The sequence below is a fragment of the Maniola hyperantus genome, chromosome 15 (assembly GCF_902806685.2).
Source record: "Maniola hyperantus chromosome 15, iAphHyp1.2, whole genome shotgun sequence".
Lineage (NCBI taxonomy): Eukaryota > Metazoa > Arthropoda > Insecta > Lepidoptera > Nymphalidae > Maniola > Maniola hyperantus.
In genome coordinates this window covers 13,234,527-13,693,578 of record NC_048550.1, presented here as the reverse complement: position 1 = coordinate 13,693,578, position 459,052 = coordinate 13,234,527, and the positions used below count along the sequence as shown (strand labels likewise).

At 39.6% G+C, this 459,052-nt stretch overlaps 15 protein-coding genes, 2 long non-coding RNA genes and 1 other non-coding gene across 75 annotated transcripts; 8 read left to right on the top strand and 10 right to left on the bottom strand.

The window, feature by feature from the left end:
- Nucleotides 1–2,087: 2,087 nt before the first annotated feature.
- On the bottom strand, nucleotides 2,088–42,077 carry Myo31DF (Unconventional myosin ID). Its single transcript, XM_034976396.2, has 17 exons — nucleotides 41,862–42,077; nucleotides 20,072–20,252; nucleotides 17,817–17,938; nucleotides 16,777–16,996; nucleotides 15,487–15,684; nucleotides 13,997–14,233; nucleotides 13,282–13,432; nucleotides 12,379–12,536; nucleotides 11,377–11,498; nucleotides 10,010–10,160; nucleotides 8,930–9,076; nucleotides 8,262–8,488; nucleotides 6,954–7,103; nucleotides 6,046–6,341; nucleotides 5,403–5,596; nucleotides 4,828–4,997; nucleotides 2,088–4,209 (listed from the first exon to the last, which is right to left on the bottom strand). Exons 1-17 carry the CDS (start codon nucleotides 41,948–41,950, stop codon nucleotides 4,017–4,019), a joined length of 3,006 nt encoding a protein of 1,001 aa, XP_034832287.1. The 5' UTR covers nucleotides 41,951–42,077; the 3' UTR covers nucleotides 2,088–4,016.
- A 2,070-nt stretch (nucleotides 42,078–44,147) lies between these two features.
- LOC117989098 (forkhead box protein I2-like) lies at nucleotides 44,148–51,937 on the top strand. 2 transcript variants are annotated; one of them, XM_034976404.2, is made up of 6 exons: nucleotides 44,148–44,730; nucleotides 45,192–45,315; nucleotides 45,627–45,773; nucleotides 46,176–46,341; nucleotides 47,000–47,074; nucleotides 47,151–51,937. In XM_034976404.2, the coding sequence occupies exons 1-6, from the start codon at nucleotides 44,537–44,539 to the stop codon at nucleotides 47,390–47,392; spliced, it is 948 nt and encodes a 315-aa protein (XP_034832295.1). In that variant the 5' UTR covers nucleotides 44,148–44,536; the 3' UTR covers nucleotides 47,393–51,937. The 2 variants fall into 2 exon arrangements, with proteins under 2 accessions (XP_034832295.1, XP_034832293.1); XM_034976402.2 differs by having other exon boundaries at nucleotides 46,997–47,074.
- A 10,102-nt stretch (nucleotides 51,938–62,039) lies between these two features.
- Ubr3 (Ubr3 ubiquitin ligase) lies at nucleotides 62,040–157,604 on the bottom strand. Of its 2 annotated transcripts, XM_034976395.2 has the most exons (33): nucleotides 157,072–157,604; nucleotides 143,293–143,506; nucleotides 136,358–136,483; nucleotides 135,462–135,597; nucleotides 134,948–135,069; nucleotides 133,426–133,567; nucleotides 132,017–132,425; nucleotides 130,581–130,813; nucleotides 129,330–129,485; nucleotides 100,920–101,101; nucleotides 100,391–100,515; nucleotides 98,519–98,661; nucleotides 97,542–97,705; nucleotides 95,141–95,259; nucleotides 94,426–94,637; nucleotides 92,343–92,541; nucleotides 87,787–87,899; nucleotides 84,555–84,629; nucleotides 83,019–83,175; nucleotides 81,478–81,569; nucleotides 80,345–80,489; nucleotides 79,719–79,854; nucleotides 78,886–79,126; nucleotides 74,908–75,066; nucleotides 73,083–73,394; nucleotides 71,382–71,604; nucleotides 69,961–70,212; nucleotides 68,029–68,294; nucleotides 66,805–67,050; nucleotides 65,480–65,680; nucleotides 64,220–64,377; nucleotides 63,155–63,284; nucleotides 62,040–62,089 (listed from the first exon to the last, which is right to left on the bottom strand). In XM_034976395.2, the coding sequence occupies exons 1-32, from the start codon at nucleotides 157,295–157,297 to the stop codon at nucleotides 63,167–63,169; spliced, it is 5,802 nt and encodes a 1,933-aa protein (XP_034832286.1). In that variant the 5' UTR covers nucleotides 157,298–157,604; the 3' UTR covers nucleotides 62,040–62,089; nucleotides 63,155–63,166. The 2 variants fall into 2 exon arrangements, with proteins under 2 accessions (XP_034832286.1, XP_069359695.1); XM_069503594.1 differs by lacking the exons at nucleotides 87,787–87,899; nucleotides 92,343–92,541; nucleotides 94,426–94,637; ... (12 more) ...; nucleotides 143,293–143,506; nucleotides 157,072–157,604 and adding an exon at nucleotides 85,603–87,737.
- LOC138403308 (uncharacterized) lies at nucleotides 76,690–78,731 on the bottom strand. The gene is made up of 2 exons (XR_011237592.1): nucleotides 78,500–78,731; nucleotides 76,690–77,009 (listed from the first exon to the last, which is right to left on the bottom strand). It is a non-coding gene; the product is annotated as an uncharacterized lncRNA (long non-coding RNA).
- On the top strand, nucleotides 103,670–128,139 carry orion. 3 transcript variants are annotated; one of them, XM_034976398.2, is made up of 11 exons: nucleotides 103,670–103,758; nucleotides 104,390–105,023; nucleotides 117,073–117,214; nucleotides 119,926–120,063; nucleotides 120,750–120,967; nucleotides 122,243–122,335; nucleotides 124,031–124,158; nucleotides 124,733–124,972; nucleotides 125,346–125,477; nucleotides 126,242–126,411; nucleotides 127,867–128,139. In XM_034976398.2, the coding sequence occupies exons 2-11, from the start codon at nucleotides 104,469–104,471 to the stop codon at nucleotides 128,043–128,045; spliced, it is 1,995 nt and encodes a 664-aa protein (XP_034832289.1). In that variant the 5' UTR covers nucleotides 103,670–103,758; nucleotides 104,390–104,468; the 3' UTR covers nucleotides 128,046–128,139. The 3 variants fall into 3 exon arrangements, with proteins under 3 accessions (XP_034832289.1, XP_034832288.1, XP_034832290.1); XM_034976397.2 differs by lacking the exon at nucleotides 124,031–124,158 and adding an exon at nucleotides 123,391–123,518 and having other exon boundaries at nucleotides 103,675–103,758; XM_034976399.2 differs by lacking the exons at nucleotides 103,670–103,758; nucleotides 104,390–105,023; nucleotides 124,031–124,158 and adding exons at nucleotides 112,721–113,254; nucleotides 123,391–123,518.
- A 516-nt stretch (nucleotides 157,605–158,120) lies between the features above and the next one.
- On the top strand, nucleotides 158,121–166,113 carry Ddx56 (putative ATP-dependent RNA helicase DDX56). 2 transcript variants are annotated; one of them, XM_034976401.2, is made up of 11 exons: nucleotides 158,121–158,364; nucleotides 158,630–158,854; nucleotides 159,418–159,680; nucleotides 160,646–160,906; nucleotides 161,577–161,772; nucleotides 162,296–162,445; nucleotides 162,894–162,991; nucleotides 163,380–163,521; nucleotides 164,074–164,301; nucleotides 165,047–165,137; nucleotides 166,009–166,113. In XM_034976401.2, exons 1-10 carry the CDS (start codon nucleotides 158,305–158,307, stop codon nucleotides 165,125–165,127), a joined length of 1,704 nt encoding a protein of 567 aa, XP_034832292.1. In that variant the 5' UTR covers nucleotides 158,121–158,304; the 3' UTR covers nucleotides 165,128–165,137; nucleotides 166,009–166,113. The 2 variants fall into 2 exon arrangements, with proteins under 2 accessions (XP_034832292.1, XP_034832291.1); XM_034976400.2 differs by lacking the exon at nucleotides 166,009–166,113 and having other exon boundaries at nucleotides 165,047–165,985.
- A 1,150-nt stretch (nucleotides 166,114–167,263) lies between these two features.
- Nucleotides 167,264–167,426, bottom strand: LOC117989269 (U1 spliceosomal RNA). Its single transcript, XR_004674554.1, has one exon. It is a non-coding gene; the product is annotated as a U1 spliceosomal RNA (small nuclear RNA).
- A 1,213-nt stretch (nucleotides 167,427–168,639) lies between these two features.
- On the bottom strand, nucleotides 168,640–177,215 carry LOC117988978 (uncharacterized). Its single transcript, XM_034976274.2, has 13 exons — nucleotides 177,008–177,215; nucleotides 176,270–176,455; nucleotides 175,670–175,765; nucleotides 174,911–175,117; nucleotides 174,330–174,461; nucleotides 173,623–173,796; nucleotides 173,077–173,189; nucleotides 172,887–172,891; nucleotides 172,687–172,745; nucleotides 171,393–171,548; nucleotides 170,652–170,747; nucleotides 169,794–169,933; nucleotides 168,640–168,875 (listed from the first exon to the last, which is right to left on the bottom strand). Exons 1-13 carry the CDS (start codon nucleotides 177,041–177,043, stop codon nucleotides 168,677–168,679), a joined length of 1,599 nt encoding a protein of 532 aa, XP_034832165.2. The 5' UTR covers nucleotides 177,044–177,215; the 3' UTR covers nucleotides 168,640–168,676.
- A 1,555-nt stretch (nucleotides 177,216–178,770) lies between these two features.
- SerT (Serotonin transporter) lies at nucleotides 178,771–208,287 on the bottom strand. Its single transcript, XM_034976370.2, has 13 exons — nucleotides 208,187–208,287; nucleotides 196,872–197,030; nucleotides 196,188–196,344; nucleotides 195,587–195,721; nucleotides 189,091–189,310; nucleotides 188,271–188,409; nucleotides 187,460–187,594; nucleotides 185,830–186,008; nucleotides 185,394–185,563; nucleotides 184,183–184,307; nucleotides 182,514–182,698; nucleotides 181,778–181,964; nucleotides 178,771–180,922 (listed from the first exon to the last, which is right to left on the bottom strand). The coding sequence occupies exons 2-13, from the start codon at nucleotides 196,980–196,982 to the stop codon at nucleotides 180,851–180,853; spliced, it is 1,815 nt and encodes a 604-aa protein (XP_034832261.1). The 5' UTR covers nucleotides 196,983–197,030; nucleotides 208,187–208,287; the 3' UTR covers nucleotides 178,771–180,850.
- Nucleotides 208,288–212,809: 4,522 nt separating this feature from the next.
- LOC138403365 (odorant receptor 43a-like) lies at nucleotides 212,810–219,085 on the top strand. The gene is made up of 8 exons (XM_069503658.1): nucleotides 212,810–212,966; nucleotides 213,633–213,849; nucleotides 214,522–214,632; nucleotides 214,958–215,156; nucleotides 215,742–215,963; nucleotides 216,245–216,349; nucleotides 217,668–217,823; nucleotides 218,918–219,085. Exons 1-8 carry the CDS (start codon nucleotides 212,816–212,818, stop codon nucleotides 218,975–218,977), a joined length of 1,221 nt encoding a protein of 406 aa, XP_069359759.1. The 5' UTR covers nucleotides 212,810–212,815; the 3' UTR covers nucleotides 218,978–219,085.
- An 846-nt stretch (nucleotides 219,086–219,931) lies between these two features.
- Nucleotides 219,932–230,069, top strand: LOC117989066 (odorant receptor 46a-like). The gene is made up of 10 exons (XM_034976369.2): nucleotides 219,932–220,020; nucleotides 220,605–220,714; nucleotides 221,432–221,538; nucleotides 222,646–222,756; nucleotides 224,760–224,814; nucleotides 225,761–225,904; nucleotides 226,461–226,640; nucleotides 227,528–227,632; nucleotides 228,687–228,842; nucleotides 230,002–230,069. Exons 1-10 carry the CDS (start codon nucleotides 220,008–220,010, stop codon nucleotides 230,056–230,058), a joined length of 1,038 nt encoding a protein of 345 aa, XP_034832260.2. The 5' UTR covers nucleotides 219,932–220,007; the 3' UTR covers nucleotides 230,059–230,069.
- Nucleotides 230,070–234,363: 4,294 nt separating this feature from the next.
- LOC117989065 (multiple inositol polyphosphate phosphatase 1-like) lies at nucleotides 234,364–243,596 on the top strand. The gene is made up of 10 exons (XM_069503353.1): nucleotides 234,364–234,465; nucleotides 234,882–235,060; nucleotides 236,492–236,646; nucleotides 236,796–236,920; nucleotides 237,271–237,433; nucleotides 238,059–238,157; nucleotides 239,230–239,439; nucleotides 240,219–240,414; nucleotides 241,569–241,656; nucleotides 243,287–243,596. Exons 2-10 carry the CDS (start codon nucleotides 234,898–234,900, stop codon nucleotides 243,555–243,557), a joined length of 1,470 nt encoding a protein of 489 aa, XP_069359454.1. The 5' UTR covers nucleotides 234,364–234,465; nucleotides 234,882–234,897; the 3' UTR covers nucleotides 243,558–243,596.
- Nucleotides 243,597–244,578: 982 nt separating this feature from the next.
- LOC117989064 (multiple inositol polyphosphate phosphatase 1-like) lies at nucleotides 244,579–252,453 on the bottom strand. The gene is made up of 6 exons (XM_034976367.1): nucleotides 252,309–252,453; nucleotides 251,748–251,896; nucleotides 250,458–250,730; nucleotides 248,094–248,284; nucleotides 245,804–246,070; nucleotides 244,579–244,723 (listed from the first exon to the last, which is right to left on the bottom strand). The coding sequence occupies exons 1-6, from the start codon at nucleotides 252,451–252,453 to the stop codon at nucleotides 244,579–244,581; spliced, it is 1,170 nt and encodes a 389-aa protein (XP_034832258.1).
- A 2,199-nt stretch (nucleotides 252,454–254,652) lies between these two features.
- On the bottom strand, nucleotides 254,653–284,012 carry Mhc (myosin heavy chain). 50 transcript variants are annotated; one of them, XM_069503273.1, is made up of 25 exons: nucleotides 283,687–284,012; nucleotides 282,756–282,899; nucleotides 278,869–279,053; nucleotides 277,893–278,091; nucleotides 277,233–277,296; nucleotides 276,369–276,467; nucleotides 275,273–275,376; nucleotides 273,439–273,576; nucleotides 272,398–272,667; nucleotides 271,930–272,100; nucleotides 269,576–269,755; nucleotides 268,848–269,007; nucleotides 267,400–267,458; nucleotides 266,041–266,128; nucleotides 265,537–265,654; nucleotides 264,390–264,507; nucleotides 263,526–263,662; nucleotides 263,309–263,435; nucleotides 262,674–262,883; nucleotides 260,955–261,841; nucleotides 259,154–259,232; nucleotides 258,398–258,643; nucleotides 256,430–258,265; nucleotides 256,176–256,216; nucleotides 254,653–255,198 (listed from the first exon to the last, which is right to left on the bottom strand). In XM_069503273.1, the coding sequence occupies exons 1-24, from the start codon at nucleotides 283,891–283,893 to the stop codon at nucleotides 256,193–256,195; spliced, it is 5,850 nt and encodes a 1,949-aa protein (XP_069359374.1). In that variant the 5' UTR covers nucleotides 283,894–284,012; the 3' UTR covers nucleotides 254,653–255,198; nucleotides 256,176–256,192. The 50 variants fall into 50 exon arrangements, with proteins under 50 accessions (XP_069359374.1, XP_069359373.1, XP_069359362.1 ...); XM_069503272.1 differs by lacking the exons at nucleotides 264,390–264,507; nucleotides 271,930–272,100 and adding exons at nucleotides 264,818–264,935; nucleotides 271,597–271,767 and having other exon boundaries at nucleotides 283,687–284,011; XM_069503261.1 differs by lacking the exons at nucleotides 256,176–256,216; nucleotides 282,756–282,899 and adding an exon at nucleotides 282,964–283,107.
- A 26,174-nt stretch (nucleotides 284,013–310,186) lies between these two features.
- Nucleotides 310,187–350,172, bottom strand: LOC117989063 (uncharacterized). The gene is made up of 12 exons (XM_069503590.1): nucleotides 350,021–350,172; nucleotides 329,064–329,336; nucleotides 324,374–325,350; nucleotides 320,045–320,152; nucleotides 318,747–318,878; nucleotides 317,831–317,978; nucleotides 316,526–316,732; nucleotides 315,337–315,485; nucleotides 314,456–314,583; nucleotides 313,822–313,975; nucleotides 313,447–313,542; nucleotides 310,187–310,573 (listed from the first exon to the last, which is right to left on the bottom strand). The coding sequence occupies exons 2-12, from the start codon at nucleotides 329,326–329,328 to the stop codon at nucleotides 310,385–310,387; spliced, it is 2,553 nt and encodes an 850-aa protein (XP_069359691.1). The 5' UTR covers nucleotides 329,329–329,336; nucleotides 350,021–350,172; the 3' UTR covers nucleotides 310,187–310,384.
- A 1,709-nt stretch (nucleotides 350,173–351,881) lies between these two features.
- On the top strand, nucleotides 351,882–357,596 carry PIG-X (Phosphatidylinositol glycan anchor biosynthesis class X). 3 transcript variants are annotated; one of them, XM_034975987.2, is made up of 5 exons: nucleotides 351,882–352,227; nucleotides 353,183–353,330; nucleotides 354,625–354,779; nucleotides 355,692–355,857; nucleotides 357,420–357,596. In XM_034975987.2, exons 1-5 carry the CDS (start codon nucleotides 352,082–352,084, stop codon nucleotides 357,579–357,581), a joined length of 777 nt encoding a protein of 258 aa, XP_034831878.1. In that variant the 5' UTR covers nucleotides 351,882–352,081; the 3' UTR covers nucleotides 357,582–357,596. The 3 variants fall into 3 exon arrangements, with proteins under 3 accessions (XP_034831878.1, XP_069359439.1, XP_034831879.1); XM_069503338.1 differs by lacking the exon at nucleotides 357,420–357,596 and adding an exon at nucleotides 356,852–357,018 and having other exon boundaries at nucleotides 355,697–355,857; XM_034975988.2 differs by lacking the exon at nucleotides 357,420–357,596 and adding an exon at nucleotides 356,852–357,018 and having other exon boundaries at nucleotides 351,884–352,227.
- A 2,558-nt stretch (nucleotides 357,597–360,154) lies between these two features.
- Nucleotides 360,155–363,616, top strand: LOC117989062 (uncharacterized). Its single transcript, XM_034976365.2, has one exon. It carries the CDS (start codon nucleotides 360,761–360,763, stop codon nucleotides 363,599–363,601), a length of 2,841 nt encoding a protein of 946 aa, XP_034832256.2. The 5' UTR covers nucleotides 360,155–360,760; the 3' UTR covers nucleotides 363,602–363,616.
- Nucleotides 363,617–450,171: 86,555 nt separating this feature from the next.
- LOC138403311 (uncharacterized) lies at nucleotides 450,172–457,355 on the bottom strand. Of its 2 annotated transcripts, none has more exons than XR_011237595.1 (3): nucleotides 457,190–457,355; nucleotides 450,453–451,654; nucleotides 450,172–450,335 (listed from the first exon to the last, which is right to left on the bottom strand). It is a non-coding gene; the product is annotated as an uncharacterized lncRNA (long non-coding RNA). The 2 variants fall into 2 exon arrangements; XR_011237594.1 differs by lacking the exon at nucleotides 457,190–457,355 and having other exon boundaries at nucleotides 450,453–450,589; nucleotides 451,535–452,452.
- Between the last annotated feature and the right edge of the window lie 1,697 nt (nucleotides 457,356–459,052).

Below are 459,052 nucleotides of genomic sequence, written 5' to 3'. Positions count from 1 at the left end.
AGGACTAAAATCGTACTTTTGAAATGAAATTTGACACAAAAAGTTAAAATGGCGCGTAAGGAATTAAATTTTACGCGTTACACGTTAGTCCATTTTTGAAATTTTTTAAGTTTTATACGTACTTGTCGCACTTTAATAATATTAAGGGCCTGTTTCACAGCCGCCAGATAAACTTTATCTAACGATCAAATTTGAAATTTTGACAGATTGCTAATACAGAAACTGTCGTAACGACGACTTAGTTAGACTTAGTACCTACTCTAGTTAATTAAATCAAATTATTACAAAGAAATACTATTTTTCACAACTTCTAGTGCATTCTACCGATTAACTTCTTGTAGCAGCTACCGAAATATTTTCACACAATAATCTAGATGTCCGCAATGACTACTGTTTTGACGCAATATTTTCTATTGGTGTGGACGCGGATTTAACAATAAGTATAAATATATTATTTTAAATTATGATTAAACTTATGTAAGTAATACCGTCTCGAATACATTAACAAGTAAACGTGTGCAAATATTTTTTAGGTACATTATTAATATAATGCGTTAATAAACGTGTGGCCATTCCAAAGACTCTTGTAGGTCTTGGTATTGGACAGGGAAAGAGCCTCAATAGCTCAACCGGTAAAGGAGTGGACTGAAAACCAAAAGGTCGACGGTTCAAACCCCGCCCGTTGCACTATTGTCGTACCCTACTCCTAGCACAAGCCTGGCGCTTAGTTGGAGAGGAAAGGGGAATATTAGTCATTTAACATGGTTAATATTCTTTAAAAAAAAAAAAAAAAAATTGAGAAAGGACTCTTGAGCAAATAGGGCGAGTTGTACAGACCGTTCACTAACTAATCCCATGCCGTCATGTTGGAATGAACTCGCCATACTTGCACTGTCATGTCAAAAGTAGGTACGATTTTAGTCCTAAACTGACATGACAGTTGATACATAGAATAAATATGGAGAGACCTCTCACAATATTCATGCATTAAAGTGAAATTATTAGGTAAATAAACAAAAAATAATTATTACATCAGTAATGGAAATTATACACAAAAATAATAAGTTTCCATGTAAATAATTATTATTCCATTGAAATGTTTGTTCCACATTCATCCAATTATTATTGTTTTGAAATAATTTTTTAAATTTTGATTTTTTTTAACCAAAATAACGCATGCCGGGACATACTTAATATTAAAAAAATATCAATTTATTATTTACTTACTATGAATAAATTAATTACAAAGTTAAAGTTATTGCTAAATTAAATAAAAAAATATATCAATTAAATGACTTGGTTAAAATTTTGATGTTTAAAACTCATTTTTTAATATTGCTAATTAATTGTTAATTTCAAATCATGTATGACAGACGGATAAAGCTACGTTACGATTACTGTTGAAAATTGATCAGAAATAAAACCCAAATTTTCCAGCTTCAGACTAAAATTTTACCGTTAACCTTAATCTGACTTTTGCAACCCTCTTTGCTTTTTAATGGCCGTCAGAGTTTAATTTAACGTAGTTTTACCCGCTAGTTATTCAACTGGACCTAAATAAATTTAAACTTTTTTTTATCACATTACAATAATTTGTGATGTTCGTTATTATTTTTCATCAAGTAGGTACAGTTCTTGCAATTCACGAAGGCGAGTGAACTTTACATGTGGTTACGTCGTATACACGGACATTGCGTAAGTGTGCGTGCATGTCGGACCAATCAGTCGCGAGCAAGCGCTCGCAAACGCACACATTTACTTTACCTTATGTGTACCGATACGACTTAAACACAAGCATGAGCCACTCGCCCTCGTGAAATGCAAGAACTATAACCAGAGATAGCTCAAGGTACTTTACTCTTCAAGCAGCCTTGCTGACTCTCTGCTATTGTACTGATAAAGGCCTGCACAGACGAGGAACAGTCATACTTTTTTGTCCGCCAAAATCATTGACGTAGGACGGCAGCTCACAAACAAAATAACATCGCTAAAGTGGCCCAGGATTGCGCACAAATCTATGTTTCTTATTACGAAATGTAGAATAGTTTATTATAAACCCAGATACCCCCCCCCCCCCCCCCCCCCGAACTCTGGAAAATAAAATCGCTGTTGTATTTTGATAAAAATCACTTTGTTTGACCACTTCTAGACTACCTATACGTACGATGATCACGTACGAAATAAAAAAAATGCCTCTTGCTACTCGACGGACGCATCAAGCCGCTTGATGGGCGCATCAAGCAAAACAAATCTACGTGCTTGTCGTCAAGCGGCTTGACCGTGTCGGAACCTCTTTACATTTTTATGCTCTGTTTTTATCTGTAACACCAACAACAAATAAATGCATTAGACAAAATGTAATTTAATACAGAATTGACAGACTTAACGGAAATAATAAAATTTCATTTGGTAACATAGCGGTTTTTTTCTCCATAAAAGCCTTCAAAGTTTGGACGTATTGAATTATATTAGTACTAAGTACTATTAAGTACTATTTTAAAATGCATCCATTTAATAACATACAAAGAAAAATCTCTTATATTTTACAATACACATAAAAATCACTTTCATATTTTGTACAATGTATAAAAGCTTAACATGTTATATAAAAGTTAAAATAGCCATTTCATATACGACTATTTTAAGAATTTGGAATACATATTATGTTTTGTTGTAATAAAAAAGTATATGTAAAATACTTTAAAAAATCTAGTTGAAGGCCAATTTCATAAATATAATATACTGTATTACATATTATTATGTATTTTACTACATATATATATTATTTCCCTGATAAAATATAAGAAATGTAAACTTTTGACGATTTTTCAATATAATATAATATGTGCGTTAGACTGAAACTACGATCAGAAGTTACAGCTAGATATAGTTCAAAGGTGCGTCCAGATAATATAATTTCTACATAGTATATTTTATTTATTTTTATTTTATTCATTTATTTGTAATCAACAGAAAAAAATAAACTTTGTGTAAAACAAAGTCGCTTCCCGCCGTCTGTCCCTCTGTGCGCTTAGATCTTTTAAGTACGTATGGGATTTCAATACTATTTTCATCAATAAATAGAGTGGTTCAAGAGGAAGGTGGCCCACTTTTTTAGTGGACACCTACTCTTTACAAAAACACACCCTCCAAATTTCATGTCTTTAGGACCAGCGGGTTTAGGCTGTGCGTTGATAGATAAGTCAGTCAGTCAGTCAGAACTTTGAATTTTATATATACAGATAATAAAACAATGTTATATTGACACGTTCAAAATGATTACCAATGTTATAAAGATTTCCATACACACTGCTAAAAATGTTATAAACTCTAGTTTTTTTTATAACATGTTGTCTGCACGCACCATAACAAAGGGATTTAAAAATTGGGTATATACTTATACATATCACAAAAATCATAGGTGGTATCGTTAATTATAATAAAAATATTTTTTTAAATTATATTGTTTAATTTATATTTCATAAATAGGGTCTTGGACTGTAGAAATAAAATGATGTGATTTTTTTATATAGCGGTAGTTTATGGGGCTAGAATTCATTATTAAAGAGAATAATTTTAAATAATAAAAAATAGAATTTTTGTTTTTTGCAACATAATTAAATATTAACGTCACGCTGTACGGAACGATTAATGACGTCAACAGGCGTAAACGACAAATATTAAAAAAAAATTAACATAAAAAGCCCCATAAGCTATACAAAACATCACATCATTTTATTACTACAGTCCATGACCCTATTAACAGCTGTAGTGATCTGTTTTATATATTTTACTTTTTATTTTTAATGGGCTTTAAATAATAATAAATAATTAATGTTTCTTACATATTATGCCCAGTGAAAAGTAACGCAAGCGTCGCAAACGCATAATTTTTTGTACAAAAAAAGAAATATGTTAGAAACAATGAAACATTGGGACAAAACATCGCAAGCGAAGCGAGCGCTAAACTTTTTCTAACTTTACAAAAAAGAACAGTGCTCTCCTCTGGATGTTCTCTACGCCATAGCGGAGGCCGGGTGGTATGTGATGACGTTGTGTGCGTGCGTGAAAGGCGGCGCCTCGGGCGAGGCGGCGGGCGAGGCGGCAGGCGAGGCAGCGGGCAGCTGCAGCGCCTTGTTTTTGCCGCCGAGAGTGCAGCGCGTGGTCGCACCGCTCTCTACTTCAACTGTCAGCTCTGATCCTGTTAGTCTATGGACCGAATATTATCGAGTTCAGCGCAATTTTACGTCGTTTTGTTTCAAAATACTCGTAAGTTCAAAAGTGTATTCAGTGAGAATAAAACCGGCCCAGTGCGAGTGAGGCTCGCGCACCGAGGGTTCCGTAGTACAGTCGTATTTTTTCGACATTTTGCACAATAAATCAAAAACTAAGAGTCTGGGAAGGGAAGGATAAAAAAGTCCAAGAAAACTAAGGCCTTTACATGGACGATCAGCTGATGTCTGGGAAGGATAAAAAAGTCCAAGAAAACTGGCCCAACTGCCTTTTTTGTGTGTGATGTAACCACAAATTCACGGTTTTCAGATTTTTCCCCGAATGTCTGCTATAAGCCCTACCTACTTGCCAAATTTCATGATTCTAGGTCAACGGGAAGTACCCTGTAGGTTTCTTGACAGACAGACAGACGGACGGACGGACGGACGGACGGACAGACAGACAGACAGAGAGACAGACAGACAGACAGACAGACAACAAAGTCATTATATAAGGGTCGGTCTCGACGACAGAGACAACGTTCTACGAAACCGATATTTCTTTCTAAAGTTCGATGTGCAATATTATTTTACAATTTATTTATGGTGTACTCACAAATGATATCTGTGCGCCAACACGCCGACGAGCTCGCCGACCAAGTCGGGCGACGCGCCGGGCGGGTCGGGTCGGGCCGACACCAACCCGACCACCAGGTCGTTCCGCGCCGACGGCACGCTGATCACTACCAACTGCGCTTCACTGCTCATCACTCTAACTGCTCCCACCTGTGAACGAAAAGTGGATTTTTTTAAAACTAATAATAATATTTCCGCGCTGGACAGCTAGGCTGATCCGCTGCACAAAAAATGAGCCAGCCCTTCTGTCACCAGATGAAGCTATTAATCGCGGTGAAATGTCTCGTAATTTTTTTCTGCACTAAGATTCCATGACCCCAGGGTCTCCACGGCAAACGGAACAAAAATGTAACTCTCTATAAGAGAAGCATACTTGCGCCGCTTGCCGTTTCCAGCCATTTCTGCTGGGGCGCCTGGTCTTCATGCTGTCTTCCTGATATGACTCTGGGCCAATGTGTCAACGCAAGTTGCGTCCTACAAGTTAAAAAAAGGACATACAACGCAACTACCAGGGCTTCATAACCATTAAAGCTATTGGAGATTCAGAACGCTTACCTCAGTGATCGGTGTTGGTTTCTTCAGCGGCTTGAAGGAGCTGGCATCCAGCTTGTATATAGCCGTGTCTGTGATGAGCAGGCAGCGCTCCGCCAGCTTGTTATATCGGTTGAACTTGTGTATACGGCACGAGAATAGTGCCTTGCCCACGTTCTGTGACCGATGGAAGTTGGACATCGCTGATTGGTAGCTCGCTGGAACAAGTGACAACATTTTGTAAATTTTTTTTTTTTTTTAATTCTCGAAACGCTTGAAAAAAAAATTTCGACTGACTTACTAACTATCAAGTACAGCTCAAACTGTTTCGTGTTTCAGCAGTTTGCCTGATCGATTTTATGACGTAGACATCCGCTAGGAAAGGTTTCTGAAAATTCAACCCCTATGGGCTTGAGCGGGAGGTAGACGCGCCAACAGCGGTGTTTTTTGGGCCACGGTTTTTTGGAACTCCGTTTGGAGTTCACCTATCCCGGCTTCAGAGATACAGACCAATATGTAGCAATTGTGGCTGTCTCCACACTTTAGATTGGTCATTGTATGAATCGATGGCCAGATAGTCTCCCTCCCTCTTATTGACTCCAAGATTTGAGCTCGTTTGCTAAAAATTTCTTGGATTTAAGCTATAGTGACAATGAGTAGGATTTACCAGCTTTGTCATTGTAGGAGTTGATGGCTAGATAATCTCCCTTCCATATTCTAGCCGCCCCCCATTGACTCCTCCTGGACTTCAGTACGCTAGCAGCGGATATCTTGAGCTTGAGTTGGGGCCACTGCTCGCGCGGGATGGGCTTGAGCGTCAAGTAGGCGCGCCAGCGGCGGTAGGCGCCCTGGAGGAGGGCCACGGCCACGCGGCGCGGCGCGGGCGGCCAGCGCTTGATGAGGCCACGGTTTCGTTGCAGCTCCGTTTGGAGTTCGACGATGTAGCGGCGGAAGCGGTATCGTCTGAGAAACAAAACGACATGACATATTGTACAATAGCCTGGTGGGACGGAAATTCAACACGACCGAAAAGAGGTCAGCCGCAGACACGACGGCTTTACGTACTCTCCGAGGCAAGATGCGTCGGATGAGACATCGTCAATTCACTAACTCCATCCCAGTAATAAGAATATCTTGATAGAAAAAACCCAAGCCAATATCTAATTATTTTGGACCCAACCCGGGAATCGAACCCAGAATCTTATCATCTGCAGTTGAACATGCTAACAGGCTGGCCAGTGATCATCACTGAACGAAAACAATTAAGCTCATTTGTAATTTATTTTCAATCCATTGAAGGTTTGCTACACTGAGTTAGCGAATCAGCATGCAGAAGTATAAAAAACTCGCTATGGGGGCGCCACTAGTATATAATCTATGGTCACTAAATATGTGGCCTTGTTTAAATTAGTTCCACGGGTTTTCCGCAATACGGTAAGGTGTTTTATTTTCTACAGCTACGAGCTATGAGTTAACAAATAACCCCGCTAGTAATATCAAGGATGTGTGGACTGTAATGAGGCTCAAATGAAAACGACAATAAGAGAGAAAAGAAGAGAGAAGAAGAGTACTCACTTCCACGCGTTGAAGATGACGAGCGCAGCCTTCATCTTCTTGTACCTCATCCTGGCGACGGTACCTCGCCACAGCTTCTGCAGCAGCACCACGATGGACGGGATGAGGTCCGCGCGGGCCGCCTCCAGGCTGTGGACTGTTCGCGCGCTCCTGTTGCCAAACAAAGAATGTTAAGGTGACGCAGGACGCTCGACCGAAATTGGCAGCGCACGTTTGCTTTTCACTTGACATTGTATGAGAAAGTTGAGAGGCACGATGATTTTCACCTAAATCAAGCGCGCGAAAAGGGTTTAGGAAAAGTATTTTTGAGAAAAAACTGCTGAATTTATGTTTGCAAAGTAAAGTTATTTCAACTAATGATAAATTGTTTTAGAATTTTCACATCCCTAATCTTATTTATTTACGCCCAAAAATGACATTAATTTAGTGTTAAAATAGGAATCTTTTGAGCCTGGTAACTTTTATATCAATATTTTTTTCAATGTTTTATATATCAATAAACCTAGATAATGACGAGATAAATCGATATAATTCTTAGTTTTGTGCGTACAATATCGAATATTGTTGTAATTTCCCTCCTACGTTTGTATAAAGAAAGCACTGAACTGAGTCCCCTTAATATCCCACTACTGGACACATGTTGCTACCAAAAATATAAGCACGAGTAAGTTCTATACTAAATTCTCTGCTGTCCCGGTGGTAGTCAATCCATACTTCCATACTAATATTATAAATGCGAAAGTATGTCTGTCTGTCTGTTTGTCTGCTAGCTTTTCACGGCCCAACAGTTTAACCGATTTTGATGAAATTTTGTATAGAGTTAGCTTACATCCCGGGAAAGGAGCTTTTCTATTCATCCCGGAAAAGAAAAGAGTTACCGCAAATCACGTGATGAACAATTTCGTGTTATCTATAAATCTCACCTAATGAACAATTTCGTGGGACCTATAAATCTCACCTGATGAACAATTTCGTGTAACCTATAAATCTCACCTAATGAACAATTTCGTGTAACCTATAAATCGCACCTGATGAACAGTTTCGTGTAACCTACAAATCTCACCTGATGAACAATTTCGTGTAACCTATAAATCTCACCTGATGAACAATTTCGTGTAACCTATAAATCTCACCTGATGAACAATTTCGTGTAACCTATAAATCTCACCTGATGAACAATTTCGTGTAACCTATAAATCTCACCTAATGAACAATTTCGTGTAACCTATAAATCGCACCTGATGAACAGTTTCGTGTAACCTATAAATATCACCTGATGAATAATTTCGTGTTACCTATAAATCTCACCTGATGAACAGTTTCGTGTGTCCAAACTGCACGTCAGTAACTTGCAGATCCCTCAGCAGCACCATAACGGCGTCTTTGTCGCTGTTGCCGCGGAAGTTGGGCCACGTGTATTGCGACAGCATCTTGTAGCGCTTAAGGAACCGGTCGTATCGCTGTCGTGACGCGAACCCTGCTCGACGCACTCGAACGTTTTCTACTAGACCCAAGTACGCTACTTGGTGCCGGACCTAGAATGAGATAGGTTTATAGCAACGTGAAGTTATACAGTCATACAGAACAAAATAGACTCTACGGTTTTCCTGAAATAATATATGTACATTCAATTCATAATTAAATCAAAATTCAATCAAAAGTTATGAAAAAATCCCCAGGATGCAAGCTATTTCTGTACCAAATTTCATCGAAATCGGTTCAACGGTGGCCCGACGGACAGACATACAGATAGACAGACACACTTTCGCATTTATAATATTAGTATGGAAGTATGGATGGATAACAGTAGTTCAGACAATTCCTAAAAATTAGAGAAAGTAGGATTGTTCTTTAAAATTTAGGGACTTATCTTTTTAAAAAAAATGGAGTATATTGATTTGAAAAACTGGGAACGCAAGTATTTCCCAAGAAGATGGGTTTGTCCCAGTTGTGGGAATACAAGTGTGAATACTTACAAGTTGTTCGTCCCAGTGCGTGGGCGTCTGCATGGGGTTGGGCTTGACGCAGCGCACGTAGAACGGCTCCTTGCTCACCAGCCCCGCCACCAGCGACGACATGGAGTTGCGGAACAGCGTCGCTGCTGACGGGGGCCGCTTTGACGTCTGAACATACAAACGGACAACGTAATCGCTACGGCTGACATCTATAGGGCGCCCTTGAACTTTGTTCATACGTAAGGCACAGTTGAAATGAGATAGATTTGTCTCTGTCATAAATTTGTCTCGTTATAAAATTAGAGCAAAACGAGAGTGTGGTATTGAGCGTACGCTCACTGCACCACGACGGCGAAGTGTGGATTTGGCACAATAGAATAGAATAGAATATATTTTTATTCAAGTAAACTTTTACAAGTACTTTTGAATCGTTAAATGCATCTACCACTGAGTTCGGAATGCCTTTCCTACCGAGAAGAACCAGCAAGAAACTCGGCGGTTGCTTTTATGACAAGATTCCTTAGCCCTTAAATGTTATCATATCTGGTAGTAAATTTAACCTGTGTTTAAGTTTCCTAAGGAGCATTTTTTAACATGGGTGTTGAATATGCTCTCCTTAGCAGTGCCGCCCTATAGCAGCCACTATCTTAAGGCGCCATCTCCAGGGACGAGAGAATCGCGGCGATAGTCTCGCCGTGTCACAAAATTCGATACTAATTCTATGGTCCTGTGCGGGAGCGGTGTGCGGACTCGACCGTACGGTAGGGAGATCTCCCACCGAGCGGTTGTTTGTGCTCGGTAGCGCCAGCTGGGCCGACGGTTGTGTCTTGAAACTTCTTGATACAGTGCAGATTGCAGAAAACTCCGTTAGTGTGAGTACTGTCGGCGGTACATTTGTTCAGGACTACGTCATGAAATGTTATTGATTGAATAGCGCCATCTAGCTTCAACTGTGGCAACCGCCACAGGCCAATCCCCGCAGGGCGATACTATAGCGGCGATAGTGTGTATGGAATTTTGTCACACGGCGAGACTTTCGCCACGATTCTCTCGTCCGTGGAGATGGCGCCTAAGAGCTTACCTGGTCAGTATCAAACCCACCTTCTGTATATGCGCGCCACCTTCAGGCCACATGGCGGCTAGCGAGGCGTTTCGTGAGGCGTGCAGTAACCTCTTCAGGTCCTGCCACAACGAGTCCTTGTTCTTGTCCATGAAGCCTGTGATCGCGTATGTGACGTCACCGGCGTAGTGCCTAGTCAGATAAACAATCCACACTAATATTATAAATGCAAAAGTGTGTGTGTCTGTCTGTCTTTCTGTCTGTCTGTCTGCTAGCTTTTCACGGCTCAACAGTTACACCGATTTTGACGAAATTTGGTACAGAGATAGCTTACATCCCGGGGAAGGACATAGGCTACTTTTTATCCCGGAAAATTGAAGAGTTCCCACAGGATTGTTAAAAACCTTAATCCACGCGGACGAAGTCGCGGGCATCAGCTATTAATAAATAATTCTTAAGAGTGCTCTCCATGGTCGCTGTACGTGGAGCGCGAGAAGGATTCTTCGAGATACGGGATCATATTTTTATCGATTTTACTGCATAACTCCTTAACATTTATAAAAAGGTTATACTATTATGTTGGTGCCATGTAAGTTTGGTGCAGATTTGATGAACAGTTTCGGAAATAGAAGACGGAACTCCTCAACGGGTAACAGCAAATCGATCGCGATCAGCATAATAGCTTGGTAAAAAGTAGACGCATAACCATAATACATAGCACATAGCATACAATGTATTTTCATTTCTTCCCTATAACTTAGTAACAGGTTTGATTCTGGAAAAAAAATTGGTACGCACCTAAATTTCTTATTGCAATTCAATACGGGTTTTATTTATATATACCTTTTATAATAAAATCCCGCAAACTATTTTGGACTTACCTTTGCACAAGTTTAAAAAATCTATTAAAAATATGCTCCTGAAAAAAGCATATTACACAATTGAAGATTATCTAAATGATAAAAGAGCGTGGATTTGACCTGCAGCTCGTTCCAGCAACGCACAAGACTGCAAATACTATTTTATACATGGCATAATCTTGTACCTATATCAAATATTTGAAAAGAGCAACCGCCGAGTTTCTTGCTGGTTCTTCTCGGCAGGAAAGGCATTCCGAACCAGTGGTAGATGCATGCGACTATTCGTAAGCACTTGTAAAAGTTTATACGAATAAAAAAAAATAAAAAAATAAAAAAAAGATTAGTATTCAGAACATTTCAAGAAGAATCACTACCAGGGAGTTCCCACAGGATTTTTAAAAACCTACATCCACACGTGCGAAGTCGCGGGCATCAGCTATTTATAATATGGGTGGTGGTCTACGTCCACCAAGTTTTGAAACAAGGCAATTTTGAATATAAAGTATCAAAATTACTTTGGCATTATAAGTATCAAAAATACAACTCACGTTATTCGGAAATCGACTCCGTGCTTTAGTTTCTTGTCCGTAGGCGACAATTGTCGCGAGGTGTAGTGCTTGTGTCCGTTCAACCGTTTGTCCATGGCTTCCAGCAGCTGTGTGTCTGATATCTACAAAACAATATTCTAGTCCGTAAAAAAACTTATCAAAATAATTCAAGCAATTTAACTGTGAAGGAAAGCTATTCTTGGAGTTTCTCTACGTGATCATATCAGAAATGAGGAGATCCGTAGGAGAATCAGAGTGACCGACGTAGCTCAACGGGTTGCTAAGCTGAAGCGGCGGGCAGGGCACATATCTCGAAAAAGTGATAGGGGTCCCAAGGTGTTAGAATGGCGACCTCGCTCCAGAAAGCGCAGACCCCCCCCCCCCCCCCCGATGTTTCAGAGGGGGGACACCGTGTACGTGAATTTCAGTTCACGTGAACATTCAAAAAAAAAATTGTAACATTATATTATACCTAGTAGTTAATTTAGTTTTTTTAACATATTTATTAATTTTACAGTAGAACGTTTACCTACTGTTTACTTTTTAACCATACCTACAGACATACTGAATGGAATCTTTACCTACTTAAATTGTTATCCCCTTTGTAACTCTGATATCTGTACGGAATTTGCATGCAGTGTTTACTTTTAAATGATTTAACATAGTTGTGCATGATAGAAAAACCTATGTATTTATTATAGTTAGTAAGTTTTATGTTAAAATCGCTAGTAAACCATTCAATAAAAATAAAAATAAATAAAAATTCAAAACATCACGAAGCAGTTTATACTCCATCCTGTGGCGTCCGCGACGCGTCAATGGCGTTTCGCGTGCATACCTAGTCCGCGCCTCGTACGTGTTAGCATAAGTCATTCCTTATAGGTGGAGGGAAAAACTGATGCCGGCATGGGCGTTTTATAATATCCTAGCGTTTCGAATTAGTAACGAGGAAGCAAATTGCTTCGTACATGTCCGTTGAATTTAGGTGGTGACGATGATTACCTTGGTAGGGTTGAGGCAGGCTTCGTCCATGATGGCGATGATGCCCTGGTGCGGCGCGTCCACCAGCTCGCAAATGACGCGGTTGTTGAAGTACTGCACCGGAGTCCACTGGATGCCCTCCCGAGCGTATTCCTCCTGCTCCTGCTTTAGCACCAACTCTAAAACAGGTTTCTTATATCATAATTAAATCCTATCCGTGCGCGTGCACGCGCGTGTGTGTGTGTGAGTTTACAGGTTTACAGGTTACAGGTTAACACACATACCACTTTCTATACCGGAAATCATAGAGTTCCTATAGGATTTCAAAAAACTTAAATCCACCCGGACGCGGATATTCTTGAAAGTTAATTCTATAAAAATGAATAAATTCTTGATTCGTCTTGCATATTTATGGGAATGATTTTGGGAATACGTTAAAATGCGATTATCTTTAACGCAACGCGAGTCGATTCACTACCGCGCTAAAATCAGCGCAATTTCTTTAATTCAGTCAGTATGTCTTCGTCAAAAAAATTTGATACGGTCTCAATTTAGGGCAGTATTCCACTAAGACAACAGTGGCGGCGCAACCATTTGCACTACCAACAAAATGTATACAGCTCTAGCTTCAGATTTTGAAAAACCAAAATCCACGGGAACAAATTCACGGGCATCAACTAGCAAATAAATTTCAGGGGGACGAAGTCGCAGAATACATTTCAATTCTCCTTCTTAGAGCCACGATAGTTCAACGGTTAAAGGAGTTGACTGAAAACCGAAAGGCCGCCGGTTCAAATCTCACCCGTTGCATTATTGTCGCACCTACTCCTAGCACAAGCTTTACGTTTAATTGGAGGGGAAAGGGGAATATTAGTCAGCAATTAATTTGGCTAATATTAAAAAAAAACAGTAAAAAGTTCTTACCGATGAACAGTTGCTGCAGCTTCTCATTGCAGTAGTTGATGCAGAACTGCTCGAAGCTGTTGGTGTCGAATATCTCGAAGCCGTAGATGTCCAGCACGCCGATCAAGGAGCTGCGGTATGTGTTCTGAGGTGACTCTATGGCTTTGTTGATCTGGAAACAAAAACAAGAGATCAATCACCAACAAAGGTAGGAGAACAAAAAAGAATGGGAGAAACCGTACTACAATCGTATGTGTGGCGTAAAAAAATTCAGACTATAGAGATGCTTTATTTCTACTCAGTAATATGCGCTTTGCTCTTAAACGGATTACGCGCTTTAGGCTTAAACGGATTACGGCGTCATGTCGAAATGCTAAATAGTTCATAGGAATCAGTTTGACGTCCACCTGCTGAAGCCTCTCAGAAATCTCAAAATCAGACTTTATACACAAAATCCTGTTCGAGCACTTTTAGGGAAGTGATAAGGGTGAAAATTATTTAGATAAGGGAGAAATTCAAACACTAAGGGAGCTCAAAATTTAAAAAAAAAAAATATCTAAAAGGCTGAAATAAACTTAAGAGAAGCTCGCAGTACAATCGATGCAAGAATCAAAGTGGAGCGATACCAAAAGGCCGATTCCAAGCATTTTTCGGGAACTGCCGTTCTGGGTCAAACATGGCCAACATAGTTGTCAGATTTATCTGGAAAAGGGAGACGCCATAGAAATGAGCTTACCTGATCGACAATCCATGTGAAGAGTCTATCATAGGCAGCCTTGGCCAGCGCCAGGCGCGTGTAGTTGGAGTCTGACAGACTGTGCTCCTTGCTCACCAGGTCACCGCCCGCGGAAAGGATCCTGCCCGCCATGGCAGATTTCAGGGCGTCTTGAGTTATGCCAAGTGCGGAGACACACTCTTTGACGGGGCCACCAATTGATAGGCCATCTGCCGATTCTGTGAACGTGAGCTCACCCTGGAAATGATAAGAAACCCTACATTATAAATGCGAAAGTGTGTTAGTCTGTCCTTCAATCAAACCGCAAAACTACGTGACTTTTTGCATGGATATAGTCAAAGACCTGGAGAGTGAAATAGGCTAACTTTTATCTCGGACATCAAAAAGTTCCCATGGGATTTTAAAAAACTTAAATCCACCCGGACGCGGATATTCTTAAAAGTTAATTCTATAAAAACGAATAAATTCTTGATTCGTCTTGCATATTTATGGGAATGATTTTGGGAATACGTTAAAATGCGATTATCTTTAACGCAACGCGAGTCGATTCACTACCGCGCTAAAATCAGCGCAATTTCTTTAATTCAGTCAGTATTACATGTCTTCGTGAAAAAAATTTGATACGGTCTCAATTTAGGGCAGTATTCCACTAAGACAACAGTGGCGGCGCAACCCTTTGCACTACCAACAAAATGTATACAGCTCTAGGAGAGTTCAGAATACATTACCGGGTGACGTCTTGGTTGCGCAACCAATTTTATGACGGCAGCTCACCCAGGAAAAGGTATTTTATTTATTTATTGAAAAGTTGCACAAAACAGGTTGTAACTACATATAAAGTGCCTAAATATTGTCGTCGTCATAATATGAGCTCAGTTTTGACATACCGCAGATTTAACCTCGACCCAATGTGCGGTAACCGCATTAGACTAAGCTAATTAAGGGCTACAACAATGAAAGCGGTTCAACGTAGTATGCAAATCGTCTGATAACAGTCTGCTCTGCCCAAAGTAGAGATTCACAATTCAATATTACGTTAGATGCTTAGTTTGAAAGTAGTTTCGACAACTGCAAAGTGTCGCTACTAGATGGCATTACTGAGTAAACATACATATCAGAAATTTCGTCACTTGCAGTAATCGTAACCGTGGCCTAGCGGTCAAAGGCGTCGGGCGCGATACCCAGAAGACGCAGGTTCGAATCCTGCCGGTTTCTCAATTTTTGATATGTATTTAAAATTATTTACAAAATCTTTTTCTATGCCAACAAACAAGAAAACTATAGTTATTTTAACTGCATAGCTGTTATAGATAGACATTGGGGTCTCAAAGTGCTAGAATGACAAAATCGCACCGGAAAGGGCAGCGTTGGCAGACCTTGGACTGCCTAGAAGATGCCTGACCACTATTTTTCTAATTTTATAAGGGTCGCGCTCGGCGGGAAAAACTTAGCTCCAAGTTCTTACTATACAAGTACAAAAGAATACTTACCAATAAAATGACTCCAGCAACTATACTCCAGATATCATCAACAACTGTCGAAGAGAAGCCCAATGCATTAAAGGCGCTATTCGTAAGGCTGAAGAGCTTAGAATCCTGTGCCGTTGAGCGCTCGTTCCCTAATATCTTGTACACTGAGCTCGTATTCAATCCGTACTTTTTCGTGTGTGCGTTGTTTGTGCTGAGGAGCTAGAACCAAATAAAGAGTTAAATATAGAAAGTTTTAGTAAAAAAATATGCATCCCACTTCTGAACTTCCTATATATTTGCAGATGAAAAGTTTTGACTCGCAATTCCTTTATAATACCAAGCTATATTATGTATATGTACATTTACTAAATGATGCCCGTGAATCCCTCCATGTATCCAGCAGATAGTTGCAGATGTGACCGCCCATCCAGTCACCCTCGTGATAGTCAAAGTCAAAGTCAAATGATTTATTCAAAATCCATACTATCTATACTAATCTATACTAATATTATAAATGCGAAAGTGTGTCTGTCTGCTAGCTTTTCACGGCCCATCCTTTAAACCGATTTCGTTGAAATTTGGTACAGAGATAGCTTGCACCCCGGGGAAGGACATAGGCTACTTTTTATCCCGGAAAATCCCGGGATTTTTGAAAACTTAATTCCACGCGGACGAAGTCGCGGGCATTATCTAGTAGGTAACAAATTGTTTTTTTTTTTTTTTAAGAATATTAGCCATGTTAAATGACAAATATTCCCCTTTCCTCTCCAACTAAGCGTGAAGCTTGTGCTAGGAGTAGGTACGACAATAGTGCAAAGGACGGGGTTTGAACCGTCGACCTTTCGGTTTCAGTCCACTTCTTTACCAGTTGAGCTATTGAGGCTCAATTACTCTTTTTGATGGTCAGATGTTGGATTTGTAAGATATAGTGGTGATAATTATTACGCAAACTTAAAACTAAAGCTACGAGGGTTCCAAACGCGCCCAGGTCTGAGTAGAGCCCACAACAAACTCAGCCGGGATACACTAAACTAGAGTCAAGTTTGTGGCGGTTACCACAATAGAAACTAGATGGCGCTGTTCAATCGATGACGTAGTCCCGAACAAATGTACCGCCGACAGTACTCGCACTAACAGAGTGTTCTGCAATCTGGACTATATATAGAAGTTTCAAGATACAACCGTCGGCCCAGCTGGCGCTACCGAGCACAACCAACCGCTCGGTGGGAGATCTCCCCTTTGGTACGGTCGAGCCTGCACACCGCTCCCGTACATGTTCTTAGAGCGATGCCTTGATACCTGACGTCATACCTGATAGAAAGCGTGGAAGTTTCTCTCTCCGGGCTGCAAGCTGACGACTCTGCTCTTCTCCAGCAGATAGTTGCTGATGTGACCTCCCATGGGGTCGCCCTTGTAGTCAAAGTGGATGTCCATGTACTTGCCGAAACGAGACGAATTGTCGTTTCTATTCGTCTTCGCGTTGCCGAAAGTTTCGAGGATCGAGTTTGACTGGATGAGGACGTTTTTCACTCTGGAAAAAAAAAATATTATTTCAATGCTTTTAACAATTCTACCGCATGTCTATCCTTAAAAAACCCTTACCATTATTGGAAGGCGTCACGACCCTTAATCCCTTAGTACCAGTGGCGTGCACAGGGTTCAAAGCCAGGGTAAGCAGTATTTAGGAAGGTATGTACCTATTTACATTGAGCATTGAGCTATTTCAACTAGGGTAACTATTTCTTAGGTAAGCAGTGCTTTTATGCCTCTATGAGCTGCACGCCACTGCTTAGTACGTACCCTTATTATAAATGCGAAAGTGTGTGTGTTTGTTGTTGGTTTATTGGTTGGTTGATTTGTCCTTCAATCACGTCGCAACGGTGCAACGGATCGACGTGATTTTTTGCATGGATATAGCTTAAAACCTGGAGAGAGACATAGGCTACTTATTATCCCGGAAAATGAAAGAGTTGCCACGGGATTTTTAAGAATCCAAATCCACACGTACGAAGTCGCGGGCATCAGCTAGTTAGTAATATTATAAATCACTTGGTTATACTCGCGACTTCGTCCGCGTACACTACACAATTTTCAAGCCCCTATTTCACCCCCTTAGGGGTTGAATTTTCAAAAATCCTTTCTTAGCCGATGCCTACGTCATAATAGCTATCTGCATGCCAAATTTCAGTCCGATCCGCCCAGTAGTTTGAGAAGTGCGTTGATTGATCAGTCAGTCAGTTAGTTAAGTCACCTTTTCCTTTTATATATTTAGATTCCACACTGACACTACATTAGCATCTATATTGCACCCGTGAGAAGCCGGGGCGGGTCGCTAGTAAAGTATAACTGACCTGTCGATGTAGTCCCTGTGGACCTGCATGGTGTTGGCAGCGATGTACTTCATGATGAACTTGGAGGCTTCCGTCTTCCCCGACCCGGATTCCCCGGATATGAGGACGCATGTGTCTCTACCCTGGAACAAGTTTTTTTTTTAAATTGCGGATGCACCATGTCATTTCACATCAGTCAGTGTCCACGTCTCAGCGCCATAGTGGCGGATTTGCCCTTGTAGGCCCGAGCCTTGGGCGGCCAGATATTAGGAGCGGCCAATCGTGATAAAAGTCATTTTTTTAAATAAATCAATAAAAGTTTATTCAGCTCACAAAACCAGAAAATACAAAAAAAATAAAAGCAAAACATACAAACCAAATGTTACAAATTAAAAAAAATTAAAACTAGGTAAGCTTAAAACTACGAGCTCGACAGTACTAAAAAGAAAAATGATGTCTTGTTTGAGCTGAAAAGGCTACTGCCTCAGCATGATGCTGCAGTATTTGACTACTGCAGCGCTGATTTTGTATCTAGAAACAAAAAAAAATGCGCCTGCTGCGCTCGCGTTCCTATTTATCATTGGATTATATTTTACTTACAAATCGAAAGGTTAATTTTTAATTACCCCTAATCCTCCATCAGTTCCTGGCTACAGCCATGATTAATGGGTGTTGAGAAAGGGGCGTCTGGTACTTATAAAATGACCTGGGGCCTAGGGCGTACAAGATTGCAAATCCGCCACTAGCCATACGTCATCACAGGTAGGACACAGTAAAGACTTTCGTCTTTAGGCTTTGAGGTATCGACGAATTGAAGACTTGACGCAATTTTCCAAATGCTGCCCAGCCCAGCTGTATTCTTCTGTCAGCGTCCTTGTAGAAGTTGTTTCCTACCAAGTTGTATTACTTGGATCTCGGGATGACGTACCCATTAAACATGGCTTTCGTTTTGTCATTAGCATAGATAACGATATAAAGAACATTGACTTATATATTACTTCGTATGGCTATTGAACAAACAAAATGGCACCGACTTAGTGGTGCTTTACCACCAATGCAACCTCAGTGACGTCTGGATTTCAAACGGGTCGTTCATTAGTATCTAAGAGGTGGCGCTGATATATTTGGTTCCAAAACCGTGAAAAATTTTGTTCTTTTGTTGACCATATCTTGTCATTTATATCGATGATAAAGAAGGATTTCTTTTATCGTTATTCCGTATCCTTTTCTCGTTGATTGTACATGTTTAACAGTATACAGGCCGTGTCAAAACATTTGTCTGTGTATTGTATACAGCGGTGAGTGTAGCGATAATCGCCCATTGTGCCGTCGTGGGCGCGTTGGCGCGTGCCCATGACGCGAGCCTCTAAGCGCTAAGGGATATCTACTCATGCGCCTTTAGCGTGCTACATCTATATGGGGCACATTGTCTACGGTTCAGACCACACGCGCTTTGAGACGCTTACTCATTACTGTCTGTAACTAATTGCATAAAAAACCGACCAAGTGCGAGTCAGACTCGCGCACTGAGGGTTCCGTACTAAAAATTAATAAAAATCTGTTTTAGAATGTACAAGTAAAGTTTTTCATATGATACCCCACTTGGTATAGTTATCTTACCACACATTGAAAAATTTAAAACACTAATTTCATGATTCTAGGTCAACGGGAAGTATCCTATAGGTTTTCTTGACAGACGGACAGACAGACAACGAAGTGATCCTATAAGGGTTCCTTTTTCCTTTTGAGGTACGGAACCCTAAAAAGTAAGTAAATGTAACAGTAACTTCACTTTCATTTGTTTTAAAGGTGAAGGAAAGCATCATGAATAAACCTGCACGCCGGAGCTCAATATTAGGTTGGCGATAGTGATGATGCTACCTATTCGAAAATGAAAGAGAAGCGAGCGCGAATTTTTTTCTTGTAAAATGTTCGTAATAGAAGAAAAAATCTTACTCAAAAGACCTGCAAGACCAGCATCGTGTATTAGCCGCAATGACAATCGCAGTGAGCTCAAATTTTTTGAATGTTGTAGAGCCAAATGTCAAAATCATTCAGCTCTTTCTGGCGCCTGCCAGGTTTAAAACTGAATACTTAGGTATATACACATAGAAACTTAATTGTACAACACGTCGGAAATATCTGAGCACCTTGCTAGAAAGCGCTTCCCCCTCAGCTCGCCCGTTTTCGCCTATCCAGGAACAGCGCCAACGCAAGCGCGTTGCGTGACGTCACTAAGCCAGGTTCTCAGATATTTCCGGCAGGTTGTATTTTACCTGTTGTCGCAACACCCTCTGGCAGGCGTCCGCCACGGCGTACACGTGGGGAGGCACCTCGAACATCTCCCGCCCCCGGTACTGCGCCATGTGCTGCTGGCCATAGATGTCCAGGGTCTTGTACGGATTCACGGACACCAGCACCTCACCGATGTATGTGTAGATTTTGTTGTGTTGGAACCTGAAACAAGAACAATAACTATTGAGTAAACATATAGTTGGAAGAACCTATAAATATTGGAATCCCAAGGTGTTAGGTGCTGGAATGACGACCAGAAAGCATAGCGTAGGAAATTCCAACTTTGTAGGTAAGGGGGGGGGGGGGGGGTTGCCCCAGGGCTTAAAACACGTCCACGTCCAGGTGACGTTAGAAATCGGGGACCTCGTCTTCGCCGGCGAAGAAAGAAATATCGTAAAATTAAAACTAACGCGCAATGGGCCGTGAAAAGCTAGCAAACAGACTGACAGACAGACGCACTGTCGCATTTATATTATTAGTATGGAAGTATGGGTTATGGGTGCACAAAGGATCTTTCATCAATCACAATAGCCAAAAAACGAAAACAACACATTTCCCAATTACTCCGGCTTTTTTTTTTATTTTTTTTACGTCTCGCGTGCCAAAATTCATAACCTTGAGGCCGTTGACCCGACAGTCGCATGTCGGCGCTCCACACTGTAATCACCATAACAACATAAATCATAACCATGAACACATGGTGGCTATCTGTTTTAGTTAGTGGGACTCTTAACTAGAATAGACTTCTTCTTCTTCTTCCTTACCTTATCCCACGCTACGTGGGGTCGGCACAACATGTCTTCTTCTTCCACTCATTCCTGTCATTCGTCAATGTATAATCCACCTCTTTTTCACGCATATCCTCTTTCACGCAATCCATCCACCTTTTCTTTGGTCGTCCTCTCCTCTGTTTTCCTTCCACATGCATACTTAACATTCTTCTAGTGACATGGCTTTCTTCCCTCCGCATTATATGCCCATACCATGCCAGCCTATTACCCCTCATCTTTTCTACCACTGGCGCTACTTTCAAACTACCCCTTATATATTCATTCCTTATCTTATCCATCCTTGTCACACCACACATCCATCTCAACATTCGCATTTCAGTCGCATGTACTCTCCTTTCATCCGTCCCTTTTACCGCCCAACATTCTGAACCATACAATGTGACAGGTCTAACGACTGTTTTATAGATTTTCCCCTTAAGTTTAAGGGGCATTTGCGGGTCGCATGTAACACCTGAGACCTGTCGCCATTTCATCCATCCCGCATTCATTCTATTGTTCACGTCTCGGTCAATATTACCGTCGTTTTGGAAGAGCGAACCGAGGTACCGAAAACTAGGTAACTAGAATAGACTATCAATCTTTATATTGTACGGTTTGGTTGAACACGGGGATAGCGGGTTGCGAACTACAAAGGGGTTGTTATGGGAAATATATATATACTTTTAGATTTGACGACCTCCCTGGTGCACTGGTAAACGCTGTGGTCTTATTAGAGGGAGGTCCCGGGTTCGATTCCCGGTGGGGGTTTGCAATTTTCGGGTTTGGACTGATGCGAGGCTTCGGCCGAGGCTAGTTACCACCCTAGCGGCAAAGTCGTACCACCAAGCGATTTAGCGTTCCAGTACAATGCCGTGTAGAAACCAAAGGGGAATGGGAATGGATTTAATAAAAACTGTCACACTCCTTCCAGGTTAGCCCGCATCCATCTTAGATTGCATCACCACTTACCACCAGTTGAGATTGCAGTCAAGGGAAGGGATAACTTGTATTTGAATAAAATAAAATATCGGTCGGTCGTTGCAATATGCGTGTAATCGCTGCATGTAAAAATTACAACAACTATTACAAATACATCATGTTCTACGGTTTCATAATGGTATATGGAGTGGTAAATAGTAAATACCCATCGCATTAAATAGCTAGATGCATCGTTAAAACTATATTGAGAGTAAGCTTCACTTCACTCTTCATTAGGATGACGACCTAGATACTAGCAATGTACATAACTATTGCAGATTGGTTAAATAACTGTTTCCAGATATTTTGTTCTAACTGACCCGTGCCAACCTCGTTTAGGTAGAATTTCTGAAACTTTCGTAGTGGAGGGATATTATAGGGAAAACTGGCATCAATATCTACGCAAAGGCCTAAAAATAAACAAAAATCTTTTTTAGAATGTCCAAGTAAAGCCTTTTCATATTATGATACCCCACTTGGTACAGTAATCTAACTTTGAAAGTTGAAAATAGCATATTTTAATCTTTTTCTTGTGATGTAAGCACAAATTCACGGTTTTTAGATTTTTCCCCTCATATCTAAATATATAAAAGGAAAAGGTGACTGACTGACTGACTGACTGACTGACTGATCTATCAACGCACAGCTCAAACTACTGGACGGATTGGGCTGAAATTTGGCATGCAGATAGCTATTATGACGTAGGCATCCGGTAAGAAAGGATTTTTGAAAATTCAACCCCTAAGGGAGTGAAATACTGGTTTGAAATTTGTGTAGTCCACGCGGACGAAGTCGCGAGCATAAGCTAGTATGCTATAAGACCTATCTTCCTGCCAAACATGATTCTAGGTCAACGGTCAACCCTATACGTTTCTTGAAAGACAGACAGACAGACAACAAAGTGATCCTATAAGGGTTCTGTTTCGAGGTAGGTACACAACTTTTTTTTGCACATTCAACAGACGTCTTTACATTCATAAATGAAAGTAAAATGTCGGCATCCATTTCCCTTTCCTCAATCTTCGAGCAGCCCTAGAATTAGCATAATATCGTGAACTAGGCCGTCATAACTCCACGTAGGTATTCTCATTACCATATTATCGGCTATAAACAAACTCAATGCTCCAATAACCATTTGCTTTGAGATTATCACTTTTATAGCTAAGATAATAAGAGCTAATGTGAAGCTGCTTAGGAGACTACCTAAGTGGCCAGATTGTCCGAGAGCTGGTGGGGAAAAAAAGGAGGTTTGCTGAATAGTCCACCAGATTTTGAATTTTACCCGTTTAAGTATATATAAATAAGTATTCAGTATTTCAATTATTTGCCTTCATTATTTACAAAGTTTGTTTAAAAGATTTGCAACTTTACTTGCAATCTATTTCTTCAACGAAAGACGCATAATCGATTATTGTAAACGTTTTAAAAAAACCGGCCAAGTGCGAGTCAGACTCGCGCACTGAGGGTTCCGTACTACAATCGTATTTTAACGACATTTTGCACCATAAATATTATGCCTAAAAATAAATAAAAATCTGTTTTAGCCCTATATGATATGTAATGGTATAGTAAGCTTACTTTGAAAGTTGAAAATAGCAATATTTGTATGACCACAATTTAATTTTTTTTATTTTATTTTATTATTATAAATATATTTGTGTGATGTGACCACAAATTCAAGGTTTTCAGATTTTTCCCCTAAAGCCAGCTATAAGACCCACCTACCTGCCAAATTTCATGACTCTAGGTCAACGGGAAGTACCCTGTAGGTTTCTTGACAGACAGACAGACAGACCGACAACAAAGTGATCCTATAAAGGTTCCGTTTTTCCTTTTGAGGTACGGAACCTATCGGTTCGGTGGCTATCATTCAGTGTTAGAAACTGAGCTAGCGAATCACCCTGCTGGGCCTAAAAGCGGTCATGGCTTCATCAGTGCTTAGTTTTGACCATCAGCTCTCAGACGATCGACTGTCAAGTTCAAAAGCTGTGGGTGACGTCACCGCATTGCCCACGCGCCTTCGGGGCCGGTTTTTAGTTCAAGACCAACCACCGGCTGAGCAGAGGCTAAATACATTAGCGATCTGGTTTTTATAAGCTTTTTACTTGAGTAATAAGGATAAATATAGATAAGGCTTCATCCGCAGGGCGATTGTCTAAAACCTGCATCAATCATTATTACAATCTCAATTGTTCTGATTGGCTGAATTTGTGCGATTCTTGTTGCAACAATGCATTGTAGCCAATAGTGAGCGAGCATTAACCAATCGGAGATGATTGCGATCGTGACATTGTAGCTGTCAAACAACCGCGGTAAGGCCACAGGTATTCATTGCAAGTTTAGGCCTCGGTTCCACTGCCAAGGTCTTAGTTCTGGTATTCTCCACAGGCCCGAAGTCTATCGGTCCATAGTATTAGTTGTGGCCTGTGGTGTTTTCCGTACCGATGTGCGTGTACATACATTTCAGCGATTCATTTTTATATTTATATAGAACTAGCTAATATAAACTCTTTGATTTTCGGAATAAAAAGTAGCCCATGTCCCACCCTGGGATGCAAGCTATCCCTGTTCCAAATTTCGTCAAAATCGGTTGGACGGATGGGCCGTGAAAAGCTAGCAGACAGACAGACAGCTACACACTTTCGCATTTATAATATTAGTATGGAAGTATGGATTATGACAGAGGGACGGGCAAACGGGCCGAGACGGATGGACGGAAAATGCAAATTCATCAAAGTACACTCAGAGATCTTGCTTCCCTTGGTCAAAAATCTTAGTATAGAGCCTAGCACTAGGACATTGAGCGACGCCATTGCCTGCACTGCAATAGGTCTGCTTCTCAATCGTTCACTCTTGACAGAGTGGTCGTGGCTGTGAATTCTTTACTGCTGCTCGTGCGATCTCCCTCCAGCGACTTCTGTTGGTGGCATTATGTGCACACACGGAGACAGGCGTGTGTGCATTAGGTACCTATTGCTAAATGACCCATAAATAGCATGATTGATTGAGGTTAAGTATCTACTAAATTAAATTTTAATTAAGACTAAACGGCAGGTACGTTGGTAATTGGTATTTGTGATTTTAGGGTTCCGTACCTCAAAAGGAAAAAGGAACCCTTATACCACTTCGTTGTCTGTCTGAATGTCGTCTGTCAAGAAACCTACAGGGTACAGAATACGGAACCCTAAAAACAAAGCCCCCCCCCCCTCCACCATGTTGCGCGATGTGGTGGATGTGGTAAACATGCCGCACCTTCGCTCTATCAAAAGCCTATTCGTATTGTGACATAAGACGTGTGTGGTTATACAAGCCAAATGATGCCAGCGAATGATTCATTGAACAATTAATGATAAATAGCTATTAGCCAGAGTGAATCACGCTATTTATGTTAACTCTATTATTTAAATTAGCTTATGCTCGCGACTAAGTCCGCGTGGACTACACAAATTTCAAACCCCTGTTTCACCCACTTAAGAGTTGAATTTCAAAAATCATTTCTTAGCGGAAGCCTACGTCATAACAGATAGTGCATGTAAAATTTCAGCCCGATCTGGACTGCTACTGGACGCAGTAGTTTGAGCTGTGCGTTGATAGATCAATTAGTCAGTCAGTCAGGCAGTCAGTCAGTGAGTCAGTCAGTCACCCTTATCCTTTTATATATTTAAATTAGAATGATATAGTAAACATGGCTTTGATGGTCTATTGGCTAAGGGCCAAGAACCCTTAAGCGTCTATTCAGATGGACTACACTAGGAAAAATAAACCAGCCAAGTGCGAGTCAGACTCGCGCACCGAGGGTTCCGTACTACAGTCGTTTTATTTCGACATTTTGCACGATAGATGAAAAACTATTAGGTATTCATAAAAATAAATAAAAATCTGTTTTAGAATGTAAAGCCCTTTCAAGCGTTAGCCCTCGTGAAAAGCTAGCAGACAGACAGACAAACAGACAGACAGACACACTTTCGCATTTATAATATTAGTATGGAAAAGCTAGCTGACAGACAGACAGACACACTTTCGCATTTATAATATTAGTATGGATATACGTTTGGTTTTCTTTATATTTTCAGCAATGTCACCCGAGCAAAGTCAGAGCCGCCCCCCAATTGTGTAAGAATAACCATTTCATGGCTATCGTAATCGTCAAGAAATTCTGCCCTTTGATTGGTTGATTCGCTGTTTTCATTTTTTCACAGCCAATCAAAGGGCAGAATTCTTGACGATTGCGATAGCCATGACATGGTTATTCTTACACAATTGGGGGGCTGGTCAGTTTTACTAGGTGTTGTAAATATTTACCTTCTAAGGTAACTAGGTAAGTGGTAAAACCTGGTAAATAATATTCTTCGTATCCACTATCAGATAAGGCGCAATATACCGATGATAATAAAGAGTATTGCTGATAAATACAGATAATGATAGTAAATGTTATCATTGCAAGTCCATTTTACTTACCTACTTGATGACGCATGCGGCATGGCACATACCACATATGACTTCATCAATATTTAAGTATTTATATATTTTTAGGGTTCCGTACTTCAAAAGGAAAAAAGGAACCCTTATAGGGTCACTTCGTTGTCTGTCTGTCTGTCGTGTCTGTCAAGAAAACCTATAGGATACTTCCCCTTGACCTAGAATCGTGAAATTTGGCAGGAAGGTAGGTCTTATAGCACAAGTAAAGGGAAAATCCGAAAACCGTGAAAAAAGGAACGCTTATAGGATCACTTGGATGTCTGTCTGTCCGTCTATCGTATCTGTCACGAAACCTATAGGGTACTTGCCGTGGACATGAGATATTATGTATAATATTGCATTTAAAGCGCTTAATGTATCGGACAGGTCCTAACTCGTAAGTCCTCAGTAGGATTGCAAGACGGCCATTGTACCATGTTAGAAAGCGTGTCACGTCATGGGAGGCACGTGCAACCAAAGCGCCAAAACAGGATCCCTCGAGGACGTCTGGCGAGTGGCCCTTAACGATGTCGTTGCGGACGCGTGCTATTACAATACACTGGTAAAGGCCTCGCGCAAGGTGGTCAGTGGTCACATGAGCAGTTCCAAATAATCCAATATTGGGTGAAGTGATTTTGAGTAAAAGAACATATATCTATCTTAGGGTACCTACCCACTGAAGCGGAGAGGAGATATTGTGTATAGTTGACCAATCAGAGTTTTATCAGCTGACGGAATAAAAATATCACGTTATTTACCGACAATCTGATTGGTCTGCTCAACACATCTCCGCTCCGCACCGCTTCAGTGGATAGGCACCCTAATTCTCAAGTTTAGAGTATTTGTAAGCCCTGCTTATCACGTTTGTTGCTCATTTACGTTTCTTCAAGTTCCCGCGCGTTGGTAGGAATTTCTTAAAGTTCCCGTTGGTAGGAATCTCTTAAAGTTCACGTAGGTAGAATCCTTCCTGAGTGCACCTATAGGGTTAAGGAATGTCCTCTCAAATATCTAGGTCCACCGGTTTAGACAGAGCCTTGTCTCAGTTGTCTGTCAGTCAGTGTTTTCTCAAGAAGGTGATGGAAAGTGGGTGGATGAGGAAAACGGACCTTTAGAAGGAGAAAGCAGATTTGTAGAGCGTTGTCTTGGTCGTTGAGACCGACAAAATGTCATATAGGTATGAGTGATAGAGACAACGCTCTACAAAGCCGAAAATGTTATTCTAAAACCCTGATTTGTGCAACACATTTTGATTTAGTGACGCCCAAAGTACGGTAAACGTAAATTTAACCTCCTGTCTTGCAACTACTGAATCGTAATGAAGTCTAAATTTACGTGATTATCATTTACATATGGAGAGACTACAGACTCAAGACACAAAGCAACAATTCACCTATCAACTATTCAAATTACATCACAATGCAATTTCACGTAAAATCATTACACTGGAGAATGGATTTGGTAAAAGTTTGGTAAAAGTGTGAGAAAGATCAGAAAGGTGAGGTTAAGATACTCGAATTTAGTATGCGCGTGAGTGGAAATACAGAATATAGTCCGTAATATATACAGGGACGACTTATGCATATGACTACGTTCCGGTACGATGCCGTGTAGAAACCAAAGGGGTATGGGTTTAATAAACTGCCATACCCCTTCCAGGTTAGCCCGCTATCATCTTAGACTGCATCATCACCAGTGGCGTGCACAGGGTTCAAAGCCAGGGTAAGCAGTAGTTAAGAAGGTAGTAGGTACCTACTTACATTGAACATTAAGCTATTTCAACTAGGGTAACTATTTCTTGGGTAAGCAGTGCTTTTATGCCTCTATGAGCTGCACGCCACTGATCATCACTTACCACCAGGTGAGATTGCAGTCAAGGGCTAACTTGTATGTGAATAAAAAAAAAATATGACTCCTCAATAGCTCAAGGGTTCTCAACCTATTGTGACTCCTCAATAGGTTGAAGAGAGGACTTAATTCCGAAAGGTAGGCGGTTCAAACCTCACCCGTTGCACTATTGTCGTACCTACTCCTACCACAAGCTTAACGCTTAGTTGGAGGGGAAAGGGGAATACAATTAAACATGGCTAATATCAGCCATAATATATAAATGCGAAAATGTGTTTGTTTGTTGGTTTGTTGTTTTGTCCTTCAATCACGTAGCAACGGATCGATGCGATTTTTGCATGGATATAGAGAGCGGCATAGGCTACTTTTTATCCTATATATTATGATTTTTTTAAAACTAAACTCACGCAAACGAAGTCGCGGGCATCAGCTAGTATTTTTTTCATTTGTTAGTATTTTTTAAAGATCAGAAAGGTGAGGTTAAGATAGTCGGATTTAGTATGCGCGTGAGTGGAGATACCGAAATAGTCCGTAATGTGTACACGGACGAGTTATGAATGTGACTCGACAAGAATAGACCACCAGCTTTTGGCTATAAAATCCTGGACATGCGTATCGTTGTCTCTTAAGTGTTTCGAAAAATAAAATTACTATTGTGGCTATTCTTTAAAGTAGACTGCATTTTATTAGTTGCATCACACGTTAAGGAGAAGGCAAGGGACAGAATTATTAGGTACTAGCTTATGCTCGCGACTTCGTTCGCCTGGACTACACAAATTTTAAACCCCTATTTCACCCCCTTAGGGGTTGAATTTTCTAAAATCCTTTCTTAGCGGATGCCTACGTCATAATAGCTATCTGCATGCCAAATTTCAGCGTGATCCGTCCAGTAGTTTGAGCTGTGCGTTGATAGATCAGTCAGTCAGTCAGTCACCTTTTCCTTTTATATATTTAGACTAGCTTATGCTCGCGACTTCGTCCGCGTGGACTACAAAATTTCAAACCCCTATTTCACCCCCTTAGGAGTTGAATTTTTAAAAATCCTTTCTTAGCGGATGCCTACACGTCCTAATAGCTATCTGCATGCAAAATTTCAGCCCGATCCGTCCAGTAATTTGAGCTGTACGTTGATAGATCAGTCAGTCAGTCAGTCACCTTTTCCTTTTATATATATAGATTAGAACTAACTTCGACCGTCCGTTGTGCCAGGTCCTTTTTTCCTCGCACATACAAACTGTGGAATCAACTCGTATAAAATAAATCGTAACTGTTACTAAATGAATCGCAACATTCTTCAGGGGACACTCATGTGCCCCAAATTATTAATAGACTCTCGACCTTAATATTAGTTTCGTAATAGTGACTCTTGATGATTTAGCGGCTGTTAATTTGGTCCTAGTGTGCAATCCTATGATCAGTTAGTATCTATTGAATTTTGATTTTAATATATTAGCTATAGAAGGCAATGCAGATTGCGGCGATAGCCTAGTTGGATTTGTACTTATGCGTTTTAAGCAATTAAAAAATTATTAAAAAACCCTTCTCATTTCAAAAGGAGACCCGTGCTTAGTAAGCCGGTGATGGGTTGTTGATGATGATGATGATGATAGAAACTGAAGTAAAACACAATAGGTACTTAATGTTGAAAATTGAAGTGCAGAATACTAGGAGAGCAGAGCCTATAAACAACGAAAAAAAGAAACACCAAAATCGCAAAAAAAAAAATGAATATCAAAAACTCTGTAGACTTCTTCGCCTCACCTAAACGATACGCAGTTTTAATAAAATGAGAAAAAACAGACGACCGAGTCAAACATAATACACAGGTCAAGTTAAAAATAGATGATCAGCAGAGATGTACTTAATATAGGATAGACATACTATACTTATCAATTTAAAATATAAATGGGGTCAGGGACGGGCGCTAATGTGGGACGCAACTTGTGTTGATACATTGGTCCAGTGTCATATCAGGGAGACAGCATCAAGACCAGGAGCCGCAGCAGAAACAGCTGAAAATGGCAAGCGGCGCAAGTATGCCTCTCGTATCGACTATCGAGTAGGTACATTTTTGTTCCGTTTGCCGTGGAGACCCTGGGATCATGGAGTCTTAGCTGGTGACAGGGCTCATTTTTTGCGCAACGGATCAGCCTGGCTGTCCAGCACGGAAATGCAGCCAGTATTCTTGGCATCATTCCACGCGGGCATGGTTTGTAATCAGTGGCGTGCACAGAGTTTGAAACCAGGATAAGCGTTAGTAAGATAGGCCTTAGATACACCTTATATAGACCTACTGAATGGCAGGTCATAAAGAAAAATGGGCACTGGTCATTTCAACTAGGGTAAGCAGTACTTTTATGCCTCTATGAACTGCACGCCACTGGTTTGTAATTAGATAAGGCTAAAGAAAAACACTATAAAAAAATTAAAAAAATAAAATTGATGCATTTTTATATCCTTTGTGTCAGGTAGGTGATAAATTAATCCTTAAACGTTTATCGAATGATTTTACTGATTTCAATTAAAGAATTGAACATCAAATGCGCTAAGTGCGTGATTTTATTAGATTAGCTTACCGGGTTTAATTGGATTAAAGTTCGATCAATGGATGAAGCGGCAACATTGGCGACGCAGCGGAAATGACGCCTACATCTATAGTTAGATCTATTTCCGGGTGATCCGAAGGAACTTGATAGTGGTACGCGTTTATATCATGCGATAAAATAACATAATTTTGTCATAACGGGTTATTTATTTCGAAAGGCTATATATAGTTAGGACATCCGCCTTCTACTCGAAGGTCGGAGGTTCGATCCCGGGCACGCACCTTTAACTTTTAGGAGTTATATTGTGCGTTTTAAGGAATTAAATATCACTCGCTTTAACGGTGAAGGAAGACATCGTGAGGAAACCTGCATGCCTGAAAGTTCTCCATAATATTCTCAAAGGTGTGTGAAGTCTACCAATCCGCACATGGCCAGCGTGGTAGATTATGGCCAAACCCTTCTCACTCTGAGAGGAGACCCGTGCTCTGTAGTGAGCCGGCGATGGGTTGATCATAATGTTACCACAAATTCACGGTTTTTACATTTTTCCCCTTATGTCTGCTATAAGACCTACCTATCTGCCAAATTTCATGATTGTAGGTCAATGGGAAGTACCCTGTAGGTTTCTTGACAGACCGACAGACAGACAGACAGCAAAGTAATTCTATAAGGATTCCGTTTTTCTTTTTGAGGTACGGAACCCTAAAAACTGCCATACCCCTTCCAGGTTAGCCCGCTTCCCTCTTAGACTGCAGTCAAGGGTTAACTTGTATCGGGAAAAAATAAATATATAAAAAATAAATATTTCCTAGTCTAAATATATAAAAGGAAAAGGTAACTGACTGACTGATCTATCAACGTACAGCTCAAACTACTGGACGGATCGGGATGAAATTTGGCACGCAGATAGCTATTATGACGTAGGCATCCGCTAAGAAAGGATTTTTGAAAATTCAACCCCTAAGGGGCTGAAATAGGGGTTTGAAATTTGTGTAGTCCACGCCGACGAAGTCGCGAGCATAAGCTAGTCCGATATAAGAGCTGCGCAGTCCGCAAAAGTTGAGCGCTTGACCCGCAACCCCGGTCGATGACCTCGATGCTCTTCCACTTAACCATTCATTAGACAGACTGTAGACACGTCACTCGCTATGCTATGTACCTACAAGGCCCTTTGAAGATAACACGTGCGTCGTGCAAGGCACAAGCGTCAAGTATGCGTCTCGTAATGAGCATGGCCCACTTCCAACACTGACTGATTATAAAAACAATGCCCAGCTGAGTTTGTTGTGGGCAGACTTTTACAGAGCGCGTTTGGAACCTTCATAGCTTTAGTTTTAACATCAATATCACATCATTATCTAACAAATTGAATAGGTAATCTAAATATATATAAAAGGAAAAGGTGACTGACTGACTGATCTATCAATGCACAGCTCAAACTACTGGACGGATCGGGCTGAAATTTGGCATGCAGATAGCTATTATGACGTAGGCATCCGCTAAGAAAGGATTTTTGAAAATTCAACCCCTAAGGGGGTGAAATAGGGGTTTGAAATTTGTGTAGTCCACGCGGACGAAGTCGCGAACATAAGTTAGTTGACAATCAAAAAGTTTACAATCCATACTAATATTATAATATTAAAGCCTTTCACGGCCCATCCATTCAACCGATTTTGACAAAATTTGGTACAGAGATAGCTAGCATCTCGGGGGAGGACATAGGCTACTTTTTATCCCGGAAAATCAAAGAGTTCCCACGGGATTTTTAAAAGCCTAAATCCACGTGGAAGTCCCGGGCATCATCTAGTGGTATGAAGTGGTGAGATTTGAATGAATCAGTACCCTAATTATAAATGCGAAAGTGTGTTTGTTTGTTGGTTTGTCCTTCAATCACGTCGCAACGGTGCAGCGGATTGACATAAATTTTTGCATGGGTATAGAATATAGATAAATACCTGGGAAGTGACATATACTACTTTTTATCCCGGGAAATCAAAGAGTTCCCACGGCATTTTTAAAGAACCATATTCCACGCGGACGAAGTCGCGGGCATCGCGTTATTATTTATGTCGGTTTTTCAAAATATTGTTTATTAAGTTCCCATGGGCTGCTCTATCATCAGACTTTCATCTCCATCCTGAACGCTAACTGCACTCACTGTACACATATATACCTACCATTTCATCAACGCTACCATGATACCTATGATTATTATTATTATTATTATTATTTATTTATTTATTATTTAATTAGAACGGCCATAAAGCCAATTACACTAATACTACACTATATACACTAATAATACACTAACTGTATGTTTATGTAACATACATACAAAAATTGTTAAAATTATAAAGTTTAAAAAACAAAATTATAAATTTTCACAAAAGTGCAAAATCTGACCCATGAGGTCAGCCCATTTGTCAACAAATATGTCACAGCGAGGGGACTCCTTCAGCAGCGTGTTGAGCGCAGCCAAAGTGCGCGCTGATGATGAGTTACGCTAAAAGCTTCTCCCTTGTTACCTCTCGCGACCTTTTCAAAAGAATCAGAGCACGAAAAAACCCATTTAGCGAACGTAACGTATCTACGAAACTGGCACTCGAGACGTGATGTGCGCCTTTTATATTACACCCATTATTTTAGGAATAGAAAGGTTGAAAAAAAAACCAGCCAAGTGCGAATCAGGCTCGCGCAACGAGGGTTCCGTACTACAGTCGTCTTTTTTCGACGTTTGCACGATAATTCAAAATTTTTTTTTTGTGTGATGTAACCACGAATTCACGATTTTCAGATTTTTCCCCGAATGTCTGCTATGAGACCTACCCTACCTGCCAGATTTCATGATTCTAGGTCAACGGGAAGTACCTTGTAGGTTTCTTGACAGACAGACAGACATACAACAAAGTGATCCTATAAGGGTTCAATTTTTCCTTTTGAGGTACGGAACTCTAAAAATTGTTAGGAACTTATCTGGCGAACAAGCCGTAAATAAACAAAAATACATGCAACTACTACAACACCTATAGGTACAATCACGTGCCCCAAACCTGCACTGATAAGGACACCGGCCGCTGATAACACAAGTATCCATTAGTAATAGCCGACAAGAATGCAAACCTGACGCGAGCCACTATCTAATATCTATACTGCTGAGGATTTGAACAATATACACGTTTTATTACACTTTACTGTTTTAGACGAATTGTTCTTAAAGATGTGTGAAGTCTGGTTAAAGAAGATGCTTATCAAATCTGCCAATCCGCACTTGGCGTGGTGTACTATGGCCAAACCCTTCTCATTTTAAGAGGAGACGGTAACTACCGGTAACTCACTGGAGCATCTATGTGTTCTTTAATTTTGCTCAAACTTTACAAATTTAAATGCGAGAGACCGAGACAAATAAAACTAGTTTTTTTTAACCTAAGAAGGGCGGTGCTTTTCGCATGCTGCATACAGATTTAATCTGTTTCAGCGAGTTATAGCAAATTAAGCTTTTGGTTCATTGTATAAAACCTAATAGTATTTTTTTTTCGTAATGAGTTAAAACTGGCTCGTTTTAACTCAGTACGAGTATTAGAAAAGTCAAAGTACGCTCTATACATCTCAAAAGCATAATTATGCGTAGCGTAAAATAGCTAGCGAGCTACTTTAGCTGTGCGCTCATTTTAGTCAACGCATAGTGTCGTTCGACGCTCAAGTGTTGTTTATGAATAGGTTTTCTGTACCCTGTGCGTTGGAGCGCACTATGACACCTCATAGTATCGTTTGTCAATACGGGTGTTTAGTCTACCGTGCACAAACGGCTTAGTCCAAATCCAATCCAAGAGATGTCAATCCTCCAATCTCCGTACATTAAATCCTTGCCATATTTTTTACACAAAACAACTGCTGGCCTTAAAAAGCAACCCATTGTTATGGTTGTAACATTTTAGGATCGCGTAAATTTTACGAGGTCTTAATACCCCCCAAGACAAAAAGGGTTTACGGTCATGGTCTCATGTTCTCCACAGAGAAAGGGTTTATGGTTATGGCCTCAAGTTCTCCACAAAGAAAGGGTTTATGCCTTATGATCATCACCGCTGAATATGACAATGATATGGTATTAAACAAAGGGAGTGCCAGTGTTGAGCATAGTGTTTTTGTATAATACCACTAAAATTTTGGGTAGTTCATCATCATCATCATCAACAACAACCGATGGACGTCCACTGCTGAACATAGGTTTCTTTTAGGTATTTATACACGCCACGGTCTTGCGCCTCCTGAATCCAGTGGCTCCCTGCGACTCGCCTAATGTAGTCCGTACACCTAGTAGGGTTCTTCCAACGCTGCGCTTTCCGGTGCGAGGTCACCACTCCAGCACCTTGAGGCCCTAACCTCTATCGGTTTTCGAACTATGAGCCCTGCCCCTTGCCACCCGCTGAGCTGTGTCGGCTACTCTAGTTCTCCTACGGATCTCCTCATTCCTGATTTGATCACGTAGAGAAACTCCTAGCATAGCTCTCTCCATCGCCCGCTAATTGACTCTGAGCTTTCTTATGAGGCCCATAGTTAGCGACCATGTCTCGGATCCATATGTCATCACTGGCAACACGCACTGTTCGAAGACTTTGGTCTTCAAGCACTGTGGAATTTTGGACAAGACATCTCGAAGCTTCCTGAATTTTAATGTTTACATAATGCTATTGGTGGAGTTACTAAATAAGCATCAGGTGACCCACCTGTTTGTTTGCTCACTACTTTTATTAAAATAACCGGTCAAGTGCGAGTTGGACTCGCACACGAAGGATTCCGTATCATTGTACCTAGAAAGAGGTTACGAGACAGTCAAGCGGCTTGACGTCTAGCATGTAGATTTTTGCTTGAGTCAACGTAGGTAACATTGAATCAGAATCGACGCCACGCTGTTGTTTCGCGCGGTTGACGGGCTTTCGTGACGCGCGCTATTCTCATGGGAGTGAAGAGTGGGCTTTATGGTTATTACTTATTACCACAGTAAGTACTGTACGCAAATCGTGAACTGAACATTCAGGCTGTCTTCATTCAAAGTAACGATGCGGCACACAATGCTACAATGGCACAGTGTAAACTGTTAACCATTGAAATGCTCAGAGAAATGAAGCCGTTCAAACAATCGCGGTTGAAAACATCATGCTGTGGTCTCATAACATTTTCCTTAATACTAGGTTCTGGTATTTTTGACTAGTTGCGGAAATATTACGATAACGAAGCTATTTTAAGTACTTGGCTTTCCTCATGTAGGCAAGGTATCAAATTCAGGATGATAATCCATATGCACTAAGTAATACTATAATTTCTGTCTAGCTTTTCACTGCCCAACAGTTTAACAAATTTTGATGAAATTTGGTAAAGTGTTATCTTACATCCCGGGGAAGGACATAGGCTACTTTTTATGCCGGAAAATTAAAGAGTTTAGAGTTCCCACGGAATTTTTAAAAAACCTAGCATAGCATTTATAATATTAGTATGGGTAAAAATAAAAAATAAAAATCTAAATATATACTAAAAGGAAAAGGTGCCTGACTGACTGATCCTAAGAAAGGATTTTTGACGATTCAACCGCTAAGGTTTTGAAATTTGTGTATTCCACGCGGACCAAGTCGGGGGAATAACCAAGTAATTTTTTTTAAAGAATATTAGCCATGTTAAATTACTAATATTCCCCTTTCCTCTCCAACTAAGCATCAAGCTTGTGCTAGGAGTAGGTACGACAATAGTGCAACGGGCGGGGTTTGAACCGTCGACCTTTCGGTTTTCAGTCCACTCCTTTACCGCTTGAGCTATTGAGGCTCTAAATTATATAAAAATAAAATAAAAGTATGGAGTATGGATAGAAACAGTTAACTAGTCAATCCATAAGGAAAAATCCTTCCACCTTGAGCGATGACATCAGGCGATGACGGCGCCATTGTCTCTGTCAGTGTCATCACCGCGTATAGGTCTACGCTATAAACAATGCCCGACTGTAATGACTTACTACAAGCCCTGATGGCCTAGTAGACAAGAGTCAAGACATCCGCCTCCTATACGGGAGGTCGGGGATTAGATCCCGGGTACGAATTTTCGAAGTTGTCTGCGTTTTATCTCTACATATCTATATATATATATATATATTAGGTATATAAAAATGAATCGCAAAATATGTTGCTGATTGCAAATCTCGAGAACAGCTGAACCGATCTTCTTCGTTCTGGGCTGGTTTCCGCACTTAAACGTTTCCGTCTGTTGTGCGTAGCTGAACCGATATCGCTAATTCTTTTTTCATAATATTCCTTGAAGTACTAGGATGGTTCTTACGGAGAGAAAATTTTTAAAAAAATCCTGAAAAAGAATCGACTGTGTACGAAGTTCGCCGGGGCAGCTAGTTGTATATAGTAGGCGCTACTCACGCAACAGGTCAAGATGGCAATCGGGTGTGGGGACGCCCCGCACACCCGCTCAGCCCCCGCCATCTGGTGCGGGATATCGCGGGTGGTGTGCGGAGCGTCCCCTCGCCTCATACCCCGCTTGCCATCTCAACTTGTCGCGTACTTCCTACCTACGTACCTAATTACCTACTATTACTTCTCGACTCTAGTATCATAAGGTCGGATGTGGATTTTTGCTACTTTTCAGGAGAGCCAAAACAAAAATGCTAGGGAAATCGGGTCATAATTTCTAAACTACTAGAGATACAATTTCAGTTGTTTTTGTAATATTAACCACTTACCTGTACCTATCATTAACCATTACTAGAAATACTTTATCATTAATAAATAAAATATAAACTCACAATTTCTTCAAAATGGACGATATGCGACTTTATGCTGGTAATATTCGTAACTGTGCTAAAAAATTGTGTGCATAAGTTGTAAACCGACTTTATGGCTGCAATTTTTACTATTACAAATTTGAAATAAAAGTCGGATCTATTACTCAATATTTCATAATACGTCTTAACTGATTATACATAAGTAATATTCGGACAAAAGATCACAGTGGTTATCTCACAAAAATCATTTTTGTGAGATAGCAACAATGTACCTATCTGATTTTTCTGAAACTGATTAGTTAGATCTGAAACATAATAATTGCATTCGCCCGATAGTCTGACCATTGCATCCGTGTAAGCCTTGTGACTTCTGAATGAATGAAAATAACATTTACAAATTCACAAGTAAAGCCCATTAATTAAAAACAACGGCCAAAAATTGGAAAAAAAATTACAAAGTAATTAGAAACCTACAGTGGGCCAAACATTTTTTGTGGAATTGCATACATGACGGTTACATCAATATAGAAATCTAAAACATGCCAACATAGCCTGATTTTCCTTATAATGATTAGGTACGTAAAGTAAGAATGGAGGTCAGCAGGTACCTACTGCAAAAGTTGGTTATATTTTACAGTGGATAATGGTTTCTCATTATGTCGTATATTGGGCGAAAGCGGGGAAGAATTTTAAGTTTATATGTACCTATAACATACTAATGAAATACAAAAAAGTCTTCTTTAAAGTAGTTTTTATAAAATAATAACACCCAGCATTATTGCGTTAGTTGTAGCCAGGTAATATATTCCGAAATCTGAAAATCCCCGCCGTTCTTATTTTTTTTTTGATATAACAAACGGTCCTGATATATCACCTTTGTAAAGGGATGTGGTCTTTAAAAATATGTTGTAGTGCCAAATCAAACTTATCAAAAAGTTTTGTTTCCTTCGCATGTTCTTGTAAACTGTGACCAATCTCTTAGTTTAGTAATCTGGATTGTTTTCAGCTGTTCCCTTTTTTTCCATTTGTGAATGGATTACATCTTACTCCACGTAGGTACATGTTGCATTTTAGCATAAAGCTTGTGATTTATCGTCTTTTAGTGTGGTAATCCTTATAATAATCATAAGTAAGCCATAACGATTATCATGCTCCGATTATGACCGACACAATTATCAGACCACAAAGTCAATTCTTCAACAATTTCGAGAATACTTTGTTTCTTCTCTAGTAGATTAATGAAATAAGACAAGATACTGTTTTATTCCTTCCGCTGCAGCTGATGTTTTCAGACCACATTAAAGTAGCAACACTGCTGGTAGCATCATGAATCGTTTTTAAGGTGCAGAAACTACGCAGGTATAAGGATTTACTGTTAGTCAAATCCGGCATTGCCACTTTTGTAACAAAAAAATAACTTTCTGCTTTCTTGAAAATTCCATTGCTTCTGTTTCGACTGTTCTTTTTAACAGATACTTTTTTAAACTGTTTCTTTCGTGTTTTAGTTAAGTTTTTTTATTTTTTACTTTCCCTTTTATTAGTTGTTTAATTAATAAATTAATTTATACTACATTTATATTTAAATTAACATAATCTAAAGCTTCCTATAATTAGGTATGTTTCTTTAGAATCACTATCATCACATATTGTAGGTGCCTTATAATTTCTACTCTTGATTAATATCAAATTCGGTCGATTATAAGACGGGCAAAGAAGAAAAAAATTGATTAGGTACTCTAATTTTTTAAGGCTACCTTAAAAACTAGGGCAATAAATTTTTGAACTGATGATTTGAACTATGATTCATAAAAAACACCATAAATGCACGGTTTTTTGCTTAGTGGGTATTATTATAATATATGTTTAGATTTCCATGGTGTGATTTTCGTGGTCCTAAAAGATTTTCTAGTCTACATTTTCAAAATGTCTTCAGCTTTATTCTGGCTCTTTACTTTTTCCCGCAGTTTAGTCCAAAATTTTGGTGAAATAGGATGGATCTCTTACCCATTAATCACATCAACTTTAATGTAGTCACAAACAAAAAGCTTTATTTCAACTTACTTCCATGAATTTTATTGCAAAATTATTTATATTACAAGGCAAAAAGTCTTAAATGATTCACAGTCCAAATATTAATACAAAAAATTCGAAGCATAACATCTGTTGTGATTTTACCTAACAAAATTATTACATATTTTAGAAGCAGAAGTGCGTAACTGCAGTACGAGCTAGTATTACAAATAAACTTATTTCGTAGCATAATGGTCGAACTCAAAATACATCTATCATTTTTCTCCATTGCTTTGGTGCATACATACGCAAGTCAAAAAATATAATTATGGTTCTCCAAATTTTTAGAATGTGTTCAGATACGACATTATGCATGTATTTATCTTTGCAACGAAAAGAGATAGAAATACTAGTGTCAGCTTGGCAGAAAGAGCCCGAAATACTCATTACCTTTATGTAAAAAAGTGAGTTTGGTCGGAAGTACACATCCGACCTTATGATACTAGAGTCGAGACTTGTTTTAACAGGTTTTAATGTTAAATCAATTAAAACACTTTCTGACCAACAGAGTTGTTCACATATGGAATAAATTGCCTAAGGATGTGGTTATGTCAAGTTCTGTTAACCAGTTCAAGAATAGATTAGACAAACATTTGGAAAACTCGAAGCACTTCTGATATAGAGGCATCAGCGAAAGCTGCTTAGTCTATTAAAAATAATAACAATAAAACGGTGCGGTGAAGGAAAATATCGTGAGGAAACCTGCAATGCCTGATTGTTCTTCATAATGTTCTCAAAGAAGATTCAAAATTAAGATTGAGCCTACTTTCATCTTAGATAATGTGAGGCCCATAATAAGTGATTGTAAGTGAAGTAATAAGTACCTATTAGATAATATTATGGACGTTATTGTACTGTAGTTATGTCTTCCAAGTTCGAGTGATTATGACAAACTACCGAGTCTAAATATAGGTAATAAAACGAAAAGGTGACTGACTAATATAATAAAACGAAAAGGTGACTGACTGACTGACTGACTGATCTATAACATACAGCTCAAACTACTGGACAGATTGGGCTGAAATTTGGCAAGCAGCTATTATGACGTAGGCATCCGCTAAGAAAGGATTTTGGCAAATTCAACCCCTAACGGGGTAAAATAAAGGTTTGAAATTTATGTAGTCTTCGCGGAGTTATAAATGCGAAAGTGTGTTTGTTTGTTGGTTTGTCCTTTAATCAAGCAATGGATCGACGTGATTTTTTGCATGGGTATAGTCAAAGACCAGGAAAGTGACATAGGCTACTTTATATCCCGGAAAATTAAACAGGATTTCCCACAGGATTCTCAAAAACCTAAATCCACGCGGACGAAGTCGCAGGCATCTGCTAGTAGTACATAAATTTTGAGAACCATATTCAAAGTTATTCATGCATATCATGTATCTACATCACATGCCTCACTGGCATACTAACATCATAAAAAACTGGTTTCACACACCTCATTTGCAAGCATAATCAGTGATTAATCATAATTATTACCTAATGTTTACAACTAATAAACATAAGACATCAAATTCATCATGATCAACCCATTGTCTGCTTCCACTGGGTCTCCTCTCAGAATAAGAAGGGTTTTTCTAATAAGGGATGGGAAGGGATAGTGTACAGCGCTGGCCACGTGGGGATTAACAGACTTTACACACCTTTGAGAACATTATGGAGAACTCTTAAGCATGCAGGTTTCTTAACAATATTTCTCTTCCCCTCTTCCCCATTAAAGCAAGTAATATTTAATTACTCTCCCCCCCCCCCCCCCCCCCCCTCCCTCCCGAAAAGGAGGTGAGCGTCCTAACCATTACGTTTTCACAGCTTATTAAATATATTATCGAAGATGAAAAAAATGAAAAAAGATGTAAGTATTTGTACCTATTAAGATTTAAACATCTCTCTTCATTGCTATGTAAGTATGGTACCTATGTATGGTAAGTATAGTGGCAAATGATAAACATGTAGAAAACTACACCAGCTGTGAAGAAGCTAATTAATATAATGAACTGTTTATTCAAGTGATATTTAGACTAACACTTTGTGAAGAGGTATGTTTATGCATCGTTGTAAACATAAAACTTACTTTATACCTATACACTATACAGGGTAAATACTTAGTAGGTATTTTAAAAGTTCTTGATGTGACAAGGTCATAAAAAATTCAAAAAGTTTTGCTGTTTCTTCCAAGAATCTAAGACGCATATCAACGAGGTCAAAAGCATTTGCTATATATAATATGCATACCAAACATACTATGCTTTAAAGCTTTAAAGAAATTCAGTATAAAGTTGTGAACAAGTAAGCAATTTCAAACTTTAGATAAAGTGCGGATATGAGTTACCTCAAATGCAAATTTTCGATAAAGTTGTCCACAGTCAAATTGTCCAGCAGAACAAAGTCGGACACCCCGACCTCCGGTTGCGTCGTCATTTTGCACGAGCCACCCTTTCCACATAAACTAAGTCACAAATGTTCACAAAATTGCAAATTCGTAACGCGTTTATAACAACAAACCGTTAAAATAAAATAACACAAAGCACAATCACCCCCCTCAAACGACGCGCAAAAACTGACAGAAAATTTGTCAAAATTCAAATGACACTTCCTCAACTGTCACTGTCAGATTCAAAATTTTAGGCGAGGCATGCACAGAGCATGCATAGTGTCGTATGGAAAACAATCGATTTTAAACCGATTTAATAAGGGGGGGAGGGCCCTTCAAAATGCACGTTTTTTTAAGTCTTTATGAAAATATAATAAAAGAAAAGTTGCATGTGTCCGGTGGCAAAGGCCTCCTACAATCCCTGACTCTTTATGCTGTGTAAGCATCACTATAAAAAGCAAGTAGGTAGGTAGTTAACTATTATATAAATATTTAAGAGGTTATGAGACAGTCACGCGGCTTGACGTCTAGCACATTTTTGCTTGAGTCAAGTATTTTGACTGTTTACAATGTCTGCTTGATGCTTGAGTCAAGCATTTACGTGCTTGTTACAATATGAACAATGGAGCGGAAAAGAGTTTTATTATTACTCATTTCACTACACCGACCACCTCGTATACCAGTACCACCTCAGAATTCTGGAAAATAAAATTTACCGGTAGAACTAGATATTATTTTGATAAAAATCACTTCGTGGTCAACACTGGACAACCTATCTATAAGTAACTACGACACTCACTTGCGAAATGAGAAAAGTGCCTCTTGCTGCTTGACGGACAATTAACTAGGTACATGAAGGCAATTTTACATTGAGTCAGTAACTGACGTCAGTCCACTGCCGAGTCAGTGCTGACCTGGCACTGCCATCGTGTAAATTGATTTCAAGTCAGTACAGTACCCTATCTGACTTCAATATTCCCGCTTCATATTTTTGGCGTCAGTCCGCTTCCCCCGCCACCCGCGCCAGCGCAATTGACGCCGTGTAAATGCCGAAGTCAGTCGCTGCCACTCTATTGTACGGGGACCACGCCGCGTCGGACCGCATCACAAAATGACTCGAAAACTGAGCGAGACGGAAAACTTAAAGCTTATTCAACTATACCGCGTTTTTGGGGTCATTCTCAAAGCCAGTTTGTATTCCCAGGATCTTCCATGCTCAACTGGGTTAACAACAGAGCAGAACCTCCAGTATCTCTGTCATCTATCCATTTTCTTACCCAAATTCGTTTCTGTTTAGATATCTCTTCTTCTAACATACCTACCAGTTAGTTCTTGCATCATCACAAAGGTAAACTTTCTCAACAAATTATTAACTTTTTGATGTTTTCGAGAATTCATTTTTCCGCACTGACTTTACGAACGTGTGTACACCAAAAGAAATATATACGACTACTGACGAAATACTGACTGCTTGTAAATAGTCTGCTGTCTGAGTCAGTTTTCGGCGCCAGCACTGACGACAGCTACTGACCCTGTGTAAATCTGCCTTCTATTTAGTACTACAATTAACTACATACACTTCACGAACGCTTTTGAGAATTGGCTTTGTTGATAATGTGGGCTGTGGCTGTTATTATGGGCTGTTATATTTTGGTACCTACTTTTCGTATAGTTAATCATTTTTTTATCTTTGACAGCACTGACATTCATTTTAGGGCTGCTCTTTAAAAAAATTAAAAAGTACTATGGAAAACATTGAAATATTTTTTTATCGATTAAAGGTTCGTACGCACCTGAGCGGCGCGGCGCGGCGCTTCAGTCCGACTGCAGAACGCGTCACCTCAGGCCGCTCGACGGTGCCTACCGCACTACAACTTCAGTACGCGGCACCTCGCGTCACTTGCGCGTCACTTTTATACCCGTTCGCGTAGGAGCGCGAAGCGCCGCGCCGCGCCGCTGGGTATGTCGCACTAGCGTCACTGCACTGCGCGTCGCTTCGCTGCGCTTCAAAATATTCTCTCCAGCCGTGCCGCGCGGCAACGCGCGGTGAAGCGCTGTGCAGCGCCGCTCTAGTGCGATATGCGCCATACAAAATGATAGAAATGATATTTTGACGCTCTGTGCCGCGACGTGCAGCTCGCTGAAGCGCCGCGCCGCGCCGCTTAGGTGCGTACGAACCTTAAATCGGATTTAAGGAAATTTTTATTCTGTGCTTTATCATCTTCATTCGTAATTTCAAAAATTATCTGTCCGCCGCCATTTTCCTTGTTGTAGGCGCCTCAAATGTCATAATAATTTCATTTTCTAAAAATTACGTTTTCTTTAATGTTTTACGTTCTTTTTCATGTTTCATTGATGTCTCAAGCTATTTCTTGCCCTAATTTCGTTTTGTTTGCATTCAATTTCGCAAATTGTGTAAGTGATTTCTGCCGCCACTCCAAGGATTTATAATTGAAGTTTTACAATGAAAATCAGAGATCATCTTCATAAAAGGTAGCGAGTGATTCCGACGCCCACTAGACATTGTAACAAGGGCTACGCAGTGCGTTCGGATTCGTTTTTGGCGCGTGACATTAGGCTATGGATATGTGAAGATAGTCGGTTGTGAAAGTGCGTTGTATGTATGAGGAACAATGAGCGATTCGCCAGGAGTGGAGTGGCTGCCGGCGTACAGCCCCGGGCCCCCGCGGCACAGTCCCCTGGGGCCCATCCCTCGCTTCCTCTACGAAGACGTGCAGCCGCTGTCGCTGCAACAGGAGAACAACAACAAGGAGTCTGAGCTCTCACAGAACACTAATAAAATCAAACATGCCAAGCCAGCTTACAGGTAGTCACCCACTGTTTTCCTTAAGAAAAGAAACCTTCAAATTATTTATTCATGACTCACTTACCACAGTGTATGATATCCTCTCGTGTATTCTTACTTGGATGCAAATTATGCTTTCAAATAAATCTTGTAAGATTTCATTAAAAAAAATCCAGTGAAATAAAAAAACAAAAAAGTTAGCCTTACATTGTTATAATATATACTTCCATACTAATATTATAAATTCGAAAGTGTGTCTGTCTGTCCATCTGTCTGTCTGCCTGTCTGTGTGTCTGCTAGCTTTTCTTATCACTCATACCTATATACCTATATGTGTGTGATTTTGTCGGTCTCAATGACAGGGACAATGTTCAACAAATCTGCTATCTTTATGTTGACGCAGCATCACCGCCAATGCAACGCGCCGCGTGGCTTCACTCCTAAGTAATTGGAGCAAGTTAAATGAAACATTTTCCTTCCAGCTATGCAAGTATGATCAGGCTGGCTATCAGCAGTTCGCCCAACGGCAAGATGACACTCAACGAGATATACAATTATATTTGCAATGCATTCCCTTACTACAAGGAAGCTGGGAAGGGTTGGATGGTAAGTGCTAAATATATAAAAGAAAAAGGTGACTGACTGACTGATCAACGCGCAGCTTAAACTACTGAACGGATCGGGCCAAAATTTTTCATGCTGATAGTTCTTATAAGTTCATCTGCTAAGAAAGGATTTTTGAAAATATAAGTCCCGCAAATTGCTAATGCTCGTGGCTGCCATAGACTGAAGTTTCGAGCTATGGTATATTTTTATTTTGCTGCCCTCAAAATGACAACATTTCGATGTTAATGAGACATGGTTCCAGCGCTGTGCTTATTAATTTTTTAACCAGCCGTATTCATTCCCTATTTCAGAACTCGATAAGGCACAATCTGTCTCTGAACAAGTGCTTCATGAAGGTGGCTCGCAGTAAAGACGACCCGGGCAAAGGCTCCTACTGGGCGATGGACAGCAGCTACAAAATGGCGGAGGTGACGCAGAGACGTAAACGCAGCCTTAGGGTAAGTTCCTACCTTGACTTACCTAGTGTGCGACAGGTTGACATGGCGAACGGGGTATGAGGCAGGGGGGTGCCCGTGCTCGCCTGCACCGGGTTAGCGCCTCATACCCCCATTGCTATCTCAACCTGTCCTGTACCATACATAGTTTTGCGTTAAAAAGTATATGCTATGTTTTGAACAATAGTACGGAACTAGCACTCCAAGTGTCACTTGTACTTGGCCAGTTTTTCCTTTTTTAATTATTTTTGTGCAAATTATAGATAGTTGTTGTTACAGAGTCATTGTGTATAGTAAGTTTGATTCGACCTTGAGGAAAACTTGATTCGATTTAGCAAGCAAAGTCCTATAAACTTACTTTGCTAGCAAAAGTTATTTTTATTTAAGTTGGAAAAATATTTGCAGATGGCCCCATACAGTCCAGAATGCAGTTCAAACAGTAGTGGGGAAGTAGGCGTGTCAGGCATCGATGCTGCGCCCACGCCGCCCGCAACGCCCACGACGCCCACAACGCCCACGACGCCCACCACCGCCGTCATTAAGGAGGAGCCCACCATCAAACTGGAGAACAGTGAGTATGGATTTTGCAAATTTCTGTCAAATTTTAGGTTTTTTATGGTCTATAGCTGATGTAGCTTCTAACTTTGCTTGTATTTCTGGAAATCTTTTTGAGGTCTTCATAATAGAGAGAACCTAAACGTAAAATCTCAAATTTCTAGGCCCAGCAGTTTGAGCTGCTCATACATATTATCATTATGCCAGTCAGTTTCTCCTTTTATATATATTACCAGCCGATGCTCGCGACTAGGTCGGCGTGGATTAAGGTTAAAAATTCTTGGGAAATCTTTGATTTCCCAATATCAGTCTCCAGGTCTTTGACAATATCCATGCAAAAATCCGATCCGTTGCTCCGTTGCGGCGTGACCTCCCATATAGGAGGTCGGCAGCTGAACTATCTACAGTATGCGGCAGAGAATAATGTACTTCTACCTTTAGGAAGATATAGCGGTTTTGTAGAGAGCATTGTCTCTGTCATTGAGACCAACAAAACGTCACATATATTTGAGTGACAGATAACGCTCTACAAAGCTGAAATCTCATTCTAAAGATCGATGTTCATTATTTTCTGTCTTGTACTGTATCTATGATAGGTTATATCTGCGTTTAAAATATAGTTTTTCATAATTTACATGAATAACATTAAAACTAAATGTTTTGTTTTTCAGCAGATTCAAGACATACAGACGACGCGTTAACGGCGCTTATGAACGAAGAATTGATCACAGATGCAGACATTAGTAGAGGTGACCGATCACGTTACTGACTCGCTATACTTTGCTTAACCATATTCGATTGCATTTTTTTTTCTATTTTTTTTAGAGAGTTGGTGGTGGTCAGGCGCTAGACGACACGTTTGCGTGGTCCGCCATAGCGCTTTAACAGATGATTATGGCAACTTCCTCGACACGCGGCACCACTGCGATTGCCCGCTCGACATCATGCCCACGACGCCCACAACGCCTACGATGCCCATCACCCCCACAATGCCCATGACGCCCATCATCGCAGACGACGTGGGCGTAGACGCTCTGCCCACCACCCCGCCGTGGCATGCGTTATAACACCGCGTGCACCTGATGCGTGAGTGGAGACACACTAAATATTCCGTGTAGACGTGTTTATGTATTTCGTACTGTATTGTATTGGGACAGTGCCAAAATACTCGAGAGTTGGGTATCCCCGTGAACGTTTTTATAGATTATGGTTACCAATTTATAATCTTTCGACAAAAATGGCTGGTTGGGTACCTGTTCAATATTACGTGTAGACGAATTTACGTATTGTGACGGGGCAAAAATACTCTGATTATAAATTTGGGTATACCCGTAATTATTGGCTACCGATTGATGATCTTATGACAAATAAAATGGCTAAAAACAATGTTTTAATACGTATTGGATATCTGTTAAATATTATGTGTAGACTTATTAATGTATTTCCTACTGTATTGTATTGTGATGGGGCAAAATTACTTGGATTGTAAATTTGGGTATCCCCATAAACGTTATTATAGATAACGGCTACCAATTTATGATGTTATGTGAAACAAAATAGCTAGAAACAATATTCTGATAATTGAGTGTCTGAAACCTACTGAATACTATATACAGATGTATTTACATTCTACGTAACTACCATGATATTTTTAATATCGATATTTGATATAATACTACCATATCGATATTTGATATCACGCAACACTTCGATACGTAGTCTTAAGAATATGGACATTGCGATTGCGTGATAGACACGCTCATAATGCTCATAGCGCCCACCTTGAGTGGTGAGCATTGTGAGCATTAGGAAAACAGCATATAAAATGATGTATATTTCGAATTAGGTTTTTAAAATTTCTATCATCAAAACGGAATTAGCTGGCTGATTCTTATGAAAAAATATATCTACAACAAAATATATTATGACATTTTTGGCGGTTAATAGTCATTTGAATTTTGAATGACAGTATTCGTAATTCGAATGACAGTGAATCTTGGAATGATGTCATTGAATACGCACCGAACGTGCCGAAAGAGCACGTCGGCGCGTTCGCTTACATTTGTGATCAGGCATACAGTTGGGCCATTACGGTAGTGCGAACGGGGTGCATTGTATAACTTGTTTAATCGAGTATCAACCGATAGACTTCCACTGCTGGACATAAATCTCTTATATCTAGGAATTTCGACGCAACTGTTTTGAGCCGCCTGAATCCAGCGGCTCCATGAGACTCGTTTGTTGCTGTCTGTCCACTTGGTGGAGGTTTTCCAACGCTACGCTTTCCTGTGCGAGGTCACCATTGCACCGGAACCTTGGGACCCCAACGTCTATCGTTTTGTTATGGTTAGCTTGAGAAAAAACTGGGTTTTTCCTCAGTCAAATGAAAATGATAAACGTCACTTAAACTTGGTTTAATTTTGGTCCGCTTATTTTGGCGCCAAAAACTAGGTCTATAATAGATGTAAATGACTGTAAAGATTGTATTGTTAGAGTTGAAACTACGATTGTAGTGATATGTTTAGTGTAACACGTATGCCAGTATTTTGAGAGTTATTTCAAAAAAGGTTTATTTAATGCAACGTTTTGCGTTTACAAGAATTTTACAATTTCGAAAACGTGTCATCTGTGGAAACTTTTTTTAACCTCTTTTAAAGCAAAAAGCGGGGGTTATGTGTTTGATGCTCTCTTTTTCTTTCTTTTGTTGTTTAAAAGCTGGTGGATAACTGGCATAGGTCTTTTGTCGAGGTCTCATGATGGAATCATGCCCTGGTCAAAGTTACTCCACATGGTTTTAACAGTATAAAAATTGCGTATGGATTCATTTTTTCAAAATGCAAAAAGTGTAAATGAGGGTGTGGTAGAGTCAGCAAAAAAATAATTAAAAGCTATTTTTTTCTTATTTTAATATTTCCACTGATGACAATAAATAAAAATAAATAGACCATTTTGAAAGTGTGTTCAGCTGTAATATATATACATACGTATATAACAGTGTCTATGTAGTAAACTAAGTTGTATCTAATAAAAAATAGTTAAAAAAACCTTTTTATAAACACAGTAAGTAATGTATGTAAATGAATAACATATCTGCCAACATATACATAATATACCTAATACATAGATAGTGGGTAGTTACCTCTAAATAAGTAATAGTTTTGAATGTTTTTAATTTGTATTAATTGATTTTACTACTTTTAAGCCTTAGGGGTCCATTAGACTATAAGTTCTGCATCAGTCATTTATCTATTATAAAAGAAAAGCTGACTGACTGACTGATTGATCTATTAACGCACAGCTCAAACTATTGGAAGGATCGGGCTAAAATCTGGCATGCAGATAGCTATTATGTAGACATCCGCTAAGGATTTATGAAAATTCAATCCCTATGGGGGTAAAATAGGGGTTTGAAATTTGTGTAGTCCACGCGGACGAAGTCGCGGGCATACGCCAGTTTGCTTTAATAAAGAATGGTGAATTACTAGTGGGGCAGAGAATTATCCAGACATGCAAACATCAGTCAACGCATTAGACGGTCTGTTATCCGTCAGTCACGGGAGTGGCTGCGGCAAAACTGACAGCACAACCTGTTGTATAATGGAGCCCTTAGAAATTTGAATATTACCTTTTTTTACTAAATAAAACAAACAATAGAACAAAACCGAAAAACATATCGTTATGAAACGAGTTTCGCCATGCATTTTTTTGTAATCGGTACTTTTTTATTTTATGTAAAAGGTATCTTTTTCTTAGTATTTTTTTAAAGTACTTATCTTTTGTGGCCAGTAATATATTTTTTCGTAACTGGCATATTTTTGAAATGGACACCTTTTTCGTCACATAAAATTTTCGAAAAAACTTTTTCTACTAACGTTATTTTATTTGCTATTAAAATGATAATTAATTGAACCATAGTTATTGATATCAGTGGCTGAAGGAATATTAGTTACGAAACTAAAGCATGATATTTACAGACATTGTTTTTTTTGAGAACTTGACATCATAATTAAAAAAAAAATACATAATATTTTTTTGCAAAAAAAGAAGTGCAGGAAATGTGTAAATAATAATGAATATTTTAATATATGTATATATATTTGAATAGAAAATTAGAAACCATTATTTTAATCCATGATTATGATTATTTTTCATTATAAATAGATTGAATTTGTTTCAAAAACAGAGTTTTGAGAATTATTTGCTGTTATATTTCAAAATATGTACAGAAAATTACATAACTGATTTAATAGTGATATTTTATGACAAAAAAAAATGAAAAAAGGAGGTAGATTATAAAATTTAATTTATATTTTTAAGTACATAACAATATTTTTAGAGTAAAATCTAATAAGTACAGTTTTTGTCACGAATGTCGAAAGTACAGCGTTTTTAAGGTTTCGTACTTTAAAAAGAAAAAAGAACCCTTATAGGATCACTTCGTTTTTTTGTCTGTCTGTCTTCCGTCTGTCTGTCGTGTCTGAAAGAAAACCTATAGGGTACTTACCGTTGACCTAGAATCAATAAATTTGGCGGGTAGGTAGGTCTTAGTAAAGGAATAAATCCGAAAACCGTGGATTTGTGGTTACATCACAAAAAAAAATCAAATGTGTTAATGAACAAAAAATTAGTATTTTCAATTTTCCAAGTAAGATAACTATACCAAGTGGGGTATCATACGAAAAGACTTTACGTGTATATTCTAAAACAGATTTTTATTTATAATAGTTTTTGATTTGTCGTGCAAAATGTCAAAAAAATACCGGAATACGGAACCCTCGGTGCGCGAGTGTGACTCGCACTTGGCCGGTTTTTTTATTAGTAAGTACTGTACAGTACGCAGCCGAAACTAATGTACATCGACCTTTAGACGGAGATAACAGATTTGTAGAGCGTTGTCTCTGTCGTTGACACCGACAAAACGTCATATAGGTAGGCAAGAGACAACGCTCTACAAAGCCGAAATGTACGGCCGATGTACATTACTTTCTGCTGCGTACTGTACTAAGTTGTAGTGATATGTAGGCAGGGTACCTTTGTCAACATTCGTGACGCGAGCTGTAATTTCTTTTTTTAATTTCGTGAATGGCCAAGTATAAGTAAGCCAGTTTGTGAACTGATCTCAGAACGACCAGTATATTTGCTAAAATAAGAGAGCCAATTCACGGGAGCGTCTGCCCTCGCGCGAGAGAGGGACGGGGCTATAATATGTTAGACGGAGAAAACGATACCGCAACTTGGTGTAAAATTACACTAGGGTTTTTCTAGTATGTTTTTCTTTTGATAACCATCTTAAAAGTAAAGAGATTTATTTGAAGTGTTTTTGTCCAAAGTCCAAACAGCAAACGACAATTGACTGTCACTAACACTGGAAATTATTGTCAAGATAGGGTCTTCTTTAGGGGACCATTCAGATAACATATGTCATATTCAACCTTTATGCAATGCATTAAGGTTGTATATGAGTATGTGACACATGTCGTCTGATATACACATGCATGTGTCATATACAAAGTTGAATATGACACATGTTATCTGAATGGTCCCCAAAGAAGACTATCTTGACTACAAATTCCAGTGTTATATTTAAGAAGTTCTGAAGAACTAAGGGACTTTTTCATTATAAATACTATCCGTCCCGGCTTACTCACGTGTTTTTCATATCAAAACTTTGAATTTGAAAGACACAAAGTGGAATTAAAGTGGAGAGAGAGATCGACACTAAACACGCTAGTGTAAACTTACTTTAACCCCGCTTTTCCACTTGTCGTTTGTCGGATCCGTATTTTAATTGGACGTTCCAGTGGCAGAAAATTTTATTTGAAGCTATTCACACTCGATATAAGCTGTGATAGCCTAGTGGTTAGGACGTCTGCCTTCTAATCGGAGGTCGGAGGTTCGATCCCGGGCACGCACGTCTAACTTTTCGGAGTTATGTGCTTTTCAAATAATTAAATAATATCACTTGCTTTAACGGTGAAGGAAAACATCATGAGGAAACCTGCATGCCTGAGAGTTCTCCATAATGTTCTCAAAGGCCTGTGAAGTCTACCAATCCGCACTTGGCCAGCGTGGTAGACTATGGCCAAATTCTTTTCACTCTGAGAGGAGACCCGTGCTCTAGTGAGCCGGCGATGGGTTGATCATCATCATGATTCACACTCGTCGGAAACCAAAATGTTCTGCCACTGGAATATCCGATTAAAATTCGGGCCGACGACGGACAGTGGGAACGGGCTTAAACGTTGCCCGGTAGTACAGACGTGTTGAATGGCTAGTGTAACTTTAAGCGCGCTTCTTACGTATGTAATGTGTATACCAAGTAGCTTTCAGTTCGATGCTTGTGTATGCGTGCGATTTGTTGCGACGCTCGTCGCATCGATCGTTTACATAGGACACAATGTAAGAATTTATATATAAATAAATATTATATTATAAATATTAGTTTTGTAAATGTATAGTTTAACGACACATATACGTAATTCGCTTCTAGGTAAAGTCGGCCTACGGCGAACATCCAGTTTGCACTTGCCTAAATCATTTTATAGCGTTTTCATACTATCCGATCCGATATCGGTACCCTCATGCAGAGTCGTTTAAATCTCTTTAGATTAGAGCTTCGATAAAGTGTGCCACGTTTGTGGTAAGATACGTAGTCACATCGAAAAAGTCACAGAGCGTAGCTTCGACTTTATTTTGGTAATAGCAGAACCAAAAAAAAACAATGCATTGTAAATCTTACCTCAGTCAGATAACGCTAAAGCATAAATGACGAATATACCTCTAATCGTGGGTGAGTTGATATCTGTGCATATCCACGGACATCTTCGACGTCCGCTAGGTCATCTTGTAATTATTCATCAGAGGATTAGAGAAATAATAGAAATATAGAGAACTGCACACTGCAAAAAATACTACGTGACGATTTAAACGAATTTTTTTTGCTCTTAAATTGAGCGACGCTCCACAGATCCGATTCAAAAAGAGGCGGGGCTACATTTTTATTTAACCATTAAAAATACAAAGAAATGTACAAAAAAAAACGGGGTCTACATAGTGTCGGATAGTGTGAACGCTCTTATCGTATCGCTATGTTGTCTGTGCCATATAGTCGGCCGAGCAGTCGAGCTAGACTAACCAGTCCCATATCTTATCAAAATGTGTTCAGGAACTTTTAGATTATACACTTATATTGTCGACGTAAGGTGTGTGTACATATTAGACTAACGCTCTCAAGTTTTATAGGATATTTTGACCCGAGGTTTATCTCGAGAACGTATTCGACAAGAGGTTTTTTGGCATTGTTTTTGTGTCACATAGGTCTTACCACAGAATTTAGAATAGGTATAGAAGTGGTAAAGGAGGGTGAACTTGTTGAAGGTTAGCATGATATTTTATATCTTGGTAAGGTTTATAGAATTCGAGTGTTGATAAGCCTGGTCGAAGTAAATTCCTTGTTTTAAAGCTCAAGTTTGTCCATACATCACCGTTTTTTAATGTCATAAAAAAAGTCACCGTATTTTAATCGCAATGTTTCCACTAGGAGCGCTGGCTGTGGATTGACATGCCAACAACTAGGGCCCTAAGCCAAGAAAGCAGAGCCTAGTTGGTGAAATACTGGCACCAATCTGCCATGCGCCCCACTCGGGTAAAGAGGCCACGCCTCAAGGCCCTTACCCCCGTTTGGTCGAAGGAGAAGACTCTATTGGATGTATCTATCTTTAATGTGTTTTGTCGCTCGAATTCTATCAACGTTGGTGAGATGTAAAACCTCATCCCAACCCTACAGATGACTAATGACACATCAGTCCGCGTGATTGTGAAAACAGACGTATTGGTGATAATATAGTCGGCGCAACTATTTCTGTATGGGAGTAATAAGCTAAAAATTGGCTACACAATGTCCCGGGACAGTGTGTAGCATTTTTAGCTTTAAAGACATTTTATACTAAAGACACCGCAATGTAGGTACCTACCTACCATTTCTTTTACCTAATTCAGAATTCTGTGGTTTTAGCAGTTTGTACGTATTGTCGTCCAGAATCTAGCTTATTTGATACGGGATATAAATTATATTAGAGACCGGTCAATATTGGCGTTTCCAACGTTCGTACCAATTTTTACTCCAAAAATACTATACTATAATATAATTTACATCCCGTAGTTTAAAATAAGCTTTAATAGTAAATGCAATCAATATTATATACAGTAATGAAATATAAGCGAAATAAAATATATATTACAAATCCCCTTAACCTTCTTTAAAAATCTCCTTTGAGGGGGTAAAACCCCTTTGGGCTGACTGACAAAACCAATCACAGGTTGGGTCTTTTGTCAATTCGGTCTTGCTAAAACTTAGCTAAATATTTTTCAATGCATGTTTTCGTCGATAAAAAACTAAGATTTTATTTAAGTATTGATGTATTTTTATTAAATTCTGTTTAATGTAGGTAGTTAGCAACTGTGTAGACATGAAATATGAACTTAAGTCGACAAAAATCGGGTTTTTATAGTGCAAATTGTTTCAAAGTAGGTTGGTAATCATAAGCTGGTACTTTGTCATTAAGTGGTTCTTTTGTCTTATTTAAAAGCTTTAAAGAATTAAAATATATTTTTAATTTTTTGACTGAAAAAAATTATATGCTTTATATAAGTTTAGTGCGTCCGAATTGACACTATGACTGTCTTTAGTCAGCCTAATTTGAATATCTTACGCAAATATACGTTAATTTGTAAATTGGTTCGTATATTATTAACATTCCTTGCTTATGAATTTATGATACTTACTTAAAATGTAACAAAAAATGTATAATTTCATATTAAAAAATATGATTTTATCATAATAATTATAAATCCAGTATTTAATGTAAGTATTCTTAGTTGCAAATGTAATTTTGTAATTATTTTTAACGTTTTTCGTTTTTTGTAATTTGGTGCATAATATTAGTTGCCATCATTTTATTGTTTTTTTGATAATATTTATTTATGTTCTGTGATAATCGCTTCGTTTTTTTGGAGGCAAAATTAAAATAATTATTTACATGGCAGACCTTGAGCGGTACGCATCAAATATTCGATGTATTTGTATAGTTTTAATGCACGAATTGAACATATTATTGTATGAATTTAAAATACATTAATTGTAATTTAAAATATATACCTAATACGGATTTTGTACCCGAAATAGACAACCTTATGATTTTATTTATCGATGTTAGAACATGCATACAAGATTTTTGAATTGTGAGAGAAATGCGTAATAGAAAACAAAATATTTTGATATCGATTAGCTAGTTAAAAACCAATTTTTCTGGAAAATAAAAGTATTATTTTGTAGCGAAAACAGCTAAGTAAAACTTTTTAAAGTAACAAAATTGAAATTTTGTACAAATAACCAACGACTTCTATTATTATTATATTATTGCACACTAGATGGTCATTTCTAACAGAGATCGTGTTGAAGCTGTTAACACTGGCCGTCAAGTAAAAAAGCGAATTTCAGACCGCAAAAATTTTGTTTCGGAATGACACGTCTAGTACGTAGTAAATACGAGGTCGTTGCCAAATATCTTATTCTTTAATGTCAAGTAGTTACTTCAAATAATTTTCTTGTTACTCAATTCTCACGTAATACAAAATGTATTTTTTTGTGTATACCTATTTTTTTAAATTCGGTATATCTCTACTTAGTCCGCCTATAGATGATATTGTTGCGGCGAACGATATGAAATTATTTAATTTTAACTCTTACCACAGTACCCGTTTACTTTAAGAGTAGAATGTTCTACCTCTAAAAACATAGTTGATGTACAATAATATAAACTTTTAACAAATTGTGCGTTTTTATTTCATCTGGCTATCGATCTAACGGCCTGTGCAAACGAGCGACTATTCCCTCGTCTGCGTATATAGAGTAAGATGGATTCTCCTGTCTATAAGATCCCACTGTAGGCAAAACGGTCTCTACGAAAGAGAAATGGACAAAAACGATCGATTTCATTCTTATACTATCTGAATGTGAAATGACTATCGTAACAATGTACGAGGAATGTTAAAATACTACATTGCTCTTATGTAAGCGTGACCATTTGTACACATACACCCGCCATCCTGATGCAAACGAATTTCCGATCATGGTGAAAGTAATATAGCTATAGTACGCGACAGATCGAGATTCTAATCGGGGTATGAGCCGCACACCCGCACCGGGTCAGCGCGGGGGCTATGTGGATGTGCGGGGCGTCCCCACCCCGAAGTTTTAATAATTTTATTCAAATCCCGATGTCCCTCTTAAACGGAAATGACAACGGGATAAGGTTCTAATAATTTTATTGAAATCCCGATGTCAACGGGACTACATGCCGATTACCCTCACGACCTGTCGCGCAGTCCATTTTGATCGTGCGCCTACTAGAGAACTCTGAGGTTGCACATAGGCTAGAGCCGACCCTGAATTTAGTGGAAAGATTTGAGTAGAACAAAATTTCCAGTGCCAGTACCTTATCTATCAACTATGTAGGTACCTATAGATATTGACAATTTGTACTTAAATAAAACGAAAAGCACTTGAAATATCAACAACTTTATTGATTGATTATATACAAGAACAATCATAGATACAAGTGTTAACAATAATTACTTTAGATCATACATGTGAGCACTACGCCACGAGATAAATAACATAATAATGATAACTTTACCGCACTAGAGTCTAGAACCACCACCCCAGTGCTTCCTAACTAAAATTTAAAAAAAAACGTTCTCAAACGTATTATTGCAAAAACATATTTATACACAAGTGTTTTAAAATCACGTCTGCAGGATTATCAGTCGTATCCATGCGTATCACAATATTCTAATAATATGTTAAAATAATACATATAAAAGTAACACAATTGCGTAGTATTAGTTCTTCAATTTCACGAGCGCGCGTGACACATGCATGTTTCGTATCGGTACTTATAAGAAAAGTACAACACGCAGCAGAAAGTAATATACATCTGCCTTTAGAATGACATTTCGGCTTTGTAGAGCGTTGTCTCTATCACTCATACCTATATGACGTTTTGTCGGTCTCAACGACAGAGGTTCTCTTTCTAAAGGTCGATGTACCTACATTACTTTCTGCCGCGCACTGTAAATGTGTGCGTTTGTGAACGCTTGCTCGCGACTGATTGGCCGACGGGCACGCACACGTTATAACCGCAAGTAAAGTTCAAGCACGCTCTCGAATCGCAAGAACTATACTACCTCTATAACTCGTGCCAATAAGGAAACTAATCGAAAATGGCAGAGCTAATCATTCCCACTCACTCGCACAACTTCGGTTGAACTCGCCGCGTTGGTTTGGTTCAGAGCGGCCATAAAAGATTGCCGAAGATTTAAGTGGACAATTGTGGCTAATTCCGTTTTACACAATCTCTAAACAAAACTAAAATGACACATCTAAATCTATTGCTATCCCTTTCATAATATTGCTTGCGGAAAAGGATAGCACTAGATTTAGACCTGTTAATTTAGTTTAGTTTAGAGATTGTGTGCAAGACAATCGGCCCCAATGTGGCTAACTCTGTTGTACACAATCTCCTAACTACTGACAGGTTTAAATATATTGCTATCCCTTTTATAATGATCTCCGGGGAAAGGGATAGCACTAGATTTTAGAGCTGTTGATTTCGTTTAGTTTACAAACTATGTGCATATAACAGAATTAGTTTTTCTATATTATGATTGCAAGGCATGTTTTTAACTCTATTGACATTAGGAAAAAGGTATAATTTTAATTTACATAGAAAGGGAAATATTACTTTTCAAGCGCGTAATTGCAATAGTCATGTACTTATACAGTTCAAGTAATTCGTCTTCTAAAATAAAAATTGTAACGAAACGTTACAAAATATATTATACATTTTATATACAAAGTTTACGCCTTTAAAATGACAATAATAATTATTAAATTAAATGAGATTTCAAACATAATTAAAAGAAAACCTATAATATTCCTTTTATTTTCCAAGTGAGACCATTGATTTCCGATAAATAACAAAACGAATATCTCCATTATTTTCATCTAAACGATAGAATCACTAGCGAAATCTCTAATACTATAACTATATATAATTTAAAAACAAATATAACCCAATTTAAAGTGCTGAGTCTCTTTTAACTAAACTTTTACCATTTCATTTTAAAAATCACAACGCGTGTGGTATCTTGTATTTCCAATTCGATAACCAAACAATTAGTGAATATAATTCGTTGTGAATCGCTTGAATTTCCAAGAAACATCGAATATATTTTTTTTACCAATTTACTAAACGCCTAAAATAAAAGCATATTTCAACAAAACAAAATGTATTTCTTGAAAGGCCACGAGATTGCACGAAATTTAAAAATGATATCTAATCCTAACGTTCTGATTACATAAATTATGGTCATTACATATGTATTTCAAACTCCGAGTAATCCGGTTAACAGTATTGATTTTTAAACATTTTTCGCCTTTTCTACATTGAAAAGGATCTGGACTTTCAATATGGTGCAATCGAATATTCATTTGCATTAAAATGTGGCTGGTTCTTTTGTACACAAACTAAACTAAATCAACAGGTCTAAATCTAGTGCTATCCTTTTCCGCAAGCAACATTATGAAAGGGATAGCAATAGATTTAGACGTGCCATTTAAGTTTAGAGATTGTGTACAACGAAATTAGCCACATTAATGTCCTAAAATTACAATATTTCAAAGAAATCAAAAAGATAGTATGTTACAAAATACACCCATATTTTTTTTCAAGGAAAACAAAAATCCTTTTCATTTGAAATAGCTAAAATGAATCTCAAGTCTGAATTACGATGCTGATTTCAAACCAGCTGGTCAATTGCGGAAAACCTACATCAATCATCATTACAATCGCAATTGTTGTAATTGGCTGTGTTATTCTTGTTGCAACAATGAATGATAGATGATGAATGATGAGCGAGCGTCAACCTATCAGAGGTGATTGCGATCGTGACATTGTAGCTGTCCTTATACCGCAATCGCGCAGCTGTAGCCTTAATCGCTATTACATTTCAAACGATATTTCATTATAACCTACGATCGCGTATGATAATTAATATGATACAATAATTTGGTTAACTATTCGTTAACCAACGTCGAAGAGAAGAGTAGTACGATAAACATGTTCACAGCCTAACTACACCCAGTGGACGTCGACTCGTATTTACAGTATGAAGCGGCCAATGTACCAATAAATTATATAGGAAGAAACGTTTATTTTAGAACTAGCGATCCGCCCCGGCTTCGCATGGGTGCAGTGTAGATACTAATGTGGTGTCAGTGAGATTTCAATTTTCCTAGGGATCTCTAATTTTTTGAGACTTAAACTATACCTATAAACCTTCCTCTTGAATCACTCTATCTATTGGTGAAAACCGTTTAAAATTATTTTTTAAAATTATTTTAATTTAAAATTCGTTGCGTAGTTTAGAAGATCTACGCGTTCATACATACATACATACAGACAGCGGGAAGCGACTTTATTTTATACTATGTAGAGAAGTTGTGGGCCTGCGCACATTGGAGGACGGGACGGCAAACGATTTTGAATTTATCAATTGAATTTAATATTTATCCAATCGAAATAAGGTATATATTTCAATGCTTGGTGCTCCAGAGGTGTTATTCTGGAATGGCTCGCGCGCGTCCGTCCGATATTGGTTGTTGCTTACGCGCTATGTTTTGTACGCGCGAATTATGAGCGTTGTTTTTGTATTTAAATTCTTAACGTCAATCAGTAAGGTCTATATTTCATTGGTGTACAATCAGGTTTAGTCGGCATTAGGTTGCGCTTTTCTGCGCAAACGAATTTTGCCGATGCGACATATAAAAGATGGAGTTCCCAACGAGTCATACCCAATCGTGTAACAGAATTCATCGAAAAAAAAAATTCCCATCGAGTCACAACCAAGCTACAGTGTGACTCGTTTTCGAATTACAATGAATAAAAAAGTTGCAACTAGTAACAATGTGACTCGATGGGAAAAAACAATAAGTTTGCACTTCCCAAGTCACAGTGTGACACGATTGGGTGACGATGATAGACAAATTATGAATCAATGAATTCATTAATTTTTTAACTGCTTTCTGATATAAAGAAAAGGGATTGTATGGAAATAAGTATAGAGTTGGATAAAAATAACATATTAATATTTGACGTATCTACTTTTGCACACTTTTGCGTTTTATAGACGTAAGTTCTGATGGTTCTGTACTCGAAGTGATTTTGCGAGTGTTTTTTTTTAAAAAAAGCATTAAATTAAAGGCACCAGACAGTTATCAATACAAACTTTACTAAAATTAATTAATTATTGCTACATTAAGACGAACTACATACAAAGTTGACTCAAAAACATTGATATACAAAAACCCAAAGATAGATAACGCGTGAAAATGTATTTAAAATGACTAAGCATCATCATCATCATCATCATCATGATCAACCCATCGCCGGCTAACTACAGAGCACGGGTCTCCTCTCAGAATGAGAAGGGTTTTGGCCATGGTCTACCACGCTGGCCAAGTGCGGATTGGCAGACTTCACACACCTTTGAGAACATTATGGATGTTTTCCTTCACCGTTAAAGCAAGTGATATTTTAATTACTTAAAAACGCGCATAACTCATACATTAGCATAAAACTAAGTAAGTATTTACGGCTAAAATTTAATAATAATCAATCTATAAGTTTATCGACCGATTATAGATTAATATGAGATTGATTAGTTACCTACTTAGCAGTAGTGTTATTTGTCAAAAAAAGATCATACAGTTTTTGCTTATCGACATATTACAGACTAGCTGATTCGCCCGGCTGCGTTTACGTGAAAGTTATCTATATAATATAGCCTATGTTGCTTCTGGATTAAATAGTTTCTAATGGTGGGATTATTAAAATTGGTTCAATAGTTTCAGAGTTTAGTTTACAAACAAACAAACATCGTCTTCGTTAGATATCATTTAGGATTGGAGCAGATCTCTCAAAAAAAGTGAATGATTGAAGGAATGCGACGATGAAAGGCACGTCGTTGGTTGGGCAGTGCGTATTGTTGCCCACATGTGTAAGGGAGACAGAATACTTTTTTCATACAATGCAAACGAAGCTTCGCTTCTATCAGGTATTCTACGACACATTGTTTTTATTTTATTTTTGCATTTAGGTTTATTTTTGCTAAATATCAAACTTGCTATATTTTTAATAGTACCTATGTAAAAACCCTGAGGAGTCAAAAATATTTTAATGTTTTATCTTTGACTTTTTGATATCAATGTTCAAAAATTACAATCACTTTTGGATTTCATTTTATGATAACTTTTTAATTTATTCTTCATAGAAATAACAAAGACTAAAGGAAAAAAATAGACGTATACACTATTCATGCATGAAAAGTGATGCCAGTTGTGCCCGTGCCACTTTTTAAGGAAGGGTGGTAGTGACATCTGGTTTTTTAAGTTTAAAAAAAGTTGAGAGCGTGAGAAATTGCAGTTACACGCCTCTTGTTCAAATTGGACTACTTCTTTTGACACGATTCGCTGTCTATTTTTTTTCCTTTAGTCTATGTGAAAATAAAGGTAAAACACAATAATTTGATACATAATAAGAGACGCAATATAATAGTATATGATACATGTATCTACAGCAATCGTCTAGGCACCGGCGCGCGGCTTGCTTGTCCGTTCATCGTCTATAACTGATGCTGTGCATCTGAAAGACAGAAGTATATACTATCTTGGATCAACTAGAATTGTTTTGAAGCGAAACTTCTGTATATTACTACCACTTTTATAATTTACGTCGATGTATCTGCGCAGAAATCTTATTTTTGAATGGCGCGAAAATATCTCAGCCAATAATAGCACGCGTCCGTCCGCAATTGGTTTGGGATAAGAGTTCAGAAGTGGTATAGACACTTTAATATAAATTTGGGATATGGAGTCCAGAAATGGTATAGACACTTTATTGTAATAGGCATATTTTGGGATATGGAGTTCAGAAGTGGTATAGCCACTTTATTGTAATAGACATTTGGTCTATGGAGTTCAGAAGTGGTCAAGTCATTTCATTGTAATAGGCATTTGGAATATTGAGTTCAGATATACACTTTATTGTAATACGTATTTGTGATATGGAGTTCAGAAGTGGTATAGATATTTTATTGTAATAGGCATTTGGGATATGGAGTTCAGATATACACTTTATTGTAATACGTATTTGTGATATGGAGTTCAGAAGTGGTATAGATATTTTATTGTAATAGGCATTTGGGATATGGAACTCAGATATACACTTTATTTTCAGATATACACTTTATTGTAATACGCATTTGGGATATGGAGTTCAAAAGTGGTATAGATATTTTATTGTGATAGGCATTTGGGATATGGAGTTCAGATATACACTTTATTGTAATACGCATTTGGGATATGGAGTTCAGAAGTGGTATAGATATTTTATTGTAATAGGCATTTGGGATATGGAGTTCAGATATACACTTTATTGTAATACGCATTTGGGATATGGAGTTCAAAAATGGTATAGATATTTTATTGTAATAGGCATTTGGGATATGGAGTTCAGATATACACTTTATTGTAATACGCATTTGGGATATGGAGTTCAGATATACACTTTATTGTAATACGCATTTGGGATATGGAGTTCAGAAGTGGTATAGATATTTTATTGTAATAGGCATTTGGGATATGGAATTCAGATATACACTTTATTGTAATACGCATTTGGGATATGCAGTTCAGAAGTTGCACTCACCAACAGCGTATCTCAGAGCGAGTCGCGATGCCACACCCAGGTGCGCTTGGTGTGGTCGAAGCGATGAGCGAGCCACTGCGCTTGCAGCAGCTCTAAACGATCTTGACTAAGGTATAAAGGCTTGCCGCGTCTGTGGAAACAACTCAGTTTTAGAATCGGTTTGTTAAAATAATGGCGCCGCTTCTGTTGTCCTTCTCTAAACTAAACTTAGAGTATCTGCGTCCTTTTCTTTCTAATATTTCTAAAACGGGACGGAACATGAATTTTACATTTAAAGACTCTAAATTTTAGTGCACGCTACCAACTTAAACAATAGGCTCGCGACTGGCAGCTAAAGTCACGACGTTTGACAGCTCTAAGTTAAATTTATAACTGCCGTTAAGGGGACTCAGTTCGGTACTTTCGTCATACAAACGTAGGAGGGAAATTACAACAATATTCGATATTGTACGCACAATACTAAGAATTATATCGATTTATCTCGTCATTATCTAGGTTTATTGATATATGAAACATTGAAAAAAATATTGATTTAAAAGTTACGAGGCTCAAAAGATTCCTATTTTAACACTAAATTAATGACAACTTTGGGCGTAAATAAATAAGATTAGGGATATGAAAATTCTAAAACAATTTATCATTAGACGTAGTTTATTTATTCATTAGTTGAAATAACTTTACTTTGCAAACATAAATTCAGCAATTTTTTCTCAAAAATACTTTTCCTAAACCCTTTTCGCGCGCTTGATTTCGGTGAAAATCATCGTGCCTCTCAACTTTCTCATACAATGTCAAGTGAAAAGCAAACATGTTACACACGTGCGCTGCCAATTTCGGTCGAGCGTCTTGCGTCACCTTAACACATAACTCCGAAAAGTTAGAGGTGCGTGCCCGGGATCGAACCCCCGACCACCGATTGGAAGGCAGACATCCTAACCACTAGGCTATCACAGCAAGGCTCCCGTACATACCTATACTATGTTACTTATTATGAGACATTACTATACTATGAGGGAGAGTTTAAGTTCATGGGAAGGAGGAGGGAAGGGATGTGGCAGTACTCACTTGAGATCTCGATCCTCCTCGTCGTAGTCGTCGAGGTACAGGCTGCCCCACAGGCAGGCGCGGTGTCCGCGGATCACGATGATGTACGTGGACGTCACGACGAGGAATATGCCCGTGCCGCCGCCGCACTCTGTCGCGTGCTGCACTGCCTCCGCCACCTGCGGCAACAGCAGAGAGCAATGTTAGGCCGGCCGCATATTATCTGAATAGCTTATGCCCGCGACCTCGTCCGCGTGGACTAGACAAATTTCAAAATCCTATTTTATCCCCTTAGGGGTAGAATTTTCCAAAATCCGTTCATAGCGGATGTCTATGTTATAATAGAAAGAAAGGAAACAAAATGCATTTATTTGTTGTTGGTGTCACAGATCAAAACATTAGCTATCTGCATGCTAAATAACAGCCCGATCCGTCCAGTAGTTTGAGCTGTGCGTTGATAGATCAGTCACCTTCTTATTTAGAGGAACGTATTTTTTTGTTTCTTTCAGATAGGAGATACAGAGAAGGATTGCCATCACTTGGAAAAAATTTTGGAGCTATAAGGAGATTATGAAGAACAGGGAAATAAAAGTCCATATAAAAAAGAAACTATTTGAGGTCGCGATATTGCCATGTTTGACATATGGATGTCAAACGTGGGCTCTAAGGAAGGAAGAGGAAGAGAAACTAGCAATATGTCAAAGGAAAATGGAGAGAAGTATGTTGGGACTAAAGATTAAAGATAGAGTAAGAAATAAAATGATTCGGAGGATGACCAAACTGACAGATGTAAGGAAAATTAAAATGGAAATGGGCTGGACATATTTGTAGGTTGGATAAGATGAGATGGACAAAAAAGGTGACTGAGTGGGTTCCGAGAAACAGAAAAAGGAAAAGAGGACGACAAAGAAAGAGATGGCGGGATATTTTTGCCCAAAATGTAGGACCGGACTGGATGAGGAAAGCTCTAGATAGGGAGCTTTGGAGAGATTTGGGGGAGGCCTACGCCATTGAGGCGACTAATGCGTGACTGAATATATTACTATAAGGGACTTAAATATAACATATAAACATAAATTTTGACATTAGAAACTAATTTTATTATGACGATGAATGAACTGATATATTTTTATGAATTGATATTGTTTCGAATACAATGAATTTATGATCAAAAATGATGTAAAAATAAATAAATTATTGTAATAGGGGATATAATTGGAATTAACGTATTAGACAATAAAGGCTTTTTTTTTTTATTTTATTTTTTTGTTTCTTTCATACCTGGTGATGCCGACAGCAGGGTTGCTTGAGGCACACGAGCGTGCCGCACAGCAGACACACGGAGGCTTCCTTCGGCACGGCGCCGCACTGCAGGCACACGCGCTCGTGGTAGTACGTGAACAGACGGTCGTAGTCGCGCGGCAGCGCTAGTAGCGCGGGCCCGCACCACGACACGTGGAGCGAGCGTATCACACGCTGCACCTGCGGACCAATAACCATGTTTTACTGGATTGTAGGGAGAAATTGTTTAAAAAAATTATGACGTTAATTTGTTATTTTATTCTCAACATATTACAGAGAATGCAAAATATAATTTTACGTTCGATCGCTAACACGCCGTGGTTTATAACAAATGAAGAACTCCATCAGAACCTGAACGTAATATCAATAAAGGAGGAAGTTCGGGGGCTAGCGAAACGCTACAAAGAACGGCTTCTAATGCATCCGAATCCACTAGCCATCAGGCTCTTAATTGAGGACTACCCGAGACGCCTAAAGAGAAAATGTATTCTCGACCTCGCTTCTTGATAGGCAATAAAGAGTTGAGTGCTAGCTTCTAAAGAGGAGCAGCCGCTACATAACAATAACCTACACCTAATTTGCTAAAAGTCCTCGGACTGATCGCAAATCACAAAATTAAAAAAAAAAAAAAAAAAATTGTTATTTAAATCCTCTGAGAGCCTCAAGAACAGATAACTAACCCTTTTGTCATAGAAATCCAACATCTGACTTTCAAAAAGAGTTATTAATTACCTATTTTGAATAAATCATTTGACTTTGACTTTGTCCTCCAAGTAGAAGTTCTACCTGCGGAGTGACTACGAATCTCGCGACGGGCGCAGATCTTATTGCTGTCAAACGTCACACGTAACAGTGGCTACAGAGCAGATAGTACTCGAACTCTAGTTCACCCTCTATCGGACAATCTATGAACTGTCGCATTGCTACTGCTGTCGCTACTGAGATAAGTTGTGGCCGTATGGTAATAATTAAATGCGGCAACGGTGAAAGATGTTTATTGAGAGTCGGCTTATGATCTACCCTTGCTTATGGACTAACAATACCAATAAAGAAATCTTACATACTATTGTCTTAATCGTATTGCTTAACTACTTAACCCACATAATTTTGCATCACCTCTCTTTCAATCCGATGTGCAGGCAACCTACTTCGATATATTGAGGAGTTGCATTTTTATGTTACAGCTAATATGAACATGCTACGTTTAAACTGACAATTCGTACATATTACACTACTGCAACGTTTTACGTAATCAGCCCGCCGATTTAATAAAATGCCTCTGCAAAGTATCAAGTATTACTCACCGCCAGTTGTCCCCCGGCGGACGCATTAGCTAGTTGTCTCGCCCAGGCTTTGGCCGCGTTAGCTGCGCCCGGCCACAGCGCGCTGTCCCCCGTCACGGTCGGCACATCATGTTCCACCAGCTCCAAGTATCGCAGTAAACTGGAGAACTCCTCCTGCTCCGTCCTGATCGGGGGCAGTTCCCCGCCGTATATGTGCTTTCTGAGTAACGCTGCGACGCGCAGGTAAGGGACGACTAGCTCTTGAACCTGCACACAAAAATTATATATTTTTTGGAGATCAATCTTGCACAGAAGCCGAAGAGCAATCAATGTACAGTACACGGCCGAATAAATCGGCCTTTAGAATGACATTTCGACTTCGTAGAGCGTTGTCTTTGTTACTCATACCTTTATGAGGATTTGTCGGTCTCAACGACAGGGACAGCGGACAGCTCGATGTACATTACTTTCGGCTGCGCACCGAAACAGCGATTTCTCTGAGCTTTTGCAATGCTTTGTCGCTTAATGATTGCGCTAGGATGGGGTAGATTAAAAGGGGATGATAAATTCAACAAAATACGTTTGAACTTCTATTTTTACGAAACCCCCACTCTAAGCGTTAACTATGGCAGAGAAAATCATCTGTTTGTTTTTTTTTTTTTTAAAGAATATTAGCCATGTTAAATGACTAATATTCCCTTTACCTCTCCAACTAAGCGTCAAGCTTGTGCTAGGAGTAGGTACGACAATAGTGCAACGGGCGGGGTTTGAACCGTCGACCTTTCGGTTTTCAGTCCACTCCTTTACCGGTTGAGCTATTGAGGCTGCTTGCTGCGCTTCTGGCAGAAACTAGTCATAGCTATAGTCCGAGATCGAAATGGCAATCGGGGTATGAGGCGGGGGGACGTCCCGCACATTCCCTCACCGATTGCCATCTCGACCTGTCACGTACTATAGTCTACTTTCTAACCATTTATTTCCTCAACGTCCAAGGTTTGAGCTGAACTGAATTACCTTCAGAGCATTCTGCCTTGCACAGGCGAACTCTTAAACTGAGATCTATAGAGCGCATTTTGACTTTAACGAGACAGATTTATGTGAGACATATAGCTCTGTCTCGTTTTAACTCTGTCTTAAGTCTAAGCTAAGTTAGAGTGCGCTCTATAGATCCCACCCTTAGGCAGTAACCTTGGGACGCGTACTGTATGTGAGCCCGAATACTGTCCTGAAAAAATAAATTCTCACCTCTAACTCCACATTATGCAGCACTGGCGCCTGATCAGCAGTACTGCTGGCGTCATCTTCTAATAAATGGTGCCCCGCGAGCGCAGTGAGCAGCAATTTCGCGGCCGCTACCAACCCGCCACTCTCAGTGTCATTGCTCTCCCAAGGCGAGTCGTCCGCTTGCTGCGCCTCTATGGCCGCGGGCAGTACCCCAGTGGCACACAATTGGTTGACTACCTGGTAGTACGTGAGTGCGTATAGCACGCGCACTATGCATGTGAAGTGTTCTGGAAACAATTGTTAGCTATTTATGAACAATCCTCACTTTTTAAAAAATTGCAAGATAGGCTTACGCTTGACGAAAATCATGTTTAGTAAAAAGCAATGATGAGGTCTAGGTTGGAAAGTGCTTGCCTAGACGGCTATCCACTCTTCTTGAAGGCATTAACATTAGGTATAGGTACTATACGCGACAGGTCGAGATAGCAATCTGAGTATAAGGCGGGGGGAGGTCCCGCACCCCCCCGCACGTCACCCGCGCTCGCCTGCACCGGGTTAGCGCGGCGTTCAATTCAATTCAATTTTATCTATTTGCTGATCCAGGTATACAAAACAGGTGTAAACATATTATAACACCCACGTCGATTGCCATCTCGACCTGTCGCTTACTATACATGGCACGTAATAAGACGCAACGGTTGTGTCTTGAAACTTCTACATAATATAGTGCAGACCAACACCGGGGTAACACGAACACCCCGCACCCTACCCGGATTAGGCTTCGCCTCGAGGCCCGCACCCCCGCTTGGCTTTCGGCCAACCGGAGAAAACCCTGTCGTCGTATCTATTGCTGATTGATTTCTTCGTACGAGTGAAGAGCACCATCTGCTTGCAATAGGCTACTTGACACTTTTTTTAAGTTGGTCTTAAATGGTTAATATTTGTCCTATTATATCAAAAAAATTAACACTATATTTTTTTGCGCCCTAAAAACCGTAAAACTTTAATTTAAAAATATATTTTTCTTAGACAGGTGAAAACACTGTCGGCCATGTTTGACCGATAGATTATCTGTGCTCTGACGTCATGCATTTGTAAACAACAGCATAACCTCCCAAAGTTTAATAAACATGACTTCTATACTAATTTACATGAAAAATATAGTAATTATCGTTATTGTATCATCCGAGAATGTAAAAAACGCATCGATAAAGACCACAGGAAAGTTGTGGATTAGAGTGCCCAGTGAAATAAATATACGTAACACGCAAAGACTTGCTTAAAGGGATCCTATATGACTAACGACTTCAACCCAAATTTATTTTTGCAAAGATTACTTTGTTGTAAGTCTTACTTAATAACTTATTCAATTTATAAAGAGAAAACGATATTTTTTTACGTTTACTATGACTTTTTAGAAATATATAAAAACTAGCTTATGCTCGTGACTTCGCCCGCGTGGACTTCATAAATTTCAAACCTCCATTTAACCCACTCAGGGCTGGAATTTCAAAAAATCCTTTCCTAGTGGATACCTTCATGTATCTAGGACCAGCTGTTTAGATGTTTAGGCTGTGCGTTGATATATAAGTTAGTCAGGACTCTAAATTTTATATATATATGGATACTACGTTAGTCCCCGCGTGACATAGGGATGACATTTCTTTGTTTACATATTTAATGACGTCACATCATGGCTGACAGCGTTTTCTGCGTTTCAAATAAAAATAAAAACTGTATTTTTTTTAAATTGGATTTATATATCCATCCTGCGTTTTTAATAATTGTTATTGATATATTTCGTTGTCTTAAGCAAAATACTATAATAAATAATCATTTATTGGACGAAATTAGATATGAGTCAAGTAGCCTATTGTAGCGACCGCCACAGTCACAAACGCGGCGAGTTTTCTCTAAAGTAAAAGGCAACGAAAACACTATATCGGCACTCACGCAAGTCCATGTGCGGCGGATGGGTACACCCCAGCAGTAGGAAGTGCATCAGCAACGCCGTGGGGTCTCGCAGCAGTAGCGGCACAGGCCGGGAGCCCCCCGCGGGGGACAACGCGGGTGACCCCGCGGGACCGGAGGGGGCTGCGGCGGCCACGGGCGGTATTAGGGCTCTCCATGTGCCCCCCGCGCCTAGCTGTACCCCCGCCGATGTTAAGGCTGCCGCGTGAGCACCGACTACCGCAATTAAGGGCACTGCGAACCAAAAACATAATAATAAGAGATGGGTTTTTTCTTTTTTGCTTCCTCGGTAATTTTTGGTACAGTTGTATGGCTGCATTGAGAAGTTTCCGTCCCCAGAAAATGAAGATCTGGTTGAGACAACGCATTTAAAATTATTGTTAGAGCTAGGTAACATTGATTTAATAAAATTTTACTGTGGATCTTCGGAGAGCAACAAACAGGCATCTCGAGGTTTAAGCTTTAATTCGCCATTGGCTTATGCTCGCGACTTCGTCCGCGTGGACTACACAAATTTCAAACCCCCATTTCACCCCCTTAGGGGATGAATTTTCAAACATCCTCTTTTAGCGGATGCCTACGTCATAATAGCTTGCTGCATGCCAAATTTCGGCCCAATACGTCCAGTAGTTTGAGCTGTGCGTTGATAGATCAGTCAGTCAGTTAGTCACCTTTTCCTTTTATATATTTAGATTTAAGCTGATTGAAATCGTCAACTATTACGTCCCGTACCTTAGCATCATTTACCGCAAAATTGTAGCTTTCATAGCACATAGAGATAGCCTGATAGAAAATAATAATAATAATAATAATAATATATTTATTTAAGAAAACATATTTACAGGTTATAACATATTGAGGTATAATCATAAACTCGAAGCTTGAGTTTTTCCGTATACCAAAGCCGTCAACATTAGGTATCTACACGTAACACATTTATCTAATTAAAAGCTAAATTGCATTATTACCACATTAAAAGGATTGCAATAAGACATTACATACACATACATGATACTGTACCCGTAGTACAAGATTTTACGTCTCACCAAACGAAACCAAATTCGAGAGTCGAAATACTTCCGCGTTACAGTAAAATGGACCTAAACAGCCTTGAATTGAAGTCAAATATTCAATGCCACTGATTTTAATTTCGCAATGTTTCCGCTTGGAGCGCTGGCTGTAGAAGTGTAGACAAACTTGAGCTTTAAAACAAGGCACTTAAGATCCAGTTTACTGTAACGCGGAAGTATTTCGACTCTCGAATTTGGTTTCGTTTGGTGAGACGTAAAATCTTGTACTACGGGTACAGGTTATCAGGAACACAATTGACTAAACAAGAATCGTAGAACTGCTGCCAACTGTAAAAAATCCTGAAAATCCGCAAAAAAGAAACTTGGACTCACCTATGCAGTCATCTCTGGGCTTGTACCGCGGCGTGGGTTGCTCCACCAGGGTGCCGCCCCTCTGCACCAGCTCGCACTCGAGGTTGGTCCTGACCAGCGACGCCATGAACGTGAAGATGGCGGCCGGGGAGGACCCGTAGCGCTGCTTGAGCTTGCCGCCCGCCATCGACGTCATCGCTTCCATCGCTTTGCCCGTCGCTTCTGACAGCCGAGTTGGAGCCGCCTGGAATGAAAGCGGTCTTTGAACGCGAATGCAAACCTAAATATGAATAAAAGAGCGTGGATTTGACCTGCAGCTCGTTCCAGCAACGCACAAGACTGCAAATACTATTTTATACATGGCATAATTTTGTACCTATATCAAATATTTGAAAAGAGCAACCGCCGAGTTTCTTGCTGGTTCTTCTCGGCAGGAAAGGCATTCCGAACCAGTGGTAGATGCATCCGACTATTCGTAAGCACTTGTAAAAGTTTATACGAATAAAAAAGATTTTCATTTTCATTTTCATTTTCAAAAATAGTAAATATCAAATTGGGAGAACCCTGAAAATTCAGAGTATTTGATTAGAAGATGAATTCAGGGTCACTCAATGCATTAAGGGTAGTGATTGTGTGTGAGGATGGACCACATGACCCTATCTCTCCCCCAACCTAAGCAGTTAGGGTGTCTTAAGGAGTACCCATAGAGCAGAAACAAAGAGGAGATGTTGTATTAAGATTTCCCTATGAAATATCGAGTGACATTTTGCGGGGTGAGGGGTTGTGGAACGCCGCCCACTTCTCAATTTTCCATCTGCGGGTTAGTAGCAAAACTACTCGCTTAGCGACCTAACATCGATATATTGATGTCACTACATAGTTCAGCTATCTCACACTAGATGTCAATAAGTGTAGAAACAATTTAATAATTACGTATAAAATTACTTACAAATGAAATGTGATACCATTCATAGCATCAGAACGTCTGTCTGAATAACTTTGACACGATAAAACACAACACTTCATCCTTTTGTTCTTAAAAACGCGAAAACACACCGATAATACGAGTCTCAATATATGTGAACCTGACGAACGCAGACAGCATACTAACTAAGGCCCCGCCCACAGTGATGACGTCAGGACCTAGTTGAAAATCACAGTGCACAGTTGCTTAGGCCAACTCCTCTTTGTTTCTGCTCTATGGGAGTACCCCATCAACAAAAACAAAAAGAACGTCGAAAGTGTAAAGGAACGCAGGTAGCAAGCACGCAGCAGCTCTCCTCCAGGATGCATCCAGATCTCACGGCGGGTTCATTGGGTAGAAATTGTACTTAACCTGTGGCCCTACCGCGGTTGTTTGACAGCTACAATGTCACGATCGCAATCATCTCTGATTGGTTAATGCTCGCTCACTATTGGCTACAATGCATTGTTGCAACAAGAATCGCACAGATTCAGCCAATCAGAACAATTGAGATTGTAATAATGATTGATGCAGGTTTTAGACAATCGCCCTACAGGCCCCTCCAAAAATTTAAATACGGAAATGAAATAATTGAAAAGATTTTCCCTCGTCTACGACGTCTAAGGGGCGCCGACACCCAATAGGAGCTGCGTAAGGCACCAGTGCATTTTGAGATCTTGGAGCTTCAATATGTGCTAAGGTTGGCCACCAGGAACTGGTACTGTCTAAAAATAATGACGTCACAGAAGGATACTCACCGGCGCCGGTTCCCGCTTCCTCTCTAGTACTTCCAACACCTGAGCAGCAAGAGCTTGATGCGTAGGCGGGACGGGTAGTATTGGGAACGCTGACCGCGGCGGAGGGGGGGCCAATGGTAACACCCCATTGGCCAGCTGCCGACACACGGGGCACAGGAACTCCCCGCGTTCCACGTGCAGGTTGTGAGGACGTTGCGGCGCGGCCAAGGAGCGCAGGTAGGAGCGCAGACAGTGCAAGTGCAGGTGGTGTCCGCAAGACTGCGCCGCCACGCCGCCCTCCCAGCCCACTGACACGGACAGCACCCACGACTCCTGCACATACGATACGACATGTGTCAAAGGTGTAATTCAGTCACGATCTCTTTACAATTGACTCCTGCACATACGATACGACATGTGTCAAAGGTGTAATTCAGTCACGATCTCTTTACAATTGACAGCTTCACATAAGCGAGTAATATTTCTTTTGTAGTGTTATTAAAATAATACATTTTTTTTTTTTTTTTTAGGCGCAAGTATGCCTCTCTTATAGAGAGTTACATTTTTGTGCCGTTTGCCGTGGAGACCCTGGGGCCATGGAGTCTTAGTGCTAAAAATTTTTTACGAGACATTTCACCGCGATTAATAGCCTCAACTGGTGACAGAAGGGCTGGCTCATTTTTTGCGCAACGGATCAGCCTGGCTGTCCAGCGCGGAAATGCAGCCAGTATTCTTGGCACCATTCCACGCGGTCATGATTTATATAGTAATTAGATAAGGCTAGCTTTAAGTTTTATTGTATTAAAAAAATAATACATTGTAACTAATGAATTCTTCATTAGTTAGAAGTAATACATTTTCATATCATCTTTGGTCTGTTGTGAAACAGATATATGAACAGACGATCTCACTGAGAACACGAGTAGCTCAATATCATAATCATCATCATCAACCGATAGACGTCCACAGCTGGACATAGGTCTCTTGTAGGGACTTCCACACGCCACGTGGTCTTGCGCCGCCTGAATCCAGCGGCTCCCTGCGACTCGTCTGATGTCGTCCATCCACCTAGTGGGAGGTCTACCAACGCTGCGTTTTCCGGTGCGAGGTTGCCATTCCAGCACCTTGGAACCCCAACGTCTATCGGTTTTACGAATTATGTGTAGTGGAGCCAAGTGCCCTGCACGTATTGTTGAGGGATTTCTCGGCGTCCAATAAAATAGTGAACTGTATTACACGTTATATTTTCATTATTTAAGAGAACAATTATTATTTACACAGTCGTCTGACATGGTCACTTTGTAGTCGTGTCTGAAAGTAAATGTGTGGTCCGCTAGTCGTACGCGGTCGTGTAACACGCGAGCCGTTGCCGACGCGCGACCTTCTCATCGCGGCCGGATAACCGCGGCTATCCTGAACAATGTGCGAGGTCGCCATTCCAGCACCTTAGCACCCCAACGTCTATCGGTTTTACGAACTACGTGCCCTGTCCATTGCCACTTCAGCTTCGCAACCTGTAGCTCAATATGTTCTATGGCAATCCTTGTAAAAAGTTTTTATCTAGGAGCGAACGCACAAGACTGCAAATACTATTTTATACATGGCATAATTTTGTACCTATATCAAATATTTGAAAAGAGCAACCGCCGAGTTTCTTGCTGGTTCTTCTCGGCAGGAAAGGCATTCCGAACCAGTGGTAGATGCATCCGACTATTCGTAAGCACTTGTAAAAGTTTATACGAATAAAAAAGATTTTCATTCATTTCATTCATTCATTCATTCATTCATTCATTCATTGAAACAAAAAAGCACATCCCTAGTGTATAGCCCATGTCCCAGGTGTTACCTGATCAAAGTACTGGTCCAAGTCGTCGTGCAGGCGGTAGTGATGCGCGGCGGCCGTGGCGCCCTGCTGCGACGCGAGCCGCGTCCTCTCGGACTCCGACAGCGCGAGGTGAGCCACGCCGCTGCCCTTGCGTCTCCTGTGCCCCAGCACTGACGTCGACTGAGGATGACACAACTCAGTATTGCCACGTGGAACTTTCAAGCTCGTTTCTCACATAACATTAACACTCTTATTAATAAACATAGACTAGAGCGGTATTAACTTTATTCCAAGTTGTAAGTCTGCAGTAGCTACATTTCGTATTAATAAACATAGAGTAAGGAGGAAGTAAAATAATGCGACTCTACTCTCGGTGTAAAATTTACTCCTCGGTGCCACATGGTTTAACGACTGACTAAGCATAATCTACGCACTAAGTATGCATATTTTGACTATCAGCCATAGCGTTTATGTTTGTTGTGTATGATAATAATCAATAAAATGATTTTTGATTAATGATATTTGTGTTTTCATATCATAAGTTTGTAACGCAAATTAGAAATGTACTTACCTACAAGATCAATTCAGATTATTTCATTGATAATATAAAGTGAAACTGAAGCGTTTTCTGAGTAATTAATTACCATCAATACTTCCAAATTCCCAAACAAAAATGGCGGTGCAAGTTATCAGCTGTGAAGTCAATGTCAACAAAAAACAAACTGTCACAGTTATAGGTCCGCTGGTCTATATCGTCTGTCACTGTCACACGTGCACGCTGTCATTCTGAAGTAAGGCTGGCATTGTTAAATCGGGCTTATTCCATGTTTATTAATAAGATTGTTAAAACGAAGCTAATACTACGTTGGTCCTGGAAGTAACTAGTCCAAGTGTAGCTTAGGATAATGCTTGAAGTAAGCATTTTTTATTAATAAGGGTGTAAGTGCCCAAATATAAAGCACATTCCACCATTGACGGTCACACTATGAGATATAATATTCATTTGCACAAATTGAAAAAGTAGGTAGGCGAAGTTGGAACCAGCTATTTTAAAAACCATACATTGACAAATCATTTAATTCATCAGAGCCTCAATAGCTCAACCGGTATAGGAGTGGACTGAAAACCGAAAGGTCGACGGTTCAAACCCTGCCCGTTGCACTATTGTCGTACCTACTCCTAGCACAAGCCTGACGCTTAATTGGAGAGGAAAGGGGAATATTAGTCATTTAAAAAATGGCTAATATTCTTAAAAAAAAAAAAAAAAAATATAAATATTTTTAAAGTATGTTTTTGAGTAAACACCATATACCGCTACAACTTGGGGTTATTCAAGGGGCGGACCAACAAATTCCTAAAAGGCCGGCAACGCATCGGCGGTTCCTCTGGTGCTGCAAATGTTCATGGACGGCGGTAATCATTTAACATCAGGTGACCCGCCTGCTCGTTATCTCCATTAAAAAAAAATATTTTTAGAAGTTGGAAATCAAAAATATAATTTTATTTCATGATGCATAAAAAATCGTTCTAATGGCAACACTCATCAAGGCAATAATGTAATACCATAGAGTATAGGAAAATTCATGGATAATATAGAGTAGAATAAATTGTCATAATTTGTCAATTGTCATGTGACTTTTACTAAGAATAATTTTTTTTTTTCTCCCAACTTACACTAGCGGCACGCTATGATGGCCGGTTTGACACATTACAATAGTGATGTGGAATGTCAATTTATTCTCGAACAAAAAACAATTAAGTTTTGTTTTTGTACCTGATTAAATAGGTTTAATAAAACAAAAATGTATATGTTTATTTAATTTATTTGAACGAACTGAATATTTGAACGAAAATGAATATACATACTTTATATGCACACAAGAAACATATGAATACAAAAGATACCGAAAAAGGTGCCACAAAAGGCCATAATTAATCAGATTCGTCCATACTACTATTTTCACTGTCGTCACTGCTATCATCACATACATTAATAATTATATGTTCGTTTTCTATAATATTATCTATTTTCACATCTCTTTCATAATCTTCCCTTATTAATTTAACAGTTCTATTCACAACCTTTTCCCAGTCTCCTTTAGTCACATGTTCACAAGCTTCTTCTAATAATTTTAGCATTTTTTTTGTGGTAAATGGGGGTTCTGTATTGTGTCTTGCAGCATATCCCTTAATTTGAGCCCACACCAACTCAATCGCATTATACTCACAATGGTAAGGCGGTAACCGTATAACTCTGTGCCCATGTTCTAATGCTATTTCGTCAATGACGTATCGGATCTTGGTTGGTTTGTTTTCTTTTAAAAGACGTACTAATTCCGCTTTTAACATATTCATGTTTGCATCTACGCCATTTTTACGAAGCCATGCGACGATATCAGCTTTCTTTTGGGATTGGGCAGGTGGCTTGTCAATTTGCATCGAGTGGTATGGGGCGTTGTCCATAATTATAATAGATGGTTCAGGGAGGCTACACAACATTGAGGTAAACCATTCAGTAAACTTTTCTCCATTCATGTCTTCATGATAGTCTCCAGTGGTTTTTGACGCAAAAGCCATGAGAGAACCTTCGACAAACCCGTTGATGGTTCCGGCGTGACAAATTATAAGTCGCGATCCTTTTCCTACAGGAACTTTGGAAGTAGATGCTGCTGTGTCATCGTTCCAAGAACGGCCTACAGTATGGTTAGCATTAAGCCATGTTTCATCCAAGAACACAACATTTTGCCAATTTTTGATTTCTTTCACTTGCCGTAAAAAAGTATACCTTGCCATCGCTATATCAAATCTTTCCATCAATATTTTGCGTTTGTTACATTTTTTGTATCGAAATCCAATGGTCTTCAAAATCTTCGTTAAAGAACTTTCCCCACCGAAGAATAATCCAGCTTCCTTCAGTGAATGCACCAACTTTTTTCTTGTTGGATACTCCTTCTGTAAATAGTAGCCGTAAACATGTCTTCGGATAGCATCGGCATCAAAGCTATCGATGCCTACGACTGGTTTTGCTCGTTTTCTCTTTTTTGGTGTGTGAAGTTTATTTTCTTCTGTGCCAGTCTCGCCATATTTTTTTTAGTTATCCGTCTAACAGTTCGTTGTCCAATATTAAGCGCATCAGCTACGCGTTCAACCACTGACGTTATAGGTAAAATTGGCCCTCCATTTTGAGCTTCACGATCGAAATAGTTACGAAGGCGTATTAGGAACTCACGTGTCTGACTATTTAGAACAGTTCTCTGCGTACGTTCGGTCATATCGACGAAATCCACAACAAAGGGCTTGAACAGAGTCCAAATTAACGAGCAAGGGTCAACAGTAATGCAGTATCAATATTTGAAATCCAAAGCCAGGTCAAAACTATATCACAATCGCATTGCACTGACAGTTTATACTTTTCGAAGCAACGTCAATTCGAAACTGCTTTGTTTTGCATTGAGCATTGACGCGAGTTTGCCGGAGGTAGTAGTTGTGCTAGCCAGCGATCCTATGTGACGATCGTATTAGATTCCATTTTTAAAAATTTATTGATATTTTTTTGCGATTTCAGAGGTTTGTCCACATAGTGAAAATTGTTCATATTCACAAGTACATTCACCCCTTAAATGGTGCAAACTGATTTTTCTACACTTGTATACATTTAAGAAATCAATTTAATAAATAAATTTTGAGTCCTAAACCTAAAACTACATTCGATAAAATTTATGAATCTCTGCACATCACTATCGTCAATAAAGTAATACAATTATTTCCTTCAAAGTCGTTATCAATTAATACGGAACTTCATGAGCGGACAAACGTCAAACCGGCCATCATAGCGTGCCGCTAGTTTAGTTTGATAGACTTTGTTAACCTTTTTTGTTAGTCTGGCAAGTAGAAAAAGTATCAAAAGTTTGATTCCTGAATGTGAGCCTGAAGTCTGGGTCTGAAACTACTTGGGAGCTCACCATCCTCCTTTTCAAGGCTACAAGGAACAGCACATACCTGCAGCAGTACAACAAGGCCAATAGGGTCTTGTGCCGTTGTGGGGGTGGTGGTGTTGCAGATGACACAGTCGTAGTCTCTCTCCACGACCTCCTCCTCCTCGTCCCACTCCATGGCGCCGTCGCCGACCTCCATGGCCATGGCGGACATGAACTGCTGTTGTCTTCGTGCGAATTCGCGCATTAGTTGCTGTTGTCTGTCTCGCGCTCTTCGCGAGCGTTCTTCTTTCTCTCGTCGTTCTCTGTGATCATGATGAAGAACATTCAAATTAAGAGCGGGTTTGTGGGTGAATGTGAGCGTGTGTGTGGGTGAATGTGAGCGTGTGTGTGTGCGTAAATGTGAGCGAGTGTGTGGGTGAATGTGAGCCTATGTGTGGGTGAATGTGAGCTTGTGTGTGGGTAAATGTGAGCGTGTGTGAATGAATGTGAACGGATGTGTAAATGAATGTGAGTGGATGTGTGGGTGAATATGAGCGGATGTGTGGGTGAATGTGAGCGTGTGTGGGTGAATGTGAGCGGGTGTGTGGGTGAACGTGTGCGCTTGTATGAATGAATGTGTGGGTGAATGTGAGCGTGTGAGTAAATGAATGTGAGCGAATGTGTGGGTGAATACGAGCGGATGTGTGTGTGAATGTGAGCGTGTGTGGGTGAATGTGAGCGGGAATGTGGGTGAACGTGAGCGCTTGTATGAATGAATGTGTGGGTGAATATAAGCGGATGTGTGGGTGAATATAAGCGGATGTGTGGGTGAATGTGAGCGGATGTGTGGGTGAATATGAGCGGCTGTGTGGGTGACTATGACGTGTGAGGGTGAATGAGAGTCTGTATCCTCACCTGGCTCGCTGTTCGGCCTGCCGCTCGCGCTGGTGCGGCCACAACGTCCTGCGCACGTTCTGTATGGAGGACGCGCAGCGAGCGTCTTGCGCTGACAGCTTGTGTAGTAGCCCTCCGATGAAATGCGGACCGTCGCCTGTACGACAAAACATAACATTTGGGCCGCGCTTACAGTGCATGCGTTTTCGTGCGAGCATATACGAGAATGCACGAACGATGTCGATCATTTAACTACTACGCGAACACTCATACTGGATGCGAGTTAGTCGTACGTACGATTAACTTGCATCTAGTGTGAGCCCTCCCATAGTGCTTGGATCAGCGGGTGATTACGAATCTCGCCACAGGCGTAAATCTCGCGATCGTTGCTGTCAAACGTCACACGTAACAGCGGCTACAGAGCAGACAGCAATCGAGCTTTAGTTCACCCTCTATCGGACAATCTGTCGCATTGCTACTGCTGTCGCGTTGCTGTCGCTACTGCAACGTTTTACGCAATCAGCCCGCGGGATTGCCCTACCGTTTCGTACGTGTTGTATATCATGTACAAACACCCCCCAGAGCAATTAGCATCAAACTCAGCGATATTTGGACAAAGGACAGTTTGCAGTCTTCTTGTATGTTACCAATAGGTTCCTCCGAAGTGGGCGCCGGCTCCTCCAACGCGAAGGAGTCAAGTCTTCCGGACATTTGCGAGTGCAGCTTCAACAGCAGCGATATGATCGACTCGTTCACTGGAATGTTCTCATCCGTCTGCGTGTGTACTTGAACCTGGATAAAGTTAACAAACTATTTGTTACACTGTCGCCGATAATGGGGCCGATTCTCTTGTACATAATCTCTAAACTAAACTAAATTAACAGGTCTAAATCTAGTGCTATCCTTTTCCGCAAGCAACATTATGAAAGGGATAGCAATAGATTTAGACGTGCCATTTTAGTTTAGTTTAGAGATTGTGTTCAACGGAATTAGCCACACTGTTGTCTTTCTCTAAACTAAATTTAGAGTATCTGCATCTATTTCTTTTTAATATTAAGTTTTTAACCTTTAAGTGGCATGTCACACAGAACAAGACTGTATTATTTATTTTTTAAGTGCATTGAAAATGTGAACTTGCTGTTGGTGTACCGAAATTTAAAAATAAAATATTGCTTAAACGGGACGGAACATGAATTTTACATTTGAACTCTAAATTTTAGTTGGCGCTACACAGTAGGCTCGCGACTGGCAGCTAAAGTCGCACGGTTTGACGGCTCTAAATGAAATTTAAAACTGTCAAACTGTGTCTATCCTTTTCATATTACATTAGCAAGAAGAGGATGCGAATACTCTAAAATTTAGGTGTGCTCAGAATCAGTACCACTGCCTTTTATTTATTTATTTTATACTTTAATGCACACAACACAAAGTAAACATTGAAAAAACATACAAGAATCTTAATCTAATAGCTGTAGCATGCAAAGGCGGCCTTATCGCTAAAGCGATTTATATTAGGTATTGCGTAAAAAAATTAGTTCTTAGGCGCCATTTTAACTTTATGTCAAATGTACGATTTTAGTCTTTATTTTAAAGATGAACCGTACTTTTGACATGACAGTTGACCCATGGCGCATGAGAAGTCATTTTGTACGGCCTATATATCCTTTTCCTTTGTACTCGCCCGCACCGGGTTAGCGCGGAGGCTGTGCGGGTGTGCGGGGCGTAGCCACCCCGATCGCCATCTCGTCCTGTCGCGTACTGTATTAGAGGTTCGACATACCTGTGTGTCGGTGGAGGGCTGGGGGGCGGGCAGCGCGGGGCGGGGCGGGGACTCCTCGTGGATGGTCAGACGCCACTCCGGTTCGTCTATCTCTGTGGACAACATTTGATTTTGAAACAAATCATTTCTTAGCGGATGCCTAACGTCATATTAGCTATCTGCATACCAAATTTCAACCCGATCCGTCCAGTAGTTTGAGCTGTGCGTTAATAGATCAGTCAGTCAGACAGTCAGTTTTTCCTTTTATATATTGAAACTAGATGGTTGCCGCGAGTTCGTCCGCACGGGTTTAGGTTTTTTAAAAATCCGTGGGAACTCTTTGATTTTTCCGGGATGAAAAGTAGCCTATGTATGTATGTATGTATGTATGTATGTATGTATGTATGTAACACAAATGACAGGTTACAAAAAGAAATCTTAATAAGTAGGTACAAAAAGGCGGTCTTATCGCTAAATAGCGATCTCTTCCAGACAACCTTAACGCTAGGGAAAAAACGAACAAATGGACAATGGGAGGTGGTGTAAAATAAACCTAAATACCAATAGCTAAATAAACTAAACCATATACTAAGAATATAAAATACATATTGTTAATACACTAATACATACAAATAAAATATAATAGACATACATAAGACTACATAGATATATATACACATATAGATTTAAATAATAAACTATGTCCCCAGGATGTAAGCTAACTCTGTGCCAAATTTAATCCAAATCGGCTAAACTGATGGGTGGTGAAAAGCTAGCAGACAGACAGACGGAGACACAATTTCGCATTTATAGTATTAGGCATAGAGCATAACTGAGAATATATATAGTACGCGACCAGGTCGAGATGGTAATCGGGGAGAGAACACCCTACCCGGTACTGGGATAGCGTGGGTGACGTGCGGGTGTGTGCCCCCCACCCCCCCCTCCCCCGTCTCATACCCCAATTGTCACCTCAACCTGTCGTGTACTATAAGTTCCTGCGATAGTGGAGCGGTAAGGGAATCGAATAGGCTAGTTGACACTTTTTTTAAGTAGGTCTTAAATGGTTGATATTTGTCCTATTAGATCAAAAAAATTAACACTATATTTTTTTGCGCCCTAAAAACCGTAAAACTTTAATTTAAAAATATATTTTTCTTAGACAGGTGAAAACACTGTCGGCCATGTTTGGCCGATAGATTATCTGTGCTCTGACGTCATGCATTTGTAAACAACAGCATAACTTCCCAAAGTTTAATAAACATGACTTCTATACTAGTTTACATAGGGATGACATTTCTTTGTTTACATATTTAATGACGTCACATTATGGCTGACAGCGTTTTCTGCGTTTCAAATAAAAATAAAAACTGTATTTTTTTAAATTGGATTTATATATCCATCCTGCGTTTTTAATAATTGTTATTGATATATTTCGTTGTCTTACGCAAAATACTATAATAAATAATCATTTATTGGACGAAATTAGACATGAGTCAAGTAGCCTATTGTATCGCCGCTTATATACAAAAGTTCCACAAACTAATAAGCTAATACCTCACCATAAGTGATGGGCACGGGCGGCGGGTCCAGACCCAGCTGCGCCAGGGTGGTCTCCGGGATGGCCAGGGTCATGTGCTCCGCCTCCATCTCCACGTCCGACTCCACGCCACCCGACAGCCCCGGCACCACGAGAGCTTGACTCTCACCACTGCCACTCTGAAAGGTAAAACGTATTGTGGAGCCTACTCAGTTAAGCGTTATGTATCATCATCATCAGCATGATCAACCCATCGCCGGCTCACTACAGAGCACGGGTCTCCTCTCAGAGTGGAAAGGATTTTGGCGATAGTCTACCACGCTGGCCAAGTGCAGATTGGCAGACTTCACAAACCTTTGAGAACATTATGGAGAACTCTCAGGCATGCATGTTTTCATTCACCGTTAAAGCAAGTGATATTTAATTGCTTAAAAACGCACATAGCCCCGAAAAGTTAGAGGTGCGTGCCCGGGATCGAACCCCCAACCTCCGATTAGAAGGCGGACGTCCTAACCACTAGGCTATCATAGCAGTAAATTAATATAAAAAGTTTAGTAAATTTATTTCAGGACATTTTGCTTTTTCGCTATGTCCATTCAGAATACATGCACCCAATCAATCAATAAATCAATCAGCCTATTTGCGTCCACTGCTGGACATAGGCCTTCCCAAGAGCACGCCACCACGCACGATCCTCCGCCTTCCTCATCCACCCACTTCCCGCTATCTTCTTAAGGCCGTCAGTCCAGCGGGTTGGAGGTCATGCACCCAAGCCCAATAATAATTGTTTTACTACATTTACTACTACCACCTGCACAGACTTTTACATGTAGGAACTTAAACACCTTATTCAGTCATTCTTTCCCTTCTGCCAAGGTGACCCAAGTTTTATTAGATACTTATGCTCGTGACTTCGTCCGCGTGGACTACACAAATTTCAAACCCCTATTTCACTCCCTTAGGGGTTGAATTTTCAAAAATCCTTTCTTAGCGGATGCCTACGTCATAATAGCTATCTGCATGCCAAATGTCAGCCCGATCCGTCCAGTAGTTGGAGCAGTGCGTTGATAGATTAGTCAGTCAGTCAGTCACCTTTTCCTTTTATATATTTAGATTACTGATCCATAGAATGTCAAGATCTGTATAAAACAAACCGTAGATTGGTCCGCTATCGTTTGTATTCTTGTCAGAATCAGGTTTGATCAGTGAATGCCTAGGCACATGTAAAGATTTTTTATTTTGGACAAGTTAGCCCTTGACTGCAATCTCACCTGGTGGTAAGTGACGATGCAGTCTAAGATGGAAGCGGGCTAACCTGGAAGGCGTATGGCAGTTTTAATAAACCCATGCCCTTTGGGTTTCTACACGGCACGGTTTCAAATCCCGTGGGAAATCGATTTTCCGGGATAAAAAGTAGCCTATGTTATTCCCCGGGATGCAAGCTGTTTGTACCAAATTTCGTCAAAATCGGTTGAATGGTTGGGTCGTGAAAGGCTAGCAGACAGACAGACACACTTTCGCATTTATATATTATAGAATTTGACAGAGGGATATGTACCTCTAGAGCCCGTATGGTAGGCGTGTCGCCGCCCGTGTCCGACTGGTCATCTGACACGGAGTTGCCACGCACCATCTGTACAAATAACGTCTAATTTTAGCGACATAATGGTACTGATTCTGAGCACAACCTAATTTTAGAGTATACGCATCCTCTTCTTACTAATGTCATATAAAAAGGACAGACGTAGTTTGACAGTTTTAAATTTTTGGTAAAACCCGTGATTTTAGCGCACAGTTGCCTGCCTACTGTTTAAATTTGTAGCGTGCGTCTTTAAATGTAAAGTTCATGTTCTGTCCCTTTTTAGCATTGTTTAAAAAGAAAAGGATGCAGATACTCTAAATTTAGTTTAGAGAAAGACAACGGAATCGGTGCCACTGTAAAGTTGTCTTAAAAATTGATTTGAACTGTTAGAAATGATTATGAAATTATTATTTTTTATTGAAGGCAGTTTGATATTCCGAATATGAGGCGGATTTATTAACCACTGGGCTATCACGGCTCTTACAGTAGCCAGCAGAAAATATGGTACATCGAACTTTAGAAAGTTTAGATAGTGCCACACATCACATCTTATAACTAAAAGTCGGTTATTCCAGCGAACGCTCTAAGAAGCCGAAAGAGATTTCGGTTTTGTAGAGCGTAGTCTCTTTCGTTGAGACCGACAAAAGGTCACATAGTTATGAGTAACAGAGACAACGCTCTACGAAGCCGAAATTTATTTCGGCTGCGTAGAGCGTTTGTTGGAATAACCAGCCCCCCAATTGTGTAAGAATAACCATTTCATGGCTATCGCAATCGTCAAGAATTCTGCCCTTTGATTGGCTGTGAAAAAATGTAAACAGCGAATCAACCAATCAAAGGGCAGAATTTCTTGACGATTGCGATGAAATGGTTATTCTTACACAACTGAGGGGCAGCACTAGTTATAAGATGTGATGTGTGGCACAGTTTGGAAAATAAACGTCTTTTCTTTCTTTCTAAAGGTCGATGTATAATATTTCCTGCCGGGTACTGTACGTTTACTTTGTTGAAAAATGTGACTCACGTGTAGGGATGAGGGCACAGCCAGGGCGGTGCTGCCGGCGGCCAGCGAGGCGGCCTTGCTGGCGGGGCGCGGCTCACTGCGCTCGTCCTCGGGGCTCTCCCACTCCGGGTCACCTGACAAGTGTTGGAACAATATGTTGTCGTTCATGTGACTCACGTGTAGGGATGAGGGCACAGCCAGGGCGGTGCTGCCGGCGGCCAGCGAGGCGGCCTTGCTGGCGGGGCGCGGCTCACTGCGCTCGTCCTCGGGGCTCTCCCACTCCGGGTCACCTGACAAGTGTTGGAACAATATGTTGTCGTTCATGTGACTCACGTGTAGGGATGAGGGCACAGCCAGGGCGGTGCTGCCGGCGGCCAGCGAGGCGGCCTTGCTGGCGGGGCGCGGCTCACTGCGCTCGTCCTCGGGGCTCTCCCACTCCGGGTCACCTGACAAGTGTTGGAACAATATGTTGTCGTTCATGTGACTCACGTGTAGGGATGAGGGCACAGCCAGGGCGGTGCTGCCGGCGGCCAGCGAGGCGGCCTTGCTGGCGGGGCGCGGCTCACTGCGCTCGTCCTCGGGGCTCTCCCACTCCGGGTCACCTGACAAGTGTTGGAACAATATGTTGTCGTTCATGTGACTCACGTGTAGGGATGAGGGCACAGCCAGGGCGGTGCTGCCGGCGGCCAGCGAGGCGGCCTTGCTGGCGGGGCGCGGCTCACTGCGCTCGTCCTCGGGGCTCTCCCACTCCGGGTCACCTGACAAGTGTTGGAACAATATGTTGTCGTTCATGTGACTCACGTGTAGGGATGAGGGCACAGCCAGGGCGGTGCTGCCGGCGGCCAGCGAGGCGGCCTTGCTGGCGGGGCGCGGCTCACTGCGCTCGTCCTCGGGGCTCTCCCACTCCGGGTCACCTGACAAGTGTTGGAACAATATGTTGTCGTTCATGTGACTCACGTGTAGGGATGAGGGCACAGCCAGGGCGGTGCTGCCGGCGGCCAGCGAGGCGGCCTTGCTGGCGGGGCGCGGCTCACTGCGCTCGTCCTCGGGGCTCTCCCACTCCGGGTCACCTGACAAGTGTTGGAACAATATGTTGTCGTTCATGTGACTCACGTGTAGGGATGAGGGCACAGCCAGGGCGGTGCTGCCGGCGGCCAGCGAGGCGGCCTTGCTGGCGGGGCGCGGCTCACTGCGCTCGTCCTCGGGGCTCTCCCACTCCGGGTCACCTGACAAGTGTTGGAACAATATGTTGTCGTTCATGTGACTCACGTGTAGGGATGAGGGCACAGCCAGGGCGGTGCTGCCGGCGGCCAGCGAGGCGGCCTTGCTGGCGGGGCGCGGCTCACTGCGCTCGTCCTCGGGGCTCTCCCACTCCGGGTCACCTGACAAGTGTTGGAACAATATGTTGTCGTTCATGTGACTCACGTGTAGGGATGAGGGCACAGCCAGGGCGGTGCTGCCGGCGGCCAGCGAGGCGGCCTTGCTGGCGGGGCGCGGCTCACTGCGCTCGTCCTCGGGGCTCTCCCACTCCGGGTCACCTGACAAGTGTTGGAACAATATGTTGTCGTTCATGTGACTCACGTGTAGGGATGAGGGCACAGCCAGGGCGGTGCTGCCGGCGGCCAGCGAGGCGGCCTTGCTGGCGGGGCGCGGCTCACTGCGCTCGTCCTCGGGGCTCTCCCACTCCGGGTCACCTGACAAGTGTTGGAACAATATGTTGTCGTTCATGTGACTCACGTGTAGGGATGAGGGCACAGCCAGGGCGGTGCTGCCGGCGGCCAGCGAGGCGGCCTTGCTGGCGGGGCGCGGCTCACTGCGCTCGTCCTCGGGGCTCTCCCACTCCGGGTCACCTGACAAGTGTTGGAACAATATGTTGTCGTTCATGTGACTCACGTGTAGGGATGAGGGCACAGCCAGGGCGGTGCTGCCGGCGGCCAGCGAGGCGGCCTTGCTGGCGGGGCGCGGCTCACTGCGCTCGTCCTCGGGGCTCTCCCACTCCGGGTCACCTGACAAGTGTTGGAACAATATGTTGTCGTTCATGTGACTCACGTGTAGGGATGAGGGCACAGCCAGGGCGGTGCTGCCGGCGGCCAGCGAGGCGGCCTTGCTGGCGGGGCGCGGCTCACTGCGCTCGTCCTCGGGGCTCTCCCACTCCGGGTCACCTGACAAGTGTTGGAACAAAATGTTGTCGTTCATGTGACTCACGTGTAGGGATGAGGGCACAGCCAGGGCGGTGCTGCCGGCGGCCAGCGAGGCGGCCTTGCTGGCGGGGCGCGGCTCACTGCGCTCGTCCTCGGGGCTCTCCCACTCCGGGTCACCTGACAAGTGTAGGAACGTTATCGTTCATGTGCGACAGGTCGAGATGGCAATCGAGTATGATACGTCCCGCACACCCGCATGTCACCCGCGCTGGCCACACCGGCGGGGTGATGACGTATCTCGTGATCATTGCTGTCAAACGTCACACGTAAAAGCGGTTAGAGAGAGACAGCAATAGCCACAAAGCAAAATAAGAAGAGAGACAGCATTGAACTGTCGCATTGCTACTGCTGTCGCGTTGCTGTTGCTACTGGTTTTTTTGGTCCCGGCAGAATACCAGCGCTCAGGTTTTATTCTTAAAACCTGCAGCATTAATGCTGAGCTGGGGCCATTTCATCTTGTGCCAAGTGGGTGCAAGAACTAATTTTAGATTAAATTAATTATTAAATATTTCTTATTATCTACTAACTACTACCTACTGTAACGTTGTCTCATACAAAACTAAGAATTAATATGAGCTAGCGGAACCCGCAAGCATCTAACGCCGGGCGACGGTTTACTGCATACATAAAATCGATACGCGCGCGTTCGCTGATCCCTAAATCAAAAACTGGTCTTAGCCAAGTTGCTCTGCCGCGCCGCAAAACTACGGAGGGCGCGTGCGACGGTTTCTGGATCATTCGACGCGCGGACCTGCGGCCAGCGGTGCGTGTACTCATAGCGTGCTGCGGGCGATCTTTTCGAAGTTACCTACTTAAAGTTCTTTATTTGATGTGCTCCTATCGGAACCCGTAAAGGGTGAGTTCCAACTTTCCTATCACTATAAGCTGTTCTCAGTGCGCTGTAGTGCTGAAGTCGCCAGGCTGCAGAGCTATTGCGCACGAGATCGTTGGGCTACCCTGACGCCAACGCTCTGGGGTTCCAGGTTCACGGATAGGAATTTCCACGGACTGAAGTTCACCAGAAGTACCCCGGAACCGGAGTCCGCGAGGGCGTCTCCGTCGGAGCTTCCGGATTCCTGCTTCTGGTGTGGTGTGCGTGCCTGCTGCCGTGACCCTCCTACCCTGGGGACCTACCCTGAGGACCTCCGTGCCTGGACCTGAGCGTGCCGGAAGGACCCTAGCTACGCGCGTCAGGCCAGTCACTCGTTACTAGCTCAATTCTGCGGTGTAGTGCGGTGGAGGAGTTGATTAAAGGCAATTGATTCACGACCCTGGTCTTTTCTTCACTCTCCTCACTACCTGTGACGGCCTACCCCGTCACACTACTAACCATTAATTTTAAGTTTGTTTGTACCTAGTCATAGTCATAGTCATAGTCATAGTCATTTATTCATAAATACACATTATACGTCAATTACAATAATTTAAATTCTTTTTCTTAATATTTAATAACATATTGGGGCCGATTCTCTTGTACACAATCTCTAAACTAAACTAAAATGACACCTCTAAATCTATTGCTATCCCTGTCATAATGTTGCTTATGGAAAAGGATAGCACTAGATTTAGACCTGTTAATTTAGAGATTGTGTACAAGAGAATCGGCCCCATTCTTGTTTCAAGAATAGATTTTTAAAAAATATAAAATAAAATAAAATAAATGTTTTAAACAATTTAGTCTTGGATCTTCCCAAGTAGAAATTCATTATAACTATAGAAAGACTCCTCGACAAGCCAGCTTTTCATTTTTCTTTTGAAAATCTTAATATTTTGCGCATTTTTTATGTCGTGGGGAATCCGATTATAGACCTCGGGACCCATTCCAACCACTGTCCGCGAGGCTTTCTCAAGCCTGTGGTATTTTGCAACTAGGCGATTAGGATGCCGTAGGTTAAAAAGCCTACCTTAGGCATAAGATGAATAAACTAGTTTTCTTTCTTTCTTCTTCTTTCTTCTTTCTTACTGCGACGTTTTACGTAATCACGCGGGTTAGCGCTGGGGCTGTGCGTGGCGTTCGCTGGCGGACGACCGATCGCAGACTATACGTGTCCGTCGCCTCCATCCGTCGGCCGGGATCGCGGCGGCACGCATTATTACGAATAGATGTTGGAAACGGAGTCTCCAGCAAACCGACAGATGTAGGGGTTGCAAGCAGTGGCGTGCAACTCATAGAGGCATAAAAGCGCTGCTTACCCAAGAAATAGTTAACTCGGTTGAAATTGCTCAATGCTATCTGTCCCGGCTTACTCATGTGTGTAGTCGACGTTAGCCCGACTAGTTTCGAACCCATCCGGGGTCCTTTTTCGATAATATTCGAAGATAGTATTTATAATGGAAATCACTCACGGTAGTTTAAACGCTAAAATTGCTCAATGCTCATTATTCTTTGACTGGCTTACCTAACTACTGCTTACCCTGGCTTTAAACCCTATGCACGCCACTGGTTGCAAGGTGCTAGAATGAAGACCTCGCACCGGAAAGTGCAGCGTTGGAAGACCCTTCACTAAGTGGACAGTCGAAATCAAACAAGTCTGCGGGTTGCCTCAATATTTTTAGATTTAGGTATGGTAATTAGAGAGTGATTTATGTTATTTTTAATTAAGATAGCTACACCCTGACCTCGACCGGTATGGTGTCTATCTTGTCGATAGCAAGTATATCCGGGGGTCATTAAAGAAATATTGGATGTGAGGCGAGTTTCACAAATAAAAAGAATATCAACAGATACGGAATGCACTGCAAAATCTAGTAATTCGTGTATCTTACCACGTACGCCGTCAGCGTTCCATGAAAGTAAGCGCAGTTCATTCTTATTATACGTATTGTCCGAGGTGTGTGAATACAAGCATAACTTTCTCTAAGGGAGATGTGCATGTGATAAACTGAGTTTTAAGCTTTCGGAGAACTAACAAAATCTCAAACATTTCCTTAGTCGCAGCGTCCTCAGAGGTGGGTAAGGTCATTTCAGGGCCGACCGGGTTCGTAAAGCGGGGAACTTTGTCTTCGCCTACTCCTCCATCAGTAGTAGTAGATGCAGCAACATTTGCCCAAGTCCTGGTTTTCGATATAGGCTTAGACATTTTATGTATTAGTGGCGGTGGCTTTCGCACGTAAGTATTTTGTTGTATACGTTCAAGGTAAGCTAATCTGGTTTTGCATTTACTGTAATTGGCAGGGTGTTCTTCATTACAGTTACAACAATGAGCAAGTTCCTTTCGGTCCTTCTTTGGGCACTCGGATGTTGGGTGCATCTCGGTACATTTGACACAACGCGGTGGCATATTACAATTTTTAGATGAATGCCCAAAATTTTGACATCTGAAGCACTGAGTACCTGATTTGCGATTGGGTTTAAATTTTTGGATGGTAATTACACAATTGAAAAGATATTTAATTTGACGAAATTTAATAATGTCAGCTCCTTCGGCAAGTTGGACTAAATGTGGAGGACAAGGAAGCTCGTTTATTGATTTTAATTTGGTCACAGAAGCTCCTTTGAACCCAAGTTTTTCTAACTCGTCAGGTAGATCCTTTTCTGCGTAGGCAGGCAGGCCTTTAATTACCACTTTAGGTGTCTTTTCATCCTTTCGGGTGTAGGTCAGAAATGATACATTCTCCGTTCGAAGCCCATCTTTAACTGCTTGATGAGCTTGGGGTGAATGGCATATAACAGCTACTTTGTTGCCATTCTTGTACTGGAGGTGGAACTGTTTAGAAAATTTACTTACAGTTTCATTGATGTTTTCGTGGGTCATGTTTATGATATCAATGATTATCGGAGGGATATGCCCTGACTTCTTAGCTTTAGTTGTTGCTTCAATGTAGTATTTGCTGCCCGAATCATTTACATTATCCACAGGAAGGTCTTGGTATTTGTTGCTGGTTGGCAGATTCCGACTATCGTCGAACTTCGACTGTTTCTTTTGAGGTGCACAACGCTTCGGTGTACGAAATCCATCAATACTATCATCGGCTGGTCTCTTAGTGTTGAGACTTCCGAAGGAAGAGGATCTTGTTAAGAACCTGTCCATCCTAACGTCTTCACAACTATCGACGAGATGTCGATAGTCACGTGTTGCATCACTATTATTTTGATGACTCAGTAGCAAGACAGCTATAGCGAGCGCACGGGCACACTGGACAAACGCCGTGCGCGTAATTTAAATATTAATCACGACGCGAATAGGCTAATCGAGAGTTTTTACCTTTTATAATAACCTTACTGCAATATTAACTTGATTAGGGCACAATTGCTATTGCAACCACTCAATCAAAAATGGCGACCTAAACACAAAAGCATTTAGTAGTCGAATGAGTCGGCGTCTGAACGCAGGCGCTGGATCGCGGCGCTAGATCGTGGCGTGCGAAAGTCTCTACGAAAGAACTACAGTGCGACAAGGCTATCTTGGCGCGTGGCGAAAATCAGAACTAACGTTGCCGTCAAGTTGTTTGCCCCCTTTGTTCTTGTTTGAATATTCTAAGCCGCCCCCCTGTCAATGTCATCCAAGTGCCAAGAGAGCCTTGTCGCACTGTATGTCCAGCGGTGGGCGTCACACTCACTGTCCTCGTGCTGTGCGCGCTTGTGTAGGTGCGAGTCGTCCCCGCGGCCGGGCTCGTGGCGACTGGGCGGCGGCACGGACGCCAGCACGGCGCGCGCGTTGTCGCACACGGAGCCTCCAGCGAACGCGCGCAGCAGCGGCACGCCCGACACGCGCGCGCAGCCGCCGCCGCGCGTGCCGTCCGCCACGCACACGTCACGCTGCGAGAAATTACTATAAGTTAACATGAAATCTATGGAATGAAATAAAACATCTAAATTTAATCCGTAACAACTTCGTCAGATAAAAAGTTTTTTTTTTTTAATTTATAGACTAGCCTATAGACCAACCAAGCGGCTGCAATCAGACCTGGTGGCAAGTGATGATGCAGCCTAAGATGGAGCGCGCTTGATGCCTACATCTTCTAGGCAAGCGCGCCTTCTAGGAAGTCGAGAGTGAATAGGTTCACTCTCGACTTGAAGGTACCCATATTATAATTGGAGGGGAATACTTGTGACAAGGTGTCACAAACAGTCAGCTCAAGCAAGAAGCATCTCGAATGTTCCACGGCCGAACACGCCACCGACTAGACGACCCGGCCGGCCAATCAGTGAGCACCGCGATCTCCGCCGAGCGATCACACCACCGAGTAGGCCACGCCCCCCAGACTATAAATAGGGCAACATCCATTCGGAACAGTCTCGTACGGAACGCGGTCATCTTCAGGGACCTGCGCATGGAGAGCCTCGACGACCACATTCGCCGCCTGAGCTCCTCTATGTTCGCGCGCGCGGATGGAGCGCGAGCCCAGCACTTGCAGGGCATCGCGCCATACCACCGGCGCCCACCGGACATGAGAGGCCTGCCACGTGACCTTGCTACCTGACTGACCCATCGCTTCCTCGCCGCTGGCTGACGGGCGCCCGCCGGGCTTCATCTGGCGGGCTCGACCTCGCTGAGCGGCGGGTGGAAAAGCCCACGGACATACCACGTCGCGCTGCAGTGGCCGATCGCCCGCGATCTCACGCGGGCTCGATCGAACCGCAGCGCGCCCACCGGACTGACTCCACTGACCAGTGGTCACACCCCGTGACCCGCCTGTAGTTGCAGGCGGCGTTGCAACCACTGAAGGGGGCCATCGCCCCGATCAGTTACCCCGGGACCCGCGAGGGTCCGCGTGGACGACCCGACTGTGGAGAACAGTCTCTCGGCGCCTTCGCCCACTACGGCCGGTGTGATTACCCTCGCTGCTTGGCCAGGGTGAAGAGGTTGAGAGACTCCGGTAGCATCAAGCACCATCCAGGCCTTCAGCCTGCCGGTAGCAGCCTACCGTCCGTCCCCCCCGCGCGATCCGCGTTATATACCTGCCGCCGGTACCCGCGTACCGATGCCCGCGTTTAATAAATCTTCCCGCCATATCTAGAATTGTAGTTTACTATAAGCGGTCATGTAAATTAACTTTTCTGTAAGGTAACTTTAAGAATTAGAAGTGAATAAATGATTATGTTTGTGTGCGATTCGTGTTTGCTTTAGAGATCTCCAGATCAGCCGAAGTCAGGTCTAACTCCTATCTCATGTACGTAGTAAGGACGTCGCCAACCTCAACTTTCTTGCTACGTTACATACTGATGCTGGAAGTTCAACCATGACTGTCCCTTTTTTTTTTTTTTTTTTTCCGTGGGGAAATCCTCATGGATGCCACCGCACCCGGGGAGGTGCGGAGGTTATGTCGGACTCTTACCGACTAAAACCCCACGATGTTCCACGCATCGCCTGGTGGCTGGGCTACGGGGCCAAACACGTTCGCGCAACCCAGCCAGCGGCGCCTGCTGAGGGGACCTCCACCTCAGGGGACCAATGAAGTCCCTACACACCGTCTGAGGCGCACCAGGAACACAAAGGTGCGCCTTCCGACTCGAGGACTGGTTTTTTTACGGACGATAGACTCAACCATGACTGTCCCTGGGCCGAACGTACCCATCAAGCTCGCAGCATTGCCCCGCTGAATGGTGATCTTTGGACCAGGTAGGGGCTTCGATCCCCTCCACGTGTCTCGTTCGCACGCCGCGGTATATACCGCTAGTGCGTCAGTACAGTATACTCACATTGTGCGTCTTCGCCCTCTCGGCAGCCAAGTCCGAAGCCACAGCCAGCAGATACACGGCCAAGGCCAGCACGTGGTCGGGGGGCGCCTCGACCCCCTGCTGCGAGGTCTCCGGCCGCCAGCCCGCCTCGCCCTCCGCGCCGCTAGCGCTCTCCACGTGTCTTCTTCGGACCCCACGGTATAATACGGCTAGCAAAGCCCCGTGTAATACTCCTGGAAGATTTTTTATTTTATTAAGGGATGGTTTTGAAAACATCTGAAAAAAAAACCGGCCTAGCGGAAGGTTCTGTACCTTTGAAATGGAAGTACGAGTAGAAGCAGAGTACATCCCAAGTCATTTCAAAAGGACAAGACTCCTTCGTGCTAAATTTTATACGGGAGCGATGTGCAGGCTCGACCGTACCAAAGGGAGATCTCCCACCGAGCGGCTGGTTGTGCCAACTGGGCCGACAGCCGTGTCTTGAAACTTCTTAATATAGTCCAGATTGCAGAAAACTCCGTTAGTGCGAGTACTGTTGACGGTACATTTGTTCGGGACTACGTCATGAAATGTTAGCGGTTGAATAGCGCCATCTAGTTACAACTGTGACAACCGCCACAATTTAAAGATATTCAAGTTCAAGTTACGATTTTGTAGAAAATACGCTTTGAAAAGCTATGATTTTTTTTTAATTGAAGTAAATAAGCTACCCTGATGAAGTTAGTGGAATAAATACCTGAAGCGCACAACTGTCGGGGGTCCCCGGCGGCTTCGGGCGGCGCCCGCGCGGGGCGCAGCGGCGGCCACAACGCGCCATGCCCGGTGAATCCTTCTGCTTTCTGCTTTTCTCGTACACTGTGTAGGCGACATATTCTACTAATTACTACTAACTAACTACATATTATAACAATATCCAAATTAACTTAAAATAACTTATTGTTATAATTAAAACCTATTACTAAAATTTATCATTATAACTTATAGCTAATACTTATAAATAAATATTTATATTAATATAAACCTTAAATCTAAATAAATACACATATATTATTTCCATACAAAATGTACTTGCCGGCCGACCGAAAGCAAAGCTGACCGTACGATTTAATTTTACATTTTGCGATAGTCATTAGTACCTACGACAAAACGAGTTACGCGGTGCATGGTCGGGCGGCCGTCGCGGTCGTCGCGATGTATCTATATACATAAAAGGAAAAGGTGACTGACTGACTGACTGACTGACTGATCTATCAACACACAGTTCAAACTACTGGACGGATCGGGCTGAAATTTGGCATGCAGATAGCTATTATGACGTAGGCGTCCGCTAAGAAAGGATTTTGGAAATTCAACCCCTAAGGAGGTGAAATAGCGGTTTCAAATTTGTGTAGTCCACGCGGACGAAGTCGCGAGCATAAGCTAGTCGTTTATAAAATTAAACCAGTGTGTGGCGGCATGTCCCCACAGCGTTACACTTATATTGGTGCATTTTTATTTCATCCAACTTCCGCTTAAAGACCGTCCGTAAACACTCAAAAACTATACACTGTGCAACACAAATAAAAATTTTAGCACCATTTTCTAGGCGAGCACGTTCCAACCTTAAGTCGAATTTTTAACTAAACAACATTTTTTGAAGTTTTCTGTGCTACCAGATTTTTATGAAAAACTAGCTTATGCTCGCGACTTCGTCCGCGTGGACTACACAAATTTCAAACCCCTATTTTACCCCCTTAGGAGTTGAATTTTCAAAAATCCTTTCTTAGCGGACGCCTACGCCATAATAGCTATCTGCATGCCAAATTTCAGCCCGATCCGTCCAGTAGTTTGAGCTGTGCGTTGATAGATCAGTCAGTCAGTCAGTCAGTCAGTCACCTTTTCCTTTTATATATTTAGATAAATAGTGCGGGGGCCAATAGTGTGCCAAAAAGAATCAAAAACTGAGTTGGTACAGTAGCTACGGCTAACATTGGAAAGATGTAACATTGTGAGTCGACGGTTCAATGAACATTGTTCAATCAACTAAAGCGTTTCATGCCCGTAGATTGGATGCCCATTTGCTCCCATAAAGAAGGTGACAAATCTAATAATCAGTAGGTACCCTGATTATATTGATAGAAGCTGTGGTAGCCTAGTGGTTAGGACGTCCGCCTTCCAATCGGAGGTCGGGGGTTCGATCCCGGGCACGCACCTCTAACTTTTCGGAGTTATGTGCGTTTTTAAGTAATTAAAATATCACTTGCTTTAACGGTGAAGGAAAACAACCTGCATGCCTGAGAGTTCTCCATAATGTTCTCAAAGGTGTGTAAAGTCAGCCAATCCGCACTTGGCCAGCATGGTAGACTATGGCCAAAACCCTTCTCACTCTGAGAGGAGACCTGTGCTCTGTAGTGAGCCAGTGATGGGTTGATCATGATGATGATGATGACCCTGATTATAAATGCGAAAGTGTGTTTGTTTGTTGGTTTCTTGGATTGTCCTTCAATCACGTCGCAATGGAGCAACGAATCAACGTTATTTATTGCATGGGTGTAGTTGAAGACCTGAGGCTACTTTTTATCCCGGGAAAACAAAAGACTTCCCACGGGTTTTTTTAATAGATAAAGCGAGCAAACGAGCAGGCGGGTTACCTGATGTTAAGTGATTACCGCCGCCCATGAACATTTGCAGTACCAGAGGAACCGCCGATGCGTTGCCGGCCTTTTAGGAATTTGTTGGTCCGCCCCTTGAATAACCCCATGTTGTAATCTAGTGGGAACACCGCCGATGGGAGTTGGTTCCACAGTTTGCACGTGCGTGGAAAGAAGGATCTGGCACAGCGGACGGTCGAAGTGCACCAGACACCCATGATTTTTAAATACTTAAATCCACGTGTACGAAGTCGCGGGCATCAACTAGTCTAATAACAATAATTAATTACGCAAAACAACTTACTATGTGCCTTATTTGAGCCTCAATAGCTCAACCGGTATAGGAGTGGACTGAAAACCGAAAGGTCGACGGTTCAAACCCCGCCCGTTGCACTATTGTCGTACCTACTCCTAGCACAAGCCTGACGCTTAATTGGAGAGGAAAGGGGAATATTAGTCATTTAACATGGCTAATATTCTTTAAAAAAAAAAAAAAAATCAACTTACTATGCTGTAAATCTGTCCATGGAGGTGTGGAAGTCTCTTCTGTGCACCGCCCTTTGCAGTAAATGTAAGGGGTCGTAGTACCTCTCCCACACTATTGGTTTCGGCACGAACAGACCTTGCTCTAAGCTCTCTGACCCCTTGGGCGGCGCGCGGTATACGGATAACTGGAAACAAGACATCATATTAACGAAAGGTTCTTCTTCTTCTTTCTTCTTTGGGGCTATACAGGTCCTTACTATCCCTGAATCACTGCGACCGTCTCCGATCTATTGTGTTTGCCTCCAAAACGAAAGGTTTCTTTCTTCTCTCTCCACGCATTGTATTTGAGTCATGACCACTTTCCATTAATCACAGAACGGTGAGGTTTTGTGTGTGTGTGTGTGTGTGTGTGTGTGTGTGTGTGTGTGTGTGTGTGTGTTCGAGTGTGCGTGTGTGATGTGATGTATGGTGTGACAAGGATGGATACGATAAGGAATCCATAATCCATATCCATACTAATATTATAAATGCGAAAGTGTGTCTATCTGGCTGTCTGTCTGTGTTTCTGTCTGCTAGCCTTTCACGGCCCATTCGTTTAATCGATTTTGATGAAATTTGGTACAGAGGTAGCTTGCAACCCGGGGAAGGACATAGGCTACTTTTTATCCCGGAAAATTTAAGAGTTTCCACAGGATTTTTAAGAACCTAATTCCACGCGTACGAAGTCGCGTGCATCAGCTAGTAATATTATAAATGCGAAAGTTTATCTGTCTGTCTGTATGTCTGCTAGCTTTGGGCGGCCCATCCGTTCAACCGATTTTGACGAAATTTGGTACAAAGATAGCTTGCATCCCAGGGACGGACATAGGCTACTTTTTATCCCGGAAAATTGAAGAGATCCCACATGATATTAAAAACCTAAACCCAGACGGGCGAAGCCACGGGCATCACCTAGTGAGCCATATATTTATGTAATGGTTTGAATGGAAATGCCATACCTCTTTAAGAACAGTTTCAAAATTTCTAGTGTGCGCGTTGCCAGATCTCTCTGGCATCAGTTCCAGCAGCTGTGAGTGTGTCTTGTCGCCCGCCGCCAGTAACGTCGCCACTTCTAGCTTCGACTGTGTCAGCTCGTCGTTACCTGTCAAAGAGAAATGTATGTCTAACAAAGGTGCCTGCTTAAGGTGAACGCACACTTATCCGAGCCGAACGCGTCGAACGAGTCGGAACAAAATGAAGTTTAGAATTCTGTATATGAAATCTCATAAATAGGCTACTTGACTCATATCTAATTCCGTCCAATAAATGATTATTTATTATAGTATTTTGCTTAAGACAACGAAATATATCAATAACAATTATTAAAAACGCAGGATGGATATATAAATCCAATTTAAAAAAATACAGTTTTTATTTTTATTTGAAACGCAGAAAACGCTGTCAGCCATGATGTGACGTCATTAAATATGTAAACAAAGAAATGTCATCCCTATGTCACGCGGGGACTAACGTAGTATCCATATATATAAAATTTAGAGTTCTGACTAACTTATATATCAACGCACAGCCTAAACATCTAAACAGCTGGTTCTAGATACATGAAATTTGGTGCGTGTGTTCTTTGTAGGTAAAGAGAAGGTATCCACTAGGAAAGGATTTTTTGAAATTCCACCCCTGAGTGGGTTAAATGGAGGTTTGAAATTTATGAAGTCTACGCGGGCGAAGTCACGAGCATAAGCTAGTTTTTATATATTTCTAAAAACTCATAGTAAACGTAAAAAAATATCGTTTTCTCTTTATAAATTGAATAAGTTATTAAGTAAGACTTACAACAAAGTGATCTTTGCAAAAATAAATTTGGGTTGAAGTCGTTAGTCATATAGGATCCCTAAGCAAGTCTTTGCGTGTTACGTATATTTATTTCACTGGGCACTCTAATCCACAACTTTCCTGTGGTCTTTATCGATGCGTTTTTTACATTCTCGGATGATACAATAACGATAATTACTATATTTTTCATGTAAACTAGTATAGAAGTCATGTTTATTAAACTTTGGGAGGTTATGCTGTTGTTTACAAATGCATGACGTCAGAGCACAGATAATCTATCGGCCAAACATGGCCGACAGTGTTTTCACCTGTCTAAGAAAAATATATTTTTAAATTAAAGTTTTACGGTTTTTAGGGTGCAAAAAAATATAGTGTTAATTTTTTTGATATAATAGGACAAATATTAACCATTTAAGACCAACTTAAAAAAAGTGTCAAGTAGCCTATTCTTACACACTTCTCCGCGTCGAATCGTCCGAATCTGCAAGAATACAGATTCGACCTGTTCCAGCGGAGCGGATTATATCTTATATATAAATTAAGCTTTTGGATTATTGTATATAGATAATATTGTAATCTATTAAAAATGATAAATTTTAAATTGTAAATTAGTGTAATGATTATTATTGATAACAAAAACTGCTGTAGTGTAGTGGTATGTAGTGTATACAGTGTATGAGCTTTTCCATTTAAAAACTATTTTTTTTTTCAAATATTACCTAAATAATTTCAATTTAATATCAAATTTTTAAATCTTTATGTTATTGTTGCAGTACGTAATAAATGGGTTTATTAAAATAAAATAAACGGAAAAGTATTATATAGGTACCTACTTGTAATATGTACTTGTAATTATAAACAAAAACATGTATGTAATGTATGTCTGTATCAACTACACAATCCAACATTGTAAATTAAAAAATATTGTATATTTATCATTTCAGTAATAAAGGCTTTATTTATTTATTTATTTTATATATCATGGATTTCCGCAAAATAACGCCTGCTTCTATACAACTACAATATGTTACAGTCCATACCAAGGTTAGTTCTGGAGGAGACGAGGATGGCGAGGAACGTCAGCAGGCCCTCCACCATGGCGTACTGCTCCGAGGTTTGCGCGGGCGACATCGGAGTCAGGCTCAGCCACTCCCGCACACCGAAACTGTTGGCCAGATAAAACTATTTCGCACACCTAGATTGAAAGTATTAATTTTTCAGAAGATTAAGAACAAGTATTTCTGAATTTCATGATGGTGAAGTCATGAAGCTCAATTTTATTTTTGGTCACAAATATCTCACATACTATGACCTAAAATAAAATTGAGTTTCATAGCTTTATTAACAAAGAATTCAGTGTGCTTTCTTATCTACTGATGAAAGATTTACCATTTGAGATTGTGACTTTTAATCTAGGTGTGCGATATACTATATGTATACGCAAGTTTAGCAATTTGTTGGTCCGCCCCTTGAATAATCTCATGTTGTAATCTAGTGGGAACACCGCCGAAGACATTAGTAGGGATGGCAAAAGAAGAGAGAGGGAGGGGGGGGGGGAGCTGTACTCACACGTCGATGCACATGTCGAGGAAGTGGTCGGCGGGAAGATGCGCAGCGCATATCTGCAGCCAGTACACGTCCATGTCCACCATGGAGTTGCAGAAGTTGGCCTGGATGTACGTCATCGCCTGCCCCTTGATCTGCAGTCCGTTGCGCACCCACACGCCTGCCAGGATCTCGTAGAACAGACTCTGCGAAAGACGTTTTATGATTAATCCTTCCTCTTTACCTTCTACCTTACCCATAGATTCCTGATATTAGATATTTGAATTTGAAATGTTGACAGTTGAAATGTACAATTCCTGAATTGAAACTTTTTTAGGCGCGACTTGCGTAACTCAGATTTTATTTTATTTTAAAAGTAACTTTTTCGTTACTTTCGTAAGTTTGTAAGTCAAGCATTTGTTGTTGTATCAAGTAGTTAGTGCCGTAGAGTGTAGACTAAAAGCTGTATTTTATACTACTACATGATAATATTATAATAAAAAACCTTTGGCCAACACAATTATCATACATAGATTACATAGGGTTTCCGAATAGATAAAAACATTTCTTCTCAATAAAATTATTATCACTACAATAACTCTTATATTTCATATCCTACAGTATAATTTAAAGAAGTTTAATTAGATTATCACATTTCATTACTTCTCAAATACAACACTCTTTAATAAAAGATAAGAGGACGCCATTTCCAAAAAAAACGAACATTTAGTCCCTCTTTATAATGTCTGCGTCAAATTACGATAACACATTATGAAATGGGTGCACTGTATTGAAACCGAGAGGAGGACAAAAGCTTTTGTTGACATACCTACCTACCGTCTACCGCGGAAATTAAAGAGGGTTGGCCGGAGACCAGTGTTGCTAGCTCTAGCGACATTTGCCGAAAGTTCAGGTGATATCAGTACCCTTATTATAAATGCGAAAGTGTGTTTGTTTGTTGGTTTGTCCTTCAATCACACCGCAACGGTGCAACGGATTGACGTGATTTTTTGCATGGGTATAGATAAAGACCTATACGCTTAGTACCTACGAGATTTTATGTCTCACTAACGTTGATAGTATTCGAGTGTCGAAAACCTTCCGCATTATAGTAAACCGGATCTTAACTGGCTTGTTTTAAAGCTCAAGTTTGTCTGCACATCTACAGCCAGCGCTCCAAGCGGAAACGTGCAAAATTAAAATCAGTGGCATTGAATTTTTGACTGCAATTCAAGGCCTTTTAGGTCCATTTTACTTTGACGGTATTGTATTTGGACTTTCGAATTCTAGCAACGTTTGGTGAGACGTAAAATCTTATACTAAGCGTACTGGAGAGTCGCATAGGCTACTTTTTATCGCAGAAAATCAAAGAGTTCTCACGGAATTTTTAAAAAACCTAACTCCACGCGGACGAAGTCGCGGGCATCAGCTAGTTATAAAATAAATACATTCTCTAAACTTTACTAAAATGACAGACCCAAATATATTGCTGTTCCTTTCATTAATGCTACCTAGAGAAAAGGATAGCACAAAATTTAGACATGCCAATTAAGATAAGTTTCGAAATTGTGTACATCAGATTTTTTTTTTTATTTTATTCAGATACAAGTTAGCCCTTGACTGCAATCTCACCTGGTGGTAAGTGATGATTAGCTACAATGTCAAGATTTGAAGAGTGAATATGCATCTTCTAGGCAAGCGCGCTCCATCTTAGGTTGCATCATTACTTAGTCTTATGTATAAAAACTAGCTTATGCTCGCGACTTCGTCCGCATGGACTGCACAAATTTCAAACCCCTATTTCACCACCTTCGGGGTTGAATTTTCAAAAATCCTTTCTTAGGGGATGCCTACGTCATAATAGCTATAGTCACCTTTGCCTTCTATATATGTAGATGAATCCATTTCCCTTGGTCACGCCATAACTCGAGAACGACTGGATGATTGTTAGGATAAGGTTTATATGAAAGATTTTATTTGGAAAATCCACGGGAAAAGACAGTTCCCGCGGGGCGCGGCCGAAGTCGCGGGCAACGAAAGGAGAGCCTCAATAGCTCAACAAGTAAAGGTGTGGACTGAAAACCGAAAGATCGACTGTTCAAACCCCGCCCGTTGCACTATTGTCGTACCTACTCCTAGCACAAGCCTGACGCTTAGTTGGAGAGAAAAAGAGAATGTGGCTAATTCTCTTGTACACAATCTCTAAACTAAACTAAAATTACACGTCTAAATCTATTGCTATCCCTTTCATAATGTTGCTTGCGGAAAAGAATGGCACTAGATTTAGACCTGTTAATTTAGTTTAGTTTAGAGATTGTGTACAAGAGAATCGGCCCCATTATTAGTCATTTAACATGTCTAATATTCTTTAAAAAAAAACAGCTAGTACCTTATATTTATACATGGGTGAGTATATTTACAACAATGAACTAGCAAAGCAGGTTCTTTGTTCAACTTAAATACCTATCAGTATCCAATGCCTCTAGATACAAAAAGTGGCCTCATGAACGAGTTTCGCCAGTCAAGTGACTCATTCAATCGAACGGTACCGGTCATGCAACGCGTTTAGGGCAAAATGGATGCGAATCGTGTTCGTTGAGATAACCGATAGTTAATTAAAAATGGACCGGAAACTAATAACTTGTTGATATGCTTTGAATGGATTAAAGTTTTTGTTGTAGTGAATAACATGACGATATTTGACAAGAAAAAATATTACTGTTGTTTTTCAATAATAAGGTAGTGTTTATTTGGAAACTAATAGCTTGTTGATATACTTTGATAGGATTAAAGTTTTTGTTGTAGTGAATAATATGACGACATTTGACAAGAAAAAATATTACTGATGTTTTTCAATAATAAGGTAGTGTATACTTGGAAACTAATAGTTTGTTGATATACTTTGATAGGATTAAATTTTTTGTTGTAGTGAATAATATGACGACATTTCATATGAAAAATGTTATTGAGGTTTTATAATAATATCTAAGTTAGTGTTTACTTCAAGTTTTGGATAGTGGATGGATGGGAAAGTGAAAGTGTTGCCTTGGTTATGCTGTAATGCACCTACTTGCGTCCAGTTGCATGGTAGGTTACGTTAAGGTTACCGTTAAACTTAGACCACCACAAAGTTGGTTGCACAAAATAGTATTTAAACCTACATGATTATAGACTAAAACATCGGCTCAATAAGTTCGCAAACCCTAACATGTGCAAGCCATTTTACTTTTAACGTTAACTTAACTTTAACCGCCTATCAAGCATCTGGACTTTAGTGAATCACGATAATAGATCGTTTTAATAATATGTTGTCTAATGGGCATGAGCTCTTCACTCGCGTACGAATTGCGGCAAGAAAGCCCGTGAACGCCGCGAATCAACGAAATTAAATACCCAACTATTTAAAACATAACTATAATCAAATAAAATATGACTTAAAAATAGAAAATAGGTCTTTAATTTGCAATAAATAAATTTTTTGCCCTTTTTTTAAGGAGAAGAAAGTTTTAAATCTGGCCACCCGGCGGCCTTACACGGAAATCGGAATATCTCAGTGGGAGTCCATCCGCCGCCATGACTGTTCGCGCGTGTACCTTTCTTCTGCTAATCGCCTTCGCCCACGCGTTCATAGACGAAGCGGTCGACGTTATCAAACTTGGCAAGGATATAGGCGAGGAAGTTCTGAACTCATGGGACCTTTTAGGCAAACCGTTGAACTTATCGGGAGGCGTGGAGCTCCCTGTTATAAGACGGAGGGAAAGGATGGTTTTGGCGAAACTGGATCAAATATCTCGGATGATAGAACGACTGGAACTCGGGATTGAGAAGAACAGTGCAGTGGCAATGCTGTTAGCAAAAACGGGTCGAGGAGCGAGATTAGAGTTGAGATTACACGAAATGTCAGATTTGCTGAGCCGTGTGGCGTCCGCCGACCGTCAAATGAGGGAGTATGTGAGGTTACAGAAGGAGTTGGAAAGGAATACGTTAGAGGATTTCGCGCAGTGGTGTGTGTCTCATGATCCTGGTGCGTTGCCGGGTTTGCTGGAACGAGTTCATTCTCTGATCGCGCCGCCGCATAAACATTTGCTTGGACGCGGCATTTTGAATTTGGTGCTGGATGATTTGCAGGTTTGATGTTTTACGTGTATACCTACTTACTAGTTTGTCATTGCACTTTATGGCATTTGTATGGATAAAAAATGAGATATGACATCGAAAAGCGGCAATTTTTGTGTTCAATTATGTAGGCACGTAGGTAGGTAGGTAGGTAGGTAGGTAGGTAGGTAGGTAGGTAGGAAACTCACTCGCCATTTTAACTTTATGTGTCAACTGTTTAAGTCAAAAGTACGATTTTAGTCCTTATTTTAAAAGTAAGTAAAACCGTACTATTGACATAAACAGTTAAAATGGCGAGTAGGTAAGTTCTCATTTTGTAATGGACTGTTTTATTTTATTTTATATTCGTTTATTTTTACACTTATCTACTCCTTAGGGAGAATTTTTGTCATATATTCGTTTATACATAAAAATGTTGTAAATCGATGGCAAACATGTAATCTACGTGAGAAAATGGTGAGAACGGGTAAAAATGTCAACAATTGACGGTTTACATTGAAAATCCAACGGTGTGACATCACGTTCATCGTTCAGTTTACAACAGAGTAGGAAAAAACATCAGGGAGACAATACTTTGTTTGCTCAGTTTATCATTGTAAACAAAACATTCCTCTATCAAGCCAGCCTTTAATGTCTTTGGAGTCGTCGCATCTTGCACTTCGCTCCTCCTTTTTTTAGTCGGTTAAAAAAGACATGCATATCAATCGGGCCAAGTGTAAGGGTGCCTGTCGACTGAAGCGGAGTGGAGCGGAGATGTGATGAGCAGACCAATCAGATTGTCTGTAAATAACGTCATCATTTTATTCCGTGATCTGACAAAACTCTAATTGGTCAATTATACAAATCTCCGCTCCGCTCCGCTTCAGTGGACAGGCACCCTTAGGATCCGTGCCGTGACGTCACAAAGAGCATTAACGGTTCAACACGTGACTCACTGAGCTCATTGGATATGTCTGAGTCGCCGGGTGCGAGTTCGTTTCCGGTTCATGAGAATTAAATTATTATGAGCGAAAATTCTAGCAAGAATAACAATTTTTTTGTTTTTATTTAAGACAAGATTTATATTATACCTATGGGTAGTGGTGCGAAAGTGTGTTTGTTTGTTGGTTTGTTGGTTTGTCCTTCAATCACGTCGCAACGGAGCAACGGATCGACGTGATTTTTTGCATGGGTATAGTTAATACCCTGGAGTGAGATAGGCTACTTTTTATCCCGGAGAATCAAAGAGTTCCCACGGGATTTTTAAGAACCACACGTGGACGAAGTCGCGGGCATCAGCTAGTTTAAATAAAAGCCCTTATTCTTCAGTACGTTGAAGACCTCTCAACCTTGCCATAAAAAACTGCACACACGTGGTTGTGATTGGAATGCCATAAACACCATAGGCTCATGGCATAGCAAGAGTGACTAATAGTGGGAGGGGTCAAACAACTTTGTTCAAAGATAATGTTTTGCTATCGAGTTTGTCCGTCGCGTGAACGATGTGATGTGACTGAATGCAAGACTCGTCGCTATGGCGAACGCGCGGAGAACAAGTGTAAACAATACGGTACTTTGAGTCCTAGACCGTGAAACGGCCAAGGGCATGTTAAAATTAATTGTATGAGCCGGTAGATAGTAGACAGTGGCGTAGGTACCTAGGGGCTAGGCGGGGCATTGCCCCGGGGCCCTCAAGCTCAGAGGGCCCTCGAATCCTTACCAGAAAATCTCGATCGAACTGAACTTTTGAATATTTCTCCCATTTTCAAAATAAATATAACAGGTTGCAACCCGGGTTTAATCATGACAACTCAGTTGAGATAAATTCAAAAGTTATATCTAGGGAATTCCCCTAAACTCTTTCTGTGGGTTGGCAGTGTAGTCAATTTGAGGGATATGTGCGTTTTATTATTCATCGATGTGCGTTTTATTGTGAATCGAGATTTTTTTTCGAGAAACCTAACCAGTTTAGATAGCAGTGGGGCCCCATTTTTTGGTTTGCCCCAGGGCCCTTAGTTACCTAGCTACGCCACTGATAATAGGTGCTATGTTACGCTTTTTTAATATGTATGCTAAAGCAGAACATTGAACATTAAGGGGTTTAGTTTTACCCAAATTCTCTTAATTTTATCTGTCACTAGCTGATCTGCTCGGTTTCGATTCTCTAGTCTCTCTCTAAACTAAATTTAAAGTACATATATCTGCATCTTTCTCTTTTTAATATTGCTAAAAAAGGACGGAACATGAAATTTATATTTAAAGACTCTAAATTTTAGTGCACGCTACAAATTTAAACAGCAGGCTCGCGACTGCGCTAAAATCACAGGTTTTAACATCTAAAAATTAAATTTAAAACTGTCAAACTGTGTCTATCCTTTTCATATTACATTAGTAAGAAGAGGATGCGAATACTCTAAAATTTAGGTGTGCTCAGAATCAGTACCGTTACTGCGTCAAATTGCAAGAGCCATGAAGAATGACTAACCACATATCGATAACTGATAACTGATAAACTGAAGTAGGTAGGTATGCACGACGCAATTACTAATTAATAAAATATTGAATTAATATAACATAACGGATGTAAACTGTCTGATAATGCGTAAAGTGAAGTCGACTACAGCCTCAGCACATTGTAAATATTTACATGAAAAGTGACGTTTTAGCCATTGACTTATATAATTACTTCGTATGGACAGGGCTATTGAACAAACAAAATGACACCGATGCAGTGGTGCTTTAGCACCAATGCAACCTCAGTGACGTCTGGATTTCAAACGGGTCGTTCATTTGTATCTAAGACCAATATCCAAAACCGTGAAAAATTTTGTTCGCTTGACCATAATATTATCTTGTCATTTATATCGATGCGTTTTAGCACAAAATACCTATGTACCACCTATTCAATAAATCTAAATATATAAAAGGAAAAGGTGACTGACTGACTGATCTATCAACGCACAGCTCAAACTACTAGATGGATTTGGGTGAAATTTGGCATGCAGCTAGAGCTATTATGACGTAGGCATCCGCTAAGAAAGGATTTTCTGATTATTCAACCCCTAAGGGGGTGAAATAGGGGTTTGAAATTTGTGTAGTCCACGCAGACGAAGTCGCGAGCATAAGCTAGTTAATAGATATGGATAGTGAGGTTTCTATGAGCAAAAATAGGTCAAGTGTATTGTGCATGTGTGTATAGTGATTTATGAATAGCATTACACTATCTGTGAGGTCATAGGTCAAGATTTGATGCGTTTATTCGTTGGCACTTACGCGTTTTGGAATCAATGATTCTTTATTATTGACTAGCTTATGCTCGCGACTTCGTCCGCGTGGACTACACAAATTTCAAAACCCTATTTTACCCCCTTAGGGGTTGAATTTTCAAAAATCCTTTCTTAGTGGATGCCTACGTCATAATAGCTATCTGAATGCCAAATTTCAACCCGATCCGTCCAGTAGTTTGAGCTGTGCGTTGATAGATCAATCAGTCAGTCAGTCAGTCAGTCAGTCAGTCACCTTTTCATTTTATATATTTAGACTAGCAGACTGTCCGCGATTAAGTCCGATCGATTCGATTCGTCCAGTAGTTTGAGCTGTGCGTTGATAGATCAGTCAGTCAGTCAGTCAGTCAGCTTTTCTTCATATACTTATATAGATTTATAATTTCAGAGGAACAAAACAAATGTTGTTCAAATAATAAACATAACAATCTCATCAGTGACAATCAAAAACTGTGCGTGTGAAAGGAAACTTTAATTTAAAACAACGAGCGTACCGTCTGCATCATAATAATATATGTATTATAATACCTAAATAATAGCCTGTATACTTCAGCTTCAATTTATTAAAACTTAACGATATTCTTAGGCTGAAATCTATAGAGCGTACTTTGACTAAGCTCAGACTTAAGTTTCAGTATGTATGTATGTATGTATGTATATACTTTATTGCACCACAGAAACACAAATAACAGGTTACAAAAAGAAATCTTAATAAGTAGGTACAAAAAGGCGGTCTTATCCCTAAATAGCGATCTCTTCCAGACAACCTTAACGCTAGGGAAAAAACGAACAAATGGACAATGGGAGGTGGTGTAAAATAAACCTAAATACCAATAGCTAAATAAACTAAACCATATAATAAGAATATAAAATACATATTGTTAATACACTAATACATACAAATAAAATATAATAGACATACATAAGACTACATAGATATATATAGACATATAGATTTAAATAATAAACTATGCCGTTACTGATGATAGCAAAGAGATAGGTAATGATCTTTGACGTCAATTTTAAATTTGTTAAGGGATTCAGCACGATGGATTTGCGAGGGAAGCTCGTTCCATAAACAGATAGCAGTGAGAGTTTCAGTTGAAACGAGACAGATTTTAAATGCCAGCGCGATAACACTGTCTCATTTTTACAGTAGGTACTTTAAGTCTGAGCAAAGTCAAAGTGCGCTCTATAGATCTCAACTTTAATTTCGGCTGTTTAGTTTCTGAAAAAGTTTTTTTTTGAGTTGAAACAGTTTTGATGTCGGGGTGCGTAGATTTCTTTTTCCAGCCTCTAAATAATGGAAGTTCATATCGTAAGGGCATATAACAAGTTTCATACATTATCCAAACATTAGAAAAATTCCAAGAACAGATTGCTACCATATAATATGAAAAAGTACACTGTCGAATACCAGGAACTGGACAAACGAACGGACAAACATGTGCACATAATATATATGTTGTTTTGCTTAATAAGCTCTAATTAGTTGAATGACACTGGACATGAAACGCGCGTCATCTGTGTTTAAGATATAGGATGCTCTGACGTTGTTAAATGTATATTAATTTTTATTTATTTTTACAATTTAAATAAGCTTTTACATAGTATTTTCAAGTGTATCCTATCACTGGTTCTTCCTAGATCCTACCGTGATTCAGCAATTGTACTTTACAAAAATTAAAAGATTTAAATAAAAATATTCAGACTTTCTGACAGAAATATCTTTAGCGCATCGTTATAACAAATAAATAAACTTTTTATCAAACTTAATCAACGTGTTAAACTCCACAAAACAAAGCCTAAGTTAAATTAAGATAAATATAATTTCTGATTAATTGATTAATTCTATTGTACCTACACATTCTCTGAAATAAAACTAAATTGATAGATCTATATCTATTGCTATCCTTTTCCTTAGGGAACATTATGAAAGGGATAGCAACACGTGAGTTTAGCACTATCATTTTAGTTTAGATATTGTGTATAACAGAATTAGCGCCTGGCTTTGAGGCTGAGTTGTCCGAAGCAAATTCAAGTGCAGTTTAAACTTTTTTTATACACAAGCATCCTATGAAATCTCGTGATTAATTTGGTTTAAATCACCACTTAATCTTTTTTGATTTCTTTCGAAATAACTCAGCGTAAGTCTATTAGAATCGATATAAAAATAACATCAAAGGAAAAGTTAACTGCCTCGTAAAAGGTGATATAATTTGACTGTTACCGGAAATAGGGGCACCCTGTACATTGATTGGAGTAATAAAGACGAAGAGCAGCGCGATCCAATGCGCGGCAGTCGGTGACGGACGGTGTCAGCTGACAGTGCATAGCGGACAAATAATGATAGGCTGAGAGCAAGTGGGAGAGTTAAAGCAGGTGCCTATAAAAGCTGAGAATCATGTACTGGATTGATCCAAAGCGAAATGAATGTGTCAACTGTCAACCTGATAGTGCATGAATAATAGACTGAGAGCTATTGGAAGACTATGAGTAGGTGCTTGATCGAAGTTGTTTATATGGTGGTTTTTTGCTTTACCTATGTATGATAAATTAGACCTGCCTGTCCCGCAGCAGTCGTTTCGCGAGTTTGACAAATATGAGTTAAAAAGTAAACGCAAGTTACATGACAAATCTGAAATTGAATTGAAATGTATCTTGAAAATAAAAAGGGTCAGGCGATTCCACCAGGTGGCAAAGATGTATTTAGGACAAGTTGCTATAGTATGAAGTATAACCTTTCAAACAAAAAAAGAATTTTCAAAATCGGTCCAGGCGTCTTCGAGTAATCGGGGAACATACATAAAAAAAAAGATTCCGACGAATTGAGAACCTCCTCCTTTTTTTGAAGTCGGTTAAAAATTGTCAGAAAATATTAGAAAAGTTTAAACTTAATATCATCAGTTTTAGGGGACGTATGAATAATAATTGTTGCAAAGACAGACGATTAAAACGACCAGATATATAACTATCAGTTCTAACTAAAATCCTTTGCCCATAATCTAGCAACAAAGAAGAACCAATAACCAATTATATTTTACCAAATACCTTCTCATAATGACCTATGAACTCTTAGCCTATAAAGTAACTGCTATACAAATCCATATCGAGAATACAGACAGTACAATAAAACTCTTGTTACGAGGAGATAAGAGTCACGGGCGAAGCAAATAAAGATTGCGCTTCGCTAACAATATTAACATGCGGGTCGGTAGTGTTGTTTCATAGCTTTAAGCCTATAAATATCGATATCGGTAAAACATCCAACGCTTCTTGAAAAAAAGATTGAACGCCTAGCAAAAATAGGTGCTTGTGACTTAATTGAAAAAGGCAATACAAACAAGTACCCAATTTAAAAAGTTTACAAAAAACCCCTGAGCTACAGTTTGCATTGCATCTTTTCAGCCCGTACATCAAAAGCGCATAAAATCCACCATTTAGATTTTTTTTTAAAAATTACCCCCCTTTTGGGCTTCGCCGCAGTCGGGTAAAAAATACCTATCCGAAACTACTAATCCTACATAGTAAAATAATAAGTAGTAACTAGTGTGGTGAATCTCATACTAAAATATGCACAACAATATGTTACTTTCACAAAACAGACAACAGACAGACAGTGTTTTAAAATCATTAGTTACCTATCCTAAACACTTTGTTTAATTAAGTTATTAACAGAAACATCCTCTAAATAAATAAATAATTAGTATTGCTTCTCGGTAGCAATAAATTAAAGTGAAAGTCGACTGGTATTGGGTACAAGGCTAACGGGCTAATTTTCCTCGAATAAACTGGCGTTACAATTTACATAAGGTGATCGAACGAGGAAGTTATTCATGATAATAAAGTGTATTATAGCAACTATAGACGTTCCAATAAGTTGGATGCCGACATGATCAATCTATCATTGTTAGGTGCGAAAATCGGTGGCTACGATCTATGAGCTTGCGAAAAAATGACTCCTTTTTTGCGAACAAATGAGCCATACCGGCTTTCATGCTGGTTAACAATAATAATATCGGCCAGTTCACATCGGCCGACTTGTTAACAATCTATGAGCTTGCGAAAAAACGGCTGCTTTTTTGCGAAAAAATTAGCAATACTGGTTAACAATAATAATATCGGCCAGTTCACAACAGAGACAATAATAACAAAGTGCTGACCGAATTTCTGCCATAAGGGCGGGGAATATCAGCAGAGGCTAGTCAACGCCACGGCCGACATTCCAATACAAAATTCAAATTTCGTAATCTATTTTGACCACACGATTCCATTTTGACAGAGATATCTGGCGAAGGACCTGGACTTAACATGCCAAAGAGTTGCAACGTATGTGCAGTAGTTAAAAAGTTGATTAAACATAAACTTGTCTTTATCGATATAATTGTTAGTCAGCACTAGTGGGGGCCACGTTCGACGGCTCACGGACCGGCTGTCCCCTCCGCTCGGCGCGGCAGTCAGTGCGCCTCCGGTCGCGACGCGAATCGTTTCACTTTTACAATAACACGCGTTATGAGATACGCGGCGCTCCTCGCGCTGCTCGCGGTCGCGCGCGCCAGCGATCCCAGCCCCGTCGACAATATACGCAATACATTCTACGATCTAGAGGATAAACTCTGGAAGAACGTCACTAATCCCGAATGGAGTTCCTCAGGCATAGGCGGGGACGTGGAGCTAACAAAGGCCTTTGTAAGGTTCGACGAGCGAATAGAATCCGTGCCCAGACCTCCCCGACCGCCTTTCGACACCTGGTTGTGGCTCAAACTTGTAGAGAAATCCCAAATCATCGATGGTTATTATAAAAACTTTGTGGAGTTCGCCAAACGACAAGCAGTGCCTGGATCGGTGCCTGCACCGGTGCGGGAATGGTTGGACTTAGCTGAGGGAGTTTTAATGGATCCTAAGGCTTCAGTCGCGCAAGCTGTGAGAAAGATCCACGATTTATTAGAGCACGGGGACATGTTCCGTGCGATGCTACAGGTAAACAAAACAACATGTATCCTGAGAGTGTTTTTACGAGTTTTTGCATGCTCCTGAAGTTGTTGCGCATGTCAGAGATGTACATGTTACCTCACTAAAACAATTTATTTTGATTTGAGACTCAGAACTGATCAAGTGATCAGTTGAATTTACCGTAGGCTCATGATAAAAATGTGTATCATATCCTTTTATGGCCAAATGTCAGGGATTGCAGTTTCAGCAGGTATTGTAGCTGTCAACGTCTTTTTTTTAAATAATAAAGATAGCGAGCAAACGAGCTGGCGGCTCTGAACATTTGCAGCACCAGAGAAACTGATGCGTTGCCGGCCTTTCAGGAATTTGTTGGTTCGCCCCTTGAATAACCCCATGTTGCAATCTAGTGGGAACACCGCCGATGGGAGTTGATTTCACAGTTTGCATGTGCGTGGCCTGGTAAAAGGATCTGGTTAAACGGCACAACGTCTAGTACTAGAGGTGCTGCTGCTATCATCATTTTTGCGTTTAAAAAACAGAAATAGCACAGTTAACGCCAGTAGAATACTAACGTTTAGAAACGTCCGTATTGCATTCAGTAACGGTTAAGGACATCGGAAAGTATCGCAACAAAGGCGGAACGAAGCAGCGTTGTAACTTGTACGGCTTTATCTACTGTAAGCCATGTTTGGATGGATGTCACTGACCCATATTATGAATATTAATCAAGTTGTGTTCAATATTAAGCAAAAATGTGGCGATTTCCTGCCCAATAATTTATTGAGTCCAATATCCAACGAAAAACAATTCTTGCGGTGTAAAATATACAGTCTTGTTAGAACACAAATGGCCAACTCCTTCTCATTCTAAGAGCATATCCGTTTTCAGAGCTAGCAATGAATTGATGATGATGATGATTTTTTAGAAGTCAATCTATCGATAAGTGTAAGAAATCGGTGAGAACACCTAATTTTAACTGTCATAAAACATATACAACATACAAACACACAACATACTAAATCTTGCAACTGGTAACTATAAACTAAACAAATCCTAATTCAAATATTGTGAAATTATTGTAACATAATATCGAGAGTTGGCCCTGCTGAATAAAATAAGAAAAGCACTCAAATCTTAGAAATCTCAAAAGTATATAGGTACTTAATAAGTAATATTACATTTAAAAAAATCGGCCAAGTGCGAGTCAGGCTCGCCCACTGAGGGTTTCGTACTACAGTCGTATTTTTTCAACATTTTGCACGATAATTCAAAAACTATGATGCATAAAAATAAATAAAAATCTGTTTTAGAATGCACAGAAAAAGCCCTTTCATATGATACCCCACTTGGTATAGTTATCTCACTTTGAAAATTGAAAATACTAATTATTAGTTCATGGCCACAATTTAATTTTTTTTGTGTGATCTAACCCTAAATTCACGGTTTTCAGATTTTTCCCCGAATGTCTGCTATAAGACCTACCTTCCTGCTAAATTTCATGATTCTAGGTCAACGGGATGTACCCTGTAGGTTTCTTGACAGACAGACAGACAGACAACAAAGTGATCCTATAAGGGTTCCGCTTTTCCTTTTGAGGTTCGGAACCATTAAAACTACGCAACGTAATTGAAACGTTCATTTGTCCATTTCCAATGTTTACCGCAACACTATTGCAAGTCATTACGCGACTACCATTTTAATAATGACCTAGAATTGTTTTCATTAATTTGATACTAATCTACGTACGTGTATAAAGTTAAATTTATTTTGCGTATACTGTACAAACATAGCTCACAAATACCTACCTACCTATAATAATGTAAACATCACGTCAGTTGAAAATATGTACATACATTCATTTAAGAGTCAGTGCATCCGCCTGTTTGTTATAATATTCAAGGCTAAATTACTGGGCCCATATTAGGCACAGAGATGGAAATTTCTGTAGACGGAAATAAGCCACTTTAAGAAAGTATGTTACTCACAAAGAAAACAGATAATAGTTATTTATGCAACTGTTGTATAAAGAGGGGCATTAAAACACGAAAGTCGGTTTATGTGATTAACAAATTGTTATTATTTGGCGGAGAACATTCACAAAGTTATTAAGTAGTTGATTTTAGTAAGCCTCATGAAACAATATGTAAGAATTTTGAATTGTTGAAACGAAGGATATTTTAGATAGATTTGCTATAGCAAATCTATCTTCTTCCTTTTGGAACCCCTTGTTTTTCCGGAATAAAATAAGCATAGAATTCTTATAAGGCAATACTACTACGTAGGTAGGTACTGGAGGATATAATAATCATTATCTAGGTAGTGTTTAATCTTAGTACAATAGTTATTTAGGCAACTGTTGTATAAAGAGGGGCATTAAAACACGAAATTCGCCTCGTGTGATAATACCGACTTGACTTGACTTAAGTGTTTTAATACCTAATTATCAACAGTTGCATACAAGACTTTATCTACACCCATAATATTATGAATCCTCTATAAAAGGTTCGCTATACTGCTGGCATAAATCTGTCTCGTTATGCCAGCAGTATAGCGCTGTCTCTTTTTCACAGGAGTGTTATAATGAAATTCAGTACATTATAACACTCGTTTGGATGCTTTAATAGTTATTAAGATATTGGGTGTTTTAATGTTGGCAATAAGCTAACTGTTTCAGAATCTTTTATAGAGGATTTAAAGCATGGGTGTAGATAAACATACTTTAGGATATTTAATATTAAATAATGTATTTGTTACTCGTACATATATTAAACTAGCTGCCCCGGCAAACTTCGTACCGCCTAACAGTCGATTCAAATTATTCTCTCCGTAAGAACCATCCTCGTACTTCAAGGAATATTATAAAAAAGAATTAGCGAAATCGGTTCAGCGGTTCTCGAGATTTGCGATCAGCAACACATTTAGTGATTCATTTTTATATTATAGAGATATACATATAGGAAGTAGGACAATCTTTGATATGGTTTAAAAACCTAATAATATTATTGACATATTAAGTTATCATAATCAACAGTCTGGTTGGATTGTTTTGAAAATACATTAATGAAGCTATGTTTACATAACACGTCTCTTCTAAGTCAGGGACAAAGTAAAAACCAGGAATAACATGTTATGAAAGTAATTAGGTGGCGACAGTTCTTTAGAGATACATCTTTAAAATCATAAGATTATCTAAATATATAAAAGGAAAAGCTGACTGACTGACTGATCTATCAACGCACTGCTCAAACTGAACTGAAACTCGGGCTAAAATTTGGCATGCATCTGCATGCAAGAACCAGCAAGAAACTCAGCAGTTCTCTTTTAAGAGGATATTGGGGCTGATTACACAATTTCTAAATTAAATTAATAGGTCTAAATCTAGTGCTATCCTTTTTCGCAAGCAACATTAGAACAGGGATAGAAATAGATTTGAACGTGTCATTTTAGTTTAGTTTAGAGATTGTGTACAAGAGAATCAGCCCTCATATTATGTCAATGTCAATGTAACAAATAATAGGGTATTGGACTGTGTAGTAATAAAATGAAATTTTTTTTTTGTATAGCAGTAGTTTATGAAGCTAGAATTCATTTTTTAAAAGAGAACAATAATTTTAAAAAATCATGATTTTTATTTATTTGTAACATGAACGTCATGCTGTAGGTACGGAAGGTGAATAAAAATCATGATTTTTTGTAAATTATTCTCTTTAATAATGAATTCTAGCCCCATAAACTACCGCTACACAAAAAATCACGTCATTTTATTACTACAGTCCAAAAACCTAATATGATTCAAGGTCAATTTCAAAGACAAACATTTTAAATTTTACTAAAACGGTTTCCAGGAGGAGCATCCAGACCTCTGCGAGCTGCAGCTGTCGCCTCATCAGCTCATCTACGACATGTACAACACGATATCGCTCACCGAGATCAAGGGATACGCCATGATGCAATTCTCGTGGATGCTGCTCAGGATATATGGCAAAGGTAACAAAAAACATGTATAGCCCTGAACACATAGAATCATCTTAGAAGTTACAGAAGAAGGCTAACTGTTTCATAATATTCCCTGCGGAAAAGGATGACGATAGATTTAGACCTATTTAGGAATTTCACCCTCACCATCTGGGTGTCTGGTGCACTTCCACCGTCCGCTGCGCCAGATCCTTCTTTCCACGCACGTGCAAACTGTGGAACCCATCACTCCCATCGGCGGTGTTCCCACTAGATTATAACATGGGGTTATTCAAGGGGCGGACCAACAAATTCCTAAAAGGCCGGCAACGCATCGGCGGCTCCTCTGGTGCTGCAAATGTTCATGGGCGGCGGTAATCACTTAAAACATCAGGTGACCCGCCTGCTCGCTTGCTCGCTATATCTATTTAAAAAAAAAAAAAAAAAGACCTGTAAATTTTGTTAGTATAGATATTGGTACTGATTCTGAGCACAACTAAATTTCAGAGTGGTCCTCTTCTTACTGATGTAATATGAAAACCTACAGGGTACTTCCCGTTGACCTAGAATCATGAAATTTGGCAGGTAGGTAGGTCTTATAGCAGACATTAGTGAAAAAATCTGAAAAACCGTGAATTTGTGGTTACATCACACAAAAAAAATTAAATTGTGGTCATGAAAATTGTATTTTTAATTTTCAAAGTAAGATAACTATACCTATCAAGTGGGGTATCATATTATGAAAGGTCTTCACCTGTGCATTCTAAAATAGATTTTTATTTATTTTTATGCATCATAGTTTTTGAATTATCGTGCAAATTTTCGAAAAACTACGACTGTAGCACGGAACCTTCGTTGCGCGAGCCTGACTCGCACTTGGCCGGTTTTTGTTTTAGGGGATCGAGCCTAATAAAATCTAATGCTATTGTTGTTGGTGGAAGTAGGTACTTACCTACTGATTTATTTAATGACGTCAGCCTGCAATTAATAGATAATAATTCATACCCACTTTGTGTTGTAATCAGCGTTACTCATGAAATAGGTAGCAAAAAATTATTGTCAGTGAGGCAATACGCAGTATCGATAGAGCTGCGTATGTTAATTATCATAATGTTACTTAATCCATTAACTTTAATGTAAATAGACAAGGCAATTTTAACGAAGACGAATAGGCAAAGTTGAATTATCTAAGTAAAACCACAAGCTTTTGTTAAATAGTACTATGCAATTACAGCACAGATACAAATTATTATTATTACATTAATTTTTAAACCATGTCTATTGCTGTAGGTATTCAAATTTTATTAAAACAATAAAACGTAAAATAAACAGAAAGTTCTCAGAAAGCTTCAAATTCCTAATATTACAAATGAGAACGTGTGTGTTTTGTAGGTTTTCTTGTTTACTTTAATGAAACCGCAACGAACAAAGAATCAACATGATTTTTGGCATGAGGGTGTACACTTAAAATTAGTAAAATGACATATAGGCTACTTTTTATCCCGGGAAATCAAAGAGTTTTGTCTGGTGGGAGGTTTCGGCCGTGGCTAGTTACCACCCTACCGGCAAAGCCGTGCCGCCAAGCGATTTAGCGTTCCGGTACGATGCCGTGTAGAAACCAAAGGGTATGGTAGTAGGATATGGGTTTAATAAAAACTGCCATACCCCTTCCAGGTTAGCCCGCTATCATCTTAGGCTGCATCATCACTCACCACCAGGTGAGATTGCAGTCAAGGGCTAACTTGTATCTGAATTAAAAAAAAAAAAAAAAAAAGTTCTCACGATTTTGAAAATCCAAATTCAACGCGGATGAATTCACAGGCATCGCTAACTATAGTTATCTTATAACTTTATAAGACATGTTAAATATTCTAAATAACCCTAACCAGTCCTAGCTAAACATTATTTTATACCTAACATAATAGAAACGGATGCACTAACAAGTCCATATCCTTTAGCCATAAACAATTGTAAATGAGCAGAATGAACAGGATAAAAACTGTCAGAACAATGAATTAACATAACAAGAATTTATAGGAATTCGAACTAGTAGATAACATGGTTGAACAAATTAAAAACTAAATTGAAAAAGAACTTTTACCGAGAACTTAATCTGAATTTACGTAGAAACAGCGCGGAATGCTTGCAAAGATAACTTTACCCGCATCAATGTGCTTTTATTAGGTAATTCTTAAAACAATGTATTTGTGGTATGCGCTTTTGATAAAACTGAAAATTTTAGCCAATCCATACTAATATAATTATATAGGGGAATATTTGTCATTTAACATGGCTAATATTCTTTATTTAAAAAAAAAAAATTAATGCGAAAGTGTGTCTGTCTGTCTGCTAGCCTTTCACGGCCCATCCATTCAACCGATTTTGACGAAATTTAGTACAGAGATAGCTTGGATCCCGGAAAATTAAAAAAAAATTATCTCGGAAAATCAAAGAGTTCCCACGGGATTTTTAAAACCTAAATCCACGCCGACGAAGTCGCGGGCATCAGCTAGTAATCTAAATATGTAAAAGGAAAAAGTGACTGAATAACTGACTGATCTACCAACGCACAGCTTGATGGCAGATAGCTATTATGACGTAGACATCCACTAAGAAAGGATTTTTGAAAATTCAACACGTAAGGGGGTACAATAGGGGTTTGAAATTCGTGTAGTCCACGCGGACGAAGTCACGGGCATAAGTTACCCGTAGTTATAACTAAAATAATATATTAATAATTCCAGGCAACTTCACACAAGAAGCGAGTTTGACGAGGCAAAGGTATGGAGAGAGGACATCGAGGACAGCGGCCGCTGCTAGAGCCGCGCTGGCTATGGCAAGAAGAGACTTGTATAGGTGCGACCCTCCACAGCATAAGCTAGGTAAAACCTGCATCAATCATTATTACAATCGCAATTGTTGTGATTGGCTGAATTTATGGTATTCTTGTTGCAACAATGAATTGTAGCCAATAGTGAGTGAGAGTCAAAATCTATAAAACAGTCGTTAGACCTGTCACATTGTATGGTTCAGAATGTTGGGCGGTAAAAGGGACGGATGAAAGGAGAGTACATGCGACTGAAATGCGAATGTTGAGATGGATGTGTGGTGTGACAAGGATGGATAAGATAAGGAATGAATATATAAGGGGTAGTTTGAAAGTAGCGCCAGTGGTAGAAAAGATGAGGGGTAATAGGCTGGCATGGTATGGGCATATAATGCGGAGGGAAGAAAGCCATGTCACTAGAAGAATGTTAAGTATGCATGTGGAAGGAAAAAAGAGGAGAGGACGACCAAAGAAAAGGTGGATAGATTGCGTGAAAGAGGATATGCGTGAAAAAGAGGTGGATTATACATTGACGAATGACAGGAATGAGTGGAAGAAGAAGACATGTTGTGCCGACCCTACGTAGCGTGGGATAAGGTAAGGAAGAAGAAGAAGTGAGTGAGAGTCAACCAATCAGAGGTGATAGCGATCGCGACTTTGTAGCTGTCAATCTACCGCAATCGAGAGGCAGTGCATCATTGGTCGTCATACATTGAATCGCATCCTTTTTTGCATTTCCAGGTGAAACATACGAAGAAGTGACCAGATTACTCCAAGGTTACATAGAGAACGAGGTGGACATGAACTCGGACAACACTTGCAGGGAGAACTGCGGACACTACACTCTGGCCAAGCACCATACCTGCTTCAAAGAGCAGTTCTGCGCGCAGCAAGCGGCTTGCAAGGGCAGGATCATTGACTGCAACTATATTGACTCTGACATGTGGGTCTGCAGAGCGGTAAGTTGGCCTGGTATTAATTATTTGTTTCGAAGGCAAACTTTTATCACCCTTAGGGAAGAAATTAAGTTATTTGCGACTGCTATAGCTATCCAACCACGGCGTATATTGGGTAGCTCCGAGATATCTATAGAAGGGTTTGCAAGAGCAGGATCATTGACTGCATCTATATTGAAAATGTGTTTTATAAATGTGAAATAAAGATTGTCTTTTGATGAAGGCCAAAAATCAGAGGAACTAATATTTGCTTTAGTCACTAAAAACCCGCAAGTAATTTAAAAATCGTTAATTTGAACCGTTTAAAAAACAAGTTTACACGGTATGATAAGAAAACAAGTTTAGCATAATCAGAAACCATAATATTATAAATGTAAAAATGTGTTTGTTTATTGGTTTATTGGTTTGTCCTTCAATCACGTCGCAATGGAGCAACGGATTGACGTGATTTTTTGCATGGGTATAGTTAAAGACCTGGAGAGTGATATAGGCTACTTTTTATACCGGAAAACCAAAGAGTTCCCACGGGATTGTTAAAAACCTAAATCCACGCGCGTCGCGGCATCAGCTAGTGCAAATTATAAGAGCCCTCGCCCATGGCGACTTTTTGTAGCGATGCTGTCGCGCGTTTACTAAACACACGCCAGCATCACTACTAACTCGTGTTAGTCGCATTAGCAACGCGCTACTGCATCGCGACTGTATCGATGCAACCGCGCGACCGTGTCGGACGACATCGGGGAAAGGACGGAGGGAGGGTGGCGCATGAATGGAGAACCAAGTATCAGTGCAACATTTTTTTCTCGTTTGCATCGAGACGGAAGCGCGACAGTATCGCGTTTGCATCGCGACTGAATCTAAGACCGTGGGCGAGGGCACACAGCTAGCGACCGCTTCGCGACTGTATCGATGCGGAAGCGCGACAGTATCGCGTTTGCATCGCGACTGAATCTAAGACCGTGGGCGAGGGCACACAGCTAGCGACCGCTTCGCGACTGTATCGATGCGGAAGCGCGACAGTATCGCGTTTGCATCGCGACTGAATCTAAGACCGTGGGCGAGGGCACACAGCTAGCGACCGCTTCGCGACTGTATCGATGCGGAAGCGCGACAGTATCGCGTTTGCATCGCGACTGAATCTAAGACCGTGGGCGAGGGCACACAGCTAGCGACCGCTTCGCGACTGTATCGATGCGGAAGCGCGACAGCATCGCTACTGTATCGCTACAAAAAGTCGCCGTGGGCGAGGGCTCTAAGTGTAACGTATTATGATTACAGGCGAAGACCAGCAATCGCCGGTACGAATGGATCGAGTACGAAAACGGCAGGACATTAGGAAAGCCCGGTAGCTGCCCTCGAGGGACGACAAAGGTAAAAGAAACTAATCCATATTATCTAAATATATAAAAGGATTGACTGACTGACTGACTGATCTATCAACGCACAGCGCAAACTACTGGACGGATCGGACTAAAATTTCGCATGCAGATAGCTATTATGACGTAGGCATCCGCTAAGGATTTTTGAAAATTCAACCCCTGAGGAGGTAAAATAGGGGTTTGAAATTTGTGTAGTCCACGCGGACGAAGTCGCGAGCATAAGCTAGTTCCTATTATAAATGCGAAAGTGTCTGTCTGTTTTTGCAAGCTTTTTAAGGCCCATCGTGTAACCAATTTTGGCGGAAGGACATCGGCTAGTTTTGGTTCCTGAAAAACAGACAATTCCTACTGTATTTAAACTAAAAAACTAAATTCACATGGACGCATCCCATCTTGCAGACGGATACCTATAGGATTTATCCCGGACAATTAAAGAGTTCCCACAGAATTAAAAAAAAAAACTGAAGTCTCTATCTAGTAGGCATAATCTAGTAAAATTTTGCGAACTAGTTAAATAATACGAACATGGTATTGGACGTAGAATGAGATTATTAAATCAGAACGACAAAACATAATGGTCGTTATTATTTATTTCTACTTAAGTATAGAATAATCTCTGAGTAATTCATCAAGTAAATCTTATTATCGCTAGTTACTGGGCTTATCTAAATTGTCGACTAAGGTCGTCCAATGAGGCCAGTAGATCAATCAAAGACACTGCGTTGTAATGAATAGGTATAAGATTATTATGATTGAGTCTATGATGATGATCATAGGTCAAACATCTGCAATATGATCGAATTGTTGGAAGTGTATGCACAGTTTTAACGAAAAGGATTCCTGCAGTTGTTTAGCGCAGGGAAAGTGAGAAAAAATTGTACTCCCATTAATTTTGTGTTTTCTACTGGCATCAATTCAATTCAATTCAAATTTCTTTATTGCGAATATGGGTAAACAGTGGAGATGTTACGAAAACAAAAAGGTACAGCCAAATTCTGCCTATGCATGCAGTATGTTATATCAATTTTCTAACTATGCTCTCTCCAGGTCGACTCCTGGTGGCGTTGGTTGTTCTGGCATTGCTCCTATTGCATGTGCCTCTGCGACGAACCTGGTCCCGATTCCCACCGCTATTTCAGTCTTTGGGACGCCACATCCGACGTTAAGAACAACAAGTTAGTCCCTTGGAATTTGGGACACCCGCACAATTTTTAGGGGTTTCTTAAGCGTAGATGTTTTCCAACAGTTTGAAGGAGACGTATTAAGTATTTACGGGGTCCATGCAAACTGTGCCCAGAAATAAGGAACTGATGATACAAATCACTATGTCAGCGTCGTTTTCTTGTAAAAAAATCCAATAAATGCAACTACTACTATGGCGGATTCATTGTGGCTAATTCCTTTGTACACAATCTCTAAACTAAACTAAAATATCACGGCTAAATCTATTGCTATCCCTTTCATAATGTTGCTTGCGGAAAAGGAAAGCACTAGATTTAGACCTGTTAATTTAGTTTACTTTAAAGATTGTGTACTAGAGAATCGGCCCCAGTATCAGATAGATATGGGTTATTTTAATTGGATTTCAGCACTAATATTAATCTTTTAAAATAGTGTACAAAGACTTGGCCCAATATAAAATAACTCCGTTTTCTATGTTTTTAAAAACTAATGTTTTCCTCCGAAGGTCGACTCCTGGTGGAAGTGGAACCTCCTCCACTGCTCTTACTGCATGTGTCTTTGCGAAGACGATATCGGATCGTCCGAACGCACTTTCAGCTTACGAGAAGTGAACGCTGATTTTGACAACAACAAGTAATTTATCTAATTCCGGGATCAACTAATCATCTCTTGGGCGCACTAGAAAATTCTACACGCCAGAAGCTTATGGGATTAATGGCCATCACTGACTTACGGCACATCTGTCATGGTCATTCTTTATGGTGCGTAAACATCGGTCCAACGAACGCCAACGATGGGAATATGTATTTAGCAACTAACGTTCCATAGCCTTCAGTAATACGCTTAATATGAGGCCGCGTATGCATCAGACCAACGACCACGGGTCGATGTGTACGCACCATTACATAGATTTGTCAATGTCATAGTCTTGTCATTGATAAATGTATCTTCGGAATACGACTTAAAGGTCTACTTTTGAATGACTAGCTGTGTGCTGTGCGACGTGCGATTCAGAAAGTGTTGGCCATAACTGCAGAACTTATTTATTAATGCGCTCCTTTGTAATTAGCTTTATCTCTTTCGGATAAATTATGCAAAATAGCAGCTTCTCGTTCTAACATAATAGCATGGGGCGTGCGGGTGTCCATTTTCGTAATAACCAAACTTCTTTCAATGCTTTTACTATAACTAACATTTCCACTTCCAGGGTAGTGACTGGTTTAAGACTTGTGAAGCATGGCAGAGTCTTCCACCTCCAGATCAGCGAAGGTACCTTGGGCGAGAGAGGGTCGGTCACTCCTGGAAGCTGGGTGCCGTTGCAGAAGTTCGATATCACAGATGCTGGTTTAAGGGACGGAGTGGACTACCACACGATGTCATTCGAGGAAAGGGCTATTGATTTGGATGAACTGGATTCTCCTACTGGATACATCTTAACTGGCGTCAGGTGAGATTATTTTGCTTTCTTTTAATTTTATCTTTGTACATCATTAATAACTTTAATATTTTCTGCTGCTGGATTTTAAAAACTTCCCTATTGAATCTTTTTTATTTTATGTTTTACTAGCTTATCCCAGCGACTTCGTCAGCGTGGACTACACAAATTTCAAACCCCTATTTCACTCCTTTAGGGGTTAAAGTTTCAAAAATCCTTTCTTAGTGGATACCTACGCTTTACAAAGAACACACGCTCCAAACATGTCTCTAGGACCAGCTTTAGGCTGTGCCTTGATATATGTTAGTCAGTCAGTCAGGACTTAGAATTTTATATATACAGATTTACTACTGAATATAAATCAGATATATTGTTACATTTCCAGATTCCGAATGATCGGTGCGCATCTGCACTTCGAGATTCGATCAACGCCTTTCAACTACACGACAGGCAGGCTGTCACCGGCCAGGAGTCAGTGGATGAGTAACGACAACACAGAGGGCGCTGAAGTTCCACGGTAAGCTTAAGGAATATTAACTTTTGGGTTCCGTACACGAAAAGAGCCAACGGGACTCTATTACTAAGCATTCGCTGTCTGTCCGTGAGTCTATCTTTCAGCATTCTGTATTGTATCTCGTAGGTAGAGAGTTGTTTTTTTTTAAGTTTATAAACTAGCTCTTGTCTGCAATCAGACCTGGTGGCAAGTGATAATGCAGCCTTAGATGGAGCGCGCTTTTCTAGTCTATGCCTATTCACTCTTAACTTGAAGGTACTCATATTATATTTGGAATAACTGATGCTGGAAGGGTGTTCCAAGTCTTAGCGGTTCGAATTAGAAATGAGGAGGCAAATCGCTTCGTATGTATCCGTGGAATTCCGACTACGTACGGGTACAGACCTTGGCGTTGCCTTACGGTACGATAGTGTTTCTAAACTTTCAAAATGGCCGCCGTGCAAAAAAAAAAACCGGCCAATTGCGAGTCAGACTCGCGCAATGAGGGTTCCGTACTACAGTCGTATTTTTTCGACATTAAAACGTAACATTAGCGACGGCAGTAGCAATGCGACAGTTCATAGATTGTCCGATAGAGAGCTAGAGAGACTAGCGCTCGATTGCTGTCTCTCTTCTTCTTCTTATTTTACTTTTATTTTACGCTATTGCTGTCTCTCTCTAACCGCTGTTGCGTGTGACGTTTGACAGCAATGATCGCGAGATTTACGCCTGGCGCGAGATTCGTTTCCACACTGCGGGTTAGTCTAAATCTGCCCCTCGTGTTCCAGGTCCCGGTTGGAGCTAGTCCGGCCGGACATACCGACGCGCAGCGCAACGGCGCTGCCCGTGGACTCCAAACACGACCAGTACATAGAGTTCACTCACAGCGACTTCGAGGCTGACGCGGCGCAGAGCACTGTACCGTTCATCGACATTCAACCACTTGAGCCTATTAAAGGTATGTCAACTGTACGATAAAATAGAATAGAAAAAAATTAAGATAAGGGTCTCATAAGAATGCTCAGAGTCACCGGGCGATGGAGAGAACTATGCTCGGAGTTTCTCTACGCGATCAAACCACAAATGAGGAGATCCGTGGGAGAACTAGAGTAACCGACATAGCTCAACGGGTTGCGAAGCTGAAGTGCCAATGGGCAGGGCACATAGTTCGTAAAACCGATAGATCGGGGTCTCAGGCGATTCAGGCAGCGCAAGACCGTGGCGTGTGGAAGCCCCTACAAGAGACCTGTGACCAGCTGTGGACGTCTATCAGTTGATGATGTTGATGAGAAAGATTTTTTATTCAAATAAACTTTTCAAAGCGCTTTTGAATCGTTAGAAGAATCTACCACTGTTTCGGACTGATTTTCCTACCGAGAAGAACCAGCAAGAAACTCGGTGGTTGCTCTTTTCAAGGATTTAATCATACTAATATTTATAAAGGCGAAAGATTGTTGTTTGTACATACAGTACCCTTTAGAAAGAGCCAGCGGTTTTGTAGAGCACTGTCTCTGTTGTTGAGACCGACAAAACGTCACATAGCTATGAGTGACAGAGAAAACGCTCTACACAGCCGAAATGTCATTCTAAAGGCCGATGTACATTATTTTCTACCGCGTACTGTACGTGTGTGTGTCTGTTATTCTTTCACGCAATAACTAATGGACAGATTTGGCTCTGGAATGAAGATAGATTATACCCTGAATTAACACATAGGCTACTTTTTATCGCGGAAAATAATAGTCCCTACAGGATTTTGAAGCATCAGCTAGTAACAGTCCTTGCCCATATTCAAAAATCGTCTTAAAGAACTATACTTATCGATGCCATAATAGTTAATTTATTCGATCATAGGTATAATATGTATGTCTATTATAATAATATATGTAGGTATGTAGGTATGTAGTTATATATATATATTTCTATTATGGATTTTGTATATATATTAATATTTATAATAGTTATGTATATGTATGATAGTTATGTATGTATTACTGAAATAGTTAATTATATTATATAATAATATACTAGTTCATTTTTTTGTATTGCGTGTAAGTTCTATCCAACACACCTAGTTTCTCCTTTCACCAAAGGTTGCCTGGAAGAGATTGCTGTGAGCAATAAGGCCGCCTTTGCATACAATAATTTTTTAGTTTAAGTTTCTGTAATATTTTTTGTGTGCAATAAAGTATTTCTATCTATCAGTGGCGTGCACAAGGTTAGAAGCCAAGGTATGCATTAGTTAGGTAGGAACCTGTTTACTGGCAGGTATGAAAAAAGCATTGAGCTATTACAACTGGGGTAAGCAGTGCATTTATGCCTCTATGACCTGCACGCCACTGCTATCTATCTATCTATCTAGTAACATTCGAAAAAATGCTGTTTTATTATAAAACGATGTGTCATTCCCCAGGTTCAGCACTAATAAGCGGGGCCGGTATCATCCACCGAGGAACTCATGGCTCCGGCGGCTTCATAGCGGCCAAACTCTTCACCTACAACTACTCGCGACACATCAAAGCGGAGTCGCCGCCCGCGTTTGTTGAAGCCGACGTGGAAAAAGACTTAGTACTGCCCGCCAGTAATTTTTAAATACTTTAGAATACTAATAATTTAATTGATAATGGTAATATACTCATTTCTATTGTAGAGTAATTTGACAAATAAATTTTTGATTTAAGCGTGATTGATGTTTTATTAAACGTTTCCAAAATATAAGACATGACTATTATTCTTGTCACTTTATCTAATAATATAAACAAGTTGATAGACTTTAGTAAAACATTAAAGTAAAATGAATTTTAAAGCTTAATGATTGCCAACCTTCGGTAGGAGATGGCACTTGAAGAAGAATAAGTTCGTCAATACAATTCAGCCAGCATTTGAAGCCTTACAAAATTAAAAACGTATTTAAATAGGTGGTAATGAATTTTTGACCTTATATTAAGGACCTTCATGTTCTATGACATCAAAAACCACTGTTATGCCATAGTTTCTTTTTCAGCGGGGGGGATTCGTTAACTCTAATGTAACTGTCTAACACTGAATAATAGCCAGCGAGCCCATTTGACATTGGTTGGTAATACTACATTACTGTGAAATATTTTTTGTAGAAAACCTTCAAAGGATTAAAGAAATGAGCTCAGTGGCTATCGTTCAGTTTTAGTTTTAGCTGAGTCAGTAGGCTGGTCCCGTCTCGTAAAAACGCTGGCCATTTTCTGCGCACTGAGGGATTTATCGATCAAATTGGGTATTTGACTACAATTTTTTTATTACTTTATTATAAACTAGGATAAAAATAATGACGTAAACTGAAAAAACTAATTAAATCGATCAAATAACAAAAATTTATAAGCATTTAAATATTTCTGATTATTAAAATGCCTGTAACTTTGTAAATCTTTGTTGGATTTTAATATTTTTTTCAGCGTACGTCTTTATTTTAATTCTAGTTTATAATAAAGTATTAATATTAATCAAATTCAAAAGTAGTGAAATACCCAATTCGTGGTATGAAGGGGGCGGGAACTCTCCGTCGGTTTTTTTATATTCAGTTACAAGGTTAGCCCTTGACTGCAATCTCACCTGGTGGTAAGTGATGATGCAGTCTAAGATGTTAGCGGGCTAACCTGGAAGGGGTATGACAGTTTTTATTAAACCCATACCCCTTTGGTTTCTACACGGCATCGTACCGGAACGCTAAATCGCTTGGCGGCACGGCTTTGCCGGTAGGGTGGTAACTAGCCACGGCCGAAGCCTCCCACCAGAAGACAATCTTTGATACAATATGTGCAGTCACATCTCCTCTAATGTCTCTCAGCGTTCTTTTTACAAGACGGGAGCTATATTCGACAGTCACTAAGTAGTAGCACTCACCTGAACTCGCAGCGGGTGTGCAGCCAGCAGCGCCAGCAGCTCAGTGGGGGGCAGCACGTCCGCGGCGCGCACCCCCATGCAGCGCACCGCGGCGCACAGGAACGCGGACAGGTACCGGTGTAGGGGGAAGTGGAACGAGGCGTGCATCATCTCCGTCTGCGGGCCAAACACGTCCATATAGATACAGCCAGTAGTGGAGAAGACACCGTGCATACTGCATTAACCCGCACTTTTTTTTTTATTTGTGGCGGTTGCCACAAATGTAACTAGATGGCGCTATTCAATCGATAACATTTCATGATGTAGTCCCGAACAAATATACCGCCGACAGTACTCGCACTAACGGAGTTTTCTGCCGATATAGTCCAGACTAGCTTATGCTCGCGACTTCGTCCGCGTGGACTACACAAATTTCAAACCCCTATTTCCCCCCCTTAAGGGTTGAATTTTCAAAAATCCTTTCTTAGCGGATGCCTACGTCATAATAGCTATCTGCATGCCAAATTTCAGCCCGATCCGTCCAGTAGTTTGAGCTGTGCGTTGATAGATCAGTCAGTCAGTCAGTCAGTCAGTCAGTCACCTTTTCCTTTTATATATTTAGACTATATAAGGAAGTTTCAAGACACAACCGTTGGCCCAGCTGGCGCTACCGAGCACAACGAACTGCTCGGTAGGAGATCTCCCTTTGGTACGGTCGAGCCTGCACACCGCTCCCGTACAAATTAAAAAAATTAAAAAAAAGTGTGCTTGAGAGCCTCTTGAAAATTAAAAGAATATTTTGTATGCATACGATTTTTTTTTTGTTTAGTGGCCCCCTTTTTTTACTGGTTCACCAATTGGCCCATAGTTATAGGCAAATATTTTTAAGTTGAGACTATGCCTCTCAGATTGTTATAATCTGGTTTATTGAACACAAGCCGCTCTCTCTAAACGTTAATGATCCTAGGAATTTTTTATCTGAATGCAAAGATTGACCAAAAAGTCTCATAAATAGTTCAGCAAGGTGATTCGCTAACTCAGTGTTCAACGATGTTTACTTGACCACCACTGAGTTTATTTGACATCTTTTCGAAAAATCATTTTAGTATCACTCAGTAAAGCATCAATGTGGAAAGTAAAAAGGTATAAGGGCGAGCGTAATGAGTGCTACCTTCTTTCGCACAGTTTAGTAAAAATATTTACTTTTGCCAGCACACTTCATTTGGGCCCAGTCCAGCTCGCGTGAGATCTTGCGATGACAGTTCAACTCACCCGATGCAGTCGCGGCGCGGCGAAGTTGACGGCGTCGAGCCAGTCCTGCAAGCACTTGAGCGCCGCGGCCACGATGCGCCTCGCGAGCGGCGCGTGCGCCGGCTCCGACAGATGTGCCAGCACGCTCCACATGGGGTAGGCCGCGGCCTCCAGCTCGCACGAGAAGGCCGCGTAGTATGAAGAAGGCTCAAACTCGATGTGCCCGCCCGTCTCGCGCACGTTCACGTTCATACCTGAGACAAACGGATTAGATTAAAAAAAAACTATATTTTGTGTGGGTTCGCGCGGATCACTTAAGTGATTCATGGGAGGCTTAAATTTTTTAAACCGCAAGTATTTTTTGTTCGGTGGCCATCGTTTGTCCAAAGGTTCACGAAATGGCCCAAAATGACCATTTATAGTTTTCAATGGCCAGTACTAATGTACACAACCCTTTTCGCACAATACGTATGTGGGTCACGTTATGTATTTTGAACTAGGATTTTTCCCATCAGTCTCAGAGTAGGCACCATTACGTGCAACAAATGAAATTTCTGCACACATGCAAGCACCTGATTGGAGAAAAGTTGAACAGACACGTGAACCATTCTGTCACCTCATAGTGTGCACCGAGCTTTAGGCTCACACTTCTGGCACCCGACGCTTTATATGCCCTGTGCACAACATTGCTAATGCGCTGTATTTGGAAATTACATTTTTGTTGTGGCCATCTTTTTTACCGGTTCACCAAGTGGCCCAAGGTGGACATTTTTAATTGTCATGCACCTATAGCTAAATACAAATAAACAAGCTACAACTAACATTGCATCATGGATAGAAACTCGAACCACATGTTAACCATCGCATCGTCTTGTAAAAACAGCCGGCTAACAACAAGATAGCCGGCCGCGGGCGAAGTAGGTATCCGTCTAGGTACATCTACTGTTTTACCGACATGACGCCGAACAAATCCGTTGTAAAATTTTAAGGTTATTGTAATTTTTCCTTTGAAATTATGGACGTTAACCACTTATATTTGTGTTTTTACTCGTATTTAATTACTTCTATTTAATTCTTATATCTTTATTCTTTTGTTTTCGGCACTAATATAACAGTTTTATGGCACTATGCTTATTCACTTTTGCACTGTTTTCTTCCGTTATTCATAGGTTTTCTTGTAAAATTTTATATAAAACTTAATTTCTTTTCCACTATTTCACGCAATTGTCCATGTAATATATCCCATATCACACTGTAACTATTTTTAATCGTACAAATAACACAGAGATAATGTTTGCGTTGCGCACTCCAGCGCAAAAGCAGCAACGCAACACTTTTTGTTTGGTGACCATGTACTTTTAAAGTTCACCAAATGGCCCAAGGTTTCGAACATTGTTAGTCAAGCACCTTTGATGTTACTATGGCTAAAATATAGCCTAAAATATACTTAAACTAACCTTGCAACATGGATAGAAACTCGAACCACATGTTAACCAGCGCGTCGTCTTGCAGAAACAGCAACGCAACACTCTTATGTGACAGCACATTATTGAAGTCGGACACCAACGGCCAGTAGCAATGTTCCTTCATGACCCTCTTCGTACAGTCTATCACATAGTGGAAGTTCTTATCCGGGTCGTGTAACGTGTTTTGAACTAGGATCTTCCCCATCATCAGTCTCAAAGATAGCACCATAACGTGCAGTAAATGCAGTTGTTGTACACATCGCAACGCGAGCGCCTCGTTGGAGAACAGTTGGACCGACATGTGGACGACACGGTTGGACAGTGTGTCGGGGTCCGCCGAGTTTTCTAGGACTAGGGGTATGCGAGCGTAGTGCATCACGAATGTTCTTGTTAGGTGCTCCTGAAATTAAGAAAATTTTAATCAGCTTAGATTTTTGGGATAACATACTATTTTTATTTTATTCAGATAAAAGTCAGCCCTTGACTGCGATCTCACTTGGTGGTAAGTGATGATGCAGTCTAAGATGGAAGTGGGCTAACCTGGAAGGAGTATGGCAGTTATTATTATAGAAAGGGCTAAGAGCCCTCGCCCACGGCGACTTTTTGTAGCGATACAGAAGCGATGCTGTCGCGAAGCGCTCGCCAGCTGTGTGCCGTCGCCCACGGATTCAGTCGCGATACTGTCGCGCTTCTGTCTCGATGCAAACGAGAAAAAATGTTGCACTGATGCTTGGTTCTCCATTCACGCGCCACCCTCCCTCCGTTCTTCCCCCGATGTCGTCCGACACGGTCGCGCGTTTGCATCGATACAGTCGCAATGCAGTAGCGCGTTACAAATGCGACTAACACGCGTTAGTAGTGATGCTGGCGTGTGTTTAGTAAACGCGCGACAGCATCGCTACAAAAAGTCGCCATGGGCGAGGGCTCTTACTTGTATCTGAATTTAAACAAATGTAATTCCTACCCTAATGCAGTGGGTGTACGAGTAAATACGAATTCCACTTGCACTGATGGGAGGAGCACGGCGGGGTGATTACGTAAAACGTTGCAGTAGCGACAGCAACGCGACAGCAGTAGTAATGCGACAGTTCATTTGCTGTCTCTCTTCTTCTTCGTCTTATTTTGCTTTGTGGCTATTGCTGTCTCTCTAGCCGGACGTTTGACAGCAATGATCGCGAGATTTACGCCTGTCACAAGCCTGTCACGAGATACGTTATCACCCCGCGGGCAGTGGCGTGCACAGGAGTTCAAGCCAGGGTAAGCATTTAGGTATGAACTTATTTTACGGCAGGTTATACTGAAAATTAAGCATTGATTTATTATAATGAGGGTAAGCAGTGCGTTTATGCTTATATGAGCTGGACGCCACTGCCCGCGGGGTCTATTCCGAAATATTTTACCTTATAATCCTGATCTGGTAGCATGTTGAGCAGGAAACATACGACATTCTGCGGGAACTCGTACTTGAACGTCCAGAATATGAACTCTTCGAGTAGTGTGTTGTGTTTCAACCGGGGCGCCAGCGCTGGGAAATGTCGGTATCTGGAATTAAAATAAATATTGGTCCGCGAGTCGGATTCAAACACGAAATTCCGCACCGTCGTACAAGACATCTCATAGGTACCAGTATAATAAAAATTAGAAAAAGTTAATGACGGACAGCGTCATATTGATCGTTTGTCCAAAGGTTCACTAAATGGCCCAAGGTGACCATTTTTAGTTTTTGTCGGTCTGTCAAGAAACCTATACAGGGTACTTCCTAGGTGTCCTAGAATCATGAAATTTGGCAGGTGGGTAGGTCTTATAGCAGACATTCGGGTTAAAAACTGAAAACCGTGAATTTAGGGTTAGATCACAAAAAAAATATATATAAATTGTGGTCATGAACTAATAATTAGAATTTTCAATTTTAGAAGTAAGATAACTATATCAAGTGGGGTATCATAATTATGAAAGGGCTTTACTTGTACAATGTACATTCTAAAAAAGATTTTTATTTATTTTTAAGCACTATAGTTTTTGATTTATCGTGCAAAATGTCGATAAAATACGATTGTAGTACAGAACCCTCAGTGCACGAGTCTGACTCGCACTTGGCCGGTTTTTGTCATGTAACCACAAATTCAGTTTCTTTACTTGTGCTACATTGATACCTGCTAAATTTCATAATTCTAGGTCAACGGGAAGTACCAAATAGTTTTCGTTTCCCCAAATTGACAGTCACAACAGAGAGACAGACAAGGAAGTGATCCTATAAGGGTTTTGAAGCCTCAATAGCTCAACCGGTAAAGGAGTGGACTGAAAACCGAAAGGTCGACGGTTCAAACCCCGCCCGTTTTGTCGTACCTACTCCTAGCACAAGCCTGACGCTTAGTTAAAGAGGAAAGGGGAATATGTCATTTAACATGGCTAATATTCTTTTAAAAAAAAAAAATCTTTCCTTTTGAGGTTCGGAACCCTAAAAATATCAATCCAATCCAATCCATCAGCCTGTTTGCGTCCACTGCTGGACATAGGCCTTTCCAAGAGCGCGCCACCAAACACGGTCCTCCGCCTTCCTCATCCATCGTGAGGTCATCGGTCCAGCGGGCTGGGGATCGTCCCACACTGCGTTTACCGGTACGCGGTCTCCACTCCAGAACACGTCTGCCCCATCGGCCGTCGGTTCTGCGACAGACATGACCTGCCCATTGCCACTTCAGTCCGCTAATCCTTTGTGCTATGTCGGTCGCTTTTGTTCTTCTGCGAATTTCCTCGTTCCGGATTTTATCCCTGAGAGTGATACCCAACATAGCTCGCTCCATAGCGCGCTGAGCGACTTTTAGTTTGTGGACGAGGCCAACTGTCAGTGTCCACGTTTCCGCTCCATACGTCATCACAGGTAGGACACAAAATTTATATTGATATACAATAGTTACTCACTCTTCAGGCGGGTCCGGTGCGGGAAACGAGTCTATGGCCAGCTCGTATATTTTATGCGACACCGCCATGTAGCGGCCATACTCTGTGTCGGGGTGTGGAGGAGATACCAGGTTAAGGTACATCTGAAAGATAACAAGTAGATTTTTACTTATTACAATGCTAATAATCGGATACAGTAGCATCCAAACTTGTCGGCGGCTGAGAAGTTAGTCACAGGTTGCGTCGCAATTACTGTATTTTGGATATCAGCGGATATATCGCTTACCTACACAGACCCGCTCTTATAGCTTCTCAGCTGCATTTAGAATGACATTTCGGATTTGTAGAGCGTTGTCTCTGTCACTCATACCTATGTGACGTTTTGTCAGTCTCAACGACAGAGACAACGCTTTACGAAATAGCTATCTCTTTCTAAAGGTCGATGTACAATATTTTCTGCCAGGTACTTAATCTAAACTTAATCTCACAGCTTGTTATGATTAAAAACTAGAAAAGTATAAAGCTCAGAACACACCTGTGGGTTGATGAGCGCCTTGGTCATGGCGGAGCGCATGAGGTCGCCCATGTTGTTGAATTCCATCAGCATCTGCACGTAGCCCTCGCACTCCTGAACGGCTGTTCTGTAGCTCTCCGAGTTTGATACGCCCGTGCTGGAAACCAAATCAAATACGCTATAAGATAGTTACGCTATAAAAGTGACGTGATAACCTAGTGGTGGACGATTCAAAAGTACTTGTAAAACATGACTTTGTCCGCGTGGATTTAGGTTTTTTGAAATCCCGTGGGAACACTTCAACTTTCCGGGATAAGTAGCCTATGTCCTTCCCCGGGATATAAGCTAACTCTCTACCATTATTTCATAAAATCGGTTGAACAGTTGGGCCATGAAAAGCTAGCAGACAGACAGACCTACAGACAGACAGATAGACAGATAGACAGACAGACAGACAGACACACTTTCGCATTTATAATATTAGTATGGAAGTATGGATTTATTTGTTAAAACACCGTCCTCCTAGTTGGGAGGTCGGGGGTTCGATCCCGGCACGCACCTCTAAGTTTTTGGAGTTGTGTGCGTTTTAAGCATTAGGGTAACTGTAGTAATAGAATGATGTGATTTTTGTTTAGCGGTAGTTTTTGTTAGTATTATTATTATTATGTCCGCTAGAATACTATTAAAGAGAATAGTTAAAAATCATGATTTTTACTTATTTTTAACATATTTAATTATTAACGTCACGCTGAACGGAAAGCGAATAGTGACGTCACAATGCATCTCCTAAAGGTCGATGTACACCGACCATCGACAGGTAAGGTAACTGTACTAGATCGCGCGCGCCCCTTCGTAGCCTCGCCCCCCTAGGCACGTGCCTAGTTTGCCTTAGGAATAATCTGCCTCTAACTAGATACCTGTTCTCCCTGAAATGCTGCAGCAGACGCAGTATGAGGCGCGGCATCATGGCCTCCGCGACGCACATGAGCTCGGCGGGCGCCGTGCCCGGCCGCGGGAACCTGTTGCCATGGTTACTGCAGAAGCTGGAAACAACACAAACACAATATTATTTTCGTACCACTTGCTCAAAAAAGTGACATTCAATGCCATAAAAAGCGTACATAACAATAGTCATTTTTAATCTGTTAAAAACAGGGAAAGAAAATTGTACTGAATTTCATTCATCCCCTAGGGAGAGAATGTGATTTAAATTTGGAATACTTAGGTACCGAAATTTATACTGAACTTTTTTTTTATTATTCAGATACAAGATAGCCCTTGACTGCAATCTCACCTAATGGTAAGTGACGATGCAGTCTAAGGTGGGAGCGGGCTAACCTGGAAGGAGTATGGCAATTTTTATTAAACCCATACACCTTTGGTTTCTACACGGCATCATACCGGAACGCTAAATTGCTTGGCGGCACGGCTTTGCCGGTAGGGTAGTAACTAGCCACGGCCGAGGCCTCCCACCACACAGACAGACTACATCTGTGTTTTTTTTTTTAAATTACAAACATAAAGAATGTTTAACAAATCCAATTTAGACACAGCAAAAACCACAAAGGTTTACACGATTGAGTTTGTATATAAAGCATTATACATCTTTTTGAAAAAGGAATACGCATTTATTATGCAGTTATGATTATTAAATAAAATTACGAAAACCGACAAGGCCGTATGAGATTGATGCCTTTGCTTTTCCGACAAAAAAATATTAGTCTAGGAATTTGCCGCGTTTTTGTTTTCTTCAAATACATAAACGTTAAGTTTATTTTAATTTATTTTTATAAATAAGTTAATGTTCTAAAAATACGTTTAATAAATGCTTATCTCATATTATTATTGTGTTAATTTTTTCGCAAATGGTACGAAAAGTAGAGTATTTACCTCGGTGATAAAGCTGTCTTAGTCTTGGGTGAACTTAAATCCCTCGCTACTCTCAGGACTCGTCTTAAATTCCTCGCTTCGCTCGTGATTTAAGTTTTTAACACCCTCGCTACGCTCGGGAGTAAACCTCGAGTCCTTCGTTCCGCTCGCGATTTAAATCGTCACCCGCGACAGAAGACACTGCTTTATCCCTTTACCCAACCACCCATTAATAATCTACTATTATAAATGATCAAACGAACTTCCAAGTGAAGTTCGATCATTATTATATGAGTTGCTTCATTAGAATATATGATTTTATACACTGTAGTTTCCCTATTTACTTGGTAACCTCGCACAATTTTAAAGATTTATTTTAAAACAATTCAAAACGTATTTCCGGCGTACTCGCCCCCACTACGACGCCTCGGCTTTAGCTCATTATTTTAGAGTATGTAGTGTAACTTGTACAAAACTTTCTATTATTTGGGATAAGCCATGCATCGGGGAGGGAGGGAGATCATATATTCTAATGAAGCAACTCATATAATAATGATCGAACTTCACTTGGAAGTTCGTTTGATCATTTATTATACATTCGTTGCTTCATTATTCATATATGATTTTATACACTGTAGATGTTAAGAGAAGAAAGTTTTGGAATTAAAAGCATAATTTGTTATTATTATGATTTTAGATTTTATGATTAATACACAAATCAGCTTATGTATTTTAATAATTATATGTACCTAGTTCTTATTAATCTAAGTAACTAGTTCACTGTCCTAATCAATGATATTGATCAAGTCTTATCTTAATTTATTGATACTTGATTACTGATCGGGTGAATTCCCCTTCGTCCAGGATAATTCTGTTGTAGAATTGGGCAAAAGAGTCAGAGGAGCTAGTCCAGCCTGTGGTCTTGCGAATAGTTCTGATAATGACGTCAGCAGAGCTCGCGGCCGAATACCTACGGCGATGTGTACACCGCTCTCTGACCGGACTTGTTTCATCCGTCTACCGATGGACTGCGTTATCGCAGCTTTATATTATTATGATCGCTTCTGTGTTAACAGGAGCGTATTTGTTCTCTCAGGTCTTATATTTCTAGTTATAGAAATGTAATCTGAACTTATCACTAATAAATTTTTTAGTGATAGGTTTTTCTGTATCTATATACTATATTATATAGTTTTTTTTTTTTTTTTTGTTGTATTGACCTGTAAATTTAAATACTAAAAAATGTGAAAGGACACTAGCTGGGCAAATACTTATTTTGTCTAAAGTATGGCAGGCACAAAACTGGTCGATCTCTACCAGGTGCAGACGTTTCTATGATGTCTGTTATCATTATTTTGGCACCGGTCTCGGAAAACTTGATAGTCGAGCTTGATAAGAGACAGGTACCGAGTGCTAAGGAGACTACAAGTTAATTCGTGGCCTTTTCGAGGATAAGCTCGGTATTAGGGAACCATGTTGAAATAAAGTTTAAAACTACTTGTGGATCCCAAGTGCTCGAGTAATTGGATTTTATAGGCCTCGATTTGTATGCACCTTTAAGAGGGCGCTTCACACACTCGTCTCAGCCGATGTTATAAATATAAATGCTGACAAAGCAGAACGGTGAGGATTTAGACTGCCATACGCACAACTACTATTAAATTGTGTTGTTAGGAATGTAAGTATGATTTTTTCGAGGGCTCGAATACGTCAATGTTGTTCTCGATGCAATATTGCCACCACAGCTTAAGCGACTTCACAGTACTGTCAGAGACCGAAGCTATCATTAGCGTAGATGATGCTGGACAAACGCCTTTTCGGAGAAAGGTTGCCGCAGAGCCTCGCGACAGCCCGGGTGAGACGCTTGTACAAGGGATGATGATCTCTGAAACGAGATTGCAAGAGGTGTTTTTGGGATTTAGATAATACACATCTGAAACTATTAAGTTTTGCAGTAGCGGTAACCACGGCTGCGAAGGCCAGTGGGGATATACCAGTATACTGCTTTATACTCCCTTGCTTTATCATCAATGATTTTTCTAAGGCATTTAAGTATTAGCGAAAAGTTAGTCAGGATTTGTTTTTCATGGAATACATCTGGAACACTTCGCATCGTCAGGTGATGCGAATAAGTCTATCTCTGGTTGGCCAAAATATTGTTGATATCATGGAAAATCATCATCTGGATTGATTACTCTGGAAGCGGCGTCGTCGTCGCGGTTTTCTTTGATGTTCACATATTTACGATGCGAATATCCAAAGTCCGCATTGTTCACCCCATTTTCAAAGTAAGTACTCTAGCTAAATCGTGTAGGTGGGGATATTGTATGCCCCCCATATGGTTCATATAGTTATCTATGCGTAGTAATAATGCACAGTCGGTTACATTGCTAGCAAACGACCTCAAGCCTAGAAGAGCGGCCATTAGTTCCAAATAATTAATATGGTTCGCTTTTTCTGTGGCTTTCCATCTGCCACTAACTTGGTTCTTTTCACATACAGCCCCTAGCCTATTCTAGACGCGTCGGAATAGGTCTCGAGTTGAAGTTAGGTTGTCATATAAAGTTGGATGTAGTATCAATATTTAAAATCTACCAATTTAGATCATCTAATATAACGTTTGACAGATTGATTTTTGCCTCGTAATTACCATATTTAAGCAGGGCTAGGTATTTTTGCCGCTCTAAGATCTTAGTATACATCCATGTATACTTAGCTACTGGACAAGCTGCAACTAAAACTCGATAAGACGGGTAAATTCACGAATAGAACTCTTGGCTGTCAGTTTAGTAAACTTGTGACCAACTCGGCAATTTTACAACGCTTATCGGCGGAAAGATACATGCTTATAAGACATTTAGTGTCCTATACGAATCCTAGGAACTTGAAGGATTGTCGCGGAGTTCAATAATTACAGACAATGCAATATCTTTAACGTTTCGTTAACATTATCTAAGCACTGCTTACATGTTTCGCTGATACACAGAATGTCATCTAAGTAACATACCGACTGAAAGCCCCGATTTCTTAGATATGCCAACACTTCCCTCATGATCTTAGTAAACCTACGTGGGGCCACTGATAAGCCAAACGGAAGGCCATTAAAGCCGTACGTAAATATTTTGGATGAATAATATGAGACTGAAAACAAAATCTTAAGTAAGTACTTGCGGTCAGAAGGCCGGACAGGTACGAAGAAATAATATGCATCTTTAAGATAGATGGTAGCTAGGTATCCATCACGTGGAATTAATTTACATGCAGTTCGGTAATCCTCCATTTTGAAATGCTCGTTACTAAACGTTTGTTACCGTTGTAACGGTTGTTTTGGAGTAAGAAATAGGTAGGTACCTATCTTGGATATGAATTGATCTTTTGTCCTTTTGCACTCCGATATAGCCCCTAGTGCAATTAATTTATTAATTGTTTCAAGTATTTTGTAAGTTTTCCGAATGTGAAGAACTATTTTGAGGTAGGTACATATTATAGACTGGTTTTCTACAGTTCTAAATGGTATAGTATAGCCATGTTTAACCCAATCTAGTACAACACTATTATTAGTTATTTTTAACCAACAATCATAAAAATGGGTAAGACGACCTGTATGTACATGTGCTAGTGATGATTCTGCGTTAGGGCAGGGGGCTTCCACTGAGTCGCAGCTCGCTGCGGCTGCTGCGCTGACGCTGTGTAAGGGCGGCGAACACCTAAGGTCGTTGGCCTCCTGCGGTGGTCTCCGCTCCCCTCCCCCCCCTGCTCGCCGGGTACCGAGCCGGCGCATAGTTTCCCCGGTAGGAAGTTGCTCGAGAGCTGGACGGCTGTGGTGTTTTTTTTTTTTTTTTTTTTTGGTTTAGCAGGTCTTTTGGTGAAAAGACCCTGCTTCTCGATAGCTTTTGCAGCCCTTATCTTCTCAGATAACGTTGAGCCAAAAGTTAATCATCTCGCTTGGATTCGCTTATTATATTGTATAAAAACGATTTATTTAAACTGGAACTTATCAGTCTTATTCTACTTTGAGTTGCTAAATGATGTGAATCAATTAGCAACCTGCATCTGCTGAGATGTTTTGTTGTCGCTCTTTAAGAGCAAATCAATACCCCTGTTGAAGGCAGTGATTCCTGCACTCAGCTGTTGCTGCGTTCCGGACCATGTCCAGTATCGCGGCTCTGCGTTTAGTTTAGGCGCCTGCAGGAGCCTATATAGTTGTCTGGGATTAGGCATACCTTTCCGGAGTAAAGGAAGCCACAATTTTGATAAATTGTCGTGAATTTTTCTCTGTAGTCTGGTGAGTCGGACGTAGACTCCCCGAGGGCATCCACTATTTCTGGGCCCAAATTTGGCAAATCACTAGTGAAGGTCAGGCCCAGCCACGCCCTCATTTTAGTCGGCGCTATCGTTAGATACCGGCCCCGCCTCTAGTGTGATTTCTGGAGCAGCTACTGCTGACTCGGGATCGTGTCACAGTTGTGTCCATGATCTCTGTTATCTAAGATTACAATTTTGTAATTTTATTTATGAAAATAAAAAGTTGAGGGTAGATCGAAAAACGGAAAATACTTTGAAAAAGACTTTTCCTGATCGCAGAGGAACGTTACATCTATTTTAGATTGTACGTATGTTCTGCTTAGGTCATCGTTGGAGACTCGCAGTCAACCCCGATGCCTTACCCGTTTTATAATAAGTGGGTAGGTATCTTGTTTCGGGATATGTCAAAGTTATTGACTCGCAGTCAATCCCAGTGCATTCCAAAACTTATGTCTGCTTAGGTCATCGTTGGAGACTCGCGGTCAACCCCGATGCCTCATTGGTCGTACCCGTTTTATAATAAGTGGGTATCTTGTTTTGGGATATGTCAAAGTTATTGACTCGCAGTCAATCCCAGTGCATCCCAAAACTTATGTTCACTTTCACTTCACTAAAAGGCACTTTAAAGAAACACTTTACTAACCTTATTCGTTTCTTCTTATTTTTCTTGCGTATTTCTCAATTTGAGACTGCGCACTTCTTTTCGGCATGGTGCTCGGAAGGCGCGTGCGATAGTTACCGCGCACAAAAAAGGAATGAGCTAAAGCCGAGGCGTCGTAGTGGGGGCGAGTACGCCGGAAATACGTTTTGAATTGTTTTAAAATAAATCTTTAAAATTGTGCGAGGTTACCAAGTAAATAGGGAAACTACAGTGTATAAAATCATATATGAATAATGAAGCAACGAATGTATAATTTTTATTTTGTTTATTTGAAAGTAATCAACAGCGTAATTACATAGTTATTATTTAAATCTAAATCTTAGCTTACTTCGAAAATTGAAAATACTAATTATTAGTTTATGACCACAATTTAATTTTTTTGTGTGATATAACCACAAATTCACGGTTTTCAGATTTTTCCCCTTTTTATAATGAATAATGATACACTATGATAGCTATTAAATTCATCTATTACCCGCAAAGTCACGGGCATCATCAGTACCCTTATTATAATTAATGCGAAAGTGTGTTTGTTTGTTGGTTTGTCCTTTAATCACGTCGCAACGGATCGACGTGATTTTTTGCATGGGTATAGATAATAAACCTAATTCAACGCAAACGAAGTCGCGGGCATCAGCTAGTTTTATAATATGGGTAGTGATATAGCTATTAAATTCATTTATTACCCGCAAAGTCACGGGCATTTAAGAATAATAAGAAAATCATCGATTACACACAGATAAATCCCATAATAACTAGTCCTGTATATTTAGCGGCATAGGCGTAGGCAGTGTTGCGTCTTGCGTGACGTCAGACGCGTGACGTCACGCGCCCTCGCGGCCCCTTTTACGGGTCGATGGTGCCAGGAGGAAACTGCATGCCTGAGTTTTCCATAGTGTGCTCAAAGATGTGTGGACTCTGCCAATCCGCACTGGAGTGCAGCGCAGCGCAGCTCAGGTGCGTACAGACCTTTACCCTTTCCCTGCAATTGGTTGTTGGAGTCAGTGGATAACTCACCCGTCCTCCCGCATGACAGAGTTGTCGCCACAGTCGCAGGCGCCGCCGGCTTGCGACAGGAACATGTTGAAGTCGTGCGTGGAGTGGTCGCCGCGGTGGAAGCACTCGCGACATATCGACATGCACGGAGAAATACCACAGGTGCGGCATCTGTACGCGACGACGCGCGGTATCCACACGAGACCGCATTTGTCGTGTTGGTCGTAGCTCCGCACTGTAATAAATGAAAGAGACCTGTAGGGCGATTGTCTAAAACCTGCATCAATCATTATTACAATCTGTGCGATTCTTGTTGCAACAATGCATTGTAGCCAATAGTGAGCGAGCGTTAACCAATCAGAGATGATTGCGATCGTGACATTGCAGCTGTCATTCTCCCGCAATCGGGCAGCAGTTAAACATCAGTTCAATAATATAAGGAAATAGCATATAATGACAAGATATGCCCAAGCGAATATTTTCGCGGTTTTGGAACCAAATAAATCAGCGCCAACGCTTAGATACTAATGAACGACCCGTTTAAAATCCAGGACGTCACTGAGGTTGCATTGGTGCTAAATAAACATTTTAGGACCAATGAGTCTGTGCCACTTTGCTTGTTCAATGGCCCTTTCCTTATGAAGTAATATATAAGTCAATGCATCAGACCCATTTATCTTAGTTTTCAATGAAAAAAATATTGCACAGCACTGCTAAAAATATGTCGGCTTTTTTATAAATAACTAAGCCTGTATAGTCAGCCGATCACTTATGATCTAATATTTTTGTTGAGTCATGACTGGCCGCTCGGTTTCGAAGACAAGCCAAATGATTACCGAAAACATGGTGTCTATGTATGTACATAATATAATACACGACCAAACTGCCTGGTCATCTTCGATGATTATTATTGTATTGTAAACTTAGTTATTCAATTATACAAGGAAACAACAAGCTTTCTTTGCTATAATTTGCAACAATTTTTTAGGGTTCCGTACCTCAAAAGGAAAAACTCAACCTCATGCCCGCCTCTAGGCTCAGTAAAGTTAGCAATTCATTTGCTCGTAATTCCATACGTTTCTATAATAAGCTTCCAGAAGACATATTGGAGATGTCTCTCAACAAGTTCAAAGTTTTCATAAAACGTAAACTAATTGAAAAATCCTATTACAATGTAAAGGATTATTTAAATGATAAGCAAGCTTGGGAATGAGTTGCTTAACGACTTTGTGATAGTTCTAATAAGTTTCAATAATTTTGTAAAGTGGTGATAGTAAAAAGAATACCCGGCTGAGTTTGTTGTGGGCTCTTCTCAGACCTGGGCGCGTTTGGAACCCTCGTAGCTTTAGTTTTAAGTTTGCGTAATAATTATCACCACTATATCTTACAAATGTAACACCATACCAGACCATCAATACGAGTAATTTATTACCTATTTTGAATAAATCATTTGACTTTGACTTTATAGATCACTTTGTTGTCTGTATGTCTGTCTGTCTGCCGGTCTGTCAAGAAACCACTATGAACCTACACCAAGAAATAATAGAGTTAGATGCAATACGTTTGTATGGAGAAGCGTATCAGAGCACAGACTACCACCTATGGACGCCTAATAGCCGGACATCCCCGATCGCCAAGCTTAGGCAGTTGGCTTAGCGCAAAAGTCAGCCCACGCCCGTTCGGTACCCTCATTCCGCACATTGTCTTGATTACGTGACTTTACAGTCCACCAATTACAACAAAGCATTCTCCCCTCTCCCCCCGCCAACATTTTACGATTTTGTTTTCATGCAAAACCTAGTATATGCGTACTCTTGAGGTTGAATTCTCTGAAAACCTTAATGTACATTATGGTACAAGTGTGTAATGTTGGTGATTACCGCTGAGTTAGGTGAGGGTCTTAAGATAGCCGAGGACGGTAATCACCAATACACACGACTATCATACGACGTATTTCAACACACTTGTGAAGAAAATAATACTAATAATTATTTATTTGTACCTACTATTGAACAAGATCTTTTTGTATCGAAACTTTTTTAAGAACAAAGCAACTCAACCAATAAAATAAACAAAAAACTCTATAACTCACTTGTGAATAGTAGCAATGAAAAAGTACCAGTTTGATTATAAGTGTCATTGAACTTTCTTAAGAACAAAGCAACTCAACCAATAAAATAAACAAAAAACTCTATTTAACTCACTTGTGAATAATAGCAATGAAAAAGTCACAGTTTGATTATAGGTGTCATTATGTGCTTAATTGCGGTGAAATTAGAGCCACTTTATGAGCAAGTGTGTTGAAAAATATAAAACCCAACATGTATAAAATTAAGTAAACTGATAGGTAGACTGATGTGGAGGGTTTACTAAGTTGGGAAATCTTGCAGTGTTATAATCACTATTATTATCATCATATCACAAAAACAATTAACAGCATCGTGCAACTACTTGTGTGTCTTGACTCTTGACGTTATCCAACAAAGCGTGTAGGGTTAGCATTGTTCGTCTTTTCTCCGGATTTTTCCCCTTTGCGTCATTACTAAATTCGATAAAATTCATATAAAAAAATATCAAGTTCATCCCTTTCGTTAGCCCTGGACTTTAAGATAAGATAAGATAAGATTTATTTATTTGCTTTCATGTACATTTACATTAATTGATGGTGGGTGCTTAAAGCTAAATATAAGCAGTAAATGAGACCCTGTCAGGGTATTGCAAATACAATTTTAGGTACTTACAATAAAATGATAAATATTAAAGATACAATAAAAGGTTACAATTTAGAATACAATAAGAATAGGATTAAAATTATTAAATTATTATTACTACTACATATTAAATATCATTCATTTGCATGCTTATACATATATTATATTATGAGAATGTAGACTAGAATTTTTTTATAAAGCAAGATTAGTTCAAAATAAAAATAAGGTCAAAGTAAAATAGTATTAAATAATTGCTGTCATGGTCTGATTAAGTATCTGTCAATAGAATAAAATATTTAATGCATTTATGCTGAGTCGGAACCTTTTTTTTTCGGGTTGTGCCACACATGACATAGTTTATTCAGCTGCTTCTTCTACTTGAGGTGTTTTGACTTTACTGCTCAAGTTTTAGAGGCGCCGGGATAATCTAACCCGTAGATTTAACTGGTAATGTGTGGCACAGCTTTAAAAAAATAAACGTTTTTCTTTTTTATTCTTCTTTAATGATCTGCTGCTACGAAAAGGATCGTTTGTATTTTTGTCTAAAAATCTTGTGCTCTTGCTTACCGCCGAAATTAATAATAATCAATCTGTTTGTAAAACTCTCGATAAATTGCTTGGCAACGTTTTTATTTGAAAAATAAAGTATTATAAAAGTATTATACTTTTAAGAACTTAAATAAAAAAGAAACCCGACTGCACTAAAGGCAAAACTTGATTTTTCAGCGCTAAAGAATAACTCAGTCGGGGTCATACAAAAGTAGACTGAGGACTGAAATTTGGCATGCAGATAGCTATTGAGACGTAGACATCTGCTAAGAAAGGATTTTTGGAAATCCAACCCCTAAGGAGGTTTGAAATTATCCCACACGGACGAGGTCACGGACATAAGCTAGTCTAAATATATAAAAGGAAAAGGTGACTGACTGACTGAGTGATCTATCAACGCACAGCTCAAACTATTGGACGGATCGGGCTAAAATTTGGCATGCAGATAGCTATTATGACGTAGGCATCCGCTAAGAAAGGATTTTAGAAAATTCAACCCCTATGGGGGTGAAATAGGGCAAGACATTCTGAACCAGTGGTAGATGCATCTGACGATTCAAAAATACTTATAAAAGTTTAATTGAATAAAAAATATTTTTAGTTTAGGGGTTTGAAATTTGTGTAGTCCACGCGGACGAAGTCGCGAGTGTAAGCTAGTTACATATAAAGACCCTGAGGAACCGGAATGTCCGGAAGTCATATGATTTATGGTGTCCGTATTGGCAATTACAGGTCGCGTGCGCGGCCGCAACGTTCTTGCACATAGCCGTTTATAATAACATGTTCTACGCTATTTTGATCCTTACACCTTCGGGTTAGGGTTCATAAAGGGTTCGCTGGGGTTGCGCGGTGTGGATGGTTATTGCCCTGGCTGTCACGCCGCGATGATATTCAATTGACATTTCGCTATCCCATTTTAATGAAAGCTGGTTTTTTTAAAAAAACGGATAAAAGTCATGACGTCTCAAACGTGAAAGGTCTTTCTTTTCTATAAACAATTCTAACAGATACAGTTGAGCCTCAATAGCTTCAACGGGTAAAGGAGTGGACTGAAAACCGAAAGGTCGACAGTTACAACATGGTTAAAATCCTGCCCGTTGCACTATTGTCGTACCTACTCCTAGCACAAGCTTGACGCTTAGATGGAAAGGAAAGGCGGAATATTAGTCACTTAACATGGCTAATATTCTTTTAAAAACAAGAAAAACAGAAGAAAAAAAGAAAGAGGTATATCAGTACCCTTATTATAAATGCGAAAGTATGTTTGTTTGTTGGTTTCTTGGTTTGTCCTTCAATCACGTCGCAACGATGCAACGGATTGACATGATTTTTTGTATGGATATAGATAAAGACCTGGAGAGTGACATAGGCTACTTTTTATCCCGGAAAAACAAAGAGTTCCTATGGGATTTTTAAAAATCCTAATTCCACGCGGACGAAGTCGCGGGCATCAGCTAGTAGTCTATAGATAGTAAACAATTAAAAAGTTTTCGCGACTGACAGCTGATTAATGTTAACTGCTTAGAGCGGTTAGAGCGATTTACACACTCATCCGATCCGAATCCGTGAAAATAGGGATATAAAAATTATCTACGTCTATGTCATAACTCATAAGCGACCGACATAGCTCAAAGGATTAGCGCGCTGAAGTGGCAATGGGCAGGCCATGTCTGTCGCAGAACCGATGGCCGATGGGGCAGACGTGTTCTGGAGTGGAGACCGCGTACCGGTAAGCGCAGTGTAGGACGACCCCCCGCCCGCTGGACCGATGACTTTTTTTTTTTTTTTTTCCGCTGGTAAAATTTTTTTTTTTTTTTTAATAGATATAGCGAGCAAGCGAGCAGGCGGGTCACCTGATGTTAAGTGATTAAATGCTATTAGGCATGCCGCACAAGGGCGGGTATGTGGGATTCACTCGCGGTTTTTTTAACCGCCATCAGCATACCCATTAAAAAACTCAGCGGTGCCGTCCGCGTCAAGTATAAGACGTCTCAGGATCCCGGATATCGGATGCGACTGAGACGTCCTGGCGTTGGGCCGGCACAAGTTTACTCCCAATGCCTAGGGCAGGAGAAGGTGAGCATACTGTCTCCTTCTCCTCCCCTGTCTTCTTCTGCGGAGCGGGTGGGCGTCGGCGTCCAGCTCTCGTTCCCGCTCCGCGGCCTCCTTCAGTGATAGCTGGACCGATGACCTGAAGAAGGTGGTGGGGAGCGGTTGGATGAGGAAGGCGGAGGACCGTGTTTGGTGGCGCGCTCTTGGAAAGGCCTATGTCCAGCAGTGGACGCAAACAGGCTGATGGATGGATGGATGGATGGATGGATGGATGTCATAAGCTACCATACAAATGGTTCTATGACTACTTCAGAACGTATTTTCACGGACTCGGATCGGATGAGTGCGTATCGTCCAGTCCTTCAGTGTGTACGTCAGAACCATTTTTTATTAATTGAGAAAACAGTTTTTTACCCTCCTAGCCTGATAGGTCTTGTCCAAGTCCTTAAAACTCCCGCCTAGTAACGAAGCGAAGTCCTCAGGCCTCAATCAAGATGATTTATTCAGCCAACATGACTCCGCCACTTCAATTAATCCTATCTCGACTCGCCATCAATCTCGCAAGTTATCACAGCTTACACGCAGAAGGGAACTAATTTAATATTATGGTCCCTATACATATTCACCCAATGGACATAGAAATACAAAGTTTTTCAATTTAAATAAACTTTTACAAGTGCTTTTGAATCGTCAAATGAATCTACTATTGGTTCGGAATACCCTTCCACCCAGAAGACCAGGAAGAAACTGGGCGGTTGCTCTTTTCAAAGATTCTATATTTTACAATAATATCAGTACCCTTATTATAAATGCGAAAGTGTGTTTGTTTGTTGGTTTTTTGGTTTGTCCTTTAATCACGTCGCAACGGAGCATCGGATCGACGGAATTTTTTGCATGGGTGTAGTTTAAGACCTGGAGAGGAGAAAGGCTACTTTTATCCCGGAAAATTTATTTATTTATTTATTTATTATTCAATTATTATAAAATCAAAGAGTTCTCACGGGATTTTTAAAAACAATCCACGCCAACGAAGTCGCGGGCATCAGCTAGTAACAAAATAAATAGCTAAAAATTCCCCTTAAATAAATGCCCTCATAAGGCCCTTATACAAGTGAGGGCCTAAAAACAAACACTCCAACGCAGAGTACATAATTACTTAGGGTGAGATCTATAAAGCGCACTCTGACTTAGCTTATACTTAAGATAGAGTTAAAACGAGACAGATCTATATCTCTCACATAAATCTATCCCGTTTTAACTCAATCTTAAGTCTGAGCAAAGGCAAAGCGCGCTCTATAGATCTCAGCCTTATAAACAACTAGCGACCCGCCCCGGCTTCGCATGGGTGCAACGTAGATACTAATGTGGTGTCATTGCCTCGGAAACTCAAATGAGAGGTTTTTTTGCCGACCTAATTCACATTATTTCAATTTCTCTAGGGATCTCTAATTTTTTGAGAATTAAACTATAGCTATAAACCTTCCTCTTGAATGACTCTATCTAAACCTTGGTGAAAACCGCATTTAAATCCGTTGCGTAGTTTAAAAGATCTACGCGTTCATACATACATACATACATACATACAGACGCGGGAAGCGACTTTATTTTATGCAATGTAGATTGTAGAGATCTATCATCAAGATGCAATTCAATTACTCTTCGCCGCAAAAAGATCGCTAGTTCCTGGAAGTTGTTTAGTTAGCTCAGGGGAGCGCGGGGAGGATCGGGCACGTGTTACGATCAGCTGTTAGCGGGTGAACGCACGGCGCGGCCCGTGCACACCGCCCGGCAAGAAAAGCGCTCGAGTCAATGCACTGCCGCTGCTTAGCTATCCTACAGTTTACCTAGAGTGAGAGAAATGTCAGTTTGATCCTGAATCGACGATATTTCAAATTTTGGGTTATAGTGACGTAAAATCAAAGAAAAATAGCCTATTCATAGGCTACCTAGCGTCAAATGAAGGAACATTTGACGCCTTCCAGTGACGTCGACGCCTCGACGTTTTGTTACAAGTTGTAAATGTCGTGAATTGTGGTACAGTCAGAGCACAGTCAAAGTTCGCTCTATAGATATCAGCCTCCTCCATGAATTCACGGATTCTGTAAAATACGAATCGCATGAGTACGAACCGTATACGGATGAGTGCACAAACACGCTAAGAGTGCCGTGCCTGCCAAACCATTGATGTCAGAACAACCCCTTATAGCTCCATCTGTCAAACGATGCGTGTGAGTACATCTTATCTTATAAATATATAAAAGGAAAAGGTGACTGACTGACTGATCTATCAACGCACAGCTCAAACTACTGGGCGGATCGGGCTGAAATTTGCCATGAAGATAGCTATTATGATGTAGGCATCCGCTAAGAAAGGATTTTTGAAAATTCAACCCCTATGGGGGTGAAATAGGGGTTTGAAATTTGTGTAATCCACGCGGACGAAGTCGCGAGCATAAGCTAGTGTAAGTATAATAATATTATTTGTAAGTGTTTATGAAATTTCAATTTTTTTTTGAATAGTTAGTACAGTAAATTACATCGACCTTTAGAAGGAGATAGCAGATTTGTAGAGCATTGTCTTTGTCGTTGAGACCAACAAAACTCATATGGGCATGAGTGACAGAGACAACGCTCTACAAAGCCTTAATTAATGTCATTCAAAGGCTGGTGTACATTACTTTCTGCCGCGTACTGCACTTATACCACATTTTACCGACAGACTTTTACTTAGACAGATTTTAATGTCGCAATGTTTTTCACTTGAAGAGCTGACTCTAGATGTTAAGGAGTGAGGACGAACTTGAGTTACGTACGGTCTAGTAAGACGACTGAACTGTATGATCGTTAAACTGTGGCACGGGCGAGGAAGACGAAGACCGCGAACGGGTTACCAAAACGAGACAGAACTTGCGCTGCATTTGACATACGGTGGCAATAGCCGATAGCGTGATGTGAAGAGTCAAGAGAAGATCGATATCGATCGATACCAGACATCAAAAACATATAACTATAATAAACAACAGATTGAGATGGCAATCGGGGAGTGAACGCCACGCACACCCGCACGGCCGGTGCGGGCGAAAAAGAGGGTTAAATAGGGGATGAAAGTGTGTATGAAAGTCGGTCATCTTTTAAGTTATTTGCATGAAAATTGGTACTTCGGTTGTCGGTTATATAAAAAAACCGGCCAAGTGCGAGTCAGGCTCGCGCAATGAGGGTTCCGTACTACAGTCGTATTTTTTCGACATTTTGCACGATAATTCAAAAACTATGATGCATAAAAATAAATAAAAATCTGTTTTAGAATGTACAGGTTTCCTTTCATATGATACCCCACTTGATATAGTCACTCACTTCGAAAGTTGAAAATACTAATTATTAGTTCATGACCACAATTTAATTTTTTTTGTGTGATCTAACCCTAAATTCACGGTTTTCAGATTTTTCCCCAAATGTCAGCTATAAGACCTACCTGCCAAATTTCATGATTCTAGGTCAACGGAAAGTACCCTTTAGGTTTCTTGACAGACAGACTGACAACAATGTGGTCCTATAAGGGTTGCGTTTTCCTTCTGAGTTATGGAACCCTAAAACTATGTATGTATGTTGGTATGCCGCCGCCTATGCCCGCTCGTGACTACTGAAACGGCTCAATAATAATTATCAACTAATTACCTACTTATTATTATAAAATATGGGTTAAATTTAACTTCACCTGTTAACTGCTTAAGCCTTAAGTAATAAAAGTAGGTCACAAAAAAAGGTTGCAACCTACCTAGATATTAAAATTAACCAATTAAGAACTTATTTATTTTACATGTTCCCAATGTCATAATTTAGACCAAGTTAATTTGTGTTTTTGATATCGAAGTGTGCTATGTGCTATAGATAGAGTTGCACCTGCATTTCGTATTTTACACTTCCTGAATCGATTTAATTATTTATCAAAGTGGTTTATTTTATCGGAGACACATCAAGAACTTCTCGATCGCAAAATGCACGCACTCCTATTAAAAGCGTACGGCAGACGCATATATACTCGTACATACAGGTGTAACCAGAACTCTGGCAAAAAAAAAACCACAAAATAAACGCGAAAAAAAACGCGGGGAAAATTCCTATATTTTGTAAAACTTCACGATAGGTATATTGCAAATAAAACATCTGACTGACGCAAGAGGTCAACGAAAGTTCCGGAAGTAGGCCACTCGGGGTCAATGCTGTGTCGTAGGCGGAGCATTGACCCGAGTTTTGCACACAGGTTTGAAAAATACTAAATCACTAAAACTACAAAATGAGGCAAATGGTTATTGGTATTGGATTGTGTTTAGGTAGTATAACAATAACGCTAAGTTTTTGCTAGCGTTCTGGTTACACCCTGTTTTATAACGAGTAAAATTGAGTGTGAGCAAAGTCAAAGAGCGGGCTATAGATCTCAACTCTAGATGAACCTACCTAGATCTTAGAAGTAATTTGGGTCACCTGCAAGTTACTGGTGGTAACTGGTAAGTAACGTAAGGATAGGACGATGACATCGGCGGCACGAGACAGGTGGCAAAAACAATAGTGGCGCGCACACCCACTCTATTATTAGCCGGTTATAATACGCACGCGCGGACCAAAATAAATATTTAATTAGGCTTTCAAAATGGCCGTCATGAAAAATTAAAAACATTAAATAAATCGGCCAAGTGCGAGGAAGACTCGCACACGAAAGGTTCCGTACCTTCGTACAAGAAGTAAAACTTTTTATTTATTTTAATTTTCATGCCATTCGTTTAGAAATCACTACCCATATTATAAATGCGTAAGCATAGATTAATTATTGGTTTCGCTACTGCGAAAGTGTGTTTGTTGGTTTATTGGTTTGTCCTTCAATCACGTCGCAACGGAGCAACGGATCAACGTGACTTTTTGCATAGGTATAGTTTAAAAGACCTGGAGAGTGATATAATTATATAGGCTACTGTTTATCCCGAAAAATCAAAGAGTTCCCACGGGATTTTTAGAATATTTAGGGATTTAGGGATTTTTAGTCGCGGCCCGCGGGCATCGGCTAGTCTTAATATGTAAAAGGAAAACGTGACTGACTTATCTATCAACACACAGCTCAAACTACTGGACGGTTCAAGCTGAAATTGGGCATCTCTGTTTGGCATGCAGACAGCTATTATGACGTAGGCATCCACTAAGAAATGATTTTTGTAAAAAACCCTTAAGGGGTAAAATAGGGGTTTGAAATTTGTGTAGTCCACCCGGACGAAGTCGCGGGAATGAGCTAGTTATATATATTAGTAATAGGGTTCCGTTGGCACCCTTTGGTTACGGAACCCTAAAAAGTGTTATTTGTTCGATGGTACGGAACCCTTCGTATGCAAGTTCGATCTGCACTTGACCGATTTTTTATCAATAACTAAGCATTCCGTTGACCTCGCTCAACGTTCAGCAACCAGGTCAAGACAACCAACATCAGTAATGATCGTTGCGGCGCCGCTACCGGGCTTTACGAGCTCGTTCAACATGTAAACAATAGCTTGACGACCTCCCTGGCGCAGTGGTGAGTGCTCTGATTTTTTTTTTCGTACACTAAGTATAGGTGCCAATTAAATAGTCGTACTTGAACTTTACCGCAAGACACGTCGCAATAGTATTTTTTAGGTGCAGTGGGGCGCGCGACGCAAGGGAGCGGAGTACACCAGCCCGCACCCCGCGTTCGCCATCTGCATTAGTGTGAGTGCTACATGCGTACACAGTACACGAGCGCGTGGAACAATACCTGTCCGCACTTGACCGATCCGCACTTTTCCGATTTTTAATTATTAATAACTAAGGATTCCGTTGACCTCGCTCAACGTTCAGCAACGAGGTCAAGACAACCAACATCAGTAATGATCATTGCGGCGCCGCTACCGGGATTTACGAGCTCATTGAACACCTAAACAATAGCTTGACGACCTCCCTGGCGCAGTGCTGAGTGTTCTGATCTTATTTTTTTTTCGTACTCACGTTGCGTATGGACGCCCTAACCAGCTTATCCATGACTAGCTTATGCTCGCGACTTCGTCCGCGTGGACTACACAAATTTCAAACCCCTATTTCACCCCCTTAGGCGTTGAATTTTCAAAAATCCTTTCTTAGCGCATGCCTACGACATAATAGCTATCTGCATGCCAAATATCAGCCCGATCGGTCCAGTAGTTTGAGCTGTACGTTAATAGATCAGTCAGTCAGTCAGTCAGTCACCTTTTCTTTTTATATATTTAGATGATGACAATGATACCTTCAAATAACTCAGACATGTCTGTAAACACACGTCTCTCAGATAAAAGCATTAACATAAAACACACTGCTCTCAATAAATTGCCTTATCTTCACAATAATAACACAATCGCAATGCATTCTTACCTCACTCAGTAAGGCAGCACATGACTCACTGTAGGCAAGGTTGTGCCTCACATCTGTTGTGACATTACCATAACAAAAATGGACGTATAGGGGTGCACTTGTTGTTCACAAATGGTGAATCAAAGTTCTTACATAATATTATACAGTACACTAGCTGATGCTCGCGACTTCGTACGCGTGGATTTAGGTTCTTAAAAATTCCGTGGGAACTCTTTGATTTTCTGGGATAAACTCTCCAGGTCTTAAACTATACCCATGCAAAAAATCATGTCGATCTGTTGCTCTGTTGCGACGTGATTGAAGGACAAACCAACAAACAAACACACTTTCGCATAAATTTATAATATGAGTAGTGATATGGGTAGTGATTACTTACTTATTTTATAACAGTTACTATTACTACAGTCATTAATATTAATTATATTTTATTAGTACTTTGGCACATGTCTACATGGGTGTTCCCCAACTAGACGGGACCTAATCCACTCTTTTTTTTTCGATACAAGTTAGCTCTTGATTGTAATCTCACCTGGTGGTAGTGATGATGCAGCCTAAGATAGAAGCGGGCTAGCCTGGAAGGGCTTTGGCAGTTTTATTAAACCCATACCGCTTTGGTTTCTCACAGCATTGTACCGGAACGCTAAATCCCTTGGCGGCACGGCTTTGCCAGACAAAAAGTTCTAGTGCTATCCTTTAAATGATACCACAGTTCATGTTAGAGAACAGTTAGAACAGTTAGAGAATATTCCTACATTTGATGCTAGGTAGAGTATGAATCGCCTATTTTTCTTTAATTTTACATCACCTACCCTAATGTTTGACATATCATTGATTCAGGATCAAACTTAAGAGTTCTTTCTTTCTCTCTAGTTCAGTCTAACAATGTGGCTAATTCTACAGTGTACACAATCTCTAAAATAAACTAAAATGGCATGTCTAAGTCTATTGCAATCTCTTTCATAATGTTGCTTGCGGAAAAGGATAGCACTAGATTTAGACCTGTTAATTTAGTTCAGTTGAGATTGTGTACAAGAGAACCTGCCCCATTACTGCATGTGGAAAAGAATAGCACTAACCAGATTTAGTCCTGTCATTTTAAGTTTAGAGATTGTGTGTACAACAGAATTAGCCACATAATGAGATAATGTGGCCATATAGGGAAACAAATGGTGAAAACTTATCAGACCTGTAATAATAGCTGTTAAGGAAACTCATTCCCAAGCTTTCTTATCTAAATATATATCACTGGCTGATCTATCAACGCACAGCTCAAACAACAAACTATCGGGCTGAAATTTGGTGTGCAGGGTTCTTGATGATTCAACCTCAAAGGGAGTAGGTAAAGGAGGTTTGAAATTCGAGTAGTTCACATGGACAATGTTGTGGGCATAAGCTAGTCATTTGAATAATCCTTTGGGTGCATTGTAATAGGATTTTTCCATCAGTTTATGTTTTATGAAAACTTTGAATTTGTTGAGAAGAAAGAAAAAGGACTGATACAATGCCATTCACCTTTTGTTGGAAGCTAGCATCAAGTTAAATGGATCATAGCCTACAAGTAGTGAGTCAAGTCGTTGTTTGAATACAGGATTTATGTTTATTCTTCTACTGGGTACTATCATAGCAGCATGAAGGCATGTTCTAGGCAAACCAAGTCTAATCTAGATTTCATCATTGCTTTCCATCAGGCATGATTACAGTAAAGTACAAAGTGTCCTAAAAACATTCTTATAGGACTGGATAATGTCAACAAAATATCTTTTAATACCTAGGTATACTGATAGTGACTGTAAATTTTAGTTATAAATGTTACTTCTAGGTAACATAATGTGATTCCAAGCTTTTGGCAAAGTTTATGAAGTTTGTAAATAATAATAATGCTCTTTGTGAAAATGGTATGAGTCAGTACATAAAAAGTACAAAAGTAATGTGTAAGAATTTGTGCAGTAATGCTGAACAATGAATGTAGCTACCTAGACGTTTGAGAAGCGAAATTGCCCCATCATAATCAACAACAGATAACCTAGAAAGGACTATGACATACAATGGATAGTACAGTTATTATGAGCAACGGTTTACATACCAATTGCGGCGAACTCGTCAGGTGTGCGCCCGCCGGCGAGGAGCCAGCGACACCAGTCTATGGTCTCCCACTCGTCGATAGCCTTCCCAGGGTTCAGCAGGACGTCCAGAAGGGGGCCTAGGTACTGCGGATACCCGCTCACGCAATCCGCATGGATATATGCCGCAGCACCCCTTTTGCCCTTCTTCATCAACACTTGAGGCACTTGAGCCGTTGTATTAGACATTTTTTCAGACTTATATCACTATTCACACCAACCAATAAACTATACACATAAGTCACTGTATATTTCGGTCACTCACGGAAGAAACACCATTACCAGTTTTACATAAGGCAATGAACTGCGGTCCGTAACGCATCCGCGGTCGGACATCGTGGTTGCGTGTTTAACGTACCATCGTGGAACGATCCAGGAAGTGCTAAATTCAACGCGTGAAATATTACTTTGGGATTTTTGAACAAATTACGTTTAAATTATTTAATTTGTAGATAAAAATAAAAATAGAGCAATGCAGACACAACTCAGCCATTCGTTTGGGTTGCCATATGTGAAAAAGTAAAAACAAACACCATACAAACAAACAGACCTTAATTTTTAGTGTCCCGACTCCCGAACGTGATGTGGTTTATGATCATAACTCTATGGTCCCGACTCCCGAGTCCCAAAAAGAGGGGTGTTTTCTCCACTCAGAAAAATGACGATATGTAGGTATTTTAATGCAAATTTGCAAATTCAGTTTAGATTTCAGAGTGAATCGTTTCAGACACCATTTCAATGGAAGAGAAAGGTCCCGTTTTTCCAAATCTGCAAGGACTATAGCTGGTCGGACTGTTTTGAAATTAAGAAACAGTGAAAATATATCTTATCAGATCCAACTTTCATCCAACTTTTACTCTGACTTGAGCGTAGTAGTACTTCCAACTTCTTTGCTTGAATCAGATTACCGTAGACTATAGTTGACTTATTTTTTCTACTTTATCTATGACCATCTATAACTCTATGGTCATGGCTTATGGCAACTTTATGATAGTTTATGGTTTACAGTTTACACCATAGAGATAGTTTACAGTAGGTACAGCATTGAGGTTATGAGTGTGTTTATTATTCAATTTTATATGCTTTTATCAGTGAAAATCTTAAAATCTTAATTACTTCTAAGCAAAATCTCTGGAAACTCTTAAAAGTTGTATTATAAACACCATTTTGTATAGGAAAATTAACAATAAGGAAAAATGACAGACGAGAAAAAGGTTATGTTCCATGAAATGGAGTTGGATGATAGAATTCTAAAGGTAATGTCGAAGTTATTGATCTAAACTTAATCTCTTATGAAATTTATTGTATATTACAGTCATAGATATGACTATGATACATTTGGTTTATTGGTGAATTAAGTCATTAAAACAACCATGCTTTACCTTAGAATAACCACATAGTGCTTTACATTAGCACCGTCATTAAATTGGGGCTCAATATTTTGGCCACTCAACATGTATCACCAATCGCCATATTAAAAAATATTCCATGAAAGAAATTCTCAATTCTTCAATTTTCTAGGCTATATCCCAGTTAGGATGGCCACATCCAACCCTTATTCAAGAGACAGCAATCCCTCTATTACTTGAGGGTAAAGATGTGCTCATGCGTGCCAGAACAGGCTCAGGCAAGACTGCAGCCTTCACCATTCCAGTTATACAGAAAATATTGAATCTTAAGAACACAAGTACACATCAGTGTATTAAGGCTCTTATACTGTCTCCAAGTAAAGAGTTATGTGGACAGGTACGTTTTTAACTTAATATTGCCTATAAGCTCCTTCACCCTTCTACTATCATACTGCAAGCCATCACATCACCAAGGTCTACACACGTACAGAGTCAAAATGCCATGGATATGACGGAGCGATTTGCCTCCTCATTTCTAATCCAAACCGCTAAGATTTGGAACACCCTTCTAGCATCAGTTTTCCCCTCCAATGATGATATGGATACCTTCAAGTCTAGTTGAAGAGTGAATAGGCATCTTCTATGTAAGCACGCTCCATCTTAGGCTGCATCATCACTTGGCAGCAGGGCTGATGGCAGCCAAGCCCTAGTCTATAAATTAAAAAAAAAGTCTTATGCATAACTACAGTACAGTAGCCTCAACTTCACAGGGATAAAAAATAAAAATGTATCTAAAAATACTGACTATTCAGAGACACAAAAAATGTCTGCAATCTATTTTTCTGTTTTGTAAGTCACCTTAGGAAAATCATAGCATAAACTTTGTACTCATTCCCAGTTTAAATCTTAATTCTTAACATTATTTAAAATTTGTGATGTAATACCTAAAAAATATTATAGATTACATCAGTAATAAGTGACCTAACTCTGAAATGTGCCAGAGAGGTGCGTTGTATAGACATATCTTCAAACGGAGACATGCACATACAGAAGTCCTTGCTGGCCGACAAACCAGACATAGTAGTGGCAACTCCGTCCAGGGCGTTGGCACACTTGAAGGCCAAAAACATGAGGTTGAAGGATGATCTGGCATTATTGGTCATCGATGAAGCAGATTTAGTGTTTTCTTTTGGATATGAAGATGAAATTAAAGAACTTCTCAGGTATAAATTTGTGTATTTACATTTATTCTTCGATGTAGGAAGGTACAATACAAGAAATAATGTAAATGTACTGTTTAGCATAACATTTAGTTAACAGAAATCTGTGCCCAGTTGGCACACTTAAAAGCCAATAATTGGGTAATTGAATTGAAAAATACATGAATAAGTGTTATGTACATATCTCATAGTAAAACTACATTTTTTTTCAAAGAATAACTACTTACCTTATCTTAATATATTCTTAATTAAAATCTTAAATAAATAAATAAATAAAATAGCCTTTATTCTCTGATACAATAATTATACATCTTATATTACTAACTAACCGTATGACTAATTTCTTATTTCCTATTATTTAATTATCCTATCCTATATAATTAATTCAAAAAATCAGCAATTTACAGATCAGGTTGTCCTCTTTGGACATAGGCCTCCTCTAGACTTCTCCATTTTTTCCTATCTAACGCCAATCCGCGCCAACCCTTTGGCAGGTCGTCCTCCCATCTCCTCTGTGGCCGTCCTCTCGCTCTCTTCCCATCTCTGGGGTACCAGTAATATAATTAAAATCTTATATCACTATAATTTTTACATAATCAAAACTGAATCAAACTCCCATTTTCATAATTTTCGCATATTAGTCCTCCCTCGCCTGTGTATCTTCAAACTAGCTGAACTGATTACAACTGGATTTCTTTTTTTTGACTGCAGGTACAAAAATTCGAAAGAGCTATCAGATAGGAGACTTACATCCTTATTTTAAAAAGAAGAATGAAAAGTAGCTAAGTTAATTAAGCTTTTACAAAGAGTTTAATATTCCTTACAAGTGCTTACTATTTTTTTAATTCTAAATTAAAGGCAGATATTTCAATCGCAATTTTTGTATTGCAAATCTGCCAAGATGTTAAAAATTGTCAGTTATTTATTTGGTGATTGAAAATAGGCCTTTTATAAAAAAAAAATTACAGCTATCTACCGAAAATACACCAAGCAGTGCTAGCCTCAGCAACTCTATCAGACGACGTCATAAGCCTAAAAAAGATAGTCCTCAGAAACCCTGTGACCCTCAAACTGGAGGAGCCGGAATTGGCTCCCACGTCACAGTTGCAGCATTACCACCTGTTTGCTGAGGAAGATGATAAGGCGGCCATTTTGTATGCACTGCTTAAGCTGAACCTAATTAGAGGGAAAAGCATTATTTTTGTGAGGACGGTTGATAGGTGTTACAAGTAAGTATTATTTCATAACTAGCTGATGCCCGTGACTTTGTCCACTTGAATTTAGGTTTTTAAAAATCCCATGGAACTCTGTGATTTTTCGCCATAAACAGTCGCCTATGTCACTCTTCAATATACCCATTCTTTAATATACCCATGCAAGAAATACGGTATTTTATTTTTACAATATCTCAGACCTGGGCGCGTTTGGAACCCTCGTAGCTTTAGTTTTAAGTTTGAGTAATAATTATCACCACTATATCTTACAAATCCAACATCTGAATATATATTACCTATTTTGAAAAAATCATTCGACTTTGACTTTGGCAACTAGTCAAATCAGTAACTTTTTATCGAACGTCAAAACGAGCACTTAGTATGCGATATTCTATTAAATACTGGAATGTGACGTCACATCATAATGATGTACTTTTTTAGTTTAATCGATAATTTAAAATGGTTATCGCACTTCAAGCTAACAAAGGACGTGGATTTTACGTATTTTGGAAGCCCCTTTATAATCTACATAATAATCACTGAGAAATAATTTGTTTTTGATGTAGTCAAATACCCAACTAAGGCGAGCCGTTTCTTTGTTGAGACATGATTGAAGGACAAACCATCAAACAAACACACTTTCGCATTTATAAAATGAGTAGTGACAAGTGATGTTTTATTTTAGATTAAAACTCTACCTAGAACAGTTCAAAATAGGTTCGTGTGTGCTAAACTCAGAGTTACCAGCGGCTGTCAGGTGTTTATCTGTGGACCAGTTCAACAGAGGGCGCTACCAGATCATAGTGGCTTCAGACGAAAAGGCGTTGGAGAAACCAGACGGGGGAATGTTGGCTGGTGAAGAGATAGGGAATAAGAAAAGAGTAAGCATCATCAATTTCTAGGGTTCCGTACCCAAAAAACTCCACTGTCTGTCTGTCTGTCAGCGGGCTGTTTCTCACGAACCGTAATAGATAGAATTTAAATTTTCGATATGTGTTTCAATTATGTACCACTATAGCAACAAAGAATAAAAAACTAAGATGATAATTTCACAATGGCCACCATGCAAATTAAAAAAAAGTAATTAGTACATAGTGTTATAATATATCTTTTAGTAGGGTACGAAACCGGTATCGGTTTTTATTTTCTACCATGTCACTAAAATAGAAATTAAAAAAACTAAGTTAAAATAGTTTATTCAATTTTACACAAGAAGTGTGTAATTTTTCAAGTTGTTTTAATGAAAATTTGTGTTGCCACTGGATTAAAAAGAAGAGATTCATGTTTCACGATTTTTGAAAATTCCACTCGCTCACCAGTTTTCAAAATTCCACCCGATTCGAGCGAAGCCGGGTGGCTTTGGGTTAGCTAGTGCAGTATTCTTGAAGTGTAATTTTCTTGCAGCAAAAGTCAAAACGCAAGAAAGACAAAGAGTCTGGCGTGTCTAGAGGCATAGACTTCCAGCATGTTTCCAATGTCATCAACTTTGACTTTCCTCTTGACGTCACTTCCTACGTGCATAGAGCGGGACGAACCGCCAGAGGCAACAATCAGGTATAGTCCGTAAGAAATTACTCCTCGTGCGCCATTTTAACTCAATGGGTCAACTGTCATGTCAAAAGTAGGCGAATAAAACGACATAAAATGTTTCATCCAGTTACGTTTTATTCGATTTTAATAGTCCAAGCATGTTAAGAGAATGGCCTTTCTTTTGGTGTAAACCAAACTTACAAACTTTTACTCATAATAAATACTAGTGATATTGAAATACTACAGTCTGTTTGTTGGTTTCTCTTTCATTCAAGCCGCAACAATGACGTGATTGGGGAGGTACGCCCTGCACACCCGCACAGCCCCCGCGCTAACCCGTTGCGGGAGAGCGCGAGTGACGTGTGGGTGTGCGGGGCATCCCCTCGCCCCATACCCTGATTGACATTTCAACCTGAGGTACTCATATTTATGAAAAAAATATTGATTCTTATAATAGTACTGATTGTTTAAGGGATCTGTGTTATCGTTCGTGTCTATACGAGAGAAGCCTTTAATGGAGGCTGTGGAAGAGCATCTATCAAAAGGATTCAAGGGGCAAAAAGTCCTACAGTAAGTCCACTAATTTATTAATAAGACTTAGAAAGAAAAAAAAACTGTCTAAGGTTAAGGAATTTAGTAACGTTTATAAAATCTTTCTAATGAACTATGTACTTATTCATTTTTATAAAGCAACCTGTAAATTGTGTTTTACATTGATTGTGACACACAGACGAAACGATTAGGCCCGGTCTCCACATAAGCGGAGAGGAAACGAGATGACGTGTTCAGTCGACCAGTCAGGTTCACAATAGAATGACACGAAAAATTATCACGTCATCTTTTAAAAATCCGATTGGTTGATTGCACGCATCTCCTCTTCGCTTCGTTAAAGTGGAGACTGGGCCTTAGGGTTCCTTACTTTACTTCGAAATCGTCTAAAGGGGTTTCCTTGTACCAGGAAGTACGAGTTTGCGTTGGAGGAGGTGGAAGGGTTCCGCTACAGATCGCGGGACGCGTGGCGCGCGGTGACGCGCGTGGCGGTGCGGGAGGCGCGGCTGAAGGAGATCAAGCAGGAACTGCTCAACTGTAGGAAGTTGCAGGTACGATTACCGTTCGTAGCTTTGTTCGTATCGCTTTGGAGAAGGTGGAATGGTTCCACAACGGAGCAACGGATCGACGTGATTGATATGGTAACAGATCTGAAGAGTGACATAGGCTACCTTTTATCCCGGAAAATCAAAGAGTTTGAACAAATTTTTAAAACCCCAAATCTATGCGGTCGTCCGCATAAACTCCTTAGTATCTAATTCTCTTTAGGCTGAGATCTGTAGAGCGTACTTTGACTTTGCCCAGACTTAAGTATCAGTTAAAACGAGACAGATTTATATCAGCTATATAACGCTCATTTGTTTTAACAATGTCTGAACTAGAGTTCGCCCTATAGATTATATCGCCTTAGACAAGCACTTGGCACTCTTGGTATTATGTCATGAAATCTTTATAATTAATACTTTACTACAAGTTTTTTCAAATGATGATAAAAACACGTACATAAAACTTTGATGAACGACTAATCTTCTCCCTGACACAATACAACACCACCATAAAAACCAACCTCAAAAAACCCCATACTGAAATTCCACTCTTTTCAGGGTTACTTCGAGGAAAACCCAACAGATTTAGCGGCTTTGAAGAGAGATAAGGCGCTTCACACTGTCCGCGTCCAACCGCAGCTAGCTCACGTGCCGGAGTATTTATTGCCTGCTGCGTTACGCAGTGAGCAATGTGATGCTGATGATGTAGAGATGCCCGCGCAGCCTAAGAAGAGGAAGCAAGCTCACAAAACCAACTTTGGCAGTGCGAAGAGGCATAAGTATCAGGTAACCCGTACTTTTTATAAAGTCTTGTTTGTATCTAGTAACTTTCACTTTTAAAACTAGATGGCGCTGCACCGATTCTGACCGCGCTATAGTTTTCGTCACACAAAACGTAATAGGTAAATATATAAGGATACTAGAAACTGATGGGTCAAATTGTTGGTAAGAGGAAGCTAGCTCACGTGCCGGAGTATCTATTGCCTGCTGCGTTACGCAGTAAGCAAAGCGATGCTGATGATGTGGAGATGCCCGCGCAGCCTAAGAAGAAGAAGCAAGCTCACAAAACCAACTTTGGCAGTGCTAAGAGGCATAAGTATTAAGTATAGAACTTGAAATTTTGTTATTCATAATAATTTCAATGTTAATCACTAGATGGCGTTGCACGGAGTTAGATCACGCTAGAGTTTTCATCTGATTCTTTCTTGCAAATGTTTAGGGTTTTTTTTTAATTTTCATTACGACCGTTTTAAAAATTTTATTAGGTACCTATTTGCTGTTATAGCGGCAATAGAAATACTTACACATTCTGTGAAAATTTCAACTCTACCTTCTTCTTCACTCTGGGCTGGTTTCCGCACTTAAACGTTTCCGTCTGTTGTGCTTTTCAACTCTACCTATTACGGTTCAGATTTTTTAATACGGATAGCAGAGACTCTATTGGTCCCGTTGGCACCCTTCGGGTACGGAACCCTAAAAACCAAGGAATTTTTTTTAATTTCCCGTATTAATATTGGTAATTTGTTCGCAGGCACGGCAAAGCGATCCCCTCAAGAGTTTCAAAGTCAAGAGCATGAAAACAACACCGGCACCTTCGGCGGGGGACACTTAGCCCGCACTTTGTTAGTATCGCGAAGGACATTACTTGAACGTTCATGAAATGTTCAGATATACTTGAAATTACATAAACATAATTAAAAATGTTGACTTTTTATATTGAATGCTGTTTTTTTATCAGTGGTTAAAAGAAAGAGATAGATGGAACAAGTGTTTTAATTATAGACAACACAATACCTTATGATTTTAAGCTTATTTCGTAGTTTAACGACATATTCATCTTCATCAACCGATAGACGTCCACTGCTGGACATAGGTCTCTTGTACGGTCTTGCGCCGCCTGAATCCAGCGGCTCCCTGCGACTCGTCTGATGTCGTCCGTCCACCTAGTGGAGGTCTTCCAACACTGCGTCTTCTGTCCAACAAAATTCCAAAGTTAATAGTGTCATTATTAACTCTTTAGGAACTCTTTGATTTTCCGGGATAAAAAGTAGCCTCTATCGCTGTCCGGGATGCAAACTATATTTGTATCAAATGGATAATGCCCACAAGCTCATTGGTGTGGATTTAGGTTATTTAAACTTCCCGTGGGAACTGTTGATTTTCGGGTCAAAAAGTACAGCCTATGTCTTTCCCCAAGATCTCTCTTTGTACCAAACTTCAAAATCGGTGAAATCGATGAGCTGTTTGTCTGTGTGTGTTTGCTAGCTATTCACGATAGCTAGCAGACACACAGACAAACAAACACTTTACCATGCATAATATTAGTATGGATCATACTGCCACGTAATCGATTTGGTTTTGTTTAAATTGGCTTGTAGGAGATCTATCTCTTTCCTTTAATCTACATTTTTAATACATAAAAAATGTATTTTTTAATACAAATGTTGTAAAGTAAATAAAGTGTGTCTTACGTTGTGTTTTTTCTTTACACAGAGCGCGTTGCAGCTCGGGTGGGTGTGTGACTTGGTTAGTTAATGTGTTGGTTAGTACTTGGTTAGTACGAATGGAGAAATACACTTATATTATATTATATGTTTATTTTTGTTTATTTTTTATATTCGTATCCGCATCGGATGCGGAACATTCGCATTAATTCAGACAACCGCATCCGCATCAAATTAATGAGGAGCTTTTACGGATGCGGATATATTATATTTGCAACAAGTAGCGACCTGCAAAGAAAGTGTGCGGGGCCAGAATGGCGCGTGCCTACCGCATGTTTGCTAGTTGATATCTTCGTTCGCTAACTGACCAATTCGCATCCGTATCCGCAAATGCGGAAAATTCGCATTAATTCGCAGACATCCTCGGATGTGAACTTATAATCCGCATCTCCAGATGTCAAAATAATGGAATCAACAAACCGCCATGTTGCAACTTCAGATTGGACTACCTAGTACAGTACGCGGCCAAAAGTGATGAACATCGATCTTTAGAAGGAGACAGCAAATTTGTAGAGCACTGTCTCGGTCGTTGAAACCGACAAAGCGTCATATGGGTCGCGTACTATACCTACTTGTTTTGTGAACAGTATCACTGTACCTACCTACTGCTAGTGTGAGTTCTATCGCTACGTACCGACCGGTTTTTTATTTTTAGGGTTCCGTACCTCAAAAGGAACCCTTATACTTACACTTTGTTGTCTGTGTATCTGTCTGTGTCTGTCTGTCGGTAAACGGGCGCGGATCAAGGGTTTTGTCACGACAATATTCGCTTCTGTGGCCACTCGCGTGGCTATATTCGCGAGATAATGTAGCCCCAACAATGAATACCTACAGTACATCGACCTTTAGAATGAGATAGCGGTTTTGTAGAGCGTTGTCTCTGTCGTTGAGACCGACAAAACGTCACATAGGAGTGACAGAGACAATGCTCTACAAAGTCGAAATGTCATTCTAAAGGTCGATGTACATTTTTTTTCTGCCCCGTACGTACTATCCTAACTACATCTAAGACGAAGAAAAACCTAGAATTACAACGGTGCATCCACACCGCAGCTAACATTTGTGGAGCAACATTTCCAAATGTTACTCAGTAACATCAGGCAACAAAAAGTTATTTATTGTTCATGTATGTTGCCACAAAAGTTACAGATTGTTACCGTGTTACACAATGTTGCTACACAAAAGATACACAGAGCACGACTTTACGCATTGCGAGTTTGAATCGCAAGTTTTGAGGTTAGACGGAGGACTGCGCAGAACGCTAGTCCAACTACCAAAAATTACACGTACGACACATCCCTTGAGAGATAGTCACAGGCTGGCGACATCCGGCCGCAGTGCAATGGCCGGCGCCGGCCCGGGGCAACCGCCTTCGTGATCACGGTACACCCTACGCAAGGTTAGTATGCTGACATCCAGCGCGCGGGGCCTTATATACCCTCGCGGCTCTTTCTCCGCAGCGCGATGCAGTTAAATGACCGGTGACATCTGTTATCATTTTTATGAATTAATCTAATGACGTCTTGAAGGGTTGCTTCATGTTTTTCAGTGATGTGGTGCAAAAATGGAATAAATTCAAATTGCGAACAAATTAATTTTTTTTTTAGAATTATTTAAATAAAACCAAGATTATTATTTTATGCTAGTCATTCATACTTCTAACAAAACAAAAAAAATAGTATAAGTCCCGCAAATTGCTAATGAGCGTGGGCGCCATTTTAGTGACGTCAGCACTAGACTGAAATTTCGAGCTGATAGTATATTTTTACTTAAATGTACCTACGTGAAATGAAGTCATTTCGATTTTAATGAGACATGGTTCCAGCGTAATAGCAATTTGCGGGACTTATACCTATCGTCATTTACGTATAAAATGACTTCTCAAGCGCCATTTTAACCCTGGGTCAACTGTCATGTCAAAAGTACGGTTCACCCTTAAACTAAGGCTTAAAATCGTACTTTTGACATGACAATTGACACATGCAGTTAAAATGGCGCGTGAGAAGTCAGTTTGTACGCTTAATACCTACCTATTGATATTTAAAAAAAATGAAAAATATTTTTTCTTTAGAAAAGAAAGATCTTTTTGCTGTAGGATAACGAAGTAAACCTAAGTTTACCTAGTTGCCATAAACTTCGAGAAATCTAGGTCCCTAAATCTGTACCTAAAGGTACATAAAAGGATAAACCAGAAACTGAATGACTTTGCAGTGTAGGTACATACTGGATACGTCGCATGTAGGTTCTTTATAACGAAGAACACAATGGATGTTCAGAAATTCCCGAGGGAGCTCTGCTAGCTAGTTGTTATAGGTGCCTACCTAGATTATTGCAACCATATTCCATCTAATTAATAAGCATAAACTACTCAAAATGTAATTTAGGTACCTTCTTAAAAGAATCTTGGAAAAAGTGTCTAGTCTAGACTGCCACAAGCGGTCGTGCGATACCAAAAAATATCCGGCCACAAGTTTAATAAAGCTTTTAAAATTAGCGCCATAACGCAAACTATTATGATTCAATTTGTAATGAAATAACTTTAGTTGTGGCTTAATTTTTTTTAATTAAACGACGGTTTGTCCCTATATAATTTTGGGCAAGATGTAATAAAACAATAGTTGTCGTAAGTAGGTACAAAAATGTCTTTATTTTGGAATCTATACAGATTTGGAGTTTCTCCTCTTCTTGAAGTTGAGTGATTCTCTGTCGAGCGGTCTGCTAGAGTCGCTATAGGCTTTCCGGAGCGCCAGGGCTCGCTCTTGCGAAGAGTCTGCTGCCACGTGCAAGGACGGCGGACGGGTCAGGTAGTAGCCGTAGGCGCCCATCTCGCGCCGCTGCCAGGGGTTAGTGGTTATCCTGGACAAGAGAAGATCCTTTGAGTCAAGAGTGAATAAGTCATCTTAGACATCTTCTAGGCTAGCGCGTTCAATCTTAGGCTACATCATCACTTGCCAGTAGGTCTGCAAGCCAATCGCTAGTCTATAAATTAAAAACTGGCGGTGAACCGCGCATCGAGGGTCCCGTATTTTTTCGACATTTTGCACGATAAATCGAAAACATGCATAAAAAATAAAAATAAAAATCTGTTTGAGAATATTTGTACAAGTAAAGCCCGTTCGTATGATACCCCACTTGGGATAGTACTTAATATATAAATATATAATAATAATATATAACTTTGAAAATTGAAAATACTAACATTTGTTCATGAACACACTTTTTTTTTCTGTGAGGTAACCACAAATTCACGGTTATCGGATTTATTCCTTTACTTGTGCTATAAGACCTACCTACCTACCAAATTTCATGATTCTAGGTCGTACGAACGTCGTAACGAAATTTGCATGCCTGAGAGTTCTCCGTAATAAGTTGACCAGCGTGGTGGACTAAGACGAAAGTCATCTCATTCTAAGAGGAGACCCGTTCTTAGGGGTTAGCCGTCGATAGGTTTGTTTTAAATTCAGATGCAAGTTCGCCCTTGACTGCAATCTCACCTGATGGTCAGTGATAATGCAGTCTAAGATGGAAGCGGGCTAACCTGGAAGAGGTATGGTAGTTTTTATTAAACCCATGCCCCTTTGGTTTCTACACGGCATCGTACCGGAACGCTAAATCGCTTGGCGGCACGGCTTTGCCTCCTGCCTCCCACCAGACCAGACTAGAAATTAGAAATTATAAAATCCCAAACCGCTGCCAATAATCGAACCCGGGACCTCCCACTAATAAGACCACAGTGCTTAAGATGATGATGATGATATTTTGAGCTAATTTTACCATATCATGAGTGGTGGCGGTACCGGCTTTGGCCGCATTCGTATGTACAGCGCCAGCGGCAGCACCGCGCTTATCCAGATAATCCATTGCTGTATGTTCTTCTCAATCTCCATGTCCTCCATTGTTGGCATTGCATTGTCCTGTACAAGAGTAAGAAATGTCAGAGTCACTCAGCGAGAGATGGAGAGAGCTATGCTTGGAGTTACCTACACTATGCGATCAAATCAGAGATGAGATCCGTAGGAGAACCAATGTGAAGTGGCAATGAGCAGGGCACATAGTTCGAAGAACCGATAGACGTTGGGGTCCCAAGGTGCTGGAATGGTGACCTCGCACCGGAAAGCTCAGTGTTCGAAGACCCCACTCGGTGGACGCCCGACATCAGGCGAGTCGCAGGGAGCCGCTGGATTCAGACGGTGCAAGACCGCGCGCGCGTGGTAGTCCCTACAAAAGACCTCGGCATGTCCAGCTGTGGACGTCTATCGGTTGATGATGATGATGCATACAAGAGTAAATAAGGCTTCGTTCGGGTAGATTTTCTGAAAATCCTTTCTTAGTGGGGTCTACCTTTTATGTTATAGAGAGATTTTTTTTACACGACTAAGTACCCAAAATGTTTTCAGGGTTCATGTAGGTATGTAAGTTTCTTTATTCCAGCATAACTTTTAAATGGCTGAACAGATCATCAGATGTATCGTTAGAATCCTCACATCATCCCGAGTGACACTTCCTAGATATAAAAAAAAATGGATATGGCGGCTGGAGGCGCCATTTTGAAATGGGATTTTTTCTAACTTTTTAGTTTATAATTTTTTGGCAGGGCAGATGTGTTTTTAATTAGGTTTTTTTTTCACTTACGGTTTCATAGCAATATTTGACGAGGAATTTCACGATGTGCACGACGACAACCCAAAATTGGACACTGTACAGTACCATCCATACAAACAGGAGGTGCTGAAAAAAGAACGTCTTAGGTAAGCTACTCGTATCGCAAGGCATCGTCAAGGTACCTATCTACCTACCTAGTCCAAATCCCACGGACATAATGCGAAGCGATTTGCCTCCTGCGTTTCTAATCCGGACCGCTAGGATAAGAAACGCCCTTCCGGCATCAGTTTTCTTCTCCACTTTTCACGTAGGTAACTTGTGTGTATAGGCAGTCTTTAGGCAAGCGCGCTCCATCTTTGGCTGCATCATTACTTGCCAGTAAGTCTGATTGCAGTCAAGCGGTACCTAGTCTATATATTTTGAAAACCCTATCTGGAGCTGCTATGGACTGCAATGCAGCCTTATGAAAATTATTACGAATAGAAAGTCTGGGGGTGATACCTGGATTTATTATTTTTCGCTTGAAACGATTTACGGTGAATTTGTCCCTTTTGGACCAGCCCCCCAATTATGTAAGAAAAACGTATTCATCATTATCGTAATCGTCAACAAATTTTGCCCTTTGATTGGCTGTGAAAAAATGTAAACAGCGAATAAACCAATCAAAGTTAAATTTTTTTGCCGATTACGATAACGATGCCTTTTTCTTACACAACCAGGGGGCAGGTCTTAGCCACTTGATTACCGAACATCTGGAAATAATATACCTACCTGTAAAGTGATTTCCCACAGTGGTACCCGCCGGAAGAGGGATCGCCGGAACAGCGCCGATATTAGCCGATGTGCAACCGCCGCCGAGCCGATCGTCCACATGATGGTAGGTATCGCTGACAGGCTACTGTCCCCACATTTTGTATGCTCGAAAAGCTGCAAAAATCAGTTTTTGACTTTGCTTTGATATCTAACTAGCTTATGCCCGCGACTTCGTCCGCGTGGACTCAACAAATGACAAACCCTCATTTTAACTCCTTAGGGGTTGAATTTTCAAAAATGCTTTCTTAGCGGATGCCTACGTCATAATAGCTATCTGCATGCCTTTCAGCTCGATCCGTCCAGTGTGGTTTGAACTGTGCGTTGATAGATCAGTCAGTCACTCAGCTTTTCCTTTTATTTATCTGTTACACGAAGAATTTTGCATGCTTGAAATGCTACAACAACAAATTTTTGACTTTGCTTTAATAGCTGATAGGTTAGAAACTGAGCTTACTTTGCTATCCGCTATAATTTATACTGCTTAGTTCTATTGCTGCTTGAATTGCCAAATTGAAAAACTGAATGACATGAAAGCGCTGCAAAACGAAATTTTTAGCTTGGCTTCGATAGCCGATACCATAGAAACTGAGCTTACCTACTTTGCTATCTGCTATAATTTTTTTGCTAAGAATTCTGTTGCTGCTTGAAGCAAAGAAACTGTCAACGTGATTAAAGTTGAAACAACGGTTACTAAAGAAACGTTTGTTGCACAATATAACTAGGCAGGTATAATACGCGACAGGTCAAGATCGCAATCGGGATATGAGGGGGGACGCCCGTTCACCGGCATGTCACCCACGCTATCCCGCACCGGGTTAGCGCGGGGGATGTGCTGGTGTGTGGGGCGTACCCACCTCGATTGCCGTCTCGACCTGTCGCGTACTATACCTACCTATCTACTGTATGAATACCTTACCTACTACTTCTGGATGTCGGGGGTTCGATCCCGGGCACGCACCCAATAAATGTCACTTGCTTTAACGGTGAAGGGAAACATCGTGAGAAAACCTGTATGTCTAAGAGTTCTCCATAATATTCTCACAGGTGTGTGAAGTCTGCCAATCCGCACTTGGCTAGCGTGGACTATGGCCAAACCCATTTGAGAAGAGACTCTTCCTCAGTAGCGAGCCGGTGATGGGTTGATCATGATGATGATGATGATGATTAAGAATCTGAATCGGCTGAAAACATCTCTCCGCCCCGCTGTGGAAAACGGTCACTAAGGTCGAGTGAAAAGTAGGCAAATACCAACCTCAATACATCCTGTCTTTATGTACGTTAATATGTTCGATGACATGACACGAATGGATACTGTAATAATTTTTTTTGGAATTATTGTTTGATATCAAATCAAAATCTCCTCATGTTTATTTAAGTTCAAAATTCCTGTAGTTCAAGTTGTGAGCTGAGCTACATGGTTATTTTTGTCAATCACCGACATTTTTATTTGACACTGTCTATATGACAAATCAAATGACAACTATCTCTCAAAGCCAAAGATCTCAGATAAAAAATAAAATCGGATAAAAGCACAGAATAAAGATATACAACAGTATAAACTGCTTTGCTTTTGATAGATTGTTTATTAAAATCCAGGGTACAAGTTGCAATAAAATTAGGAGTTAGAACGCCAGATCATCGCTGCACGATCTCCAGGGATGGTTTTCGGAGTAGGTCCTTTTGATACGAGAGCACGGAGGGGCAAGAAGCAGACTCGCAGGCGTTCGGTGCACTATTGCAGGAACATCGGGTTTCCTAGGAACATGGACTAAGTATCAATTATTTGGCGACCTCTTATCGCACTGTAACTATCAGCTACGAGTACTTATTATGACGACCGAAGATCGTCATCATCAACCAATCGCCGGCTCACTACAGCCCACGGCTGTCCTCGCAGAGTGAGAATGGTTTTTGCCATAGTCTACCACGCTGGCTGTGTGCGGATTGGTAGACTTCACATACCTTTCAGAACATTATGGAGAACTCTCAGGCATGCAGGTTTCCTCACGATGTTTTCCTTCACCGTTAAAGCAAGTGATATTTGATTAATTAAACGCACATACTTAACTCCGAAAAGTTAGAGGTGCGTGCCCGGGATCGAACCACCTACCTCCGAAAGAAGGCGGACGTCCTAACCACTAGGCTATCACAGCTTATACAGACCGAAGATACAGGAATAATCACTTACCGCAACAAATGCTCGGAGTTTCTCAATGGCAGCCGCCGTGTCGCTGGACTGGGCGACGAGGTGCCTGCACACGTGCTGCGACCTCTTGGCCACCAGGCCGGCACACTCGTGCGAGACGTGGCTGGTGGCTCGGCGGACCTCCACCGACGACGCATGCATTGAGCACGCAACACTCTAGGGAACAACCGTGTCACTACAGCTACCGTTTAGGTTTAATAGGATGTACGCACTTTGATTTTCCGGGATAAAAAGTAGCCTATGTCACTCTCCAGGTCTTTATCTATCATGTAAAAAATCAGGCCAATCCGTTGCACCGTTGCGACGTGATTGAAAAACAAACACACTTTCGCATTTATAATAAGGATACTGAACACCATTTTTAAAGGTGATCCTTTATGGAAGCGATCAGGATTGTACACTTTGATATCATCATCATGATCAACTCATCGCCGGCCTCTCACTACTCAGAATAGGTATTCTCTCAGAATGAGAAGAGTTTAGGTTGCAGTTTGCCGTGCTGGCCAAGTGTGGATTGGCAGACTTCACACACCTTTGAGAATGTTATGAAGAACTCTCAGGCATGCTGATTTCCTCACGATGTTTCTCTTCACCGTTAAAACATAAGCAAGTGATATTTAATTGCTTTAAAACCATTAACCAGTGATATTAATGTTCCACTAGATAGGGCGCTTCATAGTAACAATTACGTGTGTGCCTCGTTGGTGAGTGGCTCCTGCCTGAACTCCCGCAGACGCTGATGCACAGCCCCCACGAAGCTGTTCACCCTCGCCATGGTGCTGTTGACGCCGTGGGATGCGCGCACTTGCAACTCGGCTTGCCTGTAAGAAGTAACAGTATCCTGCCTATTAGTGATTCGCTAGCTCAGTGTCTAACACTGAATGATAACCACCGATCTCATATGACATTTATTTTTGACCCATTGAAGGGTGTCTACGAAAAAATATTTTAGTATCACTCAATGAAGTAGAGCATAGTATCAGTAGACTGATCATCAGAGATCCGAGTTAAATCTTTGAACTTGCTGCACAATATTTATCGATCTCAAGGGATTTGAGACAGCAAGTTTCAGTAGATTACGCGAGGAAAACAAGGTTAACCTAATTGATATTTGACACGCGCGCAGTCTACACCTGATGTTTGCTCAAGGGTTCGAGGTTTTAACTGTTCATGCTTATATTTATGAGATCGGGCGCAAAATCAAATGTTTTTCAAACATCAAAACCAAGTAGTTGTAGTTGTAATGGTAGTACAACAAATTCCACATTACCAACCACTGCTCCAGATATGGCATGTTGAACCGCTGGCAGTAGTTCTTCCTCACGTAGTCGGCGTAGCACAGCGAGAGGAGCCAGCACACGGTTATGTGGATCTGAGGCTGCTGCTGCTTGAGGAACCGGGTCAAAGGGCCGAGAGCGACTAAGTCGTTTTTGCCCAGGAGACTTGCTGTGGTCATCTCCAGCAGAATACTTGGACTCTGCAAAATTACCAACTTAATTCGGTAAAGGCGCGCCGACTGGCAGGGTCGCCATGTGGTGTTGGAGGCCCCAATAAGAAAGACTTGCTGTGAAGCGTGCTTTAATAATACTGTCTGCTTATTCTAGGCGCATTAAAGGTGCTTCAAGTGCCGTGGGTTACATACTACAACTTCCATAGGGCGTTGCTGTTTCTGGAACATAATTTTGTTAACAACCAGAAAAGGATTTTGTGAAAATATAAAGACTCCAGTCAACAACGATCTCTTCATCATTATCATCAACCGATAGACGTCCACTGCTGGATATAGGTCTCTTGTAGGGACTTTCACATACCGTGGTCTTGCGCCGCCTGTAACCAGCGGCTCCCTGCGACTCGTATGATGTCGTCTGTCCAGTCCACACAGTGGAGGGCCTTCCAACGCTGCGCTTTCCGGTGAGAGGTCACCATTCTAGCAACTTGGGACTCCGACGTCTATCAGTTTTTCGATCTCTTATCAATTTTTAAAAGAGAAGGAAGTAAGGAGTTAGAAAAGGTATTAAAAATCACTAACGTCTTTAATAAGGGTGTCCAGATAGTACTGAAAGAAGCGCATAGAGCACACCCAGAGGTGAATCATCAGCGCCAACATTCCGAGCACCATAGTAGACTGTAACAAATGAAAACTCATACAGACTTGTGATCAAGAATCGGGAAAGAAACTTAAAAGATTGTAAAATTGATAATTTGAAGTTCCAGACCTTCAACCACAAGGTTGGATCTTTTTGAAAAGTCTTCAATATAGACAGTATTAGTCTAATACCCTCAAACGTCGGAAACCCTGAAAGCTGCATCATTTTTCCCGCAGTTGCCAAGGTCTTCCTGCCAAACATGTCAGTACACAAGGGTCAATTGAGTTTGTTGTGGGCTCTTCTCAGACCTGGGCGCGTTTGGAACCCTCGTAGCTTTAGTTTTAAGTTTGCGTAATAATCATCACCACTATATCTTACAAATCTAACACCAGACCATCAAAAAGAGTAATTTATTACCTATTTTGAATAAATCATTTGACTTTGACTTTAAATTGCAGTCGTCGATGCGATGGCAGTCGTTGCCAAGTGACGATGATTTTCTCCAGTCAAGGTTTGATGCGTAGGAGCTTGTGGCAACTTACAACGAGGGTCTTCTCTAACAGCGAGACCTGGCCGTGGTCGCCAGCTATGAACACGGTCGCCTGCAGCTCGTTGTACAGGAACAGCGCGGCGGCGCTCGCGAACACCGCTGTGGGGCCCATCCCCAACACCTCCCCGTTGCAGCTCAGCCATCTCGCTATCGACTCTAACTGGGATTCGTACAGACTCTGAAAAATTCCAACTCTTTAGCCCCTTTCCTACATAGTCAAATGTCAAAAGTCAAAACGTTTATTCAAAGTAGGTAATAAATTACACTTTTTGATAGTCGGTTGTTGCATTTGTAAGATGATGTTTTTTTGTTATATACTGGTGATAATGTTTACGCGAACTTAAAACTAAAGCTTCGAAGGTTCCAAACACGCCAAGGTCTGAGAAGAGCCCACAACAAACTCAGCCCGATATTCTTTTTACTATCACCACTTTAGAACTATCACAAAGCTGTTAAGCAACTTATTCCCAAGCTTTCTTATCATTTAAATAATCCTTTACATTGTAATAGGATTTTTCACTACCTACTGCCTGTAGAGTACCGCCACTTGGCCACAGAATATACAGTTGACTTGGGCTACTTCAAGTCCGTGGGTAGGATGTGTATATTGTATAAACATGTGATCGAAATGAACGTTGGAGCCTGCACGCCCTGTCACGCCTTGTTCAACTAGAACTAGCTTACCTGCCTTTAGGTGAGTAATACCTAGGTACTCTTGTGCGATACTTACGCAGTGTGTATTGAAGCTTACAGTTTTTTCCGCCATGCATGCGCCGGTGGCAGGATCCGTAAGTCGTGTGCTTTAACATTTTCACTCTAATTTCATTGACGCATCTCGCCCACCTTACAATTTAGCAATTTTTGTAATATTTTACGAGATTTAGGAAACGGTTTTGGGATGTTTGTAATTTTTAAATGATTTTTGAGTAAAAGATCGTTTGTCAGGTTTGTAACAAGTTTGTCAGATGCCAAATAAATTTGTCAAACTATTTGGCCTAATTTCTTTAATCTATGGACCTCAGTAAGACGTCACCATAGGACGTCTGCCTCCTATACGGAGAGTCCAGGGTTCCATCTCGGGTACGACTCTGTAACTTTTTGGATTTGTATGTTTTCAGCAAAGTTTGAAGCAAAAAGTATCACTTGCTTTATTAACATTGAAGAAACATTTTGAGGAAACCTGCATGCCTTCTTTATAATAAATAGGCGTGTGAAATCTACCAATCTGCAGTTGGTGGCGTGGTGGACTTTGACCTAATTTTTTCTTATTCTGAAAGGATACCCATACTCAGTAGTGCGCGGGTGATGGATTCAGATGAAACATTTTTCCAGCTATTATGGATTTTAAAATGCCCTGCCGTTATATTTTCGCCATCAATCGCCAGTCACGCGTTATGTCGTGTCTTTGCGATAGTATGAACATTGTTTTGTATTTTACTTGTTCGAAATATTTAAATATAGGTACTTAATATAGCTGGGATATTTTATTACAAGGCATGGGATGTTTGTTGGTACAGAATAAAACGTTAGAAAGAAATAATACATCGCAGGAAACGACTAACTAGTTAGTTACTTAGAGGTACTGAAATAATTACAAGTATTTTAAGAGGAGCTGTACCTAGGTACAGTTCGCGACAGGTCGACATGGCAATCGGGATGGGGACGCCCCGCTCAGCCCCCGCGCTAACCCGGTGCGGGATAGCGTGGGTGACGTGCGGGGCGTTTCGCCACCTCATTCCCCGATTGCCATGTCGACCTGTCGCGAACATACATTCTCACCGAGGCAGGTTTAAGCGAAATAAAAGAACACAGTTTATAAACAAATGTCCAGACGGACCTGTAATGGCTGGCACAGGACGCATCTACTCATTTGCAATTTATTTATACACATATTAGACACAATCTACTTATTACAATTTACAATACATAACACACAACATTCATCTAAGTTTATAATATCATGAGAATAATATAAAAAATATCACGGAAGAAAATTATTTCTAGGTACAATATTATGGCAACACTTGTGGGTATATGAACCATTATAATATATTTTTTTATAAAAACACTTAGCACAGATATACGTCACTACTACGTACCTAGGTACAACAATACACAAAATTCAATGTTCTAGATTCTAGAATATTAGGTACGGTCGGCCTCAGAATTCGAGTAGCAATTCCGCAAAACTATTGCATCAAAAACCAGTCGCATTTATGACCTTTTTACATAAACACGCCCCACAAACACTCAAGGTGAGATCTATAGAGCGCACTCTGACTTTGCTTAGACTTGAGACAGAGTTAAAACGAGACAGAGCTATATATCTCACATAAGTTTGTCTCGTATTAACTCAATCTTAAGTCTGAGCAAAGTCAAAGTGCGCTCTATAGATTTCAGCCTCAGAATGTGCGCAGAACCGTGTAGTGCAGTGCAAGTGAATTCGATAATTAGGGTGCTAAACGAGTTTTGACCTTTGACTGTACCTACCTATAGATAGGCGTGGATCATTTTGATCGTATAGGTTTCTGCTAACTCTGTCATCTTTGATTTTATAATGTAAAAAGCAAATATTTCGGTTTTTATACAGTCCATGTAAAATATCCACTGTCGTAAACTGTTTTGAAAAATCATATCGGTTCTGTAGATTATTTTCGATTATACCAAGTTTTTATATTTTAACTACTTTCAGTACTACATTTTATATAAGCTAATCATCAACTACGTAGTTTATTAGGAAGAACAATCTAAGTTCCCTACGTTTATACATAGTATTTACAACATCAAATATTATTACCTATATTTATTAAACAAACATTTCTGTATTCATTGCCCTAGAATACAGAAATTTCATCAATAGAACGCTAAAAGTTATCTAAATATGCATACGCAAACATAATAAACATACATAAATATTCTTACTAAACGATTTGACTAAAGTTATTTTGTATAATATTATAATTTGTCTACCGAAAATTTTGATTACCTGAAGATGTCGGTCTCATTCTGTCTCGTATATTTGGAGCGAGAATATAGAGTTGCTACGATATAGTTAGATAAAGACAATAATTATTAAGATATTTTGCTTTAATACTTAAAAATGAAGTTAAAATATTTTGCCGCATAAAGTAAGCAAGTATATGTTTTATAGTCTGACCAGCATATTTGTATATATTTACATATTATCCACTATTATATAAATATATATACAAGCTATCTTTTCGTTGTTTATCACTACAAAATGGAATATTAAAGTTTTTTCACCTACGCATCGAATATAATTCACTACTCTTCTCCATTAATTTAATATTATAACTTTTTAAAGTAGATAATAAGTATAAAGTAGCTACACGAATAAATCTTTTATATATTTATCATTTATGACTTCGTCGATATACGACTATTAAACTTAAATATTAGTAGGTATATAATATGTTAATATTAATAACTTTTCTGGAATATACCTAAGCAATATTGTAAAATATATCATTAGCTCTATGCGAGTTGGTTTAGCTAGGAGAATATTAAATATTTCTAACCTCATTATAAATGATTAAAATATTCCTATTTCTAATATTATTATGATACTTATCTAAGATTTATTTATAATCGATATGACTAGAAAAGGTTTACCTTACCTTACCATCTTGAGACTCGCGCAATTATTGAAATGGTTATTAACTTATTTTTTAATTACTTAATTTAATATCTATTACACAATATAAAACAGATTACAATGCTTAAATTAATTTGAATATAGGTATATAATATATCTAACAATATATTGTGCGAATCAACAATATGCAATCACGATATATCATACACATCTTTAGATACATTTTTCTCAATATTATTAATGATTTTTGTGATAAGAATTTGATAACAAATAAATAATATATAACAAGTACCTATCTGATTTGTTATATTTAACAAAGCTTTTTAAGCTAATATTAACTAACCCAATCTTTACAAACGATTGTAGGTAGGTATTTTATCGTAGTATTTTAAGTACAAACACTTTTTATAAAAGAGGTTAGTCACATCTAGGCTATGGCTTGGGTGACACCCAAAAATGCCTGAAAAACTAACACTGGTGTCTAATAATTCGATTTCACACCAAACTAAAATCTCATGCCATTTTTACCGAAGAAAAAATTATGAAAGGGCATGCATGCCATGCGATATATCGAGAAATTTCTTTTTTTTTGAAAAATCATCCCCTATTATTTTAGTTCATGTAAAACCGATTTAAGTAGCACTTTAAAGAAGAGTTTTATACTCTTATGTAACATAGACCATAAAATTTCTTTACAATGTTCAGGTCGAATATCGTTTGCACATCATAAAACTACATGGTCTATTTTCGTTTACAAGCTACCTACATAAGTACCACTTTTATAAAAGTTTGAACCTTATTGAAATATTTACTGGAAGTTTCTTCCAAAAATGGTAAAGCAATTTTATGGTCTTGCTTCGACTATTCATGAGCTTAAACTAGCCATTCTATAGTAGGAGGCTTAGTTTCCAGCGCGTGGGAGAAGGACTTGTAGTGGACAATATGGTTTGGGTCAGGTCACAGGCTGCACAGGGCGTGGTCGGTTGGCGGTATCGAAATCTCCGAAGGCCTTATCATCGTTTTCACTCGCTGGAAGAACAAATACAATCATGTTAAGTCTCATCTAGAATCCACATCGCAGCACAGCATAGGTACTTCTGCCTATAGTACGCTACAGGTCGACATGGCAATCGGGGTGACGACGCCCCGCACAGCCCCCGCGCTAACCCGGAGCGCAGGTGACATGCGGGTATGTGGGGCGTCCCCCCCGCCTCATACCCCGATTGCTATCTCAACCTGTCGCGTACTATGAGTACCTACCTTCGTACTAGTCCTATCAAGCGGAGTGCACACGAGCTTTTATAGGTGTCTGAACTCTTTATATTAGATATGTATAGGTACTATGCCTAAAGAATCTTTATGCAGTGAAAAAGTGTTTGCTTCGTGAAATTGAAATTTCTTTCTAATTTTAAACCTTTCACGAGAGATAATGCTGCGAAGTTTTTCAAGTAGCACGGATTTTTTTTGCGTTCTGCGCTAAAGAATCATGCTATAAGAATAATTTATAAGTACCACAGCCTATTGAATGGATTTTATTTTTATTCAGATACAAGTTATCCCTCGACTGCAATCTAACCTGGCTTAGCTTTGCAATTGTGCATTGTAAGGTCTACATCTCCAGAGGATGCTCCGGTGTCGGGGCGAAACGTGCGTCGACTGTTTTGAGATTTGTGAGAGTTGTGCTTGGGGGTGGCTGTGTATTGATTGCTTGGTGGCTGGCTTTTCCTGCATGTTTAGCAGTGGAAGGGCAAGTGAGGTGCATATCGCTTGATGCATGTAGCACCATACAGATTTGTCTGTTTCAGTGGATATTAGCAAGTTAAGCTTTTGGTTACTTGTAAAACTTACGTTAACAAAACTGCCGGGTGAGATGATGAAACTTACGTTAACAAAACTGCCGGGTGTGATGATGAACTTGTACAGCATGTAGAGCGGGATGCAGGACACCGTGGTGCCTGTCATCAGCCAGCCCACGTGGATGGACCAGCGCGGGTACACGTAGTCGTTGGAGCCCAGCATCTCTTCGTGCGCCAGCACCGAGAACACGAACAGCACCAGGAGGAACACCGGGCTGTGAAAGAAATAATGGTTGAAAAAATATCATTCATTGAATCATCTCATATCATATCAATCGCTATCCACTATCGAGCACGAGTCTCCTCTCAGAATAGAAGTGGTGTGGCCTTAGGGCTTGTACATAAAACTGCAATGCGTCGTCGCATCGCAAGAACCTGCGAGCTCGCACGTCGCGTCGCAAGAAATTGCGAATTGATTCGCATCGCGCATTCCTGCGATCCCCTTATCGTGGAAGGGCGTCTCCCTTGCCGCACGAACTTGAATTGGCATCGCGTCGCATCGCGGTTTTGTGTACAGTCCCTAAGTCAACCACGCTGACAGACTTCACACATCTTTGAAAACATTATGGAGAACTCTCAGGTCTGCTAGTTTTCTCACGATGTCTTCCTTCACCGTTAAAGTAAATAATATTTATTGCTTAAAACGCAGATAGTGCGTGCCCAGAATTGAATATTAGTCACGATTTTTTTGGGACCCCACGAGATTATAGTATTGATTGGAGTCCAAGATCTTTGGGTCGCTGAGCTACCTTGTTACGTCTTACCTAATATAAGACCAGCACGCTCTCCAAAACCACCCAGGCGTGTGTCCGAGCATAGTGCGAACGTCCTCCGAGAAGCGGTTCACCCCGTACACCCAACACACTCCCGCTGCTTCCGCGAACACCACGAACAATATCGCCAGACCCGGACCGTATACGTTGAGCAGATCTACTAAATATACACCACCCTAGAAAGAACAAAACAGATGACATTTACACATCTTGCAAGCGAAAGAAAATTTGTTTAATTTCAAGATTTGTGTAATGCCATGATAATATTATGCGCGTGTACAGCGTGTGCCACGTGGGCATTAAGAAAGATGTTACACGAAGTGCCGGTTGACGGTTTCATCTCGGAAACATCCGACAAAAAGTCGAAGCTTCGACGTCACTGGCAGGCGTCAAATGTTAGTAGGTAAGTACATTTTGACGCAGGTAGCCCTAAAGTAGCCCTATTTTTCTTCGAGTTTACGTCACCACAGCCGAATATTTCACCAGACTATGTATGAAAGTGCGTCATTTTTCAAGTTATTATCATGAAAATTGATATTTGATATTTAGGTTACAAATGAAATACGTGTATTAGGATTTTTGGAAATCCCCAAACACTGATTTTCTTAATTCCACCCGAACGAAGCCGGGGTAGGTCAGCTAGGGGTAATATAAAACCAAAAACTACACCAAAAAATTGTCTTTGTTTATTAAAAGTTCAAGGGCTATCTTATTTACGCCAATAATTCAAGAGCACTCGTACGACAAGAGGAGCTCTCACAACTTACAAGTCACGATAAAATACGCTTTTTAAACAGCTTTAGAGTGTCCCTTTCTTCCTTCAAACTTCTAAAACCCAGCTGCAAATAAAAGCGAGTACCTAGTATAAAAGTCGACCAACATCTACAAGTGGTTTGTTCCCACAAAGCGAATGCTCTCTGCGAGATAGGCGGTCATCGCTCTAAGTGCGAGATGAATAATGCATCGGAATACATTGTGGCCAGCATCCTCGCCTTCTACATAGATAATGGTTATTTATCGAACACCATTTAATATACATTGTGTTTGTTTTTGAGATCAAGGGTGTAAGTTCCCTCTCATTTATTTCATCAAATCTATTCTTAATTAATGTACTTGATGAACTTAATCTATTCAGACTATAATCTTCACGGACCTTAAGACCATACGTTCTCGACTTGACTACAATATATTCATGCCTCATCATCATCATCATCATCATGATCAACCTCACTACAGAGCACGGGTCTACTCTCACAGTGAGAGGGTTTTGGCCATAGCCTACCACGCTGACCAAGTACGGATTGACAGACTTCACACACCTTTGAATACATTATGGAGAACTCTCAGGCATGCAAGTTTTTTCACGACGTTTTCTTTCACCGTTAAATATGAGTGTGTATTTAAGTGATGAAATATCACTTAAAACGCACATAACTCCGAAAAGTTACAGATGTGGGCCCGGGATCGAACCCCGACCTCCGATTCGGAGGTGGATGTTCTAACCACTACGCTTATCTAACAAGTTGTAGCAAATATTATTATTTTAATGACATTAGGATTGTATGGGACTGTATTATTGCATGCCGTAACTTCGTAAGGTAGTCTTTATACCTACTACGTCCGTCATCGTGAGAGAGAATTGAATAGAGTTAAAGCTTACGTATGTGGTAGTGGGCAGAGCGCAGATGTAGATGAACAGCAGTAGACCAGCGACGAACAGCTCCCGATGCCGGCCCAGCGCGCGGGGATACTCGTCGCATAGAGCCGTCGTCACCGCTTCCAGACCTACACATAACATAAATAATTAATTAAAATCACTACCCATATTATCACTATCCATATTATAAATGCGAAAGTGTGTTTGTTTATTGGTTTGTTGGCTTGTCCTTCAATCACGTCGCAACGGAGCAACGGTTCGACGTGATTTTTTGCATGAGTATAGTTAAAGATGAGTGGCACAGATACGGTCAGATGCTGAGATCTATAATGATGAGAAGGGAAGATAGAGAAAAACAAGAAAAAAAGGAGAGAGAGCAGCCAGAGGGTTAGCACGAAGTAATGTAAGACGGTTCCGTGCTGATCTCGCAGAGGGGGAGGTCTTTTTAGTCCGTGCGAGTCGGACACACCCTGTCGATAGACAGAAGTCCATTAGGGATTTTCCTCCTCCTAGAAAAAAAAAAGTTAAAGACGAGAGTGACATAGGCTACTTTTATCCCGGAAAATCAAAGAGTTCCCACGGGATTTGTAAAACCTAAATCCACGCGGACAAAGTCGCGGGCATCAGCTATTAAATCAATATTTTTTGCAAAAAATAAGTAGCTATTGTAGAGAAAACTTATTGATCCTATTTAGGCAATGTATAAGCACCACCAATCTTTTCGAATACCTACCTACCCGAGTCCTGCATGTTTCTGTATTACAAATCAAAAGTAAATATTTCCCAGTATAAAATAAGATAAAATTACTGTGTGAAGTGGACGCATTTTCTGTCAGATTTTTCTGATTACATCGAAATATAGAAACTATATTTTTGTGCTTGCTGTAGTTGTTGATCTTTTTTGACTAATCTGCGTAATACGGTTATCAGACACTTGTAACATAAGTTACATTCTTCTTCTTCTTTTAAATGTCGTCTCCTATCGGAGGTTGGCAATCACTAGGGCTATCTGCACCTTGAACACTGCTGCTCGGAAAAGAGATCGGGTACTCTTCCCGTACCATTGGCGTAAATTACTTTAGCCACGATGTTCTTCTACGGCCTGGTGGTCTTCTGCCGGCTATTTTCCCCATGAATAATGAGCTGAAGGAGGTGGTTATAAGTTACTTATATGATGCTAACACAAGTAAAGCATATAATTCATTTAAGCTGACCTCCGAAAGTGCTGTCCAATCCAAGAGTGATGAGCATGAGAAAAAAGATGATCGCCCAGAAGACGGAGCCGGTCATGGTGGCGATGGCTTCCGGGTACACGATGAAAACCAGCCCTGGACCTTCCAGCCCCACCTCCTCGATACTCTTGTTCTGAACGTGCGCCATATACCTGACAAAAATCATTCTAATTCAAAAAATGTAATACGTAGGCCTGGAACGTCTTGTAGAAAATCACCAACAAGTCACCACAGAGTTAAAATGGCGCGTGAGAAGTCATTTTGTACGCACTATACACATACATTTCAGCGATTCATTTTTATTTATATAGATTCCGTCGTGTACGGGTGATCCTTGAAAATATGTCTAAAATATTCAGATTAGATGAAATTTATATAAATTTAAATTAACAAGCAATATCAAAACAGCAAGTTTTACCCTAAAACCGAGAAGATGACGAAGCCGGCGAGGAAGCTGGTGAGACAGTTGATGGAAGACGTGATGAGGGCGTCCCGGTAGCAGTTGTTGTTGAACTTGTTGTAGCTGGACAGCGCCAGCAGCGTGCCGAACCCGGGCCCCAGCGAGAAGAAGATCTGAGAGGCTGCGTCGATCCAGACCTGTTTTATGAAGCTTTCTTTATTTGAGGACCTAGTTTACTAAGGAAGTACAGTACACGGCAGAAAATAATGTACATGTACCTTTAGAAAGTGATACGCGGTTTAGTAGAGCATTGTATCTGTCGTTGAGACCGACAAAAGGTCACATAGGTATGAGTGACAGAGAAAATGCTCTAGTAAACCGAAATCTCATTCTAAAGGTTGATGTACAATATTTCTTGCCGGCTACTGTATCTTGTTTGTTCATGAACAATCTCTTACATCAAATCTTTAAGACCTATCTTCTGATGCTGTTTTAATTTACTCTCCTTAAAAATTTTGCACCGTCTACAACATTCTTCAAAGCCATCGTTCAAAGCATATAGCTTCTTTACTTACTCGTAATGTTAATTAAAATTAACCGAGTTACCTTTAAGATATCTTGAAGTAAGGAAAATCTTACTAGAATTAAAATGAACTCCCATTAGAATTTAGTATACATGCTACCTATAAGTTTTACAGCAAATTGGGACAAGCTTATAACTTTAATTCTAAGTAGTTGGAACAGCTATAAATATTTCTCTCCTATTAGGATACCTTTACCGGCTCAGATATTTTTAGTGACCTTCTATTTGATTGCTTTGAATACTTTGCCATCTTAACACATTGATGGACAGTAACGTCCACGGACGTTCAGGTAGTAAATAATGATACGACAGAACGCCTGTAGACGTCATAGTTATTACTCGTGTCACGGCAGTACGTCTGAGGGCGCTTGATTTTCAATACTTTTACAAGGAAGAACATGTTGTAGTGTCACCGCAAAAGTAATGCGGCTTTCCTACTGTCATCGTACATAGTTCTACAACATGTCAAGTTACACACACATTGACAGTATTCCGGTACCCCTCTCCCCGCACAGTACGCTCGTGGGCGTCGTGTTTTCAAACATTTAGTCACGTAGTGCGCGTCGGCGGGAGTATTAGTGTCACCTCATACTTTCGCGCGCAAATAACGGTTCGAGTGGTAAGTTATCAACGTATTTTTGTGTTTTTATTTATCGAAACATTCAAATTCAATTCATGTAACTTACGTATAAGGTAATTGTGCTTCTAATATTAGTAGTTGCTTGTTTTGAATGCAGTTTTTTGGTATTGAAACAATAATGAATTTATCTACAGATGGCGCCTGGAGATCCGTACGAAAGGGAACAAAAACGGTTGTTAGAATTGTTCAATGAAGTTGAAACTCCGGAATCTAGTGAAGATCCATATGCTGATGATGGGGAATACGGGTCCGACAAGGACTACTATCCTTCAGGCGACGCCTATATGCGTTCTGTCACTCAACAACATTGTACATACAACCGCATTGCCACTACGCCCATAGGCAATGTATGAGAATAAGAAGTGTCATTTAGGAAGAAATTCTTAACTTGTACTGTCCACCAACGTGTTAAATTCTATAGTCACCTTGGTGTTCTGTAGCTTGTGCCATTCTGGTGTGAGATAGTATCTAATGCCTTCAGTTGCTCCTGGCAGCGTCACTCCTCTTGCTAGCAGAATAAGAAGTACCACGTAAGGTGCTAATGCTGTTACCCATACCACCTGATAGAAAAAAGAATTGACTTAATTTTTCACTATTTACGGTGCCCTGAACTACTCTGACTGACTTGAGTGGCGGGTTGATAAACTCAGTAATATAGAAAGAGTTATTATAAAATATGACAAAAATATGTTAGCAATTTACTCTTTTATTCTGCACATTGCTTTTTAATGACACAATGATTGATGACGCGAGATCAGTAAATTCCATATTGGTACAGTCTTTATAACTTGATTGTACCAAGTCAGAAAATAAGAACTCCGGCAGTAAATAACGGCAGGGTCTCCACGGCCGTTTGCCGTGGAGACCCTGGGGCCATGGAGTCTTAGTGCTAAATTTTTTTTACGAGAAATTTCACCGCGATTAATAGCCTCAACTGGTGACAGAAGGGCTGGCTCATTTTTTGCGCAACGGATCAGCCTGGCTGTCCAGCGCGGAAATGCAGCCAGTATTCTTGGCACCATTCCACGCGGTCATGATTTATATAGTAATTAGATAAGGCTAGCTTTAAGTTTTATTGTATTAAAAAAAAAAGTAAATAACTAATCCTCTACTTTGCCAATTTTTGAAGTGAGTCAATATTTATCTTCTGATTCCTTAACTTCCAAGAAGTGAGTTCATATTCAAGAATTTTTAATTTATTTGTAGACTTTTTATCATAAAGTATAATTGGCTTACCTTACCAGCACTCCGAACTCCTTTCCATAGAGAAAAATAAACCAGAACGAAGACACCGAAGACGCAAAGTGCAAGAGATGGTTTGATCGGCCCCATGTCATCCAAGCCGTTGGACTTCTGCTGTTCTAGTACGTTTCGCCTGAATGGGGACATTCACAATTATACAAAGTTTTTGAAACTAGTGGCTGTGTAATATGATGCATTATACATTTAATTATAATACGTACTAAGTAGTTAGTATGATTTAAATAAAAAATAATATCGAGTAAACTATGTAGTTTTCTCCGAGTCGAGTGTTCGATTGAATTTCAAATGGCATACATTTGGACATCAAGTCGACCGAACAAATTGTAGTTTGGATGCAGTTTTATTGCTGTCTTTAGGTACGGTTACTTAGCAGTTGCGATGCAGTCAACTGCAGTTCCTGCAGATTGTTTGTAAACTGCAATAAGACTACATTCAAACTGAAACTTTGCATTCACTAGAAATCTACAGAAAATCGGTGATATAAAATATAGAGACTGAAATACCCATATCAACACACATGATATTACACTACACTACCTCATCATCATCATCATCATCATCAACCAATTGACGTCCACTGCTGGACATAGGTCTCTTGTAGGGACTTCCACACGCCACGGTCTTGCGCCGCCTGGATCCAGCGGCTCCCTGCGACTCGTCTGATGTCGTCCGTCCACCTGGTGGCGGGTCTTCCAACGCTGCGTCTTCCGGTACGAGGTCGCCATTCCAGCACCTTGGGTCCCCCTACACTACCTAAATAAAGGTAAATAAGTGTCGATCCAAAAACACTTACTCAAAAAACTCTTTAGCAGGCGTAGTAGCGTTGGGATTGATCTGAGGAGACGTGACGGGCATGCACAGAGGGGTGTTCCACTCGTTGTCGCAGCTGGTCCAGGGAAGCACGGAGTTGATGGAGGCCAGCGAGGCGATGAGGTAGTACACCGCCCAGCCGATGATGGTGTTGTAGTACATGCCCATGTAGATGTCTATCATGCAGATCGCGTACCCCACACCTGAGGAAATACCAGGACCAAGTCCATGTTACTAAATATGTGAGTTTCAAGAGCATAAAACTTGTAGAACTTTTTTTGGGGTCACGTGTCTTTTTAATCCCCCAAGCACAACAAAGAATTCTCCCTTGTCCCCCGCCAAAATTTTACGATTTTGTTTTCATGCGTTACCTTGTATAAGTGTACCTACTCTTGAGGTTGAATTATCTGTGACTTTGGGTAACTAAGCATTATCCACCCCCTTATATCGTCCAAACATTTGGGTCTTTGAAGACTTGGATACCTTTCGAACCTGACCTGATCTAAACATTTGCCTCTGAATGAACAAGAAAACAGAACCAAACACACCGTTAATCTCGTTTAAATCACACCAAACAAAGCAGTACCTAACTTAACATTTATACTGCAAGGGATAAACCGTCTAAAGCTAAACCAATTACCTACTCACAATAAATCTTCAAACAGTTAAAATCTAATTACCCGTTTCTATCGAGCAATTCAAAGTGCGACTTGTAACAAGTTGCGCGATGTTTGATTGAATCAACGCCATCTGTCGCGCGGTAATCGAATGATATCGCAACGCGTCCTCTAATTGGTTTAGGAAGCGCGAGATGGCATGATTTATAGCTAATGATAGCCTGCAGCTCGCAAGAGAAATGTACCAAATCTTCCGGATGCTTGATAAAAATATTGCTCAAGATATTTGATATCTTTAAATACTTATATAAAAGGAAAAGGTGACTGACTGACTGACTGACTGATCTTTCAACGCACAGCTTAAACTACTGGACGGATCGGGCTGAAATTTGGCATGCAGATAGCTATTGTGACGTAGGCATCCGCTAATAAAGGATTTTTGAAAATTCCCAAAGGGGGTGATTCGGGAGAGGGGGACTGTGAAATTTGTGTAGTCCACGTGAAGTCGCGAGCATAAGCTAGTTGTCGTTGCCAAAGTCATATTATTGAGTAATATGACTCGTAATAATTTGTCACTGGTTCAAGTACCTGTTTAGTAAGTTTTCAATTGAGAAAACCTACATTTTTAGAGGTTTGACATTCAAGAATATGTTTTGTAAACTAATCCATTCATTGTTTCATCATTCACATGGAAATACAACTATATATTAGCAGAAGTCATAGTCATAGTCGTGATACTTTGCCTTCTATTCGGGAAGCAATGCCAAACAACTGACCTATCATGGCTACCGTGACCTATTTGATACAGATAAGAAATCAGTAAGTCAAACAAAAGTCTCTTCATAACATTGGTAACATAATATGACAACATGTAAGCACACGAGACGCATGTAATGTAAGTATGATGTATCGTGTTATCACAGCCTGCATCATGCTCTCCTCGACCCCTTATCAGCACAATCGAGCTTTTCTCGATCACTTCGCGCCTCTTCATGTTTATGTATCTCGAGTAAGTATGGCGCATAAATTACCAATTTTATATTTGACACTGCTAGCCTAGTGGTTAGGACGGCCACCTTCTAATCGAAGGTCGGGCGTTCGATCCCGGGCACGCACCTGTAACTTTTCGGAGCTATGTCCGTTTTAAGCAATTAAATATCACTTGCTTTAACGGTGAACGAAAACATCGTGAGGAAACCTGCATGCCTGAGAGTTCTCCATAACGCTCTCAAAGATGTGTGAAGTCTGCCAATCCGCACTTGACCAGCGTGGCGGACTATGGCTTAAAGCACGTTTGAAGCACGAACGGGTGATTTCTATGCCATAATAAGGAAAAGGACGTCATCCATCCTGGCAAGGCTGCGTTCGAGCTCCAACAGTATCCTGAATATGATGGCGGGAAAGCTGGATACGCCAATTCTCCAGCATTTCATTCAAGTTATCGTCCGGTAAATACGCAGAGTGTTGACCGGACGAGGGCTTGAAAGTGATCCTAAGATCTTATTGTTTGCGCCCTATTATGATAGCTGCTGTAAAAATAAAATAATAATAAAATGATTATACTAACATAGTTTTTAAGCATTATACCTACTAACAAAATATACTAACATAGTTTTTAAGCATTATCTGTACCTACTAACAAAATATGGGTCTCTGTTGCCTTATTAAACAAATAATTTAATTTAATTTAATTTAAACGCTTCTCTTTCTTAGAGGAGATCTGTGCTCAGTAGTGGAGTAGCGATGGGTTGATCATGATGCTGACGATCAAGTAGGTTTACCGTAGAGCCTACGCTACGGAGCTCTACGACGTAGACCATTCATGCGTAGACTGCACATGATGAGCGGAGCGTGCTTAGGTCGCCATATTATTTTGAGTTTGTGTAGAAATTACCCAGGCCTAAGTCGATTGCGGTAAAACGACAGCTTCTAAGTGACTGTCATATTGCATCACCTCAATGATGGGGTAGTATTAAGCTGAGCTGATTCCTAGTTCCTTGGCTACCCCTACAATGAAAAAGTGTGTTTGTTTGTTTGTTGGTTTGTTCTTTAATCACGTCGCAACGGATTGTCGTGATTTTTTGCATTCCGGAAAATCCGTATTCCCACGGGATTTTTAAAAACCTAAATCGATTTGATCATTTAAAAACCTAAATCCAGGCAAAGTTGCAGGCTCAGCTAGTAATTTATATGATTAAACTGTCTTTAAACTTGTCGTTAATAACGTTATTATCTGTCAAAAAGATCTACTGTTTTTATCTGTGTTGGTTATCGATAAACTACAGATAAAAATATGAGAGCAGTATATGTATGTATACTTAGGTACTATTATTTCATCATCATCATGGTCAAACCATCGCCAGCTCAAGACTGAACACGGTCACCTCTCAGAATGACCCATAGTTTACCACGCTGGCCATGTTTTGACGACCTCCCTGGCGCAGTGGTGAGCGCTGTGGTCTTAATAGTGGGAGGTCCCGGGTTCGATTCCTGGCAGGGGTTTGAAATTTTATAATTTCTAAATTTCTGGTCTGGTCTGGTGGGAGGCTTCGGCCGTGGCTAGTTACCACCCTACCGGCAAAGCCGTGCCGCCAAGCGATTTAGCGTTCCGCGCGGTACGATGCCGTGTAGAAACCAAAGGGGTATGGGTTTAATAAAAACTGCCATACCCCTTCCAGGTTAGCCCGCTATCATCTTAGACTGCATCATCACTTACCACCAGGTGAGATTGCAGTCAAGGGCTAACTTGTATCTGAATAAAAAAAATATATAAAAAAAAAATGTTGCGGATTGGTAGACTTTACACACTTTCGAGAACATTATAGAGAACTCTCAGGCATGCAGGTTTCCTCACGATGTTTTCATTCACGGTTAAAGCAAGTGTTTTTTAATAACTTTAAACGCACATAGCTCCGAAAAGTAAGAGGTGCGTGCCCGGGATCGAACCCCCGATCTCCGGTTAGAAGGCGGACGTGCTAACCGCGTGGCTATCACAGGTTACTATGATTTAGATAAAACTTTTTCGTTCGTGTTGTATTGGCCACATCGCGTAAGAAATCGCAATTCTTACTTACTTTTATATGATTTGACTAATCAGGCCCTCGCCCTAAAGATACCTTAGATATTCTTTAGTATTTTGCGCAAGATTTCCAACTTTTATAAACTCAGAAAAGCCTCCTTTTTTACACTTTTACGACGGAAATGAATAACCAATCTATCTATAATAATCTGTCTATAAGTTACCAATAAATAGCAACGGTTTTATTTGTCAAAACTTAGGTAGGTATGTAGGTATATTTAACATTTTTTTCATAAAATATCTAAATATATAAAACGACAAGGTTACTGCGTAGACATCCGCTAAGAAAGGATTTTTGAAAATTCAACCCCTTAGGGGTTGGAAATTTGTATAGTCGCAGCGCGGCGGTGGGCGAAGTCGCGAGCATAAGCTAGTAACAAAATACAAGCAAAATACTTCAGTGTTTTTTTTTAATTGCAGGAAAAAATCATTTACGACGGACCACGCCACCCCTAAATGCTCATGCTCATTTCATGCTTTTATGTTGTCATTGAAGTCAAAGATATTAAAACTTATAGTTAAGTAGCTCTAAGATTGAACTTGATAAAACTGCACTACTTTGCGGTGATACTGGACTATTCCAAATAACCTGACCTCTCTACGGATAGCAGTTCAAATATTTGCGGAACAGATCGTAAGACTCAGCATTCATCGATGAATGAGAAAAACTCCTACTTATTTAGGAGTGAATATTTTTTTATGTACCTAAATCTAAAAATTGTAAAAGCGTATTCACAGAAATGATCGACGATTAGCAGTCTATTGGGAATATCTTTACTTAGTATCTACCGAAAGATGCCTCTCGTTATTTGATAACAAATATAAAAATAAAGTTGATATTGGTGCTTTGTGTGATAAGTGATTGAAGCTCCGCGATATTCCCGAAGCAATTACAAATTTTCTAATTTTCTCTCGTTTTGTGCATAATTGAAGAAGCTGTGATAGCTTACTTAGTGGTTATTTTATAAGACACTAGCTTATGCCCGCGACTTCGACCGCGTGGACTACACAAATTTCAAACCCCAATTTCAACCCCTTAGGGATTGAATTTTCAAAAATCCTTTCTTAGCGGATGCCTACGTCATAATAGCTATCTGCATGCCAAATTTCAGCCCGATCCGTCCAGTAGTTTGGGCTGTGCGTTGATAGATCAGTCAGTCAGTCAGTCACCTTTTCCTTTTATATATATATATATATATATATATAGATTCAGAACGTTATGAAGAACTATTAGGTGTGCCGGTTTCGTGACGATCCGATTCGATTTCCCTTCACCGTTAAAGCAAGTGATATTTAATTAATTAAAACGCACATAACTCCGAAAAGTTAGAGGTGCGTGCCCGGATTCGAACCTCCGACCTTCGAAAAAAAGGCGGACGTCCTAACCACTAGGCCATCACAGCTGGGTTCAGCAGTTTCAGTAGGTATCTATAAACGTTTCGACACACAGTGGTCGGAAATCAATTCACTGGCCGCACTTAACGACATGGCCTTTATAAATATACAGCAGCAATGCTTTTAGCGCAAGACAGATGGCCAGCGGTGAGATTAAAATGTATGAACTAGACTCTTAGATGACCTTAGCATCTAGATCGTGTGATGATGACTGGCATACCTACCTATATACTACCTATGTGGAATGTGGATGCATTCTAGTGTTTAAAACTTAAAACTGTCCGTATATCTATTATTAATTACAGGAAAAAATAAGACGTAATCCCAGACGTAACGTAATATCCATAGAAATAGAAGGATTTGCACATTTTTTGCACAAAGGATCAGCTTGGCTGTCCAGCGTAGAAATACAGCCAGTATTATTGGTACCATTCCCAGCGGGCATGTATTGTATATACCATTCATTAGCTTTAAGTTTTATTGTAACAATTTCGATAAAAAAAGATTTACCGTCTAAAAAATTCTGGTATAATTCCAGCAAATTGCTACAATGCGTTGCTGCCATTTTAGTGACGTCAGCACTAGACTGAAGTTTCGGGTTGATGGTATATTTTTACTTAAATATAGTCAAATGACGTCAAAATGACGAAATTTCGATGTTAATGAGACATGGTTCCAGCGCAATAGCAATTTGCGGGACATATAAGCAGGTTAATGTTTGTTTGATGGATAATAATAGATGATGTTTGAGACTTTCTGAACTCTGCCCAGAAGACCTCTGTAGGTACAATCAGTTTATTTATGTGACGCAAACCACAGGTAAAAAAAATAAGTCTCTCTTAGGGTGTTTAGAAACATAAGGCGTCCGATAGATCAGCTTATAAGTCCCGCAAGTCAGCACTAGATGGAAGTTTCGAGCTGATGGTATATTTTTATTTCGGCTGACGTCAAAATGACGTCATTTCGTTATAAAATGACGTCATAGACGTTAATGAGACATGGTTCCAGCGCAATAGCAACATGCGGGACTTATAGAAAAAAGTGTAGACTCTGCCCTCTACCCAGAATCGCCAAGAGGGATATAGAGTTTTATGATAACAATCGACGTCAAACTGTATTCTGTTAAATGAAGAATATCAGCAGACCTCCGAACTCCGAACAGCATCATCAGGTAATGTGGTGTTTTTTTTTTTTTTTTTTTTTTTTTTTTCATGTTAAATGACTAATATTCCCCTGTCCTCTCCAACTAAGCGTCATGCTTGTGCTAGGAGTAGGTACGACAATAGTGCAACGGGCGGGGTTTGAACCGTCGACCTTTCGGTTTTCAGTCCACTCCTTTACCGGTTGAGCTATTGAGGCTTGTAAATTGCAATTGAACAAACCCTCACCTTTCAAAGCTGGGCAGATCCTCTTCCAGAGCGTCAGGCAGCCGCAACGGTGGTACTGCCCTAGCGCCAGCTCCAAGAAGAACAGCGGCAGACCTCCGAACAGCAGCATGATGCAGTAGGGGATGAGGAAGGCACCTGGTTAGGAAACATTGGTTTTTATCCATTGTGGTCTACTCTACTTTACAGTAGCCGGCAGGAAATATTGTACATTGACTTCGCAATGAGTCGGAAAGAAGTTATCGTCAAAAACTGTTTTTGGGCGTCATTTTTCCAAGATGGCGACGCGAGCGGTAAAGATACGAGGTGGCAAAATTAAATTTCGGAAAGAGCACGTCGAAATCTATGAAATCACCAATTTTCAAACTCCAACGAATTGTCAATCGCCAAATAATTATACTTAAAGAAAAAAATTGTTTTTGTATTAGAACACTGTTATTCGTCAGTTGGATTATCACTTAAACTATCCGACAGAAAGCTGTGGAGCTAAAAGACGAAGAAAGTCGACCTGATAACTCACAGAATAATGGGGTTAGATTGGAAAGTAGAAGAATCAATCCCACCGCAATTATCCGAATGAAACCGAAGAAATGAGAAATCTTACCGCCGCCGTTTTGGTAGCAGATGTAGGGGAATCGCCATACGTTGCCGAGGTCGACGGCGAAGCCCACCACCGCGAGCAGGAACTCTGCCTTCTTCGCCCATGTCTCGCGCTGCCGCTCCGGTGTTAGCGACACTACCATAGAGCGCGTCTTGTGGCTCTGATGTAACAGAAACGGGTTAGAAACAAGTGAAAATTTGCAGCTTTACAAGGAAGGAATACGAATATGGAATACTAGTGTAACGGCGGTTACCCACTCATCCGATCCGAGTCCGTGAAAATACGTTCCTTTTTGTTTTGTATGGGAGCTTATGCATAATATGTCGTAGATAATCGTTGGTATTCTCACGCAAGACAGATAGAACTCGGATAGCGGAAGTGCAGTGCGTAATCGCCGTTAGCGTAGGGAGCTCGAACTGTATAGGGTCTGTCTAGGATAAAAAATGTGTTGGGGGTGAGTATTGTCTTCAGATGCGGACGATGGGGCGGGTGCGGTCGACGGGTCATGCTTTCTTGACTTCTCTTCGCTTTGCTATAATGACATCAGTCTACACCAGAGCACTCACGTTATGCACGGGTAGTTGCAGGAGGCAGACGCAGATGCGAGAGCGGGGACGGTCGATGTGACGCTACTAGCACTGCGCTGACCTCTCTTTGTTCTGCTGTAATGACATCTAGAGCACTCACGTTGTGCACGGGTGGTTGCGCGGCGAGAGTGTTGGCGGTGGCGGACGCGGAGGCGGGCGCGGGAGCGGGGTCGGGCGCGGGCGCGGTCGGCGTGTCGGGCGGCGCTGGCATCTCGCACTCACGCTCGCCGTTCCGCCGCTCCGGCCCTGGGCTCTCGCCCTATGGAAAGGCATTCTTATACTAAACATATATAGGTGCATGGAATGGCGACCTCGCACCGAAAGACGCAGTGTTGGAAAACCCCCCACTAGGTGGACGGATGACATCAGACGAGTCGCAGGGAGCCGCTGGATTCAGGGGGCGCAAGACCGTGGTGTGTGGAAGTCCCTATAAGAGACCTATGTCCAACAGTGGGCGTCTATCGGTTGATGATGGTGAAACACAGATAAACTGATATCTACCAATTACAAATAAACATTGCTCTGTTGAAATAAATCCCTAAGATCAAAAGTGATACCCACTCAATTAACAAACGAAGAAAAAAATTAAGAAGGGCTAAAAAAATATATAAAACGTGGTTAGAAAAAAAAACACTGCTTAATTTCTTGCAAATAGCCTACCTATTTATAATATTATTATGAATTGAATAATTTACTCGGAAATTCACTGTTTGTTGTGGCTTTCACTCAAATTCGTTTGATCTAAGTGAAATTCAAAAGAAATGAGAACATAACATCGTATTTATACAAAAACAATATCGAAAATTAAAATCGGACTTCACATTATACAATATAATATAGGCGTTATATAGGCGAAAGGTTGTTTGTATGTGTGTGTGTTTGTATGTTTGTTACTCTTTCACGCAAAAACTACTGGGCGGATTTGGCTGAAATTTGGTATGTAGATAGATTATACCCTGGATTAACACATAGATTACTTTTATCCCAGAAAATCAAAGAGTTCCCGAGGGATTTTGAAAAATGAAAACCCACGCGGAAGAAGTCGCGGGCTTCAGCTAGTACTTAGTAATATTTTCACAGATCTGGATGCTTTTTCTTATTATTGCATGTATAAACATAACAGAAGTGAATTTAAATATTAATCACGACGCGAATAGGCTAATCGAGAGTTTTTACCTTTTATAATAACCTTACTGCAATATTAACTTGATTAGGGCACAATTGCTATTGAAACCACTCAATCAAAAATGGCGACCTAAACACAAAAGCATTTAGTAGTCGAATGAGTCGGCGTCTGAACGCAGACTAACTTAAAAACCACCAACCACCCGTATTTATTCCATCGAGTCAAGATGGTTGCCTTGCCACGCAATAGATCACGCGACTTCATTTCAAAAGGCGCCAAAATACGAGTGCGATGACACATGATAGTCTTACGCTTGACGACTATAATTACTCCTAAAAAGCAGTGATAAGTGGTTAGAGCGCGCTTGCCTTGAAGAAAGAAAGAAAGAAAAACGTTTATTTTTTAAGGCTGTACCACACATTACCAGCTAGACCTGGTTAGGTTATCCCGGCGCCTCTAATACTTGAGTAGTAAAGTTGAAGATGCATTCACTCTTGCTTTGAAGGTATTTGCTGGTTTAAATTACAAGACCACAGCGCTCACCACTGCGCCAGGGAGGTCGTCTATCGATCGTTAAAATAACCTAAAAAAAGTTTAAACTTTTAAAAATGTTACCAAGATTTGCCGGACAATTTGCCGTGTGTACACAAGCCAGCAAACAGCCTCGCCGCGAAGATTGCTTCGCAAATAAAAATAATGAAGTGTGACCGTTCCCCGGGCTTCCCCGGGCTTCTCTAGCACACTCGCGCCTTGATTGCGTGCTTTCAATACTGCTACACTTAGCTCGTATTGTGACTTACAAGCACCTTACAACACAGTGTTTTTAGGGTTGCGTAATAAACAAGGAACCCTTATAGTTTCGCCATGTCCGTCCGTCCTCGGCTAATCTCAAAGACTATTAGTGCTAGAAATCTGTAATTTAGCATGGATATTATAAATATTAATTACGCCGACAAAGTGGTGGAATAAAATTTTGATAAACATTTTTTTTTAGGGTAGCTTCCCTACATGTAATGTGGGGATTAATTTTTTTTTCTCGTCTACCTTTCTCTCTTTTAAAAATACTGTGGGTGTGGGAACATCATTTTTCGATTTCTAGATCTGTTTATAAAATATGATGTTTTAAAGTGCTAATTTTAATTAGAGTCAAGTGTCAAGTGTCTTGTCAATGATTTAAAATTATTTAGTAATTTCCTTGAAGTGTCGGTAAAACACTATCATAAAAATTATAAAAATACTAGCTGATGCCCGCGACTTCGTCCGCGTGGATTTACATTTTTCAAAATCCCGCGGGAACTCTTTAATTTTCCGGGATAAAAAGTAGCCTATGTGTTAATCCAGGGTATAATCTATCTCTTTTTCAAATTTAATCCAAATCCGTTCAGCCGTTTTTGCGTGATTGAGTAACAAACATCCAAACATCCACACTTTCACATTTATAATATTAAGTAGGATGTTGATAATGCGTTGATAGATCAGTTAGCCAGTCAGTAAGTCAGTAAGTCAGTCAGGTTTTCCTTTTATATTGATGCGAGATGGATCGTATAGTAGCCGTCTAAAAGATCCTTCACTAGCATTTTACTGCTAATTAAGAGATTCGATTAATTCGTTTATCCACGCTATATAGCTCCATTAAGAGTTAATAGAGATGGACATGTTCAGATTGGTGCTAATGAACGATATCAAAGCAGACTAAGTGATCCACCCGAACTGATATTCACTATTTTCTACCCATATTATAAATGCGAAAGTGTGTTTGTTTCTTGGTTTATTGGTTGTTTTTATAGTTATAAATAAATAAATAAATAAAACGTTTATTTTTCAATCATATAGTTACACACATACATGGGTTTGATCTTGAACAATTAGTGCTTAATATTATGAATGTTACAAGATCAAGAACTGGCTATCCTAGCTAGATTTTTAGATCTGTGTTAAGGATAGCCAAAAGGAAAAATGGAACCCTTATTGGATCACATTGTTGTCTGTCTGTCTGTCAAGAAACCTACTTCCCGTTGATCTAGAATCATGAAATTTGCCAGGTACGTAGGTCTTATAGCTGACATTTGGGGAAAAATCTGAAAACCGTGAATTTAGGCTTACATCACACAAAAAAAATTAAATTGTGGTCATGAACTAATAATTAGTATTTTCAATTTTCTAAATAAGATTATTATATCAAGTTTGGTATCATATTAAAGGTCTTCATCTGTAGATTCTAAAACAGATTTGTATTTATTTTTACGCATCATAGTTTTTGAATTATCGTGCAAAATGTCGAAAAAATACGACTATAGTACGGAACCCTCATTGCGCGAGCCTGATTCGCACTTGGTCGATTTTTTAAAGAATATTAGCCAAGTTAATTGCTAACTAATATTCCCCTTTCCCCTCCAATTATTACGCTTAAGCTTGTGCTAGGAGTAGGTACGACTGACCTACTTACTGGTAAGTACCATGTTTTAACTTTTTAAGTTAAGGTCAGAAGCCGTTTTTAAAGAGCCGTATCACCAACAAAATATAGGAGATAAAATGCAAAACAGCACGTAAGCGGTTCTTAGTGCATGGTTTATGTTTACGGCCCCTTCAAACGTTATTGTCAATAAAACGGACGAATTTCAAGCAGCTTCCGTCTATCGTAGATCGTGGTGTGTATACTGCTTTACAATGGCTTACAGAATCTTTGAGTTTTAATTGAAAAACCGGAAAAGTGCGAGTCAGACTCGCACACTGGAGGTTCCGTACTACAATCGTATTTTATTGACATTTTGCAGGATAAATAAAAAACTATTCTACCTAAAAATAAACAAAAATCTGTTTTAGAATATACAAGTGAAGCCCTTTCATATGATACCCCACTTGGTATAGTAATCTTACTTTGAAAGTTGAAAATAACAATATTTGTTCATGAACACATTTTAATTTTTTTTTGTGATGTAACTACAAATTCACAGTTTTCAGATTTTTTACCGAACGTCTGCTATAAGACCTACCTACATGCCAAATTTCATGATTCTAGTTCAACGTGAAGTACCCTGTAGGTTTCTTCACAGACCGACAGACAGACAAACAGACAACAAAGTGATCCTATAAGGGTTCCGTTTTTCCTTTTGAGGTACGGAACCCTAAAAATATATACACTACCTATACCATATTATATTTTTAGGCTTCCGTATCTCCAAAGTAAAAACTACTTACCTTGATTAGTGGTAGCGACGTCTGCCTTCTATTCGGGAGGCCAGGGGTTTGTTCCCGTAGTAGGTAAGTAGTTTAAGCTGTGCGTTGATAGATCAGTCAGTCAGTCAGTCAGTCACCTTTTCTTTTTCATAATATATTTAGAATAGAATAGAATAGAAATACATTTATTCGTTGATCCAACACAATAGACTACCCCCTTTTCCTTTAGCTATGTAAATTTTTAAAGAACAATAAAAACTTAATCTGAATCAAAGAATCAATTTCCGAAGACAAACAAATCAGTCATATTTTTACAGTCGTAACCCAAAAAGCTGCCTCTAATTTTCATAAAAACTTTTGCCTTTTAGAATTCGTTGGTTTTCAATTTTTGAATTTTTCTCTCTGTAAAAAAAATTCTCATGGCAATTTTGTATTTTCGTAATTTTTCTCATCTCACGGTTATCTTAATATCTCAAAGCTAAGGTTATAAAAAACTTTCAGAATCATCGCATTAATAGATACTAATTTTTCTTTATGTTCAGAACTTAAATAGTAGATACTAAGCAAGTTGTTAGTTTTGTTTAATAACTTATTTTAGTACCTACTAGTTACTTTTTTCTGAGTAATAAGTAATATACTTAATTGGTCTGTGATAAACATCTATTTTCATTACAAATTAGTGCAATTAACAATATAAAATAACAGTAATCAGGTAACAAAACCATAAAATGTAACTTTACCACGAACGACATAACTCTATCAAAACTGAAATTACAACGGTTCATGATGTAAGCGGAAAGCGTTTGAGAAAATAATAATCCTAGCTTGTATTTTTTTAACTTCACTTACTACCCAAAATGCGAAAGTATGTTCGTTTCTTGGTTTGTTAGTTTTTAGGGTTCCGTACCTCAAAAGGAAAACGGAACCCTTATAGGATCACTTCGTTGTCTGTCTGTCTGTCTGTCAAGAAACCTAGATGGTACTTCCCGTTGACCTAGAATCATGAAATTTGGCAGGTAGGTAGATCTTAGGTAGGTAGTTCCCACGGGATTTTTAAAAACCTTGGTCCACGCGGATGAAGTCGCGGGCATCAGCTAGTTAGACTATAAGCTTAAGAAAGGATCAACCCATCGGTTGTCCACAATTGGGCACGGGTTTCCTCTAAGAACGAAAAGGGCTAGGCCATAGTTCACCACGCTAGCCAAGTGCGGATTCGCCTTCATACATTTTTGAAAGTATTATGGAGAACTCTCAGGCATGCAGGTTTCCTCACGATGTTTTCCTTCACCGTTAAAAACAAGAGATATTTAATTGCTTAAAACGCACATAGCTCCGAAAAGTTAGAGATACGTGGCCGGAATTGAATTCCCAACCTCCCGAATAGGAAGCCGACGTTTTAACAATAAATACGCTTACCACTACCACCTTAAGTTCATAACTTGGTCCAAGCCGCGGGCCTTGGACAGCAATGTAAACTAAAGCATTGCGGTACACAAGGTCGCAACAGGTATGCAGAGCATTCCTCGCCAGATAACCATGGGGCCGGAGTCATGTCATATACGGGACACGTCTGTTATTTGTGTGGATTATTATGAAGCTTTTATGGAGACTTTTCACTACGAAAAACTATCCGCGAATGACACTCGAGATGTTCAAAAATAAAATTTAACAAAATGTTACTGTGGAGTTAATTTTTTACGAGACATTTCACCGCGATTAATAGCCTCATCTGGTGACAGAAGGGCTGGCTCATTTTTTGCGCAACGGATCAGCCTGGCTGTCCAGCGCGGAAATGCAGCCAGTATTCTTGGCACCATTCCACGCGGTCATGATTTATATAGTTATTAGATAAGGCTAGCTTTAAGTTTTATTTTAATATTTAAAAAAAAAAAAAAAAACTTTGGAGTTAATATATTAACAACTAGATGATGCTCGCGACGTCGTCCGCGTGGATTCAGGTTTTTAATAAACCCGTGGGAACTCTGTGATTTTCCGGGATAAAAAGTAGCCTCTGTCTTTCTCCGGGATGAAAACTATTCCTGCACCTACCAAATTTCGTCAAAATCGATTGAACGGATGGCCCGTGAAAGGCTAATAGACAGACAGACACACTTTCGCATTTATAATATTAATATGAATTTCTTATGATTTCGAATATCCACTTATTTTTTTAATTAAAAAAAACCCTTTCCATTAGAAAAGTTTTTTTTAACTTACCTTACGTTTCCGATGTGACGAGGTAGCCAAAATGGGTACCTATACGTCTACGCTCTTAGAACATAATCCCGAAGCAGATCTTACATGTATCTACCATTGCGTAAAAGAAAACAATTAATCACTACCCCTATTATAAATGGGAAAGTGTGTTTGTTTGTTGGTTTGTTGGTTTGTCCTTTAATCACGTCGCAACGGAACAATAGATCGACGTGATTTTTTGCATGGGTATAGTCAAAGACCAGGAAAGTGACATAGGCTACTTTTTATCCCGGAAAATTAATGAGTTCCCACGGGATTTCCAAGAACCTAAATCCACGCGGACGAAGTTGCGGGCAGCTAGTACCCTAAATAAAGCAAACTAATTTGCTAGCTAACCTAACAATAACTTTGCTAGGTTAAATAGGTATTAGATACATTATTTCAAGTTTATTCATTTTTTCGTAAGTAAATCTGCATTCTTAGCCTGCTGGGCCCGTATGGTAACCTGGTATGGTAGACAGGCTTGATTATTAGGTAAGCCTGTAAAGTTAGAGGCCTACTTTACAGGCTTAATAATCAAGCCAGTCTTATACACGGTGAAGTTTTAGTGGTTGTCTTCCCGCGGCAGAACGATTTGCCCTCAGTAGTAGGTACTATCGAAATTTTGAGTTAAACTTAAAAAATAATAGTGTTTTTGTTTTGAAATAATTAAAAAAAATCGACAACTCGAAAGTGTGAGAAACAATAGTAACTCCCTAGACGTAACGTGAATAGTAGGTAGGTACATCCACTTGAACCGCGCTGCCAATGAAGTGAAAAGTTTAGAGCAAAATAAGCTCTCGCGCGTAGTGATACGGCATAAACTAGCCTGCGCGCACGCGGTATCACTATTGGTTCGAGGTCTCATTCGATTTTTGTTTTTCTCGATTGTAAATTTGACATTTGTGACTCTAACATTTTGTTATATTTTTAAATGGACTGTAATACCACGACAAAATCATTTCGCTTCGGGAAAACAACCATTAAATTTTCAGCGTGTATATGTCAACACGCTTAAAAACACTGTTTTAGGTTACCTATTTGGAATCTTTCTAAAACTGTGGATTAAAGTTCTAGGGCATTTTGTCAAAGTTCTATCACCTTGGCAAAACCGCAAGAGTCCAAACTGAGGCGATATCACATCGATAAGTCTGATACACTTGGTAACAAGTTTACACTAACTTTAGCCAAACCATGTCCAAGTATAATACAAACTTGATGCTAGTACATTCTAGCTTCTAACATAGGTCATGAAGTCTGTCAATCCGCACTTGGCCAGCATGGCATACTATGGCCAAAGCCCATCTCATTCCGAGAGGAGTGCCGCGCTCAGTAGTGAGCCAGCGATGGTGATGATGATGTATAGAGCCTAACCTACGAGAAGCTAGGATCCAGTGGCTTTAGCAGGCTCTACCTACTTACACGTTGCAAAACAGCCGCCTGCTTTAAAATAGTCAATAGTCAAATATATATTACACTTTTTGATGGTCGGTTGTTGGATTTGTAAGATGATATTATAGTGGTAATAATTTTTACGCGAACTTAAAACTAAAGCTACGAGGGTTCCAAGCGCGCCCAGGTCTGAGAAGAGCCCACAACAAACTCAGCCGGGTATTTTGTTATTTTCACCACTTTGCAAAAACACTTAAACTTATTAGAACTATCATAAAGCTGTTGAGCAACTCGTTCCCAAGCTTTCCTATCATTTAAATATAAAGTGGATAAATCGATTTTAGTATTTTTCCGAAGGTTTTGGGGTGCTGATTAATGAACGTTACGTCCATTTTGAAATCCAAGATGGTGGCAGAACTTTCTGAAAATGTGCACTTTTTCCCCGCGATGTTACACCGGATCACCTGTCATTTTTATTTATATTATTATCTTGATCATGATTATTAAAAAATTAATCGCTAAATGTGTTGCTGATGGCAAATCTCGAGAACAGCTGAACCGATTTCGCTAATTCTTTTTTATAATATTCCTTGAAGTACGAGGATGGTTCTTACGAAGAGAAAAATTTAAAAAATTGCCAAAAAGACTCGACTGTTAAGCGGTACGAAGTTCGCCGGGTCAGCTAGTTAAACTATGTTTATGTATTTTGGTCACACTGCATTGTGTGCATTTTTAACTACAGAAAAGAAGAATCCATACTAACATTATAAATACGAAAGTGTCTGTCTTTCTGTCTGTCTGTCTGTCTGCTAGCCTTTCACGGCCCATCCGTTTAACCAATTTTGACGAAATTTGGTTAGTTTGCATACTGGGGAAGGGCTTCATAGGCTACTTTTTATCCAGGAAAATCAAAGAGTTTCTACAGGATTTTTAAAAACGTCTATCAACGCGGACGAAGTCGCGGGCATCATCTATTCATATCAAATAATAAAGAATTTTTCTCTCAAATAAGAAACTTCTCAAAGGAATAATATTAAAAAGGTAACTAAGTACTTGAAAAAAAAAAAGAGATATAAAATGAGAAACTAGCGGCCGAATGACATAATCGTTGAGTTGGTTCCGCATGATATTGTGGCTGTTGTGCTTTTAAGTATATCAAAATCAGTACCGAGCTCTATCAAAACTTGCAGTTTGCCAAATCGGTTTATTTATTTATTTTATTTTATTAGATGACTAGCTTATGTCCGCGACTTCATCCGCATTGTTTATACAAATTACAAATCCCTCTTTTTCCGCCTTAGGGGTTAAATTCTCTAGCGGATGACTACGTCATCGTAATAGCTGCATCCCAAATTTCAGCTCAATCCATCCAGTAATTTGAACTGTGCGTTGATAAATCAGTAAGTCAGTCAGTCAGCTTTTCCTTTTATATATAAAGATAAGAAGTATTTCGTAATTTAGCTGCATGGATATATACTTTAAAAATCTGGAGTGACTTAATATACTTTTCATCCCGAAAAATCAAAAATTTCCCACGTGATTTTCCAAAAACCTAAATCTACGGATTCCGGGAAGTCACGGAAGCAGCAGCTAGTGATGAATTAAAGGAAATGAAAAAAATATTTTCCTGCGGAACCCTACAATAGTCAAGGGCGGAATGTAGCTCGCGCATACTTTACTTTGTTTACACTTTGTTTACACTTTCTGTCCTTTGGGGTGTTTGTTTACTTCGACTCTTCAGAGCTATTTCACTCAAAAAATGCTTTCCCTTTACAAAAATGTGTTTTTCCTTCTATTCTGTAAATTTGAATTACTTAGACTTCTGAGTTATTTTTTTGTGCGAGTAAAATATTTTACTTATTCAACTTTTAAAGTGTTTTTTAAAAATTTCTGTACTTTATAATGAAAAATGCGGTCAAGTGCGTGTCGGGCCACGTGCAATGTAGGGTTCCGTGGTTGTCGTATTTGGACGAAGAATAAGCTATTTTACACAACCAACAACTTCATATATATAAGATACTTTCAATGAAATTTATACCTTTTATTTATTTATAATCACCCCACACCATGAGAAAGAAGAGAATAAAATTCGTCCCCTAACTTTATGAAAAGGGGAGCCCGGCTGTTTTTTTAGGATTTTACATTTTTACCACTTTGTTGACGTGGTTTTTTTGTATAGTCTATACCCGTGCCAAATTAAAGCTTTCTAGAGAACCGCGGACGGATGGACAGACAAACGGACATACGGACATGGCAAAACTGTAACTATATCTATAAAACTATAATTTCAGACTACAGGAAACTTTAAAAACGGAAGTTTTGTATTTATAGGACCACTATACCTACTTTATGCTCACGACTTCGTCCATGTGGACTACACAAATTTCAAACCCCTATTTCACCCCTTTATGAGTTGAATTTTCAAAAACCCTTTCTTAGCGGATGCCTAGGTCATAATAGCTATCTGCATGCCAAATTTCAGCCCGATCCGTCCAGTAATTTGAGCTGTGTGTTGATAGATCAGTCAGTCAGATAGTCAGTCAGTCACCATTTAATTTTATGTATTTAGATTTTTGCTGTCTGTCCGTACGTCAGCATCATTTTTCCCGGAAAGGGCTTGAGATAACAAGCCAATCAAAGTAAGTATAAACATCGAAACGGTTCTGTACAAAAACGGTTCTGATTTCTCTAAAAAAGATAAAGGATTTCAATTCGTGCATATTAAAAGTTCCATCAACAGAGATCATGGTTGCATATACTTATGCACTATTAATTTAGTAGAATGTTATGGCCTCTGATTATAGTGTAATTTCCATCTTTCTTGTACAAACATTCTTGCAAATAAATAATTATTTATTTATTTATTTATTTATATACGAGTGAAAAATTTTACTCCAGAAGGTCTAAAGCCGGGTGTGAGATCTCTACAAAGTTTTAAATAAAGTTGCTTCCCGCTGTCTGTGACTGTATGTATGTATGTATGAACGCGTAGTAGATCTTTTAAACTACGCAACGGATTAAAATGCGGTTTTCACCAACAGACAGAGTGATTCAAAAGGAAGGTTTATAGCTATAGTTTAATTCTCAAAGAATTAAAGATCCCTAGAGAAATTGAAATAATGTGAATTAGGTCGGAAAAACATCCTCTCATTTGAGAGTTTCCGAGGCAACACCTCAATGACACCACATTAGTATCTACATTGCACCCATGCAACGCCGGGGCGGGTCGCTAGTATTGTATATAATGGAAATAACTCACGATAGTAATAAGATTTGTTTAGCTTTTAAAGAAACTAAGGAAACCAGACTAAGTATACCTACTTACCTATACAAATGCTGACTTGTGAATCTAATTTGTGGTTGTTTGATTAATATTTTTTTGTGGGTAAGTTTAGTTTTATTGGTGACGTGCAACTAGCCTAAGTCCTAAATAAAAAATAACAAAATCGAAAAAAAAAATCTTCTCAAAAATGTCTCTCTCTTACCTTATGCTTGAGTAATCGTCAGCGTTCAGGCGACAGGAAGCTCATGTCGAAGCGCAGGAAGTGCGTCATGCTCGAGTGTACCGCGCGACAACCGTGCCCGGACTGACTGACTGACTGACTCCGCGGCAGCAGGCAGAGGCCTGGAGGCGTGGCGGCACGCCCCCCGCAACAAGTTGTGCCGACTACTTGAAGAGTCTGTATTTATTTTGAGATGCTAAGGCGAGACTACATTGTGAAATAGCTTGTTCCTCTCAGAATGAGAAGAGCTTAGGCCATAGTCTGCCATGCTGGCCCAGTGCGGATTGGCATAATTCACGAACCTTTGGGGACACTATGGAGAACACTCAGGTAAGCAGATTTCTTCACGATGTTTTCCTTCACCGTTACAACAAGTGATATTTAATTGCTAATAACTTGCCTAATAAACAACAAAAAAAACCTTGGAAAATACTATTAATAATTATTCTGTGATAGTATCTAATACCTATAGCTGTAGGTATATAGAGTAACTAGCTTATTCCCGCGACTTCGTCCGCGTGGACTACACAAATTACAAACCCCTTATAGTGGTTGTATTTTCAAAAACCTTTCTTAGCGGATGTCTACGTCATAATAGCTATCTGCAGGCCAAAGTTCAGCCCGATCCGTCCAGTAGTTTGAGCCTGTGCGTTGCTAGATCATTCAGTCAGTCAATCAGTCAGTCAGTCATCTTTTCCTTTTACATATTTAGATTTTTGGTAAAATGGGTATGATTTCGTCTACCAATTCCGCGTCATAGGTTTTGTTGCGAAAGATCCTTCTGGCACCACCTTTTGTTACGATAGAATAGCCACGCTTATAAAAAATCTTCGAGATAAGATTGGCAAATATTCAAAAAAATAATCAAACTACATATTGGAATGGAATGGCGCCTCTTCTAGTCTTCTTAAAACTTTAAAAGGTACCTAATGTAAAACTTCTTAAGTTTTCTAACAGCTTTACTGTCTTTTATTAAAAATTATGGATATTTTTTGTATGTAAGTTTACTCCGGTGAGTATTCCTCTTAACAATGGTATGAATAAGCACCGCCACGCCCCCAACGGTGTGACTTCTTCAGATTGGGCCAATCTTGCAGCATCCGCCGTGAGGATGATCGATGGAAGTAATCAAGTCGCGGATCCCACTTTATCTTATTATACCAAATCTATACAAGTAGATATCTACCTACTTTTGTGCCGGTAACTTGGTCAGTATATTGACAGTTGAGTGAGTTTTTCGGGGCTCCCAATAATTACTGCAGTATACCATGATTAGTACCTATCGTAGCAATAGCACATAATTCGAAAAACCGTAGGTGCTAAAATAGCGACTATCTGCTATGTGCCTTGCCTGTTGCCATTTCAGCTTTGTAATCCTATATAGCTATGTCGGTTACTTTGGTTCTCCAATGAATTTCCTCATTTCTGATTTGATCACGTAAATAAACTCAAACAAGCATAGCTCTCTCGTAGCCCGCTGAGTAACTCTGAGCTTTCTTATGAGGCCCATAGTTCCATGTCTCGGATCCATATGTCATCATAATCTAAATATATAAAAGGAAAAGGTGACTGACTGACTGACTGACTGATCTATCAACGCACGGCTCAAACTACTGGACGGATCGGGCTGAAATTTGGCATACAGATAGCTATTATGACGTAGGCATCCGCTAAGAAAGGATTTTTGAAAATTCAACTCCTAAGGGGGTGAAATAGGGGTTTGAAATTTGTGTAGTATAAGCTAGTAATATAATAAGTTACTTGAACTACGTTTAAGGACAGTAATTCAAGTCTTGATAACAATGGGATACATCTCTCAAAGGCCATGGCACTGCGATGCGGGCGCTTATCGCCTTGTACCTATGGGTCATCATAACAGAACCAGCTGCTGCATTATAACTAAACTAGCTTATACCCGCGACTTCGTCCGCGTGGACTACACAAATTTCAAACCCCTATTTCATCCCCTTAGGGGTTGAATTTTCAAAAATCCTTTCTTAGTGGATGCCTACGTCATAGTAGCTTTCTGCATGCCAGATTTCAGCCCGATCAGTCCAGTAGTTTGAGCTGTGCGTTGATAGATCAGTCAGTCAGTCAGTCACCTTTTCCTTTTATATATTTAGATCTGTATCTTAAGTATATAGGTTCCTTTAAAATAGCCAAAACCTGCATTAATCGACTGAACAACAATGATATTATTAATAATTGATCACGAAATCTATAAATACGGAACAAGTAGAGGATAAAATTTCTTTATTTTCTTATAATTCAGGTAATTCAATTCAATTCAATTCAATTCAAATTTCTTTATTGCGAATAAGGGTAAACAGTGCAGATATTACAAAACAAAAAGGTACATTCAAATTCTGCCTATTAGCATGCAATATGTTATGATATACCTAACAACGTGTACATAGTTTTGATAAAATTTAACTTTGCAAAAGTTTCATATATATACTCTCTACGCCACACGTCACTCAAGACAAAGTCGGAAGCATTATTATAGTCAAACTACTATTGAACGTACAAATTAGTTCGAAGCAAAGCAAAACAAAGGTGCTATTGAAAATAATGACATAATTGTGTCCAGGACTAATAGTTCTTGCGCAGCTCGGTAATTATAACCAGCGATTACAGCAGGGGTTCTAAACTAAACACCGGCCATGATTTCTGCCTTTTCGTCGTGCCCATCGCTGGACGTCCACAGGACACGGTCTTGTACCCCAGCGGCTCCTAGACACTTTTTATTTTCTATTCAGATACAAGTTAGCCTCTGACTGCAATCTCACCTGGTGGTAAGTGGTGTGCAATCTAAGATGGATGCGGGCTAACCTGGAAGGAGTATGATAGTTTTTATTAAACCCATACTCTTTTGGTTTCTACAAGGCATCGTACCGGAACGCTTAATAGCTTGGCGGTACGGTTTTGCCGGCAGGGTGGTAACTGGCCACGGCCGAAGCCTACCACCAGACCAGACCAGAAATTTAGAAATCATAAAATTCCAAACTCCTGAACGGAATCGAACCCGAGACCTCCCACTAACAAGACCACATCGCTTGCCACTGCGCCAGGGAAACTCGCTCGACCATTAGATAATCAATATTATTTGACAAATTCAACATAACAACCAAAAAGTGTACATCATTATCATCACGATCAACCCAAGACCGGCCTACTACTGAGGACGAGTCTCCTCTCGGAATGAGGAGGATTTGGAAGACTTCACACACCTTTGAGAACATTACGGATAACTCTCAGGCATGCAGGCTTCCGTGTTTTCCTTCACCGTGCGCAATTAGTGATATTTCATTGCTTAAAGCGCACATAATTCTCCGTAAGGTTAGAGGTGAGTGCTCGGAGTCGAACCCTTCCCGTTTTCCCGAATAGGTGACTGACGTCTTAACTACTAAGGCATTAGAATTCACAATCGCAAAAAGTGTACAATGATATCCAATTTGTATAAAAAGGCTTTGATTTTAATTTTGTTTTTACGTGGCAGTTTGAAAATATTTTTATTTGAAATTTATCGCTGCACAAAACTTTTAAGCGTATATTACGACTTTATTTTAAAATTTATTCCAAGTAAATTCAGCTGAATAGTTCGATATAAAGCCCTTATACAAGTAGGTACTCTACGCCGTAGAGGCTACGGGACGCCTACACCGTAGAGGCGACCCAGAGGGCTACGCCGTAGATGCGACCGGGAGGCATACGCCGTAGAGGTAACTTAAACGTGAACTAGGAACTAAACTAGTTTATTTCATGTTTAGGATGATTTATGACTATAGTTGCTATGGTCTTAAATTATAATCATTATTTTATATAAATATTTTAATTTTATATTAAAATAATTTAAATTTTGGTATGATGTTTTTATTCATAAGTTCTTTAATTTGCGTTCATTTTTGTCTAACTTAACAATTTTCTGAAAATAATGTAAACTAATATTCCAAATAATATAAAAAGTTCTTCGGTAAAGTTTTAGATTTGTTTTTCTTTAATTTGTTTTAATTTACTCTACACAAAAGACATTTTTTTAAACTTTAAAGACAAACTTTATAAAAGATCTGCTCTTTGTGTTGAACTTTTAGAACGGTTTGACACCGCTGTAAACTTTAACAATAATCACTGTTAACATTACGAAGACTACAATTTCATAAGCTTTTCCTTTTGATGAATTCTTTGTCTTTGAATGAATTAAATCTGAAACTAAGGCTACAAACGAAAATCGTTATATCTATTGTGTCCGTACTCGGTGGTCAGTGGAAATGGAAAAGTCGTTGAGGACTCCTATAGCAATAGAATAGCAATTTTTATTATTTAATACTTTTTGTTTGCATTTTTAACAACACAGTCGTTATAAAACATTTTAATTATTTAAGGCCTTACAAATAATTTAGGGTGTTACATTTTAATAAATTTTCATTTTTTAGTTGGTGGTAAAAAAATACATTAAATTATTAAATTTTAATTGAGTTTATTGTAATTTGCCATATCTTTGGTCATTGAAACATTTATTTATTTATTTGACCTCTATATTCGGCACTTTGATCGGACATTAAACGTTTAAATTTTTACAAAGCTCATACATTCTGACCCGCGTGTTCCAAAATGGAGATCCTCATAAAAAACGTTAGTTTTTCTGTGAGTCTGTCTTTGACAGCATTAAGAATCATAGGTTTTTGGGCACCTAAAAATCTAAAAGGGGCTGAAAAGTTACTTTATGATTTCTATGGATTCATTTCATTTATGTTTCTTTTGGGTAAGTTTGTGTTTATGAAAGTTAAGTATAAATGTTAGAAACGCTCCAATATACACGTTTTATTGAAGGACTAACGCCTAAACACTTTTCTCTCTCTTCTCTTCTCTTCTCTGAGAGCCGTGCTGGGTAGTCCCGGGTAACCCAATGGATCGAGATTATTGTAGATTTTTAAGTAAAATTTTTGGATTCTAAAATTTTTAGGGTTCCGTAGCAAACAAGGAACCCTTAAAGTTTCGTCCGTCCGTCCGTCCTCGGTTAATCTCAGATACTATTAGTACTAGAAATCTGTAATTTGGCATGGGTATAAATATTAATCACGCCGACAAATTAATGATGATTTTTTTGTTCTCGTCTAACCCACTTGACTCTCTCTAGTCTCTAGATTTTTATTAGTCAAGTGTCCCCCCCCCCCTTTATCAGCCAAATGGTAGTATATAGGAACGTGAAAAAATTCGCAGCAGTAGCATATATAATGAATTTTAAAGGAAAACTATCATGGCTAAGTTGTGACTACGAAACCCTACACTACGTGTGGCCCGCCACGCACTTGGCTGGTTTTTCTATCATGATGAGAACAATTGACAACAATTTTGAACATGACAATTATTGATCTTTTATATTAGCCTATGTCACTCTCCAGGTCTTTAACGATACTCTATATTTTAGGGACCTATCTCATTATTCAAATAGTGGATTTGTACCTCATTTGGGGAAACCTCCCTGCGATGACAGCAACAGCATTTTTGCTGTTCACTAATTTCGCACATTCGACCAAGATATTCAATATTTATGTGAGGAGGAAGATTATACAAGCAGTTATTGATGACTCTGATACTGTTCTCAGCGAAGAAAAGAGTTTTGAAGGGCAAAAAATTGTGAAAAGGTAAGATGGATATTGCGTTATTTATATGAAAATTCAGGTGGCGCAAGCTCGTGGTATGCGTGGGATGCCTACAAGAGACCAGAGATGTTTAGCAGTGGACGTCTATGTTCTATGTCTATAACCGGCGAGTTTCTTGCTGGTTCTTCTCGGTAGAAAAGGCATTCGGATTTCGGAACCAGTGGTAGATGCATCCGACGATTCAAAAGTACTTGTGAAAGTTTACTTGAATAAATAATATTTTCATTTCATTTCATTTCATGTCATTTCATTTCATTTCATTTCATTTTCATTTTCATTTTCATTTTCATTTTCATTTTCATTTTCATTTTCATTTTCATTTTCATTTTCATTTTCATTTTCATTTTCATTTTCATTTTCATTTTCATTTTCATTTTCATTTTCATTTTCATTTTCATTTTCATTTTCATTTTCATTTTCATTTTCATTTTCATTTTCATTTTCATTTTCATTTTCATTTTCATTTTCATTTTCATTTTCATTTTCATTTTCATTTTCATTTTCATTTTCATTTTCATTTATGTTGATATGAAAATTAAAATTGATTTTTTTAAATAGTTTAATTTCTGCTTTTGCCAATGTGGTTATTTTAATATTGTTATAAATTTATTATATTATTATAATGATTTATTGTAAGAGTTTGTTTTTCCCTAGTTGTGACCGGGAATCGCGTAGGCAGCAGCTCCTGTTTTTCATTCTGACCTTCCTTACCGTCCTTGGTTGGGCTAGCAGTGCTGAGAAAAATAAACTGCCTCTACAAGCATGGTGCGTAATGCGTATACATAACTTACGTATCTTTACGTATCTTTTTATTTCCACCAGCCAAGTTGAAAAAGTGTAAAAAGCAGAGTTGAAATCAAATCGAATCGAATCAAATGGTTTATTCAAAATAGGTAATAAATTACACTTTGTGTTAGTCGGTTGTTGCATATTTTGTAAGATGATGGTTATAGTGGTGATAAGTTTACGCGAACTTAATAGTTGTAAGGTCGCGTACTACGTAAGAAGCTACGAGGGTTCCGAAAGCGCCCAGGTCTGAAGAAGTTCAGGGAAGAAGAAGTCACTAAAAATACTTACATTTCTTCATAAGGTACCCTTACAACACGAGCAAATCACCAGCCTACGAAATGACATACCTTCATCAAGTGTTAGCGCTGTCGTTAGCCGCGTTCCTGAACGTCAGCAAGGATACCCTGGTGACTACGCTTATAGCGCAGTGTCGGTGCCGCTTGCGTCTCGTGGGACTCTCATTGAGGAATCTTTGTAATGTGTTGCATCCTATTGGCAGGGTAAGACTTATTTAGACATAAATATTTATTTCTATCTATTTTTAATACTTTTTTTGTATTATGTCCATATTAACATACTAGCTTATGCTCGCGACTTCGTCCGCGTGGACTACACAACAAACCCCTATTTCACCCCCTTAGGGGTTGAATTTTCAAAAATCCTTTCTTAGCGGATGCCTATGTCATAATAGCTATCTGTATACCAAATTTTAGTCCGATCCGTCCAGTAGTTTGAGCTGTGCTTTGATAGATCAGTCAGTCAGTCAGTCACCTTTTCCTTTTATATATTTAGAGGAAACGCTGACTGACTGACTGATCTATCAACTCACAGCTCAAACTATTGGACGGATCTAAAATTTTGCACGCATATAGCTATTATGACTTAGACATTCGATAAAAAAGGATTTTTGAAAATTCAACTCCTAAGGGGGTGAACTAGGGGTTTGAAATTAGTGTAGTCCACGTGGACGAAGTCATGGAGATTATCTACTTTTATTATATTTAGACAAAAACGTAACTCCCGATAAAAGAGTGATATTTATAAAAGAGGTAGCTTTGTTTATTAATATAAAGCACTCTTTACAGGAGACATCAATCAGAATATCTCTTTTCCCATCACCAAAAACTTTTATGCTAACCGAAGACCAGGAGATCATAGTGAGGCAGAGACTCCGTTGCTGCGTGATTCAGCATCAAAACACGTTGGATGCTGCTGCGCAACTACAGAAATGCTTCTCTGAACCAACCTTCGTGCAGTTGACAGTGTCATTGGTTATTATATGTGTGACGGCGTTTCAGCTAACTGCGGTAAAATTTATGTACCATTTCCTTTGCTCAAATTTCTTATCTTATACTAGCTGATGCCTGCGACTTCGTCCGCGTGGAATTAGGTTTTTTAAAAATCTCGCGGGACTCCGAACTCTTTGATTTTCCGGGATAAAAATTAGCCTATGTCACTCTCCAGGTCCTTATCTATAGCCATGCACAAAATCATGTCGATCCGTTGCACCGTTGCGACGTGATTGAAGGACAAACCAACAAACAAACACACATTCGAATTTACAATAAGGGTACTGATTTAATTGCAGCAAACAAGTAATCCAATTCGATTGATTTCAATGGGCACTTATCTGCTGAACATGATGTTTCAAGTGTTCATCTATTGTTACCAAGGCAACCAACTTTCAGTAGAGGTAAGTTGTGTACATTTATCCCGAATCCTGCTTAATTTTCTCTATTTTTACAAAGGTCTCTGAGCTAGATGTAAGTAGTTGTTAGCATGAGCTTCATCACGAAACATACAATTTTCCTGCCAATCCTTTTTGGCTCGCTAAGCTTATCTTGATACCTTTTGTGTGGCCTGTCTCTGTTACCTTTCTCATCACCTTTCTATTGCAATTTAGCTACACTCGAGCTAGTTAACAATTACTCAATTAAAGCAAGAATTTGACTGGCGATAAAACCTGCCAAAGTCTTACCATACTATACATACTGAACATCTAAAAACATGACATAGTCTGGCCGGACTTAACATCTAAAAACATGACATAGTCTGGCCGGACTTAACATCTAAAAACATGACATAGTCTGGCCGGACTTAACATCTAAAAACATGACATAGTCTGGCCGGACTTAACATCTAAAACATGACATAGTCTGGCCGGACTTAACATCTAAAAACATGACATAGTCTGGCCGGACTTAACATCTAAAAACATGACATAGTCTGGCCGGACTTAACATCTAGAAACATGACATAGTCTGGCCGGACTTAACATCTAAAAATCATCCACTAATTTGATTTATTTAGAAAGGAAATTAAGATGGCCCAATGATTTTGTCTACTTACCTTCATCATCAGCCTGTGGACGACCACTGTTGGACATAGGCCTTCCCTAAAGAGCACCACCATACCCGGTCCTCAGCCTTCCTCATCCAGCCACTTCCCGCCAGCCTCTTTATATCGTCGGTCCATCGTGCTGGAGGGCGTCCCACACTACGCTTGCTTAAACGCGGTCTCCACTCAAGGACTTTCCGGCTCCAACGGCCATCGCCTCTACGACAGGCATGACCTGCCCACTGCCACTTCAGCTTGCTAATAGTTTGGGCTATGTCAGTGACCTTGGTTCTCCTGCGGATCTTACCTTACTACTTACTTAGTTTCTGATTTTTACTGGTTACTTATTGATTTTAAATACTAGATACTTTATGTCATGTCCTACATGCACAGACCACCACCTATAGACGCCTAATAGTCGAACACCCCCGCTCGCCAAGCTTAGGCAGTTACTTAGCATAAAAGTCGGCCCACGCCCGTTCGGTACCCTCATTCTGCACATTGTTTTGATTACGTGACGTTTAAGTCCACCAATCACAACAAAGCATTCTCCCCTGTTCCCCGCCAACATTTTACGATTTTGTTTTTATGCAAAACCTTGTACCTAGGAGTTGAATACTCTATGCCTACATGCAATAAACCTTGAACAATACATGTATGTACCTCTCTTACAGAGTGAAGAGGTAGCCGGTGCAGCGTACGAATTCCCCTGGTACGCTTGCAGCGTGCCCATCCGTCGAACCATCATCACACTGATGAGGAGGTGCCGTCGCATCACCAAGCTCACTGCTGGTGGCTTCACCACTCTTTCTCTGGCTTCTTTTATGGCTGTAAGATCTTTTTGACTAGGATCTTGTTAATAATTGATCATCATCATGATCAACCCATCGCCGGCTCACTACAGAGCACGGGTCTCCTCTCAGAGTGTGAATGGTTTTGGCCATAGTCTACCACGCTGGCCATGTGCAGATTGGTAGACTTCACACACCTTTGAGAACATTATGGAGAACTCTCAGGCATGCAGATTTCCTCACGATGTTTTCCTTCACCGTTAAAGCAAGTGATATTTGATTAATTAAAACGCACATCTCCGAAAAGTCAGAGGTGCGTGCCCGGGATCGAACCCCCGACCTCTGATTAGAAGGACGTCCTAACTGTGGTTAGGACGTCCGCCTTCTAATCGGCTATCACAGCTTTTCGTTAATTGATACTAACATGCAACTTAAAACTTAACTTTCCCTACGTATTGACTTAGTTTTTGATTTATCGTGCAAAATGTCGAAAAATACGACTGTATATTATTTTAAATATATAAAAGGCTGAATATACAAAAGAAAAAGGTGACTGACTGACTAACTGGCTGACTGACTGACTGATCTATCAACGCACAGCTCAAACTATTGGATGGATCGGGCTGAAACTTGGCATGCAGATAGCTATTATGACGTAGGCATCCGTTAAGAAAGGATTTTTTTAAAATTGTACCCCTAAGGGGGTGAAATAAGAATTTGAAATATGTGTAGTCCACGCGGACGAAGTCGCAAGCATAGCTAGTTATAATAATTTCTGAAGATCAGTGGGTTGAATCATAACTCTGTGGCTAACACTGAATGATAGCCACAAAGTTCATTTGACATTGATTGGTTCTACATTGCTGCTTTATTGTGTGACACTTTAGTATTTTTTCGTATAAAACCTTCAATGGATTAAAAATAAATGTCCAATGAGCTTGGTGGCTACCTTTCACTGTTGGACACTGAGTTAGCAAATCACCCCCGCGCTGGTTTCCTAAGAGAGCGTATTTTTAACTGACTTCCGAAAAGGAGGTGGTTCTCAATTCAGCCCGTTTCATTTTTTTTTTTGACATTGACGCTACTCCTGGATATGAAATAAAGCGATAGTAATATTAATGTTTTATTTTCAGATCATAAAAACATCGTATTCGTTGTTCACGCTGCTGCAGCAAGTAGATTCTAGGAATTGAGATTTATATACTTTTTAATTATCTAACCACGTAAAATTACAATGGTTATTCAAGAGAGTAGAATAATTTTTCAAATATTAAATTTAGATGCCAACTTTTAGAGCTAGAGGTGCCATGCTTGAAATATTAATTTAATTTTTCTTAGAATGTATAACATCTTATTTTATGTACGCATAATTAGACACCTATCGTAATAACACTCTCGAGGTGTTAATTAGTGTAATATCGTAATTACAGGTGGTAACATTCACAAGTACTGTTGACATGGACCTGTACACATAGTGAAATATAGATAAGCATGGTGTCACAAACAGTTTTTTATTTGTCCAATAAATTTGAAACTTGAAAGTTGAATAATATTATTTAAAGAGGGGGGTGGGGGGGTTTAGTTAATTGAATTATTATATCATTATTGTCTATAACAGTTGAGTTGGCCCCATCTGTCCCGATGCCTCGGCCCCCGTGCCGCGGCAAATAATTTTTGAAAATGATGCATTTTCCCCGGCAGCTTCGATACTGTTGGTTATGAATCTAAAATAGATCTTAGCTATTTTCGGGATCACTGTAAAAACCAGTTTAACTCAGGTAAAGCGAGTATCCAATGACGTGATGAACAATGATTGGATGGTTTGGTTGTTTTTAAAAATCCTTTCGTTTTTGCAGAAATAAACAAAAAACATTATACTATTTATGTTAATTTGTACCTAAGCTACAATAATTTTACTCAGGATCAGTCATTTAAATTCTGAAATAGTGACTATATGGAAATGGTTTATTCCATCTGATTTTCAAGTAACAATTGAATCCACAGCTATTATAAGGGTTGATGCAACGTTATTATTTAACAAATGTCTATCAAAATCTTTAACCCAAACTAAGTAGAACGGTAGAAAGGATCATGTATGTAAAGAGCGTTAACTTATCTCTCAAAATATCTCAAATCATTTTCCAAGTGTTTGGACTATGGCGTCCAGACTATTTGACAGGATTCTTGAAGCAATTGTATAACCTTTATTCTATTATATCATTGATGTCTATTATTGGTAAGTAATACCCGGCCAGAATGTTTGAGCCTCAATAGCTCAATGGGTAAAGCAGTGGACTGAAAACCGAAAGGTCGACGGTTCAAACCCCGCCCGTTGCACTAATTTTATTGTCGTACCTACTAGCACAAGCTTAACGCTTAGTTGGAGAGGAAAGGGGAATATTAGTCATTTAACATGGCTAATATTCTTTAAAAAAAAAACTAGCCTAACATTTAGGGCTTCGTAAGAATTTGTAGTTAATTTGTAAGTAATTTTAACACGACGACGGCCTTAAATAGGAGTGCGAAGCTGAAGTGGCAATGGGCTGGGCACGGAGCTCGTAAAACCGATGGACGTTGGGGTCTCAAGGCGCTGGAATGGCGACCTCGCACCGGAAGACGTAGCGTTGGAAGACCCCCCACTAGGTGGACGGACGACATCACACGAGTCGCAGGGAGCCGCTGGATCCAGGCGGCACAGGACCGTGACGTGTAGAAGTCAATACAAGAAACCTATGTCCAGGAGTGGACGTCTATCGGTTGATGATGATGATGATGATGACTTGGTATGGGCTACGTATTAAGTATCAAATTAAAATGTAGGTACCTACATTATCGTGCAAGTCGGAGACCTCGTGCAAGTGTGGGGCAACTTGCCGTATATGACTGGCACCATGTTCCTGCTCTTCACCAATCTTGCTCTTGGCACTAAGGTATACTTACTAACTCTACCTTAGCATCTCATGAGATAATATAAAAAAATTGAAGTAGGTATATAAAAAAAATTACGGAAGAAACCGTAGTGTCGTCGTAGGTGCTATTTACCAATTTTTAAACGATTATCAAATACAAGCTTGTGCCCGCGACTTCATCCGCGTGGACCTTACACATTTCGAACCCCTATTTTACCCCCTTAGGGGGTAAAAACAAATCCTTTCTTAGCAGATGTCTACGTCATAAAATCTATCTGCATGCCAAATTTCAGCCCGATCCGTCCAGTAGTTTGAGCTGTGCGTTGATAGATCAGTCAGGCAGTCAATCACCTTTTCGTTTTATACATTTAGATTTAGCTCCTGCCCATGACTTCATCTACATTCAGTTTGGTTGTTTGGGTATTTTTATTTATTTTTACCAAAAAAAATTGCAACAATAAGAAAGAAAGAGATAAAAAGGGATTTTAAAATTTTGTAACGTGAGTATAAGAGTATAAGTAGGTATCGTATAAGATATTTTTTCGGGATAAAAATTGTAGCCTAAGTACCTAAATCCGGCTTCTAGAATCTAGATGCATGTTGTGTCAGTTACTAGAAACAGTGGAGAAAGTGAAAAATTAAATAGAAATATTTTGGCAAATCAAAAAAATGTCAGAAAAAGTGATAGAAAATAATGCCTTTCGAGTAACTTAATAACAGACACGCTGGGTTTCATAGGCACTAAACGCAATGTGGAAGAAGAAGGTAATTCAGGACATGCTGGCAGAATCTTACCGAGAGCTGGCAGGTGAAAGGAGAACGAAGGGCCTGCAAATTGTTAAAAGGTGAAACCACAATTGTTTTTTTTTAATCTGAAATTTTGTAAAGGGCTTTTACAGATAATCTGTATGCCAGCCCCATCGTTACAAACTAAATAATTAAAATCAAACTACATAATTAAACCTAAAACTATATCAATTTGAGAGAATCACTATCAAATTTATACACTTTCATTGCTGAAATGCTCGAAGGTTTCTTCAAAATACAGTTAAAAATACCAATATTCATAAAATTTGTTTTATTGATGACAAGTTGGGTTTTACGACCTCCCTGGCCCAGTGGTAAGCGCTGTGGTCTCATTAGTGGGAAGTCCCGGGTTCGATTCCTGGCAGGGATTTGGAATTTTATGATTTCTAAATTTCTGGTCTGGTCGGGTGGGAGGCTTCAACCATGGCTAGTTATCACATTGAGATTTCGGCTTTGTAAAGCGTTGCCTCTGTCACTCATTCGGCGTATTGTCGGTCTCAACGACAGAGACATTCGATGTACATTATTTTCTGCCGCGTACTGTAGACGTTACCAGGATTGCTCTGTCTAAACGGCTTAGTGGAACCTCCGATGTAATACCACACGAGTAGATATCCCTAGTAATACTCTGTGCCGTAGCCATTTTGCCAAGAAGGTGGCCAATTAATAAAATTGAAAATTGTTGGGGAAAATTTCTAAAAATCATGAAACATGTGTCAAATGAATTCAAATGACAATTTTCATAGATATAACTCCACAGGGGTGGAATTTCCAAACGTCGAACGGTGAATGCTTAAGGAACCCACGGTCAAAATTACAAGTTCCTTCCCCCAGCAATTTAAGCCGTGCGTTGATATACCAGACATTCAGTCAGGACAAATCTTTCTTTATGTATATATGACAAGCTTATGCTCGCGACTTCGTCCGCGTAGACTACTAAATTTCAAACCCTTATTTCACCCCTTTAGGGGTTGAATTTTCAAAAATACTTTCTTAACGGATGCCTACCTCATAATAGCTATCTGCATGCCCAGCCCGATCCGCCCAGTAGTTTGAGATGTGCGTTGATAGATCAGTCTGTCAGTCAGTCAGTTACCTTTTCCTTTTATATATTTAGATACATATATAGCTATTATTGTTTTTAGTTGTGATAACGAGACAACCAGCCAGCTTTGTCTGTATTTTGGGTTATCAATGATAACAATATCTGGCTGGGCGGCTAGCGCGGAGAAAAACCAACTGCCCTTACGAGCCTGGTTAGTGGTAAATAGTTCCTTAGAAACTCATCAGTACCCTTATTATAAATGCGAAAGTGTGTTTGTTTGTTGGTGGTTTGTCCTTTAATCACGTCGCAACGGTGCAACGGATTGACGTGATTTTTTGCATGGATATAGATAAAGACCTGGAGAGTGACATAGGCTACTTTTTATCCCGGAAAATCAAAGAGTTCCCACGGGATTTTTAAAAACCTAAATCCACGCGGACGAAGTCGTAGGCATCAGCTAGTATAATATAATGTGCCTTTAGGCGTGGCGACTTTGGGGCCGTGTGGCCCAGAGGCTTTAACTATTTTTGAGGTCGAGTCGACCGGAGACCCGAAAGCCTTTTGGACAAAGAATTAGTTTGGCCATCCAAATATAGGAGCAATGTTGCCACCACCTTGGGTACAATGCCTCGCTGCGGTGGTCTCGATGAGGCTTTAGATTAAATTTTATTCCTGTTGCTTACGATATAATTGTTCCTTAGAGGAAATTTATGATCTGAAGAATAATAAATACTGACATAATTAGGGTTCCGTACCCAAGAGTCCTGAGTTTGTTGTGGGCTCTTCTCAGACCTGGGCGCGTTTGGAACCCTCGTAGCTTTAGTTTTAAGTTTGCGTTATAATTATCACCACTATATTATCTTACAAATCTAACACTATACCAGACAATCAATAAGAGTAATTTATTACCTATTTTGAATAAATCATTTGACTTTGACTTTGACTTTGACAAAGGGTGCCAACGGGACCCTATTACTAAGCCTCCGCTGACCGTCGTCTGCCCGTCCCCCTATCCGTCCGTCTGTTCTCATGAAACGTAACTGATAGAGAGCTGAATTTTTCACGTTGTGTATTTCTATTGCCACTATAGCAACAAATAATAAAAATTTCAAAATGGCAATAAAACAAAAATTAAAAAGGTAATCTCTACATAGTATAAAATAAAGTCGCTTCCCGCTGTCTGTATGTATGAACGCGTAGATCTTTTAAACTACGCTACGGATTTTAATGCGGTTTTCACCAACAGATAGAGTGATTCAAGAGGAACGTCTATAGGTGTAGTTTAATTCTCAAAAAATTAGAGATTCCTAGAGAAATTGAAATAATGTGAATTAGGTCGGAAAAAAAACCTCTAATTTTAGAGTTTTCGAGGCAATGACACCTCAATGAAACCACATTAGTATCTACATTGCACCCATGCGAAGCTGGAGCGGGTCGCTAGTTAGGCATATAATCTCGACCCGCGGGGTAATTACGTATCCCGCGACAGGCTTGCGACAAGCGTAAATCTTGCGAACATTGCTGTCAAACGTCACACGTAACAGCGGCTAGAGAGAGACAGCAATAGCTTCAAAGCAATATAAGAAGAAGAAGAGAGAAAGCAAATTAACTGTCGCATTGCTACTGCTGTTGCGTTGCTGTCGCTACTGCAACGTTTTACGTAATCACCCCGCAGGTTTTATTTTTCTTATAGTGTACCAATGAGGTACTCCACGGAATAGGCTACTTGACAATTTTTTTAAGTTGGTCTTAAATGGATAATATTTGTCCTATTATATCAAAAAAATTAACACTTTATTTTTTTGCGCCCTAAAAACCGTAAAACTTTAATTTAAAAAAATATTTTTCTTAGACAGGTGAAAACACTGTCGGCCATGTTTGGCCGATAGATTATCTGTGCTCTGACGTCATGCATTTGTAAACAACAGTATAACCACAGGGTTATACTGTAGTTTACAAATGCATGACGTCAGAGCACAGATAATCTATCGGCCAAACATGGCCGACAGTGTTTTCACCTGTCTAAGAAAAATATTTTTTTAAATTAAAGTTTTACGGTTTTTAGGGCGCAAAAAAATATAGTGTTAATTTTTTTGATATAATAGGACAAATATTAACCATTTAAGACCAACTTAAAAAAATTGTCAAGTAGCCTATTACGATCTAGGTACTTAAATCAAATAGGTTTTTACCGTCGAAATGTTACATTTTCAGGTATCCGTACAATACTTCTAAGACGCCAGCCTATCAGTTGACTTACGCTCATCAGGTACGTCTGATGATCAGTTCTATATATGTTTCTATAGGAAAAGGTGACTGACTGACTGGGGTTGCCACGACAGCTAGCTGTAAATAAAAAAATAAAAAATCTTTTTTATTCGAATAAACTTTTACAAGTAGGTACTTACGAATAGTCGGATGTATCTGGTTCGGAATGCCTTTCTGTGCTGTGCATTGATAATGCGTGGCAATCGTGGCAACCCCCTGCCAGACACTTTTAAACTTTAAGGGTGTCTGGCAGGGGGTTGCCAAGTGTCTGATAATGCATGACGTGATTTCTATTTCTGAAGAAAATATAAAAAACTAGCTGATGCCCGCGACTTTGTCCGCGTGGATTTACGTTTTTAAAAATCCCGTGGGAACTCTTTGATCTTCGGGATAAAAAGTAGCCTATGTCCTTCCCCGGGATGCAAGCTATCTCTGTACCAAATTTCATCAAAATCCGTTGAACGGATGAGCCGTGAAAAGCTAGCAGACAGACAGACAGACGGACGGACAGACACACTTTCGCATTTAAAATATTAGTAAGGAATATACTACTTTAACGTAAGATTTTTACACCTTTATTACCTGTTATCTCCCAAAGCAAGCATGATTCAAACAAACATGCAAACAAACGTTCCTCCCAGTGTTGAGGACAATACGCAGAGAAATTTTCAGCTATTATAAAATAACGAAGGTCTGGTACGCGCTGGCTCTTAGTCCATAACTACTAGTGGTCACGTTTAGTGGCCGTAGTAGCCACAGTAGGCCAGTTGACGGCAGCACTAACGATCCGTACGATTACTCTGTTTAAAGTTGCTAGGTAGGGCTATAAAACGACTAGGTATCTTTGATTTCACGACACCCTTAGCCTAATATTTGACAGATGTCGATTCAGGATCAAAACCGAGAGCTTCCACACTCTAGTTCACCTGCCATGGTTCTACTTCCAGTGCATCGCTGTATTACTGGCAGCCTATATCAACATATGCCTGGACACGCTGGTGACGTCCCTGGTGTCCATGTGTCGCTGTCGCTTGAGGCTGCTCGGGTTGTCTCTAGAAACACTGTGCGATGGATTGGACATTGCTGATGACGTAAATACCTCTCTACAACCTAAAATTTCCTATTTTCCTTTTCCTTTCACTGTCCCTTTCACTCTCCCTTTAATTTTTTCTTTCCCTTTCCTTTTTCTATTGTGTAGTGCTTCGACGCGCTAGTGACGTTCCTGATCCATTCCTCACTGTTGATTGAGGCTGCTTGGTTTGTCATTGTCTATTGACCAGATTGATGACGTAAATATCTGCTTAGCATTATCCTTTATGCTTGATACATTTCCTTTTGTAAATATCCTACTACCATTAATGTTTTTGTATATTCTAGGAAGACTTTCTTTCCTTCATTCTTCTATCTTCATTTCTTACCTTCTCTACCTTCCCTTCCCGTCCTTTCTTTTTCTTTTAGTACTTTTGTTTTATAATGCTTTTAAATTATTTCATCCCATGGGCAGATCAATATTTTGCTGCTAAACCTGCTTTCTTTTAATTTCCACATTTCTCTTTATTGTTTTCAAGATATTCTGACCACTAATTTCATTTCTTTTCTCTTTTCCCCTTTTCTTTTGATTTCCTCACCTCTCTTTCTTTTGTTCAGGGTCGTTTGACTGCAGCAAGTGATAGGACGGTAGGAGTTCGCCTCCGCCACTGCGTGGTCTGCCACCAAGCTCTGCTGGCGCAAACCAAACTTCTGCAGAAGTGCTTCTCGATGTCCCTTCTAGCTCAGTTCTCCGTATCGATGCTCATAATATGCGTTTCTGCATACCAACTTGCGTTCGTAAGTTCACAATTTCCGTTTGTTAAATCTGATGATACCATGATACCGTCCACCTTCTTATACCAACATCAAACTGTATGGCGGTCGCTACATGAACATGACGCGATCCGAACCTAAGGCACAAAGAAACGCACAACGATCTCACTAGATGGCATAACAAGTATCTTTAATCACTCACTATGAAGCCTCATTCACTTTTACGAAGTTTTAATCCCAGAAGATATAGATATACAAGTTTTAAGATACACCGTTGGACTAGCAGGGCCCCGAGCAAGATAATCGCTTGGATCGCTGTTGCCGAAACTAACCGTGTCCGTCCGACCATTTAGCTTGTTCAATTACGTAACCAACTTAGAGTTTTTAGGGTTCCGTAGTAAACAAGGAACCCTTATAGTTTCGCCATGTCCACCCGTCTGTCTGTCCGTCCGTCCTCGGTTAATCACGCCGACAAAGTGTCCGAACATCATTTTTTGATTACTAGATTACTAGAGTCGTCGTCGTCGTCGTCCGCCCCCCCCCCCCCCCCCCCACCCCCCATCAGCCAAATGGTAGTATATAGGAATGTGAAAAAATTCACAGCAGTAGTATATATAATATCAATTTTAAAGTAAAACTATCATGGCTAAGTAGGGTGCACAGGTTAAGGAGTTAATTTCTGTTTTTCGAGGATTGTGACTACGGAACCCTACACTGCGCGTGGTCCGCCACGCACTTGGTCGGTTTTTTGATATTATGTAAATGGAATTACTATGGATGCAGAATAATTATTATAGAAAAATAAAATTTCATTTTATTCCATTGTGCCCTATCATACTCACTATATTAATATTATGTAAGACGTCTTATTTTAAACGACACAAAAAAAATTGTTGTAAAATTTGTTTTAGGAAGCTACCAGTTTGGTTCGTGTGATATCTATGGTGACCTACTTGGCGGTGATGATGCTACAGGTGTTCATATATTGTTACCAAGGAAACCAGCTCGTTGAAGAGGTAACTTTTCTAATTTTAGGAGAGGTTTTGACGACCTCCCTGGCGCAGTGGTAAGCGCTGTGGTCTTATTAGTGGGAGGTTTTGGAATTTTATAATTTCTAAAGTTCTGGTGTTCTTTGTGGTCGCCAACTTTCTCTTAGACTCCGTATCAGACTCCTACAATGCTATATTTGGCCCGTAGTTCTATATGGTTGCGAGGCATGGACCCTAGCGGAGGACTTACGGAAAAAGATCGAAGCCTTCGAAATGTGGACGTACCGCAGGATGCTCCGCATAAGCTGGACGGATAAGGTGTCCAACCCTGAGGTTCTTGCTCGGATGCAGAAGAAGACCGAGTTAGTTAAACCCATGAAGCAGCGTAAGATCTCGTACCTGGGCCACGATAGGTACCGCCTGCTGCAGACAGTTATGATGGGTAAAATAGCTGGAAAAAGAGGAGTGGGAAGAAGGAAGAAGTCATTGGGAGTGGGCTGGCATAACTTTTCCGCCTAGCCATGGACAAGGAGAAGTTTAAACAACTGACTGCTGACCTCCAGTAATGGAGAAGCACTAGAAGAAGAAGAAGAAAGTTCTGGTCTGGTCTGGTGGGAGGCTCCGACCGTGGCTCTGGTACGATACCATGTAGACCCAACGGGCGACAACATGATCCCGCTCACCATCCTTCGCCTCGTCCCTCGCGCTCTGCTAGTCAGAGGGATACGCGGAACCTCCCACTTACCTACCCCAACTCCCTTCACCTTCCCCCATCTCCCCCTCAACTACCCCATCTCCAATCTTCCCTCCCCCCAACCAACAACCAACTCATCATCATTATCATGATCAACCCATCACCGGCTCACTACAGAGCACGGGTCTCCTCTCAGAGTGAGAAGGGTTTTGGCCATAGTCTACCTCGCTGACGATGTGCGGATTGGTATACTTCACACACCTTTAAGAACATTATGGAGAACTTTCAGGCATGCAGGTTTTCTCACGATGTTTTCCTTCACCGTTAAAGCAAGTGATATTTAATTAATTAAAAACTCATACTAATGTAATAAAAAATTGTTTTTAGAGTGAAGCAGTTGCCACAGCAGCCTACATGTGTCCCTGGTACACGTGCAGCATCCCGGTGCGTCGTTCGCTTCTGATGGTGATGAGCAGGACTCGACTCAGCACCCAACTCACTGCCGGCGGCTTCACGCAGCTGTCCCTAGCCACATTTATGGCTGTACGTTTCGCTTTTTAGGGTTCCGTACCTCAAAAGGAAAAACGGAACCCTTATAGGATCACTTTGTTGTCTGTCTGTCTGTCTGTCAAGAAACCTACAGAGTACTTCCCGTTGACCTAGAATCATGAAATTTGGTAGGAAGGTAGGCCTTATATAGCAGACATTCGGGGAAAAATCTGAAAACCGTGAATTTGTGGTTCCAATCCAATCCATCAGCCTGTTTGCGTCCACTGCTGGACATAGGCCTTTCCAAGAGCGCGCCAAATTGGCGCTGCTCATTAGAAGTAGTGCCCATACTGACCACGCTGGGCAGGCGGGGTGGTCAGCGCAGGGCTGTAGGCTATTTCGCACCAGTGACGCTGCTGCCCGTCTCTGGTCTGTATTATTTAAAGCCAAGCCATATGGAATGGTTATCCCGCCATTCTTCGGTCGTCATATCCTCGTCCGCTGATTCGCAGGGGGCACCACGTGCAGGTGAGGTTGACATTTGGGGTGCTAAGCGCACCCCCTTACCCCCCTAGGTTTTTTGTGGTTACATCACACAAAAAAAAATTGTGGTCATCAGTACCCTTATTATAAATGCGAAAGTGTGTTTGTTTGTTGGTTTGTCCTTCAATCACGTCGCAACGGTGCAACGGATTGACGTGATTTTTTGCATGGGTATAAATAGAGACCTGGAGAGTGACATAGGCTACTTTTTATCCCGGAAAATCAAAGAGTTTCCACGGGATTTTTAAAAACCTAATTCCACGCGGACAAAGTTGCGGGCATCAGCTAGTGAACTAATAATTAGTATTTTCAATTTTCGAAGAAAGATACTATATCAAGTGGGGTATCATATGAAAAGGCTTTACCTGTGCATTCTAAAACAGATTTTTATTTATTATTATGCATCATAGTTTTTGAATTAGGTATCGTGATAAATGTGGGTAAAATACTATTAAATAAAATACGGAACCCTCAGTGCGCAAGCATGACTCGGACTTGACCGGTTTTTTTGAAATATGTGCCCTGCCCATTGCCACCGAACCCGTTGAGCTATGTTGGTTACTCTGTTCTCCTCATTTCAGATTGGATCACGTAGAGAAACTCCAAGCTTACCACTCTCCATCGCCCGCTTTGTTACTATGAGCTGAGCTAAAATTTTTTTTTCTTACAGATTATAAAGGCATCATACTCATTCTTCACGGTGCTGAAACAGGTGGAAGAAAAATGAAATTATTATTATTATTATCTAATAATCGTTTTGTGTGAAATATGAGTTTAATAAAAATTTAAACTGATGTGCAAATTTAAAAAAAAATACCTCTCTTTTTATTGTAAGTATCTTTACATCGAAGCTGTGGTAGCCTAGTGGTTAGGACGTCCGGCTTCCAATCGGAGGTCGTGGGTTCGATCCCGGGCACGCACCTCTAACTTTTCGGAGTTATGTGCGTTTTTAAGTAATTAAAATATCACTTGCTTTAACGGTGAAGGAAAACATCGTGAGGAAACCTGCATGCCTGAGAGTTCTCCATAATGTTCGCAAGGGTGTGTGAAGTCTGCCAATCCGCACTTGGCCAGCGTGGCAGACTATGGCCAAAACTCTTCTCACTCTGAGAGCCGGCGATGGGTTGATCATGATGATGATGATCTTTACATCGTATTCCCTATTAAAAGTAGGTGGAATCCTCGTAGCTTTAGTTTTAAGTTAATACCTACCTAATTATCACCACTATATCTTACAAATCCAACATCTGACTATCAAAAAGAGTAATTTATTACCTATTTTGAATAAATCATTTGACTTTGACTTTGACTTTAGTGTCGGTAGAAATTGTCTGACTGACGGACGGACGGACCGTCGAGCGGTGGACGGTGGACGGTCAAATGCAAATTTATCGAAATACCTACACTCGGAGATTTCGCTTCGCTTGGTCACTATACCTATAGTACGCGACAGTTCGAGATGGCAATCGTGGTATGAGGCGTGAGGACACCCGCACACCCGCACAGTGCCCACGCTCACCCGCACCGGATTAGCGCGGGGGCTGTGCGGGATGTGGCCTGTCACTCTCCAGGTCTTTATCTATACCCATGCAAAAAATCACGTCAATCCGTCGCACCGTTGCGACGTGATTGAAGGACAAACCAACAAACAAACACTTTGTCATTTATAATAGGTAAGGGTACTTACTGATTGTGAATAAATTATTTAACTTTGACTTTGACTTTATGAAACGTTACTGCAGGGTGGCTAAAATGGTTTGGATTTCCGGGACAGTCCCGAATCGTCTCGAGCACATAACATTCGTACACAAGCATATCACATTAACCATAATATTATGATAGTATGACGCTATTCAACATTATCTCGTGAGAAATCTGATCTTACATACGACTAGGACTTCAATACAAAACATTCACAGTTACAAAAAAATCAGTGATCTCCATGATAGGCAAACTAGAAACAAAAATAAGCTAGCTACTCCTGCGCTCCGCCTCTGGAAGGTGCGAAAGTCATTTGTGGGAATGAGTGTAATATTTTATAATAAAATTCCACAAGCAATTTTAGACTTGCCTTTACACAAGTTTAAAAAATGTGTTAAAAGTATGCTCCTAAAAAAAGCATATTATACAGTCGCAGACTATGTAAACGATAAAAAAGCTTGGATTTGACTCGCTCCAGCAATGCACGGGGCTGCAATGGCTTTGTACGGTATAATAACATTGTAAATTGGAAAATTAAAAAGAGCAACCGCCGAGTTTCTTGCTGGTTCTTCTCGGTAGGAACGGCATTCCGAACCAGTGGTAAATTAAACCTGACTATTCATAAGCACTTTTAAAAAGTTTACATGAATAAAAAAACATTCTATTCTATTCTATTCTATTCTAATAGCTCAACGGTTAGCGGACTGAAATCCGAGAGGTCGGCAGTTCAAATCCCACACAGCATTAACACAAGCTTAGTAATACGCTTAATTTAGATAAGAAAGGGAATAGTATTGAAACTAGCAACCACTGCGGCTTCTAAAGTTCATATATTCATCATCATAATCTTAACACTTCGCCGGCCCACTACTGAGCACGAGTCTCCTCTAATAATAAGAAGGGCCATATGTCCCTTTTCATTCTGAGAGATCTGGTGCTCAGTACAGAAACAGTTCGGTACAGTAGAGAAAATAATACCTTCCAATTGTTATTTATGTTGACTTAGTTATTAGTAGTAACTATAGTCTGCGACAGCTTGAGATGGCAATTGGAGTATGAGGCGGGGGGACGCCTCGTACACACGCACGTCACCCGCGCTTGCCCGCACCGGGTTAGTTAGGGCTGTGCAGGTGTGCAGGCGATTGCCATTTTGACCTGTCGCGTAGTAGAATTAATGTACATCGGCCTTTGGAATGACATTTCGGCGTTGTAGAGCGTTGTCTCTGTCACTCATACCTATATGACGTTTTGTCCGTCTCAATGACTGGGACAACGCTCTACAAAGCTGTCTCCTAAACGTCGATGTACATTACTTTCTGCTGCGTACTGTACCTTTATTTTTTGGCCGTGGTTTGCGGGTGAGTGTACTGTACATAACTGTTATGAACAACTTTCTTGGAACTTGTAATTGTACACCCACGTTTTACCGGTATCTATAAAGATTGGCCATTCAATGACATGTCTGTGTGTGTTCACGTAGCCACAAATAGCGGACGCGGACGCGGATGCGGACGCGGAGGCGCGACTATAGCCGGGGCTCGACCTCCATCGTGCAGTGGCCTCAGTTTAAGAGCATTTAAGACACAAGCCCGCAGTTGGAACCACAACATGGTGTGGATATGCAGGAAAAGGAAGGAATTCACGTTTTAAACCGTGCGGTTACCGCAAAGCAATCGAACACAATATCTAAAGGCTACTTCAGACACTATCGAATCTGGTTTACATCCGTGCAACATTATGGTATGCCACAAGGTTACATGATCATCATCATCGTCAACTCATCACCGCCACCCATCAGAAGTTTTGTGTTGTTTTGTGTGATAGTGATGCATAATAAATAGCTTGCGTGGTTTCTTGATTTTCGTGCATGTTAAGTAGTGGAAGGGTGAGTTGTGCATATCGCATGCTGCTTGTTATACCATACAAAATCTATTGTACCGTATTATAGCGATTTAAGTGTATCACGGTCTTCCACAAAGTAGAGTCAGTTTCTATAAGCTAAGACAAAACGCTTTGCGGTGGCGACCATGTATTTCAGATGTGAATATACCTCATATGAGGTGTACCTATTTTCACAACGGTGAAGGAAAACATCGTGAGGAAACCTGCATGTCTGAGAGTTCTCCATAATGTTCTCAAAGGTGTGTGAAATTTGCCAATCCACATTTGACCAGTGTGCTAGACTGCAGTGTGTAGTGAGCACGCGATGGGATGTCATGCTGATGATGACAATGATATTCATCTTGTCAACGCTTCTTATTAAGTTGACAGTGCGTTCGCGGCCTATCGGAACTATCATGTAGATTATGCCTAAAATTAGTCTATGGTTAGCGAATAGTACTTACTTTAAGAAATGTCAAAAATAAACCGTTACACACACACACACAAACTCTCCGCTGAAGTACGTTGTTTCATTGTTCCTTCTCCGAACCTAAAAATTAGAAGATCTACCTATCGGGTCTTCGGTGTTAGTTCAAATAACTAACACATCTTATTAAAATCGCCCGAACTAGATCCGCGCGTTTTAGGCATATCTGAACTGGACCCTATTTGTAAAGAAGCGCGAGCGATTTGTATGTGAACACTCGGAACGGTGTCACTTTACCACTTTCATGCGTTTAACACTAACACCTAACACCAGAGGCGGATTATCCCTAAGGCAAACTAGGCACGTGCCTTTTTTTAAAAATAGAGATAGCGAGCAAACGAGCAGGCGGGTCACTTGATGTTAAGTGATTACCGCCGCCCATGAACATTTGCAGCACCAAAAGAACCGCCGATGCGTTGCCGGCTTTTTAGGAATTTGTTGGTCCGCCCCTTGAATAACCCCATGTTGTAATCTAGTGGGAACACCGCCGATGAAAGGCCTGGGATGGGGAGCCTAGGGGCGCGATGTTACGAAGGGACGCAGGTTACCATTACCTGGCCTACCTAAATTATCCCTACTAAGTAATATTATCTTGGAGTGGCCGAAACTGCCTCTTCTTTAATATGGCAAAGTGTCATGACGTGATGTTCTTCACTCGATCACATTAATAAATAAAATCACCAACTACCAGCTGTGCAATGAGACGATTCCTCCTTCTTTCGTAAAAATTTAATATATATATATATATATATATATATATATATATATGTATAATATATTATAAATAAATTTAATAAAATAAAACATAATTAGTAAAAAAACTTATATGGATGTTAGAGGGGCGCCTATGAGGTGCTTGCCTAGGGCGCTCTCGACATTTAATCCGCCTCTGTTATAACACCATAGTATTCGCGACTCAAGGCTCAAACGTTTATCTATACTTTATTAAATATTCAGTATACGGGATGCGTGGATATGAACAAGTCGTGACATCGTAACCAAGTTGTTGTTTAATGATGTTTAATGCATTTAACTAAGATGTTTTAATAAATTTTTTGATTGCAGGTAAGTCAAATATATTTCACATTTTAATCTTTATTTTTTTACTTAATTAATTAATTAATAAAGCCTATCTCTTAAATTTAATTTTAATATATTGTTTTTAATTTTTAAGGTTCCGTACCTCAAAAGTAGAAACAGATCCTATAAAGGATCACTTTGTTGTCTGACTGTCCGTCCGTCTGTATATGATGAACCATAATTGTTACTGTTGAAATTTTTAAAGAGTATGTACCTATTTCTATTGCCGCCATAACAATAAACAATAAAGACCCAAGATAACGAATTTCAAGGCCGCCATGCAAAAAAATAATAATGAAATAGTCTTATATCTTATACAATTTTCTTATATACGGTACCCTTCGCGTGCGAGTCCGGCTCGTGCTTAAGCGATTTTTTTTTGAATTATTTTTTATTTTCAGCGGAAAAGAAACAAAAATGGAGCTGGCCCTGTTTCTGTTGTTTAGTTTATTCAGTTTAGTGATGTGCAGTAAGAATTTCATGTGCTATTGGAATTGCAAATGCATGTATGACATGTTTGGCACCGCGACTCCATACGACACTGTTCGGGGGGACCTGAGGGACCAAATAGAAAATGACGGTACGTTTTATCATCAATATTTAACAACCTATCGCACATCCACACATCTAATTAATCTAACTAATCTTGGTGTCGAGACCCTTGGTCCGTGGGGTCCTAGCGCTATAAGACTTTTTAAGGAAATAGCAAAAAGGTAAAGGTAATAAATAATAATATGGGTCTCCCTACTAAGGTCTAAGAACCAAATTGCGACACCCAAACTGGGTATACATAATACTTTGTACATAATATGATGTAGTTTATGGAAATGCAATAAATGAAAATTGAAATTGAAGGTTAGTCGACATCACAGGAGACCGAAGAGCTGGCAGCTACCTCGGACAATAAATTAGCCTAGCTCTACTCGGTGGCCTAGCTATTCAAAGGGGGAACGCTGCCAGTATCTTCGGAACCTTACATAAAGGGACTCCTTTTAATAATATATTTTAGTTATAATATTATATTTTTTAAGGTTTTAGTATAATTAATCTAAATATATGAAAGGAAAAGCTGACTGACTGACTGTCAACGCACTGCTCAAACTAAATCGAGCTGAAATTTGACATGGAGATAGCTATCCGCTTAGAAAGAATTTTTGAAAAGTCAAACCCTAAGGGGTAAAATAGAGTTTCGAGTTTGAAATACGTGCAGTCCACGCGGACGAAGGCGCGGGTTTAAGTTAGTAAATAATAAAAAAAGGAAAACTGACTGACTGACTGATTTATCAACGCACAGGTTAAACTACTAGACTGATCGGGCTGAAATTTCGCATGCAAGATAGCTATTATGACGTAGACATCCGCTAAGAAAGGATTTTTGGAAACTCAACCCCTGAAAGGGTAAAACAGGGGTTTGAAATATGTGCAGTCTTAGCCGATGAAGTCGCGGACATAAGCCAATATAGCTATAAAAAGAAAAAGTGACTAAATGACTGACTGACTCATCTATCCACGAACAGCTCAAACTACTACAATTCGGAAATGCAGATAGCTATTATAACGTAAGACAGAACTTTTGAAAATTCAACCCCTAAGAGGGTAAAATAGGGGTTTGAAAGGGAAACGCCCATTCATCAAAGGGTATTTGGCCAAAGAACATCCATCAATGAAATTAATGAAAGGCATTAGGACTGAGATCACAGATCGAGAAACAAGCACTATTTCGGACATAGAACTCGGAGGAACTTTTATAAACCACTTAGTTTATTTGTTTTCTCAGTAAGAATTACTGCAATACCTACATTGCCAAGATTGTCATTACGAGCGGAATTAGTTGAGTCTGTGTCTGAGTTGAGTGTCTTTTAATTACGCCGGAATGTTACGCATTTTTTATGTAGGTGTTCATAACATTGATGGATAAAATTTGGCCAAGAATGGGCGTTTCCCTTTGTGTCGTCCACGCGGACGAAGTCGCGGGCATAAGCTAATAAATAAATAAATAACATTGTTGCAGGTTGTGAAGTGCTAAGTATCTGGTCGCTGCACCGGCACGGGAACCGCAACCCTAGCGCTGATGTCACGAGAGACATCAGCGCGTTGCAGATCAACATTACACGCCTACTGCATGACCCTAGTGTCCATCTGAGGCATCGCAATAATTGTGCACAGGTTACTCCTATTTTTTTAATAAAAAATATTAAAAAAAACTGACTTTCAAAATTACTACAAAGTAAAATAAAATTATTCAAATACTTATATTTTAAGCTACACCCTCATATTCACCACAAAAAAACTTTAATATTGTATTCCATTTCCAGGATACGGATGATCTGATGAAGTGGCGCTGGAACTCCACCCTGGACAACTCCGCATCGTTCCTCACTGGCGTTGGCTACGAGGAGGTTTATGCTCTTGGCAGGAGGATGCAGATTCAGTACCAAAAGTAAAGTTTTACGTAAAATAAAAAGTTCTGGTTCACTGTAAGATAATTATACCCCACTTGGTATAATTATCTTAATTTGAAAATTGAACATATTAATTATTTGTTCATGAACACATTTAATTGTTTTTCTTGTGTAATGTAACCACAAATTCACTGTTCTCGGATTTTATCCCTTACTTGTGGTATAAGACCTACCTATCTGACAAACATCATGATTCTAGGTCAACGGGAAGTACCCTATAGTTTTCTTGACCGACACGGACAGACAACGAAATGATCCTGATTTTTCATTTTGAGGTACGGAACCCTAAAAAGCAAATCAATAAGCATTTCTTTTTTTTCTTGAACAGCTTCCTGAAATCTGTCGAAAAGGTGTACTTTAGAGCGTCGAACCAACAAAGAACTATTACCAGTCTCATGGCATTCGTTCTTGGAATGACTGATGGCACACCGTCACTAGCTAACTTATCTATGGGTATCCATCCACCTTTGGAACGAGATGACGTCTTGCGGGTATGCTCTGTCTACCTTTTCTACTTTTATTGCAAGATAAGCTTGCACCACCACTAATCGTTGAGAGCTCTGCACTCGAAATTGTAAACGAGTATATGTCCTAGGACACACAATCCAGTTGGGTAGGTCCAATTTTAAAAAGAGGTCAGCCGCCGAGCGGTGTTCTTGTTCAAAATTCCTCAGTGCTTGAAGACCAAAGTCTTCGAACAGTGCGTGTTGCCAGTGATAACATATGGATCCGAGACATGGTCGCTAACTTTGGACCTCATAAGAAAGTTCAGAGTCACTCAGCGGGCGATGGAGAGAGCTATGCTTGGAGTTTCTCTACGTGATCAAATCAGAAATGAGGAGATCCGTAGGAGAACAAGAGCAACCGACATAGATACAAGAGACATGTCCAGCAGTGGAAGTCTATCAGTTGATGATGATGATGATTAAGCTTGCACCATTGTCATCAAGACAGCTCAAGTTTCATAAAAAAAAATTGTCTAAAAAATTATAATTTTCATCATGCATCACGTCTTGTAGCATAAATTACTAAAATGTCACCTACTACGTATAATACTTTAGCAAAACAGAAACATATAATTTTACTAGTTTAAAACACCACTAACGGGTTTTTCAGCCATATGAAAATTGCCAACTATACCAAGACGAGGTGGTAAACGGCCAGTTGCTAGCCGATGAGCTGGCGGCGTATGATACAAGTCCTGAATTCTTAGCTGTGAGTATTCCTCAATCTATCTATTTCTATACTTTCTAATTATATACATATACTAATATTATAAAGAGGCAATGTCGTTAAGTTTGTTTATAGGGGGTAATCTTTGGAACTACTGAACCGATTTTAAAAATTCTTTCTTTCCAATAGAAAGCTGCATTATTCTTGAGTGACAGAATCACGTCGTCACGAAAAAAGTCGTCTCATCTGTGAGTTTCTGTGGCATGCGCTGCCTAAATAAAGCTACACGAAAACAATGTTCGGTGGAATTGTTCCTCTTAAACAGCTCTAAAAAAAGTCTACGATAGCATATATTATCTATATTTTACGGTAGGCTCACAGTAACCATTTTTATGGTTTTGAAATGTGGTCTAAAACAAAGCTTTACTTTCGAAGGTGTTTTTAACTTTTTACTATCACAGTATTAATCCTTATCAAAATAAAATTGTTTGTCATCTCAAGTGTTTAATTTAGACCAAAATTGCCCTTTGTATCATTTCGTTTAGATTAATATCCTAGGAGATATCATATTATATAAAAGCGAAATAGCACTCACTCACTCACTCACTCACTCACTCACTCACTCACTCACTCACTCACTCACTCACCACTCACTCACTCACTAACTCACTCACTGACTGACAGACTGGCTCATCACGAAATCTCAGGCAGGAATTACAAAGCCTACAAACTTGAAATTTGGAAGATAGATTCTTTCTAGGACGTAGGTGTCAGAGAAACGGTTTTGATTAATTCCTCTTCTAAGGGGGAGAAAGGGGCGGTTGAAGGTTGTATGAAAGTCCTATGTTTTTGAAATTAGAGACGTGAAAATCAACCCCCCCCCCCCCCCCCCCCCCCCTTAAGGGTGCTAATAAAATAGGGGCGTAAAGTTTGTATAGGAAAATTTTATTTTGGGAAAACTTCGCAATTTTTTTGTATCGAGCCAAATAGTGCTAATCGTGTTTTGGCTCTCGTAATTCACTAAAGAATCAAAACTTGATTCTTTGAACATCCGAAAAGTGTCCCAACACCGCTTTTGGTAAACAGTTCTTAAGGCAATCTTTTCGTCTTCCAGATCAGAGACGAATTGGTCTCGAAGCTGCCAGTGGATTACCAACTGACGCCTACTGAAGTGTTCACTATGTACCAGTTATGCCGGTTCGATAGGACCTGGAGTGAGAAGCTTCGCTCTCCCTGGTGTGCGCCCTTCTCTATCAAACACCTGATGATACTGGAATATAGGGATGATGTACGGCATTACTACAGAAATGGGTATGGATCATGGGTAAGTCTGGATTTTTCTTTTTCAACCTAGCTGGCTGGAAAATATTCATGCTCACCTACTATGTTAGCGCCTCAATAGCTGAACCGGTAAAGGAGTGGACTGAAAACCGAAAGGTCGACGGTTCAAACCCCGCCCGTTGCACTATTGTCGTACCTACTCCTAGCACAAGCCTGACGCTTAGTTGGAGAGGAAAGGGGAATTATTTTTTTAAACTCGTTTATAATTTTTCGAGTTGTCGACCATTTCATTGAGTAGGGCACATAGTTTAAAAAACCGATAGACGTTCGGCTCCCAAGGGGGTAGACTGATGACGTCGCACCGGAAAGCCCAGCGTTGGAAGACCTCGCACGAGGTGGACAGACGACATCAAACTAGTCTCAGCGTGTCTGGTTACAGGCAGCGCAAGACCGTAGCGTGTGTAAGTCCCTACAAGTAACCTTTGTCCAGCTGTGGACGTCTATTTATTGATAACTAGCTTATGTTCGTGACTTCGTCCGCGTGGACTACACGAATTTCAAATTCAAACCCCTATTTCAAACCCCCCTTAGGGGTTGAATTTTCAAAAATTCTTTCTCAGCGGATGGCTACGTCATAATAGCTATCTGCATGCCAAATTTTAACCCAATCCGTCTAGTATTTTGAGCTGTGCGTTTATAGATCCGTCAGTCAGTCAGTTAGTTTAACTATATGTTTAGATGATCATGGTTAGGGGAACGAAGAACTTTTACACTGTCGGTCTGTTTTCTTCATCAGTTTCTGTCAGATTTCCCAACTTACAGGTAAACTTGAAGCTCGGTGCCTTACCTCTGAAGGACTTGTACGAAAACTTCGTGAATGCGATCGATGGCAAGAAGACCCTCGTTTCGTACTTCGCTCACGACACCATGCTGGATATGGTGTTCTGTGCCCTCGGACTGTACAAGGATCGTGCACCGCTACGGGGATCGGCCGGGATAAAATGGTTTAGCGGTGGAGGTAGGTTAAGGAAGTATACCGAGTATACCAAATACAACCATATCAGTAGGTACCCATATTGAAATGAAATGAAATGAAAATCTTTTTTATTCGTATAAACTTTTACAAGTGCTTACGAATAGTCGGATGCATCTACCACTGGTTCGGAATGCCTTTCCTGCCGAGAAGAACCAGCAAGAAACTCGGCGGTTGCTCTTTTCAAATATTTGATATAGGTACAAAATTATGCCATGTATAAAATAGTATTTGCAGTCTTGTGCGTTGCTGGAACGAGCTGCAGGTCAAATCCACGCTCTTTTATCATTTAGATAATCTTCAATTGTGTAATATGCTTTTTTCAGGAGCATATTTTTAATAGATTTTTTAAACTTGTGCAAAGGTAAGTCCAAAATAGTTTGCGGGATTTTATTATAGAAGGTAATACCAATACCCACAAATGACTTTTGGACTTTCCTGAGGCGGAAGGCAGGAGCTGCAAGTTTGTCTCTGTTTCTAGTAAGCCTATTGTGTAGATCACCAATTTTCTTGTAACTAAGAATATTTTGTCTTACAAAAATTATGTTATTATAAATATATTGAGAGGCTACAGTAAGGATATCTATTTCCTTAAATTTCTCTCGAAGGGAATCGATTGCGCGTATTGCCCTTTTTTGTAATACAAAAATTCTCCCAATATCTGCCGCTTTACCCCATATTAAGATTTCATAAGACATAATACTATGGAAGTAAGCAAAATATACTATCTTTGCGATGATATTTATTATGAATGTGAAAGTGTGTTTGTTTGTTGGTTAGTTGGTTTGTCTTTCAATCACGTCGCAACAGAGCAACGGATCAACGTGATTTTTGCATGCCAGCCATGCGACAGCCAGGCTGATCCTTTGCGCAAAAAATGAGCCAGCCCTTTTGCCACCAGATGAGGCTTAATCGCGGTGAAATCCATGATTTTATTATAAATGAGAAAGTGTGTGTCTGTCTATCTGTCTGTCTGTCCGTCTGTCTGTCGGTCTATCTGCTAGCCTTTCACGGCCCATCCGTTTAACCAATTTTGACTAAATTTGGTACAACGATAGCTAGTCTCCCTGATATGACACGGGGCCAGTTTTAATTATACGTTTTTAGATTAAGTATTTTTTACTTCTAATTTTTTTTAGATTCCCAGGATATAGATCCTAGCTGGAGAATTTGGAGAACTAGTGAGTTTTCTCCGTTCGCTTCTAACTTCATCGCTGTTCTATCCAGGTAACTTTATCTGTGTACTAGCTTATGCTCGCGACTTCGTCCGCGTGCACTACACAAATTTCAAACCCCTATTTCACCCCCTTAAGGGTTGAATTTTCAGAAATCCTTTCTTAGCGGATGCCTATGTCATAATAGCTATCTGCATGCCAGATTTCAGCCCGATCCGTCCAGTAGTTTAAACTGTGCGTTGATAGATCAGTCAGCCAGTAAGTCAGTCTACTGTCACCTTTTCCTTTTATATATTTAGATAGTAACAAGGTCATTCGTCAAAACTAGTTTTAACTGTTTTTAGAGTTCTCCAGAGATCTAGAAAAAGGCTCCCTTTAGGCTCACTTCGTTGTCTGTCTGTCGTGTCTGTCGATCCAATCAACTACTTTTACAGTTGTTGCAACTCACGAAGGCTAGTGAACTTTACTTGTGGTAACGTCGTTTACTGGTCATTGCGTAAGTGTGCGTGCATGTCGGACCAATCAGTCGCGAGCAAGCGCTGTCAAACGCACACATTTAGTGTACCTTACGTATACCGATACGACTTAAACACAAGCATGAGTCACTCGCCTTCGTGAAATGCAAGAATGCATGCGCACACCCGCACGTCACCTGCGCTCGCCTGCACCATCTTAGTGCGGGGACTATGCGGATGTGCGGGCGTTCCCTCCCCGATTGCAATCTCGACCTGTCGCGTACTACAACTGTAATCTTGATGCCGAGCAAAGCCTAATGAATCAGACTATCACCATATTTATAATATTCGCAGAGCAACCTTGCAACAAAACCGGTAAATATCTAACTTAATGGTCGATAACTAAATTAATAGTTGAATCCAGTTTCATTGACATTTCAATACCTTAAATTAAAATTAGTATGTATAATACCGGCTTCCCACGGTGCCCTGGACCACACCGCAACGACGCACCTTGAAAGAGTATCGTCCGTGGTAGCGCAAACACGACGTCGCTGTCGTCATCCGAGCTTTGTACGCTGTGCGTGGTTGTATGTGGCCGTGCGTGATAATCTGCAGATTAGCGCACCGTGGGAAGCCAGTATAATAGGTAGGTACGTCTGTGTGAATATCGGGAATACCTATATAAAATAAAATAAAAATAAAATAAAAGCGCATGAAGCACGTGACATCTTAGGCAGTGGTCCGACCGCCGACGATGAACGAGAAACGAGTAGAACTAGAAACTATAAACGAGTTGGTGATCAGCGGGAAGCGAGTGTGTAGTTTCGATAGTTTTGTCGCCGGGCTATAAGCAAGTGTGCAAGTGCGATGAGCAATTACTCGCGCCATTCGCCCGCGGTCGCTCAGGTGCAAACCTGCGCGCACGTCACACGTGTTCAAGCGAGCGAGCGTCCGCGCAAAGAATATCGCTGAGCGAGTTTATTTTTGAAAGCTCGTCGCTCAGTGACAAAACTAGTAAAGCGAGTCGTCGCCGGCAGTGTGAACAGTCAGAGAGCAACTTATGATATATGCATCTCTTTCGTTTACACGGAATGTACATTTATTGTGCGTTTCTTGAGAGAGAAAATCGCCGATAGTTAGTCGTTTTCTCGCCAGGTCGGACTACTGCCTAAACCACAAGGCTATTATCGCTTTCCTTGTGTACATATTAAAATGAAATTCCAGGTGTGAGGAGTCAGGGGAACCAACCCTCCGAGTTCGTTTATTCATAAACGAGAAACCTACGCCTCTATGTCCAGAAGAGGGCTGCACCTGGCAACAGTTCCTGGACATCTTCCAGGTCTTCAGCGAAGCGAACCTGGACTTCTGTGCCAAGGAGTGGTCGGAGTCCAGAGCCGGAACTGCGGCGTTCTTGACCGGGCGTTCAAACACCATGATTGGAATGGCGACTATTATATTTGTATTGATCATAGCTATTTTGAGTATTTTGCAATAGTATAAATTTTATTATCTAATAAAATAGATTTATTTCACGTAAAAATTTCTGGTTTTTTGTGGTGGGCAATTGATTTCGGGGGACAGACAAACCCTTAGGGGGAACTGGGACAACCCTCCACCTCCCATGGCCCCACCAACCTCTCGGTTATATGGGCCGAATCGCGGGAGGGCGCCCGTTCGGTACTTGCTCTTGGCATTTTCCCGGGGCGCCTTCTTGACTCCCTACAAATTATTTTGTCTCTTCCTTGTCCCTTATGCTCACTCTCCCCCCTTGGGGGCTAGACGTCACTTAGGGGGAAGTGGGGCAGATTAATACACAAAAATTCAAAATGACATTTCAGTTCTTAAATATCATTTAAAATATCCATTATTCCATACTAGCTAGCACTTATTATTATAACACTACTTAAATACAAAAGAAAACTATTGTGCATATAATATGTATTGTGCATTGTGCCCAAAATCACAATAAAAAAAACTGTGGCCCTACCGCGGTTGTTTGACAGCTACAATGTCACGATCGCAATCATCTCTGATTGGTTAATGCTTTGTTGCAACAAAAATTGCACAAATTCAGCCAATCAGAACAATTGAGATTGTAATAATGATTGATGCAGGTTTTAGACAATCGCCCTACTGGTTTAATAGGGCGATAAAAAGTTATTATACATTTTAAATAAAAAATGGGATTTGTGTCATTCTACCCCACTGACGGGGCAGATTTTTTGTTATTGGTATTGGATTGTGTTTAGGTAGTATCAGTGCTACTCTTATTATTAATGCGAACGTGTGTTTGTTTGTTGGTTTGTCCTTCAATCACGTCGCAACGGAGCAACGGATAGACGTGATTTTTTGCATGGGTTTAGTTAAAGACCTGGAGTGACATAGGCTACTTTTTATCCCGGAAATTCAAAGAGTTCCCCCGGGATTTTTAAAATCTAAATCCACGCGAACGAACGTCGCGGGCATCACGTTTTGCTAGTGTTCTAATTACACCCTGTATACTTATTTACATAATTTTACACACTAGACTCGTAAGTTAAATCATCACAGAAGTCGAGGGTTGCGTTGGAGAACCTCTTGAATGTGGTGCGGAACTCGCCCCACGAGCAGACCCGGTTGGTACAGAGATGCATCTCTCGCTCGTTCACTAAGAATTGGATTCTGTACGTTCTGGAGGTTGCGTTCTTTGGACACCTGCAATTATAGAGAATCTGTTTGTATGTTGTATAGAAGCACGCGTTACTTTGCGGAAGTCCATGATATACAATGAACCAAAAGCTTAATTTGCTATAATCCGCTGAAACAGGTCGAATTTGTATGTGCGTCGAGTGTGTTTGGGATTTGCGTGGTGGCGGTGCGTATTGCTTGCCTGGTGGCTGCTTCTTCCTGCATGTTTAGCAGTGGGAGGGCGGGCGGTGCATTTCGCATGCTGCATGTTGCACCATACAGATTCGACCTGTTTCAGCGGATTATAGCAAACTAGCTTATGCTCGCGACTTCGTCCGCGTGGACTACAAAATTTCAAACCCCTATTTAACCCCCTTAGGAGTTGAATTTTCAAAAACCCTTTCTTAGCGGATGCCTACGTCATAATAGCTATCTGCATGCCAAATTTCAGCCCGATCCGTCCAGTAGTTTGAGCTGTGCGTTGATAGATCAGTCAGTCAGTCAGTCAGTCACCTTCTCCTTTTATATATTTAGATTAAGCTTTTCGTACGCTGTATAATCTGTTTGTATTTTTAAATACCCAAGTACGGAACCCTCGGTGCGCGAGTCTGACTCACACTTCGCCGGTTTTTTTGGTGTGTCCTTCAACCATGCCGTAACAGATCAACGGAATGGATATACCTAGTTAAAGACCTGGAGAGTGAAATAGGCTACTTTTTATCCCGGAATATTAAAGGATTTTTAAAAACCTAAGATTTTAAGATAAATCAGAGTATTCTTACCTATTTTATATAAATATAGTATATTAGTATTCTTAGCTGAAGCGGCAATAGGCAGGGCACATAGTTCGTAAAACCGATAGACGTTGGGGTCCCAAGGTGCTGGAATGGCGACCTCGCACCGGAAGACGCAGTGTTGGAAGACCCCCCACTAGGTTGACGGACGACATCAGACGAGTCGCAGGGAGCCGCTGGATTCAAGCGGCGCAAGACCGTGGCGTGTGGATGTCCCTATAAGAGACCTATGTCCAGCAGTGGACGTCTATCGGTTAATGATGATGATGATGATTCTTACCTATACAAGACCGCCACAAAATTAGCGGCGAATGGCGTCAAGAAACTGGTCCGCCATTTTCTATCCTTAACCCTTTCGAGGCCAGAGAGTTTCGGATCGTCCTTGTAGAGTCCCATAGCTGTGTAGATCATGTCGACCATGGTGTCATGAGTGAAGTAGGCTGTGAAGGATTTCTGACCAGTTTGGGAAGCGTTCTGGAACTTCTCATACAAGTCCTTGAGACCTACTGCTCCTGTGAGCGCGTTGAGGGACTTGCCGTAGCCATTGCTGTGGGATAAATGAAGTTATTGCTAAGCAACGTTGACTCAAGTCTGTAACTGGATAGGTGACCGATTTTGGACATCTTTTCGTCTTTTCGCTTCTTACACGCCTAGGAGAACACGGTAAGTGCTTCGATTCTCGTTATTATCACTAAAATCTGATAGGTAATCTAAATATATAAAAAGAAAAGGTGACTGACTGATCTATCAATCAATCAATCAATCAATCAGCCTATTTGCGTCCACTGCTGGACATAGACCTTCCCAAGAGCACGCCACCACACACGATCCTCCGCCTTCCTCATCCACCCACTTCCCGCTATCTTCTTAAGGTCGTCAGTCCAGCGGGTTGGAGGTCGTCCCACACTGCGCTTGCTGATACGCGGTCTCCCGGCCATCGGTTCTGTGGCAGACGTGGCCTGCCCACTGCCACTTCAGCTGGCTAATTCGATGGGCTATGTCGGTCACTCTGGTTCTTCTACGGATTTCCTCGTTACGGATTTTGTCCCTCAGAGAGATACCCAACATAGCCCGCTCCATAGCCCCCTGAGCGACTTTGTCTTGTGGACAAGGCCAACTGTCAGTGTCCACGTCTCAGCGCCATACGTCATCACAGGTAGGACACACTCATTAAAGACTTTCGTCTTTAGGCTTTGAGCTGTGCATTGATCTATCAATGCACAGCTCAAACTACTGAACGGATCGGGCTCAAATTTGGCAGGCAGATAGCTATTATGACATAGGCATCTGCTAGGAAAGGGTTTTTGAAAATTCAACCCCTTAAGGGGGTCAAATAGGGTTTAGAAATTTGTGTAGTCCACGCGGACTACACAGTTTAGTTAAACTGAGGAGTCGAAATCTCGTTCTCGGTCGTATGCGGAAGGATTTGGGAGCCCACCGCTTTATTATCCGAAGAAAACTCCTACCATTGTGATTTAGAAAGGGGTCAAGACTAGAGAGCCAGCGCGTGCCATACTTTTGAAATTGTATAAAAGGTGAAAGTTTATCAGCGTATTGTCCCCAACATAAGGAAGAACGATTAGCGACTATGAAGTTTGGATCATGGCAAACCTAGATCCTTGCGGACGAAGCCGCAGGTAAACATCCAGTTAAGGTATGATTCCGAACCACGCTGCACGCAGCAGTGCTGTCGCAACACTCCAGCCCCCCTAGCATGGGCAGGAGACAAAAACATTATCCCCCAATTATATCCACTGACGAGTGATAAAATTTACTTGTCCACCTCTCAAAGCACGGCAACAGGGGAGAGGAGAAGTTTATCCCTAATTCGGGGACAATTTTATCCTCGACATTAGACGTGGGTTTAAGTTTATTCTCATAGAACTTAAAAAAATCAAAACATGTCTCGCGGTACCTGTTGGGTTTAGGTTATGTTTGGGTTGTGTTTGGGTTATGTTTGGGTTGTGTTTGTGTTATGTTTGGGTTGTGTTTGGGTTATGTTTGGAATATGGTTGGGAACCCCAACATAGGTCCCAAATACCAATTACCATTAACCCAATAAAGGTAAAGGAAAAGATCCAAAAACCGAAAAGTCCCCCGTTTTATTCACTGTGGATAATTATATCCACCCGTGAGCCCATGCTCGGAGAGTGGATAAAGCTGTCGGAGGGGATAAAGATTTTATCCTTTCCCCGGGGAGAAAATTATATCCCCGCCCATGCTAACTCTGCTGGTCCCCATACAATCTCTTTAAGCTTATATGAGACTAGATGTTGCCCGCGACTTCGTCCGCGTGGATTTAGGTTTTAAAAATCCTGTGGGAACTCAATTTTCCGGGATAAAAAGTAGCATATGTCCTTCCCCGGGATGTAAGCTATCTCTATACCAAATTTCGTCAAAATCGGTTCAACGGTTGAGCCGTGAAAAGCTAGCAGACAGACAGACAGACAGACACTCTTTCGCATTTATAATATTAAGTATGGATTACATTCCGAGCTAGGCAGCAATGTTTCGCTACATTGCTGCCTACAAATAGATCGTTTATTTGGTCGAACAGAAAAAATACTAACCGAAAGTAATGAACTATATCCTCAACATACTCCAAGATCTCCAGGTCATCATCAGAGAAGACAGAGCACCAGGGACTCCTCTTAAACAGTGAGTAGGATCGGTAGAAACGGCATAGGTCGTACATCCCCATGATGATAGTGGGCTTCAATTCCATTTCTATCCCAGTTTTCCTTTGTACATTTTCTTGCACCTAAAAAAACCGGGCCAAGTACGAGTTAGACTCGCGCACCGAGGGTTCCGTACTCGGGTATTTTTTTTCGTCATTTTGCATGATAAATCAAAAACTATTATGCATAAAAATAAATAAAAATCTGTTTTAGAATATACCTACAGGTAAAGCACTTTCATATACCCTACTTGATGTAGTTATAATTGAAAATACTAATTATTTGTTCTACTAAGGTCGTTCTATATCGGGATCCTATACTATTAGATATAATATTTTTATTCAGTACTCAGTTAATGCCATCTAGTAGCGACACGTTGCAGTTTTTGAAACCAAGTACTTTTAAATTATTTAGTACTAGCTTATGCTCGCGACTTCGTCAACGTGGACTACACAAATTTCAACCCCTTATTTCACTCCCTTAGCGGTTGAATTTTCAAAAATCCTAACGTCATAATAGCTATATCTGCATGCCAAATTTCAGCCTGATCCGTCCAGTAGTTTGAGCTGTGCGTTGATAGATCAGTCAGTCCGTCAGTCACCTTTTCCTTTTATATATTTAGATGATACAAACATATTTCTTTACTAACCTGCCTGAATTCCAGTGATTCTTGGAAACGTTGTACTTCGAAGGAGAGTCGAGTGCTGTTGATTACTTTAACTCGTCGCTTAGCGCAGTACCTGTATGGCTGAATGATTTACATGATTATTTACAAATGTCTTCATCACCATCATCATCATCTCAAGCCATCGCCAGCCTACTGCTAAACACAGGTACGTCTTCCCTCAGAATGCGAACGACAGCACGCAAACAGCGGATCGGCAGACTTCACATACCTTTGAAAATATTGAAGTTGTTTCCTGTTTCACGATATTTTTCCTTCACCGTTAAAGCAAGTGATATTTAATTACTTGAAACTCACATAACTCCGAAAAGTTAGAGGTGCGTGTCCGGGATCGAACCCCAGACCTCCGATTAGAAGGCGGACGTCCTAACCACTAGGCTATCACAGCTTCGCAACTTATAACAATAGTAAATAGTAAATACCTACTTGTTTTGCTAAGGTATGTGATATGATATTAAAAATAATTCATGTAACGAATCTAATTAGCCCGTTTAATGGCTCACAATAAAAAATAATGATATTTAACGGCTATTAACGGATCAATAACCTTGATTTTTGTATTGCGCGATTGGCTTGCGCGTGACGACAATGATGAGGAGAATAATGTTGGAGCGCTTGTCAGAAGATGCCTTTGAGCAACTCTTGCTTTGAAGACAATACATGAAGGTTACACGAGGCAAGAGACACAGACGCCGCGCCGGAAGGGCATTCCCTTTCACATCTAAGGTGCCCCCGTAAACGGTCAAACATGTTTGTCAAACACGCCGTCAATGAAATTTGCCAAACGAAGTAGTACTTAGAAATTCTTTGCCAAACACGTAGTTTGTTTGACAAACGCAGCTGTACACCTTCAAGCATGTTTGACAAACACGCCGTCAATCAAATTTGCCAAACACGTAGTTTGTTTGACAAACGCAGCTGTACACCTTCAAGCATGTTTGACAAACACGCCGTCAATCAAATTTGCCAAACACGTAGTTTGTTTGACAAACGCATCTGTACACCTTCAAGCATGTTTGACAAACACGCCGTCAATCAAATATGCCAAACACGTAGTTTGTTTGACAAACGCAGCTGTACACCTTCAAGCATGTTAGACAAACACGCCGTCAATCAAATTTGCCAAACACGTAGTTTGTTTGACAAACGCAGCTGTACACCTCCAAGCATGTTTGACAAACACACCGTCAATCTTTGCCAAACACGTAGTTTGTTTGACAAACGCATCAAATACGACCGCAGACGATTAAATTATTTGACAAACATGTTTGATCGTTTATGGGGCACTTAAGCAGTTCGTATCAGAAACGTTGAGCAAAAACGTTTCGTGCGAGTAGATTTGCTCGAAGTGAACAGATAATCACTACCCATAAATGCCTGTGTTTTTTGTTGGTTTGTCTTTCAATCACATCGCAACGTAGCAACGGATCGACGGGATTTTTTGGATGGTTACAAAATCAAAGAGTTCCAACGGGATTTTTAAAAACCGAAATCCACGCGGATGTAGTCACTGTCATCAGCTTCAGCTAAAGTCAAGGATAAAGATAAGAAGTTTCACTTCATTGACTTACTCTAGCAACTGGGTCATTGAGGATGTGATTTTCAATGACAAAGGTCCTGTTGATTCCTTGCAGACCTTGGACAAATGCTTTGACACTCCCCTGTGTTCTTTGCTCACTAGTTGGCCTTATCATTGAAGAGGAAACGTCTTCCAGGAAGCTGGTAAACTTTTGACCAAACCTTTGGCCAAATTCGAACAGCTCTTGGTAACCGTGGGACGTAAGGTACGACGTTTTGAAATCCAACTTTGGGTTCCACGTCCAATTTTGGAGGTCTTCGACATCCTGAAATATTGTTGATAGGTACGTTAATAGATCATAATCCATATCGCGTAGGTACCTACTGTTAGGTGTCGGAGATGGTACATGCCGCAAGTCCAAACAAAATCCGTTGCTCTTATGTAACTTGATTGAAGGATAAACCGACGAACCAATAAACCAACAAATACACTTTCACATGTCAAAGGAGCTATTTAGGCATGGCTCTCTTAACGATACGATCAAAAGGGCTCTTGCCATTATAGACATTCCTGCGCTCATTGAGCCGGCAGGGATTAGTCGGGATGATGGCAAGAGACCTGATGGATTGACGCTGGTTCCCTGGGAACGGGGCTAATGTGGGACGTTGCGTTGACACATTGGCCCCGTGTTATATCAGGGAGACAGCATCAAGACTGGGAGCCGCAGCAGATGGCTGAAAACGGCAAGCGGCGCAAATATGCCTCTCTTATCGAGAGTTACATTCTTATATCGTTTGCCATTTGAGACCCATGAGCCCATATAGTCTTATAGTGCAAAAAATTTTTTTACGAGACATTTCACCGCGATTAATAGCTTCATCTGGTGATAAAAGGGCTGGCTCGTTTGCTCGACGGATCAGCCTGGCTGTCCAGCGTGGAGTCAGTATTCTTTGACACCATTCCACGCGGACATGATTTGTAGAGTAATTAGATAAGGCTAGCTATATTATCTTTAAGTTTTATTGTAATATTTTCAATTCAGTAGGTACCCTTATTATTTCAGTACACGTCTTATTATAAATGCGAAAGTGTGTTTGTTTGTTGGTTTTTCCTTCAATCACGTCGCAACGGTGCAACGGATTGACGTGATTTTTTGCATGGGTATAGATAAAGCCCTGGAAAGTGACATAGGCTACTTTTTATCCCGAAAAATCAAGGAGTTCCCACGGGATTTTTGAAAACCTAAATCCGCGTGGAACTTAGGTTTTCAAAAAGATTACTTTCACATTTATAATATGAGTGATAATGATATGAGTGATACTTAATTTAATTTTTACCATACCTGAGCGCACATTTCGCCTTTGCCCTCACCATGGTTGTGTAGGATGTCATCTCTGAGAGCCACTGTTTTCCTCATGTTCCTAGTGTCGGCAGTGCTGGGCCGCCGCGTGCCATGCCTTATCATGAACCATATGCTTATTGGCTCACATTCTAAAATATAAAATTTCAGAATCATCATCATCTGGATTCATCGCTAGCCCACTACACTAAAATCTATTCCTCTCAAACTAAGATGGGCTTAGGCTTAGAGCATAGTTCACCATGTTGGCTAAGTGTGATAGACTTCACACACCTTTGAAAATATTATAAAGAACTCTCAGGTCAGGAATTAAGTTTCCTCACGATGTTTTTCTTCATCGTTAAAGCAGTTTACTACAGATATTAGTTAATTGCTTAAAATGCAGTTAATTCCGAAAAGTTAAATGTGTGCGCCCGAAATCAAACCCCAGCTGAGGTCTAAACCACTAAGCTATCAGCCTCTGGGTTTGGAAGCTCTTCAGTGTAGGAAAATTTTGAAAGAGTATGAATTTTTGAAACTGAATTTAATTTTTTTATCAATTACCTTCAATTTCAGGGACATCTCTAAAGTCACCCCTCAATGTATCATAAGGGGTCTTCGTCCCGAAGTAGGGGTAGGGGTCCCTATTGTTCCAGTAGCATTGACTGTTTACTAGAGGTAGACAGACACAAAGCAGGAGTATCCACATGTTCTTACTAGTGCTGTTAGTGTAACACTAAAGTTTATTGATACACTATGCCTTATTTACGAGTAAACAATACTAAACAGATTCATAGACTAAAGGAACGGTGGATGGAACAGTTGCGAATCCGTACTATCCATACTAATATTATAAATGTGAAAGTGTGCCTGTCTGTCTGTATGTCTGTCTGTCTGCTACCTTTTCACGGCCCAACAGTTTAACCGATCTTGATAAAATTTGGTACAGAGTTAGCTTACATCTCGGGGAAGGACTTTGGGTTCTTTATCCCGGAAAATCAATGAGTTCCCATTTTTAAAAACCTAAATCCATGCGTATGAAGTAGCGGGCATCAGCTAGTATATTCATTAAATATGGTGGCACAGGAATAACCGCCAGTATTGCCCCATTTCAGTGGTGAAAATATAAATGACAGATTTGTTTTTTGTTTAAGCCAAAAATTTAAAAGTTGATCGGGATGAAAAGTAGTCTTATCTATCCTTATAAAGCCTTCTCTCTACCTACCTGGGAAATTCTTCTCAAAATCTGTTTCTAGCCATTTCGAAGATTAGCTCGGACAAAAATTGTGTTTGTGTTTTGAACTTTATAACGTAATATGACGTTATAATATAATACTTATAACAAATATCATCATGATCAACCCATCGCCGGCTCACTACAGAGCACGGATCTCATCGCAGAGAGAAGTGTTTTGGCCATAGACTACCACGCTGGTCATGTGCAGATTGGTAGAGTTCACACACCTTTGAGAACATTATGGAGAACTCTCAAGCATACAGGTTTCCTTACGATGTTTTCCTTCACCCTTAAAGCATTGTGATATTTAATTACTTAAAACGCATCGTCCGAACAGTTAGAGGTGCGTGCCCGGAATCGAATCCCCGACCTCCGATTAGAAGGCGGATGTCCTAACCCCTAGGCTATCACTTATATACATATAACAATATGAGGCACGAACTTAATAAACTTAAGTAATGACAGGTAGACTTATAGACAGACATACACCTCCACCTTTCAGTCTTTATGGCAGCTGTAGGTTCGTATCTATTTTCTTTTTTCTTCTCTGATCGGAATATAAAAGTAAATGCATGGAACAAATCGATCTTGCTGAATGAATAATATTTATTTGTTTATAAATTATAGTATAACGAATATTTACTACTTAATGTATAATACCTAACTAGTATCTGATAAGCTATCGCCCTGCTGACAGAACGCGATGTTCAAACGCATCGTCATTTTAGACTTATGACCAGACTTTATAGTAGAGAATAGACTCATCAATCAAAATTATTGACGACCTCCTTAGCACAGTGGTAAGCGCTGCGGGCCTAAGAGTGGGAGGTCCGGATTCGAAGTAATTTGGAAATTAATGATCTAAATTGATAGTCTCACCCGGGTAACCCAGTTTCTCATGATCCGTAGCTAAAAAGATAGCCACTAAACTTCATTTGCGCCAGATTAATAACCATTGTATTTCTATGTACCAATTTGTTATTTAGCCACAATTTTGCAAAATAAAAAATTTATTATTATTTATCTATACCTACTTCCATACTAATATTATAAATGCGAAAGTGTGTCTGTCTGTCTGCTAGCTTTTCACAGCCCATCCGTTCAACCGATTTTGACAAAAATTGGTACAGAGATAACTTGCATCCCGGGAAAGGATATAGGCTACTTTTTATCCCGGAAAGTTCCCACGAGATTTTTAAAACCTAAATCCACGCGATAGACGTCGCGGGCATCATCTAAATATTAATATGGCATATGTCCTACTGTAAGTATTTCGCTGTACAGCGGGAAGTTAGCTCGGCATGAAATAGGCATGCTGCCGCAAAATTAGTGTTTCTATTTCTAGCATGCCACATTGTCGTATGTTGTCGCTCTGGTGTAGATCAGCCTTTAGACCAACAAGGCAGTTGGTCTGCTGACTAGGTTGTGGTAAATGCTTTAAGTTCCACAAATTGCTATTGCGCTGGAACGATGTCTCATTAACATCGAAATGACGTCATTTTGACGTCACCCGAAATAAAAATCTCTTAGCTTGGCTCGTCTTGGCGGGGGCACTGCCGTGCCCAGTGATATAACATCAGCTCGAAACTTCAGTCTAGTCCTGACGTCACTAAAATGACGGCCATGCGCATTAGCAATTTGCGGGATTTATAATAAATAAAACGTCTTGGGTAATATTTTCTGACAACGATATCTTTTATTGGATGTCAATGGCGAGGGAGCGGTGGGTGCGCGCGCGACTCCGTAGAAGGGTGTAGGGTGTGTCTCTGAAGCGCGGGCGCGCGTGCACCCATCGCACCCCACCCACTCGATGCGATACATACTTCCACATTAATAAATAATAAATAATTATAAATAACTATCAACAAGTTACAAAATATCCTTTCGTAAAAACATTTTATAAATAATAATTAATTACTGGTTCATTTGTTTAACATTGAGTTCTTTATTTTATATCAGGATGTAACAATTTACAATTCGCCTGTAATTTCGTGTAAAAAAAATTACGTGTAAGTACCTAGGCATTTAACGCTGTCTTATAAGTTTATAACACTTGTGTAAAAAAAACTTTTTTGTTATTTTAGTTTGGTTCAACGATATAATCTGTACAGTCCGTTATTATATTCTGTTGTGGAACGTTTAGAAATCGTTTTCTGGCCCCAGGTCGAACCTTGGTGGGAAGGTGCCGAAACCGTCGAATGCGGGGCGCGAGCGGGGCTGCAAACCAAATTACACATGTCAATAATTACAAAAATAACATTTATAAAGGTGCATTTACACATTTGCACGAACGGGCGAGATGAGATGGAACACGGGACAGGACGGGTTGGTATGAGATTTTACATTTCACCAACGACTCAAGCGTCGAAACACAATAACGTTAGAGTAAGACCTCCTTGATGTAAAGTCAAATATTCAGGGTAATATAGATTTCAATTTCGCAAGGTTTCCGCTTGGCTAGCCAACCAAGGCTTATTTTAAAGCTCAAGTTTGTACACACACATAGCCATATATGGACAAACTTGAGCTTTAAAATAAGGCAATCTAGTTATATTTTATTTTAACGCTCAAAAGTTTCGACGCTACATTCTATCAATGTTGGTAAAATGTAAAATCTTATACTAACGCTTGTTCACACACTCGATTGCAGTCTCACCTTACTCACAGTAGCGAGTTTATGCGCGACACATTGTCATAAAAATATCTAGTAGGTAAAGTCGCGACGAGTGGCGAGACAACACCCGAGGCAAATATGTAAATGCACGGTACGAATTGTGAAGGGGGTTATCACATTAAATATTTATTGGATGTCAATGGCGAGGCAATTTTGATCCACATCAATTTCGATCGATACCTGATCGATAGTAGAACGGGATGTCTTCGATCGACAGCATATCGATCATATCGATCTTTATCGAATCGTCGTCAATAAATCCATCATTGTATTCCAGAGGTACAAAGGTGTTTAAAATAAGAAATATTGACACTTCTACCATCAATATATTTCTATTACATGCAGGTTACATGCCGGACTCATAAGAGGTATTTGGTTTTCCCGTACTTTGTCTTTCTATACACTTAGACAACCATGCTTAACTAATTTTTGGAATTAAAAAACAGGAATGTCTAATCTATCCACCAGCACTGTAAATTGTACTGTTGTTGTGTTTTTGTTCAGGGGCAACACAACTTACGTTTATCCTTTGGTGACCTATGGACGTCCTTTAACGGACGCCTGGGTGAAAAGAGTAAGCTTTAATCAATATCTCAACTACATTATTTCATTTATTACTTCTTAAATGACTTTAACAACAACAAATAAAACAAGTGTCTTTAGAAAAAGAATCCTTGAAACCTGAATGGTTAAGGTCAAACAGTCCTATAAGTGTTAAAAACTAATCATTAGTTGATCTGTCTATAAAGTATTGAAGTAAGATGTGCAACTCACCGCCGGACTGACTCCTCTCGCTGCGGATCCCGCGCGTCCCTTGCCACGGAATTTGCTGATCGCTTGTTCGGCAAGGTCTGCCCTTTCTTCGGCTTCCTCTAATTCCTGTTGCGCCTTGCGGAACTTGGCCAAGTTGAGGGCGGCAATTTCTTCGGCTTCCTCGATCTGCCTCTTGTAGGTCTTGATCTTCTGCTGAAGTTTGTCGACGAGGTCCTGCATACGCTCGTGGTTCTTGCGGTCCTCCTCACCCTGGAAAGTCAGTTCCTTGATACGCCTCTCGGCCTTACGCAGGTTCTTCTGTGCGTCTGCGTGTCTCCTCTGTTCGCCGTCGAGCTCGTTCTCCAGCTCTCGTACCCTCTGTTCGAGTTTCTGGATGGCTTTCTTGCCTCCCTTGAGCGCGTTCGCCTCGGCCTCGTCAAGCCTGATCTGCAGTTCCTTGATCTGTTGTTCGAGGGCTTTGCGGAGTTTCTCCTGTGTCTGGGCGTGTTCCTGCTCAGCGCGGAGCTCGTCGGCGAGCCTGGCAGCGTCCACCATGGCCTTCTTCGCCTTCTCTTCGGAGTTCTTAGCCTCGTTGAGGAGCTCGTCGAGGTCGGAGTGTAGGGTCTGGAGCTCGGATTCGAGTTTCCTCTTGGCGGCGGAGAGTGAGCCGTTCTGTGCGGAGAGATCGTTGAGCTGTTCGTGAGCATCGCCGAGTTCCTGTTCGGCCTGGCGACGAGCGCGGTCGGCCTGTTCCAGAAGCGTACGAGATTCCTCGAGTTCGTTCTGGAGGGCGTTAGCGCGACGCTCTGAGATACCGAGCTGCTCGCGAGCATCGTCACGGGCACGCTGTTCCTCTTCCAAAGCGGTCTGGAGGTCCTTGATTTGACCCTGGTAGCGTTTGATGTTCTTCTGAGCCTCAGCGTTGGCCTTGTTGGCATGGTCGAGGGCGATTTCAAGTTCATTGATGTCAGCCTCGAGCTTCTTCTTCATGCGCAGGGCCTCAGCCTTGCCCTTAGCCTCGGCTTCGAGGGAAGCCTGCATGGAGTCCAATGCGCGTTGGTGGTTCTTGCGGGTGTTTTCGAATTCCTCTTCCTTCTCCTGGATCCTCCTGTCGATCTCCTGTCTGACCTGGGACAGCTCGAGTTGAGCACGCAGAACCTTGTTCTCCTCCTGTTCGAGGGCCGCTTCGGCCTCCTCGAGGGCAGCCTGGAGCTCATCTTTCTCGGCTTCGAGACGCTTCCTGGCCTTCTCGATTTCGTGAATGTTGCGGCCACCCTCACCGATCTGGTCGAGTAAGTCTTTAACTTCATCGGCAAGGTTCTTGTTCTCGCGGCGGACGGCCTCGAGTTGTTCCTGGCCTTCTTCGTAAGCACCCTTGAGGCGGAACAGTTCGGTGGAGTAGTTGCGGCATTCCTTCTGGCTGGCATCGAGTTCAGCGGCAAGGTCGTCAACCTTGAGCTTCCATTCGCCAATGATTTTGTCGAAGGCCTTCTGTTTCTTCTCAGCGGCATTGGCAATGGCAGTGGCACGGTCGACCTCGAGTTGCAGGTCCTCCACTTCGGTGGCGAGACGCTGCTTGGTCTTTTCGAGGGCAACGACCTTCTGGTTGAGGGATTCGATGGTCTCCTCTGCTTCGGCGAGGCGGGCCTGGAGCTTGCGCTTGGCCTCCTCGAGTTCCTCAGAGCGAGCGACGCCTTCAGACTCGTACTTGGAGCGCCATAATTGAGCTTCAGCGTTAGCCTTGGAAAGCTGGCGTTGTAAGTCAGCCTTGCCTTCGGCCTCCTCTTCGACTTGCTCGCGGATGTTGTCCAAGTCGTGTTCGAGGTTGCGGAACTTGCCAAGAAGTGTGGCGCGTTCCTGTAAATAAATAATTACAATTAAAATCTTCATGTCACTAGTAACAAAATTATTATGTGAAAGATTATAAAAAATGTTGATTTATGCTATATTAAAAAAAAAACTACGTCGACATAGTCAACTGATACTGACCCTAGCCTCTTCGTCAGCGAGCCTCTTGGTGTCCTCCAACTGTGTGGTGAGCGACACCTTGATCTTGGAGAGCTGCGACACCTGGGACTCGGCCTCCTCCAACTGGCGGAGCAGGTCAGAGTTCTCGATGGACAACTTCTTCTTGGCGGCATCCAGGTCGTTGAGGGTGCGGTTAGCTTCATCAGCCTTGTTCTGGACCTCGTTGAGCTGGTGTTGGAGTTGCTTGATGATCTTTTCTGAGGCGGCCTGTATTGAAAAATTGTGATAAGCAAAAAAAAAATTGCATTGAATTTCGTTTGGGTAATGTTATGTTTATGTTGCAGTTATGTTTCAGTTCGGTTGTTAATCATAAACAGTTTCTATTGTAGCTATTATGCTACTTTTCAAACATTCTTAGGTTTAATTTTTCAATACCAATTAAATTAATAGTTTTATTATTTTCATGCATTCACTATTTATAATATTATTTTCTTCAATGCTTCACTCATTTACATTTATCATTAGTAGACACACACGTATTTTTGCTGGGTTATGATAAAGCATTGCGAAATGCAGTTCAGGAATAAATTTATTTGTTAAATTATATTTCTGGTTAAAGTGTAGAAAAGGTTTCATTTGTACATGAGTAAGTAGTGTTTTTTCGTAGATTGCTGGATCTATATTTGCTATTTTTGCTTCGTTATTTTTTTACAAAGCTGCGAAGCGTCCGATAATTATTGCTGATGCCAACACGCTTATCTCTTAATCTTGCTATACCTTTTCGTTGGACAAGTGGTCGATACCGGCGCGAAGGTCATTGACTTCGCTAAAGTATTGAGCGCGTTCTTTCTCAGCCCTGAGTAGATAAAATATAACAAAATTCATATTAGTTTGCTCCTGTTTTGGATTATTCACAGCTGATAGAACCTCCATCCCTGTGAATATATGCAGTTGATCTAAACATAATATGCGTTAATGGCTTCTCTTAGGGTTTCGTACCCGAAGGGTGCCAACGGGACCCATATTACTAAGACTTCGCTGTCCGTCCGTTCATCCGTCTGTCTGTTTGTATCTCGTGAACCATAATAGGTAGCGAGAGAAATTTTTAAAGAATGCTTATTTCTATTGCCGTAATGCACATCAACCTTAAGAAGGAGATAGCAAATTTGTAGAGCACTGTCTCTGTCGTTAAGACCGACAAAACGTCATATAGGTATGAGTGACAGAGACAACGCTCTACAAAGCCGAAATGTCATTCTAAAGGCCGATGTACAGTACTTTCGGCCGCGTACTGTACTAAAAATTTCAAAATGGCCCCCATGACCATTGAAGAAAAAAGTTTTATTTCTTGTACGATGGTATGGAACCCTTCGTGTACGAGTCCCACTAGCACTTGACCAATTTTTTCATTATAGGTACACGCTTGACCACAATCACACCTGATGAAAAGTGATGACGTGGCCCAAGATAGGACGCGTTTATGAAGATGCCTATTAGCTCATGATTTCGATGTTGTGTCTGTTCAGAGTGTAGTAACTGAGTTTCGGGGAAGGTCTCATGCAGTCTCAACCCAGGCGGTACACATGCCACGTGGATGTGTTACCTTCTCTCTCGCCACTTGGTCAATGGCCGCGCGGGTGTTGTTAAGCTCGTTGTAGCAAGACGCGCGATCATGTTCAGCCCTGAATTTAGTAACTCAATGAATAGGGACGATGAATACTAGGCAAATCAGCAACTTTTTATCAAACGGCAAAACGCTTGCTTAGTACCCTGAGCTTATATGAAATCTGAGTATTAAATACATAGATGACCTTCATTTTTTTATTCATAGACTAGCGCTTGGCTGCAATCAGACCTGGTGGCTAGTGATGATGCAGCCTACGATGGAGCGCGCTTGCCTAGAAGATGCCTATTTACTCTTGTCTTGAAGGTATCCATATTATGATTGGAGGGGAAAACTGATGCTGGAAGGGTGTTCCAAATCTTGACGGTTCGAAATAGAAATGAGGAGGCAAATCACTTCGTTCGTATCCGTGGAATTTGAACTTAAATAACTTCATGAACGTTTAACGTTTATTGACGCACTTTTCAGTTAAACCAATAATTTAAATTAGTTACCAGCAATCAATGTGGATTTTACTAATTTTGAAAGACCCTCTTAACAGTTACTGAGAAATAATTTATTTTTGACATACGCATCATCTTCATTACATTCCCTCAGTTACAGATGGTAAATAATCTATATATATAAAAGGAAAAGGTGACTGACTGACTGACTGATCTATCAACGCACAGCTCAAACTAGTGGAGGGATCGGGCTGAAATTTGGCATACAGATAGCTATTATGACGTAGGATTATTATCCGTATTATCCGCTAAGAAAGGATTTTTGAAAATTCAACCGCTAAGGGGGTGAAAAAGGGGTTTGAAATGTGTGTAGTCCACGCGTACGAAGTTATTATATATTATATATTTATACTTAACCTTACTTTAATTAGAAACTATGCTCTATAACCTCCAATTTATAACCGGGTATTCGATTTGAAATTTATTAAAAAATGGAATTTGAATGACTCACTTGGACTTAAGTTTGTTGAGCTGGTCGAGCTGCTCGCCCATCTCAGCAACGGCATCGTTGTGCTTCTTGCGGAGGTTGGCGAGGGTGGACTCGTGCTGGATGTTGGCCTCCTCCAAGTCGCGGCGGAGCTTGCTGAGCTCAGCCTCACGCTTCTTGTTGAGTTCGATCTGAGCAGAGGTGGCACCACCGGCTTCCTCGAGACGCTCGCCGAGCTCCTCGAGTTCCCGAGCGAGATCAGCGCGTTGCTTCTCAGCTTTAGCGCGGGCCTGGCGTTCGGATTCGACTTCCTCTTCCAACTCCTCGATGCGGGCTTGCAGTTCCTTGATCTGTTTCTGGGTCTTGCTGACGATGGACTGCTCGTCCTCGAGCTTGGCGGTGAGGGAAGAGATTTCCTTGTCCTTGCGCTGCACGGTCTGTTCGAGCTCCTTCTTGTTGCGCTCGAGGTCGGCGACGGCTTCCTGGGTGAGCTTGAGGTCACCCTCGACCTTCCTCCTCTGCTTCTCGACGTCACCGCGCAGTTTCTTCTCGCGCTCCAAGGAGTCCTCGAGCTCGTCGAGGGTCTGCTCGAGCTTCTGCTTGACCTTGTTGAGGTGGTTGACCTTGTCCTCGGCCGCTTGCAGCTCCTCAGCGGTCTTCTGGTTGCTCTCGCCTTGCATCTTCTTCTCCTTGTTGAGCTTGTTGATGAGCTCGTCCTGGTGGGCGATCTCATCGTTCAAGTTGCGGATCTGGTGATCCTTGGTGGCCTTGTCTTGTTCGGACTTCTGGACGGAAAGTTCGAGATCTTCTACATCCTTCTTCAAGCCAGACACTTCCTGTTCCAACTTCTTCTTGGCTTGGAAGAGTTGGTTGCGGGCATCCTCCTCTTGAGTGAGGCGGTCTTGGGTATCCTAGGATATATTTTAATTGTTAAAAATAATAATACTAAGTAATAACAATTAAAACTAGGTAATAATAGTTAAAAGCCATTAATAACCATTAACAGTCATTTATAAATGTGTTTAATCACATCTGGTTTCTATCAATCGACAAGTAATCGTATAAGTTTTAACTAGTTTGCAATAAAATCGTGCACGCTGCAGACGTGCAATTTATTTTTAAACATCTTAAACAATTTCCTGTGTAAACAAAATTTGTTTATTTAAAGAACCGCGTTAACCATCACACGGGGCTGCTCGATTCGCTACTTGTTTGCCGATAGATACCTACTCGTGAGATACTACCACTGACTAATTATGATGATGATGATTTTCTACAAATATCTTTTCACCGGTAATGTATTAAACTATTTTAATTTTTCAACATTAAAAAAAATTACTTTGATTATAAACTCAAATAAGTACTATTAATAATAGCCTATAAGTTAGGTTACTCAGGTATTACTATTGAAAGTTGAGTTTATCGATTGTTGATATTATCTTAAAATATATATAAAAGGAAGGTGACTGACTGACTGATCTATCAACGCACAGCTCAAACCACTAGACGGATCGGTCTGAAATTTGGCATGCAGATATCTATAGGCATAGGCATCCGCTAAGAAAGGTTTTTCAAAATTCAACCCCTAAGGGGGTGAAACATGGGTTTAAAATTTGTGTAGTCCAAGCGGACGAGCATAAGCTAGTAAAGTATAAAGTATGTTGATAACATACCTAGGTACATACATAGGTAGGTAAGTACTTAAACAAACATACAAACAAGTGAGATGACGTAGTCACTTACCCGAAGTTGGCTCTCGATATCGGCCTTCTGCGCCTGGAGCTTGTTGGCGCGGTCCTGGATCTCAGAGAGCGAGCCCTTCTCGCCTTCGAGAGAAGCCAAAAGGTTTGCCTTCTCTTCGAGGAGTTTGGAATTAAGGGCCTCGACTTCCTTGCGAAGTTTCTCTTCCTTCTCGAAGGCCTCCTGGGCCTTCTGTGCCTTCTCCTCCAGTTTCTGTAAAATCACCGCACCGTTATCTCCCACACCATCCCATGTCGACTTAAAATTCGAGGACATCTTTCTGTCATAAATCACACCATCAAATTAAACTAGGAATGCAATATTTCGGGTCGTTCGTGAGTATGTAAGGGTGGGTGCGCGCGCCGCCGACCACTCCGCAACTGAGGCGCGCTGGAGTTCTCCAGCGGGCGTCTTTCGCCCCCGCACGGAACGCATTATGTTAGGGAAAAGCGCGTAGCCGCTGGAGAGGGGAGAAATCCAGAAATGGACGCGGCAGGTACGGCGGTGTCACGTAACCGCCAGGTGGGCGCGGTCGAGTCTATTTACGTACGCCTGAATCACGGTATAAAAGCTGGAAAATTTAATAGGTCAAAGTGCTCTATCATTTGAGGACAGGTGAGAACACGAGTCACACGTACCGCGATCTCATCCTCGATGCGGCTGACGTTGAGCAGGGGCTTGACCCTCTGCCACAGCTTCCACCAGGGCCAGGTGCGCAGTTGGAGGTACTTGCGCAAGTTGCGCTGGACCACTTGGAGAGCCAATCTACAAAACACATGTTCATGTCATTTCCAACAGCGCCAAGAATACGGACTTCAAAATGATATTGTCCATATTTGTTTTTGATCTTCCTACCTCTGTTCTTGCAGTTTCTTGAAGTCCTTCCTTGAGAGGTAACCACGGATGTAGGCCTGGAGCCAAGATATGATCTTGGAGAGCCTGTCATCACGCAACTCCTCCATCTGACCCAGGACACCGGCGCGGAAGAATACCTATTCACCCAAATAAGTATTATGACAAATCCTAGCATGAAGACGACGTCGAAATATATATTTAGAACCAAAAAGGAAAAAATTTGTAACACTCTTATTACAATTAGCCAATCGTATTATAGAAATAAATATTTAATTATGTATTAAAATAAACAAGTTGGCGCTTAAAGTTAGTACAGAAATAATTTATTTTGGGTTTAAAGTTAGTATTATAGTGATTTCTTTTGGACATGGATCCAGAAGAAATTTAATATTCTAAAAGGTGAAGAACGTGAGAATAGTATTTAGGCCTGAAAAGTAGTTCACATTTAGATTTAGACATAACAGGAAGTAAGTTCTAGCTGCATGCAACAAAGCGCTACCTTGGTTTTCCCGAGCCTGAAAGACTCCGCATCCAAGCCGGTATGTTCGAGAATTTTCTCGGTGGCTTTCTCTGGTGTAATTGGATCTTTGACCAGGTTCGGGCACAGAATTTTGTATCTGCGTTTGGGGAGCACACAAATAATAATAATTCTACGATTAAGGATACGGAAGGGGTTACACTTCGAGCATATGTGGCTTGTGCTCGAAAGGAAAAAGCACCTTAGTCTGTAAGGTTTGAGGGGCGCTGTAAAACTATGTCCTTATAAGTTCTACATAGCGGCCAAGCGTTAAAAACTCAGGCGATCCATTGTGGGTGTGCCAGGATCGCCAGTTTATAGTAGATCTACGGAAACATCAGACATGCCTTGGTGTGACCGAGACGGTAGGACTCGACATCCAAGGCTGTGGCATCCAAGATGACTTGAGCGATTTTCTTGGGGTCAGATTCCTTTTCCACAGCTTGAGGAGCGAGGATCTTGTAGCTACATTATCAAAATACATGGGCACTCGATAAGGAAAAATCAAACAATATAAAAATAAAAATTCCAACGCCCTCCATGGGTATCGGAGCTAACTACCAATACAATAAAAATAAAGGACATGATCTCTTTGTTTCATGCCTGTTAAATGATAACTGATAACATACCATTGGAAACACAAAAACAAGGGGATAATGATGCGATATTCAACCTAACTACAACTCTATTCTTTAGAGTTTATTATGATTTCGATCTTCAAATCAACATTCTTCTAAATACCATACTGAAAACCGTACGCAAAATGTAGCCTTGCCTTGGTGTGACCTATACGATAACTTTCAGGGTCGAGCTCAACCGATTCGAGACATTTCCTTGCTGCTTCTTTTGGATCTTTTTCAGCTTGCATGATAGCTGGCGCAAGAATCATGTAGCTGTTTTTTCAAATAAGAAAACATCTTTAGTAACCGCGTTGACAAATGATTCAATGATTTGGCAATGTGATGGCAGAGTGTGAGAGCACTTGGTGACTCAGGAATCATAAGTGAGAATTTGAAAAGTCGATTCATCAAACTAATTTTGAAACGTGTTACTCATAGCAAGCACGATTCCTATGACGTAAGTGGGAGTCAGCTGCTGTACCAGAATAACACTGTTCCAGTTTTATGTATATTCCAGAGCTAAAAAAAAATGTTTAGTCTGCCAAGATCCACTTATCGAAATCCTAACATATTATAAATATAATAAAATAACTAATGTTCTATTTGATGTCTGAATTGCATAAACTAGATGGACAAAATTTGCAGGTTGAACTATGCCTATCACAAACTTAATGCCACGACTGCAAAACAACATGCGACTTGTTTTTTTTAAATAGAAGATTTTTACTATTAAATGGCACATATAATATTATCATCTCTGTACATTCTGGGGCACGCGTCCATACAATTTTTGTCCATCTCCTTCCTGACAGAGATTTATTAGTTTGTTTCGTGGGTTCATTTTCAGGACAAGTTCATGCACACGGAATCTTACCGGAGCTTGAAGTCAGGGTAGACCATCCTGTTGGGGAAACCTTTACGGCAAATACGGATGCCTTCCAACACACCGTTACAGGTGAGCTGGTGCATCACAAGGTGAGAGTCGATGAGACCTGGCGGGCGGAAACATCGTGTTATAGAACTGCGTCACTTGCATAAATGTGTATTTGGCACAATTTTAGCGCAGCGCGGAATCTTGTAATATTTCATTTTAATTAAGGTGACGTTGATAGTTTCAATGTTGCACCTAAGGTGCCGCTACTAAATATATTTCATCATTTAACACCCACACGATACTTTAAGTGCCGAGTGAATATGTCGGAGGCGTAAAATATAACGGCTCTATGAGAATTTCTGAATTTATATATAAAAGTTATTTTCGCCAAACTACATAACACATTGCCCATAAATATAAGTAGTAAGGAGGTTATAAATAATATGATGAAGTATGAATAGTTTCTATAGGGCGTGGTAGAAGAGATATAAGAATAGAACTCACCGGCCTGTTTCAATTCATTGGGAATGATACAACGCACGAAGTGAGGCTGTGTAGACCTCAGCGTTGTCATCAAGTTATTCAGTTGTTCCTGTTGATCATAGAAACAGGTCAAGCTAACGTTTTTAGTAATCATTTTTACACAAGATTTTAGAAATCGAGAATTAGATTTTTTCCATAAACAATATTTTGAATATCATTTTGATATTAATTAAATATATAAATGGTGAAACAAATGATGATTATATGGATAAAAAAAAACATAAAACAAGTGACTATGAAATGATAAGTTGAAGTAAATTAATGGTAAAATGGACACAACATTAGAACACACAAAACTAGGGTTAGAAACGAAAACGGACAAACAAAAAGCTTAGTAATTTTAACCAGCGGCAAAATTGTGTCTTTGATATTTGCTACTGCACGAAATGAATTTTTTGACACATTGAGTATTGTAAATGCGTCCAAACTGATAAAAACAAATATGAGAGATAGATTTTCAAATCTATCATTAATATGAATGAGACAAAAGGTTTTTTTACTTCGAACTCTTGGTTTTCTGGTCGAGGTAAAAAAAGAACTATTTCTTTGTATGAAATAGCTTGATCAAGTGTAGATGTTGATGTTACATCTTCGCTTAGTGAGGGTGATAAAAAGTTCAACCATTCTACCTCATTACAAACTTTCTGTACCTTGTATGCGGAAGAGACAGTAGCAAAACCACCGCCCTTCTTACCGCGACCTCCTATGAATATACATTAACAAGCAACAATTAATGCAAGGACAATCACAGTTCAAAACATAAACTAATTTTTGGCGAAATCTGCGGGTGCCTGGAGTCAGAATTTTGCTGTAAAACATACACTGACATGGACTATAGACATTCCTACGTGTAGTTATTATGTTCAAGCATCTAGAGATGGCATCTTAAATGAATCCTCTCGTAAAGATTGCATTTAATCTCACGTAAACCCTGCACATATTAGTTGTGTGGCATTATATTACTGAAATATTTCACAGCCAGCTTTGTTAAAGAAACTGGTCGTTCAAATCTATATTTAGCGTTTTGAGGTTATGACAACAATGAACAAACCCTGAATTATAAAACTCATTATCACAGTTTTGCGATCGGCATAATTTCTCTCATTGATTGAATTTTTGGTAAAAATTTGGTTCGGGTTTGGTAATTTTTCTTGAGCGTTGGCCAATGTTCTCGTACTGATTTTCGTTTTGATAGCATCAAAATTTGATAAAAAGGGGATATTTTTCGAAATTCTCAAAGGTGCCATCCCAAGAGTGTTGAGAGACGAAGACAAGCGACGAGACACAGAAGCGAAATTTTGGACATGTGCGACTTTTTACCCTGTAGAGCGATGATACGGTCTGGAAGGCGGAACCCTTAGCACGCTTGCCGCCAGCGCCTAGTTTATATAAAATTTTTGTTGTATTAAACAGAAAATATTGGTGCTCAGTGTGTGCTAGTTTTGGTTTGAAAATCATAAAAGTACTAGTAAGAAGTATCTTCTCGGATCCCGTTGGAATTTCTCAATAAAAATTTCTTAGGAGGATCTGGGTTATTAAGAGAACCTTCCTGTAAAATCTGAAATGTCAGCGTCATATTATGTCAGTCGGTCAGACTACCCTTTTGTATGAAGAGATAAACCGATTAACTGACATATCAACCTTGAATACAGCTTGAACCGTTGGATATAAAAACTGGAGATTTTGCATATAGGTTATATAACTATAACGTAGATTCCCCTCAAGAAAGGATTTTCAGAAATTCAAAACGAATTAACTCCATGCTAGTTTTGGTTAAAAAATTGTTTGTGGGTTTATTTATAAAATATATCTACATAATATTATGATTGAAAAGATTTTGATCTTGCAGATTTTGTTGAAAAACCTCAAAAATTCTTTAATTTTATAGATCTGTATGAAAGTGTATTTAGTTATCTAACTTTGCGTCATTTTTTAAGGGAGTGTTTGTGTGTGTTCAAAAAATTACAGTAATTATTATAAGTTGTCTTTTATTTTGTCTATTAGTTGTGTAGCAACCTGTTACTCACTTTATTTTTCCGTATTTCTCCTATCTCCAACATTTATCTGAAATCTTTCTTTAGCCACCAGAGCTGCCTATGTTTTATGTTCGATTCCATCACCATTCTCAATATGACCAGGACCAGTGAATCTTTCATTCGCAGACTCGTTTCTAACTAGTTTAATTAAAAAAAATTCATTTTCTTCTCTCTTTCTCTCTCTTCATTCATTACGAACTCAAAAAAATCTGCTTCTCTTTCGTCCTTTTACTTAGTTTAATTTTTTTTACTAATTTCACTAAGTATAGGATTTCTAATATTTGAACAATTTTTTTTTAATTTATGGACTAGCACTTGGTTGCAATCAGACTTGCTGGCAATTGATAATGCAGTCTAAGATGGAACGCGCTTGCCTAAAAGATGCCTATTTACCTACTCTATAGATAATGATAGATGACTATTATGACATGGTAGAGATAATAACCGGGACCAACGGCTTTGCGTTTTTAGAAGGACGTATTGGAAGTAAGCTAGTGGGACTGTGACTATAAGATTTTCACTGTCTCGACTTCCAGTTTTATAAATCGTATAGCATAGATTAAAAAGGAGAATCTGAAATATGTCAACGCCCAGCTCAAACCACTGGATTTAGAAACTGGAGATTTTGCATGTAGATTATCTTTATGACGTAGATCTCCATTAAGATTGAGTGCCCGAGCAAATCCAGGGCAGGTCAGTTATTTAGAGATATGAAAATAAAATAGATCGTACCCTTGCCGCCGCCACCAGCATCAGGCTGGCCGGACTGTCCAGGATGGTCAGCGAAGATCTCGATCAACAGTTTGTTCTGGCCCTTCTTGAACTGGTCGACTACGGTGTCGTTAAGGGGGTCCTTGTTCTTCTCAAGCCAGCCAGTGATGTTGTAACCGACCTGTTCAACAAAGGGATAAAAGTCAATGAAAAAATGGTCAAAGGTAGTGAAAAGAACATTGATGCAAATATATAAGTTATAAAGAAAAAGAAAAATGAAGAGAAATAAAAGAGCCTAAATATCCCAAATAGCATAGAGCTTTACTTATCTGTTAACCAAATGATACATAAAGAAACATACCGCAAACCGCGAATGAAATATTTTTGTTGGAAATACAACTGATAGAATTTGCTAATATGAAAAATACCTACAATTGATTCTAAAGTTGAATTTTTCGTAGTTTATGAAACTTTGACATCAAGAATTTCCAGTTGTTTCTAGTTTTTTTTCAAGCAAAAAAGTGCTAACATTAAGTCCAAAATTCTCAACTTTGATCACTGAATACGATCATTATGTCAGAACCTGACATAATTTCAAAGCAACATTAAGTTCGTGATTTCGATCAAAATAGTACCTACCAAATTATAAATTTTATTCAGTTTTTTGCACCTTCTCTAAATTTATTTTCGTGCAATTTGTTTAGTTCGCTAGCTTCTCAATTAAGTTAAGTTACTTCTCCAATACTTACATTACCGGCGTAATGACCAATAGCGAAGTGAGCGGCTTGGCAACCAGGCTTGGGGGGCTTGGGCTTCAAGTAAGGAGCAGACTTGCCCAAGTGGTTGTTGTTCAACTTCTCAACGAATGTCAGGTCAGTGGCTTTCGGGAACATAGACTCTTCCTCAAGAATTGAGAGGATACCCATAGGCTGAAATCGGACCGGCGAGATTAGGACACGAAAAATGGTGCAGGTTCTTCGAAATACATACTACTAGTTGGAATCACTTTATCGGAATTCCGAACCAGTGGTAAATTCTTTTGACAATCCAAAAGCACTTGTAAAAGTTTATTTGATTAAAAACCTATTCTATTCTACTTATCGATAAATTTAATCATGAACATGATTATATTATTGTCATGAAAATCGATTAACTTTTTACCATACAATGTTTTTGAAATCTGTGATTTTAATCAATACTAGTTTTACCTTAAAATCTGAAAATGATAAAATTGAAAGGGTTCTGGAGAATCGAAACTGAAAAAGTTTAAAATTATACATGAAAGTCCTTAAACCTAAGGGTTAACTACATAAGGCATAAAACAAAACAAAAACATGCGAAATATAGGAAAGGTAAGTGTGTAATGTACATTATTTAGTCTTTTATAAAGGCGTGTTAAAGGCGTTGTATATTATAGTAATTATAAATGGCTTGCTTATTAGAACTTTATATTTCAATAGCCAGCATATTATATTATTTATTTTATAGCGAAAATATTATACGAGTATCTCAAAATTGCTTAAATTAAAAAAGCTTATTAATTACATATTATTATATCAATAGATATTAATTATACTACGCGGTACTACAAGTGCTTATCCTATCTTTTTCGCTTTGAAAATTGGATCGCCGTAGCTTGGTGCAAATATTTAGGTAAAATCTATAGAATACAGCAGATGAATTAGCCAGTTCGAGATTCTGCGCGTGCTTTGGAAGCTTTACGTATTTTAATAGATACCGCCGAGGGGAGGGAATTCAGCCAGACTTATTCTTGCATTTGCAAGCGATGATGGGGATCATCCAGATGTGTTGAGCCTGAAGCCTCGTCTACCGCGACCCTACAGCCTCAAGCTAGAAACTTTACACCTCTAATACCTTTTCTATCAAATTTATGGTTGCTTGGAGATCCATACCAAAATCTATAAAGATCCATTCGATCCCTTCTCTTTCGTATTCCTCTTGTTCGAGAACAAACATGTGGTGATTAAAGTACTGTTGCAATTTTTCATTGGTAAAGTTAATACAGAGCTGATTAAACCCGTTGAACTGCCGTAGGGACATGTAAAAGATATCGAAGAAGTTAAAAACCTTAACTGATTCGAGTGGTACGGGGGGCACCTCTTGTGAAGTTGTAAAAGTCTATACATAAATGTAAATGTAGTAGGTATTATAAGTACAAAAGATACACACGATAGATCACACAACACTTCAAATAACATTGCTAGTCGATCGAGAAAGGCCTTTCGGATATTTGATTGGTACTTTTGATTCAGATCATGGAATTGTTTTTGTCCAGACGTTTCTCGATGACCATGGCGAGTTGCAAGCGCTCATTGTTGCGTTTCCGCCATCTACCTTTTCTATAAGGTCAATGCAATTTTGGAGATCCATGCCAAAATCAATGAAGGTCCATTCGATGCCTTCGCGTTGGTACTCTTCTTGCTCCAACACAAACATGTGGTGGTTAAAGAACTGCTGCAGTTTCTCGTTGGTGAAATTAATGCAGAGTTGCTCAAAACCGTTGAACTGCAGGGAGATTATGAATGAAAAGGTTAAGCTAGAGGTTTAAGGAATTAATCGGGACTATCGATACAGTGGGGCTACGGATCACATTCCGCAGATAAGGTTTCCCTATCCGAGACCTGGGTGTGCAACTGTGCATGTGTGCAGGAGCCACATCTATCTCCATAGACTTGGCGATGGTGTCAAACTCATTCCCGTCGGTAGTAGTCCAGTCGACGACGAGCAAGACGACTCGGCGGACTATTACCTTTTCGATCAGATCGATACAAGCGAGCAAGTCCATCCCGAAATCGATGAAGGTCCAGTTGATGCCCTCCTGCTTGTACTCCTCTTGTTCGAGGACGAACATGTGATGGTTAAAGAATTGCTGCAGCTTCTCATTCGTGAAGTTAATGCAGAGTTGCTCGAAACCGTTGTACTTTTTAAACAAGATGAAGCCCAAATAAGTGGAGAGGAAATAGAGTTAGAGTAGCTGAACTATAAAATAGATTAGTAGCAGGGTACGTCGATAGCTAAACCACCAAACATAGGCAACATCGAGGGGATCTGTGTCGCCCCGGTGTCTCTGTTCCCAGTGTACCTTTTCGATAAGGTCAATGCAGGCCAGTAAGTCCATTCCGAAATCGATAAATTCCCAATGAATGCCTTCGCGTTGGTACTCTTCTTGCTCCAACACAAACATGTGATGGTTGAAGAATTGTTGCAATTTCTCATTCGTGAAGTTAATACAAAGTTGTTCGAACCCATTGAACTAAGGAAGTAAATGGCATTAATATCGAAGAAAAAGATTTTCTGATCGTATCAATTGCTCGTTCTCCCTGTTGGACTAAATATACAGACACACAGAATACACAAATTGAAATATGTAATAACTCCATTACAAAAATTTGATTCGTTGTGATTTGAAAATAAAATGGTGATAATTTTTTAATTTCATTTTCGAAATCACAAACTATTCTCAACCAATTTTGATGAATTTTCAAATTATGTTAAAATTTTGTGTTTGAACCAATTCGGTAATCAGTTGGATCCCATCACTGATACTCACGTCGAAGATTTCGAAACCAGCAATATCCAGCACACCGATGAAGTGCTGTCTCTTCTGCTTGGTGTCTAGGGTCTCGTTACACTTCTTGACGAGCCACTTGAAGAGACGATCGAACATGCCTTTGCAGAGAGCACCCACGGAGTTGGTGACCTGGTCCTTGTTACGGCCCTGGGTCACGAACTCGTTTCCGACCTTGATGCGGGGCTTCAGCAGGTTCTTGTACAAGTCCTGGACGTCGACACCGAGAAGCGTGGCGACCTTCTGACCGTCCTACAAAAGACAATGAGTGACTTTGAAAACGCTGATAGACACAAAAGAACACGTGAAGTCGGCGTCCATTGGCAATAGATTCTACAGTCAACTCTACCAATCATGAGTAATGAATGATGATCGAGCAGAAAATTATTACCCAGATATTTGTATCGCATAAGGGTGATTTATGCCAAAACGTGGCGGGTACGAGCCGTGCCACGTACGAGGCGCGGACGAGGCACGTATTTAAAACACCGTTTATGCTTCACCGTGCCGAGTCCGTGATGCGTACGTGGCTCGGCCGTGCACGTTTATATTACACTCGGTGTAATATAACCAATTTTATGAAAAAAAGCGTCTATAAACGCATTGTTACGAGCACTTGTTTTTGAAGGATCAAACTTGTAGTTATTGTACTGTCAGTTTGTCTAGTAAAAGATCTATCGAAAACAGACAGACAAAACATCATCCAGAATATCAACCAGCCAGCCGCGACTGTCAGTAGTGACTGAGCATAGGTCTCCTCTCAGAATTATAAGGATTTAGGCCATCGGTCCCTACACTGACCATGTGCGGATCGGCAGATTCACACATCTTCATGAACATTCTGGAGAACTTTGAGACATGCAGGTTTCCTGACGATGTTTTCCTCCACGGTTCCGTAGTTCTAAGTTAGAGGTGCATCCTCGGAATCTAACCCCTGACCATCTGAATACGAACCTGATTTCTTAATCACTAAGCTAGCACCACTCTCATCTACAATATAAAAACCAAAAATGTATAACTTGCCTCAGTGCCGTCGGCCTCAGCCTGTTCCTCGCGACCCCTCTGCTTGAACTTCATACAACCCATGTGCATGACAGCGGCGGTGATCTTGTATACGTTGTCCTTCTCTTCTTGGGTGAAGCCCAGGATGTCAAAGGCTTCCTACAACAGCAACGAGTGTTAACAACATCGTAATAACCATTGGGGGGTCAAGCACACTTAAAAAGACACAAACATATTATTTATTATTCAGGGATCTACCACTTAGCACCTACTTTGTGTTGAATTGTTCTTATTTTCTGAAGTTATGCTAAAAATCAACTTAATGCAGAGTCTAGACAACGCGATGCGTCTATTCCTCGATGGTTTAAACTTGATAAAACCTTATTTTCACAAAGTAAGTAGTATAGTTTTACGTAGAATAAACTAATGGCATTCAACAGGTGTTTTTCTGCTTCTCTATTGTACATTACATAGTGGAAATAAAGTTTAGAATACATTGTGATATTTTAGAAAACGCGATACCACTCATAAACTGCGCCAATATTATTACTTTTCTTATTGATGCTTTTGCTGATACTGAATTTTTGGCAATAAAAGTTATCAGCTAATCAGAAGAATTCTTGCGTTAATCAGAACAAAGTTTGGTGCTAAGGGTAAATCCATTATGTTCGAAAATTAAAAATCATTTAGAAAGTGAGTAATTCATAACAGATACAGTGCTTAATTTGACAATCAATACAACACATTAGACAGTAAAGAGTAAGATAGCGTTAATGTTAGCAAGTAAGGGGTTTCGTGATACTAGTGCACTGGACGAGGATGTTCTATGGTTCATATTCTAAATCTACGAAACGTCTATTCTATATTACTATCACAATATTCAGGGTCGTAATTCTTTGAGACATTCAAATAGTAACGCATAAAAGTATATTATGTTGTGACGTCAGAGCTACAGCTTATACAACAAGAGTTGTCAATGACGTCACAAATACAAATACGATTATAATACGATTTTAATGCCATAAAGAATGTAAAGGATAGTTTAAATTTACTATCCAGTTCTTTGGATTTTGAAACTACCTAGTAAGGTAACTTAATTATAATCTAAGGGGGTTTCTAAGGTATCAGAGCCTTGTGGCTTCTCCAAAGGGTCACTCGTAACATCTGGGGGGTTATTCGCTTCACTTACGTCTGTCAAGAGGCATTCCTCACCATCATCGACGTTGGGGATCGTAATCTTACCCTGGGCGACGTTATAGTAATCGTGAATGTCATTTGACAACAAACACATGTCTGTTGGTAAACAAGGAGATTTAATTACATGCGCCAAAGTACACCGAGGAACCCTAGAAAGTCAACCCTATCCTGAGTGTTCTGTCCGTGTCGTGTCTGTGGAATTAATTATGTGTGTGGGGGGTGCCCGTGCTGGAGGGGGGGTATAACTAACTTGTGGGTTCACATCTGTGCATAACGATCACTCGACCATCGCAGGGAGCGAGCATGCTGTAGTCGTGTGCATGTCAGAAATGTCAGAAAATTTTGATTAAAGCCCCAATTTTATGAACACCAATATCTGATCCACGACGCACGCTCCTTGCTCAGGCTCACGACTTACGATCAAAAGATCGAATTGTTCTGCGTCGTTGACACCAGGTATCCGTGTCTTTCCCTGACTTATCATCGGATAGTCCGAGATGCGGGAGCTTAGCATCGTTAACTCTGCAAAAATCAAATCATCTGACGTACACACGCGCAGACCGGTCGCAAAACCAGTATCAAGCGAAGCAAGCGGAAAGAAGATAGGATAGAAGAGGTTCATAGAAAAGACGAGCCAGTTGTCACGTTCTGGACTCACATCGGTAAGTATCATTTCCGCGCCGTCGTCAACGCCCGGGATGCTGGTCTTGCCTTGCGACACGATGTTATAATCGTTGACGTTGTTGGACAGAAGGCAGATTTCTACAAAACAACACCAATAACAGTCCCAGGTATTGGGTGCGAAGTAGTAGGGGTAAGACAACATGCTGTGGGGCAGGATACTACTACAAAATATAACGGCGTTTTGTTTCAGTTCTGAGGACAAGACGCCCGGCCACGAGTCGGTTGTATGCGACAAGTGGGTGGTGGGAACTAAATACAGGTACTCCGTCAAAGCCCTCGGTCCTGAGAAGGCTCAACTTACGTCAGTCAACAAACATTCCTCTCCATCATCTACGTTGGGTATGGTAGTCTTTCCTTGCGATACGATGTAATAGTCATGTACGTTGTTGGACAGAAGACACATGTCTAAATATGGAAATTCGTTTTAATATTATTTCAAATTATCAGTTTTAAATTATTGATGTGTTTGATGATGATATGAAGTGTATATCGAAAAATGAAATGACAATCATCTGTATAAGTATCTTCGTAGTAAAGATTCAACATTTTAACCATCTTTCTTATGTATAAAAATTAAAGTTTGTCTGTCGGTCTGTTTGTTACTTATGTGTTCGCATATCGTTCATCCATTTGATTTGACACTTTGTACAGTTAGGTATTTTACATTGATGATATTATATCAGAAACGTTCTCGCAAGTCTCAACCAGATGGACGATGCACGAACAGACAGACGGAAGAACAGTTTTTTTTAATTTAATTTAAAGAAGATTACTAAACAACAACAATTTATAGAATTCACATTGGCATTCTTAGTGACAATAATTTACTAATCTTTTTCTCCTATATTGAATAACTGGTAACAATCCACCAGTACATTGATTTTCGTAAAAATTTCCTCCACTATCATAACTATCTATAGAAAGTTTTCAAATGTCAGTCATACATTTAAAAAATATCAATTGTTTGAAATTCACAATTGTTACATTTGGTCCATTAAACTTTTTAATAATAAAGTCTTGAAGTAAGACGTCATGGATGATCGATTCGCTGATTAGTTGATGAAATATACCTTTAAGTCCTTTGACGGAGCCAGACATCATCTGGTAGAAGATGTGGTAGGAACGCTCGAGCGCCTGTTGGGAGATGACACGAGCCTTCTCTAGCAGATCTGCAAGATATGGAGAATTTTGTAATACAGGCGTATACAATTGAAGATTTGTTAAACAATATCCTCGGTATGCTTACAGCAACACCAAATGGCATACCGAGTCAGAAGTTACAATACATAGTTTATTGAATTCACATAATAATAATATTAAAAACATCTAATTGTTGGTGCTGAGCAATCAGACCATTGAGAAAGGTGAGAGGTCTCTAGGGTTGGCGCATTTTCGGCAAAATTTGTTCGTGTCGTTGCCAGATGAAAAAAGGGCAGACGTCTGCAAGATAATGAATGATTTATACCAGGCTATCTTGGGTGACTTATTGAAGGTTCTGGATATGAAATTTGCAACGAGGAAATCCAAAGAGAACCAAAGTAAGCGACATAGCCCGCAATGGTTAGCCGACTTGAAGTCATTAACACTGGAATTAATAGTTAAAATAGGGGCTCGTTTAGAGGACGTTTCAAACGACACGTGTCATATTCAACCTTCAAGCAATGTAATAAGGTGTATGACACATGTCGTCTGAATCGTCCTCTAAAGAAGCCCCTATCTTGACTGTGAATTTCGGTGTTAATCTGTCGCAGCAGCGATGGCCACTAACGTGTTTTGGAGTGGACACCACGTACCGATAAGAATAATTTCAAAAGGTGACAAAGGTGAAGTAGGGGAATTAGCAAGCTCTCTAAAAGGCATATTATGTTCAGCAGTGGAGACTTTCTAGCTGATGTATGTATGGATGGTTGATATAAGATGATGTATGTACTTACAGGTCTCAATATCGGCACCAGCCAGTTTGCCAGATGGTCCGAAGTGAATACGGATGAATTTACCCTGTGTAAGACAGAAATAAGGATTAGCATGTTTAATCTTATTACGCTTCATTTGGATTTTGGACTTAAATTATCCTTTGCCTATGAGAAAATTTTAGTAGTGTCTTTTGAGCTTTATTGTAGTCTTTCTCTTGGTGAGAATTCCTTGAAATCTAATTCACAAACTGTTTTTAAGGGTTAAAGTAGTATTTGTTCATCAGTGTTTTGAATATTGGCACAATTAATTTGTTTGATAGTAATTTGCTTTAATATTTAGAAGCAAGAGGTATTGACAATGACTTTAGTATGATTTCTTCGTACGTAGCAAGCAATTGACTTTAGCATTCATTAGCCCAAAATATAGTAGGTACTTATTGGTTATTATTACTAATATTATTATACTTAACAGTACTAGTAACTATTTGCCTTTTGCAAAGAGTTACTGCTGATTATCTTGCCATTCTTAATCTCAGGAGAATTTGCTTAAATTTGGACTGGTTGTAGAGTCTAGCCATACGATGGCCTCGATGAAATAAATATTTTTGGATTTGAAGTCTCAAATAAATTTTTTTATAAATTTGAATTTTATAAGGTGGTAATGAAAAATGGGATACTTACGAAACGGGAGGAGTTGTCGTTACGCACAGTCTTGGCGTTACCGAAGGCTTCAAGCACAGGGTTAGTTTGTACGACCTGGTCTTCCAGAGAGCCCTTCTTGTCGCTGGTGGTCTGTTCCTTCTTCGAGGAGGCACCGACGGTGGCAAAGTACGCAATTACCTTCTTCGTGTTCTCAGTCTTACCAGCACCAGACTCACCGCTGTTGAGGAGGAAACAGTTCACTTGAAAATTTGGAATAACAAAACATATATAGGTTACGTTTTTCTTAGGCATTTAGTTGCAGCCGTGATGGTAGTGATTATAGAACATTAGGTTTAACGATTACTTATTTACTGCCAGATTTGAGGAAAAATATCAAGAACTGATTGCATAACGTTCTTTTACTTGACACACTCGAAAATTATGTAATGATAAAAAAGCGTGTATTTGACTCGTAACTAGCTCCAGCAATACAATCTAAATATATAAAAGGAAAAGGTGACTGACTGACTGACTGACTGACTGACTGAATGACTGACTGATCTATCAACGCACAGCTCAAACTACTGGACGGATCCGGCTGAAATTTGGCATGCAGATAGCTATTATGACGTAGGCAAGAAAGGATTCTTGATAATTCAACCCCTAAGGGGGTGAAATAGGGGTTTGAAATTTGTGTAGTCCACGCGGACGAAGTCGCGAGCATAAGCTAGTATGGTATAATATTGTAAAATAAATATTTGAAAAGAGCAATCAGCGAGTTTTTTTGCCGGTTTTTCTCGGTTGGAATAAAACCTGCAGTGGTAAATTCAGTGACGATTCAGAAGCACTTGGGATAAAAAATGTATTTCTATGGCACTAACTACTTAGTACTTTAAACTAACTTAGCTGTTCTGTTTAGCGGCTCTTTTCGGCGGCAGTGACGTTTCAACAGTAAACGATTCTAAATTAAAGCCTAAAGAAGATTTACTCCAAAAAATGACGAAGTTTTACTTACGTAATCAACATAGATTGATTCTCGTGGTTGGTTAACATGTTGACATAAGCGCCGTCGGAAATGGCGAAAATGTGAGGCGGGACTTCCGATCGGCGCTTGCCACGGTAGAGCTTGGCACATCGGAACGTGTACACGGGGAATCTCTTGTAAGGGTTGATAGCCACGCAGAAGAGACCCGAGTACGTCTGTACGGGAGAATATACGTGTTAGAGGGAGATACAAATGGTATAGATGGTCTATTTCACGATGATCGCTCAGCCTTGTTGTAGTAGTGAGTATACCGATAAGTGTTAATGCATTTGTGTGCGTAACGTAAACCGTGTTAGCCCGTTCCCACTTGACGTCTGCCGGGCCCGGATTTTAATCGGATGTTCCAGAACATTTTATGTGAAGCTATTCACACTTGTCTGAAACCGATTTTGTGTCAAAATGTTCTGCACTGGAACATCCGATTAAAATCCACTCCCGACAGAGGACAAGTGGAAACGGGCCATGTCTCACTTGAAACTGAGCGCTACGTACACTATAATAATGTGTACGTGTGCACTCACACAAACATAGACATACGGTCCTCGTGAAATAGAACATCTGTGTGACGAGTGTTGTTTGTGGGATTCAGAATACAAAGTTTTGCGGGATTAACTACGGACAGATGAGGGCGAAAACACTGATTGTCTACTAATACATGCTTGTATAAGTAGAGGTCAGTGATGAAAATGAGAGGAGACATGTGTTTTGGAAATCTTTAAGAGTACTTCAAACAAACGTAATTTGGCTCTCATTTGGATACTAACCTGTAAAATTAAATAAATTCATATAGATACGTTCTATATAACTATAATATCTATGTCTGTGGTGTCCAGACTTTCACAAAATATGTAGTTTCAAAGTTACAGTCTCAAGAAGTTATATACAAATCTTTAAGGTCATGCAACTTTAATACTAGTTATTTTTACGAAAATCTGGCAAACCACAGACATAATATAGAAAAAATTTAGTTTCTAGAACGAGTCTACAAAATTACATCGAGTTTGATTGGCTAATATTCAAATGAGAGCCAAACTTCGTTTGTATGGAGGGAGTGACTAAGAATCTGCCGTTAAATAAAAAAGAAGATGACTTTTGTTTTGGATATTTTATGTCGTATGGATAAAAACAGAGCGGAATGTATTTTCAAGACAAATAATTCTTGATAGAGATCTACTAATAGAACAGATGATGCACGACGTAAGTTTAAAAACTTAAAATAGAATTTATAATTTTTAAACTACGTCACATCGTTAAGAATGGGGTTGATACTATCAAAATAAAGGGAAATGAAATGAAGATATTCGAGTAATAATTTGGAAAAAAAATTCAAACAATAGGAATGCGAATTTTACACGACACCAAAACAACGTTAGATACAATAAAAACTCAGAAAACATAAGTCAAAGAGACAAAATCTCCATAGATTTTTCGTATCTCAGTGACTGAGGATAAAATTCTCCGTATTATAATAGCAAAATAAAAACTAAGTACAATAAATGTAATAGCCATACTATTTTTGTTGTTAATTATATTCTATTAGAAACGGAGAATTTTAAAAGTTGTAAATCACAAGTTGTAAATCACATTTCGCAAAATAATCTGTAAAACATTGACACAGGTGTCTCAGAAAAAGAATAGAGTTAGAAGGACATTTTACGATGTCTTTTCTCTATCTCTGCAAACAAAAGAAAAGAAAGCTTTTACTTCCAATATTAAGGAAAAAAAAATGAAAAAATCTTTTTTTTCTCTTTACACGATTAAAAGTAAAAAACGGTAACACCTGCTTTAGTTAGAAACTGTGTAACAGTTGTCAACGCCCAATAATCTGGTGTTTATTTTGATTGCGTGAATACTTAAGAAAGTATAATATGTCAAGAACCAGTGCCAGTGAAAAAGATCATAAGCCCAAGCAAAATTGATATGGCAACGCTTTTTCTTGGTTTTTTCATCGAAAAAGCGTTTAACAGTCGCGAAAGAGATGTATTGCTTTAACTTTTCATCGTTTTGCCATTTAACAAAATATTGTCTTTGCTAATAGACATGTTATTATTTTCGAAATCATGATAATAATGCTTTTGTAGAATTTGTGATACTATTGAACTGAATCATAATATAACTAGTTTTGTAATTGTAATATTGCAAATGAAATAAAAACTTTCTTGTGGAACACAACACTGAAATAAATCTATTCTAGACACAATAAGTAGAAACAGATTATCCTTAGACGCTTTCGAGTCCTTTGCCACCGTCTTGTCCTATGTACGAGGGTTCAAGAACGGCACTGAAAGAGAAGATGCTGAATAACAAGGGGAGAGGATAAATTGGGATAATGGACATCATAGCTCAATAATTCGTATTTTTTTAACTGTAATAATATTTAAAGTCTTGTTCTTGACTGCAATCACACCTATTGTAAGTGAGCGCACTTGCCTATTATTTTCGTAGGTTTATTCGTATAGTTTTTATTTGTAATTTTGTGTTGATTCCCAATAATCGATCGTTTTTTTTACAATTTCGATATCGATGGAGTTCTAAAATGCAATTTTTTCAGTTTGAGTACGATAGCAACTACATAATTCAATGATACTGCAGGCCAGAATTTCTCTATTTCACGAGTTTCGTCCTTACTTACTTAAAATAATTATAGCTTTTTTTTTTTTTTTTTTTTTTTTTTTTTTTTTTTTTTTTTTTTTTTTTTTTTTTTTTAAATACAATAAAACTTAAAGCTAGCCTTATCTAATTACTATATAAATCATGACCGCGTGGAATTATAGCTTTTGATCTCAACTTAGAACACGCGTATTTTTTTGCTTTTAAGTCTTTTTGTGATAATTAAATTGATATTGATATAATTTAACATCTAGCTGTACACTGCAAGGGACTGAAATTGTACAAAAGCATAGCTTTTGAGATGCCATTTTTGAGATTAACTTCAGGATCAAATAGGCGATAGTCCCCAAGTTGTTCATATAATTATTATGCTTTTGCATTTTTGGAATTTCGAATGCTAATGATAGATAAATTATAGAATAAGTTATTATTGTCAATTCCAAATTGTTCTCATACTTTCGATGCTCGTCTACTGAGATTTGAGATTTAAATAGATTGCTCCTGAAATAGCACAATACAGAATTGAAGTGAGCTAGCTGTGTTAACATTCGATTCCTTATACGAGATAATGTTTACATAAGTTTGATTGTATTATTGATAGTAATAAATCAATGTGTCAATCACACGCCCCATCCGAAATTAATAGCTTTATTAAGGCCCTATTATTTTGGTAATCTTCCAAATGGTGTAATTGATACAATTGTTGATAAATGTCTCAGTGACAAAGTTGCTTGGAAACAAACGGCTTTGCGTTTTGCGACAGTTTAATATTGATTAACTTGTCACATTGATATAGCTACTATTGTAATATTTTGCTTTCTGAAACTATTGACCGCTAAGTTTTTTGTTAGCTTTTCTCAATAGATTCTGCTTTCCGAACAGATGGTAGAGTGTTGAGATGTCATTGGAGCCTGTGATCAATAATTCAAAGTCGTGACTGACTGACTTATATAATATTATGTATAATAATCAACGCACAGTCTAAACCGCTGGTCTTAGAGACATGAAATTTGGAGGGTGTGCTCTTTGTAAAGAGTCCACTAAAACATTTTTCCAAATTCTACCCCTAAGTGGGTTAAACGAGGGTTTGAAATTTATGTAGTCCATAGAGCATAAGCTAGTCTGTAATATATTTGAATTTGAACTTGACTTTGGTATATTAATAATATGATGTCCATAGATAAGGGAAGGTGAGATGCAAACATGCAAACTCCAACGCTGCAACCTCGACTTGGTTCCTGACTTACGTAAATAAGCTTATGGTAATATCTCTGCTTCAAGTTATATAAAACTGAAGCGTCGTTGAGGTATGTCAAGTTGGACATATCCTCACATTTTTCGTACTTAGGTGGGTTCACTTGTCCTACCAGGTCCTTCTTGAAGTCCTTGGTCTGCGGGAGAGATATTAGCATCAATATTAGAGTAAGGGTAAAGGCGCTCGGGGCGCCTACTTACATAGATAAGTTTCGAATAGTATCGTTGTCGAAGGTTGTGGAGCACGGCAGCCTCGTTAAGGTACGTCAGGTCAGCCATATCCTCGACTTTTTCGAATTTCGGAGGGTTTACTTGCCCAACCAGTTCCTTTTTTACTGTCCTTTCCTGCTCATTTAATGGAGTCAATTAAATATTAGCTTAAAAACTAAAATTGATAATCGGTTAATCAACTTAAATCTGGCTAACTGTAAGTCAATAAATTTACCAAACGTAAAAAAAATTATCTTAAAAGAAAGGTCAATGAACTGCATCTATAAACCTGGCTATCTTGATTTCTATTCCAAGAAACTATTATTAATTTCGAATCTTCTATCATCATCATGTAAATAAATAAACTTTTCAAATCTGAGACTGCAAATATCATAAACAAATTAAAGAAAGTTTCAATAATGTCAACTGAAAAAATTAAATCCCTTATCTCTTCGCTTAATTCATAACTTAACCCTTTACTTAAGCCATAACTTGACCTTGTACTTCAGTCTTAAAGTAAGTTAAATTCCTTAAATCTCTGCTTGATTCATAACTTGACCCTTTACTTAAGGCATAACTTGACCTTGTACTTAAGTCTTAAAGTAAGTTAAATTCCTTAAATCTTTGGAACGTTTACATAAGAACTTGACCTTCTACTTAATTCTTAAAGTGCATAGGAGCAATCGCTTGTCACGTGTCGTCGCTCATAGTTACCTCGCCCCCGGGGAGGCTCACGGTCACCAAGTCGCCCTTGGTAGCCTTTATTTCCCCCTGCACGAAGCCTTCTTTCTCGTCCGGCACCCAGCAAGCCTTCTTGCCATCGTAGGGCTTGCTTTGGTCGATACGTTTCTGCTCCAAAGAAACGAACAGGTATGGGGTCGGATCGGGGTCATCGCCCTCTTGTACGGCGGCTTTCGGCATTTCGGAGGGCTAAGAGACTTCTGGGCTAGTCGAGACACGAGAACACAGCCCTGCAGTCTTCCTGCCGAAGAACACACACGTTAGACTGAAGTTCGAACCGCTCGTGAACGTATTGCGGAGGCCCCGTGCGTCTATTTGTGGCGGTAACCCGAGTAGCGGCCGGTTTGGGAACGGTGCCAGCTCGGACGCCGTTTGCGTAATACAGAGTTTTATGCGCGCGTTTTTTATTAGCTTCACCCGAGCGGCCCTTTGCGGATGTTACGTCACACGGCTCTGGACTCTGGAGCGACGCCAACGGATTTAGACCGATCGTGGATTGTTGTTTATTGTCTTTTATGGCAATGATTGTTGGGCGATCTTCCGAATTAGGTTAATCGCTTAATTCTAATTGCTATTGCTAAGGTGAGTTAACTTTCTTTTCTATTCAATACATTTAATTAAATTCTAATAACTTCTCATCCACTTTACTTATTAATTATATCAGTATTAAATAAATTTCTGTATTGTTGTAAGATTCGAAATTTCTTTTCGATTAGCTTAATTTTAAATCCAAAAGTTTTAGGCTTTCGTATTGATCGATACCACAATTCTAACTAGATACAGTATTGTTTAAATTTCATCGTTTTCATTACAAATCATCTCACTGGGTACTGAATGTCCAACAATCCACCACCAAGGCAATAAACAACGGGGCACCTCACTAGAGCCACTCGCACACAAAAATCCAAATCCACTCGGGTCAAGCTGGTACTCCGACGTCACATTATCATATCACTCGCGATGTCATAAAGCACTGTATCACAGACGCACGGGGGGACGCGTGCGTACTCACGTCTGAAGCCGTTCTGACCGGCGGCGGGGAGCGCGGTTGGTTTTTATACTCGCAACACGACACCACCTCGCTCGATCACCCCATTTTAGGCGGATGCCAGCCTGATGCCCAGCAGCTACACTTTCAGACGAGCTTAGCTTTCACTTGAGCGGGAGCGCTCGCACCACCGGACCTGTGGAACACGTCTCCGACCCAGAGATGCCCGGGTTCGATTCCCGGTTGACAACATTCTTGGGAAAACAGATCTGGCATCTGTTCTAGTCGGTGATGTCAGCCGTTCGCATCAACTAGAAAAGCCATTCCCACATGTTTACATCACTAATGCTCAAAACCTGTTAAACAGATACAAATCCTAGATTTATGCGCTTCCAGCGTGACAGACCATTTCAGATCGCGGTCAAGCGATAAGCCGTCATTCAGAAAAAGAAATTATATTTTTTTAGGGTTCCGTACCCAAAGGATGCTAACGGAACCCTATTACGCCTATGCTGTCCGTCCGTCCGTCAGTCCGTCTGTCTGTCACCGGACTGTACCTGGTGAACCGTGAAAGGTAGAGTGCTGAAGTTTTCACAGAATGTGCTGCTAAAACAACAAATGTTAAAAATTTCAAAATGGCGGCTATGGAAGTTAGAAAAATTAAAGTGTTATTTCTTTTACGATGGTACGGAACGCTTCGTGTGCGAGTCCAACTCGCACTTGACTGATTTTAGACGCAGCAACTTGGACAGTCGCTGGAGTAGACTGAGATCTGGTGAGGATGTTTATAAAATACAAGATGGCGGCCATGCTTCATCCAATTATAGCGTTATCGAAAACAAACTTCACCATCAATCAGAATCGCTTTAAACCTGGAAATTATGCCGTACATATTTTGGTTTATGAAACTAAAATATTTTTATAACTATGAGGTATTTTCCATAGATTAATTTGTACTCGTAAAAAATTTACAATATCGATTTTGTTATAATGTTGCGCTATTAAATATTTAATAACGAACTCTATTTTGAGTCGTGTGATTCATTCCTTATCCAAAATTAGGGTTGCCAAAACTGATTTTTTATTTATTTATTAAGATGCACATAAAAGTAACAAATCCGCACAAAATATTTTAAAACTATACTTAACAACTAAACCAGAAAACTCTAAAAGTTACAAGTTGGCCATTTTCTCGGGTGGTGGATCTGACTCCCAACTAGTTTAGCTGTGTCTAGGATGTCATAATAGGATAAAAGTAAAGAGTAGCTAGTAAGTTCTGAAGAAGATAGGGGTATGTAACTTTAAAAGAAAAGTGAATTCTCTTCCAGACAGACGTGCTTCGCCTTAGGCATGCATCAACACTTACCATCAATTCTATTATTTCAGTCACAGATAATTCAACCTCAAGAGTACCTACGCATATACAAGGTTTTGCATGAAAACAAAATCGTAGAATGTTGGCGGGGGACAGCGGGAACGCTTTGTTGTGATTGGACTCAAGACAATGTGCGGAATGAGGGTACCGAAAGGCGTTGGCCGACTTTTATGCTAAGCAACTGCCTAGGCTAAGCATTGGGGTGTCCGGTTATTAGGCGTCTATAGGTGGTGGTTTGTGAATTTCAGTATAATTATGATGTTATAACAGCTGTATTAACTAGAGCATTTAAATTTACCAGTGTCTGACACTACCGTAAAGATGTCAGACACCACTTCAAAACATTTTGAATGCATTTCGTGCCACGGCACAATATTGCTCCTATATTAATTCACGTGCATTGGGGTTGTCAGATGAGGGCGGATAAATAAAGACGGTCTCCTTTGAGAAAGATAAGGGTCAGGATACAGTGGATCACAAAATGCAGCATAATCTTTGAGAACATTACGAAAACTCTCGGGCATGTAGGTTTTCACGATATTTTCCCTCACAGTTAAATCAAGTGATATTTTAATTGCTTAAAACGCAGCCCGAGATTGAACAAATCCCCCGGGAGGGTATCTCTACTTAGGTACAATATAACGGCTAAGTATCTGATATCTTCAAGATTTGGAAGACTATGATTATATAGGAGCCTCAATAGCTCAACGGGTAAAGGAGTGGACTGAAAAACCAAAAGGTCGACGGTTCAAACCCCGCCCGTTGCATTATTGTCGTGCCTACTCCTGCACAAGCTTGATGCTTAGTTGGAGAGGAAAGCAAAATATTAGTCATTTAACATGGCTAATATTCTTTTTTAAAAGAAAAAAATATATAGATGGTTAAGAGAGTGGACTGAAAGCCAAAACTTTAGTCCATTTTAAGGAGTAGACTGAAATCTAAAGGGGATGGTTGAGTTTAGGCACAATCCACAAGTTCGGCTCGCCTTACGGGACAGACTGAAATTCAAAAGGTTGGTCTTCTCTTCACCACCTTTAAGGCCGAGCTATCGCAGATGCGGCTTTTTGGGCCCGTGTTTAAGGTGACCGTCGACTCGAGAAGAAGAATAAGAAGACTCGTATCATTGTACACTTTTTGATGGTCAATTGTTGAATTTGTATGATAATGATTTAGAATGAGATGTGATATAGTGACAATTAATTACGTTAACTTAAAACTAAAGCTATACGAAGGTCCCAAACTTACCCAGATCTGAGAAGAGCCTACGGAATCCTGAAAATGTTAATTTACTGTTTAGTGTTTACCTCAGAATATCATGCAAAGGCTTTGGACGGTGGACGGTGGAAATTATTAATATTAAGCTAATAATTATAATGTTCGTGGTTTGCCAGGGTGTAATCGTCACATGTCACGTTTACATGTGTACTTCTTGTCTCTATCCATTATCGACGACATATTTCATTTTGTTAGGGTTGCCAAAGTTGCATAATATCGTGACTCCCTTCGATTTACTTATTAAATTTAAGTAAGTAGTACTTACACCTTGTGGAGTGCATTTTACTTATTTTTAGGGTTCCGTACCTCAAAAGTAAAAAAGGAACCCTTAAACTTCACTTCGTTGTCTGTCTGTCTGTCTGTCCGTCTGTCTGTCGTGTCTGTCACGAAAACCTATAGAGTACTTTCCGTTGACCTAGAATTCTGAAATTTGGCAGGTAGGTAAATCTTTTATAGCATAGCACACGTAAGGGGAAAAATCCGAAACCGTGAATTATTTGTGGTTACATCACAAAACAATGAACAAATAATTAGTATTTTCAACTTTCAAAGTAAGTTTAATATACCAAGTGGGGTATCATTTATGAAAGGGCTTTATCTGTACATTCTATAACAGATATTTATTTATTTTTATGCTAAATAGTTTTTGATTAGAATTGTACGATAAACAAAATGTCGAAAAAATACTACTGTAGTACGGAACACTCGTAGCGCGGGTCTGACTCGTACTTGGCCGGTTTTTTTTAGCTAAGAGTGAATACTGAATAGTCGTCTTTTTCGTCTTTTAGATTCAGTCTACTTTCTATCATGTTTGAAACTGTTGTGAAGTACAAGCCATTTTACATCAAAAAATAATATTCTTTCTTATATTTTCATCATATTATGATTTTTCACTGTGCTGCAATTAATGTTCATGAACGACGACACGCCTGCTCGGTTGCTCACTATTTATTCACTACTAACTTACCCGCCCCGGCTTCGCTCTGGTGGAATTGAGAAAATCGGCATTGGGTAGAGTTTTCAAAAACCCTGAAATAGGTACCTACCTACGTATTTTTTTCGTTTGTAACAGAAACCCCAAATATCAATTTTATGGAAATAACATGAAAAATGACGGACTTTCATACAAACTTCCATACCCTATTTACCCCCCTTAGGGGTGGAATTTCGAGAAATCCTTTCTTAGTGGATACATACTCTTTACAAATAACAAACCTTCCTTTCATGTCTCTAATAGGACCAGCGGTTTAGGCTGTGCGTTGATATATAAGTCAGTCAAATTTAAAAAAAAAACTATGATTATATTATTTTTGTCAGCCCTATCACTAATTAAGCCACACATTACAGCTTTACGCTATGTCATTTAACACATCCCGTACCACTAAATTAACAAATCCACCCAAAATCTAATCATCTGTGGAAATAATTAATTGAACATCTGCGGCTGAAATCATGGTCGAATCAAATAAAAACTAATACATCGTTACATGTTTTATTTGCAACTAAACTGTAATTAAGTTTATTTAACGCGATCTAAATCGATTTATTTTGTTCATCAATGAATTTGTAGATTTCCTACAGTTACTTTAGATAAAGATGTAATGTAAGCTGTGATAGCCTAGTGGTTAGGACGTCCGCCTCCTAATCGGAGGTCGGGAGTTCTAACTTTTCGGAGTTATGTGCGTTTTAAGTAATTTAATATCACTTGTTTTAACGGTGAAGGAAAACATCGTGAAGAAACCTGCATGCTTGAGAGTTCTCCATAATGTTTTCAAATGTGTGTAAAGTCTGCCAATCCGCACTGGGCCAGCGTGGTAGGCTATGGCCTAAACCCTTCTCACTCTGAAAGGAGACAAGTTCTCTGTAGTGAGCCGGCAATGAGTTGGATCATGATGATGATGATAGCTAAAACACATTTTTCATAGTAGGTATGCCGGCATTGCTTTAAGGATTTTGTTATGATTTTTTTTACATTGTTGTTTCCTTTTGAAAAGAGTAGGTACTTAATTGCCGAGTTTCTTGCCGGTTCTTCTCATCAGTAGGTACCTTTATTATAAATGCGAAAGTGTGTTTGTTTTTTGGTTTGTCCTTCAATCACGTCGCAATGGTACAACGGATAGACGTGATTTTTTGCATGGGTATAGATAAGGACCTGACATAGGTTTTTTTATCCCGGAGTTCCCACGGGATTTTTAAAAAGCCTATGCCACTCTGCAGATCTTTAACTATAGGTACCTATGCAAAAAATTGCGTCAATCCGTTGCTCCGTTGCGACGTGATTGAAGGACAAACCAACAAACAAACACACTTTCGCGTTTATAATATAATAATATTAATAATAAAATTGATTTATTTCAGGTTAACATACCCATAATATTACAAGTCAAAATTAATAAAAATAAATACTAATACATAAAATAATTAATGTCTAGTACCTTCTCTCCGGCATTGGTACTGCAACATGTCTTTCACAGCAATGCCGAAGATGAGGACAGACGAGTCGGGCTGCAATCATCTGCAGAATGGTGTTGGGGCTGTCCCGCACTCTGCGCACCAACGACGCGCACCGCTTGCGTACAGTAGTAGGTATAGAAGCAGGCAAACATGCCTGAGGCGCAATTTAATAAGGGTACTTTATAATAAGGGTTTCTCTACGTGATCAAATCAGAAATGAGGAGATCCGTAGGAGAACTAGAGTAACCGACATAGCTCAACGGATTGCGAAGCTGAAGTGGCAATGGGCAGGGCACATAGTTCGTACAACCGATAGACGTTGGGGTCCCAAGGTGCTGGAATGGCGACCTCGCACCGGAAGACGCAGCGTTGGAAGACCCCCCACTAGGTGGACGGACGACATCAGACGAGCCGCAGGGAGTCGCTGGATCCAAGCGGCGCAAGACCGTGGCGTGTGGAAGTCCCTACAAGAGACCTATGTCCAGCAGTGGACGTCTATTGGTTGATGATGATAATAAGAGTACTGATAAAAGAAAAAATAGTCTCCAAAAGTTTATGAATATAAACAGTTAACTTATTTTAGCTTCGCTATGAGATAAGCCGTGCTGTCACGAAAAGATTTAGCACGAGATCTCGACGACCCATAAAAATGCCTACGGACAAGTGACGTGGCCATCAAAGACTATTATAATCAGATGTGATTTACTCTGAGTGGTACACGAAATAGATGACAAAGAATAAAATCAAATTCAGTTGAGTAGGTATAATATAATAAGCGAAATAATGGAGACTAATTGCAGGCTTAACCTAATGGTCACAATGAAAACTTACATGCAAATGAACCTATTCTATCAAAGCAGAAATATTTATAAAATTATTTATATTGTACTTAATTCTTCTTAATTATTTGTAAAGCTGTGGACTCATGCTTGCTTCTCTGCTGCCACGTCAGTCCACGCAAATGGGTATCGGTGACAATCCCTTTGGCATCCCGTAGAAACCCTTTCTATTTTCAGGACAAAAAGTTCTATGTCCCGAATAAGTAATTGCAACAATAGACCAATTTAAGTCAGTATTGGGAAATATCCAGGTGTCAATAAAAAGAACAGGCCTTCTATCTTTATATGGGACTAGCTTATGCTCGGGACTTCGTCCGCGTGGACTACACAAATTTGAAACCCCATTTCACCGCCTTAGGGGTTGAATTTTCAAAAATCCTTTCTTAGCTGATGCCTACGTCATAATAGTTATCTGCATGCCGAATTTCAGCACGATTCGTCCAGTAGTTTGAGTTGTGCGTTGATAGATCAGTCAGTCAATCCCTTTATATATGAAGATGACACGCTTGACTGCTATTTTAACTGGTGGCCATGGTAAGTGATGATGCAGTCTAAGATGTAAGCTGGCTAACTAGAAAGGAGTATGACAAATTTTTAATTGAACACATCCTCTAATCGGCTGTAACGTGGGATCGTACCGGAACGCTTCGCTTGGCGGTACATTTTTGCCGATAGGCCATAACAACAATTTTTTTTTGTGTGATGTAACCACAAATTCACGATTCCCAAATGTCTGCTATAAGACCTACCTACCTGCCAAATTTCATGATTCTAGGTCAACGAGAAGTACCCTGTGGTTTGATTTTAACTTGCCACGGCTTAAGCCTTCCAGCAAGCCTTCCTTGAGGAGTAACCATCTACTTCTAACTTGTTCTATGCCAGAATGACACACCGAGTCTGCGGCCGGCTGGCGCGACGCCAACAAGTCTCCGGTACAGCCATTTAAAGTGCAGGTGGAACAATCATACCTCTTGTGATCACGAATGTTTGTACTTGCTCTGCTTGAGCGTTCTGGAATGCAGTTCTGATAAGTGCCACTGTGGATTGGATATCGTCTGCCTTTGAGAGTATTGAAATCGAATGGTTTGTGGATTGAGATACCAATGATTCCAATGAGTCTAAGATGGGATCGGGCTAACTTGAAAGGCATTGAATTGGAACGCCTATTTAGAATGAAACCACAAAACATTCTGTGGTTTTTTATGTCTAGAATCTAGTGCGTAGTATTTATACATCGATGTGGTAGTACTACATACAGGTCGTAATTGAAAGGGTTATGGCAGTTCAATTAAACCTGTACCTTAATCGGTGTTTACACGTCATAAGTGTTTTCAAAATTCAAAATTATTTGTTTTAAAATTTGGAATTAATATTTTAATGCGAGATCACTCGATAAAGGATAATTCAATACGAGCCTCCTCATATAACCTGGTTTGTAAATAGTAAAATTAATAGGAATAAGTTAGTTATAGCATTTAGACTTAGATCCGGACACATGCCATTAGGCAAGTTTAAACATTTAATGAGGAAAAGGGATTCTCCCAATTGCGAAGTATGTGGTACGGTAGAAGATGTCTCGCACTTACTATTGGCATGTGTTCGCAATCATAATTTGACAGAAACACTAACGTCTGAACTAAATTTAAATTTTATGAATATTGTTTTTTTAACTGAATTTTAAACAAACCTTCGAGCATTTCGCCAATGAAAGTGTATAAATCTGTTAGTGATTCTCTCAAATTGTTATAGTTTGAGGTTTAACTAGTTAGTTTGATTTTAATTTAGTTTATAACGATGGGTGCTGGCATATAGATCATCTGTAAAAGCCCCTTACAAAATGTCAAATTAAAAAAAATAAGCTATCAATTGAAGAAGCTGTAACCGAGCTACATGTTACTAACCATTAGAGCTATCTTCAAGCCATGCATTGGACAAAATGCAAAAATCTAGCGTCAAGCGCCACGCCAAGAATGTCCAACTGTCAGTTTGTCGGTGCAATGGTAATAAGAGCTGCCAGATTATAACTGATGTATCGATTAGGTACATTGTCGAGTGATTCTCGAAGTTACTTTACTTCAATAATCCATGCAAAGCTTACGATCTACTGCAGCTTATAATACAGGGCAAGATAAAAGGCAGACGTAGACCTGGCCGTAGACGAATCTCCTGGCTCAAGAACCTTCGCCAGTGGTTTAACATGAGTACAAGGTCACTGTTTAGGGCAGCAGTAAACAAGATCCAGTTAGTTTTAATGATTGCCAACCTCCGGTAGGACATGACACTTGAAAATAAAATAAAATAATCCATGCAAATGAAAAACAAACTAATAATTTATCATCATTATCCATCAACAAGAACCCATCTACCATTATAAAGCATGGGTCTCCTCACAGAATGAAAAGGCTTAGGCTATGTCCACCTCGCTGACCAAGTGCTGATTGTAGTTGCTGAAGTTGCTGATGTAGAATTCTTAAGCATGCAGGTTTCTTCACGATGCCTTCGCCGTTAAAGCAAGTGGTATGTCATCATCATCATAAACATCCACCCATTATTGAGCACGCGTCTCCGCTTGGAAAAAGAAGGGTAAACCATAGTCCACACGTTAGCCAAGTGCGGATTAGCAGACTAAGAATTTATGGGGCAGCTCTCAGGCGTCAGGTATCTGCACGATGTTTCTGTTTTACTGATCTTCACGAACGTGATATTTAAATGCTTAAAACGTACATAACTCCCAAAAGTTAGAAATACTTGGCCGGGATCGAACCCTGAAGCTGGACCCCCCAAATATCCGACATCTCAACCTAATCTTCAACTAGGAATTTTATAGTTTTTTAATATTCTTGCTAGCTCTAACATAAAATCGCTGGAAAAAAATAAGACAAGCAATATATTTTTTTCGAATTTTCTATCATTGTTATTACCATAAAAAATTTGCGAAACGTGGTCTACAGTTTTTACAATTTGTAAAGAAATTTTTTAAGGTTTCTTACTTTCGCACAAGGAGATCAATTCTGGCAAGGGCTTCCTACCGCCACACCTATTATACCACACCATACCATACCTATTGAGCTGAGGTTCATCAAATTAAATCAATTTTCAGATAATATTAGACAAGTCTCGAATTGGTTACTTTTACAAAATTTTGTAAATCCTAAATACTTAGTTAAAAGATTTAAGCAAATCTAAAACTGTTCCAACTCTATGAATCAAATCAGTACCCTTATTATAAATGCGAAAGTGTGTTTGTTTGTTGGTTTGTTAGTTTGTTGGTTTGTCCTTCAATCACGTCGCAACGGTGCAACGGATTGACGTGATTTTTTGCACGGGTATAGATAAAGACCTGGAGAGTGACATAGGCTACTTTTTATCCCAGAAAATCAAAAAATTCCCACGGGATTTTTAAAACACCTAATTCCACGCGGACGTAGTCGTGGGCATCAGCTAGTAAAATATATTAGCATGATTCATTGAAATTATTTCTGATCTTACTAAATTATCTCGAGAGTCGAATGCAATAACAAAATTAATCAATCATCGAGCGTTTGCGTTACTGACGACGATGACGACGACTTGGCAAATTCCTTTGAAGCTGAAGGTCAAAGAATAGGAACAAATTCTATAACTATTGCTTTTAGAAGCTTCGACAAGTTAACAGCTGGTTGTCAACGGATATATCCAAACACGAGAGAATGTTTATGGAAATTTCTTCAATTATTAGGATGATATAATTTTGGAATAAGGTTGCTATTAAATTAAAAATCTTCCAAACTCCAAAAAACAACTAATTTATCAAAAACTCCCGTTCAGTTAGATATATTAAGTATACAGGGTTACAGGAAAATAGGACACGATCCCGTTAAGGGGTTATAGTACAGGACATTAGCTATCAAACGACCCCTAAAGTGCTTATGTAAAAGTGTATCGTTTTCGAGTTATTCATTTTTTTATTTATTTTTAGGTAAAGGGGTGTTTCCCACTTTAAAAATTAGTAAAAAAAAGAAACAATGTATTTCATCAGATTTTTTTTTATTTCTTGCTATTGCATATCCTTGTTAATAATAAACAGTTATAAAACAAGAAAAATCTTCAAGCATTTTAAAAGTACAGCCCAAAAACTGTAAAAGTTTTCGATTTTTAAATTTAATACTTTGAATAACTTGCAAATTTTCTGTGAAAATTACTATGGCACTTATCCTGCGGATTATTTTAAAAACATCTACGTTTCGTTGGCTATCCATTGGTATAAAAAGATTACAAAAAAATCATAAAATCAAGAAAAAATTACACAGCAAAGAGACCAGGTAGAAAATTCTAACAAATGCTATTGCCAAAGAATTATATCAGAATCAATGTAAAAACGAGTTTAATGCAAAATGGTTAAAGATTATTTTTCAATGAGGTCAAAAGGTAATATAAAATCAGTCAAGTGCGAGTCGGGCTCGCACACGAAGGGTTCCGTACCATCGTACAAGAAATAACACTTTTTAATTTTTTTTTAATTTTTATGGCGGCCATTTTGTAATTTTTAGTATTTGTTGTTATAGCGGCAATAAAAATACACATTACATACATAATACCTAAAAAAAATAAAAAAATGAATAACTCGAAAACGATACACTTTCGCATAAGCACTTTAGGGGTCGTTTGATAGCTAATGTCCTGTACTATAACCCCCTAACGGGATCGTGTCCTCTTTTCCTGTAACCCTGTATAATAAAGAAACGTGGCAGAGACAGATGTACGAATATTTATCAATTAGAAAACTTTCGTTACAGAAATCTAAAATCAGAATTTAAAAAAACTAAAGATTGCGCTCGGTATCATACAGAAATTCTTCTGACAAGCCAAATATATGAAGCGAGATATTTAAAACGATCTTAAAAACTATTTTAAAGGAAAGAGCAACTAAACTGTTGAAAACCACAAAACTCTTCTTAACGCAATATCTCACGTGAAAGGGGTTGCTCCATGATTCATTCAATGTTCAAGAGTACGAGGAGACACAGATCTAGATGGCGATAGGGCATTATGAAAAACACGAAGCGCCACCGTTGACGACAACGAGCGAAACTTGCCTGGTCTAATTCCGTCGTATGCCCTGCCGACTATTTCAGCTGAGCTAAAAATACTGACAGAGATCGCTACGAGATGTGGGTCGGGATTCCTGCCCGATACAATAGCGGATGCGGACCAACTGTGACATTTTGCGTAATCTTTGACGCGTCTCTCTTTTTCGAACTTCTTACTGCTCGCTGGACGTCTTTTCAATTTGTTTAAAATTATAATAAACTTTTAGTTTCATCACGTTATATCACTATACCTATGAGTTGACATTTCCGTAATCTGTAACTTGTCTTTTAATCTCTATTTTTATTTCAATTGTTTTTAAACATCGTCAGTAATTTTTAATAATTTTTAAAATTTGAATAAGAGAAAACGTTTTAAAACTTCATATAATGTTTGTTTTTAAAAGTTAGTCTATTTATTTATTTATTTATTTATTTTATTTATTTTATATCTAATTAGAACGGCAGTGCCACTTACACTAACTAGATGATTAATAATAAATTTAAATACAAATAAAGGTACAAGAAAAAAGACATAAAATACAAAACGATAAAAGATCAAAGAATTTTGAATATGTACGCTGAGAACATTGAATGACATATTCATGCAATGCTCTCAGCGTACTTCAGTAACTCCCGAACCAGTATTATAGACCCATCATTAAATGGGTCCCATTGAGCATTATTGTCCAAAAGCGCGTTGAATGATGCTAATGAACGGGGTATAGGTGACATAGATCTAGCAATAGTGCGATGATGTGGGACCACGAAAAGTTTATTTTTTCGTGGACGAAGATTACTGTTGGATTCAGGGACACGTATGCGACACAGTTGGTTATGAAGTTCTGGAGCATTAACATCTCCTCGCAAAATTTGACACATAATTTTGAGTTGGTCGCAAATGCGTCTGACCTCCAGGGAGTTGAAACCTAAGCAACCTAACAGAAATTTGGTTGGGTATAGGAAAGGATAATATCCATAGCAACGTTTATACAGGTATCTTAGGAAGGCCTTTTGTACTTTTTCTAATATAAGCCCGTACTTTGCCTCGTACGGATGCCAGACACAGGTGCTTGTTTCGAGCTTGCTTCGGACTAAGGCGTAATATAGTAATCGTATTACCAAAGGACTATGGAACTCCCGAGAGTTGCGTAGTACAAATCCTAATCTTCGAAATGAGTCAGCTGCTACGGTGTTAATATGGTCATGGAAGGTCAATTTTTTATCAAAAATTACACCTAGGTCTTTCATGTTCTGTACTCTGGGAATAGGGATTCCATCCATTTTATATTCATGTATCAAAGGATACCGAACTTTACCAAAGGTCATAACTGAACATTTGTCACGATTGAACTCCATTTTGTTCGCTTTACTCCAGTGATATACAGCTGTAAGATCGCATTGCAACTTGAGACAATCTTCGATAGAAGTAATTTCGAATATAAGTTTTAGGTCATCTGCATATAGCAAGCATTTTGCATATTTTATAGATTCTGGAAGATCGTTTATCATGATTAGGAAGAATAGAGGTCCTAAGATAGAGCCCTGGCTTACACCGGATCGCGTATGATATGGTTTAGACTCATATATGCCATATCGAACGAATTGCTGACGGTCACGGAGGTAGTCTGATAATACATGTAGGAGCTGAGGAGAAAGACCAATAGCACTGAGTTTTTTTAGAAGAATATCGTTATTAACTCTATCAAAAGCTTTGCGGTAACCAAAATAAAGTGCATCTGCTTGATGGCCTCTATCTAGGCAGGACGATATGTATTCAGTAGCTGTTAATAAGTTGGAGTTGACAGACTTCTTAATCCTAAATCCATGCTGTTCGTCACATAGTAAATTACTGATTTGCCGGCTTATCTCTCTATGCACAATTCTTTCAAATACCTTGGCAGGCGTTGAGAGAATAGCTATGGGCCGAAATTCCTCTACGGACGTCGTACCGGTTTTTTTAGGTATTGGTGTAACTCGGGTCAGCTTCCATTGAGAAGGATATTGTCCAGTCTTTAAGATTAAATTAAGTACATGACAAAGAGGGAGACTAAGATATTTACTACACATTTTCAAAACATCAGCTGGTAAGTTATCTGGTCCAGTTGCGCAATTTACCTTCAGTTTATCAATGCCATATTTTATGTCCGTCACTGTAAACTTTGGGATGTGGCATATAGTACTATTTAGCTTGCCATCATTTAGACATGCCTCAACTACACGTAACTTTGGTACATCAGGAAGAAATACGTTTGCAAAGAAATTCGCAAAAGCTTCGGCCGCATCTACTCCTTTATGCATAGAACCATTAAATGTAACGTTAGGTTCAAATCCACCTTTAGACCGCAAGCTACTGATATAGTCCCAGAAACATAGAGGATTGGTTTTAATGCTTCTTTCAGCACGCCTTATATAATCATCATATGCTTCTGTGATACAAGCCTTCAAATTTGACCTAATTTCTGAAAACCTGGAGTAAGTTTCAACACATTTGGTTTTAATCCATCTTGTATGCAATTTTAATTTCAATTTTGTATCGCGTATAATACTACTTGTAAACCAAACTGGATAGCGTTTATACAAGCTATTAATATGTAGATTATGTTACTTAGACCGTGCTTAGACCGTATTAACGTTGTCATTTGTCAAATTGCTTCAATTTCTCATTTTTCAATTCAACAACGTTGCTTGCATTAAATATTGAAAATAGAAAGGATGTTAGAAATTTCAGAAGGATTTTAAGTACCTCATCCTCAAAATCAATATTATTCCTGTATTATTGAAATATTGTTCCGCTACTTTCGAAATTTAGAGTCATACCATAACCATTTATTGATTGTTGTCTTATTCATATTTTTTTTAGAAATAGAAATAGTTTTTATTTGCTAGAATGTGGCACAATTATTTGGTCTTAAATCTATTTATTTATCACATTCAACCAATAACTTAGTGCAAATTATTTTAGTACATTATCATAGCATAGTAAAATGTTAACTACTATTGCAGTTCAGTATCAAACATTATTCTGTATTTCACATTCTGTAATGTTCTGTATTTTAACTTTCGGGTTCGAATTCACATGTACAACAAATAGCCCAAGAATCTACTTGTAATAATAAATTGCTGACACTAGGTAGGTACATTGGGCGAGGTTAGTAATTTCTTAATTGCCTTGTACTATGTAATCCTTAGTACAACGTTACTAAGCGTACATGATGTCATAAGACAATTTAAAATTTACTACAATCTTACTATACTTCACTGTAAATGCGAAAGTGTAAATCTCTCTGCTAGATTTTCACAGATTTTCACGAAGTTTGGTACCTACAGAGATAGCTTGTATAAAATATCTGTTTTAATTCATTTTTGATGATTTTTTCCACATACTCATAAGGCTCTGTTTAGCTTGTATGTAATAATAAATCATTAACTTGGTTTCTCAAAGCTCTACAAATTTATTAGTCTCTTCGTTAAAAATGTAAATTTTAAGAGTATTCTTTCACTATTTTATAAAAAAATTGTTGTAATAAAGATTTTTGTTTTTCTTTACTGTAATGGTGTGTGTACAGCAATATTCATATATCTGAAGTCGTTTACTGTAAAACATTTAGATCATAATGATAGGAAAAAACAAATTTTGTTTCTCAAGTAAACTTTAAGCTCCTCCGTTTTTTAACATCTTCTAAATGTTCATTATAACTGTGCCAAATTGTTATAATTTTACCGAAACTATTACCAGTTCATTAGCAGGACATCGTTCTACTTGGCAAACTATTAAACTTATAATATCCTATCATAACGGAGAGTAAACTGACAGTTCCCAGAGGCTTCGCTTTTACCTCTGAATTTATTAGAATCACCTTTTCGTTATCAGCCTTTTGCAATTTCATCATCATCATCATCATCACCATCAACTGATAGATGTCCACTGCTAAATATAGATCTTTTTTAGAGACTTCCACACGCGACGATTTTGGATCCATCGCGATCATGGACGCGCCTTGATCCAGCGGCTCCGTGCGACTTGTTTGATCCCTGCGTCTGTTCACTTAGCGGGGGGTCTTCCAACGCTGCGTTTTCTATTGCAAGGTCGCCATTTGCAGTTTAGCTCATTTCTATTTTTTTCTTTAAATCTCACATTTCCGTAGTGTTTTCTTGATTACCCATACCTCTTATAGGTTTCTACACGGCATAATATCAGAAATAATCGCTTGGTGGCACGCCTTTGCCGGTAGGGTGGTAACTAGCCACGACAGAAGTTTCCCACTATACAAAAGATTTGTCAAGTTTTGATAAATCCTTGGCAAATTTTAGTTCCTTTCTTCTCTTTCTAATTAAAATCTGGTCGCTATATTTAGTAAATTGTTTGATTCGGGAATTCCTGTTAAACCTCTATGATAAATGACTCAAGCATTACTGGCTCGCGATAGTAACCTAATATGCACCTCAGTTTTGCCGCCTGCCAAATCTATTCTTACGAACCGCGCCAATAATACAGTCAAATTTCAATTCTACGTTCACTGAACTTATAATTCAAATTCAATTGCATCCTAATCAAGAAAATTTACATTTAAAATTATACTCTAAAGTTTCTCTGTTAGAGTAGGTTTTGGTTTGGTGATTGCATTGTGACATTATTTTTGTCCATGGTGTTAACAAAAACATTTATTTACAGTTGACAAGTTCCATTATAATCGACTGTCATTGCTTCTGGAATTTTCTTTATACCTATCTCAAAATAACTGTCATAATTTTCTTAATTATTCATCCAAGGTTGTAGTAAAGTAACTTACGTTAAGTTTGAATGGATGAGGAACGACTTTTAAGAGGAATCTTAAGTAGGCAAAATATGGTGACTAGTTTTTTGATGATAAATTCAGTCAATATTCATGGAGAAGGGTGGATATTTTTAAAATGAAAGCCGAATTTTATAAAATCGCCTCACACAAAACTAAAAACTGAGTACTTACTGAAAACTTAGTTTTTGATTGTATTTGTAGATAAGTAATCACAATTTTCAGTGATTAGTAATCTTTTTTCTTTTCTACAATATTTAAAAAAAACTTTTATAACATTTTAAAATCTCTTTCGAAGCTGCTTTGTTTTAGGTTTTAACCGACTTCCAAAAAGGGACCGATTTGCAACTTTTGTTTTTTCTAAAAAACAGAGGAAGTTTCCGTGGTGGTCCCATAAAAATTTCTGAACCCAACTCCTCAATTCTGATGCTGCAGGGTTACTCCCCGCCTAGTTTATCAAGATTCAGGAAGTATTAAAAGTGAATTAATATTGTAGATACCAAGCAACGACTTCATGCTTGAACTCCAAGTCCCAACTCCTTAACCCTGATGAATTAGGATACAGAACTCCTAAACTATGGCGATTCATGAACTGCGGATCATGCTACATTATTTAACGTATACCAAGCATTTACTACATCATTGAACTTTGGATCCCAGCTCCTCAATTCTGATGCTGCAAGGTATACTTAACTAACTAAGTCGTGGGGATTCGGGAATTTCTGATGGTAATTTGATATTTTATGTATCAAGCAACGGCTTCATGATTACACCCCAAGTCCAAACTCCTCAAACCTGATGACACAGGGTGCATCATTCTTAAATCATAGAGATTCAAGAACTGTTCCTGGTGAAATAATATTGTAAATGCAGAGCATAGTCAATTTGAACTCCCAACTCTTCAAGCCTGATGCTGCAAGGTACTGAACTCCTAAGCCGTGTGGATTTGGAAAGTTTTACTGGTGAATCGATATCAATTATTTTCATTTATTTCCAAGAAATCCATATGAAAGTGTGGCAATATCAATCTAATCTGTATGTCTTCTTTTCAGTGCTTGCAATGGTTGAAAACTATCAATATACCTATCCTTGTTTAACTTGGTACGACACAAAAAGTTGATGCATTATATTGCCAAGAGACACAGTAGACCATGAATGACTTAGTGTCATCACCTGGAGCGTATCCAGCTGCCATGTCGGTTAACTCTGCTGCTATTTGTGGATCAATATACCTATCCTTGTTTAACTTGGTACGACACAAAAAGTTGATGCATTATATTGCCAAGAGACACAGTAGACCATGAATGACTTAGTGTCATCACCTGGAGCGTCTCCAGCTGCCATGTCGGTTAACTCTGCTGCTATTTGTGGATCAATATACCTATCCTTGTTTAACTTGGTACCACACAATAAGTTGATGCATTATATTGCCAAGAGACACAGTAGACCATGAATGACTTAGTGTCATCACCTGGAGCGTCTCCAGCTGCCATGTCGGTTAACTCTGCTGCTATTTGTGGACGATGGCGGAGACACCTGCGAGTGAGACACGCTGGCCCCAAATATAGTTTACCTAAAATATCTTCATGATTCTCCATTGAGGAATGTACCAAGTCCGTCAAGAGGTTTCAGCTTTAGCTGCGTAAAGGTTTTGCACTTTAATGGTAGGTATTATAGTTTGCCAAATTGTTTGTTGTATCGTCAACAGAGCAGGTAAGCACTACTTAGCTGGTGCATCTTGATATGCGGGTTGATTCTCTAACTCAGTGCCTAACACTGAATGATCGCCACCTCGCTCATTTGACATTGGTTAGTTCTACATTGCTGCTTCACTGAGTGATATTTTGATAAGATAAGATAAGATAAGTTTATTAATTGCAAAATTGTATGTACATAGGGTCTTAAAAATATAAAAGTCCAATTACAATCTGCCATCAATGGCGCGCAATTTTACAACAGTGTCAGTTACACATTTAGTTACTATTAACATAGGTACTAAAAAATAAAAAATAAATTTAAAATATGATGTCAGAGAAAACCTAAAATAGTCTAATTTAAGTGCATGTTAATATTAACTTAATAATAAATTACTTACATTGATGAAATTAATTACTTAATCAAATCTCGAAATTAAGCCTTAATATGTCTACGAAGTCATCCACTGCATAAAAATTTTTTTCTTGCAACCATTTTTTTAATTTATGACAGAAATTTAAAATCTTATCTTTATTAAAATCTTTTTCTTAGAAAACCTTTGATGGATTAAAAATAAATGACAAATAAGCGCAGTGGTGATCATTCAGTGTTAGACACTGAGTTAGAGAATCACCCGCAGGCACGCATTGATTCTATTATGATGTTCACATTTCAAAATGAAGCTTGAATCTTTCCGTAATAGAAAATTGAATACGGACGGTTGACTGATCGCAATCATCTCTTACTGGCTAACATTGCTTAATATGTCTATACTGCAGTACTATACGCGGATAGAAATTAGTGTGCAAAAAGATAGCAGTTTTGTAGATGAGTCTTATGATGATGTCTTTGTCGATGACACCGACAAAACGTCACATAGGTACAGAGGCGTCTTTACCTATGGTGCAGGGTGTGCGGCGCACACGGGCGCCGGGTCTAAGGGGGCGCCGAGCGCCGACACCTCCAAAGATGCGTCGATGCCGGCGCTCTCAAAGACCCTGCGCTCGTGTTATGGCTGACGCCGCGCCGTCATCATTTAAAATTGCACCATTTGCATCCGAATTTCCATTTCAAAATATAACTGTTAGTATTCCATTTTGACCCTGCTCCTACTAGACTAGAGGGCGCCAGGGTACTGGTTGCACACGGGCGCCACAAGGGCTAGAGACGCCTCTGCATAGGTTTCTCATTCTAAAGATCGATGCATTATTTTCTGCCGCGTGCTGCACTGTTCTTAATCAGAGATGAGAGAACAAAATAAATAATGCATCAGCTATGTAGCTACGTTAACGTAGAATTGCATTCTAAATCCAATAATACACCCAAATTACTTATCTCGAGGCAATCGCAAGGTCAATGCTTGGATGCTGTGAATTCTTGGCGGACGATCGGAAGTTATGGTATTTTCAACCTTAACTGCTGGGTATAAGAGCAAGTTCCATATGTTTGGACGTCTGAATTATGAATGGCTGACGTAAATTATTGTACGCCATTTTGGACGAACCGAAAATATCTCAATGCCTTTAAATTCAATTAGTTTATAGTATTTAAACCTCATAAGAAAACACAGAGTCACTCAGCGGGCGATGGAGAGAGGTTTCTCTACGTGATCAAATCAGAAATAAGGAGATCCGTAGGAGAACTAGAGTAACTAACATAGCTTAACGAGTTGCGAAGCTGAAGTGGCAATGGGCAGGGCACATAGTTCGTAAAACCGATAGACGTCGGGGTCCCAAAGTGCTGGAATGGCGACCTCGCACCGGAAGACGCAGTGTTCGAAGACCCCCTTAGACTGCATCATCACTTGCCACCAGGTCTGTTTGCAGCCAAGCACTAGTCTATAAATTTGAAAAAAACTAATAACTTTGGAAAAAAGTCTAAGTACAGACTTACAAAATCAACAAAAATTATAAAGTCTCGTAAATCTTGTTCTCGATGCAAATAAAGTGTCATAAACTAAAACGGATTACATAAATATGTGCCATGAAAGTTTTCGATATTGTTTGGACGTGGGGCGTGGGCAAACGTGTATACACTCATAAAAGTTTTATGGAGATTATGAAATATTGTAATAATATTAAAAAATCTCGAAAATAATGGTTTCTCATCAGTTCTGAAATAATAAAATTAACAAAAGTTTAAATTTAAATTTGTGTAATGAACTAGGTAGCATAAATTTCTAGATCCAGCAATTTGAGCTATTACAAATTAACCCATATTATAAAGAGAGCCAGCGCGTGCTAGACCTACGTTACTTTATAAAAGCTTAAACTTTATCTGCTTATTGTCCCCAACACTGGGAGGAACGTTTGTTTGGATGTTTTAGATCATAGTGGCTTTGGGAGATAACAGGTAACAAGTATCAGTCCAAGTATGAGTCTATTTTTTTATATTTTCTTCGGAAATCACGTCATGCAGTGCCAGACACTTAGGTTGAGATCTATAGAGCGCACTCTGACTTAGCTTAGACTTAAGACAAAGTTAAAACAAGACAGAGCTATATCTCTCACATAAATCTGTCTCGTTTTAACTCAATCATAAGTCTGAGCAAAGTCAAAGTTCGCTCTATAGATCTCAGCCTTAGGTAGGGATCTAAGTATAGAGCGCACTTTGACTTTACTCAGACTTAAGATTAAGTTGAAATCAGACAGGTTTATGTGAGAGATATACAATATTTGTCTCGTTTTAACTCTGTCTTAAGTCTAAGCAAAGTCAGAGTGAGCTCTATAGATCTCACCTTTAGTGTCGTGGCAACCCCCTGCCAGACACCCTAAATCTTTTAACTTTAAGGGTGTCTGGCAGACTTGTTCGCATGGATTTAGATTTTTTAAGAATCGCGTGGGAACTCTTTGATTTTCCGGCATAAAAAGTGACCGTGTACCTTCTACAAGACGCAAGCTATCTCCGTACCAAACTTCGTCAAAATCGGTTAAACGGGTGGGCCGTGAAACGGTGATAAACAGACAGACACAATTTAGCATTATATTATTAGTTCGGATGTAAAACAGGTCGCTAATCCGAAATAGCGTACGTTTTGGCGCGAACATTTGTGAATAGTGTGATTCACACTCCAGAAGCGTACGACAGGAATAAGTAGATACAAAGGTATTTGTATTTGTAGCAAGCGTGGTGTGGGACGCCCTCCAGCACGATGGACGCGACGATGTAAAGAGGCTGGCGGGAGGTGGCTGGATGAGGAAGGCTGAGGACCGGCGGCATTACGTATCTCGCGACAGGCTTGCGACAGGCTTGCGACAGGCTTGCGACAGGCGTAAATCTCGCGATCATTGCTGTCAAACGTCCGGCTAGAGAGAGACAGCAATAGCCACAAAGCAAAATAAGAAGAAGAAGAAGAGAGACAGCAAATGAACTGTCGCATTGCTACTGCTATCCGCGTTGCTGTCGCTACTGCAACGTTTTTCGGAAAGGCCCATGTCCAACAGTGGACGTCCACAGGATGATGATGATGATGATGATAGGTATTTGTACGAAAACAAGAACGTAAGCAAGAATGTATGTTTCACACAAAAAGTTCAACTTCACTTTGAGGGTGAAATTATAATAAGTAATGTTTCCTCATCGAAAGCAGTTGACCAACGGGGCAAAAAAAACAAATTCCGTTTGTCCGAATTGGTTTTTTCTGGACACAGTCTGTTAGTTGATGTTAATTATAAAAATATAGCAGAAGCTCGAATGGTTAATGCATTTTAATTAACTTAATTTATTTGTAATATAAATATGTACCACCAGACAAGTTGACTTATGTAAATGTAAACTTTTTCATGATATTATGTAACTAAATATAAATACCTAGATAAGTAGCTGGAATAGCAACCTTGTACCAGAAAGCGTAGCGTTGGAAGACCCCTCACTAGGTGGACGGACGTCATCAGGCGAGTCGCAAGGAGCCGCTACAAGAGACCTATATCCAGTAGTAGACGTCTATCGGTTGTTGTACATGATGAAAGGTAATAATGAGTTGAGTAGCTGAAGGTGTGTGGGGGCAGCAACATCTTCTCCTTGGCGTGATGCTTGATGATGTTGCCCTTTCCTATATTTAGAAAGGGATGCGTTGGTTTTAGAACATTTCGTAATAGCAATGATGAGTGAACAAATGCTTTTTTTGTTTTTCACAGTCGCTCTTTAACAATAACCAGAAATGATTTCACCAGATCAGAAGTAATACGCATTTTTTTCTGATTATAAGTACAAAATCTGGTGAGTTCCAAATCTGCTGAGTTGCGAATCTGGAGAATTGAGAATCTGGTATGGTGCGAATCTCATCATCGTCATCATCATGATCAACCCATAACCGGCTCACTACAGAGCGTACGGGTCTCCTCTCAGAATGAGAAGGGTTTTGGCCATAGTCTACCACGCTGGCCATGTGCGGATTGGTAGACTTCACACACCTTTGAGAACATTATGGAGAACTCTCAGGCATGCCGGTTTCCTCACGATGTTTTCCTTCACCGTTAAAGTAAGTGATATTTAATTAATTAAAACGCACATAGCTTCGAAAACTTAGAGGTGCGTGCCCGGGATCGAACCCCTGACCTCCGATTAGAAGGCGGACGTCCAAACCACTAGGCTATCACAGCTTTTTAGGCTATCACTGAATAGGAAATCTGATGAATTGAGAATCTGGTAAACTGCTCATGAGCGTTTAAAACGATATTAAAGATTAAAAACAACATAATATTTATGACACAATAAACTCCAATAAGATAACTCGGCTAGGCGGTCTATTTGCAGCACAATGTTACCAGGAAGCGATGCGCGCCAACTGCTGGGTAACTGACTACTAGGAATCATGAAATTTAGCAGGTAAGTAGGTTTCATAGCAGACATAAGGGGAAAAATCTGAAAACCGTGAATTTGTGGTTACATCACACACAAAAAAATTAAATTGTTCATGAACAAATATTGCTATTTTCAACTTTCAAAGTAAGATTATTACACCAAGTGGGTTATCATATGAAAGAAAAGAAAAAAAAATGATTTATACTGCAAAATGTCGATAAAATACGATTGTAGTACGGAACCTTCAGTGCGCGAGTCTGACTCGCACTTGGCCGGTTTTTTTCTAGCCAGCCCCCCAATTGTGTAAGAAAAACGTATTCATCGTGTTTTTCTTACACAATCGTGGGGCTGATTTTTCAGGACTAATGTTTTTTTTTTTTTTTTTTATTCAGACAAGTTAGCCCTTGACTGCAATCTCACCTGGTGGTAAGTGATGATGGAGTCTAAGATGATAGCGGGCTAACCTGGAAGGGGTATGGCAGTTTTTATTAAACCCATACCCCTTTGGTTTCTACACGGCATCGTACCGAAACGCTAAATCGCTTGGCGGCACGGCTTTGCCGGTAGGGTGGTAACTAGCCACGGCCGAAGCCTCCCACCAGACCAGACCAGAAATTTAGAAATTATAAAATTCCAAACCCCTGCCAGGAATCGAACCCGGGACCTCCCACTATTAAGACCACAGCGCTCACCACTGCGCCAGGGAGGTCGTCGAATGTTCCCCTTTTCCCCTCCAAGTAAGCGTAACTCCCAGCCAGGTAACCTCCCCGTGTGCCTGAGTGTTGCGAGTCCCTTCCGGGGGAAGAGCAGCGCTTGGGCCGGTGTATCCTGGTAACTTTTTTTTTTTTTTAAAAGAATATTAGCCATGTTAAATGACTAATATTCCCCTTTCCTCTCCAATTAAGCGTCAGGCTTGTGCTAGGAGTAGGTACGACAAAACGGGCGGGGTTTGAACCGTCGACCTTTCGGTTTTCAGTCCACTCCTATACCGGTTGAGCTATTGAGGCTCAACATGGTTAACAGTTTCTCTTAGGTTAGGTTTAATTGACCTGGCAGGGAGGGGGTGTTGTCCGCGCGTCTAGTGGTAACTAGCCATTGCCGAAGCCTCCCACCAGACACCACCACCAGAGATTATAGAGATTGCTTGGAATCCTGGGCACGGACATCGCCTTTACAGGAACTTTAAAAAGTATAATAGGTAGGTACTTATCCTGTGGATATACACGATGGAGTGGCAGATCTAGTTTATTGTAATACTGATAATGTGGCTAATTCCGTTGTACACAATCTCTAAACCAAACTAAAATGGCGCATCTAAATCTATTGCTATCCCTTTAATAATCTTGCTTACGGAAAAGGATAGCACGAGATTTAGACCTGTTAATTTAGTTTAGTTTAGAGATTGTCTACAAGAGAATCGGCCCCAATGTCTATATACCTACGTAGGTAGTTTTGAGTTTTGTAAAATGAAACAATAAAATATATGCGTGCCAAGCGAAACCAATAATAATTATTAATCTATGATGCGTATTGCGTGCTAAATTAAAGTTTATTGTAGTAAACATTTCCATAAATCTATCATCAATGAGGAAGTTTCAGGGCGAACGTTCCGTAAAATTTTCATAGATGGCGCTGTTTACTGCACCCACTAAAACGAAAAATAATTTCCGAGCGAAGGTATACGCTATAATAATTTGAACGTAAAACATCCTGCAAAACAACAACATCAATAAAACATACGGCTTTCTTCACTTTCAGCTCTGTCCTCTGAGGTTGTTAACTCAAGACTGGTTGAAAACTGCAGAGACACCCTGGCCCAATACCGGGTGGTTCTACGCTAGGTACCAGAGCATGCTGGAATAGTTGGCAACGAAAATGCTGACATTCTGGCTAAATCATATAAATATAGGTATTATTTTTCGTTTTTAGTGGGTGCAGTACACAGCGCCATCTATGAAAATTTTATTGAACGTTCGCCCTGAAACTTCCTCATTCTTATTTCGAAAACCGCTGCCGTCAACAAAATTTCTTAAATCTAAAACTGATCGCACAGTAGGTACAGAAAGCTTGCGTCTTGCGCACTGCAGTTGCTCACCCGCAGAGCAGAGCGGTACCAAGAGTCAAAATAATATTTAGTTTAAGGCAATTTGATTGATCCAACCGCGAAAATTCAAATTTTAGTTAGTTTTTCGAAAATAGTAGACTAATCATACATCGAAGGTAATGAATTTTGCGGGCATAACATTTATGCATCTACATGTTTTTCCATAAAATCTTTGGTCAAAAGTACTCATTTACTTCATATTTGTGCAAATCTGGGAAATTTCTGAAAATTATCTTTCAGGAACAAATATGAAGTAAATGAGTATTTTTGACCAAAGTTTTTATGAAAAAACATGTAGATGCATAAATGTTATGCCCGCAAAACTCATTACCTTCGGTGTATGATTTGTCTACTATTTTCGAAAAACTAACGAAAATTTGAATTTTCACGGCCGGCTGTATCAAACCACCTTAAGTTATTTTCAAGAAAGACGCCGTGTCTCGGCTTTGCCAGTGTGCGTTGCGCCTCACAGTGCAGTTTTCGTCGCTCTTTATAATATTATACCAGAACGCTAGCAAAAACTTAGCGTTATTGGCCCCGATTCTCTAGTCTCTCTCTAAACTAAATTTAGAGTATCTGCATCCTTTTCTTTTTACTAATGCTAAAAAAGGAACGGAACATGACTTTCACATTTAAAGACTCTAAATTTTAGTGCACAATACAAATTTAAACAGTAGGTTCGCGAGTGCGTGCTAAAATCACGGGTTTTACCATCTAAAAATTAAATTTAGAAATGTCAAACTGCTTCTGTCCTTTTCATATTACAATAGTAAGAAGAGGGTGCGAATACTCTAAAATTAGGTTGTGCTTAGAATCGGTGCCACTGGGGCCGATTCTCTTGTACACAATCTCTAAACTAAACTAAATTAACAGGTCTAAATCTAGTGCTATCCTTTTCCGCAAGCAACATTATGACAGAGATAGCAATAGATTTAGACGTGTCATTTTAGTTTAGTTTAGAGATTGCGTACAAGAGAATCGGCCCCAATGTTATACTTACTATCTAAACACAATCCAATACCAATAACCATTTGCCTCACTTTTTAGTTTTAGTGATTTCATATTTTTCAAACCCGCAATGTATAGCTTTTCAAACTGGGGTCAATGCCCCATCTAGGACGTGACATTGACTCCGAATGGTCTACTTACGCAACGTTCGTTGACGTTCGAGCGTCAGTCAGATGTTTTATTTGAACTTTTACAAAATATAGGATATTTTTTTTATTTTTTTCGCGTTTTTTTGTGGTGTCATATTAGTAATCATCTACTTTTACATTTACTTCCTCTGGTCATATCTAGTAAAATATTCGCTCGGAGTAATTGTAGCCACGCTATCAGAGTTACTGTTACTGTTGGTGACAGTAACCGTCTTACTCTTACTGCAAATGAAGGGCCTGATGAAGTAAACCCCGATGTATCCGATGATATTGAACAGTCCGACCACCGAGAGACCTAAGAGGAAACCCTGAAAATAAAGGTTTAAAAAAATGTAGAACCTGGCCTTAAGCTTTTTGAAATTTCAACGAATTTAGGATCCTACAAGAACACCTCCATCGTTATGCGATTGATTTTAGATACTGATAAAATTAATTTTCAGGCTTTAGTAACTGTAATAATATTCATCTACCAAAAAATCATATATAATTTCAATACCTTTTAAATAATAAGTTTAGTATAACACTCTTTGATTTAAGTCATCACCATCGTGATCTCAGAATGAGAAGTGTGTAGGCCACTGTCCACCACGCTGCCCCAGTGTGGATTGGCAGACTTGACACACATTTTACAACTCTCAGGCATAAACCTGCATGCCTCACGATGTTGAAAAGTTAGAGGTGCGGACCCGGGATCGAACCCCGACCTCCTAAATAGAAGCTGCCGTCCTTTTAACCACTAAGCTATCATTTCTTCAATCACTACCCCTATTATAAATGCGAAAGTGTGTTTGTTTGTTGGTTTGTCCTTCAATCACGTCACAACGGAGCAACGGATATAATAACGGACGTGACGGGTATAGTTTAAGACCTAGAGAGTGACATAGGCTACTTTTATCCCGGAAAATCGAAGTTTCCAGGGGATTTTCAACAATCTAAATCCACGCATACGAAGTCGCGGGCATCAACTAGTTGTTAATCTTGTTAATATAGCCTTGTATTTGAGATTTCAAACAGAACGTAAAGTATTACTGGAGCACCGTAAATATTGCGTCTATATGAGATGAATTTCCAGTGAGTCATTAGAAAAACGACCAGCTTACATAGACCCCTGCTCAGAGCGAAACTAATATTGGCCAAGTGCCAGGTAAATTAATAAACGAACCTCTTAGTACAGTACCCGTAATACAAGATTTTCTCTTTTCTACTTGGTCTCACCAAACCAAACCAAATTCGAGAGTCGAAATACTTCCGCGTTACAGTAAACTGGATCTTAATTGCCTTGTTTTAAAGCTCAAGTTTGTCTACATTTCTACAGCCAGCGCTCCAAGCGGAAACATTGCGAAATTAAAATCAGTGGCATTGAATATTTGACTTCAATTCAAGGCTGTTTAGGTCCATTTTACTGTAACGCCGAAGTATTTCGACTCTCGATTTTGGTTTCGTTTGGTGAGACGTAAAATCTTGTACTACGGGTACAGTATCGCACTGAGCTACTGGAACTACCTTCTCAGAATGAATAGCACATCTAACTATTTGTCTAAATATAGGAAAAGCTGACTGACTGACTGATCTATCAACGCATAGCTAGTGGACGGATCGGGTTGAAATTAGGCATGCAGGTAACTGTTATGACGTAGACGTCCGCTGAGAAAGGATTTTTTAAAATTCAATCCCAGGGGGTGAAATAGGGGTTTGGTGTAGACGAAGTCGCGAGCATATAAGCTAGTTTTACATAAAACTTAATATTATGTATTATACTAAATTGGAAGGTCTAAAGGTTACCTAGTCTTTGAACAGTAGGTGTTGCCAGTGATGACATACCTAATATGTTATGGATCCAAGACATGATCGCTAACGCTAACTATGGGCCTCATAAGAAAACTCAGACTCACTAAGCGGGCAATGGAGAGAGCTATGCGTGGAGTTTCTCTACTTGATCTAATCAGGAATGAGAAGATCCGTAGGTGAACTAGAGTAGCCGACATAGCTCAACGGGCTGTGAAGCTGAAATGGCAATGGGCAGGGCAGATAGTTCGAAAAACCGATAGACGTTGGGGTCCCAAGGTGACGACTGACCTGAACTGAAAGGTTCCTCCCATGGACATATGAATCAGCTTAGTTCTTTCTAATCCTTAGATATTTTCGACGACCCGTTGTGCCAGATCTTTTTTTCCACGCACATGCAAACTGTAGAATCAACTCCCTTCGGCGGTGTTCCCAAATCCCACTAGATTACAACATGGGGTTATTCAAGGGGCGGACCAACAAATTCCTAAAAGGCCGGCAACGCATTGGCAGTTCCTCTGGTGACCTCACTTAACATCAGGTGACCCGCCTGCTCGTTTGCTCGCTATCTCTATTTAAAAAAAAATTACTTACCTATCTAATCTTTCGTACTATCGTAAGGTCTCTCAGTGTGATACGAGCATGCTTAGAAATCTAGGATTAAGTGGGCAGCCTCATAAATATTATGTTCAATACGCTTGTTTATTTATAATACGTCAGAGATCCAATAGAATGCATTAGGAACGGTGGGAAACGTTTTCTTTACGTAAAAGCCGACGTGCTCACGTATGTGATGATGCCTTGGCTAGATAGCCAGGGTTGATCGGCAAAGGTTTCTTTGATTAGAGACAAATTGCAGCCTTTTTTAGGGTTCCGTACCTCAAAAGAAAAACGGAACCCTTATAGGATCACTTTGTTGTCTGTCTGTCTGTCTGTCAAGAAACCTACAGGGTACTTCCCGTTGCTTAGAATCATGAAATTTGGTAGGTAGGTCACATCCTACAACAACATCGTGAATTTAGGGTTACATCGCATAAAAAAAATTAAATTGTGGTTTTGGTTAATAAAACTATACCAAGTGGGGTATCATATGTATGAAAGAGCTTTACTTGTGCATTCTAAAACAGATTTTTAATTATTATTTTTATGAATCATAGTTTTTGAATTATCGTGCACAAATACGACTGTAGTACCGAACTCTCAGTGCGCGAGCCTGACTCGCACTTGGACAAAACACACGACCGTTTTTTTTTCATTTTAAGTTATTTAGAACATGGTATCACTTATCAGGTCTTCACTAACTACAGTGTCAGTTGTTCCCAGTACATAAATCCAGCACAGCTGAAAACCTGTTTCAAAAACCGTGTGTCTAGAGAAAAATAATGAGATAACTTACGACACTTCCTCCAAGGTCCGACACGAATAGATTCCAGTCATAGTTGTGTTTCTCCTCGTACACCGACACCATCATGTTGTTGAAGTGAAGGTATATCTGAAACAATTACAATACAGATATAACTGACTGACTGACTGATCTAGCAACGCCAAGCAACGCACAGGTCAAACTACTGGACGGATTGGGCTGAAATTTGGCATGCAGATAGCTATTATGACAGAGGCATCCGCTAAGAAAGGATTTTTGAAAATACAACCCCTAAGGGTGTGAAATATGAAATTGATGTAGTCCACGCGGACTAGGTCGCAAGCATTATATTTATTTTATAAGCATATATTAGTATTATAATATTATAAGCATAAAAAAGATAGCCACAGTGGTCTCCAAACTAGCGTCCGCCGCCGCGACGGGCCTGTGTATGTCCTGGTCGTCCCAGGTGTAGTTCCGCTGTCTGTCCGTCACAAACGCGTTGTACAGCAGCGAGCGGCAGAACCGAGGACAACTGCGGCACTCGTGGTTCTGGATCAAACTAGAAGAGGACAAGACAGATTTCGAAAAGAAACTACTATAATAACTTGTTAACTTAGGGGGGCAGTGATCCTGCAGCATCAGGATTAGGGAGTTGGATCCAGAAACTTTTATGCATCACCGCGGCGGAAATTTCCTCTGCTGATTTAAAAAAAAACCGGCCAAGTGCGAGTCAGGCTCGCGCAATGAGGGTTCCGTACTACAGTCGTATTTTTTCGACATTTTGCAGGATAATTCAAAAACTATGATACTATTAAATAAATAAAAATCTGTTTTAGAATGCACTGGTGAAGACCTTTCATAATAATATAATACTTGATATAGTTATCTTTCTTAGAAAATTGAAAATTACAAATTACAAATTGGTCCGGAAACCTCAAAAAAATCGATGTCCATAATTTTTTTTTAAAACGGGCCGACTTGAGAACCACCTCGTTTTTGGAATTCGGTTAAATATAAAACTGTTTAAAAACGTAAGTACTTTGTGTAGTTGGACATCAGAGATCTCATGTCGGAGAAGTTATTGCAGTACGGCAACTTGCTCTTCATCCAGGGTCCGGAACAGCCGACCAGCTTCGTCACAAGATCCGTTACGTATTGTGTTGTGCACTGAAAAGGATTTTAACTTTACAAGAAGATAAGTGGACACTGACAGTTGGCCTTGTCCACAAGTTCAAAGTCCGTGCTTAACGTATTATGTAGCGGGCTATGTTGGGTGTCTCTCTGAGGGGCAATTAATTCGTAACGAGGAAAACCGTCAGAGAACCAAAGTGACTGATATAGCCCTACGAATTAGCCAGCTGAAGTGGCAGTGGGCAGGCTACGTCTGCCGCAGAACCGATGGCCGCTGGGGCAGACGTGTTCTGGGGTGGAGACCGTGTATCAGCAAACACAGTGTAGGATGACCTCCAACCCGCTGGACTGACGACCTTAAGAAGGTAGCGGGAAGTGGGTGAATGAGGAAGGCAGAGGAGCGTGTATGGTGGCGCGCTCTTGGGAAGGCCTGTGTCCAGCTGTGGACGTAAACAGACTGATTGATTGATTGATTGATTACAAGAAGATAGAATCAGGTTTAGATTTCTATCTAAAGCTGAAGTGTATTTATGCCATATCTCTATACTAGTCTTACTAGTTTATATAATATGACCAGCTGATGCCCGCGACTTCGCTCGCGTGGATTTAGGTTTTCAAAAATCCCGTGGAAACTCTTTGATTTTCCGGGATAAAAAGTGACCGTGTACCTTCTCCAAGACGCAAGCTATCTCTGTACCAAACTTCGTCAAAATCGGTTAAACGGGTGGGCCGTGAAACGGTGATAAACAGACAGACACAATTTAGCATTATAATTATTAGTTCACTTACGGAGTTAGCGCTATAGTTAGCCGCGTTAGTACACGGACCGTCTTCACTGCTGATCATCACATACTCATCCACCGTCAGCTTGACGCTCACCATTTCCCCTGTGTTGACGTAAAGGTAATCCACTAGACCTCCGTTGTACACTTCAACTTCTGCAAGAAAGGTCACCTGGATTTGTAAATAACTCATACTTAATTTAGTTAAAGGTTATTTTAATTTAATTAATAAACTTAAATCTAAAAAAAACAAAATTAAATTAAAACTAAGATAAATTAAATTAAATTATTAAATTATTATTAATAATTAATTCTGATTTAGTTAAAAGAGATTGACAGAAGGACTGGCTCATTTTTTGCGCAACGGATCAGCCTGGCTGTCCAGCGCGGAAACGCAGCCAGTATTCTTGGTACCATTCCACGCGGGCATGATTTGTATTGTAATTAGATAAGGCTAACTTTAATTTTTATTGTAATACTAGCTTATTCCCGTGACTTCGTCCGTGTGGACTACAATAATTTCAAACCCCCATTTTACCCCCTTAGGGGTTTGATTTTTCGAAAATCCTTTCTTAGCGGATGCCTACGTCATAATAACTATCTGCGTGGTAATTTTCAGCCCAAACCGTCGAGTAGTTTGAGCTGTGCGTTGATAGATCAGTCAGTCAGTCACCTTTTCCTTTTATGCTTATACCTATTTAGATTTTCATTAAAATAAAAAAATAATGGAAAGTGATAATGTCGCCCAAGGTGGAACGCGTTTACTCAGAAGATATCTATTCACTCTCGTTTTTATGATACCCGGGTGTAGTTGGCTCTGTAGCTAGCTAAGAGTCGCAGGGAGCCGTTAGATTCAGGCGGCGGCGCACGGCGCAAGAACGTGGCGTATGGAGGAAGTCCCTACAATAGACTATATCCAGCAGTGGACATCCTTCGGTTGACGATGATGATGATGATATAATAGCCTCAATTATAGGTCAGCGGTTAAAAGTGCGGACTGAAATTCGAAAGATCGCCGGTTCAAACCCCACCCGTTGCACTATTGTCGTATTATTGTCGTATACCTAATTGGAGAGGAAACGGGAATGTTAGTCAAGGGTAATATTCTTTTTTTTTTTAAAAAGATTGGCTGCTGGCCGAAGTTCAGTCGGGGGGGGGGGGGGGGGGGGGTTTATCATCATTGCATTGTTTATTACCTGTGTAAGGTTCCCTTCCATAATGGATGTAAACATGGTATCCTGGGAGCCATTTACCAGTGGGCGCCTCCAGGTCAGAGGCGTAGTGCTGCAGAGTGACGGAGTAGCCGTACTGTCTGGTGGCCTTCGCCTTCATGTCCAGCGCTTTGGGCGATATGGTGTAACAGCGCCCGCCCACGAAGCCCATCACTGGGGTTATTTCCACATCTGATGACAAGACAGACTTTTATCGCAAAGATCAATTATGAAACCCGGACCGGTCCAGGACGTTGAGCGGATTTTTCTTTAATAGAGATAGCGAGCAAACGAGCAGGCGGGTCACCTGATGTTAAGTGAGGTCACCAGAGGAACTGCCAATGCGTTGCCGGCCTTTTAGGAATTTGTTGGTCCGCCCCTTGAATAACCCCATGTTGTAATCTAGTGGGAACACCGCCGATGGGAGTTGGTTCCACAGTTTGCATGTGCGTGGAAAGAAGGATCTGACACAGCCGACAGGGTGGAAGTGCACCAGACACCCAGATGGTGAGGGTGAAGTTCCTTACGGTGGCGCACGGTGCGGTTGTAGAAAAAGGAGGGTGGAATGAGGTCAATATTTTTTTCAGGAGTTGCTTGAAAAACAGCGCTGAGGTAGTGTACCCACATACACTACCCGGACGGACAATTTTGCGCCCCTTATATAATATTTTATCATTATTTCCTGTAGCCGAAAGGTGCCAACGGGACCCTATTACTAAGCCTTCGCTGTCCATCCGTCCGTCTGTCTGATTTATCTCAACATTGTTTTGGTCTGACGTAGTTTCTAGGGTTCCGAACCCGAAGGGCGCCAACTGGACCCTATTACTAAGCCTTCGCTGTCCGTCCATCCGTTCGTCTGTCGGTCAGCAAGCTGTATCTTGTGTGTAGGTAGAAAATTGATCACAGAATGTGTATTTCTATTGCCACTATAACAACAAAAGAACGCTAGCAAAAACGAAGACAGGTAGGTACTGATGATTATTGATAAGATACCACAAAAACAACGCGGAAAATAAATGAATAAATCCTGTATTTTGAAAGTTCGCGAAGTACCTATTGCAAAGAAAACATCTGACTGACGCTAGAGGTTAACGAACGTTGCGTAGATAGATGCCGCGTTGGCAATAATGCGTTGTAAGCGAGGAATGATAATTTGCGCGCTACACATTACGGCTTTGAAAAATACTAAATCAAATTGTTATTGGGATTGGATTGTGTTTAGGTAGTATAATAAAAGCGCTAAGTTTTTATTAGCGTTCTAATTACACTCTGGATAAGGTAGGTACTCACTCTCAGGCAGTCTATCGAGGCCGTATGATACAAAGTAGTCCTCTTGGTTGTACGAGATCTGTTCCCACAGCTCGTCCAGCGGGATCCTGGAGAAGTTGAACTCTCTCCACTGCGACGAGTAGCGAGGATGTGCGTGTAAGTTGTATTTCTACAAAAGAGAAAATGTAACTATATGTCGGCAGGGCTGTATTTTAATTGTAAACAGATTGCTCATTGAACATCACGTCATCGTCCCCACCTATTGTGAGACTATAAAATCGAACACGCTGTGCGTAGTGATTCATTATTGGTCTGGCTCTTGCCAGTGGAACTTCTCAGTAGACACTGTGTGTCGTATTGTGAGTTTTATTATTATTGTTGTTGTAACCTAATGTGATTTCTGTTGTTTGAGGTTATAGTACTAGGTGTGGTGTACTAGGTTAGCTGGTTGGTCTGGGACCGGTATGGGGATGGAGGAGCCGGTGTAGGTAGGGACCTGTGAGGACCTGAGGTAGTGTTACTTAGGGTTGTCTAGTCATAGGCGACGTTGTTGTCATGATTCATAAATGAGAGTTGCTATAGTTATTTAGCTAGCTGTCACGTACTATCATCATGATCAACCCATCGCTGGCTCACTACAGAGCACGGGTCTCCTCTCAGAGTGAGAAGGGTTTTGGCCATAGTCTACCACGCTGGCCATGTGCGGATTGGTAGACGTCACACACCTTCGAGAACATTATGGAGAACTCTCAGGCATGCAGCTTTCCTCATTTTGGTTTACATCACCGTTAAAGCAAGTGATATTTAATTAATTAAAACGCACATAACTCCGAAGAGTTAGAGGTGCGTGCCCGGGATCGAACCCTCGACCTCCGAACAGAAGGCGGACGTCCTAACCACTAGGCTATCACAGCTTATGGTAGCGTACTATAGGTACCTGTAGTTGTTTCTCCTTGTAGGGTGGCTCCCGGCAGAATGTGACGCTGGGGTACCTGATCGTCTTATTGTAGTCGAAGTGCGTGTACGTCGTGACTGGCTTGTCGATCAGCTTATCGATGCATGATGAGATCTACACAAAGAATCGATAACACTAAAGGTACAGGATATAATTAGAATGCTAGCGAAAACTTAGCGCTATTAAACCACCTAAACATAATCCAATACCAATACCTAACCATATGTCTTGTAGTTTTATTGATTCAGTATTTTTTTACACACGCAATGTATAATGTTCAAAACTCGGGGTTAATGCCCCGCCTACAACGCGATCACTGAGTCCGCGGCACATATCTACGCAACGTTTGTTTACCTCTAGCATCCATCAAGCACCAGCATTGCACGGTGCGCGGTGCGAAGTCATAATCGCGAGTACATTTGATCTACCAATATTATCGATTTTATCAGTTTTGATTTGTACTTAGTTATTATCTAGTTTAGTTTAGTTTTATAAGAGGAATGTGCAACATCCATACAAACTCAACTGAGTTTTAGGATGTCAAGCGTAAAATTGTATAATTATTATTTGGCTAAATAAAGAATTAAAAAAAAAATCCGTCAGATGGTTTATTTGCAATACATTGCGTACTTTTAAAAAATACAGGATGTTATTTTGCGTTTTTGTGGTGTCTAATCAGCAGACATCAGTACTTTTTATGACCTGATATTTTTCATTGACAACCTTTCTCAACAAGTAGCCGATTCTAAAAACTTTCAGTGCTACCCATTTATGATTATAATGATGATAATGATGATGATCCTTCTATTTAATCTAAATACATCTGAATATATAAAAGGAAAAGGTGACTGACTGACTGACTGACTGACTGACTGACTGACTGATTGACTGACTGATCTATCAACGCACAGCTCTAACTACTGGACGGATCAAGCTGAAATTTGGCATGCAGATAGCTATTATGACGTAGGCATCCGCTAAGAAAGGATTTTTGAAAATTCAACTCCCAAGGGGGTGAAATAGGGTTTTGAAATTTTGTAGTCCACGCGGACGAAGTCGCGAGCATAAGCTAGTATTTATATAAAAGGAAAAGACTGAGTGACTGACTGATCAATGAACGCACAGCTCAAACTGCTGGAAGAATCGGACTGAATAGCTATTATGAAGTAGACATCCGCTAAGAAAGGATATATGAAAATTCAATCCCTAGAGGAGTATAAAACAGGGGTGACGTAGTCCACGCGGACGTAGTCGCAGACAAGCTAGTTTGTATAGATTACCTGTTGAACGACCAGCATAAGACACAGCAAGATGACGACAGTCTTGAGGCAGTTGGTCCCTTGGAAGCATTTCACGCACTGTTGTTTTAAGCTCACAGGCGGCTCTGCCTTCTGAGGGAAAAAGAGATTTTAGGGTTCCGTAGTAAATAAGGAACCCTTATAGTTTCGCCATGTACGTCCGTCCTTCCATCCTTGGTTAATCTCAGAGACTATTAGTGCTAGAAATCTGTAATACTAGATGATGCCCGCGACTTCGTCCGCGTGGAATCAGGATATTCAAAAATCCCGTGGAAACTCTTCATTTTCCTGGATAAAAAGTAGCCTATGTCACTCTCCAGTAGGGCGATTGTCTAAAACCTGCATCAATCATTATTACAATCTCAATTGTTCTGATTGGCTGAATTTGTGCGATTCTTGTTGCAACAATGCATTGTGGCCAATAGTGAGCGAGCATTAACCAATCAGAGATGATTGCGATCGTGACATTGTAGCTGTCAAACAACCGCGGTAGAGCCACAGTCTTTATCTATACGGTCTATACCCGATGCAAAAAATCACGTCAATCGATTGCACCGTTGCAACGTGATTGAAGGACAAACAAAGACACTTTCGTGTTTAAAATATGGGTAGCGATACTGAAGATACCTATTAAAAATTAAAATAAATGAGTTTAAGAAGGAAAATTACGTATAGGTACTTACCGTATCGTCTACTTTAACTGACATAGTTATACTTAGTAGACCTATTCAAGTATATCAATCAAACAAGTTAAACATTTTGACAAGTTCCACTTCTGATGCAAGACACTATGGAAAATGCAATAACAACCCTGTTCGTCGTTTCGTTATCTATATTTATGGTATAATTGGAGGTAATCGTTAATTTTACGAGCTATAATATAGTCGCCATTATTTTCTGTTTTACCTGATAAGTCTGGTTCCACATAAGGTACGATGCCGCCTAGAAACTGTAGGGATAGGTCACAGACGCCTAATAGCCAGACACCCCCGATCGCCAAGCTTACGGTCGAATTTTTAATTAAACAAGATTTTTTGCCATTCTACCAGATTTTTATGATAAACTAGATGATGCCCGCGACTTCGTCCGCGTGGATTTAGATTTCTAAAAATCCCGTGGGAACTCTTTGATTTTCCGGGATTAAAAGTAGCTTATGTCCTTCCTCGGGATGCAAGCTATCGCTGTACCAAATTTCGTCAAAATCGGTTGAACAGATGGGCCGTGAAAGACTAGAAGACAGACAGACAGACAGACGGACAGACAGACAGACAGACACACTTTTGCATTTATAATATTAGTATGGATAAATAGTGCGGGGGCAAAAAGAATCTCCAACTGAGTTGGTTTATCAAACATTTTGAGTCGATGTTTCAATGGACTGAATGGTATAACAACATTGAGAACATTATGGAGAACTCTCAGGCATGCAGGTTTCCTCGCGATGTTTTCCTTCACCGTTAAAGCAAGTGATATTTAATTAAGTACCTACTTAAAACGCACATAACTCCGAAAACTTAGAGTTGCGTGTAAAGGATCGAACCCCCGACCTCTGATTAGAAGGCGGACGTCATAACCACTAGGCCATCACAGGGTATACCTCAAGATTTCATTTTGGTAACATGGTTAACCTAGTTTACCTAATTAAACTATAATTCAATAATTTATCGCCAATATGTTATATTAACAACAGCATAAAATGATTATAATAATATATGTGGTTATTAGAATTTAGGCAACAACCTAAGATAAGAGGCTTACTAATAGGGTCCCGTTGACACTCTTCGGGTACGGAACCCTAAAATGATCCAAAAATAGCCAAAATGCTAGCCAAAAAAACCTTACATAAGAACTAAGGCCATCTATCAGCTGGATAAAATAATGCAATTTACAAAAGCCATGAAGTTTAAACAACAGTGTATCAACTCATCAACAGATGGCGCTAGTCGTTTCAACATAATAACAGCTATCGGAGAAAGTAGAAAGTGTCAATAAAATGTAAGTAAAAGCAATTAATTAATTCCGTGCAATATTAACGGGACTAAAATTATTTACTTTATCTAAGTAAGATAATATTTCCGCTAACTAATTGCCTTTATAATAAGCAGTGATATAAGTGCGGCGACGGCTAAAACCGGCTTCCTATTCGGGGAGTTTGGGGTGCGATCCGAGGATATACCTCTTACTTTTCGGAGTTACTTGCTTTACTGGTGATGAAAAACATCGTGAGGAAACCTGCTTCACTCAGAGTTCTCCATACATCCCCAATGTGAAGTCTGACAATCCTCACTTGACTAGCGTGGTAGACTATGGTCACTCTCCTCATTCTAAAAAGAGACTCGTGATGTGTGCGTGCCAGGGATCAAGCTCCAACCTTCCGAATAGTAGGCGGACGTTTTTTTTTTTTTTATTCAGTTACAAGTTAGCCCTTGACTGCAATCTCACCTGGTGGTAAGTGATGATGCAGTCTAAGATGATAGCGGGCTAACCTGGAAGGGGTATGGCAGTTTTTATTAAACCCATACCCCTTGGGTTTCTACACGGCATCGTACCGGAACGCTAAATCGCTTGGCGGCACGGCTTTGCCGGTAGGGTGATAACTAGCCACGGCCGAAGCTTCCCACCAGATCAGACCAGAAATTTAGAAATTATAAAATTCCAAACCCCTGCCAGGAATCGAACCCGGGACCTCCCACTGTTAAGACCACAGCGCTCAAAACGTCTTAATTACTTGGCTATCACCACTTTCATCATCATGATCAACCCATCGCCGGCTCACTACAGAGCACGGGTCTCCTCTCAGAGTGAGAAGGGTTTGGCCATAACTACTACGCTGGCTATGTGCGGATGGTGGACTTCACATACCTTTGAGAACATTCTGGAGAACTCTCATAGGCATGCAGGTTTCCTCCTGATGTTTTCCTTCACCGTTAAAGCAAGTATTTTTAACTACCCGAAAAGTTAGAAGTGCGTGCCCGGGGTCGAACCCCGACCTACGATTAGAAGGTGGACGTCCTAACCACTAGGCTATCACAGCTATAAGAGCATGCTTTCTAAATTAAAACACTTGTTCATATTTAAGCCTTTATTATCTATCACAAATAAGTATTATTTACAAATAAAAAAAAACAATGTTATCATTAACTTAATTAGTTTATCACTAAGTTAATATCACTCGTACAAGGCACAATCTTCATGTAAGTACACACAAAATTATTACAAAATCATTTATTCTGTACAAAATCACAATAAATAAAGGTAACGTAAACATTCTTGGTCAAATACATGCCATTTCTATTAGGTACCTTACAACTCTGTGGTTATGTCTTTCCACCCTTAGGGTCCTTACACACGAGCGTTTCTCCGGCTTAGGCGCCATCTCCACGGACGAGAGAATCGCGGCGATAGTCTCGCCGTGCGACAAAATTCCACGTAAAGTAAAACAATAACAAAGTAGACAAAGTAATTCCACGCGGATGAAGTCGCGGGCATCAGCTGGTGTTAGTATATTAAGAGCTTGAATTACGGTAAATTTTAGGTTTTCCAGTAAAACCTAAGATTTACTTAGGTTTAGGATAAACCAAAAAATTACTAAATAATTTCATTACAATTTCACAATGCACATCAAAATTTTTATCCACGGACACTGGAATGATACACTCTTATAAACCTTATAGACAGAGAGCTAGCGCGTGCCAAACCTCCGTTATTTTATAAAAGCTGAAATTTTCTCTGCGTACGTACTGTCCCAACACAGGAAGTAATTTTAACAATTTATTAAACTTTAAGGGTGGCTGGCAGTTGGTTGCCACCATACTAAGGGTGAAATCTATAGTTAAAACGAGACAGATGTATATCTCTGACATAAATCTGTCTCGTTTTAACGCAATCTTATGTCTGAGCAAAGTCAAAGTGCGTTCTATAGATATCAGCCTTAGTGTCTGACAATGCATGACGTGTTTTCTAATACTTTTCCGAAGAAAATATAAAAAAAGTAAGACGTTATACTTTGACGTAAGATTTTTTACACCCTTATTACTTGTTATCGCTGATCGTTCCTCCCTGTGTTGGGGACGATCCATAGTAAAACTTTCAGCTTTTATAAAATAACGAAGGTCTGGCACGCGCTGGCTCTTAGTGACTTAAATAGCTACTAAATTAACACATTTTGTACAATTCTCACGATCACACTAACAATGAAATAGCTGTTGTTAATAAAACAACAACTGCAAAAGATAACGGAGTGTTGCAGACACCTGAATTAGGATTAATTTTGGCTGCAATTTTATTTGTTACATTCTTAATTTTATTTACGAACTTATCTAAAATATCTGATCTCGGTGTGACGTCACAAGCTGTGTGACTGATCGCATTCAAAACTGGAGCAGAGAAGACCCTGAAGTTAAAGTCGTTGGGGTCCAATTTATCGTACATCCAAATCGGCATTCTATTCGACAGAACCCATAGACTTTCGTTGTAATCTACTTTAATATCAGTGGGGTAAATCATCTTCACGTCATCCATATAAATTCTTCCTTGGTTCTTCATCAGGTATTCCTTGTTGGTTGTCCTCCAACAAGCGACAGCATTTAGATTTACAAGAGAGTAGAACAGGACTCCGGTTTTTGGGTCGACAAACGAAGCGCTTGATTGAGCGTTCGGTCCTCTGCTTCCGAGTAGTTTGAAGGCATCAAAATTTGCATCAGCTACTGATTGGTTCCTCAAGTATTCAGTAGATACTGCGAACTCATTATAACTGGCCATCGGATGGAAGTACAAAGTGCTGAAGTTATCAGCATTTGGAGCAGACAATCCTATTCCAAAAATGGCATCCGTCCAGCTGAAATTACGGCCTTTTACACTAAAATCGCACGCTAAAGGATCTGGGTGGAAGTAGTGATGAGTTATCCTCCAGGATTCGTTCTTTTCCCATGAATAAACCACGATGCCTGGTTTCCCCAAATCAGCGGCATAAGCAAAAGTTTTGTCACAATCTGAATCTTCAACAGCAATGTTTGCAAAACCAGAGTCTTCCTTTACTTGGTCTTTTGGGAAAACGTATTTTCTGATGAGCGTATCTGTCTTCAAATCGTAAATTATAAGGGATGGAGGGAATATAGTTTTGTTGTTCTCCAGATTCCCAATTTTCCCGTTGTCCAATACCCAAAGGCGGTCGCACTTGTCGGCTCTGATTCTGAAGGGTGAGACAATTTCTGGTTTCCCATCTGATCCTATCTGATGCGCTGCCCAGCTTGGGTAGGGGATCAGCTTTGGTGACTTTGTTGAGTTATCTGAAAACGAAATAGGATATCGTTATTTACCATCGAAAATAACACACTTCCAGGATTTTCTGCGAGATGCTATAAAGTCTCGCAAATTACTAATGCGCGTGGCCGCCATTTTAGTGACGTCAGCATTAGACTGAAGTTTCGAGCTGATAGTATATTTTTATTTCAGCTGACGTCAAAATTACGTCATTTCGGTGTTAATGAGACATGGTTCAAATTGCATGGAGCAATTTGCAGGACTTATACCACCTGGCACAAAATATGGTCACAAATTCTTACATCTATAGGACCTCTCTGAGGTTCGGATTCTTGACTATTAATCTGGATTTAAGGATAACTTTATTTTTCATAAAATAGTCTCGTGCTTGGAGTTTCTTTACGTGATCTAATCAGGAATGAGAAGATCCTTAGAAGAACCAGAGTAACTGATATGGATAAACATGTTGCAAAGGTGAAGAGGCAATGGGTGGAAAGCATCGTTCGAAGAACTGATAGACGTTGGGGTCCCAACGTGCTGGAATGGTGACTTCCCCACAGGGCATCAAACGACTCGCACAGGGTGAATCGTTTGCCACCGAATCCAGTTGGGGCAAGACCGTGGCATATGGGAACCCCTACAAGAGATCTATGTCCAGCGGTGGACGTCAATCGGTTGACAACTTTTTTTTTTTTTTTTAAGAATTATAGCCCTGTTAAATGACTAATAATCCCCTTTCCTCTCCAACTAAACGTCAGGCTTGTGCTAGGAGTAGGTACGACAATAGTGCAACGGGCGGGATTTGAACCGTCGACCTTTCGGTTTTCAGTCAACCCCTTTACCGGTTGAGCTATTGAGGCTCTTTTAGATTAAGAGTTAATTATATTACTAGCGTTTTTGAGATAAATAGGTTTCATCTTCGACCCCATCTTTTCCCATCGCGTCTTAGCTGCTTGAAAATAGGTGTGTCTGTGTACCTACTAACGCTGGATTCACATGTTCACGATGGCTTTCTTGTGTTCACATTTTCTTGCTTGTTCATGTAAGTAGTTGTGATTCATTATTTGTCGTTAGAAACTCAATAATATTATGAGTATTGCTATGCGTAATGACATGCGGAAAGTGAATGCAAAGTAGGAAAGGAAGTAACTTTCATTTGAGTACTCTCAATTAAATGTCAAAAAACTTGAAGATTCAGAGGTTTCTAGGCAAGGCAAACAATTTGTGTGACAATCGCTATGTGATAAAAGCATAATTATTTATTAGCGCATTTGTTACGGGTAAGGTTGGAAGTTGGAATAAACTTAGGTTTACCCGGGTTTACTTAGTTTTACCCAAGGTTCTTGGGTAATGTCCAAATATTAATGAAAAATGCGGTGGTCTCGATTAGGTTTTAGATTTAATTTAATTCATTTTAGTTTTAATTGTTTATAGTTTATTTGTTAACCATTGATAATAAAATTTAATAAAGTTTTAACTTATTATAAATACAGATACAACTACAAATAATATATTTTTTCGTACGTTCTTTCAATAATAAAATAAGTTTTTATTCGGAGTTTACCCACTCATTTACTAACTCACCTAGGTGTATCCAATGCTTACTGGTTAATGGTAAATTAATTAATTATAGACCCCACAATATAGTGAGGGGTCTCTTCCGTCAGCCCGGTCGACGGAAGGGACCTCCTTTTTTCTGGGTGGTTTAAAACGAAATAACCACTACATCGCCACTTACCACCAGGTGAGATTGCAGTCAAGGGCTAACTTGTATCTGAATAAAAAAATAAAAAAACTTACCTACTCGTATGAAGGTATATTATAAGTAGGTAGATAATTATTATTGTAATAATTGTTTCTTGTTGCAAAAAGATGAATAATAAATTAACCTTTTTTGCATTTGTCTGTTTAAAATAAAATTACTTGACAATTATCGTCATTTTACTCGAGTGTTTAAAATATTTCCGCCATAAGACAAAGGACATGATGTTGTCCTTCGCTGGGAATACCTATTTCTGTTGCGATATAAAGCTTGTTGTATTGTACTTGATTAATAATTCCATTGTTATTTATCTGTATGTTTGGTTCACAATAAAGAACTATTATTACTATTTACTGACTAGCTGATGCCCGCGGCTTCGCGCACGTGGATTTAGGTTTTAGGTAGGTTAAAAATCAATCAAAGAATTCCTACAGGATTTTTAACAACCTAATTCATCAGCTAGTTATGCCATAAAGCATAAAGTTTGAAGAAACCACCTTGCAACAATATACCTAAGTATATGGGATTCGCAAAAATTTCGTGTATTGCGATCTTGCGTGGTCAAGAACCGGTCCAGATGCCTTCGTAATGATCGCGTGCCCAAAACGGGCATTTCGAATACATCGATAATTATTATAGCGGGTCACCTCCAAACTCTACACATCTCCTTTTTGCACAGCTTCCACTGTATCATGTATGGGAATTGGGATGACACAACAGACATCATTTTAAGATGTATGATGAAATACCTTTATCACCAATTCTATATTATAGACTAGGTATATTATCATGCCCGCGAATTCGTCCGCGTGGATTTAGATTCTTAAAATCCCGTGGAAACTCTTTGATTTTCCGGGATAAAAAGTAGCCTATGTCCTTACCCGGGATGCAAGCTATTTCTGTACCAAATTTCGTCAAAATCGGTTGAACGGATGGCCCGTGAAAAGCTAGCAGACAGACAGACACTCTTTCGCATTTATAATACCTACTAGCTTATGCCCGCGACTTCGTCCGCGTGGAATTAGGTTTTTCAAAAATCCCTTGGGAGCTTTTTGATTTTCGGGGATAAAAGTAGCCTATGTCCTTCCCCGGGATGCAAGCTATATCTGTACCAAATTTCGTCAAAATCGGTTGAACGGATGGGTCGTGAAAGGCTAGCCGACAGACAGACAGACACACTTTCGCATTTATAATATTAGTATGGATTAGTATTGATATTGCAGAAAGAACAGACTTTTGAGGTAGCAATGATACGTTTACGACTTTAGGTAGGAGCTACTGAATTTTGTGTACACTTTCTACCCTACTCTATAAAAACCGGCGAACTGCGAGTCAGACTCGCACACCAAGTGTTCCGTACTACAAATGGGTTGATGTAACCACAAATTCACGGTTTTCGGATTTATTAATTTCATGATTCTAGGGTCAACGGGAAGTACCCTATAGGTTTTCTTTACAGACACGACGACTGCAGCCAAGCACTAGACTAGTCTATAAATTTAAAAAAGGCTCTGTGCATGCTAGTAACAAAAAACCGGCCAAGTGTGAGTCAGGCTCGCGCAACGAGGGTTCCGTACCACAGTCGTTTTTCGACGTTTTGCACGATAAATCAAAAACTATGATTCATAAAAATAAATAAAAATCTGTTTTATTATCCACAAGTGAAGCCCTTTCATATGATACCTCACTTGATATAGTTATCTTTCTTTGATAATACTAATTTGAAAATACTAATTATTAGTTCATGACCACATTTTTTTTTTGTGTGATGTAACCACAAATTCACGGTTTTCAGATTTTTCCCCGTATGTCAGCTATAAGATCCACCTACCTGCCAAATTTTATGATTCTAGGTCAACGGGAAGAAACCCTGTAGGTTTCTTGACAGACAGATAACAAAGTGGTCCTATTAAGGGTTCCGTTTTTCCTTTTGAGGTTTCCTTTTCCGGAACCCTAAAAAAAGGGTAAAACACTCACCTTTCAAGTTAACATAAGTCAAGCTAGCTGGCACACCACTCCTCCATCTAGGCACAGTAACAAACAGCTTATCCCCATAAATCTCCAAGCCCATGGGTATGTTGTTCTCTGGTACAAAGCTCTTGCTGTCGATGGCCTGCTGCCGAGCCTCGGGAGTCAGGAACTGGAAGTCCAGCTGTTTCCACTCGTAGATGATGTCCAGCTGTTCCATGCAGGTGGTGATGTAGACCAGCTGGAGGAATATGAGGGTTTTCGTGCCCCCCATTTTTGGAACTGGAATGAGAGGATAATTGAAATTAGTTACAAACTTTTTTTGCTGCAGCTCGTTTCATCATCATCATGATTAACCCATCGCCGGCTCACTACAGAGCACGGGTATCCCCACGGTGAGAAGGGTTTGGTCATAGTCTACCACGCTGGCCATGTGCGGATTGGTAGACTTCACACACCTTTCAGAACATTGTTTCCTCACGATGTTTTCCTTCACCGTTAAAGCAAGTGATATTTAATTACGTAAAACGCAAATAACTCCGAAAAGTTAAAGGTGCGTGCCCGGGTTCGAAACCCCGACCTCCGATTAGAAGGCGGACGTCCTAACCACTAGGCTATCACAGCTTCTAGGCTGCTCGTTTAGCACGTACTAATTACTTAAAATGTCGGTCGGTAAGACCTATTTGTTTTACTTTTTGGACCTTCTCAAACTTCTATCCGCTAATGCTCGGGCCACATTAAGGTTAACGTCAATGCCATTATTATCGCGATTTTGCCACGGGTAAAATCAACGCGTTAAACCGAGTGGCCACACTTCAACGGTTAACGTCTAATGCCAATTGAATTGGCATTAAACTCGTGTAACGCGGCAATGTGAAACGGCAGTCACTGTTAAAGCAGTCAGTCATTTTCTGTCTTACATTACAATTATAACTTACATTATTTACATTTGAACTTGTACCTACTAAAATAGAATGATTGTAGGTACAAGTAATAATAATACGCTTCCGTGTGTTTTACTAAACTGGTTTTAGATCAGACCCATAATATTTTTGACTAAACAGGTTTCTGATTCAGATCCAAGTATTTTGGACTACATAATATTACATAATATACCAACGAATGTGATGTAACGAATGTTGTAGGTATTTTTCACATTTCACATCCCATTATTTTCCTATATTGCAATGTAGGAAACTGTTTAAGGAATATTCTTAAAAAAGCTTCCTTCAAATGGGAAACCCAAAATACGAACCGCATCGAGTCACCGAAGTTATTTTAAGATTTCCCAATCAATTTATAATGACGCACGCATTGTTCAAAATGTAGGTAGGTACCTACCTAGTTACCTTCCTACGTTCTACACGTCATATTATTTTGGTCCATTATACGACTACACGACTTCAACAATCCTTCACTTGTTAGGGTCCCGTACCTGAAGGCTGACAAACTGTCCGCTTTCCGTCTGACTGTCTGTCAATGGGTTGTATCTCGTGAACCATAATAATAGGTAGACAATTATAATCCGGGTATCTTTAAAACAAGAGTGAATAGGCACCTTCTAGGCAAACACGTCCCATCTTAGGCCATATCATCACTTTCCATCAGGTGTGATCGTGGTCAAGCGTGCGCCTATAACGAATAAATAAAAAAAAAGTCTAATCTCGGGGTTCTGGTTTCTATGTGAACAGGGTTAGCTGAGAAAGCGTTCCTACTGACAGTCGCGTTTACCACTTGTCCATCATTAGCCCCATCACCGTGTCAATCTAGCACGCTAACAAGAGAAAATGTCGCCTATCTAATATCTACAGAAACAGTGGGAACGTCAGATCATTTGTGTCAGTTTACACATCTGTACAGAGCTTTCCTTATTAGGGTTTCGTACCCGAAAGAGGCCAATGGGACCCTATTACTATGATTCCGCTGTCCCTCCGTCACCCCTCCGTCTATCCGTCAGTCTGTCAGTGGGCTGTATCTCGAGAACCGTAGTCCGTAATAGGTAGAGCTGAAATTTTCACAGAATGTGTTTAATAATAAAAAAAATTAAAATGGCCGCCCGCGCCTTTAATAAAAAGTGTTGTGTGTTCTGTATGATGGTATGGTACCCTTTTCGTGTGCGAGTCCGACTCGCACTTGACCTCTTTTTAGCATTGATTATATACAAGTACTATATTAATAATTATTATAAGTATTGATAATAAAATAGTCATTTATTTAGGCAACTTGAACCCATTTGAACATACATAAAAGTAAATACAAATACAAATGTACAATTGTTAAAAAAAAAATGAAAATAATAAAGTTACAAAATATACAATAATAAAATTTAAATTAAATTAAAACTAGAGATTGCCCCCAAATAGGAGGTTCGTACTTTATTTACGGTTATTGTCACGATGTACGGCAAGCCAGTACTTCAGTATGGGATTTTCAGGGCACTCAGAGCATACCCTGAGGACCTCGTTTTGAGAATCGCGGTATATTGAGTATATACTACTACAACCCTCAGTTAAAGGCATGTACAGCATTAATTAATCTTTGAGAACATACATACCTAATGATCCTTTCAGTATGAATATATCTAGAACCTTCGAGCTAGATTCTAGCTTAAACGAACTAGGTATTAAATGTGCTTGAAAATTAGAATAGACAAGTTCTAACTTAGTTCCAAGCTGTGATCTAGCCTAGTGGTTAGTTTATTTATTAATATTAGTTAGCACGTCCGCCTTCTAATCGGAGGTCGGGGGTTCGATCCCGGGCATGTACCTCTAACTTTTCGGAGTTATGAGCGTTTTAATTAATTAAATATCACTTGCATTAACGGTGAAGGAAAACATCGTGAGGAAACCTGCATTCCCGAGAGTTCTCCATAATGTTCTCGCTGTGTGAAGTCTACCAATCCGCACATGGCTAGCGTGGTAGACTATGGCCAAGCCCTTCTCACTCTGAGAGGAGACCCGTTCTCTGTAGTGAGCCGGCGATGGGTTGATCATGATGATGACTGTATATGAATAGGTGTCTCATGGTATTCCGAAAATTGCCTAGCGTATGTAACTAATATTTTATAACTAAGCATTATATTATAACTAACTATTTAACATTCCTATATCATTCAAGTCGAGGTTGATTAAAAAAAATATAGTTCCGGTGGCCGCAAGCAAGGTCGAGTTGCCTTTCTATTACTTCATTCATTTTTCCCTTTACAGACTATTTATAGTCCGCGACAGGTTGAGACACAAAGCCTAAAGACGAAAGTCTTTAATGAGTGTGTCCTACCTGTGATGACGTATGGCGCTGAAACGTGGACACTGACAGTTGGCCTTGTCCACAAGTTCAAAGTCGCTCAGCGGGCTATGGAGCGGGCTATGTTGGGTATCTCTCTGAGGGACAAAATCCGTAACGAGGAAATCCGTAGAAGAACCAGAGTGACCGACATAGCCCATCGAATTAGCCAGCTGAAGTGGCAGTGGGCAGGCCACGTCTGCCGCAGAACCGATGGCCGATGGGGCAGACGTGTTCTGGAGTGGAGACCGCGTATCAGCAAGCGCAGTGTAGGACGACCTCCAACCCGCTGGACTGACGACCTTAAGAAGATAGCGGGAAGTGGGTGGATGAGGAAGGCGGAGGATCGTGTGTGGTGGCGTGCTCTTCAGAAGGCCTATGTCCAGCAGTGGACGCAAATAGGCTGATTGATTGATTGATTGACAGGTTGAGATGGCAACCAGAGTATGAGGCGGGGGGACGCCCCGCACACCCGCACGTCAACGGCGCTCGCCCGCACCGGGTTAGTGCGGGACGTTCTCTCCACGATTGCCATTATAAAATAATGTCGCCATAGACAAAAATATCACGTGTTTTTTTTTGTCAGTTGCGGCGTTATTGAAGGACAAACGAACAAAAAAAACTTTCGCATTTGAAATATGTACTGATTATTGACAACCCTAGCTACGATTCAGCACGCTCACGGCATTACGATTAGTTTTTTATTACTTTCACACAAATACCACCTTTCGGTGTAATAGTAATAAAGCTCACGTTTAAATGCAGGGATTTGTTACGGCGATTTGTTGCGCCTAAAGACGACACGCCTGTAAAAGCATTTAAACTTGAAAATGAAATAAAATATTAAATTATTTCAGCGTGAAATAACATTCCACATTTTTTATCGTAAAAGCTATTAAACTAAAAGTTATAGGTAGGACGTAGGTACCTACTACGTTATAACAAAATGCAATTTTGTTATGTACAGGGTGCAACCAGAACGCTAGCAAAAACGAAGAAAAGTGATAGTACCTACTGATGATTAGGTACTGATAATAATATGATACCACAAAAAAAGGCGAAAAAAATACACGTTGTAAAAGTTCACGATTGTCTGATTGATCTTTCCGATTGCCATCTCAACCTGTCGCGGACTATAATTATATAAACTTTATTATCTCTACATAGTATAAAATAAAGTCTTTTCCCGCGTCTGTATATATGTATTGTATGTATGTATGAACGCGTAGATCTTTTGAACTACGCAACGGATTTTAATGCGGTTTTCACCAATAGATAGAGTGATCTAAGAGGAAGGTTTATAGGTATAGTTTAATTCTCAAAAATTAGAGATCCCTAGGGAAATTGAAATAATGTGAATTTGGTCGGAAAAAAACCTCTCATTTGAGAGTTTCCGAGGCGTGCGCTGCATTAATGATCAAAGTTACACGAAAACAATGTATGGTGAAATTGTTTCTCTTATAAAGTTGTACATAAAAGTCCACGATAGCATACATGTATCTTTGAAGGTTTGCTCACAATACTCGATTTTATGATTTTCAAATGTGATCTGAAACAAAGCCTTACTTTCGAGGGTGTTTTTACTGACACACTATTAATTCTTCTCTAAATAAAATTGTTAATCATCTGTTATATTCAATTTAGACCAAAATTGCCCTTTGCATCATTTAATTTAGAATAATATCTTACGAGATATCATAAAATCAAAATAATATGAAATATTAAAACTAACGTGCAAAATTTTTTTACAAAAAAAATAAAACCGACTTCGATACACAAACACTAAAAATTGAAAAATAATTTAATTTATTACCGAATATATTATGTATACAAGAGTTAATATAGTTCCATAATAATACTTTTTGATGCCGGTGCCAATTAGATTTAGCTGCGCGAATCGTCTAGACTTCATATTTTTATGGGACTCCACAATGGCACCTCATTGGCACCGACCCCAAAAAATATTATTATGGAACTATATTAACTCTTGTATACATATTATATTCGGTAATAAATTAAATTATTTTTCAATTTTTAGTGTTTGTGTACCGAAGTCGGTTTTATTTTTTTTGTAAAAAAAAATTATTTCACAATTTTTAGTGGCCCCATGGAATTATGCTATGACTGGTTAAAAATCTACTGTTTACTAAGCTATTACACTGATCGCGAGCAATTTACTCTTATCCGTTGAGGAGTTCCAGTATCTATCTTCGAAGATGTTCATCAGATCTTCACCAAATTTAAATGGGACCAACTTTGAAGTATACCCTTTCAAACAAAAAAAGAATTTTCAAAATCGGTCCAGGCGTCTTCGAGTAATCGGGGAACATACATTAAAAAAAAAAAAAAAAAAAAAAAATTCCGACGAATTGAGAACCTCCTCTTTTTTTGAAGTCGGTTAACAAAACGAGACGGAGGCGGCTGTGCCGCGGCGCCTATAATCTCCTCACTGACAACCACACGAGTAGATATCTGACTTCACATTAGTATCGACGTTGCACCCCATGCGAAGCCGGGGCGGGTCGCTAGTAATATATTAACATGTGAGCTTCAGCAGGTTAAGGTTGGGGACCGGTTTATTTGATAATAGTTTGCACAAAAAGTGAAAATCCACTAGAAAACTGGTCAAGTAGGTATCTATACGTATGTTTTGTGCCATAAGTGGTTTCGTGCAATACCGATTTGGCTTTTTTCATTAGAACTAAGTTAGAATTGTCTTTTCTGTTTTTTTTATTAAATACCTAGTTCCTTCAAGCTAGAATCTAGCTCGAACGTTCTAGATATCATTATCATCATGATCAACCCATCGCAGGCTCACTACAGAGCACGGGTCTCTCAGAGTGAGAATGGCTTGGCCATAGTCTACCCCGCTGGCCATGTGCGGATTGGTAGACTTCACACACCGAGAACATTATGGAGAACTCTCGGGAATGCAGGTTTCCTCACGATGTTTTCCTTCACCGTTAAAGCAAGTAATATTTAATTAATTAAAACGCACATAACTCCAAAAAGTTTGAGGTGCGTGCCCGGGATTGAACCCCCGATCTCCGATGAGAAGGCGGACGTCCTAACCACTAGGCTATCACAGAGTTCTCATATACAGTACCTACGCGGCAGAAAATAATGTACATCGACCTTTAGAATAAGATTTCGGCTTTGTAGGGCGTTGTCTCTGTCACTCATACCTATACAGGGTGTAACCAAAACGCTAGCAAAAACGAGGACAGGTGATACTACTGCTGATTACTGATATGATACCACAATTAAAAACGCAAAAAAAAAATTAAAAATCCTATATTTTGTCAAAGTTCACGATATATTGCAAATAAAACATCTGACTGACGCTAGAGGTTAACGAACGTTGCGTAAGTAGGCCACTCGGAGTCAATGCCGCGTCGTAGATGTTGCATTGACCAGAGTTTTGCACGCTATACATTGCGGGTTTGAAAAATACTAAATCACTAAAACTACAAAATGAGGCAAATGGTTATTAGTATTGGATTGTGTTTAGGTAGTAGCTATAACAATAACGCTAAGGTTTTGCTTGCGTTCTGGTTACACCCTGTATGACGTTTTGTCGGTCTCAACGACAGAGACAATGCTCTACAAATCCACTATCTCCTTGTAAAGGTTGATGTACATTATTTTCTGCCTCGTACTGTAACCATAATTGCTCTTTCCTACAAAATTATGCGTTTAAACGCACGCGTACGAATAAAAATTACGCACTGACATTTCCTTATCCCATCCCCTCAGGCTATAACCGTCCTTATGTCTAGGACATGTACAGCTTTAATGGCATGTACGCAAATCAACTTACTTGTACTGTAGGTGTTGTGTACAACATACGTAGAGGAGAAGTTACAAAAAGTGCACGGCATAATTACCCTTATATTTAAATATTTAATGGCTATAATTGTGCGTACATTTATCATGTAGCCTGCGAGCTGGAGCGCTGTAGAGGGCGCACCCATGCGACTTTCCGGTACGCCCTGACCTAGTAAAATCGGAGCACTCTCTTGAGACTTGAGGCCAATATATCTCATTGAATACTTTTGCTCATGGTTACAATTAATATTGGCTCCTATCATCATCATCATGGCTATGCTTGGAGTTTCTCTACGTGATCAAATCAGAAATGGGGAGATCCGTAGGAGAACTAGAGTAACCGACATAGCTCAACGGGTTGCGAAGCTGAAGTGGCAATGGGCAGGGCACATAGTACGTAAAACCGATAGACGTTGGGGTCTCAAGGTGCTGGAACCGACCTCGCACCAGAAGACGCAGCGTTGGAAGACCCCCCACTAGGTGGACGGACGACATCAGAGTCGCAAAGAGCCGCTGGATTCAGGCGGTGCAAGACCGTGGCGTGTGAAAGTCCCTACAAGAGACATGTCCAGCAATGGACGTCTATCGGTTGATGATGATGATGATGATCATAATCATTAACCCATTCACCGGCCTACCATTAAGATGGGTCTCTGCTCAGAAGTAATCCTTCTCGGTTTAGGCCACCACGCTGGATTGGCAGACTTCACACACCTTTGAGAACATCATGGAGAACTCTCAGACATGCAGGTTTCCTCAAGATGTTTTCCTTCGCCGTCAAAGCAAGTGATTATTTAGTTTTAGTGAGCGTCTGTTTTTCCTCATATTTTCCTATTCTTAAGGTTGCCTGATAGAGAATAGAGATCCCTAATAACTTAGCGATAAGGCCGCCTTTTGTATCTTCCTTCTGTCTGTGTTTTTTTTTTTGTTTTTTTATTGTAATCCTTCTTGTGGTGGTACAAATAAAGTGTATAATAAATAAATAAATTAATTATTTAATTGCTTAAAACGCACATAACTTCGAAAGTTAGAAGTACATGCCAGGATCGAACCTCCGACCTCCCGAACCTGACGCCCTAACCACTAGGCTATCACAGCTAGCCTATAAACAAGTATTATGATAGAATAGTCCGTAGGTATATGACGTGATTTTGCAAGAGCTAAGTTATAAAGTAGGACTAGCTTATGCTCGCGACTTCGTCCGCGTGGACTACACAAATTTCAGACCCCTATTTCACCCCCTTAGGGGTTGAATTTTCAAAAATCCTTTCTTAGCGGATGCCTACGTCATAATAGCTATCTGCATGCCAAATTTCAGCCCGATCCGTCCAGTAGTTTGAGCTGTGCGTTGATAGATCAGTCAGTCAGTCAGTCACCTTTTTCTCTTATATATTTAGATTAAAATGTGGTAGAGCTATAAAAACACGAAACAATACTCATTAGTTACAACTTACAAGTTACAAGCAAGTTGTCTTTAAGTAATGTGTTATGTGACCCACTTCACGTCTTGTTCCCGCCGTTTTGCGTTATCGGTGCAATAAAACGGAGTCCACTTCATTAACAACTACAGCAGTACAATAACAGACGAGAAAATAATGAACTATATAAGTCAATGTACCTACTAATCGAACAAATCAGCCTAAGAGCCAGCGCGTGCCAGACCTTCCTTATTTTATAAAATCTGCAAGTTTACCTGCGTTTTGTCCCCAACACACGTATGTTCGGATGTTTGTTTGAATCATGGCGGCTTTGGGAGATAACAGCTGAAGGTGTAAAAAATCTTACGTAGGATAAAGTCTAATCTAAATATATAAAATTCAAAGTCCTGACTGACTGACATATTTATATCAACGCACAGCCTAGACCGCTGGTCCTAGAGACATGTAATTTTGAGGGTGTGTTCTTTGTAAAGAGTAGATAACCACTAAGAAAGGATTTTTTGAATTTCCACCCCTAAGTGGGTTAAATAGGGGATGAAAGTTTGTATGAAAGTCTGTCATTTTTCAAGTTATTTACATGAAAATTGGTATTTGGGTTTTCGGTAATAAATGAAGAAATATGTATTTCAGGATTTTTGGAAATTCAACCCTCACCTCGATTTTCTAAATTGCACCCGAGCGAAGCCGGGGCGGGTCAGCTAGTTTTTAATATTTTTTTAATATTAGAAATCACGTCATGAATTGTCAAACGTGAAAAACAAACATCCAAAGAACCTCCCACTGTTGGGAAGCATATACGCAGAGAAATCATGATTTTTTTTTAATTAATCTCTTTTATAATGAACTAGCTCGTGCTCGCGACTTCGTCCGCGTGAACTACACAAATTTCAAACCCCTAATTTACCCCCTTAGGGGTTGAATTTTCAAAAATCCTTTCTTAGCGGATGTCTACATCATAATAGCTATCTGCATGCAAAATTTCAGCCCGATCCGTCCAATAGTTTGAGCTGTGCGTTGATAGATCAGTCAGTCAGTCAGTCAGTCAGTCTGTCAGTCACCTTTTCTTTTTATATATTTAGATTCTAGCCCCATAGACTGCCGCTATACAAAAATTCACGTCATTTTATTATTACTACAGTCCTAGACCCTAGAATTTAAGCCCCTCTACATTATCGATGTCGTGGATGTCAGACTTCCGCTTTGTGCTAACATGTTCTGGCTTTTAAAGCCTTGTTGTCCGAAATTTGTATGTTAGAGAGAATATCTTCAGGTGTGAGGTACCCTGGTAAATACTAATTAATGACTTCACACCTCTTGCCTTCTTACCTAACACCTAGGCTATACCACAGTTTAACGAAAACCAGTTGTTCTACGCCTTTGAAGTCGAGCGATGCCGCCGCTCGTGTAGGTATATACGTATTCCTACGCAGATATGCAAGGGTTGTCACAAAATTGGGATTAAAATCGCGGGGAAATCGGTGAAATTTTAGACCCTTGTTCTGTTTAGAATTCGTATAGCATCCGTAGACAGACCAGTAATGCACCATTTTATGATAGAACTTACTAAACGACACTTAAAATATTTAAAACTACGCTCACGTAAACCCTCGTCCATCAATCACACAGACTACGCGAATCTGCGTGCGGCGCGGCCCGCTGCAGTTGCTCTGTACAAGTACATTCGTAATTATTGGACTGTATATTTCAAGGCTGTGGCTAGGCTGGCTTAGGCTAACTTTGCACTATAATTGGCTAAAATCATTACAGCTTACTAGATGATGCCCGCGACTTCGTCCGCGTGGATTTAGGTTTTGAGGTAAAAATCCCGTGGAAACTCTTTAATTTTCCGGGATCAAAAGTAGCCTATGTCCTTCCCCGGGATGCAAGCTATCTCTACCTATACCAAATTTCATCAAAATCGGTTAAACGGATGGGCCGTGAAAAGCTAGCAGACAGACAGACAGACAGACGAACAGACAGACACACTTTTGCATTTAGCATTTTTTATCCATACTGGAGACGTGGACACTGACAGTTGGCCTTGTCCACAAGTTCAAAGTCGCTCAGCGGGCTATGGAGCGGGCTATGTTGGGTATCTCTCTGAGGGACAAAATCCGTAACGAGGAAATCCGTAAAAGAACCAGAGTGACCGACATAGCCCAGCGAATTAGCCAGCTGAAGTGGCAGTGGGCAGGCCACGTCTGCCGCAGAACCGATGGCCGATGGGGCAGACGTGTTCTGGGGTGGAGATCGCGTATCAGCAAGCGCAGTGTGGGACGACCTCCAACCCGCTGGACTGACGACCTTAAGAAGATAGCGGGAAGTGGGTGGATGAGGAAGGCGGAGGATCGTGTGTGGTGGCGTGCTCTTGGGAAGGCCTATGTCCAGCAGTGGACGCAAATAGGCTGATTGATTGATTGATTGATTGATTGATCCATACTGGATTATATAAAACTAGCTTATTCTCGCGAATCCATCCGTGTGGCTACACAAATTTGAAACCCCTATGTGACCCCCTTAGGAGTTGAATTTCCAAAAAATATTTCGTTAGTAGCTAGATGTCTACGTTGTAATAGCTGCAGGCCAAATATCAGCCCGATCCGTCCAGTAGTTTAAGCTGTGCGTTGATAGGTCAGTCAGTCAGGCAGCTTTTCTTTTAAAATATAGACTAGAGGATATGTCCGCAACGCGTGGACTACGCAATTAATTTCAAACCCCTATTTTATCCCCTTCGGGATTAAATTTTCAGCAATCCTTTGTTAGCGGATGTCTACGTCATATTAACAGCATGCCGTTAAATGAGTTCAATAGATTGAGCTGTGCGTTGTTACTTGATAGATCAGTCAGTTAGTCAACTTTTCTGTTTATATATCTATTATTTAGATTATGTTTGTCTGTCTGTCTCCGGGTAAAGAACAAGCGGGCATCTGTCTGTTACCTATCCGTTCACGCATCGCGCATCCTGATGAATTTAAACTTTGTACAAATTTTAATGTCCAAGAAAAACGCGTTTTCTCTTCCATTCCTACGTTGTTTTTCACTTGCAGTTAGGTAAACGATTGATGAAAAACTATATTAAATTGTACTTGGGCAATTAATTTGGTAACCACCTCATTTGATAGCAATAAACCTTCTTTACTTATTGGTAAATTAGTCGGGTTGGCACATTCGATCCGGCAATTTTTCTTCAAAAGCAAAATCGATGTAATTAACTTCCGAACATTGATTCTGGCGAAAATTTTATAATTTCTAAACTTCCGTGGCCCTACCGCGGTTGTTTGACAGCTACAATGTCACGATCGCAATCATCTCTGATTGGTTAATGCTCGCTCACTATTGGCCACAATGCATTGTTGCAACAAGAATCGCACAAATTCAGCCAATCAGAACATTTGAGATTGTAATAATGATTGATGCAGGTTTTAGACAATCGCCCTGCTGGTCTGGTCTGGTGAGAGGCTTCGGCCGTGGCTAGCACCCTACCGGAAAAGCCGTGCCGCCAAGCGACAGCGTTCCGAAAATAGCATCCTATTTATTATAGTTACAAAGAAATCGTTTCCATGGTTTCCCGACTAATTGAAACTGATTGCAAATAATAGCTGTTTCTCAATTAGAAGCCGAGATAATTAACTATTAATTAATCGTAGGTTTTAATTAATTATGCTGGAGAGAAACTTCTGAATGACTGGGTCGTTGTATTGTTTAACATTATAATAATCATGCATTAATCATGAATACCGATGGTATTGGCTAACTAGCCCACGTTAGCCCGCTTCCATCTTAGACTGCATCATCACTCACCACCAGGTGAGATTGCAGTCAAGAGCTAACTTGTATCTGAATAATCTTGCTGGTTTTTCTCGGTAGGAACGGCATTCCGAACCAGTGGTAAATTAAACTAGTTGACGATTCAAAAGCACTTGTAAAAAGTTTACTTGAATAAAAATCTATTCTATTCTATTCTATAAAACCGGTCAAGAGCGAGTTGGACTCGCGCACCGAGGATTACGTACTCGTGATTTTTTTTCAACATTTTGCACGATAAATCAAAAACTATTGTGCATAAAAATAAATAAAAATCTGTTTTAGAATGTACAAGTAAAGCCCTTTCATTTGATACCCCACTTGATATAATTAAATTACTTTGAAAATTGAAAATACTAATTATTTGTTCATGTCAATCAACACATTTTAATTTTTTTCGCTCTTGACTTGAAGTAGGTGAGTATATTTTATAGAGATGACCCTGAATGGCTACATAGGTACCTACTACCTATAATAGTCTAACATCAGCGCAACGATATTAATTTAAGCTCTTTTTATGCCACTTCTATACCTAATTAATATAATTTCTGTGGTGACTGGTCACTGGTGCCCTTATATTTTGACTGTAATAATATTATATATTATAAGTGTTATATTCGATCTCGACCTGTCGCTTGCGACAGGTCAAGATGGCAATCGGGGTATGTAGCGTGGGGACGCCCCGCACATCCGCACGTCACCCGCGCTAGCCCGCACCGGGTTAGCGCGGAGCCTGTGCGGCTATGCGGGGCGTTCCCTCCCCGATTGAAATCTCGACATGTCGCGTACTACACTTCATCATCATCATCATCATGATCAACCCATCACCGGCTCACTACAGAGCACGGGTCTCCTCTCAGAGTGAGAAGGGTTTTGGCCATAGTCTACCACGCTGGCCATGTGCGGATTGGTAGACTTCACACACCTTTGAGAACATTATGGAGAACTCTCAGGCATGCAGGTTTCCTCACGATGTTTCCCTTCACCGTTAAAGCAAATGATATTTCCGGATCGAACCCCCGACCTCCGATTAGAAGGCGGACGTGCTAACCACTAGGCTATCACAGCTTAAACACTACATGTACTACACTTGTACCTAGGTAACTCGATATTGAGACTGCGAAAATACGACAAGGTTACTAAGCTACTGATTCAACAAAGGTGCATAAGGCAGTGGTCCGACCGCCGACGATGAACGAGAAACGAGTAGAACTAGAAACTTAAACGAGTTGGCGATCAGCGGGAAGCCAGTGTGTAATTTCGATAGTTTTGTCGCCGGGCTAGTGCAAGTGCAACGAGCGATTACTCGCGCCATTCGCCCGCGGTCGCTCAGTCCTGTGCAAACCTGCGCGCGTGTTACACGAGTTCAAGCGAGCGAGCATCGCTGAACGAATATCGCTGAGCGAGTTTATTTTTGAAAGCTCGTCACTCAGCGACAAAACTAGTAAAGCGAGTCGTCGCCGGCAGTGTGAACAGTTAGAGAGCAACTTTTGGTATTATGCATCTCTTTCGTTTACACGGAATGTACCTACATTTATTGTGCGTTTCTTGAGAGAGAAAATCGCCGATAATTAGCCGTTTTCTTGCCGGCGCGCGGACCACTGCCTAAAAATTACTGACGTCAAAGTAAAATAAATCAATTTGCAATAACAAGGTGACTCACTTCACATAAAACATTTCTGAAAAGTAAAACATTGTTAAGCAATTATCGCCTGTAAACTTGTATAGCGCAAAGACTCTTTTACCGTGCACATTATAGTGAATACAAAGTACAATAACTACTTACTTTATATTAATAATTGTGTATTGTCTGGTATTGTGATTTATGATGAATAAATTTTACACCAGTCAAAATAGCGCTGAAAAGTAAATCGTACAACACGCGCACAACTCAACGACCTTTTAGTTACTTAGGTACCTACCATTTACTTTGGCCTAAGCTACGAACTAGACGGGTCATAACAAGTCATAACTCATTTTTCATATAAGTCCCGCAAATTGCTTAGGCGCGTGGCCGCCATTTTAGGGACGTCAGCACTAGACTGAAGTTTACTGATGGTATTTACTTAAATAGGATACGTCAAATGACGTCAAAATGACGTCATTTCGATGTTAATGAGACATGCACATAAGTGGAGAGACATGGTTCCAGCGCAATAGCAATTTGCGGGACTTATACGGAACAATGTTTTTACGGTCTGCTCGTTTTCCCCTAAAACTTGATGTTAATAATTTAGACGGCTCACAGAAACACGATTACTTTTTTTTCAATACAAGTTAGCCCTAGACCCTAGACTGCGATCTCACCTGGTATAATAAGTAATGATGCAGTCTAAAATGGAAATTTGTCTGGAGGGAGGCTTCGGCCGTGGCTAGTTACCACCCTACCGGCAAAGCCGTGCCGCCAAGCGATTTAGCGTTCCGGTACGATGCCGTGTAGAAACCAAAGGGGTATGGGTTTAATAAAAAAAAACTGCCATACCCCTTACTGCCATAGCCCGCTATCATCTTAGACTGCCTCATCACTTACCACCAGGTGAGATTGCAGTCAAGGGCTAACTTGTATCTAAATAAAAATAAAAAATAAAAAAAGCGGGGTAACTTGGAAGGGGTATGGCAATTTCATTAAACACATAGGTACCTACCTCTGCGGTTTCTACACGGCATCGTATTGGAACGCTAAATCGCTTGACTGCCCAGCTTTGTTTGAAATAGCTCTTCTTAGGTGGTCTAATATTTAATTATAGGTACCTAATTTACAACCAATAACGAGCCTCTAAACCATTATTTTGTGTACACTTCCTTACTTATTAATATTTTGGATACAAGATATTAAAGTACCTATTGTTTTAAGAGTACCTAGAAATTGAACAATAAACAGTGAAGATTATGACAGCAGTTTTAATTAATTACATCATCGACAAGAGTGTATTTAAAGTAGTAACGACCTTCATACAATTAGCTTCGGTATTGACAAAAGTAAACCAAATAAGTAGCCTATTAATGTTGTACAAGGCGTTTTTATAAGACCTCTTATAATTTACTAGCTTTTCCTGAGACTTATTGTCGCGAATTCGTCCGCGTGGACTACACAAATTTCAAACCCCTATTTCACCGCCTTAGGGGTTGAATTTTCAAAAATCCTTTCTTAGCGGATGCCTGCGTCATAATAGCTATCTGCATGCTCAATTTCAGCCCGATCCGTCCAGTAGTTTGAGCTGTGCGTTGATAGATCAGTCGGTCAGTCAGTCATTCAGTCACCTTTTCCTTTTATATATTTAGATTTTATCAGGGGGCACGGCAGAGCCCCCGCCAAGAAGAGCCAAACTAAAGGACAGGGCACTACGTAGGTATATTTTCTGGAAGCGTTTCGTCGTATTTTCGAGCAGTCATAGGTAGCTTCGGTCTGGATGACGCTAGAAATTTTTATTTTAGGATAGGAATTAATAGCAAATTTATATTTTCGAATCACCATTTATCAGTATTTGTTTTCGCCCTCAAGTTTTCAGACATTTCAGTATTTCAACATTTTCAACTTGAAGCTTAAATTTATTTTCATTCGTCAATTTCCAAAGATCTTCACAGAACATGGGCTTGGGCGGTGGGTGTGCCGCTTTAGATCGTCCTTCCACCTAGTGGGGGGTCTTCTAACTGCTAATGTTGTTTTCCGGTGCAGGGTCATTATTCAAGCCACTTGGGACCCCAACGTCCTATCGGTTGTTGGAGCTATGCTATGTGCTATGCGTGAATATCGGACAAGTACGAGTTGAACTCGCGAGGAAAGGGTTCCGTACGAGATAAAATGTAAGTTTGTACGCACATTATTGAGAGATTTAGGTACCATGTTATTTTAATACTACAGTCTTTTTCTTTTAGTCAGTTCTTGCAATTTTAAACCTAAAAAAAACTAGATAGGTACTTACTTATTTTCTATATTTTAACCCCAAGTCACCCCGTAAGCACCCTTCGGGTACGAAACTCTACAAAACACCTACAAAATGAAGAACTAGGTACCTACGTGCTTCAGGATTGCTGAAAATTCTACCCTCTCCATTTTCAAAATTCCACTCGAGCGACGTCGTGGCGGTTCTGCACTCTGCAGTTATAAATAGATAGTAATTTCTAGAACATCGGCTAATAATATCACATGATCTTATGTTGTCGTGATAGAACGATTTACGAATGAACTTGTAGGTATATACAATAAATTATGTTTATATACAAGGCATCAAGTCGATGCTAATGTCTTATACCCATAAAAGTTGTTAATTTTATATGATGACATGTCTCATGGTAACTAAAAATGTACCTACCTACACCTTCTCGATGAATCACTCGATCTATCGGTGAAAATCGCAATAAATCCCTAGGTACAGCAGTATCCGAGATTAAGGGATGATTTATGCTAACACGTCCGTGCCACGTACGAGGCACGGATGTGGGACGACTCATGTCCGCCATGGGATATACATCATCATTATCAACCCATCGCCGGGTCACTACAGAGCACGGGTCTCGTCTCAGAGTGAGAAGAGTTTTGGCCGTAGTCTACCACGCTGGCCATGTGCGGATTGGTAGACTTAACACACCTTTGAGAACATTATGGAGAACGGCATGCAGGTTTCCTCACGATGTTTTCCTTCACCGTTAAAGCAAGTGACATTTAATTAATTAAAACGCACATAATTTTGAAAAGTTACAGGTGCGTGCCCGGGATCGAACCACCGACTTCCGATTAAAAGGCGGACGTCCTAACCACTTGGCTACCACAGCTTATCATGTTAGCATAAAATATCATCCCTTACGCGATCGTATGATGGATGGTACAAACAGACGCGGCGGTTTTTGTATATAGCTAATGGAAGCATGGATTAAAATAGTACCTAAGTGGTACTTTTATTATTCAAAATAATCCATTCCTTTTTATAACTGTAGGGTTGCCAACCACCTTGGATTTTTATAACTGTAGGGTTGCCAACCACCTTGTATTTTTATAACTGTAGGGTTGCCAACCACCTTGGATTTTTATAACTGTAGGGTTGCCAACCACCTTGGATTTTTCGGGACGTTCCGAAAAAATGTTTGCAGGTACAACACCTATCCATACTGCCATACTAATATTATAAATGCGAAAGTGTGTCTGTCTGTCTGTCTGCTAGCTTTTCACGGCCCAACCGTTCTACCGATTTTGATGAAATTTGGTACAGAATTAGCTTATATCCCGGGGAAGGATATAGGCTACTTTTTACCCCGGAAAATCAAAGAGTTCCCACGGGATTTTTAAAAACCTAAATCCACGCGGACGAAGTCGCGGGCATCATCTAGTTTCAAATAAAGTTTTCTTGTCTAAAGATAAACTTTTGCAAACTGGGACTATACGTAATTGGTACCTTGAGTCTAATTGATGTAACTATGCAAATTATTATTGTAATTAATTAACCTACTATTAGTAACGATATACCATTAACCATCTATATATTTTATTCAACGAAACAACGAAAGCAACAAGCAACGAAAAATGGACACAGAAAATAACTGAATGGTTACCTCGAGATGGACAAAGGAAAAGAGGGAAACAATACAGGCGATGGGAAGACGACATAAGAAAAGTTGGAGGAGCAACATGGAAAAAGACAGCGCGTGACAGGCAAAAGTGGAAGCTGCTGGAAGAGGCCTATGTGTCGAGAGGACACGCTGATAGCTAAAGAACAAAACAAATTCTATTTTCTAAAGACTAAAATTATAAATATTAAAAAAGAAAAACTATCAGCAATAAAGGCTTAAAAAAAAAAAAAAATATTCATCGTTACAAAGTTTGTGCTTATTCTACTTCGTCCGCGAGGTCTACAAAATTTTCAAACATCTGTTTTACCCCCTTAGGCACAGAATATAATAATAGTACTACTACTACTAATAATATTCAACCCTAAGGCATTAGGGTTGAATTTAAAAAATCCTTTCTTAGCGGACGTCTACGTCATAATAGCTATCTGCATGCCTAATTTAAGCCCGATCCGTTCAGTAGTTTGAGCTGTGCGTTGATAGATCAGTCAGTCAGTCAGTCACCTTTCCGTTTTATATATTTAGATGAATGCCTATGTAGTTATTTCTGTATTCTTATTAAGAATTCATACTAATATTATCGATATGCAAAGGTAGGTATCTGTTTCTTTTTCATCACTTAAGTACTTTTCACGGTGCATGCAATTTTGTATTTTTTTTCTCTGTTCATCAAAATTTTACCCGTCAAAATCAGTATTTTAGTTTTTTTACAGTCCTGTAGCAACTTGTCAGTCTCCGGAATGCAAAGCTTGCATTCTGTGTTAAATAAAAATACATACAGAGACATTTTTGCACTTATTAGCATAGAGTAGGTAGAAGCTATTTCTGTAAGAAAATTCCATTAAGATATTATTTTAACAATATTGTTAAAATAATATCTTAATGGAATTTTCTTTGAATAATTTTTATTAGCTTTTAGATACGTTACATTAATGCCGTGGATGAAGTATGCATAATTAAATTAAGAAAAAAAACAAAACCGGTGAATAAATTATCACGTTAAGCATACTTACTAAAACATTCTAAACTTGGCTTGGGGAACATTACAAAAATAAATGAGACCAGAATCTAAGCATCCCAACTCCACGCAGCCTTATCTGTTCTATCCCTAGTTTTTTTTTTTTTTTTTGGTAAAGTAAAGACTTTTACATGTTTCTGGCGTGAAACTTAGGATTTACCGCGTGAACGGAAACGCAAATAAAAACGCGAAATCAACTATCATCTAAGACCTTCGCCTTCGCTAACTCAGTGTCCAACGACGAATGATAGCCACCGAGCTCATGTGACATTGATCGATTCTACATTGCTGCTTCGTTGAGTGATATTAAAATAATTTTTCGTACGAAACCTTCAATGGATTAAAAATAAATGTGCCTAATAAGTGGCTATCATTTAGTGATAGACACTGAGTTAGCGAATCAGTAAACAGTTCGGACTTTTGCAATTTAGGCTGAAATCTTTAGAGTGCACTTCGACTTTACTCAGACTTAAGATTGAGTTAAAACGAGACAGACTTATGTGAGAGATATAGCTGTCTCGTTTTAACTCTGTCTTAAGTTTAAGCAAATTCAAAATGCAATCTATAGATCTCACCCTAAGACTTTTTGATTCATATAAAATCAAAAGTAGAGCCGGAACGATAAACCTATTTCTGAGAAAACAAAGAATTCAATAGTCTTGGAATAAATTAACTAATCCACTTAACTACATTCACAGGTTTTTCTCAAAACAATGATGTGAAAAACGGGATTATAATACCTATATTTCCTTAGTCGCAAGTCATTTGAATTTCAATCAACGAATGTACCTATAGTTAATTACGAAGTGCTAAAAATAGTGCGGGTCAAAAAAATATTCTCAAATTCGAGAAGTTAAGAAGTATTTGAACAATCTCATTATCCTAAACAGGGCAACGAACCTTGCGTTACAAAAAAACCAATCAAGATAGACAGCGATAATTTTTTTGGAATGTACATAAGTCCCGCAAATTGCTAATGCGCGTGGCCGTCATTTTAGTGACGTTAGCACTAGTCGGAAATTTCGAGCTGATGGTATATTTTTATTTCGGCTGATGTCAAATTACGTCATTTCGATGTTAATGAGACATGGTTCCAACGCAATAGCAATTTGCGGGACTTATAACACCAAATTGATAGTTTTCAGATTTTTTCCTTTACTTGTGTTATAAGTAGCTACCTGGCAAACATGATTCTAGGTCAACGAGAAGTACCCTATAGGTTTTCATTCGCTTTTCTTAACAGACAGACAGACAACGAAGTGACCCTATAAGGGTTCCTTTTTTCTTTTGAGGTACGGAACCCTAAAATCAACCTTATACATACCTACTATAATTAATGCAAAGTCTGTCTGTCTAGGACCTTTTTACAGAAAGGATTTTATAAAATTTGGTAGGTATAAGACTGCAGACATAGCTTGCATTATAAGACCAGATAGAGACAGACATAGGCTACTTCTAATCCCAGATAATTAAAGCGTTACCATGGGATTTTTTAAAAACCTAAATCCAGACCTACATTACGACCTACAACCTAAACGAAGACAATAGCTGTTACGCGGGCATCATCAAATGTTTCAAAAAAATACTGACCGTTAATATTTTCCAATATGGTCATTTTGAGATTTTATTTATGTAAGCCTAGTGTGAATAAATAACAAAAATATGTAAGTATTAAATTGCATTCCAATTATTATGATTTCATTGAAGGCGTTTTATATTTTTATCACTTAAGTAAGTTTTTGAAAACGTGCACAACCCTAAAAAAATTCTCAATTCCTAACATTCATGCCATTCTTCGTATTAATAGTAAAAACTAGAAAAAACACGATTATTTTTTCGCGATTCGTAAGTTTTCCGAGTAGTAACTATTGCACATTGGATTCCAATTGGCATTTTAGCTAATTCGTTAAACCTTAACGGTTAAGGTACTGCTAACCCTGGAGCCCCCAATTTCCACAAACATCTCCAGTAAACATTGTAGTAGGGAAGTACATAGTCTACGTATTGTTGTTAAGTAAAACCAATAAAGTTACCTTAGGAATGTCCCCTCCGCGTGGTATGTTATGCGCACTGAATAATAACAGTATAGGTTTGTAACGGTGGAACACAGCACGGGCACACTTGCAGCCTTTTACGAGCGCTAGCGTAAACTGCGGCAACCGGCTTCTTGATTGTTGATCAGTTCTCTTCTAGGGTGACCACGGAGAATGTAAGCGTTAATATTGAATTTTAAAAAAACAACTGCCTTCCATCCGTTTCAGACTGGAAACTTCGCTTCAAAAATGCGCGTCAACTTGAGGTTCTTAACCTCCACTTTAAATATCCTTCAAGACAAAAGTGAACAGGAATCTTCTACTCAAGCGTAGGTTTCTTCCCCGTTAGCCCGCTTCCATAGATTGCAACCACCAGTTGAGATTGCAATCAAAGGCTGACTTGTATCTAAATAAAATAATAATAAAAAGGGTAGGTAGTCTATCTCAGGCTGCATCATTACTAATTGCCAGCAGGTCCGATCGCTATTGCAGCAGCAGTCTATACCTAGGTACCTAAATTTAAAAAAATTGTCAAAAGCCACGCAATCCACACATTGTAAGTATGGGTAAGTTCTTAAGTATGGGTTGCCTGGAAGAGATCACTTTAGTGATAAGGTCGCCCTTTGTTTTTTAAGTGTATCCTGTATTCTTACTCTCTGTAATTCTAGTAACAATAAAGTTGTTTTAAATTAAATTAAATTGTATGTTTGACTGTTGTATTTTGTTGCTGGACTAGGTAATCAAGTTAATTTCATTAGTAAAAAATATAAGCTCCTAAAGTGTCGTAAAAATCAAAAGAATACAATTTTGTATTATAATTTTTTCAGGACTATCCCAAACTCCCAGATATCCTGGTCACCGCATCCGCCTTCAGAGTTCGGTCGTCATAATTGACGGCAATGACTCAAGGTGGAGCCGTCCTGTCTCAATGTTGGTGTACCTACATGGAACAATCCGCTATACACCTTCCCTTGCCAGGTAACCTGTGGTGATGTGATGGTCACCACAGCTGGTGAGTGATCATGGTGGTGAGTGATGATGGAGGGTCTAGATCACCAATTTAGGTAAAATTGGCATCACGTAAAAAGACTTCTTGACGCTTGATTTGTCGTTAGTATATTTTATAGTATGGTAGGTACCTACCTACCAAAGTATATAAATATTAAAGTTGAGAATTCTTGCAGTGCAGAAGACTACCAGCAAGGTATTGTACCTACATTATAATTATTATTAATCTATCGCAAGCGCAATTTGCAGTCTAATATTTAAAAAATCGTAATTCAATGAAATTTAAAAGTGGCAGTAGGAAGTTGGTACCTACCGTGGCCCGTGTCGCGTTTACCTATCTCTCTTAATTGGTAGTGATTGGTACAGGCAGGCCATATTGGATTTTTGATGACGTCATAATATTATTTTGTTCACGTCTTCTCCTCATGAATCATTGTTATCAGGACTTGGATGGATTTCAAAGGCAAACACTTTATGTCAAGGAATAGAAGAACCGCAGTCATGGGTAGTTAAATGGTTAGAATTGATGGTTCCAAATTCTAATGGTACCATCAGACGCTTACGGCAAATTTGTATTTAATCATTAGCAAGCATCGGCAAACACCACAGAGTACTTTTTATATCAGTGTTTGGCAGCCAAACTTTGGCTATAGTTTGGCTTGCAGCCAAACGGATTGGACGACAAGCACTCCCAAGCGTTGGCAAGCATCAACGCAAACACCCGTCCAAACGCTTGCTAGTGATTGTTGTTCGCTGTTTATCACAAGCAAGTGTCCGACGCACCATAATGATTGGGTATCTTTTGTAGTGGCAACATTTTAACTTTGACAGATGACTGATAAGTGATAATAAACGTCAACGTCAAAAGTCAAAACTTTATTTCAAAAATCCATCAAAATGTGCATCAAAAATTTCAAAAATTAAAAGTTTGCCGTTGCCGAATTTGTTTATCTTTTGCACCTTTTTCCAAAGGAAATTTTGTGAATATAAAATGTAAAAAAATCCTATGTTCAACCACAAGTCCAAGCACAAGTCTATCATTGCTATAAGTGTATGAATAAAATGATGATCAACAATCAAGTAGTTTTATCAAAAGTTAGTGTAATTTGGTGTTTATTATTTTTGCGTGAAATTGAAGGGAAAAATTGCAATTTCAATGTACAAGTTGAACAAAAATTACTCAACGAAGGCTTCCACAGGTAATTAGATCTTCTTTTGACTTATATTATTAATTTTTAACGACTTTAACGTACATGAACATCAGTGTTTTTGTTTCGAAATTCGGTGCGAGAACTCTACATCTAGCAGGTCAAACCTCTCAAAAGAATAGTAGTAGTTTCGTTCAAATTTAAATCCTATATTTTGTACCTACATGTGAGCAACAGTATTCTATCCATATAAAAGACTTTAGTGACAGACTAGCAGAAAGCACCTAACCAGTTTAATCGAGAAACTTGAAAACTAACTTACTTAGTACTAGAAATCATTTTGCGAAATTCCAATGCGATGCTTTAGCGTCGTCGTCATCAACCGATAGACCGATAGATAGATCCACTGCTGAACATATGTCTCTTCTATCTATGGTCTTTCTTTCTTTCTTTGCTCTGGGCTGGTTTACGCACTTAAACGTTTCTTACTGTTGTGTGTGCATTGCCCCTCCTTGCTGAAGTCTTCACTCCAGCCATCCAAGCTCGCTCCAGAAGCAGAGTAGACCACCCAGGTTGCTGAGGGCTTCATGGAGTGAAGTTGGAGAACCCAAATGGGTTGTTCTGCCACACCCATGCACTCTAGGAGCACGTCTGTGTTTCATCATCATTCAATGTCTACGCCATAATAGCAATCTGCATGCCAAATTTCAGTCCGATCCGTACAGTTTGAGCTGTGCATTGATAGATCAGTCAGTCAGTCACCTTTTCCTTTCATATTTATAGATGTCTGTTTGTTAAAATTCAAATCCTTTCCTGTCAACACACCAGGGAAAAAACTGAGTTTATTTTTATTTGCTATAAGCACACATTTGACCACAATCACACCTGATGGGAAGTGGTGATGTGGCCTAAAATGGGACACCCTTACCTAGAAGATGCCTATTCACTCTTACATAGAATTGCTGAGAGAATGCAATATTTGAGATCTCTTTAATATGAATTCCAGGAACCTGAGCATCAACATAGACTTTGCGAGTGACAATGAAGAGGAAAGATGGTTGTATGAAGACTGCATGGTCGGGATCGAGCAGACCTTACCCGCTGGAGTGTATGCTAGTCCCGATGAAATTAATGATAATGGCTGCAAGAATCTGGTATGTAAGTTTACTGAGTAATTTGTATTCTATTGTATTATGACTTCGTTCGCGTGGAATTAGGTTTTGTAAAAATCCCGTGGGAACTCTTTGATTTTCCACGATAAAAAGTAGCCTATGTCACTCTCCAGGTCTTTATCCATACACATGCAAAAAATCTATTCAATCTGTAGCACCATTGCGACGTGATTGAAGGACAAACCAACCAACCAACAAACAAACACACTTTCGCATTTATAATAAGGGTACAGATTAATCAGTAACATTACTTGTAGCCGAATTTTACGTAAAATAATGATATCATATTTAAGATAATAGTGATGTAATATGTGGTTCAGTTGTGTCATGTGGATGAGTCAATGAACCAGTTCCTGCTTCACTATTTTGCATTGAGCTCACACAAGCAGAGTGAAAAGAAAGTATATATCATATCAAACAAGTAAATAATTACTAAAATAATATAAGTATCTAGAGATTGGTATAATAGTGCTTTAAAAAAGTGTTTTAGGATATGATTTACGTAAATATATATTTTACTAGCTTATGCCCGCGACTTCGTTCGCGTGGACTACACAAATTTCAGACCCCTATTGTACCCCCTTAAGGGATGCATTTTCAAAAATCCTTTCTTAGCGAATGCCTACGTCATAATAGCTATCAGCATGCCAAATTTCAACCTGATCCGTCCAGTAGTTTGAGCTGTGCGTTGATAGACCAGTCAGTCAGTCAGTCACCTTTTCTTTTTATATATTCAGATTAAGTAAGGTGGTCTTTAGATGTTATTAAACAATTTACAGCAGGTGATTGAGTTTTTAGGGTTCCGTTCCGTAAAAGGAAAAACGTGCAAAATGTCGAAAAAATGCAACTGTACTACGGAACCCTCCGTGCGCAAGCCTGACTAGCACTTGGCCAGTGTTTTTAATAATTTTTTACCATTAATTCCATTGAATCATCAACTCACAATGTTTGACACCTTTCTAAATTTACCCGTACCTACTGTACCAAAGATTTCACCGTATCAGCGGGTACACGAGCAGTGCGGCGCCGCAACGTTGTTATGTCGCAGCGGCGCCGTAGCAGCATTGGACAGTATGTTAATAAAAACAACTGAGCGGTGCCGCTCCGACGTCGCAACGTATTCACCGCTCCCCGCCTCGTCTCGGTGGTTGCAAGTCCGGTGCGGCGCCGGGGCGCATCGTGTGACATGCCGCAGATATTTCTATGTAAGACGACGCAGCGACACCGCTCTTAGTGAGGGGTTGATGATAATGCCTTCTCTTTCATATATTTCCAGATACACGCAATATTCAAAACGCCAGTCAACACAGAGCTACCGGCCCAAAAGTCTGAGCCCCTCATTATACATCTGTTGAGCAAAGTGAGGGACTATAGGACGCATGTGTACATACCCGTGCATGCGCGGTACCACCACGCGGCCGCTGGTGGAGGGTTAGTACAGAAATCTATCTATCTATACATCTGATGTATATAGGAATTGCTTATCTTTAAGATGTCAACCTTCTATTAGATTTTTATTCTTGTATACTTGGTAAGTAGATGTATTCTGTGAACCGCATTAAGATTTTTACACAAAAATAAAAATAAACAATAGATTTTGGAGTTCCCCGTACCTACTTAGAACTAAAGCTCAAATTTTTTTTTCATCAAACCCATATGTGTGGCGTATCTAAAGGTCTTCAAAAATGATATTCAGAGTATATTACTGAATAGTTTGCGCGAGAGACACTTCCAAAGTTGTAAAATGTGTCCCCCCATTGTGTAAAATAACAGAATAATAAAACTAAAAAAACTATATGATGTACATTACCATGCAAACTTCCACCGAAAATTGGTTTGAACGAGATCTAGTAAGTAGTTTTTGATTTATCGTGCAAAATGTCGATAAAATACGATTTAAAAAAAACAAATATTTTATTCAAAGTAAGTACATACAGAGTACACTTTTTGAATGTCATTACAAAAGTAAAATCACAAAAATAAAATAAAATAGTATAAATCAGTTAACAATAATAAAATAAAAATAGAATAAATCAGTTTACAAATTTAAGGTACCTAAGTTACCTACTTATGTAATTATTGTAAAAAATAGTAATTAAATTATCAAATAGTAAGTCATAAATTTCAGTTACAATTCAACGTCAAAATTAACAAAAAATAACAATAAATAACAAAACACTTAATGTTAATATGTAACATTACTTCAATGTATTAGAGCCTAGAGGAGTTGTCCAAGCGTCCTTATCCGATATTACGATATTACCGATTGTACTACGGAACCCTCAGTGTGCGAGTCTGACTCGCACTTGACCGGTTTTTTATTTCTGGTTTTGCTTATTCCAGAACAGTCCGAAACGAGATACCAGTACCGAAGCTGTACCTGATGTGTCCCGACAAGAAGCTGAACAGATGCGACAACCTGTACCTGCAGGTGACCAGAGACAACAACTTCTGTGTCAAAGAAGTCTCCAAAGAAATATGCTCGTGGAAAGAAATACCTACCATTGTGGTACGTCAACTGAATTCATTCATGAATAGAATTTACCTATGAATTCATTTAATTTCATGTAGGACTGCATATGCCTCGTATGATATGCCAAGATCCTACCACCGTTCGAAAAACAGATTAGACTAAGAAAAGCCGGGAAGAAAGTTGTAGTTGCTCTTTTAGAATAGAATAGAATAGAACATATATTTTATTCAAGTAAACTTTTTACAAGTGCTTTTGAATCTTGGTAGTTTTAATTTACCACTGGTTCGGAATCCCGTTCCTACCGAGAAGAACCAGCAAGAAACTCGGCGGTTGCTCTTTTTAATTTTTCAATCCAAAGCCACCATGATCCAAACAGACGTTCCTCCCAGTGTTGGGGACAATACGCAGAGTACCTTTCAACTTTTATAAATCAACGAAGGTCTGGCACGCGCTGGCTCTCTCGATTGACATCTAGTTTGGGGGTCGAGGGTAATTTTAAGCCAAGTAGTAAAGTTGTAATTAATTAGTTAGTTATTATGATAATGATTTTGTACTATTTAAAGTTTAAATACCTAGTACAAACTGTTAGAAATTCCCCTACCTACTGACCTACTAAAAATAAATTCTAGATAATTTAAATATTATAAACTTACTAGCTTATGCTCGCGACTTCGTCCGCGTGGACTACAAAATTTCAAACCCTTATTTCACCCCCTTAGGAGTTGAATTTTCAAAAATCCTTTCTTAGCGGATGCCTACGTCATAATAGCTATCTGCATGCCAAATTTCAGCCCGATCCGTCCAGTAGTTTGAGCTGTGCGTTGATAGATCAGTCAGTCAGTCAGTCAGTCAGTCAGTCAGTCACCTTTTCCTTTTATATAATATATAGATTTAAGATTACTTAAGGAAGTCTTTTGTCGCGATAATATGTCGGAAAAATATTCTTATACTTGTACCAACGCTTTGGAACAATAAATGATTTATTATTATTTATGTTATTATTATTTGACCTTTTTCTGGTTTGTTCCAGGTCACGACGCCTATAACCTGGGACGTAGCAATCGGCAACACGGACCACTACCTCATAGTGACGAGCGGCACTGTCACAGTCATCATAGCGGGCTCGCTCTACCTTCTGAACGCTATACACCAGCACAAGACACAGATGCACAGAAATAAAAAGAAGTTTTGAAAATACGTCACTCTTACTCATTTCATCATCATCATGATCGACACATCGCCGGCTCACTACAGAGCACGGCGGCGGGGTGATTACGGCGTAAATCTCGCGATCATTGCTGTCAAACGTCCGGCTAGAGAGAGACAGCCTAGCCACAAAGCAAAATAAGAAGAAGAGAGACAGCTAATGAACTGTCGCATTGCTACTGCTCTCGCTACTGCAACGTTTTACGTAATCACCCCGCCGGTCTCCTCTCAGAATAAGAAGGGTTTTGACCATAGTCTACCACGCTGGCCAAGTGCGGATTGGCAAACTACACACACCTTTGAGAGTTATAGAGAACTCTCAAGCATGCAGGTTAAGGTAAGGTATAAAATAAGGAAGGTCTGGCACGCGCTGGCTCCTTGGTTTGTTCCAGGTCACAGCGCCTATAACCTGGGACGTAGCAATCGGCAACACGGAGCACTACCTCATAGTGACATGCGGCACTGTCACAGTCATCATAGCGGGCTCGCTCTACCTTCTGAACGCTATACACCAGCACAAGACACAGATGCACAGAAATAAAAAGAAGTTTTGAAAATACGTCACTCTTACTCATTTCATTATCATCATGATCGACACATCGCCGGCTCACTACAGAGCATGGGTCTCCTCTCAGAGCGATCAAGCACTCATCCGATCCGAGTTCGTGAAATATATTGTACTAGCTGATCCCCGCGGCTTCGCCCGCGTAGATTTAGGTTTTTAAAGATCCCGTATAGCCTATGTCACTCAGGAACAATGTAGCTTTCTACTGGTGAAAGAATTTTTAAAATCGGTTCAGTAGTTCCAAAGATTACCCCCTACAAACAAACTTAACGACATTACCTCTTTATATAATAGTATAGAATATAGAAGATATCCATGCAAAAATCACATTGATCTGTTGCTCCGTTGCGACGTGATTGAGGGACAAACCAACAAACAAACACACTTTCGTATTTATAATAATACTAGCTGATGCCCGCGACTTCGTCCGCGTGGATATACATTTTTCAAAATCCCGCGATAACTCTTTTATTTTCCGGGATAAAAGTAGCCCTATGTGTTAATCCAGGGTATAATCTATCTCCATTCCAAATTTCATCCGTTCAGCCATTTTTGCGTGATTGAGTAACAAACATCCACACTTTCACATTTATAATACTCATTTATTTATTTTTCTCATTTTTATCATATTTAAAAAAAACAACAAACAATAAAATAACAGAAGCAACAAAAAAAAAAGTAAAGTAACAGAAAATCAAATAACAGGAACAACAAAAAATTAAATAAAATAAAATAAACAACAGAATATAAAGTAACAGAAACAACAAACGATAGAATAACAGAAACAACAGAAATTAAAATAACAAGAACAAAAAAATTAAAGTAACTGGAACAACAACAAAAAAATAAAAAAAAACAATAATTAAAAAAAAGATTCAGACGAATTGAGAACCTCCTCCTTTTTTTGAAGTCGGTTAAAAATATGATAAAATGGATCCCACTAGCAGCGGGCTAGGATCCAAGCTGCCAATGGTCAGGGCTCCAGAGTGAGGAACCTCCTCACAATGCGTGCCGTCTCAAGAACCACTGCCTTCTGTATCTTACCCTTGATCCAACAATTAAGCGATAGTTTCTTAAGATGTTGGTCGAAACTATTCGCAATAAGACCATTGACTGATACAACTATCGGTACAATAATCGTTGAGTCAACACTCCACATGGCGGTAATCTCGTGAGCCAAGTCCAAGTATTTTGATACTTTTTCCTTTTCTATAGGATACTAGGATACGGATGGTACCTACTGATGACTCCGATCGCCTTCCTTCGCGCCATGACATCATGATACACAGCAGTTATGCAAACGGTAATGTGTGTGCACCTTAATGAAGCGCCAAAGTAGTCGTAACTGCTACGAAAAAAAATGTAGGCGTTCGCTCTGGAAAATAGCATAGTATGAACTGAGCCTAATACCAGCAATAAAGAAATAATATTATGTCAAAAGGCCGCGATTACACCTGTAAGTTTTACTCACGAAAGTAGCTTACGTGATTGAAGGTAAACATGAGTGTTTACGATAGTAAATTTGTCGTAAGTTAATCGTGTAAGCTACTTACGTGAGTTAAACTTACAGGTGTGATTGCGGCCAAAGTAACATTTTTATTTATTCATGTAAGATTGATAAATAGAACAAAATGGCGAAAGTAAAAACAAAAATGTTACACTTTTCTAGCTAATGCCATCTGTATTAAGAAGGTTGAATTAATAGTGATAGGAAAAGTGCGGTGCAGGAAAGTCTTTCTTCCGGTAGAAAAGTACCTACCTCCACAAGTATTACTTAGAAACAGTGCCATCTATATTATATCTATAAGTAAGCAAAATGTAATTTTCTTACTTTATAAATATATTTTCTAGTTTCAACAATTACCTACCTGTTCAAAACTGAAATAATGTGATCATAATATTTTCCTTATGTTTTTTTATGGGCTATTATGTAAAGCTGCGGTTGCGGCTAATAAGGTTCTGTTTATTTACACAATGACTTCTACATTATAAGTCATTGTATTTACATGCGGAATTCCTGTACGTAGGTTATAGGCAATTGTAATCTCTTTGTGAAATTGTCGTTTGACCGCAAAGCGCAGACGGGCGTCCGATGCCCCCGGGGGCCGGGTCAGAGATCGTTACGGGGGGACAATTACGCAGCCTGCGGTTCCGGCCGACCGCCGCGCTAACATGCGTCCGACATCTAATTAATGATAGTAATGTATAGCTATGCTCTATTGCTCGTGACGTTCGTTCTACATCCTTTAGTGAGAGGCTGTTAACATCTACTTAGGAACCAGGATGTATCACATCTGCGAATCGATGTTGCGATTCGGGGAATGGCCAGCTCGGTCCGTCACTGCCGGGTCCGGCGGAGGGCTCCGGCCGGCGCCGCGGCGCACAGATATGGATTTAAGATTAACGAGGGCAGGTCGGGCGCGGGGCGGCGGGCGGCGTGTTTACGTGCGGGCGCGGGGCGGGCCGGCGCCGCGGATCGATGCTGGGCGGGGCGCGCGGGCCGCGGCGCGCGGGGCGGGGCTCGCGGCCGCCAGTCCGCCTCGGGGCCGCGTCCGCGCGGTCGTCGCCTGAGAGTGTCGTGCGGCGGACGGAGTGTCTCCGCGGGCTCCCGGCGGCGGCGGCGAGCCTCGCGCCGCCCGCCTCGATGCCGCGCGCGGCCGCAGTGCGCCCCCACCCCGCGCACCCGCCCGCCCGTCCCGTCGACGCGCGCGCAGCGCCGCTCCTGCGCCACCGCGCGCTCCGCGCCCGCGCTTGCGGCCCGTGTTCCTGTGGGCGCGCCAGCTCGACGGCACCGTGCAGGAGGTCCGCTGCGAGGACTACGACGCGCGCAACCGCCTCCGCATAGCGCGCACCGCCACCGGCTGGCGCGTCATCCCGCGCACCGAGATCTACAACGCGATCCGCTTACCGCCGCCACCCGCGCGCGAGCGTCGTCGCCGGCGCCGACGCTGTGGCCGATCCCGTCGCGCGCGCCACCCCGAGCCCGCGCCCGCGCTGTGGCAGCCCGACCTGGAGTCGCACATCCCGTCGCACACCATCGCCGTGCCGCGCGCGCTCCCCGAGCCCACGCCGCTCGACAACCTGCTGGCCGTGGCCGAGCTGGAGTTCAACCAGCAGCTGGACGCGGCGCCCTACGCTTTCCCTTCGCCCGACGACGCGAGGGACGTCATGGCGTTCCAGCTCGGCGAGCCCAAGCCGCCCGAGGACGCGATGTACTTCGAGCGGAAGGCGCCACCCGAGCGCGGCGACGAGTACGCGAGCGAAATCGCTCACAAGGATCTCTTCGATACCATAAGTGAAGTTCACTATCTGCCGGAGCTCGGTGGACCTCACGATGAGGAGTTGCTAGAATCGTTAGTGGAAAAAGGTTGTGAAGATAATCAAATCCTAGTCGACCAGGCCCTGGACAAATTGAATCACCTCGTGCACGGAGCCGGCGAGTACAACGTCGAGGACGACATGCTCCTTAGCAATGCTCCGGTTTCGGATATCATAAACCGACTCGAGCAGACGCTCGAATCGCCCGGACATAGCAGTATTACCGCCGCACAAGGTTTGCTGCATTTGCATCACATAGGAGATCACCTCTCCCAGGCGGACCATAGACAAGCCATCGAGCAATCGTACATGTCGCAGGAAGTGTTCGTTCCGGAAGACGCGTCCCAGTGTCCGATGGAATCGTTGACTGCCGCTGCTAATGAGTTACAGGAAATGAACGAGATGAACCACATAGGAGAATACGATCAGAGTGCCGAGAAGAGGCTAGACGCTGACGTTGCCGATGTACATGCCATGTGTGCAGAACAAGTACCTGATTCACTGGAGACTGATTCTGAAAAAACCTACCATGAGCTCCAGTCGCAAGCCTTGCCCGATCAAAGTGAAATTAACACACCAACTCAGGCCTCTGATGATGTCACCAGTAATGAGTGTTTACAAGTTTGTGAACAAATCTGCGGAAAGCCAGAAGATGAGCAAAATATGGAAACTAATGAGGAAGAAGCTCAAAGATTTACAGCTGAACAAACTACTCAAGATAATAGTAATTTCGATCACGATGGAGAAATGGCGAATGAAGATTTACTGCCTACAGATTTAAGTATAAAGAACGTTGAACAATCTGTAGCGCCTCTAATACTTCCGTGTGACACAGACACGCCTCACCTTGAAGACAACGTATCCGAGAAAAGTGACGAGCAGCCTAGAGACCTAACAGTGCACAGGCGGCTGCCCACTCCGCATGCGTCACCGCGAAGGACAGAAGTGCCTCGCGCGCCGTCGAGGGAGTCCGATGCAATGCAATCCCCACAACCCAGCGGGATTCCTGCCGTGCCCTCGTCACCAGAAATTTTCACGATGCCTCTGACTAAAAGCAAACAAACGTTGTTCTTGGAAACACTGCTATCATCTCCCTCCCCTAAAATGTATACCTCAGAAGTAACGATAACCAAACAGCAATGCGAGCCCCTCAACCTAGGGAAACATCGAAAATCTGCCAGTCCCACTGTCTCTAGTTGCTCGGACGAAATGAAGAAATTGAACAAAGAATTTGGAGAACCTCAAGAAAAAAAACTGAGGCGCGAATCCAGCGAGGAATTAGCGAAAGTGAGCAAAGTGTTTAAGACGGAAGATCAAATCGCCAAAAAACCTGAGCTGAAAGTTGTTAAATCACCCATGGATGAAACTACACCGCTTAAACAGTTACTAGCTTTAAAATCAAACCCTGAATTGAACATTCCAGATCCACTATTAGTTCCTAAGGATAAACTAAATTCTATTCTTGTCGCCCCGGGCAGGGAAATACCAGCGTTGCTCGTACAGAGGCCTGAGCTCAGGTTGCCGCAAGCGTTCGCTTTCCCGGCCGTCTTACAGGATCCGGATATACTTGTCGTCTCATTATCGCAATTAGAAACGATTTTAGAGAACGAGGAGCTGAAATCTCCATCACCGAAACCTCCAAAAGATAAGGAGCCTAAAACTATCACGTCGTCCAAGAACTCTGTTAGTATAGAGAAATCCGGCACACCACAGCCCGATCAAACTAGTCAACCTAAACCTATACCTTCGATGGATGCTCTTGCCGGTGACATTGATGCTGCTACGTCGGCTGCGCTCAACCAAATGCTGTGGCTACCGTATTTAAGTCAACTAGAGGCGATGGCGGCTTGTTCTCAAAACATGGATTTTCTAAAAGCTTTAAATTCGGCAGGATACACTGGACAAAATTACCCAGACCTGTCACAAATGTTCAACCATTCTAATCGCTTTATGGGCGCGGGTGGTTTCCCGATGATGCCACCTATGGATTACGATAATCGATTGCAGTTTGCGATGTGGCAGGAAGCGATGTCGCACGCGAATTCGCAAAGATCTAAGCAAGGGGCGATGGCGGAGCAGATGAAGGAGCTATCGAAATGCACAGACGTCCAAAACCCGTACGTACATTCCACGAAAAATCACCCGAGTAAAACACAGTCCTCTGCCCGGACGAGTCCGATAGCGCATAATTATAATAACCAGCGGTCGATGGCTCACAACCCGTTTCTACAGGGTATGTACCCGGGCATGAATCCGAACATACGGCCAAATATGCCTCTACCTGGGTTGCAAATCCCGTATTTCAATCCTCAAATGATGGGTAACCAGCGGTCGCCGCGGACCGGACAGCAGAAGAGTCCGAGCTCGCCCTACTACCCGAATAACAACTACTTGCAGTCGGTAAAACAGTCGGAGAGTCACAATCACCAGCGGAGTTCCTCGCAAGAGTCTCCGAGACCGAGGATAAGTGTGAAGTCGTTGCACAATCTCCTGGAGCCTTCTGCGGCGGCTGCGTCTGGGGTCGGGTCGTCTCGACGGGGTTCTGCCACTCCTACGTCTGTGATGGGGCGGAGGAGAGACGAGCCTGAGGTCGGGAGCACCACGCCGCTGGGAGAGCCTCCGCCGCACATGCCGCCTCATCCGCACGACCCTGCGTCATTCCACCTATGGCACCCCCTGTTCGGCAAGTGAGTTTTAATATTATAGGCTACAATCACATTATACAGTTCACGCTCATATTTATTGAAGGACCGATTTTTCAATCTCTGAAAATTGGAAACATGGACATGACATGGTATTTATTCCTCCAAGATTGTTCAAGTCTATGAAAACGTCTTTATTATAGTGCGTAAATTTTCAGAAAGGACTCACCATTTTTGCTTTATGTGTACGATTGACACAGCAAATATTATGGCGAGTCCTTTCTCTAAAGTTACGCATTATCGGCGATTGGCAAATCGAGTTTTATCTAAGCTGTAAACTGTAGTCATTACGCATATCTCGCAAATAATGAGAATGGACTGCATAAATTCCTTAATAATGTTTTTCAGGCGTCTTAAAATTCATTCAGCGATCAAAAAAATCATCAATCAACTTGTTGAATTGAAACTAGATCTATTATCTCATCAAAGCTCTCCGAATTTTCGTCAGAAAGCTATAATTTAACGCGTATCTCGCAAATAAAATGAGATTGGACTGATTGCATTTTAAATCGTCAAATAATGTTATCCTGTTTTCAGGTTTGGTTACATTTTATTACCTAATACGGCATTTTGTAAAGCCATCATTTCCTTTTATGGATGGAACATTAAACTGTAACATTTTATAGCGGAAAAACTTCTCTCAACAATAATAATAGAAATCTGTTTGAAAATGGGAACTTTTAGAGGACCTTTTTCTCTATAAAATGTCATACTGTTAAATTCTTTCAACTATAGTCCGCTTTGATATAAAATAGGAAATTCTTAAAATGTATTTTAGTACATTTTGTGGAATTTTGTAAACGTTAAAATATTAGGAAAGCGAAATATCTGCGCGAACAAAACACCGACAAATGTTATCGAGAGTCAAAGAGACTCCGCTCTACTCCACTCTATCTGTTTGCGCTGATCCTTAGGCGTATCTACTACATTTAACAAAACATTTATGCTAATATATCTATTGCCGGCTCACTACAAAGCACGAGTCTTCTCTTAGAGTGAGAAGGGTTTTGGCCATAGTCTACCACGCTGACCAACTGAGTTGGTAGGTATTGGCTAACTTCACACACTTTGACAACATTATGGAGAACTCATGCATGCAGGTTTCCTCACGATATTTTCCTTCACCGTTGAAGCAAGTGATATTTAAGCGATCATAACTCGAAAAAGTTAAAGGTGCGTGCCCGGGGTCGAACGCCCGACCTCCGATTAGGAGACGAACGTCTTAACCATTAGGCTATCACATACTTACCTTCGCAAAAATATATTTTTTGTAACGATTTCCTTGAAATAATAAGCCATGTCAAATATTAACATAAATTACCTACCTACCTACCCTTAACCTAATACCTATACAACACAGGACATAAATAATGTATGAAGATATTTGGGCATACGTTTTACATGCAACATATCAATATATTAGATACTTATTTCTTTTCTATTTCTTACTTATTTAATTTATGACTCCCTGGCGCAGTGATGAGCTGAGGTCATAATATAGGTAAGCGGGGGGTTTCGGATTCGATTCTTGTAGGGGCAATTCGGAAGTTTATAGTTTTAGATAATATTCTAGTTAGAATTTTTATTTCACAAGTTTAATATAGCAAGATTTTCTTTTTCGCATATGTAGGTATAGAAAAAATCTAAAGAATTTTGCTTCGCCATTTTATTAATAAAACAGAAAATAACGAATGCTAAAATTACACGGCTTATGTTGTTCTCGGAAAGAGGAAAATGATGTTTGTAAAATGTAGAGCTCGCATCCATCTTGGTTTTCTCGGACATTTTCCGGACCAACGGAACAAACCAACCAACCAACGACCAATTAACCAATCAACCACCTGGATGCACTGCGCACTGCTGGTCGATTCCGGAAAAGCTGCTTCAATCATTATTACAATCTCAGTTTTTGTGATTGGCTGAATTTATAGTATTCTTGTTGCAACAATCCATTGTAGCCAATAGTGAGCTAGTGTCGACCAATCAGAAGTAATTGCGATTGTCAGCGTATGCGTAATAGCTGATGTCAAAACTACGACGGTAGTTGTTGTTACATCAAAAATACTTACCATTTTACCCAATCACAATAACTGTAGTAATGATTAATGCAGCATAATTTCCGTTATCGACAAGTTGCATTGACCATTCCAAACAAGATTACCGTAAGTTAACCGTACTTTTGACAAGACAAAAATTTACGCATAAGACTCATCTTTTGAGCATGTGTAATCACAACAATTATTGCGATTGTGATAATGATTGATGCAGGTTTTCCGGGATCAACCTACATCTTAATTGACTCTCTCACTCACTATTGGCTAAAATGTTTCAAAAATCCGTTTTCTGGAATTGGATCAGAACTTCCATACGATATGGCAACCCTACAACGTACAGGATTACGTCCAGGAAAAACTTTCATTTAAACCACCCCTTTTCAAATGGACAAAGTTTTCCGACCCTTTGCACCCACGCGCTTTAACTCCCTCGCGTTAAAAAGAATTAAAATTCAAACAAGTAGGTACCTACCTATTAGTTAGCGAGCGCTTTGGAAAAGTGAATTGGGTATTTTTTATGTATAAGCCTTACAAAACCATAGAGCTTTTTATTTTATTTTTTATTCGAGAAAAGGGTTGCACCGTTGCCCACCCTTCGGAATATTCTTATACCTACGTCCTGCATTGCTGGAACAAAAACCGGTCAAGTGCGAGTTGGGCTCGCACACGAAGTGTTCCGTCCCGTACTATCGTATAAGGTTGTGTACTTTTTATTTTATTTTTAATTTTCAAGGCGGTCATTTTGAAACTTTCATAGGTTAGGTAGGTAAGGTTGCATTACACCTGTAAGTTTTATTCACGTAACTAGCTTATGTAATTTGACAACTAATTACTGAGGTAAATTTATTTATAAGAGTATTTACTTTAGTAAATTTGTCGTAAGTTAATCATGTAAGCAACTTACGTGAGTAAAACTTACAGGTGTATCCGCGGCCTAATAGGTAGAGAGTTTAAATTTTCACAGTGTGTATTTCTATTACCCCTATAACAACATACTAATAAAAAAATGGGCGCTGTAATTTAAAATATATATATATATATATATATATATAATATTTCCTTATTGTTGAGTGCCAATTAGCTACTCAATTATATTACGATCTAGCCTAATGTATGACTAATAAGTAATTTTATTTTAACCTAAACTTATAAATTATCTTATATACTAAGAAATTGTCCACTGACGCATCTTAGTCTTTCTTGATTTGAGATATGACACTTTGTTCACGTGTTCTTTCAGCACTTAGGTACACTATGTACACTATCACTAATCACTATACACTAACTCAAAAGGTTTGGTCCTTTTTAGTCTTCTTACTGATTCCGTTACGTCAAGCAGCTGGATTGCTTCAACGTTAACGTGGTGGTGAAGCCTATAGTCGTGGGCTTTGGCAGATTTGGTGATAACTTTATGGACGTATTCAATTTGAAGGTCCCTATGAATATCATCATTTCTGATGTACCAGGGTGCATTTACAATATTCCTGAGTACTTTGTTTTGGAACCGTTGGATGATTTGGATGTTACTTTTTTTGGTACAGCCCCACAGCTGTATGCCATAAGTCCAAATGGGCATCAGGACTTGTCTGTACAAAAGAATCTTGTTGTGTATTGACAGCGAGGAATATCTACCAAGTAGCCAATACATCTGTTTATACTTTATATCAAGTTCTTTCCTTTTTTTCTTGACATGAGCTTTCCAGCGCAACTTCACATCAAGTGTCATACCAAGGTATTTAGCTGTATCCACGTAGGAGATTTTTTGGTCGTTTATGAAGACAGCGTGATACTTTTTTGTTTTATTTGTGAAATCTATATGAACTGACTTTGATTCATTTAGCTTTATTCTCCACTTTTTAGTCCATTTGTAGACTTTATTTAGCGCTATTTGTACGTTACCCACTGCCTCTTCATGTGTGCCTCCTACGGCCATAATGGCAGTATCATCAGCAAAAGTGGCAATAGTATTGTTTTCAAGGTCTGGAATATCGCAGGTATATAATAGGTACAGGACCGGCCCTAAAACACTCCCTTGCGGAACTCCAGCTTTTATACATTTAAGCTCAGAGTAGGCATCTTCTTGTCTTACTCTAAATGCTCTATCTGTTATGTATGATTCCAGGATATCTGCGAATGATTTGGGTAGCTCGTTTCTAATTTTATGAATAAGACCTTCATGCCAAACTTTATCAAAAGCCTTTTCAATATCAAGAAATACCGTGGAACAAACTTTCTTTTCTTCAATTGTTTTTTCTATGGTGTTAACAATTCTATGTACTTGATCAATAGTTGAATGTTTCTCTCTGAATCCAAACTGATGATCTGGTATCAGGTTTTTGTTTTCTAATATTGGTTTCATCCTCTTCAGTAGGAGCTTTTCGAATAGTTTTGACATAATAGGCAACAAAGAGATAGGCCTATATGATGTTGCTTCATGAGGTGGTTTTCCTGGCTTAGCTATCATAATGACCTCGGCCACTTTCCACACATTAGGCACGTACCTGAGTCTAAATGCAGCGTTTATTATTGTGGTGAGCTTAACTATGGCTTTCCTTGGAAGGTTTAATAAAATTTCTCTCGTAATTAAATCATATCCAGGAGCTTTCTTGGGACCCAATTTGAGCTTTATTTCTCTACATATTTCTTTGGGTGTCACTAGTTTGATGTCTACATCTTCTTTGATTTCCCTAGTAGAGTCTTTATCAATTTCTTCTCCTTCGTATGGCTGAAATATATTCTCTAAGTGGTCTGCAAATCGTTTAGCCTTTTGGTCGTTATTTATCGCCCACTCATTGTTTTCTTTTTTAATTGGGGGAATATGCATTAGTGACTTGTCCATATTCTTTGTCGCTTTCCAGAGTGAATAATTGGTGCTCCGGTCATTTGTCAAATTTTGAAGGTAATTGTCCATAGTTATTTGTTCATACTTTTTGATTTCGCGCTTGATTTTTTTTGTAAGTTTATTCAATATTCTTTTATCTAATGGAGATCTAGTCTGATGCCATCTATTTCTTGCCCTTCTCTTTTCAGTTATTAGGTTTAATATATGTTTCGGATACACTGTACTTTTAGGTATATTTTTATATTGTGATGGAGTATTTTTCCAGGCCGCTTGTTGTATGTCTACAACAAATTGATTGACCTCTTCATTTAGTTGTCCTGGACATTTTAATGGTACTCTTAGATTAATGCTGTAATTCAGTTCTTGTTTAAAGCCATCCCAGTCCGTCTTTTTACTTGCTAAGGTCGGAGTAGGTTCTTTAAATAAGATTGTTTCGCTTAGTGTCAGTAATATTGGAGAATGATCAGAGCTCATTTCATGTCGTTCTTCGATTCTAAGATATTTAGGTGATATATTTTTGTATATAAAGAAGTCTATTAGGTCTGGAATTTTACCAGGGTCAGTCGGCCAGTATGTTGGTTTTCCAGTGCTAGCTACATTACATTTCAGTTGCTTAATTGCTTCTAGTAGTTCTTTTCCTTTAGTCGTAGTTAATCTAGATCCCCAATAGGTATTTTTAGCGTTGAAGTCACCTCCTACGATAAACTTATTTCCATATTGTTCTAGAAAACTAACATATTTATCTTTTTTTATTGAGTGCCTTGGCGGACAATATATAGCTACTACTATTATTGGATACAGCTTTGTTTGTACGTGTATGGCCACAGCTTGAATTTCTTGTTCTTCATATTTGCTTTCCTGGAAGTGGTAGAGATTTTCTTTGATAATTACAGCACTGCCACCCCTAGCTCTATTATTAGGATGTAACGCATGGTAGACTTTATATCCTTTAAATCTAACGAATGACTCTTTAGTGAAGTGTGTCTCGGATATCAGACACACGTCAATATTTTCCATATTCAGGACTACTTCTAGCTCGTGCTTATGTTGGAGTAGTCCGTTAGAGTTCCAAGCCATAATTTTGAGGATGTTATTATTCATTATTTCGATTTAATTGTAGCTTTTTTGGTGCTATCTTCAAGTTTTTTTAGTCGCTCATCAAAGGAAGACATGTATTTTAAAATTGAATCTAGTTTACTTTCAAGATTGTTATCTGTCTGTATGTTAGATTTAGCTGCAACAGTTTGAGCATATGTGATTTTATTTGACGTAGTATTTTTTGGAATCTCTTGTTTTTTGTTAATATTATCATTAGTTCCTAGTTTTCCTCTACTTGCTGCGGATTCTTGTTGCTGTCTATATGGTGCTGATGACTTTTTAGTAATATTTTTTCTTATGCTTTGCATTTCTTTGGCTATCATACATCCCCTATAATTTGCTGGGTGTGTTCCACCGCAATGCACACACTTTGGTTTCTCATCTGCTGGTTTTTTGCAGTCTTTAGTGAGGTGTTTTCCGGTGCATTTTACACACCGTGGTTCCCGAGAGCAGTATTTTTGTGTGTGTCCATAAGATTGACACCTTTTACATTGAGGTACTAACTTCGATGTTTTTAGGGGTTGTATTTCTACCTTGCATCCTAGGATAGACTTAATATTGTGGATTTTGTTGATATCCTCATCGTGATTAAACGTAAGCATAAACATATTGAGTGGCTCCTTGCTCTGCCATCTTAATTTGTTTGCCACGTCTTCTATTTTAAATCCTTTATTTGTGAGGTCTTCCATTATTCTACTCGGTTGGCATGTATAATGCAATTTTTTTGCCATAACTCTTATTGGCCTTTCCTGCTTATTCTCGTAGGAATGCCAAATACAATTATTTTGGGTTAAGAGCTTACTAATAGTTTTATAAGCGTCTTCATTTTTTGTATTAATTTTAACTGTCTCCTTACCCATCATCTTCACGGTGAATGAGTCCTCAGATGAGTTGTCACTCGGCAGACTTGCAGTTATTAAATCGTAAAACGATTGATAGTCTATCACAGCCGATACGATAATGGGGGGCGGCTGAGGCATTTTTTTAGGTTTCCTTCCTTCATGTTTATTTTCAGTATCAGATGCCTGAGTCTGAATGGGAGACGTGTTCAACTTCCTTTTTTTCCTGCCTTTTACTCTAATCCATTCAGTTTCTTTAGCGAGCTCTTCCTCATCAGTACAGTAATCAACCGGTTCAGTTGAGCTCTTTTGAGTAGAGCCAATATGCTCGGAGTATCTAGTTGATTTCGATCCTGACAGGGCTTCAATTTGCCTTTGCAGCTCTAAAATCTGCTCATTCATGGTTTTTATACTGAGCTGAAGGTTTTCATTTTCCAGCTTTTTTTCCTTTAGTGCTTTATAAATATTCACGTTCTCTTCTGACACTTGGGTGAGTTTCGTATATAGGAATCGCTCAGTATCCGTAGTTAATTTAACTTTTTGATGCTCGCCCATTGTTGCAGTATAGTACTAGTATAGCTGCAATACAATATTTTAATTTAAAATAATATGTATTTCACAGTCCGAATCGCGGTAACTGGGTCATTATGACGCACGCGGTAAGTCCGGCGCGGCACGCGGGCCGAGTCAGCGATTTTACGTTTTAGCACAATACGCGGTTGTTATTGACAGAGATTGAACACTACCTACGTCCTGCATTGCTGGAACAAAAACCGGTCAAGTGCGAGTTGGGCTCGCACACGAAGTGTTCCGTCCCGTACTATCGTATAAGGTTGTGTACTTTTTATTTTATTTTTAATTTTCAAGGCGGTCATTTTGAAACTTTCATAGGTTAGGTAGGTAAGGTTGCATTACACCTGTAAGTTTTATTCACGTAACTAGCTTATGTAATTTGACAACTAATTACTGAGGTAAATTTATTTATAAGAGTATTTACTTTAGTAAATTTGTCGTAAGTTAATCATGTAAGCAACTTACGTGAGTAAAACTTACAGGTGTATCCGCGGCCTAATAGGTAGAGAGTTTAAATTTTCACAGTGTGTATTTCTATTACCCCTATAACAACATACTAATAAAAAAATGGGCGCTGTAATTTAAAATATATATATATATATAATATATTAATCGTTGTTACGGTTAGTGCGAGTCCGACTCGCACTTGACCGGATTTTTAGGGATCCGTACCTCAAAAGTAAAAAAAGAACCCACATAGGATCACCTTGGTTGTCTGTCTGCCTGTCTGTCTGTCGTGTCTGTCAAGAAACCTATAGGGTAGGTAGGTAAGTAGGTACTTACCGTTAATCGTGAAATTTGGCAGGTCGGTGGGTCTTATAGCACAAGTAAAGGAAAAAAAACCGAAAACCGTGAATTTGTGGTTACATCACTTCCATCACAAAAAAAAATTTCTTGAACAAATAATCTACTAAACCACATCATAGATGGCACTGTCCGGTCATTAACTTGCACGAGGTCACTAATGGTGGGCTAGGTGTGGGATTAAAAAGTGTTATTTCTTGTACCTCGCACCGGAAGACGCAGCGTTGGGAGACCCCCACTAGGTGGACGGACGACATCAGACGAGTCGCAGGGAGCCGCTGGATCCAGGCGGCGCAAGACCGTGGCGTGTGGAAGTCCCTACAAGAGACCTATGTCCAGCAGTGGACGTCTATTGGTTGATGATGATGATGATTTCTTGTCCGACGGCACGGAACCCTTCGTGTGCGAATCTGACACTTGACCAGTTTTTTTTATCTTGCTGGAATAAAATTTGACCTAGGGTTGACGAGTAGGCATTATTATCATGTCAAGCATTTTGAGCCTCAATAGCTCAACCGGTAAAGGAGTGGACTGAAAACCGAAAGGTCGACGGTTCAAACCCCGCCCGTTGCACTATTGTCGTACGTAGCTAGCACAAGCTTGACGCTTAGTTGGAGAGGAAAGGGTCAAGGGAAATATTAGTCATTTAACATGGCTAATATTCTTTAAAAAAAAAATTGGGTACCTACTATAAATCATTAGGTATTTCACGATCTGATACGTAGGTATATTACCAGTTTGACATTTACGTGGAAACCTACCTATTTCCAAATGCCCTTATGCCCTATACTTTTGATTACCTACCCAATTTACGTCAATAACAAAAATAGCAGCAACCGATATAAAGGTTGTGTTAGGTTAGTTTGATTACGTTAAAAAACCTGCCAAGTGCGAGTCAGACTCGCGCACTGAGGGTTCCGTATTGCAGTCGTATTTTATCGACATTTTGCACGATAAATCAAAAACTATTATGCCTTAAAATAAATAATAATCTGTTTTAGAATGTACAAGTGAACTCCTTTCATAAAAAGTATAATATATAATATCCCACTTGATAGGTAAAGTAATCTTACTTTGAAAGTTGAAAATAGCAATATTTGTTCGTGAACACATTTTTTTCTAAAACCAGCCTCTCTGTCCGTCTAACTACAGAAAATATTATATTAGTAACTCAGTTTGACTAATTCTGGATATAGATGGTTGATTAAAGATTGAACGTGTCCAATCTATTTAGATAATATTAGAAATGATGCCCACGACTTCGTCCGCGTGGATTTAGCTTTTAAAAATCCTGTGGAAACTTTTTAATTTTCCGGGATAAAAAGTAGCCTATGTCCTTCCCCGGGAAGTAAGCCATCTCGGTACCAAATTTCGTCAAAATCGGTTGAACGGTTTAGCCGTGAAAAGCTAGCAGACAGACAGACAGACACACTTTCGCATTTATAATATTAGTATGGATTATGTCAGAATTCGAGGAGTCACATTTCTGATTTGGAACTCTTAATTTCGTTAGAAAACTATCTAAATCGAGTGTGTCTGACCGTCTGACCCAATTAATTCTGGATATAGATGGTTAATTAAAGATTGAATGTGTCCAATCTATTTAGATCTTACTTATGTCCGAATTCGAGAAGTCATATTTCAGATTTGGAACTCTAATTTCGTCAGAAAACTATCTAAATCGAGTGTGTCGGGCCGTCTGACCCAGTCAACTCTGGATTTAGATGTTATTTGATTAAAATGATTAAAAATGTATCGTGTCACCTCTAAAATTTGCCAGCATTCAGAAAGTCACAGATTTGGGACTCTATTTTCGTTTGAATTTTCTAAAACGATTCTGTATGACCGTCTGACCTAGGTCGACCTATTGAAGTTAGTGTTCAGAAATAGTGTCTATTATTGGTTGAGGTCTGTCCGATAGCCGAAATCTGTCGTGCCATCCATTAGGGATATTTTACCCGTCCCATTTGGTGGCGAGACACGACCGTTTAGATCTGAGGTCTTTACAAATTTAAATGAAACTTTTCATTTTCTTTTTATTTAATTTTAATAAGTACAAGGTACAAGTTAGTCTTTGACTACTGACTACGATCTCGTAGGCGGCACGGCTTTGTCGAACATTTGATTTGATTTGATTTGATTTGATTTATACATGAACCTTGAAAACATAACACTTCTTTTTTTGGCAGTGTGTAAAAAAAACTAAGGATTTAGTAATGTTCACTAGGCCGCAGCCGTGGTAACAATATACTAACTAACACCTGCGTTTAATAGATTTCAGGATACCTAAGTACTAGACTAGATTACAGTGTGTTTATTGATTACTTCTACGACCTTATCACAAAAATAGAATCTAATATCTACGTGTACAATACGACGTGGCTAGAAGCGATTGGGCCTTCAATATTGTAATCTCTACTAATATTATTTTATACTAAAGATTTGTCTATTTGTCTAAACTCTGAAACTACTGATCCGATTTTAATAATTGTTTCATACCATTAGAAAGCTGCTTTATCCAGGAGTAACATAGGCTTAGATGAGTGGATCAGCTAGTCTATATATCTCTATATATGTATATAAAAATGAATCGCTGAATGTGTTGCTGATCGCAAATCTCGAGAACAGTTGAACCGATTTCGCTAATTCTTTTTTTATAATATTCCTTGAAGTACGAGGATGGTTCTTACGGAGAGAAAAATTTAAAAAATTGCCTGAAAAAGAATCGACTTTTAGGCGGTACGAAGTTCGCCGGGGCAGCTAGTTATAGTTATTTATATAATTTTTACAAAACAATAAACACCGACTTTAATACCTAACCGTGTTTGTACACTAAAAATTAAAAGAAGAATTTAATTTATTACCGAATATATATTATGTAGGTATACAAGAGTTAATATAGTTCTACTTATCATATTTTTTCGGGTCGGTGCCAATTAGCTTATTAGCTGTGCGAATCGTCTACTTCATATTTTTTGAGACTCCGCAAAGGCACCTCATCTTCTTCGCTCTGGGCTGGTTTCCGCACTTAAACGTTTCCGTCTGTTGTGCGTGCATCGCCCCTCCCCGCTGAAGTCTTCACTCCAGCCATCCAAGCTCGCTCCAGAAGCCGAGTAGACCGCCCAGGTTGCCGAGGGCTTCATGGAGTGAGGTTGGGGAACCAAATGGCGCTCGCGTTGTTCTGCCACGCCCGTGCACTCCAGGAGCACGTGTGTTTCATCGACCTCCATGCAGGCCCTGCACAGAGGACTGTCGGTGACACCTATAACAAAAAAGTGTTTGTTTAGTGGGCTATGCCCTGTTATGAGTCCCACCACCTTCCTGAGTTTACCTCTGTCCAGGCGGAGCAGTTTGTTAGTTTGCCGTTTGTCTATGTTAGGGAAAGCCTCTTTGGCTTGCCTGCAGTCTGTTGTGTTCCCATGGTTGGGAATGCTCTTTTAGTGTTAGTTCATGCAAGCTTCTTTCGAGGTAATTTACTAGATGGTGCAACCTCTATTAAAACTTAACCTTATGCTCTGTTATGAGCCCGCACCTCATTGGCATACGTGTTTCAGGATTTTTGGAAATCTAACCCTCATCACATTCAAAAAATGCACTCGAATGAAGCCGGGGCGGCTCAGCTAGTGTAAGATAATTGCAAAGAAATTACACGTTATAATAAATTCAGAAAGGACTGTAAGGCGTTGTTTGAAGCCTGAATATAGGTCGCAACTCAAAACCTAGTAATTATACGTAAGTGCCCGCTTTGAAACAGTTTTAAAATTGCCATATCGCTCACATTCGGTGCCAATATTCATTTACATTTTACTTCATACTAGCTGATTCTCGCGACTTCGTACGCGTGGATTTAGGTTTTTAAATATCCCGTGGGAACTCTTTGATTTTACGGGATAAAAAGTAGCCTATGTCACTCTCCAGGTCTTTGACTATACCCATGCAAAAAATCACGTCAATCCGTTGCTCCCTTGCGACGTGATTGAAGAACAAACCAATAAACCAACAAACAAACACACTTTTGCATTTATAATAAGGGTGCCCACTGATTAACGAGTAACCCTGAGAGCCGGCTATGGGTTGATCATGATGATGATGATGATTAAACAAGTGTTTCAAATATGTTTTTTTGTTAAAAAAAAAAAAAAACAGTTTTAAACAGAAAATGTTTTTTTCAACAATGATAGTGCCTGTACCTAATAAATAATTCTACCACGCTGCTGGTGTCGCGCTCTGTTTGGCCAGGCCCTTAGTAGGTACTAATAAAGGTATAAATTATTCAGGCAGCCTAAATGGTAGGACCTATAAACTTATACAATGTCTGTGCCTAGTCGTGGGAAGCCGCCATTTTGTATTTCCATGTTCTGCTATCTTGACTTGATTTTATAACAAATCAATAGTTTTGTAAGTAAACATAAACTAAAAATTGGTATTTTCAATTTTCGAAGTAAGATAATTACTATATCAAGTGGGGTATCATATGAAAGGGCTTCACCTGTGCATTCTAAAACAAACATTCTAAAAGAAAAGGTGACTGACTGACTGACTGACTGACTGACTGACTGATCTATCAACGCACAGCTCAAACTACTGGACGGATCGGGCTGAAATTTGGCATGCAGATAGTTATTATGGCGTAGGCATCCGCTAAGAAAGGATTTTTGAAAATTCAACTCCTAAGGGGGTGAAATAGGGTTTTGAAATTTTGTAGTCCACGCGGACGAAGTTGCGAGCATAAGCTAGTTTAATTTATATGCATCATAGTTTTTGAATTATCGTGCAAAATGTCGAAATAATACGACTGTAGTACGGAACCCTCGTCGCGCGAGCCTGTCTCGCACTTGGCCGGTTTTTTTTGGTCTTATCATAATATCAGTAATCATCAGTAGTAAGTATCACCTGTCTTCGTTTTTGCTAGCGTTCTGGTTACACCCTGTATAATCTTTTAAGGGATCCGTGATTTTCTTTTATGGTACCCATGTAATTACTACCGACCATAAAAACTCCAATTAAAGCTAATTCAATACATTAACTTTACCCATATTATTATTAAATCACGGAAACCCCTCGGGCTCTAAAACATGCCAAATTCATTATATGCCTTAAAGAAAATAGGTAAATATTTGAAACAGTTTGAAAAATTTAATTAAGCCTTCTCTATAGCTACATATACATTTTACATACATCCTGAAATCTGTGACGCTCCAATAAAATGCTCTATCCCTCTCCATCACACGTGACATGTGTATGTTCGTTACGCTCGCACACGTCCGCCCTTGTGATGCCTACATTGATTGCGCCCGGGACGTATCTTCATTGATTTCCCTTCAAAGTTACGGGATACAATAAATGCACGCAACTTCCTCTGTGTGGAATAACATAACTTTATAAGTCCCGCAAATTGCTAATGCGCGTAGCCGCCATTTTAGTGACGTCAGCACTAGACTGGAGTTTCGAGATGATGGTATATTTTTCATATTTTTACTTAAATATCGTCAGTCAAATGACGTCATTTCGATGTTAATGAGACATGGTTCCAGCGCAATAGCAATGGGACTTATACCATTAGGGCGATTGTCTAAAACCTGCATCAATCATTATTACAATCTCAATTGTTCTGATTGGCTGAATTTGTGCGATTCTTGTTGCAACAATGCATTGTGGCCAATAGTGAGCGAGCATTAACCAATCAGAGATGATTGCGATCGTGACATTGTAGCTGTCAAGCAACCGCGGTAGGGCCGCAGGCTCAAGTTCGGTCTGGGATGAAGTAGGTAAGTACTGTTCCCACCTCTGGGATGGATCTGCTAAGTACCAACTCAGTGAAATTAGACCCGAAAAATTGGTGACTGGATGATGCCCGCGACTTCGTCTGCATGGATTTACTTAGGTTTTTTTAAAATCCCGTAGGAAGTCTTTAATTTTTCGGAATAACAAGTAGCCATGTCCGTCCCCGGGATGTAAGCTAAGGTCTGTACTCTGTACGCAGTTGAGGTGCGCTGCGCGTCGCTGCAGTCGGACTGCAGTGAGCGTCACTTCAAGCCGCTCACGGTGCCTACCGCACTACAACTGCAGTACGCGGCAGCTCGCGTCATTTATATGCCCGTTGGCGTACGACCAACAACGTCGCAAGATGAGCGACATTGAAGAGGGAAAGGGTGGAAGCCGACATCCTAGGGGTTGGGAATTTTAAGGATATACTTCTAAGAGCCCGTCATGTGCCAAAAATAAAAACTACATTATGTATTTTGAGGTCTATCACGCCTGTACATTAAATACTTAACTCGATGCGCGTGTATCTTATCCGAGCGCCGTACGCATTCTGAAGCGACGCGACGCGCCGCTGGGTATGTCGCACTAGCGTCGCTGCACAGAGCGTTACTGCGCTGCGCTTCACAATATTCACACAGCCGCGACGCGCCGCAACGCGCGGTGATGCGCCGCTCTAGTGCGATATGCGCCATACAAAATTATAGAAATAATATTTTGACAATGCAGTGACGCGCAGCGCAACTTAGGTGCGTACAGACCTACTTTGAGCCCGTAGTACAAGATTTTACGTCTCACCAAACGAAACCAAATTCTAGAGTCGAAATACTTCCGCGTTACAGTAAAATGGACCTAAACAGCCTTGAATTGAAGTCAAATATTCAATGCCACTGATTTTAATTTCGCAATGTTTCCGCTTGGAGCGCTGGCTGTAGAAGTGTAGACAAACTTGAGCTTTAAAACAAGGCATTTAAGATCCAGTTTACTGTAACGCGGAAGTATTTCGACTCTCGAATTTGGTTTGGTTTGGTGAGACGTAAAATCTTGTACTACGGGTACTGTACTGTACCATCAAAATCGGTTGAACGGTTGGGCCGATCTCGATTGGGACACATCCGCGCGTCTTCCTTACAAGTTCTTGTAAATATAAAGAGTTTGTTCTACACGCTGCCCGCCCCGCAGGACGCACCCGCTCCCACCTGGGCCGCAGACTAAAAAGTAGAGCCATTAAGGTTCCCAGGAAGCTTCATTCACGGTATCTTTGCAATCGGGACTGCGTAAATTGCTTCCTGAGATCCGCAGCTCGCAGTCCTCGCTGCGTAGCGTGGTGTCTAATTACTTTTTTCCTTTTACCACCAAGGCTTTTAGGATTAAGCTTAAGGATAACGTAATTATGGTAGACATTTGACGTAATGATAAGCTTGAATGCATAAAACGTTTTTAAAGATACCTGTCCAGTGTCCATCGAAGCAGAGCGGAGACATGTTCCTGCTGAACAATCAGATTTCACAGAAATGATGCAATTATCACTTCACCTCTCAATAATCTGATTAGTCTACACTCTACGAAGCACATCTCCGCTCCGTTCCGCTTCAGTGGACAGGCACCATTTAGATAGAGGGAGCTATGCTCTGAGTTTCCCAGCATGATCAAATCAGAAATGAGGAGATCCGTAGGAGAACTAAAGTAACCGACATAGCTCAACGGGTTGCGAAGCTGAAGTGGCAATGGGCAGGGCACATAGTTCGTAAAACCGATAGACGTTGGGGTTTCAAGGTGCTGGAATGGCGACCTCGCACCGCAAGACGCAGTGTTGGAAGACCTCCCACTAGGTGCACGGACGACATCAGACGAGTCGCAGGGAGCCGCTGGATTCTGGCGCAAGACCGTGGCGTGTGGAAGTCTTTACAAGAGACCTATGTCCAGCTGTGGACACTCTATTGGTTGATGATGATGATGATGATACATATAAATATAGGATTAAAAACTACACATAACACGGGGGAACTAACGAGGCTCGAGGTTGTTTCAGTTTAATTATCCCAATTAACTGACGGCCATTAATTTGTTTACTGCCCACCTACCGGCAGTCGGCTGCGATAAAATGTACTGATGAAAACTGCTCTATAGTCTATATATAGTGTAACATACAAACAGATATACAGATTCGCCGCAAGGTTATCTATCCGTTTCGATATACTTACCTACCTATCCATTATTATAAATGCGAACGTGTGTCTGTCTGTCTGCTAGCTTTTCACGCTTCATCCTTTTTTCCTTTTCACCTCAAAACGAAAAAAGGATCACTTCGTTGTATATCTATCTGTCTGTCGTGTCTGTCAAGAAAACCTATAGGATAGGTACATCCCGTAGGACCTAGAATCATGAAATTAGGCAGGTAGGGTAGGTAGGTCAGGTCTCATAGCACAAGTAAAGGAAAAAATCCGAAAACCGTGAATTTGTAGATACATTAAAGATATTTTTAATTGTCAAAGTAAGATAACTATACCAAGTGGGGTATTACATGAAAGGGCTTTACCTGTATATTCTAAAACAGATTTTTACTAATGTTTATGCATAATAGTTTTTGATTTATCGTGCAAAATGTCGAAAAAATACGCCTGTAGTACGGAACCCTCGGTGCGCGAGGCTGATTCGCACTTGGCCGGTTTTTTCTTTTACATCCTTTCTATTAATATTTAGACTACCTAGGATAGTTACCTACTACGAGTATTAGCTTGAACTAGGCCGCGTGCGGCTCGGATCGGTAATGTGTGATCAGCATAATACCTAGGCCATTTGTTGTCGTAGAACTGTCAAATGTTTGTGGGTGACAGCTATCCAGTGTGGCCATTTAAGGTGACGCAGGACGCTCGACCGAAATTGGCAGCTCACGTGGGTAACATGTTTGCTTTTCACCTGACATTGTATGAGAAAGTTGAGAGGCACGATGATTTTCACTGAAATCAAGCGCGCGAAAAGGGTTTAGTAAAGTATTTTTGAGAAAAAACTGCTGAATTTGTGTTTGCAAAGTAAAGTTATTTCAACTAATGAATAAATTAACTACGTTTAATGATAAATTGTTTTAGAATTTTCATATCCCTAGTCTTATTTATTTACGCCCAAAGTTGACATTAATTTAGTTTTATTTTTAGTTAGTTTTAGTTAGTTTTATTTTATTTTTAATTTAGTTTTATAATTAACAAACTTTTAAATCAGTATTTTTTCAATGTTTTTATATCTCAATAAACCTAGATAGAGACGTGATAAATCAATATAATTCTTAGTTTTGTGCGTACAATATCGAATATTGTTGTAATTTCCCTTCTACGTTTGTATGAAGAAAGCACTGAACTGAGTCCCCTTAAGGAGTAAAATTAAACTTTGGTAGAATATCGATACGTAATGGAAAATCACATCGGCTCTTTCAAAGCGTGGCTCTTTCATGCACACTCTCCCCTACGTATTTCTTTCTTGTATCCATAAATAATCCATGCCGAGATCAGTAGGCTAACGGTAATGGCGTCGGTTACGGTTATGTAGATCACTCGTCAGTCAAATACGTATGTATGTATTGTTGTTACGTGCAACCCGGTCAACCACCTCCGACCGCTCGCCGTGACCTTTGCTAACTTCTTGTTAGGTAATTGCTGTAATCCGAGTGTTTAATTGATTTAATCCTTACTGGTATCAATTTCGGAAGTTCATCATCATCAGATCAACCCATCGTCGGCTCACTACAGAGCACGGGTCCCCTCTCAGAAAGAAGGGTTTTGGCCATAGTCTACCATGGCCATGTGCGAATTGGTAGACTTCACACACCTTTGAGAACATTATGGAGAACTTTTCGGTATGCAGGTTTCCTCACGATGTTTCCTCAACATTAATTAATTTAACGGTTTAAAGCAAGTGATATTCAATTACTTAAAAACGCACATAACTCCGAAAAGTTAGTGGTGCGTGCCCGGGGTCGAACTACCGTCCCCCGGTTAGAAGGCAGACGTCCTAACCACTAGGCTATCAAAGCTCACAGCAATCAGTAGGTATCGCAGTTCACAGCAATTTCGGAAGATAAGTTCTTTAAATTAGGTCAGGAACGTCGTAAAATCATGTCTATAAAATCATCAAGATGCAGTATAAAATCCAAAATACAGCTGTGAATACGTTTATAAGTAGGTTTTTACCTGCTATTTTTTATTAGGGTTCCGTACCTCAAAAGGAAAAACAGAACCCTTATAGGATCACTTTGTTGTCGCACGTGTGGATTTAGGTATTAAAAATCCCGTGGGAACTTTTTGATTTTCCGCGATAAAAGACCTACCAAATTTCATGGTTCTAGGTCAACGGGAAGTACCCTGTAGGTTTCTTGACAGACAGACAGACAACAAAGTGATCCTATAAGGGTTCCGTTTTTCCTTTTGAGGTACGGAACCCTAAAAAGACACACCGAACTGAGAACTTCTTTCTTTTTGGGAAGTCTGTACAAAAAGAAACCCACCAATTTCCATAGGAATTCCAACCGAGATTGAACCGAGGACATCTCGTGCGCAGCCGACTGGCATCATCGAATCGACCTCACTTCATTTTGACCTTTCATTAACCTTTCCCACACTACACGGTACGTTTTAGAAACAAAAGGATAACAAAAAGCCCTGAAACCAGATTATCATCGGTTTCACAGATTAGCATCATAATACTAACCATGGTTACGTACCGGTACGTGCATACCTACCTGTTGTGCCTATTATACAGGGTGTAACCAGAACGCTAGCAAAAACTTAGCGTTATTGTTATACTACCTAAACACAATCCAATACCAAAAACCACTTGCCTGATTTTGTAGTTTTAGTGATTTAGTATTTTTCAACGCCGCAATGTATAGCGTGCAAAACTCGGGTCAGTGCCGAATGGCCTACTTACGCAACGTTCGTTGATCTCTCAGTCAGATTATTTGCAATGTATCGTGAAATTTTACAAAATATAGGATTTTTTTTTGGATTTTTTCGCGGCTTTTTGGTGTTATTATCATATTATCAGTAGTCATCAGTATAGTTATCACCTGTCTTCGTTTTTGCTAGCGTTCTGGTTACATCCTGTATACTAGAGATGCTAGCATTATTGCTACTTTAAATCATTTTCATGTGGTGAAATTATTTGTCTTCAGAAATTTCACAGGTGATTTTTCACAGAAAGTGATTTTTGAAGAATTAAGTAGCTTTTAGCGTTCCCGCAAACTCTGGCTACGAGGCGACCCGTTATTGACAGTAAAACATTTTTTTTAATTATCTAATATGGAGTCTAACTTAACTTAGTTTGCTTAAAAGATAAATCACAGAAACCTCGGAGAAACGCGTAAGCGCCGCGACTAACGCAATTTCATTGTCAGTTCGTCGCAAAAAGGTCGTATGGGCCGCGCGTAGTGCACCGCTTACGCATTTCAGCGAGACGCTACTTGTTTACCTTTAAAACTAAGGAAAACTAAAATATAGGCGAACCTATATCTAGAAGTTGGATACCTAAACCTAGTAAAACCTAAAGGCTTTGGGAACGTCGAGGTCCATGAAAAGGGCCATTACACGGAAGGCTTTTAGCATTCCCGCAATCTCCGGCCACGAGGCGGCCCGTATGCTTAGTATGAGATTATCGAAACACCTTATAGTAAACTAGATCTTGTTTTCGGATTAAGAATGCTGCGTAGATCCTACTGGGCGCTACAGCGTCACCGGGTGGGGTGGCGAGCGCGTACTTCACCTGGGGGTGAGCCCTAGGGCTCGATGAGAAATTAGGGGGTATCACTTGAACCACGGCTTAGGATGACATTGAGATGGATGGATTGGTTGGACTTGATTAGTCCGTAGGTACGTCGCCGAGACGGTGGTATGAGTCCACGTCCGGGTGACGAAGACCTCGTCTTCGCCAGCAAAGAAGCCGTAAAAAGGTTGAATTTATGTTTTGCCCTACGAGATAGTGTCCATTGTCAGTCATGGTTTGACCGTCGGGGTTGTTAGGTACGTGCTTAGGGCGTCTTTTATTGGGGAGATCTGGACTACCTTGAAATTAAATCTTGACTACCTTGTTCATACATCTACGTTGTGAAATTAAAATCAGTGGTAGGTATTTCATTTTTCACCGTTATGTCCATTTTTCTTTGACGTTCGACTTTCGAATGCTCTCAACGTTGTCGAGACGTAAAATCTCATACTAAGCATACCGTATTAGACAATAAAACAAAATGTAAGTATAGAACTACCGGCCCCAAGTCAGTACGTAAATACGAACGCAAAAGGCTTTTAGAAAATGGAAGGCTGTTAAGGAATTCTGGATAGCTTATTCTGGGCTTAAAACGCATAAAATTCGGGTATTTTTAAAGGATTTTTTCAGCTTCTAGTGAACCGATTTTCATAAAAGCTAAGCCGTTTATCCTGTCATGTTATTTATTTATAGCTAAGGACAGATACAGCAGAAATCGGTGCACGGAATTCTGCTATAATGACATATGGTTCGACTCCACCATAAAATGTATAGCTACATAAAAAATCACTGCAAAACATTTTAAAACTACAGTAAATTTCTTTTCCTTTATAAAAGAGACAAGGCGACAGTGAAATCGCGTAAAAGCAAACAAATTTCCACATAATTTATGTGCGTCGACTTTTTCTTTGATCGCAATAATTATAGAAGCGTGACATCTACGAGCAGCTTGAGACTGTTTGATGGCAGAATAATTTTGTACGAACTATATATATATTCGTATAATCGTCAACCGATAGACGTTCACTGCTAGACATAGGTCTCTTGTAGGGACTTCCACACGCCACGGTCTTGCGCCGCCGCCTGAATCCAGCGGCTCCCTGCGACTCGTCTGTCGTCCGTCCACCTAGTGGGGGGTCTTCTAACACTGCGTCTTCCGGTGCGAGGTCGCCATTCCAGCACCTTGGGACCCCAACATCAATCGGTTGTACGAACTATGTGCCCTGCCCATTGCCACTTCAGCTTCGCGACCCGTTTAGCTATGTCGGTTACTCTAGTTCTCCCACGGATCTCCTCATTTCTGATTTGATCACGTAGAGAAACTCCAAGCATAGCTCTCTCCATCGCCCGCTGAGTGACTCTGAACTTTCTTATGAGCTTCCGAGTTTGTGAGCTTTTTTTTTTTTTTTTAAAAAAAAGAACATTAGCCATGTTAAATGACTAATATTCCCCTTTTTCCTCTCCAACTAAGCGTGAAGCTTGTGCTAGGAGTAGGTACGACAATAGTGCAACGGGCGGGGTTTTAACCGTCGACCTTTCGGTTTTCAGTCCACTCCTTTACCAGTTGAGCTATTGAGGCTTTCCTATACTATACTTATACATTTGTATAGTTCGTACAAAATAACTCTCACGCACCATTTTAACTCTATGACGTGTCAAACTGTCATGTCAAAAGTACAGCAGGGCAATTGTCTAAAACCTGCATCAATCATTATTACAATCTCAATTGTTCTGATTGGCTGAATATGTGCGATTCTTGTTACAACAATGCATTGTAGCCAATAGTGAGCGAGCGTTAACCAATCAGAGAGGATTGCGATCGTGACATTATAGCTGTCATTCTCCCGCAATCGCGCAGCTGTTCACCTTTAAAATAAGGATTAAAATCGTACTTTTGACATGACAGTTGACACATAAAGTTAAAATGGCGGCTGAGAACTCATTTTATACACATATTATACTGATTCTGAGCGTAACTATTGAGTGTTCGCATCTTTTTCTTACCAATATGCCAAGAAAAGGCAATTGAGGATGGTACGGAACCCTTTGTGTGCGAGCCCGACTCGCATTTGACTGGTTTTTATTGTAAGTAATTTATGTGCGTGGACTTTTTCTTTTGATCGCAATAGAGACACCGGCGCGGCGGCGTGACATCGCCAGCCCTATGAAGTCAACTTGTTTGATAGAAGCCATGCGTTCTATTTTGAACATAAAAGTGTTTAACTATCAGTTTACGTGATCTCCATACATGCTACAAGGCGCTGCTGGCCTCATTATTTAATACCTATTACCTAGTGGCGTGCTGCTCATAGCTGAAGTGGCAATGGGCAGGGCACATTGTTCGTAAAACCGATAGACGTTGGGGTCCCAAGGTGCTGGAATGGTGGACCTCGCATCATTCATGCAAAGAAACACTTCAATCCGTCGCTCCGTTGCGGCGTGATTGAAGGACAAACCGACCATTAAAACACAATTTTGCGTTAATCTTAAATTTATAAAACCAAAAGGTGAATGACTGACTGACTGATCTATCAACGCACAGCTCAAACTACTGCACGGATCGGGCTGAAATTTGGCATGCAGATAGCTATTACGACGTAGTCATGCGCTAAGAAAGGATTTTTGAAACTTCAACCCCTAAGAGGGTGAAATAGGGGTTTGAAATTTATGTAGTCCACGCGGACGAAGTCGCGAGCATAAGCTAGTAATAATATAAGTAGGTATCTAAGTACCTAGTGATGTCTCTACCATGATGTCTGCCATCCTATTGAGGCACCTAATCTCTGTCATCAGTAACGTAGTGAAACGGAAATCCTTATCAATGGTGCAGTAATTTCGATCTAACAAGCTGTAGAAAAAAACAAATAACTGCTTTAATAATAACTTTATCAAGATATAAATAACCTGAAGACCTCTATGAACGCAGTGGTGAGCATTGTGTTCTTATAAACAGTAGCTCAAGCGTTCGATTCTCGGCAGAGGAAATTTGGAAAATCATAATTTAAAAAATTGTACAAATTATTAGTTCAAGGATAGATTACAGTTAAGTACATTAATTGATTAATTTTTATTATTATTGGTAACTAGCTGATGCCCGCGACTTCGTCCGCGTGGAATTAGGTTTTTAAAAATCCCATGGGAACTCTTTGATTTTTCCGGGATAAAAGTAGCCTATGTCACTCTCCATGTCTTTAATACCCATGCAAAAAATCACGTTAATCCGTTGGAGCGTTGCGACGTGATTGAAGGAAAAACCAACAAACAAACACACTTTCGCATTTATAATAAGGGTAGGTACCTACTGATTACGTCTGCAAAAAAAGTTATAAAAAAATGTACAATAGAGCGTTCGATAGCTCAACGGTTAAAGGAACGGACTGAAATCCGAAAGGTCGCTGGTTCAAACCCCACCCGTTGCACTATTGTCGTACCTATACTCCTAGTACAAGCTTTACGCTTAGTTGGAGGGGACAAGATTAATAAGTATAAAGTCAGCATAATAAACTTGGCTAATATTGTTTAAAAAAAAAAAAACAAAAAAAAAATGCCGTACATTCGGTTACTGACAGTCGACAGATGCGAAGATAATATAAAATCTCTTGATGTACATTGCAGGTGCAGCGGGGATTATATTGCGTCTTAAGGATCCAAAGTGACGTGTCCAAAGTTGTTAGTGAGATCAATTTACGATAATATGAAATATAGTTTGCTTTTAAAATTTATAATTTTAACAATTTTTGTAAGTATGTTTATGTTAGTTTTTACTCGTAGTTTAATTAGTGTAATTGGCTTTATGGCCGTTCTAATTAAAAATCAAAAAATAATAAAGTTAATTCATAATTTTTCGTCCTAAATATTTACTTTTCAGATAAAAACTTTATTTTGCATACATTAAAACAACAAAAAAAAACTATGTAGTATATACATACAGAAAAACTTATCACTAAAAAATTTATATTTACAAAAAATATACGCCGTCCAAATGGTCATTTATGGGCATTGTGCCCAAAACACTGGCGCTATTACCTCGCTGAACGGCAAGGCTCAACCGTTGAGCGAAATAAGCACTAGCTCTTGGGTCACCAGACGCGTGGATCAGCTTTTGGGAAACGACGTTAATAAAAGCTTTCGTGTTCGATGACCATGGGCCCAGAGTCTCAAACGCAAGCGCCGCAAATACATAGTCCTTACTAATGACTGAGTATTTACGGCGCTTAAGCTCTTGAGCTGACTCGGCTCGCTTTTTGGCACGTGCCCGATAAATGGGACGCTGCCAACGTGTCAAAAATAATAAATAAATAAATAATAATAATAGTTCGCGACAGGTTGACATGGCAATCGACCCGCACAGCCCCCGCGCTGGTCCGGCACGGGATAACGCGGCTGACGTGCGTGTGTACGGAGCGGGTCTACAAAGTCGAAATGTCATTCTAAAGGCTGATGTTTTTATTTGTCGATATTTCAACCAATATTGCTGGGGTCGTCAAATTACCCGTTATCTACATTAAAATAATCTATCAAATGTACGCGTAGGTACCACACGAGTAGAGATTAGGTACCATAAACAAACTGGCAACGTCGAGATGTGAAAGCTTCAATACCTATAGTCTATCTATCTAGGTACCCTACCGGAGTGCTACCGCCCTCAGCGTGTAACGTTTGAAGTTCAAAATCGATACAGTACATTTATTACAACTACATAGGTCCTAGGTATAGTATAGGTGTCCTAGGTAGGTATACTTTGCACGGGTGCTGACGCGGACGCCTAGGTTTGGACTAGGGGTACCAAGTTTCAAAAATTTCTAGGACAGTCCTAGAAATTCGTAGGTTTTTTAATTTTAAAATTATTATTAAAATATAAAATAAATATTAGAGAATTAAATTATTTAATACTAGCTTATGCTCGCAACTTCATCCGCGTGGACTACACAAATTTCAAACCCCTATTTTACCCCCTTGGGGATTGAATTTTCAGAAATTCTTTCTTAGCGGATAATGTCTACGTCATAGCTACATGCCAAATTTCAGGCCGATCCGTCCAGTAGTTTGAGCTGTGCGTTGATAGATCACTTAGTCAGTCAGTCACCTTTTTGTTTTATACATATACTAGCTTATGCTCGCGACTTCGTCCGCGTGGACTACAAAATTTCAAACCCCTATTTCACCCCCTTAGGAGTTGAATTTTCAAAAATCCTTTCTTAGCGGATGCCTACGTCATAATAGCTATCTGCATGCCGAATTTCAGCCCGATCCGTCCAGTAGTTTGAGCTGTGCGTTGATAGATCAGTCAGTCAGTCAGTTAGTCAGTCAGTCACCTTTTCCTTTTATATATTTTTATATTAAGACAATAAATATTGTCTGTAAATACTGTATTTTATTGTCAAAACTAAATAATTTTGTAGGCTGATATCTATTTTTTTAAATCAGGTAACCACATGTTTTTGAAACTATAAAAAAGGCAAATTCAAATTATTTTAATTTAACTTATATATTATAACTTTACCAGCTTTTCCCTGCGACTTCACTTGCTTGGATTTAGAATTTATAAAGATCACGTCGAACCTTCTCAAAATCCTATCTTTGTGGAGATATAGAGAGATCCCATCGTCATTAAAAAACCTACATGGAAAATCTCAAGTTTTGCGGCAAGCATTAAAAAAATAGACTACTACGGAACCCTCGGTGCGCGAGCCTGACTCGCACTTGGCCGGTTTTATTATATCTATCTACCTACGTAACGGACTAAGCCGCTTTCGCTCCATCGCCTATTGGAAAGCTTCCCTGATGGATCTCGGAGAGACGTCCGCACGGCTGCGTTTGAAGCTGAAAATCAATACAGCACATTTAGCACTATATACCTACTGGGTACATATAGGTATTCCCTGTACCTAAATGAAATCCCCGGTTCCTGCTAGGGCTTCCAACTTCATTTATTTTCTGGGACATTCCGAAAATCCAACTTTTTCGTTGTGTTAAACAATTTTTGGAGCTTCAATTTTTTTTGGATCGTGCCAAACTTTTAGTACAATTCCAGGTAAAAGCTTTTACAATTTTTGTCTGGCGAAGCAAAAAGCATTTTACAAATGACTAGCTGATGCCCGCGACTTCGTACGCGCGGATTTAGATTTTTAAAAATCCCGTGGGAGCGCTTTGATTTTCCGAGATAAAAAGTAGCCTATGTCACTCTCCAGGTCTTTGAGTATACCCATCCAAAAAATCAGGTCAATCCGTTGCTCTGTTGCGACGTGATTGAAGGACAAATCAATAAACCAACAAACTTTACTGTTACTTATTGTGTACTGATTTACTTCTAGTCCGCTTGAAACATGAGCCTATGACGCACAAGTGAAGTTGCATTTCAGTCATTATACTGAGCTAAGATTATTTAAGTCTGCGCTTTTCTCAGTGTAAATTAGAAGTTCGGTGTGACGTGTACCAGACCACTACAGTCTAGTGGTCTAGTGACTAGACGTAGACGTAAAAGCTTTCAAGGCCTATATCTGTCTAAGCCTCTCTCTCTCTCTCTGTTCGTTAGTTCCTCCATTACTTCAGATCGTTGAAGATTCTTTCCCTTCTGTTGGCAGCATTTTCACTATATTGTAGACTTATTGTAGAATTTTGCAAATTGCATTGATTCAGTTGGTCAGAGCATCTAGTAAGTGTGTTGTTGTTCGTATACAAAAGTTCTCAAAAGTAGAAGCAATTTAATTACATTACTATTACTATGGATATTAAATTACTAATATTATAAATGCGAAACTGTGTCTGTATGATTATTAACTGTTTTTAACAAAGTTTGGCACACAGACAACTTGTTTCTCAGCGAAGAACGTAGGCTACTACAAAGCCTTAATCTACGAGGACGATGTCACAGGCATCATCTACTTCACACCGAAATGGCTTGCTTCCTGGAGACGGGCATTGGCTACTTTTTATCCCGGAATATACTGTAAACGTCTTATCATCATATATTCAGACAAATAAATTATATTGCATTTCATTTCATGATTATTGATTGCTGTAAAGCAGTCAGTAGCTGGATTTTCATTGAGTTTCATATTTATGTTTTCAAACATGAACTCGGCCCCTACCTAAAGGTCTCTAGGGGTCGGAATACGCATTGTTATGCCATTTAAGTTTCATTTAAAATTACGTAATCTATGTTTTAATGAATATTGCACTCATTCATTAGGTATACTGATGCAAATTTAAATTTATAATGAAAGAATACAATCATTCTTTAATAGTCACTTGTATCTATATTCTATACCTATTCAAGTTTCTATAATGACTTTACCCTTTACTTTTATTTTTTTAGGTATATGTAACATAGGTATCATTAGGTATTTGTAACAGAAATCTTCATCCACGTGTTTTTCAAAAATCCTATGGGAACTCTTTGGTTTTCCAAGATAAAAAATATCATATCTCATATATTTAACTATTTTATTTTTACCTACTGTCATTCTGTCAAGTTACTCTGTACGTTATTAAGTCTGTCTGTTATTAAGTTAATCTACACTTTAATCTATTAGTCTGTAAGTTAGTGCATGTTAGTTTATAAGTAAAGTTTCACCTGTAATTGACGACCATACTGTTTATTGTATGTATTTAAATGTGCGGTCTTTTATGTATGGAAGTTGTCGGTGATAAATAAAAAAAAATTAAATTAAAATATCTCAGTCTTCAGGTACTTGACTACAAAAAACGGGCCCAATTGAGAACCACCTCCTTTTTGGAAGTCGGTTAAAAATCAGACAATCCGTTGCTCCGTGAATAAAGGACCAACCAACAAATAACCACACTTTCGCATTTATAATAATTTGCGTAAAAATAGGTAGGTAGGATGCGTAAGGTTTTTCGTATAAACCAACTTAATACGGAAGAAACTAAGGCCCATAATATTATTAATCGCACACGACATTTCTAACTGCTCTACACTATTGCATCTTCGTGACCCAAACGAAGCTTTAAATAAGTAATACATGTAGAGTAATGACAAGTAATGGGTACAATCACTTCAGACCTTCTTCAGACACGTACCTACTACCTACCTAGTACCTCATTCCTTGATTTTTATCGGTGCCTAAGTTCTTAAAAATATTATTTGGATCGGAAATTAAGGAAACCGTAACTTACCTTGATATTTGGCACTAACGAAAATATTTTTTCAATGTTCTAGTTACATTTCAAGGACCATTTTTAATCTAAATATACCTATAAAAGAAAAAGGTGACTGACTGATTGACTGATCTATCAACGCACAGCTCAAACTACTGGGCGGATCGGGCTGAAGTTTGGCATGGTATTAACTATTATGACGTAGGCATCCGCTAAGAAAGGATTTTTAAAAATTCTACCCCTAAAGGGGTGAAATAGGGGTTTGAAATTTGTGAAGTCCACGCGGACGAAGTCACGAGTATAAGCTAGTCAATTAGAAGTAAAATCAATTTTCGTATGATTCCAGTTAAATATTTTTCTATAATTTCTAGGATTAAGTACTCTTAACTTTTTCAAAAAATGACGGTAACCCTAGCTTTGCATTCCAAATTGTAGGCAGCTACCTAACTAACTAATGCTAAGAATTTCTTGTAACAGCAATTTTCCTAGAGAAATTGGAAAGGACCGTGGTTCCCCGACCTTTGCCCTCGAACTATGCGAAAAGTAGGTCTTTCTGCTCACATTACAGTTCAATCCACGCACGAATAGGTACGCCATTTTCGGTTTTCATTATTCAAGATACCTACTGACTGTTATAAAACATTTATGATTTACTAGATGATGCCCGTGACTTCGTCTGCGTGGATATAGGTTTTTAAAAATCCCGTGGGAACTCTTTGACTTTCCGGGATAAAGTAGCTGAATTTCACGTACGAAAACTCTTTGTAAAAGACTGAAATAAAAAAATTTGCTCAAAGCATTATCAAAATCTGATCAACAAATTGGCCTGAATTCCGAATTTCACATAGGAAAACTCTTTGTAAAAGACTGAAATAAAAAAAATTGCTCAAAGCTTTATCTAAATCAGATCAACAAATTGACCTGAATTCTGAATTTCACGTAGGTATGGGAAGTTGCGGACTAGCTACATGTACAGCCTTTTCCCACCATCTATAAAAGGGTCCAACTATTTCAGCGTCGAGCGTTGAGAAACGTCGAATGTACCTTGTGCGGGGGACGCCCCCCTCGCGGTCGGTCGATCGCCTCTGAGCCAGCACGGAGCGGCAACGCACGGCGCGGGGGCGAGACAGAGCGGCAACCTCGCGATCAGCTGTTGCGCACTTATAAATTCAAAACAGGCGGTTGCAAGTCCCTCGGGAGCGTAGATGTAGGGCGACTTCAAAACATTGATTTCTAAGGAGGAAAATTTGTTTCTTCTAGCTTTAATAGCCCTATATTTAGGGTGGTGCGGCCTTGTGGCGACAGCGTAGGTATCTATTACATCATTCGGTCATCCTGGCTTTTATTACATTCGGCCATCCTAGCTTTTTATAGCTGCCTAATCGTACTGTAGCGATCTTTCAAAACAACAAACGTCTAAAAAGGGCATAGCTGAAAGTTGGACTTACAAAATAAATAGAAAAGTTTTAAGCTTTCCAAAGTCCTTTGGTAATTTTGAAGTAAATTAGTAGCTAATAGCTATAGGTACTTTCAAGTCAGAATTACTCTTTCAAACAAAAATCGTATTCTTTGTAGCTTTCAAACAAAATTAATATGACAATAACAGACATCAAGTTGTAGGAAAAAAAAATTGCAGCCTACTAATCTTTTATTCGGGATGACCCGTCTTGTACTAGGACCTAGGTACAAGATAGACATCGTTGATTTGTATCATCAAAGAACCACTACTTGTTTAAAAAGTAGGTACCAAGAACAACCAGCGAGAAATTCGTCGGCTGCTTTTATTCAATTTATTTCAAGATAATTCTTCTTACAGTTCTTCAGTTATTATTTGTTGCTTTAGATTTAGATTTATTAATTTATTGCATGATTGTAAGTATAAGAGATATGTTACATAGATTATTGAATAGACGGAAATTATGCAAGAGTAGGTATTATTTGACGTTGCAAAACGATCTCTTTTAAATAACCAAAGCACCTATGTCCTGTTAGATATTAGATAGATAGAGAATTCTCTATGATTGGTAGCAAAAGGAAATTTAGTTCCTTCAGTTAGCTATTCACTACGTACTTCCTGCTCGTTATCGATCGAGTAGGTCGGCTGTTCCGGGTCGGCACTCAGCAGCCGTCAGCCGGGAGGGAACTGTTGGCAATGGGAGGAACATCATCGATCTTGTGAGAACACTGTGCTATACCACAGCTATACGTTGATGTTCTATGCCATCCAGACATGTGTACTTTTCATTAAATGTTCTTACTTACTTATTGATGACATATTAATAACTAGCTTATGCCTGTGACACAGAAATAATAGTAGGTACTAACGTACCTGTGACTTCGTCCACGTGGACTACACAACAAACCTTTTTACCCTTCAGGGATTGAATTTTCAAAAATCTTGCTTAGCGGATGACTACGTTATAATAGTCGTCTATCTGCATGCCCAACCCTATCCGTTCAGTAGTTTGAGCTGTGCGTTGATAGATCAGTCAGTCAGGCAGCTTTTCCTTTTATAAGGTGCATATCAACGATCTCCATTCCCATGATGAATTTGGAATTACTTGCTGAGTAATTTTGAGGCTAATGCGAGATTCCTATTTTTAGTGCGAGGCTAATAATAATAACCATCGTCTACAGCATCCAAGGTATTACTAAGATGCGTGGCAATTTTTTGAGAAATTTTTCCACTTGATAATAAAATGGAGAGAGCTATGCTCGGAGTTTCTATACGTGATGAAATCAGAAATGAGGAGAGTCGTAGTACAAAAGTAACCGAAATAACCAACTAGCTCGGTAACATAACGGGTTGTGAAACTGAAGTGGCAAATGGGCAGGACACAAAAATAAAAAAATAAATTAGCTCATATAACACACTGGAAATAAATACAAAGGATGTTAAATTGAATGAAAACTACCAGCTAGAAAATACAAAAAACCAATAGGAATACATAGGTAGTGTGAATTGCGAAAACCTACAATAATCATTGCAGTCAGTGTAGCAGGTGCTGCAGGCGACATCGGCATCGCACTGGAAAGCGCAGTCCTTGTAGAGTCCCTATTTGATGGACAGACGACATCAAACGAATCACATGGAGCCGCTAGATTCAGGCGACGCAATACCGTGGCATGTGGAGTGGAAGTCCCTACAAGTCCATCGACGGTAGTAAATTCACGATACCTAGTAAAATAATTCAGGAGGTACAGTACGCGGAAAAATGTAATATAGGTACATCGACCTTTAGATTTAGAAGCAGGTAACAGATTTGTAAAGCATTGTCTCAGTCGTCGAGACCGACAAAACGTCATATAAGTATGAGTGACAGAGACAACGCTCTACAAAGCCGAAATGTCATTCTAAAGGCCAATGTACATTATTTTCTGCCCCGTAGGTACTGTATACCTAATATAAGTCCCGCAAATTGCTATTGCACTGGAACCATGTCTCAATGAGATCGAAATGACGTCATTTTGACGTAAAAATGTACCATCAGCTCGAAACTTCAGTCTAGTGCTGATGTCACTAAAATGGCGGCCACGCGCATTAGCAATTTGCGGGACTTATACTACTGTAAATATACTATTCTTTCCACGAAGCTGCCACAACGTCCTTCATTTTCCGCGAAGCTCTAATAAGATTCGTTTTCCACGAAGCTTGCCACGGACCAATATCCCCGTTGAGATAAGTTTTCAGCGTACCTAGTTGTGGAAAATATTTATTGAATTTGTCGTTCCAGTGAACACCTCGCCCGAGGCATCGCGCCCGAGGTCTTGCTCTTAGTTGGATGTCATTTTTAAAATTTAATAAAAAAAGAAAATATTACAATAAAACCTTAAACTAGCCTTACCTAATTGTGCCTAGAATACTGCCTGCATTTCCTCACTGGACATCCAGGCTGATCCGTTGCGCGAAAAATGAGATAGCTCTTCTGTCAGTGAGGCTATTAATCGCAGTGAAATGTCTCGTAATATTTTTTTTGCACTAAGACTTTAAAATTGGTTTAACTGATGGGCCGTAAATAGGTAACAAGTAGAATTATTAGTTTGGGTAATAAGTACTTTACATTTTGTAGGCCATATTACAGTATATGCGCATTATGTACTTCAATTTGTAGCTAAAGAAAATGTTGAATCCTCTATTTAAGAGGCATTTTTCAAGAAATTGTTACATTTGAGAGTGCTTTAAATTAGCTAATAAATGTAAGATTCTTTAAAATTTACAATTTGATTGTATATTGATTAATAACGCACTTCTGTAATCTGTGCTGCAGCGCGAATTTGTACATTTTCACATTTTTCCCTTTGTTACTTAATTAAAACTTTACATGATCAACTTCTGTCGCATTTACTACTGTTTTTAGCTCACTCATAAGTATTAAAATAACGGTTATACCTATATATAAAATGGATACACTGACTTGTTTACATATAAATGTACAGCTCAAACTATTGGATCTAGATACTTGAATTTTACATTTGTTTGTTTTCTCTATAACATAGACACTAAGAAAGGACTTTCAAAAATTCCATCTTAACAAAAATGGGGCGGATCAGCCAGTCGGTATAAAATGGTGATCATTTGTTTCTAGAACTATTTTCCCAAGTCAGTAGACCCCTTACCGTGGCAAGCTATCAGATCGCAATCCGCACCACATTTGGATCTGATACCAATAAAGATACCACCCGTTGATTGTATCGCCTCGCTCCGGCCTACGGTATGATATCGTACTGCTCTATTATTGTCTTGTTGCGTCCAAATGTGCCATTGTGAGGAGATTTTCTCTAGGATTACTTGGATACTTGGTATGCTACTTTCTTTACGGTCTGTTATTCACTGTTTACTAGCTTTGATCGCGACTTCATTGGCTTGTACCCCACTAACTATAGCTTGCAAAATGAAAATAAAATAAAAACAATGTAATACACTTTTATCCATAGTTCCATGCTTTTTATTTTGTGTCTGACTATTTTTCAGTCTGTTACTTTTCATGGAGCTTCCGTGGACAAAATTTAGCACAGCGATAGCTTGCTTTCCGGATACTTTTATCCCGGAAAAGCAAAGTTCCCACGGAAATTTTAAGAACAGAAGTCCACGGTTGCGATGTTGACTATTATTTTAATTTCTGCAGTGTGTATTCATTTCTTAATGTACATATTATGTGTAAGTTTAGAACTTCGATCAAAATAATTCAGTTGGTATTATGATATTAAATATTTGTTTCAAATCATAATAGCTCCATACCAGAACTGCTCTAACTGCTTCTCCGCTCTACATCATTTAAATGATCATAAGAACAAAAAGTAGGCAGGTATACTTAAATAACTTTAAGTAAAAATATGTAGGTACTTAAATTGCCATATATACATTATAAAGTTTCTGAAAAAAACGCAATGTGCATTATTATAACTAAATTCTCGAATTCAACGACGTCAATCCTAATTTGTCTTATGAAAATTCATAAACGATATAATCTAGCGGCTACAAGACCTTAGAAGGAATGCAAGGCCGTAAGATCTGCGATAGCTCCAATTGCCGCCCTCTCGGTGTTCTAACATACATACCATGCCTAATTACCTATTACCTACCTGCCTAAGAAGGTAGTATATCGTACTTTCAAGTTTCAAGGATTTTATAAAGAATCCAGTTGGTTGAGAAGTTTATTTTACTAGATGATACCCTCGACTTCATCTAAGTGCACTTAGGTTTTCCAGTTTTTTTAAACTCTTTGATTTTCCAGCACAAAAAGCACCTAGCCTATATTCAATTTCGGAATGATAGTCGATAGCTATCTCTGTACCGAATTTCGTCAAAATGGCATGGGCATAATAGACAAACAGGCACTTTCACATTTATGATTTTATGTAAGTATGGATTGTGTAATTTTTATTTTCTGGCAATAATATGAAAATAATGTGTAAAAAAGTGTAAATTTTATTAAAAGCTATGATAACCTAGTGGTTAGGATGTCCGCCTTCTAATCGGAGGTCGGGGGTTCAACCCCCGGCACGCACCTCTAACTTTTCGAAGTTATGTGAGTTTTAAGTAATTAAATATCACTTGCTTTAACGCCTAACTGTGAAGGAAAACATCGTGAGGAAACCTGCATGCCTGAGAGTTCTCCATGATGTTCTCAAAGGTGTATGAAGTCTACAAATCCGCAAATGGCCAGCGTGGTAGACTACGGCTAAAACCCTTGTCACTCTGAGAGGAGACCCGTGCTCTGTAGTGAGCTGGCGATGGGTTGATCATGATCATGATGATGATGATGATGATGATGATGATGATGATGATGATGATGATGATGATGATGATGATGATGATGATGATGATTAATATTATTAATATTATTATAGGAGAGGAAAAACTAATTTTCTGAGTTTTCAACATATTGTGATATATAATAACCATAAATAAATCACTAATGTTGTCAACAATTTGAAATCATAATATTTGTTATTCTGTCGGCGTCCATGTTAGAAATACAAATATTGACACAATTAACTTGATTGGATTACAACACATCGTGCCTAATACAATTTCCTAATAGAATTTAACCAACTGCAAAATCGGATTAAATTCTTAAGTTATACTTCTATCGCAAGCGAGGACATGTTTTCTAATATAATAATTACATTATGGTCTAAGAACAGCTGGGTTCGAACTAGCTTTTGCTCGAAAATTCGTTCGCATGGCTTTAGGGTTTTTTTTTGAAAATTCGCATTGTTTTCGAAGATATAAAATATCCGATTTGTTTTTCTAGGTTGTGTTAAGGCTTTACGCATAGTTTGGTCGAAATGAGTTAAAAATTTGAGACAGAAAAAGATTAAATAAATAAAATCCGTAAAAAATCTATACTCTTACACATATTTTGTTCACTTTACTTTGGAATGAATTATATAATATGATTTTTAATTTAAAAGATTAACAAAGAAAAGAATAAATAACATATTATGAGTATTGAATATGATGCCCTAGAAAATCTGGTAAATTTGGTCACCCTACTTATTGAGAAAAAAAATGTAGATAAGTAAGTAAATTTTTAAAATAATCATAAAATTTTGCCTTCTTTTATACCTTAAGTATTTACCTATTTTCTGGCAAGTACCTACCTATAAGTTTCAAAAGTAACAATAGGTAATGAAGCGTAAAATAGTTACGCATCAATTTAAACCTGGCTAGGTAGAACGGCGCGATGACCTCGTTCCTTGTCCTAGAATTACTACAATATTTAAACCGGCTCTAGCCTCTAATCCCTACGCAAATGGAATCAGTACCTAGTAGGTACCTACCTATCGCCAACTCGACTGCACTGCTTAGTGCTTACTCTATTGTATTTTCTAATTCAACAAAATGGCGTACCTAAGAGATGACTGACTTTTTGATAGCTTTAGTTTTAAGTTTGCGTAATAATTATCACCACTATATCTTAGAAATCTAACATCTGACCATCAAAAAGAGTTATTAATTACCTATTTTGAATAAATCATTTGACTTTGACTTTGATTTATTTTACATGAGGCGGGGGGATTCTCCGCACATCCGCACGTCACCTGCGCAATCCCACGTGGGGGCTTAGGGTGTGCGGGGCGTCCCCACCCCGATTGCAAAACATGATATTACCGAGGTTTGACGAAACCGTCTAGGCAGAGCGGGAGTAGATATCTGCTCGTGTGCGGGAAGTGTGGGACGAACGAAGGAGCAACCCGAACTGTCGCACGTAGATGATGCTCTATGATGAAAAAACCGGCCAAGTGCGAATCAGACTCGCGCACAGATTCCGTACTCGGCAAAAATATACCTACTTACCTATTACAAAATCTCTGTGCTATGCTCGTGGTACGAGATTCATCGCGCAGCAGCCCAATAAACTTGCGGAATAAAAAGCTCACAACAAAATCTATCACAGGCAATAAACATTTAAAATGAGAACACAAGGGGCGGTACCACAGATAATAAGCAACACAGTATTCCAATTTCGAAACTGACGGAACATGCACGGAAGGAAATGCAGCGGGCCGCGGCGCGGGACGTTCAATAATTTGCGTGCGGGGTGCGCGGTGCAACAGCCAGGCAAGGTCAGTGTCGCCACCACGCGATCCATTCATGCCGGTGCGGATGTTTTCCAAATTCGAACACGGGGAATCATATAGATAATAAATAATAATTTTATTGTGTTTGTTTTTATTGCTTAATGTTCGGTGCACTTAGGACTTAGGTGCACTGTGCACTGTAGAGATTGTGTACTTGTGTAGAGTTTTTTTAACTGGGTTACCGGCTCTGGGTTCTAGCCCTTTTGGGCCTGTTGTGTAGAGTAGGTAGTCAAAGTCACATTAAACTATTAAACTAGTCCCTGTAAAGCTATGAGATAATTTCCTATGGCAATCCTGTTGTAAAGTACCTGAGTACCTACTTACCTACCTAATTTTTTTTTCAATGTAGGTAGGTATGTATTTAGAGTCTCAGTCTTTTTAAACAGATTTATATTTTATTTATGTAGGAATAGAGAGAGAGAGAGAGCCAGCGCGTGGCAGACCTTCCTTATTAAATAAAATATAAATAATCATTTATAAAAGCTGAAAGTTTCTCTGCGTATTGTCCCCAACACTGGGGGAACGTTAGTTTGGATGTTTGTTTGGATCATGGTGACTTTGGGAGTTAAGAGGTAATAAAGCGGTAAAAAATCTTACGGCAAAGTAAAGTACAGTTTTTATATTTATTAGGCCAGTACCTATGTACCTACCAATCTAAAGTAGGTACTTAGGTAGGTTTAATGATAAAATTGTTCTCTGTTCTTATGGCCCCGTTTCATACTAGCATCCTGTATAATTATATGAATGGCGCATTTATACCCCAACTCATAAAGTAATCCAATACAGATTATTAGGTCCAATAAAGCGAAACTAACGTAAAGTCTGTAACACACAGAACGCGCGGTGCAATGGCGACGTGCCCACCGAAGATGCTTTAAGTTGTAATAACATTTCATAATTCCATACTAATCCCTACTAATATTCTAAATATAAAAGTTTGTCTATCTATCTGACTGTGTACCTTTTCACGGGCCCGTTTGCATGATGCATAATATCGCATGGTTACTACACGTGGTACCTACCATACAAATTTTGTCTGTTATATGGTGTACCTATTATAGCGAATTAAGCTTTAGAAGGAGATAACGGATTTGTAGAGCATTGTCTCTGTCGCGGTCGTTGAGACCGACAAAACGTCATATATAGGTATGAGTGACAGACAGCGCTCTACAAAGCCGACATGTCATTCTAAAGGCCGATGTACATTAATTTCTGCTGCGTACTGTAGTTGTTCTATGTGTACCATGGACTTCCACAAAGTGACGCCTGTACCCGTAGTACAAGATTTTACGTCTCACCAAACCAAACCAAATTCGAGAGTCGAAATACTTCCGCGTTACAGTAAACTGGATCTTAAATGCCTTGTTTTAAACCTCAAGTTTGTCTACACTTCTACAGCCAGCGCTCCAAGCGGAAACATTGCGAAATCAAAATCAGTGGCATTGAATATTTGACTTCAATTCAAGGCTGTTTAGGTCCATTTTACTGTAACGCCGAAGTATTTCGACTCTCGAATTTGGTTTCGTTTGGTGAGACGTAAAATCTTGTACTACGGGTACTGTTTCGTAATCGTAATCGTAATCCATATAGTCCGTACAAAATGGCTCCTCACGCGCCATTTTAACGGGTCAACTTCATGTCAGAATCAGAAGGACGGTTCAACCTTTAAAATAAGGACTAAAATCGTACTTTTGACATGAAATTTGACACAAAAAGTTAAAATGGCACGTGAAGAGTTAATTTTACGCGTCATATACTATTTTTTTTAAATGCGAATGCGTATCTATCTGTCCGTCGACTATCTTTCCACGGTTCATCTGTCTAACCGATTTTGACAGACTTGGTACAAAGATAGCTTGCATCCCGGACATAGGCTATTTTTTATCTCGGAAAATCAAAGTTTCCACGGGATTTTCAAAATCTAAATCCTCGTAAATCGCGAACTTCATCTATTTTGGTACAGAGATAACTAACTGCCGGAAAATCGCGCGGGATTTATAGAAAACCTATAGCTATCCATACGAACGAAGTTGCGGGCATTCATCTAGTAAGACATAAAAGAAAGTCTAGAACGGAGTGTAGGATAGAAAGGCCGACATAGCTTTTCAATCTACATCGTGCTATGGAAAGTCGTGTAGCGTTTTCACATCGAAATTACTCTATGGTTTCTAATTAAATCATTGCAAATACAAATACAAATACAAATACAAACTTCTTTATTGCGAATATGGGTAAACAGTGGAGATGTTACAAAACAAAAAGGTACAGCCAAATTCTGCCTATCAGCATGCAATATGTTATGATATACCTAACAACGTGTACATAGTCTTGATAAAATTAGTCACATTATATTATATTTAGTCACAAAAATAATTAAATAATAGTATTGAATTTGTAGAAGAAAATTTTACAGTTTTTTTTTTTAAATTTATCATCAAAGTACTCGTTTATGGAATAATAGCATTTTTTTACAAGAAATTCCTTAAGTTTGTATTTCAACATACTTATACTAAGAGATCTATCTGCGAGTTCTTTTGGTAATTTATTATAGATTCTAGGAGCCATATTTATTATACTCTTTCCAAATTTCGCGGATGAGTGCTGAGTGAAACGAATTTTGTTGTTCCTTCTGGCATTCTCAGAAAAGTTAAACAGATTTTCATTCGTTCTAATGAATACAACAACCTCATATATGTAAAGACATGGACAAGGAAGTACTTTCAATTTTTGAAAATATGGCTTACATGAATCAGTCGGTTGAAGGTGACAAATAGACCTAATACATCTTTTTTGGGATTTAAATGCTCTATCCCTGTTAGCAGAATTTCCCCAAAATATTATACCATATCGTAATGTTGCAGTTACGTAGGAATTGTATGCTACCATAACTTGCAGTATTACTGTCATTAGTGTTAACAATAAAGCGAGGCTGGTTATCTATTATATTTCATCATCATGATCAACCCATCGCCGGCTCACTGCAGAGCACGGGTCTCCTCTCAGAGTGAGAAGGGTTTTGGCCATAGTCTACCACGCTGGTCATGTGCAGATTGGCAGACTTCACACACCTTAGAGAACATTATGGAGAACTCTCAGGCATGCAGGTTTCCTCACTAATCACTATGGTTTCCTTCACATTTAAATTATATTAAGTCCTTAGCTCAACACTCCAATTAGTAGAAGAAAAAATCATTCAAATTTTAGTAATGATTCCCAATCAAATTCATCTGAGCTTTCACACACAGTCGTATGAATGAAACACCGAGTAGTAGAATGAAAGCATAAAAATCCGAATAAAGTCATAATTTATGAACGCGTTTGAAATTTGAATTCAAATGATTTTCATACACTACCTATTTGCTTTTTTAATAAGTCGTTCAAAGATTGTTTTGGGATGTCATTCGGGAAATTAAATTCGGAAAACTAAGTCGAGAAGGCAAGGAGAGAGAGTGAATTGCACAAGCCATCATAAATTCAAGTCCATGTAGTTCTAGGAACTCAAAAATGAACGATGTTAATCGATTCTAGGCGTTCCTAGGCCATTGTACGCGTCACTCAATGTCTTTTTTGACAGTTCATTCATGTTCCATAGACAAGATGTCATCGTTTGTCATACGCTGTCATGAGAACATTAGGAACTGACATAGATAAAGAATACCCAACTGGTTTATTCGATGATAGAAAAGGCTTTTATATTTAATTCATATTTCATATACAAGCTCATATCATATCTCACTGAACATCGAATATGAATATTTAATATGCCTAAATATAGAACAATGGCTGCCATAGTAATAATATTACCAGATTTGCAAGATGTTCTGGATTGCACTCCCCTTTAAGAAAATAGCTCTTTCTGAGACTTATATTCCTATTCGGCCTTTTCCTTTTAATCACATTGTAATGGTAGCACACATAACAATGGTAGGAGTTTTCTTGGAATAATAATGGATCATCATCAGCATCATCATCATCAACCGACATAGGTATCTTATAGGGACTTCCACTCGCCACGGTCTTGCACCGCCTGAATCCAGCGGCTCCCTGTGACTCGTCTGATGTCGTCCGCCCAGTGGGGCGTCTTCGAACGCTGCGTCTTCCGATGCGAAGTCGCCATTCCAGCACCTTGAGACCCCAACGTCTATCGGTTTTACGAACCATATGCCCTGCCCATTGCCACATCAGCTTCCCAACCCGTTGAGCTATGTCGGTTACTCTAGTTCTCCTACGGATCTCCTCATTTCTGATTTGATCACGTAGATATATTCCAAGCATAGCAATATAAATGGGTAGATTTTTAGATTAGATTTTTTCGTTTCATCAAATCAAAAAAGAGTCCTAGCACAACCTTAGGCTTAGAAAAGTGTTTTTTAGGCACAACTACGTATCTAAGTATGGTACCTACCGCCTATTATTAGCCACAGAAAGTAGGCAGGTAGGTATTTAATAGATTCAACTGGATGTTAGTAAGCAAGCAGTGCAAGTATTGTGGTACCACTTATGGTATGGTGGTAGGTACCTACCTACTAGGTAGTGTGTTAGCGGAGCGGGCGGCGTTGCTCGCAAACCGGTATCGGTAAAAACACGATGCATTGCTAACCTTGACTGCACTGCACCGCGCATGCATTATTTATACATGCTACATTGTGTACAGACAGACACACGCACATGTGCGCATATGTGTATATCTACATATCTACCTTAATATGCTTTGAGGTTACCTGTATTTCTTTTCACATACCAAATTCTATAAAGAATCTGAAAAAATAAATTAAGCTATATTTGATTTTTTTTTAAATCACGATTAATTCAATCTGATTAAAATTAATCGATTAATGCCAACACTGCTACACCAAGGCTACACCCAATAAATAGTATGAGTCGTGGGACTTAACAAAACAAGTTCTCCTATTCCACTTCTCTGTGTCTCTACTCTGCTTCCTATACAAATACAACCCGTTTACTAAAAGATTGGACCTGGCGTCGATTATAAATTAAAAAAAAATTCAAAACTCAAGAAGAGGCAGAGAAAAATTCGTAGTAGGTAATTCGAATTTTTATCTGCCACTTCTTGAGTTATTATTTATTTTTTAATTTTTAATCGACGCCAGGTCCCATCTTTTAGTAAACGGGTTATAAATAGGTAGTTTGTCACATATAAAAGTTTTATTACACTTCGCCAGTTTTTTTGCATTTTCCTTTTATCGGTCGTCACTTTAGTTTTTATTTAAAAAACATTATCACGGAATCCAATCTGACAACCAAAAAGAACCTTATTAAAAAAAACATCGTAAAACTTAAAAGCAAAGCGTCCCCAAAAAAGAACCATCACAAAAATTGCATTCGTGTGTAAATTGACAGGTCTTTTCGTCAATAAAGTTATTTCAATGGGCCCTCATCGGGCTTAACAAGTGTAGGTATTCGGTATTTATAGCAAAACGAGCCTCACCCCTGTTTTTATCAATTAAAATGTGGCTTCAGTTCAGACTCGGAGCCGTCAAGAATGCATCCATGCAGGAATGCATTACCAACTTTAATAAAACTCAGCCAAACAAAATTCATCTGTAACTCTACTGTATAAGATGCATCCGGACTGCAAAGTGCTTGGTTATATCCAACAAAGTTACTTTATAGTTATGTCAAAGGAATTTACGCTGTAAGTTATGGAAGTTAAGGGTTAAATTGTATGCAATTAGTTGGTAATTTGTTGTTTTGTGCCACAAAATGTAAGGGAGGGCGCGTGTGCATTGTACTAAGCAATCGGACACGGCAATTGAACTTTTAAAAGGGTACGGGAGTCATTTTTATAATTGTCAAAATTGTTTGGGAAATAAAAATATTATTCCGATGCACTTAGAGCTATTATTTATTCTGTGGTATGGGTATTTTGTGAATAGGTATGTACTTACCTATTGCGGATTTTTTTGCGATTTTTTGGAATTCGGTCTAAAATATCACCCATTTTTATCGATTATATAGGTATCGTAAAGGAACACAAAGAAACAAAAATGTGAAAAGGATAGATTTATTTAGTGATTATTAAAGGATTACTAACGATACCCCAAACCGAGCATCGAAATCTGTTCACTCGCATACAAACCTACTATCATACATCTACAATATATGAAGCCTGAAAACATTGAATTCTTTTTTTTTGGGCAATCTTTGAAAGCTTTCAATAGTCGAAACTTTTCATAGGTAAATATGGGCCCTTAATTTTAAAATTAGAGTCTGGTAGGTATTAAGAAATGGAATAACTAAATGGCTATAGGCTAGGGCTATAAACACTTTTACAATTTTACAAAAAGTTAGGTAGGTACCTACTGTAGGCTTTAATAAAAAATTGTGTATTACTAGAACTAATGAAATATAAGTTTTAAATAAACCTGTAACTGATAAAGTATTCGAATGGTTATTATTTCTGTCACGGAGTAGGTAGGATAATGTAGGCATGAAAAATCTTTTAACATTTTATAATAAACTTTTATACCTACCTAGATGAAAATTTAATTAAAATATTCGTACCACAAAATGTATTAGCATATTCTTTAGAAAATTTTAATAGGTAGAGGTATTGTATATTTTCTTATCGAATTACGAACTATGTTTTTATAAATTATATTTGTACGAACTATTTATCTATGTAGGTACCTACACTAACTAATACAGTAAGATAGTAAGACCGGAATCCAAGTAAGAAGAGTAAACTTAAGACCTGCGCCAGACAAAGATGAAGTGGTCTTAGGTCCGGTGACCACAAGCCGCTAGGTGTGCAGTCGGACCGCTTCGTCCCGACCGCAACACATGCGCCCACGTGCGGTTAACCTCCCCTCTCCCTCCCCCTCTTACTACCCCTTCCCTCCTTTGCTTACTACCTTCTTGCCTCCTATTTCACTCTGACGTAATGAAAACTTATACAATACTACTAGACTACACATATTCCAAACCTCTCTTATGCCCCTTAGGGGTTGAATTTTCAGAAATCCTTTCTTAGGGGATGTATATACGTCATTAATAGCTATCTGCATATCGAATTTTAGCTCTATCGGTCCAGTAGCTTGAGCTGTGCCTTGAAAGATCAGTCAGTCAGTCTCCTTTTCCTTACATTTATTATATTTTATCCATACTCCATACTACTATTATAAATGCGAGTGTGTCTGTCTGTTTGTCCGCATGTCTAATACAGCGTGTTTAACAAAACGGAACCCTAAAAAATTGACGACCTCCCTGGCGCAGTGGTAAGCGCTGTGGTCTTTTTAGTGGGAGGTCCCGGGTTCGATTCCTGGCAGGGATTTGGAATTTTATAATTTCTAAATTTCTGGTCTGGTCTGGTGGGAGGCTTCGGCCGTGGCTAGTTACCACCCTACCGGCAATGCCGTACCGCCAAGCGATTTAGCGTTCCGGTACGATGCTGTGTAGAAACCAAAGGGGCATGGGCTTATTAAAAACTGCCATACCCGTTCCAGGTTAGCCCGCTACCATCTTACTGCATCGTCACTTACCACCAGGTGAGATTGCAGTCAAGGGCTAACCTGTATCTGAATTTAAAAAAATTAAAAAAACTGCAGTCTGGGCCCTGGGGTCCTCATGATCTAATAAGTAGAGAATCCAGTAGTGAGTAGAGATTCGTGGCAGACTACCAGCTATAACCCTATAACCATTAGAGCACGTCAATGTAACTTCGTTAGTCGTCTCGTCGGCGAGTTCACGAGACCGTAAAGCCGCGCCGTCAGCGTCGAACTCGACGTAAACTAAAATGACATCAATAATGTTCACAGTTCGAACCATCTGTATTGAGTAACTCAAATACTCGGGCACGTCGCAAGCTATTGTAGTCCCTATCGCTGAGGGATTAGAGGCAAAATTTGTATGTTAACAAAAGTGTTTTGTCATTCAGGACACTAGGGTTGACATCATAATTCTAAAGGTAATCAAAATAAAATATCAGTTTCACGCCGTACTAAATATTTTGAAGATTCGTTCCTTCATTTTTTCATACCAGCTGATCTATTAAGGAAAAGCAGCATCAATCATTACTACAGTCAAAATCAAATGAGTCAAAGTCAAATGATTTATTCAAAATAGGTAATAAATTACTCTTATTGGTGGTCTGGTATGGTGTTAGATTTGTAAGATATAGTGGTGATAATTATTACGCAAACTTAAAACTAAAGCTACGAGGGTTCCAAACGCGCCCAGGTCTGAGAAGAGCCCACAACAAACAGTCTCAATTATTGTGGTAGGCTGAATTTAGGCATATTCTTTCTGTGACAATGTATTATTTATATTCATAAGGTGCGCTAGCGATTTTCACATAAAATAACCTTAAATTACATAAAGATGTATATACATGCCAATGTACTTATATATGTAAAAAAAATTGGTTAAGTAGCCGCGCGCTCCTCGCCCCGCGCAACCCCCGTTGGTGACCAGTGACTACAGCACGTTTGTATAAGTAAAAAATAGATAAATATAGTTAAATAGACAGGATAAAAGGTAAAATTCCATTGTTAATTTACTCTATGTCTTTGCTGAGCACATAAAGAATTACAGAGTTTATTATTTCACGCACTTCTTTACTAAATTACTAGTCTGGATGCATGAAAACGCTTACCTAAAATTAAGTCGCTTAGAATTAAGTTAAAATTTAATTAATTACTTGACTTAATACGTGTAAATTAGGCTTTAGGGTTGCTTACCCAAAGGGTAAAAACGGAGCCCTGTCACTCTTCTGTCTGGCTGTCTATTTTTGGTTAGCCACTTTTTAGAAAAGGGACGACAAGTATGCGTAGGTTGGCTACCGTAATCGAAATTCGGTCAGGAACACTTTCTGTTGTATAGAAGCAGGCGTTACTTTGCGGAAGTCCATGATATACAATGAACCAAAAGCTTAATTTGCTATATTCTGCTGAAACAGGTCGAATCTATATGGTGCAACATGCAGCATGCGAAATGCACCGACCGCCTTCCCACTGCTAAACATGCAGGAAAAAGCATCCTAGGATGCTCGGGTGTCGGGGCGAAACGTGCGTCGAGTGTGTTTTGGGATTTGTGTGGTGCTGCGTGGTGGTGGTGCGTATTGCTTGCCTGGTAGCTGCTTTTAGCAATGGGAGGGCGGGCGTTGCATTTCGCATGCTGCATATTGCATAATACAGATTCGACCTGTTTCAGCGCATTATAGCAAACTAGCGTAAGCTCGCGACTTCGTCCGCGTGGACTACAAATTTCAAACCCCTATTTCACCCCCTTAGAGGTCGAATTTTCAAAAATCCTCTCTTAGCGGATACCTACGTCATAATAGCTATCTGCATACCAAATTTCAGCCCGATCCGTCCAGTAGTTTGAGCTGTGCGTTGATAGATCAGTCAGTCAGTCAGTCATTCAGTCAGTCAGTCAGTCAGTCAGTCACCTTTTCCTTTTATATATTTAGATTAAGCTTTTGGTTCATTGTACGAACACTTTATTACGTAGCACAGTTGGCAAGTGGCAACCCTGCGCGAGGAGGTCGCTAACCCCGCGTTACGAAATATGCAATATTATTATGAACGGGGGATTTGGGTCGGGTTGATCGTCTCCTGCATTTGCATTTCATTAGGGATTTGTAATCTATTACTAAGCTGTGATAGCCTAGTGGTTAGGACGTCCGCCTTCTAATCGGAGGTCGGGGGTTCGATTTATACGTGCTTTTGTATCGTCAAATGGTTTAATTTACCACTGACTCGGAATGAAAATAGATGAAAAACCATTTCCATACTTTAGCTACCCGTTCGAAGGGGCGGAGATCTAGTGAGATAAATAAATATATAGCCGTGATTGCCTAGTGATTAGGACGTCCGCCTTCTAATCGGAGGTCGGAGGTTCGATCCCGGGCACGCATCTCTAACTTTTCGAAGTTATGTGCGTTTTAATTAATTAAATATCACTTGCTTTAACGGTGAAGGAAAATATCGTGAGGAAACCTGCATGCCTGAGAGTTCTCCATAATGTTCTCAACGGTGTGTGAAGTGTACCAATCCTCACATGGCCTGCGTGGTAGACTATGACCATAACCCTTCTCACTCTGAGAGGAGACCCGCGCTCTGTAGTGAGCCGTTTAAAGTAAAAAAAATAAAAGCTACACGAATTAATTTAAACATCACTTGCACTATAAAGTGCCCTTTTAACCGACTTTAAAAAAGAAGGAAATTCTCAATTCGACGCGTACCTACTTTAGTAACCTTTATTGTTATGGACAGAAAGGCTATTTTCACACAGTATATTTACAGTGTGTCTGTCTGTCCGCCGCCCACTGTGGCGGCTAGCGGGTTGAGTGCAGTCACTTAGCAACAACCTTGGTGCGTTCCGTTGAACCTTACTATAGAACTACAAGTATACAACTATACGTACAGAACAGCGACATAAATGTTTCACTAGATGCGGCGTTTCACAGTAACGACATGTTCCAACGAACAGCAGTGTCCCCACTCCTGTCAATCAATCCGCTTTAAGGTTCCAACGCACTTGCGCTGCGCTGCGCGACTCGACGCGATGCGGAAAATATAGTTTACTAGCTGATGCCCGCGACTTCGTACGCGTGGATTTAGGTTTTTAAAAATCCCGTGGGAAATCTTTGATTTCGCGGGATAAAAAGTAAACTATGTCACTCTCCAGGTCTTTCAATATATCCATGCAAAAATCACGTCGATCCGTTGCTCTGTTGCGACGTGACAAACCAACAAACCAACAAACCAATAAACCAACAAACAAACACACTTTCGCATTAATACTATGGATACTGATGGGTACTGATATGAGTTTGTGTGGAGCAAAGCGCACTTGAGCGACGCGGTGCGGCAAACATTGTTTATTTATGAGTTTGTATGGAGCAAGGCGCTGCTGCCGCGTCGCGCAGCGCAGCGCAAATGCGTTTGGAACTTTAGATGCGGACTGCAGTCCGTTTCTACGCACATCTAGATTAGATAAGTTAAAACAGACTATAAGCCCTAAAGCTACCTATACCTACTCAAATATCAATTTACGTGAATATTTATTCAGAGAATATATATACAATTACAATTTTTACAAAATTATAACTTATCTACAAAAAGTACTCCGGATTAATGTACATCGACCTTTAGAAGGAGATAGCAGATTTGTAGAGCGCTGTCCCTGTCGTTGAGATCGACAAAACGTCATATAGGTATGAGTGGCAGAAACAACGCTCTACAACGCCAAAATGTCATTCTAAATTACTTTCGGCCGCGTACTGTATCTACCTAATGACTTAGCTAATCTATGTTCGTAGAAATTAACGGACTTCGTCTAACGCGGGTACCGATTGACAGGAGTGCGGACACCGATGTTCGTTGGAACATGTTGTTACTATGAAGTGCTGCATCTAGTGAAACATTTATTATCGCTGGTTATATATTATACGGTTGGCAGATGTGTGGTTATATAAAGTCTATATAATCGTATAAAGAGCATTGAAACCCAGCGGTCTCTATGTATGTGGAAACCCAATTTTCACAAAGAAAGGGTAAGGTTTTTTTAACAATAGAGTTTTCCCGTTATTTCACGTTATCCCAGCCAATTTTGGGTCTCAGCGATCTTATCCAGCGCTGTTTACCTACTGGAATAGATACTGCGGACTGCGTCACGCGGGTACCGATTGACAAGAGTGCGGACACCGATGTTCGTTGGAATATGTTGTTACTGTAAAGCGCCGCATCTAGTGGAACATTGATGTCGCTGGCACAGGAGTTGTACGTCGGTACGCCGAGTCCATGCATTTACAATTGGCTTTTAAAATTCATGTAGGAACCACTTTAGTACCTAGTACCCATTTTAGTACCTATAGGCTACCTATGGAATTCTAAAAGAATTCTTGATATCACTGAAGTCTGCATACATATTCCAGACAGACAGACATGACGAATCTATAAGGGTTCCGTTTTTTGCCATTCGGCTACGGAACCCTAAAAAATGAATCACTAAATGTGTCGCTCATCGCAAATCTCGAGAACAGCTGAACCGATTTCGCTAATTCTTTTTATATAATACTAGCTGATCCCCGCGGCTTCGCCCGCGTGTATATAATATAGCCTATGTCACTCAGGAATAATGTAGCTTTCTACTGGTGAAAGAATTTTTTAAATCGGTTCAGTAGTTCCAAAGATTACCTCCTACAAACAAACTTAACGACATTACCTCTTTATATAATAGTATAGATAGATTCCTTGAAGTACGAGGATGTTTCTTACGGAGAGAAAAATTTAATTCAACCTACCTCTCAATTTTCTAAACTCCACCCGAGCGAAGCCGGGGCGTGTCAGCTAGTTCATAGTAATTTTTCTTTTTATTTAATAGCTGTCTGTCATTTGGTTACAAAATTAATGTTCTTACTTAGCTTTAAAATTATATATCTACTTATATACTTAATTTTTCTTCAAATTAAAGTGTTTATGAACAAAACAAAAACTTTTAAGTTGTATCCTGAAACTTAAATGGTAAGTACTTATGGGCAATGTTATTCCTGTGTGCGCTAACTTTCTAGGAAATGTGTTTTTTAAATCAATTTCAATATACGCAAAATAATCCTTTCATAAATTGGTAGGATTTGTTTTGCGAGGGTCGGTACAACAGGCTTGAACAACACCGATAGTTTTTGATCCCAATATCCTCCCCCGGACATAAATCCCCGCTCCGTCGCCCCCGGGGATCAGTTTGTGGGATACGGGATTATTTATAAAACCTTTATGAAATTTTTGTAAGAGATTTTTAATAAAACATTGATTAAACTCGACTGAAAAGTGTAGAAAAATATTATTTTTAGGACAACAGGTTTTTCGTATGAGGTAAGTACCTGTTTGTCCTTCTGTATGCCTGTGTGTCACAACTACAGGTCACAAGTTACAACCATTTCAAAAATTAGCACTGTAAAGTTAGAACACAGGCTCGCGCACGGAGGGTTCCGTACTACAGTCGTACTTTTTCGACAATTTGCACGATAATTCAAAAACTATGATGCATAAAAATGAATAAAAATCTGTTTTAGAATGCACAGGTGAAGCCCTTTCGTATGATACCCCACTTGATATAGTTATCTTACTTCGAAAATTGAAAATACTAATTATTAGTTCATGACCACAATTTAATTTTTTTTGTGTGATGCAACCACAAATTCACGGCTTTCAGATTTTTCCCCGAATGTCTGCTATAAGACCTACTTACCTGCCAAATTTCATGATTCTAGGTCAACGGGAAGTACCCTGTAGGTTTCTTGACAGAACGACAGACAGACAGACAACAAAGTAATCCTATAAGGGTTCCGTTTTTCCTTTTGAGGTACGGAACCCTAAAAACATCGAAAAGCGCAACTTGACATTATCCAAACAAGAACAAAACGCTATAAATGATGTACCATTCATTAAATTGAACAATCACAGCGGCATATGAACTCCTGTTCCATGTTCTTGTCTGTGGGAACTTGGCTCACAGAGCCGTGCCGCGCCGCGCCCTGCACTTTCAGAGCCCCTAGAATGAGTATGCAGCATAATATCTTGAAAACCTTGACGGTTTTAAGCGAGCGAGCGTTCAAGCCTAACGTATTGCCAGCCGCGTACTACCCGGTCAAGCTAAGTTTGCACCTCGCGTCGATCAAAAATTAAAAAAAAAAAATTAATAACTCAGCAAGTGGCAGACAAAAATTCGTAGTAGGTACGTGTATCAGTGACAAAGATGCAAATAAAATAAAATAAAATTCTTTTTTATTCAAATCAACTTTCAATCAAACACACGTACTACGAATTTTTGTCTGCCACTTGTTGAGTTTTTAATTTTTAATCGACGCGAGGTGCAAACTTAGCTGGACCGGGTTGTGAGTGAGCGGAGTATCCCTATTAATCTGTGGTGAGCGGTACCAGAGTGAACTAGAGTGAGTGGAGCTCTCGGTTTGATCTTGAATACACACATCATAACAAACACAGTCGGCGGCGGCTGATATTTCGATGGGTGCGAACTTAGGGTGCGATCATTATTTAAAAAAAACTGTGTAGGTACGTATCAGAACACACATAAGAAAGGTTATTCACACTTCTTTGCTAGTTTTTTCTAAAAATTGTCTAGGAATTCGCATAATGATTTCAAAACCTTTTCAACGAGGATTAAACCAAAATTTTCTGGCTCTCGCTGTAAATATTTGAGGTACCTTACCCTACTCTGATTAAGTATTTTCAAAATAAACTTCTGTGTACCTATATCGGTAGCAGATTCCGTCGTGGGTACGATTTCAATATCATATTAACTTATAGAGAAATAGATGATGCCCGCGACTTCGTCTGCGTGCATTTAAGTTCTTCAAAATTCCGTAAGAACTCTTTGATTTTCCGGGATAGAAAGAAGCGTATGTCCTTCTCCGGGATGCAAGTTATCTCTGGCAGACAGACATACATACAGACAGACAGACAGACAGACAGAAAGACAGACAGACACACTTTCACATTTATAATATTAGTATGGATCTGGGCCTCGTTTAAAAATCGTTTTTTGCCAAGGTATGTAAATTAGGTACAGTGAAACTCGACATCGCATTTCGTTTTCAAAAACTCGCACTAGAGGTACAGATAAGTTATCAGCCAATACAATTAATGTTATCCGCTTCCGCTAAGTGCATGTGTAATGCCTTTCATTAACAACAACTGTTACCTTACTTTGTTCTTTTCCTATCTTGACTTTAGGTTGGACTTAGGTAAACTAATACAAGTATGTAATACTAGCTTATGCTCGCAACTTCGTCCGCGTGGACTACAAAATTTCAAACCCCTATTTCACCCCCTTAGGAGTTGAATTTTCAAAAATCCTTTCTTAGCGGATGCCTACGTCATAATAGCTATCTGCATGCCGAATTTCAGCCCGATCCGTCCAGTAGTTTGAGCTGTGCGTTGATAGATCAGTCAGTCAGTCAGTCAGTCAGTCAGTCACCTTTTCCTTTTATATATATAGATAAACTAATACTAAATATGTTTGCTATGTCATCATCATTATTAACCGATAGACGTCCACAGCTGGACATAGTCTCTGCTCTTATACAGGATGTAACCAGAACGCAATATTACATTCATTCCATTTATATCGTCTTCTCCCCAAAGGTTGTCTGGGAGAGATCAATATATGAATAACTAGATGATGCCCGCGACTTCGTCCGCGTGGATTTAGGTTTTTAAAAATACCGTGGGAAATCTTTCATTTTCCGGGATCAAAAGTAGCCTATGTCCTTCCCCGGGATGCAAGCTATCTCTATACCAAATTTCATCAAAATCGGTTAAACGGATGGGCCGTGAAAAGCTAGCAGACAGACAGACAGACAGACAGACAGACAGACAGACGGGCAGACAGACAGACACACTTTCGCATTTATAATATAAACTATGGATTAAATATGGATAATGGATATGGATATGGATTAGTATGGATATTCCCCTTTCTCTTCAAATTAAGCGTAACGCCTTGTACCTTAGGACTTAGGCGTAGATACGATATCTAAGCTTGCAATGGTTGGGGTTGGAAACTTTCATCATCAGCCTGTGGACGTCCACTGTTGGACATAGGCCTTCCTTAAAGAGCACCACCACACCCGGTCCTCAGCCACTTCCCGCCAGCCTCTTTATATCGTCGGTCCATCGTGCTGGAGGGCGTCCCACACTACGCTTGCTTAAACGCGGTCTCCACTCAAGGACTTTCCGGCTCCAACGGCCATCGCCTCTACGACAGGCATGACCTGCCCACTGCCACTTCAGTTTGCTAATAGTTTGGACTATGTCAGTGACCTTGGTTCTCCTGCGGATCTCCTCATTTCGGTTCTTATCCCACAGGGAAACTCCTACTTGAAACTTTGAACCTTTCGAATTCAATAGTATTTGCCCGTTGAGTCATTGAAGACTGAAGAAAATAACGTTTCGGCGGCCATTTTGTTTCTCTCTCCGTCTTAATGTGTAATCGTTAAGGTTTTATGTGACTATTTGGTGCTAGCGGAGTTATAATGGGGAATTACTGCCCCGCCATCTACCTAACAGCCGTTAAACTGGGTACAGTACCTACGCGACCGAAAGTGATGAACATCGGCCTTTAGAATGACATTTCAAGTTTGTAGAGCGTCTCTGTCACTCATACCTGCTCATACCTATGTGACGTTTTGTCGGTGTCAACGACCGAGACAGTGCTCTACAAATCTGCTATCTCCTTCTAAAGATCATTGTTCATCACTTTAGCCTGTAGCCTGAAGGTAGGTACTGCACTGGAATGAAAAAGCTTTTTTATCTATTCTAGTAGCAAAATATCGCTGGGATCCAAAATTGGTTGGGATGACGTGAACTAGCCATTACGAAAAACTCTATTGTTAAAAAAAGCTTACCCTTTCTTTGTGAAAATTGGGTTTCCACATACATAGAGACCGCTGGGTTTCGATGCTCTTTGTACGATTACATAGACTTTATATAACCACACATCTGCCAACCGTATATATAACCAGCGATAATAATTAATGTTTCACTAGATGCGGCGCTTCATAGTAACAACATGTTCCAACAGACATCAGTGTTTACACTCCTGTCAATCATAACCGCTTAGGCGCTGCATTCCGTTTGTAAAAATTCATTATTCACGTAATCATACTGGGTAGGCATAGGTAGCTTTTGTACCTATAGTCTGTAGATAAGGTGATGATAAAAAGAATACCCAGCTGAGTTTGTTGTGGGCTCTTCTCAGATCTGGGCGCATTTGGAACCTTTGTAGCTTTAGTTATATGTTTTCATAATCAATTATCACCACTGGGTATATCATTATCTTACAAGTCCAACGATTGACAATCAAAAAGTGTACAATGGCATCTATTTTGAATAAATGATTTGATTTTGACTTCGAAAACGGACAGCGCCTAAAGGGGATTATGATTGACAGGAGTGCGGACACCGATGTTCGTTGGAACATGTTACTATGAAGCGCTGCATCTAGTGGAACATTTATATCAGTGTATAATGTATATAGATAACTAAATGTAGATATAAAGTATATATGCAACTCAATCGATCTTAGATATACCCATATATCACATATGGAACGAGAGTGCACGCAAACTTGACCCTTGTTATGTATGCCACTAGACCCATTTTCGTCCGTTTCCCTGTGACCTATAAAGGCGAGGTCGGATCAATTTGCGACAAGCGAACTGGGGACTTGAAAAAAATTCGGGGTATGTCATTAATTTTAGTTTCCTGCATGTCCCATTACTTTGGCAGTCGGTTTTTTCATTTAAATAGGTAGGGATATTCCGCATTGAAAATATGGTAGGTATACCTACCTACATATTTCTTTAAGGGTCGATGTATCATAAGTAGAATATCTATAGGTAGCTCTCTATATATAAAAATGAATCGCTAAATGTGTTGCTGATCGCAAATCTCGAGAACAGCAGAACCGATTTCGCTAATTCTTTTTAATAATATTCCTTGAAGTACGAGGATGGTTCTTACGGAGAGAAAGATTTAAAAAATTGTAAGTATTAAAATTTATTTATTTATTTTAAGTATTAAAAAAAATAAAGAATCGACTGTTAGGCGGTACGAAGTTCGCCGTGTCAGCTAGTTCCTAATAAAAACAGATTTTTATTTATTTGCACGCATAATAGTTTTTGATTTATCGTGCAAAATGTCGATAAAATACGACTGTAGTACGGAACCCTCGGTGCGCGAATCTGACTTGCACTTGACCGGTTTTTTTTATTTTCGATATCAAGCAAATTGCAGCAAAAATATTATGAACGTTTTAAAACTCAACTTTGAAAAGAATAAAATATGTAAGTAGGTAGTTGGCTCTTTTAATAAAAAAACTAAGCTTTTTAAGTATTGAAACCTCACAACTACAAAATTACAAACAACGACGGAATGAAAAAAACAAAAATAAAAAGTAGACTTCGAAGGTTACAGAACTTTGTCGCGATTGAATAAGCTTTTGTATGAGTTTTCTTTACACACTGTATTATATAAAACAAAAAACTTATTTCCAACTTTATGTACCTATTTACATACTTACTTACCTGTAAGTTAATTTTTATGGCAATTAAATATGTGTTTACAATTTTCAATTTTACCGTAAAAATATGTATTTAAACTCTCTCCAATTATTGGCTCCGTAGAAAAATCTATATCTCAAATCTTAGGAAATCGATATTGATGAAAATTAAAGCGATATTTAAATTTAAGCAAAGGCTTTTCATTTAATTCAATAGGTTTAAGAAGAAATATACCTACTCACCACGACTTTTATAACTGTGATTTATAATTTTACTAGATGACGCCCGCGACTTCGTCCGCGTGGATTTAGGTTTTTTTAAAATCCCATGGGAACTCTTTAATTTTCCGGGGTAAAAGGTAGCCTATGTCCTTCCCCGGGATGTAAGCTATTAGCTAACTCTGTAGGTACCAAATTACATCAAAATCGGTTAAACTGTTGGGCCGTGAAAAACTAGTAGACAGACAGACAGACACACTTCGCATTTATAATATTAGTATGGATTATTTTTAGTGGACCAAACATTTTTGATCTTCTATCTATCTATCCATCAGTCTGTCTCTGTATCTCTATTTACTAGCTGCCCCGGTTAACTTCGTTCTGCCTAACAGTCGATTAAATTTTTTTAATTTTTCTCTCCGTAAGAATCATCCTCGTACTTCAAGGAATTTTTATGAAAAAAGAATTAGTGAAATCCGTTCTGCCGTTCTCGAGATTTGCGATCAGCAACACATTTAGCGATTCATTTTAATATATAGAGATTTTTCAATGAGGAATCCGACGCAAAAGCAAAAAATCGAAAAGCTGCACGATATATTAGCCTGGGAACGGAAACTAATTAATCAATTAGAGTATTAATTGCTGCGAGCGGCGCCATCATGTTTCTGTTTAAGCCTGCGTCCGGTCCATATTGCACCGATCGATTTAATATAAACGTCAATAACAATCATTTAAAGCGGGTTTTTACTGCAAATCTATCAATAGTCCCATCATATAGGTACACGACGCAAAAGTGCAAAATACGTGGTTTCGTAAATAAGATATTTGCTTAGGTAGGATCGGGGGTGAAAAAATCACGTCAATCCGTTGCACCGTTGTGACGTTATTGAAGAACAAACCAATAAACCAACAAACAAACACACTTTCGCATTTGTAATAAGGGTACTGATTTCAGCTACATTCAAAGATTAAAAAGTCAAAAGTCAAATGATTTATTCAAAATAGGTAATTAATAACTCTTTTTGATGGGCAGATACACTAGATTCTAGGTTAGATAAACTGTCTGGATTAAAGTTTACGAACGATACGAAAACTTTACAAGAAAAAGGTGCAACCCTATTAAGATCCCCAACACGACCTAGATCTTTAAAATAATAAGACCAATTCTTGTCACATTTTACGTTTACCCCATATTGTCTTGTCGAGTTGTCGCGGTCGCGTCACACGCCTTGTGAGCGCGCCCTAACGGGGAGCTGGGGTGGGACCACCCTGTGGGTGTTAACACACCCTGTTGGGGTGTGGGGTGTCGCCTCCCCATGCGTTAGGCAGGGTTGATGCATCGGAAAACTGAAACAGACAACATTTTAATTTTTTTTTTTTTTTTTTTTAATAGATATAGCGAGCAAGCGAGCAGGCGGGTCACCTGATGTTAAGTGATTACCGCCGCCCATGAACATTTGCAGCACCAGAGGAGCCGCCGATGCGTTGCCGGCCTTTTAGGATTTTGTCTGATGAAAAAAAAATTATGGAGCATTTTTTAAAATTACGATTAGGTACCTATGAAAGTGATGTACCTATGTAGTAAATAATTCATTAATTTATTCAAATAATGTAGTTTTTAGGGTTCCGAACCTCAAAAGGAAAAAAGGAACCCTTATAGCCTCACTTCGTTGTCTGTCTGTCTGTCTGTCGGTCTGTGAAGAAACCTATACCTACGGTATACTTCCTGTTGACCTAGAATCATGAAATTTGGCAGATAAGACCTATCTTCTAGCACAAGTAAAAGAAAAATTCTGAAAACCGTGAATTTGTCGTTACATCACAAGAAAAAATGTGTTCATGAACAATAATAATTAGTATTTTCAACTTTCAAAGTAAGATTAATATACCAAGTGGGATATTATATGAAAGGGATTTGCCTGTACATTCGGAAACAGATTTTTATTTATTTTTATGGATAATACTTTTCGATTTATCGCGAAAAATGTCGAAAAAATACTACTGTAGTACGGAACCCTCTGTGCGTGAGTATGGTCAAGTTTGGATTTCCAAAGTCGGTCACCCATCCATTTACAGACTTGGGACAACGTTGCTAAACAGTCGTACTTAATTGATTCATTTGCGTTGGCACAACAGAGTGATACTATCTTTATTTTTAACTACCTATCCTCAATCGTTGATGCTGTTCGCATCAACATCACTATCATCATCAACCGATAGACGTCCACTGCAAGGGCGGATCCAGGGGGGGGGGGGTCATGGGGGTCATGACCCCCCCTGGGCTGCGTCCAGGACCTAGGTGGACCACTAATTAAAATTATTAAACAATGTTTTTTATATTTTTATATACCTAGATTTTATGTAAGTTCCTTCAATGCTTAATCAATTTAATATAATATTTTGTATGATGGCAAAAACATTATGTTCTTGCGAACAAACGCATCCAAAATTTGAATTTTCCGCGCCACCGCTACCTTTCATCGATGTCACATTTCGTGTGATGTTCTTCAATGATTGAAGAACATTACACTGAACTTGCCCAGGGCCCACGATCGATTGGGGCCCAGTAGTCCCTGCCAGATCACCAAACTATAACAGACCAACCGATATTTTAATACCCAAAAACATATTTATTTCGATAAAATCAACGGTCAAAAAGCCATCTCAAACAAAGGACCGTAGAGATTGTTAAATAGTCAAGACTGACTTATATCCGATCTTTATTGTCTTTACTGATAACGCAAATGATAGAATATTTCATTCTTTTTCACACTTTAAAAAAAATTCCTGACAGTAAAAACCTCTAAAGTAAAAAATAATGTGTATTATATACCTATAATGTATTGGTCGGATTGGTCCTTTACGTTTATTATTTATAGTAAAGTGTTTATTATCCAAGCGCTCGTTGCATCTGGGGACCCCTAAAGATAATAGAACTATTCTTTATACAACAGATGACTTTATAGTTTTTAGTACAAAATTTCTGGCATTTATCTATATCGTAATACAATATTTCTGACATTTATCTTTTCTTTTTTTGTAAATAATGTCATAAATTTTGCGCTCGCTTCGCTCGCACGTTCTGTTCACTACGATTATCCCTTCCGAGATGCAAGCTATCACTGAGTAGTATCTACCTACCTACATTTGGCCGTGAAAAACAAGATGATAGACAGACAGAAAATTTCGCGCTCGCTTCGCTCGCGCTTTTGCTCTGTATTAGTTGTTGCCCGCCCGCAACCTTGTCCGCATTGATTTAGGTTTTCAAAAAACCGTAGGAACTCTTTGATTTTCCGCATAAAAAGTGTATGCAGGTTTCCGAGATGAAAGCTTTCTCTGTGTATTACCTGGTCAAAAAGATAGACCGTCAAATGGTAACAGATAAGTAGATAGACACGCTTTCGCATTTATAATATTAGTAGCTACCTTATGATTTTTTCGTAAATATATGAAAAATTTCGCGCTTTTACTTTATATTGGTTGATGCCCGCAACTTCGTCCACATAGATTTAGTTTTTTTTAAATTTCCGTGAGAACCCTTTAATTTTCCGGGATAAAAAGCCGTTTCCGAGTGTAAACTATCTCTGAATAGTACCAAATTTTGATTTAGAATATGGACTTTGAAAAGATAACAGATAGATAGAAACATTCGCATTTATAATACGTCTAGAACGTGACTTGTCTGCTTTCTTTGCCTATTCCAAGAAAATAGTACCTACTCTGTCAAGATCATAGGGGCCCCGTTATTCTAATGTGCCGGGCCTCCAATAGGTTAAAGACGGCCCTGCGTGCGGGTGTGCGGGGCGTCCCCCGTCCCCCCCAACCCCCGCTCGTCATACCCCGATTACCAACTCGACCTGTCGCAAGAGGTCGAGATGTTGTGACTTGACCACGACTACGTGACCCCCCCCTGGCACAAAAGCTGGATCCGCCCTTGGTCCACTGCTGGACATAGGTCTCTTGTAGGGACTTCCACACGCCGCGGTCTTACGCCGCCTGAATCCAGCGGCTCTCTGCGATTCGTTTGATGTCGTCCGACCATCTAGTGGGGGGTCTTCCAACACTGCGTCTTCGCGTGGTCGCCATTCTAGCACCTTGGGACCCCAACGTCTATCGGTTGTACGAACTATGTGCCCTGCCCATTGCCACTTCAGCTTCGCAACCCGTTGAGCTATGTCGGTTACTCTAGTTCTCCTACGGATCTCCTCATTTCTGATTTGATCACGTAGAGAAACTCCGCACATAGCTCTCTCCATCGCCCGCTGAGTGACTCTGAGCTTTCTTATGAGGCCCATAGTTAGCGACCACCCACATAGCCCATAGTAATAACTAGGGATTTCTGCCAACCCTATGTGTGGGGCGTGCTCCGGATTTTTTCCGGAACAAAAATATCTCTAATTGGTATTATTGCCAAGTAACGGGATCGGCAGTTTTTGCCACTCTTTGATTCCGCCATGTTTGATATATTTGATACATTTGTTTATTTATATTGCGATGTTTTTGCTTTTACGATTGTTTTGTTTGCTAATTGAATGTATGTATTTTTCGTCTGGTAGGTAAATAAATACCTAACGTTCTTTTTAGGGTTCCGTACCCGAATTGTGCCAGTATAACATATTGCATGCTTTTTTGTTCTTGTAAAATCTCCACTGTTCACCCAGATTCGCAATAAAGAAATTTGTATTGTACTAGCTTCTATGCTCGCGACTTCGTCCGCGTGGACTACACAAATTTCAAAACCCAATTTCACCCCCTTAGGGGTTGAATTTTCAAAAATCCTTTCTTAGTGGATGCCTACGTCATAACAGCTATCTGCATGCCAAATTTCAGCCCGATCCATCTAGTAGTTTGAGCTGTGTGTTGATAGATCAGTTACTCAGTCAGTCGGTCAGTCAGTCACCTTTTCCTGACTAACTGATCTATCTATATATATATATATATATATATATATATAAATAAAAGGATTTGATAAATAACAACGTTGATAACAAGCAACAATGCTAAGTAACTTATCGAATCATAACAGATAGATTGATCATTATTTTCAGCCCTTATCTAGCCCGTTAAAACCGTAAAACTATAACTATAAGTAAAACATTAACTGTAAACACTTGCAATTAATCATACAATGTAATAGTTAATAGTAGGCATGGCTAGAGACACGTCATAAATTCCATCAAACGGCTCTCAAAGCCCCGTTATATTACGAGTAGGTACGATCTTCAAACGCACTGTGAAGCATCATATTTTAGCATCGCAACTAATTTATGTTCTAGAAAGTAGCAATTACTGATAACTATTAATATTATAATGTTTCTAACGCTTTGTTAATCTGAGATCTTGCGTGTAATATATCTTGCGATAATTTCATAGATTGGAACATAAATTCAACCCAAATATGTTTAGGGGGTGAAAAACGTTTGTTGATCGATTCCGCTCTTTAGTATACGAATTTTGACCCTTCCAAAAGGAAGAGATTCCTGATATAGCGTGCAGGTTTTTCCAGGGATCCTTAGTAAAACAGGGCCAGTTTTTTTATTCTTCATCCTTTACGCAATTTACGTAAGCACCTTCTTGCCTATCGACAACCTCTAGGTAGATATCAATATTTACAAAATACAGTGTCTCTCTGTCTGTTACTTTTTGACGAATTTGACGATTTTGACGAATTTTAGCACAGAAATAGCTTATCCCGAAAACGGATAAGGCTACTTGAAAGTAGCCTGCTTCTCTCCTCCTGAACTTTCCGGGATAAATCCCGGAAAATTCAGGAGATTTTTAAACTCGAAACTCAAACTCAAATCATTTATTTATTCAGATCGGGTTCTGATTGTCACTTGCTGAATTTGTAATACATTTTGATGTAGTGGTGATAATTAGTTATGTAAACTTCAATTCAATTCCCAATTATTGGCTTTTAGGTGTGCCAGCTGGGCACAGAGTGTTTCGCCAGTGTCACATTTATGGAGAAGGTACGAAGTTACGTAAACTTAAAACTAAAGCTACAATGCTGTAAAAACCTAAATCCACGTGAACGAAGTTGTAGGCATCATCTAGTCCATACTAATATTATAAATGCGAAAGTGTGTCTGTCTGTCTGTCTGCTTGCTAGCCTTTCACGGGCCATCTGTTTAACCAATTTTGACGAAATTTGGAACATATAGCTTAGCTTGCATCCCGGGGAAGGAGTCGGAAGGACATAGGCTACTTTTCATCCCGGTAAATCATTTTTTTTTTTCAAATTCAAAACCGGATTTTCAAAAACCTAAATCCACGCGGATGAAGTCGCGGCCACAATCTATTAAAAAATAAAAGTAGGAAATATAAATTACCCTTGACAGAACCTTTCTTAATTCACTAGAAGGTTGTTATTGTAGTTTCAGGAAAACTTACAAGCCAACATTAAAACCCTAATGGCACTAGAGGGGCAAGAGAGTGCCAGGGGGAGGGGGGGGGACCTCACTCAAGACGTAACTAAGTATAGTTTCAGACGAAAGAGGTTCTTGAGGAGGTATTCGGTTTCTTCCTTCGACGAAGAAATCTGCCCTTGTTTATTTTTCCTCCCGACCAACCATGTCTCATTAACATCGAAATGACGTCATTTTGACGTCAGCCGAAATAAAAATATACCATCAGCTTAAAACTTCAGTCTAGTGCTGACGTCACTAAAATGGCGGCCACGCGCATTAGCAATTTGCTAGCCATATAAAATGACATATTTTTCAAATAGGGCCGATGAAAACAAAGATCAATACGAACATTTCTATACCTGTCTAAGTAATCCCTATAAAAACATCAAACTTTTACGTGAAACCCTTTAAACCCAAAACCAATAAAACAAATACGGCATCTGTCATGATAGGAGTTAAAACGTCAAAATAAATGATATCCAAACAGCACAGGGCCACGGTAATGTTCATATAACATTACCGTGACAGGGCTGACAAATGACAATCCTACAAGTTGGACTTAAGTAGGGATTAACTTATCTGTTTTTATGGTTTAACCCCTGAATAAAATGCTTTTTAGGGTTCCGTACCCGAATTCCGAACCAGTGGTAGTTGCAGTTGACGATTCAAAAATACTTGTAAAAATTTAATTGAATAAAATACTTATTTTTTATTTTATTTATTTATTTAGAAGGTTGCGAAACTTTAAACTTTTTATTCCGGAAAATCAAAGAATTCCCACGGCATTCCTAAAGGCCCACCCGTTTAACTGATTTTATGGGTACAGAGATTGCTTTCATGTCGCAGAGATTTCACATTAATTATTCCGGAAAACAATTTTATTCCGGAAAAGCTAAGAAATAGTTTAAAAAAACCTAATGTTTCAGTTTACCTAAAGAAATTCTTGCAAATATTATTTCTAAATAAAAATCAGTCAATTGCGAGTCGGACTCGGACACGAAGAGTTCCATACCATCGTATGAGAAATAACACTTTGTATTTATTTTTAATTTTCTATTTGAAATTGCTATTTTGAAATTTTTATTAAGTATCTAGGTATATTATGGCGGCAATAGAAATACACATTCTGTGTAAATTTCAACTGTCTATTACTTTATATACTGTTCATGAGGTACAGCCGATGACGGACGAACGGACAGCGGAGGCTTACTACTAGGGTCCCCTTGGCACTCTTCGGGTACGGAACCCCAATATATTTATTATTAAACCTGGTATATTATGTATTTTTTTTCATTTGCGCTATAAGTCCCGCAAATTGCTAATTCGCGTGGCCGCCATTTTAGTGACGTCAGCACAAGACTGAAGTTTCGAGCTGATAAAGGACGCCATTTCGATGTTGATGAGTCATGGTTCCCGCGCAATAGCAATTTGCGGGACTTATACATGAAATGTAACTCCATCTTCCTACCTAGGTAGATTTCCCATGAATTTCCGCATAAACTAAATATCGTATTACCTCGAGCCTAACAAAGTTAGCTGGCATCCCTATCAGCGCCAGAACTACGCACCCCTGACGTAACAACCCCCCATCCCTCCCATGAGTCGTCCAAACGGTACACACCCCCCTTTACAGTTACACTCACCCCCACCTTTCCCGACCTCGCTTGCTCAGCTGTGAGGATCCGGGTTCGATATTTACCTAAGTATTTAGGCTTGGGCTACTCAGACTTGGGCGCGTTTGGAACCCTCGTAGCTTTAGTTGTAAGTTTGCGAAATAATTATCACCACTATATCTTACAAATCCAACAACTGACATTCGAATAGAGTAATTTATTACCTATTTTGAATAAATCATTTGACTTTGACTTTGACTGAGATTTTTAGGCATAATTTCGCTGTACTCTGTTGTCACTGTTGTTCCGTTGCTACGTGATTGAAAGACAAACCAATAAACCAACAAACAAACCATCAAGCAAACACGCACATTTATTATAATACTAGCTTATGCTCGCGACTTCGTCCGCGTGGAATACATAAATTTCAAACCCCCATTTAACCCACTTAGGGGTGTAATTGCGATGGAATTGCGAAAAATCCTCTCTTAGTGGATACCTACTATTTACAAAGTACAAAGTACAAAGAACACACCCTCCAAATTTCATGTCTCTAGGACCAGCGGTTTGGGCAGTGCGTTGATATATAAGTCAGTCAGTCAGTTAGTCAGTCAGGATAGTAGGTTGGTAGGTTGTGATGGGTAGTGATTTCAACAATTTATTTTGTACCCCTTTCCAGCCTTTCCAAATAAATATCAAACTTGTAGTGAGAGTTCTCCAACAGGTGACAGGGCCTACGACCTTTAGAATCCGACGAATTTAGAATTAGGCTTGTCAAGTTAGCTGGCAGCCCTGTTTCCCCCTTCCCTCCCACAAGATGTCGAAATTTGTACACATTCCCCCCCCCTTTACACTCCGTCTCTCGGCCCCCTGTGCACAGTTCCGCTCGTCAGAAAATTCTGGCCTTTTTCCCGACGGCACAGCCTAAAAATAATTCTAGTAAAAAAATTGCGCGCCCAACCGAATTACAATTTTGCTTTGACAGCTGAATTTTTTTACCCAAATTCACTCGTAACGGTGAAAATATTTCGCATAAAGATCCCGGGTTGGAGCGTGTAGAGTAGAAATTAGAATAGAATATTTTTTTATTCCTAGAGAAACTTTTGTCTTTTACAGTATAGAGCAGAAAATAATTTGTAGAGCACTGTCTCTATCGTTGAGATCGACAAAACGTCACATAGGTATGAGTGACAGGTAAACATTATTTTCTTTCAAATTCACGGTTTTCGGATTTATTCCTTTACTTGTGCTATAAGACCTATCTATCTACCAAATTTCATGATGTTAGGTCAACGGGAAGCACCCTATAGGTTTTCTTGACAAACACGACGGACAGACAGACAGACAGACAGCAAAGTGATCATATATGGGTTCCTTTTGAGGTACGGAACCCTAGAAATAGGTAGGAAGGTACTAGACCTACGATCCCTTAGAACTCTTCAACCGTTGAGTTATTGAGGCTTTACAGTGTAGCCTAAGCTTCGCATTTTTAATAGAAAACACCTCCCTTAGTAGTCTAGATATTAATTTTAATTACGATTCACCCATAATTAAAAACATTATGTACTAAAGATTATAAGGGCGTTTGCACATGGCGACATTTTCACGCGCAGTTGAAGCGCTCCAGGCGCTACTAAAACGCGCCGCAAACGCGATACAGTTTAGCCTGTGCAAAGTATAAGTTTGTATTGTATTTATGTTTAAATTTAAAAAGGGATAGACAATTCTATGAACTAAACTAAAATTTAAATTAAAAGTTAAAAAAAAGTATAAGTTATTAGTAAATTATTCCTAGAACTGTGACGAAATCCTAGAAGAAAGCAAATACCCCAATTATAGCCTGACAAGAAATATAAAAAAAAATGTTCTGGGGTCGCCACTTTTGCATTTTTCATTCCAATAGGTACTAAGTCGGTATATAATCTTGTATAGATTAATTAGTTCCAATAGTTTTTCGCAACATAGCGAAGTTTATTATTTTTCTAACTAGGCAATTTTAATTACTTCATTTCACTAGAAAATTTGTGAAATGACTGATATCGCTATTTTCCTGCGGCAAATCCTCCAATCGCAATACAGGTTTGCAGTGCAGTCGACGTGCGTTTATAAAACGCGTGTTGACTGAGCTTGAAAACGTCGCTATGTGCACAACACTAACATGTAAGTAATTATTTTCGCAATAAATGCGTAATAATCCGAGACGTGAGAAATTAATGAACGTATTAACGTCGCGGCGGCGGCGTGCGGCAGGTCATGAAAAAAATATTAATAATATTTTATTAATGGTAAATTAATGAATAGGTTTTTCTGTCTGTCTCATGTAGTGGGCAATATATAGTGGGTAATATAGTAGCTGTGATAGCCTAGTGGTTAGGACGTCCACCTTCTAATCGGAGGTCGGGGGTTCGAACGCGGACACGCACCTCTAACTTTTCGGAGTTATGTGCGTTTTAAGCAATTAACTTGCTTTAACGGTGAAGGAAAACATCGTGAGGAAACCTGCATGCCTGAGAGTTCTCCATAATGTTCTCAAAGGTGTGTGAAGTCTACCAATCCGCACATGGCCAGCGTGGTAGACTATAGCCAAACCCTTCTCACTCGGAGAGGAGACCCGTGCTTTGTAGTGAGCCGGCGATGGGTCGATCATGATGATTACTGATTGACCCTATCTATATTAACATTTGTGTAGGTATATCAACTATTGAATAGAATCTTGTTAGGCAAATGAAGTCCGCCATCCGGATAGCTTCGCACATATCTGGAGCAACAATCAATAGATCTGAGGCCGGACTCAAATCTAATTATTGTAAGGTGACCTTTTGTGACTTTGGATGACCTTAAATACAATAAAAACTAGTGGGGGGTCTTCCAACACTGCGCCTTCCGGTGCGCGGTCGCCATTCTAGCGCTTTGGGACCCCAACGTCCATCGGTTTTAGTTATTACTAGCTTATGCTCGCGACTTCGTCCGCGTGGACTACACAAATTTAAAACCCCTATTTCACCCCCTTAGGGTTGACTTCACATAAATCCTTTCTTAGCGGATGCCTACGTAATTATAGCTATCTAGCTAGCATGCCAAATTTCAGCCCGATCCGTGCAGTAGTTTGAGCTGTGTGTTGATAGATCAGTCAGTTAGTCAGTCAGTCACCTTTTCCTTTTATATATTTAGATGTAGCAAATAACAATACATTGCAGGAAATTATACCTACCGATATCAACAATTACATACTAAAATGACAGATTTAATAAGTATAGGGATCCTAGGCAAGGAGCTAAAAGGGATTCAGATTAGTTTGCTAATAAAAATAATTACGATAAAAAAAATCTCTAGAAATGTCCCATTTTGTATTAAAAATAACAATTTCTGCGCATCGTCGCTTCGGGGAATCTACGAGGGTAGTTATTATGTTGGATTACATTTTTTCTCGCCTTCCATCCCTTTACAAATTCTACTGAAAATTATTAAAAAAATACTTTCTCAAGAAAATATTTATGTGAACGACTAGCTGACCCGCCCCGGCTTCGCTCGGGTGGAATTTATAAAATCGGCGTAGGGGTAGAATTTTCAAAAACCCTGAAATACCTACGTAGTTTTTCTGTAACCGAAAACCCAAATAACAATTTTTATGGAAACAACTTGAAAAATGACGGATTTTCATACAAACTTTCATCCCCTATTTGACACCATTGGGAGTATAATTTTCAAAAATCGTGAAACGTGTATTTTTTATTCCTAACCGAAAGCATAAATACCAATTTTATTACTACCGGTCCAAGACCCTATTGATTTGACCGCACTTAACTCCGAAAAGTTAGACGCATAGGGGCGCGTGCCCTGGATCAAAATAATGGGGTAAAAATAAGAATTTCTGTGCTTCCTAGTCTCAGGGGATCTTCGAGGATATTAGGTTAGATTACATTTTTTCCTCTTTCCTCATCCTGTTAACAAAATTCTACTGAAATTAATAAAAAATTACTTACTCGAGATTTTTTCTTACGTGGAATAATTCAGAACACTTTTTCCCCTCATTTTTCCCAATTATAAACAACTTAACCTCCAATCCGGGTTTATTAGTCTTGGGATGACCCTAATATGAATCAAACGCAGTTCCGATGTCCACAGTCTTATATTCAGGTACACTTGTAACATCCACTTAGTTTATATCTAGCTTAATTAATCACCTAGTACTTATATCTCGCTTAATTACTTTTATCTCGTCCATCTTTTTCTCTCGCTGCGTCCGTCCGACGCCGCTACCACTGTCACACCTCCACTCACGGGTGACAGATGGCAGGTTTTCTGTGTTGCCTACAGTCGTCCATCCTGCTCCAGATATGTCCTCATATCTGACCACTCGGCCTTCCAACCGAGGGTAATGCCCTCATACCCATAACTCAATAGGAGCAACATAGAATACCTTAACAGTCCTATATTATAATTAATATGATTAGTATAATAATTCCTCTAACAGATCAAAGCTAACATTGTTAGATTTAACAAGTGCACAAAACAAGTGCCAATGAGACCTACAAAATACTGGTATCAATAATCATTATGTACATTGCAATCAACATCTTTAAGTCTAATTCTTATAAATACACAACAAATCACACTGAGATAAGTAAATAGTAAATACTATAAGTCATTCTGATTTAAGCTTGATATTAAGAAAATTGTATGATCTAGTTATTGTTAGTGATATACGTATACAACCAATTCACAATAGTATAATCAAATATTGAAATCAACACAATTTATGTTAATACTTAATACAAGGAAATTATAGTGAAATCAATAATTTTATTTTTAAATATTATTATGAACTACATATTCTTCAAGTTTGTATTTGTATTTAGTAATACGTGAATAAATATTTGCATGGCAAATGTGGCAATACTAATTATGAGAATTATAAAACATCTTTGGTAATTTGCATTTAAAGCGAATAAAATATAATCAACCTTAAACAAAACAACAACGAGGAAAGAAAAGAAGGATAGTGAATTATCACCAACTTGAATTCTGAGTGCTAAGTACTCTATGATTTTAAACAATGTCACTATCAGTTTTCAATTAAAGTAAGTTTGTTTGCCCTTTCCTTCTTACCACTGAATGACATGAATTCTAATCCTACATAATGCTCTAATGCAACACAAATTACAATATTTTCACTAGTATATACATTTTAAGAGATATGGTAAGAGTTGTTGGATCCCATTGACCATTACTAACACTTTATACAAAATTAATCACAAAGTTTTACAATATACTAATGAACCTAACTACTTCTGTAGACTTCATAATTTCTTTAAACTTAAAAATAAATTAAAAGAATATCTTATAATCCAATGTTCTCATACAATTGATGAATATTTGATATGAGTTGACCTTGATTATAATGTCTTTGTAGTGTTTCATGCATTACCAATTTGACTATCGTGAATTGACATTGAATTATTCTCAAGTGGTACCTACTGATTGACACCGTTGAAAAAAAAAAATATATATATATATATTACAATATAAGTATGTAACGTAAAACAAATAATAAGAAAACAATATGCCAATCTTTAATTGCATATATGTAGTATTATACTAAGCAATATCGGTAAGTATATGAATAATGATTGTAAAATAATTTTGCAGACCAGAAAGGCAGAGATGTCGGCACAGATATTATGTGACCATATTTTGTACTCTACTTGAATAACAATAAAAGATAATTACCTATCAAATTGAGTTATTGAATATTGAACCTATGTCTACGAAGTCAAGATAAATAATATGGTTAAATGTAGTTGTTATTATTAATAAGTACTAAGATCGAAACAAACCACAATGTATTCTAAGGAGACCCCAATAATCATATTATTCCAGAAATTTAAAGAAACATGAATCCACTAATTGATAATGATACACACAGTACAGATCACTATGAGATCTACAATGTGTAAAATGTAATCCTATATTTTCAAATAACTGAGACGACTGCCTCTGACTGTATCTCGATTGTAGCACAACAAATACTATTATTAATATAACAAAATAAGTCACAATGATGTTAGCCAAGGTATTATTGTATTATTATAAACTCGTTACCTGTGATGCCCCATATCATCCTTGCACTAGGGGCAGATGCATGCATAACTGTGTCTACCATAAGCCCCGTAAGTGCGATAGAGAGCGCAACAGACGGCGTTTTGTTGCCCCATTTTATTGTCTCGCAAGCAACGAGTCCTTCATGGCACTATAGACTTAATTGATGTAACATACAATAAAATCTGATTTCTGGAAACTTCCATTCTTGTACATTCTTGAGCGCGTAAGGACGAACGATGCCAGAGACCCTCGTCCTCTTATGATAATATGGTTAACTTGAACACGGTGATTGAGGACAAACAGCACCAAACGCTGCACCAACCCAGCGTCATGCTGAGCCGTGAATTGCCGCATCGGTCACCGTTGCTTGTCTCGTGTCAGTGTGTAACAAATGAATGACAAAGATGTAGGAAATTATTTCGTGATACATTGGTGTACTTATACGCTTTAATAACATATCAGCGATCCATACATTAATACCTAGCGAGTGAAGTAAGCAAGCCTTCGTGCGCGAACTGCTTATATAGTCTATTGGAATAGATGTTACTTGAAATAGTATTTAAGAATTTGCTCTTTACTGTGCTGTTTCCACCAAACATCAACGTAATACAATGAGTGACTGCGAAGATGTACATTAACATGAACCGATATTTAGCATTTACAATCAGCATGTCATTTTAGATCTACTTTAAAGGGTCTATACAACTTCTAGCTACTACGTACCGAATTCAGCAAGACATAATTAATATATCATTACGGAATACGTCAATTATAAGAACTTTAATTTGAATTTAAGTAACCCTTGAACATTAGTGAGTATCTGCTAGAACAGGTAAAGTGATTTCCAACCATGATATCTACTTCTGTACCTCTATTCTGTAGATAAATCTATTATTATTAATAAAAAGGATACACCCTTTCCACTTGCCGACCCCGAATTAGTCTGCTTGTTTTCCATCAAATTAACTAGACTCCCTCTTGTCACCATCGCGACCCGATCAGTTGCTGAAGTTCATACTGAAGATCACCGTCCACTCGCATCGGGATTATCGAATCAGGTTTTACCAGACTATTATTGTTCGTCATTTTTCAGACGCTTCGTCAGCCGTTTTCCAATTCGTTTGTTGGTTCTTACTAGGACCAGCTTTTGTCACCGGAATACGATCCATTGTTTACGTCAGTATTGTCACCTTCCATTTGTCATTCTTGATTCCTTATTCTTAGGTCTATATTATAGTCAATGCTGCCCTCCTTTGGCACGATTGCTACAAAATCAAAAATTTCCACTTGCTGTATGTCACAATTGGGACATGAATTAAATTTTCCAATAACAATATGTCTCATTTGGAACATATAAAATAGACAACCTTTGACACAATTGGGACAAGTTATATTACATAAACTATTCTCAGTAATTACCGCTTATCACACCAGGAATAAGTCCATACATAAGTCGGTATTCTTTTCTCCCATTTGCCACTTGGTTCATCATAAAATATTCTCAGGAATCACCGCTTATCACACGAGGAATAAGTCCATACATAAGTCGGTATTCGTTTCCCCTATTTGCTTGTTGGCTTATCATAAACTATTCTCAAGAATCACCGCTTATCTCACCAGGAATAAGTCCATACATAAGTCGGTATTCTTTTCTCTCATTTGCCGGTTGGTTCATCATAAAATATTCTCAGGAATCACCGCTTATCACACCAGGAATAAATCCATACATAAGTCGGTATTCTTTTCAACTATTCTCAGGAATCACCGCTTATCGCACCAGGAATAAGTCCATACATAAGTCGGTATTCGTTTCCCTTATTTGCTTGTTAGGTTATCATAAAATACTCTCAAGAATCGCCGCTTATCACACCAGGAATAAGTCCATACATAAGTCGGTATTCTTCTCTCTTATTTGCTCGTTAGGTTATCATAAAATACTCTCAAGAATCACCGCTTATCACACCAGGAATAAATCCATACATAAGTCGGTATTCTTTTCAACTATTCTCAGGAATCACCGCTTATCGCACCAGGAATAAGTCCATACATAAGTCGGTATTCGTTTCCCTTATTTGCTTGTTAGGTTATCATAAAATACTCTCAAGAATCACCGCTTATCACACCAGGAATAAGTCCATACATAAGTCGGTATTCTTCTCTCTTATTTGCTCGTTAGGTTATCATAAAATACTCTCAAGAATCACCGCTTATCACACTAGGAATAAGTCCATACATAAGTCGGTATTCTTTTCAGATATTCTCAGGAATCACCGCTTATCGCACCAGGAGTAAGTCCATACATAAGTCGGTATTCGTTTCTAATATTCTCAGGGATCACCGCTTATCGCACCAGGACTAAGTCCATACATAAGTCGGTATCCTTTTCTCTTATTCACTGGTTGTCAGTTCGTTTAGAGTCTAAAAATAATAATCACATTCATAACAATGACACGTTATATCATAACAATATTAAACACCATTTTTTTTTATTAGCTTCCCCAAGACAGCCACCAGAAGCGATTATTTGTGTACAGTCAATAGAATGAATATTATAGTGTCAACGTTTATGGCAAACCCGCTAAGTGTTTGCTCCCTTAATATCTCATTTGATTAATCTTCTTCTTAATTTGCTTTATGGCTTTCAGTAATTTGATTAATGATTTGAAAGACTAGTTATCGAGACTATTGAACTCAACACTCAAATCGATATTCTCAACTATTTGTGGAGTATCTACAGTAGTAAACATCTTTAGTTCACCGTGGGCTCTACCGCGGTTGTTTGACAGCTACAATGTCACGATCGCAATCATCTCTGATTGGTTAATGCTCGCTCACTATTGGCCACAATGCATTGTTGCAACAAGAATCGCACAAATTCAGCCAATCAGAACAATAATGATTGATGCAGGTTTTAGACAATCGCCCTACGTGTAATGTCTGCAGGTGATAATAATTGTGCAACTCGTTTGAAATTTTAACATAATTTAAGGGCACACACACAAGAGACAAATCCGTCTTTTGTTTATAATAATTATATTAATAATTTATTTATTTAGTAAAAATATGCATCTCATAAGCTCCTTTTTCCAAAGTCAAATAGCTAGTCAAAATTTGGGCAGTAAAGGTAGGGAATCCGTTTCTCCACTATTTATCCGATGGGGCTTGCAAGGTTAAGATTTACACTTCTCTGTATACTGACAATTTCATTTCTTATTTCAGATCTAAACCTAAGTCAGAGATCGAATTATTCGTGCATTATTTATACCCGAGAAACAACGATATGATAAAATTATGTGTTAGTAGGCTATATAAAGAAATACAACAATCCAGACCCTGTTATACATAACATTGCCACAGTCATTGCCGCTTCATTTAATAACACCTTCGTAACTCTCTTTTGTTATTAGAGACACATGTTTTAAAGTTTCCTTTACTCGTACATAAAAATTGAACTTCGTAACTTAGTATTTCTTTCTAATTTCTATTATTACAGCAGATAGTATCATCTATTAAGTTGGTAAGCCAATCCAATAATAACAACAGTAAATATGATGTACTTGGTAGTTAACCTGTTGTTCAGTGTGTGTTTTTCCGAGGTAGTAAGTACCTAAAGGCTTTGATTTATGAAAGCAGATTGTACAACAAGGGCACCAAACAAGCCACTTGAGCCGAGTTATAAACACTGATTTTCACTTCGATTGCGAGGAAATGTAACAATATAATATTACTATAAGTACATATCTATAGATTGACCGAAAAGAGTAGGGATTAAATGAGGGTGCTGTAATGAGTTTGTAGGTAGGTATAGGTCGCAACCTCAATACAAGTGCAAAAGTTCACTGGCACCATAGAAATTACATAAATTCTTTCTCATCCATATGTCATTCAGAGAGACTGTTGTTTACCTCTAAATACCTTGTGTATAACAGCATGAAACGCACTTTAGTCCTCTTATAGCCTGCGTAAAATAGAACCTTACGAGCATGAGAAGTGGAAACGTGTTTTTATTTTATTATTATTTTTATTTTCCAAATTCTAAAAATCACGAATGCATGTCATCTATTAGTATAAGAGGATGTCAGCTACTAGTGACTTTATATGAATGTGATAGCTCACATAATTTTACCTTTTTTAATTATAAAACTCTAAGAACATTTGAAAGAACCACTGTTATGCTGATAAATAAATATTTTAATTCAAGTCCATTTATTTATTTTCATCTGATCTGATCAGTTAAATTCACTTTAGGTTAATATAATAATGATTCAATTCATTTTCCTTTCATAACCTCACCTCTCCTTAAATGGTGGTTGCAGCAAATGTAATTTATAATTTCCACAAGGGTGAGCAAACGGAACAAAAGTACATACTAGCACTTAATATAAATTTTATTGGTATAAGAATCAAATAAAATTCCAACATCCACATGGCTACTTTCGTGAGCATGAGTGTTGTATGTCTTTCTGTTTCTGGTATGTACATAGTTAGATTAATTCAAACCTGATATTTCATACCCTATACTTACTAGGTATTCAAAGTAATCTAATAACTCTAATTTGGTCGAATAAGTAAACCTACAGATTCAAAATAGGTTCAATGTTACCTACTTTATCTAGTGGACCAATTAATTATTTATTAGCTGATCCACCCCAGGTCTAATTTTCCAAAATCTTTTCTTTATGTCCAGTAGTAGCTTAGTAGAGAACTCAAATCATATTTGATTATGCAGGGCCTGCGGGTTGATCTATGTCTGTCAGTACATAATACAGACTATTCAGTCGGTAGATAGGTATTCAATGGGTGCATCTGGCAATCGACTCTATTAGTCTCCCTATCACTGTCTATCATTCTCACAACCATACCATGCCTACCATAGACCCAAATCCAAAAATCTTACATTAAATGGTAGGTAATGAAAACACATGCACCTGACACATATTTCAGGCATTCTATCCTTAAATTGTACTAAAATATTACTATGTGTATAGTTAAGTATGTAATTATTTAATTAAAGAAGAATAACTACTCATATTGAGACTATTCAATTCAAAGTTTTAAGACTTTATTTTAGTTACTAGGTAAACTAGATTTGCCTCAATTAACCATAGTAGTATTCAGATGTTTCTTACCTTCTTATTACTGTATTACATAACAATACCTTGAGGTTACAGCCTCCATCATAATGAGGCAGGCCGGGATGGCTTTTTTTTCTTTTGTATCATTACAACAGGCCTCACACCAAGAGTTACTGTGTTCTTATCCGATCCATGCAGGTACATGACTGCTTCCAATCACAACTTGAAGGTTATGTGCACTTCTCCACCACAGATGCAGGCCAAAACCACTTGTTCATCTCACATTCGTCGACCTCATCGTCAAGTCGGGGTCACAGGGTCGTGGACATCATCAGAAAAGTTGTCAAAACATGAAAAAAATGGTAACAGTTGAATAATCTCGGAAATATTTCATTTAAGTGACACCAGTATCAAGTACATACCTACTTGATTATATCAGACCCCTGTATATAACCCAAATTTTGCACTAAAACCATTGATTGACCCATTGATGTAGATATGACCGTTGTTATTGTAAGATTATTATTTCTATTTTTAACTAAAGCACATGTACATATTTCTTTTTTTAAAATGATTGTTGAATGATTTAAATTAAGACTTGAATAAAATTATATTGTTAACATTACTTCCTAGATAGATAAAGTTAAGTAGATATTCATTCTAAATTTTCACATTTTATTATGCTATGATAATGTACTATAGGTAATAATTTGCACACTCAGTTATTGGTTGAATGTGTTAGATCAAAACAGATTTAAGACCAAATTGTACCACATTCTAGCAAATAAACTCTATTTTTTATATTTCTACACTAGCTCATGTATCAAGTACTTACCTACATAATAATCTAATTGTTTTCTTGATTCTACTTTAATATAGGTAGGTGCCTATTTGGTTTAAAGTATTTCATATCACTTATTACCTTATTTCGATTTTAAAATACAAGGTGTTAGTACTACGGTGCGTTGCATCCAGTCTTGAAATTAATACTAATACTACTTATAACTTCATAGATCAAATCTTGGGCTAGGTATGTCCCTACATAATAATCCATTAAAGCGGTCAGAACAAAACTATAATCCCTTACTTTGAACTCTCAAATAAGTCATAATGCTGATATCTACTTACTATTAATAATTATAGCCTTCACTTACTCTGTTCTAAAAGTATCAATTGGTAATATTGTAACTTATCAAATACCTACTTAGGTATTTTGATGCAGTAATCTAACATTAGGCACTCTTAATATTCACCCATGCTTTAATGAACATCCACTGTAAGAAGGTAAGTACACAGATTCACCGCTTTCAATACAACCTATGGATGCATTGGACCCATCGACCTACGTACTTCTGCTTGTTCCAGACAGTGCAAGGTGCTTTCCTCAAACCAATCTCTTGAGTAGTTGCGTTGGAGACAAGTCCTCCAACTCGACACAGGTCTACTCAAGTACTCCCAAAGTAATAGTGTAGCACCATTGCAGTTTGTATATATTTCATATTCACTTTGTTATTCGTTCAGGTAGGTTTCTTCATATAATTTCCGATATAAGTACCTAATAAATATGTTGCTATGCGTCTTGTACAGGCACTTTTAACATCTTCCAGGATAGACCCGCATTTTTGGGCATGAATCACATCCAATCTTCTGATATAAACAACTTAACCTCCAATCCGGGTTTATTAGTCTTGGGATGACCCTAATATGAATCAAACGCAGTTCCGATGTCCACAGTCTTATATTCAGGTACACTTGTAACATCCACTTAGTTTATATCTAGCTTAATTAATCACCTAGTACTTATATCTCGCTTAATTACTTTTATCTCGTCCATCTTTTTCTCTCGCTGCGTCCGTCCGACGCCGCTACCACTGTCACACCTCCACTCACGGGTGACAGATGGCAGGTTTTCTGTGTTGCCTACACAATGAAGAATGCCGTAAATGAAATGAGATACGTGATGTAATACGAAACCTAGGTAATAAACCGCTAGGTCTAGAAATTTGACACTTTCTGCATGTAACTATAGTACGCGACAAGTCGAGATGGCAATCGGAGTATGAGACAGGGGGACGCCCTGCAGATCCACACGTCACCCGCGCTATCCCGCAACGGGTTAGCGCAGGGGCTGTGCGAGTCGGTCCGTCGCACATAGTGTGGTCCTCGGGTTGGTTCGCGTGCTGTGGTTCCGGCATGCCTCTAACGGTGTTTGGGAGCACGTAGTGCCCCAGTGGTGCGTCTGCTGTGGCGGACATCCGCTGGCGGAGTAACGAGGCGTTGTTGATCCCTTTGTGCTCCGTCGTTAGCGGTGGGGTGGAACTTCGTGAGGTTTTTAGTCGGTAGGAGTCCGACAAAACCACTGTGCATCCCCGTGGCCGGTGGTATCCATGATGGATTTTGATTGAAAAAAGGGGCTGTGCGAGTATGCGAGGCGTCCCCACCCCGATTGCCATTCGACCTGTCACGTAGCTACATGTCTGTTTGGGTCATGCTGATTTGATCTCGAGAAACTCCAAGCATAGCTCTCTCCATCACCCGCTGAGTTACTCTGAGTTTTCTATGAGGCCCATAGTTAGCGAGCGTGTCTCGCATCCATATGTACACTTATGATGACATGAGTGTACTGATAGCACAATTCAATTGCGTTGATTGATACAGCGTAGGAACATAATGGGCGGCGCACCAGCCGGGTCGACCCGAGGGTCAGGAAGCTATTGCAGCAATTGGCATGTGACCACGGCCGCGCGCCGCGCACTCTGCGTGCCATGTGGACATGTACCTCTTGCGGAACTTTGATACAATCCATGATAACAGTCACTATCCTTTTTAGCTCTTAAAGACTAAAAAACCTCGATATTCCCTACACAGAAGCACTATAGAGAAAGAAAATATGACAGAATTATCCACATTGGGGCCGATTCTCTTGTACACAATCTCTAAACTAAACTAAATTAACAGGTCTAAATCTAGTGCTATCCTTTTCCGCAAGCAACATCATGTAAGGGACAGCAATATATTTAGAGGTGTCATTTTAGTTAAGTTTAGAGATTGTGTACAAGAGAATCATTGTGGCTAATTCCGTTGTACACAATCTATAAACTAAACTAAAATGGCACGTCTAAATCTATTGCTATCCCTTTCATAATGTTGCTTGCGGAAAAGGATAGCACTAGATTTAGACCCGTTAATTTTAGTTGAAAGATTGTGTACAGCGGAATTGGCCATTATGTCTGCGTAAAAGGGGTTTTTTAAAATCCCTGTGTTAAATCCCAAAGATTCATGCAAATTTTCGATTTCAAAAACTAGAATGGGAATTTATAACATGCCTGCATTATGGCCCTAAAATCCTGCTAAATATCTAAATCCTAGATACCCATCTAGGATGTTACCACGAGCATAACAGGAAAGGGCTAGTGAAGTACGTATACCTTAACGTAAGTAAGTAATAAGTTAGAAACTATGAAGTAAACACCTCTCGAGACGGGGTCGTTGATCTCTCAAAGGTAATAAGCAAGCGATCATTTGAACCGTGCGTTTAACTCTTCGGTATTTGCCGAGCCCTACGCTTAGAATGAGTTTACGCGTCTCGACTCGACGACGATGATAGATTTTGAGTGTCGAAACTCGAAACCACAGAAACATTGTTTTGTAGAAAACGGGTCAGTTGCATGAGTCCTATGAGAGGTGCATGACAAATTAGTCCCGTTCGACGTGACCACGACTCGTTACGTTTAAGTGCGGAAACCAGCCCAGAGCGAAGAAGAAGAAGAAGAAGTGACCATGACTCATGCAACTTATATACCACGAGTTACCACGTGAATTTCAAAAATTGAAATCCTAGCGGACGAAGTCGTGCACATCATCTAGTCTTCTTAATATATAAAAGGAGAAGGTGACTGACTGACTCACTGACTGACTGATCTATCAACGCACAGCTCAAACAACTGAACGGATCGGGCTGAAATTTGGCATGCAGATAGCTATTATGACGCTAAGAAAGGATTTTTGAAGGGCTTGAAATTTGAGTAGTCCACGCGGACGAAGTCGCGAGCATAAGCTAGTAATAAATAATTTAAAAAATCTTTTAGTTACATTTTACTCTGAAGTTCTTGACTCGATACTCGACACCTATCAACGTTGTCGTGATCTGTACACTCATACTAGGGCAGTGAGCCTGAGCGCAGGAGGGCTCGACTTTGTTATGGCTTCAACGTGAAATGCCACCGAAGTTATTCGACCTTCTTGGCTAGTACCACACCTCCAACACAAGCTAAACTATACGTCCATTTTATCCCATCACCAGCCCCAGATGTCCACCACGCTGACCAAATGCGATTGACAGACTACATATAAAGTCTGTTCACTAACATAGTGTCGCTACCCAACTAGTGTTTATTATTTATTTTTATTTATTACAATATACATAAGAATAATATAGCAGGAATCCTATTTTATTCTTAGTATAGAAAACATTTATTAAACGAACACAGTGAAAAATAATATAATAAAAGCAAAATAATAAATTCGCCTGTGGTTGTAGCGACACTAAGTTAGTGAACAGACTTTACACCTTTGTGAACATGCATACCCAATAGGTATTAGATACCTAGGTTATCTTAGTTTAATTTGAGTCTCAATAGCTCAACCGGTAAAGGAGTGGACTGAAAACCGAAAGGTCGACGGTTCTAATCCCGCCCGTTGCACTATAATTGTCGTACCTACTCCTAGCACAATTCCGCTTTTCTTCAACTTAACGCTTTATTTCTTATACCTATCGTTATCGTATAGCTTAGTTAAGGCTATGGAAACTGAACCTTACTGTAAACAAGTCTTAAATGTTTTCAAATATTGTAATGAGGTTATATTGTATTGTTAACATAACGTAAAGGCTTGACGAGACATTCCTCAACTCCTAATTCCTTTTTATTTTTTAAGCGAGGTTTGGACTAGCAATAACTTCTTGCAAGTTATTCCGCAAGTACCTACTTGCAGAACTGTTTACACTACGAGCAATATTGTACATGTATACATACATTTGTGACTTGCGAGTTGCGGCAAGTCCAGCAAGTTACAAAACTTGCGGAAGTGAGCTTGACGTGATTGTTTACACGTAGTAGGAAAGGAATAGCTTGCGGAAGTCAACTTCTGCAAGTTTTGTTGCTAATCTAAACCTCGCTTTAGGATTAAGTTTTCAATTTCCAAATAAATAAAAGGAAAAGGTGACTGACTGACTGACTGACTGACTGACTGATATATGAACGCACAGCTCAAATTACTGGACGGATCGGGCTGAAATTTGGCATGCAGATAGCTATTATGACGTAGACATCCGTTAAGAAAGGATTCCTGAAAATTCAACCCCTAAGGGGGTGAAATAGGGGTTTGAAATTTATGTAGTCCACGCGGATGAAGTCGCCAGCATAAGCTAGTTTCAAAATAAATTTTAACTGACGAATAAATAACACTACGACCTTACTATGACAGATTTCCAATACAAAAAGTGTCAAACTTCAAATTTATTTCTCAGTAAAACCTAGTACCTACCTGTAGTTACATAGTTTACTATTAGACGTACTTTATAAAAATCATTTTATTTAAAGAATATTAGCCAAGTTAATTGCTGACTAATATTCCCCTTTCCCCTCCAATAAAGCGTAAAGCTTGTGCTAGGAGTAGGTACGACAATTAGTGCAACGGGTGGGATTTGAACCGGCGACCTTTCGGTTTTCAGTCCGCTCCTTTAACCGTTGAGCTATCGAGGCTCTAAATAAAAATAACTAGGAATCAAAAATATTCTCATCGGCTAATTAACCAAATAAAAGTTCTGCACCTACTTCTCACACTTATCAAATAACTAATATCAATTGCTAATTAGAAAGACGTGTCCGATACGAATTATACTTAATTATAATGCTTTGCTGTTAGCAAACGCTAACATTATACTACGCTGTGTTGACGTTAAAATCACACAATTGGAAAGGAAATCTAATAATTGCTTACCTGTATAGTTCTTGCATTTCACGAAGGCGAGTGACTCATGCTTGTGTTTAAGTCGTATCGGTATACGTAAGGTACACTAAATGTGTGCGTTTGACAGCGCTTGCTCGCGACTGATTGGTCCGACATGCACGCACACTTAAGGTACGGACAGACGTGCTCAAAAAAAGCGTGCTTTTATGCTAGCTTAATGTTAGCATGCTCATGCAACTGTTCACATTTGCCAGCAATAAGCATGCTTAAATAAACTGTAGAGTTATATGTTGTATGTTGTACTGAGTACATGCTAATAAGCAAACCCTGTTCAGACGCGCTCGGAGCACGCCCCCTTCTACCCGCGCCTCAGGTAGCATGCTCGAAAATCAAACGTCGGTTGATTTTTGAGCATGCTCGAAATAAGCATGCTCATTACATGACACACGTGCTACTAATAAGCACTTGCTCAATAAAAGCATGCTTTCGTGCTAGTAATGAGCACGTCTGTCCGTACCTTTACGCAATGACCAGTAAACGACGTTACCACAAGTAAAGTTCACTAGCCTTCGTGAATTGCAAGAACTGTAATTAACCAAAACTAACCAAAAAGTTCTGTAAGTACCTACTTCTCACACTTATCAAATAACTAATATCAATTGCTAATTACAAAGACGTGTCCAATACGAATCATAATTTATTATTATGCTTTGCTATGTTTGCTAACACTACACTTCGCTGTGTTGACGTTAAAATCACACCATTGCAATTGGAAAGGAAATCTAATAATTGCTTGCCTGTACAAAGTAAACGGATCGACTTACATCAATAAAGCTGGAAAAACACTAGCTGTCCCACCCTTGCTTCGCACGAGTTGAATTTTTGAAAATCCTTTCTTTTTTAGGTTTTCACTATAACGAAAACTCGTTATACATGTGAAAAACCACAAGAAAAATCTACATGAAAAATCTCAGCAAGTTTCTATATCTACCCAGCAGTACCTACGATCAACACTGGGCGCGTTTGGAACCCTCATAGCTTTAGTTTTAAAAATGGTCACCACTAGCTCATCATCTTACAAATGCAACAACCGACCATCAAAAAGTGTAATTTATTACTTATTTTGAATAATACATTTGAGTTTGAGTTTGAGCATATCAATAGGTAGATGTGTGTTACCTATCAGTCAATCAGTTTTTCACTTTGTATTCATATTTTACTAGATGCCTGCAATTTCGGCCGCATGGATTTCAGTTTTTAGAAAATAAGAATCAAAGATATTGAAAATTTAATTTTCCGGGATAAAAAATTAATTATGTCCGTCTCCAGGATGTAGGTAAGTATTGCCTCTGCAGTCCGTACCAAATTTCGAAATAACCAGACGGACTGTGACAGATATACTTAATAGAGATTTTAATTTCGCATTTATAATATTGAAGGGATAAAGTCCCGCAAATTGCTATTGTGCTGGAACCATGTCTCATTAACATCGTCAGCCGAAATAAAAATATACTATCAGCTCGAAACTTCAGTCTAGTGCAGCTGACGTCAATAAAATGGCGGCCACGGGCATTAGCAATTTGCGGGACATATAGAATATAGATACATAATTGCCTGCCATCTGCACATAAACACTGGTCTCTACGGTCCACGGTATAATGGTAATGCACTATGGTGTAGGATGGGATAATTTGAACCGTGTCAGCTCAGTGATCGATCACCCCCATGCCCCCATGCGTCACTGATACACATCGATCACGACCGTTACAGCTGGGATAACCAACTGTCCCAGATTTCCTAGAATGACACGTTTTTTGAGAAAATTTCTATCGATTTCTGTCTATTGGTACCTCTAGTAAAAACCGTCGTAAACTAAACGACATAATATCGTCTTAGGAAGGTACAGAAATCCTTTGTGGGTTTGTGACTTTTACATTTTTAGGGTTCAGTACCTCAAAAGGAAAAAAAGGAACCCTTATAGAATCACTTCGTTGTCTGTCTGTCTGTTGTGTCTGTCAAGAAAACTACAGGATACTTCCCGTTGACCTAGAATCATGAAATTTGGCAGGTAGTAGGTCTTAGGTATAGCAGGCATAAGGGGAAAAATCTGAAAACTACTGACTGACTAACTGAGTTTTGTGGTCAGGCTAAAAAGTTATTGGGTGCTAAACTCTCGTAGGCAAAGCTATTGGTGCTGTGCCTGATCTCTCTCCAGTAGTGTTCGATTGCCGTCCCATCGGACGTATTAAAACATTTAAGCCAATCGACACTGTCCCGGCGAGAATGAATTGATGAGTTAATTGAATACAATAAGCATTCATTCCCACAGATAAACTAATAAAGAACAAAAAGCAAGCGTCGAAACGCACATAATTGTGTACCTACCTACTCAGAAAGAGATCGAAACACCAGACGTGAATGATTAACGTTTTTCACATACCAGATGTCAAAAAATAGGTTATAGACGTGCCGACTAGTTGGCTGCTGGTAAAGTAGTCTGAATACCCTTAAACAATTTACCACGCAGCATCACACAAATCCCAAAACACACCCTGCGTGGTGGTGGTGCGTATTGCTTGCCTGGTGGCTGCTTTTTCCTGCATGGTTAGCAGTGGGAGGGCGGGCGGTGCATATCGCATGCTGCATATTTCACCATACAGATTCGACCTGTTTCAGCGGATTATAGCAAATTAAGCTTTTGGCTCATTGTATATCATGGACTTCCGCAAAGTAACGCCTGCTTCTATACAACATTTTTTTATCATCGAATAATGATATGTATAGGCGTAATAATTCATACCATGAGTTTAAATAAGTTGTTTGCCAACACAAGTGGTCCGCGACCGACAAGTTGTCACGTCTGAAGACACTCGACCATTAACGTTTTTCGCATAGCCGATAACAAAAAGCAAATTGACTGAGAGCAGTACAAATATTCCCCCATTAGCGTTTTTACGCGTCACTCGATGATTTCTACTGCGACGAGTTATAGCTGTCTCGTACATTGAGTTAATGACCATAGAGATGCAAACTACATACATAAAGCGTGCAACTACATGCAAACTACTACATAAGTACACCTTTAACACGTACGATTTTCCTGGTAGGTACTGCCGGAGTCGATGACGTCACAATGCGAGCGAGCGCGAAATGCATACAAGAGAGCAACATGTTCGCATGCTCTTTCCGTTGAAAACGACTGAAAATTGTAGTACATACTATGCGTTTTCATATATATTTGTGGCTGTGTTGTGACTTTCAGACGTGGCACAACTTGTGCCACGTCTGAAAGGACTCCGATATGAAGACGTATTTAATGGAACTACCTATTTGAATAAACACAATAATATATTTATCTAATAATCTCATAATCTACTCTTGTTACATACCTACTCTTTACTATTTGCGGTCCGCGCTCTGTGGCCTACGGTCCAATGATTGTTCATCGCCGTTCAGCGTTGCAATGCTGCTAGCTTGATGGACACCTTTGGCCCAGTGGCAACCTGGGCGGCTGGACTTTTTGACGACGTTGTTTCCGAATAATAACTTTTGACAGATAATAACTTTAAGAATTTTTTACATTGTTTATTGTAATTTCATGACATTTTATAAATAAATAAATTATTCTCTTTTGTTACAATACTATAAAAGCTGGGTCATCACTACCCATAAATGCGAAAGTGTATTTGTTTGTTGATTTGTTGGTTTGTCCTTTAATTACATCGCAACGGAGCAACGGATTGACGTGATTTTTTGCATGGGTATAGTTAAAGACCTGGAGAACGATATAAGCTACTTTTTATCACGGAAAATCAAAGAGTTCCCAGGGATTTTAAAAACCTAAATCCACGCGTAGTAGTAGGGCATATACAGCTCTAATATATCAAATTAAAAAATGCTCATTCTTTGATTCTTTTGTTACGAGACATGTTGGACATTACCGCCTCTAGAATACGACGCCTCCAGGCTCCGCGTAACCGCAAGGTGCGGGCGCAATGCGGGCGGGAACGTACAGTTCACCACTTAACTGTACTGCTGTGGTCGAATTAGGCTGTGTTAAATCATTACGTATTTCCTCCTTAGTTACTTTCATTGTTATGGTTATTGTGCGTGACAAAAATTCTTGCACTATGTTGTAATCTTTGAAAATTTTCATTTATCAGTATCATATTATAACAATTGAATACAATTGCGTATGAAGAATACGCAAAAAAATCAAATAACTGGTGACCATTTTTAAAAGGCTGGAATACAAGGTAAAATAACTTGACCTACACATTTAACCGCTCTACCGTGCGCCTTTGGTGACAGGGAAATTATTACTTAGACAAAATAAAATAAATTGTAAATAAAAGACGCAGCTTATGTGAAAAAAACCGGCCAAGTTTATACCTAACTAGAATCCAATAAATGTAGATGTTAGCACATTTTCATATAATATTTTTTTAAATTATGTTGAATGACAGTGAACACAGACCCCAAAATAATTGTAACACTTTAAAAATGCATTTTACCGCTGAAACTTTAAAACACAACTCTACATCAACATGACGTGTTGATTGACGAAAAGTTGTATATTATAGCTGTCGTGGGATACCCAACATCATCGCATCGCCCGTTCATTTTTTTCCACTTTTTGCGAGTACTTAAAAAATAAAAATTAAGTAATAAACCGCTAGCACAACCACCGCACGTGAGCAAGTAATTACTGTATTTAAAACTTGCAAAATGTTGCGTGCGAGTTGCAAGTCAGAGAGTGCAATTCATTTGGTAAATAATTCATAGCCACTCCTTCAAGTAAGTAGGTCAAGTGCGCGTGCGTTGATCTCAGAGTCCGTCACACGTACGCCTTATGGAGCTGGTACACATTAGCCAAATGCTTCGGCGAGGTCGGCCGATTTATAAACGCGTATTGTAGTATGACATTAATGGAACGGCTGGAGTTTGAATCACCTTTTCAGATGAGGCACATATTGAATGAAATGAATGAGTTTTTACATTTTTTGTACACCAAACCAAAAAAAATACAGACAACAATAAAATAAACATATCACTACCCCTATTATCAATGCGAAAGTGTGTTTGTTTGTTGGTTTATTGGTTTGTCCTTCACTCACGTCGCAACGGAGCAATGGATTCACGCAATTTTTGCATGGGTATAGTTTTAAACCTAGAGAGTGACATATGTTACTTTTTATCCCGGAAAATCAAAGAGTACCCACGGGATTTTCAAATCGTAAATCCACGCGTACGAAGTCGCGGGCATCAGCTAGTTAAGACATAAAATAAAGAAGCAGAACAAAAAGTAGGTAAGTCAGCCAACACTGCACAAGTTGCCGAATGCATTGGCCGAGTGCGTTGGGGCAACGAGTACTAGGATCCTAAGAGTTAGGAAAAGTGTAAAGTTTTTACAATACAAGTTTTTATAGCAAATTAAATAATAATGTACGTCTACTTACTTTAATTTTTCGGTAAAATTGTACTTAAGTTTACCTACTTAACGAATCTGATCTCACTCTCTATTGTAACTCCCTAACCTTCAAAAACTGAAAAGATATTGGAATTTTATCTCATTGTACCTATGTGTAGGACGTAGGTACCTAGGTAGGTAGATATTGCAAATCAAAAGATTGATAATTTGATTGTACATACCTAATTATTTTTGTTTTTCACCAATGCAATCTGACACTAAAAGCTTTATGCCTAAAGTTTGTTTTTCATAGAAATATAATCCATAGCACGCCATCTAGTTGTACCGTAAGCAAACACTGACGGCAGACTCTTTAGAAGCCTTAAGGTGACGCTGGATGCACGTCCGAACTGCTCGGCCCACGTGGGTAACCTGTATGCTATTTCACCTAACATTGTGATAGAAAGAGATAGACTCAGTGATGAGCAGTGTAGCGAGTGCATGCGCTCACACTAGCGTCCGGATATATTGATGATGGCACACAGATAGTTGGACAGATGTCACCGATGAATTTTTGTAAATATATGATTTATGAAGGAACTACTTATTTCAATTATTATTGTATAAGATTTTATGGAAGAGCGGGGTCGCCTGCCACGAGTACTCGTAGCAATACTAAAACAGTTACTGGGATGGTCCCAATTACTACGCACTATGTGAAATTGTTTTACCTACTGAAATAAATATTTTTTAATTTTTTTTTGAATGATAATGATTACCTACTTATCTTTTGATGAATACTATAAAATCTCACTTACATACATACCTATTAGGTAACTACTGCCTCAGCGTGTATAAACAACTCGTATATATTATAGAAATCCATACTTCTATGAAGTGTCTGTCTGTAATTTCGAAATAACTACCGCAAGCTCATAATATTGTTATTTGAACTGTACCATAACAGCTGAATCAAACGTTTTTAAAAACTGTCTGTCTGTCTGTCTGTTTGAACGGGCTAATCTTCGGAACGGCAGAACCTATTTTGACGGGACTTTTACAGACAAGTAGAGGATTAACAAAGGATACTTTTTTAACCGAGTTTTAAAAAAGGAGTTGTGTTTTTCTACCTATGTACACAGAAATCTCCGAGATTTCTGAACCGATTTGGGTATTTTTTTTAATTGATAAAGAAACTTTGCAACATTGTCCTATATAAAATGTCATTTTATATAGGACACACAGGATTTCAACTCCTCAATCCTGATGCTGCAGGGGACATGACCACCAAAACTTATGGGATTTTGAAACTGTCGGTTATAAATTGATATTGGAGGTAGGTACCTATATCTACCAAGTAAAGACTTTATCATTGAACTCGAAGACCCACTTCTCGACCCTGATGCTGTACCTAAGGAATTGCATTGCTAAATCGTGGTGATCCCACGGAATTTTAAATGAATCATCGCCCACGCCCGTTCGGTACCCTCATTCCGCACATTGTTTTGATTAGTCAGTCCACCAATCACAACAAAGCATTCTCCCCTGTCCCCCGCCAACATTTTACGATTTTGTTTTCATGTAAAACCTTGTATATGCGTACTCTAGGAGTTGAATTCTCTGTGCTGGCGGATTACCTATTAGGAACACATGATTACACATTCGTTTGTCTGTGAAAATAACTTTTGTTGCCTACACTTATCTATTAGTAGCGACTAAAAACTATATATACTATCTACTTGTACAAAACAATACAAAAGTCAAAATAAATTCCACTTTGATCTCAAAAATGAAAATTTTATTTTTATAAGTAGGAAGTAGGTACAATTCAATTTCCCTCTAAAAGCCCACTACACACATAAACACAATATGTATCATTTTCTGTTTCAACAGTCACATTAGATGTATCATTCGACGCAGAACTATTGAAGCTCTCCATTTCATTTCTGGAATTAATAAACATACAATCAACATAATTATATTGTGAGTATTATCTATATAGAATGTATGCAAAAAACATAGCATAACACTATAACACTATAACACATAACACTATAACTTACAAGTATGGTATGGTAGACCTTTCAATATTTAGTACAGAATTGAATGTTGCAGCATCATGTTGGATTTCAGTGGTACGTATATTGGGCACATTCATTTTATTTTCCTTGTTTTCTTCTAAAAGGAATGTCTTGAGTCACTAAAATACAACATAATTCAGCATTGACAAATCTGACAACAAATAGTAAATCTCTATATTATATAAAAATGAATCGCTGAATGTGTTGCTGATCGCAAATCTCGAGAACAGCTGCACCGATTTCGCTAATTATTTTTGATAATATTCCTTGAAGTACGGGGATGGTTCTTATGGAGAGAATTTTTTTTAAAAAGTCCTGAAAAAGAATCGACTGTAGGCGGTGCGAAGTTCGTCGGGGCAGCTAGTAACATAATAATTATATTATCCTAATCCTAATCTAAATATATAAAAGAAAAAGGTGACTGACTGACTGACTGACTGACTGACTGACTGACTGACTGACTGACTGACTGATCTATCAACGCACAGCTCAAAATACTGGACGGATCGTGCTGAAATTTGGCATGCAGATAGCTATTATGACGCAGGCATCCACTAAGAAGGGATTTTTGAAAATTCAACTCTGGAGGGGGTGAAATAGGGGTTCGAAATTTTGTGTAGCCCACGCGGACGAAGTCGCGAGCATAAGCTAGTCTATAATATAAAAATGAATCACTAAATGTCATCGCAAATCTCGAGAACAGCTGAACCGATTTCGCTAATTCTTTTTTTAAATTAGGTATTCCTTGAAGTACGAGGATGGTTCTTACCGAGAGAAAAATTTAAAAAATTTGAATCGACTGTTAGGCCGTAGGCGGAACGAAGTTCGCCAGGGCAGCTAGTGGAATTATAAATGTGAAAGTGTAGATGTTTGGATGTTTGTTACTCAATCACGCAAAAAAGGCTGAACGGATTTGAATGAAATTTAGAATTCTTAACTGGATTAACACATAGGCTACTTTTTATCCCGGAAAATCAAAGAGTTCCCGCGGGATTTTGAAAAATGTGAAATCCACGCGGACGAAGTCGCGGGCATTAGCTAGTATCTAAATAATATCAACTTACAAACACAGTGTCAAATTTTCAGAAGCTGGCTCTAAATGGTACGGTGTGATAGCATCATAATCTAATTCAATTCGATTTTTTGCTTTGTCGTTTCCTTGTCAAAGAAAATCCTGTGATCCACTAAAATAGAAGTATAATATATAAGTATTTATTAAAAATAAATAAATGTCATCATCAAATTCACCATCCTGGAGAACCTTGAAAACGACACTCGCGTCTATTTTTTATAAAAAGTGCTGGCCCGCCATCTTAGATTAAAAAATTAATGTCATTATCAAAACCAGCATCCTGGAAAACCTGAAAACGACACCCATTTCTATTTTTTGTGAAAAGTGCATGTCTGCTATTTTGGATTTGAAAATAAATGTCATTATCAAATTCAGCATCCCGGAAAAGTACATATTCAGTCAAATAAAATTCCCGTCGAGTCACATTGTTACTCACGTCGGGTGTGACTCACGGGAATAACCCCGAAAAAGTAATGGCATTATCATCACAAGATAATATTATGGTTTGGAAAGATTCTGATGAATTTTAATAGATCTCCTCTTTGCAAGGGATTTGCTTTTGCGAGTCTAAACCGTTTCTTTTTCCTCTTCCGCCAATCCATTTTTGTTTCTGTTACATGAAAACTCAAGTATATAATTAAATTGTCTAAGCACACAATATGACCTACATACTTATATTTGTAACTAGATGATACACGCGACTTCGTCCGCGAGGATATAGTGGTTTTTTAATCCCACGAGAACTCTTTCAAAAGCGATCACTATTTCAAATTTCAGCCAAATCCGTCTTGTACTTTTTGCGTGAAAGGGTAACAAACCTATACACACACACACGCAGATACAAAATTTCGCCTTTATAATATAAGTGTGATTTGACAACCCTGACTTTCGGAATTCGGATAAGTCCAAATTATATTTATTACTAGTTGATGCCCGCAACTTCGTCCGCGTGGAATTAGGTTTTTAAAAATCCCGTGGGAACTCTTTGATTTTCCGGGATAAAAAGTAGCCTATGTGTTAATTTAGGGTATACCCTAAATTTAATTATATACCAATACGTGCAATTTATAATTTAAAACCGCGCGATTCCCTACGAGAGATATTTAAGGAAATAGGTATTCTTACAGTAGCTTCCCAATATATTTACAATAATATAATTTTTGTACGACAAAACATTCACAGTTACAAAAAAATCAGTGATCTCCATGATAGGCAAACTAGAAACAAAAATAAGCTAGCTACTCCTGCGCTCCGCCTCTGGAAGGTGCGAAAGTCATTTGTGGGAATGAGTGTAATATTTTATAATAAAATTCCACAAGCAATTTTAGACTTGCCTTTACACAAGTTTAAAAAATGTGTTAAAAGTATGCTCCTAAAAAAAGCATATTATACAGTCGCAGACTATGTAAACGATAAAAAAGCTTGGATTTGACTCGCTCCAGCAATGCACGGGGGTGCAATGGCTTGTATAGTACGGTATAATAACATTGTAAATTGAAAATTAAAAAGAGCAACCGCCGAGTTTCTTGCTGGTTCTTCTCGGTAGGAACGGCATTCCGAACCAGTGGTAATTAAACCTGACTATTCATAAGCACTTTTAAAAAGTTTACATGAATAAAAAAACATTCTATTCTATTCTATTCTATTCTATTCTATTCTATTCTAATTAACACTTTTATCTATCTCCATTCCCAATTTCATCCAAAACCGTTCAGCCGTTTTTGTGTGATTGAGTAACAAACATCCAAACATCCACACACACACACATCACTACACCTATTATAAATGTGAAAGTGTGTTTGTTTGTTGGTTCGTTGGTTTGTCCTTCAATCACGTCGCAACAGAGCAACGGATCGAAGTGATTTTTTGCATGGGTATGGTTGACCTGGAGAGTGACATAGGCTACTTTTTATCCCGGAAAATCAAAGAGTTTCCACGGGATTTTTAAAAATCTAATTCCACGCGTACGAAGTCGCGGGCATCACCTCATCATCATCATGATCAACCCATCGCCGGCTCACTACAGAGCACGGGTCTCCTCTCAGAGTGAGAAGGGTTTTGGCCATAGTCTACCACGCTGGCCATGTGCGGATTGGTAGAATTCACACACCTTTGAGAACATTATGGAGAACTCGGCATGCAGGTTTCCTCACGATGTTTTCCTTTACCGTTAAAGCAAGTGATATTTAATTAATTAAAACGCGTATAACTCCGAAAAGTTAGAGGTGCGTGCCCGGGATCGAACCCCCCGACCTCCGTTTAGAAGGCGGACGTCCTAACCACTAGGCTATCATAGCTTCACCTAGTTTATAATATTAGTAGGATATATGTAAACTACTACCACCAGCTGTCGATACGATGCATTCTAAAATAAATCGACCGACCGACCGACAGACCGACCGGCCAAGTACGAGTCAGACTCGCGCCCCGAGGTTTCCGTACTACAATAGTAAAATGTTTATCTCTAAATCTCTGTTTAGAGATAAGCATTAACAATGTAACTTAATTTATTACTACTATGTAACTAGAATTTCGGTACATATAAAAATGAATCGCTAAATGTGTTGCTGATCGCAAATCTCGAGAACAGCTGAACCGATTTCGCTAATTCTTTTTTTATAATATTCCTTGAAGTACGAATATGGTTCTTACGGAGAGAAAATTTTTAAAAAATTCCTGAAAAAGAATCGACTGTTAGGCGGTACGAAGCTCGCCGGGGCAGCTAGTGAAAAAAAAAATAAATAAATAGGTAAATAGTATTTTTTGACATTTTGCATGATAAATCAAAAACTATTTAGTATGCACTAGATGATGCCCGCAACTTCGTCCGCGTGGATTTAGGTTTTTTAAAAATCCCGTGGGAACTTTGATTTTCCGGGATCAAAAGTCAAGTCAAATGATTTGTTCAAAATAGGTAATAAATTACTCTTTTCGATTGTCAGTTGTTGGATTTGTAAAATATAGTGTTGATAGACCTTTTTTTTTGGGTTGTGCCACACATGACATACTTTATTCCGGCGCTTCTTCTACTTGAGGTTTTTTGACTTTATTACTCAAGTATAAGAGGCGCTGGGATAACCTAACCAGTTGGTAACTGGTAATGTGTGGTACAGCTTTAAAAAATAAACGTTTTTTCTTTTCTTTCTTTTTCTTTTCTAATAATATGCCATATGACATAATGCTGTGAAAGTAACTAAAATATACTAGTCTCGCCGTTTCTATGTCTGTCAACAGGTGAGATTGCAGTCAAGGGCTAACTTGTATCTGAATAAATAAATAAAAAAGTACTATTTGTACGAAGCGTTGCGTACTTTGTTTGTAAGACGGACAGACAGACAGACAACAAACTGATCCTATAAGGGTTCCTTTTTCCTTTTGAGGTACGGAATCCTAATGATCTCTCTTTTTGCACTGCATTTAACCTGAATCCAAGAATTTCCGATCCGAAATAGTCGTAAGCAAGACTGTATCGTCACCTACCACCAGGTGAGATTGCAGTCAAGGGCTAACTTGTATCTGAATCAATATTATTATTATTATTTCATTACTTATAATAAAACTGTAACAGGTGAAATTCTGTACATTGAAGATATTTTGAAATTTTTTTTTCGAGGGCACTCTATAATCGATACTGAACCCAAAACTGGAATTTTTTTCATTTTGTCTGTCTGTCTGTCTGTCTGTCTGTATCACGGCCGCGCATCACGCTGAAACTACTGAATGGATTCCAATGAAACTTGGTACGATTTGACGTCATACTATGAGGATATATATAGGATATAGGATACTTTTTATCCCGAAATTCAGCATGGTTCCCTTAGGAGAGGGGTTGAAAGTTAAAATGTATACTGAGCTGTAATTCATTAACGCGTAGTCCGATTTCATTCATTCTTTTTTGTTAGAAACCATACATGTTAAAACTTCAAGTGCCAACTTCTCAACCATCATCATAATAATCACGGGTAGCTTTTGTACTTTTGGATTTCAATCAGCTGTTTTAGGAATAGTTGATGTTGAATTGATATTAAAGGTACGCTTAGAATAAACTATCTCTGGTTTAGGTACCAAGCAACGACTTCATAATTCAACTCGATATCCCAACTCTTCAACCCTGATGATGCAGGGTATTGCACTCCTAAGCCACTGTTGATTGTGAGATAATATTGTAGATGCCAAACATATATACCATTATTGAACTTTAAGTTCCAACTCTTCAATACTGATGCTGCAGGGTACTGCACTCCTATTCTATGGGTTTTAGGAACTGTTGTTGGTGAATTAATATTGTACCATTTACTATTGTACCAAACCACGACTACATGGTTGAACTCCGTTCACAAAAATCCACGCACTCCATCGAAATCCTGTTCTATTCCAAACTTATTCGCCAGCGTGACAGGAGTGGAGAAGGCGGATAGGGACGTGTGAGGGGTGCAACGGATCAACGTGATTTTTTCCATCATCATCAGCCTGCGGTCGTCCACTGTTGGACATAAGCTTTCCCTAAAGAGCGCCACCACACCCGGTCCTCAGCCTTCCTCACCTAGCCACTTCCCGCCAGCCTCTGTATATCGTCGGTCCATCGTGCTGGAAGGCGTCCCACACTACGCTTACTTATACCTACGCGGTCTCCACTCAAGAACTTTCCGGCTCCAACGGCCATCACCTCTACGACAGGCATGACCTGCCTTCTTTTATCCCAGAAAATAAAAGAGTTCCCACGGGCTTTTGAAAACCTACATCCACGCGGACGAAGTTGCGGGCGTCAGCTAGTAAATAAATAAAAAAGTACTATTTGTACGAAGCGTTGCGTACTTTATTTGTAAGACGGACAGACAGACAGACAGACAGATAGACGGACAGACAGACAGACGGACAGACCGACAGACGAACAGACGGACAGACGGACGGGCAGACGGACCGATGGACGGACCGACAGACGCATGGACGGACGGACGGACTGACGGACGTACGGACGGACGGACGGACGGACGGACGGACGGACAGACGGACGGACGGACAGACGGACCGACAGACAGACAGACAGAGGGTTCCGTTTTTTCCTTCTGAGGTACGGAACCCTAAAAATACAAAGAAATACCACCAGGTAGGTACCTACCTACCTATATTATTATACATATACAGGTACCTTTTTAGGGTTCCGTACTTTATAAGGAAAAAAGGGACCCTTAGGATCACTTCGTTGTCTGTCTGTCTGTCCGTCTCTCCGTCTGTGTCGTATCTGTCACACAAACCTATAGGATACTTCCCGTTGACCCAGAATCATGAAATTTAGTAGGTACGTAGGTCTTAGAGCACAAGTAAAGGAATAAATCCGAAAACCATAGATTTGTGATTACAACTTACAAAAAAAATTAAAGTGTGTTAATGATATAATTAATGATGAAATAAATATAATTTTCAATGTATAATAAGTATACCAAGTGGGGTATTATATGAAATGGCTTTACTGTATTGTGTGTATTCTAAAACACATTTTTATTTATTTTTATGCATAATAGTTTTTGATTTATGGAGCAAAATGTCAAAAAAATACCTGAGTACGGAACCCTTGGTGCGCGAGCAACTCGCACTTGGCCGGTTTTTTAAAATTAGATAAAATAAATAACTAAACAAAGTTACTTACCTATTGTACTAGGACCACACGAGTAGATATCCCTACTAGGACCTCAACAACAAAGTCAGGTCAATAAACCAATGAATAAAATTGGTGTCCAAATTTCAAATTCCAGAGGTCAATGTACAAAATGCAATAAGTATTTGAAGGACTTATTGACTCTGCTCTGCTCAATCTTCTACACATTTGCATAGCCACTGAATAAAAATTAATTTTATAAAATCATTACGACTTTTGTTTTTGAAAACATATTAATAACAACAGTTGTCGTCATAGAAACCACAATATTACACGCGCAGCCGCGCGCCGCTGGGCTGGCCCTTCCCTCCGCCACCCGCGCGGTGTCTAATGTTTTGGGGTGAGAAGCATGATGATTTTAGCCGAAATCTAGCGCTTGAAAAGGGTTGAACAGTAGTTTGGGAAAAGTATTTTTGAGAAAAAACTACTGAATTTAGGTTTGCAAAGTAAAGTTATTTCAACTAATGAATAAATAAACTATGTCTAATGATAATTTTTTTTAGAATTTTCCTATTCCTAATCTTATTTATTTACGCCCAAAGTTGACATAAATTTAGTGTTAAAATAGGAATCTTTTGAGGCTCGTAACTTTTAAATCAATATTTTTTTCAATGTTTTAGATATCATTGAACCTAGATAATGACGAGATAAATCGATATAATTCTTAGTTTTGTGCGTACAATATCGAATATTGTTGTATTTTCCCTCCTACGTTTGTATGAAGAAAGTACCGAACTGAGCTGCCTTAAAGAAAACTCTGTTTATCTTAGCCTGTTTGCTAATCCTCGAGATAGACTTAATTTAAATTCAAAGTGAATACGAAGTCTCAACGTTTGTTAGTTGAGAACACTTTACAATACTATTCAAGAGTCTGCTTTTGAAAGTTTCCGTTAATCTCTTTGTTGGTTCTTTCACTATGTAATTCAGTTCAGGCCGTATGAAGTGGCCCAACACAAATTTCTAAATCATGTTACTTTACTTTGAATTAGGTTTTTCACACAGTACGCGGCCGAAAGTGATGAACATTTCAGGTTTGAAGAGCGTTGTCTCTGTCACTCATACCCACATGACGTTTTGTCGGTCTCAACGACCGAGACAGTGCTCTACAAATATGCTATCTCTTTCTAAAGATAGATGTTCATCACTTTTGGTCGTGTACTGTACCTTATTCTAATAGTAATGGTATCTGCTGAGTGCTGTGTCCTTTTTATCGGGATAGTGACGTGTTGGCGATTTTCAGATATAAGTCCCGCAAATTGCTATTGCGCTGGAACCATGTCTCTTTTACATCGAAATGACGTTATTTTGACGTATATTTAAGTAAAAATATACCATCAGTACCCGTAGTATAAGATTTTACGTCTCACCAAACGTTGCTAGAATTCGAGAGTCGAAATACTTCCGCGTTATAGTAAACTGGATCTTAACTGCCTTGTTTTAAAGCTCAAGTTTGTCTACACATCTACATCCAAGCAGCAACATTGCGAAATTAAAATCAGTGGCATTGAATTTTTTACTTCAATTCAAGGCTCTTTAGGTCCATTTTACTTTGATGTTATTGTGTTTCGACTCTCGAATTCTAGCTACGTTTGGTGAGACGTAAAATCTTGTACTACGGGTACAGCTCCATAGATCAGCTCGAAACTTCAGTCTAGTGCTGACGTCACTAAAATGGCGGCCACGCGCAGTAGCAATTTGTGGGACTTATACTTACGATAAGTACGAGTACAGAAATAACTGTATCTCATGATTGTGTAATAGTAATACACAGATGCAAAAATGTTTTTTGCAAAATATATAATTACCTAAGTACCTACACTATCTATTGGCATTAAAACTTGGCGTAAGCACGGC

Excerpts from the sequence above, each read along its gene's own strand:
- Myo31DF (XM_034976396.2), bottom strand. The coding sequence starts at position 41,950 with ATGACGACGCAACCGGAGGTCGGGGTGTCCGACTTTGTTCTGCTGGAC. Across the intron at positions 6,342-6,953 it reads GTCATCTTCAACGCGTGGAA|ACGATACCGCTTCCGCCGCT; the intron begins GTGAGTACTCTT and ends TTTGTTTCTCAG. Across the intron at positions 4,998-5,402 it reads AACCAACACCGATCACTGAG|GTGGGAGCAGTTAGAGTGAT; the intron begins GTAAGCGTTCTG and ends TTTCGTTCACAG.
- LOC117989098 (XM_034976402.2), top strand. The coding sequence starts at position 44,537 with ATGAGCGATTCGCCAGGAGTGGAGTGGCTGCCGGCGTACAGCCCCGGG. Across the intron at positions 45,316-45,626 it reads AAGCTGGGAAGGGTTGGATG|AACTCGATAAGGCACAATCT; the intron begins GTAAGTGCTAAA and ends TCCCTATTTCAG. Across the intron at positions 47,075-47,150 it reads AGATGCAGACATTAGTAGAG|AGAGTTGGTGGTGGTCAGGC; the intron begins GTGACCGATCAC and ends TATTTTTTTTAG.
- orion (XM_034976398.2), top strand. The coding sequence starts at position 104,469 with ATGACTGTTCGCGCGTGTACCTTTCTTCTGCTAATCGCCTTCGCCCAC. Across the intron at positions 124,159-124,732 it reads GCTGATTTTGACAACAACAA|GGTAGTGACTGGTTTAAGAC; the intron begins GTAATTTATCTA and ends TTCCACTTCCAG. Across the intron at positions 126,412-127,866 it reads ACCACTTGAGCCTATTAAAG|GTTCAGCACTAATAAGCGGG; the intron begins GTATGTCAACTG and ends GTCATTCCCCAG.
- Ubr3 (XM_034976395.2), bottom strand. The coding sequence starts at position 157,297 with ATGTCTAATACAACGGCTCAAGTGCCTCAAGTGTTGATGAAGAAGGGC. Across the intron at positions 101,102-129,329 it reads CACACCCGCTGCGAGTTCAG|AGTCTGTTCTACGAGATCCT; the intron begins GTGAGTGCTACT and ends CGTCTTTCGCAG. Across the intron at positions 100,516-100,919 it reads CTCGACATGTGCATCGACGT|TTTCGGTGTGCGGGAGTGGC; the intron begins GTGAGTACAGCT and ends TCTGGCCAACAG.
- Ddx56 (XM_034976401.2), top strand. The coding sequence starts at position 158,305 with ATGACAGACGAGAAAAAGGTTATGTTCCATGAAATGGAGTTGGATGAT. Across the intron at positions 158,365-158,629 it reads TGGATGATAGAATTCTAAAG|GCTATATCCCAGTTAGGATG; the intron begins GTAATGTCGAAG and ends TCAATTTTCTAG. Across the intron at positions 159,681-160,645 it reads GAAATTAAAGAACTTCTCAG|CTATCTACCGAAAATACACC; the intron begins GTATAAATTTGT and ends AAAAAATTACAG.
- LOC117988978 (XM_034976274.2), bottom strand. The coding sequence starts at position 177,043 with ATGGCGGAAAAAACTGTAAGCTTCAATACACACTGC. Across the intron at positions 176,456-177,007 it reads TAAGCTTCAATACACACTGC|AGTCTGTACGAATCCCAGTT; the intron begins GTAAGTATCGCA and ends GGAATTTTTCAG. Across the intron at positions 170,748-171,392 it reads TGTGGGAAATCACTTTACAG|CACCTCCTGTTTGTATGGAT; the intron begins GTAGGTATATTA and ends TTCTTTTTTCAG.
- SerT (XM_034976370.2), bottom strand. The coding sequence starts at position 196,982 with ATGCCAGCGCCGCCCGACACGCCGACCGCGCCCGCGCCCGACCCCGCT. Across the intron at positions 195,722-196,187 it reads CTGCTACCAAAACGGCGGCG|GTGCCTTCCTCATCCCCTAC; the intron begins GTAAGATTTCTC and ends TTTCCTAACCAG. Across the intron at positions 187,595-188,270 it reads GAGTTCGGAGTGCTGGTAAG|GTGGTATGGGTAACAGCATT; the intron begins GTAAGCCAATTA and ends TTTTTCTATCAG.
- LOC138403365 (XM_069503658.1), top strand. The coding sequence starts at position 212,816 with ATGGAGATCCTCATAAAAAACGTTAGTTTTTCTGTGAGTCTGTCTTTG. Across the intron at positions 214,633-214,957 it reads AAACTGCCTCTACAAGCATG|GTACCCTTACAACACGAGCA; the intron begins GTGCGTAATGCG and ends TTTCTTCATAAG. Across the intron at positions 217,824-218,917 it reads CTCTGGCTTCTTTTATGGCT|ATCATAAAAACATCGTATTC; the intron begins GTAAGATCTTTT and ends TTTTATTTTCAG.
- LOC117989066 (XM_034976369.2), top strand. Across the intron at positions 220,715-221,431 it reads ATCTTGCTCTTGGCACTAAG|GCACTAAACGCAATGTGGAA; the intron begins GTATACTTACTA and ends TGGGTTTCATAG. Across the intron at positions 228,843-230,001 it reads CCCTAGCCACATTTATGGCT|ATTATAAAGGCATCATACTC; the intron begins GTACGTTTCGCT and ends TTTTTCTTACAG.
- LOC117989065 (XM_069503353.1), top strand. The coding sequence starts at position 234,898 with ATGGAGCTGGCCCTGTTTCTGTTGTTTAGTTTATTCAGTTTAGTGATG. Across the intron at positions 238,158-239,229 it reads CAAGTCCTGAATTCTTAGCT|ATCAGAGACGAATTGGTCTC; the intron begins GTGAGTATTCCT and ends TTCGTCTTCCAG. Across the intron at positions 240,415-241,568 it reads AAAATGGTTTAGCGGTGGAG|ATTCCCAGGATATAGATCCT; the intron begins GTAGGTTAAGGA and ends AATTTTTTTTAG.
- LOC117989064 (XM_034976367.1), bottom strand. The coding sequence starts at position 252,453 with ATGTGGATACTCCTGCTTTGTGTCTGTCTACCTCTAGTAAACAGTCAA. Across the intron at positions 246,071-248,093 it reads GATATAGTTCATTACTTTCG|CAATGGCTACGGCAAGTCCC; the intron begins GTTAGTATTTTT and ends TTTATCCCACAG. Across the intron at positions 244,724-245,803 it reads TTTGTGGCGGTCTTGTATAG|AATCCAATTCTTAGTGAACG; the intron begins GTAAGAATCATC and ends CAGAACGTACAG.
- Mhc (XM_069503261.1), bottom strand. The coding sequence starts at position 283,893 with ATGCCGAAAGCCGCCGTACAAGAGGGCGATGACCCCGATCCGACCCCA. Across the intron at positions 276,468-277,232 it reads TGGTGCCGATATTGAGACCT|ATCTGCTAGAGAAGGCTCGT; the intron begins GTAAGTACATAC and ends CATATCTTGCAG. Across the intron at positions 267,459-268,847 it reads TGCTGGTGGCGGCGGCAAGG|GCGCTGGCGGCAAGCGTGCT; the intron begins GTACGATCTATT and ends TATATAAACTAG.
- LOC117989063 (XM_069503590.1), bottom strand. The coding sequence starts at position 329,328 with ATGGGGGGCACGAAAACCCTCATATTCCTCCAGCTGGTCTACATCACC. Across the intron at positions 318,879-320,044 it reads TTATGCTGGTCGTTCAACAG|ATCTCATCATGCATCGATAA; the intron begins GTAATCTATACA and ends TTCTTTGTGTAG. Across the intron at positions 316,733-317,830 it reads CCTCGATAGACTGCCTGAGA|ATGTGGAAATAACCCCAGTG; the intron begins GTGAGTACCTAC and ends TCTTGTCATCAG.
- PIG-X (XM_034975987.2), top strand. The coding sequence starts at position 352,082 with ATGAATAAAATGATGATCAACAATCAAGTAGTTTTATCAAAAGTTAGT. Across the intron at positions 352,228-353,182 it reads CTCAACGAAGGCTTCCACAG|GAACCTGAGCATCAACATAG; the intron begins GTAATTAGATCT and ends TATGAATTCCAG. Across the intron at positions 355,858-357,419 it reads AAGAAATACCTACCATTGTG|GTCACAGCGCCTATAACCTG; the intron begins GTACGTCAACTG and ends GGTTTGTTCCAG.
- LOC117989062 (XM_034976365.2), top strand. The coding sequence starts at position 360,761 with ATGGCGTTCCAGCTCGGCGAGCCCAAGCCGCCCGAGGACGCGATGTAC.